General features: G+C 41.1%; 6 protein-coding genes and 1 long non-coding RNA gene across 12 annotated transcripts; 4 read left to right on the top strand and 3 right to left on the bottom strand.

Annotated features, from left to right (window-relative positions):
- Window positions 1-41,925: 41,925 nt before the first annotated feature.
- Window positions 41,926-221,611, top strand: CHST11 (carbohydrate sulfotransferase 11). 2 transcript variants are annotated; one of them, XM_082059514.1, is made up of 3 exons: window positions 41,926-42,146; window positions 120,897-120,982; window positions 216,935-221,611. In XM_082059514.1, the coding sequence occupies exons 1-3, from the start codon at window positions 42,044-42,046 to the stop codon at window positions 217,781-217,783; spliced, it is 1,038 nt and encodes a 345-aa protein (XP_081915640.1). In that variant the 5' UTR covers window positions 41,926-42,043; the 3' UTR covers window positions 217,784-221,611. The 2 variants fall into 2 exon arrangements, with proteins under 2 accessions (XP_081915640.1, XP_081915639.1); XM_082059513.1 differs by having other exon boundaries at window positions 41,926-42,161.
- Window positions 221,612-233,650: 12,039 nt separating this feature from the next.
- On the bottom strand, window positions 233,651-289,749 carry SLC41A2 (solute carrier family 41 member 2). The gene is made up of 11 exons (XM_082076317.1): window positions 289,280-289,749; window positions 280,933-281,676; window positions 278,635-278,742; window positions 273,830-273,901; window positions 272,816-272,960; window positions 270,855-271,001; window positions 261,515-261,662; window positions 260,654-260,733; window positions 247,258-247,389; window positions 246,340-246,488; window positions 233,651-235,756 (listed from the first exon to the last, which is right to left on the bottom strand). The coding sequence occupies exons 2-11, from the start codon at window positions 281,485-281,487 to the stop codon at window positions 235,571-235,573; spliced, it is 1,722 nt and encodes a 573-aa protein (XP_081932443.1). The 5' UTR covers window positions 281,488-281,676; window positions 289,280-289,749; the 3' UTR covers window positions 233,651-235,570.
- Window positions 289,750-291,939: 2,190 nt separating this feature from the next.
- On the top strand, window positions 291,940-298,373 carry NOPCHAP1 (NOP protein chaperone 1). The gene is made up of 4 exons (XM_082043626.1): window positions 291,940-292,056; window positions 293,638-293,724; window positions 295,413-295,549; window positions 297,717-298,373. Exons 1-4 carry the CDS (start codon window positions 291,987-291,989, stop codon window positions 297,897-297,899), a joined length of 477 nt encoding a protein of 158 aa, XP_081899752.1. The 5' UTR covers window positions 291,940-291,986; the 3' UTR covers window positions 297,900-298,373.
- A 142-nt stretch (window positions 298,374-298,515) lies between these two features.
- Window positions 298,516-334,026, bottom strand: ALDH1L2 (aldehyde dehydrogenase 1 family member L2; the record flags this gene model as incomplete). The annotated part of the gene is given in 24 exon segments (XM_082043624.1): window positions 298,516-300,188; window positions 301,044-301,243; window positions 302,406-302,511; window positions 303,760-303,925; window positions 304,680-304,778; window positions 306,266-306,362; window positions 306,613-306,706; window positions 307,458-307,545; window positions 307,925-308,030; window positions 308,135-308,205; window positions 308,977-309,127; window positions 312,754-312,881; window positions 314,060-314,179; window positions 314,929-315,076; window positions 315,953-316,044; window positions 317,455-317,580; window positions 317,896-318,030; window positions 319,064-319,153; window positions 320,819-320,920; window positions 321,770-321,935; window positions 325,531-325,765; window positions 327,909-328,050; window positions 333,848-333,943; window positions 333,946-334,026. Coding segments are annotated over 24 exon segments (2,895 nt in total). The 3' UTR covers window positions 298,516-300,132.
- A 9,253-nt stretch (window positions 334,027-343,279) lies between these two features.
- WASHC4 (WASH complex subunit 4) lies at window positions 343,280-386,152 on the top strand. 3 transcript variants are annotated; one of them, XM_082043619.1, is made up of 34 exons: window positions 343,280-343,392; window positions 347,326-347,465; window positions 348,506-348,559; window positions 348,664-348,729; window positions 348,899-348,944; window positions 351,262-351,323; window positions 355,750-355,832; window positions 356,880-356,922; window positions 357,385-357,488; window positions 358,119-358,239; window positions 359,717-359,840; window positions 359,939-360,066; window positions 360,966-361,126; window positions 362,882-363,008; window positions 364,340-364,465; window positions 365,681-365,788; window positions 367,319-367,465; window positions 367,572-367,651; window positions 368,560-368,665; window positions 369,494-369,610; window positions 370,604-370,772; window positions 370,915-371,069; window positions 372,558-372,632; window positions 373,478-373,582; window positions 375,117-375,251; window positions 375,950-376,058; window positions 376,763-376,829; window positions 377,525-377,611; window positions 378,147-378,294; window positions 379,501-379,597; window positions 380,080-380,276; window positions 381,309-381,408; window positions 382,936-383,011; window positions 383,745-386,152. In XM_082043619.1, the coding sequence occupies exons 1-33, from the start codon at window positions 343,332-343,334 to the stop codon at window positions 383,001-383,003; spliced, it is 3,516 nt and encodes a 1,171-aa protein (XP_081899745.1). In that variant the 5' UTR covers window positions 343,280-343,331; the 3' UTR covers window positions 383,004-383,011; window positions 383,745-386,152. The 3 variants fall into 3 exon arrangements, with proteins under 3 accessions (XP_081899745.1, XP_081899744.1, XP_081899746.1); XM_082043618.1 differs by having other exon boundaries at window positions 351,256-351,323; XM_082043620.1 differs by lacking the exon at window positions 375,117-375,251 and having other exon boundaries at window positions 351,256-351,323.
- Window positions 386,153-386,304: 152 nt separating this feature from the next.
- On the bottom strand, window positions 386,305-429,140 carry APPL2 (adaptor protein, phosphotyrosine interacting with PH domain and leucine zipper 2). 3 transcript variants are annotated; one of them, XM_082043621.1, is made up of 21 exons: window positions 428,909-429,140; window positions 424,015-424,113; window positions 413,569-413,628; window positions 413,009-413,080; window positions 410,229-410,316; window positions 408,538-408,579; window positions 408,360-408,418; window positions 407,255-407,401; window positions 404,500-404,582; window positions 398,801-398,959; window positions 397,318-397,506; window positions 396,964-397,006; window positions 396,829-396,885; window positions 396,626-396,714; window positions 392,663-392,815; window positions 392,488-392,540; window positions 390,409-390,583; window positions 389,719-389,755; window positions 389,445-389,585; window positions 388,684-388,731; window positions 386,305-387,644 (listed from the first exon to the last, which is right to left on the bottom strand). In XM_082043621.1, the coding sequence occupies exons 1-21, from the start codon at window positions 428,960-428,962 to the stop codon at window positions 387,519-387,521; spliced, it is 1,974 nt and encodes a 657-aa protein (XP_081899747.1). In that variant the 5' UTR covers window positions 428,963-429,140; the 3' UTR covers window positions 386,305-387,518. The 3 variants fall into 3 exon arrangements, with proteins under 3 accessions (XP_081899747.1, XP_081899748.1, XP_081899749.1); XM_082043622.1 differs by having other exon boundaries at window positions 408,538-408,576; XM_082043623.1 differs by lacking the exon at window positions 398,801-398,959.
- A 1,375-nt stretch (window positions 429,141-430,515) lies between these two features.
- Window positions 430,516-432,763, top strand: LOC309449542. The gene is made up of 3 exons (XR_014185967.1): window positions 430,516-430,807; window positions 430,904-430,956; window positions 431,095-432,763. It is a non-coding gene; the product is annotated as an uncharacterized lncRNA (long non-coding RNA).
- The last annotated feature ends 59,117 nt before the right edge of the window (window positions 432,764-491,880 follow it).

Raw genomic sequence — 491,880 nt, 5'->3', positions numbered from 1 at the left:
CATGCACGCCTTCCAATTTAGAAAGATGAAAAGTGCGTGTCAAAGCAAGAGCTAGACTCTTGACTAGGCTGGGGACATGTACATGAACCGTCAGCTGGGTATGCTCTGAAGTACCTTTGAAGGTAAAGTCATGGTGGAAATCAAAGCAACCTGAAAAGAAAGCTGGTAGAGAAGTTGCCATAAGGTACCTTAAAGTGGTGTCTCTGTTTTAGACATGCTGCCTCCTGCAAATTAGACAGAAGAAAAGAGATGCACTCAGGAAAAGTGAGATGCTACTGATTTTCTTAGAACAAGAAGAATGGTACTGACTCATTTAAATCTTGCAGAGCTTTAAAACTCTGTGTTGGTACATATTTAGTTTTGCTTTAATCTGCTTCTCCCTTTGTTTCTTTACCAAGTTTTTGCTGTTTCAGACTCGTCTTGTGGAGTTCTCCTGGGACATGTTTTAAGGAGTCCTGAAAACATAAAACTTATGGGAAAGGAAAACAAGGAGCAATGATTCACCATTTCTCCCCATACGAGCACTACTGCTAAAGCAGTCAAGGAAGACTAGGGTTTTATTCTGCATTATTCATAACTAACTGCCACAGGATGTCATAGTCTAAAAATACACCTATGTTGAAAAAGAGGTTAATCAGATGCACGCAGGGTGGGAAGTTAGTTAGATAATGATCTGGCTGTAGCTTATGGTGCAGGATGCCCTTAAGCCACTGGTTGCTGGAAGCTTGGGTGGGAGGAGAACCTACAGGAGGCATCACTCTGTATATTCAATGTGGTTTTTTAATATAACCTTTAACTAATCGTCTCATCCTGGGAAACAGGATATCAAAGGTCCTTATGGCGTAAGCTCCTCACGCTTAGTATTGCCCTTCTGGGGGTCTGGTTTGTTCAAGCCTTTCAAAATGGATCTATAATTCCTTGATCTTTTTGAGGCTCGTACTTTTCATGTCTCGAAGTTTTCCACTCCCAGGTTCTGCCATGCTTTCTGCCCTGGGGATGGGTTGGAGGGAGGGCAATGTGAAGGCTGAACCACAAAGGTTTCTACTTGGGCCTGTTCCCCAGAAACACCTCCAGTTGGATCAGACCCTTCTGTCCCTTTGAAGGCAACTTCACTTGGCAGTTCCCAGGGTCAGCATTGAACTTCCCAAGCTGGGGTATTGCCCAAGGGCTCAAACGTGGGAAAGCCCACCTTTCAGCCTTTCTCAACCAAGCCAAGAGCATGTCTTTTAAATTCACAACAAACAGCCCAAAGTAACAAGAGTTGAACTTAATCTGTGAAAATCGTATTGAAATTTAATTCAACATCCTCCCAGGATATTTTTAATAGTTGAACTAAGTTGGTTTAAATGGCATCTTTCATTCAATCTCTGCAATGCGCAATACTGACAAGGTGTATCTTGCTTTTTCTTTTAAGTTTAAAATGAAGCAGTTTCTAGTGAAGTGTTTGAGTTTACAGAATATTTGCTTCCTATGAGAGTTACTGTTAGCCTGGTAGTATTGTGTTTCCATTTTGGAGTTGTTCTGGTATAGCACAGATGTGGCAAGGTGCATTTGTACTGCCACTACAGAGCATTAAGTTCTTCTCCAGCAGTGCTGTGAGCTGAATCAATGGTTGTGGCGTGCAAAACTGGCATTATCCTGCCTAAGGTAACCTTACCAAGATGAAAAAGATAAACATAGTAAGAATCAAAACCATGAAAAACACAAATTGTTAATGGGGAGCTGGGTTCTGTTCTCTTTTTCCCTCCCCAAGGTTGACTGTCTGAGGACTGAAATGGCTCATCAAGCAGCCAGATGAGGAGCAGAGGGAGTGATGTGATGGGAGAAGAGTAGGATCAACCCTTTTGGTGACAAAACTAATCTAATAGATCAGCTCAGCCCATTTAACTTTCAGAGAGGGCAAAATTCAGTGCCTAATACCTGGTGGAGTGGGAACTTTCATCTTGAATTCCCCTGTGTATCCCCTTGTAATTTTACTTTTAAGGGAGATTTACTGTCTTCCAGTTCATAGTGGTTTGGAAGCAAACTATTTAACCTGAACACTATTACGAAGTTCTTTGCAGTTCCAGGATAGCATGAGTGTGATATCTACAGCCAGAATGACTGTATCTCCATGGCCTGATGGCTCAGTAGTTGGTTTTTTTGAAAGCTCTTCCACAGAAGCTTCTTGACTCCATAAGGTATCAGTCTCTAAATCTGCACTACTCTAAAATTAAAACCAAATAGGAAATCTCTACTGCATGCAATTAAGGCCCCATTCATAATCAGCACATCTACTGTAGAGCAGAGGTTCTCATTCCTGAGTGCTGGTTTCCTACCACTCGTCCAAGCGATAGGTGGTAGTTTTCTTGCTGTCTTGGAGTTAAGGAAATGGTGGCCCTGTCCCACAGCTTCAAAGAGATGGTGGCAGTGTTCACAGATGGGGCTGGGACATCTCTTCTGGGACATCAGGCTGCAGAGCAGGCAACCACAACAGCAGTTCAGCCACTGCAGAAATTCCATGGACATCACAGATTTGTGCAGAATTGTCAAAAATGTCAGCAGCTTGTTTCCTCATGAATTCTTCCCATACTTGCTGTTGAGCCTAAAATCCCGCAGATACAGTCTTTTGGTAGCATTTGGCCCTTTCTTTGTAGGGGGTGGAGGTGTAGAGATTTGCGGATTAGTGCTCAAGGGGATAGAGACAGAGAGAGATATATCTTGCCCTTGAAAATTTTGTTGTTACATATTAAGTAAAATTTTATCTGAATTTTACATGATGTGGGAGTTTGGCACAGAGAACCAGCTATACCCATCTGACCCACGCCCATTCCTAATCACCAAACTTGACAGCAAATACTCAAAGGACGATGTCATTTAGTAGAACATCATACAGAGACTCTCAAATTTTCTACCACAAAGCTGGTTTTTCTGTCAATGGCACCAGTAGTATAAAACTTATGCAGTTGGGGGAAGGCTCCTCTCACACTGAGGTGAGTCAGAAGTGGAAGCCATTTAAACACGATGCAGATTTTTGTATTATTTTTGTTACAATTCCAGTGTCAGCCAAGACCCAAATTGGGCTTGGCATACGACGGCACCAGTAGCAGTCCAAATTTCTAGGTCATCCTGTACTCTCTGCACAATTTGGAAGCTGCAGATGCAAGTGTCTAAAATAGGTGAAATGTCTTGCTGTCTTGGAAATACTGGTATCTTTCTATAGGTTATTGCAGAAGCTACCACTTAAGATAAGCACCTACCGTTTAAATGGCTGCAGACAAGACAGATCCCACCCCAAGGGCTGTGAAGCCTTGGCAGAACTGACTGTGATTGTGTGACACATTTTTTCAGTGGAGGTGGGTTTCTGTGCTCTGATTGAGGATGAGCCGTCTCCATGGATCAGTTACTTAATCCTGCTAATATAAATAGAGAATCTGGGGGGGGGATGGCACCAACGTCATTCCAGCTAGCATTAAAAGCTGTCACTCTGGTGGGCAGACAAGCCAAGTTAGGAACAGCTACAGGAATTTATTTACCTCTCACGTAAGGTCACAACATGATATGTCACAACAACGCATGATGCAGAAATACCCTGTTAGGATGAAGGGATTGAGAGCAGCCCTGTGGAGAAGGATGTGGGGGTACGGGTGGATGAAAGATTGGATGTGACCCAGCAATGTGCACTTGCGGCCCAGAAGGTAAATCATATCTCAGGCTGCATCAAAAGCAGCGTGGCCAGCAGGTGGAGGGAGGTGATTCTGCTCCTCTGCTCCGCTCCAGTGAGACCCCACCTGCAGTCCTGTGTCCAGCTCTGGAGGCCTCAGCACAGGAAAGACATGGACCTGTTGGACAGGGGCCAGAGGAGGCCACAGAAATGATGAGAGGGCTGGAACAGCTCTGCTGTGAGGACAGGCTGAGAGAGTTGGGGTTGTTCAGCCTGGAGAAGAGAAGTGTCCGGGGACACCTTATTGCAGCCTTTCAGTACTTAAAAGGGGCCTATAAGAAAGATGGGGATGGAAGAAAATTTTATATTGAGGGTGGTGAAACCCTGTCCCAGGTTGCCGAAAGAGGTGGTAGATGCCCCATCCCTGGAGACATTCAAGGCCAGGCTGGACGGGGCTCTGAGCAACCTGATCTAGTTGAAGATGTCCCTGCTCATGGCAGGGGGTTGGACTGGATGACCTTTGAAGGTCCCTTCCAACCCGAACTATTCTATAACCCTATGATTCTATGAATTACCCTTGCTCCTCAGGCTGGGCAGCATACTCAGCCAACGCAGCTGTACCACTGCTACCACCCAAGCCTGGGGCCCTCAAAGCCAAATTCATTATCTCTGCTTGGTGCTTCCCTGTGCTGTGTTCATCTTTTCAGAGCACAGGCAGAGCTGGAAGAGGGGGTGGCTGCGGTTTGCTGCAAATAGGAAAACCACATCCTCAATGAGGCAAATAATCATATAAGAGATCTGATTCCTGCCCAGTCCTGTGTTCGCTTCCCAATACTGAACCTACCTTGATTTCTTCCAGCCTTTCTTTCAAAACTTGTCTTTGTAGGATTGTTGGTTTGTTATTGCTAGTAAGAAACATTCTTCTCATTTAGGGAACTCTAAAGACCAAATAATCTAAGCTCATATGACTTGTTAATTAAAGTCGTAGTCAACAAGCATAAAATTGTACACAACCACCCAAAAAGGGTGAGACTGTACTTGCCAGTCTGTGCAACTCAACATGCATTTTAAATCACATTGATTAGTAACTAACTTGTTTACAGAAAACAGACCAGTAAGAAATTTATAATTTTATTAAAACTTTACAGAAACTTTATTTTTGGCTTTTTCTTACCTTTCTCTGAACAAGCTACTGTAGGAGCACAGCAGACCTGTAATTATTAATTTGCCCCAAAATTGCTGAAGATCACCCATGGTACCTGACCCTCTGGTGTATTTTTAAATTGGTGTGTTGCCTACAAGAAATAACCAGTTTAGTACAAGTCCAGAGTGTTCCTGGTTATGCAGCTTGGCATAGACAAAGCATTCTGGGAATACATGGGCATTGGCTGCCAAAGGCGGTGTCCCTCAGGCAGCATCATCCTCTTCTCCCTCCAGAAGCTACATGGAATTAGAGCTTCATTTGCTTTTGCATGTGGAATTAGTTTTAGTTACGAAATCAATGAAATAATTCTGTGTGTTAACTTAGCAGAACGAAATCTTGTTTTATGGAGGATATATTTGTATCTGTTTTAAACAATGCTGCTTTTTCAAAAGACAAAAAATAGCATTACTATTCAAAAGTGGAAAATTACATTATTATTCGCAGTGGAAAATGTCATTGCTGTGCTGATAGCTGTTGACAGGTACTTGTCATGGTTATGTGCTGTGATGTGCTAATTATTCTGAAGTTCAATCAGATGGCATTTTGTGTTTTCATTTCAGCTGTAAAAACACAGTATTTGTGACACGTTGACAAGTGTGTGTTTAATTGCTCCATGGATATCTTCCATCTTTTCAGATGTTTCATGTGTTTTCCTCTTACTTTGTGAAGAAAGATGTGTAATTACCTCCAAGGCTGCAGAGTATGTTGCTCATTATTGTATTTTCATTTCCTCTGCAGTGATAAATGCAGAATGGTGACAAGTACAAAAACCATAGTTGATGCTGAACACTACCTCAACTGCATTGCAAAGGTGGAGAGGTATGGCTTATTTTGCAAATCAAGGTCATGAACCACCCATGGTGAGAGCCTGTCCTCCTCCTCAACTTCTCTCTGCCTCTCTTCCCTTCACAGTTCTAGAAAAAAAGGGATCCAAAATAATTCAACATTTAAAAAGTCACCTAATATGTATCTTGGGACAGACTTCATTATTGATACTGCTGTAGATTATGACTGATGTCTTCTGTCCTTAGTTCTTTGTGACTGTGTTTGTTCATCTCATGATTGTCAGGATTACAGTGTTCAGTGATGAAACAAGCCAACAGCTACAAATTGCTCCAGTCCAGCTGAAAGTAAATGAGTGGGGCAAGTGTAACTAGAAATCGAGTTGGGCCATCTCTAAGTCAAATGTCATTTTTCACTGAACTCAATGGGGTCTGGATCTGAATACTGTAGTTATCGACTCCACAGGTACAAAATGCACATCCATGCTTAGATACTGGATCTTGTCCCGAGCAGGAGACCAGAATAGATATTTTCTCAATGGTGTATGAGCTGTTAGTCTGCAGCTGTACAGGCCTGGACTCAGTGACCCAGGAACTGCTTTCTGGTCCTGCCTCTTATGGACCTGCTCAGTATGTAACACACGGTAACAAGGCAATTGTCACAAGGCTGAACTCAATGTGAAAGTTACTTACAGCAATTCCAGTTTTCACTGGTGCTGAAAGCTGCCACATTGAATCCTAGCATGGAGAGCTTTGGATGAATTTGCTAAGCAGAGAGAGATGCAGGAAGAAAAAAACGAAGATTACCATCTTTCTTCCATTGCAAGGAAATTCTTCAGTTGCTTATCCAAATCACGCAAAAGAAGGTGGCCTTCATGTGCGCATGTGCATTAAGTTGGCATCAATCAGGATACATTACATACAGTTGTACAGAAATTAAAATTATGACACTTGGTGGGGTTTTTTTTGTTTGTTTTGTTGTTGTTTTGTTTATCAAAATGTATTTTATAGATTGTTTTAAAGACAGATACATAAATCTCTTTCCTTGGTTAGAAAACATTGGGTTAATCTTTTGTTTGCTACTTGGTTAGCAGAACCCCCAAGCCAGCCCTCCAGACTCAGGAGTGTTCAGATTCAGGCACATGAGACCAGCCACAAAGCTACCACTCTGCACTCTGTTTTGGTTTTGTCCAGAAACTGTCTAGATCAGAAGCATCAATGTCCGTTGCAAAGTGATTCATACTCACTGAAACCCACGTGTCAAGGAGAAGTTATGAGCTGGTGGTAAAAATCATTGTCGTGGTCTTTCCTACTTGATCTGGAAGAACCAGGTACATGATTATGCCTCAAAAGTGTTCTTCTGCTCTCCTTCCTCGTACTGTCATCCCCCGCTGACTTGGTTGCATTCTCTTTGGCTTCAACTTGCCTGTCCCTCATGGTGATACATCGATGTGCTCCATCACAAGTAAGTTTAAACATACCTGTTTGAACAGGAGACTGGTTAGGTATGGCTACGTGAAGGTGGGTGCAGGTGTTTGCCTTGTGTTTCCTCTGTGGTGTTCAGTGATAGAGCATTAACAATTTTAGGGCAATTTTAATTTTGAAAGACAGTTCTGCCTCATTAATTCTCGCTATATTTAGAATTCAGAACAGTGAAAGTGTTTGAAGGACCAGTCAATCAAGCTGTTCTCTCTGTTCCCCTTTAACCTTATAGTTCCCTGCCTTTCCTTGGGTAAACCTCTTAAGCTTCAAGCAAGCTGGGAAGCAAAGCAGGGGCTCATTTGAAAGGGACAAACTTTGGTCCCAAATTTCAGAATGCCCTCCCTGTAACCTGAACTGGGAGAGGAACAGATCTGCTACTCAAAAGGGAGGAAAGGATCTGCCATCCGAGTTGCAAGCTTATGCAATGTCAAAATGAGCTTGCCAGGATCCTCCAGTGAAGGTTAAGCAGCCAATACTTTTAGCCTTAATAAAAGTACAGGGGAAATTATTTAATTAAAAACACAACAAAGGAGAAATCAGACATATTTCTCCTGTTCCTTTCTTTGCTGGTGCAAGGACCAGCCAGCATGGTATGAGACATATCCTCATCTGAGCCTTCTGCTTTTCTTTTGAAATGACCATAAAGTTAGTCTGTTCTGCTTTTCTGCCTGCTAATGCTATTTCTTCAAAAATAGCTTTTGTCTTCAGAAGACTGAGTCAAATGATTTTGATATGTAAACTCTCACTCTGATACTTGAGGGAAAATGCATTCATTTGTTTTTATACACTGATGTATTGGCAGTGATCACATAATGGGTGTACAACCTCTTCCCTGCCTCCCCCTGTACTGTGACAATTTTTGAGTGTAATAGCTAGGGAAATTAGTATCTTGTGGTAGAATTAGGAAACAAGAAAATAATTACTAGTGCAATTGCCGTGGCTCTCTTGTGACATTTGCAGTTTAATGTATTTAGCTTGTTCAAAACAGTTTTACAGTCTTAGTTCCCTGTATTGTGCATTCACCTGTTTTTAGTAGACAACAAGAAAGTAACTAACTCTTATCATCTCTACACATGGATGTTTTTCCTTCCCTCCAGGTTGATGGACATGAGCCAGTTCACAAGTGGTGGACTTTTTAACTCTATTTTACATTAGGTCTGTTTTTTCATAAGAGCTTGTGGATGTCCAATGTTCTTCTGAACAGCACTTTATACAAAAACAGAGAGGCAAAGGTGCCGAATTTTCTATATACGCATGCATACACATACAGAGCAAAAGCAGGCAAACAAGCTTGGAATTAATCAAATTTTATCTCCACTGTGCTGCAAGAGCTTCTGTGTCAGAGCACTTGGGGGGACCTGCCATACTCTGGAGCCGGCAGGACCACAGAAATAGATAAATTGCAGTTTGCGTTGCTACAGCTTGTACTATACCTGTTCTGCATATGAATGGAAAGCTTGAGTCCCTGCACTTACATTTTGGCACCTTTCCTGCATTTAAATATTACTTTGTCAAGCCTTTCAGCTTTTTAAAATAATAGCGATTGCTGTTCTCCAAATGGCTAAGGAATACAGGGGGAGAGAGATGCCTCTTTCAACCAGTCCTTGTGTCAGTGTTTCGAGGCTGTGCTGGCATAAGCACTGATAAATATTTGCTCTTTCCAAAGTGGTCTGGCTGGTATGGACTTGCCCTTCCCCCTGCTGGGGTGTTCAAGAAGGAGTCAGTGAATCACCCTGCTCCTCCCTGGTGGTCTCTGGCCTTTGTGGTTAGGACCTGGCCTGGCCACCTCCATGTTATGAGGATTCAGGAGTCCAGTGGTGCGGTGGATGCTCACCAGCCCTGAAGACCATCATGTCTCCTATGAATGGCTCCTACCAACCATCCGATATGTGAGCTGGTTCTTTCAAAAAACTTAAGGTACCGACACTAACAATATTGTCACCCATAGTAAACTGATAATATTTGGTCCATGGGTTTTATTGAAAGGGAAATAACCTATACAGCTGGTCCTTTTCCTATACACAGTTAACTTGAAATACTTTTGATGTGCCAAATCTGACATATTTGAGTGATATTCTGCCCTATAAATAACTGTCCTGTAGCAAGTCAGGTTAGTTACATATGGATGCTCATTAGATTTACAGTATTTCTCTACAGAAGGTTTGGATGCCTAGCATATTTGTAGTAAAGGCTGTAATATTTTTCTTCCTCATAAATATTTAAATTGTTTGCTTAATGGATGCAGTATTAGTAGATGCATCAGCTTACTTTTATCTATATTCTGTTAACTCAAGCTTAACGGCAAAGGTCCTCATTGACTTCCGTCTGGAAAACAGCATTTTCTATGCAAAGTAATTCAAGGCCCATCCTTGCTTTATCAAGAAACACATCCAAATTGCTTTACAGGACTGGAAGATAATCCAGCTGTATCTCACCATGCAGATATTGAAGCAGAGAGGTAAACTCAATAGTCGTTGTTGTGGTTTGTAGCAAAAGGCAGCTCTGTGTTTAAGGGTTCACATCTGGGCCCTCCAATCCTACATCCTTGAAATATAGCAACCCCAGAAATGCTTTCTTCAATGAAGTTGCAAACGACAAAACCCAACCATAGCTGCAGTTGTGACTGTGGAACAATGGGAAATGCCTAGAAAATATTAGTGTTGTTGAGGCCCAGTATTTTCAGCTGTGATTTTGACGCATGAGTAGGAGTTGGGTGAAAGAAATGAATTTAAGCATGAACCTAAGCATGGGCTTTCTCAGAGGGTCATTCAGCTGTTGTCAGTGAACCAACACCAGAACAGTTTTTAAAGCAGCTGGATTGCTTGTTAATTAGGAGCCTATTTAGTGTTGCAATGTTCAGAGTGAACTTTTTCCATCCCTGATTTTTAATAAAGATCTCAGCTGCACTTACGGTAATGGCACTATAAACATCTTGTTAGTCAGTGATATGAGGCCTGATTGTTATTTATTTTTCCCAACTTGCCTCATTTCATTAGTCAGAAACAAAACAAAGATGTGGTTATTAGGATACAAGGTTCTTTGCCTAGATGTAACTAATTTCTCTACATACAGTCAAAATAAGATATGTGAGAACAAGCCAGTCCAAAGCTAAATCAAAGGACACAGCTGCAAAGACACTGTGGTCTTTTGGCTCAGTCTTCTGAAAAGGTTCAGACTGAATGATAATGGTTTTACCAATCAGGTTAAAATGTGGATTATTGTTAATGAAGCTAGCTGGCATCCTTTCAGCCCCAGTAGTTGTTACTGGGTCAAAAACTTGTACTTTAGCTGACGACTCATCTCCCCTTGCTTCAGACATTTAAAACTGTGATTCTGTACTAGGTTAAGCATGAGGCTCCCTTCTACAGTTGATGTAGAGAGAGAAAGGATGAGAGAGAGAGGCCACCAACAAAGGACAGTTCTTCCCACTTTTCTTAGATGTCTTAAACGGACTAGTAGATGAGGTGAGTCCCCTTGTTCTGCTGATGCAGCTATAGGAAGCCTCTTGGAGTCTGCCCCAAATATAGGCTAAGTTTGATTAAAAGCTCAACTACAGCATTAAACAATCTCTGGACTGTCTTTCTCAGGTATGAACAATGTCCCAGGCTCTTGAGGCAGGATGGCACTTGTGCTGATCTTGTGCAAAGTCACTGTTTCCTGGTATTGGACATTGAACGCTCACAGCATCCCTTCAGAGGGAGCTGGCCCCATCAGCAAGGGTCAGTAGCATATTCACATGTCTGCATATTTAACCTTGGTCAGGATGCTCAGAAGTGACAGTGAGGAAAGTCACATACCTGTTCCCTGGTGTGGGAGCTGGGGAACTAACTTGTGTATTTTGCTTTCTTTTTGTTGTTGTTGTTGTTTTATTCTCATCTTCCCACCCTACACACACGACTGATGCTGAATACTGCCCATCCCTCAGGGAACGTAACATTAATTTTTAGTAGGGAAATGGTCTTTGCAATCATAAAAAATTGATGGCTGTCTGAAGCAGCAGTTAATCTTGCTTGAGAACTGCATCATTAACCTACAGCACAACGTACACATTACGGACACATTTATAAATGGGAGAGAGTGTAGACTTCAGTTTCTAATTTCCTTCTTGTGGAGACTCATAAAAACCACAGGGAAAACACTGCCTTTGACATACTGCCGTGCCAGACCTCGCTGCTTCTGTAGTTCCTTTCAGAGGAAGGATGGTTCTCTGTGGCCACGTCAGTGGACTAGGACAGAAGAGAGACCTTTTTGCACTTCCTTAGGCAGGTAGGTGACTTTGGGATCTCTGAACTGATGCCGAATGTCATATGGACACCTGATCATCACCATGCACAGCAGCCCAGAGCTGGGTGCAAGCAATCTGTCAGGCTCAGCAGAGTGAATAGCTGGGATCCCAGGCATGAACCACCCAGCCTGTCAAGCTTTGGTCACCAGATGTCTTGGCTGGACCTGGTCACCCTGGAAAATATTGTATCTCATCCTCACATGTTTCTGAGATGCTATTTTGTCCCAGATTTTCAACTTGGGCATGGCATTTTCTGCCTGATATTCTCAGCCCTCACAGAAGGCATTTGCCAACCTGACCATCTCAGTCAAATAACTTACTGTGAGTTATACTCATGATGTGACCTGAACCAGTGTGTGTGTCCCGAGCCTCACGTGAGGTCACATCACTTGACATGGGAACAGACAGTGGGGGACGTCCTACACAGCTTTGGGAATGTTGTCCCTGCATCACATTTAATGTAAACTGTGGTGCAATGTTTTCACCCACAGCAGTAAGCCCACACATATATGTCCAGAAGGACCAGGTGCTCTGCCCAAGTCAGGAAGAGTTGGTCCATGTGGATTTCCCAGTTCAGGACAGACCCATTCCTCTAGGAACTCGCTGCCATCACTGTCTTGATGCTCTATTTCTCCACCTGTGAAGAGAGAGCATGCAATAGTTGTTCCTTTGTCCATAGTTTTGTTTAGATTGAACAAATTTTATAATTGTTGCATTATGTAAACTATAGATTAAGCTGATAATAAATGAGGGCACTTAGACCAATTTTCCCTAACCAGTCATCAAGACCTGCTGTTCATTATGAACTGGTAAACTTTTCTGCAAGGCTTTGTTAGTTAGTTTGATTGTTTGTTGGTTTTGAGTGACAGTCAAACAAGATTTTGTCTGTGTTTTTCAAGTGGAAGACATCAATGAAAAAAAAATTCACTTCACAGCATGCCACTTCTCAGGTGTGTTCAACCCATTTCAGCAGCGCAGTTGCAGAAATGCACCTAAAATTGTCCGGCTATGAATGTTCGGCTGTTGAATATGACCCTATATTTCCTTCCCTTTTATATAAATGCCGACTGCAAAAGTCTTTGAAAGGGACTAGAAGGTCACAGCTAGCAACCTGGTTCTCATTTGCTCCTAAATACAATGGACTTAGGTTTGATAAAGAGGAATTTGCAAGTCAGAGCAAGAAGTGGAAAATATTCTCATCAGTGGCAAAAGAGAGGAGGACTCCTGGTTTTTATGCAGCTGAGTACCTTCTTAAGCAATAGACTTTGTTGTTTTCTGCCTATTTTTCAAATACGGTAACATTGGCTGGAACTGTGAAGAGTGAAAAGCAGTAGCTGAGAGCTGATTCTCAACAAACATCTTGTCGAGCTGTGTGCATGTGTCATTTACATGGAACCTCTGAGGTGTTTCCTGATAAGATGCAATCTGATTGCCATTCTCAAAGTTTAAAAATGATGGCAACAATACTCTGGTGATGCTGTGGCCTTATGTACTTTTAAAATACATAAAAGAGTGGGTTAAAATAAAAAATTTCGATGGTCTGTTGAGAGCCTGTACTTGAAAGTCTTATTTCTAAAGCATACTCCTAAAATTTCCATTCCCCCTTGTACATTCGCTGTGGAAATTAGTTTGGTACAGAAAAGTTATTCTTGGCAAAAGAGAGATCTGTCTTTGGGAAGTTTCATAGTGCAACCAGTCACTAAAACCAGACTTTGCTGTCCCAGCAGCATACCTGTAAACAACTGGGAGTGAATAGAGAGCTTAGAAATATCCCTCTTCCTAGCTTTTATTTTTTGTTCAGAAAACAAACTAACTGGAAAGATTTCTTTGCTCAGGGAAGGGAGGACTGAAAGTGCTTGTGAGAGCTGAGCTTAGGGCTGGTAGGAAATGTGTGAATTACATTCAGTTGTACTGATGCCCTGTGTACCTAATGTACAGAAGCCTGCTATTTAGCTGGACCACTCCTAAGCTGTAGGATAAAAGTATTTTCTGTGCACACCCAGCTTGCCCTCTTTAACCACTGACATATGCGTCCTAAGGGACTTACATATTAAAGAAAGAATCTTATGAGGCTGTGCCTGTCAGTAAACAGAAGGGAGGACATGTTGGGCCACAGATCCACCTAAGCATCCTCATGAGCTCACAGTGTTGCATTCAGGGTAATGCTGGACCCACGTGCCTGCACCAGTGCCGTTTGGGGCTTGTCTCTTTTGTGGGAGGCATCGTACAGTAAATCTCAGCCATGAACTTGCAGCACCTGCTTTGTTCTGCATTTTTTTCCTATGCACGCACTGCGCAGCCTGGGAGGCAGGTGACTTCAGTGCCTGGTGAGGGGTCTGGAGCACAAGTCTGATGAGGAGCAGCTGAGAGAACTGGGGCTGTTTAGCCTGGAGAAAAGGAGGCTGAGGGGAGACCTTATCGCTGTCTGCAACTACCTGAAAGGAGGTTGTAGCATGGGGGGTGTTGGTCTCTTCTCCCAAGTGACAAGTGATAGGATGAGGGGAAGTTTAGTTTGGATATTAGGAAAAATCTCTTCACAGAAAGGGTTGTCAGGCACTGGCACAGGCTGCCCAGGGAAGTGGTGGAGTCACCATTCCTGGAGGTGTTTAAAAGGCCTTTAGATGAGGTTCTTAGGGACATGGTTTAGTGCCGGTGTTAACGGCTGGACTTGATGATCTTGAGGGTCTCCTCCTAATGAAATTCCACAAAGGCAAGTGTAGGATCCTGCATCTGGGGAGGAATAAGCGCAGGCACCAGTACAGGTTAGGGGCAGACCTGCTGGAAAGCAGCACTGCAGAGAAAGACCTGGGAGTCCTGGTGGACAATGGGTTGACCATGAGTCAGCAAAGTGCCCTTGTGGCCAAGGCCAGTGGTATTCTGGGGTGCATTAGGAAGAGAGTGACCAGCAGGTCAAGGGAGGTTCTCCTTCCCCTCCACTCCACCCTGGTGAGGCCACATCTGGAATACTGTGTTCAGTTCTGGGCTCCCCAGTTTAAAAAGGACAAGGAATTACCAGAGAGGGTCCAGTGAAGGGCTACAAGGATGATTAGGGGTCTGGAGCATCTTTCTTATGAAGAAAGGCTGAGAGAACTGGGTCTGTTCAGCCCAGAGAAGAGAAGCTAAGAGGGGATCTTATCAATGCTTATAAGTATCTCAAGGGTGGCTGTCAAGAGGATGCGACCAGGCTCCTTTCAGTGGTGCTGAATAACAGGATGAAGAACAATGGGCAAAGACTGAAACATAAGAGGTTCCATCTGAATATGAGGAGAAACTTCTTTACTTTGAGGGTGCCAGAGCACTGGAACAGGCTGCCCAGAGAGGTTGTGGAGTCTTCTCTGGAGACAATCAAGACTCGCCTGGACACATTTCTGTGTGATCTACAATGGGTGAACCTACTTTAGAATGTTGGTTGGATTAGATGATCTCCAGAGGTCCATTCCAACCCCAACCATTCTGTGATTCTGTGTTTCCAACCAAAATGATTCTATGAGTCTATGTTTCACTGCTCATGCAGTATAAGTATGTTGGGGGTTAATATACTGTGCACTCTAACTTGCTGTCTTGCTTGCTGCACACAACATTCTTCTTTGAGGGTTTTCTGAAGGTAATATGGACATCCCCTGTGAGGGCAGAAAGTGCCTGTTCCCAGCATGTGCTTGTCAGGAATATTCTGGAATTCTGCTGCATAGCTGAAGGTTGTGGGTGCTACAATAATACAAACTGTAGTGGGTGATTTGGGCTTTTCTCTCAGCCTGGTCACTGACCTGCTAGGTGACTGTGGAGTATCATCTCACTCTGACTCCACACCTTGCCTTGCCTTTGTCTGTCTTGTCTATTTAGCTTTTAAGTGCAGCAAGGAATAATAAATACTTTTTGTCACGTAATTATGCAGAAAAAAAAAAAATCAAATTGTTAGTAACAAGGCTCATGAGGGATTCTGTCTTTGAAACAAGCTTATTACAGTTGTATGTAAGTGTCAGGAATGGACTCAGCCACTCACAGGTGATGGTGTTAAAGGTCTGCTGGGAAGAGGCGGAAGGTGGCTCCTGAGCAGAAAGAAAAGCCCTAATGAGTTTGCGTGCCCAAGTAGCTGACAACATCTGAAGCTGAGCCTAACTTTTGCATTTAACAAGCCCTGCATTCTACAGCTGTGTAAGTCGTTATCAGAAATTGGCATCCCAAGGAAATTCAGAGATGTTAATCAAGTGATCATGCTCCGTGAACCAGCACAGCTTGTAATCTCCATAGGGATGGGTCAAGTGCTTTTGGGCTCACTGTTCCCCACTGTATCCATCCTCCAGATCCTAAATATCACAAGAGGATTAATGCCTCTTTCCTGTGAGACAGATCCTGACATCTTTCTGTAGCACCAGGAGCTCCACAATCCGGTCTCGACAGAAGCAGTATTTTGGTCCGATCTGTGGCAAATGTCAAGCTAGTGGGTCCTGACCTTCCAGTCTGGTGATTCTGTCCAAAGAGCAAATAAATTTCCTGTTGGCAAGGGGGTCTTCTGTATTGCAGGCAAGTATCTGCTAGAAACTAAACTGGGAGCAAGCCAAAAATAATTACTGGAGGCTTAAGAAAGTATGTCAGGATTTTGCACTATGGACCTTAACAAGAAAGAGAAAACTCCTGTACCTTGCTCTAGATGGAAGCTTATTTTTCTTGTTACAAATTAAATAAAAATGACAGAAGAAAGTATAGTGAGTTATTAGAGCTAGTATCTGTCTGACCTTTTCCACTCCAAAATCTAATCCCAAAGAAGCAGGGTTCCTGGAAATCTAATTTTGCCTTCGAGGCTGATTAATTATTTGATCATGCAAGCGTTGGCCAGCCAAACAGTTTACCTTTCCTGCATGGCTGCTGTTCCGCTTAACAATGTAGCCTCAGAGAATAATCAGTTTAGAGTTTAAATGGAGAAGCTGTAGAGAATTTCACACATTGTAACTGAATTCACTCCCACATGTGTTTCCTAAACAAGCAAAACTGTATGTCTGTATAAACATAGCAAAACATATCACTTTTGTGGGGGAGATTATAAACAGCTACTTTGATTTCCTGGTGATACAACAGAGATTTTTTTTTTTATATTACACGACATCCCTTGATTTTATGTGATGTATGTTTGGGACCTACAACCACCCAAAATGTCTTGGTGACAGGATGGCGAAGCCAGGCAGCTCCAAGTCCTGAGGGGAGAAGGTACTTCAGGCACAGGTCACTGGCAGGACACCAGTTCTATGGCTCTAAAATGAGGTGAAATGAGGCAGAGCATGAAGCTGGAGACCAGGGTAACCCAGTGACCTTGCAGCAGCCTTGAGGAGTTCTCTGCATGGGAGATGTGGAGATGTGCTGTGCAGGTAAGGTGAGCTACCGTGTTTGTAGACTGCAGGTGTTCAGCCTACACTGCAAATGCACAGTTTTTGTGAAGATTGCATCACTTCTTCCTTAAAGTGGATAATACTGGGTAAAATAGCAATTTTTTTGACTCAGCATTATGGTGTTCTTCAGTGCCTATGGAAGAGCGCAGGAATAGGTATGGCACACATTTGGCATATTTACAGTTTTTGTGCCCAGAAATTTTGTAAAGTGGAATTTGACAATTTTTAATATTTGTTTGGAATTTCAAGCTGGCCAGCAGGCTTGCTGCATGCAGGACCATGCAACACTACTGGCCACACCATGCATGTGCACTGATTTCTCTCCCAGGGATTGTGCTAAGGTATCTGGAAATACCTGTACCTGAAATGAGAGTGAGACACTGGGACAGATTATCCAGGCAGACTGTAGGATCTTCAGTGCTGGAAAAGGTCTTTAAGAAACAGCTAGGAAACTGTCCGTCAAGCACGGCATATACCTAGTTCATCCCTGCAAGGATCAGGTCTGCATTCATTAACTCCATGTAAAAAATGTTCCTAGAGAAACGTGGGGATGCCCACTGCAGTGCGGACATTTGCCTTGCAGCCTCACTGCAAATAAAATCTTCTCTTGCAAGAAACAGCAATCCTGGAAAAACCTCCTGGCCTTCAGAATAACCTTCTTTGTAACTTTTCACACATCCCTTTCAATGGTGTTTTGCTGTTTCTGCTGAGACAGGGCTCATCTGTAATTCTCAGTGGAAGAAGTCTACATTATAAATACTATCTTCCCCCCTGCCAAATGGTAAAGGTGGGATCAGCAAACTGGTTAAGATAGGCCTTTTGTTAAAAGTGTGTTCCTCTGTATGACAACGTGGTTTGGAGACTATTCTGTCTATGAAGAAGGCTTTTTCTCAAAGGTGACTATCTGCCAAGAAGACTAAAATGCTCTGGTGTGGGCTTCTCCCTCACCTCTTTCCATATCCTGAAGCCACTAGATCTCAGTTCTCAGCATTGTCCGTTTCCCTGTGCTTGCTCATGGACAAAGCTCGCTCATCCACTCTGAGCTGAAGTTGACTGCAGCAGAGCAAACAGCCCCAGCACAGCCTGGAGACATTCCTTATCTTAAGCTTCTCTTCCTGTTCATTTTCAAAGTATTTGTAACGTCTGGGGAGAGAATTTCCAAACTCCGTCATCCCACCCACTGCCAAAACTCCGAAACAAAGGCCATGTGGGTGATCATCTTTATGTTAGTAATACAAGAGAACATTTACTCTGAAAGTACAGGGAATACCCACTAATTCCTTTTACAAGCTGAAGATGTACACATGGTAGGAAGCCACTTACTTCTAAAGCAATGTCACAGGACCTTTTGAGGGGTTTGGTAAGTACCTCTGTGCCTTTGGTGTGGAGCACCTCCTAGACCTGATGAGGATATGAGCCAGCAATGTGCCCAGGTGGCCAAAAAGGCCACCAGTATCCTGGCTTGTGTCAAGAATAGCGTGGCCAGCAGGAGTAGTGAAGTCATCATCCCCGGCTGGTGGGGCCACATCTCGAATCCTGTGTTCAGTTTTGGGCCCCTCACTACAACAAAGACATTGAGGTGCTGGAGAGAGTGCAGAGGAGGGTGATGAGGTTGGTGAGGGGCCTGGAGCACAAGTCTGATGAGGAGCAGCTGAGAGAACTGGGGCTGTTTAGCCTGGAGAAAAGGAGGCTGAGGGGAGACCTTATCGCTGTCTACAACTACCTGAAAGGAGGTTGTAGCATGGGGGGTGTTGGTCTCTTCTCCCAGGTAACAAGTGATAGGATGAGAGGAAATGGCCTCAAGTTGTGCCAGGGGAGGTCCAGATTGGATATTAGGAAAAATTTCTTCATAGAAAGGGTTGCCAGGCATTGGAACAGGCTGCCCAGAGAAGTGGTGGAGTCACCATTCCTGGAGGTGTTTAAAAGATGCTTAGACGAGGTTCTTAGGGACATGGTTTAGTGCTAGAGTTAGGTTATGGTTGGACTCGATGATCTTGAAGGTCTCTTCCAACTGAAATGATTCTGATTCTATGTCTGTAACCTGCTGCCACAGCATATGGCCAGGGCTAGCAATGGGACTCGAAACCCAGCTGACAGTTTTGGGGTGACCTTCAAGCTCCGGATGGGGACCGGGGTGGCGGCGGGTCTGTTTCAGTGACAGGTTCTGATGTGGGTGACAGGACTGTATGGCAGCAGTTGGCCCTGAGGGACCCGGCAGCCCTCCGGGACCTCATTCCCCCCCGATAGGCACATGCAACATTATCGCCACTGTTAAATCGTCGGGGATCGCTCACGCATCTCCCGCCGGGGCCCATCGGTGCCCGGGTGCCACCGGGGACGGGCGGGCGCCAACACCGCCCCGCGCTGCCCCGCCAAGCCGCCAGGTGGCGCCGCCGCCCCGGCTGTCCCCCAGTCGCTCCCCCACAGCACCGGCCCCCCCCGGCTCCGGGGGGTTCCAGCCCGGCCGGGGAGCCCGCACCCACCCGGCTGCCCCCTCCCACCGCTCCGGTTGGAAGGTAGAACGGAGGCTGTGGGTTTGTTCCCCACCGCAGAGGTATTTGAGTTGTTCACCACCCGCGTTCAGGGGATCGCCGGGATCCCGCGCAGCCGGGCGGCACTTTTATTATTAGAGGTGATAACGAAGCTGCTATAAATCGGAGAATCACAGAATCACAGAATGTTAGGGATTGGAAGGGACCTCGAAATATCATCTCGTCCAATCCCCCCACCAGAGCAGGAACACCTAGATGAGGCTACACAGGAATGTGTTCAGGCGGGTTTTGAATGTCTCCAGAGAAGGAGACTCCACAACCCCCCTGGGCAGCCTGTTCCAGTGCTGTCACCCTCACCGTGAAGAAGTTTCTTCTCATATTTAAGTGGAACCTCTTGTGTTCCAGTTTATACCCATTGCCCCTTGTCCTATCATTGGTTGTCACTGGGAAGAGCCTGGCTCCATCCTCCTGACACTCATCCGTTATGTATTTATAAACATTAATGAGGTCAGAACAACTTGAACAACTCTTCCCGAAAGCTCATTTGTCACTTGGGAAGGAAAAGCCTGCGGGGGCTCCTTTGCTCGCTGTGAGGGCAAGGAAACCAAAGTGACGCTGCACCCAAGGGAGAACAGAAAAGGGAGGGAGGCAAATAGTCAAAAGCACCCTTGCCACAGGGCTCACTCGCTGCTCTTTCTACTCTCATTGTGCTTGAGGTAAAGGAAACAAACAAAAATAAATAAAGCAGGAGATTTGGGAATTTCTCTTCCCACTAACAAAATGCCCAGCCTATTAGCTTATTCCAGTGGGAAGTCTGGCTCTGCCAGAGCTTTTTGTGCTGCCAATTCAGGCAACTCCTGACCAAAAGCAAGCCATAAGATGGGAAACGAAGGGGAGAAAAACAGACAGGTTTCTTATAAAATTATTGTTAACTATGATGCCAGCAGCTGCCAAGGGCAGCTGGACCAGCTGCTGGAGGAAGCAAAACATCCCTACTGTGGTTTGCACCCCCCGCCCCCGGCATGTGCCTGAGTCCCAGGGAGCCAAATGGGCAGATGCAGCAGTAAGGGTGTGTGGGGCACAAGGAACAGGGGTCTCCCCCTCCCTCAGGCCACGTGCCACCTCCTCTGTGCCCCACAGCACCTCCAAGGGCAGGAAACCTCGCTGTCCCCTCTGGGGTTCTGCAGCAGGAACAGCTTGGGTTTGATTCGCCTCCCGCTCCTCAGGGCTGCAAAGTTCAGTTTTGTCTGTGCCTTGATCTGACCCTGCTGCACTATAGTTGCAAAGAAAGGGGAAATTGCAGTTTAGTAAAAGGCCACCCAGTTAGCTGTGATCCTGGGCCTCCCTGCTGAGAGCAGCTCAGTGTAGGGGAATTCCTGTCCCTGTCACAGCAGATGAGGCTCTGCGTAGGTAAGAGGGCAAAAATAAGTTAATTTTCAGGCCTGAGTCCTTATTATCTATTCTTTCCCCCTAAGGGTCTCTGTTTTTCATTATGGTTTTCACTACATGTGGGACAGGCCCTGGGAGCCTACAAAAATCGCAAGTGCCTTAAGGATACAGAAACACCAGGCTCTCCTCCTTTTGTGGGGATCTCTTTAGTAAACCAGATTTTGCAGCTGAAACTCAGCCCTGATTTCTCCCTCAGACCCAGAAGCAGCACTGATAACTCCCCACTCCCACCTCCCATTTGTCAATGTGTATCTGCTGGGAGGTAGAAGATAGAAGCTGCTTGTTTGGTCACCAAGAGTGAAAGGAAAGGGCAGCACAGCTCTCCTTACCTAAGCTAGATCTAACACAGCAACACCTCAAGCTGCATGGGGTTTCCTCTCTGGTGGGGAGAGGTCAGTCCCTTCTGTCCTGGTCTGCTGGTCCTGGAGCTGCCACAGCCCATCCACTCTGAGCTGAGCAGGCTGTGTTGGTGTTAGGAACACACTGAGATGGTCCCTAATGAGGAAACCAGGACTAAAACTGGAGTGTTGTATGCGTCAGTCTGCGGTTGGTATTCAGGAGAAGAAAGGAGATTAACCAGTCACGTGTGATGTCTGTAAGAGGTGGTGGGAAGAGCCAGTTACCTAATCATCATCTTTTACCTGGAACTCTGTGCAGCCACATGTTGACCCATGGTCATCCGCAGATTGTAAACCCGCTGGGAGAGGGGCTGTCTTTTCATCCATGTTGAATCCAGTACAAGATACTGAGGTGGCCTTTTTACTGATTAGAGACCTGCAATGACACCATGGGTAATCAGCAATGATGAACATTGATTGCAAAAGCAGAGAGCGCAGAAAACAGCCAAGAAATTTCTTCTGTTCGGCATCACTTGGAGAGTAGGTAAGACAGACCATAAAGAGCTTTTAAGCTGTTACTGATTGTGGGTGACACCGAAACACTGCAAGGAGACAGGTGACTGCTGCTGGAGGAGAAATAGCTAAGGTTAATGCAAACAAGTGCGTTGGGATGGAAACTTTTAAATGCTGTATTCTGGCTTGCTCTCCCACTTCTAGTTAGCCCAGAAATCTTCACTCTTTCCTGAAGTGTTGGTGGCCCCGTATGGCAATACCCATGTTATCTGTACTTTGGAGGTAAAGAAGCTGTGGCACAGAAGGTGAAGCTTTACATAGCATCTTAGTAGTAGAGGCCGAAGCAGAATAAAAGTCTGCTGATGACAATATTAGCAATATTAGCCTAGTAATGCTACTTCTGTAGGGAAGAAGAGACAATACCTGGAGGGCATGGTGGTAACATCTCGCTCTCTGTGAAGGAAAGTGCTAGCCCAGAACTGGAGATCCTCTTGGTGTGTACTGAACATAAATAATTTTCCTGCGAGTCTGACAGAGAAACAAAGAATTGCACCTCACCTTTGAAAAATTGCCTTTATTAGACCAGTCTTGCTAAAATTGCTGGGAGTAACAGATTTTAAAATTGAGCTACTGAATTAGTCTCAAATAGAAACTGTGACAGCCAGCCTTAAAGTGGAGAAAATTGGAATTAAGAATTGGACCTTGGGCATAGTAGGATGTCTAGGAAGTCACTGTGCTATAGCTGATGAACTCATAGGGGCATGGAATTCCTGCTGGTGAATAGCAATGTAATAAATGTTCTACACAAACATAACAAACCTAGGCTGGAGAAATTCCCTTTAAAGATGTGACCCAAGTGAGAAAATGCTTTGTAGACAAGTAATCTGCTGTGAGCAAACTGCAGCCCCAGAGGGCTACAGTCACACTCGCAGCCGTGTGTGGTATCTTTCCAGCGCATGAAGGAGGACGAAAGAAATGCTCTTTGGAATGGAGCAGTGAGAATGAGCAAATGCTTTTGAGTGATTTCTTGTGTGCAAAAGCATTTCCAGGGTCAGGCCTCAGTTACAGAGACTCTTGAAGTGACAGCACCTCTGGTGGATCAGGAAGCCCTGTGACCTGGGGTTGTTCCTACCCAGATGCAAGACTCTACATTTGCCCTTGTTATATTTCATTAAATTTTTTTCCGCCCAGCTCTCCAGCCTGTCCAGGTCCTGCTGGATGGCAGCACAGCCTTCTGGCCTGTCAGCCACTCCTCCCAGCTTGGTGTCATCAGCAAACTTGCTGATAGTACACTCTAGTCCCTCATCAAAGTCATTGATGAATACATTGAACAGTACTGGCCCCAGCACCGACCCTTGAGGCACTCTACTAGATACAGGCCTCCAACTGGACTCTGCCCCATTGACCACGACCACGAGCCTAAAAGGCATTAAGGATAAACAACAACAAAACCTCAACAACTCTACAAAACCATTTTTTCCAATGGAGTTTTCTGCTGTATAAAGGAATACAGCAGCTGTGTGGTATTAAACTAAAGGTTGTTGCTGTTTTCTTAGAGACGCACGTTGCAGTTCTCCATCTGCCTGCTGGTTTCCGTATTTATATCTGGTATTAGGACTCTAGAATGCAGTAGCTACCAATATATTCCTTAAAATAATCAAATGAGGTCAATGTGTTGGTTTTTAATTCTGGAATGTAAATTCATAATTTCAGCATTTTTTAGTTCCTCTGTGTGGAGTCCACATCCCTTGGCAAGTGCTGGGCAGAATCCTGGGTTAGCTGTCAGTTTTAGTGCAGACTTCCTACGCCTCTCAGGTGACTTTTAACTTAATCCATCTCCACGGCTCAACTCCTTATCGGCAAGATGGAGGTGATAGCATTACCCCATAGGGGTGACATGGGGATAAATGTAATCAAGAGATTGTGCAGGTATTATTGTACTAAAACCCACAAAATACCTAAGATTTCTTATCTAAAGATGAAGGTTAAGCAGGCACTAATACAATTGCTCTCTTGAGAGGTAGCTGGTTTGCATTCTTTTTGCTGATAACAGGGAGTGTGCTTTGTCCAGACCACTCATTAAGAATGCAGTTGTGTATTGTTTGACTTCTTTTTAACTGCAAACCAAATTGCAATGGGCATAGCATGTGGGTATGTAATGCCATCCAAAATGCTAAGGATCGCATTTCCAACAGAGTTGCACTCTCTAAATGGCGATTTGGCATTTTCTAAAGAGTTCATCTCCTATTGAGAACAGGAAGAGACTCTGGGAGCTTAAGCACTTTTGAAAAAAATCCAGCTTCTTTACAGGATCTGAGCTTTCTTAAGACTGAAAAAACTGGAGGAGGGGTGTGTGAAATCAAACCATGAATGAGCTTGGGGCAGTGGCACCCCGTGACCTGGATGGTAAATGGAATAGCATCAGCTTAATGTGCACACTGATGGTGAGAAAGAGAATTATCACAGAACTAATGAGGCACCTGGATCAGAGCTTGAAAAGGTTAAAAAGCTTGTCAGAACACAGAAGTTGGTCTCTACTGGCAGCAACATCTCTTCAAAGCTCTTCTGACTATTTGTTTTACCAGTGCTCTGTGCATGCGTATCACGCTTTTTAGCTGCATATGTGGTCTTGAAGTCGTAATCCTATTCTGACTTGGGTCAAATTCAAAGGCTTTTCCCTGCCCCATCCACTTCTGATATGACTTTTATCATGAGGCAGTCAGGCATTCTGCTGATTCCTGGGTATAAAAATGCACACCTACATTTTTTTATTATGAGAAGCATCCTGCTCTGTTTACACATATATAACCACTCTGTAGACAGGTTTTTAACTTTTGGTTGGACTAAAAAGCTTTGAAACTATCCAAATGATTTTTTTTTCTGTTTCTCAGTCACTGCTTTTTTGCTCCTGTTCTGAAATTGCATGTCACAAATGTGCTGGAGTACCAGCACACACAGAAGCATAGCTGTCATTCTTTTGTAGCTTCCTTGCCTTGCCAGAAGAGGACATGCCCATCCTCTTCTTCTAGGTGGTCTTCTACAGAGGGCACCAGCTTGGATCAGCTGGAGTTAGTGTGGTGTATTATGCTTTCTATCAGATAATGGGTACCTGCATTTGTTTCTGTAGGAATACAGGTTTTCAACAGACTTTTTGCTCGGAGTTCCTCTCAGATCTGTGTAGATCCTACCTTCAGACACTGCTGGATTATGAGTCTATGTTGTGGCTTAACCCAAGCTAGCAATACAACCACAATAGCTGCTAGTTCGCTCACCCGCCTCCCACCGCCCCTAATAGGGGCGAGAATCGAAAGAGAAGGGAGAAACTTGGATTGAGATAAAGACAGTTTAATAAAATAACAAAATAATAATACACTATTAGTAAATATATAGAGATAAAAATAGAAATAGAATATAAAAGGTACTCAATGTAATTCCTCACAAACTGAACAGCTGATCTGGAAAACAGGAAAAAGCAAAAAAGGCAGAAAAGCCCAGAGATCTCTGCAAAATGGCAAAAGGCTGAACTGAATTTCCCAAATAGAACTCCCCCGGCTCCAACGAAAAAAAAAAAAAACAAAAATGAACACGTGAGAAAGAGAGACTGGAAGATCCCAACTCTCCTTAAATACGGGCTAGAATACTCGTATTGATCAGTCTGGATGTCAGTCGAACTCTGCCCCCTCTCTGCCCCCCTTCCTGGCTGCCTCACCCCTGTGGGCACAGCTCTCAGAGTGTCCTTGGCTCTCAGACCAGAGCAATTAAAAACATTAACTCCCTTCTGGGGCGTTACCTCTTGTTCTCAAACTAAGTCCAAGTAATGACCATGCTAGCTATGAAAAAAAAGGTTTCTAACTGCATGAAGAAAATTAATTCATTTTTCAGTCAAACCAGCACAGACTATATAGTCTCCAGGAGAATGTTTGCCATTCTCTATGCTGCCTTGCTTCCTTCCAGCTCTGTGTCGTGCCTTGAAATTCTGACCTAGGCTGTGTAGTGAAAGGCTGTTTAGTACTGATCACTGAGGAGTTTGAATTGTCCATAAGTTCCTGGGTGATCTATCTGCCATAAATGGGGAAGGCCCAAACACCATCCTTGAGGGGATTAATTCTGCTAGAGACTAAACAGTGGTAATGCCTGGCTTTTTTATGTAGATGAAAACCTTAGCAAGTGTTTAACAAGGTGATTTGCAGCAATAGCCCCACAGTCCCTTTCCTCCACCCAAGCTAAACCTGTGTGCAACCCTGCCCTATACTGTGCTCCTCCATGTCCACTTCACAGGCAATATCACGGATGAGAAATGAAGCTATGAAGAGCCTCCCTGGTTTAGACAACCAGGTTTCATCTGAGGACACTGGCAGTGTGCTTTCATTTCTTGCCCTCTGCACACATCAGCTACCAGGCCCAGGTACACCCTTTGCTTCTGGCCTGGAGGATATCCAGCCCAGCGTGTGTATGGGGATTCTGAATTCACTTCCTTCTCTTTGTGACTGAAAGGTTAACTGGCACTTATTATTTGACTTCTGTCTAGGGTAACTGGTAGATAAATATTTTGGTTGAGAATATATCTTATGCTAAATATACTGTTTTACAAGATAACTGACTTGAAAATATTGAAGAATTTAAATGTTTTGCTTTTCAGGTTTTATGTGCAATAAAATGATGACTGGTATCAAATAGGTGTAATTTAATTTTTATGTGACTGTTTCTCCCTCTCCAATTCTCAAATAAAGTGCTCAGCACCTTTTAAAAAGCCAACCTGCGTTAAGAGACTGCTTTTTGTTGGCCTCTAGAGCACTAGTTTTAATTTGCTAACAGGAAAAAAATCTGTTGAAGGAGGATTATACAAGCTAAGAGACATTTTTAGCATGGGAAAGTGAGATAGCAGGCAATGAACTCCAGGAAACAGACTCAAGAACAGGAAAAATGGATGCAGCCTTAACTGTGCATCTTCTTCTGCAATATGTGTTCAAACTGTTTAAATTCTGCCCCTGTTGCTTGCTGCACAGAGGAAGTCCTCCAGCTGGATCGTCCCCCTGTCCCTGATGTTGCAGCTATCAGGAAAAGCAGAATTGCTACTGCTCCTTAAAAAAGAGTTTCAGCTTCTTTAAACCATTTGGTCCTGCTCAAAGGAATCTCTCTGGCAGACTGTATTACCTTGCTTTTCATTCAGCCCACCGTGGCCTTTCTCTCCCATTTTGTTCGTCAGCGTGTCCAGGATGCTGTGCATACATATATCTGGAAGTGCAGATGTGGAAGATGTTCTCTGAGCCCAGCAAAGGGGACCCACTCTGCTCCAGGAGCCCTCCCTTACTGAAGGTGCCTGAATCTGTACCACGCATGAAGTCAAGAAAAGGTGGCAGGAAGCCTGCATGGATGAATGAGAATAAGCTCCAGACAAGCCTCAAATAGAAAAAGGAAGAAATACAAGAGGTGGGAGCAGGGACAGGTGACCTAAGAGGAATATAAAGACACTGTCTGAGTGTGCAAAAGCCCACCTGGATTTGTGGTGAAGGCCATGAAGGGATTCTACTAGTACATCATCTGTAGCAAAAAGAAAAGTAGGCAAAATGTGGGCCTGCTGCTGAATGGGACAAAGGACATGGAAAAGGCTGAGGTATGTACTCGAAGACTTTGCCTTTGTCTCTACTGGAATCGCAGTCCCCTGAGACAGAGGCTGGAACAACAAAGATTTACCCTCAGTAGAGGAGGTTAGGGAATATGGACACACACCAGGCATGCAGAAGTCTACAGGACCTGATGGAATGCATACATGAGTGGTGAGGGAGCTGGGTGATGTCTCTCCAAAGCCACTCTTGATCATCTTTGAGAGGTCACACTGATCAGTAGAGATTTCTGAAGACTAGAAGAAAGCAAATGTCACTCCTATCTGCAAGAGGGGCAAGAAAGAAGATCTGGGGAACTACAGGCTGGTCAATCTTACCTCGATACTTGGGGCAGTAATGGAGCAGCTAATTCTGGAAACCATTTGCAAACAAATGAAGCGTAAGAAGGTGATTTGGAGTAGTCAGCGTGGATTTATGAAGGTAAAAACATGCTTAACCAATCTGGTGGCCTTCTATGATGAGTTGACTGGCACGGTGAACAAGCAGAGAGCAGTGGATGCTGTTTATCTTGACCTTAATAAGGTTGATGACACTGTTTCCCACTGTCTGTCCTCACAGAAAAATTGATGAAGAGCTGAGACTTCCAGCTCTGGTGTTTAGAGCTGGCGGGTGTCCTGAACTTCAGTCCTGGCTGCAGTGATTGTTAATATCTACATTGTTATTGGATAATATATTTAACTGTGGGCTCCCAGGTGGACATACCCACAAAATGAAGTCATGGAAAGGGACAAGATGTAACATTCAGCCTCCCCAGCAGCATCTGCTAATGATGGCTCAGCACTCTATTCCTTGTCAGTCTTGAGCATCTCTTTCTTCTCTTGGAGCATGAGGATCCCTCTGTGGTGATAAAACACCTAATTCCTTTCACAGATTTACTCCGCAGAAGCTCCTGGTATACAACTGTGGTACCATTGTGTTACTTGTGCATCGCCTGTTTTTCCAACATGATGATTTGCTGAATGGAGTGTATTTCTTTGCTCTTTGAACAGTAAAAACCTGCAAGCCATCTTTATTCTCAAAGGATGTATACCCCCACAACTCTTGCCAATATAAATAAAGTTTTAAATAGTTAAGGATTGCTGAACTGAGCTCATGGTGTACTACAAATAGTAAAAAAACCCCACACCAACCTTGCATTTTTTGTTGCTGTTTAAATGACTCAATTAAACCATCTGCTTCTGAAACAGCTCATGTATTTTTGGATTTGGTTATGAACTGACCACAGCATTGCAAACTGCACTCATCTTGCAAAGATATCTGTTTTTATACACAACATGAGACTGGCAAGAGAGCTATGTTTTAGAAGTCAGACAGGAATGGTATGACTTGAAATTGGCACAGCCTTGTCATTTCACTTTACTACCACCTCATTTGTGTAAAACAGGGAAAGTTTTAAATGGATGTTACCATAACGAGAGCATCCAATGAATCCCTTATTTGTGGCAAAGGAAAGCAGTCACCTTCTAAGGTGACTTCAATTTGACTTCTGTGATTCACATGGGACGTAGAATTACAGCATTTGTTCTTACGCAGAATTATGGATGAGACCCAAGACTAACTGACAGCTCAGTTATTTCTTCCTGATGCATTTCATTAATAGCCCCTGCACCTCTCACCTCTATGAAATTGGCAACTAGTGAGGTGCCTGTAAGAGGCTAATTGCCCCCAGAGTCAATTGTCTTGGAGCCAATTGTTAATCTCCTGATGTTAATTGCCAAAAGCAGGAGTAATCAAAGTAGGCAGGGGGCACAGGAGATGCATGCATATTAGAGCTACGTAGCAAAATGCAGGTGGTGTTCAACTCTGCTCCATGATGCCACAGCAGAGTTTAGCAAGTGGGAACATGACAAGGCATTAGCTGAGTGTAAATCATGAGTGTTTTGCTGCATTTTTCATTCATCACCTTCGGATTGCTACACTACTTGAGCACAATAAAACAGGTGGGGTGAAATCTGGGGCCTGGGCAGGATAAGTGTGTGTTAGAGATCTGACTGGGATGCCTCTACTACTTGATATTGGGATGATACTGGCAGTGTTGTGATGAGTTTGCAAAGAAAAAGAATGGAAGTATAAAGGCTGTATAATTTAGTTCTCTCTTTTGCCATGGCTTTTCAATTTGGTGTTTCCAGCCAGAAGACTGAATTTAATCCTGTGGTTAAATGAATCTCTGGTAACTTCTGTTGAGTTCATTCTGCCTATATCAAGGTGTATCTTCAATGTGTTTGACTTGTGCTTTTGGATTTGGTTTCCTAACATAAGGTGACTGAGTACCTTCTGAAAAAGAGAGAAAACATGGCTATTATTATTTTTTTTATAAACAAAAATGCACAAAAAACTATGAAATTATACAGAATGTAGTGTGGGCCAAAAATCTGACCTGCGTTTGTAGTTTGTTAAGTTAAGGGGGAAGGAGGTATGTTTGATAAGATACGTATTTTGCACGTAACCAGTTGCAAAAGTCCTGCTAGGCTCCTCTTTCATCCTGTCAGACTGATGGCTTTTGAGCATCCCAGTTTACAGCTTCTGTCTAGACTATGGTTTGACCTTTTGTTCCTGGTGTCAGAGGGTGACTTTCAAGAGCGTGAGTCTGCTGCTGTTGAGCAGAGATGGAAGTGGGTATTCCACAAACCTGAGCAGCTGGAACATCTGGTGGGGGGATAAAACTATCAGTTGTTTGTCTGGATGGTTGAGGCTTTGGCTGGAGGGCTTTGTCAGTATGTGTGACAAATTTTTTATCTCCCAGTTTACAGTATAATGATAATTCTTCTAAATAAGTACAGATTTCTTTATATTTTGGGGTTTTTTAACCCTTGCATCTGGAGAAGAAGGAAACAAATCTTGTGTGATTACTGTATTGTATATCACAACGAACATTTTGCAAATGAACAATAACAATGGTTAAGTTACCTTAGGAACTCTGGTCTGGAAACTGCCAGCACAACTCAAGGGACTGAGAAACACCTAAAAAAAACCCCACAAGATTTTGGTGATACAGGTGACACAAATGGGAAAAAAAACCCAAAAACAAACCCAAAAGGAGGTAGTAAGATTACTATATTGATAGCATTAGGGTTGGGGAGCAGCATAACAGTAACAGATTCAGAGAGGACCTCTGCAAAATACTCTTTATTTTGATTCAGATTTCAAGCTGGCTGCCAGCTGTGCTTGTAACACAGTGTAGATATGCTGAAGTGTCATCTACAAAGGTCTGCCCTTCAGCATATTTTTTTCTGTGTGTAATATAGTGCACTAATATGTACAGGAGCTGTGAAGCGGGCTGAGGGGAAGAAGAAATAAGCGTTGTGACCCAGTTTTATACACAAATTAGAAGGCTTAATTTGAGGCACAATCATTTTATCAGGTGTGTGTGGCAACTTAAACTGGCAAGATGATTGGGTCCCTGGAGAGAGAAGTTCATTTTATTTTTTTTTCTGCCCTAAATGCAAAGCTACTTGATATTTGGTTTAGTATACATGCTTTTGGCACCTGCTGCTAGCATTGTGACAGATACTGGTAGCCACAAAAATTAACATATATTTATAAATAACATCATGAAAAGCATGACTGCAAAGGTTAGGCTAAAGGCAGGGCCTGCTACTGGACTTAGTTATTGAAGAAATGACCTGGTTTTCCTTTCTTCCCTCAGCCTTCTATCTTATGGCGAGTCTGAAACTACAGAGTATAACATTAAACTGGAGCAACAAAGTTTCTGGTGTTTCAGAGAAATCTTCCCTATGGAATGGAGACCCTCTTCTATAGGAGCTTTTCTAACTGTCCCTGGAAGTGCAGTAAAGAGAAGTGCCATCACAAGCCTTCACTTGTCGCTTCCCTCTTGCATGCTACCAGAAAAGGAAAGGTGATCTCCTGGCATGCTGCAGCATGTCGCCTCCCTACTGAGGACCAAAGCCCATGAGACCACCTGCCCTCAGAAGCACAGCGGTGGCTGCCTGCACATCAGTAGTTGTGGGTGAGTAACAAGAACTGCTTGTACGCCTCAAAGAGGACTCTCTGCCTGCAGTGATTGAAGAAACCTGTGGCTGGCCTTCAAAGGGAAGCAGCTAGCCTGAAGGAGACCAGAGTGCTGGTTGCTATTGCTGAGCCCTTCTGCAAGAAGTGGTGGTGTGGTTCCCCAGCCTCATGTGGGATTTGTGCCACTGGCACGGATTGCTGCTCGTTTAGTTCTGTAAAGCCTCAAATCTCATTTCAGTAAAGGTTGTGTTAATGCGTATCCAAAGCTGTGCACATCCACTTCCCTAAAGTGCTTTCTGGTCATGGTTTATGTTCTCCTTAGAATGAATCACAGATGGGGTCTTGTTTCCTTTCCCACCCTCCCCTGCTTAATCCCATCATTTACATGGTGGGCTAGCAGGCTGTGGTTTGAACTAGGTCTAGTTAATTTTTTACTTCACAAACAAACTGGTGGTAATGAGGAAAAGGGAGGAGATGAAAGGTTTAAAGTCCAAATACCCAAAGGATGATCGTATCTACGTCTCCAGCATATTGGACCTATGTGTCCAGGTCTTGGTAGCCAGAAGGCTGCTGGGGTGCCCTCTGTGAAAAGAGGTCAAAGGCTGCCCCCACGCCAGACACAGCTGGCTCCAAAATAGATCCAAAGCTGAGCCCATCAGTGAAACTGGTGGTACCTCTGTGGAATTGTATTTGAGAAAGGGTAAAACATACTGTGTAGCAGTTGTGAGAGAGACGAGTGAGAAAAAAAGGGAAGGAAACTGTCCTGAAGACACCCAGGTCAGTGAAGGAGGAGTGGGAGGAGGTGCTCCAAGTGGCAGAGCAGGGGTTCCCTGCCAGCCTGTGGTGCAGACCATGGTGAGGCCAGTTGTCCCCTGCAGCCCATGGAGGACCATGTCAGAGCAGATATCCATACCTCAGACTGTGGATGATCCTATGCTGGAGCAGGGGAACCATGTGAGAAGGAAGGAGGGGCAGAGAGGAACTGTTATGGACTGACCACAGTCCTCATTCCCCATCTCCCTGTGCTGCTCAGGGCAGGAGGCAGTAGAAGAGTGAAGGACTGAGACTTAGCTGGGAAGAAGAAGGTTTGGGGGAATTATGAAGTTTTTTTAGTTCTGTCTGTTTCTCACCATTCTATTTCTAACTGGCAATAAATTGAATTAATTTTCCCCAAGCAGAGTCTATTTTGCCCATGATGGTAATCTGTATAATAAGTGATCTCCCTGTCTTTATCTCAACTCCTGAATTTTCCACCTGATTTTCCGCTGTCCTGTTGAGGAGGGGGAGTGAGGGAGCAGCTGGCTGGGGGTCTAGCAGCTGCCCAAGCTTAACCCACTACACTCAGTTACGGTATGGCCATACAGAAAGTTGATTTGATAAATGACACACACAAAGGGAATAAAAATCTCCAGTCTTGGTGAGAATGAACAGCTCGCACCATTTGGAGATGCAAACTTCCTTGAACTGATCTCCTGACAACACAATGATCTCTTGGCCCACCAGTGGCTGATCTCCTCCAGGAAAATCTCACTCTCCCTGGCTGTGCCAAATAGTCGCTCAATTGTATGGAGTGATTTACTGAAAGTGTGGCACTCTGTCACTACAAGCAGATCCGTTTACTTTTCAATAGTCTGAGTTTGAAGTTCTCTCACTCAAATAGACACTGTACCAGTAGCTATTATTTATGAAGTGATTTGCAGTCCCTTTTGTGTCATTGGAAAGGACAGTTTGCAGTTGCATTGGCAGAAAACTTTGTTCCCAGGGTTAGGCAAATTTATATATATATATATGTATATTTTTGGTTAAAAAACAAAGGTGTCTTTCAGGATGCATTTGCAACATTATTTGATTTTTGAGACCAGTGAAAAGAGAATTAACACAGATTTGAGAGATAATAAAGTTGTAAAATTTCGCAATCCAAACTACATATATTCATTCTCTATTGGTTGTATTTAATATTGACTACAAGAAAGTAACAAAGCAGCATGGAGCCTCCAGAAAGCATTTCTGATTTTTTTTTTTTATTTATTTTTATTTTACAATGAATCATATACAGCAAAAGGCCATTCTTCTTCCTGTGCAGGGTCAGACAGACAGCTTAATGGTATTCATTCCTCATCAGCCTTTGATAGATGTTGTAGTGTCAATATGGATATGTTATCCTAGCCCATCTCCAGGAAAAGATAAGCTTTGATAGAATTATGGCTCATGTTTCATAAACCAGATCTGAAACCATACCGGAATGCATCAAGAAAATGTGCTATAGTTGCTGCTGTTGCTCTGTAAGAAGTTAAGTTGTTGTTCAGAGAAAAGTGACATAAATATCCCTTTTTTTCCTTCTAGACTGCTGAAGAAAGGCTTATCAAATTACTAAAACTGGGTAACCTTTTAAAGTGTGCTAATTTTTCTTAATACGGTTAAACTAGTGGTGAACTCAAACCTTGTCTCTTCTTTAGGTCAAGATATGGTTCACCACATAAGCCATGGTTTTCCATAGTCAGCTATCAATAGAGTTTATAGATTCTCTTTGCTGGAATTGTGGTCTCATTTGCAGAGACTTCATAGTGCATTTGGAATCATAACTCCAGTGTAGGTGGTTCCTAAGAATGGCGAGACATACCAGCAGGGAAAGGTAAGCAGTAACTCATTATATAGATGCAATACTGGTGGAGTGACAGATGTGTGAAGTGATTTGAAAAAGGTCTTTACAGGTTGGATAATATTATTTCAACAGCCGCTGTGTGATTTATTATCTCTGTTCTCTCTCCTGGAATATCACCTAGACATCCTTTAAATAGAAAGAGTCCCTGAAGTCACACCTTTTAATTGAGGAGGGATGGTGAAAGAGAAAAAAACCTAGCATTTAATTAGCTCTAGAAAATGCATCTCTTTTAGATGTGTTCCAAAGCTGCTCCTTACAATCCCACAGTGCTTTTCAGTTAAGCACTCCTAGCACTTCTCAAGCCTAAGGTCACTGCAGTGTAGACAGTGAGAAAAGTCATACTTGTAAGTACGAATTGCTGCCTCGCCTGTTCAGTCTGATGATTTTCAGTAATGCAATTTTCCTTTGGGCACAAAAAAAAACTTGTTTTCAGCCTTGGATCTGTTTTTTACACCTGCATTTCTACTGGCTTCAGTGGATTTTTTTCTCCTAAAGCAAATGTTAGAGGAATGAGACATAGGAAAATTCTAACAATATAAGAGGTATGTGACTTTCCACTTAAGACCATGTTGACTTGCTGTTGATTTTGGAAAATCTTCAACACACGTAAGTCTTAAAGACTTTAAGCATATGTTTAAATCAAATATGTGTGTATTGAACATGTAGTGGTTATACATGTAAAACCAGAATGAAAAATTGTACAGAACTTGTTTCACCACTGAAAAATAACAAAGGATTTTCCCAGCATCTGTTGACTTAAAATGGTCTTCTGAACAAGTTCCAGGTAAAGAAGAGATGTGTTTACCTTCAGGTTTAGTATAAACAAAAACAAAAAGGATTTTCTGGTGATCATAATGAATTAAAATCTTGTATGAAAGTAATTTATTTTCAGATGGCGTTAAAACTTTAAATGGGAAACATTTTATTTGTCTCTACTTGGATTTTTCATGTGGAAAAAATGTAGGAAAAGATAGCGCATGTTATTGACCTAAAACAACCTCTACTGAAACTATATGCTCAAGTAACAACGAAGAATGTGGCTCCCATTTCTGACTGCAAGGTATTTTGTAAGGTAGGTGACAGGAAAACAGGATATAATGCTGAACATTAGAGTACAGAAAATATGAGATTGGGCAGCGTTTCCTTCAAATGAAAAAGAGATTTAGAAACCTGTGCTGGGATTTGTTTTACCTAACCTTGCCTGTGTCCAATATAGGTGTCTGTCACAGAGCTGGACATCCAGGAGCTTTTTGGTCAGTGGGCACTTTTAGGGCGTGATTTGTCTCATTGCACTTTAGATGCCCAAAACAGGGCAAATAAATTGTGTCATGTAAATGTGTATTTTTTTCTGTTGACTAACTGTGTATCAACACTTGACCAGTTGGAGACCAGCTTGATGGAATATAAGGGTTAGTGAGCTGGATCTACCCCACAAGTGACAGTAGTAATAATGGTTTTGAAAGAAACACTTTACAGAAAATACCAGCAAGTTATTTACATAATCAGAAATAATTAGAGACTGTTTCAGAAAAGCCAAACAGTCGTGCTAAGGCACTTTAGAAAACGCTAAACACAGGAGATTATTTTGTCTTTAATTTAGCAGAGTAGAATGGCAGCAATCCAAGTAACTGCTTTTTCAGTTTTCTTTTTTTTTTTTTTTTGATTGGAGAAGATATTTTCCTTATCACCTTTTACCGACCCCCTCAGTAATTTCTTCTATGAATTTCTTCACTTCCGCAAAGATGGTTTTTCTTTTTTTAAGTATGTGTGTTTGTTCCTATTCAGCTGGATTTTTTTTCCCCAGAGTAACATATAAACCACTTCAACTCTTGGAGACAAATCAATTTACTGTTGAAAGTAGCTTGCTTGGATTTTAGGCAAGAAAGTGCTGCAGGGTGAATGGAGCAAGCCTGCTTATGTTTTCTAAAGCACATACAGTTTGTACTATCCTGGTGGTGTGCTGCTTCTGCTCGCCGACAGCTACCGCATCCTGCCTTCCTGGCTGCAAGGTTTTATTCTGAGACCCTTGTGTCTAATGAGGGGCATAGCAGGATGCCAGCAATATGTTCTGAAGAGCATGAGTAATCCCTGGTGTCTGAGAATAGAATTAGGATGAGCAACCCTATGAAAAAACAGTAATTCCTCCTTATTTCAGCCTCTCTGTGCTCTGAGTCACACTTCAGATGATGCCCCTAAGGTCAGTTGAAAGAGAGATCTGAATTTCAGTGCGGCTTAAGGGTGCACTGCCATCGCTGGGGAAAATACTTGTCCATTGAAAAGTCTTTTTAACAAATGCAACTAGCTCAATACAAGGGGAATTTGCATGGACAGAAAAGCTTGCCTTGCAGCTGCCTTGGCCCTTGCATTTAAGTTTTACTCCAATAACTTCACTTCATAAAAATTGTCCTTAACTAGCAATAGGGAAAACTGCAAAGGAAGTGCACATAAGGTGAAAAAAAAAAAGAGAGCTGAACTTCAGTGGAACTTGGCAAATATTTTAGTGTCTGCTTTGGCCGAGAATTTGTGTTGGCTGCTCTGATTGTAGCTGTGGTGATGGGATGCATTGGAATTTTTCTTGGATTTCTGGGGGGTGTTCCTCAAGTGCAGTCATTTGTATTGCAGGACAAGGCCAAGCTCTAGCTACTAAACATCACAAGCAAACATCAGTCTTTTGGCAGACTTGACCACTGCTACCTGTTGCATGGCTTACTGATGTTTCCTCTAAAGCCAGTCACATTGTCCTGGACAGTGCTGGATTGCTGGGGTTGATCCACTACAGCTGTTGGTCACAGTAGGCGGAGGTGTAAGCATCCACCACCTCTAGAAACCGCATCCTTCAAAAGTTGCTTAAAAAGTTGCTTCTGTGCCTGTCTTCTCCAAGCCTTTTAACCAAGAGCTTTGCAATTAATATCACAGTGGTCTTGCATCAACCAGAGATTTGGCTCGTACGTTTAACTTTAATCTTGAAATACATCATATATTGCTTCTCCTTATGAATTTGGTTAAGCCAAATGTGTGCTTGTCCTTTCACGTACCTTGTTTAACTTAACCATGGTCCTGTATTCTGCCATCTTTAAATCAAGTCAGTTCTACAACAGAAACTTTTGTCGGCCTTGTGAAGTCATTTAAATGTACAGCATTCTTGGTTTTAAGAGACACAAGCATTTTTATCTAGTCCTGTCAGCAAACTGACATTAGCAGCACAATTTAGCGTGCTTGCAGACAGGTATGTACCATTCTGGCAAAAATGTGTCTTGCAAGGGCCTGCATCAGATGGGAGCTTCCTAAAGCTTGCCTGGATGTTTTTCTACTGATATTAATAACAAATAGTAAATAATAAAGGTAATAATAAAGATTACTAGTAGATAATAAAGGTACCACATGCATTTCAAAAATGGGAGTGTCTCTGTGTTTAGCCCTGGAAACAGTCTTGCTCTCCAGTTTCTCAGACTCTCCTCAGAGAAGGGAAGAATCTGTTCCCATCACAGGACAAAACTACTAGTGAAGGAGGAAGCTGCAATTCCTTAAGGGACAAAGAAAACACAAAACTAACTTGTGGTCTAACAGTTCAGGGGAGGTGGAGACAACAGTGCCTTTCAGATATGACCACTGAGATAATACACGTTGCATTCTTAGAAATACTGCCTCTCATCAGTCTGGTTTGCATTACCTACGAGGCAAGCAGTCCAAGAAGCCATAAATTTGTTCTGTCTAGAATGAAGACAGATGAAATCCTCTCTGAAATATAGGAGGAAGCCAACTGGGTAGCAGAATGACATCTAGTAGAAAGTATTTTAAAAATTTTTTTGGGAAAAAAAAGCCAAACACAAACCACCAACAGGCTTATATTCCTGGAAAAGGACACTAGAGATTTACCTAGAACCAAGAGTTAGACACTCCAAGAACACGAGCTCTCCTTCTAATTCAATACTCAAGTTGCAGAGGGTATAAAGGCCAACACAAATTCCTGGCCAAAGCAGACACTCAGGCATTACTTAAGGCATCACCACAGAAAATGCAAGATGCAGGACAAGGTATTTCAGAAACGCAGCAGATTTTTCAGCTTTGGGAACATGTTAGGTGTGTGGGATTTCTTATATGGGAGGAAGAGGACAAGATATCTGCCTAGCACCAGAAATGATTGTCTTTCAGTTTTCTATGGTGGTAACTTCCTGGAGATGGGTGACCTTTTACACATGCATGTGGTGAACTGCTGACTGAGAAATCTGTGTAGGTAAATGAGCTTTGTCCTACTTCCACTGAAATCAGCTGGGGTAGGGAAGTTCTCAGTGCCTTTTTAAAATGGGTTCAGAATCTGTATCTTGAAAGACTGTTGTAATACATTAATAGAATAACATTCCTCAACACAATCTGACAATCTCAGGTTGCACTACAGGGCCCTACAAGGTCTGTGGTAGGGGGGTGCCTGACAGTTAACATGGGTCTTTTTTTGTTTGACTTCCTACCTTCAGAGAGTGCAGTTTAGGGAAACTGGTCAAATGAAAGGTCTGCTGACTGGCTTGAATCATTAAAGCAATATTTTTTTCTTTGGGGGACAAAACCCACATGGTTTCTTTACAGTATGGCTGTTTTATGCAGAGGAAGTTAAAAGCTATTCCCACAGAATATAACCTGAGAGACAAGTCCAGCAGATTTGCTGATCCACTTAACTAGACTGCTTCACCCTTTGGTGGTAAGAGTCATGATGAGAGTGGAGTCATAATGGTCTAAAGACAGACAGAGTCTGAAATTCGCTGTTTCTGTTTCAGATCTGAAGAAGGCTTAAACGCCTAAAAGCTTGTGTGTATTCCCTCAATAATACCAGTTGCAACCCCTTGAAGACATTCCCTAAAAATTTCACCTTCTGTTTTGAAGAGGATGAAGCTGATCAGTATAAAACAAAGTAACTTTTTTTTCTGAGATTCTTTCATTACAGATGAAAAGTTGCATAAGCACCTACATGTCTCTCAGAGATACCTCTATTTTCTAATGATTTTCTGATTCACATTTCAACATGGTCTTCAATATTAGCCTGCTTGCCATTTTTTGATAAATTGCACCCTGAGCTTACCACACACTGTATTTCTGTGCTGTTTTTCAACTGTGGTTTTGTTATTTTTAGAGCTTTATCAATAAATACTGATGTGGGTGGGTGGTGGGTGCCTTTTGTGTGTGTGTGTGTGTGTGTGTTTATGTAAAGCTTTTTTGTTATACAAAATAATCTACAAAACACTGTCTGGACTTCTTTTGATGTCACTGGCATCTGGTACTTAATCTCTTAAGTCTTTATTTCCAGAAGCCTCTTGGATGACGAGACTATTTTTATTCAGAGATACTGAAGGCTGGTTATTATCATGGGAATGGTAGGTGATCACACCTACAGTACTATCCGGACTCCCTACTGCTCGGCAGCTGCTGAAGCTTCCACTCGGAGTTGTGCTTTAGAAGAACTGCCTGAGCTGTGCGTGTACCTATTCTAAAACTTGGCACCTGTCTGGAAAGACAACTGCGCTTCCTTGTGTTCCCTCGATTATGCTCTTTTCTGTAGGAAAACTAAGCACAGTTGTCTCAGTCTCTAAAAAAACAGGCGGCTGCATTTCATTGTCCTGACTCACCAGAATTAGAAAGGATGTCAGAGTTTGAAGTTTGAAGAGGTGCTGCAAGCATGTGTGTGGATTTTAGATTTGTGATTGTCAGTGTCTGTAATGAAGGTATTGCATTATAATGCTCTTTTGATAGTATATGGCAACACAGCTGGTGATTTTCTTCCTGCTGCTTTAAAACGCTCCATCCTTCCATCAGAGGACGATGCTCAGAAAAAAAAGAGTAACTATTGTTAACTGAGCAACTGACCGCCCTCTCTAGCAGCCTAAAGCGTTTCTCTTGTGTTACTTGATGAAGTATTGAGTTCTAGGCTTTTGCCCTCATCCCTTGGTCTCTTATCCACATTCCTGGACACAGTCCAGTTCTTTCTGATAAAATACCGCAGTTGCTATTGTGCTGCAGCGTATGTATTGATGGATGGACACTGAAATGCCAGTCTGTGCTTCTGGTTGACTTTTGTTGACTGACTTAAAGATTCACTACTTTGATGTATTACACATTAGTGCTTCTCTTTATCTAGTGTTTTTGATAGAATGCTTTTGTGTTACATTTGAGCTTTGGATTTAAAAGAGAAAAATCAATTTAAAGCTTCCTTTACATTAGGAAGACTAGAAAATGGTCACTGCATATCAAAACAGCTGAAAAAAACATCTACAGAAAGTTACCAAAATTAATATTGCATAAAACCCTAACGAACAATAAAAATTATTTCTAATAAAAGGAACTCTAGGCCAAGCCTAAATAATCTACTCTCTTACAAATGTCTACCTATTATTGGTTTCTCCTTTAGGTAAAATCCTTTTAATTGGCTTTTGGGAAGCCTCAGTGGAAGACTGATGATTGTACATGTTTCTGTCACAATTAGCCAGGAAGGAATACTTGTACCTTTTGGTTTTGTTTGTTGGGTGTTGTTTTTGGGAGGGGTGTGGCGGGTGGGGTTTAGCTTAAAATCTGTTTTACCACACTTGCTTCCCAGCTTTGGGCTGGGTCCGTTTAGGGATATTTTCATTTTAAAGACCACTCCCCCCAGCCACATGGGGACAGAAATCTGAAGGGAAAAAAATCCTTTTACACATGAAGATAGTATCAGCATCAGCAAAATGACTTTCACTTTAGCAAAAAGAAAAGCAACAGTAAAACAGTATTTGGGTGCACCAGGGGAACAAATAGAACAGTTAACACAGAGCAAGGATAAATGTTACATTGCTAAGAAGCTGATTTCATTCAGTGATGTACTTTCCAGCATCTGTCTTTCTGAGGAAGCGGATAGTCCCAGTTTGGGAGTTCTGCTGTGTGGTTAATGTTAGAAACCTAGTTCAGGACTTAGCTGACCTGCAGCTGCTCACGGACCCCTGGCCCACCAGAAGCCCCAGATGTCCCAAACCCCGATGCACGTGTGGGCAAGGCAGATGCCTTTTGTTCTGTTGCAGTAAGCTCTTCTGCATTCCTCCCACGTACGTCTTGTATCTCATTGCCTGTTGTTGCTCTCCGACCACCAAGAGGTAGACTTCGGTGGAGTAACCTTGGGGGAAGCAGCTTTTTATTTTCCACAGAAAAATGAGCAATCAGTTCCTTAATTCAGAAAACTTAACTCTTACACTTAAAACAAAACAAAACAAAACAAAAAAAAACAAAAAAAAAAAGAGAAAAAAAGAGAAAAAACCCCAAACACACACACACACACACACAATAAACTCCCTTTCATTGCTGCCATGCCAGGTGGCACTATTTTTGCTAGGGATGATTCAGTGCTACTGGAAGTCACTGTTTACACAGATTATAAATATTAACAGCCACCGGTTGGGACAGTGGAACACCGGGGAAGAAACGACAAGGACCGGCTATAAAACGATGCCTTCCATAGTACTAAAGCGAGAGAACACCTGGAAGGTAGCATTTAGGATTAACAGAGTGACACAGGCACCACACACCCCAAAAAGAGGAAAAGTGGGAGAATTTCTCTCCACAAACGGGGCGTGGGGAAGAGGCTCCTTAGCGCGGGGAGACGGCGGCCCGCTCCTCGCCCGCCCACCGGCGGGCTGGAGCACCCAAAGCCCCTCAAGGAGGGCGAGAGTTACTCCGAGCTGGTCAAGTTCACAACCGGAGGAGCCGCAACGACAGCAGCTCCCGGCCGCCGCCTGCGAGGACGAACGGGGCCTGGCGGCGCCGGGAGGGGCCCGCGGGAGCCCCCGCAGCCGCCGCTCCCCCCTCAGCGCCGGCGGCGGCCGTGGCGGCACCCGCACGCGACCGCCGCGCCCCGCGGCAGCCGTAGCCCCTCGAGGCAGCCGAGCGCGTCCCCGCCCGCCGCCACCGCCGCCGCCGGGCGGGACCATCTCTCCCCTTGGCGAAGGGGGGGGCGCGCTCCGCCCCGGCTCCCCGCCTGGCCCGCCTCCCCCCCGCGCCGCGCAGAGCGCCCCTCCGCCTGGCGCGCGGCGTGGTCACGCCCAGCGCAGGCATTAGCGCCCGCCGGTGCGGGGCGCGGGCGCCCGGGCATCCTCAGGCGCGGCGGCGGCGGCGGCTCATCCCTGGTACCTCGGAGCGCCGCGGGCGCGGAGCGGCTCGTAGTGCCAGCCGTGCGCGCCGCGCCTCGCCTCTCTGCGCCGCCGGACAACGCCATGAAGCCGGCGGTGCTGGAAGTAATGAGGATGAACCGGGTGTGCAGGATGGTCCTGGTCACTTCCGTGGGCTCCTTCATCCTCGTCATCTTCTATTTCCAAAGTATGTTGCATCCAGGTAGGGCACCGGCACCACCGCACCGCGACCGCACCGGCCGCGCGGAGGGCAGCGCCCGGCTCCGCGCCAGCCCCGCTCCCCGCCGACGCAGGTGGCGGGCACCCCGGGAGCTCTCAGCGGCTGCCGCCGGTCCCGGCTCTCGCCTCCCGGCGCCGCCGCTGCGGCAGGCGCGGGGCTCGGCGGCGGGCGCAGCGCCCTGCAGCCCGGCCGGCAGCCCCTTCCCGGCCACCGCCCGGAGCAGCCGCGGGAAGGTCGCCTCGCTCCCCGCAGGAAACTTCCCGCGGGAGGGAGCAAAGTTGTTTCTTTTTACAGTTGTTATTATTTTCTGCATTGTATCTTGCGTTTGGTGGGACGGGGTTGGCACCAGCTGGCGAACCCGCCGCGACGGAGAGCGGCTCCGGGAGCTGCCCATCCCCGGCGGGTCCTTCCCCGCCTAGAGATGGGACCCCCGGCCCGGTTCCCTGCACCCGCCGCCGGGACTGCGAGTCCCTCGGCTTCGCTTCTTTTTGTTTTTGGGGATGTCAGGGACAACGCGACCGGGCAGGGCCACCCGCTGCTGCCGACGGGCAACTTTGCTCCGGCTCGCCGAAGTTGGCCGTAGCGGCGGAGGCGGCTGCCCGGGCCGGGCCGTCCCTGCCCGCGGCAAGGGGGAGCCTGACGCCCGCGATGGGGGCGCTTCTGGCCGGCCCTGCCTTAGTCCTGGGCGTTCGGGTGGGTGAGCAGCTCCTGGCGGTGCTCCCGGCTGGGCACGGGTGTCCGTACAGCCCCACGCTGCAGGGTGGCATACAGGAGTGTAATCATCAACTCGGTTTCAAACTCCCAGCTACCTAATGGAACTTTAATTTTCCAGTTTACTAGTGCGGTGGACACCAGAGGTAGAGCTGTATTGGGGGTGGAGGGTGCTGACTCCCATGGAAGTCACTCAGAGGTCGGCTGCTGATTCACACAAAGGTGGGATCGGGCCATGGAAACTTCATGGGATCTCTGACTGCACACACAGATCCGTCATGGATTGCAGTGAGACGGCTTTGTGCAGCTTGGCTGTGACATTTATCCAGCAAGGCAAAAAAAAAAAAAAAGAAAAAAAAATTGTCCATCTCTCTGTTTTTCCCCTTCCTGCCTGAGAAGTTAAGTGGAAATTGCACTTGCAGTGTGTTTTTGGAGGGATCTGACAGCTGAGCAGAGGAGCAAGGCTTTTAAGAGGGAACGATACCTCTTAGCAGACCAACAGCTGTAGCTGGCGGAGTGGCCACGCTGCTCAGCAGGCGAGTCTCCGCAGCCGTACCTGTAAATCTCTTCTGCCAGCTCTGGAGTGTCGTGGCTACAGGCATAGCTGTAGCAAGTGGGGAAGTAGCTGTTTGGTAAAAAGCAAAAGGATGTGTTCAGTTTGACTCTTTCCTTCCCTGCGTGTAGCCACCAAATCATATCTGATTAAAAATGGTATTCCCTTAAAGTTTTTGGAGTCAAATGGTAGAGGCTTAGTGTGCTGATAGGATTAGGAATTGGTAGATCTGCTGTTCTGTGGTGAAGCCAAGTCTTGTTTGGGGTTTTTCTGTCAGCTGTCCACTCCTCCAAAGTTGGTACCGCTTGCTTGATGAATGTGTTCTTGTATGGTGTCCATCTGTGTTAATACCTGCCAACTCCTTGGAAAAATTAGCATATTTTTTCTTTCCTGCTGTGTTTGCTCCATGCTTACTGGTTTCACGAGGAGTGCTCAGCCCTTAGCAGATCTTGTGAAGGCTTTAATTCAGGGCTTCAGGGCACCATGCAGAATTGTTTGTTGTAACACAGCTTCAGCAATTTGATAGAAGTATGATATTTCCATTGGTTGCATGCCACAGGTAACGTAGTTTGCACACACATTCAGAAAACTTGGCCGAGAGTTATTATTTCCCCTTGTTCCAGATGAATTATATCACTGGAACACAAACTCAGCATTCAGTAGGTGAGAGATTAAATTAAATATTCTTCTGTGAATTTTTGAATGTAGAAAAATTGCCTTTCAAGAGTTCTCAATATGCTCTATAGCTAACTGCTGAAGATTATGGCCTTATATTTGTGCTATTGTGAAACTATAAATAGGTTGAGATTTTAATACAATTCAAAGGATTTACCATAAACTCTGAGAATGTGATGCTGTGAAATCAGTGGGAGGATAATCCTCACCCATTTCCCATTTAACGCATGTTTATGTTGTTAGCATCAGTGGAGTAGATCTGGATATAAATGGGATCACAACCTGTCCGTCTTTATTGTATTGTACCTTTTCGATCATCACTGATTTTGTGTGTTTGTGTGGGGGGGGCTGTTTCTATAGTGGAAACTGCCTGAAATCTATCAAGCTCTAATCTAGACCCAAATAGTGTGGCCATTTGGTTTGCAAGGCTTAAACAGCTGCCTTTTTTTTTCCCCCCTGTTATGTGATTGTATGTGTTACTGTCTTGGTGGTGTAAGTGGTAGATCAGTGTAGAGTTCTTGAAGCGTCAGGAGAGAGGGAGGTAGTAGACCTGCCAATGTGATATACATCAGGTAGCAGATAATTTAGTGGTGTTGTGTCCTTATTTGAAGGTAGGTTGGTGACCTTTCTTGAGGTATGTCTCAATTCAATGGAGCTGGACCCCGAGGCAGAGTGCATGTCAGGTGGGATGGGGCTGGAGGTATAAAGAGCTTTCCAAATCTTGGCCAATACTGCTTCTGTTGTGGAGCGTGTTTTACATTTTAGCCAGTCTGCACTAGAGTGTGTGTGTCTTTGGATGGCTCCTGCAGGGAGCTGCCTGGTGTACCCTGGCTTACCACCTGTCACTGTTGTTGGGAGCTTGCAGTGCTAAGATAGGCACGTCGCAATCAGAATTAGCTGAGAAATACCCATCTCAAACCTTTTGGGTGAAAAATAAAGATTATCAGTGAGGTTATTTGCAAGAAGTGTCAGCTCCATATTAATAATCTGGCAATTTCTTCACCCTCCAAGTTCTCTTGGTGAATTTTAGGAGACTTGTTTTCTGCCTACAGAGCTTTCCAAACAATTTTAGGTGTGACACAGAGAAGGTGGAAGATGCTAGAAGGGCATGAAATAATAAGTCCTGCCCTCTTTGGGGACAAGACAACTTTTCATCTGTTAGATAGGCTTCTTCCATTTCAGGAAGTCTGAATGTGGATCTCTTGCACACAAATTTTTACTTTTTTTTTTTTTTCCTTTGGGATAAGTAAATAGGAAAATGACATAGATAACAGAAACCTTTCTTAAAAACAAACCAACCCCTAACAACAGAAACATACCCAAAGCCTGAAGTGTGAGAGGTGAGCTTGCACTTATCATTGTGGAAGAACTTGATGTTGTGTCCCCTTGCGCAGCCTCTCAAATGCCAGCATATTGGAAGCAGATCAGGTGCTTTTTATTCTTTGTTCTTTTTGGTTCCATACCCATTCTTTGTGGGAGGCTGGTGGTGAATGTGCTGTCTGATTAATGCACCTTTGCGTTGTCTGAATTTTAGCGGAGATTTGCCTATGTGCTGGAGAACCCGCCCCTCCCAAATTAGGTTCCCTGACCAGTTGTTGGTGGAGGAAGGTGAAGGGGGCTGCTCACTGCTGCTCATGAACACTGTGAAGAAAACGTTGGAGATGATCCTGGCTTCTGTGGCTTATCTGTGGGTTTGGGGAACTGTTTGTTCTGAGGGAGAAAATGGCAGCAGAGACTTTGTTGTGTTCTCCTGTTGCCTGTCTAGCTTTTTCTGAAAAGAAAAAAACAAACCAAACCAACAACATTCTGCAGTGTTTGCTGTAGCTGGATGGGGATTTCCCCCAGCCCTTTGCTCAGAATACTTCCCCCCTTCACTCTCCTGCTGTGTGCTACCCGCATAACTGAGCGCAACCTGATCATTGCTCCATGCTCCTGCAACTTGTTTCTACGTACCATGGGTCAGCTTTGTGGTTTTAGGTGGCAGCCTGTCATAATTTTATCTGCTGCCTTTCCCCTGAGATTGGTTTGCTCACTAGTCCTTAGCCTGCCTACGCTTTCCCAGGTGTGTCTGGTTTCTTCTGTAGAGTCCCAGCTGCAGTGAGCGGTGGGGCTGTGTGTCAGTAAGCGCAGGCAAGAGCTGCTCTGCTAGGCTGGGGTCAGGCTGCCAATGTGCTGGCATCCTTCCAGGTGAAAAATTCCACATAAAGATAGAATAATTAATGCTGTCTTTACTTTACCTGAGACAACTTTATGAAACTTAGTTATCTACACCTGGTGATATTTGCTTTCCCCAGTGCAGACTAGGATGTTTTTGCTCCATTTTTCATCTCCTGTCTTAGACTTCTAGTGTTCTCCTGTGGGTGCTAGCGAAGGATAGATCCTCAGACTTGCCTCCTGTCTATGATCTTCTCAGTTACGCTTGCAGCACTGTATGACTGATAGCTGCTTGTTCCTTACAGAAGGCTGATGTCTACCTTTGCTCAGATGTCAGAACAACTCGAATCACATGAGATTTTTTTTTTCCTTATGTCTGAAGACAAGCTCACCATTGGTTTTGATAGAAGATTCTGTTTGAAAATCAATGCAGCAGTCTGCCATCTTGCAATTGATCCTTGCTTTCTCCCCTGCTTACAAAGGGGAATGAGATCTGCAAAGCAGTGGGTGTGTGGCATTCCTTTGACGGACTCTGTATACTGGTTTTAAATTATTCTGTTTGGGATACTGAGAAATTGAGTTCGTTTGACAGCCACAAGAACCTGGCCCTCATTTAATTGCATGCAATGAAAACCACCCCCCAGTCGCAGGCAGAAACCCTGCTGTGCGCCTGCGAGGGGTCGGTGCTGAGTCCTTTTGTTGGTGTCTCTGTAAGCTTTTCATCAATTTCTATGGGACTACACCATCAGTGTGAGCAAACTTACTCTGGTCCCTCTTCTCAAAGGTACTGCTAGTCTGGAACTACTTGAAGTTGAGAGTTAAACTGCTCTTTGAATCTTCTGAAAGTCTTCATGATTAGTGAATATTAAACTTATTGGTAGGGCTTCTTTTTCTGTTTCAGTACATATGAGCGTAGCTTCTTGCAACAACCGCTTGCTGACCTTAAGAAACAAAAACCTTTGTTTCTGAATGGATTCAAGGTAAAGTTACCTGGCACTGTCAACAGTAAAGTCTTAATAATTTTTAATTTATCAGAATGCTTATTGCTCCACAGTTACCATTTCTACAATGTAGACTTTTATAAGCTTTTTTTTGTTGTTGTTACTGTGAATCAATATTGGGAAACTTTGTGCTGAGTTCCATAGCATTAACACTCTGTATTCACAGATGTAGAGCTGTCATTACTTGGCTGCAGTCTAACTTTTTCAGAGATAAAGTCAATGTGAATGGAAACTTTCTTTTTCCTTTAGAAATAAACATATAGAACATAAATGCCCAGTGCTTTTTTTTTAATGAATGAATGTATACACTTGATTGAGTGCAACTAGTATGTCAATTTTATCTTTTTAGAAGTGACAGGTAGTTTATCTTGTACTGCACCATGTAACTAACTCTAAAAGTACTTCAGAGAATTGGAAGGAATTAGATCCATGTTACTTTTCCTGAAGCCAGCACTACTATATTTTGATTCTCATTGCCAGATGTACTGTATCAAATCCTGCCTGACAAAGCTGCTGCACTTGTCCTTGTGTGAATGTCACTCCAGCACAGTTTTTCCCTCTCAAGCCTTTTGGGCTGATGCATATGTATTATGTGTCAAATCTAAGGTGATCCCAAGGGAGTTAAGGACAGGGTTGGGGGATGCAAGGGTTCGAATCTGATGGTTTTTATTGCAGATTGTTCGCGGTGTTCAAGGCAAATATTTGAGTTCTGTGTGTGACTTGTCGAAGCATCAATGTTTATAAAAAGAAGTGTGGATGTGTGAGTGAAGGGCCCACTTCTAATCAATGAAAAAAGCAGTTTTGACCTTCACATTATGGAAATAAAATTAAGTTCAGGGATTTTGGATTTGTGTAGACCTGGCATGTCTGGGATAAAGACAAAGAGATGTCTGTGGTGGGTCATTTAGATTGAGCAGCCACCTACTATAGTACAAGGTTAATGTTTCAAAGCATGTTTGTGGTTTGTTAGATGTTCCTGCTCCCAGTGGAGCCCATTCATGTAAGATCTTTGTGGATGAGGTAGGTATTTGTCCTTACAGTTGCAATTGAAACTGTAGAATTTGGTTAATTCCTCCTTACTGGTGTTTCAGTATCCAAGGTATAGAGAGCATCCTTTTGTGGGCAGAATGCTTGCATGTGACAAAGTGGTGTTTCTGGCACACGCTTCATGCTCTAACTAGAAGATGAGACCAGCAGAGATGACAGCGAACCAACAAGAGAATTCAGTTCCTAATTATCTCTGGCTCATGTCACCAGACAGAGGGATTTTCTTGGATTCCAATTTTGTGAATGTAATCAGTGGGAGGATACAGAGTGTTCCCCTTTCATGTAATTGTTTGGCATCTGAAACTAAGGTTTCATGAATAAATCAAAATTCTACTGCACATACACTTGGACTCTGTGTCACTTCTCTTGCATAATGTCATTATCCCCCATTTTTCATTTAATGCCAGATCAATAAATGTGGTTTGTTGGCTTGCCCTCTCCACGTACTCCTTAGTAAGGAGTTAGTTGTTGGTGAAATTGTCTGGAATAGGTCCATTCCATCCTGTCAAACTGAAGTAGTAGATTTTCAAGTTAATGGCCCCTGTTAGATTTCAGCTCCATCCCCACTCTCCTCTTGGGTTGTCACAGCAGCTGTAGCATCACTAGGAAGTACCTAATGAAAGGCAGCACAGATAGTGTGCATTTATGTATAAGGAATAAGTGCAGAGAGCGGGGTGACCATCCCCTGGCAGTGTGCGTGCTCTGCTCTGTCCCTTCTCTGCCCAGTTTGGTCCCTGGGGGCTGGTGGGGAGCCCCTCACAGGGGACATGGGACCTGCAGGTCCATCTGGGAGTTGGCTTGTTTTGCCTGTTCCCCTCTGTGACCTTAAAGAGTTAAAAAGCTCTGTGCTGGCAAGTCCTTGAGAGCCAGTGTGGATGACAGGACTGTTGTTTCTGTGACACACTAACAGGACTTGGACTAAACAGCATAAACGGGTGCAGCACAAGCATTTGTTAATTTGCAGCAAGCAAACTTTGTGTCCATGCATGTCAGGGAGGCTTCCCTGTATTAAAGAAATTTCCCTCTCTTGTGTGTTTCAGGTTTAGATATCCAGTTTGCTTTTATTTTAAACCAATAAGGTCTTTTTGGTTGCTTTTTACACCTTGTCCAATGTTGGCAGTGAAAGTAAATGACAGCTTTGCTTTTGGCCTTATTAATTTTTACACATTAGTGAGGTCATAAATGAGGCATTAACATTTAGCTTGTAAGCATCAGAAGGGGATGTTATTTCAAAGAAATAAAATTATATGTCTGCCCCTGGAAACTTTGGAGTAAAATCTCATTAGAGCATACTGACTGATGTTGAGGCTAGATTTGGTAACTTAATATTTCCGTTTTTTTCCTCCTGACAAATTTGAATCTCTGGATTAAAAAAAACTGAGTATGAGCTCTTACAATATGCTGACTTAAAAAAAGGCTGCACCCCGCCCCATCTTCTCACTCCCTACAAAATCTGTAGTTGACAGCCCAGGTAATCCAAATGCATTGATTTCCGAAGGGCAAACCCTTTTCTCCTAACGAGGCTGCTGGGAGGAATATGAAGTTTTTTTGTTATTAAAAGAAATCCCAGAAGTGCAAAGGGCTCCTTGTAGGTGCCTGCCTGTGTTATTTTACTAATTTAAACATATAGTCAGTGTGGTTTCTCAGTTCTGTTATTTTTTTTTTTCAACTTACGTGTGTTTGGGAACATCCAGCTTGAGAGAAGTAGTGATTTTATGAATTCTTTCTAGGCTGAAGAAGAGCAGGAATTTTTATGAGGGTATGTCAGCTTAAACAGTAAGAGTGCCTCTTCGAGGTAGCCTTCATCTTGTTTGTGCCAGGCTGTAGACACTGAAGGATCACTTTGCATCTGTTTCTATCAATCACTGCTGCAATGGCTTCACACTCCTATGAAAAAACTTAAAAGAAGGTGCTGGGGGAAATGGAAAATACAGGCAATGCAATTGAGCAGAATTTCTCACGGTACTGTGATTCCAGGGGTTTGGGAGGTGGTAGCTCTAGCCAACAAGTGGTATGAAGGTAGGTGGACCATGCCATGGGAAAACAGGTGTGAAATGCTCATGTCCTATAAGTGTTGTCTGCTTCTTGTTTTGTGATAAGTAGCCTTGATTTCAAGGATGTGGGTACGGTCATCTGTGTGTGGTTTTGCAGGGTCTGCCCCCCCTTTTCTCTCCTCTAGTAGGTGAAAGAGGGGCATCTGATCCTTCTCAGCTGTGCTTGATCTGCAAAATAGCTGCTGCTGCTGCTGCTTTGGACCTTGTCTCAGGCTAAAAGATGCCATCCTTAGTAACAGGAAAAGATCACATCTTTCTGTGTCACTTGGCTGAGTGGTGGGAGATTATGGGTTTTAACTGCAGAGTCCACACATAATAATCCACAAGGAATAAAAGGCTTTGGTGGGTTTCAATCCACTCCTCAAACACATTGTGCTCTGGAAAAAAACAGAGAACTGTGGGGTTTTTTTCCTAGTTCGTTTTATTTTAAAAGCCACCACTTTCTGTTCATTTTTAAGATATTGTGACAATTCAAGGTGAGTTTTGTAAATGGTGAAAAGGTGGGTTTCAGGACCCTCAGAGAGGGATGCCTTCTGAATTCATGTAACAAATTATGTATATAGACATTCTCATCCTTTTTTTGGCTGATAAATGATTATATAAGGGTGTCAAGAAGTTTAAAATGGATAACTTGTAGGGATTTTTGGATTAGGGAAGGTAGACATCTAATTAATAAGTTGATTATAATTGGATCCCACTGATGATTGCTACCATAATACCTTGTCTTAAAACAAAGAGCTTTAGGTAGTACAAATCCTTTTAAAGACTATTTGCATTGTTGTGCTTTAAAGTTGATTGGTATGCAGGCAAAACAAAAATGTCTGTATTAGCTGAAGTGACCCGCACTGGCGGGTACCAGAAATATGACCTTCTAGTAATCCGTATTTTTACAGCCCGTGTTGGAAGTGAGAGGAGAGAATTTATAGTAACTAAGGGGGAGGGAATTAACACTTTTTAAACACTTCATGATTAAGAAAATGTGTCAGTTGGGGTCATAAATATAAACCTGATAAAGCCTGTCTTGATTATGTATTTTGGTCATGATTAACTTCTAAAATATATTTGAGTTTCCAGATGGAGACGAGCACTTTAGATTTAAGTGTGTGTATCTGTGTCCATAATTATGAAGTCGACATAACTGCTAATCAAGTGGGACAAATACACCAGGGAATCAGGGTGGCTATTGACACACGTTCTGCCTGCCAAGCACTGCTATGTCCCACTGTCTTGGTTGAGGAATTGTATCAGGTTGAGGAATTGAATCAGTCAGCTGGATGTTGTGCAAAGCTCCTGACACCGTTGCACTAGTGATCCTGTGGACCATGCTGGTTGGTCTCTGCCTCTCCACCTTCCTTCTTTTCTTGAACCAGACTTGGTGGTCCTTTGTGGCAAGTTTAGGAAAGCTCAAATAGGGTGAACACAGCTGCCTCCTAGGCTTCTGGTTTGGAGTTTTGTTTTGGGCAAGCCACAAGATTTTATGACGTTTTCTGAAAGCAGTACAATGACCAGTGGTTTGAATTGGCTGGTGCATTGACTGCATGAGGTCTGCATGATTGACTGGAGGAGCCAATGGTCTCTTTTCAGTTGATTTTAGCGAGCACTGGGTCAGGTCTACTGTGCCAGAGCGGAGGCTTTTTGAATTGCATAAAGGGCACACATCCCCCGTGGTGGCAGAGATATAGGATTGCAGGCTTGGGGGGAGCTCTGAACTGTTTCTCCCCTGTAAATCTGGGTCAGCTCCATTGACTTGGTTATATCAATTCTGGATCAAAGCTACTGTAACGAAAAGCAGAATTTGTCCCTCTGTGTTTTCCTACAGAGCAAAATACAATAGAATAACAGCTTTGCTTTTCTGCTTTCTTTTTTGCCCTTCACAGAGTAGTTCTGCATTCAAGTGAATGGTAGCTTTTTTCCCACAGAGATATATGTTTGAAGAATTGAAGGAGGTGCTGTCTATTTTCATTAGTTTCAGCGGAAATGACATTGACAGATAAGCTATATGTAACCATTAGCATGCAGGCCATCAATATGATCGAAATCTTCTGGTCCTGCTGTGGAGCTTCTCCATCCCACGCAGAAGAAGCTATTAATGTTTCTGGTGCGACAGCAAAAGCATAATTGCATTAAAGAAAAAACTGGGGAAAAAAGTTAGGGCTTCTGGAGCTGTTAACTATTTTGAGACTAACTCTTTTGAGATACTAAATGAGCTGAAATGGATAGTATAAGACAGACATGATTTAATTAAAATTGTCTTCAAATTTGGCTGTCTTGATTCATCTTTTTTTTTCTTCCCCAGAACACATCAATGTGTTTCTGGTGAGTCCTTCTCCCTTGTGTTGCCTGTTTCCTGAATGCTTTTCTTAAAATCTTCCAGAGTAGAGAAAGGAGAATTTTTGCAGAGGGTGCCAGGACAGTTTGCAAGACAAAAATATACATCGGGCTGTTGTGTCTGAATGGTGAGTAATGCACAAAGCCTATACATCAGTATGTTAGTGACTTACAGCCTTATCCATCTCAAGAATGCTGTAACTAGCATCGTAACATGTTACTGTGAGAACTGTTTGTGCAACTAGAAATGTGTCCCATTCCCTCCATGTGGCTGGACAGCAAGGGAAACAGGCTGTAATTCTTTAATGTCCAAACTAGCTTGGGTTGTTTTCAGTTGCCAATCTTTACATAGAATTTTTTTTCCTCTTTCTTTTAGTTTTCTTTTTATTTTTTAGACCTTTTACTTGTTTCTACATTCATTGGGATGTGATGTGACCAAGAGAGATTTATTTCATACTCCCTTTCCAGCTGTGAAGGGATCTCTTGTCATCGGATCGTACCTCAACTGCTCTTACCTTGCCAGAATGGTTATGCCTAGTATACTTCTCCAGCATTGTGGGAGCTCAGAAACACTGCTGAATGTCAAGTGATGTGTGTTGTATGTTAGTTAATGGCAAGTCTGTGCTTTCCTGCTGTCTACTGCAGTTGAAAGCTTTCACTAGCAGCAAGTTAGGAGGAGGAATATTTCTGGAAGTATTTTGAGAGTTTGGGCCTCAGTCTGTTTCTGTCGTTGTAATACTGTGCTTTCATCAGAAGGCTTAAAAATTTTCATAGAATTATAGAATGGTTTGTTTGGAAGGGACCTTAAAGATCATTTAGTTCCAACCTCACCTGCCATGGGCAGGGATATCTTCCACTAGACCAGGTTGCTTAAAGCCCCATCCAACCTGGCCTTGTTCCACAAAGTGGGTCCATACATTTTCACTCTACAGCTAGGGCAACTGAGGCATAGACGGGAAGGGTACGTGTGCAGGGATTTGGTGAACGGTTTCCCACCATGTCAGTGACACATTCAGGAATGAAACTTGAGAGTAAGATGGTTTTGTGGAGCTTGACACTTGCATGATCTAAGGGCTGCAATCCATTTTAGGATTGGAATAGCTCATAGTGTGAACTAGATGTCAGGTACAACGAAAGTACCTGCACTGAGCTGAAGGGACACCACTGCAGCCCCATCCAGATATGCTCTAGGCTTGTGAGGATGCTGGTTGTAGGCAGTCTTGTGTGTCCTTCTTGGTGCTCCTGCCAAGAAGATCCTTCTGTTGCAGATACACGAGGCTTTGAGAGCTCCTTTTGAGCTCTCTTGTACAAGGTGTTGCCTCCGTGGGACCATGAATTGTGTCCCAGGTCACCTGAGTCCTGATGCTAAGCTACAGATCTCCTCTACTTGGCTGTACTACAGAGCAAAGGCATAAACAGTTCTTGCTTTTAACTTTTCACTGTGTTTTGCCTTTATGTTTAGGTTTTTAAAGTGTAAATCTTCCTTTTGTATGCCCTGACAAATGCTGAATGGCCTTTCTTTTCTGGATCAGAAGTTGGAGGCATACTTGGAGGAAAAACATCAAAGGCCCTCACTAGCTCTTGAGAAGTAATACTAGTTAGTGGCTTCTAATACTTAAGCATTGTGCGCCCAGCTTGAAGTCAGGTTGCATAAATAGAGCTTGGAAGTAATTGGCAAAATATGTGCCTTTTCAAGTGGAGTACAGCAAACTTGCTGCATAGGAGACATCTGATGTCTTTGGTGCTTCCATTGCTTGAGAGATGTAGTCATGACTAAGAGCATAGTGTTGCCTAATGGGAGAGGGACACTGCAGCTCAGTAGACTAGGGTTCTGCTACCAGTTCTTTCTTTCCTGCCTCATGCGGAGAGCATTTCAGCTCCTTTATTCCTCATCTATCCTCTCCCTTGCACTATCTAAACAACAGGCAGCCTTTTCTTCACCTGGATGGATTACCTTCTATGTAGTGTTCAACACAGAAGAGTGGTTGTCTAGGTGAAAGTGTCATAGCAATGCCATGATACATATGTCTATTGAGATATCATGTTATGGTTTGGATGTAGACAAACTGAGAGGGAGGCCAAGCCTGTGCTTAGAAATCTGGGTGTTGGGTTTTTTTTTGGTTTTTTTTTTTGGTTTGTTTGTTTGTTTGTTTGGTTTTTTTTTTTTTTTTTTTTTTTTTTTGGGAATAGCAAGCCTGTGTTATTCAAGATAGCATTGTGCTTGGACAGCTTTTGCCAGTAAAAGACTTATTGTACTGATGATCAATATAGGTGACAAAAAGGCCTGCCTCTTCCTTTTTTGTTTTATTTTGCCTTTGTGCCCAGGTCTACGAGAGGCAAAGCTCTTAGGTGTTGATCAAGGCTGATGTGTGTGATCAATCTTCGGTTTTTGCCGAGATGCTCGTGATTAACTTATCTGTAAATTAAAATATCGCCTCTCTGTAAAATAAGATATCATCCCTGAGCTCTAATAATTCTTATTTTAGTATAGTTTTAAGGTCTAAGTTCCTATGTGTTGTGGTTTAACCTGGCAGGCAGCTAAACACCACACAAAGCCATTTGCTCACCACCCCTAGTTCAGTGGGATGGGGGAAGAGAATCAGAAAAGAAAAAAAAACACACATTAACCTTGTGGGTTAAGAGAAACAGTTTGATAGGACAGAAAGGGAAAATAATAACAACGATAGCAATAATAATAATAATAGAAAAATATATAAAACAAGTGATGCAGATTGCAATTGCTCACCACCTGTCAAACAATACCCAGCCAGTTCCTGAGCAGCAGTTCCCCCAGCCAGCTTCCCCCAAAATATATATGGAGCATGATGTGATACGGTATTGAATATCCCTTTGGCCAGTTTGGGTCAGCTGTCCAGCTGAGCCCCCTCCCAGCTTCTTGGACACGTGGCATGGTGTGAGAACCTGAAAAATCCTTGATGACTTGGCAAAAAGTAAAACATTGTCAAATGTCAAAACATGGTGTATTGTCAACATTCTTTTCATTCTAAAGCCAAAACACAGCACCACAACAGCTACTAGGAAGAAAATTAACTCTGTGCCAGCTGAAACCAAGATACTATATGAGGTGCTGCAGCTGTTGACTGATGCTCTCTCAGATCCTTCCTTTTTAGACCTCCATGTTCTCTGTGGTGGCTGTGGGACACTGCTGGTAGTAGTTTCTCGAAATGGACATCTCTGATACAGCATTTTATGAACGTGTTTGCTACTGCTCCAAAAGGCCTCAGATTTATATCTAGCATAATCTTCATTTCCTGTGGAGGTCTGGGGCATCAGAAGTAATGCTTTCTGAAATGCTGTTCAAGGTGGGGAAACTGATTATTTATAATACTTGCTGCTTGACATGTTTGAAAGGATATTTTCTACCTCAGTCTTGCAAATGTAAACAAAAAAACCTTCCCATCTGTCTTGCTGAACATGTGTGACTGTGTTTCTCACAAATGCACAGGACTAACAGCTGTGGTCTATGAACTGCAGTGAGGCCTTTCGAAGAGACAGAGCTTTTGTCAACACTGCAAGGCATCTAGGATGCATAGCCAAAAGTGTATAAGTGTCTGTGAAATTCTGCGTTTCGTTTGCTTCTTGCTCATCTGTCAGAGGTTAATTTTACATTGAATTATGAAAAATGTTTCTCTGTCACAAGTGGCTGGTACTAGGTTGCCAGCGTGCTACATCTGTGTTTGAATGTTCAGGAGAGGGGCTACTAAAGAATTTAAGTTATAGCTTAAAAATACATGTGGTGTCTTTTTTTCACATTTAACTTCCTTGCTGGAAATAGCAGGGTTGTGTCATGTTTGTCATATTTTCTAACTGTAGGCAGTTTTAAGCACGATGTAGTTATGTAGCAAACTGGAAAAACATGCACCCCTCGTGCTCAAGTGAAGGCATGTAGGAACAACGATATGGCCGCATCAAATACCATGCACATGGAAATTAAAGGAGCTGATTTTTGAGCAGACAACCAGTGTTTACATGTTTAATTTATGTAGTAGCCTTTTCACTTCCCATCCGTTCCTGTGCCCTTTGGCAAGCGGGTTTGCCATTTTTTAACAAGTGAAGACATTGTCAAGTACAGGGAATAAGGCTTGGATTTTGTTTTACTTGCTGCTTTCTTCATCTCTGTTATAAGGTGATCCTTAGGGAAAAGAGATTGACCCCAGGAAGGAGGGAAGCTTTGTCTTCCTGGGCTGCCAATAATCTATCACAACAATACAAGGTTGAGAGGTCAAAACTTTGAGTTAAGCGCTTTTGACCCAAATGTATTTCACTTTCCTATATGCAAGTGAGGCAGCTGCAAGGGGGTCATGCTGTGAATAAACATGATCCAAAACCCCCATGTTTGTGTTTCTGTATCCATGGTTAAGGTATGGCTGGGACACCTCATTAAGGACTTTCATCCAAAACAGAGGGTGCAAAGATCAGAGTTCACGTTCAAGTGGACCATAGCAATTAGCTGGCAGGAAGGAGTTGTCGGTTCCTGCCTTGGTTTTCTCTCTGTTCTTCTTCTTCTGCAGCACTGGGGCACTCTGTACCTTCATGGCCCTGCTGAAGCAGAGTCCTCTGGCCTGATACGCAGTGGCAACACCAACCCGTGTGATGGAGCTGCTCCGAAATTGTGTAGTTCAATCTAGAGGCAGGGGGTAGCCCTGGCACAACAGAACAGCAAGTTATTGCTGAAAACAGTTGCTGGCTACCAAAGCTAGTAATTCTGACAGAATTATTCAAACTCAGGTGTGAGCCTTTGCTTTGCCCCAGTTATCTGCTTCGTTAGGAGACTTAGGTTGCAGTAAAATGGCCAAATTGGTAAAATTAACCTTCTTCCTAGCAAGTGCCCACAAACATCCAGGAAGCTGTTGGAGGAGATGGGAGTTGACCCTTTGTCAACAGGACCATCTCTTCTGTCCTAGCTTACATGTCATTGTTCTGTTGACATTGCCTAAGGATGCTGTAATTCAATAGTAAACCTGGAGCTTAGTAGGTTGAACAGACCCCAGGTGGATTGCCTTGTACTCTGATGTATGATTAAACCAGAGGCAGAAGTAATTTGCAGTGTGTAATTTCCACCTCTTGTATTGTTTGGGTCCAGCAGATTTTTGCTTCCTAATCAGAAAGTCAATGTGTTCCTTGCAAATTTTTAATGAGTTATTTTTAGTGCAACTTCTCTTTATCCCTTTTTCTTGTAACATGGGGGAATACAGGTGTCAGGGAGCAGTAGGAACACGGCTCACCATGAGGGGCAATGAGTTGGGAGTCAAGGGTGAGCCCAGGATGGGGAGCACCTTCAATGATGGGTACCCAGGCAGGGTTGTGACAAGTTCTGGCCATGGTCCCAAGTAGGGTAAGGTAACAATTTGGGAATATGTCCACCCGGAAGACAAGGCTTAACCATAAAAAAGGTATGACATCCATCCAGGAAGGCCAGCCAGTAAATCTGGACATCAGGAGAAAAGGCTGGGCATAGGGCCACCCATGACATAACTTAGGTCAGGACTGGGTGCCCAGGCCTGAGCTTAAGTAGGCCTGTAGGTTTGTGGACTGGGTGTGTGAATGAGGGATCCTAGGGAGGTTGTTCAGGGCAACTAAGGCCTGTTGGTGCCCTCAGGGCCCAGGCAGTAGGGTTGTTAGGTCATTTTTGTGATCTCCTGACTTACCAACCTTTTCTGACAAGCATGGTCTGATGGTCTTGTGGTGTGGTGGAGCCCAGAGACAAGTGGCAGGCAGTGAGAAGGATTTTGCTGTGCCAGTTGTTCCACCACCATGTTTTGTGCAGGGGTAATGGGTTGTGCTTGATCATTCCTTTTAGACTTTCCCAGTTTTGGATAGTAAATGTGAAGATGCTTTAGGAGAAAAAAATAATCTCAAAACAATATTGAAACATGTAGCGGTTACAGCCAGGAACACCCCCTGCCTGCTGAGTAGCTACTTCTTCAGACCTGGTAAAGTTAGTTATCCTTCAGATGACCAGAACAACATGTGGTGTAATCCTGGGATTTGCAGGATTGTTACGGTACTTAAGCCTGTGGTTTGGGTTTAAATGGATGGGTATAAGAGGATAAAAGGTTGGTGGGACGCGAATGTGTATGTTGTTTAATCTTGTTCTGTAGAGGGAGAAGAGTCCCTACTGGGGGAATCTGTTTCATCAGGAATATTTTACTTTCAGCTAAATGGATACTTGTGGCCTGGCACATGTTCATAGAGGGGCAGGACTGACCTTCTGAGTGTGCAGTCCCTGGCAGTGTTAGCTGGAGAAATGCAAGTGCGTTGAATGTCATGGCTTTTGTTGCGTTCCCTTCTTCTGCCATGAACCTGCTGCCCTCTTGGTCTGGTTTGCTGGCTCTGGTGGTGCTGGCATGCAAACTACACCAGCGTGTGGCTCTGTGCTGGGCCATTCCTCACAGTTAACGTTGGTACATCTCTTGAGCTGGAACTGGTGGTGAAGCAGGCAAAACCTGATCAAAGCATTTGCCTAATTGAATATTTAGTTCATGCTTTAAAAATGCTGGATTTTCAAATACTGCCATTAGTGAGTGTTAGTACTGAGGAGAAGTGTGTCACCAAGCTTTTTTTTTGAGTCAGAATTTAAGTATAATTAAAAAGAAATTATTGAACTTAATATTATTAAAAGAAATGCTTTCATTAAATAAAGGACACCACTGGAACCTGTAGATGCATGTAGGAAGTGTGCTGACCCGTTGCCTACAGCTTTACACTAGGGCAAGAGAAGCGTTTTTGCATGTATAGTCAAAGGGAGCTGATGCTCACTGGGACCTCCTTACCCTTGGCTGTTCAGAAGGTTCATTTGGAGGGAGGGGATTGTAATTCTAATGGAGTTAGCAGAAGAAATGTTTGTGGGTTCAGCTGGGAAGTGTCAATCTAACTAGCAACAGATTCCACAGTCTGCATTGGAATGATAAATAGAGAAGTAAAATTATAATTATTATTTTACGTTTTTATCCTTTTACCATGTGTCCTAGTTAATTCGCAAATAAATATTCTTTTGCAGTGTTGCCTGACAACTGAGTGCATTTCACTCTGCCAGCCTCCACCTTAGGGCTGGGTTATCAGTGCTAACAAATACTTCAAATTAACATGGGAGATAACAGGCACAAGTGAGAGCAGATTATCTATGGTTGTAATAGCAAGTCTTCCTAATTCTCAATTATGTGTCGCTCAGTTCCATTATGACAGGGATTTACTTACCTTGTCTTATGAGCAGTTTAGTATGCCACTTTCTACTGCTAAAGATTGTATTTTTATGATACATTATTGATTAATATTGTTACGGTTTGTGTTTTACCACGAGTTATTCTTGTAATTTCAGTCTTGTGCTTGACTGTCTTTTCCTTTTACTGAAATATGTTATTCAGCGGCAATCTTAAGTAAGACACTTCCACCTGTGCACAGGACTGGGAAATGTAATTACTTGCATTCTACCTTGAATTTTCAGCTGTTGGACGAGCACTGGAACTGGCGCTGCACCTGCAGAAAGCACGTCCTCCTTTTCTGGGCTGTGCTCATGCACCAGCTGTAGTGAGACAACCAACGACTCCAGAAAACTGTCCCATGTGAACAAAAATGTTAAATAAGTCAGATTTCTATCTGAAGGCAAAATGGCCAGAAAGACTTGGAAGCCGTAAGAGAGTTTCTTAGGACTTTTCTAGAAAGACTGGAAATTGAGATTTGTTTAATGTTTTTATTTTGATATTTACAGTATTGCTGTAGAACAGCAATAGCATAGGGAGTCATGCTGTGTGGCTTTACCAGTGACTATTACAACACTAGAAGCTGCAGGCTACCAGGGTTGCTAGTTCTCTTGTCTTGAAGACAGGCAAGAAGAGAAAATGGATATATTACTGATGTGAAAAACAAATGCTTCTTGTTTTATCTTCATATAGTAACAAAAAAGTTCCCCTGATTTCTGTTAAACTGAAGAGACAGATTTTATGGCATTGAAGAGCTTAGTCTGGAGTTTGGAGTGCTACTGAAGCCAAACTTTAACTGGGGTTTAAGTGGAAAATTGTGAAGTGATCTGGCTGTAAAAAGTTAGATCTCGGGAAAGAGAATTTAAATTGATGTCAATTTATACAGTGTTAATCTCTGCAGAGCAGATCTTAATGCGAGACTGACAATTTGGGTCATGTTTGAAATTGATTCAGAGGCTGGTCCTTGATGATTTTAGATCCAGTTCCAAAGCTGACTTGTGAGTTAGGATTGAGGATCAAAGCCTAAACGTCACTTCATTTCAAGCTTGAGGGTTAGACTGAAGGGTCTTGTTTTAAAATGGGCTTTTGTTGCCTACTGTGACTTCAAGTGCAAAATACGCCATTGTACTGAAAATCTCCAGTCTTTGAGCCTTAAAAGACTCATTGAAGATGAAGGTGAAATTGTTTGTGTACTTGTAAGCATTATAAGAAGACACCTCAGTAAGAATAAAACAGTGCAAGTGGCATGGAGAAGTCTGGCAAAAGAGAAGCATTGCAATGGAGTGAAAAGATGAATGCTTGAAGGCGACAGCTTCGCCTGTGCTTGAAGTTGTAGCATTTGTGAGTAAGGACATGCTGCCCTCTCCCAGGGAGGGAGGCTGGGCAGGATTTGTTAGCCTCAAGAGGATCACAGCTTTGGTGGGATATAGTAATTTTTAGCTGCTGCTGCATCAATGCTTATGGCTAATATGGTGAGGAAAAGCCAATGCAAAGAAACATGCTTACAGACACAGTCGTAATGGTGAGTTATGCTTTTAAACCACCCTTACAGACCCACCTTTCAAAACCAAGTGATTGGCAGAGCTTAAAGGGGAGATGGGAGTTTTCTGTCCTTTCTTGGATATGGGGAAAGACACCCATCAGATATCATCATATTCTTGCCTTTCCTCACCTGTATTATGTACTGCAGTGCGGGTGTACAGCATGACAGCCAGGAGGTGAGGATGAACAGAACAGGACTGTCAAGAGGTCACAAGTTGCGGGCTGTACAGAAATGCTGCAGAAAGAATTGCGGGTAAAAAAAAGTTAAATGTGCATGTGAAGAGGTAATCAGTTCATTCTCTTGAACTCCTTCTGTGTTTCTTACATTAGTTATCTGTATATCACCCATTGTGTGCTGTCTGCCTACAATTGACTTTGTCCTGGTCCTATCTGCTCCTGTTCCACCACTCCGCTTGCTCTGGCACTTGCCTGTTTTATGAGGCATTTTATCAGAAAGCTTTTATTTTTAGGGCGTGCATGTACATCCCAAATAGTTGTTAGTGAATTTAATGCCTTGGGCTGGTAGGTCAGTGCGGTGGGGGGGGGCTGCTGGGGAGACATGGGTGCAAACAGGGTTTGGTTGGAGCTGCTGACACCGTGCACGTTTGCAGCTGGATGGACGTTTCGGTGAGCTCTCAGTGTGGTCGTACCCTGACTCCAGCAGAGCTGATGATGAACTTCAGCAAGAAGCAGATTTACTGTCTGCTTTTAATAAGTTTCTTCCTTCTAGTTTCCCTTTCCAGTAAGTCAGTCTTGAGTAGACTGTAACAGCCAGTTAAAGATCGGTACAGTGAAGAGGCACGTCTGTTTAGAAACTGCAAAGAATGAAACATTTGGCAATAACGGATGTGTCTCTTTTGGCAGGATCCAAAGAGCTCAGAAAGTGTTTTTTCTTCATTAGTGACTCAAATTTTATCACCGCTCCTGTGTTTTGGAAGCTCTCTCAATGAGGATGAGATGATGTAATTGCATAAATCCAAGTTTTCCTGTTTTTTATGAAGGACAGAAGCTTTGCATGTGGACTTTGTGCTGAAGCTGTGCTGGCTTTAGGTCACCTTTAATTCTCCCTTGGGCTCAGAGTGTGCTGAAAGCCAAGAGGATCTGTGTCGGTCTGAGCTGCTTTAGTTTCTGCTGTCAAGCAGAGGCTTCCAGGGGATGATTTGTGATGTGGATGCAGATGACATGCTAAGGGTTTTCTCTTATTTTTATTTAATTTTTTATTCCAAGCTCAATGTAAGCCCTCTGCACCTCCAACACACGCCTAACAACATGTCATTTTTGGTGTTTCTAGGAAAACTCAGAGTTTTGTTTAAAAGTGTCCCTGTTGGCTTTGAACTAGCCCCGGAGTCTTAAGTAAACATTTTTGATCAGGTGTGACTCCAGAGCGAGTCAAATCCTTTGCCTTTAGTGTTTTGTTTTATTTAATCACTATACTATTTATCTATCTAACACACTTCAGCATTCCCATTCAGCTTCCTCTGTTGGTGTTAAAAGAGCTTCCATTAAAAATTATTTTAACTGACCTTCTGTCTTTATTCAACTTTTCATTCTTAGTGACCTGTTCCTTTCTGAATCTTTTTTACTGCTATCTCCTGCTGCAAACTAGACTGTTTTCAAAGCACGTGTTGATTTTCTGTTCTTTGTCCTTTTTCCTCAACCCTTATTTGTATTCCCTTTGCTCTCTCTGGCCTTGCTTTGCATAAAGTCAGCTATTGCTCAGCCACCCACCAGGTGGTTTTATCACAGGAGTAGATGTGGGTAAAACTTCTTTGAAGAGTGAAAAGTTGCACTGTCGAAGGCAGCTTTAGAGTCCCTGTAAACTATTTCCAAATTCAGTTAGTAGTTTTATCTGAATACATAAAAACACCTGAACAGCATACATAGAGCAGGTTTTAGAAACATCTTCCTCCCTTCTCACTGGGTTGCATTTGCAAGCTTTGTGCTTTCTGACAAGCCACAAACTACTTTGCTTGGTTAAGGAAATTGAAACTGTGAGTCCTGTCTGGTCTTATTCAGTTGAGATAAGGAATGAGTGTTCCTCAGGTGTCTCCCAGTGAGGCAGAGGAATTAAAACTCTGACTCCCCATTTTTCAGAAGGGAGACTGAGCTGCGGGGTTGCTTGGGACTGATGTCCTCTCCATCTTGCACAGCTGATCTGCTTGGCCAAGGGGATTAGCCAAAGTGAGTTTATACTCTGCTTATGTCACTTCCCACCAGCACCTTTAATAACTGTCTTCAATCAACAGCTTAATAGATTCTTGCATTTGTATCTACTTTGTGTCAGCCAAATGAAAGAGGCAAGAAGACTGAAAACTTTTTTTAAAATTCTGATAACATCTTTAAGAACAAATAAAAATGAAATTGTCTTGTGGTTTTGCTACAACAATCTTTTTTTTATAGCTTGGCTTTATAGGATCATTATTGGCTGGCTGACCTGCAGTATCTGGAATTGCCAGCTCTCCATGGGAAAGTTTCAGGGTGCTTGGCAGCTCAGTTCTGGGCTCTGCCTTTCACTTCCCTGTTTACTGTCATTAGTCTGGCTTGATTACACTTTTCAGACTCCATGACGGAGATATTGAAGTTGGGATGTGGCCTATCATCTGAGAAACCGGAAAACGTCATTTGTAAAATATTTACAAAATGCTAATGAGTTCTTAGACCTCTAAGCAAATGGTAGTCATAGATGTTATTTACTTAATACAAAATCCACCCTTCCGGGGTGACAACCAGTCCTCCTTCCCAGGCCACCCCTGTTTACTCATCTGGCTAAATGAATCTTAAAGATCATCCACTGAGTCATCCTGGTCCATGCTGAGCACTTCTTGATCCACCCACTTATCTGCATCCTCTGCTGCTGATGTGCTGGGTAGAGCTGTGGTTTTATAGTGGGATCTCTATGCAGTGGGTGACCTGTGAGCACAGTGGGACCTTACTCAAACCCGATCTCTGAAGAAAGTGTGGAAACCTGAATTCAGGCCTCCTCTGTGAGCCAACCAGTCAGGTGCGAGATGCCACCTTGCATGTTTTGTTGCAGACAGAGAAGACGTTGGGTTTGAATCATTACAGTGTCTGAACCTCCTCAGCACTGTCTGACTGTAGGCTCAGGAGACTGTAAAAATAGTAGTTTAAACAGCTGAATACTCCCAGGATTACTGGGTGAGGGCCTCACACTAGAAACATTTGCCTGCATTGGTACATTTTGCACTTAGGTGCAGTGCCATGATGTATTTTTTGTTTATTTTGATAGTAGGAACCCTGAAACCTCTTGTAAATTGATGTAAAATAGATGACACTGAATGGTGTTGAGATTAAGAAATTAATCCATCTTAATTTTATTGGTGAATTGTGCATGCAACTTCTGCGTCTAATATAAGTGAACAACTCTAAAATACATTCAGCATGTGCTTTATGTTGGCTGAGAGGATACAGGCCATTAATGCTAATTTGTGACAATGAGTATGAAGTATTGTTTGGCGAATCAGGGTGCGCTCTTTATAAATATGTTGTTTCAACGTGCCATGCTTTTCCTGCTGCATCTAGTGCTTACAATGAAGTTTAGGAGATTGTCTGAATATATGTTAGTGCTAATGTAATGAGCTGGAAGCTTAATTCATGTTGTCCCTGTTGTATTTAGCAATTCCCTCTTCTGTTCTTTCCCCACCCCTCTCCCTGGGTGTGTGATCACAGCAACTAGTTCTAAGTCATCCTTTTTATCCCTTAATTTTATGTTGTGTGATTTTTGGTTTTGATGTAATTTGACAGTATCTGAGTTCATTCAATTGACGAATGTATCAACACCATGTGGGATCTACAGCAGTGTCTGGTAATAGCTGCTCATGCACAGTGGTTTCCAGCGTTGTATTCGTAGTTCCCTGGAGCTCTAAGCAACTTCGAAAGGGCCTAAAAAGTGATTTAAAGTGAGCAAGTTTGCATGTGCTGTCAGATTAAGTCTGAAACTTCTTAAGAGGCTTCATGTGTAAAAACCTGAAATTCACTGATGTTGGAACACTTTGTCCTTTCCTCCACACTGCAGGAGCCACATGGTACTGAAGCAAAGAACTTCAGTTTTCCACAAATATTTTTTCCTTTACAGATTTCTCATAGTGTTATGGATGTGAGTGGGGAAGGTGAATGGGAGAAGGAAATTTTGAAGGCAAACCCTTTGTGTAAAGCTTTATGCTCCTTAGAATCGTGGTTGTGTTTTGAGCCTTAAATTTAATAGAACTTTGTCCATGGTCACCTTGTGGGAGGTACCATGTGGCCTTTCTTGCTCAGAAACAAGTGTCACCCTTCTCCCAGACGGAGGGCCAAAGTGGTTGAGTCTACCTTAGCAGAACTGGTGAATCCAAATGGATACCAAGGTCCTAGAAAATGCTCTCTAAAGGAAAAACACAAAGTTGGATTTTAGAGCAATAAGATGGAGCTGCACTAAAGAGTTGTGCAGGTAACTTAGGGAGAAAAAAGTAAGCATAATTCTTGGAGAAATTAAGTGTTGATGGCTAGGATCTGATAAAGTAATATAAATTTTTAAAAAAATTATTTCATCTTATATATTTGGAGAAATGAGGTGGCTACTGTGCAGACAGAGTACCTTTATGCTTTCCACAAAAAAAAAGAAGCAGGAACCAGACTTGGCCACTTTCAGAAATTTAGACCATCTCTCCAGGACACTGGACATGTTTGTTAACCCTTTCGTAGAAAGGGATTGCAGAAAGTGAAAATGGTGAAGGTAAAAACTTAATGAAAAACGAAATCCTGAAAGATATTGAGGAAACCAACAGCAGAAGGCTAATAATAATTTTTTTCAGGGTGGCAATTTAATGCTGAAATTAAGAGGAGTTTTCAAATGCTACAAACCAGGAAAGGTTGCTGGCATCCTTTTTTAAACCAGTATTGTAGGAGTAATAGTTATAGTAGGCAGTTTTCAGATGTGCAAATCTTAAGTACAGATAAGCGATGACTCTGTGGATGTGGGGTGAAAGAAGGGGAATGAGCCAAACTAAACAGGACCTCCTCCACCAGTCCCAGAAAAAGAAGCAGTAGAAAATCTGAATAAAGCACAAAGAAGCAGTAAATGGTGTGAGAGGAGAGGAGAAGGGAAATATGATAGCAATATCCCCAAACAGAGCGGTTGCTGGAAGAGGTGCTGAAGTGTTTTACAGATTGGTGAATTTATACTGGCCAGAGAGCTTGTCAGTAAATGAAGAAAGGCTTTATGACAAGGAGCGAACTCAGCCAGCCAGATGTACTTGCTTGCAGTTCTGCTCAGACCAGCAGCGGCAAATGTTGGACCCAGATGCGGAGCCTGTAATGTCTCCTATCGCAGGGAAAACCCACATGGTAAAAGCTGATTCACCAAGGAACCTTTGGAGACTTGTGGTGATAGGTACAATCTTTGGCTGCATGAGTCTGAGCAAATTGAAGTGGCTAAGATAAAGCTGTGTAGGTAGAAGAGCGAGGTGAACTAAAAGGTGTGTAAACCAGGTATGCACCCTGAGAGCACTGAATAGTTAAAAACCCACTCCAAACCAACCCTACTTGTGGTAGGCCTTGCAGTCTTTAGTAAAGCACATGACATATTTCATCAGGGTTTGCTGGAAAACACCTGAAGGGCAATGAAACACTAGTAATAATTAACATCTTCAAGGATGAATTTCAATGTGATGCATACGCTGTTAAAATGAATGAAAGCTTGAGGGAATGGCTAACAGAGACCTGTTTGTCAAAGGTTTGTTCTTTCAGATCTGCTGTATATCTCCTGGTAAATAGATAATAGATGGGTAAGTGAATCAATGTCCTGATAGTAATATATTAAAGAGATTTCAGTTCTGCTTTTTTAAAAAAATAATTCATTGACCAGTATTTGAATAAAGACCAAAATGTAGTGGAGCATAACAAAAAGGGTTATATTCCCCTCTCTGCCTTAGCTAATTATTAATGGCTGCCCCAACAGTTCCCAACTCATCCATTCTGTTGGATGGTAGAAAACAAAGACGGATTTTGAGTCACATACCTGCAAGTTGCTGAGTATATTCAGTGGGGCGGGGGATCGACTGGCTTTGTTTCCAGCTTGTGGCAGAGAACTGTTTGCAGAAACCAAGTACTAAGCTGTGACTCAAACAAAGTGGGTTTTGCACTTTATTTGAAACTTGTATGTATTGTTTGCACTGAGAGTGTGCCTCATGTGGGAGCAGAGTCCCAAAATACAAGTCTTTATATAATAAAATTTCAGGTTTTCCTCAGTGTAGAGAAGGGAGGGTGCTTTCTAAAGCTTGGCATCTGACCTTCTGCACCATCTTTCTCAGGTCAAAAGCAATAGGTAAAGCTGCTGCACTAGGACTGCTTTATGGATCCCCAAGCTTTGAGCATCATGAGAAGACTGATGACAGCTGATTACACTTGTGTCCTTGTTAGAAAAGCATAGAGCTCCTTGTTACTAAGTGTCCAGGTCTTTCCTTCAGTGTTAGCTCTAGGTGCTTCACTACAGTGAGAGGGCATGACTATCTGTAAGTGCACAGATGAGAATGGTGCAAGACAAGGGAGACCGATTACAATTAAAAAGGGTGGACAAATACATGTAAATTGTCTATGAATAAACTTACAACCACCAGAGAAGCTTTATCAAAGAAGGAAGGAAAAGAAATATTTTAAAGTTTGGCACTTGTGTGACGTGTTCTGTTAAATAAACAATATGGCTATTTGCAGTTGTGACAAACAATGATCTGTCCTGAACTAAACTCCCTAGAGTAACTAACCTGTGAGTCATGCCTTCAAGAAATAAAAAAAAAAACCACCCAAGTAAGAACTTCATGATCACTTTATTCCACCTGGCAAATGTATGGATTATACCTTGAAAGATAACACTGAATTTTGAATTTCTGTTTTTTTTTGTTTCACTGCCTATTTGCCTGAAGAGGAAACACAATTAGACAGTTCTGTTTCATACCCTCAAGGCTGATGGAAACCATACCTTAGATCTGTATGCCATAAAATCTATAACACTCTACCGTGTAAATAAGTGATAGCTGTTTGTTTCTTCAGCCTTTCACATGGTGTTGTGGTGGTGGTTTTGTTTTGTTGTGTGGTGGTGGGTTTTTTTTTTTTGTTTTGTTTTTTTAAGAACTTTATCCATTTTGCTCATTCCAAGAGTCAAAAATACCACAAGACAATGGTACAAGTCTGTGGTGATGTTGCTAAGGGCTTCAGACAAAATCACAGATTCTTGTGGGAATCCTTCAGATGTAAGGCAGGAAAATCTCAAATATCTTGTTAGGTTTCTCACAGTAGGTTTTCACTCTAAATCCTGGGATAACGAACCACTGCCATTCCCTAATAAAGTTATCTTAATAAGCACTGGGCTGCATCTGTGGCTAAAACCAGTTTGAGCTACTGGATGTGGTCAAGCATTCAGATGCTGTGCTGAGTCTTTCCTTGCAGCCTGTTCCAATTAAAGTCGGTCAGAAGTCTCTCCTTGTCCAGCAGCCTGATCCAAGGGCCATTGCCATAATAACAGCTCATTGTTCTTCCCACTAGGATGTGCCGATGAGGCATTAGATGCTGCACCAAACAACTGTACTCTTAAAACTGGTTGTTGATTTGAACAAGGTAAAACAAGCTGTAATGTTAACCCCTTTTATTCAGAAGTAGGGAAAATCTAAGCAAGTCAGTTTAACTTAATATTTTTGTTCAACCTTGTTAAAATGACCTAAACTAAAAGAAGATACTACTTTCTGATAGATTCTGCTTCTCCTGAAGTGGTTTGGAGCAGGGACCACCTCTTGTTCTGTCCAGAGATCATTTAGGGCAATGCTCCTCTGCCCTGTGACTGGGGCTCTTTTAAGCAAATAATCACCTTGCAAGCCCATATCTCTTCATCCCCTTGACCTTGCAGCTGTCCCTTTGATCATAGACTGTACAGTGGGACAAAAACTTGTTATTTAAAGTTGGTGGCAGTTCTCCTTTTTCAGTAGCTGTGACGGAAGACTGCCTGTTGTCACTGTCATGCTAAAAGATGGACTGGTTAACATGATATAACTTGGAAAAGGTCAGGTGTCTGGAGTACCATGGCAAATAGTAGATAAAGCTTGTTTTTTGTGTTGTTTGTTTGTTTGTTTTCTAATTGCTGTTCGTCTCTTTCATTTTCACTGGTAATTTAGGCTCCGTGTGTTTTGAGCATGGTACTGCAGATTACCCATCCTTGGGTTTTAAACAAAGCATTGTTAGTTACTTTTGATCGTGGGAGTGCATAGCTTTGAAGCACTTCAACAAAGTGAAATTAATTTGAAAAACCTCAGGCACAGAGTGGCTCTGTATAAGGCAAACACATCTAATCTAATTGTTTCTCCATGTTGTTTATCAGACTTTGTTAGGATGCAGCAACACATGCCAATTTTCTTGTTAAAAACTAGCAAGATGTCTTTTCCTAACTTGGTAACTCCACCCCAGGTATTTCGGTCCTTCCCATGGAAATTTAGATTTCTTCCATCAAGATTTCAAATTTCCTGTTGCTTTTCACATGTAACTTGATCTCTGCATAGTCTGACTTGTAGACTCCACCCCCGCAAGCGCCGAGGCAGCTCCTTGAGGGCAAGAGCCGGTCCCGGTCCCCAGGCTGGGGTGGGAGGTGATGGAGATGCAGGATCTGGCCTCCTTCGCTGTGGGCTGTGCGGGTGTGAGAAGAAGACTCCAGGGTTCAGACTGCAGAGGGGTTTTGTCACTTGTCATCACAAGGCTAGAGCATCTGAAGCAGACTGACTCATCCCCTTCCTAGTGACTCACTATATGTTTTCTTTTTTCCTGGATGGAAAAATAACTCCTATATTTCTAATGGGAATGCAAAGTGAGAGCCAGACCATAGATACCAGTTTAAATCAATAAAAGGCAAATACATATTTAGAAGTATTTTTATTACAGGAGTCCTGGTATCCTGGGAAATGCACGCTCATGTGGTTTGAGGCAAGAACTGAGTCAAAATGTGTATTGTTGCAGCTGTCAGGGCTGGGGAACGATGCCCTTGCACAGAAATGAAGCAGTTTGCTCCGGGTTACGTCCAGGTTCAGTGTGGAGTCAGGCAGCGAATACGTCTCCCCTGATTAATCTCTGTTCCTGTAGCCACCACACCTCTCTGGAGTTTTTCAACAGCTATTGTCTTTTCTCTTGTTTAGTATTTCAGCATAAGTGGATTTCCTTTTCTGCGTTACCTACCTGTGTTTGACAGTTTTGCTTGGTTTTAATCTCTGATGGTTCCAAGAGCTCCTCCTGTGCCAGTTTTTTCTATTACTCACTTGTTTTAGTTAATGGACAAGAATTTTCTCATAGGGGCTTTTTTGCTACTCCCTCACTTCATTTAACCAGAAGATCTGCCTCCACTTGTTTTGCTGTGTGACATTGCGGTCACAACCCTGCCCCCCTCCATGCTCACATGTTATATTTTCATGTAATATGTAAATAGAGGACCTGATTTAGCAGTGTTCCACGGTGCATTTACAGAGGAGTCTCTTAATTTAGGGTTAATGAAGTTGAATTTTGTGTTAAACAAAATCATGCTGTCCTATATATTAAAAGAATTTTTCTCTTATGATTTTAAATTCCCTTTTCATGTATGCTATTGTCTATTAGATGAAACTTTCCAAACCACGCCACAACCGTCTCTGTTTGGAAGAGCTGCTGCGTAAAAGCTGCCGTGCTTTTACATTACCCTCTAATGTAAACTCCCTGGTAAGGCAGCGCATACATCTGCAAGCACCCTCTCATAGGAGTCCCTTGCGGATGCTGGATCTGAAGCCTATCTGGGGAGCCAAGGTGGTGGGATGGGAGCGGGTGGCTGATGTGGGCTGTTGTAATTCCACAGCCCAGCTGAGGTAGTTTAGTTTTTGAGCAAAAATAGATGAATGATTTTGTGGAAGGAATTACTTCACAGTAATTCTGTTTCTTTCAGATAGCTCTCAAATAAAATCCTCCACTAGTCCTGCTTTCTAAGACTGTGCAGTAAGATCTGCATATATTAACTCCTGCTGCTTACAGCTTATTGAATTCTTTTTTATGTAGTGCTTACATTGAGGCAATAGTGAATGATGGAAAGTTACATACATACTTAGACTTCCAGTAGAATGCTTAAATGTGAACAAGTCACATTGACTGGCACCTGGCGCATCGATAGCAGTTTGGTAGGTCTGTGCTTCAGCCTCTGTGTGCATCACTGGGGGTTGCAGGGTGTGTGTGATGATGGATTTAAACATAATTTCTGAGGCTTCTGCTTTCTTTCTGTTGCTGTAATTCATGTTTTTTGTAGCTACCCTGAAACAGCATTGCTAATCTTCATTTTAAACTGCTGTTTCATACTGGCATCACCACGGTTGACAGCACAGCGCTGTAGGGTGGGTCTGGCTGGGGCTCAGGGAAGATGCAGCCACATCTGGTTTCCCCGCTTTAAGCTCGGACACTTGTATCTTAGGGCAGGAATAACGATGTGGGCAGCTCTTCTGGTCAGAGTGGTTTATCCTGAATCTTGTTTTCCATGCCAGTAGTGAAGTCTTTAGGCTAGTTCTGCATCTGAACATGAGCAGTGTGAGGGAAACCTTGTCTTGCATCTCTCTGGGGAAGCATTTAGTGAGGCAGAACAACATACCCTAAAGATTTTACTGAAGAACAGAGTCTTTTAAACAGGAATGAATAATACAGATGCTGTCCATGTTCTCTTTGGCTAGTCAAGATAGCAGATTCAGACTTTTTCATCAAAAAGGCTGTGGTAAAGCACTGAAAGGCAGCCGGATTCAGTTTGTGACGGATAATGTGTTCTGATCAGGAACTGAAACAAAAGTCTGTCTGAACCACAACAGTAATTTGCAAAGATGGCACTTCACATGCCTGACACTGCCTTGCAGGGCTCCAGTTTTTAGACTGAAGTGCTTCAAACTATTCTCCAGCTTCTTTGTAATATGAACAGCACTTCTCCCCCACACATACATGACCTTCAAAAGTCAAACTGTCTGTGGAATAAAGATAAATGACTTCCAGTTCTGATAGGTTTTTTTTTTTGTTTGCTTTGCCTAAATTGAATTGTCTTGAAATCAATAGCTGATTTATTTGAGGTTCACACTGTGTTGTTGACTTCTTGATACTTTTCTGAGTGCACAGTTTATAAAACATTAGAGTAGTCAACACAAGATTTGGTGGCTTAAGTTTTGCATTTTCTTGCATTAAAACTTCCTTTCTTTTCCAGAACGTTTTAGAAAGTCATTAACAGCCTTCAGCCCACAAAATTTATATAAAGAATTTTTTGTTGACTCTGAATTTGTTAAACCTACATTAGTGTGAGTTGTTACTTGTTTCTGAGACAGTTCTGTAAATTTAGTTTAAAATGTTGTTCAGAAACAGGAGACAGACTGTCTTCAACTTGTAAAAAGATGATTCAAGACACTCATATTTCATCTAATGAATGATTGACGGGTATTGCTTAGGGTTCATCTGAGGAACCTTTCCCAAGTAGCAAGTATGGAAATGTGACATATGAAGGAAACATATTTTTTTTTAAGAAGGGTTTGGGCATTGGTTCTTTATTTCAGGATTCTGGCACCAGGATTTGAGATTCTCTTGTTCTCTCTTCTCTCTCTTTTCCAAATGCTCAGATTTGGTGTAGGTGGCTAAAAGGGGACTAGATTCTTGAAAAACTCTATTATACACTTTATTAAGGTTCTTTTATAAATTTGGCTAGTGGTGGCTACATAAACTGCCCCAACTGCTGGTTCTCAATACTTTCTTTTAAGTGGCCTTAGGGGATTTCAGAACACGTTAACATGTTCTGATCTTGCTAAGTAGCATTTCCTGTCATCTTGCAATGAACCAGGGGAGCTGCGGAACAGCAAAGCAGCTTGCTGCTTTCAGGCAGCATTAGCAGTGAAAAATTGAGGATAATTGCTAGATGTTCTGACTCGTGGGTGTATATTCTAACTGTTAAGGAAAAACATTTATTGAAATGGGAAGTTTCTATTATTTTTTTTCCCTAATCAGTGCATCTGTCCTGCAGACCGCCAGGGTGACAGAGTATTAGCTTTGCTTTGGGCAACCCTTTCCAACAAGCTCCATGGTGCAGATGCTATATGAACTAGTAGCGTAGTCAGAGCGGAAGTAAGAGAGCTTTTTTGTTCTTGTTTTTGAGCCTCTTCAAGAGTCACAGCAGGAGATAAAAATCCTAGATAATGATAAATACAGCATTTGCATATTATCTGGTTTTTGAGTGTGCCTTTTGGGTTTTGTTCTTCAGTGCCACTTACCCCAGAGGGAGGCCAAAGTGCGTGTCTGCCGTGTTGTGTCCCTTGTTCTGCCTCCAGTGCAAACAGTCCTGTGATGGCAACTGACAGAGAGGACTTGAGGTGCTGATCGGCAATTTCATATTCATTTGACAGTGTCTGCTGCTGAGCGTAGATGGAAGAAGGAGAAAAACGCCATTACATTCAAGACCGAGCTTTGTCTTATAATTTTTTTCCCCCCTATTTTTTCCTAATTTTCCCCTATTTCCCCCCTCGATGCTCGGGCCACATGGCTGCTGGCAGGACAGGGGCAGCAGTTTCCCTGCAGACAGGCTGCTGTGCTTGGGGCTGGCTGAACCAGTCTCATGGTTTCCAATCTTTACCTCTGCACTGCTTATGTAAATTTGAACAGTAGCTACTGCTAATAGTTGTTTGTGTTTTTTTTTTTTTTTCCTTTCTGGTTCCTGAAGACATCTGCATACCTGAATTTTTTAATTTTTTCAGTGGGCCTAAATTCATATTCGGCTCTGAAGTCTTCAGGCTTTTCTGAACCTCCATTTTCAACTTTACCCTCCAGAGCCCCATTGGTGCCCTCTGCCTCTTCATACAAGAGCTGAGGTCTTTGTGGTGTTAAGCAATTCTGCGGGCTGGTCCTGGACAAAAACCACTGTATGTTGGGAAGGGCGAGGAGGACTGGGGAGAGCAGGGTCTCGTACCAGCCTGTAACTCTCAGTGGGTGCCGAGGTGTGTGAGGTGCACCCTGGTGTGCTGGAATCTGGACTTGGGCGAAGAGATGGAGGCAAGGTCACATGTGGAGTTCGGTGGGCCTTGCTGAGCAGTGTCTGCTCAGGGCCGTCTTTCTATTCTGCTCACCTGTCCAGTTCCAGGGCAGATGGGCTCTCCAAACAAGCATCCTGCTTGGCCACCTCTCTGCTCCCCTCTCCCACCTTCTCAGAAAGGAAGGCTGGGCACAATCGTAGAATCATAGAATAGTTTGGGTTGGAAGGGACCTTCAAAGGTCATCTAGTCCAACCCCCTGCAATGAGCAGGGACATCTTCAACCAGATCAGGTTGCTCAGAGCCCTGTCCAGCCTGGCCTTGAATGTTTTCAGGAATGGGGCATCTACCACTTCACTGCGCTGTCATTTGATGTTAGTGGTGACCAAGCTAAGCTGTCCCAGACTGCTAGGAATGAAAGTGGCTTCAGACAGGCAGCAGCAGGGGGACCCTGGAGGTTTGCTTGTATTTGCCTCAGTGCTCCTGTTTCTCCCAGCCACTGTCCCCTTTTCTGACCCCCTGGCAGCACTGCTGGGAAACACCATAGGTGAAATATTTGTGACTGTCCAAAACTGGGGCTACAAGTTTTGCAAGGCTTGCCTGCAAGCAAGTGTGAGACTTGCAGCGCTTCCTTGTGATATGTGGGGTGGAAAGCCTGGGAAGCTGCCTTCCAAATCCCTGTCTCTGCACAGCTGGCTTCTCTGGCAGATGTGGCATGAGGAGAACCTGGGCTGTGCAGGGGCTCCTGCCACCCTGCGTGGGCTCATGTGCAGCCCCAGGCTGGTGGCAGCAGGTCTGTGGCTGAGAGCAGCTGCCTCAGGAGGTGGGAGGCAGGAGGTGGATGCAGCATCCAGCCATCTGCTGCTGAGGAAAGATTTATGTGATGCCATTATGGTCCGAATCCCCAGACACTGGGAGGGGGAAGGACTGTAATTAGTTTAACTGGCCACAGGTGTGTAACAAGAGGAAGCTGGAGAGAAAACAAATTATAGGACAGATTCTGGCCGTGGCTGTTTCTTTAGACAAATGGATCCTGTGCTGCCCTTGGGGCTGGATGTGTCTCTGTGTTGGGTCTTGGTCTACAGAGACAGATACTTAGTCATTCAGACTGTTGGAGAGATGTCGTGACAAGTAGAGAGTACATCCCCACAAATAAAATGCATCTTTCCAGTCTCTTCACTCCCCAGAGTCCAGCTCTTGCTTGTTTCTTGTGCTGCCTATAGATGTATGTGCTCTCTTTATAGTCTTCTCTGTGATAATATGCAGGTGGTTAATGTCCACCAGACTGCTAACAAGGTAGAAAACCTTTGTGTGACTTTCCCCAGGATCTGTAAGCAGAAGGCATTGGATACCATGCAGGCCATCTCAAAGAGGACCTTTGCTCAGCCTCCAGCCTGCTGAGGGCCTTCACATCTGTGGAGGCTTTGAAATGAGGCAGGGCACATCTCTGCTTAACCGCTGGGGCTCTCCTGTGGCAGCACTTCATTGTAGCAAAGACATCTCATCCTTGTCCTAAGGGCTTTACTCAAAATGATGAGAAAGAAAAAGGTAGGAGAGGCAGCATCAACACACCGGGGAGTGCAGCCAGCCATAACAGCTCCTAGGTTTCTGGGCTCTCCCTCAAAAACCTATTAATTAGGTTTTGCTGCTATTTTCTAAGCCTCTCATCGGGGTTGGCTATTTAAAGAGCTAATGCTAATTTTGAATGCCATGTGGAGGTTACTGTTGAATTATTTGATGTGTTACAGGCTTTCTCATAAGAATTTACAGGAAACTTCATTGTGACTTTCCATATGTTTAATGCATTGGTGTTTTAATTGTAATGGCTGTAAAGGAAGTACCTGTGTGGGACACTAACCTTAATTGACTTTCTTTTAAAAAGCCAAATACAGAGCATAGTTTGTTACAGTGCACTTTTGATCTGTAGAACATCGTACTCAAGTAGAGATCTTGTCAGAATTTTGTCCCAGACTCACAAAAAACTTCTCTTGAACTGAGGACAGAAGAGTGTGGAGGGGGGGAAATGACTCTAACAGAAAATGTAAGTGTATTCTGGATCCATGCATGATTGGCATGGAGTTGGAAGGCAGGTTCAGCTCCTCTCCTTGACTCAGCAGTCTGTTATTACATCCTACCCCCAGTGCAGCTGTTGCTTGACTATATAAATGACTGAGTGTCCTACGCAACCAAGATACAAGACTACTATGCGTGGTGGGTAGGACCTTGCTCTGCGGGTAGTCCCATCAGCTTCAGTGAAACTACTTTTACTGAAAGGCACCAAGTGGTGCGAGTAAGGGCACGGTTCATCAGCTGTGGAACTGGCACCAGCTCAGGGCTGTATGCTTGCTGTTTCTGCTTGATGATTTCTGCTGCCCTGCTCTGAACCCTCTGTCGAGCAGCCGCCCATGTCTAGTCAGCTATGATTTATCTGATTGTGTTCTGTGAATGATTTGGGTTTGGATTTTAACCCAGTTTATTTCACAGGACCAGATGAAAGCACAGGTAGGCATATTTTTTTAGTGCTCTACTTAGCTTGGGAAAGTTAACTCTGTCATCACTGTTATAGGGAAAGTGAGAGGAATAAGTTATCACACAGGCTATTTATTCTGTTGACTAGCCCAAAACTGCAAGTAAAAATTCAAGGTCTCTGCTGCCTTTGCAGCGTGTCTCCTTAGACTCCCTGTGGCAGTGTTGACCATGCTCTCCCATTCTTCTATCTCCTCTCAAGAGCTGGTGGCCCATGAGCGCCCAGTGAGTTGCCCAGCACTGGCAGATCTGCTGGCTGTTGATGGATGTGTCTGACAAGCAGGAGTGGGAGAGAAGGGCAGAGCTGGATGGCAGCTCCAGCATCCTGCGTGCAGCACTTGGAGGTCAGAGAAGTCCTGCCAAGGAGGTGGCTTATCAGCTGCAAAACAGCCCTGCAGCCACCCACCTGCCTCGTGTTGCTTGTGCATTGCAAAAGAAGACCCTGGCAGAGCCAAATAACTGTATTGAATGTTTGCTGCAGTGAGCAGTGTCACTGCCAGATCATCTCATGTGAGCTTCTGCCTGGATGTCCTTGGATGTAAACTAGAGGGTACTGATGTTTTTCTCAGTCCTTATGCTTTAATGACAATTATTTGTCACACTTCTGTTTTTGTACTACTAGCATGCAGGGCTGAGATCCCCTGTAAGGCTCAGATGAATATCTTAATAGAGGAAAAAAAAAATCTGCTGTACTATGTATAGATACATTTAGAAGTAATTTAGGGGACTTGGAAAGCTGCAGATCTCCATGAGGATATTCTCTGTTTCAAAGAGATCGCTGCTACTTACAGCAAGACATCTGTTATCTGAGCAGCCCTGCAAGGCACCGAACAATAGGCCTGTTCTTTGGCAGGCCTCCATAGTCACCAGCATCTAAGAATAACATATGGAAGATCTCCACTCAGTAGCAGTTGATGTTGATGTGTGTGAGCAGGTGCGTATTTTAATTCTTTGTCATGGAGTCTAAGACCTTAGGTGGTACAGTTTCTACCTCAGCACTACAGTGTTCATAGTGAGATGCTGGTACACCATTGTAGAAATAACTTCTATGTCCCTATATTCAGATGGATGAAAAGCCACTTGGAACAGCAGAATCCACTTACCTGCTACAGCAAGATCAAGGGGAAACTTGCTGATGCAGCTACAGATTTTGTGTTAGGAGCACTGTCTCTTAGCATCTTTCTTTCATTTTTTCTCTCAGGATCCCCTCCATGCAATGTTGCATCTCTGATGTATAATGAGGGCTAAGACATGCAGCAACTTTTTCCTTTTGGGGAACATTGATAGCCTCTCTCCTCTGCTGCTCATGTTCCCAAGACTTCCAGGAACTAGATGACTTGGAAAGTCATGCGTCAAGTTTGGTTCAAAGTGGCCCTAAACTTAATGGAAAGAGAAATGCATAGCAAGGGCTATGTCTGCACAGAAATAATGTCTTATGGCTGGAGCAAAAGAAGCTTATAGCATACAAGGTATTTTTTCCAGTGCCTATCTTCAGAGTTGGCAAGAACTGGCAATTTCTGTTCCATTGGAAACATTGACCTTTGGGTGGAAAAACCTGAGACTGCTCCAATGCAAACTAGAAGCCAGAGACTTTGAGCATTGCATTGGTTTCCCTGATGCTGCCGATCTCTCTGCAAGTATCTTCCTGATGCCTGGAGGCTCTGAGGTGTGCACAGAGAGAAAAGAACCACGTGCTGTTTGGAAACTAATATTTGTAATATTCTCATTCCTTGCACCCCTGATTTAGTTAGGTTTTCTGAGAAGAAGAAAGCATCTAATAACAGCCCCAACACTGAGAGGCAAGAGAAACACCATGGCTGGAGGCTCTTCCAGAGACCTGTAAGGTCCCTGGAAGGCACCATGGCTGTGTATATTCTTTTAATGGGCAAGGGATCGGGGGGACAGAACCAGAAATCTGGGTGAAACCCCCATTGTTATGAGCTTATGTCATTTGTCATCAGGCTTTCCATAGCAAGTCTGGAGTGGAACAGGCAAGATGTTGTACATATGGTCTAAGGGAATGGACAAATAGAAGAATAAGTATTTTCTTGTGCCCACAGTTTGGAACACTATCCCGTTTGGGAGTGTAGTCGCTTTTGAGTGCATTTTCTCTACTAAATGGAACATTTTACAGCTCGAATCTGGTCTAGACAGTTTAGCCACAAAATTTTAACATTCTTTTGAGATCATTAAAAAAAATGTTCCAGCCATATTTGAACAAATGGCTTTTCATTGACTACTCACCCTTGCTTCAGCCACAGGACTAAAACTAAAAGGTTCTTTTTCTCCCTGGTGATCTGGCTGCCAAGGAAGAGAAGAATTGTCCTGTGGACTAGATGTGGGGGAATGGGCGGAGGTATTTTCTTTTTGATAGCTGCTCCTTTATTAATTCTCCACCCAGCAGCAGGCTGCGGGGGTTCAGGTTACAGCTCTCTCTGCTTTGGGGCAGAATCTGCCCTCCTGAGTTTCTGTATAAATCTCTAGTATTTCCAATTGCCTGGTTTAGAAGTGGCTCCCACAGAGCAGGACAGGGATAAAAATTGCCAGTCTCCATTTTAGTAATTGTTTGTCTCAATCCTTAGTAAATATAAAAAAAATAAAAAGTAGAAGTTTAAACAAAAGAAAATGACCCAAAACCAAACCAAAAAACCTGGCAGTTAGCCTTATGTAGTTTCTGTTGCTTGCAGTGAGATGGTTGGTGTGACTGAAAAGAAGCATCACTTGAATGGATTGCAGAATTGGAGCCTAGAAAAGAGGTACAGCCCTCAGAAAAAAAAAAAAAAAGACTATTAAGTTCAATTTGGCTCTTTGTTTTGCCAGCCTCTGTTCCTAATAGTGGAATTTGCAGCAAGGACTGCAAGATTGACCCTGTCTTTGCCCTGAACATTGAAAAAAAATAGAAAAAAGAAAAGAGGAAATAAAAAACCAAACACCACCAAAAAAAACAAAGCCCAAACTCTGCCCCATCCTGCCTGGTATACATAGAACTGGGGTTCCAAGGTAATTTCAAGTTGAAGGGTTACTGTATATAGGTTTTAAAAATATTTTTGCATTCATTCAGTTTCCAGGAATATTATAAAAAAACATTATTGAAAAAGAAGCACACTGCTTTTTTTTTTTTTTCTGGGTTATCTCCAGAAAGCTGTGCCAGAGTGTTCAGGTCTGAACACATCAAGTTAAGCACCTGCTGGCACACCAGTACAGTTGTGTGCCAGGGACTAGGCTTCCCCCTCTGCTGCCATTATCAGTCGGAGCAGCAGGTACTCGGTGCTATGCAGAATCAGTCTACTTTTACTTTATAAAGTAAAAAATATATGCTGGAAGTGTTAGTAGGTATTAAAGTCCTGGAGTCTGCGGTGGATATTTGTATGTGTTGTGCTGTGGTGATTTGACAGGTTTTTAAAGCATTCACAGATTTCTGTTGTTGCTTTCTCCATGCAAAGCAAAGCTGGGGAGGATTTGTTCCTGCTGCAGTTACGCTTGTATTTCTACATTCTGTTCACTGGATCTTCAGCTGAGCCATGGTCTGTGAAAGAGGGTGAGGACTGGTGCCTGGGGCTCACTCGTATCTGCCATTTAGGCCTTTGCTTCTATTTCAGTACTGATGAAATACTTAAGTTCCTGTGCAAGCATTTGTTTTTCTTTCACAAGTTTTGTGGGCATTGTGGCAGGCATCAGCCAGGTCCCCAGCTGGGGGGCATTTCACAGGCACTGGTCAAAGAATGGGTACAGACATGTTCAAATTCGGCCACCAGAAGGAAACTAAATACTTGAATGGGAAGTGAAAAGAGCACTTGTGGATGAAGAATGAAGCAAAGAGGGAAAAACCCACTTGGGAATGCTTGCTGCTTTGCGGATTGCACACAGATTGTGCTGTCCCCTTGTTTTATACATCAGGGAACGGGCAAGCTTCCCTTAAAAGACATCAGGCCATCAGAAGATCCTTTTAAGGAGGGAGTGGGGAAGAAATGCACATGATGGGTGAAACTTGCCATCTTTTGGTGATTTCAAAGTGTTTGCTGTCTGACAGAGATTGGGCCTGAGTTAATGAACTCCAGGTGGGGATCCTGAGTGCCGTGTGGGCAGGCAGGTTAGAAAGTCATCATGGTCCATGTCCCAGGTTGTGTCTTATTCATAGGAACTGCCCCTGTGACTTTAGCCGGTTGAGTTTTCTCCCTCCTGCTGCATGCCCTGGTGTAGCTGCAGAGCTGGGTGTGTGGGCTGTCTGTCCTCTGTCAATTGCCCCTTCCCCCTAAATTTCTCTTTGCAATTTTGTGGAGTGAGTAGTCAGACTGACAGCTCCTACCAAGGCTACTCAAGTGCATGTACAGGCCGGTCAGAAGGACCTTGGTGTGTCCCCAGCTACCATCTGCAGCACTGGGTGAAGTTTAAGCTGATTTTATTTTGGGAGCCGCATGTCTCTGAAGGGGAGCAGGTTCACCTGTTGCTTCCTACCAATAGTAAATAACTGCTAATGATGAAAGGATTGCTTTGTTGTAACTGTCATTGTCAGAAGACTTGTTGCAAAAAAACTGATTTACTCTTTCATATCTAATTAACAGGGTTTCTTTCATCCTGGGGCTTTTTTTTTTTTAAATAATTTTCTTTCTTGTCTGGAATAAAAGTTTCAGAACCAGATACTAATATTGATGCTCAGAGCTTGGGAAAGTGGAGAGCTTATATGAAACGTTCTGACTGTATCACTGACTTTGCTTCGCACATCAAAGCAATTCATCTTAGGGGAAAAAAAAGGAAAAAGATAATTAGGAAAGCATGCAAAGTAGAAGAGAAGCATTGTTTAATTAAGAACAAGATTGGTAGACCATTCTATATAGGGAATTAACTCCACAGAATTTAGGAAAACATGTTTTTATAATGAGAAGTTAAACTAAACAGATTGGCCCCTTCATAAAAAAGAAAACATTTGATTGTAGGGTATAACTGCCTCCACAAGGAGAACATCTCTGATCCTGGGGGCTTCTTTGCTTCCTGTGGTTCCATGTTAGTCAGCAAAACTCAATCAAGGGGGGAAAAAACATATTTTAACAGCAAGCGCTGTGAAGCAGTGGAACTGATTATCAGCGATGTGATAAATCCTCAGTTGCTTGGAGTGTTTATTTAAATTGGATGGGATTCTAAATAATATGCTCCATGTTAGACGAAAGTTGTCAAACAAAGAAAGTTGCAGTGGAGATGGAGGCATATTTTATGTAGAAGATCAAATCTGATAACCATCAGCCCTTTTTACTTTTGCTGCAAACCGAGATCTGTCAAAAACTGGGCAAAGGCTGCAGCCCGTGTTCGTGCCTCGGTTGAAGCTCCCATGGACTATATGAGACCTCTGTGATTTGGTTCTATTTTTGTTCCGTAGCTGAAAGCCAAATGTGATTTTATGGGTTTGCAAAGCTTGCGGGTTCTTGGCTGCTTCTGTTACGTTTGACAGACACTATGGGTTGTCCGTTTGAAATGTTTTTAGCAATGAGATCACTGTAAAGCTGAGAGCAACCAGATTATTATTGCTTGAAATCACATGGGAAAATCTTCCAGCTTCTGTGGAGTGACTTGTGGTGAGTGTCACAGATGGAGAATACATTTGTACCACATCTTTTTAATTTATTCTCCATTTCCAGGAGGCTCAGTATTAATTAGCCAGTGTCTTGGGAGTTTTGCATCATAAGGCCAGAGGAGAAGGAACCCTGTCATTTTGGCTTTGAGGTGAATTTTAACTCCAGCTCTGCAGTGTGCTCCTGGTGGGACCTGGGTTGCCCAGGTCCTCAAAGTTGTGCACCTGCTTCTCCTTAAAACCAATGAGTGAGAGCTGCTGCTCTGCCTTTGAAGGGCTCAACTTTCATCTCTCCCTGCATCGGCTGCTTTCTGTGGAATGGCAGCTGAGAAGTGCTTCAAAACATCCTTGTAGGACACAGAGGGTGGATGGGTGGTTCACCAGGATGCCTTCCTGAGAGGTCCTGTCTCATTGGGGTACATTGACATGTGATTCTCCAGCACAGCAGGTCTATGGGTCTGCACTGCGGCTCATGGTTGAAGTTACCGTATAAGTGACTACATGATAATCAGTCTCCTGGGCCCTGCCACAATTGATGCAGAATTTGCTTCTGCAAGATGAAAGTCTTATATTCTACTTCCCATTTAAACCAGGACACTGTAAAATCAAGAGAGGGAAAGCATGGTGTCTTTTGATCACACTTGGATGATTTACACTATTAATTTTGTGGAACTGCACTAATTCCTTTTATAAACCAGGCAAGGTAATCATCATGGAAATTTTAGGAGTAAACTAAAGTGTTCTGTGAAGATGAAATTATTTTGATTCCCTGTGGCAGATTAAGTAGTTTAGTGTGGAACATTAATATTTATAGAGATTGGTAGCAATAGAATTGATTTTGATGACTAATCCTTGTAGCTTTGTAACCATTACAGATGTAATTTGCTTGCTGTGTAAATATATGATATAAGTGTATACACAAAATGTTAACCTATTTAGATAAAAAATACCCAACAATTCTTATACTTTTAGTATTTATTCAGTCAACAGTTCTATCTGGTTTGATATTGCAGGGCAGTTACCAAAATGTCCCTATCTTATTCCAGTGGAAAGTATTAGAAACAATGTCTGTGACCTTTAACATCAGCAAAAACTGTTCCAGTGCTAACACTTTCGAGTAACCTTTCTCATGGTAATCATGTGCTATGGTTACCCTGTGTCTGTCTTGACATTTAGTGGAATTTTTATCTCACCTTTTGAATCTACTATTTAAAAAAATACAGAAAATAATGTGCCTGAAATTTTGAATTTAATTGTTTAAATGGATTTGTTTTTTTTTTTTTTTTTGGATAATGGTGCCATAAAGATGGGGGAAGAAATAAAAAAATCACAGCCTTTTAATATGTTATTTTCCTAACAAAGGTACATATTCCTGATGGTCCATTTACTGGCTGTATTTAATTTTAAAGCATCCCAGGCTTGTTGATGTGCAGGATCTACAGTGTACTTCCAAGTGAACTTGAAGTTCAGAGGGTTTTATTCATTTCGTTCCACTGTGTATTTTGAATTTCTTTCTTGTGTTGATGTTTTAGATTTTAATTAATCTAAGCTCATGCAACTGACTTATAGCCCCTATTACATCCACTTTATTTAAAATGTTTAACCTCAAACACCTGCTAATAATGTATCTGTTTAGCTTTTTCATAAAGGTGGATCTTTAGTGACTTCAGCATGTGAGCCCTCTTGAAAAATAATTGGAGATTCTCTCCTGAGTCCCAAATGTGTCAATATTTCCTAGACAGACATGGTGCGTTCGAATACCTCTCTCAGTTGTAGAGGTTGGAGAGCTGCTCAGAAGAAAGCATCCACTTGAGGACATTGAGAATACTTATTCTGGTGCAGCAGCCAGATCTTAGGGACAATAATTTGTAAATCGAGTTTTCCCTACAAAGAGTTTCTCCATGGTTTTAAGCAAAAATTATGTTTGTTTTGTTGGTGCGTTTACTTACTCGTTTCAATCCAGAAATACAAGTTTGATTGTTAATATGTGCAGGAGGCATTACTGGGCCACTGAACAGAAAGCCGGAATATATGGAATGCACTGTGCCCTACTCTTCTCTGTCCTTTTGTTTTTCTGGTGAGTTCACAGCTGAATTTTTGGCAGAAGCAGCTGGAATAGAAAATTTCTCCCTTTTTCCCTCCTGCCCTGCAGCTCTTTGGGACGATGGGTCTGTGGAATTCAGGCTGAGGGACACACACACAAAACAGTCATATGTTGCAGAATAAGGGCAATGTGGAACAAATTGCCAACTTAAGAGGTCACTCTTTTTTTTTGTTTGTTTGTTTACATTTTTTTTCCTCCCCTTTGTGCACTGTATAATAAAGAAAATACTGCCTGGAGAACAGGAGGCTTAGAGGGTAAATTGGCCGAGATGAAGACTGGATTATAACAACAGTGATTTTGTTTCCCTTCAACCTTATCTTGACGGGGTGGTTTCTGAGTCTTACATTACCAAAGATTGCATGTAGAGTTGTACATATGTTCCTCATTAGCAGGCAAGGTAGAGCTTCTCTGGCCAAGTCCTGTGCAATCTGCTGTGGGTTTTGTTGGATCTGGAGGTCCCGGGAACTGTGTGACACATTCTTGAGTGCTGTCTGCTGGCACCTTTGCTGGCCAGTTACAGATGCACAGACAGAGGGAACGTGGGCCAAAACCAAGGAAGGGAGGTCCCTGCACTGCTGAAGCCCAAGCTGGGTCTGCACACCCCAGGTCTGCGGTGGGGCGCTGCAGCCAGGCTGGAGCAGGCAGGGAGGGTGACACACTTGCCACAGGCATCTCTCGTTGTGGCCATCCCTTCTCATCAGCCTGACAGGACTCTCATGGGAGAGACACCATGTGGGAGCTGGTGCTGGATGATATTTGATGATGTTCAGCACCAATATCTCTCTTTTTTTCTACAGTTTAATGATTCTCCGATGTTGAAGAACCTAATTTATAACTATTTAGAGGTGAGGATGGATGCCAAATCTTTATGGGGAGAAAATATAAGGCCCAGACTGAAGCAGAGAGCATCTGAGTGGTATCTGTCCATGTCAAGGGTTTTCTTTGCAGTTAAAATGGTATATTTTTTTTCTATAATAAGTTTTATGATTTTAAAAACAAATCCAAGATATTATTGTTTTTTAAGGGTTCAGATTATGTGGATATTGAAGATCTGATACTTCATAATCCTATTGTCTTTTGTAAACTGGATCCCTGTTCAGATTATACCTCTTACAAGTATTCAAGGATCTCACCCCCTGTGTGGTAGAGTCATGGGACCATAGAGCATGTTGGATTTAAAGCCCAGCTAGGGAAGTATTTCCATCAGTAGAAGATAACACAGTTGTAATGCATTTGTACTCTTTTGTAAGAATGTGACAGGGCAGTTTAAAGTACTCAATATTTTGGGTTTTACTTTTTCCATGAAAAACAGATACCAATCAATGGAAGAATTGACATTATGCTAAAAAACTTATTTTTGCTGTTATGTAAATAAATGCAAAATTTTAACGTGGCTCTAATGAGGAGGCAGTTTTTGACTGTTACTGGTGCTTACATTGCCTATATACTAGTTTTTCAGTGTCGCCAGTGGATTGCCTAGCTCTTCAGTGGCTGTTAATGAAACTGTTGGAAAGGAAGGCTTTCCTTTGCTCTTTTTTTTGGCATTATTTCCTCTTCTAAAGATTAATTGGTATAATTTGCAGGTGTACTCTAGACAAATAAAACCCATATGTGTGCAGAAGGAGGTGAATGCATCAACAGCCTCAGCCAGTGGATTGACATCTTGTGTGTGTTGCTAGAGGGTCCAGCTTGTGGGACTTGTTTGGAGGCCCAAGGAAGTGCCATTCCCTTTAGCCACTGTCTTTGAGGAATGTGTGTGGGAAGACACCAAGGCGCTCCCCAGATGGTACTAGAAACAGGCCCTATGTTGCACAAAGGCAGCTGTAGAATCCCAAAGCAATGCTGGCTTGTGTCATGGTTTAACCCCAGCCGACAACTAAGCACCGCTGCTCACTCAACTCCCCCCTGGTGGGATGGGAGAATCAGACGAGTAAAAGTGAGAAAGCTTTTGGGTTGAGATAAAGACAGTTTGATAGGTAGAGCAAAAGCCGCACATGCCAGCAAAGCAAAACAAGGAATTCATTCACTGCTTCCTATCATCAGGCAGTTGTTCAGCCATCTCCAGGAAAGCAGAGATCCATCATGTGTGACGGTGATTTGAGAAGACAAATGCCATTACTCCAAATGTCCCCTTTTACTTCTTCTTCACCAAGCTTTCATTGCTGAGCATGGCATCATATGGTATGGAATATCCCTTTGGTCAGTTGGGATCAGCTGTCCAAGCTGTGTCTCCTCCCAACTCCTTGCACGCCCCCAGCCTACTCGCTGGTGGGGTAGTGTGAGAAGCAGAAAAAGGCCTTGACTTTGTGTGAAAACATTCCTGTATTATCAACACTGTTTCCAGCACAAATCCAAAACATAGCCCCTATGCTAGCTATGCTGAAGAAAATTAACTCTATTCCAGCCAAAACCAGCACAGCAGGCCAGGGGATGAAGTCTGAGCCTGGCATGAGTGTGGAGGACGTGGCCTATTCAGAAGGTGCTTGATCCCTGTGTCACCTGCCTCAGGGCAGCTGCACTCTGCCTCCTTGGGAGCTGCTCAGGGGTCAGCCTCACCTTTTAGAGACAGATTTGTGCTTTTACTCCAGATGTAGACAATTCAGGAAGGACCATCTATGAAGCATTGCTGGCGATCAGGTGGTTCCTCTAAGATCCTTTCAACTTGCTTTTACAAAACCTGACACTTTGTCTCACTTTTTTCTTGATGTACCATTGGGTGCAAATATAGATGCACTGAAACTTGTAGAATTTTTCCTCTTTTTCTGAACACTAATGTTATTGAAGCCTTTTTACACAGAAACACTTCGGTAGCTATAGGGCTTGTGCAACACCACAGCCTAAATTTAAACAAGTGCTGGGGAGGCATCATCTTTGACAGCCACTGAAGAGCTTAATGCTCTGTGTTTTGCTGCTTGTCTGGGTAAACAAGTACGAGCATCATTGTGCCTGGTGAGAGCAAAGATAGGTGCAGGGTTTATTGCCTTTCAGCTGCTTTTTCTGGAGCTCATAGTTATAATTTTTCTTTCAATCATTCTGGAGAGATACTGGTGGAAATGAAGAAGCTGTTTAGGGTGGTGTAGAAGAGAGAATGGTTCCAGAAAGCCACTGGGGATAAATTGAGCCAAAGTGTATCTACTAAAAACTTTTTTCTGTGTTTATAGTTCATGTCCGCCTAACAGAGTAAACTAAAGTGACCGCCTGATCACTTTAGGTGACAGTTTGGGGTGCTCCTTTCTAGCTTATTAACTCACTGTGGTCTTGAGAGCAAAATGAGGAGCTTGGGACTCCTCACTGATATGAGTCTTTCCTTTACCTCTTATTAGTCTCTTGGAAACAAGTATTTTTCTTCAAATTTTCTGATTTTTCTTCTTAGTGCTACTTTACGGTCCTTTCTTTCCTGTCAAACCCTTCAGCAACACATTAGAAGTGCCATGGTGCTTAGGGCATGCTCTGTCACCCTTGTATTGGACATTTATCCATTGCCACTCTGCCTTTTCCCCCAAGGTACTAGGAGCAGCAGTAGCTAAGAGAAGACGTAACCCAGATATAAGATTCAAAACTACTAATAACAGAAGTGCAGGAGACAAAAGCATGAAGGAAAATCAGTCTGGATGGCTTGATTACAGTGATACAAGTGAATGTAGACAGTGCATTTAATGACAGGATCATTCAGTCATTGCATTGAGAAGAAAATAATTTCTTTCTGCCTTAACTACTGAAAACCTCAATCTTCATTGCCATCTGTCATGGTTTAACCCGAGCTAGCAATATAATCATGATAGCTGCCTGCTCACTCCCACTGCCTCCCCTCTGCCTGCCCCAAATAGGGGAGAGAATCAAAAGGGAAGGGAGCAACTTGAATTGATATAAACACAGTTTAATGAAATAACAAAATACTAATACACTACTAGTAAATACATATATTAAATACAAATAGAATATAAAATAAAAGATACTCAGTGTAATTCCTCATGCACTTTGTCCACACTGAGCAGCCAGTCCCCGGCAGCAGCACCTGGTCCTGAACAGCCAGTCCCAGAGAGAGGAGAGAAAGGCAGAAAGGCCCAGAGGCCTCTGCAAAATGACAGGATGGCAAATGGCCAAACTAAAGAAAGTCCTGAGCAGAACTCCCTTGAACAGGTCTCTGTCGTGGCTCCGACAAAGAGAAGAATGCAGAGACCAGAAGATCCTGACTCTCCTTAAACATGAAGCATGACTCTAATGGGATGAAACATTCTTATTGATCAGTCTGGATGTCAGTCAAGCTCTGCCCCATCTCTGCCCCCCTTCCTCGATGCCTCACACCTGTGGGCAGAGTTCTCAGAATGTCCTTGGCTCTCAGACTAGAGCAATTAAAAACATTAACTCTGTGCTATGGTGTTATCTTCTTGTTCTCAAACTACATTCAAAAAAACACTATGCTAGCTATGGTAAAGAAAGGTTTCTAACTGCATGAAGAAAATTAACCCATTTTTTGTCAAACCAGCACAGTCCCTTTCAACTCAAGACATTCTACAATTCTATGACATTTCCTTCAAGAAGTCAAGATTTGGAAGAGCTGTATGAGATTGTGTGGGCTTTTAGGAAACACAGAAAAGGAGAAGTAATGTGACTGTTGCTTCTCCTTTGTTAATAATTCCTGCATTTCTGCAAAGATGTATGGAAAAGTTCTGAAGAAATTCGGAAGAAGGCTTCTGAAGAAACTCACACAGAGAAACTAGAAAGACACGTCCTAGGGAAATGAATGTGATGATGGAGATACTTGCTGTTTTACCATATTGGAAGAAGAAAGAGAAAAATCTTCTCACAATTTTCTTTATTATTACGTGTTTGTTTCTATAGCACTCTTAATGTCAAAGCATGGGCATATGTTAGACCATATAACATTTACAATTTGAAAATAAAGAAGAAAACACACAATAAAATGCTACTGGAATATGTTTGATAAATGCTCAATTATCTTAAGTGGGTCTTATGGGCATTTATCAATTGCCTTGTTTTTGTGGTGTTGAGGAAATATACTTTTTGATTTATGCAGCTAATTCAGTAATGTCCAATGGAAACATTCTGTGTAGCTTTACCCATCCTTTCCAGCTGTAACAACCCCTGTTCTGTGCCCTGGTTAGGAGCTCTAGGAAGCCTCTTTGTTGTTTGTCAGGCAACTGCTGAGTATCTTTACTGCCCGACAAAGGCAAGAGCAGAACAGACTTCTTTCAAGGGTACAGATTTGCTATAAATATTAGGAAGTGCCACCTCTTCCTAACAATTTTTTTTTTTAAATTTGATGTAGCATTGTGTGACAAAAATTTAATGTTGAGGGAAAGATTTGGTAACTTTGTCATGTTAAACTGCGTTTTATGAAAGCATGGCTCTGAAGCTACCTGAGAGTCCGGTCATAGTTGCCAAGCCACAAAACAGGTGACAGATGAACGATGAAATAAAAGCCTGAGCAATGCCGTCATTGTCTGAGAGATAGCGCTGAAGGAGTCAGGTGTGCATGTACAGGGATGCTTTGTTATCCTGACGCTGCTTTGCCAGGAGAGCAATAGACTGGTGAGGAAGGAGCATAGATGTGTTATTTATATTTGAGGATAAGTGTGTTATAAATCTGTCGGACATAGAGTGCAAGTGTGCTATCATTCAGCATCATAGCAGGACGCTGTATGCAGTAGATGTTGTTGAAGGAGGCTTTCCCGCCTTAGGGAAAGTTGCATCCCCAGTTTGTTAACCACCTCTTCTGACACCCTCTGTAGAAGGCATCCAAAAGCCCAGGTGAAGCATAACTTCATTCTTTTGAAAAAAAATAATAATCAGATAGCGATTACCAGCTTTGCAGATTGAAGTTCCTATAACTGCCCTGAACTGTCATAAGACAACCCTCTCCCCCAAAAGCAGCAGTAGGAGTAAACAGCTGGCCAGCGTGCTAGATGTATTCATTTGATATGTCTGCAATAGGCAGAAAGCAAATTGCCTTCAGCTGTCTGTTACAAGGCACAACATCAATAATTTTTCTCAGATCAGCAGCATCTGAAATGCAGAAGCTCCAAATACATTCACTTGCTTTGAGAGTGCCCAACCCTGTCCCCAGAAACATGCTTAAGAGAGTAATTGCAAAGGCATTGTAAATTCCTTGGTTTGGTCAGTATGTCTTAAGATTTCCTTCTCTTCATAACACCATCTCTTCCTCACCTGGGAGTGCCTTCTTTGAGGGACAGCGTGTCCATGGGGACATTAAGAAAAAAGCACCAGGCACTTTGACAAAGGTACCCTCACATTTTACTGCAAATGGAGACTGTAACTTTGAAATATGCACATAGTTCAGTAAAGCAAAGGAGTTTAGTTGTAGAAAACCCACAGTGCCTCTTCTGCCTTTTAGGAAATCTTTTTTTGTCCTGTCTTTCACCTCAGACAACTAGTTTAGCCAAGGGAAAAGAAGATCCTCTTTTTCTTTTATTTGAACTATTCTGAGCTATTGACACTTAGAATTTTATTCATCCAGCATCAAACCACAGGAAAAAGCCAGAACAAAGTGACTTTAGTATTCCAGCCCTCATGTTGTAGCAAAAAATATCAAAGTCATAGGAAGGAGAGAATTCTAGTTATTTGTTTGATGTCCTCATATCCCCCAAGCCTATATTGCAGCTGTAAAGAGCTGTGTTTGGAAAGTTTGGAAATTGCAGATTTTTGCAGAGAAGTAGCAAATCCCTTAGGTGAAAGTGTGTTCAACCTCCTTTCTAAGTGATGTTTTCAAAATCATTATAATTCATCTAATTAACTAGCATATTCTTTATATGCTTTTGTGTCAGCAAGTGCAGTATCCAAATTGGCAGGCACAGTGGAATAAAGTAAATTTTAATGTCACCCAGAGGATAAAGTTGGCTTTGGAGTTTCATTGGTCAAGATTGCTAAAACTGATTCTGTTTCATGAATGAAACAGCAGTTTATTTGCTTAGCCTTTTCCTTAGGCTCCCCCTCCCCCGCCCAATTTCTACTGCAGAAATGTGAATGCAGCAAGCAATAAGCACTCTTGCTTCCTTTCACCCTAATGGTAAGGTTAAAAAAGCTTGGGAAATTGCTTGAACTGGATGGTGAAGGTTGAATTGCAGAAGCATTTACAGTGTGATGAGAAAATCTTTTTTGAGAAATTAAACCTTTCCCCATGCAATGTCTTCCCTTTCCCTAAGCAAACAGTAGCTGGTGTCCTGCAATTGTACTTTCAGCACAGAACCATAGTCTGTTGTTAACCATTTCCTGAAAAACTAAGGATTATCCCTCAGTTCTGAACCAAACCAAATGTGAAATAAGGGTAATTGAGTGTGTACACCTAACACCTGTGTTATTCCTCCCATTTAGTGAGTGCTGCTTGGTTCTTCAAGGGGGGAAAAAAAAACAAAACAAACCACAAGCAAAAACAAAAGCAACCTAAAATGTGATTAGTCTGGCTTTGCTTGGCATTTGATTACTTCTGTAATAAATATTTATATGCTACTTCAATACACATGTATCATCTTTACATTGTATTAAGCAGCAAGACAATCAATATTTAATTTTATGCAAGCCCTAAGCAAAACATGAAGTTAATGAAGTTTACATTCTTGCCAGATAGCCGTCAGGGATTACTGCTTGTATTTTAGCCAGTGTAATGAATTAGTATCTTGTAGACCTGATTAGTTTCTAATAATTTGCTGCAGTTTAATCAGCTCTTTAAGATTGAGGGACATGGTTTATGGTCCTTTAAATAAATAAGTAGAAGAAATCTAATGGAAGTTTACACTTGTCATTGTTTATCATCATAAGATATATGTTTTTGAAAGAGATGCAATGTATGTTCTTCTGAAAATGGCGATTCTTCCAGATGAATGCTGCCTCCCCTCCTCTTCCCCCTCTCTATGGAAATCAGAGAATCAGAATAAGTTTGGGTTGGAAGGGACCTTCAAAGCTCATCCAGTCCAACCCCCATGCAGTGAGCTAGATCTTCAGCTAGATCAGGTTGCTCAGAGCCCCGTCCAGCCCAGCCTTGAATGTCTCCAGGGCTGGAGCATCTACCACCTCTCTGGGCAACCTGGGCCAGTGTTTCACCACCCGCATTGTAAAAAATTTCTTCCTCATGTCCATTCTGAATCTCCCCTCCTTTAGTTTAAAACCATTACCCTTTGTCCTATTGCAACTGGCCCTGGTAAAAAAAGTCTGTCCCCATCTTTCTTATAGGCTCCTTTTAAGTACTGAAAGGCCACAATAAGGTCTCCGCAGGCTGAACTCAGCTTCTCCAGGCTGAACATGATTGATGGGTATTTCAAACAGGTCCACCCAAATGTGTAACAATGTCACTCATTAACGTGAGCAGAACAGGGAAGCTAAGCCTTGGTGAGCTTCAGGACAAGGCTTAATCCGTTAATAGACTCCACGTAATTCCCCTTGCCATAATTCCAGCAGGTGAGCTGCCCCTCCATGTTGGTCTTGCCCTGTCAGGATGGGAGCGTCCTGCTGACCACCTGTGGGGATTGTGCCAGGTGCAGCAGCCACCTTCTCCCAGTGGGGATCGGCTGGTGCCCCCCATCCTCCCCACTGACCAGCCAGAGGCTGTGAGGGGAGAAAGGGGTCCCATTGTAGGTGCAGGTCCCCTGAGGGCTGCAAGGCCTCAAAATCTATGCTGGGGGTTTCTGCTGTTCAGCCAACAAGTCCCCCTGAATGTGCAAAGAGGGTTCCTGAAAACCAGTGGGCAATAGAGAGATACTGAAGCACGTCAGCTGCAGATCATTTTATTTCTTACAGAAGCCCTTTGTCTCCTCACGTTATTCCTGTTGGATAACGAAGAAGTCCCATGTTGGAGAGGTGAGAAGTACAAAAGAGCTCGATGTAAGTGTTGGAGGAAGATGGCGAGAACTGAAATAATGTGACATCTACAGGAACTGTAAAGGAAAGGTGGTTGAGCTTCTGAAGTGTGATGAGGGAGGTGGTATGTTCACTGTCCAGTGGGGCAGGAGAACTTGATCACCTGGTTTTGCTTTTCTCTTCTTTCAAAAAGTATATCAGAAATGAGCCATAATTCTTGGTATGGCTAGATGGTATTTTTTACTAAGAGTCTATATCTATAATCACTGGCAATTTGTGGAAAAAAACCCAAAGTCTTCACCCTAGTTCAGCCATCCAGGCTGGAAAAACAAGTTCAATTTTGGTGAGAGTCCAAGCGTGAAATGCTGAAACTGTTCCCTTACTTGCCATATTATTTCTCATGGATAAAATATTGTAGTATTTTTTAAATTATGTTTCTTTGAACATGCTCATCAGAGCTAAGCTGCAGCCCTGCCGTGTGCTAATGCCTGAAGGGTGTGAGCAATGCTGTGCAGCCAGGTTCTGCAAGGGTTCCTTTAATCTGCAAAGAATGATCTGAAAAAGTTAATAAAATGGTAAATAAAGCTGACCTGGAGGCTGTAACTAATTTGGGTATTCAAAATTGAAGCCTCTCTTAAAATAATCTGTTCTGGAAAATAAATAACCACAGGGGAAGGAGGTAATTTAGCTAGAAACTAGAAATTACTTTTGCGATAAGCAGAGTAGAGAGCCAGTGTGAGCAGAGTAAGTTTTTGAGATGTTAAATACATTATTGCAGGTGGATAATACAGGGCCAGGGCTGATAGACGCTGATCTGAGAGTGATCTGAAAAGATCTCTTTGAAAGAGCCTTGAATATATGGCTGAGAAGAGTGCATATGAATTAGCATGTGCGTGGTGTGCAGGGTATTTTTATCCTGAAAGTACAGAAGCAGAGATGTCTTGATTAAAAAGAGGAAAAAAAATAATCCATTCTTCAATCTGACTAGTCAGATTCCTTCTGCCAAAGTGAAATTAAAATACTGTATAAAAGAAGTTGTTTGAAGTTGAAAGCGTTCTGGTCTGGTGTTCTTCCTCACAGTGAGTTCCCCGGTCAAATACCTAAACCTTAGTTTAGTTATGGTAATGATGTGATCACCGCTAGTGCTGCATTGGTGCAGACTGAGATGATAACCCAAGCTGAAGCTTGTGACTTGAAAGACCGTGGTGGGTGTTAGGAAATAATTTTCTCTTTTGTGTTCAGCCCAGCACCAGATGTTTAATTAGATACCTTTGCTTTCTGTAGAAACATATATGGGGCCACAGTGAGCTGCAAGACACCTGATTATACGGACCAGTTATCTTCTACAGCAAATTTTACATTCCTGTCCAACGTTTTGCATGTTTTATATATTCTTATGTAGGTCCCCTGCCAAGATTATGGTACAGCGATGACGTGAGTCCACATCTTCCACTTGATTTTTTTTTTTTTACCTTCTCGGAAAGCTTTCTTTCAAAGGCTTTTTGATTTCCAGACCCTTTATTTCTCCTTTTGAGCGTCTGCCCTGATATATGCTATTAGGTTTCTCAGACCACTCTGGCTTTGTACTTGGACAGTGTCACTCCACGTGTATCCGCCGTCTGTCACCTTTTCATCAGTGAATCCAGCCTGCACTTCCTCCAGTGTTTTGTCCCAACACGTTTTGTCATTCCTCCATAATGACAGCAGCTTTTTTTTTTTCCACATTTCTGTTTACTTCTGGCTCCATTCAGTGCTTGTAATCCAGCCAGCGTGAAAGCACTTGCCCTTTCATTGATCTCAGTGTGTTCCCTGGAAGTGTCCTTAGCTACCTTTGCTGCATGGCATCTCAGTGCATATCCTTGGTTTCACTGCTGAAAGCCTTGTTCACCCGTTACAGGAATCTGGGCTCACAGTTGCAGCTGTAGCTTGATGCAGTAGCTGCCTGGTGCAGCTACTCTCTGGTTTTCTCTGCCTGCCCTCTCTCTGGTTTTCTCTGCCTGCCCTCAACCATGTGTATTATTTGATCTGGACGAATTGGAGACCTGGGCAATCAATCACCAACCACATTAAGTTTAATAAGGGCAAGTGCTGGATTTTGCACCTGGGACACGGCAACCCTGGCTGTACATACAGACTGGGGGACGAGATGCTGGAGAGCAGGTCCACAGAGAGGGATCTGGGGGTTCTGGTCGACGGCAAGTTGAACATGAGCCAACAGTGTCCTGGGTGCATCCTCACAAGGGGAGGAGGGGCAGGCGCTGATCTCTTCTCTGTGGTGACCAATGGCAGAACCCAAGGGAATGTCAGGAAGATGTGCCAGGAGAGGTTTAGGTTGGACATTAGGAAAAGGTTCTTCCCCCAGAGGGTGGTGGAGCACTGGAACAGGCTCCCCAGGGAGGTGTCACAGCCCCAAGCCTGACAGTGTTCAAGAAGAGACTGGACAAGCCCTCAGACACATGGTGTGAACTGTGGGGTTGTCCTGTGCAGGGACAGGAGTTGGACTCGATGATCCTTGTGGGTCCTTTCCAACACAGGACATTCTATGATTCTATAATTCCTTGGTTCTGGCTGTGTAAGTCGAGAAAAGAATCTCTTGCCATGTCTCCTCTGGTCTGTATCACGGGCTCCTGTGTCTCAGATGAGGTTAAAAAGTTTAGATTTGCAAAGTACAGTATTTTAAGTGCTCTAATTGCTGATTTTTTAAAAATAAAGACCACTGTAGAGACTACTTCTTTTGTTAGTACATTTAGTCTTTCATGATCCAGTTCTTAGCGTTACTGGTATTTCTTAGGCCAACTCTGTAGTCTAGTTTAAGCTGCTTCAATTCATGTGCTCAAGACAGAATCTTGTATGTTTTTATTTCTCAGCTTATGTTATTGCAGTGGCAGGCTTTAACAAGGCAGACTGAATTAGAAAAAATCAAATATTTCAATCAGGGTAGTGTTCTTAATTTAGGTTTAGCAATTTGGTAAATAATTTTAAAATCCTGAATTTACTCTTACCTTTTTGTTACTCAATTTGTTTTTATTATATAGAGAAAGAAATGTCAGTATTTTTCTAGTTATGCCTTGAATCAAGAGAGGAGACAGAGTGCAACCCATTGTACATGTTTTTAAATGAATCCTAGTTTAAAGCTGTAGTCAGTTCCATTATAGATCTTGTGCCTGTCCCTGGCTCAGTTGCATAGACTGCACGAGAGTGTGCTGCTAAAAAATGAAATTAATATTTGTCACCTTTTTTTGGCATAAGTTGGGAGGAATTAGTCCAAGATTCAGATTTTGTATATATGATTTTGAATTGTAAGTATCCCTTTAATCACATCTACATAAATCTGATTGTGTATGGCCCCTATTCACCTTGCTTTCGGCAGTATCTGTGGTCGTTATGGCTCATATTATTAATAAATACAGCCACAGTGACCTAGCTCTCAGTTTCTTTGAGTCTTGCATTGAGAGACCCTATGTGGGAACAAGCCCAGACCCTACGTTGTGGCTCCGTGTCCAGCTTGTTGGCAGGAGCAGGCTGCGATGTGGGGTGCTGGCTCCAGGCTGCGACCCACATCCTCCCCTCTTCTCCCCAAATACCCAAGTCAGGGTGTTTCTTTTTTTGGTATGCTCTGTCCTGTTAAAAATAAGTTTTATATTGTCTCTGTGTGTCTGAGTTATCTGGAGAAGCTGTAGTTAGACACTTTGCAAGACATCCCTGGGAGGCTTCTGTCAGGTTTTTAGTGCTATTTTGGGGTCTTCGTGCTATTTTCAGCAGCTTTTCATTTACTGTGGGAATCCTGTTTTGGAACTAACTAGATGTTTCAGCAGTTTGTGGGATTTCCAAGACAAATTGTATTATCATTTTTTGTATCATACGTCTTTCCTGCAATTGTGGTTTCATAGTCTTCCAAATTAATTATATATATATATATATATATATATACTTTATATAAGTTTTGTTTTTAGAAAAGTTATACATTTTGGCTACTGTCTATGAGACATTGCTATCCTATATTAGTAATAATGAGTCAGCTCACAGTTTTGACGGAATCAACATGACTAATATTTAACTGAAATAGTTCAATATTTTTTTGTTTTAAAAGTTTTGCTCTTATATGCCCATTGTTTCATTTCGTCTTCTATGGGTTTGTCCAGAAAACTTAAGCACAATGACTTCTTGCTCACAGTAATGGAAGGTAGGGGCAGGAGTGGAGACAGCATTCAGTGGTTGCTGTTATTTTAAGCAGTTCTTTCTGTTAGATTTGAGAAAAGCATGTTTTTGTTTTTGTGTGGGTGAGTAGAAAGCAACTCAGTATTTTCAGTTTTAGTCAGTAGGCTTTTGAGTAGGAACCAAAATTTAGGGTGTTACTTTTTATTTGTAATGGTTAAGGCTTTGGAATGAAAATCTCCATTGCTTTAGATTCGTGTGGTGGTGTCAAAGTCAGTGGATTTGCTGGGATTTGTACCAGCTGCAGATGTGGCTCTGTGTCTTTTGATAGCGCTGGAAATCATTAAAAAGAACAAGGAGAAAGCCTTGTCTTTTTTCCTCATGGGTATCGGCACTTCTCTTTTCTCAAGTGGAAGGAAGCCTTTGCTTGTTGGTTCTGAGTGGCAGCATGTGTGCACATTGAGCCATCTCAGGCTGTTCCTTGCTTCCTCCAGCAAAGAGTTTAATTGCTTTCCTGGGGTGGTACTTTGTTGTTCTGTTTAATGAGTTGGTCAGGAGAGAGCAAAAGAGCGGCTAGAAGAGCTGGGCACTTGCATAGGTTAGTCCAGTGGTGTCAAACTCATTTTCACTGCGGCCACATCAGCCAAGCAGTTGCCTTCAAAGGGCTGAATGTAATTTTAGGACTGTATAAGTGTAGGAGTAGTTACATGTGATCCCGGCGAAAATGAGTTTGACACCCGTGGGTTAGTTGGTCAAGCTCTGCTCAGTAAGAGGTTGATTAAATAAACCTTTGTTATTCACCAGCTTGCTGACCCCACACCGTCTTGTGCTCCTCACCCACGGGGACAATGCATGACTTACAAAGACACTCAGTGAGAAGGGCAAAGGAGTGGAAACCCACCAGGATTCACTACTTGTGCCATCTTCTTGGATTGAAAGGACATGGGTTGGGGCACGTTGAGAGGTTATTTCCATGGTGGGCTTATGCCATAGACACAGATAACCAACACTACTATGATAAATGTAAAATACGGCTCACTGTGGTATACGTTAGAGTTAGGTTAGGTTATGGTTAGACTAGGTGATCCTGAGGGTCTCTTCCAACCGAAATGATTCTATGATACTATAGCTTTGGTATCTGTGTTGTGAGCCTGTAGGATGGGCAAGAGGATTAAAAATTACTGCATGTTTAAGTAAAACATTAAAACTCTTTTCAAGAGTTGTTTTATCCAGTCTTGTTAGCTTGCAACCAGTCCTTTGAGAGGTTCGATCAATGTGGCAGAAGGGTTTCTCTCCCTGCAAATTGGTGGACATTGCCTTGTGGGCAATAGGGATGGGGAAAGGCACCTGGAGAAGTCATGAGGACCCAGCGGAGGGGATTGCCTGGCAGGGTGGCTGCCTCCCCAGTGTATCTGCAGGGTTGAGGAGAGCAGGACCAGGGCAGGGGAGCACGTGTGCTCACTGCACGTGTTCCGTGGATGCACAGGGAAGGCTGCATCTGGCTCCTTCTCATCTGTTTCTCACCCAGACTGAAATGGTTCGGGAGGACCCAAATAGTGGGTAGCCCCTTGTATTGAAGAGACAGGTCAACATTGTTATTCATGCATGCTTGTGAATACCTGTCCCTGCTCGACTCCCGTCACACATGTTACTGATGTAATGGACATGGTTGTAGTGCTTGCAGGATTTTGGTAGCTGGGATTTTAGTGAAGTTTAGTTTAAAAACTTTCTTCTTAAATCCCACGATGTGGCAGTTGTGCTGTAACAGTGCCTTTCACCTTGCCTGTCTCTCTGTACAACTGACCCATGGAGTCGCTGTGTAGGTATTGCTGGCAGTAATTTATCCTGTCACACATGCAGTGAGGAATTCATCATCAGAAATGAGGACTCTTACATATTTGTGAAGTGTCAGTTTGACAGAAGTACTGACAGCTGGCGTCCTTCCAACAGACCAGTAATTGCTTAACTGTGAAAAATGGCAGAAGATAGACAAATGTATTGGAAAAAGAAAACCTGAAAAATACAGCAGTGGTGCTAATGTGATATAATTCATAACTGGTTGCTGTTACAAGGAGTCATCTTCAAGCATTCAGGTATATTCTCCTTTCTTTTCTGGCAAGTGATTTACTTGTTGACAGGTAGCTCAGCAAAGCTATCTGACTGAAATCAGATGGTTTTTTTACCTTGTTTGGTCTTTGTCCACCTTCTCTTGCCCATATTTTAAGAGCAGGATGGGGCTGACAAGGCTAAATGCATTTTACAAATGCTTTTGTCAGGTTACAGAAGAGCAGATATTAAACATTCATTTCTACTGAGGTTGAAGTGGAATTTTAAATATTTAAAGGAGTAATTTATGTAAAGGAAATTCCTACTGCCTCCTAAAATGATAATTTCTCATAATTTGGGTTTGGATATCCATATTCAATTAATCTAAAATTTCTATTGCTTTAGTCTTGCTCCCTCCATGTTAGCTCTTTATGTTAAAATGTGTTCTCAATACATGCCAGCAGGCCTGCATTTTAAGCTAATTATGATTGTCATCCTTATCATACTTGATCACTTTTTCCCAAGGACAGAAATTGTTGGGCAAGTGGCACGGGGGTGGAAATTGGAGCTCTGAGCCAACAAATGTAATGATGACAGAACTGGGACACGTTACCTGATCACTAAAATGATTCAGACCACTTGCAGATGAATTGTTTCCCTTGTTAATTCATGCAAACATGCCCTGGAGGTTAAAGGAATTGATCTTGAGATCAGGAGGTCTCTGTTTTGTTTCCAGCTCTGTCATCAGTTTGCTTTCTGACCTTCAACAAGTCGTGGCTGGGTACATACACTTGCATGATTTTCAGCTCCTATGTGTGATGTGAAGTGAGTACTTCACTATACCACTGAATTTGGGCTGAAGTGGTACCCCCAAGGTACCGCAAAGACTGTGAAGGAACCAAAAGCAGAGTCCAGAAGTAAACTCCTGTCGAAGGTATAAACTGTAGGGCACCTTCACAGGTAAGAATTTTGGAGCAAAGCTCAAGCCCATTGACTTTGAGAAGTGCATGTTCAGATTTAAGAACAGGGGACAATGTATATGATGGCAATGTGGAGGAAAACTGTAATGGGATTAGGCACTTCTCAAACTGGATTGGTTAGCTCTTGCTAAATAGATAAGAGCTGTTCTATAGGAATTTTAAATGCATACAAATAATAATGTAGAGATTTTTTTCAGTAAGGAACGTAAAGTCTTAATGCTTTTTGCCGAAGCTGTTCTTGAATGCTTAGTTTCAGACATGGTATGTTTTATCATCAGCTGTATTCTTTTGTTTTTAAATACTGACTATTTTACAGTTTAGTAACTAAAAAACTTCAGGCCAAGAGTAACAGTTGTTGAAGTCACTTGTAGTGGAGGAGAGGAAGGTGAGAGGTAGGTAGCGCTAAGTAACATGAGTGGTTATTTGGTGTGTAAATTTGAGAAAGACAATAGATGTTGCTGCTCTTGTTGCTACCTGAAAAAAAATCTGTAGGTTTTCTCTTTGCTTCCAAGTGAATTTCAGATTTTACACATGGAAAATTAATCCTGTCTATCAGTGACTAGTTCACTTCTGTCTTCTGTATGGATATAATCCTCAATAGCATCTTTTACTCTAGTGACATTGTTAACTCTATTCTGGTTCTTCCCCTGTGGGTTTTTGGCCCAGCTCCAGGCCTTTGCTCTGAAAGGGGGTGTTTTTCTCTCCATTGCTGAGAGCAGACGGGTCAATGTTTGCAGAGAAGATGACGCAGTGGTGTGGCAGTGCTACCAGCGGACTTGGCTTGTCTGGTCCCATCTGGCAGAGCACCCTGCGCTCCTTGCTCTTGCCTCCCGACACTCCATGCTCGCTTGGCAGCTTCTCCAAGCCCTGCTGCATTGTCTGTAAAGTCCAGTTTGGCCTGACGCCCGCCAACTCAGAGCTGTCATCACTGCATGGAAAGTGACAGTGAATTTAGCTTGTGGCCACGCTCCTCTTGCCTCAGACCCCTCTGTCGCTCTCTGCTTTCCTCTGGAAGGGCTTGGGGGCGTGTAGGGTGGTGGGGGACAGCTGGGTGACTGTGCCACCTGTGTCACTGTTCCCTCTTGCCCAGGGCTGGGTTTTTCAAGCTGTGTCTGCCTGCATGGGACCCCGGCCACTGAGCAGCGTAGGTTCCCCGTGTACCTCCCTGGAAAGAGCTGAGGGCTCTTCCTTGCTGCAGAGCATGGGCAGCAGCTCACATCAGGAGAGGCGATGGGCTTGCAAAGTGCCGTGCCTTTGTTTTCCTCCAGTGTAGCCAAGGTATTGGTGGTATAACTCGAAAAAACAACCTAATAATAAACCCGTGCTTCCATTCAAAATCTGGGCTGAGTGTCCCTGCTTGGCAGTCTCTTCTTGCTGCTGCTCCCTCTTTTGAAGTGGTTTGGATAGAGATGGGTTGGTCGTGTGTTTGACTACAATTAGCGATGCAGTACCAGCCCGTATTTTAGGAAACAGACATAATTCCGGAAAGCTGTTGTGTTTAGTGCTGGATTGTGTAATTTGTGTTTTGAATAAACTCCTGGGTGTGACTCTGTGTAAATTCAGTAACACTGGTGCCTGTGTAGTGACAACAGTGAATTAGAGAATTGAGTAAGAAAGTGGGCAAATCTTTCTTGTAAAGACTGTCATTGAAAAAATAAAGGTAGTAGAATTTGGTTAGGATTTTTTTATGAAACTTTCTCTTTTTTTTTTTTTTTTTTAAGCTTTATACGTTTTTAATTTTGTACCAAATAGATGCAGCTTCTTATAAGTCTTATTTTTTACTTTGTCATTTTCTCCCCATTTTCTTCCATCTTTTAAAACTAACTTTTACTCCATTGCAGAGGAGAAAGGCCTGGGAAGGGGGAAAAAGGTGATTAGGGAGGAAGAAGTGTTTGTTCTTGCTGTGTTCTATACTTCTCGAGTCAAACAGTAACGCTGGTTGCTGCCATGTCATATCTGTTAGAAATAAATTGCATCATTAGTGACCATGGAAGGTGGCCTGCAGTTCATCCCACTCATTTCCTCTCAGGGTGATTGAGGGAGCGAGATGTATTTAAGTGCTTGTTTGAGGCGCTAGTGCACAGACAGTGATTTCACCAAGTGACAAGTGGTAGGACTGGCTGTCACCCTATCCGTGGTTAGCTCGGCGCCTGGCCTTGACTGCTTTTAATGGCTACTTTTTGCTGGGAGGCTGAAAGTCTTCCTTTGGATTTTGTCGTACCTGTCTCTCATAGTGTGCTTGATGTGGCCACTGAAATACATTTTGTGTTTCAGACCTTTCCCCACCTCTTTAATCCTGGCCTAAGCTTTGCTGTGGGGGGGAGAAATGGCATTGCTGGGAGGGAGCTGCTGCTGTGGAGGGAGGTTGCAGAGCCCGAGTGACTGGTGTGACCATGTTGTGTCTGCATGGTGAGGAAGAAAATGTGCTGTTTGGGTTTGGAAGAACCATTTTGGTCACTCGCTTCTCAATATTAAAGTCAATCTGAGTATCTTAATCTCTAGTTTAAAAGGAGGGAAGAAGCTTGTGTTCTGTTTTGTCTGCGGTGAATGAGCAGATGCTGTTTGAAAAACATAGGAGAAAGGAAATGAAGTATCGCGCTTTCTTCCTTTAGTGTTGTCCTTGCAATAAGAAAGCCAAGATGTAGCTTACTGACTTTTTGATTAGACAAATAGCGTTGGGAAACCCCTGGTACTGGAAACCCTTAGTCATGTACATAGCTTAACTCTTGTGTTTTGGCTGTAAGAAGAGCTAACAGATGAAGGGGAGAAATCTTTATGTTTGGTTGGGACTCACTGTGCTTTTGTTTCGTTTCCCCTTTTCTCTCCCTGCCCTGTGTGTTTTATTTGGGGTTGACTTGAGGACAGGGATGACTTGACTGCTAGCTGTTTTATGGGGCGAGGAGGCTGAGATGTGCCCCAACCTGCACCTTCTAGAGGGAGACCAGAAGATTCAGCTCTTACCTGGCCATGAGGAGGCCTCTCTGAGGCAAAGAAGCGTCAAAGCAACCAACCAGCTCCAGCAGGGACTTTTTGAAGCAAATCAGGTCTGGAAAGAGATGGTTGATGTTGCCTTGTTCATCTGGAGACCGCCGTTTAGCAGTAGCTGTTGTGAGGGTGATAGGTGGAAAGTTGGATGATGGCATCAGGGTGTTTTGCAGAAAGTTGCAAGTGGAAGCTTATGGAGGAGCTCACACCAAATCCCCAAGCACATATTATTCTAAAGAGCTTGAACTTTAGCCTAAGACAGTTTATTTGAATTCCAGTACTTACTAGCATTACTAGTATGGCAAAAGAACGGCAAAGAGAGCCTTCTACTTAAAAGGACATTTCTCAGTGAGGCAGGAATGAAATTAAGTCCTTTGAGTGCTGGGGCTGGGGTGGACTGATGGAAGACATAGGCATTTAGGCTGTTGTCCTCTCTTTGAAAGGAGTTAGCACAGCTGCAACAGAAACAGTTAAATTACCTTGACATTGTAAGCAGAGTATACAGCAAACCACCCTGCATTTTAATTTCCCTATAGGATAAGGAGGACACAAATGAACATCTGCAGAGCATGGAATTAATCCTGCTCATGTGGGAGCATCTAAATAAAATCACTGGTTACCTTCACTCTGAACTCTTTTTTTATATTGCAATTACCTCAGGGTGATAAGAAGCTCTGATTTTTCAGGTTCACTCACATACTCATCTACGAGCTTTGTATTATTTTGTGGACAATGTAAGACAACAACAACAAAATATAGCTAAGGTCTTGAGCAGCAAAATTAGTCAGTACTAGTGGTTTGGATTTGTTCTTTTTTTTTTAATATGCATGTTCAGCTTTCATTTAAATTAGCACACACTTGGTGGAAGCCACAAACACAATATAACAAATGTGGTTTCTTTAAGGTTAATGACAGTGGGTTTATCATCCTGAGGTCTTCTCATTTTCTTTTCTATTAAGGATTCCCATTTCAAGAAAACATTCGTAACTGAGGCAGAGGTAAAGGTGATCTTCATTTCTAAGGCTGTTTGTATTTGTCTGAAATCTTTGTTTTTCTGACACTGGTTGTAGCCAGAGTGCAGCCCTGGTGGGAAGAATAAATTTCTTGTGTATCCGTCAAAAAGTATCATATAAAGTCTTGGACTCTTTTCCGTACTCACAGCCTTTAATTGTGTGAGGGGATGATTGCTCTTTGTTTAAACATTTAGGATAGAGAATTGAAAGCGAGTGTATGGAATGGAAAGGAAAACCACTATTTGTTGAGAAACATGAGAGCACTCAGCAGCATCGCTGCTGAACCTCTCATGTGCTCATGCTTTGTGCATCTGTGACGATGCTCCTGACCTCAAACTCTGTCATGTTTCTCAACTGCTTCAACTGCAGGAAAAACAGAGTGCCGAGTAAAAACTACTTTGTTCGTTCTTTTGCGTTTCATGTATTTTAGCTAATGCAGGACCTCTGGCTGGATGGGGTCTCCTAGGAACAGAGGAGGGGATTGCAAAGAGCTGGGCATTGAGATGGTGGAAAATGGGTGCTGAGCTCAGGGAATGGATTAAAGCCCCAGAAACCTGAGGGAACACATGGGAGAGAGCTTTCTTCTGGTCCAAGTCCCCATGCCTTCAGCACCTCCTCTCCCTGCCACCCCTTGCCACCTCTGCCCCTTTGCCACCCCTTGCTCTGAGTTGAGTGAGACCTGGGTTCGTGGCATGGTGGCTGGGTCACGGTGCAAGTTGATGTCTTTCTTGGCTCATTGGTTTGGGAGAGCAGTGGGAGGAAGCCGGATGGTGGTGGTAGACTTAGAAAAGGTGAGGGAAGAGAAATGGTTAGCAGGGAATGAGCCTAAAAGACTGGTAAGGGTGTGTGGGGGCAGCAGCAGAGCGCCAAAGGGAATAGTTGGGGTGGGGGAAGAAAAGGCCAGGGAGGATAAAGATTTCAGAAAAACAGAATAGATTTTGACAGAAAAATATTATGTCAAGAGCTGGATTAAATAGAAGAGTTGAAAAGCGGTGTGTTCTGGAAAAAAAGGGTATTAAATTAGAGACTACTATTAGGTGATAAATTTGCATTGTCATTTTCTCTGAGTATTACTTAAGCTTTCAGCCTAGGAACCCTGTAATGAAATAGATAGGAGCAAAATAGAAAGGAGAAACCAAAATAAACTGCCATTTAATTGTTGCATTTGAACAGTAAAACATGATGCAGCATGTTGCAGCTCTTGAAGTAATTACAAAATAGAGAAATACCAGCATCTGGTGGTGGGTAAAACACTGGTGTGCTATGTCAACATCAATAATGCATGTTTATATTCACTCATGTATGGATGTAATATAGTCACTCATATCATACCTGCATGAATGGCTGCACCTATGCACGCAAATGGTATCCTTCCCAGCCAAATAAAATACTTTGACTGCTTTGCCTGCTGAGGACTCAAGCAGTCAATCTCAGTAAATCTTTCTTTCACTGTAAACAGCTCAGGTGCAATTCCCAGGCATGTAGAAGGACAGAGATGTGTTTCAAGTTCGTGAAGCTGAGATGATTTATCTCAACTTGGAAAGGAGTAATACATGGCAACTCCTTATTGTAAACGTGAGATCAGATCAGTTTTTTTTCGCTTGTTGGGTTTTATTATTTAACACAGCTATTATATATGCCTCCTTGGTAATGGCCAATTAATATTTAATGATGACAAATGGAGTTTTCAGCATAAAACATAAGAATTACCCCAAAAGCATCAGTATTCTGTAATTGCTTCCTCCGGGTCAGTCCTATCTGCCACTCAACTCTGTGGCTTGAGAAAGCATCACTTAACATGTAATTTTTTCCTGCTTTATATTTTTAAGCTGAAATGTAAAATATTTTCAATTAAGATGCAGTTTTGCCGTTTCAGCTTTCAAGAACTTGTGATAAAATTAACCCATGCGGAGCTGAGAGCAAAGCAAGACTGTAACATACCACAGAAGCCTTCTCTGCAGCCTTGGGATGTTAAAGATAGAGAACTAGCCTAAATTTTTTTCACAAATAAATGTTTCAGGATGAATTCTCCAAGCTGATGACCCTCGTTGTTTTAAAGATGCAATATTTGAATGTCGGTATTTCTCCTACACAGGTGCATTTGGGACTGAATAAACCAAAAGTTAAATTGGCAAGTGAATGCATATCAATCTGGCAGACATAATTTAAAAATGTTTGACAGTTTGTAGAAATAGTTATAGCTGGGAAATCACCACTAAGCTGATACATTTCCCATGGGATCCTTGGGGGACCACATTCTGGGCTGACACTAGTTAGATGTTCTAATTTATCATCCAGAACAAAACAGTTATTGATCAGGTTTACCGAGGGTGCAGAAATTAGGGCAATGGTAAATGGAGAGGAGGAAGAGAGCAAGTCTTTTAACACAGAATTGTGATTACCTAAGTGACTTGTGATTCTGTGTGACTTGGGTGGCAGCCCAATTTCAGTATTTTTAGTAAAGGTGTGTGTATTGAGGAATAAATTCTAGGTGATGCTTACCAAGTAGGGGACCCTCTTCTGTTGAGAGGAGGTCCGAAAAAGGTATGATCGGTTCCCCAGCTGACCTGGCTGCTCCCTGGGCCACGGTAGGGCTAATGCCACCCAAGCACAGATAAGGTGGAACATAGAGCCAGAAAGCTATTGGAGAGTGTCCAGAAGAGGGCCACAAAGTTGGTGAAGCGTTTGGAGGGGAAGGTGTATGAGAAGCGGCTAAAGTCACTTGGTTTGTTCAGCCTGGAGGAGACTGGGGGGAGACCTCATGGGGCTACAGCTCCCTCACAAGGGGAGGAGGAGGGACAGGGACTGATCTTGTCTCTCTGGCCACCAGTGACAGAACCTGAGGGAATGGCAGCAAGATGTTCCAAGGGAGTTTTAGCCTGGACATTAGGAAAAGGTTCTTCCCCCAGAGGGTGGTGGAGCACTGGAACAGGCTCCCCAGGGAGATGTCATGGCCCCAAGCCTGACAGTGTTCAAGAAGAGACTGGACAAGCCCTCAGACACATGGTGTGAACTGTGGGGTTGTCCTGTGCAGGGACAGGAGTTGGACTTGATGATCCTTACGGGTCCCTTCCAACTCAGGACATTCTGTTATTCTAGAAGGGAGGTTGTACTTGGTCATCATATGGATCCTGCCACAGCCTTTGCTGTGGTGCTGTGTCACAGAAGGGCACCCTGGTTTCAGCAAGTTGTGGTGTCATCTTTGAAATGTGTTCAGAAGAAAGCAAGCAAAGTGAAGAATTTCCTAGAAAGCATGCCACAGAATGGTGGAAAGTTAAGGGATGCCTTGATGACAACATGTAGGTTCCTGCAGGGAAAAGAGAGCTATGGCCATAAGGCGCTGACAAATGCACCACAAGATCCAGTGTCTGGAAGGTGAGGATAGTTCAATTCAGGTTAGCAAAAGAGTATATCTAGGGAGGAGAATTTGACATCAAATCAGTTTCCCAAGGTGGACTTCTTGCTCATGGCAAATTTAGAAAGAAGATTAGCTGTCTCTTTAAAAGATGAACTACAGCTTAATTGGGCTTTGTTTTAGGGAAGTCTTCTGGAAAGGATACTTTCCTTTTTTTTCTCTCTCCTGCTCTTTCTATCCCTCTCCTTTTTTGGGACCTTAGAAGTGTGAGAACAGAATTTGTTTCATATGGAAAGAAATTTAAGTCCCTGATTCTGTCTAGTTGTTTTGGTATCCATCTCCTTCAGAGTTGTACTGTCAGAGTGATCCTGTATTTTAGATACTTATTTTTCACCAGCTGCAGCATTACTAGAAATTTCACAGTGTGTTTGGCAGGCTGTCAGTGGCTGAACCCAAATTTTATTATTTTGCATGCTAATTATGATGTTGTTATTATCAATAAAGGCCAGATACATATCCAGGATTCTGGAGGCTCAGAAACTAAGCCTTGAAATACTGAGAGATTCCTTCATTCCTGTTTAATGCAGAAGGAAGCTAAGGAAAGGTGGCTTCGTATATTACTATCCCATGCTGTATAGCATGTCCATAATATTTGGAGGAAGAGTCTCAATCAATTTAAAATTTGTAGTCGATACAGCATCCTATTTGGTAGCAACTCCAGAAAATGTGTCTTTTGCAACTGCCACCTGGTTTGGTTCTCCTTTAAATGTACTCATTGGAAGTAAAATCACAGAAAGATCTTTCCTCATTGATTCCTTTTTCCTCTTGGATATGGAGTTGGCATGCTTGGCCCATCCACTCGGGTATGTGTGAGGCATGACTGCATTTCCTCGCTGTAGATAAAGTGCATCAGAAGGTTTTAACTGAACTCATTGAAACGATGGGAGCAATGGCAGGAGATAGAAGAAGGGAGTAGAACCACTGAAAGATAAGCAGGCACTGAAAGCTCATACATTCACCACTCTGAATGGTTTTCTTGTGTTTGGGGAATTTCTTCTTAGAGAAAGACAGACCCAGAGTGCTCAGTACATCACCCGAGGTTGGCTGTAAAGCTGGGCTCTATAATGGAAATACAGATTATGCTAATTGAGATCAAGTTTTATAGTGCTAATGTGTATTTTACTCTTCTGTGTGGTGAAGTGCAGCCTGGGTCTGAGGGAGCTGACAATGTCCTATTCATATGTAAAATGTTTTGAAGGATCTGTGGTTTGGAATGTTTCAAATCTGCCACATGAGGGGATTCTTACATCTGAAAGCAATATCATCTGTGTACAGCTCTTTGCTAACAGCCAGAGAAGAGTGTGTGAAAGCAGCTTCCCAGCATTCGCGTACGGATGTACAGATCCTGCTGGGAGAAGGCGGGAGCACTGGAGAGCTTCCATGGTCCGATGCCGTGCTCTGCAGACCCTAAACCTGCCCCAATCCCGGTCAGCTGAGGTGATAACCAGCTGTTGGAAAAGTAAAAGATATTGCAAAGCAGCAGATTGGGTCTCTGTGTTTTGGGATTACTTGGAGTTCAGAAGTATTAAACAGAGTAAACTCTGGGAATAAGACGGCAAAGCCCAGCTGTGTATTAATTATTAGTCCGGACGTTTTGCAACTCTCAGAACGAGGCCTTTACTGTCAGTGGTACTTTTTTTCCGTTTAATATCAGCATTTGGCCTTTGCATTGCCAAGGAAGTAGCATCCTTAATTTGTAAGGGCTCATCTGCTTATCCAACAAGCTGCAGTCATAATCCTCTTTGCCATAATGAGTGACTGCTCTGGAAGTGATTACTGCAGGATTTCATACTTTCTTTCCCGCTTATCAAATTGTTTAGTGATTCTCTTTTGTAAAGAAAATTATTGTTCAGAAATCACAGTAAAGTATCAGAAGGATGTGATCACACTAAAAATACCAGGGGCACTGCTGCAGAGGTGGTAAATCTTGATCCATCTGGGCTTGTCTCTAAGACAGAAATCACTTGCGGCAGTTGATTTCTGTCTGTGTCAGGTCAGGTGTGCATCTGTGTCTGTGCAATACTTCTGCCTGAAGTTCAAACGGAGACCAAAAGTTTGAGCCTTTCATTGCTCTGGGTTAAAATGACTGCTGCAGCTCTATTTTCCTTTCTGCTTGGCTTGTGAGAAGACATACTGTATGTTTGAGTATATCCATAGCAAATATGATTTTGTGTTTCATCTTCAATGCACATCTGTTGAAGAACAGCAAAGAAACAGTAGCTCAAATAGACTGCAGCTGCAGCAGCTGTCATTCTCATTTTGACCATGATTCAAGATAAATGCTTTTAAAATTACAGCTTTCTAAAGAAACCTTCATCCTTTAAAGGTTTTTCTCTCATTCCTTCTTTTTTTCCTTTTTTTCTTTCTCTTTGAGCAAGCTCATGCATCATGTTTGTTAAGTAGACTGGTACTGACAGTGTAATGAAAGTAGTCGGAAATACAGAAGAAGAAATGTAGTTTCTCACTATTTTATGACAATGCAAATGTAGGTTTTTTTTTTCCCCTGGACCTACATCTACACAGTTTTCATTTGAACTTGCATCAGAGAGATGGGATATAGCCAACTATCTACAGGTTTGAAGTCTAGGCTGATAAGAGGAACAGAGTAGAGCATTCAGCTCTTTGCTGTAAAGAAAACCCAGCAGCAGATGTGCCTGCTGATGTGGTTACAGTGAATATCTAGAAGTTGGAGGGAGGCATGTTTGGAAACCGGTAAGCTTCACTAGAATTTTTCCAAACTTCTGAGATTAGTGCAGTCTCGTTTTGCAGAACGCATGGCTAACTTCTACTCAAAAAGTAGAAAAAGTGTAATGTCCAGAAAGAGAGCTTTTCTTTGTATTTTGACAGACTGAATCCACAGTGTTCCTTCATGCAGATTCATAATACGAATGTTTGTTTGTCAAATACATATAGTTAAAGTTGGTCACAATTCCTTATTTTCTTACCTCCTTTGTAGAAATATGTGTTTGAGAGGAAAAAAAAATGCAAGAAAAAAAGGGAACAAAGAATTTGTTAAGTTGATGTGAATGATAAATTTTTTTAAAAGAGTTTTTTATTTACAAAGACTTAGAAATAGTTCTGGGAAAGAAGTAAACTGTTTTGATCAACATTTTGGGACATCTGGCTTTGCTGATGGATGGTGTAAACCAGGACATGCACAGAGATTAGCAGGCAGCTTGACGTGGTCAGCAATCCATCCAGAACTGACCTGTGAAATACTTTGGTACCCCCAAATCTTCATTTTGTGCCGGAGAAAACAAGGTTATCTCAGAAAAGTTTTGACCAAGTCTAATACGGTTTGTAGTTTGCACCCACAAAAACTTAGTGCATCAAAAGCAGTGTATGCCTGTGTGTGATAAACAAAACAGAGCTCTCCTCCTGTGAGAAGTAAAGCCTGTGGAAAAGTCTCTTGATTTAGGCCTGCGGGTAATTTCTTGAGACTTCTGAAGAAATTCCATATGGATTAACATTAAAAAAAAAAAATACTGGAAAAAAGTTGCTCATTGTTCATTAACAGGAAAGATGTTGTGCTAATTTATGCCACATGCAATGTCCGTAGGGTGGCCAAGGATCTAAGTCTCTGCATAATTTCACCCAAGGATATTAACTTCCCCACTGTGCCCAATTAAACCCATCCCCATGATAATCTGAGAACAAACAGGATAAAATACAAATTTATTTCTAGAAATCTGTCTAAAGCAAAAAGTAATTAAACATCCCTCTATTCTTTGCAAGACATTTACAACCTTCATAATTAGTGATTAGAGCTTAGAAACAAATGTTAAGATTCATTTCCTTGCCGTGCCAGGATTTATTTCATGTAACTTCAACCATCGACCCACCTAGGCTAGGTGGTTGGTGAGAGGAGGTGGGACACCTCCAGAGGCACGTGGGGTGACCCGTCTCTGCAGCTGCAGCTCTGTGAATTGTAGAAGCTTAAATGAGTCACTTAGAATAGACATCTCACTTCCGAAAATGATTTTGATCTGTAGCAGCTACTTTACTTTGTGGAAGTTTTTAACCTCTTTGCCTCTGTTTTTCTGATCCGTGAACTGAGGACTGTTACTTTGCTGGTCCTTGGTCCCATAACTGGTGACTTTGCTGCTTAACTCAGCTATAATTATTTCACTAAGATGTGACCTCTTCTTTGTTTTTCATCCTTCACTTTTTTGGTATCCATCTACAGTCTTATTTTAGTATGTCCCTCTGGTACATGAGTAGGAGTGGGAACATCAGGGGAGGGTAGGATGGACATGTTGAATCAATGAATCAGTATTGCTAACTAAAATCTAGCATCCCCGTTCCTTAAGTGAGGCTCTAAAACATCCAGATTTTGGGATTGTTTCTTTGCTGTGTATGTGCAGCACCCTCCTCAGTAGGGTCTCTGGTTTGTCTGTGATGCAGAGAGGTGTGACACAGGGTAAGGTGCTCTGGCCACAGGTTTTGGTTGTTTCTCATGCTGAGTAAAACCCTGTGTTTCTAGTCAGTATCTAGTATAAGGCAAAAAATCTGGCTCTTCGTTAATGTAGGGAATAAGAATTACTTCCTTCTCTGCATTTAAGACTTTGGCATGGTCATATACAATACCTAATCTGATTTTTACTTTCTAAAAATAGATCTCACAAGCTCCATCAAAGAAACCTGCAGTTTTGCCTTAAGAAAACAAAAGAGGCCAGACAAGAGTTTAGTCATAAATCCTTGTACCTGTGGTCTCCAGATGAAGGACTGATAAATTAGTCTAAAATCCTGAGCTGAAAGCAGCAAAGCACAAGGCCCCAGATGTCACAAGATGTTATCAATCCGTGGATCTTTGTGAACCGCTGCTGAAGGATTAGTGTTCATAAATCATTGCCAGGGGAGCTATGTAAAAGTCTCCGTACTCAGGCTCTGGAGCCACTGCTGGGTGACAGCATTTGCATTCACTCCTCATGCTCCCAGTTGCTGATTAAAAATTAACCCTTTCATACCATTCGGTGTCCTTAGCCTGATTAGTCTGTAGAAGGGAGCACAGGAATTTTAATGAAGTTTGAAATGAGGTAGTCTCTTTGTCACTGAGTTTCGGATTTTGTCTGCAGTTGGGAGTTGGCTGAACTCTTGCAGAGCAGCTTGTTGTCAATTATTATGGAAGGCTTGTTTTCCTGAAGCAGAACGGGCTTGTTACTAATGACAAGCTTCTTCAGCATTATTTTAACCAAGAGTCTGAAAGTTATGTGGACAGGGTGTTCCAAATTGCAAAAAAATCAGTCCAAGAGTCTCTGACGTGCTCTAGAAAAGGGCTGCTTCTGAGGGTCACTTACTTCAACTTTGCCCTGAGTATTTTCATGCTTCAAGAATCATAGAATCACAGAATGTCCTGAGTTGGAAGGGACCCGTAAGGATCATCAAGTCCAACTCCTGTCCTTGGATATGACAACCCCACAGTTCACACCATGTGTCTGAGGGCTTGTCCAGTCTCTTCTTGAACACTGTCAGGCTTGGGGCCATGACACCTCTCTGGGGAGCCTGTTCCAGTGCTCCACCACCCTCTGGGGGAAGAACCTTTTCCTAATTTCCAGCCTAAACCTCCCCTGGCACCTCTTCCTGCCATTCCCTCAGGTTCTGTCACTGGTCACTAGAGAGAAGAGATCAGTGCCTGCCCCTCCTCCTCCCCTTGTGAGGAAGCTGTAGCCGTCATGAGGTCTCCCTTCTATCTCCTCTTCCCTCGGCTGAACAAACCAAGTGACTTTAACTGCTCCTCATATAGTTTCCTCTCCAAACCCTTCACCAACTTTGAAGCCCTCTTCTGGACACTTTCCAATACCTTTATATCCTTTTTATCCTGTGGTGCCCAGAACTGCACACAGTGCTCCAGGTGGGGCCACACCAGTGCAGAGCAGAGCGGAACAATCACCTCCGCCCTCGCCCTCCCCCGGCTGGCAATTCTGTGCTTGATGCACCCAGGACACTGTGGGCTCATGTTCAACTTGCCATTGACCAGAACCTCCAGATCCCTCTCTGCAGAGCTGCTCTCCAGCATCTTGTCCCCCAGTCTGTATGTACAGCCAGGGTTGCCGTGTCCCAGGTGCAAAATTCAGCACTTGCCCTTGTTAAACTTCATGCGGTTGGTGATTGCCCAGTTCTCCAATTTGTCCAGATCCCTCTGCAGGGCACCTCTGTCCTCGAGAGTGTCGACAGCTCCTCCCAGTTTAGTGTCATTGGCAAACTTACTTATCATTCCCTCAAATCCTGAGACTAAGTTGTTTATGAAGACATTGAAGAGCACTGGCCCTAAGATGGATCTCTTTGGAACCCCACTGGTGACTGGTCGCCAGCCCAACATAGCCTCATTTACTAGACCCTTTGAGCCCAGCTCGTCAGCCAATTGCTCACCCACTGGATTGTGTGTTTACCAGCTGTATGATGGGCATCTTGTCCAGGAGGATACTGTGAGAGGCAGTATCAAAGGCTTTACTGAAATCCAAAAAGATCACACTGACAGGCTTGCCTTGGTCAACTAAGTGGGTAAGCTTTTCATAGAAAGAAATTAAGTTTGTTAAGCAGGACTTTACCCTCATGAACCTGTGCTGGCTGGGACCAGCAGCTGCATTGTTGTTCAGATGTTTTTCAATAACTCCCAGAAAGTGCTGCATGTGCAAAATACTGTCAAATTGAGCCTTGCTTTTTTTTGCCCTGAGCTCAGTTTGCCCTGAGCGTAATTGTTGCCAATACAGATGGAGCAGTAGTTTTATAATATCATTTGCAAGTATATGCTTATGATTGAGCTATGGATGTCTTAGTGTCTCTGAAAAGGTGTTTAGCATAGTATTTGAATGTGTATTTCAATGTTTCATGGTATGTATCCAATAGCAGTAATTTTCTGTGCTGCTGTGGGGTCATAGCAGAAGTCTATGTGAGAGTTTGGAAGACAAACCATGTCCAAATCTTTAGCTGAAGAGAATCTCTAAACTTTCAGTATGGGCATAATTAATTATTCTTACTTTGCTTTAAAAATTCAGGATGTTTGAAGGCAGTAGCTTGCTTAAACATAGCTAGAGATGCCGAAGATGTAATTGTTCTGATACTGCTATCTCACCTGGGCCAAGCGGTACTGATTTTTCTGTCTAGGTTGGATATAGGGGATGTTTAGGTGAATGTTCAGCCCGAACCTGGTTATTTAAGGTTGCTCTAGGAGAAAGGTACTGGGTTATGTACCTGTTCTTTGCTGGAAAGTATTAACCCTGGCCTGAAATTAGGGGCAGTTGAACAGCAGTGTTAGCTGGAAAGCAATGTACTTCAACCAAAAGAAGCAGGCAGAGTGCTGTCATTTTTCAGAAGTCAGTTCAAAAAGGAAGATAAATCAGACTGAAAAAGAAATATATTTAACTTGTCTCTAGCTTTTTTCTTTAAAACAAGAATGGGATCCCATCTTCAATGGGAGTCTCAACATACTGCTGCCAATGCATACTTTTTCCTCAGCGGGATGACTTGTATCCCAAATAGGTGGAATGAATTATGTATATCAGCTTTAAGCAATGCTGTATTAGGGAATTTTGTCTTTGTACTTTAGGACCAATGTAATGAAAAATTAAATATTAATATGTCCTCAGAACTCTTCTCAAATATTTGTAATATGAGACAATTAATTTAAGAGGCAGTGAACAGAGGTAAAGTTTTTACATTTGTTTTTTGTTATCTTGCAAGTAATTAGAATAGCCCAAGCAATGTAAATTGAGTATTACTGAGTAGGAAATACTTGCCAGATAGCAGCTGGGGAACTTTTATTCTACAGAAGTCTTGGAAATGGGAGCCTCTGACATTCACAGAATTGTAGGGTGGTAGTGAATATAGGCGGCTGCCGAATGCACACACCTGACATTTGAAATGTCACTTTGTCTCTGTAAGTCCAGCGGAGGAAGCGGCAATTATGTCTCTTCCAGCAGAGTCTTCTCTGTGACTTGATCCCGTGGAGGTTTGCGAGAAATTATTTTGTGTGCCTTTCTGACACTTTGTGAGAAGGTCACATTTTTGATTTTAAGTCTTCAGGAGACTTGGTTCCTATGATTTTCTCCCTGCTTTTTCTTCACTTTCAATAGTCCCAGTGTTCACATACCTTTTCAGGCCAGTAATCTCCCTAGAGAAGTGCCACTACGTCCCCTGATAGAAAAAGGCAGAAATTGTATTGATGTGGCTTCTTCTTTTTAGTATTTTCTCCTGACGTTGTTCATCCCGTGGGAATATCAGAGGTTTCCCATTCTGGGACAGGGTCTTTTTAGATTAACAAGTATATTATAAACGTCTTCTGCTAAACAGAGGTGACAACTTAAACCTGGTTCACATGTTTCCATGTGAATGACCTTCATTCTCAGAAATGTCACACATAAAAATAAAGGCTTTATACCATACCTGCCTGCCTGCATGTTCCCCCTCCCCACTGGTGCCTGTTATTCTAGGTGCTGTTGTCTTGCATTTTTAGCTAAATGCAAGTTGGAGGTGACACCCCCTCTCGTAGGTGCCAAGATCTAGTGGGTGCTTTGCCATATGCATTTACTGTGTCACTTGTAACCCTGCCTTTGCCATCATGGGTTCAGCACCCAGGTGACCTGAGTGGAGATGCTTGTAAACACATCGATGTTTGGACCATGGCAGGAGGTTCGGAGGATATCTGGCCTGGATGATGACCTGCAAGCATTTGGTAGGCTCCCAAAGCATACCTTTCCAAACCGTGTTTTTAATTTGAGGGATCTACATTTTAATTCATAGCCATCTAATGGATCAAGACTGCGGCAAAGCCTCTTGACTCTTTTTTTTTTCTGCACAGACACTGGAAGAAGGTTTGATTGATGAGTGTTGTGTTCTCATGCTCAGTGCACTTTAATTCACAGGTCAAATTCCTGCTCTTGGTGCTAGCAGATGTAAATAAGGTTTTCTAGAAGTTGTGCATGGATGCTCCTGTTCTGAACTAATTTAAGGACTGCACATGTAGTCTTGTTCTCCCTGTGTGTATATACACAGTGTTACGTTGATAAGCTTCCATTCAGTAGGGCTGTTTATCTCTCTTGAGAAACGGAAATTTGGTGCCTAGTAACATGCTCTCCGGACTTGCTATTAAATTAATGAAAAGTGATTCCACAGATTTTAGCAAGATGGGCTAAGACTGCATTTTGGACAAGTCATTCATAGAGTTGGAAGAAAGTTCTTGTCCTTACAGCTCTTGTATTTAAGTAACTAACTAGCAATTCGTTCAGTTGCTCACAGTTAAATTCAGGGGACTGCTGAATTTGCTGAAGTTGCAATATTAATACTACTCTTTTGTCATTAAAGGCATTAAATGCTGCTGTCAGCTGCTTCACACAGTGTGCATGAATGTGATCTTTTAATCAGTTCTTGGAGCCATGCATATGCAATACTTATCATTAGATTATAATTAACTGTAATTATGTATGGAGATCAGCTCAAGCCATAAAATGTAAATTTACTATGTTAATAAGAAGATTCAGTGATTATAAAGGCCTTGATTTTTTTAAAATTTTCACTATCACAATAGTGTGACAGCGTCTTGGTGAAAGTGGTGTTAAAATTGGTATAGCTGCAGTTAACGTCCATATTATGGTTTTCTTACTGCAGATTGCTGTAGATGAGATTCAGGCCCCAAAGGTCGTGTCATTCACATAATGAATGAGACGGTAGAAAACAGGTTGCAGAAGCCCTGAGAGGTGAGTTTGTCCACAGACATGCCAGCAAGTGTTTTGAACTATATATAAACATTCCTTATAGTTATCCACCTAAGGACAATTTTGCAAAGGTGCGAGTAGGATTTCTGCTGAGGGAAGGGGAATATTCCCCTTTATTTCGATGCTGCAGTTAAATTCCAGGCACAAGTATTTTCCAGGTGTGCAGAGAGGTGCTGCTACAGCTGCGTCAGGGCGTGCTGTTCCTGACACCGATAAACAGCGAACCAAGTGCTGTGTTGCTATGCTAACTCCACAGTCTTCTTCTAAAGGCTTTATTGAAAAAAACAAACCAATTAAGTAATACTGGGAATCATAAAAAAAGATTTAATGCTTTTTGTGACTGAGGTTCTACATTAGCATTTAGCATTTGCTGGGGAGACAGTTGCTTTTTCTTGTTTGTTTACATTTGGGAATCAAGCCTTGCACGTTGTGCAAATAATTTAATCTTTATGGCTGTTAGTGCTGCATATAAAGTGTTGCTGTGTTGATACCTGCTAGCTAAGTGAAGCAGGAAGGGATACATTTATGCATGTTACTGTTTACTGTATTTAATGGAAATGAAAAGTGAAGTAATAAACGAGGGAACACCACACTAGAATTATTCTCTTGATTTTGGAACAAAGCATCAGTGTTTCAGGATCCTGGTTAATCGCAGTGTAATGACCTGGGCACACTGAAATGTTCCTGTCTCACTTTCCCCCTGCTCTGGTGTTTTAAATGGAAACAATGTGGTTTGCTGTTGACTTGGAAGGCTCCATTTTGGAAAGATTTCTGGTAAGGGTGAGTGCCCTACAAAACAATTTTCGAAGCATCCCTGGACCCAGTTCCTGGTACAAGAGTATGGAGGGGGATGCCAGATGGGGACAGGGTGGACAGGAGCTTTGTAGTTAGAACAACAGCTGGATGCCTCACACCCTCACTTTTGTGTTTTCTTCCTAAAACCACTTCCAGACACTGGAAGCTGACATTACTCATGCAAAACCTTTTTAAAATTTTAAATGTTTTAAACACTTGCTAAGTTAACTTTTCAAAAGGTACATTAGCACAAAACCAAAGAAATCTCAATACTTGACTGCATGGCTAAAATACTTGGAAGTTAATCAATCAGGTTTTTAAACATCTAAATTAAAATTAGAGCCTCTAATAACATTACTATCCTAGTTGTGAAGAAAATCAAAACTTAGCCAGTTTGTTTACTAAGCATGTATGTGAAGTGACCGGTATATATATGAAGTGACTGGAGGAATCTGTTATGTTTCCAGATTAGAACTGTATACAGTTTTCTGTGGTTCATACTATTTGATGCATCAATTATGACTGCGTGTCTATTAAAACATTACTTGACTGTATTCTCCGACTCTTGGCTTGAAGCCAGCAATATCGTGTCTGCAAGTGGTACAGCTCAGAACTGCTGCTATAGGACACTTCAATGGTTTCTGGTTACAAATCGTGGTACAAGCATGCCTGACTCTGCATAATGCCTTTGGATTCCCAGCAGGAACAACTGTTCTTCCCTTTTTGTTGTGTCTTAATTAAACCTTGACAAGACAAACCTCCCCTCTCTGCAGTGCCTGATGTGGGCATCTGATGGGCATCCTGCGTTCAGTTTTGGGCCCCTCAGTACAAGAAAGACATTGAGGTGCTAGAGAGAGTTCAGAGGAGGGTGACAAGGCTGGTGAGGGGCCTGGAGCACAAGTCTGATGAGGAGCGGCTGAGGGAACTGGGGCTGTTTAGCCTGGAGCAAAGGAGGCTGAGGGGAGACCTTATCGCTGTCTGCAACTACCTGAAAGGAGGTTGTAGCATGGGGTGTGTTGGTCTCTTCTCCCAAGTAGCAAGTGATAGGATGAGAGGAAATGGCCTCAAGTTGCACCAGGGGAGGTTTAGATTGGATATTAGGAAAAAATTCTTCACAGAAATGGTTGTAAAGCACTGGAACAGGCTGCCCAGGGAAGAGGTGGAGTCACCATTCCCGGAGGTGTTTAAAAGGCTTTTAGACAAGGTTCTTAGGGACATGGTTTAGTGCTAGAGTTAGGTTATGGTTGGACTTGATGATCCTGAGGGTCTCTTACAACCGAAGTGATTCTATGATTGTCTGATAACAAGTGGAGCAAGCTGGGGCAGAGGAATGTTTGCAGAGGGGGATGTGGGCCATGTGATATTAGAAGCACAGGCATGATCTTGTTTTCCTCATGACTATAGATTGTGATCAGAGCCAAATGGCTTCTTATGTAGACGTTTAAGACAGCAAAGGTCTGAGTTGAAACTGATGATCTCTGTGCCTGCTGGCGCTGAGATCAAGGTCTTGCCTGGAAATGCTTTATCATCCAAAATGCTCCTCAGTCAGATCTTTGACAAAGCCTTTGGTTTGAAAACCTGCTGGTCTCTGACTGGCACAACGCAGTGTATGTTGGTTTTCAGATCAGGCAAATATTCAGCTGCAACATTTAGAGCAAAATACAGTTTGCAGCAAGAAGTGCAGCAGTGATTGTACATGCATTGTGTGCTGCTGAGTGTCTGTTCTAGGAGAAACCAGAGAGTTAGGCCAAAAGCTTTGGAATAAGATGTTTTAATATTAGGTTCCTGTGTACTTCTGTGTTTAGGTGGAGAGAGACCCAAATGCTGCCTCTCAGATACGCTGCTTATAAAAATCCGTCCAACTCCTCCCTGATGCTCAGAGAAGCAGGTACCTAGTACTGCTGATAACTGGGTCACTTTGGTCGCTGTACTTGAATCTTTGTGCACCCAAGCTGGAAGTTGTTGGATAACAGCTTTTTTAAGAGTGCAACCAGAGAGGGTTTTTTTGTTTGTTTTGTTTTGGGTTTTGTTTTTGGTTGGTTGTTTGGGTTTGGTTTGGTGTTTTTTTTTGTTTGTTTGTTTGTTTTGTTTTTAACTTCCACAATAGATAAAGCATTTAGCTCTTGGAAAATTTCTAGGAAAAATAAAACTATGAATTAAGACACAACACTGTCTAGAATCTCCTGATCTGTCAGAAAATCTTTTATTGCTGTAGGTATTGCAATATGTTACCGCTAACCAGTGTTACTAACCTGTATTAATTATTTCAATTTCCCCTTGCAGTAATGCGTAGAAATCCGTTTGGGATGGACATTTGCTGCCGGAAAGGATCCAGAAGCCCACTCCAGGAACTGTATAATCCCACCCAGGTGAGTGTCTTGTGGCAATGATCAAACTTCCCAGTCCAGTGTACAAATACAGTCTGTCCTGAAGGTATTTTGGTCTGGTTTTCCTCATTTATATGCAGTAGCTGCCTTCAGCTTGGAGAACTGATCCTGGGACCTGTAGAGTTTAGCCATAAAGTTCTATAGTTTGAGCTGAGGGCCAGATTTTTAAAGGTTTTCAGTCATCTAATGATGTGGACTCCTCTAAAATTTTTTCTTAGGTGCCTAAAAGCCGTAAAAGGGTGCCTTTTAGACCTAGCTAGGAGCCAAGGCATCATAATTTAAGTGTCAATGGATGAACACACAGTGGCAAGGTGGGATGAGGGAATGCGACATGATGTACATGAAACAAGGAGTGTGGTAAGGCTGTAAACTGCAGTAAATAAAAATACCTGAATATCATTTATATGCTTTTGAGGTAGCCAACTGCCCTTCCTGTCCTGTTTCATGACTTGTCTAGACAAACACAATAGCTCGTACTCTTCCTTGCACCGTGTGCTATTTAACACCTGACGGTCTTGATGGGAGTTTAGGATAATCTCAGCCAGAATTCTTTTTGTGATAAGCTGTGCAGGTAAGCTACCTGAAATTCGTGCTCCCATTCACTCCTCAGGATCAATTTATTCCCTACGCATGGGCTGAATCTGAATTGGCACATTCAGGAGCTGCATTTCCTGTTGGCAGCCGAGAGGAAGTGCTGCCATTGAGAGAAAATGCCAGCTGACTATTAAACGTATTTATTAAGGTTTAACAACTGCCTATTATATATTTATCCATCAATGAATACATTGAGTTTACTAAATTGGCTATTAAGGGTAGTGACTATCCCAATAAATCTAACTTGTTAGATTTAACAAGGCAGTGAATGTTTAAATACTATTTGATTGTGAAGAGACTCACTATATAGTGTGCAAAATGAAGTCTAAGTGATTTAAAGTATTTATATGAAGAATTGACAACAACCCAAAGATATGGGATATCTGTTATGTAAGTGCAGTAAAGCTCCATTTGCTCAATAGTGTTGTTTTTATGAATATAGGCTGACTTTCTAATTCAATTTGAATTCTGTGCATGGCTGGGAACATGAGTTTATCATACTAATATACTGGTCTTTATTGGCCATTATGGGAGTTAGCATTGTGTAAATGGAAAGTTCATGTAAAAGCCCTGAAGAGGAACAATCCAGTGCTACAGAGGAAAAGTATTAGCCTTTGGAGGTTAGATTTGAAGACCCTCTGCAGATGCTCAAGAAAGGTGGGTAAGGGAAAAGGGGCTGGCTAATTATTCTCTCTGGGCTCTGCTATGTGTCAGCCAAAACCTCTTCACCCTTTAACATCATTAAAGGCCACCCCATACAAAAGGAACATACCTATCCATGGAAGAGTACCAGAGCCCTTGCAAGCTTTGCCAACTGAAAAGGTTTCCCGAGCTCTGTGAAGCAGGGGATGCAGCTGGCATCTCCTCCACTGCTGCTTCTTCCCTTCTGCGTGTCCTGACCAAGCAAACCATTAGTGTCCCTTTCTGGGCTCACCGACGAACCAGCGAGAAAAGTCAATGTTTGAGGAAGCGCAGCAGTTCTTGCAGCCAATGTTGTACTAAGCAGATGACACTTTTTACGCCGAAGTGTTTCTAACAGCTTGGTGACAGCCGTTCTTACCAAGTTTTTAGTTTTTCTTGTTTTTTGTTGTTCTTGATAATTGTTTGCTTTTTGAATGGGGCTTGGCATGCTGCACTCAGTCCCAGAGGGACTGGCATTGTCAGGCAAGCAAGTGCATGCATTTTTGGAAAACAGTAACAAGAAAAGGCAGTGAGTAGAGGCTGTCATAGAAGACGACTGGAGATGACTCCTAGAATATCGCTTCAAGTATGTGGGTCATCTTTCTTTTTCCATTTTTGCCCAAACATATGTCCATTTCACCTTTCTTAAGGTGGCAGATAAGACACTGGTCTATATTTTGGAAGTAGGGTGCTTGCTCCTCAAGAATTCACTAGCAGTTGTGAGGGTGGAAGGACAGAGACTGGTCCCCCCATCTTTCTCCACGGTTCCTTGCTGAAGCACTTGTGATCAGCCATTTGTACAGTCAGCTCAGAACTCAACATACAGTAAATATGCAAGAAGACATTTTTGGCCAAAGTCTCTCTTAGTGATAGAGATAATGGAAACACTGGTTAGATGTTTAACCCTTGGCCATCAGAACCTGTTGGACTCCTGGTGCTGTGGACTCATGTTTTTCTCCTGGGTACTGATGGCTGTGTGTGCTGCCACAGGAGCTCTTTGCCACTCAGATTAGCTGCCTCAGAGGAACAGCAGAGCTGATCAAGCAGATATTTGTACTTCTCCTTGTAGTTCAAAGGAATCTGTATAATTCAAACACCAGACTTTGGCCATGGCTGCCCTGCAGCTGTGGCTTTGGATTACTACAAGCTAGGTGCAGTTTTGATTTTTTTAAGAGTAGGACACTTAAAATATTTAATGTGTCCATGTGCATGATTTTGTGGCTGTTCCCTGTCAGGGGAGATGAGATTTTGGTTATTGATTGAAATAGGTGTCAGATAGGGTCCATACTCTCTCAGATTTAAAATGCTGTAGTGTAACATGAATATGGTTTCTTTCTAGTGTATGTTCAGCATCAGGTTGCACAGCCCTCGTAAAAGCAGATGGAGACAGGTTGATTTATACCAGCTGAGAATTTGACTGTGGATATTTACTCTGTTGACATATAACAGCCTCGCTGATCCTGGGCTGGTTTGTTTCCTTCTATGGAGTTGTTTTAGTTGTTTGCAGATGCCATCATTTGTCTCTTGAATCTCTTTTTGGCTTGCAAAATGATTGTGAAAAGGAAAGGGAAAGGGGGAAGGGAAAAAAGAGAAGAAGAAAAAAAAAAGAAAAAGGAAAAAGAAAAAAAAACAAAACAGAAAGGAAGATTTGGCTTGAGTAAATTCAGATGTAGCAATGATATGGAAGTGACTGAAAGGGTGTTCTGGTGGCTTGTAGGAGCTGAATGTTAGAATTGCAGTCAAATCTGTAGTGGACTGATTATAATTGTTCTTATGTTTGATGGAGATGGAGAGGATAAATGGACAGAAATAGCACTGAATTAGGAAAGTCTCCATGATAAAGCCTATGTCTCAGTTGAATGTCTGGAACAATGCTTTTGCTCTTTTGCCTGTTGTAATAGAGCAGAATATCGGAAGTGCATTTGTCTGTGCACAAAGGATTTCTTCTCTAGGGCTTTCAGTGCAAGATATTTCATGAGCACTAATATACCATGAGGGATTGAAAAGTCAATATAACTGAACTGGATTTACACTGAATAAGTGGATTTCCAGGCTGTAGTCTCTGCATACATGGCAAGCAGTGTGCAGCAGGTCTTTGAGACCCTATTATGTTTTTATTTCCTTTCATTTTCAGGTAGAGATTTAGTAATAAAGTGCAGAGGAACCTGCAGCAAATGTTGAGGGCTGAAACAGACGATTTCTTTAATGAGTTTATTAAAAAGCCAATTTGGATCTCTGTTAAGCAGAACTGTTTTCCTTCACACACAGTTGTAAATGAAAGGAGAAAGAGGATTCAACACACAGCAAGTAGAAAAGGAGAAAAACTAGATGTAACTGAACACAGATGAAGAGCCTTCCAGGAATGTGGCATAAGCTTGCATTTTACCTTGGGTGGGTTTTTATTTTGTATACAAAACCCCAGGAATTTAAGAATATGGGTAAACAAATATTTGCAAGACATATTCTTAGAAGACAATGTCTACGATTGTGTCTTGTAATTTGCATGACTGTGTACAGGCCCACTGCTCCCAAAATAACAGATAATTATGGATCAGCCAATGAACTGGAGTCACCAGTTGTTCAGAATTGGGCAACATCATCCTTGAGGCTTGCACACTTTAATGGTTAACATTGATCTGTTTGGTGCAATGAATGTGCTACTGAATTACAAGGAATTGCAAACCAAAATAGACCAAATGTTAGAGGAATGGGAAATTGCATCTTTAAAGTTAGAATTGGTGTTCTAGTTGGCAAGATTAACACTTATTTCTGATTAAATACAGGCTGCATCATTGTTTGATCTAACTAACTAGACTGCTGAGAGGAACACAGCAGAGATCCAGTCCTGTATTCATTAGGATCCAAATCCATGGATGAGTTTGTTTCAGTTTCTACTTTGACACTGCCTGACTTTAATTCATGATTCCACATGACTGTTTCACTAAAGGTCATGCTGTTTGCCTTTTCTTACTTGGCCTTTCAAACACATTTCTTTATGTTGAGGAGAGGTATTTCCAGGTGGCTGCTTTTGGTGTAGCTGGAGCCAGAATGTCTGGCGATTTGCTAAACCTGGTGAGTCAGAGCTGTGGACCTCTCATTACATTTGTCTTGTGAAATTGTATTGGGCTGGTTTGGAGCAGTCATTCCAAAACGACCCTTTTATTACTTCTGCTTTTTTTCTCCCCTCCTTCCCACCAGGTGAAGGGAAGAAAGTGAGCTGTTGCCTTGCAGACAGTGTTCATACATCCTCAGTCACCTCAGGCCACAAATGCTCCTTTTTGGGAGCTGCTGTGTGATTATCTGTGGCTCAGGTTTCCTGGATAACATCAGTGAACGTCACCTAGTTCACCCCACATCATTTACTTTTCATCTGCATTGGTGATTTCCTATCTTCAGTTGATTTCCACTAACTAGGATGACTCTGAGCAACTGTACTGGTTCCTGGGCAGAGGTTTGTGGTCTGAGCTCTATATATGCATTGTCTACAACATTTTGAATCAAAGGTTCAAACGCCTGAAACCTGGTGTTTCTACCCTTGATGATCCTGAGGCACTGGGCACTGTGCACTTTGCTTCTGTATGCTACCGCTTCTCATTCTTAGAAACACAAGAACCAAAGGACAGACCATTGAGTAGGATGGAAGGTCCAGCTCACCTGGTGTTTAGTCTCCTGCAGCAGGTGACCAGGACAGACTACAAGAAGGATAAGCAACTCATGATATTCTGCCAGTGCACAACAACCCATTGGTCATGAGCTTCCTGAGCCAGACATGTGTCTACATGTGTCACCAGCTACATCATGCAACAAGAGCCTGAGATACCAGACAATTACTATATCCATCAAAAGGAGGGAAAAAACATACGTCTCCAAAGTTACTTGCCATTTTCAGTGAGAAGATTACATCAGCAATATACACCAGTGCTATACACTAATTTTTATTTTTATTTTTTATATATGTTCTGGGTGCTGAATTTCCTCCTTGAGACACCAATGCAGATGTCCCGATGTAGAATTTAGAGTGTAGAGAAATACTGCGGTTTATCTAAAGAACAATACATTAGAACTTATTGGTGCTTTGCAACTCAGATGAATAGTCATAAATACATATGTGCCCTAGTTGATGGCGAGAAGTGGCCCAAAAGTTTTACCAATACTGGAAACAGATGTTGTGTTATTAATGCTGATGTTTATAGGCAAATCTATGCAGCTAATAAGAGTGTGGTGCAGGTCACAATCACAGTATTTGACTGATCATAGATTAAAAACTCCTTAATGGACAAGATGCAGAATGGAGACATAGGGAAGAAATGTCAATGTACAATGCCAAACTTTGGGTACATACTCCTGTTGGTTAACAAGAACTTTATAAGTAATTAGCCTCCCTTGCTGCAGCAAAGTGCGTGCTGATGAAAGAGGAGAAAGAGGAGCTAATTGATTTACTCCATGGATGACTTCTTATGCAAAGACATTACTTACTGTCGTGCTTAGAAGTCGTAAAACACCAGCTGGCCTGGGATGAAATATTACATTAACCTTAGCAGAAAAATTGCACTAGTGAGAATGCTTTGGTATTAATTACTGATTACTAATGATAAGAGCCTGTTTTAGATGCTGGGGAAATGACTTGGGGAGAGAAGGGTTTCAGGTGCAGTGTGCCTCATAGATCATTTGTTGAGACATGATGGATGCATTTGTAAGTCAAGAGGAATTACTCAGACAAGTATGTACAGGAACTACTAGCACTCAAAGCCAGAATTATCCCCAGGACATGCTCATCAAGTTACTGCAGTGCATTAGGATGTATTTTTGGGCACCTGTGTTTAATAAAGACTTCTTACCTGCATGAAATGAAAAAAAATACAGTCATCACTCAAAATAGCTCAGATTTCCCTGATAGAAAAAGAAGCAGCCTAGACATCTCTTTTTAATTTCTCTAGTCCTTGACTCATATTTTATTGTTTCGAAAGCATATAAGTTTCAATGTAAAGACTTTCAGGAAGCGTAAAAGTGTGAGAGACGTGGCCAAAAACAAAGGGTTGTATGTGTTGGAGGGGAAAGAGGTTAACACAGCTTTCAAAACTGGGTATTTGTATGCAATGTGTGGACTCCCTGTTAGACAAGCACTTGGGCAGCTGAGTGGAGAGAAGACCTGCACTCTGACCTGGTGCTGTTCAGCATCAACGAGGCTTTTTGTGTTTAATTGTCTCCAAATCGGGCCTCTGGTGACCTGAACCATGTTGGTTCAGTCAAATGCTTGCTCAGAACTGAGTAATGTTTAAATGAGGCTCCTGCCTCTCTTTCTCTCCATTAAGTTCCTTTTGTTTTTTTCCTTTCTCCTCCTCACTTTAAAGTCATATACCAGAAAACTTCGGATAATCGTGCCTCAAAATGCAGGTGGATGTGGTGGTTTGGAGGATGAGGAAGCAAAGGGCAGTGAAAGAATATGTGGCTTTGCAAACAGGTGAGATGAGGATGGATTTCTGATGCCAGCTTCTGTAGAGGCCGATTGCATCTTTTCTGTCTGTGCTTTAATAAGCACTCCGGCATCACCGGCTAAATAGCTGTACCCCAATAATCTCAGCCTAGACCTTGTAAACTGTAGCCTCTTGCTTATTTGTGGGACAAGTAGTTTTTTGGGCAGCTTTCTCCATTGTGTGAGGGGTAGCAACTGTGTTTGTTTAAAGATTTGCCTTGTTTTACCCCCCTGTAGTTTTTGTTATCAAAGATGTTTCTTGACTCTGTGCAGCAGAACTTGTAGCCCACTTGCAACAGGGCCAGGCGATCTCTTTTAGTCTAGAGAGCCCAGCTAAACTCTCTTTCCCTGAAGGTCTGTAGTGTATCCCAATATGAAAATGAAAGAATACAGACACAAAACCTATCTATTGGTACTTGTAATTCTCATTTACTATCTAACTTTAATATTAAGGAGAGACAGAAGGCATTGTTAAATTTGCAATTATTTTCAAGATATTAGATTCTCCAAGTCTTATTTTTACACACTTATTTTATCTGATGTGGCACCTCAAGTCCTACAAACTGACCTTTAATATTCATTTATATTGTCTCTAATATTGATATGTATAATTCATTCAATTTTTGGCTCTGTACAATATAAATTAACCTCAATAATGTAACTAGCTGCACCATACCGAAGCTTTCTTCAGTCGAAGTACAATAATCTGCTTGTCATTTTATGCAGAGAGATTCAGGGTTGCTTCTCTGTAAATACCACAGAGAAAGCGAGGTTCAAATACTGTCCCTTGGAAGATGTGGCTGCAGAAGCCAGTGTGCCTTTTGGGGCTAGGATACTAAGGAAATTCAGGGAAATTCCACCTGTAGAGTTTTTGTACAGGTGTGTAAATCGTTAAATCGATCACGGATTATTTAAGGACGCTTTCCAAATAAGTTTTCTCTTTGCCAAAGTTTGAAGGGGGGGGGGGTGAGTGTAAGGTGGCAGGAGCCGGGTGCTGCGGTCCAATCCGTACCGCTGGTTTGGTGCACAGGAGAAACATGCTTCCCTCTGGCTGGGCTGCACCGCATGGGTATGGACAGGGCTGGGCAAAAAAGTCAGCTGGAAGAGATGCTGTCCAGGGATGAATGAACCTAGCTGCGAATTTGGGCTGAGTTCTGCCAGTAGTAGTAGCTGGGAAATGCTTGGGTTGACTTGGGGTTAATGTCACAGGGGTGCAGGGGCTAGTGGTGGGCTTGAGGCGATTTGACTGCGCATCCCACACTTTGCAGCGGGGTGCTCAAAGCTTGTACACCAGTGACGTGGTGCAGCGAGTGCCTTCAGTCTCTCCCGTTGATGCTGTCTTGCATTCTTTAACTAAATGGAGGAATTGTGTAAGCTTTCAGACTAACAGGCTCTTCATTAAGTCTCTTGTCATGATCTGAGATGATAATAGAGTAAGAGCCATGGTGGTTTGAAGACCTTGTGTGCTTGCCTGTCGGTCTAGTAAAACAAGGAGCACTTGTATGCCTCACTCTGTCAATCATGTTTGTCTGATGTGCCCAGACCCTTGTGATGGCAGTAATTAACAGCTCACTGAAGCTGAAGTATGAACTGGAGGGACCTGGGCTGTGGCTGCTGGCGACCTGGGTGCTCTCCCAGAACCCGAGAACTGGGAGCCGAATCCTGACAAGCAGAGGACGCCTGTCCCAAGCATGGGAAACACCCTCATTGCTGGTGGTTGTTCTTATGTTTGCCTGTTTAATCATTAGACTGAAAGATGGGTTGTTTCAGTAATCATCACCTGGGCCAGCCTCACCTAAAACTAGTTTTATCCACTAATTTTCAGACCTTTCTTCTTACTCTTATGGGAAAGGTGTGGAAAGAAAAGGGGAAAAAGTCTTTTCACAAGGTAATACTCACTCAGCATTTCAACACAGCAAAAGCAGCGTTTATATTGTGTACATCTTTTTTTCCTCTATAAAAATAGCACAGTAGCAATCATATTGGGAGCACTCAAGCAAATCGGTGTTGCCTGACCAGCCTGTAGCAGTTGTATATCCTGGTGTGGATGGGGTCTCATTCCTACATTTGTGAGGGCCAGAATAAAAACAGTATTTTATTTCCTTCACACTGAGGCTATTGTGTGGTTGTATTGGAGGGGGACAGTGGCTTGGTATTCTAGGATTTCCAGCATGCTTACAGCATAGTTATTTCTGTCCATTCATAACCTTGGGAGAAAAGTGAAACCTGATCTTCTGAAAATTGGTGGCAAAACTCCTAAGCTCTAAAGAGGCTAAACTTTTAACTAAAAGATCTGATCCAGGGGATCAGAAGAGAGCTATAATTACGTCTGTTGTTTTATGTCACTTTTCACTGTTCTACACATTCTATTGCACTAGAAAATGCTGAAGAGCTTAAGTCTGATGGTAATGACATAATAACTATTTCTAAACCAAAGACAGTTGGCAAACTTACAGTGCACTAAAGTTTATATGTATTTCTGGTGCCTGGAAAATCCAGGAAGGAGAGTTCCTTTCTTTTCAATCTTAAATCACATCCGAACAGTTTCTGAGTTTCCAGCACAGGGCTAAAAGCAAAACATTATATCCAGGCTTTAGAGGAGCAGTAAAAAAATCACAGTGTTCCCGCAGTCACATTGCCTGGCTGCACAGCAAATTAGCAAACCTCTGTAGCTATCAAATTGATGACCTAATATAAATCTTTTCTCTTCTCCCTGTAAACGTGGGCTGCGTTTTAGATCATTTCAGACAAGCATCTGGGGATTAGCAAGGGGAAGTGAATATTAATTCAAGTAGGAAACAGAAGATAGAACGTACAAGCTGGCATGGGGAATTGACATCAGGAGCTGAAGTAACAAAGACGTCTCTAGCTGGGAGAGGACAGTTTCATCTATTCAAGTCAGGCTTGGCTTTTGCCATGCATACATTTTACTTATGAAATGGTAGTTGAAGGAGTTGTATTTACATAGCAATATAGTTAATGTCATATTTTGGGAACTAAGCTTTGATGTCAGTAGATGGATGGAGAGCTGGAGAGCAGATGCACAGTAGTAGCTTTCAGTTCATTTTGATACATTAAATATTCATAATGAGCTCAGCTGAAGGAGAAAAGAGATGTTTCATTGAACCAGTAAGGAAAAGCTGAAATCGTTGGTACTTTTCCAAAGCGTAATGTCTTAGTTAATGTAAATTGAATGAAAGTTCCTGTGGTGAAGGTGAGATACAGTATTAGGTACTTCCAAAATTGCTGCTTTCTTTCTGTAAGAGATTGTTGTGCCAGTGACATCTCTCTGTAAAGTTATAGCCAAAAAAGACTATTCCGAGCAGTTTGTGTAGGCACAGCAGAGGTTTTCCCCATATTTTTATCCATAGCTTTGGACTTACAAAAGCCCGTGTATGGACTTTCTTAACACTTAAATGTCACGTATTTACAGCCTGGAATTAAATCCTTCCACACTGCTGTTTCCAGACATGGACACATAAAGTGGGTAAGTGCTGGATCTGTTATCTTCTCTCACCCCCTCAATGCACACTCCCATTTGTGTGTGGTTTGCTGCTCATCCAGGTCTCCATCTGAAGAATGCAGGTGCTCTGTTCCGCTCTCTGCCCGATACACAGATGTGAGTCTGCAGAGATGCTTTCACATCTGTTTCTGCGCAATTTCTAGCCCAGGTAGGGCTTGGCCTCTAGCAAGGACTCAGGAGCTCTGGAGTAACACTTAGATCTAATGCAATGTGCATACCCAAATACGTGGCTGTGTATGTTTGAGAGTAAGTTTTACACCATAGAAAGCTGTGCGTTGACAGCATGATGATGGGTTGTGAGTTACGCCACATGCAGGGTATCTCTCTGTAGGGATATGAGTGATTCTGCTGCTTTCTCTGCAGCTGTTTTTATCTTCTTTATTTCATGTAAACTTGGTTTAACAAACTGTTGCTGAATTTGCAGCTGTGTGCAGGGGAGTAAGGTTGTCTCCTTGCCAAGACCTACTTCTCCAGTCTTGCCATTCTTCCTCCCCATTTCCTTCAACCCTGAAGTCTCCTTCTCAGCCTGATGTCTTCAGCTCTTCTCAGTGTCCCTTTCCCATTCCTACCTTTTGTCTCACAGAGATGAGAATGTTTTCACATGAGTTACTGTACATGTTTATGGCCATGGCTTTATCCAGAAGTGGTAGAGCCAATCAGCAAGAGAATGAGGGTGGACAGTTGATGGCAAAGCAGACTGAGAGACTTGTCCCTCTGAAAATGATGCATTTATTTGTTTATTTTTAGCCAACTGATGCAAAACAAAACCAGATGAAAGAAAATATTTTTATCTGTCTGCAGGTAAAGAGAACTCAATGTCTCCCTTTGAGTTTATAAAAAGCAGTATTGTTTTTAATGGGGATGTAGAAAAAAATCTTTCATGTCAAGAAAGTTACAGCAGGCCGGGTCTCGTGTTTATTAAAAATGGAGGGAACTAGAAAACACAAAGTGCAAGATCTGTGGTTTCACCTCCAACAACCTCTAAAGAAGTCATGGGAGGCTGAGATGTAAATGCATTGAAGGGCTTTGTTTTCAAAAGGATGTAACAGATCACTCAATGCATCCTGCTTACGATCCCTGAATTACACAGCTGCTGATCCGTAGCAGATGACTGGTGGAGTTTTCAAGCATCACCTTCATGCCTTGCACAGAGTATCTAGTCCTGGTCTTCTTTGACAGACCTACTTCAGTTTTCACTTGGGCTTTTAAGTGAGTTACTGTATAAAATATTGACGCTGAAGGAAGAAAACTGCCTTTTTACTCAAGTGTAAATGATCTTGAAACAATATACATGGGATAAATGAATGATTTCTTAGGCAGGTTTAATGAATAATTAATTTCTGCTTCTCATGACATTATCAATGTAATTAAATCGGTGGCTAAAAACGTAAGACAGAAGGTATCATCTGCTAAGACACCAAACCTCCCTATCGGACCATTGGCAAGGTACTGCCACCTGTTATTAAAGGTTATCCTGCAGTCATACAGGTTCAAGATCTGTCTTGTCACTTAGTAAGTACCAAGATGATAAAAATCCATGTATTCAGTCAGTTATCTGCATCCAAAAATAACCGCAATAAGCTTCCTTCCCTGCCAAACCTGCTCCTGTCTTCGGAAGCCATACATTGAAAATGGTTCTCGCTTTGTGCAGACTGCCTTAGCACAGCTTATGTGGGTATTGGCATGTGTTTCCAATGGACCTAGCACAGAACTATTGGTGGTCACTGACTTGTGTCACTCACCAAGCCCCAAAAGATGGTTGCTATTGCAATTCCTTTTGCTCCCTTAAGAAGTATGTTGAAGAATTAGAGAGGCCTGAGAAATAAGCATATGGGATAGGAAAGCAGACTGAACGCAACTGGGCTTGGCCAGCTTGTGTGTCTTTAGAAAACTTACTTACATGGGACTGTTGTTTTGTGGGTTCTATCTTGGAGAAACAGGGCATGGAGGGTGATTGCAGAGGCCGAGCAAAGATAAAACTAAAGGGGAGACCTCAGCCTGCAGGTGCTGTAAATAAACCACTCATTTAGAAATTAGAGTTACAAATTTATTACAATTAACAGCTACTGTTGCTTTATTCTGCAACATTAATTCTGAGAAGCGGCTTCTGACACTTTTTTTCTAAGTGGTAGCCCCTGGATACCGTGAGGGTCTTTTGGAATAACACGGTCCCTTGGGCATCCTCACTGCCACGCACATCAGCCTTGGGTTCCTCATGCAGTGAAGTGCTAGAGTACATTTCTCTGCAAAGCTACAAATCCACATGGAATAGGAATTCTAAATACTGTGCTGCTTGGTGGGTCAGTGTGTAGGTCATTAAATGGTTCGATGTCTTCTGAAAGTCAATGGAAACCTTCTTGCAGATGTTGGAGCAGCCCCTTGCATCACACATAAGAGGAGTCTCATGCAGCAGCTACTGGAGTCAGCAGAAAGACTCCTCTGTTGCTTGTTTTCCCTGGTTGTCAGTCCCTTAGTTGCACAGGCTGAAGGAAATTCAAGTTGTTAGCAGCTCTGATTATAAATACTACATGGAGCAACTGGTTCCAGAGAACTAACGTCTGCTCAGTGGTACTCAGCCGCACATACTCCAGTCCGTGTCTCTAAGTTTGGGAATGTTAACGCTTTCGTTGAATCACCATAATGATAATACAGTAATCATCACCATGTCAAAGCAGCAGCAGTAGTGGCCTGGCAAGGCGTAGTTCTTGCATCCTGCTGAGCTGCAGCCATGTCCAGCCAATGCCCTTGTCTGAGCTAGTTTGCACAGTGAGCACATCCTACATTTTTAATACTGGTTTTGCCATTAGCATTTTTTGTCATCAGATCATTATGTCTCTGATTCCACACTTGTAAAATGAGTTATGCCTCTTTATCTATTTCTCAGTGGCACATTGGTTGTATAATTATTGTCTGCATAGTGTTTTGATTGTAGAAAACTACAAGTATAATTACCAGTTACAAGTTAAATTGTGCATCTACCAAACCTACACAGCTGCCACGAGATGTATCTCTTAAATTCCTCACTTCCTTGAAGGCAAGCCAAGCATTTGCACCTAACTATAATTAATCTAAATCAAGATGTACCCATTTGATTTTCTGCCGTGTAACAGTGTCCCTACAGCATCCACCAATATATACTGAGTCTGAAATGTTCATCTAAATGGCATCAGGCAGAGCTAATGTTTGTGTGGAGGCCTTTATAGGCTAAGGGCAAACTGCTTTCTCATGCACAAATATGAACATGCGTGTGTGCTACCCCAGCTGCCTCTGAAATCTATGAATTAGGGATGTGCTCAGTCCTGCCAACAGATTTTGTACCGGTCTTGAAAAGTGACACTTTTGTATGCCCAGTGCTTTATTATGCATACAAAATATGTATTAGTAAACCTGAATTTTGATTCCACAAGAGGTATTTGCATGACTGGATACGTTTGGCTTTCTGTACTCTAGCTGCCAAGCTTTGAGCTGGAACAAGTAATTCTCAATGGGAAGAGTAATTGTTTCAGCTCAGAATTAAGTGGCTAATCATTAGGAATTCAATTGGCATGAAGTGCACAACATTAATCATGATACACTAACGTATCATTGATGTGGATGTAGCATGTACTCCACTGAAATGTGCTAATTAATGTATGCTGGATTTATTGGAAGGGGTTAATGTGTGCTCTGTTGTTAAGCAGGATGTGGAAGTGTCAGACCCCAAGAACCAAGGGGTTTTAAAGAGACTGCCCTGCTGTTCAGAGCACACATTAGTGAGGGCTGAAACCCTTAGAAAGGTACCTTTTTTCCCCTGAAATCTGATACTAAAGTTGACAATGAAGATGTAGCTTGAACAAAGTAGTATACGTGCCCTGAATGTCCCTTTTGCCATGACAAGGGAGTCCCAGCTTGCACGAGGAGTGTGACTGGGTTGCAGGGAGCTGGGGCATCTCAAGCAGGGTACAGAGATGCTCATGCTTGAGGCAGATCTGGCCCACTGTGGAGCTGGGGGGACATTGCCACCTGCTCAACAAATGTCACCAGCCCCCTCAGATCCCAGCGTCATGGACCAGCTGCCGTCTGCATCTCATCAGGATGGGCTGGACCTTTGCAGAGTAGTCCCAGGCCACAGAGCCCATCCTGCTCCAGCGACTGTCTCTGCACATTCTTGCTACCACTTGTGTCACCCTGAAATCTTTTTGATCTCTGTTCTGAAACTACTGAAAATATACTATAGCATAATGAATGATGATGAAATTAACCTGAATAGTACCTGGCTTATTCTAGGTAACTTCAGGTAAAATGTTTCTATTTCTCTGTATTGCGGAAAATTCCCTACTTGCTAACCAGCAGCTACTGCATGTCTGTGAAACAAAATTATTCATTGTATTCATTTGCTTTGCAGCAATGTGAACTCCCGTGTTGAGAATTAAAAACAGTCTCCTATGCTTAATGCCTGAGGGCACAAATGTAACCTGTTTAAATATCATTCTTCAATTATCCTTTGAATCATCTACCTTCCAACTCTTCCCAGACTCCGTAGAATACCCTTCTGACTACCTATCAAAAAAATAGTACATCTGTTCTTTCAGTTCATTTCCCTAAACTGTAATCAAGCACTGTCTGTGTAATAAAAATGAAAAGAAATGTCTGGCTGGAACAGCATTCTTCACTTTTATTATTGAAAAATGCATTAATGTTCCCTTATCAAATATAGCCATTTAACAAATCATTCCATTTCTTTCCATCTTCAGCCTTAAAAAAAAAGGCACAGGGAGCCATTCTTTCCTGATCATAAAGGCCAGGCTTGATGTGTTTCTTATGCTATAATTTCATGAAACCTAAGAATACATTATGGTAAATAGCCTGTTGACCTCTCTTTTGTTTAAACATAGCTAAAATATTACAGGCCCTTACTATATCTGGTCTAAGTCGCCATTTACATTAAAGCAGAATAGCAGAAGCTGTTAGTGGAAATTATTTTTAGGTATAGGGTAAAAGCTTGTGTGTCTTAGGTTGGAGTCTATTTCCAGCCTGGCTCTGGCAATTAGAAAAGGCTCAGGCTTCTAGTGGTTCAGTCTCAGGGACAGGCACTCAAGCACTTTTGAAAGTGCTTCCTTTTCTGTTTCTCTTCAGAGGAAATGAAATGGAGGGAGCACTCCAACTGCTCAACTTGGAGGCTTTTTTTCCTATTGTTGTCGAGGCTTTATGAAGTTCTTCGACTTGGCAAAGGGATGCAGAGCAGGTGCCTGCTGAACGCAGACAGTGTCATTCTGCATCCGCTCTTTGCTCACTTTTCACAGGCGTAAGGGTTGCACCAGGTTCGGGGCAGTGGAAGGTTGGCCTGAAACAACCATGGCCTGGTACCTTCTTGGAGGTCCTCTCAAAGCAGCAGCAGTATCTAGACGTGTATCAGAGGCAGGTTTGCCTTTGGGCAGATTCCAGCCACATCTTTCCATGCGGGATCTGTCCCGCTACCAGGGAACGACACTTTGTGCTTTCTAAGATGTGACAAGAAACGATGACCACCCAACTTGTCCAGCAGCAAAACACAGGCTCCCCAGTGCCCCGTCCTGTTGCTGGGTGAGCTGATGCTGGGGCAGTGCTGATGTGTTACACCAAAGGGAGCTGAACAGACCAACCGGACCAGTGGATCTCCTTCGGTGGTGCCCAAGCACCAGTAAAGAGCTGTGTATGATGTCCGAGGCCTGTTCAACTTGGGAAGAGGGGAAAAAAATGTATTGGTTTTAAGAACTGTAATTAGAGATAGTAGCTTCATGGTGGTTTTCCCAAAAGACCGAGACACCATGGATTTTCTGACGTTCCCAAGCGTCTAGGATGTAGACACTTCAAAAATCACCCTTAGGGACTCCAGAAGGCAGTTAAATCACACATTAACATCAGGCTTGGTGGGCACTCAGCAGTCTAAAGTGAGGCCTGGAGTTGAGTGCAATCAGCATCTCCCCAAGTGGAAAAGGCCCCCAAGTAGCAAAGCTGCTTTGTCTGAGATGCTTCGTCAGATCTGTGCAGAAGCGAAGCGCTTGGCTCCAGCTCCAGCTCATTCGTAGCATATATACTTCCAGTAAAGTGGAGGTAATTTGTATGTGCATATTCAAGGCGGTATTCATCTTCATGCAGTATTTGACTACAGTAATTATCAGCATCTGGCTGTTCTTACAAGTGCTGAAATCCCGAGGAAGACACAAGGTCCATTGAGACTCGCTGCTTCCCAAAGCATACAGATAGCACACAATGTGCAAGTGCTAGGATTTCCAAGCTGCTCTTTTAGTCTTGAGACATCACACCTCTGCTTATTTTAATGTGTCTGTAAAAAAAAAAAATTGCGGAAGTGGACAACGGTTGTGTGGAAAATAATATTGTGGGGAAATTAATAGGTGCTTTGAATCACTAGCTTCTGGAAAATTTAAAATCCAGGATTAGTTGGTATCTAAGGAAAATAAAGCCATGGCAGAAAAAAGAGTCTCTCTGATATGCCCTTTTAGAACAGAGCTAGCATCAATAATTCTTGCTTTGTGCATTAAGTTTTAAGGTGTAGACAGGCACTCTGTGCATAGTGGGTTGTCTGTGAAGTCATCAGTGAGAGCTAATAAATGCCTGTCACATGAAGAATAGATTACAGAGAGAGCCAAGTTAAGTGAATCATTTAGTTACCATTAGTCATTTTTCATTAATATTTTTAACCATAGTATTATCCACTACGCATTAGGTAGGATAGAGGGGATAATGCCTGTGATGTGCTTTATCCTGTAAACAAAGGTTTCTTCCAAAATATGTGGTGGTGGTAATGAGGATCAGAACTTCAGTTCTGATCTTGCCATTGTCCTTTTTTTTATTTAAGACTGCAGAAACCCAGATGAGAAAGGAAATAATTTAGTCACATGGCTTGGCATTAACCAGCACCCATAATTTACATTAATGGCAATTGAATAATAATAACTGTGCTGGAAATGGAATATCCATAAGCGTGTTTAATACTGGGTATTAAAAATAACATCTAGAAAGGAATTTCCACAATATCAAATGCGTTATTCCAATCTGGTGTGCCCTATTTTGGTATATGCATCTGCTGCTGTGATCCTGTGAAACCGTAACCTTTGAAGCACAACCAAACTGGGACCAGCTGGGGTGGAGGTGGGAGAATGCCAGGGAAGCAGGCTGAGGGGAGACCTTATCACTGTCTGCAACTACCTGAAAGGAGGTTGTAGCATGGAGGGTGTTGGTCTCTTCTCCCAGGTAACAAGTGATAGGATGAGAGGAAATGGCCTCAAGTTGCACCAGGGGAGGTTCAGATTGGATATTAGGAAAAATTTCTTCATAGAAAGAGCTGTCAGGCATTGGAACAGGCTGCCCAGGGAAGTGGTTGAGTCACCGTCCCTGGAGGTGTTTGAAAGGCGTTTAGACTAAGTTCTTAGGGACATAGTTTAGTGATAGAGTTAGGTTAGGTTAGGTTAGGTTAGGTTACGGTTGGACTCGATGATCCTGAGGGTCTCTTCCAACTCAAATGATTCTGTGATTCTATGAGTTGGCCATGACTCTGCAGGTCCCGCTCTGTTCTTGAGTTGCCACTCGGCAGGACTCCCTCTTCTGACAATTCACTTGCTTGAGGGCTGGATGAAGATGGGTTTTTGATGGTTTGTTATGATGGAAGAATTACAAGAATAAATATATTTGATCTTATTTACACATATAATTTTTTCCCCAGGATGGTGTACCTCTGCCAGCTTACACTTTTTCCCTTTAATCTATTATTTGTCATTGCTTTCTGTTATAAACTTCCATATTATGAATTATGTATCCAAAAATAATGACATGGTTGTGCATATATGTGAAGATGTAGCCTTCCTAAGATGCTGAGCAGTTAACAGAGAGAGTAAGTAGTACGCTTTGTATGATATAAAGGCTTGTCAGCATGGATTTAGGATTACTCTCAACTTTTTTGACTTATACCAATACTGTTCCGCTTGTAAAGCTACTCTCCAGTAACCACAGAGGCTCTGAGGAGAGAGGGAAGAAATTAAAACAAAATTTTAGGAACTCTTGCAAATTACTTTACACAGTTTTTTCCCAACTGTGACAAAATTGAAAATATAGTTTGATGGTTCAGTATCTCTGAAAGCTTAAAAAGGGACATTTCTCTTTGGAAAAATGAGACATTGCCTTTTAAAGCATCAAAAGCTTCAGTCTCTACTTTTGACGGATTGTGAAATACCAGCTCCAAAACATGTAATTGTCTTGGAACTGAAATTTGCACATATTCCAACTCAGGCTAATATTATCCCATGGGAAATGAACTCACACTGTAGGGGAAAATATATACAATTATTTTTTTTTCTTTGTGAAGCAAATTACCCTTGCTACTGTTATCTATGTGAAGTATCCCAAATTATTTTATTATATATATTCCAAAAGCAATTTGTGCAGAAGTATGGACATGAATTTTTTATTTTCTGAAGGATGATGAACTGTCAGATGTGGGTTTAAGCATAAATCAGATACATTACAGCTTCCACTGCTGTTCTCTGGGGACAGTCTCCCAGGCAAAAGGAACAGTATCCAGCCATCATTTCCCTGCAGCATTTTCTGTGACTGGCAAGTGATGCTGTGCCTTGAGGGTCAGGATGTGTGTCTGTCGTGAGTGTGGTTGCAGCCACTATGTTTGTTTCCATGCGCCACTAAATGACTCATAATTTTTAACAGTATACCTGATGCAGAAATAGCCTTTGTATTTACCACTTGATTTTAGAGTAAGGTTCATGGAGGTGACCCAGAGAGCCCCAGTCAGCTACTGGGATGTCGTATGAGCATCGTGGCCCTGTGATGCAGAAGGGCACGGACGTGACTGTAAATCTGTGGGGAAAATAAATTTAAAGGATGCTATCAAGCTGTAGACAATTTGCATACCAGATGAATCTCAGGAAAAGTGAATGGGGCACATAAATATTCCACCTTTCTGGGCTGTGCCTGTATGCTGATTATCTAGCACCAATAGTTTCTTTAATGAGTAGAAATATTTCACTCTTTCACATTCTCCAGGGCTTAATTTTTGTAAGTGAACTGCTGATTCAGTTCTACTTCACAAAATAACTGAGTTTGGCAATAATTCAAGGCTAAAAATGTGAGCTGTAACTGCCTGCTATTTATCAAACAAGCAGTTACACCGCACAGTGCATCGTTCCATCGAACAATGTTTAAATTCTTCTAATTGTGTTTTATAAAGTGATGTTTCTTGGTTTTGCATTTGTTATTCAGTGACTCCCAATATGCTGGCTGCAGGCAGCTGGGGACTCATCAGAAGCTTCTGGTAGCCCATTGCGATGGCTTTTTGTGGCCTCTGCAGGTTTTGAACAGTCAGGGTTGGTGAAGAAATGCTAATGTGTTTTTGTTTCTACTGAGTTTATTGATCCTGTAGTGAGATTGAATCATCCAGCTGAGTCTTGATCCGCTTTCTGTGTCCTTTGCCTCACTCAGCAGCCACTTGGCACCAAGTGTTTTACTGGAGTATTTCTAGCACAAGGTCCCTTGTATATCGTATTTATACATCATCTATATATCATCTGTACTTCTTCAGATCTTTTATAGAGAGCTGCAGGGATTTACACTAGAGCTTAGATTTTGAGCTTAAGGCTTGAATGGACCCCTTTGCACTCAAAGACCGCTTTAGCATCTCGACACCTTAAATTTGAAGGCCTCATTCAGCTCCATCTTTCCGTGGTGCTGGTGTTATTCACTGTATTCGTGCAGTCAAACCCGCCCTCCTCTTGGCTCTGATAAGGTGAGAGGGACGCTGAGTAGATGGATGTTTGGATGGGAGTGTCATGCTGTGGAGGTGGTGAGAGGAGCCCATGATTCCCTTGTGTGCCCATTTCTGAAGCCGTGGTCCCAGGACAGAGGTGGAGGTGTGTGTTCTAGGATTGCAGTAAGTGGTGCTCCAGGCAGCCAGCACTGTGGAGAATTTGAAAGGGTAACTCTGGCATACAATAGCTGCTGTATAAAAATGCTAAACACATGGGTCATGTGTTCTCAGCTAACGCCAGGAAGAGCTGCTCAAGCTTCTCCTTTTGAAGCTGGGTTTGAGTTCTGAAAATTGGACAAATTTTTATCTCTTCTTCTGAATACATGGCATAGTAACACCCTGTGGTAGTAACTTGTAGTAACTTGGCCTGCACCTGGCTGCTGCAGACACTGTAGTTTCCAGTTTGGCCTCTTTTTGCCCCCATGGCCAGTGTCTCAGAGGACAAATGAATCAATAGCTTTGCTGAACTCCTTGCCTTTGGTGCAGTGATCATTGTCCGAGTCTGAAATACTCTCAACATAATTGTTTGATGGTGGAAAAGGAGAAATAGGATGTAAGCTGGGCTTTTTTTTTTTTTTTTAAGCAGCACTGATTCTGGAGGGTTGAAAGCAGTAAAATCCTGCAGAAAATTGGGCGGCAGGGCTAGGGCTTTGTTTTTAATCACTTAGGATTGTGTATAAACAAGCAGGTTTATGGAGTAGTGTGGTGGTGCTATTTTTACATTAATGCTTTTCAGAGCTAAGGCATGTTTCAAGGAAGGGAAATTCTCCTTGATTTTAGTTTCTGTAAACACCTCAAGGTGGTTTTGCATTTTGAGTGAATATATAGTGATCACCATTAAAAAGTTCAACATTTACTACCAATGTAAGGCTAAACCTGGAACAATGCAGGATTTCCCTGAGTTTGGAATACATAATGCTTCTTTCAGTTGAGACACTGTGATCTGATAAATAATGATCTCTGTAGATAGCCATATAAATTAATATTTAAGCTCATGTGGAAAACATGTCCTTCACAGATAATTCTCTGTCTTTTGATAAAAGCCTTGAAAAACACTGGAAGAATACAGTTTCTCTTTCTCAGTTATTTTTCCCTGGTATCACAGATGTCCTAGCAAACCCAAAATTGAAGTCCTAAAAATTGCATTATGCTGTCAAGCCCTGTCATGAGAGTACAATAGTTGTTTAATCATTGGCAGCTGCTACTGGAAGTAATGACTTCTAAGCTATACCCCTAAATTTGAGCAGTGTGCAGTAAGTCATATATCCTACATCAGTTTAAAAAGGAACAAAGATGTGATTCCTGCCTGTTAACTTGGGTCTAGAAAGGGATTAATAAAACCTAAAAAAAGAAAAACCTAATAGGGCCGCTGCAGTAATAAATAAGCTTTATAGTTACGTCTCACCACCAAATGTCAAGGAACCTCTGGTACTGCAGTGTAGTAGCTTTAAGTCTTGTTCCTTCGCATCATAAAGATGGAATTGGATTTGCCAGGTGTTGTTTCTGCTGTTTGCTTCCTGAAATATCTCTTCTGACCCATTTTTGGTGAGTTGACTGCTTGTGAGACACCTGGCAATTACTGCTCTTTAAAGAGCCTGGGCTCATCTTAACAGGTTAGCAGCCTTGTTGGTGTGCCGTGAGTTGATTAGGTGCCTTCATTAAATAAATATTGTGATATTAGGAAAGCTCAGGTGAAAACCAGCAGATAAGCCACCACTACCTCCTAGCAATACAGAGCATGTTTCAGTATATTCTTCAACGCATGAAAAGGCTGGACTCATCACCAGGGTGCTTTTCACCTGTGAAGCTCTTCATGCTGTATTGAGTGAGGCTGTCGGTCAGTGTTTTAAGGGTTTTTATTGCACCCGTCACTGTAATTTCTGGGCTCTGCTGGCTTCTGCAATGCCCTGGCTTCATGTGCTGCTGGATGCCAAAGACCTTCATTCAGTGGCATTCTTAGGCAAGTGCCGAGCTTCAGGAGCGAACTTGAATAAACTGCCAATTTGAGGCTTGTATGGGGAATGCTGTGTTACTAAATCTCTGTCCTTTTTACATAAGATATTAGCTGCAGTTGCCAGTCTGACTGTGTGGGTGAATACTGAAGAGGCAGTGATTAGGGAAACTGAACTGATTGGTTGTTCTTCCTTTGCCTTCTTCATTATTCATAAATTCACAGTTAGTGTCTCTGTAGTTAATAATTCTCTATACTTCTGTACAGTCTTCAATCAGAGGATGTCTAGTCCTGTGTGAACACCAATGAACCAGCATTCTCTCACCTTGCTGAGGGCAGTTTTAATCCTAGTGCAATGTCTTGCCCGGTGTGCAAGTGTGCTCTGTGCTGACCTTGGAGCACTCAGCTTTTATTTTTGAAGGTCATTACTCCAATATACTAAAAGCAGGCATCTAACCTTAAGTCAAACTCACGAGCAAGCGTATAATTTAGGCTTATTTCATATTACTTTATGGGCCCATTTAGGAATCACATCCAACGGAATGTATATGTATGTATTTTACAGACTGAAGATTCAAAAGGAAGGATAAAGGAAAGTTATTAGCTCTCAAGTTTTTAATAACTGCAAAACCAAAAAAAGAAATTTTGAGTTACATCTTTAGTGCACGCCCTCTCTCTATCTCTCTCCCACTCCATTACAGCAATTTGAATCCTCTTCAGGCCTCATGGTCCAGCAGAGGCCATTGGAGATGATTTATTAGAAGAGATACTCACTTTGTTTTCTAGGATGCCATGTGAGACTCGTAGGGACTCTGCCTGTTGTTGTCCCCTGCTTCTTCCCAATCCAGCCAGCAGAAGGGATTGCATGAATGCTTGCTAACCTGCTGCAGGCATCGTTAGATGGGGTTTAGGTTAACGTGGTGATGAAGGTAGGAGGCAAATGCCTTCTCACCTTGCCTGAAGTGGCTTAGAGAGACTCGTGTGATGCTTTGTGCCACCAGAGCTGCCAGAGTTCCTGGCTGGTGCAGATGGAAGCAAGTGAAGGGTGCTGTGTGTTGTATCTGTGCTTTGAAACTTGAACCCAGCAACTTTTTGTTCTTGTTTTTCAGGTTTAGATTCACGACACTGGCAGGAGGAGAATTGCTGGTATCTGAAAAAAATGTGTATATTTATACACATGTTTCAACACCTTTGGGTGTTTGTTATTAATGTAGTGTTACAAATAAAGCAAAGCATGTTTTTAACAAATATAACAGAAAAGTTTTAGCCTTAGAGACTGAGATAAATGAAATATTACTTAAGAGAGAATGAACAAATTAGGCCAACTGAATGCTAGAATGCTTAAATGCTAGAAACCTTCATTGTAGATTTGTCCCCAGTCTCCTGATTTGATCATGACTTCCTAATGAAGTCATGTCTTATCTAATGAGCTTTCTAGGCTTATTAGGCATTGCCTAAATTTTAAGGTAACATTCGCAACAAAGAGGAGAAAACTCTAACCATTACTCATCTCTCCAACAAATAGGTTGTTTTCTGTAGCATAGAGCAGACTTACAGTTGGCAGGATTTGAAGTAGTCAGAGAATTAAACACTGAAAATTGTAGTTTTCAAAGGATGGTCAGTTTAGCCATTGCTTAGGTGCTGTGATGTGGTTTTGTCTGTCTATACAAAAGTTTAATTTCCAGCTTCTACCTCACCTTTGATTTCTTCATCAGCCCTTGTTTGGTGCCCTTCAGTGGGATCATTTAAATGCTGCTCTAACATGAATCTATGCTTGCCTTCATCAAGTAAGGTGTTCCTGGTGTCACCTTCATTGAAATCTATCCCCATTTGCCTGATCTTGATTGCACTCAGTTCGCAGGGTGATGTGTTGCGTGATTCATTAAATGCCTGATACATGCTAGGCCTTTTCAAGATTGACAAAATAAGCATGGTGAAAATGTCAGTAATCTTTCCCTTAAATGCCAGTCATTGTCTTATCAGCATGCTTCTGTAGATCTTTTGTATTTCAGTTTTTTCACTTTCTTCCTGCTCGGCTTTCATGACATAAAAAAGTTGCAGCGGTAGCTGGAGGTACATCTGGAAATTAATAGCATCATGGAATCTTTTCTCTCTCACCTCCTTGTTTGCTCCTGCTTTCGTAGAATCATAGAGCAGTTCAGGTTCAAAGGCATCTTCAAAGGTCATCCAGTCCAACCCCTCTGCCATGAGCAGGGACATCTTCAACCAGATCAGGTTGCTCAGAGCCCCATCCAGCCCGGCCTTGAATGTCTCCAGGGATGGGGCATCTACCACCTCTCTGGGCAACGTGGGCCAGGGTTTCACCACCCTCAGTGTAAAAAATTACTTCCTCATGTCTAGCCAGAGTCTCCTCTCTTTTAATTTAAAACCATTACCCCTTGTTGTATTGCAACAGGCCCTGCCAAAAAGTCTGTCCCCATCTTTCTTACAGGCCTCTTCCAAGTACTGAAAGGCCGCAATAAGGTCTCCCTGGAATCTTCTCTTCTCCAAGCTGAACAACCCCAACTCTCAGCCTGTCCTCATAGGTGAGGTGTTCCAGCCCTCTGATCATTTCTGTGGCTCCTCTGGCCCCTCTCCAACAGGTCCATGTCTCTCCTGTGCTGAGGCCTCCAGAGCTGGACACAGGACTCCAGGTGGGGTCTCACCAGAGCTTTGGTCTTTTCCTTTCTCTCTCTCTCTCTCTCTCTCCTTCTCTCAGTGCAGTTTAAAGCTTGATGCTATTGGGTCAGTAGCATTTTGTATATAAAGAGGTGGAAGGATGGCGCTGCTGAGGTCGAAATCTTTTCTGTACTAAAACGTTCTTGCTGAAATCTGCCGAGTGGCTCAGCTGATACCCTCTGCCTCAAGACCGCGGTGTTTACCAGCAAGAATCAACTATTGCAGCACTTCCAGCACAGAACACAGGTGCTGTAGAATCTGCACTTTGTGGTTCACCATCTCCTAAGCAGCTCTTAGTGTAAAAGGAAAATACATTCATCAGCATAACAACTGAAACAAAACGTGTTTGTAACCTACATAGCATTTTGAAGGAAACAGCAATAACATTTGGTTACAAAACTTAATGTAAAATATACTGTTCACCAGAGTCCTCCTTTCAAATCATCAGCTTTGCATAAATCTGTTACTAAGAGAAAAAATGCAGGTTGAATAAAATTACTATTAATAAAAGCTCCAAAGGTAGAGGGGGGATTTTTACAGCAAAAGCAGGCAGTGCCTGGAGGAATATAATTCTTCTTTTTGTACATATACATTGTTTCTCATTAAAGCCTTGAGTTTATATTCTAGTGGAAACGGAGCCAGTCCTGCCTTTGCATGGGCTTTAAAGGCTCCTTAAAGTCAGTGGAAGCATTTATGGGAGAGCAGAACCACACCCCTTGTGTTTCCTGCCTCTGCAGCAACTAGACTAACATGTGTTTGTCCAAAGGTAAGTATTAAAGGCACCGATTCTTCCAGAAATGGGAGAATAGTGTGCTGCTGTAGTTGAATGTATGTTGGTGACACCTGCGAAGTTTAATGTTGTATTATGTGTCATTAGTACATGGCAACCTGGAAGTTTAAGGGTGTGAAAACCTTTGACTATGTAGTTAATTTCTTGTTAATTGTTTTTTGTGTTGTTTTTACCCTGTTAATACCTCCAGCAGATCAGAGAGCAAAGAGGAGAGACAGAGTTGTCAAGCTGGGAAGGCACAGGGACTCCTTCCACACTCCACTTCGGCATCCTTTGCAACCTGCTGTGTTTTCCTGGTGCTTTAGGTTGGAAAGGGAAAAAAGCCCTGCTTTCTAGGAAAGAATCCAGAAATATGTTGTCAGACTGAGTTTACCTGCAGTTTAGATTGGATATTAGGAAAAAATTCTTCATGGAAATGGTTGTCAGGCATTGGAACAGGCTGCCCAGGGAAGTGGTGGAGCCACCAGCCCTGGAGGTGTCTAAAAGGTGTTTAGATGAGGTTCTTAGTGACATGGTTTAGTGCTAGAGTTAGGTTATGGTTAGACCTGATGATCCTGAGGGTCTCTTCCAACTGAAATGATTCTATGATTCTATGCTAATGTTTCTAGTTACTACCCTGGGCATAGCCTTGGAGCAGGCAGGTTGAGTGGAAGGGATGTTCAGGCTGAAGGCAGTGAGGCTGCTCCTGGTTGGACACAGGCAGAATACGTTGATATTATTCAGGATTTAAGCATAGAAGGGAAAAAAAAAGGAAGCTTGAGGGGAAAAAGCCCACAAAAAACTAGCTTATTAGTCTAGGCTGAATGTAGCAGCTCATTATGGCCTGAATGCTTTACATGTAACAGCCCCTTGCTCCAGGGGACTCCAAATTCACTATTTGTGAGGATTTTGGATGTCCTGTTTGGAAACAACATTGCTGAGTGCACTTCCCCCTTTGGCTTTTTAGGAGCTGCAGAAGCTCTTCCAAACATGCTCCTCATGTAGTCTCAGTCTTGTTTGGTCTTTGTGCTGTTCAGATAACATACTCCGTGGTTACATTTGCCAAATTGGTATTAAAATGAGAAAAATATCAGTATGGTGCTGGGATTTATTTTTTTTCTTTCTTGTATCCTAATCTATTTCAGAAAAAAATCATACTTTAAAATCAAGACCCAGCTTTATGGGGCTTGACTTCATCTACCTCTTAATAAAGCTTAGAGCAATATATAAATATCTAGTCAGCATTTTGCCTGTACAGTCACTGTTCTCTTTTGCCTTATCCTACTTCAATTTATACTTCTTATCAACAGCAATCTTCATCTCTTCTCCACCTGAAGAGAGGATAGAGAAATTATGACCTCCCAGCCTAGCCTGTATGTTTTAACCCTTCTCTAGCATGATAATTTCCAGTAAAGTAAAGAAAATTATATTAGGGAAACATTGCCAGCTTATTCCAATTGGATGATAAAAGTATTAAGAACAAAAGGTCATATACTTAGCTCACATAAATAGACATAATAGTACTGAATGCTTCTACACATGATAGTTGATCTCAAATTTGACCTCTGTTTTTATGTTAATAGTTTCCTATCTCCTGATGCTTCTAAGAAGACAAATTACTTTCTTCCAGCCCTGTAATCGAAGTCTTAGCATTATCTGTCTACCCAATTATAGTTATTATTGTTAATATTATGCACTTAACAGTAGTGCATGAAAGGTGCAAATTGGGTAAAAATTGTGCTTCGTCAACAAAAACTCTGTGTTGCTCTAATGGATCAGAGATAAAGTTCCACAGTCAACTGAGACAAGCAGTGTTGGAGGCTGCTTTCACATTTCAACTTGAACTGTTCCTCCAAACTTTGTATTTGCATGAAATATTTAATCCAAACACATGACTTCTGGTTTAAAAGGACAGCTGTTTCCTTTTAATGTGCACAAAGATATTGCAAAAGCCAGAGGAATTTCTGTAATGAACTTTTAAAGTCTCCCCTCTTTTTTCCCCTGATCTCCTAGTGAGAATAACAGTTATTGCCCTTCAGTGTTACTGTGTAAGAAAACCAGATGACAACGTGACCCAGAGCCAGCTGTAGAAAATTTATGATTTAGTCTGAAACACACACTTGAAGAGAAGGTTGCTTTTAGGTCTCCACTCATGCATTTAAACACTTGTTTAAGAGGCTCCAGATCTGAGTTCTGCGGCCGTTCCCTGGCTGGAGGCAGGTTGCTGGATGCTGGTCTCCTGCTGGTTGGGGGACTGACAGCAGCCTCCAGTTGGGGGGAGGTCCTCATGAGGATTTTGGTGGGACCAGAATGGGGCTCTGGTCATCAGGCAGGCTGTGATGTTAGTAGCCAAAGAGTTGTTGACTGGGAACTACAGAAAAGGCAAGAATGCATGCAGGCGAAGCCATGAAAACAAGCAACAAGCACCCCCCAAAACAAACAAACAACCAACAACACAACAAACCACCAAACAAACAACAAAAAAAACCCCACCCAAACAAAACAAAAACAAGACCAAAAAAACCCCTCAAAAAACAACAAAAAAACACTAACCCCCACCCTTGCTCCTCCACCCATCTTCTTTCTCACAACAAACCCAGATTTAAACACAGCAAATGAAGAGCAGAGATTAAATCATGTCCTAGAATAAAAAGAATATGATCAGCATGAGTAACTGTGGATAGCTTTGCCACTCCAAAATGAAATAAATTGGAAGGAGAAAAATAACAGGGGCCATTTCCTGTGGCAGGGAGGAGTTGAAGGAGTGGAAGACAAATGAGTATGAGCTTTCTCTTCCAGGAGGGAGGAGAAGAGCAACAATTAAGCCCTGCAGGCATCCTGGTGTTGCATCCTGGTGTTGCATCCTGGAAGGGACATGATGTGGGAGTCTGAGAAAGCCCCGCATGGAGAAGTGGTAGGGCAGGCGTGTTGCAGCTGACAGCAAGCTTTCAATTGGGTGTGAGCTGACAGGAAAGAACACTTGGAGCTGTGGGACAACCTGGGCTGCAGCTCAGGGAATGGGTGGATGGGCTATTTTCCTGCGGTCTGACCCGTGGCCACATTTATTATTTGCTGCTCCCTCTATGATAGAAATGGATTTGCAAAGTGCTTTGTACTTTGCTGTGCTGCTGGAGGTGCCTGCAAGGAGACCTACATTGACCTGAAGGCTTGAGTTTGTCCAGTACCTATGTTAAACCACATGTATATTGCAGGAGCGCTCAGGAGTCAGCTAAAACCGTGGCCCGTTGTACGAGGATCTCATATTGTTGGTAGGTGAGGTGGATGAAAGGTTCCTATCCCTGTTTTACAGGTGGGGCAATGAAGTGTAGAGAGATTACATCGCATGGTGGAGATCACAGAGGAAGCCAAGGGGAGAATAACGATCGAGTCAAGGTCTCAGGAAGACTGTTCTTTGCCTTTAATTAGTCTGTCAGACACATGCCATGGTTTCTTATATAGTGTATCCGTAATTACAAAAGCATACACAGCAGCCTGTCTTTGGAGGGATGCCCAGACAGGAAAACAAAACTGTTTGTTGAGTAAGTAATGGGATTTGTATGAAGGCATAATAAATGAAATTTATTTTAAGGTAGCTTAGTAGATAGACGTTGGTGCAGGGACGCAAGGCATACTCTGTACGGTGAGAAAATGCAGTAGTTATCATTTTATTAAATTACAGTATGAACATCCCTACTAATTTATTAACAAGCCTTTTAGTGGTTTTCTATGTCTGGAAACATAATTATGTTGCTGGCAACAAATGCCACATCTGGCAGTGGAGAAGAATGTCGTACCTCTTATTACTGCGTTCAAGCAGACGTGGAGCTTGCTGCACGTGGCTTTGCTGCACAGTGATGTGCAGAGTGGTAGGCAGTGTCTGTCTTTGGGGATGTGCTCATCTCACCCTTTTGAGGTAAAAAAGAAAAGGCAAATAAACCTTAGAGGTCCTGCACCTTCTGGTAAGGAGACTGATAAAATCTTGGACTGATATCTACTCTTCCTGGTGTCTCAGGTACCTGAATAGACTTTATTTCTTTTAACCCTCTAGAGGGGATTGTCTGACTGGAACTCTCTGAGTTAGCAGCAATATTTAGCACTGTATTTTGTAACGATGATCCCATAAAATGTGAGGGAGACCAGCTGATGGGTTTTTGATGTGTCTATATGGCTAACCATAACGATTTTGGTAGATTAAATGGCTGCCTTAATAGTTTCTTTACTAATGCGGGCTGAAGTAGTGATGGCAGTGACAGTCCTGTCCAGCTGATCTGAAGGACTTACTGAAGCGTGGGCGGGTTGGAGCTGGTCTCCTTGATCTGTTCCTTGCTATGCTCCTGGTAAATCTGGCCACAAGGACCATTCTGCAGTAACGATGCTGAGCTCAGGACACACCACAGCTGTCATTCATCTCGCATCCTTTAGCCGGGCTGTTTTGTAGCTCTGCTCAGTGAAACTTGAAAAACAGCCTTGCAGGACCTCTACACAGAGCTGAGCCTGCTTGAAGCTGCAGGGAGAACTTGACTTTGTGGCAGTGTATTGAGAATTTTTGATAGAAACTTCCCGAGAGTTCTCCAAAAGCCATTTTCCCATTCAATGTAATTTCCATGTGTGACAGTGGCCTTTTCTGAAGGAACAACCTAAATTACTAGGAAGGTTGACTCATCTGTTGCCTTACTGAAAAACAATCATTAATTCATGATCTGTTCACAGTGGGCTGGGTGCTACTTAGCCTTGGATTCGAGAGGGAGTTTGGCTTGTTTAAAGGCTTCGGTATTAAGCCCACTGGGTTTAGTTGAGACTTTCTTGGCACATAAAAGCTTGGGGGGCTGATAAGGCACATGAGTTCTGTTATTGATTTATTTCTTCTAAAACTTTCTTTTCTATGTGATGCAGTTGCTGAAGAATAAAAGTATTTTAGAAGAATAACCAGGAAAAACAGAAAACTAGAGACAAGCTACAAGCTGCCCCATGCCTCTCTAGTTGGCATTTTGCAAGGTCAGATAATTAAAGGATTAAACAGCTAGTATACAGCTGATGATAAGAAGCAGTACTTGATTTAAATCCCCATTAATGTTTACAGAAATCATTCCTGTTGACTTCAGGGGTGGACTTTATATCCGGCTATATGCTCCTATCGCAAGAGTGTGTGTGTGTATGTGAAATAACCAGACAGTCCTACACGTGGGTTGTCTGCTGCTCACAGCAAATCTGACGGAGCATCACTTGGAGAATTTCTCTGTTGCTCAGGTGAGTGATGGATACAAGCTGAATAAAAGCTCTGAAAGTCTTCAAAACTGTCTCTCCAGTTTGTACTGGCTAACTTCCTGGACTGTGTTTTGCAGAAAATAATATTGGGAAATTTCTCAGATATGATGTTGCGATGTATTTTTCCTTCCCAATCCTAGAGGAAGTTATTGATAACGTGTTCAAGAAGCTTAGGAGACCACACTCCAATAGGCTTACAAGAATCTTTCATGTCATTAAATCTCCATGAAAAATCACAAATTGGATTTAAAAAATCCAGTTTATTCAAATGCTTACATAGTTGATTCTATTTATTATTTTATTTTTTAAAAAAATCTGATGTAGTGTGTGGTAGTTAGGAATCTCTCTCCTAAGTGGGCAAAAATGAACTTTACAATGAATTTCAACTAATATATCTTAATTGTTTTATTTCCTCCTACATCTGATGAGAACTTTACAAGGCACAGGGACAGCTCTCATGATCTCATCCTCTGTGGGATGCCTCAGGAAGCGATGTAGCCCTAGTCTGGATAAAAGGGAAAGGACAAGGGTGTCTTCAAATCAGCATATGTTCGATTGTGTGCCTTGTAACCATATCTCATATGTCTGGCTTGTGTAACTGCAGGGTGGATACCAGCATACAAAGCAGCTGGGAAGTTCAGACCTCTGTCCTAAGTCTACATTTCGACTGATTAAGTCATTCTTCTTCTGCTGTATCTTGGGGAATTGCCTAAAGTACAGTGGGACTCACCAAAGCCAAAGTTAGGGTTTGTATGATCGTTGCAGGACCATCCACTGCCAGGCGTGGCTGCGCCGAAACGAGTGGTTGGTTGTTCATCCCACAACCTAAAAAAGGAGAAAGCAAATTCTCCTGAATGAACCCCCAAATCTCATTTCATCCTGAACAGCTCAACATGGGCAAGAAAATCTTATTTTTTATTACATCTGTGGTGAAATGTGCTGTTAGGACTAATTTCCACAGAACCAGCACAATTTAATGGTGATTTGTGCACTGAAACAGGTCTGGCATTTAGATCCCTGCCTGTTTTTTTATTATAATGTTATCACCCAGGCTGCCACTAAATTAGGTAAAAAATGGCTTATTGACTAAAAGTAAAGTTTTGCAGAAGTGTTTAATTTTTCATTAGTCATATTTAGGATATTTAAAAAAAACAAATAGCCAGTTAAAAATCCTCCACCAAACACATCAGTCAGTGAAAGGCAGAGCTCTGTGTTTGCAAGCCTTTATGTTTTCAGCCCTAAAAGGGAAAATATGTACAGTAAGTAAAGCCCAGCACCACAATCCGTGCAGCAGCTTCACATTTGCGTGACAGTAACAATCTAATGATGACAATGTCAGTCTCGGAGCAGGTCAGTTTATTCTGCCCAGCAGCGGTGGATCTGTTGTAGATATACCCATAACTGAGACCTATCAGAACAACTGTAATGTATGTGGGGAAGAGAAAGCTATATACCAACAAAACTAATTTCAACAGAGTATACCAGGTACCTCCTAAATGGGCGCTGAGTATCCAGATTCCTCATGCTAAGCCCTGAAAGTTGCCCCCTTGACATGCGAGAATGGGTCTTTTAGATGAAATGGAAAAGACTATGGAGATAGTGTGTAGTTAAGCAGCTGGATACTGTGGAATTTATTAGCATTAGTACGTTCAGGTCCTAGTATCCTTGGCAATTTTCAGTCACCCGGCACACGACAAAGTGAAACACTGGTATAAATGTGTTAACAGTGAGAGCTGAGCATAATAGCCAGTATTGTATTCTCATCATGCATTCAGCAACACGCTGTAAAAATTATCAGAGGAATATGTCAGCAGGATATAAGCATTTGCTAGTCATCTGTCTTTTGGGATTTCAGCCTGGCAAAGGTCCTCAGTATCATATCTTCTTACTTCCCCGTATCAATACAAGTATTTGAATATTTCCATACAATTTGTTCTGAGGGGAATATAGAGGTTGTGAGAGAGGGAAAGAGACTGAGATTCCTATTTTATTTGGAGCATTTAGGCTTTTTTTCCCCCTCTACGTTAGAAAATTGAAAGACACCATCAGTTTGGGGGAAAGTTTTATATAAAATAGGTAGTGGAGATGTCATTATAGCATTTTTCTTCAGAGATCTGCCTACCAGGGCCATGATCTCAGCACAGAGGGATGCTGGCTTCTTTGCTTTGCTGTCTTAATGCTAACCACTTTTTTAGGGTTTTTTTGACAATGGCCTCAGAACTTGGTTCACAACCTGTTGCAGAAAAACTAGAGGTGAGATCCTGGTGTGTCACCAAACAGCGCCTGAAGCCGTGTCCCTGTCTTCCCCTAGCGAGAGGGGGTTCATACCAGCGAACATGGGGCGCAGCTTCCAACACATATAGTGTTTTGTGCACTGTCGGGCAACGAATTCCACAATTGTGGGGTCCATCTCTATCTCAGGCTGTTATGAACAGCCTTTTAAAGGCCCTTCCAGTGCTCCCGCATGGCTTTGTTTCCACAGCTTGCAGTGCATGCCGGGCTCCTTGGGATGGCATCCGCTGGTGGTACAGACAGAGCTCATGAGGAGGTATCTTATGAAGGTCCTTAGTGATGTGCTGCTGGAGAAGAGCTATCGCTGGCACTCTTAAATAAAAGAGTAGTTCTTTTGTAAACTTGGACCTCTTGGTGAGAGGAGGAAGAGCAGTGTTTGGGATCGGATGCTCTCTTGACCCGGTATTGTTTGCTCAAGTTTGGAAATGGCTGGATTGTTTTCTTGGCAGCCTCAAGCTTTCATTAAATTTTGATTCTTGTGTATTTAGAAAAGGCTACAGGAGGAGGTACAGCAGTTTTGGCAGAGTTTTCATGCTGATTATTAACTGTAAATTTTAATATGTGCTTTATGTTTTTTTAAGGTAGGAAAACTTAATAGCTCTTTTTCTCCTTTAAGTCTTTTGGTTGCCATGTCCTTTCTGATGGCTGTCAAGGTTGTTCCCATTGAAGCAGTTTTTGCTTCAAAGAGGACATAACATGCCCATTGCAAATGGGCAGTGGGCTCCAACTCTCTCTGATGTTTTGGTGAACAGATAAATGTTTTAGTTTAATGGCCACAAAGATCTTTAATTCTTTGGCCTTTGTGTCAGTCCTTGTGTGGAAGGAAAACCTTTGCTTTACCATAACAGCTGCTCTGCTGAAATACTCTGATTTTAAATGCGCACACTTTCATCTCTCTCTGTGCCATTTTTCACCTTGCAAAACGGCTTTCAATCCCTTCCTGCTTTCCACAGTGCCAGTTTCTTGATCACCTGTTTCATACCGTGTTTTCCTTCGCTGGCAGTGAATTCCCATCTCACTGTGCGTCGTCTTGTCCTGCAAAGCCATCAGCCATCTTCACCTTGCCAGGCAGGCTTTGCAAGCAAGAAGTAGTAGATTGAGAGGAATTGAAGTGGCTTTGCCCTCTCATTCATTCCTCTGGTTCCCTCACACTTCAGTGGCCACAAGTGGGAAAGTATTTTGTTGAGACCAATCATAATGAGATTTTTTCAGAAATCTCTGCAGCTGGATGTTTGTACTGACACCAAGGTAAGCTTCATGCATATTTTACAGGCCAAAGAGCTGGTTTTGAGAATCTGCTGGTGACATTTGAATGCCCCATTATAATGCTTGTGTTGGTAAATTGAGCCTTTGAATAGGTTTGGTTTAAAAGCTGAGGGAATTAGATAATCTTTAGACCAGCGCTGCAAGTTTAGACCCTAATACAAAGTCAGTGGAAAATCAATTCATATTTCCATTTGCCTTAATGGACTTTTGGATCAAACCCATATTCTTGAAAGCATTTGAGGGCATGAATAGTGTCAAGTTTTTAGACAGGTTTTTAATTTGTGAGCCTGAGTGGTTGCTGGTGGAACCCCAGGTATGTAGACATCTGCAGATGGGGACTCCTGCCTCTGACTGACTGAACAAGAGCCCATGTATGATTGTATCCAAAAAAAAGGAAAGCCCTCTTCAGCCCAGTCTGACAATCAAATGTTTTTCTTTTGTAAGGAGTTTATTAAATAAATTATATTTTAGAAATAACAGTGTAAAAAGGCAGTCCACCCTCCTCCTTCCTTAAGGAAAGCTGGAAGTTTGGGAAAAAAGGGCTTTCCTCTGGGTGGTGATTGGGTGCTCTGAGGGTTTAGCTGTGAGATGATGCTCCAAGCCTACCACTGCAGTCATACAGGTGCTGCCTTTACTGGAGTTCCACAGAGGCTGAAAGAGTATGAGCAGAGCCTTGTAAAAGGTAACGAAAAGTTTCCCTGTGCTAACAACAAAAAAAAAATCAACAGAAGCACTACTAATCTACATCATTATGCTATAGATCTTTCATATGCAAATGGTTTATTACTTTGCCTGTACAATAAATTCACTGCAAAAACAACTCTTCACATTCCTTATGTTTTTAACCTTGGCCTTGACTGCTGAAAATGTTCTTTATTTAATGCTTCAGCATTCCTACTGCTTGGCAAGTTTCTGGTTCAGCACATAAGGGGGATTTGATTGAAAGGCTGCGCTACATTTAGGATCAATTTCTCAGCGGCCGATTCACTAAGGATGCAGCACAGCTCAGTGAAGGAGCTGCTCAGGTTTGTGGAAGCTGAGGTTTGTTCTGCTGAAAAGCATTTGCCTTTTGATTTAGTGCACATTGGCAGAAACCTTGTTGTTCTCGTCCTCTGTTTGTGTGAAACCATCTCCGAGAGTGGCGGTGCCTCTCTGACGTGTCAAGCAGCCTCTAGGAGCTGGGATCTGCCATAAGGTGTGGGAGGGCAGCTTTGCACGCTGCATCTTGCACCTCCTATATATGGATCAATGCAAATATGACATAATATGGTTCTGCAAAAATATGATGGAAATTTTAGTGCCCTCCATGGTGCATGTGTGCATGCCCACAACATAAGCAACTACCAATAAAATAATTTATAGAGGGTGATCTGAGTTGTGATCTTGTGAGTCTGATTGTTTTAAGTGCAGTCTGACTGCTGCTGGATACTTGATGGTGTTCTCTTTTTTCCTTTCCTCCCCTCATTTATATAAACTTTATGTCAGAGATCAGAAGTAATGAAAGAAAGAGAAGATACTTGTGTGAAGAAAGTCAAGGCCATTTGAAGCTTCTTGGATCACTTTAATATCTCCTTTTGTTGCATTTGATCGTTTGGCTTGAGGCAGGAAAGGGAGGTAGGAAATTTGCATGAAGGTGGAATTACTTCAGCTCTTTCCTCTTTGAATTTACATGGGCTACTCAATTTTTCACTGGGGCCTAAGGGATAATTTCATCAAGGTCCACTTAGGCAGGAGACAGCCCATGAGATTAGCCTTCCTGGCTCAGCCAGATGCTGCATGTGGCTTCGGTGCCACGCTGGGCAAGGACAGTAAAAGCCCCACGCTCGCCTGCATGAGTGCAGGAGACGTCGTTTGTCTGGGACTCAGACAAGGTCTTGGCACAATGCACTTGCAGTCTGTATCCTGAGGAGGGACTACCCTACATGTAGCCCTTGGAGAGCCTAAAGGGCGCCTGAGGAAGCCTTGGGAGTCTTCTCAATTCTGCCACAATGAAATATTACCTTGGCCCCCACCCTGGAGTGCTTAACGCGCTTTGCCAGATTTGAGCTATAAGCAAATAATGAACCTGTATCACAGGCATGCTCCTCATCTTTAATCATTCGTGTATATAAAGAGCTTTGATATTATTTGGATGGAAAGTTCCAGCTGCAAAGAGCAATCCTTGCTCTTATCAACAGTGTGTTTGCAAATCCTGTCAAACTTCTATTTAGGGAAGTTTAAAACTACCTAATTGTCCTTGTTTGAAATCCAAAGAAAGGAAGCATTCCAGCATTTGTGCAAACGTCTTGCTGGACACAGAAATACTTAATAAACTTTCAACTGGCTGCCCAAGTCGGTACAAAAAGTTAGTGGTAGAATAAGAAATTTCACCACGATATTCCCCTTCCTAGATTGTGTCCTGAGAGCTGTGTTATTCTGGTGGTAATGCTTCAGCGACTGAGGAGGAAAAAGCAAGCCCTATACTATGTTTAAAATATCTTGTAAACTTTCACAGTTATTCTGTTACCTCTTTTCAAGTTTGTAAAAGTCTGACTTTCAGTAAAAACAAGGGCTCAGGGAAAGGTGCACAAGGGAGTTTGATGGCCAAATACCTTGAAATTCAATAGAAATAGGGTACTTGAACTCCCTGTGTTTCTTCTGAAAACCTCAGCCTTGGTCCCTCCATTGCAGTGGGGTTTTCTGCAGCAGGATGAAAATTTGTTCTCTCTCAGACCTCAGTAAATCCTAATTTAAATCCATCTTTTACATGTCTTTGGGGGTAGAGGGGATGTTTGTTTATTTATTATAGGATACACTAGCTGGCTGTTTGGCTTCTACCAGCACAGAGAAACACAGTGAGAGACCACATTCAAAACCAGTATTAGCAGTGGATCAAGGCTGCAGGCAGCAGTCTGCAGATTTCATAAAATACAGAAGGGAAGGTTGCCCAGATTACCCTTCCGTACTATTTTTTTTTTTAAATATATACCTTCAATGTAATTTTGAACAATTATATAGACTTTTGGTTTGAATTTTTTAGCTTCCTTTTCTTCTTGCAAGGCACTGCCTTTGCTTCAGAGCAGGGATTGAAAAGTTTGTTGACACAGTGCACCAGGACTGAACACTGAGGACAAATCTGGGTGTTAAAGAGCTGCTTTGTGTTTCACTTTGTCTTGTCCCTAAACCAAACTGTATCTGAGTCGTTCAAGAAAAAACCCTGAATGATCATAAGCAGCATCCGTGTTAAGTTCGCTTGACTTTTGCACATTTTGCTTTGCAGCCCAGCTTACTTGAGAGAAAATCTTTCTGTCAAGGGTTGTGCGGCCACCCTGTTGTACAGTCCATGTCTAGCTCGCATATCTTTATATAGTTTCTCTGGAAAAGCCATGTTTTGATTATGGGGTTTCCCCCAATTTTTTGTTAAAAGCTATTTGGTCTTGCAGAATTTTTCGGGTTTAGCTGCTAACAATTAAGACAGATAGTTAAAAACCACTTCTGGAGTGGGTTTTAGCGTACTGTGAGGTATTATGTCTCTGCAGAGAAAGCAGGGGCAGATCCTGCTGGGCACAGCACCACTGATAGACCATTAGGATCCAGCGGCGAGGCTGCCTGTTGCAACTGAAGCGCGGCAGCCCCAGCCCTGCAGGACTCACGTGGCTTTAAGCTGTCTTTGCATCCTGCTGTTCTCAGATCAGTCGACTACTGACCAAGCATATGTCAGCCTTCCCGGGATGAACTGCTGGGAGCAGCCATAGGGCAAAGAGCGAAAATTAGGGAGCAGTTTGTCTGCATGGATTCATGCAAACTTGTCACATCTCATTTGCTTGCCTCTTGCTGCTCCGTGCAGCATGGTGCCCAGCTGTGCCATGGCAGTGCCACGGGGTGTCTCAGGTGGCAGAGCAATGTGCCACCAAGCTAGGGCTGAATCCGTGCCTTCAAAGTGTGGTCCAAGGAGCAGATGAGCCAGTGTTCCCAAAACCTGTCCACCTGCCACGTCGTCCTGCGTACAACTACGATGTGCTCCTATAGTCTGATGGTCATTTGACTCATTGCAGGGGATTTAATACAACTTGAGTGGGCTGTAAGTGAACTCTGCAGGGCTCCTTCCTTCACTGTCAATAGTGCTTTTTTTTTTTTTTCCCTTCCTGAAATTACGAGTAACTCAGTGCCACTTTTCTATTCCCTCAGTCATTTTCTACAGCAAAAGTCAGGGGACAACCCCCTTGGGTGGAGAAAGAGCAGCTCTGAGGTCTGAGCCGCCCAGTGGTTCATGCCACCTCATTCCTGTCTTTGAGGTCGGCTCACCTCCCTCTTGCCCTCTGGCCCCCAGAGAGGGAACCTTTGCATGTTGCAACCCCCACAAAAGCCTCTTTGCTCCTGCTTCCATTGTAATAATTTATTTACAGAAACTGTCTTTTCAGAAAAATCTGCAGGATGTGCCCCGAGCGCACCTATGTATTTTTAAAGAGCTTTTAGCTGATTTCCCTTGTGTGAATGATGAGATTGATTAGGGGAATAAAGACCTGTTAAAACAGAGCAGTAAGAGGTCATTCATTACCCTATACCACTGCTTGGGTTCCAGCTATTAAGGATACATGAGATACAGGGCTGTTGGAAGTGGACACACAATCCTTAGTTTTATACCAACGTAGACTCTAGCCCATGTAACTTAACAGTGTGCTAAAAGTCCTGCCCGTATTTTACAGGCTCCTACTTTGAAGCATGATACTGTTAGCACTCGAGATAGAATGGGCATTAAATTTCAGCGCTTCTTAAATTAAGAATAATTGTCTCCACGCTGCTCAGTTTTGTGTGAGAGAAGAGCCAAGCAAGATTTCCATATTAACCATCAGAGCTCGGTTGTGCCATGCCTGTCGAGTAGCGGAATGTGCTCAAGTCCCCCATTGCATTTCCACCTCTTTTTGGGATTTGTAGATATTTATTCCCAGCGAAGGAAGTTTGAGGACTTCAGGGGTAGCCTGTTGGAAATGTGTGGGAACCTCTCTCAATAAGCAATCTGTGACTACTTTGGCTTAAGGTAAAATTTAGCATCCAGGCAAGCCTGCAGAGGAATAAAGGCGTACTTTCTTTCCCCGTGCAGCACACGGAGCCAGGGCTGGGAGGTGAGGGTGGAACAACGCTGACAGTGTTCCAGGACACCCGGCTGCCTCCCCTCCCGTAGTTTTCCACAGTGGCAGAGGGAGTTGAGCAATCTGCAGAGGCAAGGCAAGCCTTTAAAGGAAAATTATGTGCATAGAGAGAAAGAAAATAAGGCAGGGTAGTGACTCCCAAGCCGGCATCTTTGCTGTGTGCCTTCAGTCAGTCTCCAAGCAACCGGCAACGTAACAAGGACACAATGAGTCAGACTCAAACAGTGCCATTTCTGCACCTTCATATGGAGGTCTGTATATATTAAGTCTCTACAAGCCCAATCTTAGCTTCCTTATCCACACTAATTTATTAAACACAAAGGGCTAGCAGACACCCGGCCACCCTGCATGCTCGGTGCAGGCTCCTCAGCCAGATCTCCAGCTGGAGCGGCTGGGTTATGGGTCATCATCCCTGCTTCTGCCGGGTCTCCCGGCAGCCGTCCTCAAAGCCTACAGCTTATTTCCCAAAGACTCCTTTAATTTTCCAAGGCTTTGTGCTGAGTCCGTTCATCTTCCTTCTGGAGATTCACAGCTTGCCTGGGCTTTGACTGGCGAGGGTGCGCAGAGATGGGTAATGACTCGTCTATGAAAAGAGGTCCCTGAACTTTTGAGTGTGCACGGGGAATACAGGCAAGAGATGCACAGTGTGCTTGGATTTATTGGCCCCGTCGCAGCGGCGATGTTGGCAGTACCTGTGCTTGGCACAGGTAAGCGCTTTGCTGAATGCCTGGTCTTGATGCCGGCGCTGCTGCCGCAGACAGCACAGCTTGCTGTTCCGCGGTAGGAAAACACACTGGGGTAGTTTCATCTATTTTAGGTGCGTCATTGGAACCAGCTCAACACAGATATAATAAAAGCACACTTTATGAAGTGAAGAGGAAGCAGAGAGGAAACTACTGAAAGAGAATACTGTTGCAAAAAAAGCGTGAAGGAAATTTCCACTGGTCACAGAAGCCCAGCTAGGTACAGCCTCCAGCAGTACCTCCTGCAGTCCCCAGTGCTGTTCTCTCAGAATACGTCAATATATATGAATTTTCTTTACAATCAGGACACTTTGGAGGTGACTGATAAATCACAGAATCATAGAGTACCAGGTTGGAAGGGTCTACAAGGATCATCTGGTCCAACCTTTCTTGGTAAAAGCAAGCATCCTGTCCAGCTGAGTCTTAAAAATGTAAGAAATCAGAAGGACAGTTTACATTGTTTGGGGTCTGAAAAATGTTAACAGGCTCATCTGCAGCTACTGGTGAGTGTCGAGCTGGGGTCCTGCAAGGAGGCCAATGGACATGGGATTCTCCATGTCCCCTCAGGCCTAGCTGTTGGCTCGGCCACTGATAACTAGAGTAGCCCCAGTCCCATCAAAAAGCTCCAGCGAAAAAAGAGCAGAGGGAAAGAAGAAAATTAAAAAGCGGCCTTTATTGTTTGCTTCAACACATTAGCCCTTTTCAATTGGCAGCAGTTGTGTCAGGCTAATAATGAAAGCCAACACAAACCAACAGCACCGTTGAGCTGGTAATTTTTACTAAAGACAGCAATCCAAGCACTTGGGATCCCTGCTCTATGTTTACTGTAAAAAAAAAACCAAAAACCAAAAACAAACGTTCCTCTCACAATAGGTGTTGGCTCTTGACTAATGAGTGGAACAAAGAAGCCTGAGGGAGAACCACCTCATGCCAAAAATATGGGCTGTGCCCACTTCATGACACTTTCCAAGAGCTTCTTGGTGGAGAAACCATGTGAAGTCACAGACACCCTTCTCCTTGTGAAGGGAGGTGGGAATACCTTGAAGAAACCTCAGGATTTTGGCATGGGTAAAGATCAAGCCTGGACTCTCCATGGGACACAACAGCATTGGTCTGTTAGCTTTTAATGGAATTTAATTGTCAGCCTCTTGCAGTAAATGCAGTGGTATGTGTCCTCTCCTTCCCAATTCCAGACAGTTACAGGATATCACCCCTTCCGAAGAGAAGTGACCCCTGTTTATCAGGGGTTGTAGCAGCCGAGACACTGATCTTAATGTAGGTGATCTCTATGTCTGTTCATCTCTATGTATTATGTTTTCATTTGCCTGGTGAAAATTTGTCATTGTCTTTTCTTGAATGATGCAAACTTTTTTCCCTCATCTTGGGTGTCAGTATTTACAAAAAAGCTTTTCTGGAAAACAAAAACGCCTTTTGAGGAAAACAACAGAAAAAGGAGTTTATGTATTAAAATAGAAAACTTTACTTACTGTAAAATGCCTGGTTGTGAGGCTGACTCAAAATAGATTTGTTAACCATACAGTCTTGATCCAAACCAAAAGATTATACTTCATGTATAAAGATTCACATTTATTTTGTAAATACTGGTACATGTTCTTTTAGTTCACTAGAAAAAAAAAAAACATTGCAATTTATTTTACATTTTCACTACTTCTTTCTACCTCCCCCATTCTTTACATTCACCTTTAGTCTCCGTGACCTGTAAAAATAACCCTAATTCTCTTCTGCTCTGGAATAACCAGTAGCTATTATAAACTAGAAGAAAAAGCCCCTTTCATATTGTTGATATTGGATGTTTGTTTAATTTCAGTAGGGCTTTCTAAAGGTGTAATGCAAGTAGAGTTTATTACTATTTGAGTCTTTAATTGCTGTAGTAATATTTTTTTACAGCTCCTTATTTTTACGTTTAAGAGTCCCCAGACACTTTGATTTATTGGCATTGGTGAATGATTGATAAATGATTGAGGTTAAACAGAAAAACTGAAGGCATTGTATGAAATAGAAATGGTGCCAGAATGACCGTGCAGAACCCACCAGTATATTTAATGTGATGCATACTACACAGCTGCTGTAAGCTATAGGCAAAGCTACCACAAATATCAACTGTTCCCTAGGAAGGGAGAGAAAATGTAATAACAATAAGAGTGGGATTTTTTTCCTGCTAATCAGAAATGTGGTTTGTTCTGTTGGAGTCCAGCTTTTCATTTCAGTGTCTCAGGGTGTTTATTTCTAGAATACCATAACCACCAAAAAAAAAAAAAAAAAAAAAGAAGAAAAAGAAAAAAAAGGTTACAGACAGGTTTTCACAGGCGCCTAAAGCAGTTAGGCACCTAATTTCTGTGACACTTCAATGGGAGTTGGTTATTTCTGTCTCTTACGCTCCTTTGAAATAGCAAGCAAGCGTTTCTGTTTCAGGCTTGTTGAGCACACACAGCTTCCTCTGCCATGGGTTGCTTTTCTGCTTGCAGACCAATTTTGACCTCAGGTGCCTATCAGAACCTGTGTTTTTATATTACTCATATTTTTAACCCAAATTCCTAACAGTTTACACTTATCAGAATAAGAAGTAATGGGTATTTATTCCTGGGTGGATGCAGATGACACTTCGTTGAACAAAACGCTTCTGCTGGTAGCACTTTCCATGTGTAAGACAGTACATGCTAAATCACTTCAGGTTGCTTTTCTTTCTTGACGTCTTGTAATATATTGAAAAGTTGGTGGTTTGGGAGCAAACCCACAGGGATAAGCCCACGGTGCCTGTGTTGGAGAGGGAATGATCGAACACTGCAAATGCTGAACAACGAGCTTTGATTGTCAGTTTTCATAGAATTACAGAACCATAGAATCGTTTTTGTTGGAAAAGACCCTCAAGATCATTAAGCCCAGCTGTTAACCTAACACTGTCACTAAACCGTGTCCCAAAGGACCTTTTAAACACCTCCAGGGATGGTGACTCAAGCACTTCCCTGGGCAGCCTGTTCCAATGCCTGACAACCCTTTCCATGAAGAAATTTTTCCTAATATTTAATCTAAACCTCCCCTGGCATTTTTTCACATGCCCTTGCCTTGTTATTTAATCCCTCAGTTTTAAAACTCGTAATACCCTTCCCTCCAGCGTACATTTTGGCAGACGATAGCTCCTGGTTGGGTGGTGGGTGCTCCTGCAGGGCTGAGCCCCCAGCGCGGTGCAGAGCCAGCCCTGACAGCTTTATATTCATGGCAACGTTTTGTGGAGATGAGCATATAACTGGGAACAGGCTGTCCTCACCAGTGCTTCTGTCCGATCGATGAGAAGATCCGATGCGGGCAAGGCAGGGAAACTGGAACTACCTGCTTCGGCGGGAGTCCCTTGTTAAACCGAGCGAAGCGTGACACAGACCTGCACCCTGACAGGCACCAGCTGACTTCAGCTGGGAGCTGGAGCAAGCCCAGCTACGGCATATGTTCGCAATCAAAAAGTCATTAAAAATTCACATTGACAAGTTACGCAGCCTGGAGCCTGTCTGTGAAACTGTGTGCTCCGGCCGATGCAGTAGCTCAGGCTCAATGATCCTGGTAATCTTTCCTAATCTTAAGAATCTGCAGGAGCTGGGAGAAGGATACTTGCTCTGGTTGAATTTTCATTTTCTTAATCTTTAGGGAATGATTTCCCTTCCACCAGGCTTGGCACAGATGTCTTCTGAAGGGCTTAGCTCTGAACAGCATCTTTCTTGGCACACATTCTGATGAAACTCGGTGGAGGAGAAAAACCATTAATTTTGTCCCTACGTTAATCGTGTGGGCCCATGCAATCATCTGGTTTGGACTCTGATTTTCGTTGATAAATGTAAATGTCATTGAAAGGGTTGTGTGTGAGCCCTCCCCACCTGAGGATGCAGCCATAGGAAATCCGTAGGAAACAGGTCCTCTGTAGGCACCTTAGGAACGGAGTGAGGTGCATGCAACATGCGATGAGTTAGATCAAAACAATTTTATTATGGGTTTATACAATACTCTGGCAATGAAAAATAATTTGATACCGAAAAAGCAACAAATTAGAGGTTTCAGTAATTCGCTGTTGGCAACCACACTTGCACTTGGTGTGGTGTGATTGACAGGTACTGTGAGCTTTCTGTGAATGCTGGTGCCACTTGAAAGCTCAGTAGGCTTCACCCTCCTCTCCTCCTCTGCGGGGAGCTCGACATTTCCCATTAAATATTTCTTTTGGTCCTGCCCTTTTTTACAGAGCGTGTTCACCAGCGCCTGCTTCCCGAGGGACTGGGATCTCCCTGGTGGTCTCCCATAACAAATCAGTTGGGCTTCCCTTCTGGTTTCCTCCACAGCTTTCACTGAGGCCAGGCGTGTCACTGAAGTCTGTGCTGTACTGCTTACCAAAATCTCCATGCCACCCTTCTGTCTCTGCTTTTCCAAAGGTGCAGACAGCAGAGGAGAGAAGTGGGGGAAGATGATGGAGAAGCCCACTTTTATTGCATCCCAGTGAGAAATCCAGCCCTGGGGCAATTACTTAAGAAACCAAGTTCTTAGCAACTTCTCCGTGGTATGACAGTCTTTGGAAAAAGGAAAATCATTAAGTAGTCAATCCTTCCTCAAGAGTTGAGCTTTGGATAAATTAGCAACTCTTCAAGGCATAATTTTGTTAATCGCCAACAATTACATACTTTGTTTTTATATTAGGCCAACTGTGCTGAAAGTTCCTGTGCCTCTGGTGCCTTTTCCATTTTTTAATGGGCTTGGTATTAAACCTCAACAATCAGGAGCTTGTTATTATGTTGGAAAAAGTTCTATGTGTGATCTTTAAAATTAACCGGGTAATTTTAGCTCCCCAGTATCATTTGCAGAATTTTGTTTGTTTATGAATCCCTTTTTCCCTTATTTTGGTTATTCAAGTACACTCCTTTTGACTTTGAGGTTATTTTTATGTGACAAACACTTATTTGGTCCCAGAAAGAGATGCTTCTAGTTTGGATTAATGCAGGTATGAAAAACTTGGCTGCATACTTCTGGAATATTAAATGGTTTGATAAGGTGTGAAAATATGTTTTTTTATGTTTATTTGCAGATCAGTTAAATGCAGTGTAAACCAATTTCTGAGTTTATTTGCTCTCATGCATTCGTTCCGGTACGCAGACTAACCTCACTTTTGGGATGTGGGACAAGGACAAACACAGGACTGTATAAATGAAATGGGTGTGTTTGCCACAGCTGAACACGTGGTTCCCAAAGTTCAGGATGTGTAAAAATATGCAGTAAAAACACTGATGGCCTGTGCCAGGCAGACACAGAGGCCTCTGCCTCTCAAGGGTGGGGCTCCAAAACGCCTGTATAGCATTTAGATACTTTTTCCTTTCTTTTTTTTCCTCTTCAGAAAGGGGAATCGGCATAGAAGGAAAACTCTCCCCTCTCCTGAATTAAAGAGGTGTTCAGTTGTTGAGGGCACTGTGGCTGTAAGGTGCAGGTTGCTCCTGGGGGAAAAGCAGGCAATACCAACTTAAAGCATCAATACTGGGCTCTGTGGAGGTAGAACAGGCAGACAGGGGACCTCAGTACCACTTGCTATCAAACCCATACTAACTGAGCAATGATTGGTCACGTCACAAGAGGACTGAAGTGTAACAGACCCACAGTGCTTGGACAGGAATGGGTCGAGCAGATGTCCTGGTGTATCCCAGGCATGCAAGGCTGCTGCCTGGACCTCAGTGAACCTCTCATGTCTGTGTTTCAGGAGGTGTGGAAAGGGCGGATAATTCCCCAAAGTACTGTCGTATGCAGGTCTGGGTAAGGACATCCAGGGGCTCTCCAGGCCTAACTTAGTAATAGGAAGTCAACTGAGGCTGGCCAAGCCTGGCTAGTATTCAAGAAGCAATTGGGCAATGCCCTCACACACATGGTGTGAATTTTTGGGCTGTTGTGTGCAGGGACAGAGTTGGACTCGATGATCCATGTGGGTCCCTTCCAACTCAGGACATTCTCTGATGATGTATTCTATGTTCCTCTGGAGCAGTCACCAGCAGAGATGTGGAGACCTGCATGAAGTCAGTCTGGATGCCAGTTGTCGCAACCACGTTAGGAGCAGGCTGGCACCTTTGCTGACTCGGTGAACACAGAGCCTGCTGCAGTTAGTTCATGTCTTCCAAGGGTGGCAGGGGAGAGCAGGGAGGTGCTGCCATGCTTTGTGTCCCTGCCTCCTAGCAGACCCCGGCATCTCTCACAACCCCCAAACACACGCAGGAGTTAAAATAAGTGCCCTATTGAGAGAGGGGTTGGCTGTATTGCAACAGCAAAGCTTTACTCCTCACCAGAATAACTCTTCTTTCTTTTTAATACCCAGTGGAGGAAGTTGGTGCTCTTAGATCTGAGTAATCATTTCATGATTTTCTGAGACCCTCCATAATGTGAAACCTGCTGTTGATGTGGTCCAAAGCCCGTTTGAGTGAATCACAGGGACTGCCATGGATTTGGTGGAGTTTATAAAGCAAGTCCTATAGCTTTCAGTATATTGCAAACAGAAAACACTATTTTTAGGTCCTATTTTTAGTGAGTCATTTGCTCTTCGATAGCTCTTAATCGGGGAGCAGCACCTTCAGTCACAGCTCTTCTCTAAGGAATCACCTCTGTGCCCTTTAGAAAAGCAACTTCTGTTCTTTGGAGCAGATTTTCATTTTTGCAATTTCTGTAGTTAACCATTTAGTGGAGAAACTCTAGTGACCTTCTCTCTCTTTGCCCCAGTCCTTATTGTCTAATATGGCAAATCTCTGCCATGTGATGAAGTCCAGACGAGTGAATATGTATTTGAGTGTGTACGCAAGAGAGAGAAAGATGACCTCTCTTTCAATTTACCAGTGTGACAGGTGGTCTACTATTAGTTTTCCAGTTAAAGCACTAAACCATGTTAATACTGCAATCTGAAATTTTGTTCATGGTGCATCTGTTAAATCACCCTTTAATCTCTTTTACTTCCAACAAGTAATTTGTCCAAGAAAAAATTGTGCAACTTCTTTCTCTGTACTTATCTTGACCAGTTTAATTATAGTATATTTTAAAGTCACTTATTTTACACGTAGCTTCAATGTAGTTTTCAAATCCTCTACTCATTTTTAATTTGCACTGTAGTTGTGCATCAGGCCTCTGATCTAACTGGAATATAACTTTACTTTGAATTTCCCTTTGCTAAATACTGTTGTTAAATTACAGACCTGAACTGGAACCTGGTAGGATTAACTTTTCTTTTTTTTCCTGACTTAACTGGACCTTGGAAATGCCACTCCACTTCCAGGGGTCTGCATGCAGTGAGTGCTAAATTTTTCCTGAGTTTCATGTTAACTTAAGCTTAAATGGTGCTAACAAAAGCTTTATTCTACTGACTGCAAGTTGATATTTGAGGCTGTATGGATATTTGTGAGGTGAAAAGCTTCTACCTACAAAAAATCATGCTTTAGCTATCCCGCTTTGACTATTCCCTGGGATATTGCTTCAGGCCTTTCTGGCATAGTCTCATCCTGAATTGCTGACACACTCCATAAAATTATGGTCAGGTCAAGGAGTCTTTTCCCCCAGGTCCCAGTGGAGATGTCTGACCCCTCTCCTCCTTGAGCGGGAATGTTGCCAGACCTCTGTAAGGAAAATCCATTCCCACTCTACAGAAGAAGAAAAATAAGTGCTCGTCCCTTCACAGTATTTTTAGATACACTGTCAGTTGATTAGGTGTAGATTGCCTCTTACCCTGTGCCTCTACAGCTGCTGGCTCAGTGACACCTTGATGAAGATTTGAGGCATTGTGGGCGTCATGAATCTTGATGTCTTTCCCAAATCTTGGAGTACTATTGCCACACTTGAATATCAGGTTGCTTTACAAATAGCCAGAATGTAAAGAGGTCTAAGGGTTGCTTTCTTGGTGCCAACCCCTTGTTCCTTTTGCATGCTGGTCTTTATTTGCTCTGCAGTAGTGTCTGTGTGCCACAAATCTGGGTCCATTGTCCTGGATCCTATGCATAATTATACATGTATATATGTGTTCTGGCCTAGAAAAGAGGATCTTTTCTAATGATCTTGGTATTTGTAAGAATTTTGGTTTGTTGTTGTTGTTTTTTGTTTATTTTGGTTCGCTTTTTTCTTCTTTCTAAAATGATGCTGAGTTTCTGGTTTTCTTTTGAAAGGACTTTCCTCCTCTGTTTCAGCACCAAGTGTGTCTCTTCAGCTGCTCTCTACCCTTACCCATTTCCCCACTTAAACTGGCAAACTGAGAAGTTAACCGCCTCACATTTGCATTCTGGAAATGTCACCGGAGCCCGCAAGGCATTAGATTTTGCAAGGATTTGTTCAAACGTTTATTGCTGGCAGCTGCTCTAGGGGGATCGGAGTTTTAGCTGCTGCTGGCAAAGGAAACACTGACAAGCTGCCCGAGTCCGCTGGAGGCTGCAGCTTGAAAACGTCCTCTGCTGCCTTTGCTTTTGGGTTTCAGCATGCTTACAGCTGACTAAGCAGACCCCAGCCAGTGAGTATTTGTATTCTCCAAGCTCCACGTCCTTCCCAATGTGTCAGCGGCACGGCTGGAGGCACGCTGCCTCCCAAGCGGTCTTAAAATGCGACTTCTGTGTTAGAGACAAAGCATCACCTGTGACAGGCAGCGGGTTTAGGCTGAAGGGTCCTATAACGCGACGGCTGTGTGGTGAGGCAGGCTGGCAGGTCTCACCTCACACCGGGCACTGCTGTTTGGCAGCCTGGTAACAGGGCAGACTCAGGCACTTCTTGCTGCTTGCTGGAGCACCTTGGTCATCTCTGCACCTCAGTTCTCTCAGCTGTTAAGTGTGGACAGGATTATCTGCTCATATCAGAGAGGTTTTGTGGGAATGAATGATGGGTTTGCGAAGCACAGGGAATAATGTGACCATTTCGGTAGACGTTACTTTTATGACCCCTAATGATCTAAACAGCGATTCTCTGTGTGTGCAAAATGCTGCAACCACGTACGCCTCAAAGTGAACTTTCCAGCATGCTGTCAGACTGGATACGCTGCTAAGTAGCATTCCTCAACTTTTCAGCTTTCAAAGGCAGCTTTCTTGTCATTGCTGCCCATCAGGAATAGCTAGGGACTGAGAAAAGCACCCACTGGATTCTTAATCAGTCAGTAGCAATAACATGATTTTTCTTGTATATGGCATCATAATGCAAGGACCTGAACAAAGCACTCCTGCTATTAATTAATAGCACTTAATAAACCCCATGGGGTAGATGGTAATTATTATACTCATGTACAGGCAGGGAAGTGGAGATTCAGAAGGGTTTGGTGACTATGCAGTGCCACAGCTGGTTATTAAATCCCTTGTCTTCTGGCACCCTGTCCTGATTTCCAGCAATAGACATCCCATTCAATCGCTCACATGGAAAAAGACAAAAAGCAAGCTGCTAAACTGACGGGCTTTTCAAAAATACAGATCTGGGGCTTTATCTGTGTCAGCAATGATCCTGTCCCTAGTGCCTCCTCAGAGGCAGAGGCCCCAGCATGAAGAGGACTGCTTTTCCACCTAGGGGTTTGTTGGGCCAAAGGGTTTCCAGATGCAATTATCTGATCTAAAAGATCTTTTTGATAACTGGTTACAGTGTTAAACAGGGAAAATTGAACCCTCAGAGAAATGATGCTTAAAACTGCTCTTTGGAAAAGCGCAGCAATCTGGTCCGTCTGTTTTCATGTGGATTGGCGTGGTAACAAGCATCATTTCTCCTTTACTACCTCCCTCTCCCCCAACTTAAACTTTATGTCTGCTATAAAATGTTGTTTGAGAGATGCTGTCACATCCCTGGCATGATGATGTATTGCAGTAGTAATACAATAGGGATTGTAAGTGTCTGGAGCAGGGGAGAGATCTCGGGAGCAAATCCAGAGGTGAAACCAATGGAAGATTTATTTTGCTCCCATGCTCACTTGCTGTCTGGAAAAGGGCTCTGCTGCAGCACCACTGAATCACTCCTTAGAGCCAAGTTTTATATTAATAGCTGGCTTGAGTCAAGCTTAGCACAAACAAGCACTTTATTTCCTTCTGTCTGAGACACACATTAACCTTGTTCTTCTTTCGTATTATAGGGTCAGCCCCCATTTATCCAAACATCCCAGAAGCTCCACTCTGGAGGCCAGGACTGCGACAAGCCCTTGCACCCCTTCCCCATCCTGTGCTGCTGCAGCCTCTTTGCTGCCAGCTGCTGCACAGGGTCATTTTGCCCATGTGTGCTGAAGGGACATATCTCTCCTCCATTGATGGAATCTGAAGGTTGAGACTCTGCCCTGTTTTTCCAGAGAGAACTGTTGATCGATGGGGCTTCTGCCTCTACTGGTATCCAGAGGCATGTCAAGAGGCAGGGACTATCTCCCCGAAAATTCATCCTCAGACCAGCCCGATCCTCGGGTGCCACCTGGCATGAGGAACGATGGGACAGATTCTGTCTTTATCCAGTGCCGTGTCTTGTGTGCTTGTGTGCTGTCTTTCAAAGGGCTCCTCTACTCCACTGTGGTGAGACCCCACCTGGAGTCCTGTGTCCAGCTCTGGAGCCCTCAGCACAGGAAGACATGGACCTGTTGGAGAGGGGACAGAGGAGACCACAGAAATGATCAGAGGGCTGGAAGAGCTCTGCTGTGAGGACAGGCTGAGAGAGTTGGGGTTGTTCAGCCTGGAGAAGAGAAGGCTCCAAGGAGACCTTATTGCGGCCTTTCAGTACTTAAAAGAGGCCTATAAGAAAGATGGAGACAGACTTTTTGGCAGGGCCTGTTGTGATAGGACAAGGGGTAATGGTTTTAAACTAAAAGAGGGGAAATTCAGGCCAGACATGAGGAGGTAACTTTTTACACTGAGGGTGGGGAAACCCTGGCCCACGTTGCCCAGAGAGGTGGTAGATGCCCCGTCTCTGAAGGCATTTAAGGCTGGGCTGGACGAGGCTCTGAGCAACCTGATCTGGTTGAAGATGTCCCTGCTCATGGCAGGGGGTTGGACTAGATGACCTTTGGAGATCACTTTCAACCCGAACTATTCTGTGATTCTAAGGATGGTAACAGGAAGGTGATTTTGCCTCTGCTGAGATGATTGAAAATATGCGTCTTGTCATTTGCTTTCTTAAACTCTTAATGCAGTCCCCAAGGGCTGCATTTCCCAACCATCATTGTCTCCCAAATAATTTAAAAAATTTAGTTGCATGATTTAAAACAAAAACACCTAAAGATGTGTTTACTGTTACTTCATGTTTAGTTTTTAAGTCTGAGGACACGCTTTTCCTATCTATGTGACTGCAAACATCAGGGAGGTGGCCTGCTTTCCCCCACCTTGGGTAGCTGGTGAGAGTCTCATTTAGGTATGTCAGCTAGGTAGGTATGTCAGCTAGGTAGTCTAATCCCTTCTCCCAGCCACTAAGGCTGTAAGAATCTACTGGTATTATGAAGTTTGCAATATAATCAAAGCAGCTGGCAGCAAAGTATTCCCAGATACTGGGTCTTCAAAATGCCTGTTTTTCATGTCTGAAAAACTGAAATTAATTCAAAACAAGATTTTCAAGAGCACTTGTAAACCAGCTCTGACGGAACCATTGGTCCTTTGTAAATTGAATTCTTGGAGTTTCACATAGCTCTAAGGGCTGAATTATAACCAGTACATCTCCTGTGCACAATCCACCATGACAAAACCAGTACGTTTATAAACGCTAGTTAGGGTTTGGGTTTTTTTCTTCTATTCTTATTTTTGTCTGGATTGGCTACAGCAAAGACTGACCATTTCAAAATTGATGAAAATCTGAGTAATTCCTAGGATACCAAACCCAATTTGCAAACATTGATTAAATCAACAAAGCGGTACGAGTTGTGCCCAGTGCACAGGGGAAGTCTACAACAGGTTTGCTCATCCAGACCGTGATCATACAATTTGACCAGTGCAAATGGAAGGCTCCACAGATGTAGGATGTGCAGACTGTGCAGGTTACACAGCGCTATCAACCTCTAAATAGGCTGCAAACCGTTTTGCAGTGGGACGTTGAGCATGACCGCTCCGCACGAGGGCTTGGAGCTGAACTCCTCAGAGCGGCGTTTGGCCGGTCATTTGGCTTGAAACAAATGACACATTGAAATTACCCCTCCCTGCTCCCGCAAGATTTTAGGCTGCCTTGCTTTTATTTTTATTTGTTTATTCATGTATTTAAAAGAGAAAGGTTTTTCAGTGCTCATGAAAAGCCAGTACCCAGCAGGACTGAGAACAGCCTGAAACGCTGCTGGCAAGCGCCGGGCATTTCCCCCGCCCTGCCAAAGCACCCCAGGCTTTCCTGACAATAGCCCTATTCCTTGCCCATGCCCCTCCAGAGCAATGATTGAAAATTGCACCTCTGTGTTGATTTCTTCTTGTTGTTTTTTAAATATATAGCTTGTATGTGTTTTAGTCTTTACTAGCCACCATTAAAAAGCAAATGAAACGAGAAACAACAAATGAAGCTTTTATTTCAAGCTGAGCTGGGTTAAACAAATGATCAGTCCTTCAGCTGGACCAGTGAATATAGTAGTTACAAAAAGCAGAGCAGAAAACATAGAGAACTTCTTTAGAAAAGGGAGAAAAAGAAAAAAAGCCCGAGACAGCGGGAAACAAGGAGTTATTCAGTTGATCAGGTGAGAGAAGCAAATGGAGGGGACTAGGGGTGCAAGACCTTATGTCAAACAGCCTTTCATTTTAAATAACCCAGCTTAAGCCTGTCCAGTGGAAGGGAGTTTATATTGAAAAAGGCAGAATGTATTACTGTGCCTATCAGCAGCGACAGGGCATAAAGAGCAGCAGCGTTTGATCGGGTTTTCACAGGTAATGTAATGTTTCCGCTAGGAATTAAGCATAAAACTTTTTTTTTGGTTTTACAATGCAGAGGAGGGGGAGACTTGTAACAAACAATAGTTTTGTGGATGTTTGCAGCTCAAAACAGAGCACTAAAAAGATACATAAACAGCCTTATTGCTTTATAGAGATAAGGCAAAACCCCCATCTGCGCACAGATCTGTATGATCTGTGCCAATGTGCAGCAGCCCAGGACACAGGGCTGTAATAAAGCTCAAAAGACAACTTTAAATGTTTAAATGAAAACCATACCAATGCTGTTATTAATATGACTCCATAGTTTGTATCAGTGTGCCCAAAGGAAGATGAGGGCAGACACCCTGCACATTCAGGATGAGAAGCTGTCTGTCCCCTGTATTGTATATGCTGGAGGCTGTTCAGAGTCTGAACAAAGGCACCACGTTCGGAGCAACCTGGTGGAGATGCTGGACTGGGACAAGAGCTCTTCCCAGCTCCCGGTGTGGCCTGGAGCACCAATGCACTGCTGGCTAACTCCTGCACCCCCTGTAGCCAAACTTCCAGAAAACCAAGCAATGATCACAGGGAAGGCTGAAGATTTACAGAACCCAGCCCTTCTGTCTTGGTGTTCCCTCCCCTGTAAATGCAGGAAAAAAAGCAAGCACCTGAAAAGCAATTTTTCTGAAGACGTGAATGATTTAATTCTTGCAAAACCTATCTGGAGACTTTCAAGGATGATGTGAAGCAAAAGTACATGGGACGAATTTTCTTGAATTAGAATGTCGTTTACATTGCCCATATCAAGTCAATGACACGCTGGCTTCAATATTTCATAGATTTTAGAGTTGGCGAATGCCCTTTAAACCAACAGCTCTTCTCTTTTGGGGACGGCACGATAGCAGACGGTGCCGAGTGATGCATAGGAGAGGAGCACCTGAGAACCCATCCCTGCTATCGACTCCTTCCCTGCCTGAGGGTTAGTGAACAGCCAAACCATGTGGCTTAGCTTCTCTGAAGGTTTTGCGAAGCAGCAGGGTGCAGGATCTCTTGAGATATCCAAGTTAGCTCTCAGAGGGCTGAGTGAAGACTAGGAGTCATGTTATGACATGCAAGATAACTGGGATAAGATTTTTGCACAGATGTCATTGTTTCTAGTTGACCAGGTTGCCAGTATAGGCATTTCTGCATGGCACTGTGGTTTATTATGGAGAGGCCATAATGTCTCTAGAGATCCTGGAGATGGAGACATGCTAGGGGATGTGGCCTTTCTAAAACTAGATTTGGATATGCGCAATATCCTGCAATATTCCCTGCACTGGGAATCTAAGCCCTTAGGAGCCAAGCTGTTCACTGTGGGAATTTCTGTTCAAACACAGGAGGATGCACAGAGCATCATCTCCTTCTGTCCTGACTGTCACAAGCCACAAAATATGTCTCAACACCATGGCTTTAGATCTGTAAGGGAACAGCAGAAACCACAAGCATGGTGGTAACCATAGAAAAAGAGCCTCCACCTCAAACATGGACAGTAACATCCAGCTGTAGTAGTTCAAAGAAGAGATGTGAGGGCCAAGGAAGAAATGCTAGGAGAACGTGGCCACTTTGGGTCTTGCTTTTTTGCTAAGCTGGCTTCTGGATCACTAGAAGTGTTTTCTGGCACTCATGTGTTAAACATTCTAAGTTTAATGCTGAATTATTTGAGCTGGCATTTGACTTCTTACTGAAGTATTTTTAAAGAATTTCTTTGTCTAATCAAAATCATATGCTTTAAAAAAAAAAAAAAAAGCTAAAATACTCCATGAAGGCTGGAGGGTAGCATGGCAGACCAAAATAGAGGGCAATCCAGCAATCTGCATTTAAGCTTGGTTTTAGGCATGTAAATAGCAATGCTGACTTCAGCTGAGCTCTTGTCACAATGACAGCTGCTCACACCGGGGCTTAATGGTTTGTCATCCAGATAGAGAGAGAAGAGATCCCAAAGGTGGTTATGTCTGGTGGCAGTAAAGAAGCTAAAAGTTTTCTGCTCCAAAATGGAGTCAGAACTATGCAACAGGCATATATAAAAATCAGGACAAAATTTTGCCCCAAAAGAAGTCGTTAGCAACCCTTATAATTATGAGGTACAAGTTATGTTTCTTTAGAAGACTCCACTTGCATGTCCCCTTGTCTTTTTAAATAAGGTGTAGCCTATTTCTTTTCTAATCTAAAAAGGGCCATGCCCTACGTATGTCTCTACTTTCCTTACTGAAGATTTCCATTTACAGTTTTTGAAATATTGGCAAGTATGTAGTAGATGTAGGCTGCTCTATTGCAAACCCCAGCACATGTCATCACCGAGCAATTGCCATACAGGAACCTTAAATTAGAATTATAACTGGCTTGGTAGTAGTTGAGCTGAATACTTGATTTCTTCAGCTGGTTGGCCACTCCAGCAAAGTAACAGAAAAAGTATCTGAGGCAAATAACAGAAAGGGGTTTCCCAAAAGAAATGAAATCCAAACTGAAGGGGTTTTAGTTATTTTTTTGTTCCTCAGCCCAAGCTGAATGATTTCTGATGGAACAGAAAAATAAATTTTGCATGTTAGTTTTCTTTTTCCCACCAGTGACTTTAAAATGTTTTTATTGATTAAACATTTCAACTTCTTACCCACTAAAAATTTATCCTTTTTGATTGAAATAGTTTTTTTGAATTTGTGGACAGATTTGTCTGGCCTGAGGTGTATTTTTAAGGGAAAAGAATTGATGTGGGAAATTTGCCCTACTCGCTAGCATTTTTACAGTCCTTTCTGCTTCCCTGGACACTAGATGATGAACCTGCAATACTTTAGGCACTTATTTTTTCAGATTAGAAACTTCGGCATGGCAGCATATCCCCATCACCAACACAAAAAGCTGATACTCTGATAAGCTGGTGTTTAAGTGAGTCATTCTCATCTGTGCAGGCTGCCTGTGAAGAAGGAAGTTCGTGCAAGTGCATAATAGCAGCTCTCAGAAAAGATAATTTTGAGAAATGCTTGTTTGTTACTGCTTCCACAACTCGAGAGCAGAATGAGAGCATTCCATTTAATATGAAAATAAAAGCTACCAAGAGGTCCTCTAAGTATGAAAGTGTGGCAAGTAAAAGACTTGTTTCGGAGCAGCGGCATTATCCTAGCTTCTTGCTTTACTACAGTTTGCCTAGACATAATTAAGGTTGAAAAACACTTGTTTTTCCTCTTCTAGAACATAAAATGTCTAACCAAAGTGGAAGACAATTTTTTCGTGAGAAGTGTTGTTCTGTTTTCAGCACTGGTTCAATATAGATCTATTGTCATGTATCAGGCAGAGGCTTGGGTTATTTCATTAGCTTCTTGGTAAAAAAATGCAATTTTGGTATTAAGAACATGTGACATTATATAGCCTACATTTCAAAGAAATGTTTTAGCTCTTCAAGAAGCAGCAGATACTTTATTCTTTGACTTCTTAATAGCACTCCATAATCTGTTTAAGTTATTCTCCTTCACTTGTGACTATGGTTATTTAAGAAAAACAAGCTTCATGCTTCGGTGGCCTTCGGGTGGCCTTCCCTATAAAACCTGTGCCAGGGTAATAAGTGGATAATTCACTGGTGTTTAAAATTTGAGAGCAAAACTAGTATTTTCCGAACTCCGATTTCCATGAGTTAGGCGTCTGGTATCTTGGGACTGTGACTCTGGGTAAAGGGTGACGTTATTGCGAAGGTCTTGACGAGAGTTGCTGGGCTGGGATGGGGCAAGAGGCTTGGGAGCGCCCCCAAATCCCACCAGAGGACAGCTGCTGTGGGGATGGCTGGTACTGGAGGAGGAGGCCTTTGCCTTTGACTTTGCCAAGGGGCAGAGGGGAAGGAGGGTAAAGGAAAACATGGGAGTTGGGAGCTGTTTTCAGACCCCAAAAGCAGACTGTGGTTTCAGACACTAATATTGGTGCAGTGATGTGAGTAGGAAATTGTTCCTGCTGTTGTACAGACCCGTGCCCCCACTGCAGGCAGTGCTTCATGGTGGAACAAGCGATGCTTGGCCAGGTACTTAACCTGTCTGCTGCTGGTTTCATTTCATGACAACCCCTCGGTGTTGTAGAGATGCTATGATTCGGAGGCTGAAGTTAGTCTGGGTGTCAGGCACTGGAACAGGCTGCCCAGGGAAGTGGTTGAGTGACCATCCCTGGAAGTCTTTAAAAGATGTGTAGATGAGGTTCTTAGGGACACAGTTTAGTGCCAGAGTTAGGTTATGGTTGGACTTGATGATCCTGATGGTCTCTTTCAACCAAAATGATTCTGTGATTCCATATAAAAACCTCATGGAGGGTCCTCAGGGTGCCACCAGCAGACCGGCACTGATGCATGGGGTTTGCATGGTGCCCTCTCAGAGGTTTAACAGTGCTAAGCACACCACTTGTGCCGGGGGACACTGTCCTCAGCAGACCTGGCTGCACACGTGCAGGTGTGTGTTGCGTGCCTGGGTATCTCCGTTTGCTTGTCTTGTGGCACTGCTTTGGGGGTTGTCACCCTGGCTGTGTGATCACATACCCCCCAAACCATTCCTCGACCCCTCAGACCTTAGAAACCTGGGGTTTTGCTATAATATAGAGATTTTTATCTGCATTTTATGTGGGAAGGGAGGATTATACTGAAATAGTTGTACCAATTCAAGGTCTCGTGTGAACGTGGTTACACTCAGTAGGTGCAGGATCTATTTAACTTTATAGCAGTAGAAGCAGAGGGCTCGTTTGGATCTTGTATCTGCACGTGGCTGCTTGTGGGCTGCCTGATTAGGCATGACCTCGAGTCATTACTACGTCCATTTAGTTCTACTGACTTGAAGCTCTATGGACATATGTAGCAATCTCAGTCCTGTATGTTTACTGGATAAATATATATTTAACCTCTCCAAGTGCAGAACATGGTATGCTGGGGACACTTAGGGGGACTTGCTCCACAGGTGGCCTTCCCGATGCTCCTCTCCATCCACAGTGGCACAGAGCCCTGGGACAGGCTGGTCATCGTGTGATTGCACTAATGGGACAACTTGAGCAGGAGCATCCCAGTGAGAGGGATACCTGCCGCTGGGCAGCAGCTGCCCTGCTGGCATGGTGTGAGATTTAGGAGGCTGCCAAGAATGGACGAGGCACAGGCAAAGGCTGATGCAACCACCAGCTCCAGCCTTGGAGAAGGCTGTGTCTTCAGCGTCCCTCCAGCTATCCTACTTCTTACCCGTCTCTCATCCTCAGCCTGTTCTTCCACATATTGAAAATGTATTTATTCTTCCTTTTGGTTTTACCAGTGGTTGTTGGGGGAGCAAGGGAGGCTGGTATTTTGTTTTTCATTCCTCCAGGAGCTCAGTCCTCATTGATACTTGCCAGGTCTGAGCTGTTAAGGCAGCGACGTTTTGAGCTGAGTGCAGAAATGTCTGCAGGGGGAAAAACAGAGCTGGTTGGTTTTGCTTTAAAAATAAAATAAAGGTCCTTCTAAAATTCACCCATGGGCCAAGGAACAAACATGATAAATTGTAGCCTAGAGGGTAATTCTTCTGGAAAGGTAAAATCATCTAAAAATAGCACCTTAGAATGAAAGTGCTTCATTGACAATAACTACAGTGTTGCTACGGTGATGCTGGAAAAAAATGATCGTTGATACTTAGACTGCCACAGAACTGCTCCCCCGCCCTCCCATGGCATGAATCAACTGCTAGTATTAAAATTACAGACAAATTTTGTGTTATATTTCAATTCTTTTTCCTTGTCTGAATGCTTTTCTGTTCTCTTGCACATCCCACAGACAAATGAAACACCATCAGTGAAAGGCATTGAAACAAAGTTTATTGGTCAACTCGGTGTGATCTATCTACCTTTTGTCTCAATTGCAGCTCAATGCCATTTCTTTTTATCAGAGCAGTTTGCTTCAAGAGCAGGGAGCTGGCGGTCAGAATGAGACCCAAAGATCGTAGCTTGATGGGACTGCTCACAGCTTGCTTTGTGTTTTAGCCTACAGCAAGTAAAAGACATAGCACTAGTGAAATCTGGAGCCTTTTGTTTCAACAAGTTTCAAGTTAAATACCTCCCAAGGTGCACACTATCCTGCTTTGTGAGGATTATGAGAGATGAGAAAGCTGAAACTCCAAATTTCTTTTAAGAAAAAAAAAGTTTGGCAATAAAGAGTTTTTCTTTCAGCATACATACCAATAACAGAAAAGCTGGGTAATACCCTTTATATACTCAGCCAATTCATGCCCGATTTGGGGGATTTGAAATGCAACAGGGCTTCAAAACATTTGTGGCTCTACAGAGACTATATTTGCAGGCAAGTAAAGCTTCGCAATCTTTTGTGTAGCAGCTGAAACCTACTTAACTGTCTGCCTTAGGTAAAACTGGTAAATGGCTCTGCTTATACAGCAGCTGCATCTCAAATGCGATCCATACAGCTGGCAGCAGACTAGTTGCAATGTAGATGATATTTTAATTTCCCCATCAAATGCTGTCTGTAATTTGTGGGGCTTTCCTTAGACAAGCAAAGCAATTTTAAAACACACAGCGGGTACTTTATATTTTGTGCCTTCCTTGAAGAGCCCGGAGTATGCCGGTTACACTGTAGACAATGTTGTATGAATGTGAAAGAAAAATATATCCATGTGTTCTTAAAATTAAGTTTAATTTCTGGTTGCATATTGAGTCTCTGACTTCTTCCATATTGATGTTGGGCTAAAGCCATCAGTATGAAAAAAATCCCTTCTATATGGCACCTACCCTCACCTAAAAAAGATACAGTGTCAAAGTCTGTCTCATAGGTTCAAGAAATAATATAATTAGACTTCCAGAAGATTTGTAGGCCTCTGAAGCTAGGAATTAAATTTTAGGAAGGGTAATTTTAAGAGTGTTTGACTAGCAGTGTGGGAAGATGGAGTGTTTTTTGGATGGCAAAGGAGTATGGTTTTATTCACTGGCTTGCTCTGTCTTTGCTCCAGGACAATTATTGGGTCAAACGGCATTGAATTTGGAGGAGATGGAGACATCTGAGACTTTGTCATGTTACGTAATCTTTTTGAAGAGTGATTCAAACTCTAGCTTTGCTAGCTGGAAGGTTTAGCGCTCTCCTTGTAGCTGGTGTTCCAGCAGCGAGGAAGAATAAAAAAGTACGGGAAAGTGAGGCTAGGTTTAGTTTTTTGTGCTGTATGCAGGAAGATAATGATGGGTTCTTATCATGATGAGGTGCTGAGTGAAAGGATTCAATTCACAAGAGTGTTACAGGAAACTTGTAAAGAATTTCATAATGCTTTCCTCCACATGTTTATATATAGCATATTGCTTTTGTTCAGCTTTGCACAGTGTTCGGGTATGAAAGGCTGTGTTTAGAAGGTATTGTGATTAAGGTTCAAAGTGATGCTGGTCCATGCTCGCTGAAAATAATGAAAGACTTCCTCTGACTTTGGCAAGCTTCAGATCAGGCTTACAAGGCAGGAAACTCAGACACAAGACCTCTCTCATACATCCTAATGCTCTGACACAGATTGCCCCAGCCGATAGTGCTGGTAACAGAGAGCAAAATTTGCAGTTCTGAATGTCATTTGATGCAGATCTGCTTTGCTGCCTGTGAATACACAGAGAGGAACAATACGCCAGGAGGCAGCAAAATTTGACACAGCTGCCAGGATGAGATGCAGAATCATAGAATCATTTTGGTTGGAAGAGACCCTCAGGATCATCAAGTCCAACCATAATCTAACCTAACCTTACTCTAGCACTAAACCATGTCCCTAAGAACCTCGTCTAAATGCCTTTTAAACCCCTCCAGTGATGGTGACTCCACCACTTCCCTGGGCAGCCTGTTCCAATGCCTGACAGCCCTTTCCATGAAGAGTTTTTTCCTAATATCCAATCTAAACCTCCCCTGGTGCAACTTGAGGCCATTTCCTCTTGTCCTATCACTTGCTACTTGGGAGAAGAGACCAACCCCCTCCATGCTACAATCTCCTTTCCGGTGGTTGCAGACAGCGATAAGGTCTCCCCTCAGCCTCCTCTTCTCCAGGCTAAACAGCCCCAGTTCCCTCAGCCGCTCCTCATCAGACTTGTGCTCCAGGCCCCTCACCAGGAAGCTGGGAGTTGTGGCGTCTTGTCCAAGGAAGTGGTGGTTTCCTCTTCGGACAGAGTCGGGAATTCAGTGGGAGCCTTGCACAGAAGCAGGATACTGCCAGGCAGCTTCTCACAGCCACCGCTGAGATCCTGTTGGTCTGTGCAGCCCCTAATTTGGGAAGGTGGAAAGCATGTGCATCACTCTCCTGTGCTGCGCTCGCTTTGATGACAGCCTTCTTTGTAGCTCTGAAATGGAAATGGATCAATAGCTTTGAGTACTGAAAAATAGCATTTTAAAGGGCTGTTAATTCTTGAAGAGCCGAGCACTTACACAAAGATGTAAAGGTGTCTGACACGGTGGACCGAACTACAGCCTCCATGTCAAAACTGGACAGATTATGAAATTGTAGGTTTCCTGACCATTGTGAGTAGATCAAAAGAACAGTCACAATGGAAACTTTTATTTCCTAACTGGAAGCTTAGTTCCTCTTAGAGGTTGTGCTGAGGGGAGGTAACATGTAGATGCTGGAGGAGTCAGATTCCTGAACCAGCTTCAGGTGGGGTTAACCATCCAGCCCATTATTTACAATTAATTTTATAGGGTCTGTCTTTTCAGTGTACAGGTAATGTAAGATGGTCTGTTATTTTACAAAGAGGCCACAGTTACAGTCTCCTGGAATTGCCTTGATGTAGGTTCAAGTTGCTGAATAATTTGCTCGTGTGTGAAAAAGAAAGATTCTACAAATAAATCATCTGACATTTCTGTTCTGGAGAAGGCGCATGCTTAAGGAAGAATAGATATTTAGGATCTGCTTATTTTACCTCTGGCTGAGCAGCTGGTCTGAATATACACTGTGTAATGTTAGATCCCTCAGGGATCCCTTCTAAGTATGTTAAACAACCATCTACATATTTCTTCTCCTTTCTTTAATGACTTATTGACTTTTATCAGTGTATATCGTGCCTTTCCCTTCTGCTTTGACGATAGGTGAGTTTGCTTAGCAAATGACTGCCCTATGATGGCCTCTTAGCTCTCCTTACTGGGCTTTGAAACTAAACATTGGCTCCAAAAATTGTAAAAGGTACTGTCGTGTTAGCTCAAAGCTTGAAAAGGTTTGTCTGTCCTTGGATGACTACATCTGAAGGAAAAGTAACTCCTAGAGGGTGTGATCTGTGATTGCTTCCAGGAAATGGGCAACAGCAACCCTTTGTGAGTACAAGCCACTGAAGAGTTAACTCTGAACTTGCACAGGAGCAGAGGCAGAGTATTTTTCTAAATAGTGCTAGAGGTTAGAAACAGGATCGGATACTTGAAGGGAAGATAGGAAATGGCACATGAAATTAATTTCTCCATGGAAGGCCAGCACGTAATCTGTGTCCTCTTTTAAGAAGAGGGAACTCCTTTTAGCTAGTAGGCTGCCTCTTCTGAAAGTTTTTCCCTCTTTTGTAGATTCAGTGATTGCAGCCCTTAGAAAAGCACACACATACAAAACATGTGCTTGACAGAGAGATGTGTGCTCCCTCAGAAGTCCCAGTGTGCAGGCATGTTTTTAGGACAGCAGAGACCCCGTTGCCTGCAGTGGTTACTGTCAGTACATGCTCCACCGAAACACCTCCCCAGTCTGGCCCAAAAGACAACCTGAGCTCTTCCACCCAATTCAAATCAGCACCTGGGCACAGAGACGAAATGGGTGAAAGCTGCGCAACTTTCACCAGGAATGATGGATCTCAGCCTCAGTGAACATGCCTGCCTCCATTTCTGCATCTACGTTATTCTCTACCTCAGTTATTTTGAATAACGTCAGGTTGAGGGTAAGTGAGGGACAGGAAGGTCATGACGTCCTGTCCCCCTGCCCGGAGGCTGATGGGCTTCTTCACTTCAAAGACCCTCACAGGCCCTGTTTCTCTGTCTTACTTCCTACAGTAATTATCATGGCTGATGTTAAGGGCCTGTAATATACAGTGCATAAATTGCTGCGGCACAATCATTGAATTTTATATCCACTGGGATTAAACTAATCTGTTGTGTTACTCTGAGAGCTCAAAAAGTAAGAGGGAACCTTTCATACATTTTAACCTCATTTAGTAGAGGTCTAGAACTTGTTTCTGAGTCTTGCTGTACACTCTTATAAAATAGTGACCATGAAGCACTGGTCTACAGTATATTAATGTGATGTACTATGCCGCAGTTAATGGAAGTTGAGGAATGTGTAAACAGATGTCCTTGAGAGTGATCTCAGCCTTGGCCTGAAAAACAGTGACCTCTCACAGAGTGAGATACGGTTATGTTAATTGCTGGTCTTTTAACAGCTCCAGCCACTGAACTAGATAATTCCCAGGTGTGTGAAATATCATCCTTGTGTCTTGTGTTTCTGCAATTGAATTTGTGTAACAGAGAGCTTCAAGTGGGCTGCAGGCTGAGATTTTATCTTCTCTGCAGCATCCACTCAGGTGACTTCTGGGTCCTTGACCACACAAAACCTGCCCTTCTGGAGGTAGTGGTGCTTAGGAGGTGGGGCAGCAGGCCCACCCTGCAATATAGTCAGATATTCCATTGATTCCAGATGCTCACTGGCCCTCCTTGCAGCAAGGGTTCTGCAAGGACCATCCCCCTCTTAAGCAGTGATAACCATCTCATATTGCCTCAAGATCTTCATAGTAGGCCCAGAAAGCCAAACAGGACCTCACCCTGTTAACTGCTAAAAAGTTACTTCAGGAAGCCCAGGAGATCAGGTGATTTTCCCCCACAGGGCTCTGCTATGTCCGATGCTCCGCGTGATGTACCCACGAGGATGTGCTGTCTCAAGTAAAGTTGTGCAGGATGCCCACTTAAAACCAGCTTCAGCTGAACAAGGCAGCCAAGCACCTGAGCTAAGTCAGCAGCAGAGGCTTATCTTTAGTGATCAAACCAAGTGCAGGCTGTTTCCTTGTCTTGAATGTGGCTTTTGCTTAATGAGGACTCTGAATAGGAATATAGATATAGCTCTGGCTTTCAGTTGTAGCTTTGTAATACTATGTAAATCTCTGTAAATCTTATGCTCCGACTGAGATCCTGACAATTTGTTAAGGCTACAAGCAATGACCCCTGTGGACAAGACAGAATAGATTTTTCTCTAATCTTCCTTTGGTGTATGTGTGTCTTTTTCTAGCTGATTGCACCACCAGCAGAGGCTATCTGCCCTCTTGGGTTAGGCTTTATCTCCGAGTTTGGTGTCATCCCCATATCACTGCCCTTAGCTTTGAGCCTTGCTATTCCATTGAAGGCAGCTTTTCTAAACAGATAAGAAAACAGCTTTCTCCAGAGACAACTTTTTGTCAGTCTGTCTCAATGAAACTGACCTTATTCAAGCTTTTGGAGACCACAGATCCACAGTTCAAAGCCCCATGGCATATGTGGTACAGTTAAGTACCTGATCACTGAGCAGAACTGACAGTGAATAATCCATGATCAGTCAATACATTGGTTGGTCTTATGTCCCTCCATTAGGTGCCTGGGACTGGCCTGCCAGAGGTGAACTTCATCTCAAGGTAGTCTCCCTTGGACAGTAACTCATGTCATACAGTTGAGCTATATTTGGGAACACGTTGATTGCAATTTGACTGACAGGTCTGTGAGTCAGTTTTGCAAGTTCAGAAATAACTATGTTTGGTCCCAAGAATAAGAGCTCTAGTGTTGCTTGTGACACCAGAACTCCTGTCCCCTCTCAGGTATTGACCAAAACAGTCAGCATCCTGAAGATTATGCATTGTGTGGCCTATGTTATTGTTCTTGCAAAGAGAAAACTTTTTTGTGTTCTGTAAGAATGTAATGTGTTTGCATGTTTTTGTGTTGGTAGAGCACTTAAGAGGATTAGCAAAAGATCCTTTATCAGGAGTAGCTGGCTGAAGGAAATATTTCTGTCTCATTCATCTTTATCATTTTCCTTATACTGACACTTCTCTCTTTTTTTTTTTTTTTCCCCCAAAATAATGTAATTTACAACAATTTTCTTAGCAAATGTGAGGATGAGTCTGCACTTCTCTTTGAAGCCTCTCTTGTTTGTTTCCTTGATACAAATGCTCCCTTGACTCCGCTTGGTTCCATTGCTGTGAAAGTCATGGTCATGACTAACAGGAATGCATGCAAGAATGCATGAAAAAAAGATCAGTCCCTAGAACTTAGAAAATAGTAGGATTAAAGATGCTTGGTAATCTTAACACAGTCCCTCTGGGTGTTATAAAGCAGACTTTGATTGTGTAGCTCTGTGTGGCCCAAGGGTTTTTCTAACTTGAGCCAAGCTAACACGTAGCTCAGGATGGCAGCCAGTGCGGCACGTGCTTCAGCTTTCCTACCTTGTTGCTCTTAACATCCTTTCTTCAGGCAAGAGGTGTTTTTCGCCACTGTTCTATGCCCAGGAGCATTTGCTACTGTGCCCGTGGCATTCCCAGTAGGGTGTAAGGGGAGGTTTCCTCCCATTATGCATTTTCACAGGTGTAATACTGAATATAAAAGCAGCATTTGGCATTATAAATCCTTTCTTTTCCACCATGTAGGCAATAGGGCTGGTTTTTTTTCATAATTAAAGCACAGTGCAAGCCTAACATTTTGGGAAAGCTGTAGCTAAATGTCTGAGTAACTACAGGGCAACTCCATACTTATCCATCCCTAGCATTATTTTTCAGGGCTTTCTCTGAAGCAAAAGTTAAGGAGAGAAGATGGCTAGCCTTAAATCCCTCTGAAATGTCTCTTTGTTTGAGGCTATTTCTTGTGTATTAAGGATGCAAAAGCTTGGTCTGCACAAGCTATGAGAAGATGTGATTTTGCTGTCACACCTTGCTGATGCAGAACGGAGCTTGTGTGAGGAAGAAGTGGGCAATGCGACTGCTCTCATCCGAGCCTTCGCTACAGGAGATGGGCAGTGTCGGTGGCTATCAGGACATTTGGCACAGGATAGGTCAGGCTCTCCTTATTCTTGCATCTGGCTGTCAAAGAACACTCCATAAAGAAGCAGCAAAATACATGGATTGCTGCCCAAGTGTGTGATTGCTGCAGTATCAGGACGGTGTTTTCTGTTTGCTGACGGGAGCGAATGTGGTTGCACACATCACGGTGTAGGAGAAGCTGGTCCCCTGCACCAGAGTGTTGAGCTGAAGCCACGATGAACCTGACCAAACCAGAAAATATGTTGTTGTCCTGAACTGCTTCTGGTGACTTAAGTGATTAATTCTGTTGACTTTATCACTTCAAGCAAGTCCTTCTCAAACACATCAGCAACCAGTTTCAACAAAGCCTCCTCAAGTAAGGTTCATTCTTCACAAACCTGTAATTCTCCAAGCCCGCTGCTTAGTTTGGGAAGGTGGAAGCTGTGAATTTGTATCTAGTGAAGCACTATTTCTTGATCTCCATCTCCAGTTTGTGGTGACACTTTAGGTAACACAGTTTTCTTCAGTCATTTCTTCAGCTCTTAAAGGGAGTAGCAATAGAGGAAGATAGTAGTCTGGGAGCTGCCACTTTTTACGTGACATGCAGTGGCACATACCACATGGCAAGATTCTCTGGAGTCACGTATTGCCCTCAATGTGTGTGGAAAATGGCACTCTTGTGTGTTGAGAAGCTGTAGCAGTCATATAGATGATGATGCTGCTGCAGATGATGATGATTTTGTAAGGGCCTCAAAGATTCTTGGCACATTATGGCAGATTAAGTAACTTTGTCTATTACTTTTTGTAGCTATTTCTTAAAAAGCAGAAGGCAGAGTTCTGCGAAGTGGCAGAACAGCTGCTTGATTTTCACAACAACTAAGCACAGGCTTAATGTTAAATGCACACTTAAGTGCGTGGCTGCATGAAGATAATGAGCTAAGTTGGAGTCTGATATTTTCTCAAAAATGCATGTAAATAAGAAGACCTTTAATACGTGATCTGTTCAGACCACTAACTAAATCAGCTGAATGCCGCTTCTTGGATGTGTGCTCTGAAGTAGACAGTGCCTGTAATGTCCATCCATACAAACAGCTCCCTTCTCTCTCCCGAATGAAAGGAAAAGCTTATTTCAGCTTACAGAGTGATGCCAGTTGGAGTGCTGAATGCCTAAAATGGGTCTGTGTTAGTGGCTATGTCTCTGATTTGCTTCTACATCAGTTGTGATGAGAAGAATTTACCTTTATGAAAAAGCCTAAAAGAAAATCTGCAGTTGCGCTTTGTGAGTGAGATTGAAAAGGAAGCCCAAAATAGCCAAAGACTGCATCTCTCCATATAATGGTCTGGATAAATGGGTACAGTTTAGCATTTAATTTAGGGGGATATGCTGGTAGCAGTGAAAGAGCTTGTAAAATGTTTAGACTTGGTATAATCTGCCGAGCGATAATTTCCCAGCAGGGAAAAAATATAACCGTGCAAAATTCAGCGGGATTTCCAAGATTGTTTTTGTTGCCAAAAGTCCAGTTTGATCGGGAACTTTCTACACACACCACCATGCCAGACTCCAAGTACGATAATATACACAAAGCATTTTTTTTTTAAACTTTTCCCAGTGGATTTCTAGTTTTATTCTTAACTAAAATGAGAATAATTTCTCTGAAGCTGCAGACCTGCTTTAGTGCAGGGCAAATGCTGGTCCTATGTCTGTAGGGAGAGGCAGGCCCCATGCAAGCTTAATGTGGTGGTGGGCGAGGGAAGGTCAGATGGCGGGGCAGGAGCTTTGCACCATCTGATACAGAGCTCAGCTCCTTGAGGCTCCTGGCAGGAGGTTTTGAAGGAGTAAAGGAACGTTCCTGTGTTCACCGGCTGTATCATCAGCAGCTCAGGAGCATGTCAAGAGGGACTGCTCACCCTCCCCATGGCCCCACCAGCCACCCAGGGTGCTGGGGCTTGCAGGATCAGCCATGCCAGCCCAACAGCTGGCAGTGGAGGCCCCTTGGTAGGTGTCAGTAAGATGGCTTGTCATGGGATCCAGGGTTCCACCCTCCCCAAATCCCATGGCACTCTTCAGTGGAAGGATGAATGATCCATCCTCTGGGTACCCATCAACCCCACAGTGAATAAGCCATTGCAGTAAAGCACAGAGATGCAGCAGGTCAGATTCTTTATAGCTTTCCATAAGGAGATTTTAAAGCTGTGATCCAGTGCTTTGCAGGTTCTGGTGGTATTCACTGAATTTGCTGTGCTTTGTATGCTGTACATTGCAGTGTTTCAAATGTATCATGCCAACTCCCTGCATTTCCTCCAGCTCAATGAAGGACGATGCACTGAGGTGGGCAGTGATAATGCTGAGCCGCATGAACTGCTAGAGATGAGCCACTGAGATATCGGACAGTTGCTAAAGTAAGGAGGGATGATAGAGCAGCACAAATGAACTGGACAGGTAGTTCCAGTGGAGCCTTAGTCCTCCCCAGGAGCAGGGGCTCGGTAACAAGGATGGTGCTGTTGATGTCCCATCTGGATGCGTATGTGAAGGAAGGTCATGCAAATTGCATGAGAAGTCTAGTTCAGATAAGGTATCATTACAGCAGGCTGATACCACAGTGTGAAACAGGCTCTTGACTACCATGAAACAGGATTCCTTGTAAAGGTTTAGCATCTAAAGCCCAATCTTATAATGGCATCCAAGTGAGTAAATGTAGGACTGTGTCTAACATGAAGGCTTACCTGCACTGAACTAATTACAGGATCAATATTAAAACATGAATCACGGCTTTGTGTGGTTTATATCAAGAGTAACAGAAATAAATCAAACAGCATGTAGTATTTAATCTTCTAAATGCTGGGAAAATGCATATAATTCTACGTGTCAAGCAGCAGTAGGAATTGCCAACTGCATTTTGTAGGAAGGGAAAACTGTAGCTAAGGGTTAACACTCCTTGCTCAGAGCTGCAGAAGGAGTTGGTCAAAGCGGCATTATTCCAAAGAACTTCCCCCCCGCCCCCCTTTTTTTTTTTCATTATTAAATTAAAATCCTGGTTTTCTCCTGAAGTGTGCATACCATGTGCCCATTCTGACTTTGGTGTGAAGCAGCCAGGTTGGGAGACTTTCCTTTTCTACCAAGAGCATTGAGGTGCACGCCATCCCAGTGCCTGGATGTAAACGGATAGCGTGCCTCTAGGTTGTCCTTTCTACTCATTTGGTTTCTTTATCTTTCTGCTCACATGTTTCCCCTTACTTGTGTTCCATTTATTTATTTATTTTTTATTTGCCTTTAATTGTCCATATTATGGTGGCTTCTGCCACCTAGTCCTTCGTGCCATCCCACGTGGCATCTGCTGGAGAATGTTACCCTGGGAGTTCTTCCTGCATAGATTCTCCAAAACCTGTGGGGAGGCAAAAAAACCCCACAAATCTGATTTCACTTGTTTAACTTATCACAGCCCATATTTACCAGACACCAATTCAGATGTTCCATGTGCCTTCAGCCTAGAGAAGAAACCTGCTTTCCAGGCAATGTTTCATGAAGCTTGATGAGAACTTCTGAAGCTCACCATGTCAAACAAGTGCAGAGTGGTTTAAGACCAGCTCTCCACACCGGCCCTGGTGTGACTGGGGCCTTGCTGTCCCAGCTTCATTCTCAGAAAAAATCAGGGTTATATTTGAATTATTGTTGAAAGTACCCCCAGAATGAGTATACTTCATTTGTGCTTAGAGTATTGGAGGGGGCTGTCAGGTAACAGAACGTCACTTGTAAAAGTGGGTGTTATTTGATTATACTAATGGTATTAGTGGGGGTCTCAGTTATCTGGACCCCTCTGAGCCAGGCTGCTTGTTGGAAGGGTTTTTCGCACATGTATCTTGGACTTCTGTGCTTGTATCAAGTTGCTTCTAGTTGCATAACAAGAGTTATAAGTTGCTGGCATTATTGGCTAAATGCGAGTTAACTAAAAGGGACAAAGGGTACTAATTTTTCAGGCTGAAAAGGAAAGGGGGGTGGGTGGTGATGTCTGTAAAGCAATATTATTGAATGCCAGCTATGTGAGCTGTATCCAAAAAGCATCGATTTTCCATTGGAAGTTCACTTCATTTACTTAAGTACTCTTAAAGGCAAAGACTTGGTAAATTGACTTTGGACAATAAATCCCTGGGATTTGTAATCTATGGTATGTCAGGGCTAACTGGCTGGAACTGGGGGAGTATCTCCATCCTGCTTCTGCAACTCCCCTGACATCATTCATAGCAGCGTGATTGGCACTGATTTACAACCTGGATTACTTATGTAGGTCTATAAATCGTGCTGTTCCTATCCTCAATTCCTCACCAGTCTTCCAAGAATGTCTCCCAAACTCCTCCTCCACCCACTTCCTCAGCTGCTGAAATACCTGGGCATAGCAGTGGAAACCACTCACGCATTCCTGCCGCAGAAAGTTCCTCCCGGGACATCTGGGGAAACTTGCTAGATGTAGGGAGGTTATCACAGCCTCAAGGCAGCCTTCAACTTGAGTTATTGTGAGACTAAATTAATTTTTTTTTTTTTTTTTTTTGTATGTGAGGAAGGTTTATGTGTAGTCAGCTGAAGTCTTTGAGCTCTTTCTCTGCCAGTTCCATGGGCCAGCCACGCTGCGGATCATTTCATCACTAATCCTAATGACTTGCTGAGAGCACTGCTTGCATTAGGCTTTGTGAATATTGCTTTGGGCAAATAACTCCACCATACTAGAAAATTTAGTGCTTTGGAATGCATGAGATTTATAAAAGCTTTGATGAAAAGCTTAAAATTATGGGCAACATCAACTATTTTTCTTAGTGAAAACCAAAGAGCGAGAAGGCTTTTAAACTCAAAAGTGTATCAGAGTAAAACCCAAACATTTTGCTTTTCAGAGCAGAGTGAACACAAAGCTTGGGATGTAGCAGCGAGCAAACAGAGCCAGGCTCCCTTCTCTGGCCCAGGGTTGAACTGCCGTGGCACAGATTGCTTCCTTGCAGCTCATCCCCCTCACTCCAGCCCAGGACAGCTCTATCCAAACCATCCAGATGACCCAGGTTGGGACGAACACTTGAGCCATGCCCAAGGACTTTTTGGGAGAGGGCTGCACTAGCCAGACCCCTGGCATGGATGAGGCAGACCAGTGCTCAGGTCCAGGGATGGGTCTGTCGAGCCCAATAAGTATAGAGATTAATTTTGGACTTGCATCTCTTTCAGCTGAGAAAGGCTGGCAAACTAATGCACTGAATTAAACAGCTTCATCAAATAGTCTGGGTGTTTAACCCATTTTACTATCACTGCACAGCATATGACACATTAGTGGCAGAGTAACCTTTCCACCGGTGCCTTGGAAGAAAGAGCAGAGCAGGATAAACCTTTACAATTACCCCAATGCTTGCTGTGCTGTTGGATCATTTTAATCTAAGAAGCTCACCCTGGCAGCCAGCTGAGAGCATAGGGATGATAACAAGCAGATCACGAAGAGGCATTCAACGTAGCTGCTAAATGGGTGAAACCTGCCATGGAGCCACTGTTACAAGAGGGGAAGCATAGCAAAGGTCTGTTTTAATTACAGCACTCAAATATGGTGGCAATGGACAACAATATAAACCCCTCATAGAATTACATTTTTCATTACGTTTTTAATGAAGTACTGATTACCTTGTGCTAATTAACATGAGCCCTGAGCAGACAGAAGCAAATGAAAACAATCTGGCAACTGGCTCCTACCATGCATCCATGTGTCTGGTCTTTCCTTACTGCTCATCAAATGCAGACTGGTGGGACACCAAGGATGAAGTGAGGTGCTGGTGGTATTATAGGGTCTGTTCCATGGATTTCACTGTTTCATCTTTTTGCTTTCTTTTAGCAAATTAATTTGAGTTAATTTCTAGTACCTGCTTCACTTGCATTTTTTTGCTTGCTGACTTGTGTGGGCAAGCAGTGGTTTTAGGCAGCCAAGTAAAATAGAGTTGTCCTCAAGTCAACTATTGGTGAATAGATTTTGTATCTGACTTGGTGGTTTTTCATGAGTTTTTCAAGCTTAGTTCCTGTTTATGTCTATAGGAGTTCTCTGCTTGCTTCCAAGAACAGGATTTTGTGCAAACTTAACATTCATGTTTAAGATAATAAGTATATTGTATGCCTACAGCTGAAATGCAAGTACTGGATGAAATATTTCTATTTCTAATTCTGAGGGTAGGCGCCTGAGAGCTTTAGTAAGATTGACCTTTCAATTGGATCCCTAGTCCTTAGGATTGACTGTCAATTAAGTGGCTGCTTTGGTTTGAAATGAAGATTTTCATCTTAGGCACTTAAGCTCAAGTTTCATCTTGAATAATCTTAACCTGACTCTCAGAAAGTTAGGTTAAAAGCTCAGTGCTTGCTGGAAATTAAACTGCTTCAATTTATCTAAAGTTGATTTTTGATGGTTTGTTACCCACTTTAAAATATATAGGCCATTATCTCTTGCAGTGTAAACACTGTGGAAAATGTCACATTTAATAAAAACTGTGACCTCATTCTTGGCCTTATTTTAAATGAGTTTCATTATTTTGCCCAATATATTATTTATTCATGTATTCAAATATATTTATTCAGTGAAGGCAGAGATATTTTGATTAATTCAAAGACTAAATGCTCTGTACTTCTCATGCAAATTGCCAAAAAATAAAAAGAAAAAAAGGAAAAAAAAGAAGGTAAAACTCTCTTTGCACTCCGAGGGCTAAATGCATCATCAGAATGTCATGAATGCTACCGGTTGTGCACAGTCAAGTGAAGATTCATGTTGAGTCTCTCTCTGTGGCTTTTATTATTATAACAAAAATAAAATTCAGCACATGGATTATATATCTGCTTAATGCTTATTTACAGACCCCATTTAAATGGGGAGTAAGTGGTCAGATGAGCCATGCCAGTTACTCAGGTATTATGGGATGACTCCAGTATTACTTTGCTATTATTTCTGTATTTCTACCAGCATTGCCTTTCTCAGTTGAAATGTAATAATTAACTAAAAACCTGTAAAACAAGAGATGGGATTTTTAAAAAAGCACTTAGTTTCCCACTGAAGTGGGGAGTTAATCTCATTGACCTGACTTTGGTAGGAGCAGAGCTCAGGCCGATACTCAGCACCATTAAATGTGCCGAGCAGCAACGTGTTAGAAAGTTTGCCCAGCCTGACAGTACATCCAGGCTCCAGGAATTCGAGCAGGGTAGGATGTTAAAGGGGCTTTGGACCAGGCCTGTTATTTTCAGCTAAAATCACTCATAGAACTTCCATAGACTCAATTATCTTGGGAAAAAAAGCCTGGTGAATTTGGCTTCTTTTGGTTTGAATACATATTTAGGGCAACACAGGTACTTTCTATCCCCTCAGTGTTGCAGCTAGGAGTCAAGCCAAACCAGGACATTTGCTGGCCCCTTTGCACAGGTCCCAGGCAGAAACCCAATTTCATAGAACCATAGAATAGTTTGCGTTGGAAGGGACCTTCGAAGGTCACATAGTCCAACCCCTCTGCCATGAGCAGGGACATCTGCAAACAGATCAGGTTGCTCAGAGCCACGTCCAGCCTGGCTTTGAATGTCTTCGGGGATGGGTCATCTACCACCTCTCTGGGCAACCTGGGACACGGTTTCACCACCCTCATTATAAAAAATTTCTTCCTTGTGTCTAGGCTGAATGTCCCCTCTTTATTTTAAAACCATTACCCCTTGTTCTATTGCAACAGGCCTTTCTAACAAGTCTGTCCCCATCTTTCTTATAGTCCCCTGTTTTGGTGAGATGGACCTTGGCATGCCCAGACACGTCTGCTGACGAGGGTTTAGCAACCATGGGCTCTTCTCCAGCTCATGCACAGTCAAGCCAGGGTAACACTCTGGGTTGCCCAGAGGCCTAGAAACCTTACTTTGCACCATCCAAATCCCACTGCTTCCCCCATCCATCCTGTGGTTCCTGACTGAAAGGAGAAGCTGGTATCGCATTGCAGAGAAATTTTGTGACATGGAATCCACCATCTGGTGGGCCCGACCTATATGTCACGTCTGTGAGATGCACACTGAGGATCTCCGCAGAGCCTGCCGTAATGGGAGTTGCTGTTCATGTCTCTGGTGCGAGGCCCAGAGCTGCCTGCCCAAAAGGCTGGCGATTTTGATCAAACACTCTTTGCAGATATGGCTGGAAAAGGGTCCAAGGTAGTGGAAAACCAGTGCCACTTGACCATGCAATGTTCTGCAGAAAGACTGACAACAGCACGGACCAGGCATTTTCCTAAGCACCTTCCAGAAAAGAGCCTTTCCAACTGCAGGGCGAAAGTTTCATTCTCAGATCTCTGTATGCATCTTTCTCATGTTGTATTCAGTCCCCAGGAGGCATTTCCATTGACATTAACTGATCCTCTGTGCGTTATGGATCTGAAAGTGGAATTTTTGCACTCAGATTGCCAGACTCTATGCAGACACACACACAAAAAAATGACAACCTTGTACAAATCTCTGGTAAAAACAGTGGAGTTTTTGTTCTGGGCTCCATAGATCAGCCCTTAAGCACCAGTGTGAAGGTTCTCACATCCTTGCATGCAGCACCAGGCAATATTCTGTCTTATAGCAATTTTGTACCACAATATGGAAATTAATGTAATTATGTAATATGGAAGTTTCCATCAGAGGCACCTGTTCCCCTTACCTCTGATAAGGCTTCCCTAGTCACACCATTTTACAGACATACCAATAGCTCATCTGAACCGCAAAGTGGCTGATATTTTTGATCAAGGTCCAAATTAGAATATTGCAATAAGAACATTGGTCTTTCACTTAAAATATGTGTATTCCTGGGTTGCATTAACAAGGTTCTGCATTACACTAAATAGTTTTTAATATATGAAGTGTGACAAGGCAGTAGCTGTATTACGTATCTAATAATAGATTCCATAAGCTATATTGGTAAGTTGGAAGTATCCATCTGTCTACTGAGACATGTCCTTCACATGGGATTTGCCCAAGATGAGAACTTTCTGTTCCAACAATCTGGTTGCAGAAATTGGATTGTTGCCGAGAGCATGAAATACTGCCTTGGCATCAACTTCCCATTGGCTCCTGGTGAGTGAAGAGGCAGAAAATGTGACCTGCAAGGTTGGGAAAATGTCTTTGAGTCAGAACTTAGCAAACCTCGAAGTCTCTGTTATGTTTTTCAAAGCAAGAGAGGTTAAAACAAACACCAGCACCGCAGGAGGCACCTGCAGAGCACTGGTAGTCAGTTGATCTAGACATCAAATTCTTCTCATCTGTTTGCAGTCCTCAGTCACATCACTGCATAAACTTTCAGGACTGGACTCATGGTTAGGATAACAAAATTGTTGCCCTTGTCATTTTTTATTTCCTTCTGCGTGAAAACTTTGGCGTGAAACTTAATAATAAAACCTGTGGGCAGATCTCCTAATAATATAAATCTCCCTCATGTTAGCAGGTCATCTGCTGAGCCCTCAGCAGGGTGCGGTGCATCCTGCAAAAATTCTCATAGCTTTCTCAGGTGGATATTTTCATGATAGCTACTGGACAATTCCCATCACTTGAGGCTGATAAACAGAGAAGCCCTGTAGAAGCATAGAGACTGGAAAATTTGTAGATTTTTTTGTTTGATTTTTTTTTAATTAATACAAAAATCTGCCATGCATTCCCTCATTACAAAAAGTATCACTTTTCTCTGAAGCTTCTGTTGATGCACTAACCCTAAGGCATTTGAAAGAAAACGTTTCATATCTGGGTTTGCAATAAAAAGAACATAGCCATGAATAGGCGAAGCATGTTAATGTTATTTGTCTGTATTCTCACTGTTGCTCATTTTCTTTGCCTTTTAATTTAGGTCTGTTCAGTTCCTCCATTACTTTTATCAGTTGTTGGAACAGTACTTACTGGTCTCAGCTAGCAATCAGCTCTTCACAGCTCTGAATGTTGCACAAACACAAAGAAGGAAATTCTGAATTCCTTGAAGTCACTGGCAAGCTTGACATTAATTTTCATAAGGCCAGTGATCCAAACCACAGCCCTCTTGCAGTGAAATGTGGACACAGTGAAAAATTGTACTGTGCTTAATTCCAGCCTTGTCAATGGCAAACACATTTTTCATTGAACTCAGTAAGAAAATTGAAAAATGGATACAGAAAGGAAAATGTTGGGCCAGAAAATGGGAAACTTCTATCTTGATTGTCTTGTTACTTGGGTAGATTTACTGCTTGTAGAAGCTGGTGTTAGTGACAGGATACCAGGACACTGTTGGGTGTCAAGCTTGGTTCTGCCACAGGCTCGCCATGTCGGCAGGACCAAGTTTCACATTTATTGAACAGCAATAATGTTGATGTGCTTCACAGTGGGACTGAGAGTTTTTAATTCTGCAGGCCGCATATGCTCCTACACAGACATAAGCCGTCTGCTTGTTCACAAACATCCCAAATGAAAGGCTGCTGCTTTATGTCTGGAAGACAGATGGGTCCGGTCATGTTTTTCTTGGCATTCACCTATTCAGTGTACAGCAGTGAGGGCACTGCTGAGTGCTCTTCTTTAATCTCTAAGTAAAATATGTGTTTTCTCTATCTGCAGGTCTTGCTAGGTTAGATATAAAAGATAGGTTAGTCTGACTAACTGTACTGTAAATTACCCTTTGTCTAGATTCAGACTTTTAAGAATTGAGTCTGGGAATAGTCTGTGGTTTCTTGACTTTGTTGAGCCGCAGAGGGAGCGAGCTTGCATCATGCCTGATGACCACAGCCAGAATGAGCTGAGTGGTTTCTTTGATATAATTAGAGCTTGCTTTTAGTTTTAATCACTTGCTATTTAAAAGTCCAGGAGAGGAATTGATTTACAAGTCCTCTCAAACGTCACATAAGGTTCAGGAAGGCCATGAACACACAGAAGGCAGGGCCATTAAGAAAAGCGAAGTGAAGGTATCAGTGTGTGCATTTTAAAAACACATCTATAAATTTTCAATCCAAAATTATATTTGTTATTCTTCTCAGTAGCTACATAGCTGTGAGCTGCCTATTGAATGACTCTAGTGTCCCTGAGCGTAAAATTTTGTTGTGTAAATAATTTCAGAAAGTGTTTTCTTATGGTGCTGGTGAATCTTTTAAATTAACCCATCTCTGTATACCCACCCCATCTTATCTTAGATACAGAGCTTTTCAAATCTCCATGAAGAGATATGTTATGCTCCTAGCTGTGTTCCCACCAATTCACATATCCGTGCATTTTTTTTTTTTAATTTTGATAATTTGGCAGCAAACCCATCAGATTGGCCAGTTCTGGTAAACCAGATGCTTGGAAACGTTCAAGGATCCATGAGTCACCGAACACTAGACCTGGTTTGCCACAGACACATTCATGAGATTGGCTCTTTCAGCATAGCTGAACTCAGGGAATGGGGTCACCACCACTGCCTACCCCACCTTCAGGGCTCACAGCTTTGGTCCTGCCTGCCTGCTGTCTGGTGACCTTGAGCAGGTAAATGGACTTATCACTACTCTTTTCCAATGGCACAAGAGGGAGAATCGGGCTCCTCCATGGGCTCCTCCTCTGTGCAGTTCCTCACAAGGGGTAAGGGACAGCCCTCCTCCAGCTGTACATGTTGTTCCTACTGACGGCAGCGGTGCATGAGAATGTTCACCAGACAACGCCACCCAAAGTTGTCAGGAGTTGAGCACAGTTTGTGGATTTTCTATAAAAAACTAATTATAGACTTTATTGCCGAGTGCCAAATCCAGTTTCCCCTCTTCTGGGAGCCATTCAATAAACTTTATGTTCTGAGGTAGAGCAAAACTGCCGTAGTTTAGTGCAGTGTTTTATGTGTCTTCCCTGCACTCCCACACCTGACTTTTGCTAATAGCCCAGCGTGAATTTTCTTTTCCTTTCTAAATTGTATCAATAAGCCTGAAATGCCTTATGACCTGGCATTTCCCTCTAGAGGCTCACTCTTTCTTCCCCAGGACGAAACCAGTGTTTCCAGGAGCAGTTACCTGTACAGATTTGTGACCCAGACAGCCACAGGTTTGGGGTGGGATCAGGCCAGGTGACATCCACGCTGCACTGAAGGGACAAAGGTGGGTTAGCATCACCCTTGCTCTGCCACCCCTGTGGGATACCAAGCCTTTTCCCCTGACCACACTGGGTGGGAAGGACCCTGTGGCACCCACACAGCCTTCACCCAACATTGTGTTGGCTCAGGGTAAGCATCCCTCTTCACGTCAGTGCTGGGCGCCAAGGGCTGCTCCCCTGAGGAGGGTTTGAGCAGAGGGTCTACGTGGCTTGGCTCTCTGTGCACTGTGAGTTTCCTGGGGTGAGGATGTGTTCACTCCTTGCTGGAGCAAACACTTTCCAACATGGTCCTTGTGAGGAAGGGATGCCACAGTTTATGTGGCATTGGTAACTTGGAGCCTGGGGACCTGGGCTGCAGTGACACCATCTGAAGGCCTCTATCTGGGAAACACTATTAAAAAAAAAAAAAGAGAGAAATATTGCAGAAGGTAAGATTTTCAGACGATTAGCATCTATGTTTATACTGCTTTCACAGAACCGTAGGACTTTGTTAGTGCAAGTCCTTGGGCATAAACCAGAGCAAACCATGCCTGGAAATGAAAAACAACCCTACCTAAAATGGACACCCCATCCAAGAAATGAACCCACAGAGAAACAAACTCAGAATTGAGGTTGTCACAGTGGTTTTCGTTCAGCCTTTTTTAACTGACCCATTTCCACATTCATGATCTTCTGGCTATGGGTACTTTTGATGGAAAAAAAAAAAGGAAACATAATCTTTAGCAGAATATCAGAAGAAATGCTTCTCAACGGAGAGATACACTAGGATTATGAAACATTTTCCACCTCAAAAGCAGATGGGATTTCAAAACAAGACTAGACAGAACATTGAATATGGCATAGTAGGGCACTCCACAGCAGGAGCAGGATCTCTGAGTGAAAATACTTTTTCTAGCTTGTACCTGTGATGAGGGAAGATTTTGGAAGTCTTTAGGACCCACTGGTGCAGTAACTCCTATGAGCAGTTTCAAAACTAGTCATGTCCACGACACTGCAGGTAACACTCCCCAATATGCCCTGCCAGGATTTAGGACACACCATCTCCTGAGCAGAGAAGCTGTTCAACTGCTAGCAGTAACCCTTCGGCCCTATAGCATTTCTCTGTGCCGCTGGGTCAGCAATAGGATTTACTTAGGGGGTGATCATGCTAGTTTCAAGCTCTTAACAACATCAGAACTTCCCAAAGAGTGAAACCACAAAACCTTTTGGAAATCAAGAGAAATTTTTCCACTTACTTCACTGGTTTTTGGATCAGGCCAATGTGTGTATTTTTTTTTCCTTTTGACATTGCCTGATACAGAGGGGAATTGTTTTCTTGATAGTACAGCACCAGACTGCACGCTCCGCATCTTGTTTTTTTTAATTCAGAACAACTCTGCTTTTATTAGGTTTGTGTTATCTCTTATTTTACTACAATCTTTTTTGCATTTCATAAATATTAATTCCCCAGACAGGCTCTTTTGTTTAGTAGTTTTCATCTATCACAGGCTTTTCAGTTTTCCTTTCCTCTCTCGTCCCAGAGAGATGTCATCCTCTGCCATCAAAAGCGAGAGCTTCTCAAAGGAAGCTCTTCAGCCCAGAGATGTAGGAGCAATATTTTTACTACGTGTTGTTGTTGTTCTCTTCTCTGTGTTCCTTCCCCTTCACTTTCTAATGCCAGAGACAGGCTCTGATTTCACCTACTTCCTTGGAGGGGACTTTAATGCTTTAAAAACATGTTCACTGACTTTTTTTCTCCTGTCTGCCATGGCAGACATTTTAGACCTTTCATTCATCTTTGTTCCAACGTTGAGGTACCAGACTGCGCTACCCCATGCCATTCAAACCCAGAAAACTGTTCCCAGGCAGCTTGTGGTTTTGTTATGGGTTCTTTTCATTAGATGCCTCAAACTACTTGTCTTTCTTCGTGCTTTCCTTCACCTTCTCTTCTGTGTTTCTAGTTGATTTTAATGCAGATGAGTAAGATGTGGTAGGCTGAAGCAGGCAGGGAGAGTTGCAGTATTTCATTTAAGCTGGACCCACTAACTAAGCAGCTTCTTAATGCTGCTTCTCCAAATTGGACTGATTTGGCTTGTCCACCTTTTCCAGATAAACTGTATGCTTCTCACGTCCCCATTTCTTGCAGTGAGCTCAGTACTTTTCCAGAAAAAATGAAATGCTGCGTTTTACTTCTCACCATGACCTTTACAGATCCGTGAACTTTATGGGATTTTTTTCAGTAGCATACAGGTTGATTTTCAGGGGTGTGGCAAACTCATATTATCAAATTAAAAAACAGGCCAACACGTATAATCCTTCTTTGTTTGTAATTTAAATGAATTTTTTAAAATCCAAGTACAACATCTTGGCAGTGCTCTGACTGTACTGAGCTTTGGTGACTTTCCATTAGATCTCAGTGGCATATAAGATGGTTATTTTGATGAACAGAAAACAGTATGTGTTGCTGCAGTACATGCTATACATTTCCACAACAGGCAGTGCCAAATGTCTGTTATTAATTTCTCATAGACACCAACCTGATATGGAAGTTACACCCAATGGTGAATCTCACAAGTGTTGGTTAGGAAGGAAATAACAAATGAGGGAAGGTGTAAGTCTAAACTAAATACTTCGGATATCTGTAATCAGTCGATACCAGCATTCTTTACTGCCACAATTTCTTAACCTGAATTTTGAGACTCCAGTTTAATCCATTTACCTAACCTTTATGTAAATGGGAGGGCTAGAGGCTTCAGGGAGGACAAATATTTAAAGACATATTTTGTTCTGAAATTCTCCCAAGCAAGTGCCAGGAAACCAGGGCTGAAAAATAAATCCCATTCCCCATCTTAAAATACGTGCAGAATCACAGAAAATGGAAAGTGCTGGTAGCATTGTGTTGCCTTGCCTTGAACACAGCAGAGTTGCGCTTGGGCAGGGAACAGATGTTGCCAGAGGACAAGGTTCAGCTTGTGAAGATGGTAGAAAAATGCAGCAACACTGGACTGGTTCTCTCTGACTTGCTTCTCACATCTGGAAAGTGGGGATGATGCATTGTGCTTTGAAGTTTACAGATGGAAAAAGACCAGATAAGTACTGAGTGCTATTTTTGTCCCAGACCTTGGTCTGCAAGAGCGTCTCCAGATGCAGCTTCAGGAGGATTTATCCATCCTGCCAGCACCTGCAGATCCCTCTGCAGTTCATCTGAGGTTTATTTGGGAATCTGCGTTTATTCTCATTGAGCATGTACATCTGTTGCCTTCAGTCCCTAGCGAGGCAGGACATAGCTGCAATATGCCCATATTTTAGTGGATGTAGGACTGCTCTACTACCTCCATGTAGGGAGCAGAGAGATCTCATAGTACATCCCACAAGCTGTAATTTTAGGCTACAGTTGAGCTCCTAAGATTTACTGATCTCAGCTGATCCACAAAAACTGAGGAGGGGAGGATGAGAGGGGCCCAGGCCTGTCTGCAGTGTTGGGGTGGGTGAAGAAGGAACAGAAAGTGTCATTAGGCCGATGCGTAGGCTCTGCATAGCCTAGCTGGCTGTTCAGCACTTCAGTATTTCTCAGGTAATCTTGGCAAGTGTTTTCTCCTCCTGGAAAAGGGAAAAGCAAAGCTGTGGTTTATCTCTGCTCAGGTGGTCCTTCTCTCTCTAGAGCTGCTGACAAGAGAACATGAATCATTAAAAGCGAAACAAGACCAGATATTCTGCATCAGGCTTAAACTAGTAATGTATGGTAGCTGCTTTATCTCAGTCTTCTAAGTATTGTGTGCGTTGTTTTGGAGCAGCCTCTTACTCGTCCTGTTTAACATTCATGTCTTCCTTTGGAAATGTTTGTATCTCATCCCTCTGCTCCCAGCCCTCCATGGGCTTGAAAGTTCAACTCCAGCTCTAGAGATACTGAGTGCAGCTTGCCAAAGGGTTGCTGGGGGTTTAAGTGAAGAGCAGTCAAGGAGAGTGAGGAAAGAGCAGCAAGAGGCACAAACGTAAAGAAGTTTAGGTAGAATAAAGAGTTAAGGCTAACCTTATAATAACTGGGATTACCTTGGATTCTGTATTACATTAGCCATGGGCTGAGAGAACATGGTGGTGTTAATGAGTTAGGGGGCCTTGACCGCTTCTGAAGAGCACTGAGGGGGGAGAAGCTGACAGTGGGGGCTTGCATTTGCACATGCATAAAGACAAGTGATGGCAAGCTGGAAGAAGAGAGCACCCAGGAGGACAGAAGAAGTTGAATGAAATTATAGTTTGTTCCTGGAAGCAGTGAATCCCACGTACTGCTTTCCCCTGTGAACAAGGCTTATTTTTAAACAAACAAAGCCAGAAATAAAGTTAGGTCTTGGAGCAGGAAAAAAAGATCTCTAAAAACAGTAGGAGGGGTTGGGAAGAGGCTTTGCGAGACTTCCCTGCTCATGCTAGCTAGAGTACACAGCAGCTGGCAGATACACATGAGGGTGGATTACAGGAATGGATGAAGGCTTGCAGACACCTGATCAAAAGCATTGAAGTGTGGTCCTTGCAAATGGGACCTTCACATCGTGACCTGCTCCAGCTAGTATTAACCTTCAGAAGGGATTTAGAAACAACAGGGTAAGCAGACTTTCATGTAATCAGTTTGATATTTGAAATGCAAAACTAAAAGGGTTGAGCACAGTTGGATGCCGCTGTTAATCTCTAAGTCAGCTGTGCTGTTGCATCTCATAAAAGGCATGATACATTCAAAGAGCAAAATCTGATGTTAATTATTAGCGTGTTTGTGGGAGGCATTTGAGCCACGGAAACCCCCACTGAGGTGAAGGGCACAATGGCACTTGGCAGCTGTCCCTGCCTTGTGAAGATGGGACCTGCAGCAGGTAACACTGCAAGCTGGAGGAGGAATCATCAGCCCTTCATTCATCAGTCCAGTGGGTTGAAGTTTCTGCACAGGGAATCTAAAATGACAGCTTTCTTAGCTGGAAATTGTTAATTTAGGTTTGCTTCTCCTGTCAGTTATATCAGCTATTCCAGCACTCTGTGAACTTGTCATGTTTTCCCTGCTCCTAAATCTGTGTCACCTGGAAGCTCTGGAGAAGGACAACCTCCCTTCAATAAACCAGAACAGCATCAGCTCCCAGTGTTTCTCAGGAGCCATCACATCAGATGCCTCTCATGTCTTGACTGAAGCCATCAGAGAGAGGTGACAGCAGTTCCCAGGTTCTGGCTGGCTCTGGGCAGTGTGGATGCTTCTCAAACCACCTTAGTGAGCCAGATCAGTGCAAGTACGTGCTTCCTCTCCAATGGGCTGCTGAATTTTTCAGTAGCACCTGCTTACATTTGAGAATGCCTTTCGGTGCTTCGGTACTGCCTGTAAGTACCTGTGCATCCTGGTCTGTGACCCACGTAAACCAGTGTGCCATCTGGATGCTTACTGCTGGGATGTGAGCAGGGATATACATATGCGTACACGTGTGTGTGTATATAGGGAGATGTACGTATTCCCACCCAGTTTACTAGCATTATTTGTTCACCAAAGAGAACGTAAGTAGCTTATAAAAATAAAAAGCCCTGAGAACAGTGACAAGCTGGTACAGGTAAGCAAGCAGAAGCCAGTGGTAGCTGGAGGTGTTGATAGTCAAGCAGTCAGTTCCCCCGTAAGTACATTTCCAAGGCTGTAACACTGAAAAGCGGCACAGTGGGTGTAAACCTCCAGGAGCTGCACGTTACCTGTGCAGAGGGCAAGCTGCCCATGCGAGCAGTGTAAAGCGAAGCGCAGCCCCCTCTGCTGCGCCAGGAGCCGCGGGGAGGTGGATCAGTGCTGGCCCTGCCCACGGGACCGAGCTGTCCTCTCCCCACTGGGCAGGAGAGGGCACGTCCCCATGGAGCACACGCTCTCGGCTCCCCTCACCTGCACAGCTGAATGCCTCGACTCGCTCCTGCCCATCAGACCGTGTCTCTTCGTGCTGGGTTGGCACCTCTCCACCGCTCACCTTGCCCTGCTGCTTGGGGGGAAGGGGTATCTCCCCCATCTTACAATGCCCTCCACACTCACACATGCCAGGAGCACCTGCCTAGTGCTGCAGTCAGCTCAGGGACAGCAAACACCTGCTTTGGGGGATTTTGCAACCAGAGCTGGCTGGCTGGCTGAAAACTCGATCCTGGAGCTCCTTTTTTCTTCTGATCTTTGCTGGCTTTCTCAAGCTGCAGGTGGGACCAGGTGGACAAAAAGGACACGAGAGCGGCGAAGAGGGAGCCAACCCTTTCACCAGAGAAAGAGGGAACGGGTGAGAGGCTGGCACACATTCAGCATCCATGAAAGGAGCAGAGAGCAAGGAGGCAGCGCTTGACTGCAGCCGGGGAAGGATCCCAAAAGCAAGAGCTCAGAGTGGCCTTTTCTGCTTATTTTCTTCGGGAAGTTTAAAAAAAAGATTTAGCATTTAAAAAAGAAAAAAGGAAAAAAGATGATGTGCAATTGCAATTTCTTTCAGGGTGTAGTTGAGAGAATCGTTTCAAAATAATAGCTGCCATTTAAAGAAATAATAAGAATTTGTTCTTTCATTATAAATTAACATTTAGTATGCAGTCCCTAAATGGATCTGTTATTAGATGAGACAGAGAACCCTTAGAAATCACAGTAAACACAGCTGTAGAGATCAGGAAAATTAACAAGGCATCATGCTAATAATTGTACCTTCCAGTTGTCTTAAATCATTGATGAAACTTTTAATATTGCCCTCATGCGCCGACATAAGCAGGTTTAATGTAGCAAATCAGATGCTTAAAAATACAACCAAGACATTTTTACGTTTGTCAGGATTTAAAGATTACCTAGGCCTGTTTTCTGTTCTTTCATTCTTGTGCTGAGGTCTCCCCTGCTGCAGCTCAGAGGGACCAAGGGAGACGGAAAGTTTCCAGCAAGGGCCTGATGGTTGGATCTGGAGAGCACTGAATGTTGTCGTCTGTGTGGAGCTGGCATGGTGGATGGAGCACGCTGGCATTTGGGAAGAGGCGTTGGTGGCCAACAGAGAGGGCAGCTTTATTCAGATGCTCTTTGCTTCCCAGAGAAGCCTGTGGTGGAGTCATTTGTGGTCAGCTACTGGCAGTGAGGTTCTCTCAGTGCACAAAGACTGAAACATCTGGGTTTTTTTAACAGAATCATAAAATATGGCAAAAGCAAACAAATTCCTTTCCTGTGTTGTGGTATGTCTTCAGCCTTTTGCTTTTGTCCTTCTTTGAGTCTTATCCTGACAGTGTTAGGGTTGGACTAAAGGACTGCTGCTGGCTTGTTTTGGGGCCTGAGCATCCCTCAGGTCATTGGTATTTATCTCAAGGTCAAAGAAATCAGACCTAGGAAGCTATTGATGAACCAGGCTTTCCATGTTAACCCAGAATCTTATTTCTGTAGTACTTCATCCACGGCAGGAAGGGTTCCTAGGAAGCCTGTTGTAATTAAGATTATAAATGGATGCTAGCATTTTAAAAGAAAAGGAAGGCCTATTGTCTTTTCAAGCAGGGGGTCATCTATTTTTTTTTTGTACCACAGCATGAAGGTGAAAAGCTTCCAGTTAACTGTAATTAAGGCTGTGGAGAAAGAGCAGCCCTGGTTAGTTGCCTTCTGTGAACATTAGTGAATGGTCTGGACAAATGTGCCAGGAAAAGCTACACTGGAATAGCAAGGTTTAGTCTGTGCACAATATAACCTCACCAAAGAGAAGTAAGAGAAATTCAATGTTAATTTTTAATAGTTTATTCGAGGAGAAGAAGATCCATTATTGAAAAGATTGGGCTATTTTGCCAGTGTGTGTCTGGATGAATTCATTCAAGTCATTACATGAAAGAAAAAGAGGCAGACTGACATAAGAGATGAAATCTGTTCTTGTTTCTGCCACTGACCTCCTGGGGTGGCGAGATGAGTTCTCTCTTCCCCATCTCCTCTGGGCCTTTGCACCATTGGTGTAGACAACAAGTGAGCATCACAGGGAGAGCTTACAGCAGGGTGATACACCGTTGAGCATGATCACTCCTACTTCCAGCGTCTTACCTTAAAAAGCCAGCACATTCCTGGGTGGGGGACTGAGCCTGTGTCCCTAGTTCACAATAGCATCCTTCACCTAAACTGCTCAGAGATGTCAGAAAGGGGCATTCTGCAGCGTCCCATGCAAAGCATCTGCCCCAGTAATGGGGGACAGGGACTCAACATGGCTAAACATGTAATTATGGGGTTCCCCTCTCCTCCAGCGGTTTGCTAAACCCATGAATTATATGTAAAGAAACCAGCTCTGCAGCAGCTGTCTCCTGGTTTTCCTATTTGGGTTTCAAAAGCTTTGGAGCAATATTGGTGCGTTACACGCTGAGTTAAAAATTGGAAACATATTACCCTGATTTAGCATGGGACTGAGTAAATTGTATTCAGTTAAAATAGCAGATATCCTGCTGAGAAGAAAATAAGTATTTCTACTCGGCTGTGTGACACCTAAACCGAAACCCAGAGGTACAGGAGGAGGATTTGTGTTACCAAGAAATCCATTAACATCGGCTGCCAGGGCAGAGCTGCCGGGGTGAGCAGGACACGTGTGTCCCAGGCAGCTCCAAGCGCTCAGCTCCTGCATCTCCTCCACCATGTCCTATGCGGGGTCTCACACAGTGTCAGTCATGGGGGTGTCTGAGCACCTGCCTGGTCTCTGCCCGCCCCATAGTTCAATGTTGTTGCCTTTTCCCGAGGGAGGCTTCATTCAAAGCACTAACTGGCCTCTCTGCCAGTGTGGCTCTGCAGCCTTTGACGAAAGCCTTGCTCCTGAAGCGTGTAAAATACCCAGCTTTGCAACAGTGAGCTTAGCTTCCAGAAGTCACCGTCCCAGGTTCGTGAAGCTTGAAGGACCAGCAAGGAGAGACCTGCCCACACGGTGGTATCATTTGTGTCCCTCTGTCACCTTCTCAGGCAGGTTTTGGGAGGTTCCTGGTGCTGGAGATTCCTCACTCTGTTTCAGCACAACCATATCCTTTCTTTGGGGATTTTTACCACATGTAAACTGAGTCTCTCTTGTGTAGCTGTATTGCTATTTGTGCTAACCACAATGAGTCCAGAGAGCAGATTATCCCTTTCCTCCTTGAGGAATTTTTTTCTGTATTTTTGTATTTACGTATCTACTTCGTCCTGTTTCCTCCCTCCACCCAGTTTATCTCATCCCTACTACTACAACTTCTTGCAAAAGAGAAATAAATGTCAGTTCAACAGAGAAATAAATGTCAGCTTTTCCATTGTCTCCTAGATGCCAGCTATGTTAAAATGCAGTTTCTTATTCTGTTTTGTAAGGGCTACTCCCAGCTCCACCCTGGCTGACTCCATCCATCCCCAGCCCAGTGCTCCTCCTGGTGCACCATTTGCAGATGTCCATGGCATGCCTTTTCCTAGCCAGTTCTCAAGCCTCTCCTTGAAAACCACATCTACAGCTTCCACAGTAGAGCTCTAATAGCAGAGTACAGCAGCTACGGGTCCCTCCCTTAGCTTCAAGCTTCCCAACGCGTATGCTTGTCCCCGATCTTGGATTGTCCCAGTTTGTGATGCATCTATGCCTTGATTGCAACCTGGCAGTTATGAGATAAACAGTGAAAGTCCCTTTGATTCCATCCTGGTCACCATCCTGGTGACTTGGAGGCAGTTCTGCAAGCCCAGGCCTTTTCCAAGCAGCAGCAGCCAGTGGTAGCGTGTCCTTGGGAATGGGCTTTCCCGGGTGAGGACAGATGCCATCAGCTCCTCCTCAACCAAGAAGGCCTCTCATCATAAGAAGGACATTGAAGTACTAGAGAGAGTTCAGAGGAGGGTGATGAAGCTGGTGAGGGGTTTGGAGCACAAGTCTGATGCGGAGCGGCTGAGGGAACTGGGGCTGTTTAGCCTGGAGAAAAGGAGGCTGAGGGGAGACCTTATCACTGTCTACAACTACCTGAAAGGAGATTGTAGCATGGAGGGTGTTCCCACGTAGCAAGTGATAGAAAGAGAGGAAATGGCCTCCAGTTGCACCAGGGAAGGTTTAGATTGGATATTAGGAAAAAATTATTCCCAGAAAGGGTTGTCAGGCACTGGAACAGGCTGCCCAGGGAAGTGGTGGAATCACCATCCCTGGAGGTGTTTAAAAGACGTGTAGACATGGTTCTTAGGGACATGGTTTAGTGCTAGAGTTAGGTTATGGTTGGACTCGATGATCTTGATGGTCTCTTCCAAGTGAAATTATACTAAGTGCAGACTCGCACTCTTGGATGTGGCAGGCTGTTGTGTCCCATCGCCATATCCCCTCTCCCTGTCCCCTGCCTGTGTGACAGCAAACTCACTCCTTGCTGCTCTATGTCTGTCAATCACCCATTAGCGTAATTAAGTCCAGCAAAGGTAATTATAGGTAGAGCCTCCAAAGGGCTACTTGAAGTAGCTCTGAGTGGCCAGTGATTGTAGCCTAGAGGTGAAACATTCATGCCTGGGGACCAAGAAGGGTTAGAAAGACCGTGGTTGTGTCCTGGTGTGTTACAGGTCACGCACACAGATTCAGGGAGCGTGAGCGCAGCTCCAGCCATCACATCTGTGCGCATCTGTGTGTGTGTTGGAGGGGAAAGGTCAGAAAGTTTTCATTTTAAAATTAAATTCATAGGATAGCCAGACCTTTCAGCTTTTTAATGCAAACGGTGATTTATGGCTACACTGAAAGAATGAGCCAGGAGCGGACAAATTCATCACGTGCCGTCCTTTTCTGTCAAAGCAGCCGTGAGGCATTTCAGCAGCAGCATGGGGTGGTCGGGCTCCCAGCAGCAGAGGGGGAAGGCACCGCAGCTTTGTCACCTTCACCTCACCATGTCAGCTGAGGTCCCGGCCCAGGGTCTCACCCACATCGTTTTGCTGTGAGAAAAACAAGGGATTAGCCATCTGCCTAATTCCCCTTCTCCCCTTCCCTTCTGACAGCCAGTGTCGGATACTGGAAAGGTGATGTAAAGTGCCCTTTGTACACCCAATGTGAGGCTCCAAACTTGTCTTCTATAAATTAAACTCCAAGAAACACACCAACATTAAGCATTTTTTTTGCTTTAATTATTTGCAACACAAGGCTCCTCTGGGCTTCCTGATGCTTTCTTACCTCTCGGGTGTATTGCACTTAACTCAGTCACTTCCATTTTGCCTGGGTTGTTCATAAAATTCCCCCAGAGCTTCAGAACACCGATGTGCACGGTGGCATGTCCTTCACCCCCTGAGTGGCCAGGCCATAGGTCCTTCTTCCTTGGTCTACCTGGGGACTTGCAACTTTTCTGTCTTGTTCAGAGGAGATGCTTTACAAGACATCTAAATTCATCTTACCACCCCCAAACCCTTTGAGTCCTCACACTAAATAGTTTCAAGCAGGGAGAATGGGAATGGGTAGGCTTCCAAAGATGTTTGGGATTATACGAGAGAAGGTGGCGTTTAGAAAGGAGCTCCCTCTTTTCCTCTTGAGTCCAAACCTTATTGTGTGACAGAGTCTTAGGCTGATTAAAAAGCTGGTTTTAACATACAGCTGGTGCCAGCCTGTGATTTTTCAAGGAGGTTTTTGCATCGTTTAGGCTCACTGTGGTACTTTGCTTTCCCTTCAAGACAAAAAGACCAATACTTAATGACCTAGTTATGAAGTTTTCTCAGGAAGGCATCAGCATCTGCGGCTGCATGTGCGTCTGCTGCCGAATTTTGACTGGTTTAGTGTTGTTTCTTTTCTAGCACCCACATCACGTACCTGGACAAAGATGACTGAATGCCAAAGTTGATGTGGGTTTCAGCTGTGTCGTTATTCAAATAATCACAGAATTGTTTTGGTTGTAAAAGACGGTCAAGATCATTGAGTCAAGCTGTTAACCTAACACTTTCACTAAACCATGTCTCTAATTGCAGCCTCTGGACCCAATACAATGCAACTGCTGAGTTATTTCACCTTTCCCTTCTACATGCAGGGACGGAGTTGGCGACGTGCATAGGAAGAAGGTGTGAAGTGATTTAGGATTTTTGACAGTACAGTGCTAGTAGCTACTGTGTATGACTGCTTTACTCTCAAAAGCTTTGATCTTTCTTTTCATAGCCCCAGTGCATTCTGTGCAGTAGGAACTGAAAATGCTATTGTTATCTCAAGTTGCAATACAGACATTTATTTGGAAAAAATGCATATTCGGCCTTATCTTCTCTGTGGGGCAATAAATTCAATGCATGAAATGGAAGAAGAAAGCAACTTTATAATATTTCAAGAGTTTCCTTCAGAGGATATAATTTGTCTCTCAGTAAAAATGTTCCAAAGTTAATATTAGTTTTATTATCTTCTATTATCCAGCCACTCTGTAGAGATGTTTTCCCAGCAGATTTGTATTCCAGTTTGTCTGTCCGCAAGTTGTCAGGGAAGATATAAGCATTTCTGTCTCCAGTACACATGATGATGTGCCTTCTAGTCTGCTGTATCAGACTCTGAACAAATATTGATGGAGGTTTTGGTGGGGTTCTCATTTGAGTGCTGGGAATTTTTTGAAAAAGTTAAGAAGAATATGCTGTGAAATGTCAAGTAAATCAAAGTACAAAACATTGTAAAACTGCTACTTAAAAAAATTATTGCAATCCAGGCCAGTTTAATAAAATCCCTTTATCTGAAATGCAATTGTTCTGATAGATTCAGTGTTTTGATTCGCATAGCTACAATTGTCTGCCTGTCATCTATAGAAATCTACAAAGAGTAATAATTATTTGTGATGATTTCAGAGCTGCTTATGCTTGGACTGTCAAGTATGAAAAATTGCTGTTTCCCCTTTATTGTCTAATGCTGAATGTTTTTGAGAATACAATTTAGCATTTGGTGTATAGAATATATCTACACCAAGCAGGGTAGTCATGGATCCAAATTGTAAAAGCCACGCATTAAAATAGTCTAAAATATGCTTGTAACTTGAAGGCTGTCCATCAAGGTTGCGAGAATTTTATTCACACTTTTAATGTGAAGACAGGATTGGAAATGCGCTTGCATGTTACCTCACGCTCAAAACCAAACCAAACCAAAACAAAACCCACCTTTAACTATTAAGGAAAATATAAATAATACCCAGAAAACATTTTATGTATTAGATAGCAAACAGCTCCTAGAACTCGGATGGTGTGGCTGATGGGCTGGGGGAAGGAGAGCTGATAATACCTGAGAGATTTTAGTCAGCTGAAATACCAGTGTCTCTCAATGTCAAATAAGTAGGACTGTTGGTGCCACCTATAGTCTGACACTTTAAGACCTTGTTTCCAATGGATTATGAGCCCGCTGCACACACCTTCTAAACAAATACCATTAAGAGATTTTGGTGGAGATGAGCTCTGGTTTATGCTAAGCTCAACAGTGCTACTGGATAGACCCAAGTGGGTGTTCAGCAGAGATGCAGCTGATTTCGATGGACAGCTGCTTGGACCACAGATAAAGGGAACGCCGCAGCAACTTGCATAGTTCTAGCATAGGGCAGAAACCAAACCTCCAAACATGAGTGTAACCAAAGAATTAAAGGCAGATGGAAAGTCTTGCTTAATGCAAAACTGAAGAGAAAAAGCAATTTAGCAGGGCATGGGACTGCAAACCCCATTCACAATATTTGTCCTCCTTATTCCACTCTAAACTAATTTGGGTAATTTTGCCATTAAGTCTGCCATGCCTGAATGTCATGTTAGCACTGGCTAACATAGGCTGGTTGTGAGTCTGGTTACGGTAATATGCAGAACTGGCAGCAGCTGTAAGCAGTGCAGTGGAAATAAATAAAACCCTGCCTTATAGCTGTGGGGAATACTTCAGTGCACACTAATTTTTTGTAGTGAGAGAAAATTTAATTAATGGGTTTTTTTGAGTGACACGTAGGTATTTCTGTCCTTCTATTAAAAAGTGCTTTCAGTGCAGGTACCTGTGAATTAGGTTTATCTCTGCTCCTAGTCTGCAGTACACTACTATATTCAGAAAAAGAAACATTAATTGAAAATGTTCTGGTTTAAAATCTGAGCTTGCTGCTTGACCATCAAGCTTGAAAAGGCCCTCAAAGATTATTTTATCCTGCTGTGCCTAAGTAACCGGAAGAAAATACCTCCCATCTCACTACTGTGATTTGCCTTGAATAACCTTTGTATGCCGTGGGTTGATGGTTGTTAGTTGGTCAACATATATATTTCTGGTCAGTATATTCTCTAGTGCACTACACTCAAAGCCCCCACCCTGTGCTGTAGAGCAGGCATCCACATGAGCAGAGCCTGCTGGACTTAGCTTTCCTCCCTCATCGTTAGTTGGGGACTGATGGAGATGAGAAGCTTCTGGGATCAGAGTGTCCCCCGATTACTTTGTTTCTTCTCTTAAATGCTGCTGAGCTCGGGAGTCTCCCGCTGCTCACGTTGCCTCCCTGTTCAACTCGGTTGCTGCATGAGAAAAGGAAGAACAACTTTGATCTTGCCCTGCTCTTCTTCTCTGTCCACTTTTGAACCCTTGGCAGGAAAAAACATATGATCAAATGCGTCTATGGTGTTGTCAGTCCTTTCAGGAAAGAATGGATGCTTTTATAAGATGTCTTCCCGAAATCTCTAATGCCCAGCTGAAGTCTAAGTTGAACTGTCAGAGGAGAGACCTGAGCACTGGCTTTATCCCCATCCCCATGCTGCCTTCAGAGTAACCTGCATATGTGCTTAAAAGTGCCCTCTCCCAAAGCAGGGTGGATTTAGGCCATTAGTTACTGTGGCTTCTTGAACTGAGGGATCATCGGGGACCTCTGGTAATGACCATAGGTGCAGCAGTTGGTGTCCAGACAGCAGCTGTGCGCTCACAACTCTGCTGTACCCACATCTACAGCAGCTTTGAGGTGAGACAGTAGAGTTCTCACGACTGTATTTTCGACATGGTCCTTCATCCATTAGCCATACCAAATGGTACTGTAATTTATAAGTATAGGACAATACCCATTTAGCGTTCCATTGGTATTTCCTATGTGTTCTGTGTGCCACCAGACAGGCCAGAGCACATGCAGAGCTGACCCTGGGCTGTTGGTCTATGCTTAGTAAATGCAGCTGACCAGACTTCTATGCCATTTCTTCATATTTCTTCCATATTAAAAAGGGTAGGAGACAAGTACCACTTCAAAATGCACAAGTATCATTTTTTAAGTGAATTTCATTTGGCGCAATCTCATTTGCAATTGCAAATACTAAGGCTGCATTTTACCCCTTACTCCGAATGCCTGAAAAATCTCATTAATGTGTGGGGATGAAGTGCTTAGGCTGTTGATGCTGGAATGAAATCAGGAGCAAAGCACAGCTCTACAAAGACTCATCTGCAGATTGGGGTCTGAAGCAACCATTAAGTTATCAAATCTGACCTTCTATCTAATACAGGCCATAGAATTTCATCCACTTTATTCTGTATTTATCCCAGAAACAGCGCCAGAAAAAGCAAATACAGTGTATTAACATATTGAAATGTAGCAGTATATTCAGACGTTTATTTTCTTTTTTTTTTTTTAATACTCTAAAACCAGAGGAAAACAGCAGTACTGCACTATATGATATTGATGATAATCTACAGGAGGAGACATTTCAGCATTTTATCTGTCTGCAGAGGGAAATTTGTATGTCTGTATGTTTGCATGGGGGGTTTGTTTAGTTCTTTGAAAATTATTCACTGGTAACTCTGACCATTAGTTCCATTTTGCTCTGAGGACAGCATAAATTGAAATACGGATTTTATATTTTTTTTAAACAGAATAAGTCATTTTCTTCAAAAATCTCTCCAGACCTTGACAACTGCTTTCTAACATCTTATTTTGGAAACTCCCTGTCAGGCAGTTTTCCTGGGAAACACGAAGTACATTTCACACCTGGCTTCTCATCTCTGACTATAAAACAGAACTGCCCTTGAAGTGCACCTGGGAGGTATTCAGGGATATACCACACACGTGCAAAAGACGAGCCAGGCTGTCGGAAGCTGCTGCACTGGGCTCTTGCGTGCTGTAACCATTAGCCAGCATTTTGCTGAACAAAGGGGCTAAAGAGAGGAGGAATTCAGGGATCAAGGAATTCAGGGAAGCGGTGGGTGGCACTGTACAAAATGCAGAGGTCCCAGGCTTGGCACATAAATGCTGTCCTGAAGAAAAAACATCCTCTTGTCCATGTCTGAGGTGCAGCAGCTCAGTGTTGCTCATCCCACAAGAACATTCCTCTGCAACCCACTGCAGCTCAGGGAGAGGGACAGTCTCTGCTGCTCGTGTGTTGCAAAAGCTTTTGCTTCCCCTTGGGTGGGTGAAACCTGGGCTCTTAGGGCTTGTCTGTAACAACACGGTTTCTATCTCCTTTCCCTCCAAAGCTCAGAAATCCTGCAATTCGCTTGGTCCCAACTTGGGGTTTGGGTTGGGTTTTGCCTAAAAAGTGCATTTGGATCCTGTTCTTTGAGTTGTGTTTGTTTGTTTGTTTTAATATGAATCAGGGCTAACTACTGGTGTTGAAAGCAGAGATTTGACTCATGGCTGCAGGAACTGGAAATTCAATATGAACCTCCAGATGGTGCAAAACCATTTGCCAAGGGCATTATACCATTGCGGGGGAAGACCCCTCTAACCGAAGTCTGTACACCCCCAGAGCAGATGTATGCTGTCTACATTGCCTCAGCTGCTTCATTGCAGTGTCCTGTGATTCATGTTAGCTTAACTAGAAGGCATCAGATCAACACTTTTGAAAGACTCAGGTGTTCAAGAAGGAATCTCAGACCTCCTTGCCTATCAAATTGGAAGGTCAATACTTGCCTTAATACTTGGCTTCAAAGATAAAATAATTATTGAGCGTAAGGTTCTTTGAAATGCACAGGTTAGCAGCGTTAAGTAAGTGTAAATAACATGACCAAAACATTCCTCCTGTTGCTTTGATGCAATTTATTCAGAATATGTAAAAAGGCGTTTGTGGCAGTGAGGGGAGGACTGCACAGCAGAACACGGTACCATGCAGGGACACCCCACTGGTAACCAAACATGGGAGCGCTGTGTCAGTGGAGTCCTTTGCTTGGGCTGTTTCTCCCCGTTACCCCAGGGAACTCATTACCTGCCTTAGCAGAAGCTCTTGCTGTTGTTGCTGGACACAATCTGGGCAGGAGGTGGCTGGTGGTGAGACTGTGTCCATCTCTGTGCTTTCTCCTCGAGGCAGGTTACAGCCTCTCCAAGCATTCACCAGCAATAATAGTGGATATACAGGGCTCTGGGTGAATGTGGTGCTGTGTGTGTTAGAAGGCCATGCTCTCCTTCCTTCTTTATCAATACGGCTTTAGCAGAGAGGCAAATTTAGAGCTAATATTCTCCCTGCTCCTCAAGAAGTCGCATCTGAATGAATGTTCCCCTTTGGGAGTCGCAGGAATTTCCGTGGGCTTCATTTCTTCTTCGTCATAGCCAAGAAACAAGCCAAGATTATTTCTTCTCTAGCATGAAAGACACCAGCAACATGAGCACGTATTGTTTTTATTTTGACAAATTTTCCAAATCTGATGTCTTCCTACCCCATCTCAGCAGCAGAAGGTCAGACAGGGTCCAGCATACCTGTAGCCTTGGGATGGGCTGCAGAGTGGTGGGGAGATCAATTTTCCAGGACAAGGAAAAGCAGTGACCCCATCTCGGGATGTGGGTGCGGTAAATACACTTTCCATCAGGCTGTGTGAGCATTTGTGCTCCTTTATGTTGGCTTCAAAGCAAAGCCCTGGACACTTTCTTAGTGAACAGCATTTAAACAGCACATATGAAGAAGTTCGGAGACTGAATTTTAATCTTCTAGCATAGGAACAATTTTACTCAGCCACATAAAGAACTGCTCTGTACAGGCAGTAATCTACTTTTCTATGAATTTTTATATTAAGCAAAAAGGCCGTAAGAGTTCCCCAGCTGCTTGACTTACTGGTGCCTGTGCTTTCTTTGCAGTTGTCCAACACGGCAATTCTTCATCAGATTAGACGAGACCAAGTGACAGACACGTGCCGAGCAAACAGTGTCTCTAGCAGGAAGCGCCGCGTGCTGACACCCAACGACCTCAAGCACCTGGTCGTGGATGAAGATCATGAAATGATCTATTGCTATGTTCCCAAAGTGGCCTGCACAAACTGGAAGAGAGTCATGATGGTTTTGACGGGAAGAGGCAAGTACAGCGATCCGATGGAAATCCCAGCCAATGAAGCCCACGTGTCTTCGAACCTGAAGACCCTCAACCAATACAGCATCCCAGAGATCAACCACCGCTTGAAAAACTACATGAAGTTCCTCTTCGTTCGCGAGCCTTTCGAGAGACTGGTGTCAGCCTACAGGAACAAGTTCACCCAGAAGTACAACACTTCGTTCCACAAGCGGTACGGCACCAAAATCGTGCGGCGCCAGAGGAAAAACGCCACCCAGGAAGCGCTGCGTAAAGGCGATGACGTGAAATTCGAAGAGTTCGTGGCGTATCTCATTGACCCGCACACCCAAAGAGAAGAACCCTTCAACGAGCACTGGCAGACTGTGTACTCCCTCTGCCACCCTTGCCACATCCACTACGACCTCATAGGAAAATACGAAACGCTCGAAGAGGATTCAAACTACATTCTCCAGCTGGCGGGAGTAGGCGGCTACCTGAAGTTCCCCACCTATGCAAAGTCTACGAGAACTACTGATGAAATGACCACAGAGTTCTTCCAGAACATCAGCTCCGAGCACCAAACGCAGCTGTATGAAGTCTACAAACTTGATTTTTTAATGTTCAATTACTCAGTGCCAAGCTACCTGAAATTGGAATGAGGGATGGGTCGGGGGGACAGAGGGGAGAGAAAGCCTGTTTTATTTAAGATTTTTATTTGTCATAATAAATATGGAGAATGGGTTATTTTGTAAATTAATATTTTCTTTTTTTGAATGATGCTGCGAGCAGCACAGTCAAAATTATTTAAATCAACTGTAAGAAAGGACAGCTCTCTTTGCAGGGTAACAGGATTGTGACGATCTAGCTGTAGAAATGAATAATACTGCTACACTGTTTAAAAAAATGTTAATTGTGTTCTGGTGAATTTCATTGATCTTGCATTCCTCCAATTCTAATTAATGTTATTTATACTTATTTAAAACATGGTCTCTTGGTAGGTGTCACTTCAGCAGCAGAAATAAGAGAACATTTGGACCAAAGGAGTCTCTGGATTTGTGTTTTCCTCAGTTGAGCTTGCCTCTGGGTAATAATATTCTTCCATTAGCTATTGATGGAGGTAAATACGGGAATGGTTCTTGGTACCACATGCTTTGAGAAGAGTGGTGGAAATAATTTCTTCAGAAAGTGATATTGCACTTAAGCGTAGTAAAGAAATCTGTCTTTCTAGCCCTGAAAGGGAGAAGTAAGACAGATATTGATAGATTCATGATGATACCTAAAACCCGTGACTGAAAGAAATGTGAATGTATTCCTTGGGAAAAGAAACCGTGAACTTTTTATAAGTCTGGACTTAATGATTTTGTCAAGGATAGGACCAGTCCCACTGTCACTTAATTTAATGCCTGCCAGCCCAAATGAATACAAATTTGCAGATGGCCCATCAGAAAAAATCAGCATTTTGGAAGCGACTGTAGTGATTTTTTGAATGCCCGAAGCAATTGGCATTGACCTAATTCATATCCAGGATGGGGCTGGGGGGAGCTCCATCCTCTGCAGGTCTTGAGAATGGCAACCGCAATTGGCTCAAAAAACACCAGTTACGATACGCTGCTATAAAGGATGTGGGCATGTAATTTGAAAAGGCTGAAAGTCATCTTGGTGTTGATCTCTGAGCACAGAAGGCAATAAAAAAAGGTCTCTCATCTCCCTATATGCCCATTCCATGGCTTTTTGCTATGGAGAATGGAAAGTCGTCTTTTTTTAGTTGATGCCTAAATACTGTTGACAGGGATGTTTCTCATTTCCAGTGGGTTAGTATTTCATCTAAGTCAGCTCTAGTGTAAGACCATGACCTTTTTATTTAAGGTGAACATCTCAGTAGTGTTTGGTTTGTGTATAACAGCTGGTTGGGATGGCAGATTGTACCAGGCATAGCACACCAAGCCATTGTTCTGGGCAAGCAAGTGGTAATCTCTTTGTGGCAAATAGATAATGAAAACTGCGATTTCAGTGGGGATCTGCTAGCAGGCTCAGTGAGCAGAAGTACAGGCTTCTCCAAATGTTTGCTTTAGCTTGTGGGATGTGGGGTGCACGGCCAAGCAGAGTGGTCTGTAGCCACCCCAAGCTGGCAGCCAGCTGATGGGCAGAAGGAGGCAGAGGCTTAAGTCGAGGCACTTGTGAGAAACTAAAATCTGTTTTAAAGTCGTTGATTGATGGTTAAAATGAGGTTTTGACTTGCCTGTATGTCAATCTTATGATCAAACCAAACCCTTCCAAAAATTAGTGAAGATTTTAAATAAGCTCAGCTGAAGGCAGAGCTGTTTTTCACAGTATCCGAGTTGGATGCCAAAAATGTAATATTTTACAGTAGCCAAATTACATCCACCAAATTACGTTAGTCTCCAGGATACATAAGTGGTTAAAGAAGAAAAATAGGTTCCATCTTATTTTATAAAAATAAGTCGCTGAATAAATCTCAGCGAAGAACAAATTAACATAACAAACAGCAGATAAAGTCCTTTCACAACTGGATTTGTTCTTAGCCAGGATTCAGGTCATTAGTTTTTTTTTTATCATACCCAACAAATAAATCTCTCATCTCTTCTCGCACAGCCACATTTTTCATAGCCCAGGTCCTATTTATAACACGGAGCGCTGACCTGGCGCAGAACTGGCTGCGCATCACAGCTCTGAATTCTGGAGCGGTTGCTGATCGCTGGCCGGTGTTTTATGTGAACCCAGTTTTGTCCCACTTAGAGCACACAGCGCGGTTGCAAGTGCCTATCACAGTGTGCCCTGCCTTCCTTTTGTTCATAGTTCAATAGTTACAGGTTTGTTAAGATATAAAATCTGTCTGAGGGTAGATTTCCCCTCTCCCTCCAGTATTTCCCACCAGCTCTTGGTGTGCTTGTATTGTCTTGTATCCAACAGTGCTCGTACTTCAGTCCAGTTTTCTCTTCAGTTGGTTGGTAATCCCTCCAACAGATCGTGATGTGGATTTTTTCATTTAAGAAAAAAGTTTCTTCAGAAGCAACGTGCTTCCCCCTTTCTTTTTGTCCTTTTTTTTTCTGTCATCACCACGTTTTTATCTGTTCTGAAATACCCTCTTTAGTTTCACCGCTTTAGAGACACAAAAACCTTATTTGACAGCTATGATAGAAAAGCTTTAGGTGAAAAAGATGTTGAGGAGATCTGAGGGGTGAGCGCTGCTCGAGCCGAGATTTTTCGCAGCAGCTTTGGGTTTGATTACCCAAATTCTGCCTCCCCACAGCGGGCTGCCCTCTGGGTGGGTGCTCAGCACTGAGATGGCTTTTATGTGGTCGTAGGTGGGTACTTAAAAGTCACTTGCTTTTTAAAAACCTCCATCCTAGACTACTACAAACTGTCCATTTAGCGTGTTGTATCTATTTTGGGGGTGCTGTGAATGGGCTGGGAATTATTTGTATCTTAAAAGAACAGCTGATATGCTGGATATGATGGTGTCCTTCACAGTGAGCATGAAGGTCTCACCAGATCAGAGGAGAACCACAAATGTTTAAGGAATAGCCTTTTTTTTTCCTTTTTTTGGTGTACTTGGTGTGATTTTTTTTTTTGACTGGGCCAAAAAGAAATCTCTTTCCACTGCCCCCACACAGGAAGATGTTCAGGGTTCAGTGAGCTGGTGGCCACCACCTACAGTGCTGGGGGAGCCAGAGAACTGGGTTGGTTTTACCCCATCTCTTCACCAGGTTTCCCAGCCAGAGGAACAGGGCTGGTGTGCTCCTAAGCCCTGCTTCCCACCCGGCTTCATTTCTGCTGCAGCCACTGCTGGTCCCAGGAGACAAACAGGCAAAACTTTGGCCACAGCAGAATTCAAGATACAGATGCAGCCTTGAGGGCCAGCTGGGCAGCTGCTCTTGTAGAGGGACGTGTGTGAGCTGAGCCGTGGTGAGCACAGGGCCCAGCGGGGAAGGTGAACATGGTGGTGGCTCCTGGGTGGCGGGAGGTCCCCCCAGACCTGCCTCGGTTCATGCTTCAGCCTCTTCATAAACCGTGTCCGTTGTCACAGAAGTGTGCAAACTGCCTGAACCATGCGCTGCGTAAAGCAAGCGAAATAAATAATCCACAAGCAGAAGTGCTTTTAGGAGTAAGTTGACCCCAGATGTTTTAGGGTTTCACTGTAGTCTGCTGCACTTTTCAGGTACAAAAAGGGACTGTCCTTACTATTACTCTTGTTACAGAGAGTGTTATTTTCTTACATGCATGCACAATACAATGTGTACGAATAATTTAACATCGATGTGGGGTTGGATTTTTTTTTAACCTATTTGTATGCAGTAGAAGGCTTGTTGTAGAAAAGTATCTCCTCATACCTAAATATACTGTTAATAAAGAAAAAAGCTAAATTATACATTGCCAACACAAGTGTGAACTGCTCATGAATCTTTCCTTAAAAAAGCCATTCAAGCCTGATTATTTTTCTAAGTAACTTCAATTAAATTGGAGAAAGAAAGTTCCTCTCTGTGTGCTTTATTTCTGGCTCATGCTTTCAGGGTGAATTTTTCAGGGTGGGATTTTTGCCTGCATAGCTTTGCTTTCTCACAAGGTTTATTGTGGCAGGACAAGCCAAAGAATCAAAATACTGCTATGAAGCAGGAAACCTAAAGACATCTCTAACAACATCCCACTTGTTCCCAGCCAGCAAGGATGAGGGCTGCCCATTTAAGATCCATCACATGCCCAGAAACTTCAAGCAACGGTGTTCTAGAGTCATTCAGACTCTAGAACAGCTCTAGATGAGCTTTAGGCCACGTACTTGCCTACATGCGTGGTCTTGTCCATGGTCTGCACTGAGATCACATCTAACCCCAAAGCAGCAACTTCCAACTGGGCTTTGAAGACAAATTTGAGTAAGGAAATCAGCACCATAAATTACACTTAGGAAAAGCACACATTTAAGCAATAACTGCTTCCCATTGGGACTGTGTTGCTGGAAGGGACCCTGGTGGTAAGCTGGACCACCCTGCTGCTGAAGGTCACCAAGACTAGGTTAGCCGCGGTTTTGGGTAGCCAAGGCTTCAATGTCTCTGGGGATGGAGGGCTGAGAGCCTCTCTGGGTGACCTGTTCCAGTGCCATACAACCCCCCCAACAGAGATGTTTTTCCCTAGTGGCCACTGTGAGACTCCTGGTCTTCAATGTGTGTCCATCATCTGTGACTACTGGAGGAAGAGCTAGGATTCATGTTCTTTTTAAGTCACATACAAGTAGTTGTAGAATCCTATTAGTTTCCCAGTTAGCTTTGTTGTCACCAGAATAAATAAGGCCAGGTCCCTCAAAGTGTCCTTTTTTGGTTATGTGCTTTAGGCCACTGAATATCTTGGTAGCCCACCACTGTATCCTCTCCAGCATCTCAACATCCTTCTTGAATTGGGGAGGGCACCAAAACTGTTTGCCATACCCTGGGTGCAGCACTGCCCGTGATAAATAGACCTTTTTTTCCGCCACCCCCACTATTCACAAGGCAAACATTATTCACAACTAGAGCAGAGACAAACAAAGTAGGAAATCCATGAGAAGTGCCATAACACATGGTGGGGCACTGGCTATCTTTAGAGCCCAAGCACATTCCCACCTCAATTGCTCCACCACCCTGCGCTCCCTCATCATTAGGCAGAACAGCAGCACAGCTTCCTGAGATCACAGCCTGACTGTGCAGCGTTAAGACAACAACCTTCACATTTCAAAACATCGGTGATTTGTTTCCTCTACACTCTCGATCAGAGAAGGAGATAATTAAGAAGGTCTTGAGAAGGACTCGATCTAAGTGAGCGATTAGCCTGTTCTGTCAGTACCTGGGTCTAAGGAAGCCACCGCACTGCCCTGAGAGAGACCATCTGCATTCGCAAAGATGAATGTGGTGTCGCACAGAAATGCGGGGCAGGAGAAATCCTCTGGCTGCATGTGGGCTGATGGGCAGGACATGCCAGGGGACCCAGCCCAGGAATGAGGGGGCAGCAGCTGCAGAGTTCAGCCATGAATGGGGTGAGCTGGGAGGCTTTAGAGAGTTGATATTGCATGCACACAAAAAATGGAAAGTTCCATTTTTGGGGATAAGGGAGTAAGAAATGGTCTCTCTGCACAGCTTTTGGGGGCAAATTTCTTCATTGCCTGTAAGACAGTGGAGGAGAGTCCAATCCCTGATGTTGCCACAGAGACTGGCAAAATTGGATTTGCCTCACTGGAAGGAAACATGAAGATTTGTCTTTTTGGCAATCCTTGCTTTTTCCATTAAATAATTACAAAATTTCTTCCCATTTGTACCCAGCATACAGACTCTGCCCCATGTCTGCTCACCGGTACAGACCACCAGCTACTGCTGCACAACAGGAGAGCTGGTGACTGCAGGACCATGGCACCCCCGGGCACTGGGGGATGTGGCAGCGTGGCCAGATCAGTACTTAAGAGAAAGATGGTGCAGATTTTTAGCAGGGCCTGTTGTGACAGAACAAGCAGTAATGGTTTCAAATTAGAAGAGATTCACACTAGACGTGAGGAAGAAACTTTTTAGAATGAGGGTGGTGAAACCCTATCCCAGGTTGCCCAGAGAGGTGGGAGATGCCTCATCCCTGGAGACATTCAAGGCCGGGCTGGACGGGGCTCTGAGCAACCTGATCTAGTTGAAGATGTTCCTGCTCATGGCAGGAGGTTGGACTAGATGACCTTTGAAGGTCCCTTGCAACCCAAACTATTCTGTGATTCTATGATACTAGACAGCTGAGGTGTCCTCTCATCTGGACAAGTGAAAAGATTGCACAATAAGCCCGGCAGAGATGATGCAAAATTTGAAGAAAGCCTGTCCTTGTTGTTGTAATGCTCTCCATAGGGGCACAAGCTCTGCCAACACTTCCCAACCTTTGGACAAAAATACATTGCATTTAATTCTATCATAATTACAAAAAGGTAAATAAATCTGAGAAGGTGGAAAGAAAAGAGGAAAAAAATTGATTATCATTACAGGCAGCAGCAGAGAGGAAAAACAGAGTCTATGCCATGATTTTCTTGCTAGCTCTGTTACACATCATCACCTACAAGATTCCTGATGCCACAAAAACAATCTTGCTTTCCCAGTTGCACTTCCAACTTTGCCAAAGGTTGAAAATTCTTCAGAGCACTAAAGAACAACACATCCAAAAGCCTCCTCCCCAAATTGGATGCAAATCATTTTTTTAAAAAAAATCTGTGTTAAAAGAAAACAAAAAAAATCAACTTCATTTTCCCCAGTTGAAAAGATGAAGAGCAGACCTTCACACACAGTATCACAGTATGTTTGGGATTGGAAGGGACCTCAAAAGACCATCTAGTCCAATCCCCCTGCTGGAGCAGGAACGCCTAGGTGAGGTCGCACAGGAACGTGTCCAGGTGGGTTTTGAATGTCTCCAGAGAAGGAGACTCCACAACCTCCCTGGGCAGCCTGTTCCAGTGCTCTGTCACCCTCACTGAGAAGAAGTTTTTTCTCAAATTTAAGTGGAACCTCTTGTGTTCCTTGTCCCCCTTTGCCTGGGATGTCACTGTATTGCAGTGCTCAAGCCTCCCGACTGTGAGATTCAGCTCACTGTCAGTAAGTGGCTTCTGTTGGCTGTCAGAGGCATTTAGGACTGAGAGTAGTGACTTATTCCTGGAGGAAAAAATATATAGAAAATATTGTCATTCATTTATATGTTGTTAAATACACATTTTGCCAATATTTCAAGAATGTTACTGGCTTAGACATTGAAATCAATTCCTCTGTCTCTACTTTCTCAGTAAATACGGACCTGAGAGAACATTTCTTTAGGTGTTTAGGAGCGTACGTCCTGTCAGTATGCGACAAATGTACAGATTATTTTGGAAAATGAGAACTAAAATTGCGTGGGTTTGAAAAATCTCATTTCAGTCAGAGTTTTTAATTAAAAACCACAAACAACCAGCAAAGCTGTTATCCTCAGTAAGAGAAAAATCAATCCAAAAGTTTATGCCCTCATTTCTGTTTTTTTTTAGGAATACATAAAGCTGTCAGGGTAACATACAGCTGAATAAGAACAGTTAAGCTATTAGTCTTATTCTAAAAACCAGAATTATACTGTAGCAATTCATGACATTTTAGCTAGCAAGACATCTCCATGCTGTCAGTAGGTATTTCCAGATGTATATTAAGTCAAAGCCTGCAACCCACAACAGGCCTCAATTTCCTGCAAAAGCTTCTGCAAAGACATGGTTTGGGCATCACCTGAGCCTTTCTTAGGCTCAATTTAGTCAGACTTATCTTAGGAGATAACTAGTTTTATGTTTAGGGTAGAGGTGCTATGTTTTGTTCCATTTTGTTTTTTTAAAGCGATTGTTTGCTCCATTAATGTAATCAATCACTGCATATATTTTTAACCAATTTTGAACTTGAAATGGATGGATGTGGTAAAAAAAGGCCAAATCAGAGCAAGCAGCTATGCTATGGAGAGGCAAGCGCTGTTTGCAAAGGTGTACAAGTAAATGCTGAGATACCCATTAAAAAAAACCAAAGCATTTTCCTTCCTGGAATTATAGCTGTATGTGACTTATAAAGGCACTTATTATAGTTATATGTGCCTTCAGTTTTATGGAAAGACATAAGAATTCAGCTATTTTGTATTCATTTTACAATGTACTTTGCCATTTTATCATAAAAATGTTACTGCTGTGTACACAATATGATTTTACATGCTATCTGCATCATTCCTATAGCAGATGCTTTTAAGCCTTATTTTTTCACTGATTTCAAAAATTAAATCCAAAGTTGGTGGGTTTTTTTACAAAAAAAGCCCTTGAAATCAACCGTGCAAGGATTAGAAGGAAGAACAGCTGAGTGCAATTCAGGTGAGAAATTAAGTCTTTGTGAACTGCAGAAAAGGAATAGAAGACGGGAGGAAATTTAAGATGCGAAGCCTTGGTTTGCGGAGTCTCCTTGTGAGATACTGAGAATTAAATTAGAGGAAAGTGGTTAAGAACACAGCGAGGCGAGTAATCTTGCTTTGCTTATTGTAGCATGTTTCAGGTTGCCTGGCAAGTCTTTGCCAGAACTATTGGAAGCTGATTAAAAACCCTGAATGACTTGCGTAATGTTAATGAGTATTTCCATGCTGGGAAATGCAGTCAGAGTACATGGGCTCCATCCTCATTCCTAGGCAAGGAGTTACACAGTTAGTTTGCGGTGTCTGGATTCCAGTTGCATTTTTCACAAGTGTGAAGATGTCAGATGAAAAGCATTTGGGTGAACACTTCTAAAATAAACCAGTTTCCTGATTAAGACACTTTGTGCTTGGTTTTGAACAGCAGAGGCTCCATCCAAAGCCTTTAGGAACAGTGTGCCCTCCATAGCTTAAATGTGGAGAAGGGCTGCAATCAGCCTTTTGCTCATGGGTGCTGTCACAGGCCCTGCGATGGGTGTCATTGTTAATTCCTCCTTAATTATCAAATTACCAGGCAAAGTGAGCTTTTGAGGTGCACAGGGGTTTCCAGCTGGAGACAGAGACATTAGCTTTTCCTCTAGCCAGGCATTTCAGTAGATGTTTTCAACCAGGTGTGCTCCTGCTTCTGAGTGAAATAACACACAGTTTTCCTTTGATTAAATAAAGAGCCTCAGGATAATTAGCTTAGGAGGTGATGGTGATAGCTAATTGGTTCCTTCTGCATCAGAGATCTCGCTGATGTGATCTGGATATATGTCATGATGGAAGTGAACTGAATGCTGCTGCATTGCCAGATGCCTCTCCACCTTTTCAGAGGCCATCAGAGAGTGAAGAAGCATCCTAAACCTGAGCATCCTTCTCTGTCACTGACACAGTCCATCAGGAATAATGTGGCCAGCAGCACTAGGCCACTGATTGTCCCCCTGTAGTTGGCACTGGTGAGGCCATATCTTAAATCCTGTCTTCAGTTTTGGGCCCCTCATCATAAGAAGGACATTGAGGTGCTGGAGAGAGTGCAGAGGAGGATGATGAAGCTGGTGAGGGGCCTGGAGCACAAGTCTGATGAGGAGCAGCTGAGAGAACTGGGGCTGTTCAGCCTGGAGCAAAGGAGACTGAGGGGAGACCTTATCGCTGTCTGCAACTACCTGAAAGGAGGTTGTAGCATGGAGGGGGTTGGTCTCTTCTCCCAAGTAGTAAGTGACAGGAGGAGAGGAAATGTCCTCCATTTGCACCAGGGGAGGTTTAGATTGGATATTAGGAAAAAATATTCCCAGAAAGCGTTGTCAGGCATTGGAACAGGCTGCCAGTGGTGGAGTCACCATCCCTGGAAGTGTTTAAAAGGCGTATAGATGAGGTTCTTAGGGGTTTAATACCAGCGTTAGGTTATGGTTGGATTTAATGATTGAGGGTCTCTTCCAACTGAAATGATTCAGTGATTCTATGATTTCTAACAAGTGGCCATCAGAGTCTGCCATGCAGAGCAATGGTGGCTCCCTGTATTTTGAAAATTTTTATATGATGACAATTAAATCTGTCGTGAGTGGTTGACTAAGGATTCCAGGCCACATCACCCATTTCACAAGAGGAATTAGATTGATGTCAAGGCTATAACAAAGCTCGATCTGCTCTACAGCATCCCCCATAGCCCTGAGAGGGACGGACACAGACCCCTCCTCACCTCACGGACAAACAGGGCTGGTTACGGACCTGGCACAGATGCACTGGACACCGCAGCTTGGAAAAGGGACTCCAGATCATCTAGGGTAGGGGTGTCAAACTCTTTTTTTACTGGGGCCCACATCAGCCTCACGGTTGCCTTCAAAGGGCCGAATGTAATGTTAAGAGTAGTTACATTTATACAGTCCTGAAATTACATTCGGCCCTTTGAAGGCAACCGTGAGGCTGATGTGGCCCCCGGTGACAATGCATTTGACACCCCTGATCCAGGGGCTTTTGGAGGCTGCGTGCAAACAGGAGACTGCTGCCCTCAGAACTCACAGAGGATACATGGATCTCACCTTGTCCACAGAGCTGTAAACCAGACCCTTCTGAAAACAGGAGAAACAGGAAAACATATATCTCCTTCTCTTACGTGTGGCAGGAGATTTCTATATAGGCATGAACAAGACTAAATGGATTACACGATTTGGTCCTTATCTAGCAGGAGACTTGACTACAAACATACGTGAGGGATACACACAGTCACGACATGGCCAAGGTAGCAGGGTCTCTGCAGGTGTACTGGGGCTCTGAAAAAAATCACAGAACTAAAAATGAGCTTACGCTGAACACCTCACTTCCATAAAACTGTGTGCAACGTTGTTAGAGGTGGATGAGAACCAACGATCAGAAAGATGAACAGTTATTGGTTTTGTCTCATTAATACATGTTCTGAGAGGCTTCTTATGGTAATAGGACATTTTTTCTGCTTCTTGTAATGAGTGCTAAAAATGTTCAGGTTTGTTTCTCTAAGTGCCAGTCTGAAATCTTTACATATTCCAGAGGTATGTATGCATTAATCAGAGCTTTAAGTGCAGCTTCTGTATCTATTAAACATTTATGTAATGCAATAATCTCAAGACGGAAGGACTTAAAATATTTACAGATCTTAATAAATGTTTAAAATGCAATTTTTGTAGCAAATAGCAGGACTGGACTCCCTTTGAACTGATGGACATTTCTGCATCTTCCTGTGTTTCTAGTAAGACTCAAAAATAAGGAACACATGGATTGCAGAGGTATCTTCTGCAAGTTCCCGTCCCAGATGAAGTCAACGAGGTCAAGGAGAACCTAAGCACATGGTTGAGACACCTTGCATGGGGCAGAGGGAAGGCCCACAGAGCAGGGTGGGGAGCTCAGTAAATACCTTTGGATGGGTTAGAGGAATTGTTGCATGAACAGTTTTTCTTTCCCAATTTTCAGCAAGCCTTCCTATCTACCAGCAACCCCATGGGCGTCTTGGTGCCAGCTGTTCCAGCTGTAGAGCTGCCTGAGGTGAAGAACCCTGCAGGGCCAGTACTGCGTATTAGGCACAGTGCCAATCCTATATAGTGCCATATTCTGTTTAATGCCAAGACTATATAGTCAGGCTTTGCTCACGGCAAGGGATTTAGTTCTCTCCAAGGGCTGAACGTAGCCATAGCTCATGTCAGCCTCATGCACAGAGCACGTCACCAGACGTGGTGTCTAACAGAGCTGGGTTTCATGCTCTTTGGCATGGTAACCTTACAGTGGTTTCAAAAAGTCTTTACAAAAACCAATCCGCTTTCTAATGTGGGAACAGAGGCAAGGCCAGCAGGAAACGAAACCCAGGAATGAGCGTGTCTCTTTGTATCTGAATTTGCAGCGTTTCAGATCTTTCATTTTGCACAAATGTCATGCAGGTTTTCTAAGGGCTTTTTTCAAAGGCCTTAATGTCTTCTTTTACAGAGGGGACCACAGTTTCCATACATACGTGACAGACTCGCACTACCATAGTACTTAGTGCCCTAAATGGTTTGGCTCTGAAGAAGCAGCAACAGCAGTCTCAAAGCATTAAGTCGAAATGAATGAAACAGAGAGGAGTGACCAGCCAGTCTTCATGTATCAGATAAATACAGATCTTGCTTACATCTCAAATCATCTCCACATGATGATCTTGGTACCCCAGCTGATATGAGCTTCCTAAATGGCCAAACTTAACAAGCTAACTTCTATTGTGACAATGCTCCTAACTCCAGAGATACTCTTCTATTGTAAGTGAAAGCTACTATTTGTCTCCCTAGAACTAGATTTTATCAGACATGTCTAAATTTTCCTAGGTAATGAGTAAAAATTGGTCCAGTCTTCAAAACAATTGAGATGATGCATGTTCTAATATTACTCCATAATCTTGTATACTACAAGAGAATAAAATAATAGGTTGTGTCAGCACAGGGGGAAACAGCTACATCAAAAGCAAACAGGAAAAAAGGGTTTGGGATGATCTAACCATAGTATGAGGATTCACAGGGAAGTAGTCTAATGGATGACTGCGTCCCAAGTGTAAAACAGGTATTATTGCCCCTAGCTTTTGGAAAACCATTTAGAATGCCAATTTTATTAAAATGCTGTTCTACTGTAGACAGGGCATGGCAACAACTTCATTAATGAAAACCAGGAGATGACAGAAAAAAATAGTAAACTGACAAAATCCTTTTAGATCCTGCTCATAGTAAAACTTCAAATGTAAATCTGAGACCCTGCAAATATTAAACCTTGAGGAACAATTCAGAAGTCAATTATTCCCAAAGATGTCTACCATATAATTCATTCAGGACCCTATTTCACTCGCAAAAAGCAGATTTAAAATTATTCAAGGAAAGCATTTCCTTGACCTCTCAAGACTTCTAGCAACTCTTGAAGAGGAAACAATCTCCCAAAAGAGCAAGCTGAAGAATGCTAAGTAAAGGAAGAGGCAAATTTCAAGTATAGTTTGAACTGAGAAATAAAAATATACATAGAGCAGAGAGAAATATAAATATACACAGAGCAAAGGATGAACTATCCTGCATATTAAATAAACAACTAGCAGGACTTGAAGTCAAATTCTTTCAGCTGCAGAGAAAGCAAAGCCCATCCAGCCCTGCCAGTGCTGAATGACTAATGGTACAATGCTGCTCCTGGAATAAGGCAGTCTTGTATATTTACTAAACACATTGGTTCTTAGCTTTAATTGTGAATTATTCATGTTTTGTTAATATTAGATTCCCTATAGTATCCGTGCACAGCATGCATGATGATCAAGTTTTCATTGAATTTAACAGGAAGACTTTCCTTTATGGCTATCGGAATGAGGCTTTAATGACAAAACACCCCTCTTCACTGGTTCTTCCTTCCCACTGTTATGTACAGAAAGCTGTTATTTCAACTGAACAACAGACTGACTTGATTAGGAATGGATTAGAGAACACAGTTAAAACAATGTATTGTATCACAGAAAACCTAGTCGAAAGAAAAACCCTACCAAGAGACTTCACATTGCTTGCAGTCCCTTCGGTACTGTTTTCGAACATCGTCTTACTCTTTTTAAAGCAGGTTATAATTCAATTATCATATCTTGTTGCCATTTTCTGCACCTCTAAAGAGACTTCTCCTTTGCAGTGGCAATTTTACCATTATAATAAGGAATTTCAAACACTTCATTTCATAGAGTGCTTTTACTACTGTTTCCCCATGTGTGTATTCTGGGTTACTCTTGGACTTAAGAGAGCTTTTCATGATGCTCAGAACAGAAGTGAAATAGGAAATCCATTAAAAAGATGATAGGTCTTATTTTAAGTCCTGATTCTGCAAACTATTCTGCATTTATAAAGCCTTAATCCTCGTGCTGTTTTAATCTTTGTATAAGAAAAGTCTAATTTAGTTGGCAAATTGTAAAAGGAAGTGAAATTAATTTGCTGCTCACCAGTTTCTCATCAGCATCCTAAGAGCCCCAATGAAATTAATATATTAAATGCAGAAGAGGATATTGCAAACTTAAACATCACAGATGAAGGCAAGATGTACAGTGATGCTATAAAACTCCAAATATTGATTTAAATTCATTTAGAGAATACTCCCCTATATCAAACAGCTTAATAAAGCTGTGGAAATATCCTGGCTATATAATCACACCAAAAATAAGCCGGAGTCATTCAGTAACTCACTAGAATGCAAAGACCATTTCAAAACATTACACAGATAAAGAAAATAAAACACCTATGGCATGAAATGCTTCTGACTCCAAATTTTAAAGCTGCATTTAGTTATAGTGTAACAAATTAAACTGTCCCCTTTCATGCATGCTCGTAAAATAACTGAGATGGTCAGAAAATCCTTCAGAATGGCAAATGATACACATTTCAAAGAGCCCGCCCCTACTTACATTTACCCTAGAGACATATCTGTAGTAGAGGAAAAAAAAAAAGAGTAGACAGTAAGTATGGCCAAGTAAGAGCACAGCGAGAGTTACTCAGCACCAGGTAACAGTAGCTCATAAAGGCAAAGCAACCGGAGCTTCTGGCTGGTCTTGTTCAGCAGCAGAATGAAAAGAGTCCAAGAAGTTGCAGGAGGAGCGTTAAGATGAGGTGAACGAGCCGGCATGAGCAAGAGTCACATAAAAAAATGCTACATGCTGACACAAAAGCAAATAGATGTGAGTCAGCCATAGCCCTAATTAGGTTAGAAATGATAAAGGCAGGTATGAAAGAATCTTTTAGCAGGTGGAGGAGAGGAAAACACTTAGTTTTAATATGAGGAATGATCATTTTATCTGCGAGATTATAAAACGTGGCTGCTTTGATAACAAGAGACAGAATAGCATCTCAGGATGTCCCTTTCAATTGTGCGCTTTGAGGAGTACAAAACCCACACAGTTGGTCTCTAATAGAATTTTTTCTAACATTTCTTACAGACACACACAGTGAAGTAATTGGCTATTAATGGGATATGTTTAAAAAAATCAAGTTGGTGGAATACTGTGGAGAGGTTGACTTGAGTTAAAATTGGTTTTAGGGAGTGCAGCTTTTGAGCAGATGATGGATTCTCCAGTGTCCAAGAACTCTTTTGTGCCTTCCACCGTATTATCCTCATGTAGTGGAATAAAATTTCTCCCAAAACTTGGTGGTAAGAGCTTTTTACCTTCATAACAATAAGTAGCAGAGGTAGCAAACTCTGTAAGTTTTTAAAGTTCCCCTTTTGCATAGGAGTGAAACCCCTTTCCACGTCGTAGATTATTTATTCCTCGCTCTTCCAGGTGTCGAGGTTTTCTCAGCTTTATCCATGTCGTACTTCTTCCCACTCTCAAACTCCTCTCTAACCGCATCTTACTGCGAGCGCTTCTTTTTTTCTCACTTCTGCCATTCCCCAAAGTGTCTCTTTTTCCAGCTCTCCTCCAGCTCCTTTCAACATGAGTTACATTTTCCTTTCCTTCCTGAAAAACAACTTTGCCTGTGCCTTTTTATTCTTTTCTCCAAATAACTTCCTTCTGCTTGCTCCTGCCTCTCATAGCAAATGCTGTGTGAAAATTTGCGCCTCCTTCCTTCCCACAATACGAATTTTGCTCACACAACCGTGCACTGAACTTTCCTTCCCTTGAAGTACCAAATTTCCCCCCTTACGATTCTCTATCACTTATTGCTTCCATGCCCAGATTATTCCAGTCTGTCAACACATTTCCCCTTTTCAAATTTCACCACATTTCTCCCATGCAACATTTCTTCTCCAGTTCTGCAATCTAAACACCCATTTGTCAGCACACTGTACCACAGTTGCTGCTTATTTACTGGAGAAATATTCCATAAACTAAGGATGCTGGCACAGCTAAATGCTGCAACACCCTCACGCATCAGATAAGCACAGATCACAAGTATCTCAAGAAATTTTAATTTTTAAGAATCTTGCAATTCATTTAAAAACAACCTTAAAATCCAGTAACTCTCATGAGAAAAGTGCTTGAAATGGCATCTTGCTTGATTGAGATGGCAGTTCTATCAGAATAAAAAAAATTGCACCTGCATCTGTACCAAAAATAAATAACCATTATTGTAAAAAAAAAAGGTTACATCTAGTCCATTTTAAACAATTTAATAGGAGTATTTACCACAATGCTACATACAAGAAACTATTTTAAATAACATTAATACAAACTAAGAAAAGTCAGTGAACCTAAAGTTAGAAAGATTTCATCTTTCACATAATAAAAGACATAATATATATGATTCATTCAAATGACTATATTATCTTAACTGTAAGAAAAAGCTTAAATAAAAGTGTTTAAACAAGGGAGCTAAAAGTCAGGCATCTAAATTCATATTGTAGGCACTGAATAGCTGGTTTAATTTTCAGAATTGCAAACACTTTCAACTTCCACAGAGTTTAAGGTGACTGACACCTATAGATTTCCCATCAACACTTATCCACATAATTAATTTAATACATCTGAGTAGGTCCTTCAAATTTAAGAGGAGGATTTATATGCATAAATCACGTGACTAACGTTTACAGGATTACAACATATGCTGATATATGGATTTAGTTATCTAATGTAAGTCTCAAAATTTAAGACTTTCAATCACAACATTTAAAATATGAGTTGTTTATCTAATTATGCATGTAGAATGTATGCTATAGTCTTTAAAAACATATTCTGTAAGGAACCCTCACCAGATTTTTAAACAGAACTATTAGTACATTTTTTCAAAGTGGCAGCCAGAGTCTTCATGATCAATTATTTGATTTATTTGAAATTATTTGAAATATTATTTGACTTATTTGAAATATTATTTGAATATTTGAAGTATTATTTGAAACACTGAGGTATTCAAATAAGAGAAATAATTCAGAAGCTGTCATCTTCCTTATTGACCATATTACCTCCACGGTTTAAAAGCAGAAATCCTGTCAGCAGAGGTTTCTGCTTAGAAATGGATGACATAGATAACTCTGGAATTGTAGAAGTTTATCCAACTTCCTAAGTGCCTAAAAAGAAAACATAATCTTCTATACCCCAAGTTTTAATCAGGGATCAGTATTTACATTTTAATCAATACCTCTAAATACTTCATTAAAATCAGGATAGTGGCCATCACACCACCATTAATATCAGTCAGTTAAACATGTTTTCAGTTGCTAAATGAAAATGCACTTTCCAAACGAGGAGTTTTAACCATCCATCCATTATTATTGACCAGGTCTGTGTCATATTATTTGCTTTTGCTATGCTCTTGTTCTAGTAAATCACGACAGCAAAATGATGAGACTGCTCTTTTTAGCACAAGGAAAAAGGGCTTGGTCCTGCAGACACTTTTCAAGTGTCTAATTTTAGAAATGCTGATGGTCGTATCAGTTTACAGAAAATAAAGCCTGTGACAAAATGTTTAGACAATCAGGGTTCAACTCACCATAACAGTTATTATTGATATCAAGTCTGCAACAGTCAGAGAGCTACAGCACTGATATTGCAAGATAAGAACATATCAGCAGCTAATCAGGTAATGTCTTTGAAACTAAATTCATCTGAGGTCTATTAACCACTTGTGTGGCAAGATGAAAATATATACCCACTTTGTTCCAGGGAGGAAAAGACAAGGCAAGCCACTGATTGGGCCTTACCCTCTTCTTTATCATCACTGAATGAGCAATTAGAGATTGTTCTGGTTTGCAACACACGTAAGGAATTGTTCTTTTAAAAGACCAGATCTTTTAAAAAGGTATAACTTGATAAAGCACTGATTTGCCCTTCATTGCGTCTACTCAGATGTTTTCAACTAGCAGCAATCCAACTGTTTTCAGAGTAAAGGTCTCAAGTATCCTCCTACTTCCATCCTATTTTTAAAAAATCAAACCAAACTAAAACTCATTAAGGCTGTTTTATATCCGTGTCAACTTGATTTACTTATACCAAATGGAACAATCACTTTGAGGACCTTCAAGTGGAATGATCGGTCTTGTCAGTATTCCAGGAAGAATCATTGCATCCATTGGAATAATTAGTCTCCGACATCGCCATCTCTGTCACCTATGAGCCACAGAAAATGGAAACCTACAGCTAGTAAGGCAGTTCCAAGCAGGTCTCCCAGCGCAGTAAGATAAGGGATAGAAAAACTATCAGGATCTTTTCCTTTTTTCCAGAAGTGGTGCACCATCCAGTCAGCAATCCACAGCAGAGTAAACACCTACGGAACAACAAACAATAAAAATCAGTATTACTATCACATAAGTTATATTGAAAGGAAGTCAACAGTCCTTAGTACTTTGCATTATTGTGAAAAACGGCTTTTGGAAAAGTACGAGTAATTAAAATGAATTAATTTCACACTAAAACTCCGCACAATGAGAGATAGACCCTGTCTTTGGCCAACCTCACTCAGTCAATCACACGCACAGGTAGAAGGAACACACTGAATCACTGACAGCATTTTTCACTCAGTCTGTGCTTGAGGACTCCTGAAAATGGCAAGAAAAAGCAAAAACTCCAACCAAACGCACAACTGCGCTTCTCACACAAGACATCACTCTGTGCAGCGAGAGCATACGTGGGGCTTCAAAATCATCATGAACCGACTGATGTTTCTCCAGATGAAAACACTTGACTCAGGTGTGACTCTTGTTTTTACGGGTCTAGAATTGAGTTGAAATCAGACGTGATTTAAAGAGCACCAGGTCAGATTAAGAACAGTTTCATCTGGTTTGTTTGTAGTGCAAAAAATGGCCTCGAAGTTAGTTTTATGCATGAAATGCCAACTTCAGCCCTGCTGTAAAAAGGCACACCTGCAATATATATTATGAAATTGTCACTCCAGGCTGAATTTGTCCCGCAGTAAAAGATTTCATTCCCAACTGTAAACGTCTGAACATTTGAGAGGTTTGATCTTCATACCAAAGGTATGCATAATCATTAATCCAATTTTAGAGAAGAATTCTTTTAATGTTGCAGAGCTGTATGATAAGAGATTCTGGTTCAGTGGAATCACGTAGAGATGGCAAGAGATGAATGGAGAAAGGACCACTAACTGAGCTTCCATTTCTTCTTGTCTCTTCTAAGGAACTGCTTAAGATGGAATAAACACTGTATTTTATGTATTTTTAGTGAATCAGATCTTTAGGAACAGTAAACTTCAGACAGTTCCTACCATAATTCATTTTTAAAAAGTCTACTATGTACATTTAAAGGAATATGCAGTATCAAAAGGAGTAAAAGGTACAAAATTCACATTTTATTTAGTAAATGATCAATTACTGGTATCAAAGGCATGCTTATAAATGTACGCAATCGTTTACTGAAATACTGATAAGATGGTTGTAACACACCTCTCCACAATAAAAAATACAGTAAAATTAATGTCACATTAAAAACTGTGTTGAAAAAGTTTTTCAATTAACCTTTGCTTTGCAAAAGTATATGTTAAAATACAGGCTGGAACTTCTAATTAAAAAAAAAGATAGGAGTATTTGCTTAATGAAAAATGCATGGCTTATTTATATAAACATATCTTCTGAAAAGAGAACTGTGTAGTCTAAGCTAATTATGCAAGTCCTAGGTGTGCTGACTGGAATCCAAACAAATATATTTAAAACAGATGTTTTCTTTGGAAGACTATCAGATTCTTTGAGTCGGCTCCTTCTTCTAACAGAGACAAAAAGAGGCCTGTTTATAAAAGACACTGTACATTAACAACTCCTACAGGATGCACACAGAAGACTCGGTAGCGCCCCACACCAACAATAGTTCTGCATGTTCTATTAGAAGAACGTTCGTTTCAAGAATAATTTTGTCCTGGTTTTGTTAAAAAACAAGTTTATCTTTTAGTGAATTTGCCTGTCAGTTAAAGCCTTCATATTAGCTGCATTTTCCTGGAGAACCAGATACATGTTTTGGTAAACATAGCAATGGAATGAGAAGTTATTGATAAGGCCAGATTCACATCTTGCGAGAGGGGCAACAAGAAACAGGTGACCAAGAAACTGACCAACAAAGTATAATATCCCATTCATGTGAATACTTCATATAAAAGTGGGAGATCACTAGGATCTCGTCCCTTTTTGTCCCTTTTGCTTATGGCCGACATTAGGAGAGGACCTTGCTGGTCGTCCCTGCGAACTGAGGCCTAGTGAGAGACTGAATCCAGCTCCGGATGGCTGCAGAGTCCAATCCAGGACTTCAGGTGCCGGCTCTGCAGTTGCTGAGACTTTCAAGATTGGTTTTGTATGTTTTGTGTTATCTTCTCTATTCTTATTAGTAGCATTAGTAAAACTTTTCCAGCTCTCTCCTCTCTGTCCCTCTTTCCCTCCAGATTGCTTGTCCTTAGTGGGAAGGGGGGAGAGGGAGGGGCTAAAAAGGGGGAATGGGGAGGAGGGAAGGTTAATAATACATCTGCCACGGTTTTATTGTCACCCCGCAATCAAAACCCTCGACAAATTTATAATGCATTTCTACAACACAGCCAACGAGACATAAAAGAGTCCTATTTCAATGACAGTGTAGACTTTTGGCTCTTAAAAATCATGCCACGAAAACCTTTAATTTGTCTATATATTTTCCACCCTAAAATAATTGACTTGGATTACTGTGAAAAATGGGTTGTTTGGAAATGAAGTTTTGTGAACCCTTCCAGATAATTAATTTGCTATATTAACTTAAGGATGCAGAACACATAATGCAAATTATAACAAACCTGGCTTCTGCAAGTAATAGGAAAAAAGTTATAGCATATTATGTTATCTGATGCTTATAACAGTATATGATAGCAACTGGACACGGTGCTTACAGAATAAGTTATGAGGCCGCAGTTCAGCAGCCTTTGTTTTGATGAATAATGCTACCATCATGCATCTGGATGGCTTGAAATTCACATTTAAGGTTTATACAGATGAGTGTTTGGAAATGGTTGCTTATTTGGCCACAGTAGTTTGTGTTGCCAGACAGAAGTCCATCAATGTGAGTTAAATCTTTAATGAGATTTTTCTTCTTATCAATGTTAAGAAGGGACAATCGAAGTCATCGATGAACTGATATTTAAAAAAAAAAAAGCCCTACCTATGAGTTTGCTGAATTTTTGAAAGTAAGAAAGTCCTTGAATTTTTGAATTTAAAGTTATAAGAAAAGTCACTCACACAGTTCTGACAGATATAAAAAAAAAAAAAAGGAGAAAAATAATACAAAAGACATTGCGAGACTTGTTACTTTAGTAGCACAACACTTCAGATTTTCTGGGATTTGTCAGTGACCTACACTTATTTCAGTAAAATCACGCAGATGGCACAGCAGTACAAATACTGTGTACTTCTGCTCTGCACTCATGCTATGAAGAAGAAAACCTTCCTGCTTCACACTGAAAACCAGCTGGTTTTGAGGGGAAAAATAAAGGGATCGACCTTCCAGAAAAGCCCAATAAGACAGCAGAGAAAGTATCTGTTTAGCATGAAACACTGTAGAAAAGTGATAAGAAAAGCTTCTAAATATATGCAGAGCTGTTCAATATGTGAGGTAGTATTTTTAAATTATTTAATATACAGACGAAGGGAACTTTTTGCAAAAAAAAGTGATGAGTAGTAGAAGAATTATGAAACAGAGCACCAGGAATTCTCCTAGACTGAGAATGAAATAACTACAAGTTTTAAGAAAGATAAAAAGAACCTAAATATCTATATACGTACTAAGAAAAAGGAGACGGGCTATAGTCACCGATCAAAAGGAAAAAATAAAAGCAGCCCAGAGCAAGGACTGGAAAAATACAGACAAAATTGCAGTTGTTTTGATTTTTTAAAAGGAAGATCATGCTAAGTTATTACTCTTCCGGAAAAAAAATACAATCAAAATTGAGGAAAATGAAAGTAAAGATATCATCAGTTTTAGACTGTATTTCTAAAAAGACTTATCAGTCACATTGTCACAAAAGGTCCTCAGAAGATAAAAGCAGCAGAATACAGCAATAAGAATGAGAGGGAGAGAGAGAGGGAAGGCAGGAAGGAAAGAGCAAAGTCTTTATCAAACCCTAATAATGAAGATTCTGAAAATAAGGCTTATAAGCACATATACCATTTTGTACAACAAAGGACAGAAATAGAGAGTGATTCTTGATATTGAACTTTCTGATTCAAATTATGAATATCAGATTGAAACTGAAATTGAATAGGAATGTTTAAATAAAAGTGAGCCTCACTATTTAAAGCTTAAAAGTTAGGATTGCAAGACTGAAAATGGGAACATTATACACTACAAAGCAGTTTTTTTCCTTTTTTTTTCCCTTATAAGCTACCTTCATTTTCTCATGTAATTAATTTATCATGACTTCTGAATTGAGAAAAGAATGAAACTCTATTACTTAAAATAAAAATATATAACTCCCTCCAAACACCCTTAATACTGTCTAAGCTTCCTATAGCCTAATCGATATCTTGTAGGATGCTGTAATATTTTTATTGTTTCCTTCACCTGGGATGACCATATTTCATCAGTGAATGCATGCCAAATTTACAGTGATAAAAAGTAGAACATTCCAATGCATATTATTTGTAAAACAGGTTTGGATATTTCATGTTTATATTAGTTTATAGATTAGTTGCTGTGATTAGTGAATCTCAACACCAGACTGGAACGAGAAAGTTTAGGTTATATATTTTAAATGCTTTTTCACACAGATGTTACTGAATTTCTACTATAAGTTTAGTATGTAGAACCAGGGCCTTTTAACAGTTTATTTAGTATGCCTTAATTGGATAGGATATCCTGCATGTTGCTGGTACTGCTGATTCACCTTAATAGTTTCCATGTGAAGGTGTGTTATAAAATAGTTTAATTCTCCTACTTTAGACAGGAAACACAGATGCAAATTAACTGTGGTAACCTCTTTCAAAAGTATTTTAATTCTGCTTTGGTCTCAAACTTCTATTGAATCAAAATTCACTTATAATGCGACCATGACAAGATCTGGTAACTACTGCATAAGAACTCCTATAAATCCATAAAATTCAAAATTCTTGTGGGGTTTGTTGTTGTTGTTGTTTTGTTTTAAATTATGAGAGAAAAACTGCAATTCTCTAAAAACTACTGTGTCCTGACTTTGACATCATTCTCACCGGATTTATGGTTTAGGTCCTCTAGTGGTTTTGACTCTTCATTAAGTTAAGCTTTAAATTATGTATTACATTTCTCAGATTTTAAATGGCATTTTATGTCTTCATGTGAAAATAAGTAGTAACTGTAAGGCACTCGTAATAGATTTACACTGAACTTACTTGCTGAATTTCCATTGTCCGCAGCCAGAATTCTGTAGTCAGTGAACTCTCAGAGTAGGGTCAACATATATTTTTCAAAATAAATTTTTCTCCACTGTGTTCTCAGTTAGCATATGTGGTGTGTATCAATCATGTTTAGGGGAAATAAGTCACTATTTCCTCCAAACCTATAGAGATTTCCACCATGTCTGGCTGCAAAGGAACCACTGTACAGCAAGTTCTTTCTGGCTGCTGTTGTTCATGTTGTAGCTCAGTGGTATTAGCTATGCTATGGTATCTAAGCACCCAGACAGCATTACATACATTCATGTAAGACTAAAACTTCATCAGGTAAAAAGGAAGATACCATCGTAACTGAAGTTGTTTCTAAATCCATTTGATTATATTGATGTAATTTTGTGGGAAGGAACTTTATTTTTTATTCCGCAGTTTAAATCCAAATTCCTCAGACTGTCGTCTTAATTTCTTCGCAGTTTTGCCAGACACCCTGGTTTGACCAAGACAGTCCTAATTTCAGGCTGTTTGTCAGATGTCTGAATGCAACTCAGACCCTTCGGTCTTCAGGTATGCTCAACCTGCACTAGCTGTAGCTAGCATAGCTAGCTAGCTAGCACTAGCATAGCTCAGTGCGTCATGCTACATATTATACATAAGCACTTTGAGCTCAGCCTTGTGATGGCAAAAATGATCTGTCCCTGCTAATGCCTCAGCAGGAGCCGGGCATGGGCCAGACAGCACCATGCCTGGGGGTGAAAGAGTGGGTGATCACAATGAATCTGGCAAGTGTGCTTCTCATGCTGCAGTGAGAAAGCGTTGAACAGGCAGAACTGTCCAGGTTCAGACCTTGGTTTCCATATTTCCTTGAATTGTATAGTGTCTTTTGCAATTATAGGCTCTGCATTTTGGAAATAACCTTTCCTAATAGGAAAAGCAGTATTTAAAATGCATCAATATTTTCTCTGTAAACACAACTTTATTTCAGTATAATGCACAGTATACCCCATGAGTTATTACTCCACATCATTAGAACCCTCATGCTAGTGAGAAATCTGAGCCATTTTTGATGTGAGCAGGAGGTCACTATGAGCACTGCTGAATTTTTAGTTTTCTATTGCCCCAAAGAGCCCTGAAGTCCTGCAAAAAGTTACTTCACAGCAGTATCCATTTGACCTTCAGCGGATCAGAAGGACTGCATTTTGGAATTACTTATTTGCTTGGTAATAGCTCTGGGAATCTCCTATTGTTTGTTTATTCCCCGAGTCTTTCACGTAACTGTGTGCTCAGATTTGGTTAGGAGGTGTGAAAATTCCTCAGAGGGCATTTTACTGGCTCAGTGAGAAGACACAGAACAGAGGCCGCCTTTGAATGCTGAGAGCCCTGTGCCAGGAGCGATGGCTTGGCAATTCCAGCACTGCTCGCGTTCTGCTGCAGGTTGACAAGACAGAAGATGAAACTTTACTGAGTGCGCAGCCTCGTACAGTTCAAAAATACTCATGCCTTTGTGAACTACAAGAGGAGGACTGTTTGTCAATTAATATATTCTTTGTTGGTCAAATGCCAGATTGTAACTTTATGTAGCATGTGTAGCATGTAGTATGTGCTCATGTGTGACTCGTTTTTGTAAAATTTTCCTCTTAAATAGAGGCCACTCACCAAATCCAAAACACATTGAAAAGCAAAATACTGCTTTTCCTTACTGCACATTGGCTTGCCCAGATACTGTACACTGAATTATGTGAAGTACCCTACATACTTAGAGAGCATAATATTTATTTTTAATTTTCCTCTGATGCTGCCATTCATAAACACAGAACAGACTCTTCACTACAGAGCTGATTCAGACCTTTTGAACTCAAGCCTAAAAGTTCTAGTTGAATTCAGATTAATATAAATATTTGTGCAGTTTTCTCCACCTTCATGAAAATATAATTGTGAAATCCCAGCCCCTCTAAAGTTAAAGGGAGTATTATCTTGGATTTCAAGACAAGTAATTGATAAATTTAATTGAAGAACATTTCAAGAATATGTATTTATTTAAAGAACAGAAACAACTGTACTATTAAAGGTAGGGAAATTAAAATAAAAGAAAATAAAACACTTCCTGGGTTTTCTTAAGTCTACAAACCCAGAACTGTCTTGTTCATAGAGAATCAGAATGCAGATCATAATACTGGCTCTTCTAATTATTTAAAATATCTTAATAGAATGATTTTTAGAAGCGGCTACATAGTGAAACCGTACTTTGTTCCACTACATAGTATGTTTTTGGTCAATAATAACTAAATCATACTATTGCTAATGCACATAATGTCATATTAATGACTTTTTTCCCATAAATATTTTAATTAAATGACATGCTGGGTAGAGAGTATCTAAGAACAGGTAGGGAGAAGACGGGAAAGAGCTAGTAGGCATGGGTAGTGAAAAAACAAAAATCAAACAATGAAAGCACCAGAATTGGATTAAACTGAAATTAAATACCTGACTGGAACTCCAGTAATACTGCCTAGAGCTTGCAATGCAAATAAATTCCATTTTATCACTTTGGGGGGAGGAATATTAAAGTTTACAGGCAATCTAAAAAAGCCTTGTTAAAATGCCAAATAGAATTCACATATATGTTACAAATTTCCTATAGAGATAATGTGGAATGGCATTAACTGACAGAGGAAGAGAGAAATAAAAAAGTAATAATTAAAGTTTTTGTGTTAACATTTCTTTGATTCTTTTCGGCTTACTATAACATTCCAGTTCTACTCTTGTAATTTCCTGAACCCCTTCCTTTACATTTTAAACAAACACAGACCGAGACAATCAGAGATAATAAACAGATCTTGAAGTCAATTAAAAATCTATTTCAGGCCACTGTAAAATGTCATTAAACAATTTAGCAATTTACAATAGTCACCTGGATTTTAAAGATAGTAAATTTGCTTTGTTGCTGTTGTTGTTTTTTAATTTAGGTTTATTTAAAAAAAAAATAGTAGAAAAAATGTTAATAGGTTGTGTATTGGCATAATCATTATTCAGCTACTCTTTCTGCCCCCCACTCAATATAAGCAAGGAACTGGAAAGGGCATAGTAGTCATATCCAACCTCTTCAAATACAGGACTCACCATAATTAACTCCTACCTTTGGGAATCACTGTGTTCGATTAAATTGTCATCTACCACCTCGAACATAAAAGATCCAGCCTGCAAGCAGCAGGCTTGTAATTTTTGACATCCATTTTCATATGCCTTCCACGCAAAGTGAAAATTAATGCAAAGTCCAATATACTACAAAAAAAGGCCTAGAATGCAGTTCACTCAGTGCTCAAAAGACTGTTGATGGATTTGTTTTGTTGATAATTGAAATGACAGTAATTAGCTGTGAGGTATTTCAGTTTTACAGCAGAACTGGAAAAGCTCTCATTGGGAGGACAAAAATATAAAAGAATTCTGGAAGAATGAGATCAGTAGATGTTGGCTTATGGCTTATACCCAAAAAAATGGCAGCTTGAAAACTGTTCTTTACTATATCCAGGTGCATAGATGATGTCACTGAAAAAAGGGAAGAGGAATGAATACAAATATTTAACTGTTTTCCTTTCTCAAGGAGAAACATAAAAGCACACAACTGAAGGACAGAAGTACTTCAGACTGACAGGTAGATAACATATCACAGAAGCATATTCAAGATTTAAGGGTTAAAGCAAGAATTGTCTCTCTGAAAATTTTAAATCTGCTCTAATTGGAGGTATGCAAAACTACAATAATCACTACTAGAAAAATGCCAGAATAATTAAAATGGGGGAAAGAATCTATTAAATATTTTCAGGTGTTAAAAAACACAGGGTTCCAAACGATAAATCTGTCAAGACCCAAAAGAAGTTATAGTGTGCAATACTGTTACTCAGATTCAAAGTAAATACATCTCAAACTGCCTGTTATGGCTTAAGACAAGGTAAAGATGAAAAAATAATCTATAAAAGGGAGTGGGGAAAAAAAAAAAAAGCTATATGTCTGTTTTATAGGTGAAAAATCAAGAAAATCAGGTATGGCCTCAGGGACCGCAACGGAGACGCATGACTGCAAAACTGAATAATCAGACCCTGAATTTATAAAACTCCACTTTACACGTGTATATGTGCTGGATTTGAGTCTGAATTACTTTGTGATCTGAAAGGCCTGCCCTAATGCCTTAACCTGGTTTTCAGCTGAACTTTTGCGTTTCTCACATCTTAACCTATCCTTGCTGCTGAAGAAAAGGTTTGTATCCTTAAACATGTTGTGATTGCAGTTCTGTGAGCAGCAGTATCATGTAGATTTAATATAGATTTATGAATTCAAGTTGATTCCCATGTGAAATCTCGGCAGTATAATAATGGCTGAAATCACACCGTGTCTTACCTTCAGCAGAGGGATTAACAGGGCCCCTTTCCCCAATCTGTTTTTGTTAAGCTCATAAGAACTTGGTATCACTGAGAGAAACTTAGAAAAACTTGACTGAAAGGATTCAAAAGTTACTCGAAAGGACAGCCAGCCAGCCAGAACAGCATCATTTCCTCAGGAGAACAAAGTATAAAACAAGTGATAAGGCTGGAAACTAGGAATAGTATGTAAGGGGAAAATCAAAAGTAATTGATAACTTTTAGTATGACATTCTTACTTGCAAAGGTTGGAACATTCCCAGTTATATTCTACCAAAAAAGTATAGAATTCTGATATGAAATTAGAATCCTAACAGTTTTCAGAACCTATCTTTATTGAAATAGCTGTGCGATAAACACAGAAAGACAATTCAGAACATTAAAATTTATAATTTTTATTAACGATTGACTGTTGGTGTTGTTTATATTTTAAAACTAAATTGGTCATATTTTTAGCAGCAGTATGTATATTTAACTTACGGATATTTCAACTACTTTTATTATGTAACAAGAACAATCAGGTTTTGTTTTTAAGGTACAATGAAACATTATAATTAATTCAGCCAAGTTTTAGCTAAAAATTCTCTGTAGATTTAATAAAAACCTTTCATTTTGTTTTGCTGACTTCTCTAAGTAAAATTATTTCACCTTAAGATATTGCTATTTCAAAAGACATCTTTCAATAACTGCCATTGCTGGGTGTGAACAGGCCACTAGGCAAGACCATCCAAACTAATGTAGTAATGTTTGACAATTAATGCAATTACAATTTCTTGGACAGTGATCACTGTCAGACTAATTTCAACTTTAATAAATACTAAGAATGCACCAAGGAAGCCGTAACATTCTCATCTACTGCATTTTTGCTATGTTAACTAGAATAGTAATGTGAACCTCTTTAGGAGATTTCTTTGAGTCTTCCTTGACACATTCATTATTCATAAACGCTTTTTTTCCGTCTCTAATAATTTACTTCAAAACAGTGCTGAAAGCCTGTGTTAACCCATAACGTCTTGTACTATTCATGAGTTTTCAGAAGTCAAATAAACATTATTTTCTTCAAGAACTTGCTTTTATACAAGCATTTTCAAGTTGTACTTGTTTCTTACCTGTAGTAGAGCTGCAAATAAATATACTGCTATAAAGATAGGAGTTAAGGAAGTGTGGCCACTCTTCATTAAGTGGATCGTGTACAAGAAAATCAGGTGTCCAGGAATCACCAAAAGAAGCAGAACTTGAGCTGATTTGTTATTTACTCCTACAATAAAAAAAAATAAAAATTCAGCTAAGCTTTTCAATTACTATATCAGATTTTTATTCATTTTACTATAAAAAGCAATTTTGGACTTCCACAGCATTGACTATTTTGGAACAGCAGGCAGTATTCTTTTCTAAAAGACTCCATAAGGGTTTTCGCAGGGTGAAGAAAGCCAGGAAAGTTAAGCAGGGCCCCTCCATAAGACAGTGCAAACTGTCTTATTTTGTTCTGTACTCATGTTAAATCATCTGCTTTCTTGGAGCTGCAGTGACATCCTGAAGCCTTCCTAGGAAAGAGGACGTTATGGACACCATATCCAAGACAGCCTCAGAAGTACCTTATTTTTCCAAAAAGTAATCACGTTTACCATTTCCTCATGTGCTCCAATTCATTTCATAAATCTGAAAGTGTATTACATGCTGTTGAATCATCACATTTCACCACAGTTTCTACTTCATTAGGAAAGTGGGCAATACAGGGCAGGAATAAGCTGTGAAGCAAGAATCTAGAGAGAAAATGGCAAATGGGAAGTGGAAAGCAGGGACTTGGCATAGTAATAACGTTAGATATAAAGTTTGGTCCTAACAGGAGATTGGTTTGAACTTCTAAATTACAAAGGTTAGAAGCAGGTAAACCAGCTAAGGAAAGATGAAGGTTCAATTGCACACAAGAAGATCCATTTTCTCACTGGTGGTAAAGTCTGGCATACAAGGGGAAAATGAGGAGACGTGAGACAGTGGTTTTAATAATTAACTAGACTAATACATACCTGTACCATAATAGGTTCTGCATGGATAATAGCAACCCTTGGCTTCTTCTGGCAGCTCTCCAGGAATGCTGTGCAAATGGAGGTAGGTAGAAATTCTGCTAGCTTGAATAGCTACTAGATTACCACCGATACCTGAAATATAAAAGGAAACAAGCAGTAGTTTTTCACCTATTTTTTTTCCTCTAGTAGGCGATATTTTTGTAAATTTACCAAGTTCCTCTATGTTTTCCACAGTCCCTTATACATAAAAGTCGAAAAGAGAAGCATCTTTAGAATGTACATTAGTTATAGGCAGGCTAGCACCAAGCACTGAAATCAGTCAAAAAACTCAGGCTACAATTTGGTTTATCACTGGATATTTGGAATATCCAAACTGAAAATCTGGATATTTGGAGAGCAATTTTAATTCATAAATGCAAAAGATTCCTCCAAAAGGTTCAATGTGATGCTTTCTCATAGGGGAAGCTCCCTTTTATTGCTCCCTCTTCTTTGGAAATCCCTTTTGGAACAATAGAAGTACTATGTAGTTGTAGTAGCTGCTGCTGGATTACCTTCCTAGGTCAGTATTGCTGGGAAGTATAAACAATCCAAAGCAGATGCCCTCACTACCACAGGCATAAATGCAGATTTCACACCTAGAATCCCATTAGAAAAGATTTCAAGCGCTAATCTATCCATTCCCCTTTGCTACAGGGCAGGATTAAGTATAATCTGCCATTCATAATTCAGGTTGAAAGGACAAGACAAATGTCTGACTAACTGATTTTTAAAATAATGATAATGATGGAGTTTCTAACTTCTCTGTGACAACTGCTGATATACTTCCCATTAGAAAAAAGATTTCTATGAAAAAAAAAACACCCTAGGATGCAAAGAGAAATAGCTGGTATTGTTACAAGGCCACTGTCTATAATCTTTGAAAAGTTGTGGAGATCGGGGGATATCTCTGATGGCTGGAGGAAGGCAAGTATCACACCCATCTTCAGCAAAGCATTTGACAGTTTCCCACAGCTTCCTCCTAGACAAACTGGTAAGTTACAGACTGGGTGGGTAGTCTGAGAGTAGGAAATAGGCTAACAGGTCACTATCAGAGGATGGCGACCAGTGGTTTTTACTTCGTCTGGCAGCGTGTCACAGGTGGGGTCCCCCAGGGATTGGTATCGGGCTCCACACTGGCTCGGGAGCAGCCTTGCTGAAAGGCACATGGTGCTCCCAGTGGATGAGATGAACATGAGTCAGCCATGCAGCACTGAAGGTAAATCAGGTCCTGGGCTGCATCTATCTCTACGTGCAAAGATAGGGACATGATCATCTGACTCTACTCAGTGCTTGTCAGGCCACACCTGGTGTACTGTGTCTGGTCTTGATCCTCACAATTCAAGAAGGACATGGACAGATTGGAGAAGGTCAAAAGGAGGGCCATGAAGTGATGAAAGGTCTGGAGAACGTGTCCTATAAGGAAAGACTGAAAGAGTAAGTTTTTTTTCTCCCTGGAGAAATTAAGGCTCATAGGAGATCTCATCACAGTTTTCCAATACTTCAAGGGTGGCTACAAAGAGCACTGAGGTTCTCTCTTCAAAAGGAGACACATGGAGGGGACAAGGGGCAATGGGTACAAGTTGCACCAGAAAGAGGTTTTATCTGAATATAAGAAAGACATTTTTTACAGTGAGAACAATCATTCACTGGAACAGTCTCCTCAAGGACATGGTGGAGTTTCCACCACTGGAGGTTTTCAAGATGCAACTGGACAGGGTGCTAGATAATCTCATCTAGACTCCCTTCCCCATAAAAGGTTGGACCAGGTGATCTTTTGAGGTCCCTTCCAACCTGGGCTGTTCTATGAATTTTTACTTCAGTGAACAGAAAACTACATGAATTTGTTATATCTACATTACAGAATGCAGTGGCATCCTACTGCTTTTATACTCTAGAGTTGTCTACTTGCATATCAAGCATATGCTTTTTTTTCCCCCAGATGCTTTACATATCAATGGGCTGCTCTGAGAAGGTATGATTAGGCAGAAGTAGCACAGATCTTGCCCTCACTTCAGAAGGAGAAAGCCCTTGTTTATTGTCATTGAACTGGTTTGTTTACCTGATGCTTAGGGTCTTGTTTGGCTGCAGAACAAATATCTGTGGTCACCACAACACAGTATTTGTCAAATTCTTTTGAGGACTAGGGAGTGGTTAGGACAAACATCTAGTATGGAGAACTCGAAGTTTTCCTGTCTCACCACTTCCTAGACAATTAATGGCAGAGCCTAACAAAGGAATAGGACTTCTAAGCAAATGGTTTCAAATCTAAATCATGAAATACGGTAGAAAAAACCATGGAGTTGGCAGAAAGGGCTATTTATGAACCTTACCTGCATCTTGCCGGTCAGGAGATATAGGGACAAAATATGAACTACCAAAAGGTTGAGTCACTCTTTGGAAAGAAAATTAAAATAACAGTAGCTTTTTCAGACAAACCACAGAATCAGATATACAAGAAGGTATTTATATAACCTACAAAAGGGCTTTAAAGAATTAAAACTAATCTAAGTAGGGTCTAATGTCTGTCTTTTGATTGAGAACAATAATTTTGATACTTCTGAAAGATGAGAATAAGGTATGGAAAGGGAAGCAGAGATAAAACTAAGGATCAATGCACTATATTTGGATGGGGATCAGATAATTTCTGTGACTGAATTATGAAAAAGCTGTTATGTAAAAATGCTTCTTAATAAAGCTACAAAGCTGACGATGGTGCCATATGACTAGAAAATATGAAACAGTTTCTGCTTAAAGAGAGGGGATAAAAGCAACCTGGGTAATTACAAGCAGGCTAACATGGCAATAACTGATATATTCAAAACAATATTAAAAGAAAAAATTAGTAAGCTCTTCTCTCCCCATCCACGTCTATTATAGCACTACGATACGAAATAAAAGATAGAAGTAAATAGGGCTATTTTTCAAGGTATGCTTTGAGGTTTGTAGGACTGCAACCACAAACCATGTTGGCACAGAAAAAGCACAGATTTCAAGTATTTCCTAGGATGCATGCAATTTCCTCTTGTGACTGATAATTATCTGCTTCAACAAATTCAGGCAATCAGAAATATGATAGATGATCTGGACCTCTTTCCCTAATTAATAACAAGGGAAACTGAGTGCGAGAAAACAATTAAGGAAGATAGAAATTAGCCCATTTGAAATGGCAATTAAAAAACCCGTCTGGGCAACAGAAACATGGACAAGTCTGTGAAAGAAGGTATGAGATTGGTTGTCAGTCCTTTGATGGGTAGCTATTAATCATATATTTTTTTAAAACTTTTATAACCATTGTTTAGAGAAACTATGTCCCAAGGCCTGTTGTGTGCGTAAATAACAAGAAAAATTATTGAAAAATATTAAAAGTGATTCTAAAACAAACTGGGCAGCCATGGGACACTGGTAAAAGGAGGTGATACCTATTCTGCAAAGGAAGCTGACATGCCAACCGAAACAATCAGTGTGGAGCATGATTTCAAGAGATGTAATATTCTCTTTTCTATTTTACTCACAGCTAAGTTGAACACACACAATCTATTTTAGCTAGCTGGAAACGCAATATTCATATGTTAAGCAAAATTATTTTAAATTTCATTTGGTCTGAGTCTCAATAATCTCAGTGGCATATTTTTAACTCATAGAAGATAGGCAGGTATAAGAAGTGTAAAAAACTTCTAGAATCCATACGTTCTGCCCAGCCTCGACCAGCTGACAATGTGTGGTGATGGACAGCAGCAGTCACACTTTTAGTTCTGTCCATTCATCTACCAATTCTTCCTTCTATTTATTTTTGAATGTTTAGGCCAATTTCAACCACATCAGACACAAGGATAAAGATACTACCTACCTCCAAGCATGATTAACCAACCTAACATAAAGGAAACAGTGGCTGGGGAAATAAAGATTCAAACCCATGCCCTCAGTGAGACAAAAGCAGTAATATGAGCTGAGCAGGTAGCACCATAAGCATGCCATCCAGCCAGTCACACCTAGCTTAGTAATAGGCATGATGCCGCTTGCTCAGTGAGTAGTTCAATGATACAGAAGAGGAACGATGATGTGGAAAGCAGAGGGAGAAGGGAGAGGATGTTGTGAGCAGCAGGTATTGCAGGGACACGAGGCCACAGGGAACACTGGGGGTTGAAAGGGCTACCTACTGCTATGAAAACAAATCAGCACAGAATCAGGTTTCATTGTTCTGCTGGTCATAGAATGACTCGTATAAAGCTGTGCTTGCATTGAATGAATCACTTCAATATGTACAGAGATATTCTGTTTGTTTGGTAACAGCAGTTGCTGTCCCTGTGACATTATCTCAGCAGTATCAGATTAATCAGATCCCTGCAAGAAGCAGAAAACAGATAAAACTGCGTAGGTTGACAAGATGTCAATACACAAAATTGATAGCTTCTCAGCGGCTTCTGAATGCATAAAATGGTCACGTGCTCAGTAGCTGCTCCTATTATGAAAATCTCTATAGACAGATATGAAGACTATTTCCATGAACATTTAAGTCAGAATCTTTTTTTTTTCCTGGAAAACAGTATTGCAGTATCATGGCAAATACTTTATAATAAAGATTAACTTTGTTAGCTTCTTTTCATTCTCATGAAAACTACAACACAAAGGGAAATTATTTCTTTCAAAAGTAAGATCCTGCAACTGTTACTGCATTCCTCTCAGAACAGCAGATGTGTTTAACTTCAGTATGAGAGTGCTACTTTGTCAATAAGCAGGAGAGACATTGTCTGCTAAACTGTGACGGATGTCATGCTGACTTACAACATGAAAAGAAAATTGAAAACCTCATCATTTAATCGAGCCAGCTAAGGGCTAAGAAAGAATAAATACTTCTGAAAATTGTTATCACAGTTCTTTTTTTTGCCTAACAAGCACAGAAAACCAAAGTAGAGCCAAAACCATGTCACGTATTTGCAAATAGGCCTACGGGTGTGATCCTATTAATCATTATCTGGAAAAAGGACTTTTTTCTAATAATAGAAGTAATCACGCTATTCTGAAAATCACATTAAAAGTACTTCACATCAATGCATCATAAAGAATATTTCAAAGCAAATCCATGTCTCAACCCTCATTACAGGTATAAAAACAGAAGTTAAGGGAAGCTGAATGGGTGTTGCTGACGCAGACTAGTCAGAGACCATCCAGTGCTCTGGGTAACACACTGGGCTGTTTTTTTTTCCCCTCAGATCTTATACTGCATGTTTTGATAAACAGGGTAACATTTTCCAGGGAAAACTGGGAGGAGTGGCTTATTCAGAGGGTACTGGTTAGGCTGGAGAATTGGGTCGATAGAAATCTCATGAAGTTCAACAATAGGAAACTCAAAGTCCTGCACCTGTTCAGCCTGGAGAAGAGAAGGCTCAGGGAGATCTTATCAAGTTATATAAATACCTGAGGAGAGTTATGAAGAAAAGGGAGTCAGGTTCTTCTCATTAGTACCCACTGACAGGACAAGAGGCCATGAGCAAAAAGTTGATACACAAGATATTCCATCTGAATGCAAAAAAAAAACCAAACCAAAACCCACACTCTTTTTTACAGTGAGGGTGGTCAAACACTGGAACAGGTTGTCCAAAGAGATTGTGAAGTCTCCATCTATGGAGATATTCAAAACCTACTGGACACAGTATTGGATAATCTGCTCTAGTGGACGCTGCTTGAGCAGGGAGTTGGACTAGATCTCAAAAGGTCTCTTCCCACCTAAATGATTCTGTGATTTTATAAAAAAATAAATACAGCCACCTTTTCCTCCCAACTTTATTTCAGTCACATTTCAAATGAGCAGAGCAAGCACTACTTACTGCTTTTGAAGAACAGATCTATTGACCTAACCTTAGAAAAGGACTCTAAATTTTGAATCTTGAGTAGACAAGGTAAATGTCTTCCTGTGATTTGTCCAATGTAGCTCACCATCTTTCAGAAACCACCGTGAGCCCCTTGCTCAGGGTTTTAGTTTATCTGCAGAAGGCCAGGCCCCCAGAATCAAAGTGTTCCAGAGCCAAAGTTCATTGTAGATGCAGCCCTCTGATCTGTGTGTAAATGCTCCATGGGTAGAATTGGTATAAATTATGATGCAATCAAATATTACAACTACTGTTCTTCCTCTCAGACCTCTAATTTAACACCACTAAGTATTGCCGAACTAAACATTACTTTGATAATTTGCTTTATCCGTAGTATATAATGAATACCTGATAGTCTTATTTAATATGTACTATTCAAAGCTTGGACTGAAGAGACTTACTAGTTTCCTTTCTGCTTTTCACTGGTGCTTGTCACTATAAATCTGAGTCCTTTACAAACTTCATTGCATTTATTTTAAAAACGTACCTGTGAAGTGATATTTTTGTACTCTCTGCAAAGAGCATTTTTCAGTTTTGGATGTCTAATGTAAAATATTTAAGGCCTTCATTTTTTTCCAAAATGTTTCAGTATTTAAAGCAGACTCTAAAATATTTCATTTGTACCAATAAATGTTTAGTATTTCTAGGGGTCAGTTCCAGAATTTGCAATCACGAATTCCAGAAAAAAAATAATTAAGTTATTACTAATTAATAAAAAATCTGATTTAAAGTACTTGTTTAGCATCAGGGGAGAACCGGAGAATAGGTAAGAGCAATTTTCCAAAACAGTATTCAGCTACCTTATTTATAAAGTCCCTTTGTCTCCTCAAGGTTCTCATCTTATTCTTCCTTTTTTCTTTTTCTTGAAGAAAGGTTCCTGAAGAAAACCACCTACTGTGAAAGCACTGGGACAAGATAAAGCCTACATACTCAGCTTTAATGACCAGAGCCATAACAGTTGATAAGACCAATAAAGAACAGTTGCATGATGGGGCACACAAATATCTGTGTAGAAATGGCAAACTATATGCATATGAATTCATTGAGATTAAAGATTTTCAGCAATCCAGTTCTATGAAGAGAGATTAACCAGCGACAGAATACCATGTTGTTTCCCAAGCATCTACAATAGAACTTGTGCAATGGGACAAAAATCAATTAATACCCACACAAGAGGAGAATCAGGCCAACAAAATTCCCAGATTGATTTTTCTTATAAATCTGTCAAGAGCAGGAAGGCAAGAACATTCTCACTTTTGTGCGCTCCTGCATACAATCCATAATTCAAAATAGTCAGTTGTGTCAATTAGTCTTTCTGCAGCTGAACAACAACTTGTTCTTTGATATCATTCGTATCACAAAAATGAAATGAAAAGGAAGGAAAGGAATCTTGGTTACAATAGTAACCAAACACTCTAAAGTTTTGAATAATCAGATTATCTTTCAGAAATTCAGGATCTTGCTCTGACCTCTTTATCACTAATTTCAAAAAAACAGGTTTTATGCAAGTGAAATACTTTGAATACAAGCCTAGCTTATCTAGTTACTTTTAAATGTTGTTTTTATCATCCACATTTCTTCTATCTCACTTTGCACTTTGTAGCATTTATCCTAATACTTAAAAATGTTTTGGGGGGAACAGTTGGAAATTATTAGCTTTTCCTCTAGGAATGTCTTTTAAGAGACGTCTTTGAGACAATATTACATATGCAAACTATTGCATAGTTTATGTGTCATTTAGCTTTTAAATAATTTCTTTCTCATGCCTAATTAAAAATTGTTCCTTGATTGTCAATGAATGAAAGTATTCTGGATATCATTTTGACATGAAAACTAATAGTTAGTGAAATCTTGTAAAAAATTTGCAAGTAAGACATAAAAGAAAGAACACATGTTTCTAATAGCATAGAATATGCATATTTACATGTACAGTCTAGCAACTAAAAAGTAGTAAAACTATCACCCAACAATGCATCAGAATAAAATATCCAGAATCAAAACCCTCCTCCTTTTTCATGTCAAAATAAAGACTCAATTATAAAGTTCTCACATAGTATAGGTGCCTTCTGAGACTATCACATTCTTTCCAATTCAGGATGCAGAAAAAAACATTTACTACCCAGCCGAATTGCTCTACTACCATACAGGTACATTAATGCTTTCCCTTGTAATTTACAGAGGCAAATTTCAGATGCTCAGCTGTCCGAGACAATGTTTGTCTTCCAACCCTGCACTTCTCTGTCGTGTGAAAGCTGAGAGTACGACTATGCTATAAAATATTAAAATATATGAAGTTACTTAAAAACGCATTTTGTTTTTTGAGGACGAATGTTTTCTGGGTATTTTCTTTCCATATTCTCCAAAGCACACAATTTACAGTGAAAGTTCTCTGAAAAATCTGAAAGTTTGTCATTCAATTTATCCTACTAATAGACAAAAAAGGTATGGTTTGGGGAATATACTATGTAAGTTTAACTTTCATCTCCCAGACAACAGACATTCAGTAAGTTTTGTGTTAGGTTTCCTCATATGTGTTTCTCATATTCCTTGATCTACATTTATTCCCTCCAGATCTCAAATAATCTCACAATATGTACAGCCAAAGAGTAAAAAATACTACAACAGTTTTATGTTACCCTTAAAGAGTATTGCTCCAAACCACCTGTAAAGGCAAATTTTTCTACATAAAGCCTGCAAAGCATTTCTGATTTTCAGATGTTTTCAGAACTGATTTGCAGAACCTCCGTTCTACAAAATGCATAAAAATGGGGAAAGGTCTACCAACCTGTTTGTTATTATGCAGTAATTGCCGAAATGCAAATACTTAGAAGATATCTCACAATATTTTGTTTAAGTATACATCAAAAACGGCTCTATCTGGTAACCGCACCTTAGTTCATTTCAGCTGCACATTCGGAAGCATGTAATTGTTTCAGGCATTATCTTTTTTCTGCACAAAAGGAACTCAGTTAGTTGCAAATTGTAATTTCTGAGCCAAATTCAACACGCTGCGATGCTGTAAGAAGATCTGCAAATTTTAACCATCTTGTCCATTAGAAAACGTAACAATCAACTTGATTATCTAGGCTGAAGCGCAGCCACACTTAGGCCTAGCTATTTTATTCAGAACATCAAACACAAACATCTAAATCTCAAGTAGTTTGTAAGTACCATGATGGCTGAAACCACAAAATTATTTATTTTCAAAATCACAGTTACAATTTAACCAAACCAACCATAGAATTAAAAATAATTATTCATCTCAAGAGATGTATTTAACGGGGGAAAAATGGAAAAGCAGTTATGAAAGACTTCTGGCCACCAGCAGTAAAGCTGACTATAAATGCCTGTCTGCTTAAGAACTGTTTTAATGTTCTTGGCAAATATCTGCAGTTATTGTTAATAGGGGTAGGAACCTTTGAGGCTGCTTAAATTCCAGACCAATGTTTCTTAAACCAAAAGATTTACAGCTCCACACTGTAACATATATGATGCAAGTAACTTGTCTCATATCTAAGAACATGCAAACCATCTCGACAGGACCAGGTTGAAAGCCACTTAGTGGCGCACGCAAGAAGCCTGATACCTGACAACATTGCAGTGCATACCGTTCAGGATTTCAAGATATGGCAACTGGCACTGAAGAAAAACAGTGACAGCTTGAAATCCTGGACAAATTTACACTCCTCAAATTTTGGCTGGATGCAATCCCAATAGTTTACAATATTTCTTTCATGTTTCACTGGTTTCTTTCACGCTTCCTGTGTCATAGGAGCAACAAACTTTAAGGTAAGTGAAAGGAAAAAGCATCTCAAAATTGTTTTGAGGGGAAAACCCTCAACCCCTTTTGCTACTTAGGCTTACAATGAGTATTCCAAGGCCTGGAAAGCACTTGAAGAGAAAGCTTTCTGCAACCGTAATATTTAAAAAAGGCATCTGTCAAGTGGTCTAGCACACCTTTTTTGTTAGTAAATGAATGTCAACAGACCTACTTTTTTAACTGAAAGATTTCCTAAACTCCAGTTTACTACACTACACTGACTAGGCAATATCAAAAGGTGCCAGCAGAATTATGGAACTCAGGAGAGGCTAATCTAACAGCAACCAAAAAAGTCACCAGCCTACAATTTCCTTTTTCAGGAGGTGTACCATAAACCAAGCACACTCTGCATCCTCTACCCAGAACATGTTTTCTTTATATTTTCCAATAGAAATGCCTCTATTCTTAGAATTGTGAGGGCTGGGGTTGGTGGGGGTTAGCATACACCCATACAGCACTTCCACATTACTCTGCTCTTTTGTGGATGAGAGAAAACCAGAATTCCTTAGTGCTTCTGTTGCGGCCCAGTGATGGCACAAAAGCAGCATTGCTGTTGCTAATGACAGGCCATGGGCCTTAGGCTAACTTCACCTTATGTTGCAAGACTCTAGTCTTGGCTTATTAGGCTTGTAAGCTTGCTGTTGACTCCAAAATGGAGCTTGGTGTGAGGTTTCTCACAATGTAGAGTTCAAGTTTGGGATAACAGCAAAAGTCTTGAAAATACAGACACAGGGCTATAAACAACTTGCTGATGGTCCACTACTAGTCTCTGGAAAAGTTTAAACTTTGAGAGCTAGGAGAAGACTGCTTTACACATAAAAGAAAAGAAGGAGCTCAGCAGGAAAAATCCAGATGAACAATGGAGTAAGGGACCTGCTGTGGCTTGGAAAATAATAGTAGTCCAGGGGGCAGATGACAAAGGCTAAGAACAGTCTAGAAATAATGAACTTCTTATGAAAAAGCAACATTTTGAATGTGAATGGTAGGATCATCACAGGAGTCATCACCACAGGACCACTGTGGGACTGTCACAGTGACAAGTGTGCCTCCTGCTGAACTTGCCTTCTTGAAGGACTCTTTCCCTGCCTGCTCCAATAGCCCTAGCTTTCCCTCTCTTCCACCTGCCTAATTCTTCAAGGAGCTTTTAACCTGCCGGCTAATCATCCAGGGCTATGTATAATTTTTGACTAGTTATTTTTCTCTAAAGATAGTTCAAAAGAATGTATGCACATTCCTTTAATTTCATTGACAAACTTATGAAAAAATAAGAAACAAAAGGGTATATTTACCCTTTTCTCTAGAGGCATGTTTACAGTAAGATGTCATTCTTAGCAATTAAAATTATTTACTTAAGTCAAACCATTAGGTAAAAATATTAAAAAGGTAAAATGTCAACATGCAGGCAATCCAGGTTTCACAGTCAATTTCTGTGAAAGAAAATGACCTTGAATAGGATGCACAGTTCCACTCACAAGAGCAGCCTGTAACTGCCACTGGGTAAAAGACTGTCATAATTGCAACATCTGGAAAGAGCAAGAGGCCTTGAGAAAGGCGTGTATCCATGAGACCTGTATCCGTTGTAGGTAGCAATCTAGAAGAAGTGAGTCTATATAGAAAATCCAGAAGTATTTTGGTACTATACTGGAGTGGAAATAGAAGCCTATGGGGAAACAGTAAGAAACAGTCACCAGACACCTGTTGGTTTTTGTAATCAAGGGATGTCATCTAGGAAAGCAGAATCACTGGTAAGAGTAGTGGTTTGAGTACACCCGCCTAAAAAGAAAAAACCAATCCTCTTTTCTTAGACAGCAAGTCTAGAGGGTTAGAAAAAAGGACTATTACAAGCAAAGTTACATATGTAAAGCAGAAAAAAGTTGACAATCAACATGCCTGCCCTTCTCTTCAGGTGTCTGGAAATCAAAATGGAAACACACAAAAGGTAGTTGCAAGTACTTGCAATTTCAAACTGATATAAAGGCAAGGCACAGGCAAAGAAGCATAAATGCGGAAGTGTAAAAATTACAGTTAGCAAGGAACACAAGTGACAACACAGAAATGCTTCATGTTAAAAGAAGAAAGGAAATGTAGGACCTTAGTGGGAAAGAAAAACAAAAACTAAGCTCTATGGAAGATTCAAATACTGAGTTCCTTTTGTCTACTGCCTTCATAAAAATGGTGATATCTGATCACAAACTGATATGTATTAAGTCTGTAGGGCCTGAGGGTAAGTTAAATTTAGTGCGTCCTTAGAGAGCTAGATGAACAATCCATGAATTATCAGTGATCATTTTTGCAAACTGATTATCTTGGAGGTTAGAGAATACCATAGGGCTGTAATGGGGAAACCAGAAAATACATCTTTAAAAGGGCCAAAAAGGATGACCCGGGGAGTCTATATATCAGTGAAATTTATATTCCTACATCTGTGTTAGAACAAACTATTAAAAAGGCAATTTATAAGCGTCTAGAAGATATGAAAGCTGTAAAACAAGAGCTAACACAAATTTGCCAAGACCATGCTTCTGGTGAAACAAAATTATTTCCTCCTCTAACTGAACAGCTTGCTTAATGGTTGCAGCAATAGATACACTAACTCACAACTGTAGTAAAGCTCATCAAAATGTTTTGGTGCTATCTCATGCTACATTTCCATTAGCAACCTCTGGAAAATAAATTATATCACGCTGATATTGTTCAAAACTAAAACTCAGCGTCCATATTAACATTTTATTGTCAAGGCGGAAAACAAGTGGTCACAATTCATCTAACTGACAGCTTAGAAAACAGAATAGAATATGCCCATATGGAATTTGCAAAGGCCAAGCACTTTGTAAGTCAAAAATTATAAGTCAGAATCATCTTGGTACATGGAGAAATGTTTAAAATCAACAATACATAAAAGTGCAAAATAATGTAAGAAATCAAAAGGAAAAATACAGAAGGGGAAAAGAAAAGCTGGGCAGCAGTACAGTGGAAACAGATCTGGTGGTTATAATTATTGTAAACTAAATATTTATCAACTCTGTGATACTATAGGGAAAACAATGCATTTTCAAGGTGCATCAGTCTAATTAGATATTAACTGTTCTTACAGAATTTGCCTTGTTATCGTTAGAAGATGGAACACTTAAGGACCAAATTTTCAAGAATACATTCTTACACACCTGGAAAGTACATACCAGTCATGGAAAACAACACGCGTTGTTCTTGAGAAATCTACTTATTTGCCTGTAGCATCCCTATTACTTCTTGTATCTATGTACATTACGTGTAAATAATAAATTAAAGTTTTGAAAATTTGGGTTTGGATCCTCGTAAGAAAATCCTTTGAAATAAAATTTTATCTACATTTTCCTCAGCAATAATAATTTCAATATAATATTTGCTCATTTAATATTTTAATATACTACTTTCATATTTGCACTTTCAGTTTCTTAATGCACACTTCAGGTTCCTACTCACATTCCCTCTCATGTTTTAATGGTTGTAGTAAATAAGATCAGAAACCACTCCTTAGGTGTTCAAATAAGCAATGGTTAACATCAAAATCAAAACTTGAAAGTAATAAACCAGATACTAATCAGCATAACAGAAAATTACTGGAATAGACTTTTCTCAAACTAAGGTGTATCAATTGATATGTAGTAACACATAATCTTGTCAGCCTTACCATTAATTACTGGGGTATAAACAACAATTCCAACTAAGTTGGGATCAGATACAGTTGTGTCCAGAATAAGGCCACCAATACTGAAAAACAAAGTACAATATTTAGAATAAGGCAGTTAATCAGTATTTCAAAACCTTTTTAGCAATCTGTCTTAGAACACCTCTAAGCCACAGTTTTCTTCTCAATTCATCTTCCCCGCCAGCATTACCTTGTTCTCAGCTACAGACTAACATTGCTATAGTTATTTATATATTAAAAATGACTTATTATATATTGTTTCCCTGAAAATAAGCCCTACCCTGGAAATAAGCCCTAGCATGATTTTTCATTATTTTTGAGGATTCTCAAAATATAAGCCCTACTCCAAAAATAAACCCTAGTTACAGTTAATTAAAAAGTCAATTTAGATAGTGTCCAGGTAGCTATACATATAAAAAAGTAATACGTTTTAGAGCAAAAATTAATATAAGACCTTGTCTTATTTTGGGGGAAACAGGGCAACAATGACTATAGAATTTCAGCCAATCATTCCACTTTTAAGATTCATGGTTTTCATATGACTAAATAATCTCTTAGATCTGTGTGCAATCTTGACTGGAAACTGTGGGAGATGAACAGCTCAGCATTTCTTTCATTTGATCCAGCAGGACTCTGCTCAGTCCTTGCCACAGGCTACTGCTGCCCCCTTGCCTCATTCCCACCTGGGACTTAACTTTGTAACTGTCTCATTTTGAGAAGATTAAAGTTGATTGACGCTCTAGAGGCTCCTTAAATGTTTTTTTTTAAGTACAATCAGGTGTTAAATAAGATATATAGAGGCATAGGGTGACTATCACGATGAAGCAAGACAAATGGACTCACCTGCTTATAACCATGGCAGTTATAACAGGCTCCCATCCTGAATGGAGAACAGTTCTGGTAGCTGGGTGTTTGGCAGCTATGACAATCCCCATCGGAGTCAGAGCCAAAAAAAAGGCACCAACCAAAGGAGATACATAGTAATATGTCTCTAAAATAATAATATAGAAAAACAAAACAAAACTGGTTTACTTTCAAGACATTCCTATAAGTTTTTCCTAATTTAGAACTCTAAATTACAATCAACATCACACAGCTGAGGAATTCTAAGTCTTTATCACTACTGTACCTAAAGATTCAAGTACTGCACTAAACAACATGGTTTATTTCTGCCATCTGTGATCACTGTCTCCCATCTTCTCAAGGACAGAACTATCTGTTCAAAGTAGGAATTTTGAAGAGGACTGTTATAGTATGCTTTATGATAAAAATGCAATCAGTATGTGGAATATAAAACATTATTTTGCAACACATCTACCAAAAAAAAGAAACAATATGTTGAAAATGCATTTTGTTTATACACAAATTCACAGCATATGTACACCTCCTTCTTTCTGAAGCACACATAATATGGTAATCTTTCCAGAAATAGCATACCTAAAGTGACGCGAGCACAATATGTAATATTGAGCCATTTATATCGGTAGTTCAGCTGTTCTATAACCAATCTGAGTCTGAAAATTCACAGCCGCAATTCTGCTTCTGTCTCCCGGTTCACCTACCCATCAGAGCTGCATCCTGTTTCACAGGAACACAACTTCCAACAGCAGTGAGTACCATCATAAAGCTGAGCTACGAAGGCAAATGTCTGCCTCCACAGAAAGAATACTATTTTTTTTTTTGATTACTTGGTTTTATAATCCCATCCACACAGAAGCTATTACAGTGATCTAAGACTGCCTAACTCAACAGTGAGGTAAATAATGGAAAATTTATCCTAATAGCAAATATATGTATATAAACTAGGCAAACATTCCACTTTTATAGATATTTAGTTTTATGAGAAATGTGATTATGTATTTTATGTTAAATACTTTCTTTTTCCTAAACTTTCAAAATTAGGACAAGTCTTAATGCAAAATATATTTTAAATTAACAGGTTGAAGAAGTTAATGTAGAACACATGAACACTTTACCAAAGACTAATATTTAGTATATAAAAGAAGTATTATCACCCCTGTATTATGGCTTACTACAAAGGCTGCAAATTCAAGCAATAACTACTTTGATGTTATCTCGGTGGAGCTAAAATTACTCCTGGAAGAATTGCTGTAGAGTTTTTAGAAGTTACCATCCTTCTGCATTGACTGATAACAACCTCTGCAGCAGAGCCAGCAGAAGAGATAGTAAGATAACTTGGACTGTGTAAGCTTAAAGTAGAAAGCTATTAGAATGAAAATGAGACAAAGCCCAAAACAGAAGTAATTTCTTCCTTTCTTTTTTAACTATTTTACAGTATATTATCTCCTTCTTCCTCTTTAGTGTCTTTTTTCCTCCTTTCTCCTCGTTCTGTGAACTAAGGTGGGCCTAACGTAAGGCGTTCTTTCTCAAAAGACTACACAAAATATGTGATTCCTGTATTTGATAATTACAGCTTTGTTTTATCAAACTCAATAAAAAAGACAAAAACGTACTGATACAAAGTTCTTTAACTACTTACTGCCTGGGTAAAGACAATCTTCCCTAAACTTGCAATGAAGAAAGATCCCTGTATGCACTAAAATTGGTCACATGGAAAGGCATCATTCATTCTACATCTATTTATTTAGAATTTTGAAACTTCCCTCCTTTTCTCCTCTCTTTTTTTGTTTTCCCCAAGACATAACTCATCCTGTATTCCTGCTACTTTTTTTTCTCCTTCTCCGTCTGTTGTTCTCACAATGAAACAAGGTCAGGCATTACTATCTACCAGATGCCAAATAACTGATTTAAAGGTTAGAATGAGAGAAGAGCTTTAATGTAGTATATTTAGTAAAAGATAAAAGGTCACAAAATAAATTCTAAGTCTTTGCCACATTTTTTAAGAGGTTGCCCATTTTATTAAAATATAAAGTCTGCTGGTCAGCAAAGATCCTCTGTTGCAAACTTAACATTGAGCAGCAAAATACAGACGCAATGGTGAGCATTATCCTACTCAATCACTAATTTTTGAAATTCTTTCACTTGTACATCAACAATTACCCCACTGTACTACTCATTACAGGACTTCTACCAACACAGGAAAGTTCAAAATAGTATGCCTTTCACAATAATTTCTTTTTTTAATCCCCCTAACAACTCAAAGAACTTGTTAGAATGTGTTGATGAAAAAAGGAAGAGTATTTAACTACCAGCACCAATCTCCAAGCTTGAAGACCTAGTCCAGTAATGTAGTCCAAGAACTCACACACACAAAAAGTACACATAGGTAAAACTGAAATCAGTCCAGCAAATGAACAAAGAATACTATCCAAGAATTATTTAATAGGTAACTTTTAAATAAATAATAGCTATGTAAAATATAAAATATACATACACATGTCATCCTGCCACAGAAGTGCTTTGTAAGTTAAAAAAAAATGAAAAAAAATAAGAAGACATCTTGCTAGTGTACAATGATTCATGAATTGTAACAAAAATAAATGTAATTTATATCTGCAGTGCAACAGGACCATTTGAGAGGTCAGGAGGCAGCCAGAAGCAAGGGTAGCTTTACAAACCTTAGAAAACATGACTAACCCGTGGCTGATTATCAAACCTTTCACTACTTGAATTCAACATATTTTAAGTTAGTTAACAGCAGCTACAGGAAAAAAGCAAATATGCATCTATAAAACAATATAAGCTGTCATATTTGCAGCAAACAAAGTTAGATGAACTTTCCAGAAGGTAAATATGTGTTTTATAGCAATAAAAGCAAAGTGAATAGTGATATAAAAGACAATGACATGAAACAAAATGCAACCAATGTGGTAGTTTTTTGTTTTGTTTGTTCTGTTTTGTTTTGTTTTACCCACTAAGACAGGACTTCCAAGACTGCTCAGCAATAGCTGAGCTTTGTTCCTTTGAGTCAACAGCAACTGAGAGGAGTTAATTTTTTTGGCCTTATTGTTCAACACTTTAGTATGTATAAATGTCTTAATTTCACCATGGAGAAAAGTACAGAGAAAATTTACAAAATACATTTCATTCCTGAGTTCTTTAAATGGAGTTGGTAACAAACTGGATTATAAAAGCTACTTCTTCGTTGCAATATTGTCATAAGTTTCTTCATGAAAAGAACAAAAGCCAGGAATGGATCTTAGGAGTGGGGAATCTCCAAGGACAGAACACTGCTAGAGCTTAGAATTTATTTTTTTTTAAATTTCTCCTATGATAATATACTAGATTCTCTATAATATACGAGATTCTCTGTTTTAAAGTGCTAGAGAAAATTACAAATAAATAGGCCACCAATCATTCCCACACTGCTAAAGGAGGAGGAAATCAGGTATATGTATTAATCTGTTTACAAATTTTAGACCAGATAACTGAAATTAATCCTGTCCAGGTTTTTTAAGGCAAAAACGATGTAAAAATTAAGGCAAGGCAGCTGCTCCCTACCAGAACTTCAAATTCTATTGCCTGTCAATTAAGTTTAATTAAAACCAGAACTATAGCAGCAATTAATAGTTTACAATTACATTACAGAATCTGTCACAAGTGAGTAATGATAGATTCCAGCTACCTACAGGACCAGTGAAACTACTCAGCTCCAGTCTAACTCTTGGCAACAGAGTGCAGGACTGTTTTTAGCTATGGGTGACTCTACTTACAGAACACCTCATTATAAGACATTAAACTTGAGATGCATCTTTTAAGGAAGGGTGGGCCATCTTCCTTTTCATATTTAAATCACAGAAGAAGAAAATGTATACTGCAATAGCTGGAGAATGGGAAGAGGGAATAAATGACTTGTCTTTTAGGGCTCACTTCACTCCATTTTTGATAGATTTATAGCAGGTAGCTTACATCGTGAAAGGAATCTCTCTCAATCTGGCTGTATTATAGAATTTGTACCATCCCACAGTGGAAGATCAACTCCTAAGAGCAATCAGCTCTTCGATGAACTTCTGACTGTGACCTTAAATTAAAAAAAGAAGGGAAAAGGAAAGAGACAAGGATCTCAACTGAGTCCTTACTGATCTTCATTTATTATAGTTTAAGCCCTTGTCCCTTTTAGTAAACAGTGATATAAATTAATCTTCTAGTTCAGAGAACTCAGATGCTTAAAGTTTTACTCCTTGCGCAGGGTTATCTATTGTGACATACTGTTCAGTGCAGTCCCACTGAAAACAATGCAAGCTCCAGTAGGAATCAGAGGTAAATTGGAAACTTACTACTTCAAAGCAACTGATAGGAACCTGAAAATAATAATGTGAATCACCCAATTTGGCTTATCAACCCAGATCTAACATGCACGGGAGACAAATTCATATATTTCAGCCACATTCTATGAGAAGAAAAAAAAAAAAAGGAAAGCTTTAAGCAGTCTTTGGATCATTACTGACAAATGACAAGCAACACGGACCCCCACACTTAATACACTGAGTCTTTCTATTCCAAATCATCCCCCGTTTTCTGATGGAGGAACCGCAGCCGAGTCCCAGCGACGGTCCCAGGGTGCCCTCTAGTGCTTTCCTCAGTTGGGTAACAACCATCCACAGAGATGGTTCTTTTGAAGTTGTTAACGCAGAAAGAACTGTTAACCTTTTGCTATTCAAATTGCTGTGTTTGATGGCTTTGCCATTATTTTTAAAACACTCGGATGAACTTTTAAGAAATGGTATATATGATGGTGGCCAGACAAGGTGTTTCATTTGGCCTTAGCCTAGGTAAAAACGCTACACTCCTTTTTGCATGCCTCTTCCGGGTGTGCCACAAAGCACCATATCAAACCAGAGGCCGAGCACAGCTGTACAGCTCTGTTACAGACAAGCATAAAGCTTGTACATAAATCATTTCCCCACTTCCAGTCTTGTTATCTGAAAAAAACTCTTTCCCCGCAGAGAGCTGCTAGAAACTTACACTCCTGTTTAAGTACATTTGAGCAGTTAGGCTAATAAATCATAGCAGGAAACAGTTAATTCAGAATACAGTGCAGAGGTGAATCCCACCTGCTTCATTACTAGCCCATAAACTGTGGGTTTCTTTGCAACATTTCCATTGTGTTTGTTATTCTAGCATTGAGAAAGGACAGAAAGAACATAAGGACATCTGTGCTGAGTGAAGCCAAAGGTCTCATCTAGTCCAGTATCCTGTGTCTGACTATGGCCAGCAGTTCAGGCTTGTGGAAAGAAGAAAATGACAAGTTTAGAGCGATGCTGCTTCCTGTGTGCTCTGCCAGTTTCTGCTGCTGTTTGCCTCAGGGATTTCATCACTCAAATTTCTGTCTGCATCCGCCTGTTCAATACTCCTTAATGGATTCTTCTCTGATTAACTTATGGAAAGATTTTCTAAAATCACTTTGGTCCTCTTAATACATTATGGCAGGAAGTTCCACGTCCCAATCACATATTGTGTAAAAAGGTTTCTTTAATTATTTTTGTAACCTGCTGCCTAATTGTTCTATGAATGCTGCTCCTCTGCCATTCAGAGTTTTGTACACCTCTCCTGAGCTGAAGCTACCCCATACTTTTATTCCTTTTTACAATTTCATAGTTCAAATATGTGCATCTTGGAAACCACACATTTCCAAGGGCTTTGTGGTATGTTCTTACTTTGGAAAGACTCTGTTTCCTAAGAGAAAGAAATAAAAAGATGTTGAAAAAAATATAAAAGGCAGAAGCAGCCATTATATCACCAAAAGATAAGTATTTCCAGAAGACCACGTAGAAAGAAAACTGGAAGTAACTCTTGGAAGTGAACTCGAGCGCACTAATCGCTCCCCCTACACATGTGCGGGATTTGCTTTTCAACTGCTGAGTAAAATGTGAGTGGCTGTGACAGCTGTAAAAGGATCAGTTCAAACTGGCCCTACTTCATTTTTTATTCCTCCAAGATATATTAGGCCACCTGTAACTAGACGCGTAAATTTCTGGAAATGTGTGAAAAGAAGATCTAAGTCCAGGTTTCCTTCCCTGTCTTCTTTTTGGGGTTTAGTGGGTTTTTTTGTGTGTTTTTTTGTTTGTGTTTTTTTTTTGTGTGTGTGTGGTTTTTTTTTTTAATTGTTTTTTGTTTGTTTTAGATGAATTTTTAAAAATTTTTAAAACAAAAAAAAGGCATGTTTGAGTAGAAACTGAAGTATTACCAGTAATTAGTTATTCCTTTAAAAAAAAAAAATTATCTCTAATTTATATACAGCATAGGAAGCAGCACTAGAAATATTCACAAAATAATATATATTGTTTATTTACCAATGACAAATGTAGCTACTACTAAAATCCAGCTACTATTAAAATACCAGCACATGTAAATAAGTTTTGCCCGTGACCACAATTCAAAAACAGTGGAAAGGAGTAGAGGGTGCTGTTGAAAAACCGTCAGACTCAGTATTAATGATTTACTGAGTTTGAGTCATATGGGTTCAACATGGGCAATTCTATAGAGAACATTACAATGCAAATACATAAGAAACTACTATTTGTAGGGAAAAGCATTAGGAAACAAATGAAAAAAAAAAAAAGGTGTATTCATTACAATGTAGTTTACGAAGCAAAATTTTTAAAACCAAAATGAAGTTTGAACTATAGGGCCTAAGTTCCTTAGAAACTTCATTTAAAATACCGACTAGTTAACATTTAAAGTCTGAAGTCTAGCATTAATTATTTTAAATCAGACACAGTCCTGACTAGAATAAATTTTAATCATAACCCTAGCTCAGTGTTAACCCAAACTGGGCAACCTCTTCCAGCTGCACACCTACCCAGACTAGCATAAACCCTAATTTTGAACTGAATTCCAATCAAACATATAAATTGTTGGGACCTGAAATCTATTGTAAGTAGAATAACTCAGTGTTCCAGTCTGGTAAGATTTCTGGGCATAGCAATAAATCTAGATAAACAGTCTCTAATGAGCTAAACTCTAATTATTATCCCATTCCTAGCATTAGCTAGAAACATCAAATTCCATGAGAACAGACACTTTCTCTCTGTTCTTCTCATCAGGAGAAAAGAAAAAAGTTAAAAAAAAACTTTACTAATGTCTTTTTCACTGTAAGTCTATAAACTTCCTTAAAAGAAGTATCTAAAGGATGTGTTGAGAAATAAGTTATTAAAATATAATATAAAGTATTTAATTATAGTTATGAAATAAGCAATACCATTTAAGTTTTAGCAAAAATATAGAAAATATTTTAAGTCTGTATTGCACACTGCCACATTTAAGCTGACATAACTTCAAAACTTTCTTAATATGAAAAATCAAATACTGAAATTATAAAATCATCAGTTGAAAACTAAGAAACGAAATAGCAAGTGACACCAAGGTAGCTTGAGTCTTATTAGAAGCCTTTTCTGACTGATATCATAATACTTACACAGAACAGCTCAAATTTTTACATAAAAAGGTTTGAACAATGAGCACAGACGTAAAGAATATATGCGGTGATATCTACATGTTCGGTAATATGATTATGGACAATACAAAATTTGGCCTGTGGTATACTATGCTGTAATTGTGCACAGTTGTGTCTTTTAAAACATGACATACTTTAAACAGTTTCTTTGGAGGGAGTCAGTTGCACCAATAATTTAATTTTAAATATTGTTCTCAACATTCCCTCTTGTGAGAAAATGTTTTCACACTTTTTGTTTCTTCATGAGAGATGAAGAAATACAAAGAAAAAGATTGGTTTTTGAGTTCCTCGTTCCCATTTTCCAAGCTCACATCTCCTTTGTGACAATCAAGCATTTCATTGCATCAGCTACTATCTAAGCACGATTCCAATAATAATAACCATAGGCATATTAATTTTTAGCAGACATCGTGATGATGAACCTTGTTCAGTGCTCTGCTCCTTTAAGAGAATAGGATTTAGACAGTATGGATCCTAGAAATCAGAAAAACAGTTTCAAAGGGATGACAGAAACATGCAAATAACTAGTAGAAGAGACGGACTGCAGACTGAAAAATAAAGTCATTCATAAGAAAATTAGTTTGGAGCTGTTTATGTGTAATTCACCTGTTCATAGCTATTAGTGGGAAAATAAGCAAACAGCCAAAAACTGTCCTCAAGAAGCCAGACAGAATTCACACATGAAGTAGGATTAGATCTTTGGCCTTTGCAGTCAGTAGTCAGAAGGCTTCCCCTTTGCTGTTCAGCTATTCAGAGTGGTTATACCTTTTTTCATCTTTTGTGGCAGAAAGTGCTGTTCTGAAGAAAGCTATAGCTAAATTAGCAGATTTATGTTTGAAATACAGTCACCATATTTATAAGACAAAACAAAACAAAGGCAACAGAAGAGAGTAGGGCCATTATTTGGCGAAGCTGGAAATGGTTATTTCATTTACTAAAAAGCAGAAGGAAATGCTGGTAAAATCAAGCACGGGCACAGGAAACAGTAGGTAGACATGGAATTCCCACACTGGGAGGGAAGGAAGTGATAGAAAATAGCTGAGGAAACTGGCACTGGAAGCTGGAGTAGCGAAGATGAGGAAACGAGGTATTGCAATGGGAGCTGGAAAGCACTTGGAAGGAATCAGAAGGAAGCTCACAATAGTCTTTGCATAAATCATTTAAGTCATAGCAATCACAAAGCACAAATAATCTAAAATAAGGCTTCACTTATTTGAATACAAGTTGTAAACTTGCTTTTGTTAGTTTAAGTACTTAAATTACTGTTATTTTGATTTCTGGGAATGGCTGTAGCTCAAGATATATTTGAATGTTGCCTAAAACCACACCCTGACCAAAAAAATTCTCAAAGCAGAGCTCCTCTCTGAGTAGCTGATCAAGACAGCAAATTTAACTCCTTCTCCTTAGTGCAAGGGGAGAACAATTCAAAAGGGCTCTGGGAAGCAAATATTTGATTTAGAGTGGGCATTCAAAACTTGGATGGAGACAGCTTCCCTCCCCTCCCAGAAGGCAGAATAAATTCAGCAACTCCAGTTTCTAATTCACATTTAGACTGACTGTGATACTGTAAGGGTCTTTCAGATATTAGTAAATTGTGCCAAGATTATGGTTAGTGACTTCTATCATCCTAAAAAAGATCATGGCATAATGTTGTAACCTAAGATTCATCATTCGACAGTATAAATGTTGACAAAAAAGTCAGTCAGACTAAAAGGTTTTCTAAACCTCTCCCTCCCTGTCATCTCCCCACCCTCCTAACCTAAAAGAGATTTCTATGGAGACATATACATTAAGAAACATACTTACCAAGGCAAGTATAAAGACCCTGACTTATCCATGCTAGTATAGCAAGAGTGATAAGATCTCCAAAACTTGCTGCTATAGGAGTGGCGACATTGTCAGGATTAATACCAGTCTTCTTTGACCCAACAATAACTCCAACCATTATTATTCCTAGAATCAATAAAGACAGTACAGTAACCATATCTACTGTTGTAACTCCACAGAAAATTCCAAGCTAATGACACTTTCAGACGTGGTAAATACGAACTAAGTGCTTTTGCCCTAGGATGATTCTTCTTTCCACCTGACGTCTATATCTTTAAGTTTTAGCCATTTTTTAAAACTAGGTTATATATTAATAAAAATAAAACACACACACACAAAATCAAGAAACATCTGTACAATGAACTATTTCATCTCTGATTAGAATTAGCACTAGTGAAATTTTAAATGAGCCATTTCCTGAAGAAAAAAATACGCAGTGTATTATTTCTACACACTATTAAGTTTAGCTGACTGAAATTTAAATTACACTAGGCTGAAAACAACATAAGATTAAATACTTCAACATCGCATATTGCGCAAGATTTCCAGTCATGGACTTACCACCGAAAGTCAAGACGCTACACCAACATATAGGAATGTTACTTGCTATGGAGTTAAAACATTTTAAATTCAGGATGTTGGTTTCTACTTTTTTTTTTTTTCCCTATAAACAGCAACACTAACTTTGTAAGAGGCATTTCCCTGCAGAATGTAAGTAGCTACTAAAACTAAAATACACAATGTTATTAACAATCTTCTTTGACATAAATGAAGTAATTTCCCTCTTATCATATAATATACATAAGAGTTTCAACTGTGTATACTACAGTGTATACCACAATTTTAAAGAATTTTTTAAAAATTGGTTATTATAACTTTCATGTATTTTAGGCTACATTAGGAGTTCACTTTCAGAGAAACTGCCTAAAGAGTTACACTCTATTAAATTTTCAAAAGAAAGAAATTAAATGATCCTGTAGGATCACAGTATTTCATAAGCACCTGTTTCATGTGTAGGAGGATAAAGCTTAGAAAGTAATTTCCTGTGCTGGCCCATCACCAGATAACAACAAAAGTTTCTCTTCATGTCCAAATTATACTTGAGAAGCAGAAAAAATGCATTCATGTTCCCCAGTTCTCTTGCTGCTCTTTATTATACGAATGATCAAACTCAATGGCTCTGTAGTCACTAAAAAATAAGTGTGCTCTTAATTCCATACAAAACTTTTAACAATTTTGTAATTTTCACATAAGTAAGCATATCAAATTAGTAAAAAAAAAAGGAAGTTAAACATTTTACCTGACTACCGACTATGTATTTTTATCAAGAATGAGTCACAATTAGAGGCATCTTTTTCCCCCCTCATGTTAATTAAGTACCACCTTTTATGCTTAAATGTTTCCTGACAACTGGGAAGATTAAATTCATCATGCTATATGGCTCCAGACAGACATTGGCACTGTTTGTAGAGGGGGACTTGAACCTGGCCCAAACCCTTCACATAACAAGCCAATTAGTTCACTTCAGATACAAAGCAGAGCACAAACTAACAAATAAGCAGTATGGGCCTCCATGAAGTTTGGATTCAGCTGAGCTATTGTCCGGGCTCACTTGAGCTTAATTACAAATAAGTTCTACCTGTTTAGTACTAAGAATATATTTTGTACATTCATGAATATAGAAAGCAGTGGAGAAAAGTTCTCCATCATATTACGTAAAACCTAAAAAACCCCATACCTTTTGTTTTAGATATGCTCAGGAGGGTCATGCAATATGCAAGCCTCCATGGAAACTGCCAAAGGGCATCCTATCCTCAGCTATGTTTCAGGTGTACTATACCTCGCTGGATTTAAATTTTTAAGGAATAGCAACATCACATATATTCAGCATTCACAGAAAACGAAATTACTGTTAAAAGTAACATACATACTCCTTTTACCTTGTAAAAGGGAAGCTATGAAGGCAGTTGCTACGCTGCTAGAGCACAGAAGGATTGAATGGTCAAAGCTGTATTTGCCCTCTGGAATCCATCCCAATATAACTGCTGCCACTGCTGCCAGAAAACCAACTACTGTTGCCTGAACCTGGAAAAGAAAGAGAAGGCGAACAATTCTTAAACCAGATAGATTTAGGAGGACTACAAAACCATTTTCTGTTATTCCTTCCTCCTATCTACATTTATTTTCAAGGTGTAAAGAGAGCATGCTCACCCATTTTGTAGAGATGATGATAATCTTGGATGATCAAGCAAAATCTTATGCCAGCAGAAGAGGCTTTACCAGCATTTCAGAGACTCAAGAATAGTAGATGTAAAATCAGGGAAAAGAGCTGAGGATTTGTGAGGACCCAAAGCTGAAACGTCTAAAGAGGCTCCTAAGCCACTTAAAAGAGCTAAGTCACAGCATAAACATTTCCCCTATTATTTGAACATGTTGTATTATAACATATGAACATGAAATAGTTATGAATCATAAGAAAGAGTTGCACAGAACAAACACTCCTTTCCTCAAACGACCCAGCTATTTAAAATATTGATTATTATTCAAAAGCTCTATCACATATTTCCTTTAAACATTGAATCCAATGCAAACACAGTACTGAAAATATTTGAGAGGTCAAATGTAAAATGTTTTGCCAAATCTGAAATTTTTTGCTAATCATCCTCAGATTCTCTCTCAGAAAAATTAAAATGCAAATACACTTGGTACAGTCACAAACAATACTTTACCTCTTTTTCTGATAAATATAAGCTCATATTGGTTTAGAGAAGAACTACACTGTTCAAAAAAAAAAAATCAGTCATGCAAATATTTTATGTCAAGTATAAGACAGTGTAGTAGAACTAGTTGCCCAATAACACTGTCCATCTCCATACCTACCAATGCTTCTGGTGGATTTTCTCAATAACTTCACTCACTTCCAAGAGTAAATCAAATAAGCCCATTATATTTACCTGTTTTAAGGCCAAATTGCCAATTATTAGATTCCACTTCTCAATGGGAGAATCCATTTTTCCAACATTTACCTGTCAAAATTACAAAATAATTTCAGGCATTTCGTATTTTGTAATTAAAATTGTGTTACTTGAAAACACACTAACAAGGCAGAAACTCACAAATAATTCAACTCATACAAAAAAAGAGACATTTTGAAAGCAAGTTAAAACCAAACTATACTTCTTTTCAAGTCAAGTATTGCTGTTGATTTTAGATTGTACTTACAGCATCTATCCCAAAGTAGTTAAACTTGATGCAGTTTACTGCATGTAGTGCAGTGTACTGTGCAAGATATACAAGCCACCTTCCATTCCAGGAATGTCCAAGCACCACCAGTGATTAGATCAGTGACTGGAAGGGAAACTTCTCAGTGTTCAGTCACTTTAGACTGAACTTGTATCCATGGGCCTTAAATTCTATGAGCCAATAGAAAAATGTGTAGATGCAAGAGTATGTGGACACACACACACTCTCCTGCAAGTGTGTTAATTGACTGCAATGACACTACTTGCATAGAGAAACTCCAAGTGCATAACGAAGATCAGAAACTACATCTAATACTGTTTAGTAGTCTAACTTCTCATTTCTACAATACAGCTAGAGACTTATGATGCTGTAAATGATCTAAGTCCAGTCCTAAGGCAATATCTGGCAAGACAGCAAATAAATTATTGTAAGAAATTAAAAAGTACATACATATTCTTCTGTAATGTATCTCCTACTTCTTTTTTTGAGTTAGAGGACAAGATCTGAATAACAGTACATACCACTGCAGTATATATTTAAAATAATTTCCCTTTTGAGCTAACTGAACAATTTCTAAAATGTGGAGCATAAATTTTATTGTATTTTTTTCCCACAGAGTACTAATTTTTAAGATAACATGCTTCTCAAAACAGATAAAGTCTTAATGTATTTTTTTCCTCTTTTGCTAATTTCTTTCCAATTGGTTTTACTTCCATTTCTTATCCACTTTTTTCATTTTGTGATAGTAGTTTGCAAGGAACAAAGTATTAAAAGAAATGCTAACTTTAAAACTTAAAAATACAATAAGACACTTTATCTCAATCTACACTATAAATATTTTACAGTGTTCAAAATGCAGTCAAGGCTCCACAAACACATGCATTAAGTTTAGATATTACAACAATATTTAAGGAAGTGCAGATAAGAATCTCCTTTGCATCCTTCTTAAATATATATTCTAAATGAACAAAATGGCATGCTATGGAGAGCTTCACTTTTTTTTTCCTTTGAGAAGTTTTTGAAAAATATCAAAAAAATCCCTATTTAATCAGTAATGTTGAAAAATGCTTGATCCAGCCTAAAAGTGAGCTGCTGCCAAATGGCATAGTTCTTCTCTTCCTTACTATCAACTACATGTTCACCTTTTCTTTCTTCAGATCTACCAACTCCACAAGTGATTTCACGGTAACATAAATTTACTTGCTGGTTTGATGGAAAATGCTTTTTTTCAGATAGCAAAAATGGGTTGTCTTCTACAAAATGATCTGATTCATCACATGCAACCACGTAACCAGGCACAAATGCTCTTAGGCTTTGGAAGAGAGAAAAAGAGCAGGATGACTCCCTTCAGCTGCAGATTTCCATATAGTAAGATGAAGTTTATTGTAATACTGTGGAATAGATGGGCCTAAACAAAAAGTTTGTAGAGTCACATTGCTAATGCCTAACCCTGATAACACAGTAAAAACAAGAGTCTGCATAAGTTTACAAGGATGACTGGACGAGTATTGTTTTGGTGTTGTGGGGTTTTTTGTTGTTTTGGTTTGTTTCTTTCTCTTTTACTTCCTCTTAAAAAAATATAGGGTGAAAAGGCAACAGTGTAAACTGAGACAATGAGAGTGACTCAACAGAAAAAAGCTGAAGAATACAAATCACACAATATAAATATTGGCAATGAATAGGCAGCTGACTTAAGTACACCTGACACAGTTCCCACAGCACAGCAGTGGGGGGAGGGAGAAGGGTTTCCAGTAGCACTGACCAAAGAGAAGAACAAGCTATGCCATGAGGTAGATTAAAAATACAGTCTTAAGACAGGTTTAGTGAAATGACTGAAGTGACCAGAAACAAGCAGCCAAAATAGGAATTTGGGCAACAAGATAAATGAAGGTGATCACGCAAAACTTGAAACCAGATATATTGCAGATAGCTGAAACTTGCTAACCAAGACATTGCTTTTTGGCTGTCTACATAATTACAATGGATTAAAGATGATTATTTTACAGCCCCAAGACCACAGATATCTACAAATTCAGATGCAATTTTAAGCTCACAAAGCAAGAGGAGTATGAATTAGCTCTAATGCTGAACTCACGTTAGAAATTTTCTCTGCAAAGGTAAAGCTATTCACATGACACAGTCTTGCATTTACTGTAAAAACAGTATATGGTAGGAAGACAACTGCTGAAAATTTAGCCCAGAGAAAGGAAGATTAATCACACAACTGAACCCAAATAACAGTTTAGATATGACCTTCAGTTTTCACTTCAGATGAGGATGACAGGACTAAAGATCGGATGGCTCAAGAGAGAATTAAATCAATGTGAAGAGTGCAAAGGTCAGAATCACTTATAGAGGTCTGAGAGAACTGGCACATAAATTGCAGGTCTAGTTGCAGGATATTTTATTTAACTCTCCAGTTAGGAATACTTTTTTTTGGGATACTTTTAAGCATGACATTTCGGGCTGAGGGGAAGTGGTCTGAACCTCATGATGCCAACTTTAGTGTTGTGGAAATTCCAGCATCCTTTTCTATGTGCGTGAGAGAGAGAACAACTCCTTGACTTTTGGTGACAATTGATGGAAAATATGAACAGAGGTCAAGATTCCCAGAGCAGAAAAAGGGTCTGAATGACCCTTTTCCAAATGTCTCCTGAGAGCTGCAAGGTTGACAAACAAGATAACATTGGTGAGGATGGGGAAATCAGCCATTGACTGGCCCAGAGAAGAAGTTCTGGACTCATGATCTCATAAAGGTCATAAGTTCAATTGAGATAAAGAATTAAAGATCCCGTTAACTGAAGTAGAAGTGGTGGAGCTGATTCTGACACTTTTTTTAAGCCTTCAGTAAGGCACTTGGTAGAACTTGGACCTGGTGTATTTTTCACTATGCAATATAAGCACTTCCAGTCCTCAGGCCATGAACTATCAGTCAGGAACAAATCAAGCAACAGGAGAACACAAAAAAAATAAGGTAAAAGACAAAAGTATTCATGCCTGACAGTAAAGGCAGTAAGGTTTAAACACAAAATAGTGTTAAGAAACAGTAAGAATACTCAGGAAAGTAAGAGCATTAAGATCAAGCAGAAAACCAGACTGAATAGCTAAGGCTGCCACTGATAGAGAAAACAAAACATGTCAATTCTCATGTATGAAAGAACGGATATGGGGCAAAAGTAATTGATTTCTATAATGGGCATGACACAAGCAAACCTTCATAGGATGGCTAAGGCTATATCCAGCACGGCGTGCATTGGGTCAAAAACTCAATATAAAGTGGCAATGGAATTTATTAATGACAGAAAACTGGGAGACCTTTTCAATACAAGGCATTGTACTACCATACAAAAACCAGATGACCTTGAGGACTACAGTAATGAAAACAGGTAAAAATCAACAACAGAAGTGCATGGTCACGCACTTATGGACTAATAATATTTCTGCCAGAAGATGGGAATGACAGCTGAAAATAACACAAAAGGAGAAATATTAGGGCAGAGTCATTGATCACAAAGCAACTGTGAGGTCTAAATCTGACACTGCTAGGAATATAAGTATATATAAACCTAGAAAGTTTCAATATCAATATTTCAGAGAAATAGGGAAGTGCTATTCTACAAAGCCATAGTAAGGTCTCATCTGGAGTTATATACACCTTTGACCAAACATTTTCTAGGAAGATTCATTCCAGTAGGAACAGGTAGAGAGTGGGAGTCTTGCTGGAAGATGGAAAAATTATCTTACAAAGGAGAAACACTGCATTAGGCAGTGTCTTACAGGGATACCAAATTCAGGTACCAGAAATAGTTTGATCACATTATTAGAACATTCTGTTCGCTATAGTTATTCACACACACATCAAAAAAAAAGCTATATGGCAAGGCAATCTGGCTTGCTTTGGCTAGAATAAGGAAGGAATGGAACATCCCCTCAGATACAGAAAAGGGCTATGACAAATATGTAAGAAAGAAGACACGGAATAAACAGTTATGCCATGTTACAGTGTTGACACACACACAAAAATAAGCAGACACCCCAAAAAACCCCACAACAGAAAAGGAATAAAATTATTTACCCAGAAAGCTACAAAAGAGTTCCTAACAGTTTGATCAACAAAGGTGTGGAGTAGCAATGTTAGCAATGCTTTGTTTTTGTGCCACTCAAGTGGTCTTCAGAAAAACACGTTCAAGATGTATACATTTTGTTAGCCTGTTCAAACCGCATCAAGGCCAAAGAGATCTGTTAACTTTACAGAATACACACGTAATCTGAAAAATCTACTTTATCTGTTCTGAATGATGATTTAGAAGAGACTAAAGAAATGAAATTTTGATCTGCAGAGATTAGAAGAGGGTCATATTTTTAACTTCGTCAATTTAATAACAGATTTAAAGAGCCCCTGTAACAGTCACATTAAGCCATAAACATAAAACACTTGTGTTCCAAAGATTTGTTTTCCTTTTGAAATATTTACAACATATATCTGATGAGCAAAGGGGGAGAGAAAGTTACTTACAGCAGTTGACAGACGGGATGCCAAGGTCATTTCCAAATTTCCTTTGAGACCAAGAAGTGCGGGAACCAAGATAAAAACTTCAGTAACATTCTTGAACACATCCCAGTGCTATATAAAGGATACAGTGGGAAACATTCAGTTGAAAAATTACCTTTAGACCATCCACAAAATAGATATTAAAAAAAAAAAAATCTGTAACTCATAAATTAAGCCTCTAAAAAAAAAATCCCATTCTTTTTGTACTAGATCTAAAAGTCTAAAACCAGAACTGATATCTATCTAGATAAAATAGATTTATGATGGCATGTTACTACTTCAAAGATGAGAATACCCAAAGTAAGCTACAAAACTTGGCCTTAAAACAAACCTAGTTAAAAAAAGATGTCATTAATTTGAAGTCTTTTTTTCATTACTTTAAGATAGTACCAGGTGCTATGACTGCTCTTAATTTATAATAATATTTTCATCTTTTCTCTTCCAGCTGTGTAAAAACCCCACATAAAACCAGCAAAGAACTGTTGTGAAATGACCAGAGCCTGTAAGTAAAAAAAGCTTCTCTTTATTCTTTTACTTCTAACTGTGAATTTTAAAAATGTACAGTCTTCCAAACCCTAGATTTTATAAAGCGAACAAAGACAAACTCTCCTTTAATTTTTTGTGTGCTGAGTTCTCAGCACAGAAATTCTATGCTAGTTTATATCTTTGTGAATCCATGTATTTAATTTGTAATCATTTACCAACTTTAGATAAAACTGTAAATTGTGTTTGTATTCATGGATTGGTAATCATTAAAATTATTATTTTAATTAAAAGATTCAGTTCTCAAAAATAAACAAGATCTGAGAGTTTCCTACATGTGAAGTTACATATATATATATGACTGGGAAAGAATAGTCATTAAATGGTTTGTAAAAAACAAACTTAGAATGCTTTGTTGTCTTAAAATGTTCATTTTCAAAACATGTTCTGCCGCATTTCAAAATCTTGCTTTATTGATATCACAATTTAATGCTTAGTTTAAGGTGAAAAAAAGTAGTACTGGCACTAGCTATTTTTTTTTGCCTTTGTGTCACATCTATCTCATTCACGGTGAGATAGACTGAGAAACCAATCAAGATTAAAAGTAATATAGAAGGAAAAATCAAGATGTATCTCAGTCCAGCTCAAAACCCAGCTGTACAAACACATTCCTTTTAGGAAAGGAAGGCAAGGTGAAACATTTGGCTGGAAGCCAGTAGTGGCAGGAGGCACAACTGCCTCTTTTGGCTGATCATTATGCTGTATCATGAAGTAAATTATATATTAACAGAGTATAAACAAAGTATCTGTATGAAGAATAAATTGGTAAGATGCAAATGAACAAAGCACAAGATTGGTGTAAAACAGTGCAAGGAAGCAGTACAGTTTGCATGTCAATTCTTATTTTCCTTTATCTTATAAAAGTGTCTTTTCATTGCAATTGATTGAAGTCCAAACTTCATTTACACTCCCAAGATTTTAAGTGACAAAGATAGTCAACTCTTACTCCTCTTTAAATTAACTTTGTAAACCCTTAAGTGTACCTAAAGAAAATCCTAAAGCTGAATGAAACAAAACAAAAACAAAACAAGAACAAAACCCCAAAACAAACCCAACCGTATTAATTTCTCAACTTTCAATTTGAATATTGTGGTTATTTCTTATTTTTGAATATTTTTTGTGAGTCTACTCATACAAGAAGAGCAAACTCATGAGTTTTGTACTTACAAGAATTTTCTTTTTTTAAAAAAATCAACAAACAAACAAACAACAAAACCCCCCATACATTAGGCAGGAAATAAATCTCAATATAGCCTGCAAAACGCAAAGAGAAGGCAAGAAAATAAGCTAGTCCAGTAGCCTTTCTTAACTGTTACTTTCTCCAGAATTTTCTTCAAATATCACTACACAAAGAAGTATTTCATAGGCAACTGTTACTTTTAACTCCACTGAAATACTGCTGACATCTACAACTGTGTTAAGCTAGAAACCAGTCCTAAAAATGTTCTGTATTGGTAGGTTCCTAGTAATATAATACTCCAAAATGGGTTTTAAAAATATTATTAAACTTAAGTCTTAACATTCAGAGAAAGTTCTGTTTTACCTTATTCCTGAATAAGTAGTATCAGTTAAATCTGCTACCACAAACCATGTTAATCTGACTTCTCTGGATGTACTACAATTATATTTCAAGGTGGATGTGACTTTGCAGCCCTGTTCCCATCCCCGATTGTAATTCTGACTACCTGCTAAAAAAAAACTTTCAAAGCAAATACCAACCTGTACAATATCCAAAACCATGCCAGCAGAAACAGTTCCAAATCCTGCTAGCAAAAAAGGTACTAGTATCTGCAACGCCATAATACTACTAGATTCTTTGGGTTGTTTTCTACTTCCTTCCACAATGACATCGTCATTACTGTCACTAGATAGGTTGTCTTGCTGCAACATTGCATCTGTTTCTGACGTGTCCATTCCATCACAGTAATTATAACTGGTAAAATCATCATATTTAGGGCTACAGCTAGATGGGCTGTGTCCATTGCTACTGTGAAAACTTGGTTCTGAGAAGTGATGGTACTCTGTGTGCTGTTCAGACCTAACATTGAAATTGTGTCCTCCTGGTTGTAATCCATCTTGCCAGACACCATTCACCTTTTTGTGTCTTTCATCCTGGTTTATTTGGTAAACAACAGGAACCATACTCAAAAGCAGTCTCAAAAATTTATCAGACTGAATTGTATTAAGATTTATGGTCCAGTTTACAAAACCTTCTCTGTCATAAACTTTGCTATTCGTTTTGGAGATGGTAGATCTGCCTTTACAGTTAGTCATAGTGCTACAGAAGTACAGGTGGAAAAGCACTTTATTCTTCAGACGTCAGTGATGAAATCTTGTAGATGAGTCATCAGGTGCCACACTTGATGATTTTAAAACAGATAAAACAAAATGATCCATTTTTGCATGCAAAAATGTTTCTTCATTGATCTCAGATCTTCAACAATTCCATAAGCAAGACTGGATCTGCAAAAAAGTAAAAAGCATGTATTCAAGCTTCAAAATATTTTAACTCTACAGAAGCCACAAGATACTATTTCAAAATTTCAGATCACTCAGTATCTTTCCAAAGCAAGTATCTGTAGAAATGCCAATCTCCTCCAACGTTCAACTGCCTAAGTTGAAAGGCAATAGAAAGTAAAAAGGGAAGGCTGGTGGGTGAGGACATTGCACAAACCGTTATACTTCGCAGTGAAAGATACAGCAACGTGGACTCTAAGTGAACTAATGCGGCCCAGCTTTTGCCTTTTTAAAGGCCAGGAAGCCAAAAATCTTCAGGTTTTGGAATCCCAGTAAGTCTAAGGCTTCAGGCAGATACTGTGTGCAGCCCTAAACTTCAGCAGCCTTGAAAGCAGTAGGTCCCCAGAGAAATGTATTTCTGCAAGGTGCAGGGATAGCGATAAATGGAACCCACATGATGGGCCACTGTTGTGCCTGCGACTCCGGTGCTACTAGCAGCGAACACAGCAAAAATAAGGAAGAAAACCTTAACATTCAAAACAATATCAAACCCAAATCAATATTCTGGGTGGCAAAGGCCCTATGTGTTGACATTACCTGCCCTCCATCCCCATAAAAAATGTCAAACCGATATTAATTTGTACAACTCAAAAGCATGCTAATTTAAATTCATAGTAACTGAATTTTTTTCTGAGGCAAGTACACAAATTATGTTGAATATAAAGAGCTACTATGTACATAAGAAAACTGGAACTTTTTTCATAAAATACTACAATATCAAGGAAAGGTGACAGTAACTAAATTCAGACAAATTGGTCTAAAATAGTTTAAATTAGTCTAATTTTAAAATAAAATTGGAGTAGAATATTCATAAATGTGCCATATTAAGATTTAATTAAAATCAGAAAAATATTAGGAGTTAGGATAATTAAAATGAAGATAATAAAAATCTGATTTTAATTTAATTTTGCATGAGGTGTAGGTTGGAGATTTTTCCTGAAAGACAGGTTGTTCTGATGACTAGTAACCACTAAAATGTAATTACGTGATCAATATTAACACTTGAAGTGGTCAGTTTGTTTCACTTTCTGCAAATCATGCAAATGCAATGTATCTTTTTTGTTTAATATGATTCAAAGTTCCACTTTGAAATTCCCATTATGATAGAAAATTTAATAATTACATATTGGCAGCTTCAAGTCATTTGACATTTCTTCCATCAGAAGCCACTTTACCTTCCTCTTCTTCAGTTTTCATGTTATGATAATAGTTATGGTAATTTACTAAAAGATCAACAGTTTTCAATTGACTTGAAGCTTTCTTGACTTTGGTATTTATTACTAGACTCCATGAATACAGGTAAATGATTCGCATAAACAAAGAAACAAAGTTCAGACAGACCATGCCAGCATGATGTGGGATGCCACAATTCTACAACCTCAGGGCACTGTAACTATGCAAAGTTGGGAAAACATATTTCTACAGACTGCAGGAAATAAAGTTTAGAGTGAGAGGTTTAGCGGTTAGGGTTTAGGGTTACGAGGATTTTTAGTCTTCTTTTCCCAAGAAAACCAGGCTCGTAAGATCATATCATTTTTGTTATGATAGCCATACTTCTCTTCCCTCCATTTCAATGTTTTTGTGTCATCCAATATTTCTGAAGCAATTTCAGATAGATTTGACAGAAAGCAGAGATGTCAAAGCTTTTAGTAACTAGTGGCCTTACAAGAGATCCAAATATGTGCCCTTGCTGTAAGGCGTATTCAAACATCAGGCAGTATAATTCACTCCTATATGGCCACAGTGAGTCTGCATTCAAAGTCCTGCTGGTCACAGAATTCCTTATTTTGTTTTTGTGAGTGGAGAGATTATTCAGACGCAACATGAAAATTTTCCCTCTATGAATGGCTTTATCCAAGAGCGTTCTGACCAAGAAACTTAAAAAATGACAATGGAATTTATTATTTGATTTAGAAAGAAGTTTTGCAAGAAAAAGCAATCTTTTTTTTTCCACAAGACCAACAGAGGAATTTAAGTAACCAAGATTCCTACAATATCTTTTGCTGATCTGTAGTGCATTCTGGTATGTTGAACCTTTTAGCATAAAACCCAGGCCTCATTTCTGGTTTCTACATGCTTTAATTAGGAGTAAAAAAACAACTTTTGCTGCTATCCCAGAGGAGCTCTAACCACAGGCCAAAATGATGCTCTGTTAAGTGCTACAGAAAAATAGAACAAGAAGCGGTAATTTTATTTCTTCCTGGCCCAAAGGTGGCATTATCCAAGTAAAAGAAAATAAATTCTGCATTTAAAAAAAAAAAGTATCATTAAACTGGTAACCTAACTATTATCCACTTCTATGACATCGGCAAAGAGTTTTATAGAAGGATTAAAAGAATACAAGAGAAGAAAAGTTCATGGAAGTTGAGGAAAATTAAAATTTCAGGAAGCATATCGCCCTGGGTGCTGAAGGTTGCCAGGTGCTCTGTGAGGATGGGAAGTGGTACACTATTTAGAAAGCTTACAGAGGGAAAAGCTTTGGATCACTAGCCAGCTGAGTTCTGTTTGGTCAGAAGAAACATCGAGATTAAAGAAACTTTATGACAGAAATCAAGAATGGGATGTCGAATTAGGATGTAAAAGTGTCTGTGATGAAAGACAAGTACTTCGGCCTAGCACAACCTCAGTGGGTTTTGGGGGGGTGGTGGTTTGGTTTTTTTTTGAGAAGAGGTGGAAGAGTAACAAATGAAGGATTCTATTTCACTCACAGGGAAATACCTTGAGAAAATTTCCCAATAGCTTTAACAAGGCAGTCTGGCTCTCATTGTGGTTTCTCCAGTATGTCCTCCAGTCATATCACCAGAGTGCTAGAACAGTGACTCATGGAAATTATTCATTGGTGTGGAACTCTGGCCAAGAATATTTGGTTTAATTATCCATATAATTTAACATACGGAATTTTTTCCTTTTAAGCTTTTACAATTTTTTTTAATAAGAAACAAATCTTTGGGGAATATTGTTGTTTCACTTAATATGAGAAAGTGTTAACAGATAGAAGTGGCACTTAAAAGAAAAAAAAAAAAGAGGAACAGAAATTGTTTGGGTCAGCTAGCAAATTACAAAGGGAGGAAGACGGTAGCATGGACAGCTAACAGTTGAAATGGTACAAACCAGTTTGGATTACAGTCATTTATGCTTTTCCTACCAAAAAGACTTGGAATGACAAAAAGTGAGCTAATGATAAATGCTGAAAAAGGAGAATTTAAGAAGACAAACTGAAAAATATACTATACAGTGAAATTACTTACTGAGAGAATACAGAGAGGAGATAACTACTAAGCCTTCTAGCTGTAACTATTCATTTCTAAAAGCCTGTTCCAACAAAGATCATTTTCCAAATGTCGTCAGATGCAGTAATTTTATCCCAAGTTATGTGATGCTAATATTGCAGTAATTTAGGGGCTTTTTGTACCTATAAAATGCAGCAAACCGTCTAACGAACAGTATGATCTTAGGGACAATAACTCCTAGGAAGCTTTATCATTGACAAGAACAATGCCAATTTTATTGTGTTGTCTAGAAAAAAATATAGTCAGCTGAAGAAGCCAGCTGTAGTCGAGTAACTCATGTGAGGAAAAGGAGGTAAAAATCTCAAAAATCCCTTCCCCTGTTTCTCTAGGAAGAGGAGATAGATAAATACAGTTTCTCACCATATAATCAGGAGGTTACAGAGAAAGGTGAAGTACTAAAAAACGGAAAAGAGAGAGACAAAGATCCTTTGAGAAGACAAAAAGCAGTCTCAAATTTATCCTACCTGGCGTATTATGCATGAAATGACAGGACACCTTGTCTGTGTCCCTATAAGCAAAATAATGAGCTTTGGCCAGACTATGGACATAAGAATTTCCACACATTTATTGCTTCCTAAGTACCTACTTTTAATAGTTTCTTCTCTTCCTTCATATATTTTATAACAGATAATAATGACTGTGTTTTGTTCACCTCTCCTACAAGCATACACAAATAGGAAATACAGCCATACTCTGCTGTTTGCTGAAGATCTGTTTCTGAAGATTTAGACACTTAGCAATCCAACAGATAACAAAACAACTTTCCCCATAAATAATTAATACAATGGATACATATAGCAATTTTAAAAATACAGGCAGAGACAGTATATACCATGTGGAAAATGGACAAGCAGAAGCACATCATGTGGAAAATAGACGGCTATGAACTGGAAGAGGTGCTGACTTTAGAAAATGGATAACTGCTTTTAAAACATTGCCAATACTTCAGCTATGAAACTGAACACCTGATCACTATCACATTTTTCCATCCTTCACCTTTGATTGGCTTGATTGATCTCGATTCATCTAAGGAAGAGGAAGATGACAAGGAAAATGTAACTGTTCAGGAAGGGGTAGCAAGAACGCTCGCCATTATTATCCAAATGAATTGCCAACATTGCTTCAGACACACACGATTCAGTTCTCAAGAGCATATGAAGGAGATGCTCCTTCCATACTTATCTAACGTTTAAAGAACATCCAGCACTAGTAAGATTAAAGGACTGGATTCTACAGCTAAATTTGATGATTTAGTGATTAGACTGCTGATAGTTTACTGAAAGCATGAAAACAGTAATTAAAGCACTGTGCTTTTTTAAAGTACCCTCAAAAAAACGGGAAGGAGGAAGAGTGGTGAATCATTGAATATGAAACTTCTGTAGCATCAACATTATGACAGGCTAAAACAAATATTTATAGAAGTCTAAGTCTAGGAAAACTAATTTCTTTCCGGGTTTAGTTAACAAAACCAAAAGATAACACTTATCTAAAGAATACTGAGGGCTTTCACAGGATCTAAATCTAATCACACCATAGTAAAACCCCATTTTTCCTAGAAGCTGCAAACATTTTTTACAGGTAATCTTTTAAAGTAAGAATAACCTCCACATTGCACTTCTAAGTAGTCTAAAATGAAACACAATAGCTTAAACATGCCTGCCTGAGAAACACCTCTTGATATAAGAACGAGCCTTGGAAATGGATATTCAGGAAAGGAAATGAAACATTAATGAAATACTGAGCTTTAATATTTTGCTATAATAAGCAAAGATGAAGGTGGATTCTTTTCCAGCTTCAAAGACAAAGCCAGCCTGTTTGCAGTGAAAGGATGAGAGGTAGTGGGCACAAATTGAAACACAGGAAATTCAATTTAAGCATAAAAAAGCTTTATTTCACTGTGAAGGTGGTTGAACACTGGTCCAAACAGGTTATGGACTTTCTATCCCCGGTAATATTTGAAACCAAACTGGACATGGCCCTAAGCAATCTGTTCTGCTTGACCCTACACTGAGCAGAGGTGGTTGACTAGACCAGTTCCAGAGACCCTCTCGACCTCAACAATTCTGAGATTCTGTGAAGTTTGAAATATGAGGTTTTAGCAGACTTTCTAAAGTTCAGAATAATGTTTATACAGGTGATAGAGGGATTTGCATGGCTTCTTCTCCATTATTGTGTCCTGCATATGTAGAGGTTCCCAGTGTCACACTGACAACCTTATCACAGCTGTGGCTACTCATTTACCTTGTCATATCCTAGGAATATATCAGCAGAAAGTGAAAACTACATCATATCACCTCAGTATATACAGAGAGTAAACAAATAGCCTCTGTTACCATTAACCATTTTGTAGAATTCAGAACCCAAGGTGGTGCGCTGGGTTAAGGGTCTTTATACCAGATACTTAATGTTTGGTATTAAAGACTGGAAAACATACAGATGCCTTCTTGAATACAAGACATTGAAAGAGCTGCCAGCCTCAGGCTGTTTTCAGACAAGTTTGAGGCTGCCTCATTCCACTTCCTGAACGTGGCAGCTTTCGATTTTGGCCCCAAGGAAAAGCAGGTGTCAGAAAAAGATTTAGTTTGCCTCTGCACTTTTAAGGCAACTCAATTAGAAGAGACCAAAACAGAGAGAGAAACCAGGTGGCAAGAATGTGAAATGCGGCCAGGGTAAAATCACCCAAATGGAATAGTAACACAAAAAATACCAGGAAAAATCACTTTCAGCCCATCAAAAGAAGGTGGGAAAGTTTGAAATATAAGGGATAATGCAGGCCTATAGATTAAGTAAGCAACAGGTGCTTACCAGGATGAGTGCTAACTGTACTATTTGGGATCCTGATTACAGGTTTCTACTGTCATCAGCCAGGAAGGATGAATTGCTTATTAACTCAGGCACTAGGATACAGACTTCACATTGTTTTTTGTGGTTAATATCCTAAGGTATTTAAAAAGAAAATGATATTTTCCTTCTGAAATGTCTACCAGTCATACTACAGTATTCATGGTTCCAGTTTCACAATCTTTTTAAGGTAATATGTGTAGGGAATGCTGCCAAAACAGGTCTTCCCACCTGCTCTGTTTTTAACAACATTACTGAACTGGTAAAGTGAGGATAACTTAGGATGTCTACTAAAGCCTGCTAGAACTATACCTAGAAAAGATATGCGAGCAGACTTTTTTCAGGTATTTATGTTTTGCTCCTGACACTAAGACTAAAAAATTATTTAGTTTTATATGGTTCATTTATCAGAGCCTGGATAATGTAGTGCGGTCTATAATGCAGGATGAAATACGAGTGAAGAAGACACACAACTGCATCCCAGACAGCAGGGCTGGGAGGGGAATTATAATATTCACTGAAATTAAACAAAGAGACACAGCTAGAACTTTAACTGAAAATTAATGACAGAGTAGAAAGTAGAGTAAGTAAAGTAAGAGATTCCATGTTTTGGCAGAAAAGTATGGAAAGAGCATAAATGTACCATCACATTTTAATTTCAACGCTTTTAAACAAAAAAGATGATCCTTTAAGTCTGTACGTATGCTGTTCACGTACAGGTTCCATGCTTGTCTAGTAACTGCATCTGCAGATTCTGGCACATTTTTACAGGTGTAAAGGTGGTAACAGACATGCAAGCACATAGGTTTGTACAGAGTGCCAGGGAATAAGGGCCACTGGAAATGCTGGGCAGATCTCAAGCACTCATAGAGAAAGGCTCATTGTCCAGGCTACCTGGAGCAGTGCATAATTATGTGCTCATGATGGAGAAAAGCTGCTGGGGTCTGAGGAGCGCAGGGCACCAGGGCAAGGGCAGCCTCACGTCCTTCAGCATCCGCGGGCCGGGCGCAGGGCAGCCGGGCAGGCCGGGAACGAGCGGAGCCTCCCCCGGCACCGGGGGGCGGGGGAGAGGAGGGCGCAGAGGGAGCTTGCGAGGGCGGGCGGGGGTCTCAGGGCCCGGAGCGCGGGGGACGGGAGGGAACGAGCCCCGCCGCACACGGGGGTGGGCACCGGCCGTGGGAGGAGGCCGGGCCGTCCCGCGCATCCCACAGCCCCCGGGCACCCCCGGCATCTGGGGTGGGGCAGACGCGTCGCTCCCGGGGAGCGCGGCGCCCGGCAGCTCCGCCGCTCCTGAGGAAACTTTCCCGCCCGCCGCCTCCCTCGCCCGGGGGCGGCAGGTCGCCGGCCCGCCCCGGCCCCTCTCCCCTGGCCAGCGCCCCCCGCCCCCGCCGCTCCCTCGGGCCGCGCCTTCCCCTCACCTGGGCGAGGGCGACGCCGGCAGCGGCCCGGGGTCCTTCTCCATCGCTGCGGCGGGCTGAGAAAGACCAGCCCGGCGGCGGTGACAGCTCCGGGGCTAGGTGAGCGCCGCCGCCACTGAGCAGGCGCGGAAGCGGCGGGAGGCAGGGAGGGCGGGCAGCCCCCGCGATGATGTGGCCCGTGGTGCGCAGCAGTCTCCGCCGCTACCGGCCGCTCTGACCCGGCGGCGGGCGGAGGAGGGGCCGGGACCGCTAAGCCGCCGCCAACCGTCGCCCCGCACCGCTGAGACGAGAGGAGGGGACGGGACGGGACGGGGGGCGGTGGCGAGAGGAGCCGGGCCCACCATCCCTCACAGCCCGGCTCGATACCCCCGGGCGAGCTCCGGCCGCCTGTCACTCCCCCCTCCCGCCGCCACCTACGCTGAGGGGACCCGCGGGCTTCCCCTTCCCGCTGCGCCTTGTTGCTGCCCCGCCGGGCAGCCCGGCCTCCGGTGGCGGCGCCGGGCGCAGCTCGGCCCCGCAGGCTGGGGCAGACAAAAGGCTGGGGAGCGGGGCAAGCCGCGGGGGCGCCCCCCTGGCAGGCGGTGACGATGCCTTTGCTTCCACTTTGCAGAAGCTTTCTTGGCAGCGTAGCGCCAGAGTCAGCGTTTTGTCAGCTGTGAGGACATTTTTGTTCTTTCCTGCAGCTTGGCTAAAAATAGCTTCCTCGGAAATCCACTTTTTTTAAGTGCTTGGGTCAGTTGGAATATACTTGATCTTGCCCAGTCACTCTGTATACACTGAATACACCAAGTGCTGACATCTAATTGTGCAAGTGCGTGCCTTTAAATCAGCTGCCTGTGTTAAACTAAATTCAGAGTCAAGGCCTTGCTAACCACTCCTCAAAACTCTTGTTTTGAGACACGCTTTATATTAATACATTAAAATAGTCAAGCCAGCTAAACGTATGCAGTTATTGTCATTACTTGTGGTGTTCCTCAGTTGTCGCTCAACACTTCGAAGCAGTGAGGATGCCTTAAGTGGAAGGTGAAAGGGAGGAAAGAGGAAGAAAAGAGAACGGGGATTAAATGATGGTGACAGCAGCCGAGTCTACAGCACCTCTTTTCTGTAGACAGAATACAGGGCAGCATGGGCAAGTCACCAAGTGTCTGCCAGAAACTGGAGCTAGCTGCTTAGGGTACGTGTGGAAAAGCAGACACTTAAGCACAGGAGAATGTATATGCAGGACCAGGGCCAAAAAAGATCTGCAGTACAATAGTGAAATATACAGCATCAGCTTGATCTCCAGGTCACTGCTGCATAAAATGAATGAAGCAGCTCAAAGCTCAGAGCTATTAATTCAGTGGTGAATGCTGTCTCAAACCTGAATTTATTGGGAATTTGGGCTATGTATGCTCTTGTCCCCCTGCCATAGTAACAACCATATATATTCATGCCCTGTGTGTGCTCATGTGTTACGCATTGTGGATAGATAGTTGGGCTGCCTTGCAAATCAGATAAAGATCACATCTGCCTCTGCTGCCAACAAGTTAGAATATAAACCTGAGGTTTGGGAATAGTACTTGAGGGTGCTATTTCTGGCTTTTCTAATTGCTTGTCTGGTGATCTTGGGTAATCATTTCATTGCTTCCTATTACAGGTTCCTTGACAGTATTATGCCCCTCCCGCCACTGAGATCATGTAATACCCATTGATGAAATGTATTATTTGTGGTTCACACACCGATATTTTGGGCTGTCTGCAAATTGCAGAAAGACTCATATTTTTTTTGTGGCCCAAGGCAAAAAAACCTCAGTCCTCAAGATTTTTCAGTTATCAAAGCCAGCACTAGGACTTTCCTGGGAAAGCGAAATTCAGGAGCACGTTTGTGCGGAGTGGTGCCAATTAGGCAGCAAATTCAGTGGAATGCACCTGGTGCTGCAAGCGGCCTGGGAAGGTGGCAGAGGACACTTGCTTGGGCCAGTCTGTCAGGAAAACAGCATCGCTATCTCTTGCTGGAGGCTTTGCAGAAGGTTTGCTTCTCGCTCCTTTGCATTTGCTAGTTCTCACATACTGGGATATCTGGTTTTTGTTCTTTGCAATGAGGTCATATAAACCCCTCTCACCTGATTACTACTTTTTCTCATTTTTGGCTCAGACTTCCCATCTCGTCTCCAGTGAACCATTCAGTTCTGTTTTTACAGTTTTCACATTGTCTAGATTATAAACAGATAGGGACAGGAACTGTAGAATAAATCTTGAATGAGAGATTAACCAGTGTTGACCGAACTTCACAGTTGTGCAAGTTTCTTTTCCAAAAGGCAATTAAAATTCCCTCAGGGTCTGAAATTTAATTTTAGGTGCATTTGTCAAATTCTGACAATGAAAATGGGCAAGTTTTCAAAGGAGAGCAGCTGCTGGCAGGCGATCAAGCAGCTTAATTTCATACTCTCATTTCTCCTCCAAGCGATGAGATGGACTTCTCATGCCAAATCCTTTTATAAAGATTTTAAAATATTCCTTTCTTCCGCTTTTTAACGTGCATTATTTTCATTTCTGCATTGCTAACCCCAGATTTAGACGGGGGCAGGTGTTGGCGCCGGTTACTTGCACAGTGGGAGGAGCCGCGGTGGAGCCCCCGGGGAAGCTCCTCCTGACCTCCAGGGGGCGCTGCGCCGCGCCGCGGCGGGACGAGCGCCCGGCCCGAAGACATTTCCGGCTCGGTCGGCACATGGCGGGGGACGGCGGGGCGTCGGGTCCGGCCGCCTCTCGGGAGCTGCTGACCGTGGGGCGCCGAGGAGGTGAGCGGCCCCCGTTGGGGAAACCCCGCCGCCGTGCTCTCACCCGCCTTTCTGCCGGGCATGGGGACCGGTGCTGCGGGGCTCAGGTTGGGGAGGGTCTAGCCGGGGAGTCGGCTTGGCCTGTGGAAACTCCCCGGTCTCGGGGAAAGGCTGAGGAAACTGGGTTTCTTTAGCTTGGAGGAGACTGAGGGGTGGCCTCATTAATGTTTATAAATATGTAAAGGGGGAGTGTCACGAGGATGAAGCCAGGCTCTTCTCGGTGACAACCAATGATAGGACAAGGGGCAGTGGATACAAACTGGAACACAGGAGGTTCCACTTAAATTCGAGAAGAAACTTCTTCACAGTGAGGGTGCCAGAGCACTGGAACAATCTGCCCAGGGAGGTTGTGGAGTGTCCTTCTCTGGAGACATTCAAAACCTGCCTGGACACCTTCCTGTGTAACCTCATCTAGGTGTTCCTGCTCCGGCAGGGGGATTGGACTAGATGATCTTTCGAGGCCCCTTCCAATCCCTAACATTCTGTGAGGAGCCTTTTCAGGCCTTCTGGCTGTTAGTACTGCGTTTTTTATTACATCTCGCGTGGTTTGCAGCACTGTCGTTTCCCTGGGCACTGCTGCGGTGATACAAAGTAAACACAGGTGGGGACACCCACGTTAAATTAGTGTCAGAAGCTGTAACGACTTTTCTGTGAGGGTAAAAAGATGTTAAATAAAGCTTCACTTCAGTTAATGATAAAGGGCTGATGGCTGTATTGGTGGTCGTAAGAACTAAGTTGTGTAATTAATGCAGTTTCCCCACATAATTTGGATTTTACGATGCTATTCTTGAAAATGCTTAATTTAGATCATTAGCCCCTCAGTTTGTGGCCTGCTCTCATTGACTGCTGCCACAGCCACACACAGGAGGGAAGGGATCTACATCAGCATGACCAGCACACTTTAGCTGCTACCTCAGTCCGCTTTGCTGTGGGTTATTGCAGGTAGTTTCTCTGTGTGTTGGTGTAGGACCCTAAATAAATCTTTGACAAAGGAGACTTTAAAAACAGTGGGAGAAGCAATTATCTGCTGGGTCAGACTGGTGGTCCATATAGCGCAGTATTCTGTGTACCATTAACTGCAATAACAGATGATAATTACAGAGAACTTGTTAGTTTTAAGTACCTTGTGCTCCTGAGTCTTACAATTGCATGGTATCTGCAATTTTAGAGGTAGGGGTGCTAGGGGTTTCGCATGTGTTTAATCTTTTTTAGTATCAGGTTATGACTCTGCTGCCCTGAATTTGTCTAATTCTGTGTTGAACCTGCTGATTTATCTGCTTTCACAGCCCCCCCGTGGTAGCAAGTTCTAGACATTTACTGTCGCGTACAGAAATACTGAGATGGCCAACCTCGAACAGACATCAATAAACAGCATTTGCTGGAAAGCAGACTGGAATTCCTGGAGTCAGAGATAGTTGAATCCTCATCTGTTTGTGCTTGTTGGAAAGGGTGGAAAAGTAGCAGCAAGAAGAGAGCCTCACAGTTAAAATGTGACAGTTGCTGTTGACGTAGGTAAACATCTGAATACTTGTTTGTTTCCAGGGCTGGAAGAAACTTTATTGATTAGTTCAAAATGTAGCAGCAAGAAGGCCACAACTTTACAGACAGTTAGGATGCCAAGGAGTAATGGTAAGTAGGATTTTGCTATTGGAACAGCATCAAATAGTAGGTAACATCTGTGAAATAACTTTTGCTTCAGTGCTTTTTCTTATATTAATAAAGGAAGAAACTCTTGTGTTCTGTTTCTACCAGTGTTGTATCCTCCATTGCAGTTGCACATCCCACAGGTTAATCATATAACTAGATTTTGCGATGCTGGGTTTTACAGCTGTTAAGCTTTAAGGGCTTTGTTCTCCTTGCAGAAATACTTGCGCTGTCCATATATAGTGAACTCATCAGGTTGTAGCTTTGGTCTTTGTTTAGTCAGCTATGTTCAAATTGATTCAAGTTACATAGATCACTTCCAGAACTTTATTTTTAATGAATGTGCTGTCAAAAGTATTAAGCCAGACCATATAACCATTCATTCATAATGAATTAATTTGAATGCATTAAGACAACTTTTTTATTTAATTGAGCTGCGTTCCTTCTTTTTTAGTCAAAGCTACATATATATTGCTAACGTTCTCTTCAGTGTAGCTCTGTGCATAAGAGGACATAGTGTAAAAATTGTTATTATTTGAAAATAGAGTATGTTAAGAGTTTTTGCCTTCGTGAAAATCTGCCAAAGTTCTTTAGTCTCAGATTATTATTTTATAGTCTAACTAGACTTGGTGTTTTTTGTTGATATGGACTTCTTATCTCTTTTCAGAAGTAATTTCTGTATAAAATTTCTGTATAAAGTATAGAATATTTGGTGTATAAAAGCATTTAATTTAAAATGGACTCCTGTCAAATTATTGTATTTTTATTTTGTCATTGAGATGAAATTTTAAAAGTAATAGAAAAACCAACTTGTAATATAGATTTCTGTCTTGGATAAAAGTCTTTATGAAGATGACAGTGTTTCAAAGGTAGGTTATACCTATTAGACTTCCATGGTGCTCACTCAGAATAGTACCTCTTACTTTGTGGAGAATGAAGAGGACTGATGGGCTCATCTGCGTATGTGGAGCAGAGATTATTTGAAGAAACTCTGGTGGCAGGTGAAGATAGTTCCTTCCTCCATGGAAGGGAAATGGGTGTGATTGTTCTAATGGCACTGATTATCTTAAAATTGTTGGGACATTCCACTGAGCTTGGAGCGTTATTTCTGTAGAGGATATGTGTGTTATACTTCAACCTAGAACATCCATCTCCCACCATCATAATTTCAGAGCGCCTTTTAATAATTATGTTGACCGTTCTTGTGTGTAGCATGACACCTGTGGCAACAGTGCTACAGCTAGTTTTCCACATTCTTTGGGACCTTCAGTCTATGCTTTAATAAGGAAGAAAGAGGACATAATTATATTTCCATTGGAGATAACGCTCATGTGGAAGTTTCTTAAGATGACACTTAGTATGTGTTGAAAACTGTGGAATTTACAAGCAAATTTTCTGTCAACTAGTTCTATTTTGTTTTGAGAATCTGAATGGAATTGTTGAAATGATTTCATCCTGCACCACATGCTGATCAATAGATTTGATACCTTTTTGCTCTTTATGTCTTTGGAAATTGAATACTGTAATAAATCCTCCTATTAAAACATCCTAAATATGGTAGACAGCTGGAAATTGCAATCAGAATGGGATATGTTTAAATGCTCAGATTTCAGAGGTATATATGTATAAATGAATGTGCATCTGTTTTTATGTGATCATTATTTCTTTTTCAGTTTTGGACCGAGTACAGAGCTTTTTACCACAGATGGCGCATGCAAATGATGAACTAAGAAGAAAAATGGTAACAGCACCAGCTCATCAGTTTGATATTGAAAATCTAGACAGTGCAACAGATAAAGTTATAGAAATGGTAAATACTTCATATATTTTTTAATTTTATAATGCAAAATTCAGATGTGATGAAAATAATTCTCTGATGCTAGAATGAGATAATTTGATAGATGAGACTTAGTCTACCATTTAGGTCTGCAATCTGCAAGTTAAAAACGTAGAAGTAATAAAAATTCTTATTTGCTTAAAATTTACTGTTTGGGTTTGATACTTGCAGAATTTAATAACTGGGAATGAAGCAATTTAAGGCCAGAATAAGATATACTTTTGAATCAGCAACTCTGAATCAGAAGTAAGGCATAAATTGTATTTTAAATGTCTCATGAGTAATTTGGTTTAGAGAGTGGGCTATATAAGGCTTATTAAAGCACAGGGAGATGATTCTGCTCCTCTGCTCTGCTCTGGTGAGACCCCACCTGGAGTCCTGTGTCCAGCTCTGGAGGCCTCAGCACAGGAGAGACATGGACCTGTTGGAGAGGGGCCAGAGGAGGCCACAGAAATGATCAGAGGGCTGGAACAGCTCTGCTGTGAGGACAGGCTGAGAGAGTTGGGGTTGTTCAGCCTGGAGAAGAGAAGGCTCCGGGGAGACCTTATTGCGGCCCTTCAGTGCTTGAACGGGGCGTGTAAGAAAGATGGGGGCAGACTTTTTATCGGGACCTGTTGTAACAGAACAAGGGGTAATGGTTTTAAACTAAAAGAGGGGAGACTCAGGCTAGACATGAGGAAGATATGTTTTACAGTGCGTGTGGTGAAACACTGTCCCAGGTTGCCCAGAGAGGTGGTAGATGCCCCATCCCTGGAGACATTCCAGGCCAGGCTGGATGGGGCTCTCAGCAACCTGATCTCGTTGAAGATGTCCTTGCTCATGGCAGGGGGTTGGACTAGATGACCTTTGAAGGTCCCATCCTACCCAAACTATGGTCTGATTCTATAATAATAGAAGGCTTGACTATAAGAGCAATAACTGGTTTTCAGCTGTGCTTTGTAGGTATTGTTAGGACTGGCTGTAGGTTTTGTATTATGAAAAGTTGTTAGAGTTGTTCTGATCCTTTAGGACTGGTATTCGCCTGCTTATTTACATTTGTATCAGTATTTTCTGTTTTTAACTGAAACGCTGCAGCAGTGCTGCGGCCACATGCTCATGTGAGAAGATTTCAATGCGAAAGCGATGTGATATGTGCATGTCCTAGACAAGTGCCTTCTGGCCTGCAGACCCACAACATAAAAGGCAGAAATAAGGCAGCCTGGGGTTTAGTGTGTGAGCTGTCAGAACAATTTATTTGCCACTGGTTGGATTCAGAGTTCTTGTAGATTATATCCAGCCTACGTGCAGTAGGTTGTCTGGTGCTGGTGTGTGCTGAAAAATTCCAAATAAATAGTGAGAAAATGAAATGGATCATGAAGATTGTTTGTTTTAATGTGCTGAAGTGGAATGGGTAACTTGGACAGAATTTTTTGAAGATTTTTCATGTGACAATGTTGGAGGAGTGTCTTTGCTTTATAATGAATAAACCAGGAGACCTCAGGATTAACATTTAATGCTATTTGCAAGTCACTGAAGAAATTTATTTGCATCTCAAATTCCTGTATTTTGCTTTGCAGTATACAGGAAGGTTTTGAGGTGAGAATTACCAGTTTAAGACAAATGTGTTCAGAGAGAAAAGCAGACCTCAAATATGGAAATATATCATCACTTTTGCTTCAAAAAATATCCTGGTTGTTTAAACTGCCTGCTGTTCTGCAGTAGTTGTAGTGCCATGAACACTACTAAGTTGTAAGATATGAACTATATTAATGAACACCTATGTGTACATGTTTGTATATATATCATGACCCTGTATACACTGAATGTATTCCTTTGAATTCTTTGCTGAAAATTAGTCCTGATGCCTCCTGCTCGCCAGTCGAAATCAGCTGAACTCAGTCTAAATATCTACTAATTTCTCTCTTTTTAATAATTATATAAAAATGGCCTTATTTGCTATAGGGCAATATAAATTACAATTTAAATATTTAGGAATCTGTACATGACATGTCTTAATTCTAGGAGAAGCCAAGTGGTTTTTAATTGTGGTTGCGTTTTTTTTAGGGTAGTAGGGTGTTTCATGTGTTTGCTATATGTTTTACTCAAATGATGCAAGTGGTATAGAATTATATAACGTGTTAACTAAGGTCGTTTTTTCCAGAATGTGGCTGTAGTTGAACTGAGCGATTCTGATACAGATGAAGAGATACTAACTTCAGAAGATGACTCGGAATCTGAAGATGACTGTGTAACTGATGAAGTGACAATAGACAACATCAAGTTTCCTAAACAAAAGGGAGAAAAGGGCAAAATAGAAGTTCTGGACAGCAAAGTGAATGAGTAAATCTATTTTATGTTACTTTAAAAAAAAAGACACAGAAAAAAAGGCCCAAACCCAAATTACGTTGTCCTGCTTTGAAGACTTGGCCCTTAAACTATCTTGTTTCCTAATGTAGCATCCCTCAGGATCATGTGAAATGCTATGGTTTACATGGTGCAGAATTCAGGATCAACTCATGACTGACACAAGCTGGATTTCTGAAGAGTTAAGTACGGTTTTATTTGTCAAACAACATGGAAATGAATTTCATTGTGGGTTAGACTGAGGAAGCAACTGGAATTTGGGGCACTTGAATTAGTTAGAATTCTTGTTCTGTTGCTTTATTGAAAGATTTTCGGAGTTCACTAGAGGTGTTTGCTTCAAGGGCAGGAAAGAGTTAACTAGGAAAAAGGCTTTTTTTATTATATTCCATGTCCTATGAAGTGTTATGTACAATGTCTTCCATATTAAACATTATCTTCAAGTATGTTAGAGGTACATCTGCCTTGCATTCATGATAATAACTGTTGGGCACTAAAGCAGCGGTTGAGGTCATTTCAAGATGATGTCAGACGGGTAAGCACAGCCGTGACTCAGGAGAGAGTTCTGCAAAGGATTATTTACCCCCTGTGCCTGCCTCCCCCGAGCTTTGCCTCACCACAGGTGGGTTAATCGCTCATATCTGGAATGTTCATGACTGTAGTGCGGATACCTTTGGCTCTTAAACGCTCAACTCTGCCTCTCTGCTGTTAGTTGCTTTAAGCTACACTTTTCATCTCCAGCTTTCCCTGCCACCTTTCTGTCCTCTCCATTTTGTTTAACAACTGTCACTGCCAAAAGAATAAAAAGGTGACTTTTTAGTTGGCCTGCACTTGAAACAAGCTAGCTTGAAACAATTGTGAAACTGAAATTGGTGAAAAAACGTCTCATTCATACTTACCTCAGATTGATCAAATACAATGACTTAGGCTGTTGTATCTCCTTCATGCATTTCAGAAGTATCTCATGCTCCTGGGTATCATAGTTTGTTTCTTAAAGGAACTTTGTATTTTCTACACCATTAAAGTAAAATTTTGTATTGCATTTGGTCAAATACTAAATGTCATTACTTGAAATCTGCAATTATTTACAGAATTTATTTTTAATCTCATACTTAAATCTATAGTTTTCTTTTAAGATCTGTTTCCATAATATTTGTGGTAAGAAATAACAAGGATATTGTGGTCTTTCTTTTGCAATGCATCTTCCTTAAAATAGAAGGAGGCATGATCTACTGAGATTAACTGATTGAACCACAAAATATTTTGGGGAATGGGAAGGCTGGGAATCAGATTAGATTAAGGTTTGGGTGGAGTTGCACTCTAAGAAGAGCAAGTGGTCTTTGTTAGATAAGGTTTCAGTCTATGAAAAATTTCCTTCAATCTGAAGAAGGTTTGAAAGCCAACATTTTAACTCAGCCATTTTACATGAGATTTTGCCATAGATTAAAAAAAAAAGAAATACAATTAAACTATATAAAAGAGTGATAACAGTCCATGTGCACAGATGCGAAAAGTGATTTTAATCTGTTAATGTAGCTACCTTTTAAATTGCAGGCAGATCACACTTTCCATATCAACAAAAAGATAGAAAATATTTTCAGTAACTTTAGCTTGATATGCATAGTTTAACACCGATGTTGAACTCTGTATGTTCTATACAAAGATCATAGTAAGTGCACTTTCTTGCATTGATTTACTTCTTATGGCACAAAGGTTTTCTGTACGGCTGAAGAATCACCAGAGCAGAATGCTTAATTGCTACTGTAAAATTTGAACTGGCTTATAGCAAAAATGACATAAGTATATTTTAGTTCAACTTTAAGAGAAGCCTAATGACTAAGGATTTTAAATTATCATTAAATATCATGTTCACACAAAGAAGTAGGCATGTGAGAATTCATTCTTCAGTTGTGTTTAAAAAAATAAGCCAAACCATATTCTTGGTTTATTTTAAGGGCATTGTGCTTACCACTGCTGCATAATTTAAATCACTTCAGTTTAATTTCCAGATGATTTTATCTTCAGTGAGACTAAAATTTTATCCTGGTTTATAGCAACTTATCCATGGAATGAGTGTTTTGTTTTGAGTTGTTTTTGGTGGGTGTTTGTTTTTGTTTTTTTAAGTTGTAACACTGCAGATAGCATATTAAGTGCTTCATGGAGTGATTAAGATTCAAACTCTGCCTAAAGTTTACTTTCCAAGTGAGGCTGTTACTTTAATATTCCACAGTGATAGCCTTGGTTCTGAGATATTCATGAAGAGCTTCTTCACCTGTGCAAGAACAATATTCACCAGTTAGAAGAGCAGCTAACTGAGACACCATTGTCAGAGACTGTAACTACATTATTAAGAAAAAATCCAAAAGTTTTAGCCAATATTTGAGTCCTTAAGGAACAATGGGAACTAATTTAACTTATCCTCCCTCTCACAGAAGTTGACAGAACTGGTTTGAAAAGAACAGACCAAACAAAACAAATGTGGAAAGCAAAAGGAGCTGGGATTTAACAAGCAGCCACCTGGGTGGAACTGCAGCAGCATCAGTCTCTAGATGGTCACTGCTTGTAGTTGAATTTCTGAACTTTGGTTTTGCTTAAGCTAAGCTTATGAGAAGCTGTGTAAAAATGGGTAATATTTTTTTTCTTACATTTTTAAAAACTGGTTTTGAAAATTAAAAAAAAAAAAAAGTATGCTTCTTTGTGTCTGTCAGCAAATTCAGATGGCATTTTAAAGCATAGAAAAATTTCTCGTGTTCTTGCATGTTTAAAGGAGAAACCTGAATCAGTGTTCTCTCTGATGGAAAGGAAAAAAGATTTTGGCCAATACCTTTGTTGCCTGACAGCATTTTGTAGCCTGGACACGGCTCTGGACAAGCTGTAATTTGGCTGCCCAGGAGCTGGAGAGGAAGATTCTACGTGCTGGAGCATTATTCAGCAAATATACAGGAAGGGCTGGAGTTACTGAGGCCGGAATTTTTTAGGGAGGGGAGAGGAAGTGGGTCACTGTGATTGGAGGAATGCAGGAGATGCATCCATTGCTCACATTTTACTAGATACACTCTACACAGGTAAGGTTTTTTCATCAATTTGGACTGTCAGATGAGAAATGAGGGAAGAGAGAACAACTTACCTAAATCTTTCCCAAAGCCAGACTGTTTAAATCCACCAAATGGTGCTGCCACGTCAGTTTTGTTATATGTGTTAATAAACACCGTTCCAGCTTCTAGCTTTTCACTGATGTAGAGAGCTTTGCTTATGTCTTTTGTGAAAACTCCTGAAGCTAAACCATATTCTGTGGTATTTGCCCGTCGCAGCACTCCGTCAACATCCCTATGGGGGGAAAATGTTTTAATTGCAACTAGGTAAAATAAATGTTAGCAACCTTCCCCCTTCAATGTCATTGAAACACCTTTTTCCCATGTTCGTTCTTCTCCAGTTAGCTCTTTTAAAGACAATTTATTAAGGACTAATCTGTGTGTCAGTCTGACAGATCTATGGCAGTTCGTACCCTTGCTTCAAACTTGTAAAGCTTGTGACCTTACATTTCAGTGGTTAAGATCTATGCTAAGAAATGTCAAAGTTGCACTAACGCATACCAACTTTGCTCAGCTGCAGCACAACTTGGGGATTAGAGCGATACAAAAATAATTGTAAAGCAGAGCTTGGCTGCAGATTATGCATCACTTTGCTAAAATTTTGGCTCTGCTTTACAAGTTAATGAAGAGTAAGTGCTGAAACTGAGATTTCTTTTGAGATGCAACTTTTCAGGCCAAGTCCAGAGCACTATTTTCTATTTGTATCTCATCTCCAAATAGCTTCAAAAGTCCACAATAATTTAAAATTTAAAAAAACCCTCAGGTCCTTATCACCATATAGAATTTAGAGATGTGAAGGGCTATCTGTCCAGCTGGCTCTTAACTGCATTATCAAACTGCAGAAAATGAAACCTGGTGGGAATAGTTATATGAAGTTTCTATATGGGGTTTTAATCTCATCTGTGTGTAAAATAATTTCTATGATTTGGAATGAAAGCTATTAAAACTGGCAGTCTATGAAATATACAGAGGGATTTTCATTTGCAACAGTAATGTGCCAATGTTACACAATGTACAACAATGCTATGTGGCCTTTTGTGACAAAGAGAAAAATAAACAATTCCAATGGAAAAAATACAGTTTTTGTAATTTGATCAAGCTGTTGCAATTACCACATCAACTTCAGTTAAAATTCTTCCCTGAATACTAAGACTTATTTAAGAACTGGCACTCAGAGTTGCGTTCTGCCCTGTCACATTGCTAATAACATTAGTTCTGTATCGACACAGAGTAGGATACCCCTTACTAAAAAGGGTATTTTCTCAGAATTTAGCTAGAGGAGGATCTAGGGATTCAGACTGCTCTTAGAAGATTTAACAAACTCATACTATGTATGCTATCATTTCTACACTTAGAGAGAAAATAAAATTTCTAACAGTAACTGGAGGAGAATGTACCCATTTTTGAACTTAGAAATCACCATCACGGGACCAAAGGACTCCTCCTGGGCAATATACATGTGGTCTTCAACATCTGTGAATACAGTGGGTTCCATGAAGAAACCTAAAGAGAGGACAGAGCATCATTTCAGCATGGTGAAAATGCTTCATCGTTTTTTATTGTCTGGGCCATCTTTTCCATATTCAGAGGTCAGAAATATGTTGAGACTTGAAACAGAAAATACTAAGATTGATATGAATGAAGTGTGAATGGAAACGTGTGTAAGCACCAGAAAAACAGCAGAAGAAGGGTTAAAAGAGTGGCCTGTATTGATCAGAGCAACACCACTGGCCAGAAGGTCTGTATGCCACAGCCCAGGGGACTCTGAGGAGGGAAGACCCTGCTCTCTGAGGGCAGGAGGACAAGGTGACAGCATCTCACAGAGGCCACTGATTTTCCTGTTACCCAACACGAAGATAGACTGTAGCCACAACGATATTGCAAACAGGGAAAAATGTGTGATGGGCAGCAACTTTGCCTAAGATTTACAGAGGCTGAAGTAAAGAAAATTCTGAGGCAAAGGACCTCTTCATAACAACCGTTCATTCCTAAAGGGTGTAAAAACCTGTCCAAAAACTAGTTCATCGTTGCCAGTCAAGAACTGCCCTGGTATTATACACCAGTGATCCTGGTCACCTACAATTTGGTGAGTGACTGTATTTCAGTGTAAGTGGGTAAAATCAGAGATTTTCTATAAATGCCTCCCTTTTCCATAAGATTTCCTATTTAGCTTTGTTACGCTGGTTTTGTGTAGCTACAAACCCGCACTTGCATTTTATTTGGGGATGCAATCGTTAAGTTTTGAAACTCTGATGCAAAGATTTCTCCTTTGTTATTGATAAAGCACAGATGTACATGAGAAAATGTTGTTTTCATGCCTTCCCATTAAACTTAGTATACGCATTCTTTAGATAGCAAAAAAGGCTCCTAATCATAATACATTAAGCAGACTCTGTGAGCAGTTTCCTCAGTCATCTTTAGTGCTTTGTTGATCTAAATGGATATAATAATACTTATGGCTCTTGGAAGTTCAGGGATGTTGCACAAAAGGCCTCAATGCCTCACAAACAACAGGAATAAAAGAGCAAAAGATTCCTGTATAGACTAGATTCTGATCCAATTTCATATGTTATGTTTCAGTTGCACAGCTTCTCTTAATATGAGACTTGAAAGCCCTGTACTCAAGCATTATCTTTGGCTTACCCGGTACTGTTCCCATGACATTGCTACTTCACACAATGCAGCAGAGACAACCATGATGGTTTTTATTTAAAGTGTAAAATTTCCAAACACCTTTGAACAGTGTTTTACCTGGTCTACGTACTTGTCTTCCTCCATACACTAGAGTGGCTCCTTCTTTTACTCCAGTTTCACAGTACTGTAGCAGCTTTTCCAAATGAGCCTTGTGATTTTGTGGACCATGATCTGTGGATCTATCAAGAGGGTCACCAATTTTCATCTTTTTTATTTCTTCCACCTATGGGTTACCCAATTAAAATGAAGTTACATAAGACAGCAAATAGTTTTTGAAGTGACCAGTGATTTGGGATGCTTCATTGTTTGTACTATGAAGTTTGGCTCTAAGAAAGGGCTGAATTCTTAGAAGGTGGAATGCTCCTCCCTTTCTCAAAGTCTTTTTATGGTGTCTTATGTTTGATAATTTCTGTTTACTTCTGAAAGCTTTTGATGCTGTTTTCATGTATTCATTCTCCTCTGGTATTAAAACAGGAGCGTAAAATGTTAGCTTTTAGAGTGATAAATGGATTATCACAGCAATTACCTGTCTTGAGCTAGATAAATGAATATTCCAGTGGTACCTTGTGGTGATTATTGGATTTTTAATAATAACCTTTCTATTATTCTAGCTACACTTCCAATATGCCCTTTTTTTTTTTAAATAATAAACTTCACTGCAGTCTTCACTCACATTAATCTAACTTTTATAATTTTTTAAAATCTTACTTTCCTAGTTGAATATGAAATATTACTTAAGGTACAGTACCTACTTCAGTGTCACTTATCTGTGTATTACTGATGAAAATACCTCCTTTCATTCAGTGCCTTCCTTTTAACCCTGTAAAGAGGTTCCTGAGAAGCAACATTGCCTATCATAAGGAATAATGAGAATTTAAACAACTGAGCATTAGAAGAAATGCAATTATCTATCAAACTAGTGGCTCTTTGTGCCACAGTAAAGTATCTGCTTAAACTTTAGTCCTTGAATGTCTTACCACTTTACTAACAAATTCATCATGGATTGATTCTTCCACAAACAGCCTGCCAGCTGCAATGCAGTTTTCTCCTTTGTTGAAATATACTGCTCCCATACCCTGATCAGGGAAAAAGAAAAAATATATATATGTATATGCATGCTTTTGTTCAGTTTCCCTTCATTCTGTTCCCTTGGGTTACATTCTGTGTTTGTGACCCTCAACACATTATGTTTTATATAAAGGGACATCATCAATGTGCCAAGCAGCCTAATCTTATAACTGGCAAACACATTTCCATGGAGATAAATGGCTCAGGGTGAACCCATTAGCACTTCTCTTTCCATTTCCATCAGTGTTCCACAGAAACACCTGTTGCAGCAGCACAGAGGGCTGGTAGCAGGACCAGGGAATATAAAACTGTGCTAATGCCCTGAGCAGCGCTGCTTGAGTCAATAACCGTGTGTAATGGGCTGAACGTTACCAAACTCTAGCCTGCAGAGGACCTCCTGCTTCGAGAGTTTGTTCAGAATCCATGCACTTTGTTCCTTTTTATTTAGTAAGAATTGATACCTGTCATTGTTTTTCCAGGGAGATAGGGAGATGGAAGGAGAAGCAGGACAAATAAAATTCCTAAGAAATGCTTTTCTGGCAGTTGCAAAGGCCTTGGGTCCTGGCATTAGTAGATATGACCAGGATCAAGTGCTAGTGTCAAGTGTGTGTCAAAAAAGCATCGCTTCACTATCATTTGAAGCCATCAATGCCAGGTGTAGCTCAGGCCCACCTCTGTGTCACCCTCTCACTTTTACAGCTAAGAACAGTGGTGGGGCCAGGCAGTGCATTGACTGCAATGCTTCAGCTTTTGTTATGTTCCACATACACTTTACTCTGCAGTCACTGCCATAAGAAACTCCAAAAATGGGGAAAGTGTACAATAGTTTCTTCCTAGTAGCTGTACGTGCCTATGCTGGTTTAGAGAATTGACAGAATTACCTCTTTGGGTAAGTACAGCGTGGAAAACCTTTGTTTGCTTTTTAGTGAGCAAACTGCATCTGCTGTCATTTCGATGAATCAGATTACCTGAACAGGAAATAAGCTCCCTAAAACCCCTGAATTTCTCATTTGCACATCTTCTTTATGAACTTTAAACATGTTACAGCTACTTGGGGAGGTGGATTATGGTGATTGATGGTGAATTAAGAAGAACTGTATGGCAATAGAGAGCTCAATGTATATTTTAAATCACTATCCGGCATTTATTTTTTAAGTGCCTTTTTTTTTTTTTGAGTATCAGACTTTTGCAAATCAATTTTAATATGTTAAATTGGCTAGTGAAAATACTTTCCACCTGTATTTCTTTGTTCTGTTATATTTTCCAATGTATATTTATTGTAGTACTGATCCCTGCCTTTTTGGTGCAGCATGAACAGGTTAATTGTGATGGAATAAAGAAACACCCTGTTGAAAAAGTCTGTTTTCTACAGATTCCATGATTCTCCATGCAAGGGATCCTTACTGCAGTTTTTGGCAAGTCAAGGAGAATATTGCAATACTGTGAGGATGTATCACTAAGGCTTTGAATATAATTTACTTCAAAATAGCATTACCATTTTTACAGCTCTGTCAAGTTCACAGTCACTGAATATAATCAATGGTGATTTGCCACCAAGTTCAAGAGAAACTTTCTTCAGATTAGTGGCTGCACTGTAAAAAATAAAAATAATCATATAAAAACAACTGTTAAATAGCTTATTTTGTTATTTCCTTTGAAACATATCTAGTGAATATGTAAAAACCTCTATTTTCCAATAGTGACTCAGTAGAATGCTACATAAATGTAAACAACCACAAGTAGTTATGCTTTTCTGTTGCTGGCACATGCATAACATCACTAATAAGATACTTCAGAACTAGATGAAGCAGTGTTTATTTCAGAAAGTTTTGCTGAGAGTACCTCTTCATGATCTGTTTACCAGTTGGTGTTGAACCGGTGAATCCAACTTTGCGAACATCCGGATGCTCAGACAGGTGCTGTCCCACTAATCCACCTATCGGGGTGAGGAAAACAGCTTAACTGAACAGTACATAGGCAATTTTTACTATTCCAGCAGCAGCACTGCAACACAGAAAGAGCTAACAATATGTCATTCAAGTACAATATCACATCCTTATTTATATGTACAGCTTTATTCATTTGACTATGAAAAAATCTCATCTTGCTTTACGTATGTCCAAATTCCCCCATCTCTCTGGACTAAATAAGTTCTTAATATTCCACTGTAGGTGGAATAATCTAATTTGTAACAGAGCCTGACCCATACAGTTACTTTGTCACTTTTCTTCCTTAGGGGAAAGAGGAAAATGGTGACAACAGGTAAGGTGGTGTGGACCATGACTTACTGTAGTGAGCAATACGCATCTTACCAGCTTGCCCTAGGTCTCACAGTCACATTTAAATACTTCCAAGTGATTACAAGATTAGGAGAAAAAAAGAAGTTTCACAATCAAGTGCAACATGTTTCTCTATAACACATTCTTTTTCAGCATGCTCAGGCTATTTGTGTGAATTTATGAAGGGTGTAGGCTGACAGCTCTTACCACTAGCTAGAGACAGGTGACATACAGATTTTTCCAGTTCTGTTCTGGAAATATGTGAAATGGCTGTTTGACATAGATGCAAGCCTACTACCTATGAAGATACATGCACTTATGCAGTTGGTCGTCAAAAAGGTAAAATGCTAGTCCACCAGTTTTAGCAGGACCTACTCTTCCCAGAAAAATGATCAGCTGAAGTTTTACCTGAACCAGGCAGAATATTTATAACACCCTTAGGAAATCCAGCTTTAGCTGAGAGTTCTGCAAACTTCAAGGAAGTCAGAGGTGTGACCTAAGTAGAAACATTTAGATTAAGTCTCTTATTTTAATCAAATGCATGATCAAATCTTTTACATTCAATACATCTTAATTTTGACACAATATTAATCTTCTTACAGTATCAACAAATTAAAAGTGATGTCTTCTTACAGAAAATAATTCATTCTTGAAAACAAGAGTAGCATCAGAGCAGAATTGAAGACAGTCAGTACCTTGTGTCATCATGGCAGTTTGTATTATTATACGTGCGCTTTAAAACGTATGACACAGTCAACTTATGGGTCCATATGACAAATAAGCCTACATGTGAAATCCGCTAGATTGCCTGGATTATTTTGCATGAACAAGGAGTGGAAGACCTGAGCCATCTGTACATTTCTTTTTGTTTTTACCTGAGCTGGCTTGAGTACGAGTGTGTTGCCTGCAGCCAAGCAAGCTGCGCTCTTCCATGCAAGCATCATCAGTGGGTAATTCCAGGGGATTACAATTGCACAGACACTTTAGGTAGGGAAAAACAGGGAAAGATTACATTTTTTATGGCAGCTTTTGAATGGCTTTTCTGTATGTCAAGGCTGTCACTAAGAAGAAAAAGTTATACTTACCCTATCGGCTCTTTCTTGGTGAATGTTAGATTGTGGTTTGGCCGGGCCTGGTTAATGGGAATTGTAGCACCCTAAAAGACAGAGGAGGGACAAATCTTTGTACTGTTTAATCATTTCTATTACAAATATATTTGCCATATAAGTATGTTTTAGAAAGGCACAAAGTAGGTCTCAAAACCGGAAGAATTTTTGCATCAGAGAAACAGGCAGGGATGCTTCTACTGTGTGATTTCCTACTACGGATACTGTAGTCAACTTCTGATTTTCATCTGGATGAAATAAAAGCATAGACAACAAAAGTTTGGAAGAACATAAAGTGAGGGTCTGGCGGATAAAATAAGCTGAATGACATTCTTGATTGTGGATCTTGAGGAAATGCTGTTGAACTTGTGCCACGTGCTGTGGCATCAAGCAAATTCAGCAGCCTTGGTCAGAACATAACATAGCACACGAGTCTCTGCACTTACCGGCAGGATGACCACAACATTCTGTTCCATGAATAATCAAGAGCTGACTAAGCATGCACATCCACTGTGACACCTCGACCAGTTTTTTAGGTATTTGGAGTTGCATTCTAAATCCATATTGTCCAATTGGAAGCAGACTGTTCTTTTGCATTGACAGTGAGACCTATTTTATGTAAAATTCTAATTTTGCTTTATTTTTGATTCCTTGATTACTTTTGCTAACACTGCTTTTTGGCACTGTGTAACAAAACAAAATGAAACAAAACAAAACAAACAAACCCAAACAAACAAAAACAACAACAAAACCAAAACAAAATAAAACCAAAACAAAACGTAGAGAAGCACTGTCATTATTTCCTTTACATGTTCACTTGCCTGAATTTTGTCACACCATCCAGCAAAGTATCTGAATGTTTGTACAGACATTCCAACGTGGGTCTTCAAAGCTAAAGTGTAGACAGCTCCTGAGTCAATAGACTCTATTGTTGCTAACTCTTCTTGATGTTCCTCCATCAGGTCTGCAAGTCTTTAATAAAAACATTACAAGTCCACATCAAAGAGAAGTGACATCTGACCATTGACAGCCTAAAGTGATATCTGGATGGCAAAGAACCATAATTAAAATAGCATTCCCACTGAATTTGTAGGTGGAACAGTGGAGCCACTGCCCATTAATATCAATAAGAGCTTGAACAATTGCCTGTTAAAGTCTGCAAATGTCTTCATAGTGGCTATAGTAGACACTAGATGAAGACATGAACTGAGAAATCTTACCTGATTTTTCAATTATGGTTTTGTAGAAAAAATAATAATTACTCTTTTTCTGTTGTGCTACAAGGAGCCAATTATAGAAAAGCAAACCAGTAAATCAGAAAGCAAATACACAATAGCATAAGAAATGTCAAGTAATCAAAAGTACCAGGAAGGAATACTCAGGATCCTAGCTTAAGATTTGAGAAACCTACTTTCATAATGCTGTTTTGTATTGTCTGAACTTAGACTAAATTACTTAGATGCTTCAAAAACATCCAGATGTCCAAAGACAGAGCTCCTAAGCTGTAATGCAAATTTAATTTTATATGCCTTGGCACATTTGAAAATCTGGCCAATGGTCCCCTTGGGCCTCAAGTTCTCCATTTGTTAGATTTGTGAAGCAACACAGTGGGCTGTAAGAAAGACTGGGGTAAATATTATTGAGTAACAGCAGCTATCAGCGTGTCTCAAAATGCATCTGCACAGACTAATACCCAACACTTATGATGAGCTCTTGTAATTTTAGTGGTCCCCTGCTCAGGGAGAGAGGTCTGTTTGCATAAGCGTATTTTTACATTCAGTCTTGGATCTCTCACATGGCAGTGAAAGAGATGAACCAATGTTTTCTTAAGCTTCTGTCTGTGTTTTGGTACTCAGATAATCAATGTTCCCATGTGATTTTAAGAGCTTAACCAAGTACATTTTAGATCCTGTAAAGAGTATTCAAAACTGGGTATGAAACCTATTTTCCATTATGGAAATTCTGCCCATTTTAAGCATCTGCAGAAATGTAGAAAAATGCTCTTTAATACCTGTTTTAACTATACCTTGGAGACCCAGCCACAGGTCAGGGCATCAGCAATAGTGCGCAAAAGAACAGATATGGCATGTCAGGGACAAAGGAGAGGGTTCCATTTAATGCATGTCTGTGTCTGCACATAAACACTCTGGTATAGCTATCCTAGAGAGCCAGTCACCTAAGCAGAGAATAATTTAATCCAGGAACAATCTAAGTAGTGTAAGGGAGTTACATTTTCCATATGTCTAACATAGTTATGCTTGCAAAACTGGCAGATGTAAAACACAAGAGCAGTAGTTCTAAGACCTTAAGTTTATCTTCAGAACAGACTTTACCTGGGCTCCCAAACACTCTACATTCCTAACACAAATTAAACCCAAGTTTGTACATGCTTTGAATCTGTGCACACTGCTGAAAAATTTAAGTGATTGACTGTGCTTAATTTTAATGAGTTCTGACTTGCCCATTTTCTGCTCAACTTTTTTACAGTCCTGCAGGCCTTTTTCCAAGGCCTGGTCACATAATTTATGAGGCAAGCGGGTTTTTCTGTTTTGATTTCATTCTCTTTTGCTAAGATGCCTGCAATATCTTGTAGAAAGTGACATTTCAAAATACTTTTTAATTTATAATTACATCTACTTGATGTACAGGGATATGGTGAAAGAGAGGAAGGGAATTTAAATCGAAAGGACTCGATGAAGTAAAAAGTCTTACAGCTCTTTTGATGTTGTAACAACTGCACACACTGCAGCAGGACACAGACCCACATATCACAACTGCAGCATCAAATTTCCCCTCACTCCTCTTTGGGCAATGGATTCCCGACTCCTTACTGTCTTGCTAGGCTAAACCCTTATGAGGACAAGGCCTTCTAGTTGCATATTCCAAACCTCTGAATCCGATTGATCTTCCATTTCCAAATCCTCACAGATGTTGTGCAGAGAGCAGTAACCTACCCCTGCACCCAACCAAACTCTCAGACTGTTTTATATTTTGCCTTGCCGTCCCAAAGCACCGCCTGCAACCCTCCTGCAGCTGCCCACCATGGAACTGATCCTTTTTCTGCTGTGTATTCTGAGGTCCAGGGTCAGCCTACTGGCACAGCATGATGAAGGCTTAATATAGTACTGGGTATGGGCACACTACTGGACACTGTATTTTTTGAAGGTGAAAAAAATTCCTTCTCTTCCCTATAGATAAATATGCAGACTCCTCAGCACAACTGACTTGGCCAGGATGCCCAACAGGAATGTTGCTGAGCCTGCAGACTGCACCCTGCAGAAGGAAGGTGTTTGATACACAGGACCTACTCCTTCATGAGTTCCTTGAGGCAGGAAGTTCCAGGTTGATTCAAGATCCTAAGTTCCTTAAAGCCAACTGCAACGTTAAGTACAGTAACTAGTAGCTTTCCACCTACTGAATAGGAACAGAATTTGCCTACTACATCTCCTCTGTGCTGACAACTGGTTTTCCATGATCACATTGGCTAAATATGAACCTGGGGCATTCAGGAGTAGCAATCTGCTTCTTTACTCATCTCTGCTTATTCATGTGCATGTCCTAGATCTGAAAAAGCAGTGGAAGCTCTTCATATATCTCCACTAAAGAGTCTTTCTTTATAGGTAAGGTCTGGAGCTTCTAGTCATCCCAAGTTTGCAAGACAGTGTTCTCTCCGTGCTTGCCGTCGGGCACCAGAAGCGTCATACTGCGTATGGACAATCTATAGTAATTGGGCTTTTATGAGCTGCCTTCAGTATTGCTCTCAAAATAATTAGCTGGCATGATCGTTTTCCTAAGATCACCTCTTGGCCTTCAAGGATCAAACCCCACCATTAAAATACCATTCACTCAGCAAAACCTCTGTTTATCTGCTGAAACAATAACACAGACAAACTGAGAACTGGGCATTTATCCAGGGTTGACACAGTGAAACAAATACAAATGAGAGCTAAAAGTGCCTCAGATATATGTGGGATTCAGCTTAGAATGTTTCTACATGGGACAATTCTTCCACAAGAGACGATAATACATATATTAAAGTGGGTCTTCAGCCAGGTGAGAAGTATGCTGGGATATGATCCTGGAAAATCTAGCATCAGTTACAGTCTATTTCAAAATGAGTGGCAATGTGGCTGTATGTTTACTGTATGGAGTGCAGATACAGGAAGGCTTAGCAAGGTCAAAAGTCTCTGCCTAACCTAGATAGACTCCGCCTTTAAAACTTAGCCTTATTTATACAGAAAGGTCTGGACTTCATGGACTTCAATCCTTACAGCAAACCCCATATAGATTAATGAAGCCATCAAGTATTTAAAATATGTTTTCCTCAAATTCTTTGTTTCCATTCATAAATGATAATTTTAAAACATGTGGCAGTGAGAGATCACAAGATTCTTCTCTGACCCAATGAAAGTTATCCAGCTAAGGCCCGAGGGTGGTACACTGAAGTAAATAAGGTGTGAAAAGATAGCTAGTTTGGTACCTCTGCCAGTGGGATTATAAATATCCACCATATTCAGAAAACGTATGCCACAATTCTTTGAGGAACAAAACAATAAGATTTAAGAAAATGCAACAAACACAAGCTACATTTTACATACCTGTACATGAGTCGGCCTCTTTCCCTTGCATTCATCCTTCCCCATTCACCATTTTCAAATGCCTCCTTTGCTGCTGCCACTGCCTTGTCAACATCAGCCAGTGAAGCAGAAGACACACTGGCTATGATCTGTCCAAAGGCAGCGTTGTGTTAGTTCAGACTGGAAGGCTGGGACACAGAGTGTTACTCCTTCCTCCTAAACTTCTCAACTGGGTATAAGCAAATACTTAATATCCTCAACCCCAGCAGTTGTAATGGGTGAATCAGGCTGCAAAATGTTCGGGCACAACCGCGGTGGCAGAATTTGGAGGCCACCATGGGGACACAGATTCCTAAATCTTTCTTCTTCTTCACAGTGAAGTGCATTGTCCTACTGGACTTCAGCTGCTCTTTCCGTAAGTAAAATCAATGTGATATTACAGAAATTGGAAGTCATTATATTTGGCAATATGATCTAATATCTAAACATGCTAAAATGATTCCTGCATGTTCCATTTCTTAGGAATGGAGCTTCTGTTACCATAAACTACCATATATACACAGTATTCTGTGATGTTTGTGTTCTATAGGTAACACACATTGTAAATCCTAATACAGAATTGTTATGACATCTATTCTATTCTGTACTGAGTTTCAGGAAAAATACCAGAGTCTGACTTCTGATGATAGTGAAATCTGTGGCATAGATTTCAGCAGAATCTATTTATGCCAGAATTAAATGGCAATTACATGGGCATCAGAATCACTTCTCTTATTTATAATTCATAGTTATGAGTTGCCCAACTAAGATTCAGTAGTTCAGGACTGAAGTGCAACTCTATGTATTTTCCTATTGAAAAGTCATTTTTCTTACTGGGAATTTAAAGGCACGTTTGAAAGTCACACTTGCCCTAAGACATCAGATTTGTAAAACAAACAAACAAACAAACAACAACTGAAGATGATGACTGACAGGAAATACATACAATATCCTAAAGGAAATACTTCTTTAGCAACTAAACTTCAGCAATTTTTGTTTGCAAAACTAAACAAGAATGAAATCAAGGAAAAACATACAGCTGGGTATGGATATTGACTTAATAGTTGAAGTGGAAGTAAGTTATTTTTGCTGTGCAGCTTGACCAAAATGGAAAAACAGTAAAATACACAAACTGAGAAGTAAACTGAAACTTCAGATTATTTGTAGGGGGTTTTTAATGTGTACTGTATAGTTTTGAAATTAGCAGTATTCAGTTAGGTTTTAAGATCTTCTAATAGGCAAATAAATTGAAATAAACTGGTAATGATCTTATTTAAAAATCACTTACTGATCCATCTGCTGGATTTATAGTGTCGTATGTTTTTCCATCATCAGCATTTATAAATTGCCCATTTATGAAACACTGGTATGGCATATTCACAGTCATGTTGTTCACATTTTTTGAAACCTGAGAGTGAAATAAACAAATCAATTTAAAATTTTAGTAACTAAGATTTTAATGTAGCTTAACAAGATTTTGATATCTGCAGCCCACATCCAGATGCATTTTAGGATGAATATATGGCTTCTAGGAGCAGACAAAAGAGTAAAGTGAACTGGAAATCATATTCTCCTTGAATGCAAATGACCATACTCAGAGATAGTTAAGCAGATTTCCGTCTTTTTTTATCATTGGATCCCTGTGTTCAAACCAATACTAAGCCCTGGTTAAGGGTGATCTTAGTGGACTTCAGTCAAATGCCTAATTCCGAAATTCAAGAAATCCTGACTTGCTCAATAACTTAAAAAAAACCCAAAGAATCCTCCTTTCACACAAATTTTTCAAACAGTTTCTTAGAATAAATACCTAGCACTGTTTGCTGCAGGAACGCAAAAGGTCTAGAACCATCTGACTGGAGCATCCTGGTAGGACAATGCAGGAGAGGCAGGAATATCTGCCTGTGTGTGGGCTACTCTACTGTGTGTTCCTGATCTCCTGGTTTCTGGAACACTGTAAGTGACATTACACACACATTTCCATTCCAAAATGCAAATATATAAATGTTGAAAAAAAGAAAGAGTCAAAAAGAACAGTTTCTATGACTAAATATTTGTTTGCTTTTTCTACCACATCAAGCTATCTAGCAAAATATATTGTCTACCCTGCCCATAAAACCAAGAAAGACTAAGCAATTAAGGCAAAACAAAAGGTCTTACATAATCAATGACTAACTCTTCTTCTTTGTCTTCTCCTCTGAATTTTCTGACAGACATTTGAATAAAGTCTGCAAACTTAGTGGCCATATACACATCTTCATTCTGTAGTTGAAGTCCACTGTATTTCTGTTTGATCTCTTCTAGCATTCTAAAGATGTTGAAGAACGAATAAGTTTAATTACAAATGAAAGAATTCTTATGATAATTGAATCATTAGAAGGTCAAAAGGGATCAAAACTGGACACCATTTTCTATGCATTTGAATATGTATGTGCATTTCTCTGATGACAATGCCATAGAATTTGTGAATTTTACTGCAATCTGTTAGTTTAATTGCGGGTGTTATGGAAAAGAAAATGTCAGTTCTGGAATGCTCTGAGGCAAACTTTTGGAAATATATAGCAAATAGAATAGATTGATAAAATAGTATACGGACTACTCTGAACAATGTATGTAGGACACTCAGAGCTCTATGAGACTGATAAGTAATTACATTAATCAGCTTGTTTTAAAAAAACTGAAATGCTGGTTTTATATTATAGCCCGGAATATCTGAGTTGCAAAAATAAGGTAACTGAGGTGACCCTACACAGGATGAACTCAATGCACTTGTAAGCATGGGCTCAATTCTTTCAATTCCTTCCACAGAAGGCTCCTCTTTCTCTCTGGGAAATTCTTTGCTCAGCTTCCCAATCAGCCCCCTGGTCCTGAGACACCCATCACTGCATGCAGACAAATTTGAGCATCCCCCTGCTCCCCCATGTCGCTTATGTTCCTGAAGTTAAGGAGAATTTTCCTTGAACAGAAAAATTTCCCTGAACAGCAGGATTACATCAATACCTCCTTTTTTTGGGAGCAGAATCGTACCACATTTTCAAAGGTAGGAAAGTGAATAGAGTATTGGAAAATACGGGGAGTTGGTTTTTTTTAACACTACTTGATCAACCCTGATTTAAAAGCACTATGACAACTTTGTTTTCATTAGCTTTGACTTCAGAATTTTGTTATTTTGAGTATTGTTTACCTGACAACATGCATAGAAGATGCTCCAGATTTGAAGAAGTCTGTGGAATCCTCAATTACAGCAACATTGCTCAAAATTCCTTTCCAAATAGCCTAATGATACATAAAAACAAAGGAGACAATAATGAATAATCCTTCAACTGCAAGAAGTATTTACCAAACTGTATATTCTATGGTATCTGTGCCTACATTATGTATTATTTTAAAGGATTCTAACAGAAGATTATTTTAAGAGAGTCTAGAACTGTCTAGAGGCCTGATGTTAGCCAATGAATTCTTCAGCATAATTAGCTTATCAAAATATGTTATTTTGTCCATCATAATTTCACCTAATCAGGCAAGAAACCTGAATGGTACAATGCTAATTATTTTCAGACCCATTTCTTTGAAGATCTTTATCCTCCAAATAATAACTTCCCATTGCACTATTGAATATGTCATCAGCAGAGGCAAGGACAGCCTGGAGGACTTTGTGACTGGACTGATGGCATTTCCGACACTTGGGCAGAGCTCAGAAGCAGTTTAAACTGCATGCATGAGATGGAGATTTCCTCTAATGTGAACAGTGAAATCGCTGGTAATGTAATATTTCAATTAATTATAATTAGGTTTCAAAGCTGGCATAGTACCATGAACTGAAGAGTTCATATTTCTTTTTGCTATTGTCTCAGGTAGTCCATAGCTTCAGGCAACTTTCATGTTTCTGGCAAGCAGGTTCAAGGTAATCTTGAAGAAGCAGCTTAAAATATTAGTGCATCAAGCTGCCCAACCTGTACCAAAAGTTACCAACCCTGCAGCAGAGTTAAGCAGAAGGGAAGACATCTGTGACTCGCTTCCTCTGACACAAAACTTTAATGACAGATGTGGCTTTTGGCTGAGCCCCTGACACTCATGACAGAGGGATGGATTACATGAAAGAGAAGCAAAGTGCCTCTCTGGCCATGAGAGCTTTCAGCTCCTGCTGCTCCATTGCTGCAGCCCCTTCTGAGGTTGTGGCAGAAGAGAGACGGCGTGCACAGGTACAGGGGGGTAATTGCTGCATTCTCCTTTCAGACTGCTGTTCTAAGACTCCCTGGAGCTCATCCAGCAGGACCACTCTGAGCACTTTCTAGTGAGTAACACCACAGTGAGGCAAGGATTTCAGAACTGTCTAAGTCTGTCAGCGTGGAAAACCTCACTGCTGTAAGGTGAAGGTCCATTTGTTTTTCCTCACTCCCACCTTCATCCTTTATGGATATTTACCGTAAGTCACCCTGCAATCACTGTCTTTGTATCACTTGTATCTGAAAGAAAACTTTCTAAACGGATGTGTAAGCGCTCTAGTGAATTCCCAGTTCCATCTGAATTAATGTCAATAGCTTAAGATTCAACCCAATACTCTTTCAGTACATTTTATTGAAAACAATTTGCATGGCTAAATAAAAGACAAGCCTTGCCTATAACAAGAAGTATGTGATGTTTCTGTCTGAAGTAATATCCTACTAAAGCAGTTTATGGCATTACCCTAATATCTTCCGCCATCTTTTTCTCCTCTTCTGTAAGTTCCAGGGCAGTTGTTTCATCAGCAGAGAAGTATTTAGATGCAGGGATCATTTTTCCATCCTCAAACTGCAGATTTCTCACTAGTACCTGAAAAATTAGAGGATATGATTTTAAACTATCTGGGAGGCAATACAGCCTTGCGTGAAAAGTTTTTAGGCATTAATATGGTTACTGAAATAGTAAAATAAATGGCTTTCACAAAAACTGCTATGATGCAGGTAACAACACAGGCCACTCCTACTTGTCTTACAGATTCTCCCCTAGTACTAGTACATTTCCATCTACATTGGAAATTAATATGGATTGAGTGAGAAGAAAATCATCACTATAGGATGGTAGAGGATTGGTAAACTTGCTAAAGTTATTCCATCCATGCTCATGTTTGCCAGGGTGAGCACTTACCATCTTCCCATCATTACCAAAAACGACTAGACCATTCTTGGTTACAAGTCCAGGTCTTGAAGCACCTTTTATTTCCAGTTCTTGTCCAGCAGGCACTGAAGCATCAAGTAACGATGACCCATAAAAAGTAACCATCTACAAGCAAACGGAATTAAAAGTGCACAGATTCTAAACATGCTCTAAAATTCTAATAATGAAATTATACTGTTTTGAAGCTTTTATATAATGCAAATAAAATATGAGTACCTACACACAGAAAACATGTCACAAAATTATATCTGCATCTTTACAACCCAGGACATGGAAAACTTTGCAAGCTGCCTAAACCTACAAAGCTGTTTGGTGTAACAACGTGTGTGCTGGAACCAGAGTGGAAAGGGAAGCAGCTCTGCCAGTGCACACCCAAAGTGAGAGACTGGTCAAAGCCCAAATGTGATCAGTGGTGTCCAGCTCTGCTCCCACGCTGGCAATGCTGAGCGCTACCTCCCTCTTGGGCTCCTCTGTTCTCTCTGGGCTCTCAAATCAGCAACAGTTCCTGGATGTTAGGGCAGAACCAGACTTCTGGAGCAGCTGACCAGCAGGTGGCTAATAGTTAAGTAACCTGGACATCACAGCTAGGAAAGATAATGTGTTTTTTAAAATATTTTCTGTAAGTACTATATGAATCAAATGTATAATAGTTTCAATACATTGAAAAGAAGCAGTTGATTTTGGATTAAATGAGATATATTTATTTCTGCAAATGATCTAGTCCCAATTCTCTTTAAAATCAAAGCTTCCTTGTTTTTTCAGTAGGTCTTAGTGTTTAATTTTGCTGTTAATATTGTGATGTTGCCCACTATACAGAATGGGTTGCATTATACTGTAATGCAAGCTTACTTTCCAAAACGACTGGCACAGTCTGGTTCTACCCTTCTTACTTATTGCTTTGTACCATGCCCATTTTTTTCAGATACTGCTCTTCTCTTTCTTTGAATTAAATGGATCTATCATTAAAAAAATCTTAACTACTGTGTTCTGTACAGTTCTGTTGTTTAGGTGCCTGTTCTAGCTGCTCCAATGTAACTCTCATTTGTATTCACCTGTATGCGGACACTTTTAACTTTATAACAAAAAAGCTCAAAAAGAGGGTATATAGAAGAATATTTTTCTAGTTTTCAGAGCATACCTGGCCATCTATTGTTGCCCATGCTCCAGGCACTTTATCATGCCCTCGAATCCAATTGTGCAAAGCTGCTGCAGGTTGGTCCCAAGAGATCTAGGAAATCAAGACATGTCAGTAAATTCTTCTCTGTTTAGGTATAAATCAACTTAGTAATGTTTCCCTACAGAATTACAAATTCTCCCTCCTTCTCTCTCAACCATTCATTTATTTAAGAACATAGAAGGGGTCTGGTCTATTAATAATAAAGGAAGATGAGTGATCTGCAGATGGCGAATCATCAAAGACCTAACAAATAGGATGCTCTTAGTATTTCTGTGTTCTGTGCAGTCTATATCTTTTCCTAGATTCTCCTTCTCACACTAATATAATGAAAAAATACTCTTGCTACTAGGTATTCATTCATAAATAATATTATGATTAACAGATTTAATAAGCACACTATAAATATAAATATAAATATAAATATAAATATAAATATAAATATAAATATAAATATAAATATAAATATAAATATAAATATAAATATAAATATAAATATAAATATAAATATAAATGTCTGCGTCTGGAGTATCACCTGCTGAAAATGATCTATTAATTGCTTGGATGCTAAGTTCTTTGATAAATCAACAAACTCTTATCAAAATACTTTCCAATCATTTACTAATCCTTTAGAAATTGTTTCATAGATTGAATCCCTGCTACAACTTGCAATTCCTTCAAGTCTTGCAGGAAAAAGGAAAGAATGTTTTAAAAATGTGATGTGTATTTAATATGTAACACCAGTGAAAATGTATTCCTTTATCTTTGCAGTATTGTGAGTCAAAGTACAAAATAAATTAAAGAAAGTTGCAGAAGAACTGTTAAATAACAAAACTCAAGTACTTAGTATCCTTTGCATTTTAAGCACAAAGAATATTAAGCAGCAAGTTATAAGCCAATGAGAATGGTTTTACAGCAGGGAGATCAAGCTAGTTCCAAGGAAGCTCCTTATATATTACATCATAGGGATGAATAAAAATATCCTTATACAAAGCTATTTTTTTCTAAGTTAAAGCAGAAATTGAAATATCATAAAAGCATCACCTACAATATTTCAGGTGGAAAGGACTACATTCACATGGACAAGAGAATGAAATTGTTGGAGTAATTTTTAACTTTTTTTTTAACTCTTGCACTGGTCTAGAAAAGGAAAAGAAGGTATTACAGGCAGCATTCACTATCATTGTATGGTGGCCTTCCCAACCAACAAGGAGATCCAGCTAATGCAGTGGGGGTGCTTATGTAATACAATTCTTATATGGGTGTTTAGATAATTTTTTAATCTGTTATTTGTTTACATGACCTATTTATTTTTCCTGGTGCCAACAGGAAAGATGCCAACACTTGCTTTTCCTAACATGGAACATCTGGTAGGGAATTTAGTATGGACTGTTGGTAAACAAAGTGAACTATCTTCATTCAATGCTGTATGTAAAAGTATGGTAGCATAGTAAGAATCCACTGAAGGTACAGCTGCCATATGGCTGTGTGTAGATGATCCCAAGTAGGACACCAAGTTTCTAAATATATATAACTGCTGAAAGGGAATAGGAACCTAACCTGGTGGTCCATTACACACATCCTTGGAGTTATCCCAGGAATAAGAGTTGGGGAAACAGCTGAATTACAATTCATGTTAACTTGATATCACTACTATTGTAATCTGAGTTAATAACCTTTCTAATGATATGTGCAAAACACAGTGTTATTTAACACTACCTCTGCATTTTCCTTTTTCTGGATCCCTTCATATGTTGCCCCTTCTTCGGGCTGAGGTATACGAGGGGCCTTACCATCAGCAATTAGATGTACAGCTTCCACCTAAGTGCAAAAGTAAAAGAGGTGATGTTAGCTTGGTCTGCCTTTTTTCCGCAGTCGTACTTGTAAATGACAGAAAAATACTTTCTGCCACAAGGGAAACTGGCTTATTTTTAAAACCTAGAATTTCCAAAATCTAGGGGACCAATGCTGCACTGATTAACATATATATATATGCTTAAATTTATTTGACAAAGAAATAGTCTGATAAATTTGATGGGAGTAGCTAGTCACCAAACATATAGCAACTGCCTGAAGTCTGCAGGAGCAGAACATGGCTCTGTATGTTTGCATTCAACTCTTTCCTTTTTCTTTCTGCAAAAAGTTATTTCTCTGCATTTAAACGGAGAGAGAAAAAAAAATCTTCCAATGATCCACACTGAGTATTTTTATGCAATTTATTTTCTTCATTTTAAAACAAAACAAAATGAAATGAAAGGATAAGCATACAAAATCCAAAGCAAATCCACCAGAGCTCTGAACTTAAAATACCATCCCCCCTTTTTTTTCAACCTCATCCCAAACTTTCTGTTCTCTCTGAGCTGGTAAAAAAATTCACTTTGTAAAAACATTCAAAAAAATGTGTGGAAAGAGCTACATTCCAGACAAGTCCAACTTCTTGCCTGCTGTGGAAACAGGATACGCTCTGACTGCTGTCAGCAATGAATACTCTGAGGCCACCTCCCCAGCTGTCATGAAGCAGCAGAGCTCCACCAAAGCCCAGGAGTCAGCTGAGCACCACAGCCTCTGTCTCTCCAAATATAAGCATCTTATTACCTTTATTTTCAAACACCAGCAGACGGTTTTCTTTTCCTCCTAAAACATAGATATATTTAGTACAGCTAAACATACCATCGCCTTTACTCCTTCTGGAAAAAGGAATCGGTTGTACAGGTCGTCCACAGTGTCATTTTGTCCAACATCACATTCTCGCTGCAGAAGTATTGGTCCAGTGTCCAAGCCATCATCAGCCCAAAAAATAGTAAATCCTGCTTTCTTATCTCCTTGAATTAAAGTCCTGGACATGAAAAAAAGAGCCTTATGGTAAATACAGACAGTATGAAAGTAGTCAGGGATATCAACCCATCTTTTACACATTCATTTGCATTGTGTATATAGAAAAAAAAATCCTAACTATCTTTAATACTAGTTTCATTGCCCATTTCACAGTCAGGAACCCACAGTTTTGACAATGTTGATGTGTGGTTTCCACTAAGTGACATAAGAAATGCTGCGACTGAATCCAGGGAGTCTATCCAACAGTTCATTGTGACAATTATTTTTAAAGTATTATGAGTGGTAAGACATACAAAGCAAAAGATGTGCAATAGTTATGACATAATTTGAAAGATGGAAGCATGTACACAGCATATTATCTGAATAATTCATAGTTGAATATAATTAGCTAATGCTCACAACTCGTCTGTAGGTCGGCAAGGAAAGTACAGTTGCCACACAGCTGAAAAAGAGCTAAACTCAGAGTGGAAAATGATGGATATGCAACTGTTTGAGGGAAAGTTATTAAGGGAATTTATATCCAGCCAGATTCTCAGCTGCTATGAAGGAACATAGTACTGCTTACAACAGACAATTACAAAGTACTGCTTACAAATGCCAGTCTGCATCAGCTCAGATCTGCCTCTGAATCTGAGGGAACTTCAGCCACTTAAAATTTCCAGTTCTCCTTTGGAGCTGCATGTGCCTCAGAATGACGTATAATCAAACAGAAGTGTGTTTAAGGGAGCAGTCATTAATAGAGAGATATATATCTTTCCTACACACTTTTAACCATTTGTCTGCATGCAAAGACCACTGCCATTTTCTGTAAGACATAGCTCATGTAAGTATTCCCTTGGCAGTCCATGTTGTGATAGGATCATCTGAGATCTGCCTTATACACGTGAAAAATCACTATTAACTGTAAGCACTGAAAACTAAATTATTAAAAGGAGTAGAGCACACATTTGTGCAGAGCGAGGGACAAACTAAAGACAACTGGGGAAGTTGGCATGTTCACAAAAACAGAAGCTTACAGAAGTTTGGCCAGCCCATATCAGACCTTTCACACATTTAAGCAGCATCTCTTCTGTTTTATATTACGTACAAATGCCAAAAGAGCACCCTGGGGAGAAGTGCATGTCCTCTGCATGGCTGGAGAAAAAGAAGGTATCAAGGGCAAATGTCCCTAATGCCGAATAGGTGACAAGATGAGAACTAATGTGTGCCCCATCCTCTGGCCACCAGCTCCCTCCACAGACAGCTGCTGATAACAAAGTGGCAGCAGCTGGAAGAGGCTGTAAAGGATGGAATGAGAAACCCTCAGAGGCCCAGGACCATTGTTTGTGCCTGGTGACCCCTTAGTCATGCCTAATTCCCACAGGCTTTCTCAGTCATACTGTGGGGGGAAAGGCTCTGATCAGCACCAGAGCTGTAGCCACAACACATGAAAGAAGTTGTGATGAGAACGAGGGGTGTGAGGGTGAGACACAGGAATGATCAACCAAGGCCAAATCAAGGCAAACATTTAGCTTGGTTTAAAGGTCTTAGGACAACAGCCTTTACCTGAGAAGAGCAGGAGCATATGATTACAGAAGGAATATGAGTAACAGGGCAAGACTCAGTGATACACCATTGGGATACTTTCCTGTTTCACCATTGGGATACATTCCTGTTTCTGGAAACCTTCACCTCAGAAACTTCTTGAAAGAGAGTTTGCATCTACATCTTCCTGTGAAATAGATCTTGATGAACTTTTCCTCCATGAAAACATCCTTCTAGAGCTCTCTGGGCGTGCAGTTCCACGGTTTAATAACAGACTATATGGAGTAAAAGTACCTTCTCTTTTAGTCATATCCTACAACCTGATCTCTTAGCTGACTGCCCTAACTTTTGATTAAGAATGAGCAATCATTCCTTATTCACCTTCACGTGTCTTTCATGTATTAATACACTGCTAGCATAATTCCTTCCCAATGATCTCTTTTCCAGTCTGAAGACTCTTAGGCTTCTCTCCCATCATGTGGAAGCTGTTCTGTAGCTTTGACCATCTTTTTTTAGCCTTTTCTGGAGCATTTCTGTAGCTCCTTCATGCTCCAGCTGAGATGCAGACAGTACTTAAGATCCTTCCATGGTCCCTTTTCTGAGTAGTAACAAGTAACTTAAATTTAATTGTGCTTACATATGGTTAGTTTTTCTCCCCTTATGTACATTAGTTCATATTTTTAAACTTTAAATTTGACCACCCATTTTCTTAATCTCACTTTCACATTATCACATTTACCCATTTGTGTAGAAATGGTACTTTTTATTGCAGATTGAAACCAGATTGACTAGTCTATAGTTTCCTGGCTTCTCCTCTGAGCCTGTTTAAAACTGCTGTTGCTCTTGCTGTTTTCCAGTCTCCCACAGCAACACAATCTGAAGGAAGAGAAACCTGTGGAACCTTTGCTTGAAAGTCCCTTGGTCCTGAGAAGAGATTCTTATTCATTCATCAGTTTATTTAAAATCTCTTCTACTCACAGTTCAGCTCAATAGAATAGTTCTGACTTATTCTACATTAAAAATGGCTGTATGGTAGTGACATCGTAAGCTCCTCCATCCTGAATACCAATACAGATTTCCTACTATGGTGCTCTCTTTGATAAGCAACTCTTTTGCATGAAACACGTACATCAGCCTATATACCTCCCACCTTGAATGCACTGAGAAAATTGTTATTATTCAATTGTATGCCTTTAAAAGCTGGTTCTTTCTTTCTTTTCTGGACTGCCTTACTCTCATTTTACACCTAATTTGCCAGAGTTTATGCACGTTTTAATTTTACTCACTTGGACACAACTGCCACTTTCAGAAGGATTTTAATTATGTCTCTAATAGTCTTCTTTACTCCTTAAGTTACTCCTCCTTAAGTACTTCAGTTTAGCAAAACAAACAACAAAAAAAGTCCACACCAAAATATGTCTTTACTTTGAATCTACAACATTTGTGTCGTTAGATAATCATAATGCTGTCTATAAGATTCTTTTAAAATTGTTTCTTCATATTTAGACAATTTCCTATTGATTTTAAACACTGTGACAATGGCATTTCTGTTGTCACTAGAATATTAGATCTGAGACTACTGAGATAATTATTGCAGTGTAGTTCTTTCACTGTAATGTTTTGAATCTACCCTTGTGTGTTGCTCAGGAGGAGCACAAGATAAGGTTTTATTCTTGTGGATTCTCTTCCCCCATCTCCCTTCCCTTCTGTGAAATCTTGGGCTCTGCATCAAGCCCTGTCGTGATAGTTACCTTGCGTTTGTGCGGGATGAGCTGGAAGAGCAGTGTCCTGCCTATGAAAACTCCAGATTGTCAATTTACCCATGTCAATAAAATATATGAATGTACAAATCACGTCACTGATCTTCCCAGAATAACAGCTGCACTTGTATTGGAAAACTTAATGAATCTTAAGTATGAAGGGTAGTTCATGAACCAAATACTCAGCTGCTTCAGCAAAGTTCCTTCAGAGCAGTTGCAAGTCAACAGGACAGTGCCAGCATTCACATGAGTAATGGGTACAGACCAACATCCTAATGCGACACACGTGGAGTTTTGTTGCACAAAACTCACCAGTTGATTGCGGAAGCTCCACGGTGGCGTGGCAGGATGGATGGGTGGTAAATAATTGAGCCATGTTTTGGGCAGTCAATAACATCCATGGGGATGAACTGCGTACAGAAGGGAAGGACATTTAGCTCTGCTCCAACTGATTTGTAGGCTGCAACTACTTCCTCGATAGGCTTGCCTTTCGCTCTCCATCTGGGGAACTTGAAAACAGGAGTGCCGTCCTTCTCCGCTGCCAGTGCTGAGGGGCAAAAGCAATTTTTTTTTTTTAATTTAAATTTTATGTTAAAAATTCAAACTGAAATCAGAGAGGTATTGCATGATAACTCAAGCAGATCATCAAGTGTATGATTACAGAGTGCCCTTTGTACTGTTTTGTATGCTATTTAAAAACCTTTGTGCTTGGATATATTTTATTCATTCTGTCTTTGATTCTCCTTCCTACAGCTTATGTCAGTCTCAACTTTCAGTTAACTTTTATGAGTTGGGTGATAAGTACCAATGAAAGCAGAAAAGAATGATGAATGTTATTGACCACCTAAAAGTGACATTTCATTTCCTGTCTGGTCATCATGTTTGTCTGTAACTGCTTTGGTTTAGCATAACTTAATTTTTGACTTCAGCAATTTGTATGTGAATATGACTACGTACAACTAAGATTCACTCATGTCAGCATCATTTTGCCATGTGGTGCAAATAATAGAGATGCTAGAGGCCTTCAGGCATTTCTCCAAAATTCTGTTTACTGATGTCTTCTGGATATGCTTTCATTTATCTGTGAGACACACAGCTACACCTAAAATTAGGCTCAAAAGTGACAAAAAACCCCTGTACTAATTGCAGAGAGACTTTTCAGGTACTTGATACATTTCATTGCGCAACTGCTTAATAACTCATCACAGAGAGCAGGAGAGTGGAGTCAAACTCTACATCTGTTGAGTTGTGTGTATAACAGGAAGAAAAGGGAAAATAAGAGATTTGAAAACTGATCTAATTAATATTTCTAAACACATTTTATTACTTTCCTTTTTCTTTTTTTACTTCTGAAATTGGATCTTGAGATTGACCTGAAGCATCTTTAGCCTATTAACTTAGGTTTTAAGTAAATACTTACTTAAATACCATTCCATGAAAATTAGTGTGTACTGCAACTGTTTTTAGAAATAAAAATCATTGCTGTTCGAGTATATAGAAACATTAGCAAATTTCACTTGAGACTTAAGGTGTTTGAGTCATCTGGAAGCAAAAGGCAACAAAGTATTTAATAGTGTTCTTTTCCCATTAGGAAAGCAACAAACTACTTCTAGGGTTTAGTTAAAATAAATACGTGATTGAAATCAGTGGAAGATTTGCTTATTTACATCTGCTAGTGTAATAAGTACACAACAATACCTTATATAATGTCACCAAGTATTATGGTATGCTTCCAGAGCTGGATAGTTGATTTGTCCTTTTCTAAACTAATAGTTACGTCCTCTGATTCTTCTAAGTGTGATTAAATCTTTTAATGAGGTGGAGTTAAGGAATGTAATAAAGTAGAGAATTGTATGCTAGTTTGGGAATGCCATAGCCCAGGTGAGCAAAATTTACATTTTTTAATTCCCTCACTGTAAATACATGTCTGGACTAAAGGTATATACCATTCTGGCACTTCTATTTGCTAATCTTATTAACTCACTATTTTTGTGCCACTGAAAAAAAAAAAAAAAAAGAGGTTACAATTCAGATTATTCCAAAGTAGCTTCGTTGTCACACTGGGTTCTGCTGTGTAAGTACAATTCTGAGTATCTGTCAAGCAAGAACTCTTTCTTTAGGAAGTCTAGCAAATCTTATGCATCTTGGCAATGGTAAAAGGAAGAACAAAGCCTCCTTTACCCTTTTCAATGGGTCTCCTATAGTCCAGGTGGAAGAGAAATAGGCTCTGCAGGTACACAGCCACAGGCAAGCTCATCAGAAAGGGCAGAAATCCAGGGATAAATAGTCCTGGCTCCATGCCTGGACTGTCCCAGACAGCACAGTGAAACTGGTGGCAGACGTCTGTGCTTGAGCACAGGCTCAGCAGCTATTTGCTTTAAGATACAGATCAAGTTCAGGATGATTACCTCTAGGAGGTGCATTCAAATCAAGTACTCAGATAATTTTAATTTTTTTAATTTCATGATGTATGGCCCTGTATGGTTAGAAACAACTCTTAATACTGACTAGCTAGCAAGGTTATACCAGTTCTTGGGCTTTTGTTTGTTGAAGCATAATTCTTGTGCTGAATCCAGTGTAATAAAGGCAATATATGCAACCCATTCCCATATAAATATCACCTTCTCATGAAAAGATAAGTTTGTTATGTATGCCTGTAATTTTAACATTTAGATTAAGGTTATACTTACCCAAAGGATCAGCTTGTCCATTCTTGTCAGGCACTGTGAACACTCCCACAACTTTGTGGCCCTCTTTTCTCAGCTTGTTATAAACTTCTTGTCCAAATATACTTTGACCTATAAGGGCTAGCCTTAGCTTATGTTGGTAAGCCTGGTGAAAAGAATTAAAACAAGCCATATTCTAGGATGAAAAAAACAACAAACAAACAAACACACAAACAAACAAAACCACATTGTGGTTTATGTTTTTTTCTTGCTCCTTCTTGAACCATGCTCAGTTTGATGAACATCTTTCTACCCCAATCACCTTTGAAAGAATAATGATCTATTTTTTGAAATTAATGACAAGAAATGTACAATTCAGAGAGAACACAACATAAAAGTATCATCTGATACTGTTATTTATGTCTATATTGCTTTCCGAGTTATTTCCATTAGACAGACCCACTGCTTGTTAAAAGAGTCATAACAGGCTGCATGATCTTATTCATAGTCAGAATTAATATGATAAGAAATTTAAAAATATATTTTTAAACAGATATATAAAGCTGTTTTTCTAGGCATAACTTAGGTACCTGAAACACACCCTCTAAATCCTTATAATTAAACGTTGGCATGTTATTTGTGGTTACTACTTATAGGCTAAACAAGACTCACTTGCATTGTTCCTGCAAGTTAAAGGTAATGATCACCCATTTGATCTTTCTGCAAGGCAACACTGCAAGGTTCCTTTGTTTGACTTCCACTGCCTTCTGCCTTTGCATCCCAGTTCACTTGCTTTTAAGCTTCTTCAAACTGAGTAGGTGCCAGCAGCTGCCTCAACTCTTTATTTTTAGGATAGTTAGAATCACCACACTACTATCATATCAGGATATCATGTACTGCTATGTTACTCAAGTGCTTGCATCCTGAGAAAACTACTAATACCTTCAGAGTCTCTTTAGATTTAGGGGACACTTGTGCTCCTCTCCCACCCTGCCTCCAGTCCCTTGCCTCTAACACCTCCTTTATGCCAGAAAGTGGTGTTCCTGTAGCTGCAAGAACTGGGTTAGGCATGAACCTGAGAAAACGTAGCTCATTCTTCACTGGATCTATGCACTAATCTGGTTCATTGCACTGCCACAAGTCCTAACACAGGTCCAGCAGAGGAGCAGGAATGAGCACACAGGTGCTGGCAGAGGGCGAAACTGTCCCTAAAAGCAACTGTGTTTGCATTTTTCAGCAGCTTCTGGAAACTGAAAATTGGAAACCTTCAAAAAACAAATGGACCTGCACACCTGGTTATGAAGGAATTGTTCACACAGAATAAACAGCAAACTTACCTTCCCCAAAGCTGCATCTGGTACAAACTATTCCTAGACTCAAACCATTAAAGATCCCTCCTCTTCAGAGGCCTGAATGAAAGGCAGAAAATAAATCCACATACTCCCTACCTTTATCCTTAACTTCACCTTTCCCAACTGGACTTTGACTGCCATTTTTTCTGAATGACCCATTAGATGTCATAAGCTCAGGATGATAAAGAGGAATCGAAGCACTGTTTGAATATCTTAACCACTGGCATTTGTTCTGTATGTTGGCACTTGTATGTTTTTCTCGTCCCTTCTCTTTTCCCTTTCTTACAGTGGCTGGGACATGACAATATCTTGACTAGGCGGGTTATTGATGGATATCAGATGGTCTGGACTGTCCATCAGATCATATGACAAATTCTATGACAAAAAGAAATGTCCTGAAAAACAGGCTTCTCAAAAACACAGTCCATTTCATTACAATTCATTTTACATCTGAAATATTATGCATGTATTTTGCTGGTTTCAAGTTACATTTTAATTGTGCAGTTGGGCTTAGAAAAGGAAGTTATGAATTGGTAGGTTCCATTATAGGAATATCGAAGCATGCATTTTATTTTATATATAAACAAACAGGTAATAACTATTTGTCCAGAGATGATATTTTCCCTCACAATGAAACTGCTTAGTAAAACTGTATTACGGTATTAGTCAGCACCTCTGCAACTGCAGTAGTGTTAATAACAAGTAGTAAGATGCAAAGGCACTCACAACTCAGGCTCTTGCAAAGTCAGATTGTTATAGTTGGCTGGTAGAAAACGTCTATGAGACTGGTGATAATAATACACCTAACAAATGCTGCATTGCTGACAGTGATGCCTAAAATATGTCCACTATTTTGTTCTTGATAAAGACAAAACTGTGTTCTGAATTATAAAGAGTAAAACTTACTCTTGGAATACTTATCTTGCAAGGCCCAATGGATGCAGGTAGATCTCATTACCAATGCTTTATGACTGAGATCTTTGATTTTACAGGCAAAATGCTGCTGCATTATGAAAAATAATCACCAGATTTTCCTGATTATTTTAAGTCTAGTGGGCAAGTTGAAGAAAAATTAACATGCTGGATCACTGAACATGTTTGGCATGTAATGAAATCAACTGATTTCTATACAGTCCTAATTTACAGTGGCAGCCCAACTAGTATGTGGAAGAAATATTAAAGATAGTCCAGATGAGATTTGCTTATTCTGCTTTTGTCCTTTTGTTAACATCTCTCGGTAAAAACACAAGACTGGAAAGGTTCTCTTTAGCTAACAAATCTACTTCTCTGTCATCACAAGCAATCACATCATACTATTGCTTTCATGAATGTATCCAACCTCCATTTAAAAATACTTCTAAAATATGCTATACTCTGTTGTTTTGCTGATACTTGGCCAATCTTGTAATTTTCAGTTCAAATTTCTCACCACTTTAAGAGCTACTTTTTCTCCACTTATTCACAAAGTGTTAATAACATATGCATACTCTGTTCCTAAACTTCACTTTTAGTTCATGTTTCCCTGTGAATAAATCATATTCTCATATTACATGTAACTGCATACCAGTTCCAGTTCCAAATAATGATTTGCTGTAAATCAACAGAGCTTCAGTAAAGCTACACATGCTTAATTTGTGCAAGTTGTGGAACTGAGTCAAGAAGTGGTGAGAAGCAAAGAGAGAACAGTCCCAAAAGGAGCAAAAAAAAAACTTCCCAAACCTCGCAAAATTGAGAATATTGCAGACTGGATAAGTCCCATTTCTTCAATGCACAAAAGATTAGCTTGGCAGTAAATCAGCTCTGTTGCCTCACACTTATAGAAAGCTTCACAAATGGGGGCTGATTTCAATTGCAAGATGGACCTGCTAATTGTGCTATGACCAGTGGTTCCTGAGTTGCTTCTCCAATGAATAGTACATGTGCATTATGTGATTTCTATTAACATCTGGCTTAGATGTGGAAATTTGCTTGTAGTGCATTAACACATACACTGTCACCAGTAGAAAGCAGGAGCCAAACCCACTAATCAGCCATGCACAGGATTTCTACTGAGTAAAAACACAAAAAAGAATTTCCATATGTGGAAGGTCTTGTACCATCAGACCACAAATGCAATCCTTCATTTTTTTTCTTATTTGAAAAATAACAGTTGAGCAACTGCATGAGATCTTACAGCCACCTCGTATCTTACTTTTAAAATTCTCCTCAAGCCTTTTTATGTAAGATGAGTTACACGTGTGAAAATGGGAAGTCCTTTTAGGAGACTTTAATATGGATCTAAGACACAATTAAACCAGAAAGTTCTATAAGATTGCACAGAAATGAAAAAACAGTTTGGTATTTTCTTTCTTACGGAAATGGCACATTTTGGCCAGTGTACCATCACTAGAGTTCAGCAAGAAGCTGTAGAAAGGAAGCTCGTTCAAGAACAGTAGAACAACCTTGTTGTTGATTAATGTGCCAGATGGATACTGGCTCATTATCACTAACACATGCAAAGATTAGACTTTTTATTAGTTCTCTTAAGAGGCTATATTAGATTTCTTTTGCAGTTGCCTGGCTGACTATGGACATGAATTATCTTCTTAACAGATACACGGGAAGGTTAATGGTCCTGCAGTATCAGAGCGCATTTTTTGCTTCTGAGTTATGGCAAACAATGCAGTTCCAGTGGCTTAGAGAGATCTGGCCTTTCTTTTATTACTTTATTAATCATAGGACAATGTAGTTATTATGACAGTGATACCAAAAGGTAAGAATTTAGAAGCTGGTGCTCACTCTACTGTAATTCGGTAACACAGATTGTAACACAGAATAGTAATTCTCTTTCCCTGACTCAAGTGCTCCCAATTTGGATGAAGAAAATAAGACAAACGTAATGAGCATAAAACCTGAGAACTACTTGTACAAGCAGTCTTATCTTGAATACTTAAATCGTCTGAAAGTCCATTATTTTTTCACTGCCTCAATATGAAAACACAGATTTAAGTTTAACTTCCCTATTTAAAAATTCTGGCCATATCATCTGTTGATACAGTACTGGAATTTATTTTACAATGGGTCATAAAAAGATATACAGTATTTTAATGTTTGCTTCCATGTTGGTCCTTTTTTTCCTCCAAAACACCTAACCAAAAATAAAACTAATAAATAGAATTAAGCACTGCACAGAAAAGCACTCTGCCAAATGCTGGTAACTATCCTGTCAAGTTCTAGTTCCTAAAAATGGAAGACAAGTCCAAGAGCTACATTTTCTTTTCTCAGAAGAGTCTAAAGTTACAAAACCTATCCCTAGGACAATATTTCATAGATAAAAATAATTTTCTGTTACTGCTTCTTTTGTATGTGTATCTAACATTCAATTTGTTATCATTTTTCTAATCAAATTTCTTGAAGGCTAACATTTAGTAACTCCTACTCTGGTTGCAAAGCTTACTATCCAAAAGATTACAATATTTTATTTATTATGGATAAGAATTTGGTGAAGCTAGTATTTTAATATGTTACACTTTTTAAAAAATGAATGTTGAATTACATCTCTTTGGAAAAGCAGTACTGCACCTTTATATCTATTGGGGATGCGCCGACATGTGCTAAATTCCAGTGCCTCCAAACAGAAACCTGTTGTAGAGCCTCCCCTCCCATCTACACATCTACAGGCAATGTGTTATCACCAGCCATTCGTTCGCATTTTTTGGCACTGCTGATTGCATTTCCAAAATGCTTGTGTTAATTCTCTTTATTCTAAGCCCTTCCATGTAGATACCTTAGCGGGGCTGCTGTCCTCACTCTAAAACATGCAGTCAAACATGAAACAAAGAACAGTCTTCAGGAAAGAAAAAATCTCTCAGCCCCATTCAGCTTGCCAGACCTACACATCTGGATAATTTGGATTTGGCACGGCTTTCAGGGAGCAGAAGTTCTGCAGTCTATATGTTTAACAGGACATAAAGAATAGCTTGGAACAAATGTGCAGAGCTGTAAAAAACTAAACCATGGGATGCAAAGGAATTTAGGCCATCAACTTCAACCCCGAGCAACTCACCATCCCAGAGCTAGGCACTGGTGGTGAGAAGGTCACAAACTAAACACTCCTCCTAGGCCAAAGCCTGGGGCTCCTTCTCCAGCACTGGGAACAGGCATGGTCCTTCCCAACTGAGAAGGCAACCTTCACCTTCTCACAGGGCAAATGCAGCGTGAGGCAGCGAACAGCCACGCTCACATTGTTCTCGACACGCAGTTACCGGGGGTTATCGCGGCATCGCTGGTGCCCGCTCCCTGCAGCTTCCAGCCGCATCCCTGCAAGACGCAGCGCCCCGATGATGGTTGCGATCCCGCTGGGCAAGATGCTGCTTCTGCACGCAAACCGAGCCCCCCCCCCGAGCCCCGCTGACATTCCCGTGCCTGTACGGGCTTTACTAAAACCCCGGCACAGATAATACGGATCAAATCCTGAAAAATTACCCTTACCGCCACTTCTCCTCGCTCGGCCCATGCTTGCCCGGCACGCCGAGGAGCAGCCCCCGCCGTTCTCTCCCGGGCAAGACACGGCACAGCCCCGCACGGGGTGGGGCTGTTCACGTCCCCCGCTGCCCGCCCCGCACCACTCACCGCGGCCGTCGTGCAGATGGTCCGCAGCAGTCGAGGGCCTGTCCGCAGCATCTTGCGGAGCGCCGCCGGGCCCACTGTTCCCTCGGCCGCCCGGCGAAAGACCGAGCCGGCACCGCGGCGGAGCGCCTCGTCTGATGCAACACGCGCCGATGCTGCTGGCGCCGCGCCAGCGCCTGCATCCGCGGCCCCGGCGGCGCGCCCCCGCCCGGCCCCTCGGCGACGGGCCAGGCGGGTCGGGGGTGGGGGAGCCGAAACGCCGCACCTGCCGCTCCTACCGCGTCCCCCAGTCCCCGCCCCCTTGGCGGCTGCACGGCGGGACCGGCGCCGGGGGAAGGGCGGGGATCACAGGGGCTGGGACTGGCGCGGTGGGGTGAGGGGCTCCCGGCCCAGCGACACGAGCCACGGCCACTCGGGCGGCACTTTGCGGTGCGAGGTGCATGCGGGACCCCCAGCACTGCCCCCAGCGAGGGCCACGACACCTCTTATCCAACACCGCCGGCTGAGCGCCTCACCTCCAGCTTTATCCCCTCTGTGCGGCTGCCTCACAGTTATGTGAATCTGCTGGGACAATCAAAGGATCACGTATGCTATCGACATTCATTTTTAGTTTATTGCATACCAAAACCGCCAGTAGTTAGGTTAAAAACCACTAATGACGGAGTGGAGCATCTCCGCTATGAGGAAAGGCTGAAGGAGCTGGGTCTCTTTAGCTTGGAAAACAGGAGACTGAGGGGTGATCTCATTAATGTTTATAAATATGTAAAGGGTGAGTGTCAGGAGGATGGAGCCAGGCTCTTCTCAGTGACAACCAATGATAGGACAAGGGGTAATGGGTATAAACTGGAACAAAGGAGATTCCATTTAAATTTGAGAAGAAACTTCTTCATGGTGAGGGTGACAGAACACTGGAACAGGCTGCCCATGGAGGTTGTGGAGTCTCCTTCTCTGGAGACATTCAAAACCCGTCTGAGCGCCTTCCTGTGTAACCTCATCTAGGTGTTCCTGCTCTGGCAGGGGGATTGGACTAGATGATGGTTCGAGGTCCCTTCCAAACCCTAACATTCTGTGATTCTGTGTAATGACGTTTTGGAAATCCATATCATCAACATCACCAGGTATTTTTGAAGCAGCTCATTCTACTTATTATTAATAATTTTAAAAATATTCTAGAATTTGAGGTTGCCTATAAACATAACTGTTTCAACTTTGACATTTTTTTAAAGTCACAACAAAACCTTCTTGTCAGAGGCATGGAGAAGGATCTTGAAAATACAAATTCAAAATGCTAAATAAAATCAGAAGGAAAATTATCGCAAAAGGGTATGAATAGCGAACACAAATGTAGATAGCATGGCAGTAATGTAAGCATCATTGCAAACTGGGTCACGTTTAAACCCTAGCAACACTTGGTCTTAAAGAACAAGGGTGGGTAAAAGGCTGAAATGCACTGTTCCTGTCAAGAAAACAAGGAAGGAAAAAATTGAGAAGTTGGTCAGCATCAACCACATCAGAGAAGACAGAAGCAACTCAAGCGAAATTTATTATATGCAGGGATCTCGCTACAATAGCAAATAAAGTAGACAGAGTCTTTCCTTTCACTTGCAACCATCCGTGTCTCACTGTTTTTTGGATGCTTTCCTGCAAAAGAAGCCAAACAGCCATCCCCAGGGTTTAATTTCAAGGCCTCCACACTCTTCTTCGGGGCACTTTAAATGCTCAGCTGTACCTGAAAGAAGAGCACTGCTGCAGAACTGCTGCTCGCTCCAGGCTCGGGGGACAGCAGAAGGAAAGGCACTGCAAGGACTAAGTTGTGCCATTCCCAAAATAATAATAAGTCTGGCTGGCACAACTCAGTCCCCCCAGAGAGTAAAGGTACACAAGGGTTTGCATTATGACTCCCACAACATAATTAATTCCTCGATTTACTCCTGTGTAGGAAAACTATATCCTGTCTTTCATTTGAGGCTCTTGGCAGCTCCCTAAGTGTAGATGGCACCAAGTAGAATTAACAGAAATGATAATAAAAACTTTTTAACTAAAATAAAACACTGGGCTTCCCTTTTGCAATGAAAATTCAAAAAAGAAAATCACTAGTCAGTTCCTATAATTTCCTCTCTATGGGGTGAAAAACCTAGGGGAGTACTTGGCCCACTTCAGTGAAGATTCTTCTTATGATGACTTTGTAGTATGTGTTGATTTATTAGACTATGGAATAGTCAACTGAATGAATTAGTGCATTTATTTGCCCTGAGACATTAAAAACTAAACTAGTAGAATTCATCAAAAAGTCCCATTAACAAGGAGGGAAAACATGTTTATACAAGCGGTTCCTTCTCTACTGTCTGTGGTACTGTGGGTTTAAAGAGAATGGTGTGCAGTAATAACAGATTTTCATTAACCAAGCTAAAAGACTTTGCTTTCTGACTTATTTTTAAAATAGTACATATTCTGTTGTTCCTGGCTACTTCTATGGGTATGTCGCCTCATATCTTCTAACTATCTCACATAAAATCCACACAGTTTCACTGTTAAAAGTGTTTCTTTAAAATACTCTCACTTTAAACTGTACAATAAAAACATTCAAACTTATAATCCTGTTGGACTAAAATGCATCATTTAACTACTACAGGCACTGTTGGTCTGAAATGCCTATCGTTAATCTTTTTGAATTAGCAGTTTCTTTAAGAAAGATTAATAACTGCATAGTTTGGTAGGTCATGTAGTAGCAATACAGGGACTATACACACACATGCACAAGTCACACAACTGATCAAAACCACTGTGTGCTCAAATAAAAAATATAGACATCTAGGCCTTAGTAAGGGAACTATTTCACCACCTCAGACAGCAGGATGAATTAGTGTTATGTGTAGCCTTCCTATGACTTGATGGAAGTTGCACAAATTCCATACAATACAGTGCAAACAACTGCTTCTGTAAAAACTGGCATCAAAATGGTCCTATACTTCAAAGTTTGGAGCTGGATTCAAGCATTGCTGAAGTTCATCAAACTCCAAATCCTTGTTCATGATCCAAAATGCTCTCCAAGTAGAGCACCACATACTTGGCATTTAACCATTGGCATACAGGCTTATGGCAAAATACTTGTTTTCCCTGGGTAAGCAATTTGTAATGACTTCTGGCTCTATTCATTACACATACACAAGACAGACAATACAACAATGCATATGTAAAGCACCAGGGTTTTAATTAATTGGCGCACCTTCATCTACAAACAACTCCAAACCTATTGAGACAATAATATATCTCCATTTACTTCACAGACTACTAAAATGTCAGGTGACAAAAGGGAAAAGTCACAAGAGAAGGTGTTTATTGTCAACAGAATCACAGTATAAAGAAAAGCTGGGGAGTAAGAAGTGGGCTTTACTTTAGGTTTCACAGTAATGAGAGGGACAGTGAGATGAACTGGGACAAGGGTGTGCTAAATCACATGCGAGGATGGTATCTGCGTACTGTCAGCATCTTCCTTATGATCAGAGTGATGAACTCATACGCATGGGTTTTAAGAACCACTTAACAAATTGGCTATTTAGAATTTCAAGGATCAGCGTCAACATTTACAGCCAATTCAAACCACATGTTTTCCATCATCCAGAAAATGATTATGTTGACCTGTCTGAGAATGAGCAAATAGGTTTTGTGTGACATAGTAAACTCAAACATCAGTGTTAAATATTGTAATGGTTACAATACACTCCTCTGGCCTTTATGTTGTTTGGAAAAAGTGACGCAAAGTCCCCACTGATTTCAGCATCCCAGTCAGAAAAGTAGCTTGCAAATTATCAAAGTTTCCTGGTTATCTGGGTAGAAATCCTTTGTCCAGTGGTATCAGTGTAAATTTATGCAATTGGTTTGAAGCACATTTTATACATTAAGTTTCCTCTCCTGATTTTTATTTCCAGTTCTGCTCCTTGTTTCTTAAAGCCAAAGCTTAGATTTAAAAATAACCTTCAGCTACCCATAGTAAGCTTTCCAGCATGGGCTTCCCCCTTTCTGTTTCCTAATTTTCCAGAGATGTACGTCAGCAAGTTGCAAAACCAGATAGGGGCATAGGTATATAATATAAAAACTACTCAGAAGCTAAACATGCTTGTTCAATAGCATGCTCACCAAACAAAATGTGTCTGTATGGGCAGAAATGTCCAGAACAAATGTAAAACCTAATCCAGTTTAACATTATAAATCTTTGTTGATTTCTGTAAAGCGGAAGTCACATAGTGTCTTTGAAGATATCATCCAGACTTGGCAAGATGATTAGGGAAGGCTGTGTTCCACAGCATGCCGAGTACGTGCACATACTAAAGTGCTTGGGAAACTGCTCAGAATATTCCAGGATTTGCTTTCTTTTGAAAATCATGCCCTGGGAGTCATTAATCAACTGAATTTTTTCATTGAAAATCAGCCTTGATGGGGCTTTTCATGATGAATTAAGATTTGGTCATAGTTCAGACTCAGATTCCTCAGGATTACTTTAGAGTTCACCCAGTTTTAAAGATTGAGTAATTAAAAAAAAAAAAATAAAGTATGGCTTTGTACTTGTTATTCCCTAACCATGCTAATTGCATGACAAGTTTCAACTCAAACTTTATACAACAGAAACATGTCATGTTTTTCCACTTGATGAAGCAAGATTTAATGGGAAAGTTATTTCTCATTTTCTCTCTGTAACATTTATATTTAAAACTTGCTTTTCTTATTTTTTCTCCCCCGTGTCTTCATTTCAGACCAGATACACACATGATAGTAAGGCTTTCACAATCTACTGAACTGGATTTTCTGCCATCTAGACAACCATTTAAAACCTTATGTTTGACATTTCTTTCTTTCCAGAGGAACCAAGAGGAGGCATATGTTTGATGAGGAAAGGGAATTACTTTACCAGTTTGACCAGTAGAAAGAATTATCATATGTAGATGCTTTACTCATATGTATAAACGGAAGTCTCTCAAATTCCATACAATAAAATAGAAACTACATCTGGAAAAGTCGGCATTATCTTTGTGGAACAGAGTTGCAAAGAGGAAATCTCAGATAGTAAGTCCTTTCTGGGAATCCTGCCACAAAATCTTTAAACAAGAACTTTATTTTATTTAAAATATTTGGAGAGCTGAGCATTAAATGTTCCACAGACAAGGAATGTATAGCACAGTTGGCTTTCTGCAGATTCAGCAAGTCAAATTCTTTCTCCCATAAGTAACTATAATTCTATCAATCTTGGTGGAGCTTTGCCTTTGTACACAAGATGCTATTTTTGCTCTACATGCTTTTCACCATTTTTTTCTATAAAACAGTTCCTGTTTGAACGTTACATTAAAGTTTTCACTAAGATTTCAAACATCATAAAAATACTGTTTAAAAATAGCAGGTAACTGTATTGTCCAAAGTTGAATTATATTCCCAAGGAAATATCATTTCAAAGGAAAAAAATCTTTAATACCTCATGGAATCAAACCCCTGCTGATTTATGAACCCATAGATACCTAGCCACTTCACTTCATAAATGAAACAGTCACAGTACCATATTAATTCTACTGCATTTTGGACTTTATTCTCTCACCTATCCTTTTTAGTACTCAAGTGTAACAGGCCATTTCAGCTGGAACATATTTATTTCACATTTCATTCAGTTCAAGTGGAAGTCCAATATACAATTTTACTTTGATTATCATTTTGGTCTGGTCAAAATAAATTCTTTTTTTCTCAACTATGCCTGTGTACAGTAATACTCAGTTTACCAAAAATCACTGCATTAAGCAAAGTCTAAAGACTTTTCTGACTACTGTATTATCTGAAGATACTAAGAGATATTGGAGCAATTTTAGTAACTTCCTATGAGCTTGTACCAAATAAAAGCTTCCTGGTACAAATGGAAAACATGAATGTCACCTGACTTTCAGAAATGGTGCTTATAAAATGTCAATAATTTCACATAAGCAAACATCATCAAGCCATTAACTGACAACGAACTTACCAATCAAAGCTGAGCTAGACTTGCTGTCACTAAAACAGTCATCTTCAAGATAAAAGTCTAAATCAGAGTTTCAGGGGAAACAAATTCTAGCAGCATCTAGAATTGACCTAAATAACTTGAGTGTAAGCAACAAAGCACTGCCACCTAGTGAGCCAAAGGAAAACCCAATAGTAAGTCATTTAATTTAATCATGAACGGCAGCATAAAATTTAACTGTTGTAATTACTTGTCTAATCATGACTTTTTCAGCTAGAGAGCCTCCTGCTCTTTTTTATTTTCTTAAAAAAAAAAAACAAACAAACAAAAAAAACCAAAACCACCAAAACCCAAACTCACACCATTTCAACACATTTAAAAAATTATATATTTCTTTTTCCATATTCAAAATAAGGGTTGCATCAGCTTATGCTGTGGGGATCACAGTGCACTCTTTGGTGTGGCCACTGCATAGACCAACTGGTTTGGTTACCTTTGCACTCAGTTTTGATGATCTCAGAACCTTGCAATACAACCTTAAAGTATTTTACTCTTTACAAATTCAGTTCAGATGTGGGGAAGGGAGCGCCCTAGCGAGTGCCAGTTTTCAAGTTTCTTTCTTGTACCATCCTGCAGAATTCAAGGACACATTTTTCTGAGACAGATACCAAAAGCCTCATGACTACTTTTTAAGCCATCTGAAAGCTTCTGTTTATGTGCAGTTTTCCATGGCTGAAAGAAACTGTATTTGTTTCAAATAAAGCATTTGTGGTTTGTAGAGAAAAATTTTCTATTGTTTTGTTTTTAAAAACTGGAAGACATACCTCGGCTTTGAATATATGTATAGCAACTCTATTGAGTTCATTGAAAGCTGCATCTGCATGGCTGTAGACAGAATGTGATCCTTAAATACCAGCACAAATTGTGGTTTCACTTTGTGTGATACTTAACATCTCCTTAGAGATAGTTGTGCTCACTACCAGCTGTCAGCTTCCTGCGCAATTAAACTTCCAGGGACTTAACCCCCCTAACAGAAACATTTTAAGTTTCAAACAAGCCTGTTATTCTGGGTTCAGCTGGGATAGAGTTAATTTTCATGGAAAGCTGTGAGGGGACGCAGCCAGGACAGTTGACCCAAATTAGCCAAAGGGATATTCCATACCATATGATGGTCATGTTCAGTACATGAACTGGGGGAGTTGGCTGGGAGGAGGGAGGTGTTGCTGCTCAGAAGCATGTTGGGCACTGGTTTTCAGGTGGCGAGCGATTGCATTGTGTATCTCTTCTTTTGTTGTTCTGTTAAACTGTTTTATCCCAACCCATGAGTTTTACCTTTTTTTTTTGCTGATTGTCCTCCCCATTCCACCATTGGGGGAGGGAGAGGAGTGAGCAAGTGGCTGTGTGATACTTGGTTGCCAGCTGGAGCTAAAGCACACCACCAATGAGTGGTGTTTTTACATTACGCGTGGTGTATTTACATTATGATTATTTGACATTTATCAAAGCAGAGTTCTCTCTCTTTAAATATATATATATATATATATATATATTCCAAACATTCCAAACATTTTTTATTCAATTTAATACAAAACTAAATTTGATCTTTCCCAGACCAAGGTTGGCCTCTTTGAATGCTTTCTGAATAGATAAAAACTCATCAACAATAAACCTGCCAGCCATATCTTTCTTCCCTAGAAACTTTAAAAATCAGTATCTTCCAAAGGACGGTTTCCTTTTAATCAGAAAACAATTATAGTAGGTACTATTTTCCGATCTGCTGCATTACAGAGTTAGCTTTTATGGATGATCCTGCACTTACTGATACATCTCTCATTGGAGCTGCTATTTTTGTTGCTCTTTCCCCACTGAAATTGCTGATGCTTCTGGTGACACTGCTTTGGAAGCCACTTCCTTTTCTGCTGATGCTATGGATTCTGCTAAGGTAATTGCTCTGGTCAGTGTTAAAGGTCCTGAATGGCTATTTATCATGCTACCCATATAACTTCTATTTTTATTCTCTGGTATTACACCCACCAGAGCCCTGAAGAAAAAAAACAAACAAAACAAACATTGACTGACAACATGCAGGTAAGTACCTCATGGCTCTGTGTGACAACAAGTGAGAGTGAGATGATTAGATGACACTATTGCAGCAGTCACACATCTGTGTGCAGCTGCCTCTGAGCTCCAGATGCTCCCTCAGAGCTGGGATATTTCTGCTGCTTCCTTCCTCCTGCATCAGCAAAGTGAAAAGCTGGGAAGAGAAACATGACAGGACACATTAATATCACACTATGGAATTTACCCAGCAGTTTTCCCTCTTCTCAGTGTGGCAGAGGTGTGGAATCGGTGTGAGAGGGACTCAGGCTGGGGCCCTGTACACCAGGGGAAAAGCAGAGAAGCTCCCAAAGCCTCTGTACCTCAGGGGTTGGACCGGCAGCTCACAGATGCAGGGGGGGCAGAGGAAAGAGTGGGGAGAGAGGACTCCCCTACCTCACTGCACCTCTGAGGTGCAGCTGCCCACTCTGCAGTAGCTGGAACTGCCTCAGACATGGCAGAAACCAAAGCAGCTGAAGTTTTAGATAAGCTCAACAACCACAAGGATACCTCAGTCTCTTTCCTGCCTTGGTTATCTCAGTTGATATCTAGTGCCTTAATTCCATGACCACTTCACAGCAAAACACAGAATTTGTATCTGTTATTCTTCGATGGATGCTACACCTTTTCTTATGCAGCCAGGACAAAGATATTCGCTAGCTAAGACCAAAGGCAACCGTTGACATTTTGGAGTTAACAGATGCAAGTAGCAACATCTTGTGGTGGGACCAAGGGGTAATGGTTTTAAACTAAAGGAGGGGACATTCAGGCCAGACATGAGGAAGAAATTGTTTACACTGAGGGTGGTGAAACACTGTCCCAGGTTGCCCAGAGAGGTGGTAGATTCCCCATCCCTGGAGACATTCAAGGCCAGGCTGGATGGGGCTCTGAGCAACCTGATCTGGTTGAAGATGTCCCTGTTCATAGCGGGGGGTAGGACTAGATGACCTTTGAAGCTCCCTTCCAACTCAAACTATTCTATGATTCTAACCCCGGCAGCAGGCGGTGGCCCCCGCGCTCTCCTCCCGCACCCCGAGGCCGAAGCACGCTGCCTGCCTCGCCCCCCGCTCTCCCTCTGCTTTACTCCCCCTGGCCTTCGCCGTGGGGCGGGCGCTTGGCGGCACCGACCCCCGAGCACCGGCCCGCCGAGCCGCGAGGGGGCCAACGGCCGGGGCCCGCGCACGGCAGGGGGCGAGGCGCCCGGCATGGCCTCGCGGGCGCCCGCGGCGGGAAGGTGGGGGGGTAGTGGTGTGCAAGCGCCGTCCTCGCGGGGGCGCTGCCGCCCGCCCCGCCCGCTCCCGGCGTCCAAGCGCCCCCCGCCGCCTCCATTTCCCAGAGTGCGGCGCGGGGAGCGGGGCAGGAAGTCTCGTGCGCCTGAGTCAGGGGTGGCGGGGGCGGCGCTGCCGGGCGCGGGCCATGGCGCTGGAGACCCTCTCCCCGGACTGGGAGTTCGGCCGCCTGGACGACGGCTCGCAGAGTGAGCGCGCGCTGGAGGGCGGGGCGGGAGGGGCCAGCACGAGGCCAGTAACCGCCACAGAGTTGGGGGAGGCGCGGGCTGAGGGAACCCCAGTCCCACCCCGGCCCCATCCCGGTCCCCTCCCGGACCCTTCCTGGCCCCGCTCGCCTCTGCACCCCTGCTGGGAGCGGCAGGGAGGGAGGCAGAGAGAAGGAAGCGGTCGTGGGAGCTGAGCCAGGTCGCCCTCCCCAGCTTCCCTGACAGCCCCTGTCCTGTGAGGGGAGCCGGGCGCTCGCCGCGCCCCTTCCCCGGGCCAGAGCTGCTCCTCCTCCAGTCAGGCCTGCGGGGCGGCCTGTCGCCGTGACCTTTTTTTCCTACCGCCACCTTCTCCGTAGTTACCGGAGGTTGTCTGGGTTGGGAGAGTGGCTATTCCAGCCCTTCAGCCTTTACTCCCCTTCAGGGAGTCGTCCCCGGTGCCCCGGCGTGGCAGGGGGGGCACCGGCCGGCTTGCGGGACTTTGTGTTCTCGCACGGACCGGGCAGGAGGAAGCGATGCTTGCCGCGGGGATGGTGTTTCTTTCCTTCCCGATCGTTTCTTGTGGCTCACAATTTTTTGGCAGTTACTTCGTCAATTCGCCAGAGAAATCATACCGATGTAAGTTAGTTGTATGCAGCTTCCGTTGGTAAAGGCTTTCTGGCATGGAGTTAGTCACTTGCAGTTTCACCTTAAAAAAAAAAAAAAAAAAAAAAGACCTTGTGATGCTTAAGTCTTTGACAGTGTGTTTGCATGGTTATCAAAATCCACGTTTTTCCTCAGCTTGTGGAGGTGACCTACTTTCTAAGCAGGGAACACACACGGTTGTCGCACTGTAATAAACACTGGAAATCAAACTGTGCCAAATTAATTACGCCAGGTGTTGCTGTGAAAATATGTCAGTCATAGCCTGACTGTTTCACGTATCATGTTGTACCAAGAGATGATACTGTTTATGCCATACTGATTTAATCTGGATTTCAGTGGAAACTGAAGCTGTCCTCAACTGAGGTTTTTACTAGTTCTCTAGCTGCGGAATGGAAAAGGCGGCTTTTACTCAAAATGTCACATCTCCACTAGTTTGACCATGACATTAAGTGCAGCTATGAGAACTTTATGTGACATGATGCGCTCTATTACCACCATCTTGATGGTGAACAAACAGCCTGATCTTCCTTTGAGAACAGCATGCAATATTCTTCTAGGGAATGCTAAAGAAAAATCCTGTGACTTTAAAAAATTCTTGTTGTTGCTGTTGTCTACTTTCACTTTATACCTGTGTCACTAGCCTTAAACATTTATAATGTTCTCAGCTGAGGAGACAAGATACTAAGTAAGTCCAGTGTGTTTCATCTCTATCGTAGATATTTACAGACATAGCAGTTGCAAATCCTGCTGTGGCAGTAAGTCTGCTGAATATTGATATTACTGATTTTATGGAAGAGGATAAGATGAAAATGGGGGATCTCTACTGCTGAGTAGATGTGTCACAATGTTCCAATTGTAATGCTTTCATTTTATCATCTGAGGAGAAACTAAACCAAACTTTATTGTAAACAAAGTATACCTTATGAAGTATATCTGCTCCTTAGAAGAAGAAGATATCTGCTTTTTGTGATTTCTTTTTCTCCTCATGAGCCAGTTTATTCAGGAAAAATTTTCTGCGTCTTATAAAGTTCCCCCCATCCCCAAGTCATTTTTTATCAGTTCAACCTTGTGTATCTCTGGCTAGCTAATAGCTTTCACTCTCTTGTCTCTCTAAAATAGTCTCTTATTTTATATGGGATCAGTACAAGGTGGCAAATTGATAGCTATCAATACGTAAGTATTTGGAGATATTTAATATCAGTTAGGTTAAGCTATAGCATTGTTCAAATCCATCATTTGACTGCTGGAAAACTGACACTTTGTGGGTCTCTGTCAAAGCGCTGTTGTGAGATTTTTGTTTGAGATTTGCTGCCTATTTTATAGGGAATTGATTTGAACAGCAGTGCCAGTTTCCTACTCTTGTATGACTTGGAAGCTTTTTCTGTTCTTCCTGTAGAGCCGCCTCTGCTCTTAGTTTGTCTTTTGTTCAAGGGAGAAGACGGACTTGGAGGAATACCACAGCATGCCTCTATAATAATGTCTCATACTCCAGATTTTCTAACTGCTAAGTACTGAAGCTGACATGATGGCTGTTTAAACTCCGTTCTGCATCCATCAGTATTTCACTGGTTTTCTGCAGCAGAGTTTCAGGTTCCTTCCAGTGCATCTTTTGGAAAGATGAGATGAATTTGATGCAATAGAATAGTATGATGATACAACTCAAGGGCTGTACATCAATGTCTGAAGTGCATACTGCTGATGGAGAGTTTTTTGTTCCCTTGCTTCTTATCCATTTACATGAAATTGGGTTTCCTTATTTTGACAGTGCCTGTGCACTGTGTAGGCTGCACATACAGGTAGAAGCCAATGGCAGTAATGCAGAAATTACCATGGGAGGTTTTACTGTGCTCCTTGGGTAGGCTTTGCACTCCACATGCCCTTATGGTTGGCATTACTGCTAGCTTCAAAGTAGTAGCTTAGAATTAGTTCAGGACTTCACTGCTGCCATTTCTCCATCTCAGTCTCAACTTTCCTGTGCATAGTCCTTCTCATATTTTCCTTATTAATTAGTTCTTATTCTTCCCCTTATGCCTAATGAAGTGTCTCAGTCAAATGTTTTCTTTCTCCAAAAAATGTGTAAGTGATAATGGATTCAGCACTGTTCTTCCACTGAAGCAGCCATCAGCTACTATTTGGCTCAGTTATTGGCAACATGAATAAGAGATTAAACATGTAGAATAAAAAAAATGTAAGTTTTTTAACTTTCCAGAGCAGCCTACTTGCTGAAATGTGGAAAGAGCACATAAAGATACATGTAAGGGTTGCCTTCTTGTTTAGGAAAAGTTCAATTGTTCAGCTGACTTACGTTCTCTAACTTGTTTAGATAATCCTCTTTTCAACAAATAGCAGAAGATCACTAGCTGTTACATTTGTTATCTGATTGTGGGGAAGACACCGTAGTCTTCCATGAAAAAGGATTGTACTTCCTTACTGGGCATAGAAGCCTTGAGCTGTAATCATTCACTCTGTAGTTCAGATCATGCAACTAACTCAGTAATTGCGTATAATTGAGGAAGCGGGGGAAGTGTCTCTATGTGGGAAGAAAAAAAGATCAGGATAGAGTGAATGAGACTTTTGTGGGCTTACTTTGCTAATGAGTGCCACTATTCTTGACACTTGACCAGCTGAGTGTTACCTTTTGAACATAATAACCTAGTCACACCTAGCAGTAGCAGGACAGCTATGCAATTCAGTGTCCAGGTGCTAAGCAGAAGGGAAATTCTGCTTGAAGATGGTGAATTTGTAAGTGGGGGTAATGATTAAAAGCCATAAACTTACTGTGTAATTCCCAAATAACTTACTGAGAGGTAGCAGGTAGAGAGTAGAAGGAGGATTGCTATTAATACAACTGCTACTCAGGCTGAAATTATTAGACCCATTGCCTCAAATTTCTAATGTAATTGCCAATGTACTGTTTCAGCTAAGGGGTAGAATCATCTGCAGTGTTATGATTTTTACAGTCATTTCTTTGCTTAGCATCTTGATGTGATTGTTAGGTTTGTTAAGATGTTAGTTTGGAAATATATGTCATTTTAAAATATAATTTTCTGCAAACTTCTTAGGTGTTTGATATTCTTCAAGTAGTATTTGGATTTCTTCTAAAGTGACTCTGAGTATTAAAGATGTGGTTGTATTAACAAAAAAAGCTGCAGCAAAATGAGATATACAGTACTACAGGCTAAATAGCATCAGATAAAATATTGTTTATAAAATTTTTGATATTACAGTTTACTGAACAGTCTATAAAATTCTACAAATGTTATCAATTCTCAGAAATTCATGCTGAAGTGCAGTTGAAGAATTATGGAAAATTTCTTGAGGAATATGCGTCTCAGCTGAAGAGAATTGAAGATGCTTTGGATGACTCTGTTGGAGATGTTTGGGACTTCAGTCTTGATCCCATTGCATTAAAGGTCTTCATGTATTATGAATTGCATCTGCTATTTTCCTAGTTCCTCCTTCCCTTCAAAACCTGAGAAGTAAAAGCTTGATGCATTTGTGCTCTTAAAATTTTGACTTCTGTGTTTGAGAAACCTATCCCATACTAATTTAATTATCAAATAATTAATAAATTGGTGTATATTATAAGATAAGATGTTTTCATATTATTCTAGTATTTTGGATACTAGTGAAAGTTAGATGAATTTATAGTTCTTCAAGTGTTGGGAAGGCTAATTCCAGCAAACTTCTTTCCTGTGGGTGTTGATGTTTTTTATCTGGCTATTGGGCTTCCAGAAGATTTTGCTAATAGTTGTATAACTGCAGACTAAACTGTGTATGTACTTATAGTTGTGTTTTGACTTAATGGCCTTTGTACAGTATTTTTTCCTGAGGTGGTTATTGCCTTGGTCATAAGTTCTCTCTCCTCTCTGGAGCATTATATTTTTTTCTCTTTGCTGAATTTGCAAACTTGTTGGTGCTGAAGATGCACTCTCAAGTAATCATCTGTCTGAATAATTTGAATAAATTATGTGTAGGGCCTGCACAGTGCTGGATGTGTATGAACTAGTCAATATCATGGCTGACTTGAGTACCAATTGTCCGTGCTCGTGTACGGATATACGCTACACATCCTGTTTCCTGCATTTGGGATTCTTAATCCATGTTCTAGGTTTCCCAAGCATTTTTTTTGACATACACCAGAGTGACCATGCTTTTGTTTTCCAAGTTCTCTAAGTAAATTCTAGTAAATGCTATACAGTATAGCTAGTTATTTGCCTTTCAGCATAGAGTGAAAGGAAAGTTAATTGCATGTAAATGTGAAGAGCAAAGGTTTCCTGCAGGGTAGGTTGCCAATAATGTGCAATTATTGCTCTCTTATTACGGACCTTGTTTGAGATTAAACTGAAAAAAAATTACTTACCTAGTTGAATAAATGTATTTTTGACCAATATTTTCTAAAGTTGTTTGTTCATTCTTTTTGTGGTTTTTGTTTGTTTATTTTTAATTTTAGCTTTTGCCATATGAACAGTCCTCCCTACTGGAGCTCATAAAGACAGAAAACAAGGTAAATGCTTTATGCTTAAAAGAAAAAAAAAGTTATTCTAGCTAAAACTAAGCTCTTTAAACGTGAATCTTTTTGTAATGTATGTTTTTCTGCTTCGAGTCTAGGTTCTAAATAAAGTAATAACTGTGTATGCTGCCCTTTGCTGTGAAATAAAGAAATTGAAATATGAGGTAAATTCATCTGCCTTTTATTACTGTGTATAAAAAAGTTTGCAGATTGTCAAGCTGATATATAAATTATTCTTTAACAGTAAAGAAACAAGATATATCTAAATAATTTTTATAGCATGATTACATATAGTCTATCTGTTAAAAAACAAATTTCTGCTTTTGTTTTTAGGCAGAAACTAAATTTTATAATGGCCTCTTGTTTTACGGAGAAGGAGGTAAGTAGCTCCCTTTGCTGTAAAAGTTTGTAGTTTAATGTTATTGCTTCAGGTTATGTTAAATGCTGTGGTAAGTGTAATTTTATAATATGGGTACATGCTTTCTCTATATCTTTGACTGGCAAACACCAAATAATTAGCATCTTGTATCTGTCCTGAGTTAGCTTAAGATAACAATAAGATTTATCTATTACATCAACGGGAAGTTTTGTTGCAGTCTTATTAACATGAAAAGTGGGGAGTATGGGCTGTTCAAGTTATGTTTAATGTATAACATATTAAAAACCTGAGCTTATATTGTAGCAGCTGTTTTTCAAAGTATAGCACTGAAAACTTGTTTTTCACAGATAAACACACCCTAACCCAACTTGTTTCCAACTGGGACTAGATTTTACATGGGTTGTAGTGAAACAATGAATCTGTAATTTGATTGTAAGAAAACAATGAAACCATTAGTAAATAACTTGGACCAAGTCCTGCCTAGTTCAATGATGCAATCATAGTTGTTCCAAGAGAAGCTGCAGTGTGTTAATGTCATCTGCCCTTCAGGTGCAGGTAATAATACTCATACTACTGTTTATAACACAGAGGCACAAGCGCTTGTAAGTCAATTCAGTTGACAGATCATGAGACCCTGCTTTAGGTGAAAGCTGCTTTTTGTCTTGGAATTAAACTGATGGCTCCTCTGAAGGGTTGGTCTTAAGCTTCTGTGTTAACAGATGATAGTCCGGGAATAAACACAGGTCTTGGTCCTAAGGACTGAATATATTAATGAGTTGGTTTAGAGACATGTCACCTATCTTTGTTTTCTACCTCAGAAATTTGAGAGAAAGGGAAGGCCCTCTCAGGGCCTGTTGTAAAAGGGCTTTTTTTACAGCTTTTCAGGAGCCTTGCCTGTGACAGAAGTATTGAGTACTATGAAATCTTTGAGATAGTGCTATATAAGATGGCTGTTGTGGTTCAGTTAAGGAACATGAAAATGTGTTTTCTGTTGTCCTTTTTTTTTTTTTCTTAGCAGATTCTCACTTCCTATCATACATGGCTTTAAATATCTTAAAAGAAAGTGCAGTGCTGCCCAAATGATATTAGAGCATCCCTCAAATCTTCTTCCATATCTCTAGCACAAAAAAGTCAGACTTGCAGATTAACATCAGCAGTTTGTTCCTGATAGATGTGCTGCAGGAAATGCTTGAGATGCTTGAGAAAATTGCATGAACTGAGAGGTCAGCCTTCTGTAAGTTAGGTAGGGGTGCAGAAATTATGTTCTCTACTTCCATATTCCTCCTTGTAGTAACTGCTTTGATAACAGAAAGCTGGTTTACTTAGAACACCTGACAAAGTTACTGGCTCAAGGATGGTTGAAATTTAAACAAATACTGTGTTGGCCTTTTCCTTCTGTATAAAGAAACTTCTTTTTTTTCCATTTTGCCCTTGAAGTGGCTAAGGCTAGTCAAGGTCTTTAATTAGTTGTATAGGGTTTTTTTGGGATATGCAATAAACAGAGTAAAGGTTACATAAAATGTTCAAAGGGGAAGCATGCAGTATTTAAAATCTTGTCCCAGAGCTCCATGTTACAGAAGTAAGAAGACTACTTTAGTCTCTGGTGGCTGTTGTAAAATAACGTATTTTGCGAAGGGATGAGACCTGCAATTTTTACACAGGTAAACTTGCAGTTGTGAGCCATTTTTGCTCAGAGTGGCCCAATAGAAAAATGTGAAGTCTAGAGCATGAATCTGTTATCTCATTAAAAAGACTGTATTTTGTCAGGTAGAGTTAAAATTGCTCCAGCTGACTGAAACAATTTGGCATTGGTGATGTAATTACTTTATTTCATAATGTCGTTTCTCATACAGATAATGCTTTGAAGCTATGGCAATGAGCTGGTTCTTTTGTGCAGGATGATATGAAGAAAAAACAAGTCAATTTCTTGAGGCAGTTGTGTGTTACACAACTTTTTCCTCTGATGTAGTATATTATTTCAGTACATAACTACCAGTGGATGTTCCTTGCAATATAGATATGCCTTTAAAGAATTACATTTTGTATTACTTATTTTCTTTCAGATGACAGAGGCTTTTTTTCTTGCTTTGTGTCTAACTTATAAACAATGTAAATTTTAATGAGAAAGAACCTTCTAAAATAAGTCTAGCTTAGGAAAGCAAAATTAAAAGGTTTTTAAGGCTCCATCAGTATGCTTATAATAATGTGCTCACTTGTATGGCAAACCAGTATCTTGGAGGGCAGCTTCAACGTAAATTTAACAGGTCTAACACAGGCTTTTGAAAGGAGTGACAAATGTTTGTTTCTCAAGCCACAGATTCCAGCATGGTGGAGGGAGATTGCCAAATACAGATGGGAAGATTTGTTTCTTTCTTGCAGGTAGAGTATGTTTTGATTTTTTTTTTTTTATTTGTTTTTTTTTCAGCAATTAACCTAAGTTACTTGCAAAGTGGATATAGCAGTCTGCAGTATCCTGCTTGCATCTTGCTGAAAGGCATTGCAATCGTTTGATACATTAGTATGTTTTGTCTGCAGACTTATCACAACAGCTGATGTATCACACATTGTTTGGAGTTTTTTTAATACTTGTCTAAAACTCTGGCAGTCTAATGAAAGAAGAAATTACAGGTTGTGTAATCAGTTTTCAAAGAAATTAGAATTTGCTTGTGAACATTTCAGTAAGAGCAGATAAATTGAGATTGTTTTATATGATGGTAAAATTAAAGATATCTATTTTAATGGTTTTGATTAGCAAGTTTTAGTTTTCATTCAACACTGGAAATGGATGAATTGTTTATACATCTTTTTTTTTTTTTTAGCCGTTAGAAGAAAGCAAAATTAAAACATGTACCTGGAAAAAGTTGCTTGTGTTTCACTCAAACTTTCAGGCAGTAACACTCATTTCTTATACAGTTTGGTTGTTATCAGGGTCCTTTGCATGAAAACAGGATCTGTGTTTCTTCTGAGGATTTCCTGTGCTTTTGGGTTTCAGTCTACTGTAGAATTCTTTGTCTTTCGTATAGCTTAAGTGACTGTCCTGTTCCCAAAACTGTTTCTATTTTTATGCAATATCGCTTGTAATAAAATATGTGTTGAAGCAGAGAATATACAGGAAGCTTCCAGGATGTTTAAACAAATACTGTTTTAACAAAAGTTAAAGTTCCTGCTCTTTCTGTATACTAGCATGGCAGTACTAATTTACTAAGTCATAACAGGTTGAATGCTATAGGGAGTTGTTTAACAATCTCTTTTACCATGCCCAAGTGCAGTTAGTTGTTGGGATGTGTTGGGTTTTTTTTCCCCATTTGTCAAGGTTTTGATTGCGAGGTGACAATAAAACCGTGGCAGATGTATTGTTAACCTCCTCTCCCTGCCCCTTCCTCCTTCAGCCCCTCCCTCTCCCCCCTTCCAACTAAGGACAGGTGATCAGGAGGGAAAGAAGGGCAGAGGGAAGAGAGTTGGAAAAATTAAAAATGTTTTACTAATGCTACTAATAAGAATAGAGAAAATAATACAAAATATATAAAACCTGCTGGCACCTGAAGTCCTGGATTGGATTCTGCAGCCAACTGGATTCAGTCTGGATGCAGTCTTTCACTAGGCCTCAGTTCACAGGGATGACTAGCAAGGTCCTTTCCTAATGTCGGCCATAAGGAAAAAGGATGAGATCCTCATGATCTCCCACTTTCATATGAAGTACTCACGTGAATGGGATGTTATACTCTGTTGGTCATTTTCTTGGTCACCTGTTTCTCGTTGCCCCTCTCGCGAGATGTCCATCCATGCTTATCAATAACTTTGCATTCCTTTGCTATGTTTACCAAAACACATATCTGTTTTTCCAGGAAAATGCAGCTAAAATGAAAGCTTTACCTGACAGGCAAATTCACTAAAAGAGAAACTTGTTTTTAACAAAACCAGGACACCATTTTTCAAACTTTTGGTCTTATCAACTTAGTTTTTGCCTTCATCCTCTTTTTCTTACTGAGCAGAGACCTTTTTCTTACTGAGTCCTAGAGCAGAGTAAGCAGGCCAAAGTCTTAATTGCAGCAACAGACTATTCTAGAGGGATTGTTTAATGTTTCATTTCTAAATGACAATGAAGAAGGCTGTGGAGTATATTTTTCCCAGTCTCTCAAATCTTTTTGCTCTTTATCTACAACATTTTCTAACCAGACTTGTCCTTGCAAGGAGAACCTTTTATAACCTTGTGCAAATACCAGGTTGGAGCAGTCCCACTGGAACTGCCCAGAATTCATTCATTCATTCATTCATTCATTCATTCATTCATTCATCTGAATCAGTTTATTATTTAAATCCTGCATTGTAGATGATGATGATGATGATTATTATTTGTTTGTTTCATCAAACAAAAAATAAACCATGTGTCCACTTGTTACAATTTAAACTCAGTGTGAAAGTATTCGCTTTTTTAATTGTCTCCTAGATGTGGTCCCTACATCTGGTGTGCTTCAGACTAAGGTGCATAGTTAATGGATTTAGATGTATTTTGTAGTACATTAAGTTCTGGGACTTGGGGTAAATATAGACTTGATGGCTCACAGTTCTGTGGTCTGGAAAATTTTGCCATCTCAGATTAATACTGCTCTGAAAGGCGAAACTATGGCTGAGGAGAGAGTGTGTGAGCATGGTCATACATGTTTAATGGTGTTTAAAAGTCATATAGATGAGGTTCTTAGGGATGTGGTTTAGTGCCAAAGTTAGGTTAAGGTTGGACCCAATAGTCTTGAGAGTCTCTTCCAAACAAAGTGATTCTGTGACCTTTTAGTGGGTCTGAAATGGGGCTAGTGTACACTTGTGTTTTTTTCAGACTTCTTCTCTGTGCCCACCCCCTGCCCCATGAGGGTGGTCTGTTTGCGTAGAAGTTGAGAGTGGGGTGATTAGCTGTCTGGATATCTGTGCGTATTGCAAACCCACTCTGTAGATGAGGTTTATGTTTATTTAGGGAATATATGCTGATGTATATTTTTAGGGTAAACACTACACAAAAATACAGCAGTATTGCTAGTGAGCTCACTTTGTATGTGTGCTACAATGGCTTGCTGGAAGTTGAACAACTTGGTAAAGACAGCAGATGGAGGAAGTTGCCCCAAAGAGAAGGTTACGATGCTAACAGGTGTGTTTTGCTTTGGGTAAAGCTATGAGGAAAACTTTTTCCTTACAGAGTTTGTTCTTTTTCAACTATTGTGTTCCCCTAAATCCACTCAGTAGTAGGCTGTATTTGTAGACTGGGAAATGCTGTTCCGGTCAATGTTATAAGTGTATCCCCAAGGGCAGTATGAAGATACAAATGAAGATGACAAAAGGGGTGAAATGTTGCTTTCATAAAGCTAATCTCCATGTATTGGTTTATTGGCTCTTCTGAGTTCAGAATCTCTTGATTAACTAGACGTGATAGACTCAAATTTGCTATGTCAAAATATTAAAAAAAGACCTTATCAAAATAGTGTTGTGAAACACTAGTTAGGTACTCTTGATCCTGGAGAAGATGGTGTATATGAAGAACTGATCAAATTATAATCTCATCTGTATTATGTAGCTGCTAATTTGCATGTGCTGTTAAATTGGACTGTCTCCTGGATGTTTTGAAGTGGCAGTTGATCCCCCTTCCCCAGGACGCATCATCTTGATTGTCTACTAATCTTCCTCTAGAATCTGTTGGCTTGTTTCAGCTGCATTTGATAGAGCCCAAAAAGTATAATGAGTAATGATACTTTTATGTTTTGTGAAAACTGGTGACTAATAGGAGTCAGACGCCCAAATAGGATCTAATTTTGATGGAAAGGAAGACAATTCAGCTGTTAGCCAGTCTTCTGGCAGGAACAGCAGGCTGGCTGACTAGCCAGCGTGGGCTGACTGCTATGAAGCCATCTGTGTGCTGACTGACTAGACTCATCACGTGCTGACTTTTCCCTGATGGGATTATACAGTGCATCAATGAACAAATATAATTGCACTTCAGGGAGACTCAGACTCATTAATCCTATTCTTCAAGGAATGCCTCGTTAAAATCCATTATAGAAATTACGGTAGTCCTTTATGTGGTTGGAGTTGACCTGTTCTTACTCATTTTGTACTATGTAACTAAGCCTAAGTTCTGCTTTAGTCAAACATACTTCTCAAAGACTTTGTTTTGTTTTGAAAGCAGTTCTATGTGGCTAATCACTCTTGCAGTAGGTACAGGCTTCTGTGTTTCTAATTTGAATTCAGCTATCACTGGTTTCCAGAGTGTGACTCTTTAATCTAGTGGGAAAGTGCACAGCCTTTGCTGTTGGGGATATTTGTTCTGAAGGTACTTGGGTGCAGTTGTCAAATCACTTCTTACTGTCCTTAAAAGTTTTCAGGAGTTCAGTTTATTACAACAAGATATGTCTGTCACCTGCTGTGGTTACTCTTTTTCTATACCTTTTTAAGGAATCAATATCCACATTAAAATGTGGCCCTGTGTAGCAATTCTGTGAAAGGCATATGCAAATGTGAAGCCATTTCTGTTTTCCTTATTATGCTTTTCTTGCTGTCCACAGTGCATATTGGTCCCTTAATAGTAAAATTTGTACTGGGAGCTTGTGTTCAATAAATTCTCAGCTTAGTCCCAGTTCCTTTTTTGGAGCTGTTAGTTAACAGGATGTTTTCTATCCTGCTGCGGGTCTGTTAACTTGACTTAGATTACGAATGTAGTTGGAGCTTGGGCTGCAAGTTTGGTGGTTTGTGTTTTGAAAGTAATGACAATTTGTGTATGAGGAGGGTCTATACATATATATGCAATTATTTTCTTGTATTTCAGGAGCTGTCTTGCTTTGTTACCCGATGTTATGAAGTGGTGGTGAATGTAGTGCATCAGTTGGCTGTTCTTTATACCAGCAACAAGTAATTATTCCCTGAAATGCTATATTGTTTTTATGTAGTTAAACAAATGTATAAAATAATGTTCTACCTAAGGCGTGATTGTTTTTGGAATGTTGTCTAGACACATGGAGAGTGTTTTGCTGTGCAAGCTTGGACTTCAGAAGCCATTATGAAACTGGATTTATTTTATTTTCATTAAAAGCAGTGCTTTTATATAATGAGATACAAGAATTCTATTTTTTACCTTTTTTTGATAGAATTGATGCTTCAGAGGCACTTAGTTTTTATGATTAATATATCGTATTATCATTCTTTCAGCCTTGCTCTGTTGGAGAGGGATGTTCCTTCTGTTGACTGATACAATGGATACTGTTAGCTTCAGAAGCTTAAAAATCAGATCACTTTCAGAGTCTAATGTTTTAGATATGTAAATCTTGGTGTATATTCCTCACAGAACTACCATGATATTGCCAGCTGATGTTGAGCTTAGTAAGAGCTGTTTGGTTTAGCTCCTCTGAAAACTCTGAAGAGTTTAGCTCTGAATATAATTGTTTGGTTTAGCTCTGAATATAACTGCAAGTCTCTTGATTCCTTCCTCCCATTCCAGATAGGCTAGCAGAATTCTTGTTAGTTTTATTTGCTGTTTTCTGCAGCACAAAGTAGACTTTCTGTGTGGTGCTGAATGAACAAGGCTGGATATGTAGCTTGGACATGGCTTGATTAAATGTGTGAAGTGATTTTGTACTTTTGAGCCATAAGGCCGTATGTATCAAGGCTGCTTGCTCTTAGGACAACTGAATTGAGAATTAGTGATTGCTGAATGCAATCAGTAGTTTAAAGCAGTCACATGCTGTACATTTAAAAATGCAATGTTAGATTTGATCACAGTACACAGATTTCACATAGCATATATTTTAAATCAGATTTTGAGAATTTGTTTTTTGAAGTTACTGTGTTAATCAAGAAGAATGTACCCCAAAAAACAAGGAACACAATGTGATACAGAATTGATGAATGTGCTCTGATCTAAGGATTTAAAAGGCATTAAAATATTTATTTTGTTTACAGGAATGCACCTAAAATTATAGAGACGTCTGGAGTTCATTTTCAGGTGAGAATATCTTGATCATTAATCCTGAGAAAAACAGTTAGAAAGTGAATGTCATGTACAGCTTTCAATCTCTAAAGATTTTATTTTGTTAATCAACTTTTTCTGGCCTTTATGCGGAAAGGGCTGGTATCTCCATGTTTGTCATAGTATAGTGTTCTTAGTTGAAAAGTGTTTGCATACTCCATTATTGTGTGCAATATGTGCTTATGCGTGTAGACAATTTTGAAAATCCTACCTTTAGTGTCAAATTTGATCAGTGAACTTTAGGCTGTTCCTGCACATGAACTAATGTTTTTTGTGTCACTGTAAGGAATACTAAATCTTTAAGCTATCAAATCAAGAAATCTCCAATTTAACTCTCTATCTAATGTCTTGTTGGCTGATACCTGAAATTTTACTTGCCAGGCATGACTGTAATAAACTTTTCAGTAACTACAGTCCTTTTCTTTCTGTTCTAAACAGGCAATGTATGAGCATCTGGGAGAGCTGCTCACAGTCTTAATCACTCTTGATGAAATAATTGACAATCATGCCACTCTAAAAGATCACTGGACTATGTATAAGAGGTGTGTCTCTTAAGGTGTGAAACATACTCCCACAACATAAAAAAGCATGTGTGTGTCTTTTGGTTCCAAGAAAGTCAGTCTGGGAACATGGATTTTGATAGCGCCAAGAGTTTTCCAGAGGTTTTGATGAAGGTCAGGGCTGAGCTCCCACTTTGTCATTCTAACAGCACCAGTAAGTTTTTAAAGTGCTGAATGCTACATTTACAGTATGTGATAAGCATCTTGACAGACAGATATATAAAATATATTCAATAAGAAATCTAATTTTGCAAAGAACTAATCTAAGACTATCCCTATCCATATCAACCATGGGGATGGGCATACAGATTTAAGAACACTGTCTTAAGTAAAAGTTGAAGGGTCAACAATTATAAAGACAGTTACATTAGTGGAATAACTACTCTGTTTCACTGAAAACCTGAATAAATGGCAGTTATTCAAATGCAAATGGCTTATACAGACCTAGTGGGTTTTTTTCTTCTTCTTTTTTTTTTTTTTTAAACTTTGGGGTTGCTGCTGGACACAGATGTGGGCAATTAAAATCTGTGATCAGTATAGTACAGGATAAGATAAAACTGTTTTGTGTTTTAATTGTGTTGTATGTATGTGTTCCACACCTAATCCTTGCAGGCTGCTAAAATCTGTCCATCACAACCCTTCTAAGTTTGGGATTCAAGAAGATAAACTGAAGCCATTTGAAAAGCTGCTCTTAAAACTGGAATGCCAGCTGCTTGATGGAATGATATTTCAGGTAGTAAAATTAATGTTTCCTGGTATGATAGGAGAAAAAATTATGTTAAAGTGACACTCTTTTAGAATGGTTTGCTTGTTTTTTATTTTATTTTGTTCCAGATACAGTGATGTGTGGTTTTAACTCTCTCATCTGTGGATTGGGGAAAACAAAAAAACAAACAAAAACACCACAACAGCAACAACAACAAAGCAAAAACCACATGCTCTGATCCTTACTTGCATTTCTTACATGCTAGAACTGTGCCAGGCTTTGAATGGTAGCAGTGGATGCTTACTGTTTTGCAGAATTAAAGAAACGCAGACAACTTGGCATTAGAACTTTATTAGCAGGGAGAAATTTCAGTAGTGGTCAGGCTTAGGTCCACTTTATTTTAGCTGCAACTTGAAGTCTCCACAGTAGTCTTTAAAATATGTTAAGTGTGACCTCTTGTTATATCTTAAACATGCAAGTGTACAGGTGGATAAGAAGTATTATTACTTTTTCAAAACAGTTAGCCTCAATGTCTTCATCCAAAAAGCTATCTTTTCTAAAAAAGTGTGTATTTGAGACACTGAAATCAGATGTTGTGGTATAGTGGGCAGAAGACAGCATTGCCAAATCTGGTCACAGCAGAGTCAGTTGAACAGGCCTATTGCTCCGTTCTTATTTTTACATCCGAAATGACATAGGAAAGAAGGTTTTGTTCTGTAAAAGCCTCTGAAAGGGAAACTGTAGATGAATAATTAAGCATAATTTGGCTTATTCTTTCAGAGGACATTGCTAGCAGCTATCAATTTTTCATCTTTTAATTTTTCATCCATTTCTCTAATATTGCATTAGTACAAAGACTTCATTATATGTTTGAGACATCAGTAGGATTTGTCTGGTATTCATTCAGGAAGTTTCCCCTCTGTCCTGCAAGTGCCCCTTCCTAACAAAAATACATTAAAGATATTCTTAAATACAGTTCCATTAAAGACTTTTCTAATATCTTTAGAAAATCTGAAATGTGTTTCTATTTTTTTGGCTGTTTTGTGGGCTTTGGTAATTTTTTTTTTTAAACCGCCACCAGTGGTGTGGGGTTTTATGCTACAAGTTCATGAATCACATCTTGCAAGTGGCTTGCATGATAATCTTGTCTAGTTAACAGATAGTTTGTAATGTATTCTAACTTAACGCAAATACGCATCTAGTTTTGTATCACTAGCACATCAAGTGGTTTCTTTAAAAATGTCCCTTAAGAGAAATATGAAGTAAATAAAATGCAGGGTTTTTTTGAATGTTGGGTATAAGAGAGGTTTTTATTTTTTTCTTTTCTTATAGTAAATAATTTACACATAGTTAAAAATCTATGTGTTGTGGAGTCTAGGACTAACTTTAGGTTATTCTTAAATCAGTGCCCTCTTGGAGTATTCTCCTCTTGCAAAATCAGCGTTCTTTTAAGATCCAAAATTCATGGCATTATCGTTATGCTTTTTTTTTCCTTTTTGCTTAGGCTGCTATAGAGCAACAATTTGATTCAGTAAATGGTGGAGTGTTGGTGTCGAAGAACAGCACGTTTGCTGAAGAATTTGCTCATACACTTCGCACAGCTTTTGCAAATGTTGAAGCCAAACTTGGTAATGCAAGCTCATGTTTCTCCTGCAAGTTTCACTGTTTCTAAAATTGTTTGTATTGTTTATGTGGAAGTAGACTTCAAAACCCTGTCTTTCTGCAGGTGAACCTTCAGAAATCGACCAGAGAGATAAATATGTGGGCATCTGTGGCCTCTTTGTACTGCACTTTCAGATTTTTCGGACCATAGACAAGAAATTTTACAAGTCATTGTTGGATGTCTGTAAAAAGGTGAATGCTTTAGTATTTTGTCAATAATTAAGAGGGGAAAAAATCTTCAGTAATGAAGTAGGTAATTTTCGTAGTAGTATGGCACAGCACAGACTTGGGACAAGAAAGAATGCACAATTTACCAAAACAAGTCAGAAAGCAAAATTAAGATTTTTCTGCTTTTTATAACTTCCTCCCCTACTGCCCCATTTTCTTTAAAGGTGGTCTAAAACCTGTGCACTTACTTAGCAGCAAGCTAAGATAACTTGAAATCACAATTAAAATGTTTCCTCTCAAGATTAATGAAGCAGTGACGACAAAAAATGTTTTGAGCTACCCTGTTTCCCAGGATCTTATATAAATTTTTAATCCAAAACATATTACTTTTTTACATGTATGGCTCTCTGGACACTATTTAAATTGACTTTTTAAATGAACTGCAACTAGGGCTTATTTTTGGAGTAGAGCTTATATTTTGAGCATCCTCAAAAGTCCTGAAAAATCATGCTAGGGCTTATTTTTGGGGTAGGTCTTATTCTGAGGGAAACAGAATATTAGTACTGTGGGACTGAATAAATGCTTTGGGTTTTGACCTTGTCTATTTTGAAAGACCTGTAAGTACAAAAGTGATTGGGGAATTTTCATATCAAGTGGAATTATAAATTCTCTAATACCATTTAGAATCACCGAGAGTGGTAATAACTTTGTGTGTGCTGTCCATAATGGGTTATAGGGGAGAAACCTGTTTTAACATGAACCTAGTAACTTTGTAGTTATGCAGAAGTAAATGGAATTGCGTGTTATGCTTCAAAAGAGGCAAAAGCAACATACATGGTGGCATAGTATTTGATGCAGTTACTGATATTTATTGCTACTTTGTGGTATTCCCCTCCCTTTTTTTCCTTTTCCCCTACCCCCAGGTACCAGCCATCACATTAACTGCTAACATTATCTGGTTTGCTGACAACTTCCTGATTCAGAAGATACCAGCTGCTGCCAAACTTCTGGACAAGAAAAGTGTTCATACAATTAAAATGCAAAGGGAGAACTTTCTACAGCAGAAGGCACAGTCACTTATCAAGTATGCTTCCTAAATATTGCTTCATGCTGCTGTTTGCCAAATAGTTTATAAACACGGGGGTTTCTTCATTCAGTGTAGTAGCATGTGCTGGTGTTAATGAACTTTTCCATTTCACCACAGCAATATGTGTGTATTAGCATTGCTGAAAAGGTGTTAGTCAAAACTAAGCTTTCAGGAAAATGTGTGTTATGTCATCAAAATAACAGTGTTCCTGGCCATTCTAAATATTTGATTGTTTCAGTTACTTCTATTTCCATACTTTCAACTGTATTTATGGAGGTAATTCACTAGTAGGGTTATAGAGGAATTTTTTTCTGCTTGGTGATGACACATTCTTTGCAAGCATTTATTTCTTCATGACTGTTTTAATTGCTGATTTAATAATCTTTGAAATTATCTGTATTTGAAAAGGCTTCTCTTCTTTTGTACTGTGCATGTAGTTTGCAAGTCACTTTCTTCTCTAAGTTCTTTCTAAAATATATTTAAAGATGAATTGGAATTCTTTTTTAGTTGTTGGTCTTATGAACAAGTGTGCTCCACTATGTAGGGAGATAACAGGGCTAAGATTTCTGTTTGTGTTGCAGACCAAAACCACAAGGTAGAAAACGAGGTCTGTGAAATAGAAGTAAAAACTTATATTTTGCAGGTTGTCTTCCAACCCTATATGCAAGCTGGCAGAACTGGGTTGGAGAGGAGGTGGGAGGGGGCGAAAACAGCTCCATGTCATCGTGGTCTTCTGGCAGATTATTTTCACTACCGCCCTATTTCTGTTTCTATCCATCTCTTGCTGGTCATGTCCTACATACACAGGAAGAGTCAAGAGCTCTGACTCAGTTCTTTCCTGGGCTTTAATTCCTGGATGAATCCTCATTGCTCTGCTGCTTTGCTTTTGGTTTTGGGCAGTGATGCAAGTCATGTCTTGCAGCTCTTAAGATTAAGAAAAGGTTGAAAAAGATCTGGGTATTTGTGGACATTTTTGAGGATATTGTAATAGAATGCAGATTTTTTGCATCTGCTGATTTGAATTCTGCCAGTAACAACTTCTTCCTTTTTTACAAGTTCTTGTATTGCCTTTGAAGAGTACTCATATTTAAGGCCAGTTATCAAAGTGTAGGTTTTTTTATGTTGTAATCAATGACCCGCATGGATTCCTGCTATAACTGCTACAACATGTAGTATTGCAGAGTCACAATTCTGTAGCATGGAATAAATGGCAGTCTTAAAAGTGAACTGTATTGAAACATTTAACTACAACTAGTGTAATCCAAACATATTAACTTCTGGAGAATGATGTTATTTAAGAGCAGTCCAGTTTGGCATTGACGTAATGACAAGTTTTATATATATATATATATATATATATAAAAATTCAAAAATTCAAACTTGGAGGAAAATATTAATGTAACTGTCAGACTTCTTTGTTAGTGTTTTAAAACATTTTCTAGCAGTTGTATTTACTTCTTTAATTTAAAGAAGTGTAGTATATGTACTAAGAAGGCCATTTGTTCTCTGGAAAGATAGATAATTTTGACTCTTTGGGTTATGTTTGTGCAGATATAATTGACAGACTAATCCTTACCAGTACAGAATTAAAATGTGAGTACAAGGTTCTGATACTTTTGGGAATGGAGAGTTATTACTTTGGGGACTGAAGGTTTAACATATTTCCCTTGGAAGAATTTAAGCTTTGGAAAGAGAAAAGAAAATCCTCATACTGTTCTTATTTGAAGTGAGTAACATTGTTTCCTTTTCCAGAGATATGCAGTCATATTATGTTTTTGTGAGCTCGTGGATGACAAAAATGGAATCTCTCTTGTCAAAGGAGCAACGCACGGATAAGTTTGCAGAAGATCTTTCAAACCGCTGCAATGTCTTCATCCAGGTGTGCAGTCTTTTAATGTGGTGATACAGCAAATGATGCAGCAAACTGATGTTTTGGTGCAAATTATTGAATATAAAAACAAATTACAGAGGTTTTGTGATCGTCAGTGTTTTATTTTACAATGTGGGATTTCTTCTAAAACTTCAAATACTCAGCAGATACTCTTTTAAGTAAATCTGTAAAAGGTACTTCCGTAAGGCATGTGGGGAAAGGAAATCTGCCTAATTATTCGGTAGTTAAAATGTTGACTTTTTCTCTTGACTTACGAAATCAAGAAAGCTTATTTCCCGATAGTAAAGGCTTTGGTTTTTTTTTTTTTCCTTTTGAGTCAGTCATAAGGTACATAAGTTGGACTGAACCAGTGTCTAATTTAGTTTTATTTAGCACAATACATACTTCAAGTAAAGGTTTTGTGTTGTTTCATTGTGCTTTGCCTAGTGATGGTACTTTGCAAGAATCTTAACTACGTTCTGAGGCAGCTGATTTGCTTTTGACCTACTAGCAGCATGTAGTCTTAATGTAAGACGCATCTTATTTCTGAATTTATTTTTTGCTGGTTTTGATATGTATCTATCTGCCTGAAGGAAAACCGATGAGAATTGGTGTGTTCTAGAAGCATGATCCTGAATCTTCCCTATTAAAGACGTACATGTACAAGGATCCATAGTTTTTATATTGCAGTTATTTGCAGTGCACTTAAGTAAATTTTGCTCTGGAACAAACTGAGTTTCCTAGACCACTTGCTGTCTTTTCCTAGTCTCTTTTTTATTGTTACTGCTTTTCCTTTGAAATAAGTTGAATAACATTTTTGTCATGCTGTATGCAATCAACATTGTATTTAAAAACTTAGCATGTGTTGATTTGGAAATGATTGCTTATTCATTATGAGATGGACAGGTCTATTTAGACAGCATAGAACTGTGTAAGTACTGTCAGTGTATTTATTTCACAGAACCTGGAATTTTTAGTTTGTTTTTCTGATAAGCTGTTTTTTGGAGGGATGGGAGTTGTTTGATGGGTTGGTTTACTGTAGGTCTGAAATTATTAGACCTTTGAGGCTGTGCGATTAATTCACTGACCTGTGCTTAATTTGAATGGCTCTGGAAGAGGTTAATGATTAGATGATCTAATGACTCGTAGGCAGTTTCATAATGTCTGCCCAATAAAAGGGTCTCCTTCAGCTTTGGGATTTTAGGCTAGTGTATTAGATGGAGTGGTAGGTACTCTGTGAAGAGGCAAAAGTTAGTTCTGTCATATATGAAACAAAACAGAGGACTTATTTGACTGCTATGTTGTGAATATTTTTTTGCCTTTACTCATTTTATTTTTAGGGTTTTCTTTATGCATATAGTCTTAGCACCATCATTAAAACCACAATGAATCTCTACATGTCAATGCAAAAACCTATGACCAAAACCTCGGTGAAAGCTCTATGCAGACTTGTAGAACTTCTGAAGGTAAGTCACTGGATGAAAACTTTTAATTTCAATATTAACTTCCCTCCCCACCCCACCCCAAAGAAAGGAAAAACAAACACACACACACAACCCAAAACAAAACAAACAACAACAAAAAAACACCAACACCACTACAAAACCAAAACAAAAAAAGGACAAGACAAAAAAACCCCAAACAAATAAAACAGCAAACAAAAACCTCAACTAAGTGGGGGCATGTTTTTGCATGGCTTGTTGTTCACAACTCGATTTGGTTAGAGAACAGGAGATTTGGGAGACTAGAACTGTTTTACGTAACTTCTAACTGACTTCCTTAGTTGGTGTCACAGAATGATTGAGGTTGGAAGGAACCTCTCGAGGTCATCTGGTCCAACCTCCACCTGCTCAAGCAGGGCCACCTAGAGTCAGTTGTCTGGGTCTGTGTCCACATGACTTTTGAACCTTCAAGGATGGAGACTCCATGACCTCTCTGGGCAATCAGCCTGTGCCATTGCTTGGTAACCCTCATAATAAGATAGTGTTTCGTGATGTTCAGAGGGAACCTCCTGTGCTTCAGTTTGCGCGCACGGCTTCTGGTTCTGTCACTGGGCACCTCTGAAAAGAGCCTGGCTCTGTCTTTTTGCACCCTCCCTTGAGGTTTTTATATACATTGATAAGATTTCTCCTCAACAAGCCTTCTCTTCTCCAGGCTGAACAGTCCCAGTTCTCTCAGCCATTGCTCATACATGAGATGCTCCAGTCCCTTTATCATCTTTGTGACCCTTGTCTGGACTCTCCTCAATATGTTCATGTCTGTCTTGCACTGAGAAGCCCAGAACTGGACTTTATACTCCAGGTGTGGCCTCACCAGTGCTGAGTAGAGGGGAAGAGTCACTTCCCTTGACCTGCCGGCAACACTATGTCTAAAGCAGCCATCAGCCTTCTTTGCAGCAAAGGCACACTGGTGGCTCATGTCCAACTTAGTGTCCACCAGGACCCACAGGTCTTTTTCTGCCGAGTTGCTTTCCAGCTAGATGGCTCCCAGTATATATAGACTCCTGAATGATTTGCTTTTCTCAATTTCTGAGGGTTGTTTGCAACTGCTACTAACAGTACATTACAAAGTGGAAAGGGTCTGTATTTGCAGTGTGGATGAGTCCACCAGCATAATGCTGAATTCTAATGGCAACAGTTTTGGTAACTGCGTGAACTGTTGTGTTTTGGCTTTGACTTCAGGCAATAGAACACATGTTTTACCGAAGAAGTATGGTTGTGGCAGATTCTGTGACGCACATCGCTCAGCATCTGCAATATCAAGCTCTTCACTCTATTTCAATAGCCAAGGTATGTAATCCAAGTTCTAATAATTAATCTTCCCAGCTAAGTGTTTAAAAAACATCTTAATTTTTTATTTCCTACTTTTGCAAAGTCTGTAGCGTTGCTTTATCACAATGGACAGATATATGTTTTCTAGTAGGTCAGAGCTTTGCCCTAGAAACTGTACAGCATAGATGGCTATTTTTGATCAAGGACAGGTCTTTTCTTCCTCTAAACTACTGCATCTCTTGTCTGTTCCTCTCATGTTCTTTTTAGTTTTTATTTCTAGTGATTTTCCTGAACTGACCTTTTCTTATGTCTTTTCTGAAGCACATTCTTCAAGCAATCTATTATAGATCTAAGCAAACAGGCTGTAACTTTTAAAAATCTTTATCTGCTTAGCAAAATAACAGGGGTTAATACATGATGGCTTATGGGAATCTAGTATGGGCATAAATTCACTATTTTGCAGCTATTTTTTTTCCTTTGATTAGATCATACTGACATAAATGGCTTACAATTTTAACAGTAAACTTTTGTATTTTGGAAGCTCGTTTGATGTATTTGAAATTTGCCTGTAATCTGAAATTGTGTATCTAGCATCTCCATATATTCCAGCATAAGCAAAAAAAATAATACTTCTAAAAAGCTGATACATATATTCATATGTATCAGGAGTGTGTATATATATGTGTGTGTGTATATATATATGTATGTATATATATATATATCAGGAGTAGCATGAACTGAAGAAGTCTTCAAACAAACGGTTCACATATAAGTAGATAACTTTCATAACCTTTTCAAATGATATGTGTAATTACATTACAAATTATTTCTAAATACATAGAAATTTGCTGAGACTTGTCTAGTAATGGATATAAAAGGGAACACATCTGTGAACAATTCTTGATACTTCAGCTACTGCTCAGAAAACATGTAAAACACAAATGCTAGTAGATACATTAGTACTAATCTTTTCTTATCTGCTCTACTTTGTTTTGAAGTGGTGTAAAGTCTAAGGCATATACCTAACACAGCTTTAGCATGTAAAGTTTGGAGCTTTACAATGAACATATTAGAATCAGAAGTGGTTTTCTTCAAGTCTTTCAGGAAACTGTACCTCTTCCGAGTTATGCTGCTACTTACAAATACATCTGTGAATTCAACTTCAAAGCCAGAAGACTTGGTTCCCCTCATTTGTTCATGCAAATGTTTTTGCACTTAATCTTTATGATAAATTTGAATGTATAGAAAATTGCAAGTTATCATTGTCTACTGTGTTTATACATCCGTTGGCTGTTCAGCTGTAAACTGGATTTTGTTACCAACAACAGGGAGCCACTGATTAAAAATAATTTATAGTGTATAGATAGATTAATACCACTGAATTGACAAAACCAGTCTGGATTCAGTTAGCTCTGTTCACAAAACATATTGTGTTTGCAGAAATACTCAATTTATGGCAAGTCCATAAACTTTAGGAAGAAGAGGTAAGCTATTGCTTTTGGGCTTAAGTAACATTCCTCTGAATTTCTTTGTCTTTCTGTCATCAAGAAAAGAGTAATTTCTGATAAAAAGTACAGTGAGCAACGCCTGGATGTCCTCTCTGCTTTGGTGTTGGCTGAGAACACCCTCAATGGGCCAAGTACAAAACAGAGGCGACTGATTGTTTCCCTTGCACTGAGCGTGGGAACACAGATGGTAAGTGCCATGACTGTTCCAGACCTTTGCTTGTTTGGTGTAATATCTTATGAATAAATACAGTCTTTTTTCCTTTTTTATTTTTTTCTTTTCTTCATTTGCACAGAAAACTTTTAAAGATGAAGAACTCATTCCCCTTCAGTTAGTTCTGAAAAAACTGGACTTGATCAGTGAACTTATAGAGCGGTAAGTGGTGGCATATGTTACATAGAAGGCAGTGTAGTGTGTCACTGGGGGAACTGGATTCTTCACTGTGCAAATTGCAATATCTGGTAGCTGCGTGCTGGTGGTGATTTTTGCATGTATTGTAGACTATGGGTGGACAGAAAGAATTCCAGAGCTAAGCCTGAAGCTCGCAGGTCTTCAGACAAGTCATATTTTACCTAGCTGTTGCCAATTAGGTAGTCTGTTTCTCTGATGGTTTAGAAATTCTGTCAGTTTCTTGGGTAACTTGGCTTTATGTTAAGTTGAAGTCTTCCTCTTAACCCAAACCCCAAAGTTACAGGTTAATACCAATCTGTTTGGGAGATGAGGTTGTTAGTTCACATGTGACACCATGCTCTACCGTTGCTGGATTTTCAGTGCACACTCAGGTTACATCATGTTGGCCACCTGAGAGCCAGCTGCATATCTGGGTTCCACACATACTTTATGGAGAGAGACAAACACTTTCAGTGCATGACTCATGGTATAAATTCCTGGAATAAGTGTTGTACACAGTTTATATCAGGAAAGGTCTGTTTCTCTTTTTTTGACTTATAGGAGAAATTTAGAATATATGTTTGACCTCTAGGCTACTACTTGCATGCAATAAGAAAACATTTAAGATTTTGCTGTAATCTAAGGTTTAATTCTTACTGAGATTGAGTAAACATTTTTTCTAAAACGTACCTTGTATGTATAAATAAAAGAAATAAAATTATTGGTTAAATAACTTTCTTTTGAAGGAGAATACACCTGGAACATTAAATTAAAAATGTAAAATTTAAGCTTTAAAAGCAGTTAGTTTTAGTTGAAACACACTAAAATAGATATCACTGTTAGAAGAATGGCTTCTTCCAATTCTGTGTCTAATAAGTAACCTTGTATTCTAGAGTTCGAGCACAATGTGACTGCTGTTTCTTATACTGGCATCGAGCAGTCTTTCCAATCTATTTAGATGATGTGTATGAAAATGCAGTTGATTCTGCTAGGCTACATGTAAGTAATAATGTTAGTAACTTAGTTTAACAAGCTGCTGTAGTAGGAGGGATACAGAGGGGGAGATGGTAAAGCTTACACTGAAACTATTAAGGAAAAGACTGGGGGTGTGGGGAGGGAAGTAAAACCCAGACAGGAGTTACTACCAAGTTAGAAATTTCTTCTCAATGTAGAGGATATAAAAGCAATCTTTGTTCTAAATCTGATTAAAGTATATCTGTTAGATTGCTCTAAAAATCTCATGTTACTGTTGTTGATTCAGGATCTTTGTGTGTTTGTCTGTCCCTCTCTTCATTCATTCTAATTTGAAATGAACACCTTTTGCTAGACTTGAACACTAAAAGCTTTCATTCCACATTGTGATTATCTATCTCTAGAGCACATATCATTGTGTTCAGTGATGCTGTGTGGGATAGTTGTCCTGTAGCTTTTTCTACTCCTCATCTCTCCTCCCCTCTGTCAAGTATCAAGTTATTTGCTGCAGAAGCGAATTATGCTTTGGCATGCTAATCCTGGTAAAAGTCAATCATCTCTTCCAGTATTGTGCATGCCATAGTCAATTACAGAACTAAAATGATTATAGTGCAGATAATTTCAGATGAAATAGATAGTAATTATGACCTTTTGGCAAACTGATTAGTAGCAACTAAATACTTCAGATGAACACGTTAAGGACAGGAAACTTCAGTTGGGCTTATGAAGTCTATTTTTAATAGAAATAGGAAGACTCTAGTGATTTTGATTTGTTTGTTAGCTTTGAACACTCTTTGAGATGCTCTTGACATGTCTGTCAGTCTGTTTGGTAAGGATAATAGTTTCTTTTTTCAGTATATGTTTAGTGCACTACGGGACTGTGTACCTGCTATGATGCATGCAAGACACTTGGAGTCTTACGAGGTGCTTCTGGAATGCTATGACAAAGAAATCATGGAAGTGCTCAATGAGGTAGTTTGTTGTGAATGGAAATTAGAAGCAAGGCTATGCTTGGAATATCTTATAGGGCAGTATCAATTGTACCAAACCTGATATGATCTATAAAAGAGACCTATATAACACACAGAGAGAGAGAGAGACCTTTGAGATTGGTGTGAAGTATTTTAATAAATAAGAAAGTGTTCCCTGAGGATTTGGGTCATTTGAGACCTATTAATAGTATCTGTGTTGGCTGGGAACATGAAAATAATGCACTCCAAATTACTTAAATTGGCAAAACCTCAGTTACAGATTTGACTATGCAGACAGAGGAGTGCTTTTTGTCAGATTAGCTTCTGGTTGTATGAATGCCTAAAATAAGTACTGCTGCTCTTAGTATGTATGCATAGTGCTTAGTAATGAAGGCTCTGTAAATGTAGGTGGCTTCTTTAGTCAGTTATTATCTAAAATTATGAAGGATTCTTGACAGAGAGAAAATGGGAATTCAGATTTCCCAAGTTCTACATTTTAACCTTTGAACCACTCTTTGTTTGACTAGTTCAAACCCAAACATTATGTATTCTGCAGAAAATTAGGCCAAGTTGCTTATTGCCAGAGTCTTCCTCACTGAGTTAGGTCTTACTATTATCTAGGTAGATAGCCCTAACCCTCGTTCACCTTAAGATAAGAAGTGAGAATACTGAAGTTTAAATTGTGTTAAACTCCTATGTGGAAGGTTTAATCACGTGCAGAATGGCATTAGGTGGCTAAACCCTAGACCTTTTCAGCTGTGGAGCTTTTTCTTGCTATCGTGTACTAAAGCAAGAACACAGGCATTAAGTATCCTTCTGGTTCCCAAGTATTGATTTGCTTTGACTTGTGTGACCCTGCCAAAATAAGCCTGTCTTCACTAGTTTAATGAGTCTTTCATGTATCTCCGAAGAGAGATGTTAGTTTTGCTAACAAAGCATTGTAACTGGACACCGAACATGACTTTTTTTTTTTTTAAAAAACTTCCCTGAATAGCACTTGCTGGACAAATTATGTAAAGAGATAGAAAAGGACCTGCGCTTATCAGTTCATACACACCTAAAGCTGGATGACAGAAACCCCTTCAGAGTTGGTATGAAGGATCTAGCTCACTTCTTCTTTCTGAACCCAATACGTTTTTTCAATCGATTCATTGACATAAAAGGTGAGGAGTTATAAGTTTTCTTGATTCCATTTCTTTCATCTCTGTTACACTTTGGCTTAGTATATCTTTTAATTTTTTTTTTCTGTGCTTCTCTAACTAGATGGGTAGCATCATTTTAGTTCATCCTTTTATGTGTTTACAGCTTATGTAACCCACTATTTGGACAAGACCTTCTACAACTTAACAACTGTAGCTCTTCATGACTGGGCCACCTACAGTGAAATGAGAAACCTAGCAACTCAGCGCTATGGTTTAAGTATGACTGAAGCACATCTTCCCAGCCAGACTCTGGAACAGGTACAGTGCCTGCAGGATACAAATATAATTTGTTCTGTTACATTGTATTACTCGCTAGCTATTCAAAGGACCGAGTTGTTGAAATGAAAGTACCCAAGGGCAGAGAACTGTTTGGAAAAAGTGGCCTTTAACTTCTTGTTGACTTCTGAGACACGACCTTTACCTACCTTTTGAGGTAACACTGATACAATTTAATTTCATGTTGGACTTGTGTGGTATCATTTATTTTTTAACGTAAGATTTATTAAAATCGGGGATACAAAGTCAGGGAATGTCTTCTCAAAAATTCAATATCAGCAATTTGGCAAGCAATATATTTGGAATACAACTGTCACAAGTCTGGAACGACCTTTGAATGGTGGGTCTCTTCTCTGGTTTATTGCTTGCTTCTCAGCAGGATCTGCTTAGTCATCATCACTGTTTCACAGGCTGGACATGGAGGACATTTGCACTTAGCTTAATAGAAGAGTGACTGAGAGCCTCTTAGAAAGCACTAAACATGGTTACACATAAAGCTGTAGTTTCATTAAGTTAATGGTGAAGGTATTCATTGTTACATGGTTGGTGGAAAAGAAAGGCAACTTGCATGTTTCTAAAGACTTCATTTCAGGAGTTTTAGTATCTTGGATATTTTTGGCAGTTAGCTTCATTCCCTCTTTTAGGTTAGCACATTGGTGAAAGGCGTTAGAAATGCAGCCTCTTTTTTCTGTTGTTCATGATGGCTTTGTCTTCCTAAGTTGAAAGAGGGCATAGAGCTAAGAACTCTAGCTGCTTCTTGGTATGAAAGTGCTGAGGATTAGTTTTTGTTTCTGGCCTTGACTTTGTATTACAATATTTGGCTATCACGTTGTTATAAAGAATTAAACCATTTAACAATGTTGGTTTAATAATATTCATTCTGGTATTAGCTTTACCTCAAACAAAGATACTCCATACTCCCTTCTCCCCCAGCCCTAATAATCTATACACTCAGTTGTGCCAGGGAGTTTAAATAACATCCTCTCTATGCACAATGATACTAAAGGGACCCTTTCAAGCAAAACAATTGTAAAACATAGAAATATAACACTTCAGTGTTCTAGTCAGGTTGGGCAAAAGCAGCTAGTTGCTTGTGTCCCTGTAGAAATCTGTGTGTCTACAGAAATCTCTAAGGCAAGATTCCATTTTACAGAATCAGAGAACAGCCAAATTTTTAATTCGGGCTTGTGCAGCAGACTGGAGGGTTCCTTACTTTCAGGGGAAGTTGGAAAAAACAGGCAGAAGTATAAGATTTAAAATGTGAGTTGAGCTGCTTTTTTCTCCTCTGAGCATTATCTTACAGACACTGAACAAGAATTGTTCATTTTGCAAAGTGAAAACATTGCTTTGTAAAATGCTTTCAAGTATCTACAGCAATAGTTTTTGTGCACCTTAGTGGTTAGGCATGCCAGTAGTTCTTCAAGATTTTTTTTTTTAATTTGTAATTCTCAGTAGATAATATTGTTTCAGGGTCTGGATGTTTTGGAAATCATGAGAAATATTCATGTGTTTGTATCCCGCTACCTCTACAATCTGAATAATCAGGTAAGGTATATTCCATGCTCTTTCCTGGATTTGGCTCTAATTTGAAGGGATTGACAAGTGCAGAGTAGTATATGTGTATGTGTATGTGTATGTATATGTATATGTATATGTATATGTAAAACAATGTATAATAACAAGCTATAAAACAGCTATTGCTGCTCTAGAAAAATGTCTTTGGGGATGCCTTAGACAGGTCTCAGAGAATGTTCTCTAAGCATATTTTGAGTACGGTGTGCCAGCAGGATCACTCAATGTCAAATATTCCACTGTCGCTGGAAGGCGGCAAGGATAATTGGCTGCTATATAAGGATGTACTAAGTACATGATTTTTCAACTTGAAAAAAGGGTATCTGAAAATGGGTTATTAGAGAGATGGAGCAGTGAATGACATGGAGAACACGTGCAGGGAACAACCCTTTGTGGTTTCTCACAATGTGGGAACAAGGAGCCCACTATGAAAATAAGCGGCTTCCTAAAGAGAAGGAAGTACTTTTTCTCATAGCACACAATTCAGTGGTGGAACTCATTGCCATGGTGTGTAGTGGGGCCAAAAGTACAAACAGGTGCTGAAAGAGTTTAGTCCAATTAATACAGGATATAGCCTCAATAAATATGAGAGTTTTGGTGCAACATCCACCTTGGATTTGTTTAGTATCTGCTTTGCAGAAACTGGAAGAACCTAACAGATAAAGTTTATTGTATGCAGACCCTATTTCCCTGATTCTTTCCTTAACCACCAGTTATTAGCTGCTCTCAGAAATAGGGTATGGGCTACCTAGATTGATAACTTATCATGGAGTCAGTTTGGGGTAAATAACTTCTTTTTCTCCCACCCTGCCTCCCAGATCTTCATTGAAAGAACAAGTAATAACAAGCACTTGAACACCATCAATATCCGACACATTGCTAATTCGATTCGAACTCATGGAACAGGAATCATGAACACAACAGTGAGTATTTTTTTGCACTGTTGTTGGGTATTTTTTTAATAGTGCACCAGAGCCTCCAAACTCTTGCATCTCCTAATGGTTTATTTGGTTTTGCAGTTTTCATAATGCAACAATAATGTTCTTTATTAATAAAACAAACCAGTTCTAAGAGAGATCCATATCAGAAAATCTCCTGGGACTTATACTACTTCCAGTTGTTACATAGAAGTTAATGAAGAGATCTAAACCCACATCAAACAAGATACAGATATTCTGCTGGGACTCTGAATTTCAATAAAGATAAATAATACTTATCAAAGTAGCACAGCAGAATATTTTAATTTCTAAGTTGCCTGCATAAATTAACATGCTCTAAGTTTCTGCTTATTCACACTTAACTGCAGCAAAAGTATCTGTCTAATAAAGGAAATTCTGAAGTAATGCAGTGTTAACATTTTAAGTTGATCTTATAATTGTTAAACTTAAGAAAAATCAGCTTTTCAGCTTGTAAAATAAAAGCTACAGATCTCTGATAATTTATTGGAAGACTGATTTCATACTGCAACACTTCTAGTGATGTCTGTAGTATAGGTGGCCATTTTAAGCAGTCAAAGGCGTTTACCTCTTTGCAAGGTAAACAAGGGCACTTCATGTGGTTTGCCTACTGCAGCAGGAATCTGTCACTGTGGTTCTTGGGTTTGGATATGGTGCCAAAGGTACTTTTGGCTTGGTGCTTTCCAATCTGCTGCTCAGGGTTTTTTTCTAATTACTTGCTACTTTCTTTTTCCCGTTCTCCTGGCCCTGTCAACCAAAAAAAAAACCCCAAACAAAACACAAAAAACCCCACACGAACTTGATGAAATATGAACCCACTCTCAAGTCATTACTTTAAAAGTGGAAATTATTAGAAAAATAAGGTTTTCATTATTTCTTGCACTATTGAAAATAACTTCTCTTGCACTATTCTTCTGAGAATGGGAACTTCAGTCACTCAAAAAAATGTTGTTACTCATGTTATTTCCTGGTGATGTTGATTTTTTTCACTTCTAATTGTGAATAGAGTTGTTTTTGCAGATATGAGAAGTAATTGAGATGTGCAGGATGTGTGCTTCTGCCTCATGGGAGGGTGTTTTAGCAGAGGAAGTTTGGGGAAGTGAAAAAGTATGTGAGGAGGTTATGCAGATTCCACAACTTGACTGAGGAAGTTGAGCTTGTCTGCCCTTTTCAACTTGAAATATTTGTATTGCATCAAAAGGACAGTTAGAGGATCTTCCAGACATTAACTAATGGCTGCGTATGGCAGGTCATCCAACTGAAATAGCTAACTTGTCCCTTGGTCCCTGTTTCCTTCCTGGAAGAGAGTAGGCCTTCCAGGAGAAGGGTTTTCTTTGTTCTTTTAAACCAATGAAATTAAAAAGTTAAGCTGAGAATAAGAAATCGAAGTAAACTGAATAGAAAGTTCCATATAAATACAAGTTACTGAGGAATCTATTGAATACAGGTTGCTAAATGTGCTTTTTACTTTGTTAACCCTCTTGATTTGACATTTTTCTAGGTAAACTTCACTTACCAGTTTTTAAGGAAAAAGTTTTATATTTTTAGTCAATTCATGTATGATGAACATATCAAATCCAGGCTTATCAAAGACATCAGATTCTTCAGGGAAGTCAAGGATCAAAATGATCACAAGGTAGAGTAATTTTTGAAGGATTGATAGTAACTTGTCTGAAAGAAGTATTACTTCCATGTGACTGAAGGTGCACCAAACCACAGCATTCTTATTATTTAAATGTGCCTCTCCAGATGAAGTGACAGCTTCTGTTCTAACAAAATGCAGTGTTTTCAGGATGTCTTAGTTTTATTCTGGCTGTTCTGTATGGAGTTGGCTAAAATTGTGTCAATGACCTGAAAACGGTTATTTGATTCAGTCATAGTCTGTTGGAGGTTCTAAATCATGCTTGAGAATTGTTATCAGTTTTGAATAATAAGATTATTCAAATTGAATCCAAAATGATGTAAACATGTAATTTGGGAACTAGGGTCTGATTTTTTCATGCTGGAAAATTGATTTCTCAAGAATGTGAGAGGCAATATATTTAGTAAGATAGACAGCCAACTTCTTTGTATGTCAAGTGCTTATTTCTTTTAGGAATAATTTCCAGTTGACAGTAACAATTCTATTTCACTTCTCAGCTTGCAGAAGTGACTTAGCCAGATGACTTTTGTGAACTAATATAGACAGGCAGATGTACAATCCATAAAAAATGAAGCTGCAGATGTGAGGTAGGAGTACATTGCAAATAGAATTGTGTTGACATGATGGAAAAAAAAAGGTTGTTTTAAGGGTAGGTAATTATTCTTACAAATTATTCTAAAATATTTTTCTAGTATCCCTTTGAAAGAGCAGATAAATTCAACCGTGGCATCAGAAAACTTGGAATAACCCCGGATGGCCAGAGCTACCTTGACCAGTTCAGACAACTCATAAGTCAAATTGGTATGAAATGCTATCTAAGACAATGTTCTGAATGTTATTAAATGGAAAAGGTCTTTGTAGTCTTATAACTGTGAACTTTTAGCTCAGGCTAGAACTGGATTTAACTCCAGTCAGATGGAAAGTACTTCACCTGTACCACATGTGAAATAAATACTCTCATCTAATTACAGAGAAATGGCCCTTGCATGTCTTAATTTAAAATATAGCTACAGCTTGCATAGATACCTGTTCCCTTTTAAGTTCTTCTTTATGTTATGGAACTGACTTTTATCCAGACGAAGTGTATTTCCCAGTAAAAAAATAGTACTTTTAAGTTCATTTATTTCAGAAAATGGCCATATATCCAGTTGAAGTAACTTTGAGTGACGCATAGCATTACAGTGGTATTTTCAGCCATCAATGTTGTAGGTGTGCAGGATGGATCTGAAATTGCAAGCAAGTGGAAAGAGCTTGTACTATTTGGCCCTTATGCTATCATGAAACTGAATACAACCTTGCCGGTTGGTGCATTTGTAGTTTATTTCTCTACATAGACTTCTTATACCGGTGTTCAATATAAGTTTTTAAACTTGGCTTTTAGAAGAGTTTCTTTGCCAGAGATATATGGCAACTTTAATTTACATTTCAGAGCTTATAGGAGTTATGAAGAGTGTATGTATTTAAGTAATTATAAATTCCTTCCTTGTGTTTTCTTGTTTTTAAAGGCAACGCTATGGGTTATGTACGAATGATAAGATCTGGTGGACTTCACTGCTGTAGTAGTGCAATTAGGTACTTCCACAAATATTTCAATTTTCTGTTTGTTCCTTCTCATTCCTTTGGTCCCTATTCATGCTCATATTCCCCAGGTTCTTACCCGTCCCCCATAAATTTTTAAAAGGTCCATTTTTATGCATTTCTTGAAGTGGAATTATCAGAAACAGTGCTGGAATTCAGAACTGTACAATCATTGCCATAAACCACTAAAAATCAAACAAATTCTATGGAAAAATGCTGCAGAAGCGTTAATAGAATGTACATGTAAGTCCTTCATTAAGTCAGTAATTCCTGGTGTTCATCACTTCGAGGGTGCATTAAGGAAAAATACTACAAGCCTTGAGGAACTTGGAAAAAACATTTCTTTCATACTTCTTGCTGTATAGATGATTATCTGTATTTATGTAAGGTCATTAAAACACAGTGACTTTTACATACAAAGAAGTAGTTGGTTTTCTTGCAAGTAATAGTAAGCTTACACTTATCAAGGGCAGTAAGTGCTAGAGAGAGGAGATGGTAGCCTGGTAAAAATAGAAGGACAAATAATGTGTGAGTTTAGAAGTGCCTGGATAAGAATGGCATGGCAGGTAGGATGTAACTTCAAATAGTTTGAGCCCAGAAGACTAGATTAAACTAAATTATAAATTATGGTAGAAACTTCAGTGTATGTAGACAGTTGAGCATAATCCTAATGAACAGTAAGTTTTCAGGTTTGTTCCTGATCTGGAAGATATCGTTAACTTTGAAGAGCTGGTGAAAGAAGAAGGACTCTCAGAAGAGACACAAAAAGCAGCAAGGTACCCTAACTTCATGCTTTTGAGATCTGGGGCAGGGATGGGAAAATTGTAATTTTGAAGTTACAAATGCAGCTGGTTTTGCATTTTGTGTGTGTATGTGTGTTAAAAGTTCAACTGACTTTATGTAAAAATGTTAGCTCTTCTTAAAAGCAGAGAAAATAGGAGGAGTTGCTTTAAAAATGTGAAGTGGCATTTATACTAATAGACTGTTAGAACCTGGTTTCTCGATAAAATCCTTGTGATTTAAGGGCTAACAAGTTTTCTTCACCACGTGTCCGACATATACATTTAGAACGATCTGGGCCTTAGGAATGAAGGATGCAAGTATTATATTCATAGACATTTTTTGAGAAAATTAAACAAAGAAACAGGATTCAAGGTGGCTGTAGAGGTAGCATGTAATCTTGGACACTCTGGTCTGAATACTGGATTGTAGGCATAGCCAAGGGGTGAAGAGAGCGTTGTTATCCCAAAGGGTGGGTAAGCAAAGCAACTTGTAGCAGAAATCAGGTAACACATTGTTTATCCTTTGCAGGCAGCTGGACTCTGTCCTTGGTGATCTCACACGTAACTTTGCAGAAGGAACGGAGTACTTCAAAATGCTTGTGGATGTATTCGCTCCTGAATTCCGCAGTCCAAAGAATATGCATTTGCGGAACTTCTATATAATTGTTCCCCCACTGGTTAGTTTTTGCATTGTGTGCACCAGCTCTTACTTTAACCAAATGTGTCAGAACAGGATTGTGTTTAAATATTTTGTATTAGGCCGTTGACTAGAGTATTCTACTTTCTTTCCTGATTATGAGTGGGATTGTTTTGAATGTGGCTTTGTTGGTAGTTGTCCAAAGCCATGTTAGTCTTTATTTACATAAATTGTGTACTAGCAGTCAAAAGGTAAATTTCAAAACTTCTCTTTGAATCAAATTTGGAGGAGCCAAGATGAAAAAGGAGGACTTGGAATAGCAAGGATGAAGGAAGTTTAAAACTATGTTCTTCAGCTCTCTGATGTGTGTGTTCTTTCTACTTCACATTAGGTATTTTGAGGCTCTTTTAATGTCATGTTCCGATGCAGTAAAATTGTGGCCCTCTGTGTTCTGATTGGACTTGCTTTTGCTAATAGGTTTTGTTTAGAAGGCGTCCAACTGTACTGAGGTGATATGCACTTGAGTGCAGCTTTGTGGGCATTTGGAAACAGTTCCATTTGAAGGCTTCAGTGATCTAAACAGATTTATGTGTAACTCAGTTTAGAAACTAATTTTGGAGTGCTGATAAGCCATAAACTTAAGACTTTGAGAGGACAGGTATGTCATGGTGACAGAAGTGAGGGTGAGTAAAGGCTTTTGACAAATACTTCTGTTCTTTGTCCTTCCCATTTGGGGAGTGTTTTATCGGACAAATACAGTTTCAGGAATATACCATCCATTTTAGTTTTTAAAAGGCATTTCAGTGCAGTTAAATTTCAAAGCGTGTCACAGGTTTTCAAGAAGTTGTAAACGTACACACATTTCCGTGTCTGTAGTTTTAAAACACTAATATTTTAAAGCTTTCCAGCAACGTAGGCAATTTTAATTACGCTTTACTTGTTTACATATTTGCCTCTAGTAATCACTGAGAGAATGCAAAGTAATAGTATGACAAGAACTGCAAAGACAAAGGGTGTACTTTTTGATTTTTTTCCTTATGCACATGCAAATGTTTTCCAAAGCTTAACTTACTTTCTTCCCAAGAAATCTAGAAAAATGACAAGTTCTCCTACAAAAATGCCTGATGATGGGAGACACAAATAGCATAGTTTTGGACATGGAATTGTGTTCATAGCTAAGAGTGTGCATTTTAAAATTTGTTGATCTCTCTCTTGATGATTCCAAGACAACTTTTCACTCTTTCAGACTCTCAATTTTGTAGAGCATTCAATCAGTTGCAAGGAGAAACTGAACAAGAAAAACAAAAGTGGAGCAGCTTTCACAGATGATGGGTTTGCCATGGGTAAGTTCCAGCATGCTGCCTGGCCTTTGGGTAAGCCAACATAATGGATATTTGCAATAAAAGTTTTGTTTATGTTTTGTGTGTTCCAGTAATTAAAAATTCTGTAATATAAATCTGAGTGGTCTTGGCTTCAGTACAATGGATTTGAGGGCTATTTTTTTATTTAGAATCGCCTAAGCACAGAGAGTAGCTGAGTATGGGAGCAGACAGTTTTGTCATATGTTGGTGCTCCTGAATTTCTTTCAAAGCTTGTGGCTCTCAGCAGATGAGAAGGTACGCAAGCCTTTAGATAAGTTATGAGGTTTTCAAAAATTGAAGCTTTTTCTTATTATTTTTCCTGATAGATTTAATTGTAAATTAATTGCAATTTAAATTTTAATTATGTGGGAATTATCGACTTAGGCAGATCCATTAAAGACATTCATAAAACATTTTACAAATTACATGTTGACTTCAGTAACGTGGTTTTTTAATGACTATAGGTGTGGCTTACATTCTGAAGCTTTTGGATCAGTACCAGGAGTTTGATTCTCTGCACTGGTTCCAGTCTGTTAGAGAGAAGTATGTGAAGGAAATAAGAGCAGTAGCGAAGCAACAGAATGTGCAGTCCAGTAATCAAGATGAAAAACTACTACAAACTATGAACCTTACCCACAAGCGACTGGAAGTTTGTTTACAGGTATAGTGTGGGTCTGGTTGCCTGTTCTGTATTGAGTTCTGCACTTAACCGTGACAATTCAGGTGTGTTTGCTGTTGGAGCTTATCAAGAGCAAAAACGACAGAGCATTGTCTACAGCAACAATGCAAAAGGACTATAAAGATGTGAGGTGTATGATCTGAAGGGGATGTCGTGTTTGTCATTTTTGAGCGAGTCAGGAACTTGACCAGGTTGATTGAAGTCTTTGTCCCATGGAGTTTGAAATCTAATGCAACTAAAACCTAAATGTTTAAATAGAATAACTTTTTGGTTAAATTTTTTATAACAAAGACTTTACATGATGCTGTGAACCTCAGAGTTGCTTGGGTGTTAATTCTGAGTTGCTGAGTTGAATGATGCAGCAGCTGTCAAAGAGAGGAAGGATGCATTTGAATTTTGAAGCATAGCAGTTCAGATTTCACCTGTGGTGTAAATGTGTGCTCTCTTGTGCCCGTGGTGTTTTTTCCTACCATCGCTCCCCTGCCCAGACCTTTTGATTTGAGGAGGCTGTGGGACAGATCTGGAGTTGGCTGTTTGTAAAAGCCCGTGATTAGATTCTGTAAAAGCACGGCTGTTGTTGACATAGATAAAGCCCTGTATGTCCTCATGACTCCCACGAGTCTGCACTATGTTTGGTCCTCTGCTGTTAAAAAAACCACATCACTGAACCTTCTTCAGAAACTGATCAAGCTTGTGGCCATTTAAATTATTGGCAAGTTGCTCCAAAATCTCATTGCTGCCACAAACCTCATTTTCAGCCGTATTGGATTAGTGACAGATTTATTGCACTGATGCTGCTTTGCTTAAATTGCCCTTTAAAGTTTGTGGCTGACATTTGCTTTGTAAAATGCATGTGAAGATGAATGGAGGAAGATTTTTTCAAAAGGACTTAAGCGATTTATATCTTGAAATCTAGTTGCTTTAGAAAAAAGCTTCTGAAAAACCCTGCTTATGTCTGTCTACACTTCATTCTTGTGATACACTGACACTTGTCTTCTGTATCTTTTCCCTTAGGAATTTGAACTCCTTTATTTCTCACTAAGCAGTGCAAGAATTTTTTTCAGGGCAGATAAAACTGCAGCAGAAGAAAACCAGGAAAAGAAAGAAAAAGAAGGTGAGTGAATGCTGTGTGTAGAACACTTTGGCTTATGTAAAGAGAGTGTACCGTAGTAGGGAAGGTGCTTTTTTTCTTTTTTCCATGAGTGCTTTTTTGCTAGTGGGTTGATTCAGTTTTCCACAAAGAGTTTTATAGGGTCGAGGGTGACTGAGGAGTCAGGAAGAGCTTACAGAGGCCTTCTTTGGAATGGGTGCATTTCAAGCTGGGCTTCTGAGAAGAGGAAAAAACAAACCAAACCAAAAAACAATGACCAAAAAAAAAAAACCAACCCACATGCCAACCAACAACAACAAAAACCAACAAACCCACCACTACAAAAACCCCCAAAGAAAACCAAAATAAAACAAAACAAACAAAAAAACCAACCCCAAACCCATAGAAAAACCTCTCCCCAAAACTGCAAACAAACAAAAACAACAAAACCCCCCAAAAAAATCAAAACAGAAAACCAAACCAAAACAAAAAAAAAACAAAACCAACCCAAGCAAAAGCATGAAGTAAACTGGTGTTTTTCACCTGATGCTGAGCAGCTGTTTTTCAACCTGCAAAAGCAGATGATACAGATACTATATGTGACATTCAGATGTTTATGGTATGTTTTAGTCTGCCATTGAATTAATATATTCAAAGGGTAAGATCTTAATTTGTGGTATTGTCTCTTGATTAGGTAACATGGGTATTTTGTGTTTGATATTTATGCTTATATAGTCTCCCTCATGGATTCTGGAAGATTCTCTTCGGTAGGGGAAAATTCTTTTCAAATAAATGAGAATGCTTCTAAGGATTAAGATATAGAAGTGTAGTTCAGTCCCAAGTTAGTTAGAAACTCACGTAACAGTATGTGAAAAATGGAATTGGTAAATAATTTTCTGCTGTAGGTCTGACAAAGGCACAAGTGATCTGTGAGATTACAGTCACTGAGCCAAAGGTCAGTTTTCTTCTGCACTAGGAAAACAATTGGCAAAGAAAGAAGTCTTTTAGCTTGAATTTGTATTTGATCATATTCAATGAAGTTGCTCAAATAATTGCTTAACTCAAAAAAACCCAACTACAAGCACTGTGATGAGTAAGAACAGACATAGTACCCTGGCTTATTTAGATAGCATTCTGTAGAACAGCGGTTAGTTATATTTTAGGTGAAATATTGACTGTGGTGCTTCATGTTTAGTTCTTTGAAAATTGTGGTTTGTGGTGAGAAAAGCTTGAAATGCAGACAAGGCTGAAAATCTTTGACCGTGGTCTTTGCTGTAATATTTGGGCTTGGACCCTGAAAAAAAAGCGTGAGTCTGTCTATGTAATCTTTACATAAGTTCTACTGATTGAAGGAATCTTTCACCCCAAATACAGACTTCTTCATAGGGCCAGGACCCTTCATGCTGCAGGGTCAGTTTGCTTATGCTAACCATGGTGTTACTGTATCAAGTGTGTTATGACATCACCATAATATACATCCTAAGACTTTGGGTTTACTGCCTTGAATAAAATGTTGAACGTGATCTATGTCTTCAATTTTTATTTTTGTAGAAGAATCTGTTAAAACAAGCAATGGAGATCTTCCCAACTCTGCACCTGCAGATCCTGTTGTGAAGTGATGTGGCTGGTATGGGTGATGATTACTTACTTGAATAATTCTTGTTCTTGTCATTATCAGTAGGGGTAAAAGCTCTAGACTTGTTTTTACTTGCTCTGTTAAATCCAAGATGAAATGTACAGTAATATACTAGCATCCAGTGAGGCTAGGTCTGTCTTTGTCTCTATTTCCTGTAGAAACTTCTGTTTTTCGGGAGTTTACATTATTTACAGCACTTTCCTTAGATTGAAAATAGTGATATAAAATATTGACCTTGGAGGTGGTTATTTTTAAGTACAGATTAAAAAAAAATCATCTTACTACTTTTTAGATGCATTATTGCATCTCTGAGATAGCATTAAAAAAAAAACCAAACCTCATAGACCATTGGTCTAAGATTTGAACTGGTGCATCTCTTCAACCAGAAAAAAAAAATTGAATCAAGATATTGTGCATATCCATTGTCCAAAAAATAATTCAGACATGTTTTTATGCAGTCCTGTTGTATTTAATGCAGTCACAGAATACACTCTAGGTGTAACAGTGTATGTTGTGAATGTATGTTAAAGCTATTACAGAAGATGGAAGTCCTTATTAATGTTTTATTCCACAAACCCTAATTATTACTGTAGTACTTGCACTGTGGGAACTTAGGATCCTTTAAGGCATTTATTTTCCCCTGCTGTTTTTTTCCCCCACTTATCAGAGAATGGGAAAACCAGGAAAGTTAATGTAATAAACTACTTCTCATTTCATACCGAAGGTCTGATTTGCATCCCCAGAAGTAAGGAAATCCAGAGCCAAGACAGAACCACAATCAGCTCTTCCTTTTATGACCAGGCACTGTGTGATGGGTGTCTGTAACTATTAAGTGATCTTACACTTCATTAATATGTTGTGCCTAATTGCAAGTTTCAGCCTCAATTCTGTATTTCCTAGCCTTTGCAGGTCTGTTGTACTGTCTGTGTCATTCATACAGTCTTACATGCCTAATTATTAACAGTAATTGCACTGCAGGCTTCAGAAGCTGCTGAACACTGTGAGAACTCTGTATCAATATAACATCTGTTAATGCCTGCAAGTAGAGGTTCTAGATTGTGCAAGTTACTCAGATTCCTAACTTAAGTAGCTAGACTTAGCTTAACAGTGACCACTTTCATTGAAAGATATGGTTGTGTTTTAATCTCCCAGAACATAAAACACTTCTAGATCTTACTAACTAGAATAAATTACTCAGTCCAACTGAGAATTACCTTTTTTCCCCCTCTCCCCCACTGTTAACTATATTTTAGACCATGCTTGCCAGTTTTTTTCATCTCTCCTAATTACAAAAAAAGGTAAAGTTTTAATGGTTCCAGTTGTTCCACCCACCCTTAAGTCAGTGATTAAGACAATTTCTGACAGACTGTGAGTTGCCCTTTCCTGCCAGTCACATCAGCATTCAGAAAGCTGACACAAATGTGCTTTTTTCAACTGGAAAGACCACGCCAATACAGAAGTCCTTTTGTTGGTTCTGAAAACATGACACAGAAGCTTCATGGACCATTTAAATCAGCTGGGCTAATTAAAGATTTTATTTTTAATTCATCATAACTGCAGAAACTGCCCTAAAAATGCTGCATTGCTTGATTTATATTTTTGCTTTTTTTATTTTGATAGAGGTATTTTATTCATAATTTGTGTAGAGTTTCTCTTTTGACCAAATTGTGCCCGCACTGACCACTTGGTAGCGCTGCTGAGATCAGCGTCCTTGCTGCTGCTGCCAATTTCCATGCTGTTGCAATTGCAGTCTATGTATTTCCACATTCCTGTCTCATCTCAAGTCACATAAGTTCTTTTCTTGGAGTGGCCAAGCGCTACGTTTCCTTCTTCCGCAGCAGCTGCAGAATCACGTCCAGATGGTGTTTGTTTCCCCCAGGCTGGAGTCGCAAGGTAGCTGTGTGCAGTCAGGGCATTGCCCATGCTCGAATATAATCTGCACTTGTATCTTCCCTTCTCTCATTTATTTTGGAAAGACACTATCTTGGGTAGGTAATACTTTGCAATTGAACTGCACATTTTCTTAAATGTATGGTGGTTACCAAATTCATGTGGTTCTGGTGATGGAAGTTCTACAGGAAAGACATAAGCCTATTTTTATAGAACCCTGTTTAATCTGGAAGACCTGAATGTATACTATAGGTGGCAAAAATATATACCTAAACAGAAATATGTACAGTGATAATAGAGCTATTATTTCTAACACAGAATTATAGTTTATATTTCCTTTTTTTCTTGGTCATGTAGCAGCATATACATGCAGAAAGCTTTTCTCATATGAAATACAAGGTGGGTCCTGGATTTGGATGTCAGTGAGGGTCACATTAAATCCTTTCTTCCCCCCATAAGGATCTGAAAGGGGTGCAAAATTCTTGCTGTGGTGCTACTACTTTTGCCCTCCTCCTCTGATTATAGGAACAAAATAGACCCTTAATTGGTGGGCTGGAGATAAGATGATGGAACTACAACAGAAAAAGAGCCCCCACACTGAGCTAAACTTGCTCACTCAAAGGTGATTAAAGGCCAGTGAGGATGATGAGTTTGCTGCAGGGCCATGAACCAGGATCTCCAGATTTATTTTCCATCATGTCAGGGGCAGCAGAGGCTGAAGGGCGGTCTCTCTCCCTGCGAAGACCAGTGCTGCCACTGCCCTCGGTTGTGACATGTGCCAGTGACAGCAGCTGCTCTTCAGAGGCCTTGCAGCCCATTCCTGATGTGGTTCTGTGCCTGGTGCTGCCTGGCCCATCCCCCTGGCAGCACCACAGGTTCAGGAGCAGAGCATGGCCCATGGCAAACTCCAAACTTGCTTTCTGCATTGCTGACCAGTGATTAGTGATGGCCCCAGCACCTCCCAGCTGGTGTTGGCTTCCCTGGGAAGTTGAGCTGCTGCCACAGGGTAGATTCTGGAGGTCCTAATGTGGTCTGTCATCAGAAGTACATTTAAGTTTTCATCTGGTGTCCATCAACAACAGCTGTTTTCAGCTTCTCAGGTACAAAGGACCAAATGTAACACTTAATGTTTCCTGACTCATTGTACAAAAGGGTATTTTGTTATGTCGGTTTCTTTGGTTTGTGAGTAGAGAACATTATGTACATAAAGCTGTGTTAATAAATGTAATTTTGAGAACCTCATTCTTAGTGTCTTTTCAGTGACATCAGCTCAGAAGGTTTTAATTTTTTTAATAAGACAGCTTTAACTTTTATTTAAGAAGAAGTGTTTGTGTCAGTTACTAACAGTTCTCTTCCATGGTTCCTTTAAGCAATCAACGACCAGGTAAATTGAATTTATGCAGAATTCTGCTCACAGAAAATTTAGTTTCTTAATAAGTACTTGAGAGGAGCCATTTGTTTGAGTTATCTTGAGTAATACAAACTATGCCACAGATTACACACCTCCTCCCCCCCCAATTATTATTTTTATTTGTTCTTGCAAAGTACACTTTTCAGGTTAAACGGGAAAGGAAAAAAAATCTAAACCTATTAGCCAAATCTATCTAGTGTCTAATTTCAGGAAGGTACTATGAGACTAGTCATTACATTGAAGACTTATAATCTAGCATTTTATTGCTCAGTTTCTTAAAACCAAAGATTGCTGGTAGACTCAGCTGTTGTATGTCACCATAATGTTAAAAATACAAAGAATTTATTATGGAAGTACTTATTTGTCCTACAATTATCCTCTCTGGCAACTTAACTTTTAAGAAACCTAACCATAGAGAAACTGCACACAACTAACACGCCACAGTCGTCAACTACTTCTAATGTTTGCATGTCAGTGGTATTTAAAATAATAAATCAAGGAGGTACATTATGTCCATTATTTAATTACAGAATGGGTGAGTGCAGTCCCCGGGAAGGTAAGAGTAGGCACTTAGATTTGCTTTGTAAGCTTATTCTAGATACAATATAAAAATAGATTATATTAATAGGAAAAAATTTAGTGTTTAACAAATTGTTTTGTAAATAGGCTAGCACAAAAGATAAATCTTATTACACTTAGACTAGACTAAAAATAACTTCATCTGAAATTAAAGTAAATAGTGCATTTTTAACCTTCATTCAGATGCACATAATCATGCAAACTATGAAAACAGACTACGGTAGGAAATTTGAGGCCTGATGTTTGTTAAAGGAGCTGACAGCTTGCGCTGACTCCAGCAGACTGACAGGCTGCTCACCATGTCAATCTGAAGAAGCGACATTAGCCCTTTGTGGCTGACAGCTGTGCTGTCCTGGCTACCAGCAGCAAGGGGCTAATGCTGAACCCTCCTCCAAGACCGTCAGCTTCCCAACCACACCCACACACCGCACGTCCGCCAAGGTGAAAAGCCTCAAAGGCCAAGTCTTGCTGGTGTTCTGCTCTTAATGCCACGCTGGCTCCGGCAGGAAGGCGGGTGCTGGCCCCGTGTGTGCGCAGATGACTGAAAACCGGAGACTGTTGCGGAAGGAGTCCCTGCTGTTCCTGCTCCCACACAGGCTGCAGGAAACCAGAGTTTTTTTATGCTTCTGATTCCTCCCCTTCATGCAGGGTTCCATCCTCTTCTGAATAGTCATTCAGAAGCATGAACTTGCCGTCATTCGTTAACGGCACAGACTTCATTAGCTGAGCTAATGCTTCTGGGTCCTGAAGAACAACAAAAGAGTTCATTGGGCTGCAGCAATCTTTCAGAGGAGCACACAGTTCTCCCAGTACTTCTCATTAAGGTTTTACAACTTTTATTACAACCTTTAGTTGTAGCAGGCGTGTCAAGCTCATTTTCACGGGGGGCCATGTCAGCCTCACGGTTGCCTTCAAAGGGCTGAAGTGTCATTTTAGGACTCTGTAAGTGTAGGAGTATTTACATTTATACCAATGTATGACATTCGGCAAACCGCAAGGCTGATGTGGCCCCCGGTAAAAATGAGTTTGACACGCTTGGTCTAAAGGTTTGAATGCAAACATTTGTTTTGAAATAAATAATCCTTTTTGGTTCAGTAAAACCACACCTTGGGTATATAAGAAAAAAAAAGTAGTAATTCTGAGCTGTTATTTTGCTGTTCTTATCTCGCATTGGTACAACTGCTGAAAAACAAGGAGAAAAATAACTATCTAAATAAATTTATTGTACTTGTGTTTACTGCCTGTGACTAAAAGCTCATTCTCCCAACTTGTGCTGAAATTGTAGCAGCAAGAGTATACAACAAATATTAATGCATTAGTACCACATCTTTAAACGGATAAATTTATCTACAATGGGCCAGGGAACTTTGCCACTCACTTTAAGTGGAAAAACATTGTGTGTTTCTTCTCCCCTAGGGGAAGAAGGAATATGAGTTTCTAAAAGTCAAACAGCAATGGGTGCAATTTATACTTCATCCAAAGGAGTTTGGTTTATTTTTCAGACCTGCTCACAGCTTCCTTTCAAACATGAATAACTGGATTTGTACAGTTCTGAATTTGATCTAGGGTGACAAATTTTATCTCAAATCAAGGTACTCTACAGTCAAACTGGGTTTATTTTTATACTAACTACCCTGGGGCTGCATTAAATGTCTGCAGAACTTTGTCATTAGGGAGAGTGGCTGTTCTTTTTTCCCATGTGCACCAGAGGTACCTGGACGGTGCAAACGAAAGCAGAATATGATGCATCACAACACAGACATGGGGAATGAAACAAACTTACCTTCTGTGCCTCAATGATTTCTTTTCCCAAGCTAATGGCATAGCAAATCTAAAACAGAAATATATGTCAACTGGCGTTTTGTTTTGCTTTGGTTTTTTGTTCTTTAACTGAGACTAAAACACTGAAGTGTCAATGCAAAGTTAGTCTTAAATACAGCTCTAAAAAGCAGAGGTAGAACACCAATTCACTGTGCTAACTACCTAAAAATAAAACTGTCTTAGGTTCTCCTCCAAAGCTCAGTTAGGCTGCTAAGTCTTTGCATTCAACTCGGTTTGTTTTGTTCACCAAAGTCATTCCAAACCTGGGGGATCTTCTCCAGTGCATGTAAGAGAGTTACCATTTTCTAAGACAAAAATTCTCCAGCACATTCCTTATCTTTAGTAGTCTGTTACTATCATACACAGCCAGCACCCAACAGTGTAAGCACAGTCCAGCTGTCTCATCTTTGAAACCTTTACAGATATATGTGCCACAGCATCGCTGACGTTTTCGTTAGTGCTGGTGCTAGACACGCACACTTTCCTCTGTCTCTTACTGCTGGTGTTAGTGACCACATCCTTTCCTCCTTGTTGTATGTGCTGTTGCATTATCTATAAATGTTGTCCTTTGACATGAGCCATCACAGGCTTGTGTCTTAAGGCATGTTTCCTTGCAAGGAATTAAGCTGCTCTTGCTTCTGTAGCACTGTTTCCCAGATGTGTAAGCCAAGAAGCCTAAAAGCTGTTTCTTAAATAAAATATTCTGTTGAAGGTTATACAAACCTTTTCCCCTTCTGTGTTGCTCTCAAAAACATATGCGCTCATGGATTCTTCTCCCAGAGTCTCTCTGAGATGGACCACAAAGCCAATAAGGCGCCTGTTATCCTGATGAGCAGCAAACTGTGTCACAGTGGCGAGATCAAACTGCACAAGTATAAAAAAGAATATATGTTTTTAACCAGCATATGGTTAGCTTGGTCAAGAGCTCAAGTTCCTGTGACTGAGTGAGTATTCAATGATGTGGTTTAAAACCAAATTCAAAACAAAAGTTACTTACACTTGTTCGTGTAACTTGGGTTTGAGGATCTATCAACCTGCAATTGTGTGTGGGGGGAAAAAAGAAGGAATTATTTTAAAGTGGTTCTAAGTCATGTCAAGGTGCTTTATAATAGTAAGGCAATCACTATAGCAGTTTGACACATGAGGAAACATACACACAGAATCAAATGCTTTATCTGTCCAACTCCAGACCCCGACTCTCAGCTGCCCAACATGTATAGGTCATGGTATCTCTGAGTCACTAATTTGGGGAGCACCCTGTGCGTATGGGCTGATACACTAATACACACATGGACATAAATGCACCCCGGCTAAAGTCAATGTCTCGTTTCAACGTATTCTCCAGTGATGACACTGGCAACAGGTCAGTGATGTCTCTCCTGCTGTTCCTACATGGAAGGTAAGAGACTCTTATAGTGTGGGGTTTTTTTTTGCATATTTTTCTGTACCTTTGTGTGACCTTACAGCCCCACTGTACCCTCTAAATTTTGATAGGATGTTCTCAGAACTTAGGTGGATGATTTGTAGATACTACAGAGTAAGAAAAGATATATTTTTACTCGGTGAAGTGAATCGCAAGATCTTGCTCCCTCAAAGGGTGCATTTATTAGAAAAACAGCACCAAAAATACTAATCACACATTGTGTGAAGAGAACAGAATGTTGACAGGTTAAAGATCAGACAGTACCTCAAGTTCCTGCTGGTGACCATGAGATGGGATTCAGTCATCCGGAATATGTTGTGAATGGCACGAGCAGCCAACACTTGTCTCATAGCTTCATAAATCACCTCACTTGTCTCATCTGACTGAACAGCCATAGATCCCAAAAACCGGACGACGAACATCTGCTGCAAGAGCGAATCTGGAAGAGAAAAGGCGTGACTTCCTTCCCTGTGCTACTTCAGTTTTCCAGTAGCTGAAGGTATCAATGAGGTTGTTTATTTCGCTTTGGAATTCAAACAGTAAAGCTGTGGGTGGTGACTTCCTGCTATGAGCCGGGCAGTGCTCTGACCCAGTTTTCAACAGTGCTTGAACTGGCAGCAAGTAGGAACAAAAAAAAGCCAACTCACAGTTGCTTGGAAGCTTTAAAAATGTAACTGGTCTTTTATGCCTTATTTGATTAGACAGTATAATTCACTTGCCTGTCTTGTTTTCAGGTGCACATCAACTGTGGTAAATTTACGATTGTGCACAAGCCTTGTCTTCCATAAAATTAACTCTTGTCTTTCAACCTTGTACATTCCTTACTTCTGTGTCTTTCTAACCTTCCGTGCAGCTGGTTCCAATGAGGTTTTCATTAAATCCTTCCTTGCTCATTGACTATCACCATAAGACTTGTATTTACAACTAAGTTGCCATTGTGAGGAGCAGCTGAGGGAACTGGGGCTGTTTAGCCTGGAGCAAAGGAGGCTGAGGGGAGACCTTATCGCTGTCTACAACTACCTGAGAGGAGGTTGTAGCATGGAGGGGGTTGGTCTCTTCTCCCAAGTAGCAAGTGACAGGATGAGAGGAAATGGCCTCAAGTTGCACCAGGGGAGGTTTAGATTAGATATTAGGAAAAATTATTCCCAGAAAGGGTTGTCAGGCATTGAACAGGCTGCCCAGAGAAGTGGTGGAGTCACCATCCCTGGGGGTGTTTAAAAGACATGTAGATGAGGGTCTTAGGGACATGGTTTAGAGATGGACTTGGCAGTGTTAGGTTAACTGTTGGACTTGATGATCTTTAACATCGTTTCCAACCAAAACTATTCTATGATTTTATGATTATGCTACAAAGCCATCATTTGATCAGGCTCCCTTTATGGTTGGTGGTCAGCAAGGCGAAGCGGGACAAGTCCCGCTGAACGTGACTGCTCAAAGGCCACAACAACTGTGTCTACGCTGCACAAGACACCACAAAGACTGTGAAGCATTAGCTTGAGCTGAGCTGCGCAGATCCACCCGTGCAGTCTGAGACACCGGGCAGTCACCAACGCGTGGTACTCGCTTCTCTGTGCTGCTGCCGCCAGCACGGAGGTGCCGGCTTGTCCCAGCTACTCTGCTGCCAGGCAGCTTGCAACCACCCCGCTGTGCAATGAGACAGCACATGCAAGTGAGTGTTCAAATCAGTAGGTTCTGCTTTGGTTCTGTCAGTAGTTTTCTAACAGGGGTTGCTGGCTCCAGACAGCAGTTTTAACTGTTACAGAGGAAGAGGAGTACAGCCAGGGCCTGAGACCTGTGTGTGCTGGGAGAGGAAGGTCAGAAGTGCTGACTGTTGCTGGAAAGGGGGCAGCAGTAAGAAACTCTCCTTTTGCTGAAAGAGACAGGTTGCTGCTTCTAGCCATAGCCTGGGCCTCTGTGAGATATAGATTGTGGATTGCAGAGTACACATTGGTGAGAAATGGCTACTAAGCAGCCTCAAACTTGAGCAGAATCATATTACAGTCCCATGAACCCCTTTTTAAACAAGTCAACAACAACTTAAAAGAAAAAAAAAGGAAGGAAAGACCAAAAATCCCAACCCCAAACGTTTTTGCCTTTAAGCTTTTGAAATAAACCTAATCTGGAATTCGGCTTGGACTGTCAAGGAAAAAGGGTGTTTGTTTTCATAGGTGGTGATGTTTAAAAGACTGCCTTCTGAAAGGTGACGACCTCTAACTGTGCTATGGGTCTGTCACTGCTGCTCCACGGTGTCAGGTGCTTTCATTAAGAGACACTGGATAGCTGACAGCTGAATTAGGCCTAAAATCACAACTGATTTTATCTGGAAAAATACGAGGCACTTACCTTCCTCCTCATCTTTGCTGCTGTCTTCAGATTCCCCAAATGGGTTTGCACGCCTACAAAATAAGAATAAAAACTCTTAATTTCAGATTCAGGCAACCATGCACATGCTGTAACACCTGATTTTTTTCCCTGAAATCACTCTGTTAAGGTGATCGATTGCTGTCTCTGGCCATACCTGCCACCTCTGTTCTGGTCCAGGAATTCTGTGGCAGGCAGTACGATATCAAATTGAATTGGTGTTCCAGGAGCAATGAGTTGTGTGGAGTCTTGAATGCCAGCTGATTCATTGGGAATTATTTTATCATTTTCCTTATTCTTGACATTCTGGCTGAAGTGGAAATGGAAAAAAAAAAATTCAGTCAATGAATGGCGCCCTATCTTTGCTTTGGAAGGCAGACAAGATTATTAAAGAAGTCTAAACTATACATATCACTACATATGTACACTCGGTTTATGAGCAGCATCTTCCTTTTCTAGAAAGTTTTCAGGTGGCATACAGATGTAAAAGTGACTTGGGAGATTAGTTGTCTATGAAATAGCTATTTCCTTTGCCCAAGTGAAATAGATGGCAATTCTATTTATAAATCCGTAATTCACATTAAGCAGCTGTACTATGAGTAAAATTCGAAAGAAATTGACTGGCATTCCCCATGGCTACAGGGAATCTTTGGAATCTGTAAGAAATCATAATAAAAGGAATCATAAATCATTAACGGCACTGAGAGGCAAAACACCCAAAAAAGTTTCAATTTCTAGAAATAAATATCTGAGTAAGAAATTACAACTTTCTGACAAAACTTGCAGAGAAGTCTCTTCATGATGAATGTCAGTGTGACTCAAACTTGTCCTGTTATGTTTATCACACTGCTTCTGGAAGCAGGATTTCAGTCCAGCACTGGGCTTGAAAGCCAACTCCGCACAAGTCTGAAGAATTCCCACTGAGCAAGGTGGACATAAAGAAATGATACATAAAATACATATTTAGGATATAAGCGTATCCTAGAGCAAGAACACGGTTACTTCAGCTTATATTGGGGACTCTGCTGTATTATCTACATTACAAGTCATTCCCTTGCAGAAAAGCACTTACAAATAAAGCATCGTCTTTGTTTCTAAAGAAAGATCAAAATCCCAATGGCAACTGCAAGGAGCTTCCGAGCTGTGAGGTGGAGCAACAAGCATTACCCACAACACTTCAAGATATCTCACATACTTTGTGGCTTATTTTTAAGAGGAATACGAAGTTAATTCAGTTTTATACTTGTAAGAATTTATGGAAGCTGCAAAAGCTTCCATTAGCAAGCTGCATCACTTTGCTTTGGGAAAAACAGAAACCCCAGATGGGATTTTCTGAGCGCAGGTGACTGGCCCAACCTGGGCCCACATTGTTTCTGCACATCTCCTCCTTCCACAGGTAACACTTAACCTTGCCAAACTAGCTTGCTTTGCACTATTTGCTGACTTGTCTTCCATTGCATGGCATCTGTTCTTGAGGATGCTCGTAAGTCCTTGTGAGCAGATATCCTGGTGAGTTAACGGTTGGCAGAACCTGTAAGTTATTCCTTAGGTAGAAAAGTGATTTGTTTCTGATGAAGAAAACACAGTTGTCTGCAGACTTTTGTGGAACAACAAGAGATACTGCAGGGAAAAAATCTTATTTAACTAATCTTGTAGCCCTGTGCTTTGGGCTTTCAGATGTCTGATCCAGGTATCTTTTTTCATTTCTGTATTTTATGTGTCCTGTATACATAAAGGGACTGATTTTTTTTTTTAGTGCAGAGTATAGAATCCTACTAGTGAAAAAAAGAATACTGTTCTAAATAGAAGATGTCAAAGCTCTCCTTTAAAAGGAAGCCAATGGGAAGTGAGAGGAGTGTCCAGAAGGCAGGACAAACCCCCCATTTATCCAGTCTATTTATTTGTTTCATATAGTTTCCAATGAAACAAAGTTCAAAATGTCCTTGATCCATCAGAAAAACGAGAAAAAAAAAAATCAACACATTTCCGCCTGCCATAGATCTGTCAACCTCATACAATGTCAGTTCCATTCCCTTGGAAGTACATTACAGAAAAAGGTGTTGATTCATTTAATACTTCAAATGATTTTTATCCTACCATGCCCACTAAGCAGGGAGTGGAAGTCTGGCAGTTTATATCAATGGAGCTCAAATTTTGCCCATTACTAGATTCTAGGCCCACTCCCTCTCAGAACACAATCCATATTCAGAAACATATGTTGACTCTGGAACCCAATCTAGAATTTTCAAGCCTAGAACCCTAGAACCCAAATATAGAGCCAAGAACTAGAACATGATCTAGAACACCCAAAGTGAGCCAGACCCTTTGTCTAGAACACACTCTGGAACATTTAAGATAACTAGAAACTGATCTGGAGCCAGCAAAAGCGAACCACGACACACTTAATGAACCATCAAATGAGCTGGACACACACTGTCAAGCAACCATCAAAGTGGACTGTCAAGTAAGCTAAAACCCAATCTGGACCAGGAAAGTGATATAGAACACACTCTGGTGTCATCAAAGTGATCTGGAACACAGGCTAGAGATGTGATCTAGAACTTTTCAAGTGACCTAGAACCCAGTCAAGAACATGAACTAGAACCTCATCTAGAACACACCCTATAACCTGAGCTACAACGATGTGACCTGGAACCCAATCTAGAACACACCATAGAGCCCTCAAGTGAGCTAGAACCTTATCCAGACACACGACCACTCCCATCAAACCAAACACCTCCAGAATTCATCCCTGCTCTAACAATGGCTGCACCAACACCACTCTGGCTCTGCAACCAACCAACCCACCAAACCAGCCTCTGGAATGGACTCAGACTCTGGGCCCACCCTCATACCGCTCAGAGCCAGGAAAGGACCTTTCATATGGATGCAGTGTGTTCATTGGCACAGTCTGCCATGCCCAGCTTGTTGCCTTGCTTTAGCAGACAGAGGGTTTTTTTTTTTTTCAGTGAATGGGTTTCTGTCAGTTTTGGCAGCAGAGCTGCTGCCACAGTGGAGGGGAGTGTGTGTTTTACTGCAGTCTCTTCTTTGATTTGGAATTTTATTTCATTTAACTTCCATTTTTAAGGTACTTGTTTTGGCTACACGTCTATCTCACTGACACTGTCCTGACAAGTCTGTCATGAGAGCTGACGTCGCACTCTTACATAGGACTGCTTTAAGGCTTTATTCTATTGCAAACGGAGCTACTGCTTGCACGGGGGATCTAGGATGGGCATTCCATTTAAAAGTGCAGCTGCTTTCAATTATACTCTAACATTCTGGATCAAGATAGCTTTCATTTTGCGTGGCATTGCTCATTTGCCCTGCCACCTTCCTTGCTGGGCATCGTGGGGTGTATTAGAAGGGGGTTGGTTAGTAGGTCGAGAGAGGTTCTCCTTCCCCTTTACTCTGCCCTGGTGAGACCACATCTGGAATATTGTGTCCAGTTCTGGGCCCCTCAGTTCCAGAAGGACAGGGAACCGCTGGAGAGAGTCCAGCGCAGGGCAACAAAGATGATCAAGGGAGTGGAGCATCTCCCTTATGAGGAAAGGCTGAGGGAGCTGGGTCTCTTTAGCTTGGAGAAGGGGAGACTGAGGGGTGACCTCATTAATGTTTATAAATATGTAAAAGGTGAGTGTCATGAGGATGGAGCCAGGCTCTTCTCGGTGACAACCAATGATAGGACAAGGGGCAATGGGTACAAACTGGAACACAGGAGGTTCCACTTAAATTTGAGAAGAAAATTTTTCACAGTGAGGGTGCCAGAGCACTGGAACAGGCTGCCCAGGGAGGTTGTGGAGTCTCCTTCTCTGGAGACATTCAGAACCTGCCTGGACACCTTCCTGTGTAACCTCATCTAGGTGTTCCTGCTCCGGCAGGGGGATTGGACTAGATGATCTTTCGAGGTCCCTTCCAATCCCTAACATTCTGTGATTCTGTAACACTTGGCATCTCTTACAGCTTTCAGTAGGAAACATCACAAGTAGAGGAATTTCACAGAACACAGAGGCTTTGTAAAGCCAGGGCCTAGACAGGGCTTTCTGCCAGGTGACTGCTGCCCTGTAAAAAGAGCACAACTGTGCACAGAGTCTCTGGTCTGTGCAACTGAGAATGTTACCTGGGGTGGTGAACTTCGTGTTTTTTCGCAAAGCTGGTAATGGGAGTCACTGCTTGTAGGGCTGTCTGGTTTAACTTGATTGCAGCTGCCTATAAAAACAAGACCGAGCAGCTCTTTTACACACAGACTTTACATTGCCATGTAAAGAACAATGCAAAAGCAAGTTGGAAGGAACAGACTGAAAGATGGAAACAAGCTCTTACCTCTGGATTGTCAGTGAGATAGATCTGTCTGGAGATGTTGTTGATGGCACAAATCCACTGGAAGGGAAAAACGAAGTTGAACTCTACAAGCTCACTTGTATATAAGAAAAACAATATTAAGAAAATATTTGTTACCTCCTCATATTCTTTCTTGCTTTCTGCTTGAAGAGTTATACCCCTAAAATATAAACATAGTGTATCAGTGCTAGCAGTGGACACCAGGAGTGTCTGACTCCAAGTCTTACAATAACTTCACCAAGCTTTGTATCTATTACCCATCAAAGGAACAAATCTCATGAATAAGCTGCAGCTAAAGGATGTGCTGTGCAGGCAGCTGTGGGGGAGGATGGGAAGGAACATGCTTTTAATTTGGAAACACCCTTCTGGAAAACCAGAAATGCTCACTACTATAGCAAGCATGTTTTACATGAAACAGCATCTGAAGGGGTAGGTGTGACTGGCTGTCCTCAAATAAAACCTGTCTCATACGCTTTGCCTGTTGGAGTACTGATCTGAAAGCAGTATCTCCTGTCTTCGCAGTCCACAGCCATAACAGAGCAGTTGTCCAGGTCCTGAATCAATCCTCCAGCTACGGCTCCTCTTGGTTGACACATCAAGTTACCGCCTTGAGTGAAGAAATAGAGTCTTTCCCAAGTTGTAGTCACCAGACCGGTTTTACTAGAGAGAAGATGCAGTGATAAAGATTTGTTACTATTTAGAAATTACTCCAAACATATATGAAACTGCAAACATTTCCCGATGCTAATCTGAACTTCATGTTCATCCCTCGAATTTTTTTTTTTTACAAGTCTCTGTCAAGAAGTAAAAGCAGCACCTATTCCTAGCAGAGGCTAATCCTTAATGAAAGCTGAAGAATTAAACTAATTCCAAACATCCCAAGTTAAAAAAAACACTCTCTGCAGTATCAGCTAGTTAAGGAATACAAGAATTATTGGTGTTGAGTAACTGATATGAAATACTATTAAGCTGAGGAGCAGCATCAGCAATTTCAGCACAAAGAATCATCATTAAACAAGTATTTTCTGCAAGTGATATCTCAGAGTCCATCTGCCCCCCAGCAATAGAGTCCTATTATATTGTAATCCAGCTTTTAGAATGCTATGAGAACTTAATAAAAATTGCTAGTCAAACAGAAATAAACTGATATTTAATCAAATACCTAAACAGGGTTACTATATGCCACCAATAATACATAGCTCCTGTGGAAGCTGATGGAAGATTTTGATTGAAAAATCTGCAAAGGTAATTATGTATAGTATACATTAAAAGTTATGCAACTAGACTGTCCATAAAGCTTTTATTTATGTAACAGAGATCATTTATGAAAGCATGTATTAACTACAAAATACAGCTGTTTATTCTTGTAAACACTAAGTTTTCATTAGTCCTAAGAACTGGGAAAAATCTAAACCCAGCCCTATCAGTTTCTAATTTTCGGCCACTTGAATGCAGGAAATCATCCCAGTAGGAGAATGCAAAGAGAAGTAAATTTCAGGCCAGACATGAGGAAGAAGTTTTTTACACTGAGGGTGGTGAAACACTGGCCCAGGTTGCCCAGAGAGGTGGTAGATGCCCCATCCCTGGCTGGGCTGGATGGGGCTCTGAGCAACCTGATCTAGTTGAAGATGTCCCTGCTCATGGCAGGGGGTTGAGAGAGATGACCTTTGAAGGTCCCTTCCAACCCAAACTATTCTGTGATTCTATGACTCTGTTTTCAGGAAAAGAGTCTCCAGCACCTCTAACTTGGTTTAAGCTTCAAAAGCATATTTTCAAAGACGACATTGATACTTAGGAGGTGAAAACTACAGCTACCACAGTGATTCAGGAGCCTCAAATATCATTACCTGAGGAGTCTTTATGATCCCATCTCCCCCCCGGCCGTCGCCTTCCAAAAAAATGTAGCAACTAGTCAACAATTAAACAAACTAACAGGTAGCAACAGCTGTCTTACTTTCTAAGATTAAGGTAGCCAGCCTTCTGGATGAGATTTCTATTGATAGCAGGTGAAGTTACATCAGAATCTGGAGTGTAAACAGATTCATTAACTGCAATTAAGTCCTGCTGGGATACCCTCATTTTTTCAGCTTCAGCATCCAACTCTCCCTGTATGCTGCGGAAAAACAAAACAACAAGCCCAAATCCATCATTAGTCAATTTATACCAGGATATAGCTAACATCTGTAATCCAAAGTGAACACAAATACCAGCTGAGATGATATCAGAGAGCAGTGCAAAGATAAAGTTTACTTTTAGAATAGACTTTATAGGAAATAGAATGTAAGACTACATGTCCAAGGCTTTCTCTAAGGACTAAATAAATCAGTGCAGTTAGGAAAGGATGTAAGAAAGAGGCATACAATGGAGAACTGCTCCCAGATAATCTCATCGGAGCCTGAAGAGACAAGATGTGTATGCTCTGGAGGTACTGACAATAGTTTAAGGAACACACAGCTATCTTAGGTGGGCTGGCAGCAAAAGTGCAGCCAGGATTTCCCCTTGCTCTTTATTTTGAAAGCCCAGCTTGAAGATGTTACTCTTCATACATCTCATACAGTAGCTATGCTTTCTTTTTTGCAATTTGTACTAAATGTAGTTATCTTCTTTCCTCAAGGAGTACAGAGAGATAATGATTAGAATTATGAGATTGTTCTATACACCTGAAACAAGCAGACATCGGAAACAGTTAAGTGTTGGGAGTAAAAAGTTCTATTTTTTCAAGAGACATGGCTTTTAAATCCACATTTGTATGAATTTACATTGCTGAACATATAGGGATGTTGCTCTAGTATAGCAGTACAGTTCAAAACAGGCTTCACTAGAGTATCTCTTGACTTTGTCTTATTCCTGCAACTGTGTAACGTGCAGGAATTCCTGCCATAAGACCATCTATTAACCGGCCACAGGTTTTCAACAGTAACTTTTTCCTGAATTTGGAACAACAAAATCTGTAGCTGAAGCATCATTTTAGCTGTAATTTTTGTTTATAATCCTATCTTCCACTTCGGTGCGATTCAGAAAATATCTTTGCTGCAGGCTGGCAAAACTGAGCTCTTGTTGAACATATCTGTAAAAATCCAGTTTTCTGAAAGAGATAACAGTGAAAGGGTATCTGAGTGCAATTTTTCACTCAGAAACTAAGTGATAATTCATTGCAGAAGCATCATATGGATATATACTGCAGTGCTGAACATTTATGATTTCATAATATTACTAAAAGACATATGTAGCATTAAGGGGGAAGCACAGCAGCCATTTTACTGGAACAAGCAAGCAAAGAGAGGTCAGAATCATCACATGCCAGTGAAATACCCTAATATTTTCTTAATTTTTCCCCATCTACTGTCAGGCAATCATTGGGAGCCACTTGATTTTCAGAGGTTTCCAGAGACCACTTGACAGTCCCATCACACCAATAAATCTGCCTTGTTTCCATCAAACTTAGTCTGTGTTTCACTTGCAGTCTCTTCTCATCAGTCCACAACAATGCAATGGGCATAATAAGAAAGCAACTAAAGGCCTACCATTTTCAAAATGTGACACAATTAATACAATAATTTAAAAAAAGGCTATTAGATAAACTATACATAAAAAGGCTTAGATCTCCATGTCAGCTGCAAGCACTATTTGGAGCATCTGTAGACAAGGAAGTAGCTGGTTTGGTACTATCTGTTTGCAGTGCCCTTCTGCGAATCTGAGGTCTGGTTAAATATCTGTGAACTGAGGTCCTGAGGAGGTGGCCAATGTCCCTGCCAGGCTGGTCTCCATCACCCTCAAAAGCTCACTGCGGTCAAGGAAGGTTCCTAATGGCTGAAAAAAAGGCAAGTGTCACACCTGCCTTTGAGACAGGCAAGAAAAACAACCTGGGGAACTACAAGCCAGCCAGCTATACCTCAGTCCCTGGGAAAGTTGAGAAGCAAATTCTCCAGCCATTTCCAAACACATGGAGGACAAGAAGGCAAGTGGGAACAGCCAGCACAGATTTACCAAGGGCAAATCATGCCTGAGAATCCTGATTGCCTTCTGTGATGTGATGACTAGCTTGGTTGGTGGGAGAAGAGCAGTGGATGCTGTTTCACTTGGCTTCAGCAAGACCCTTCACATGGTCTCCCATAGTATCCTTACAGCCAAACTGGTGAAATACAAACTGGAGCAGCTGACTACAAGATGGGTAGAAAACATGGCTGTACTAATGAGCTCAAAGGGTTATAATCTGTGAGACAAAGCCCAACTGGTACCTGAGTGATGATCCTCATGGTCAACACTGAAGCTTACAGGTTGAGAGTCTTTAACACAAGCTCGACAACCCATAAGAGCAGAGGACACCAAACTGGGAAGACTGATAGACAGCTATGGTAGAGTGGAGGGCTGCTGTTCAGAGGGACCTTGACATGCTGCAGAAATGGGCAGATAGGAACCTCATGAAGTTCAGCAAAGACAAAGTCCTGTCTGGGGTACAATAACCCCATGCAACTGTAAAGGACGGGAGACACCTGGATAGAAAGCAACTTTCAGCAAAGGACCTGGGGATCCTAGAGGACAAGCTGAACGTGAGATAGCTCCACATCCTTGTGACAAAAAAAGGACAGTCACATCCTGGGCTGCATGAGTAGGAGTATAGCCAGTGGGTCAAAGGAAGTAATTATTCCCATCTGTTCAGCTCCAACAGGAGCACTGTGTCTAGTTTTGGTGACCCAGCACACAAAAGACAGAAACAAAGTTGAAGAGCCACCTACATGAAGTGAAGAGCCACCTACATGGCTTGGGGGCCAGAACATGGGACATGAGAAGAACTTGCAAGAATTGTTTTTCAGCCCCATGAAATGAAGGCTAAGGGGGGAAATGTACTGCTACCTTAACTACCTGATGGGAGGGTACACAGCAGATGGAGCTAGATGCTTCTTGGAGGTGTGCAGTGGCAGGATGAGAGACAATGAACACAAGCTGTAACAAGTTACTGTGTGTGCCACACGTGAGACAGAGATCCTCAAAATTTGACTGGACACAGTGCTGAGCCCTCTGCTCTAACTGATCCTGCTGTCAGCAGGAGAGTAGACTAGATGACCTCTTCAGGTCCATACTGCAGCAGCTGTTCTTTGACTTTCAGAGAAATAATACTAGCAAATATTTGATTTCTATATTAACTTTTCCAAACTTTGGGACTTATTAACCGTGTCCAGGGTACTAGGAAAACTCACAGGGTGAGAACACAAGAATACTTGTCATTGCACAGAAAGTCATTCATACTTGCACCTATGCAATAAACAACTTTCTCCCTACTTCCTGCCCAAGTGGTTAAACCTTTTGGAGAACGTGCACACAGCAGGACCAGAGATCCGTGTAGTCCACTGTCCTGTTCAATGACTGTGGCAAAAAGCCTGTGGAAAAGGACGAGGCAAGTACATATGATTCTTCTGACATTCTCCTCTCCAGTCTTTCGCAGAAGCTGGTGATAACCTGTAGCTGTTGAAAGGATCTAGAGAGACAGTGCTGCATTTAAGTCAGCGCTAAGCAGTATCTGACTGGCCAGATGAAGAGTCATTCTTGCATCATGGTGTTAGTCTGTTTCACGTGAGCTTATTTCCAGCTTTTTCACGTCTTTAGAAAGCTTGAGACTTCCTGAGCTCCCACATCACCCTCAAAATGAGACCAGCTGTGTGCATCTTACCACTTAGCCAAGTCATATGAGAGGCTGAGTTATAAAGGCTGAGTAATATCATCAGATCTGAATTAAATTAGACCATATTTTGCACGCTAGCGCCTTTCAACATTATCAATAAATGTCCGAATAAGAATTATTTAAATTCAATTTAGAAATAAAATTGGACAGTGCTGTCGGTTTTTACATAAGTGCTACTTCAGTGCATCTTTTAATCGGTCCTTTTTGTTGCACCACAAATTGCTTCCGACAAAACTGCCCTGGCATTTTCACAGTTCCCAAGACTGGATTCCTCTTCCCAAGGCACGTTTTGCTTTTCTCCAAGGTAGAAAGGAGAGAAAAACTGACAATTTTGAAACTATATGCACTTGTGGCAACTACACCAATTGGTTACTGAGAATATTTTAATGATCTCTCCTCTCTTATGTGTTTTACACTGTTAGCAATATTTAAAAGTATCTTCATTGATACAGTAAACACAAAGACTCAGTTTTACAATCAGCTTAAAGAGACGCAAGACTACATCACTGCTGAAATTCTGTAACTGCACAATTGGTCTCATTGGCTTGATGTTCCAAGAAAACAAATCTGGCAAATAAAAAGCTTTTAGCTTGATTAGCAAGCAGATCTGACTCACTGAGGCCTTGTGATCCCCAGCACTAAAGAAGGAAAGCAGTGGGCAGCATGGTCTCTAATCTTAAGTCATCAAACCATGTCCGGTGTCAGTAATTGCTAAGCTGCATGTTGTCATTCAGAATTTTGCAAGCTTCTCTTTTGTTTTTTCCCAAGACATCACACTCCTGTACTAGTTACATTTGAGTGGTACTTGCAAGAATTTTTGTGTGACAGACTTAAAACAAAAAAACTCAGACTCAGCAGAAAAACTGAGCAGCCTGTCTTTGCTTCCATTTCCTACTGTATGTTGTCCAGAATTCAAATCCATCAGACTCTGGAAAACAAGGGCTTATTCTATGGTGGGGATCCAATGGCAGGACAGTCACAGTACCTGTATGACACAAGCAAGGTGCTCTAGCCCTACTAACAGGCACTCTCTCAAGGAAGTTTAAAATCTCTTCCAGTCTGTACAAACACTATGTAGATTGCAAAGGGATTTATTTCAGAAGAGTGTGAAAAGATATATAAATAAGTATAGATATACAGGGAGTAAAGAATCATTTAGTGAAAGAATCTACTATACAGGGAGATTTCTTATAACACTCTTCTCAAGTAAACAAGTATGTGTTATTTAAAATGCCACCGGAGTCAGAATAAGTAATGATTTGGATACAGTCCAACATGAAAGGTGTGAAGCAATAAACTGAAGGACTCAGTTTAGTGTTCCAGCTGATTTAAAATAAATTAATGTTCTCTCTAATAGGATTACATTTAAAATGTAAAGTTTACATTTACAGGGACTTAATTATAAAGAAAATGTCAATCTTCACTATGAGACCGCAGGGGAGAAAAAATAATCACAAAATTAGGAGTAGAAAAGTAGAGGCAGTTTGTTGAAACAAGGACTTAGCCAAAGCAGGTGAAACTCAGCGGACCAGTACAGCCTACACTGGATGCAATGAGTATGTTCTCTACGGTGAGGAGTTTTGTTTGCCTCTATAGGCCCTAAATTCTTATTTGAGAGGTCAATGGATTATTGTTACAGTATTGTTACAGAAGACCCAGCAAGTATAAATATGTCTAATTCAGAATGAAGAGACACAGGTATGTAAGAAAGCAAGTGAACATTGCAGTATGTACTTCCTGGCTATACTGTAAAAATACTCTCTGCAGTGCACTGACAGCATTTTCCTTTCCTGTACATTTTCCATGTACAAACATACCTCATTTCCACCTGCTGCTTTAACAAAATATGCCCAACAACACAATGCAAGCACGGAAGGATTCTCTTGAGAAAGAAACAGAGGCGTTCTCTGTTACGTATTGAAGGTTACAGTGCTATTGCTCAGAATTCCAACAAGCCCCAAGTTTTGTGTTACCTTTGAACCATGTCCGAAACAGATGACAAAAAGCTGTCCATTCTTTTGGAAAACATCTCTGCTCCTTTCTTAAAAAAGTTGATCTGAAAAATACAAAAAAACCCCAGACAATGGAAGTTATCTTGGTTGTGGCAGACAAATAAGAGGTTGTAGGGACTGTGTTAACAGCTATTCCATTATGACTGATACTTTGGGCTGGTGATCAAACACATGGTCAAAACAGCTGCGTTGCCTTTGTATTCCTCACTTTTGCAGCTTTCCTCCCTTTCACACCCACTTTGACAGGCACATAAGGTACAGGGTGCTGACACGTATGTTTCCAATGAACTTGCTAAAGGACTGAAACAAGGGAACATGTGGCCTCCTCCCATACCAGCACTGTACAGAACTTGGTCTAGCAGTGTTAAGACCCACTCTATGCAATACCACCATATCAAAAGGAACAGGCACAAACGATCCATTAGATTTAGTAGTCGAACCTGGACTACCAGCTCCAACCTGGAAATGCTCTAAACTGCTATAGCAAAGTCAGTCAGGAAAATGATGAAGTGTAGCTGTGCTAGCAGAAGCCTCCAGGGCAATCAGTTATGTCAACTACAGATTTACCATAGATTTTCTTCTACTGGAAGCAGCTAAATAAAGCTGCTAAGGCCAAAGTGCACATTTTGTGACAGAAGATGAATTCGCCTTGCTGGTATGGCTCAGATGTGCAACAGCAGCAAAGCACTCAGTGTAGACTTGACCTTGGATTACCTGTTGTGAGGCACACAGCCATCACTAGGGCCTATTGACAACTGTGTGGAACATGGACATGGCTAAAGCGTCTGTGCAAATGTAGTATCAGTGAACTACTCAGGAAAGAGATGTAAAATCAAATTCTTGGCTGTTAGGCAATTTATTAGCCATTTCATCCAATTTTACTTGTGATTCTACTCCTTTTCCCTAACCTTGGGACATGGGATTCCTCTTAGAATAACAGAATCATTTCAGTTGGAAGAGACACTCAGGATCATTGAGTCCAACCATAACCTAACTCTAGCACTAAACCATGTCCCCAAGAACCTCGTCTAAATGCCTTTTAAACACCTCCAGGGACAGTGACTCAACCACTTCCCTAGGCAGCCTGTTCCAATGCCTGACAACCCTTTCCGTGAAGAATTTTTTCCTATTATCCAAGCTAAACCTCCCCTGGCACAACTTGAGGCCATTTCCTCTTGTCCCATCACTTCCTACTTGGGAGAAGAGACCAACACCCCCCATGCTACAACCTCCTCTCAGGTAGTTGTAGACAGTGATAAGGTCTCCCCTCAGCCTCCTTTTCTCCAGGCTAAACAGCCCCAGTTCCCTCAGCTGCTCCTCATCAGACTTGTGCTCCAGACCCCTCGCCAGCTTTGTTGCCCTCCTCTGCACTCTCTCTAGTACTTCAATGTCCTTCTTACCTATAAATCAGATTTCTGCAACCATGTTATTGGCCACAGACACCCTTTACACACAAAGAAGAGAAACCACGCTTTCTTGAACAATGATTCTATTTCAGAACCCTACTTCAGGAGGGAAGAATTCTACTAATGATACTGAGAGACTGACACACCTAGCTTAGTTGTTGATGTCAGTTTTCAGTCAAATAAACCCTGTATTAGCCATTGGTTCTTCCAAAAATGCCTTGTGGCCTGCTCATTCACTGGAAACGTGAGATATGAGACACACGTTTTGAGTAATTAATAAAGAAAATATATACTTGGGCTGAAGGGCAGTTCACAGTATTGAAACACCAATATCAACTTGCTTCTGGCTACTCTGTCATTCCCATAACTACCTAAGACTTTCCTATGTAAGGCACTAAGATATGGCAGTTTTACCAGATAAAATACAGGGAAAAAAAAGTTCTGTTTGGCTTCCAGTAAAGGAAACCAATGCAGTTCTTTCACTTAGCATAATTACAGCAAAAAATCAGTGTGAACTCCCATGGTGGGGAAAGCGACAGAATTCTCATTTATTACCCATTTTATATGGCACACACGATTTGCAACAGACACAGGACAATGGAAATGATGATCCACACTACAATCTCAAACAGAGCACTGCATCTATTTTTTCTGTTCTCACAGCCCAACTCTCATTTTCCCACACTTTGCTTTCATCAATAGCGAAGCACAACAGATCTTTAAAACGGGTAGTAATGAGAACCAAGTGCTGTGAAAATACTAGTTTGTTGATCTCCTGACATCCTGGAGAGTTAGATTATCAGTATTACTACCACATTTTACAGACCTGAGAAATAAGTGTTCAGCCACTATATCAAATTGCTGGCAGAATAAAGATTAGAAAGGGGATCTGCCATCCTTATGCTCAATCTGCTCTACTGTTCTGCCTTTCCAGTTCTCCAGTACGTGCTCTGCTCCCCCTCATGTACATTCCTCATCAATACGCTGAACATTATGTGCCAGGAAGTGAACTGCTATATAGGAGAGTTTGTGCACACATAGTAAACAGTGGAAGAAAATGCTTCTGCACTCATAGCTCAACCATGAAAAAAATTAACCCCAGGCTGATTTTGTGTATAAGTGTGTTGGATATTTTTTCATTGGTGTCTTTCCTTAATATCTAAACATTCAACTTTCTGCTACAAACAAAATCAGTTGTTTCACCCTGTCCCTATTACCATTTGTCAGTTCTCAAAAAAAAATCCAGAGCTACAATGTTTTACCTTTCCCAGAGATACGTCTAAGTGATATAGTTGCTTTACTGTCCATACCTGCCCTCGTGTATATCCTAGCATAGGTTCCATCATTGCCACTCTCTTCCTGTACTGCAGAGCATTCAGGGCACAGTAATATTGCAGAGATGAAAGGTGCTGCTTTCTCCTTGCATTTGCCACTTCTTTTGCCACTTCTGCCTTAAGCTGAATAAAAATTGATAAAAAGGTTGGCAAAGTGTTACTGTGCACATGGATATATTTACTGATTATTTTCAAGTTATCTTTAAACAACTCTCATTACAGAACTTCTCCACATGAAAATGAAGGACAAGAAGCTAAGAAAGCAAATCCAAAACCCAAAGCAAGTGCTTCAAGCCCTTCTCTGGCAAGATACATAAGCATTCGGGGAGCTGCTGTGACTATATACTAAGTAACCGCCACAACTAAAGTTCTGGATCTGATCTCAGTGCAAGAAATCTCTTTGCAGCTGAGATCACAACACAAGCCTGCAAGTGCAGAATTCAGAGATGAATAATTCACAGTATGCTACATCACATTCTGTTCTGTAATGCATTTCCTTTAAAGGATCACCCTGTAGAACTGATGTGCACTTAGGACAGGGCCAATCACACACTTTTTGGCATACAGGGATATATTTTGGAATAGTAGTCCAGCAGGCAAAGAAGAAGAAACGCAAAACAATGCCACCAACAGAATTACGTGTACTGTAAGTGGAATGACTATCCATACAGAGAAATTTAGCAGGAAGGTAGATAAAAAACAGAATGCTTTATTTAGAGCAGACACAAGGCTTCACGACAGTTCACAATTAATTGTACCCAGTGACACAGCATCACCACATCAGCTGCACAACAGTGGGCCTATACAAATGTATTTGTAGCCATTTGGATTGCCTCTACCTAAAGAGCTCCCCCGGATCTGAAGGGCTCCAGCTAAACACAATACTTGATCACTTGCCTAATTTGGAGAAAACAGATATAACTTTGCTGAATTTATGTTTAAAAGCTTTGTGTCTGCTTGGAAACGAAATCACAAGTACTCTTGAGCTACTGTGAATTTAACTGATAAACTCTCCAAAGTTCATAAGTGAACCATGATACAGCTGATGAAAACTTTTCCTTTTCCCTTCCGCATTCGTTACCTTTTCATTTTCTTTCCTTTTCGGTAACCTGCTATACTTTGCCATGGACACGTCATGTTCTGTAGACAAGGAATATTAATTTTTTTAGAAATGTGATGCGTGTGTGTGTAGATTAAAAATGTCTTCTGTGATATAACAGGTGCACACCATTAGAAACAAACAAAACAGGGAAACATACCATTGCTAGCAAGGCCAAAAAGATCCTTTAATGTGCTTACTTCTGGAAAAGAGAAATCAAAGATTCAAAGTGAAAACAGCTGTAAAAACTTTGTTCAACTGAGGCCATTTATGGCAGATTTAATGCCTAAGTCACTCCAATAATTTCAAAGCAGAGATGCATGAGTTGTGCCTGTCTTAAAAATGACAAACCAGATCAGCTGCTAAGGAAATGAATTAGGCAGACAGTAAGTTGTCAAGAAGGTTTACTTGATTGAGTAAGTTATCACTATGAAAAAGATTCCTTATCTGCCAGTGTAATTCAGCCAAAGAAGCACTATCTCAGTACGCTTGTTATCACAAAAGGCCCACCACTACCATAAACGATTGGCAGTTCTGAACAACTTCCTGATCATGCTTATGTGATACCGAGAAATCTAAGTCCCAGAAATATATGAACTCAGTCCCTTTAGCGTACGAGAATCTTCATCAATGTGGAACACTTTTTGCTATGTTTTGCTGTACAAAGCAATATGTATCTAACATATCTGACCATTGGCTATGATGCTCTCATAACAGACACTGGCCATGAGTTTCTGATGCAGAGAGAAGGAAGAGAAACTAAACAGGTCACTCAACTTTCACAAGTGTTGGGCACAAGCTGCTCTCAGCGTCCATACCAAAGTATTCTGCAACTGGAAAAGCCCTTCTCAAAAAGTTACAGAGAAGGCACATTCACAAGAACAGACATTATGCAACTGCGAAAAGGAGAAATTGCAGGATGCCATCATGGTCTCTGATTGCTTGTAACAACCTACTCAGTAATCAGCTTCATGCCACCTTTTTCTCCTCAGAACACTTCCTCAGGACTCTGATGCAGACAGACTGTAATTCTTCCCAAGTGTGACTAACTTGCACCTAGAGGTTTCTACAGTATTCAATACATAGACATAAAAAGATCAAAAGCAAAAACAAAAACATAGTTCATCTTCCTTGTTTAAGCCTATGATAAAATTTCATTATGGCCAGGCCTCTGCTAAAAATGCTGTTCTAGAGAAAAATGGAGGTGGTGATGGATGGCTGAACAGAACAATAAAGATTTTTACATCCAAGGAAAATGAAGAAACTTCCATTTTTTGTCATGAAGCAGCTGAGGCTTTGGCTGTAGACTTCACCTGTTTTAAGTAAACAGTTTCCAAGTTTGTGCAATCGGGTTCCTTGGAACTACCCTTGGATGGCAAGAATTTAAAGAGGACTGATTCCTTAAAAGGGAGGGAATATACTGTACTCTGAAGTTAAAAAGCCATTCTTTCTTGCGCTTTTCAAATGAACCTAAACTTCTGAAGTGAGATAAATACTCTCTGCAAGCCAGATTCACTGCTAAATTTCCCTTCTTTAGACAATTACAATATCAATTACTTCAGTGAAATTACAGTAGTATAAAAGCACAGTGACCCAGCAAAGAAAAAAGCTGTGTATTTTTAAATTCACACCATATGGTGCATAAAATGTTACGTGGTGAGCTTGCACAGCTTATGTCTGAGTAAAAGCATGCACCTGTCAATGCAATTCTGTAGCAGAATAAAAATAACACAAAAAACTTTTCTGTGAATCATCAAAGAACAAATTATTACATGGCATTATGTCTCAGTTTATTACGAAATAAACAAGAAGGAACACATGCAGAAAGTTAAAGCTTTAAAAGAAATTTACCTGTGAGGTCCTTTTCCCGAAATTGTATTATTGGGAGGACCATTGTATCCGCAAGCTGTTTTGCCAGTTCAGAATGAAGAATATTGAGCTAAAACAAAGAATACAGGAATGCTCTAAGACACAGTGTAAATAAAAAAGGTAACAGCACTCTGCAGCCTGCCATTTGTGCCCAGCAGACAAAACAAAGGTATAATGTATTTCATTGTACTTCAGTGCTTACAACAATTTTCTCAAGATTATTTTTTTTTTCAGCAGGGTAGCGTGGCCGAGCGGTCTAAGGCGCTGGATTAAGGCTCCAGTCTCTTCGGGGGCGTGGGTTCGAATCCCACCGCTGCCAGAAATATTTTTAAGATGCAGAAACTAGCTCCAGATGCTGGAAGGCAGCTCTGTGGAGAGGGACCTGAGGGCTCTGGTCCAATGGCAAGTTGAACATGAGCCAACAGTGTGCCCTGGCAGCCTCGGGTGCACCAATGTTGGGTGCCTCGCCAGCCAGGCGAGGGAGGTGATTGTCCTGCTCTGCTCTGCACTGGTGCGGCCTCACCTGGAGCACTGTGTGCAGTTCTGGGAGCCACAGGATGAAAAAGATTTAAGCTACTAGAGTGTCCACAAGAGGGCTACAGTGTTGGTGAAGGGTTTGAAGGGGAAGCCGTATGAGGAGCAGCTTAAGTCACTCGGTTTGTTCAGCCTGGCAAAAGGAGGCTGAGGGGAGACCTCATGGCAGCTACAGCTTCCTCACAAGGGGAGGAGGAGGGGTAGATGCCGAACTCTTCTCTTTAGCAACCAATGACAGAACCAGAGGGAATGGCAGGAAGATGTGCCAGGAGAGGTTTAGGTTGGACATGAGGAAAAGGTTCTTCACCCAGAGGGTGGTGGAGCACTGGAACAGGCTCCCCAGGGAGGTGTCACAGCCCCAAGTCTGAGAGTGTTCAAAAAGAGACTGGACAAGTCCTCAGACACATGGTGTGAATTTTGGGTTTGTCCTATGCAGGGACAGGAGTTGGACTCGATGATCCTTGTGGGTCATTTCCAACTCAGGACATTCTATGATTTTTGTATAAGTGAGACAGATGGCCATTTTCCCCTAAATGTTTAATTCCTACCTAGTGTCACCCACAGATCCAAGAAGTTTTCAGTTCCCACATACTGAATCAGGGCAGTTCACTGGATCATTAATTCTAATGCTTAACCCAACAGGATTGAATCTGTAATCAGCCTTTATTAACCAGTTTTTGTTAGTCTCTACAGCACAGAGTTACAGTCCCACCACCAAGACTAGAATCTCTTTCCATTCATGAGCGTTACTCAGGCCACATACACAACAAAGGACAACTATAATGAAAGGTCCCATTCAAATACTTTACTTTCAGAGCAGTTTCCCATTCCTGTTTTTATAAGTGTTTCTTGAAAATTCAGCACATCGAGACATATTTTAAAGCACCGGTGTGACACTGTGTAGGATGAAGGCAGGGCCCTCATGTCAGCAGTGGCATGCTAAGAATGTCAGATGGGTTCAGGTAGGACAACTGTCAATCACGCTGCTAGAGCACTTGATGCTACAAACCAGGACGCGATATTCTGCCCACTTGCTCACAGTATCCTGGAGGCCTCTGGGCAGGGTGTTGCAGGTGAGGATGATGTCAGTTACTTCCCACTAGATGATACAAAACTATCCAGAACAATTCAACACCTGTAGAACAGACAACTGAGAAACGGGTACAGGGGGTGGCTAACACACAGAAAAGGAAGCTGAGGAATGGAGCAGGTTCTTGTGACAGAAAATGTGACTGACAGAAGTGACTAGAGAGGTTCTCTTGTGCCTGGGAAGGAGAAAGTTCTTGCTTTGATTTATTTGTAGACAGACAAGCATAAGACTTGTGATAACAAATTCTCCTTTCAAGTACCCCCCGAGAGCACATGTGCAGCACGAGAAGCCTAAGGAGAAAGGTAACTTTTAGGATTCCTCTTACTATATTGTTGGAGTTACCCATGGGCTCTAAAATTTTTAACTTATTTTTTGCCAGACAACTCTCCTATCTCCTCTCCCAAACAGCAGACCTCTCTACAGCCTTCTGCCTTCTTAACGAAAGCTGAAAGTAGACTAACAAAAAGAACAACACTTTTCTGATAGCACAGCACTGTGATACGACAAATTATACTTAAGCAATAAGGCCCTAGATACTAAGATTATACTGAAATGTTATATGGGCAGGTCTATCAAAAGCATTTAGAAAGACTCCTGGTACTCAGCAGCAACCTCCAGAGAGCGGAAGTGTTCAGAGCCCACAGCTGTAGTGCCCGACCTGCCGTCCGCAGGTATTTCTGCAGCCTCTCCCTGACATCTCTGGGTTCTGTGTGATCTCACAGCAACTGAACTGCAGCTTTACTCATTCACAGCTGCCATGCGTCCACCCCTGGCAGGTTTTGGCTCAAACTGCAGCATTTAAAGCTCAAAACTGCAAACGTCATTATTAAATGGAATTGAATTAGAAATGGCCCCAGCCTAAATGAAACGCCCTGTTTCAGTCTCTTTTATAATTCCCCCATTTAGGTAGTTCAGCTTTGCTCTGAGGACAGCATGTGGGACAAAGCCACAGAAACAATTCTAACCATTACAAAAGGGTGATATTATACTTCTTTTTCCCCCCCATTTAAATGATCCTATAAAACCCAGGCACCATCTAGCTTTCAGAAGAAAAGCTCGGAATAAAAAGGATGAAGACCAAAAGAAAAAACACCAATATTCTATACTGTAAAAGTAGAATATTGGGAAGTCAAGTTACCTCATCCACAACTTTTGAAAAGTAATGAAGGGTGGATATCACTTCTTCATCTCCTTTACCTAAGGCAAAATGCTGAAAATAGAAACACAAATTTGGTCCATAAATCATTACAGGTGAATATAAAATACAATGTGTTTTACTATAAAAGTAATGAATGCTCCTACAAAATGCAATAAATGACAAAACTAAATGAAAAAAACAGCAACTCACTAATAGATACTCTTTTACCCTGCTCCTCTTGTTTTAAATGAATAGATTTTGGGAAACATATAGTTAATGCTTATTATACTAATTTTAAAGTCATGGTCATACAATAGGAACAAACTGGTTTGCATCTTAATAAATTTTTTAACTCACATTTTGCACTTTTTTTTTTTTTTAAAAAAAAGATTCTCAGAAGTTACCTAACTCCCTTGAACATCTGGGGAATTTTACAACAGCCTTCACATGAAACCAAGTAAAGCCGATGGCCTAAGCACTTCTGGAAACCACACTATTTACACAGACTTCTTTGCAAGTGCTGAGGCTGAAAAGAAATCAAAGGCATATGTTAAACATACCTGCTTTTCATAGGCAAGGAGCTGCTTCGAAAGCTGTTGTGTGGCAAGACACATTTCATTCTGCAAACAAAAGTCACACATTAATAGAAATAATAAAGGTCTTGAGCTCTGCTGTTGTTACTTTGTTACCAGCTTCTTGACTGAATCTGCAACTACTTACACAAACATTCAGTTGTATGTGAACAACCAGTACCAAAATACCTGCACAAACAAGCAGCAATAACAGGTATACTTCAGACCTAATCAACATACAATTTGTTTAATTACTTTGAATCGAGGGTAGGATTTAGGGTTTATTTTTGGGTTAGGTTCTGCCCCCCATATCCAATAACAAAATTAGAACAATCTCAAACATGTAAGCTGTTGTATCAGCATAAGAATGTTTCATATTGGTTAATCATCTTTCCCCAAAACCTACACAAGAGAAAGAATCAGTAGATGTGACTTTATATAATGCATTCTCAATCAGGGAATGTACTGATGCAATTACAGCGCTTTAGGTTGATAAAGTAGTACAAAACAACACATAATTCTGTATTTTCATGGCTAAACTGGCCAATGGAAGTACACCCATCCTCAGGATGTGCTTATGCAAAGTAAGACTTGTAGGGAGGTTGCATAATTTTGCTTGACAGCTGGAAAAAAACAGACAAGCATTTGGATATGTCAATCTTTACTCAATGTATTCCTACGAAGAGTAAATCAACTCCTCTGTCCCTGATTCTTTAACAATGACTTAAAACTGAAATAAAATAAGAACTGGGATCTCTATTAACCAGTTAGATCTTTCTCCACCTGAGTAATGCAGAAAACGAACCACTTTTCATTTAATTTCATTTTAAACTTTAACATAATCTATTCCTCTCTCTAAATATATAAGGCCATAGAGAGCTCAGAGCAACCTCTGAACTGCTTTAACAGCACCCTTTATGCTGGGGCTGGTACAGAAAACCATTAAAACTGGGACAGTTTGTGTTCTGCCTTGTCACCCTAAGCACAGCACAGTTAACTGTCTGGGCCAGAGTTTCTGAAACACCCTTTACTTTGGCCTGGTGCCACTTCTGACACACTGCATTACAGCTCGCTGCTTCTGCACCACCCTGGCATGCCAGGGAGGAGGGTTAATACGGACACCAAGGCCCAAACATTTAGACAGAGCCTTAAGTGTGCCCAAGTGCTCAGAAAGAACAAAGAGACATAGCCACAGCCCAGGTAACAGCAGCGGTATGTAAACATACAGCAGAAAAAGGTGGGTGAGCTAATTCTGACCAACTGAAAACACTATGGTGATAATACTCACAGGTGGCTGGAGATGTGATCACGGAGGCCTTCCAAGGTAAAAACAAGGGCTGAGAACTGAGTTAATCTTGGTACAAACTTGGATCATGTGCACCCCATGACTATTTTCATCTCACAGTGATGGATTAGTCTTATTTTTTGTTTCAGACCGATTACTAATGAGCATTAATCTTTCATACAATAATAATGCCAAGGATTCATGTAAGACTTGCAGGTTGGTTATGCAGATTGTGTAGCTTTTAATACGAAAAAGCTTAACACAAACTCTCAGCATTTAAGTATTTCCCAAGCTAGTGGACAGAAAAGGCTCATATCTTATAATAAATTAATAAACTTTGTTAAGTGCTCACAGAAAGATAGAAATGAGGCTTAACTATCTGTCCCCAGGCTGTAAGAACACTGGAGAGCCTTTGTCACCTTCGAAGTGGGAGCTGACAAGCAATGACTTGAGGACAGGAAGGATGACAATCCTTGCATGTGGACTGATCACATTAAAAGGATTTGTTTGTATGCATGTGAGTGGAGCCCAAGGATTAATTTAAGATTACAAAAAAGAAGCAGAGGTTCTCAGGCCTGGAATCTTTTTCATAAACACAACCTCAAAGACAGAGATGAGTAAGAACCACGAGAAGTCCAAGCCCTCACGCAGCAAGTGTGACGCCATCTGTCAGTTGTACAGCTCGGTCAGGGTGAGAGAAATCTTTTGAAATAAACTGTGTGTTAGAAATATGCCTCTTTTTTCCCCCTTTTTGTTCCAGTCCACTTATTCCTGCATAGTCTGCAACTGTATGGTCTGTTTTGAATTTGGAAACTAAATGCTTGTGGCTTAAACCTGTTAACACTAAAAGAAACTTCAGAATAATAGGCTGAGACCAAAGGCATCTTATTCCTTTGTGTCAGCCACCCTCAAAGCTTCTATGAGTTTGGTTTTTAGACTAGCAGATCCTCAAATTTTCCCCCAACCCAATATCCAAAGTGTGACAAAGAGTGTCATTACTCATCTGTGTGGGCCAGTTTGACGATGGGCCATGCAAAGAGGCATATGGAAGAAATATCATCTGGTGATCACCACTCCCTAGAAGCAGTCTCCAGTATGTGACAGAATAATCGGGGAATACATCAGCCCTGAGGGTCTCAAAGGGGTGTAAGTTAACAATACCATATCAAATATATGATGAGGTGGCAACAGTCACATATAGAGCCCAAACAGACATCACGGCATTGTTCCAGGTACAGAACAAAGAGATGAAAGGGCCTGACATAAAATTTACTTTGGGACTTTGGATTGATTTGGGGACAACAGTTCCACATATCACTGATATCCCATTGATGCCAGCAGGTCGCATTTGTGATTTCTAGGATTGGTTCTTTGTGTCAAAACACCACAAACAAATTTGTTACTCAATCCCTGCCCATGTGGAAGAGTTGATCCTGGGTCTTTCATCCTCTCTCCCAACCTCTGCCAGACTTCATTCCTCTTAGAGGTACAAAATCAGTCATTGTATCTCTAGGAATTAAAAAACCCAACCAAACACACTTGCCCCTCCACAAGCAGATGTAAACAAATCAAATTAAGCTAACAAATTGAAACACAGTCACATTGCATAATAGGAAGCAGGCAAAGTGCTCTGCTGACCTAGTGGTAATACTGCATTGCTAAGCACACTAATCTGGGAAAGTTTGGTTTAATCCTCCTCCCATTTCTTCCTAATCAGCCTTCTCCGCCTCCTCCCCTGATCCTAATCGGTCTCAAGACTTACAAGTTATTTGCATTGCTTCAACTGACAGATCCACTAAATCCAGGGAAATTATTTTAACAGTTTTAAATCTATTTCCAAGACATTTTCCCATGGAATACAGAAACATTTGCTTCTTTTATCTAAAAGTGACTGAAATTCAGTATACCATACCAAAAGAAAAACTGTTATACAATCCTGACTGCCTGTTCCACGTCTTTTCCACAGTACTTGGATGTTTCAGAATTCACCAAGTATTTCTGGAGTGAGAAAGCTATTGATGAGAGGATATATCAGGCAGAAACCAAATAAAATCCTCAACAGAAATCCAAGTATTCTAAATGAAAACAGAATTAACCAGTGCTGGGCCTTGCAAATACTAACACATTCATTTACATTAGATGATTTTATTTAACAGGGAAAACACCACTGCAGCATGAATGTAAAGTATACTAGAAGGAAGGAAGAAAGGACTGTATGCAAATAGGTATCAAGCAATCAGTTATGATTACAGATGTCCTGACTCCTCCTTCTTTTATAACCTTGGCTGGCATGCTAGGGCATGACAACCTTAGGAATAGATTCTTCTAAATTCACTAATACCAGTTCACACAGATAAGGTAACAGAAGTGGTGTCTTCAATCTAGCATTAATCTACCAGAAATTAAAAAAAAAAAATCCAACAGATTAAAAACCATAGTTTAATTCTCAGTTTTTTTCAGTGCCTCACCCTGCCTTCAAATATGTCAGCAAAAAAAATGTCCAGCTGTTATTTTCTGATCTAGTGCCAGAGCAAAGGCATGTGATTTTTCTGGGTTGATTCCATCTTCTTCATTATCACCTTTATTCACCAACCTGTTCATATCATAACAGAATATGATTTTTCTATAACCTGTTTGTAATAAAGTTTCCATGCTGTTAACCATTTACCAGTGACAGAGCCCATCCCTTTTTAGGTGTCTTTATTTTTCCAAAATAAGCTCTGAGGGCTAATACATTGAAATCAGAAGATACTTCTACAGACAGCTGTCTAACAGACTCCAGATTTGAGGGCATGTAAAGGATTAAGTTGACCTATAAATTAACTTCTAAAGACAGAGAGCTATTCCAGCATGTTCAATTCCAATCCCAGTATAATGAAGCTTTCTGTAAAGCTACTTTCCCACTCCAGCTAAAGCTGGCATTTTTAAAACTCTGCAAGTAACCAGCACACAGAACTGCCAGAGGCTTCTTCATGTAAACAAGTAAGATACTGATAAAGGTACTTATTCATGCACCCTGTATGTGCAGAATGACACATAATAAAATTTGGCTTACATTTGGGAAAGCTTAATGCCTCATAAATGAGAGAAACAAAAACAACAAACAGGTAGGTGGTTGAAGGAAGAGATCCATGAGGCAATTGCAGCCTTCTCATCTTTTCAGAACTAGGGTACACATTTACCTTCAAAACCCGGCACAGCACTGAAAGAACTGGGTATTGAAACAACACTTCTGTGCAGCTCTGTGTACGTGTGCATGCCATCTTCTTGCAAAATAGAGTTCTCCAGCAACGTAGTAAATGTGACAGTCCTACATGCTAAGGTTTGCGTATTAAATAGCTTGGAAACATGAACCCAAGGGTGAGAGAAGCTAAGTCTCACCGGGGTGCTCAGGCTGCCCAGCACTTCACAAGATCAGGCTCACACGCAGCTTGTCCTGTTGCTGATTCACAGCATGGCATTCAGTCCTCACAAACATGAGCAGTTCAGCAAAGGATCATCTCATAGCTTCAAGAAATAGAAGTCGCTAGTCAAAACTCTGCTGTAAAGCAGCCAAAGCAGCTGAAGTAGGATTGCTCAGTCAGTAGGGAGTGAATCTCTTCAGTTTCTTGCAAAACAACTACTATCAGCAGGGCATCCATACATTGATGTCTTCTTGTAGTATTGACCTTTATTCTGGGCACAGTGACAACTCCAACTTCATAGGCAGCATTAAAAACAACTCCCATGGCTTTGTAAATATATTAATTCTCATGTGATGATGCTCTGCTTACCTCTGTTACCAACACACGGTGAATATGGCTCAGGAAGTGCAAACTTACAATTAATATGGAAAAATATATGGTATTTCACAGCATTTGGTACTGACAACTGTAATCTCTTGCAAGAATTTGTCCTATCTAATACTCTACTGAAGCTTCTCCACGTGGAAGTGAAAGTTTACAAAACACTAACTTATACTTCATTGTTTCAAAACGTTTTTGGAAAAAAAGTTTTATCATTTCAAAAGGTAATACAATTATTCCCTCAGGCATGAAAAAAAAAATAAAGCAATTAAAAGAAAATCTGTATCAGTGCTTACTTGTTAATTTGGCAAGAACTAATTTAAGAATTCTGAACACCTGGGGTTGGCTATGCAACATAATAAATACAAAAAACGGTGCATGCCCTATAGAGCCTGACACCTATCTACTGATTTACAGCCTGGTAAAGTCAATACATAGGAAGACGAAACAAACAGCACTGTTGAAAAATGCAGACATGAGGTGTTGTGAATTTGGCAAGAGAAATAACACCAGTATAAAGCACTACCTAAAATAGCCCTGGACAGATCCAAGCTGTCCTGATACCCATGTAATGCTGTGCATCTAACCCAAGACTATTCCATAGCTGTCAAAAGTTTCCTTAGGAGTCTGGACATAAAAAGGCAGTGAGCCCCAGAGATTGTTGCTGCTTTGTCTGTGTGACTCTGGAATCACAAGACAAATGCTCACAGAGACACAGATGCTGAACAGAATTACACTTCACAATTCCCGTGCTGTTCTCTCTCTGGATATACCGATAAAGGCAACGTGGGTTTATTTTTATTCCTCTTCTGCTATCACTGCTCTTAGTATCTAGACAGATTTGTCAGCAACAATGAGATGAAACCTCTTTCCAAAGACAAAATACTGCATCTTACTTTCCTCTAACCTACTTAACTGTTTATCCCTTCTAATGGTCAGTAGAGACACAACAGTCTCCTGAGTTTCTAAATAGCATTTTCTTTCAGGTGAGGATCTCAGCTGAGCCATTTCTAATATTAGGATGAAGAGCTGGAGATGATAGTAAAGCCCTGAAAATAATTTGCTATGGCAGTGGGAAGTCAGGAATGTGAACTGGGCACATTTTGCTCATACACCATTGCAAGAGCCTCAGCATGCAACTTCAATAAATGAAGTTTTCTAACAGTCTCTGCTTGTTGCATTACTTATTGCTCAGGTAATACCATGTCCAGAATGATGAACACAACATTCACAGAAGTGAGAGAGCAGTAATGCCAGATGCAGCATCAGCGCTTGCTCACAATGAAGAACTACAAGAACAAACTCTATTAAGGGAGATTTCCTCTATAAGACAACTAAGGTGGTAACTACCCCAGGGTACTACAGCACAGATGGGAGAACTACAGCAGGAAGTACAATATGTACTCACACGGATGTGGTTTATTTGATGAAGAAATAAAAAAATGCTTCACTATATTTACACACATGGGCTTGCCAGATCAACCAAACCTCACTCCTCAGGGACAACTCATAGATTTGATTCCTGAGACTTCTTAATCACAGCATCATACAATGCATCTGCATTGCAGTCTCTTTTTCACTGAAGGGCTCCATGTGCAAAATAGAGTCACCACCCCACCACACCAGGTGTGGGTGCCCAAAGAGGTGAAAGCACTGTCCTGATCCCGCACAGCAACCAGGGGCTTGTCACACACTGAGGGCCTCGCACACAGAATCAACCTGGTAGTAATATACAAGGGAATGGCAGGAAGATGTACCAGGGAAAGTTTAGGTTGGATATTAGGAAAAGGTTTTTCACCCAGAGGGTGCTGGAGCACTGGAACAGGCTCCCCAGGGGGGTGTCATGGCCCCAAGCCTGACAGTGTTCAAGAAGAGACTGGACAAGCCCTCGGACACATGGTGTGAACTGTGGGGCTGTCATATGCAGGGACAGGAGTTGGACTCAATGATCGTGTGTGTCCCTTTCAACTCAGGACATTCTGTGATTCTATGATATACCACCCAGCTGCAGCCTAGCGCTGTCGGCCCTTCCACATCAAGCCGCCTCAGGTGCCCGGGCAGCTTTTCCAGTGCTACACCCTTCAACAGGACACTGCAGATCCTTTCTTGCACTCCTGGGACAAAACCAGCTTCAAGTCACTTCAAAGGTCTGTCTACATTTGTCTGCTAAAGCCCATCGCAATGAACGTGCCCGTCTCAAAACTGCCCTACTGTTGTTAGAAAAGTTAAAGGCATGCAAAATGAAGTCTTGCTTGAATATATGTAAGTCTGAAAAGTTAGATCCCCAGCACCTAGCAGAAATCTGTAGCTTAAAAAAGGGGGGGAAAAATAAAAGGAATGCTTGAAAAGATTCCTATTTTCCTAAGTGTTTTTAAAAGCTCTGGGCAAATATTTCTCTTTCTCACATTCCTTTCAAAGACACTGATCCAAGTGTTTAGAGCAGTTTGAGCTGTCAATTTGCAAACTTACTGCTGCTCTGCACACAAAGCAGTGTTTGGGGACAAAATACATGCATATATCCACACAGATAATTAACAGATTGCAGTTGGTACTAATTGCTGCTCCCCTAAGACTTTGCACTGCATTCAAAACCATCAACTATTGTTATTTGATCACGTACTACGATGGTTTGAATTACATGAAAAATAGAGCCTTCATCACATAAAACACCAAACTTCCAATAAACTACTCCAGAAAATCTTGAAAATGCAGTTAGAAGACCTGAGAAATTTTAAACTTCAGAATGTAGTTAGAAAGAAAACAAGGTTAATGTTTTTTAAATGGTCATGTTTTGTGGGGGCATAAACCCTGATTTTTCAATACTGTGGAGTGGTACAACCCACTGCTGTTTTGCCTGACTGCCATGACTGGTGTGATTTCAGCCATTTTTGTGGCTGTGCAAACAGAACTTTTATCATTGCTTCAAAGTAGGTCAGTAACTGTAATTTCTATTTTACAGATAAGGAAATCAGAGCAGGGGATGACTATGACTTTGCCAAGACAAAAAAGTCAGGAAAATAAAAAGGCAAATTCAGAACGTGGCTTCACACTACTCTCAACTTTTACACTCTCTCTGCTAAATCTTGATCCCTCTCAAAATGAAAAGAGTTGGTAGCACTTTCTAAAAACATATCAGCAAAAGCTGATTTTCTCTCAAGTTTTATTAGGCAGCAAAGAAATAATACACATATGATTTTTTAACTGTCCATTCACGTTTAGTGTGCACTTCAGCACTACACTTCTCTTTCTATGCCAACTGCAATCGTAAAGTTTTGTAATAAGGTGTGTGCCCCTCAAAAATTGAAGGTGAGTTCAGTCAGAAAGTGTCTTCCTTTGAAATATTCAGAAACAGCTCGTTAAAAGGATATATTGATATTTGGAAAGCTCAGTATATTAGTCAGAAATCACTGTTAGCTTATAAAACACTAACAATCTATTGGAAATTAACCACCATATGTAGCTGAATTAATATTCCCATTAATTTTTATTTAAAAAACAGAATTTTGCCCCAATTTTAATGTCATTTTTTTTGCCACTACTGGATCCTGACAACACAAACCCAAACTGAAATCACAATGCAGAGTGATTCCTCAAGAATTAAATGGCAGAGCAGCAACACTAAGAGCACTAAATGTTGAGCCAATGTCCTTGGTAAACTCCCTAATACTGGCCACTAAACCTGAACTTCCCTAAGTCAGTAATAGTGTGGGGTGCCCTCCTCCACATCCTTACAAAAAACTGCTATGCACCTCCCACCTCAAAATGGCATTAAACGTCCAATATTCAGAAGTGACTGAATAGTTACATCAAACTCAAACAGGAAGCGTGGAGGAAGAAAGCGGCCAAGATGTGCTGGTAAAATGAAGAAGATTCAGTAGTACTGTGAAGTACAGATGGGTAAATGCGCTGAGACAGTGAGAAGAAAGAGGAAATGTCATAACTGCGGGGCAACAGAAATGGAGAAGGGTGAAAACCAAGATGGAAAGGAAGAGGCAAACGAAAGCAAACAAAGCATTTTTTCATTAATCACAGGCCAGAGCAACTGCTTCCTAAAATGTCATCCTAAAAAGGCATTAGCCAAGCAAAGGGATGTGTAGTCCACAAGTTGGACACTATCAAGCCATATTTATCCTCTGATTTCCTTCTTCCACCTATTTCAATCCTATCTGCTCTTTAGTCTCAGGTATCTACCATCTGACATACCTACACTCTTGCTACTCTTAAAGCTCAGTGACTCTACCAAAATGCCCATCACTCACTTTCAGTGCTCATTTCATGTCACCTCTCCAGGCCCTGGCTATGAGCTGTATTTTTTTCTGAGTATCTGAGCTGTGTTGTCAGCCTCCGGTTGCTCTGCATTTGCACAGGATCCAGGACACAGAGACTTGGAAGCTCTCCAAAGGCGGATCTTCCAGGTGTAGGCAGCTAGATCCTGGGCAAACAACTCTGTCGTCCAAGCCATACTATCAGTCACCCAAAAGAGCAATCCCACCAAATGGACGTACTCTTGCAGTAGTTTTACAGCTGAGCTGACTCCTGGTAACATAAGAATCAGGCATTTCGTCTTCCAGCAAATTCAAAATACCCCCTTCTCCTCATCCGTGTCCTTTGATGTACTGGTTTAAGAACAGAAAAGCTGTTGTTTCTAAGGAACTCAGGTATCTAACCTACATAAATACTTGCAAAAGTTCCATGAGATACTGTGTATGTCTTCAAAGACCTAGATATGGTATTTTGAAATACCTAGTTTTATACACATGGGAGTCCAAGCTTCACTGAACATCACTCAGATGTATAATGTTTTCCAAAGCACTGGATATGATTTACCTTACAAATTTTACTTTCAAAGGGATTTAGTCATCTAGGTCATGTCAGTGCCTTAGAAAGTGTTATTTTTTCCTGCTCCCATACTTTTCACACTGACTACTTTAGGTACTCAAATTCAGTATGACCTAAAGTGTACATTCTCTCTGTAATCAATGCACATAGTTCCTTCCAAATGACGAGTCACAGCATCCAAGTTGGATGCCTACAGTCCACGCGAATACCTATCCACGTACTGTGTTGACACTGAGGCAAGCAATTCTGTCAAGGCTGGGCTTCCAACATACCATAAGGTAAGGACATACCACAATTTTTCTTTTATTAATTGTCTGGAGACAGACAAAGCAGATAAGATTTTTTCATGCATATGAGTTGTGAACATCAAGGCATGAAGGGGCTGAGATATCAGATGGAAAACACCCACAACTTCTAAACCACAAGAGGTGCGCTACTTGGCAACTTTCATGTAAATAACAGCATCACAATACCAATTTATCTCCTACTGTATATGGAACAAAAGAAACACAAATGGAAAGTTACCTGAGCACCGTAGACTCGTTGCATTGCCTGAAGCAACTGGTTTGTATATTCAGTAAGGGTTCCTGCATCTTCTTCAAATACACTGAGCAAAGACCGAGTCTTCGATAAAAGAAAAAAGCAAACAGTTTTAGTCCCAAGCGAAAATGTTAAAACTAATCATAAGTGACTATAAATAAATGGTAGTAAAAAATATGAATCAGTCAGAAATAATAAGCCTGCAACTTTGCGTGATTCTGTTTATTCAGATTTTCACAATACGTAGAAATTAGTCCTCCAAGTATGGATAGTTAAACTGAGGCATAAGGAAGCAAAGCGATAAAATGCTATGGCCGTATCCTGACTCTTACTCTCTCACTCCAACTAAAAGACATAATGAGGAATGTAAAAAGTCCTGAATGTCTGCCTGCTGAATACAGTAATCCAAACCATGTTAAGGACTCTGGGTCAAACACCACTGCTTGCTCACTTTACTTCTCTAATGTCAGACTGCATTAGAAGCACCCCTTTCCATGAGATAATTTACAGAGTATTATTCACTCTCAACTGTCTTGAGCAACTCTTAAAGGGCCACTGCCAAAGCTAGCTGACGTAATCGGACCAAACAACTGTGTGTTCATCTACAACAACAGGCACAGAAGTATACACCCACTCAGAGACACCCCATACTTTCTCCATTTGCTAGCTCATCCTTGCCACCAAAACAGGGAAAAAAAAAAAAATGAATTGTGTTATCTTAAAGACATTAATTCCCTTGGTTTGTTTTGGTGGAAACATCAGGAACAAAGAATTACATTGCTGACACAGCTCCTGAGATGTGAAACAAAGATATCTCAGAATACTGCCGAGCTCCAGAATTTGCTAGATCAAGACAATAATGAAAGAGGGAAGGCTGTCCCTTTAACAAAGTCATGATCCATCCTTAGTCTTAACTTTCCTAAATCCAATCTATTTGATGCTAACTGGCACTGTCTTTCCATCTGTACAGCTGATTTATGTGACATTAATTAGTTTCATCTGCTTACATGAGGGGCACGCATAAACTTCAGCACTTTAATAATCACGTCAGTCCTGTAACAGAGCAAGTGCTTTACCTGTCCTCCCAGCACAGGAATCTCTAATGTACCTGAAGTATCCAGGTTCGAATCTGAGAAATGTATTTCAGAGTCTTAAGAAAGTTCTAAGTTGCTCCAGTATTTTAACAGGAGGCACATGTACTTCCCCAAGGCACTTATTCTCCTCTGCAAAACTCTCTGCCCTGACTCTATAGTTGTCCTGAAAAACTCAAAATCAGCATCCTTCAAGAGCCCCGGCCTAACATTAACTATCATTTCATCTCTGCTGAGAAGCATCTGAGCCAGAAATTGGTGTTGCTCAGCAGTTAAAGCACATGACTTAGGAGTCAGTCCTTGGGTTCTGTTCTAGGCATTGCAGGGGAGCATTTCCACACTGTAAGAAACTCTAAAGCTCAACATTTCAGGCTTCTAATATGCTAAGCTGCTACAGTACTTCCTACCTTAGAGAAACTGGCAGTCAACACATTTGGGAAACTAGTTTGAGACCTTAGCATGTAAGAAGATACATAATACAAAATACTGTTTTCAAATAGAAAGAACATAAACCCCAAAGAATGGAGTAAAGGCCAAGTCAATGAAATGGATACGAAGAACCCAAACTTATAAAGGACCTTTGTGCAGAACTTTCCTACAAGGATGGTGGCATGGTTTGAGAGTTTTCCACACTAAGCTATTATTTCAGTAATTGAAAACATATTGCTTTTCAAAAATATCCGTTTTAAAAGGTATTATCTGCAATGATGCATTAAAACAAGCAAAACTAATGCCAACAAACTATGTTCTATCTATACAGTGCTCATCTTCTTTGTTTTGTGTTACAACAGCACACAAAATGCACAGGTTATGAAGATGGTTAAAAAAAAAAAATCTAGGGAAGGTAAAAACTCATAAAACTTGACACAATGTTTATCAAGACAAATCTCAAGCCAAGAGCTAAAAATTAAAAAGAAATTGTCCAAAGTAGGTTGCAAATCACATGTTTCTGCGTCCTGGAAAAGGTTTCCAAACACAGGAATGTCAACCAGATTCCTAAATCTTACTGAATTTTTGCAGGTTCAGTCTATATATGGGTTGAGGTAGAACAGCTCTGGGAAATAAATTCTGAAAGTCTTGGCCTCAGTTATTAGCACTTTGTTCAAAAATAATAAAAACAATAAATGATTCAAGCGGTTTGGAAGTTATTCTTGGAAAAGTTCATATTTAAGAACACCATTTAAAATCACTGCAACAAAATATCAGAATGTGTATAACTTTGCTGTTGCTTTTTTGACAAATTCTGGCATAGCAGCTAATGCTGCTGAAGTAAACCAGTAATCCAAATATTAAGCTAACATTTAAGAGGTCTCAATTAGTAACACCATTATCTTGACTTCTAGAAACACAGGGGAAAAAATGGTACTTTCATGTATTTCCCTCAGTTCTAGCATGACTGCTTGCATAAATTTCTCTCATTTGGTGGCCAAACACTTCAAAATTAAGAAACTTCTTACAGCCTTTTTCAGCCAGTGCTTGGAGACAAATCAAGCCAAAAGTACTACATGGTTGCAGAGAGAGAAATCACGTTTCAGAAAACTGATGAAAAATGACTTTGGCCTAATTCTCTTCTGTCTTGCATGTAATTTACATAATTCATACAGTTTATACGAAGTGAGGTTATATCCTTGTTTTACCATCTCCCTGCATTGCTGTAAGTGACTGCACAGGGCAGAGGAGAATCAGGTCACTTTACGCAGAAGTAAATGACCACATAAGCTGCCATGCTGTAAGCTCTGTGTGACAGAGACCGCCTTTTGGCTCTGTTTTGTAGTACCCAGCTCACAGAGGTGCCCAGTTGTGCTTTAAATCTGAAGTTCTCTCCAAGAAAAAAGTTAAAAAAATACTGGGGAAAAAAAAAAAAGTTTCCTTGCATGAGAAAGTAGAGGCTAGAAACACTGGGCTGTTATAAAAAATTAAACAATGCCCCTCCCTCCCAAAGTTATAGGACTTGAACAAAAGTAATGACCAAATCAAGCCAAAACATCCTGCAAACACTCAGATTTATGCACAGCCTGGTATTTCCAGTAATTGCAAAGGAGATGTTAACAACCCTCATTTCAGGTCAGGAGAAAGATGAAGACCTCCAAATTCAATTCGGTGCATTGTTTGGCTGCTTTCAGTCAGTGCTACATTTTTAATCATTGAAGGAAGTGTTGACTGAAGAGGTAAATGAGTTCACTTATCCTGCGTGTCAAGTTCTTCAGCTCCAGAATGCACTGGGGAGATTAACACTAAAAAAGTTAATAACTGCTCCTAATAAATCTAGCACATTTCGGTAAAGTGTGGAACACAGAACCATTCAGGCTGTCAAGGAACAATGCAGGTCACCTTGTCCAAACCCCTGCTCAAAGCAGGGCTGACTCTGACATTACATCAGGTTATTCAACACTTTTTCCAGTCAAGTTTTGAAAAATCTCCAAGGATGGAGATTCCACATACACCATACCAAAGAGATGATGAAAATCATTCTTACTAGCATGAGATTTCATGGAATCACATAAAAACAGGATAAGAGGTGATCAAGATGAGCCTACAGATTCATTAAGTCCGGACAGGTGCGTGGTCAACCTCTCCTTCAAAATGTCTCATGACAGACTCCCTAACACCTTTCAGCAATCTGCTCCACAGCTTATCTATTCATTCATCCCCTGATCCATCAGCAGATGAGTTAGGATTACAACACAGGGCTACCTGGGAACAGGATCCATGCTGATCCACCCTGCCCTCCCTTCTCCTTTTGCTGCTTCACCGATTACTTTTGTACCTCTGTCTGCACCAAGGTTTGTCCTCGAGTGCACCTTCCCCAGCCCTTCATGAAATTTCCACTCCCTCCCCTTGCCCTTCTCTCTTCCACCCGAATTTCCCTCCTTCCATCCTCCTTCTCCAGCTCTTGAGGCCTCACACCTCTCTGCCCCCCGAAAACACCACGACCTGGCATGTTGTTCACTGTGGGGTTTCTACGGTCCTCAGAGGTCACTTGTGCAGCTGTGTCACATCACGGCTCCCAGCACTGGGGAGAAAAGTTCTTCCCTGCCTGCAGAGGTTGGGATGGAAAGGGGGGTAACCGCCTCTCCTTGTTCCTCAGACTCCTTCGGAAGGAGGTCATCTTCAGTGGGATCCACCTCACCCCTGCTGTCCTTCACAGGAAGCCTCTGTACCTGAACGAGCATCCTTGAGTGGGGAGGAGCAGATGTGCTGGTGGTGACATTCCTTCGGTCCACTTTTGTCACTGGGGACAGGTGACTCACAGTGCAGAAGCCTCCCTGTCCCTCAGGGAGTTCGGAGGAAGCCACGCCATGCCTGTCCATCCTCCCCCAACACACCTCACCTCTTCAGAGCAACCCTTACACCCAGCCAGCATGCACCCAGGTGGGACAGCGTGAGGAAAAAGCCAGAGGGGTTTCTCTGAGACAGGTGAGGATAAAGGGCTCGGTGCCCCAGCTTCCTCACACCCTGCCCCTCTGCCCTCTTCTCCAGAGGCCCTCAGGAGCACACACAGCCAGTTTCTCCCTGACAGGTGCCCCGTAGGAGGCAAAAACCTTCCCCCGACACCACACGGGTGCCCTTTACTTGCTTCACAGGGTACCAACAGGAGAAGTCACCCTGACCCACTTCTCCGCTCCTCGGGAGCCCGCTCCGCTGCCCCTCCGCCCGGCCGCCCTGCACCGCCCGCTGACCCCGCTCTCCCCGCCGGGGGACGGGCCCTCCGGAGGTGACACCCCCCCGCCCCGCACCGCCGGCTCAGGTGCGTCACCCCGGCTTCGCCCCTGGCAGCGGGCCGCTACCTGCGGGCTGTCCTGCAAAGCCTCTTCCAGGAGAAGTTTGTCGACGGCGGGCATGTTGGCGCTGCGGCGCGGCTGGGCGCGGGGAGCTGGGTGCGCGGCGACGGCCGACGCCTGCGGACACGCCCCGGCGGCGGGGCTCGGCCGCGTCCCTCCTCCCTGCGGGGGCGGCCGCGGGTCTCGGCGGGCAGCGGGCACGACGGCCGCCTGGTTCTGCTGGCGGGGTGGGGGCGGCAGCCCGCGGGCGCTCACTCCTCCCAGTTCCCGTCCGGCGGAGGAAGCGAGTCACGGGGAGGGCAGGAGGGAGCGCGGCAGGCGGGGGGTGGCTTCCTGCCGCCATTAACTCCGCGGGGTTAGCCTGCGCAGCGCCTGTCTCTCCTGTGAGGGCGGCGGCTCCAGATGGTGTCCGCCTGTTCATCTCCCCAGCTGTGCGCAGCTAGGGGCTGGGATGGCTTCCCGCAGCCCCGCTCTTGGCTCTGTCCCTTGGACAGCAGGGGAAGGGGGATCCAGCAGGGCAGTGGGATCCCCCTCAGCTGAGGGAGATCTCCCTGGCTGTGAGGGTGCTTGTTTGATGGAAATGAGGAGAAGGTGGCATTTTCCTGCGTCGGCCTGTGGGGTTGGAGGACCTCCAGCTGTGGGGGAGCCCCCTGCTACACCCTTCGGGGTGTCCCAGCTCTCTTTGAAGGCACTACAGGACTGGGGGCTGCCGGCAGGGTCAGACAGGCTACCGGGTGGCTCAGAGGAGCACCCCGGGGCCTCAGCTGCTTTCTAGGACCAGCACAGCTGATGGCGAAGATGGACCTGCTTATGAGCGGCCTTCATTTGCAGCATCTCTGCTCTGGTGAGACCCCACCTGGAGTCCTGTGTCCAGCTCTGGAGCCCTCAGCACAGGAGAGACATGGACCTGTTGGAGAGGGGCCAGAGGAGCCACAGAAATGATCAGAGGGCTGGAACAGCTCTGCTGCGAGGACAGGCTGAGAGTTGGGGTTGTTCAGCATGGAGAAGAGAAGGCTGCAAGGAGACCTTATTGTGGCCTTTCAGTGCTTAAAAGGGGCCTATAAGAAAGATGGGGACAGACTGTTTAGCAGGGCCAGTTGCGATAGGACAAGGGGTAATGGTTTTAAACTAAAAGAGGGGAGATTCAGGCCAGACATGAGGAAGACATGTTTTACACTGAGGGTGGTGACACACTGGCCCAGGTTGCCCAGAGAGGTGGTAGATGCCCCATCCCTGGAGACATTCAAGGCCAGGCTGGATGGGGCTCTGAGGAACCTGATCTGGTTGAAGATGTCCCTGGTCATGGCAGGGGGGTTGGACTAGATGACCTTTGAAGGCTCCTTCCAACCCAAACTATTCTGTGATTCTGTGATCTGCATTTGTTTTTGTGTATGGACAACTCTCCAAGTGACACCATGGGACCACAGAGTATTCCTGGCAGGTCAGTCCCCACTCAGCCACAGCCCTATACTTGAGCTGTTAGAGGGGATGCATTTTTAAGTTACTGGTTGTCCATATACAAACCTATGTTTTTATTATCGTCTCACTGATGTCTTAATTGTGTTGGAGAAGTTCAGTGTTTAGACATTAATTCAGATGCTTAGTTGAACAAAGCTAATGTTTTCAAAGTACTCAGAGTCTTGCTCAATCTGTATTATGTTAACATTTTTGAAGGGTGGCCACTGTTTTCAGATGCCTCAGTTTCTCTAAAAGTCCACAGTAGTTGATCTGCAGATCAGTTGCTCCATGCTTGTCAGCTGTAACTCTTGTTCCAGGGCAGCTTGAGGCAAAAATTGAGATACGCAAAACCAGAATCCCATTGAAGAAAAAAACATTTCTGAAGAGTTTGGGAAGAATCCTGCCAATTAAACAGAATATGCAAACAAAAATATTTTCTGTAAAATGGTAAGATGTTATCATCCCCGAAGTTTCACAGTCTTCAAATAACTCATGTTGTTGCCCTGTTTTAAAAGAAGAAAAATATTTTTTTTTAAAATGCAGCTTGAGTTGTAAAAGAACTCCAAACATTAGCATTGGCCTGCTTTGCAATTACAGTAAGTGCCTACCCTTTGCATCTAGTGGATTTTTCCTCTTCTATCTTTCTTAAACAATAGTAAATGTTTTATATGGCAAGAAATGTGATTGCTAATACTATTTTGGTTTTTATTTTTTGGTTTTCTTTTTTTTTTCAGATTAAAAGACTGTGCAGAAGCGGGTGGCATTAGGAAAGCTTTGCAGATCAGCTGGATGATTGTTTGTTTTTAATTTTGTATGAGAAATTATCATTGAACCTTGTAATTTTGGCTACGATATTTCTATGCGTCTGACATTGATTGGTATTGCTTCTGAAGCTTGTGAGAGGACCTCTAACCCCAAGTGCCAAGCCTGCCTTGGTGTGACTGCTCCACCGGTCCTGAAGCTGGGCACCGTGTTCCAGGCTCTTGAATAAGAACAGAGTTCTCACGTTCAGTCCACTTTTCCTGCCTGAATAAAGACACTGAGCCATAATAAAAACCACTAGCTAATACCAAAAAATATCAAATATGACAGTATATATTTACATAATGAAAAAACAAAAATAGATATGGCTTTATCAGAAAATGTTGTTTCAGATAATTTTTAGAATGGTGGAAAGAGGTCAGAGGTTTTTTGTTTGTTTTCCTACAGAATGTGAAGTAAGGCACTAGTTAGGCATTATTAGGCTTAAGAATCCATGACTGCTTCTGATCCAGTTTTTGTCAGTCTGTGTTAAAGTCTTATTTTTCTTTCTTCAGAGATTTTGAAAACATTACTTGAAATTCACTGAGGAAGAGAAGAGCATGCTCTATCAGATTTTGTGCATCTTAAAGTAGCTTCAGGGTATTTTTGAATATTTCCCAAATACTTCTGTTACAACTCTGCCCTTTCCTTTCCCCCTCTAGGCTTCCAATAGTTCAGCAACAGCTCTTCCCCACTGGGTTGAAGTATTTTCTTCACGAAGAAAACATCAACATGCTTTGTATTTTTATTTTATGTTGTCTTCCCTCCCAAGAGCTATAACCTTTAAGGTCTTATCTTGTTCTTGATGACTTTGTCTAGTCTAAGGTTCAGGTGTGGAAGCCTGTTGTCATTCCAAAATCGAGGTCAGCTGTTTCCAGAACAGGTTCTACTAGCTTTGTTTAAATAAAACAGAGGGCACATCAGTAACTACTGAAGGGTGACACTTTTACTATCTGTCATTCTTTTTTGCATCATTCCTTACAGCTTTGTAACCTATAGTACTACTCCCAAACATTTCAGCTATTTACTTATACAACAGTAGTGATATTATTTTTAAAATTGGGTACCTTTGTGTATAGGCAGACCTTTGGGTAGAGGGTATCTAAGCCTTTGACAGGAGCAGAGGTTGTCTTTGGGTTGTCACTGCTTTCTGTGCAGGGCACCAGCACTGGGCAGCCTGGCAGGTCCAGCTCCAGCTGAAGATACCCTGCAGTACCTGTGCTGCGTCTGGGACCCGAGGGAGCTTCTTCAGAGCCATCTCCGTAGCTTCGCATCACAGAGTATTTTACACCCCTCAGAAGAGAAGCGGCGCGGTGTTTATCTTGGCATGTGGTCCAGGAGCTGCTTGCTGCGCTGGGCAGTGCCAGCAGGGAACGAACACCACTGCAGCTCCTCTTGTCTAAATCTGGGTATTGAATGCAATACTCGGTTACTACAAGAAGTCTTGCTAGTGAAAAGTGCTATTTTTCAAAGTCAGTTTTAAAGGGAACACTGTACATATGGAAAGAGAATAGGGAAATGGCAGACACAGTACATAGAATCAATCACCTGAATATTCAAAAAACCTGTCACGGCGGCATGCACTGAGCTGTGAACACTTCCAGTAAGCAGTCCAAAGTGGAAACTTAAGGTAAAAACCCTGGAAATTGATACATATTGCTTATAAAACTAATAAGAATTTATAATATCGAATAAAATCAAGAAATAATTGAGCATTGAGTATGAAGTAATTCATTCCGTGAACTAATTGTACTGCTTCTAAGAAAAGATGGTGCTTTCTTCCAGCAAAAGCCTGAACGTAGCCTAAAAGATTTCTCTGCTATATAAATCTCTTGGCAAAGTGATGTAAAATCGTCCAGTACTACAGCAGTTTTGCAGAAATTAGTGCATCTTCAAACTTGAATTTGGGGTTTTACGTGTGATTGTCTTGTTCCTGTTTGAGGCTGGTCGGGAATATCCCTCAATCACCAGCCAGTCAAGTATGGTCCTCTGCAGACTGCCACTGCTCGTATGACAGAAGGAACTACAGCGTGAAATGGCAGCTGGGGACTCTGCCTTCTGTGGGACCATCTCAGCACGACGTTTCCAGCTTTGCTGTCCCCAGGAAGGCTTATTTGCCCAAGTGCTTCACCACCTCCCTGCCCAGTTCCAGCTCAGGTCTGGAGGCAGAAGCGCCAAACCTGCATGGTGCTGTGTGTGAGCTAATAAGCGTTGCCATCTCTAATTGGCCTGTTTGGAAACAAGGCAGCTGCTGTGCATCCTCAGCATAATTTATTTCCAAATTTGATAATCCACCCAGAATTAATGGAGAGCTGACTATAATTATTTTTTCTGGTTAGACTAGTTACAGAGTAAGTCATATTGCATTGTGTTTTCTTTCTCATATGTTCCATTGTAACTTTAAAGAACATATTGCGTTATACTTCCTTTTTGGCTTCATAACTTATACTTTACAAGAATTTCTGAGCAGTAGTGTGCTAGTCACATGTTTGCTAAGTCAGCTGAGTCTATTTATGTGTTTAACACTAATATGCTTATTCTTCTTTGTGCTCAGTAACAAAGAAATCTTTGAACTACAAATGACTTTTAGAGGTGTAATATTTTACCCCAAGTTGTGCAGCTGTCCTGCATAAAAATAAGAGGGTATATTAAGTGATAGTAGCAATATTTTCACTTCAAATTAATTCTTTACAAGTGAAAGATTTGAAAAAGATCTCACTACTCTCACTACAGAAGCATCCTACAACAATTTTTTAATAGTATATGAATAAATTACTTGTTAAATTAATGGTAAGGCATCTAATGTACAGGAGAACTCTTGGACACATAGAGAAGGGGTATCTTGTGATTTTGTGTGTTACCCACAAGATAATACCAGGCTGAACTAAAATTCCACTGGAATTATTAATTGCCATGTAACCAAGATCTCATGCTTTTTGTTTTAATGTAAAACACATGGCTTTGTTTATTTCCATTAAACATGTTAGTTATCTGCCAGAATGGATATGTACAGATGTACGTGCTAGTGGGATGGATTGAATTAAAATCTCTTTGAAGGTGAAGGGTGTAACTGCTGTCTTTAATTTCATGTAATTTAAGGACAATTAAGTTCCCTCATGTAACCAAGTACAGCAGCAGCCTCCATCTAGATCCAGAATAAAAACATGGTTTCAAGAGCTGGGGTTTCTGATGACAATTGCCACCCCATGCCTGCCTCTGCCCTGCAGTGTGTGGCCTCTGGGGGTGGTGGCATGACTCTGGGTTTGTGAGCCTGCCGGGCATCTGGTTTAACAGTTTGTATTTGCTTGGCAAGGAATGCAATCATTGTTAGGGAGAAGTACTGAAATATTTTAAGCTGGTGTTATCACCTTTTGTCCACAGTTTTTGCAATGCTTGGGCAAATGCTCAGATACAGGCTCCTTTCTCCTTTTAGCTGTGCTGTTTGTAATGTGTATTGCTCCCTAACCTACCAGACACTTCTTCTATTTCAGGTGATGGTCCAATGGAGTTCATGGGTGAGCACAAGTCTGATGAGGAGCAGCTGAGGGAACTGGGGCTGTTTAGCCTGGAGCAAAGGAGGCTGAGGGGAGACCTTATCGCTGTCTACAACTACCTGAAAGAAGGTTGTAGCATGGGGGGTGTTGGTCTCTTCTCCCAAGTAGCAAGTGATAGGACAAGAGGAAATGGTCTCAAGTTGTGCCAGTGAAGGTTCAGATTGGATGTTAGGAAAAAATTATTCCCAGAAAGGGTTGTCAGGCTGCCCAGGAAAGTCACCATCCCTGGAGGTGTTTAAAAGGTGTTTAGACGAGGTTCTTAGGGACATGGTTTAGTGCTAGAGTTAGGTTCTGGTTGGACTCGATGATCCTGAGGGTCTCTTCCAACCAAAACGATTCTATGGTATCTGAGGTATAGGGAAAAACCTTACTGTGAAATACAAGTAACAGAAAGAATAATACAAGTGCTTCGTCAAATAAGTGTGCATCTGTAGATTAAAATGCCTGGCATGTAATTATTTTATGAAATGCTAATAAGTAACCTGTTAGGTATAAAGGTTACCAAAACTCAGAACACCCTGTTGCAAATTCAAGTTGGATTTCAAGGTACGACTGTCAATTTAGTGTCAGAGGGAATGCTGACTCAGAGCCCTTCTGTTATAGTCTTTAAAATACAACATTAATACAAATATCAGAAGCAAATCCACTTAGTGTTGTCACTGTGTCTAAAGCGAGCTTTTAGCTTATTTTTTTTATCATGAGATCGCCTGAACCAACCAGGCCTTGAACTCTGTGTTTCCTTCTGAAGAACAAAATTGAAAAGTTCATGTTGTCTTAACTGATAGCTCCCTTTGATTTACCTTCCTTTGGCATCTTTCTGTGGTTGCTTAGGCTAAAAAAGCTGAATGATAAAGTCATAACATACATAGCAGAACATATCCTGAGATCTATTAGAAGTCTACAAAAGTCTGTTAGGGTTATTCCGTCCCTTTTGGCTTTTCTGCTTGCTGTTTAGGCTCTTTTTGTTCTGCGTGGCACAAGGGGTTCCTGGTTCATCACTGAGGCTGATGAAGACCATCAGAGGCCTCAAAGAGCTCTCCTGGCTGCTTCCCCCTTGAGCAGAGCCCACCTCTGCTGCCCAAGGCAAAATCAGAGCAGGACGTGCTAGTTCAACAGAATGTCCTTTTGTGTTTTTAGAGAAACAGCATAAAGAACCGGGGATGAGGTAGAAGGCAATAAGGAAACTCTAGGCAGTGCCAGCATGGGCACTGATCTCACAATCTGTGTGTTTCGTGAAGGGGAGTGGCTCCTCTGGGCAGGCTGCCATGGCAGCCTCATGTACCTGCGTACACAAGCAAGGGCTGGTGTACCAGGAAAATACGCTGCTGCATTGCTGCCTGGGTAGAGGGTTTGGGCACCTCCAGTCTACCTCAGCAGCAACCCTCTCACCGAGCTCTGTGTATGTTCCTCCACGGTGCTCGGATGCTTCCAGCTTCATGAGATCAGCTGCTTCCAGTTTTTCTTCCTGTGACTGCCACTTAGGAGTTCTGCTGTCTGGAGAAAGCCAAATGCTGGAAACATTTTGCTGTCATATGACTGGACCTACTGTTGCGAGTGCAGGGCTTGCCAGAAAGCCAGAATTGCGCAGCGTGTGCCCTGAGCCGCTCCATCCAGCACTGCTGCTGGTGGCAGGATCGTCACCCTGGCGTGCTGGTATCTTGCTTTTGTGGGGACCAGTCAGGTGTACGACGGGAGCAGAGCTAAATTATTGTAGTGGAGGTTGCGAGCCACATCTTGTTTTGTAGCATTGTAGCTTTTCGACTGTCTTATCAGAGATGTGCCAGTTTTACAGCAGGGGTAAGAGCACAGCCCCTGGGAAGGCTGTGGAGCGCGGCCCCAGGAGAGCTGGCAGCAGGGCCAGGCTGCCGCTGCTAGCAAAATAACTCTTCAAGTTGGCAAACCTCTCTCTTTTTTTTCCCAGGCTAAAGGCCACTGTGAGCAAGGTACAAGCCACATGAATTATCTCACCAGGCTGCAGGCAGCTGGCTGGCTGGCTGGCTACAAACTGCCCACCTTACGTGAGTGTTTGAGCACCTCACATCAATGTTTCCAGAGTTTGCCTTGCAGCGGAGAAGACGCCGTGCCCTTTTGCTTTCTACTGTGAGATTTGCAATGCAGGCAGGTGTTTTGTGACACCTGTGACTGCTGTATGTTACCTGTGCACTTGACTACCCGACTTCAGTCCTGCAAACATGGAAACCTGTGTTTAGCCTGTCAAATTCCTGGAGATTAATCAGGCATATAAATGTTGGCTGGATCAGTAAATAGTTTTCCAGTTCTTTCAAGTTCATTTATGGTAACACATTGCTTATCTTTGTTTTTCTTTCACTTTTAAAAATCAGAACATTTAGTTCGAGGGTCACGTACAGCCATTATCTTTAAATACTCTGTAAACATAAGTGCTGACAAGATCCTAAGTCAGCAAGCATCTGTCTTTGTGAAAACTGTGAAGCATGCAGACAACATGTACAGCAGACAGAGTCAATAGGACCTAATAATATACATCAGTTTTTCTTAGAGGAGACCAATGGTTCCTAACTAGTTTTTTACCCTCTCAAATCAAACCTGTGTGAAATAGCAAAAAGAAAAAAGCCCCAAGCAGAGCAGCAATGCATACCCATGGCTGGGAGAACATGAGTAATAATGAAATGGAAAATGTTCTCGTCAGCATTTAAACTAACTTATTTGCTTTGAAAGAAATCTATGACAAAAGTCTGCAGTGTTTTTCAGCCTTTGCCTGAACAGAACTGCTTGTGCGTACAGTACTTCAGAGCTCTTGTTACATTTGAATTACACTGCGTCCTGGCGTTGCCAAGTGGAGCAATGTTCAGTACTGTTAGTATTGTTAAGTCTGAGTCCAGATCTCTTCTTTTTTACACTGTTGTACATTTGAATCAGTGCTGCTGGCCTGCCTGGTTTCATAGCGTCGCAAGTTTGCTGTGAGGGGCTACTGGTGCTGTCATCTCCCCTTCAGCACTTCCCTGAGCGACATGTGCTTCTTGTTACGAGATGAGAGAGATTTGGGGGTTGCTGGAAAAGGACTAGTCCTTATCATTGTGGAGGAAAGGGCAAGTACAAGTCCTCAAAACCTAAACACTCACTAATCAGAAATCCAAGTAGTAAATCTTCATGGCTATTATTTTAAGGTAAGTTCATAATTTTTATGCAATCCCATGCATTTTAAGAGCCCCCAAGTCATGATTTTTGGACACGTTTACAGATGCAAATACTAGTAAACAAAATACTAGTGTTCTGGGAGTAAGTCCAGGGATATATTGAGGAACAGCTGGTCTTGGCTTTTGGTGCATTGCCTCTGTTATGTTGTCAAACCTGGAATGAATGAAACTACATAAAGCGTTTAATGCAGATACTCCTGAGCTCCATCCATCCTTTGTCTCTCTGTTATTTGCCTCTACTTGTGGATCCAGAAGCTGACTCCATGTTAGAACAAGGGCAAATTGCTTCATCTTTATTAATCTAAGTGAGAGGAGATTGTCACCTTTATGTAGGTGCTAAAAGGATGTCTCCTATGAGAACATCGTGTAACTACACATACTGATTGCTTATGGTTTGTTTTGTTTCATGTGTACAAATACTCCGCTCTTACAAATTTTTCAAATTATGTATACAAAAGCCTTCCCCAAGTGCTTAAAAATTACTAGTATTTTATCTGTCAAAAATCACATTCTGATTAAAATTCAGTGTTAAAAACATACTTTTGCTCTTTGTCAGTCAATGCAAAATAATATAATTGGCATATGTGGGTGTCTTTTTTGAATAAGCTAACACACACTGCTTCCATGTTGCTAATTGTATGAACAACTTCTGTTTACCATGTGCCTAATATGACAAAAGTTTCAATTAATGAAAATGGTTAGCATCCTGTTTTAAAATGCATATTTAAAAGGTGCTGTTTTGATGGACAGAGAGTTTTCCCTTTTTTACCTGGCTAGTATTTGCTGAAGCAGAATTCCAATTTTTCAGTGAAATGGTATGTGCAAGTTATGAAAGTCTCACCCAGTATGAATTCTATATTGCCACTGTAAAAGTAGCGGCAAATTTTAGTCAGCCTAAGTTTTCAAAACTTAAGGTGTTAATTGAGCAGAGGTGGATAAATAAGCAGATTCAATAAGGACGTTTTTCATCATGAGGATGTGTCTCCTATTTCTGCAATCTGCGGGCACACTGCATACAAAAACAAGGCAGCGACTGCTGTTTGGCTTCATTACCAATATAAGGCAAAAGCATTACTATGTGTGGGAAGCTGTAATGGAAATCTCCATCAACAACAGAGGAAGAATCTACATCTGAAAAAGTGCATGAAAATGAAAATAAATTAAAGCAGGGATACCATCTTCCCATGATACTGAGCAAATAAGAGCCTTGTGTGCAGAAGGGCCTCTCTTGAAATAAAGGTGTCAGGCTCCATAAGACGGACCGGTACCTGATGCAGAGGACCATCTCCTGAGACACCTGCCTTTTCTTATACGCAGTTTTGAGGCAAGGAGGGTTTTCTTTCAGGGCTGTAGATAAGGTTATCTTACACTGCTCGAGTACTAGTTTAGGCTTACCAGATGGTGCAAGTGTGTATTAAATACAAATGAGTGGGGATTAAGCATATGCCTGAAGTGATGCTTTCTTTCAAAGAGGTACATGGCTGCACTGGCATCTCAGTGACATCTCAGTATAAAGGTCCTTTCTCTAGTGTTTTGCCACTTTTTTGTATTTTCATTTTTGCAATCCCTTCTTTGTTTTCAAAAGCTGATTTAGCTGTGTCTTACATATTAATTTATGCAGTGAGAGACACGGGAAAGACGTTACTCTGTTTGCATAGCATATTAAACGAAGAGAGTAAGATGCTTTTCTCCTCTGGAACAGAGCTTTGGGAGACTGTTATCAGCAACAGTAAATTGAAGGTTGGGTGACCTCAGAGGTAGGAAGCACTGTCTTATATTTTATAAGACCTCTAATAAAAAGATATAATACAGTGTATATATCAACCTTTTGGGCACAGAAAGGATTCCAAACTGTTTCTGAAAATACAACGTAAGCATTTGTCCGTTTGTTACTTTCAAGGACACCTACCTTGGATTGTAGCAGCAAATGCACAAAACACTAAGACAAGCATATTTTTCAAATGGAAGGGAGTAGAATTAAAGAAAATGTGCCCACAAATTTAGAATTTTATTAATTAAAAGTCTCTGGGATCCTGTGTTTGTATCTGGAAAGGAAAAAAAAGTGAGATAGTTACCTAACTGATTCTGAAGAAATAAGACTTAGAAGGTCAGAATTTACCTTCAGGTAAAGATTTCCAGGGGGGGTTTCTTGTTTTCCTCTGCCTTTCCCAGGGAGGACTCTGATGTCTCAGATGTAACCATTTCTTGAAAGCTGCTAATTCACTCACCTTGGTCTAAATGTGCTGCAGATGTTGGAGCTGTATTTCACTGCCACTGATATGAATGCAGCTGTTTAAGGAGACTGATAAAATATACCTTCTAAATCAGCTTTGAGGTTGATACAGTGATCCTCACTCAGACAAGGGTCCCGTGAGCTCAGAGAATGCCTGGTTACACAGCCCCAAACTGAATCATCCTTAATGTCTCTGAAAGAATAATCTTGCAAAGAAGGTGGAATTAGCCGAGCTCCTGAGCAAATTCTTCAAAAGGTCTGTGTGCTAAAATGTAGATGTTTTTAGGAACAGACATGACACTGATGTGAACATACTAATGTTGAATTATGACTTATTTCTTCCACATGAACTTACCTTTGAAAGTTTTACTCCTGAACTCTGTTTCTACCTTCTGATCAGCTAAGAATCATATACCCTGGACTAGTAGCTTTTGAAAACAAAGGGAATTTAATGTTTGTGCACAATAATTACATTCAAAAAGAATTATTGCAAAATTAATTACTATTTATTCTGTCAGAGATTTGTGAGTGGGATGTTTTGTAAAGCTGGTGTATCCACTTACAGAATATTCACATTTCACTGGTGCTTTTTGGGCCTCTACTTAGTGACATGCTTGCATTTCTCCCTAGATGAGTAGTGGGTTCCTTGTTCCTTTCTTGCCAAGTGTTTTAGGGGATGCTGCAGTTTCATGGAAGTCACTGATTTTGTCCCAATCCATGTCTGATTTGGCCCAATAATGAGAATTTTATTTGTGACTTCCATGAGAGCAGGAACAGATAGATGAATGAGAATCTTCTTGCCTTAGGAAGAAAAAAAACCCTTGGTCTTGGCAAATACTCTTTTTTCTTTAAAACAAGGAGTTTAAATGATATTTTTTAAAGTCGGCTACCATGAACCATTATAAACCAACACGTTCAACTTTTTTTTTTTAAATAGGACTCATCATTTTTAAGGCTGGCTGGTAGTTGGTATCTGGCCCACCTGTGGGCTGCTCGCTACAGTGATGGGCTCAGGGTGAGGAAAGAACAGCAGCTCAGGGCTCAGACAAGTGTGGGGTTGGTGCCAAGAAGTTCCTACGGCGAGCGAGGGTCTCCCAGGCAGGCAGAAAAAGGAAAAGGTGGAAATTGTGTAGAAAGCTGTTTAACCACATTTTCTCTTTGCTAACGAGGAGTGCAAGGCGGGGGGGACATGCTGTGTGGGTTACAACAAGTCTGTGATGGGCAGAGCAGTTTGGCTGCTCTTTGTGTGCAGGGTCCCTGCACTGCTTCGTGTACAAGCTTGGTATTGCGAACAGAATTTGGTCTGTGGAATGGGTTTTTTAAAATCCTTTCAGAGAGAATCTCTTTCAGAGTATTTTAACTACCTATTGATACAGCTGCCAGAAAATGACATCTTACCATCACTGTTGCTAACTAAATATTAGTATAGGGGATGTGGCATATTGATTCTTTGCTGTTTATTCTACCCTGAAGAACAAAAATCATGAATGGTGTGGAGTGGGGAATTGATTCTTCAGTGTTTATCCTGGTACAAGGAACAAACCATCAATGGCTGAAGCAGGCAGGAGCCAGGCTCAAAGCAAACAAAAGGGGGTTCTTCAAATCACACATGGCTAAGAAGTTAAATATAGGATGGTTTGGATGCCAGGGGCTTACGTGGGTTCAAGGGTGGGTAGGACAGGCCACAGAAGAGAAATGCATTAAAGGCTGCTAAATACAGAGTAACAGTGTCTGTCAAAGGAAGACTCCTAACTGCGAATGCTGGAAGATGAGAGAGTTTTGAGGGGGGAACATATCATATGGGTTTTGTCTGTTCTTTCAGCCGCTGTCAGACAGGATCCTGAGAAAGGTGCATCTTTGCTTTGACCTGATACTGGGTTTTTTTGGCACACTTGTTTTTTTTTAAATAGTAATCCTATCCCACTGCTTTCTACATTGGCTTATCTGTTATCTCACCCATCAGCTATTCCTTGTTTTTCTGTCTGCCAGCAAAGATGGAAATTTATTACGTGTTCAGATGATACTTTGCACAGTTGGGGCCAGACTGGTGTGATCATCAAGTGATGTCATAATACAAGCATCACTAAGAAATACTAGAGAAACAGAGGGGATTGTAGTTTTGTTTGTGGGTTCTTCTTTCTTTTCTTTTCTTTTCTTTTCTTTTCTTTTCTTTTCTTTTCTTTTCTTTTCTTTTCTTTTCTTTTCTTTTCTTTTCTTTTCTTTTCTTTTCTTTTCTTTTCTTTTCTTTTCTTTTCTTTTCTTTTCTTTTCTTTTCTTTTCTTTTCTTTTCTTCCTTTCCTTTCCTTTCCTTTCCTTTCCTTTCCTTTCCTTTCCTTTCCTTTCCTTTCCTTTCCTTTCCTTTCCTTTCCTTTCCTTTCCTTTCCTTTCCTTTCCTTTCCTTTCCTTTCCTTTCCTTTCCTTTCCTTTCCTTTTCCTTTTCCTTTTCCTTTTCCTTTTCCTTTTCCTTTTCTTTTCGGTGGCCTATGGCTTTTGTTAGAATTGTCATTTGTCTTCTGTTCCCCAAAACAAATTTGTTAACACTTTTTGTTAAGAATGCAATGGTTTTTCAGAAAATGTTTAAATCAATGAAGAGCCTTCTCTGTATACAAAATTCTGAAGCATTTCCCATTGCCATGTAGTGGGCATCTTAGGTGGCTGTAGGATCACAGTAGTTTTTGGTCTATTTTTTTCCCCCTCTTTATTTTCAGGAAAATAATTTAACATTTTGATACACTGGGCTTAGTTACTGACATGGAAAAGTAAACAACCCCCAGCTGACCCATGAATGCTTTTGTCCATGGTAGACTGGGACTTGGACTACTGGATTTTTCAAGCAGAGTAATCCTTGCAGGCTTACAGGGAAGCTGGGATGAAACTGGCTGACCTTTGGTGTCTAAATTATCACAACCACCATCTATGCAGTACTGTAATATTTGAACAAGTCAGTGAAAACTGCTAACCCTGGTTGCTAGCTATAAAACCGCAGCACTGTAGCAAGACTGTGAAACTATCCAGGATAAAACATAATCCATGGTAGCCTGCAAACCCTGGAATTTGAACTTGAAAACACTGGAACTGAGAATGCACCATGAGCAAGGCAGTTGTGTTACTGAAGTCTGATAACTGACTTGTAGTGCAACTCTTACGGTGGGAAAGTTTCATCGTGTTGTAAATTTGATTAGGAAAAAATTAATCTCAGGATGCTAACTACTGATGAAGAACTGACATTTTATTTTCAGGACACTTGTGGTTTTGAGAACATCCATGCCTGAAAGAATTCTTCAAAAGAAAGATGGTAATTAGCACTGTATTTTTTCTGTACTTGCATGAGATGAGATACAAACCTTTGGAAGCAAGCGTTTTGTTAGAAAAAATCAAGTGTGAATAAGGTTTCTATATGGATGCTTAGATAAAAAGAATTTGGGAAAGTACATATTCTTGTACAAATAAGGGCTGTTTCCTAATACTCAGAAGTAACTATGGGATTTAAAAATACTTCTCCATAGACCTGCGTACCAGCTAGACAGACAGATTGTTTGGATTTCAGACACTCAGACTAGCAAAAATGCCTGAAAGAAGAAAATCACTGGAATTCCAGATTTGGATAATCCAGTTTACTAACCTGTTTTCCCAGCTGGGAGAATTTTAGATGGTTGATTTAGGGAAAAAAAAATAACAAAGTCCTTTCTCATTACACCTTCTGAAATACTTACAGAATCTCACATCCATACATCTCTCGGTCTTCCTCAGAGGAGATGGAGTACACAGAGTGCATGACGGCAGACACCAAGAGCAGGGAACAGGCTGCTCTGAGGGCTCCTTTCCTTTAATGCAAAGCATTTGTTTAATTAACTTGCTTGTGAAACTGAACTTTGCTGTCAGTGAATTTCAGTAATAAAGTGAAATGCTCGGTTTGTGTAGAACACAGGTGAAGTTGAAAAGAAAGCAGGTCTTCTCATTTGAAACAGGACGCACCTGCAATACAGCTGCCAAAAGAGAAAGTTTGCCTCAGGGCCCTTCTTTTAAAATGTTCAGAGGGGCTGACTCATTACAATCCCAGAGAGTATATAGTGGAGGATATCACATTCCCTTTGCCCTAAGTCCCCTGGAACTGCTACTAGCTGCAGCTTTGGATGGGTGTGCTGGACGTTTCTTGCCTTATTGAACTCAGTGCAGCCCTTAGTTTGTGCACACAGGGGGCTCAGCTTGTGTATGATACACTGAACTTTGTAAGATGAGTGACAGTGCTTAGAAGGGAGTGACAGCATCCTTCTGTTATCTGTACCGCTACTGCAGGTTTCTCAACCAGTTCTTCTCCCTGTGGCCAGGGTTAAGGCTCCATGTAAAGGCATCTCCAGAGGTTTTTTGCCTCCCAGCTGCCTCTTCTAATATGTGAGGAGATGGCTCCGTTTCTGTGCTCACCACAACTGCTTCCTCACACGTAAATTATATATTAAAACCACGTTCACAGATTATTCCAAACTGTGGCAAGTCTATGATCAGTGTGTGTTGCTGGAATTTTTCATTTGGTTTTGTATTAGAAAACCATATAGGATCTTAAGCATCTTGTTTTTCCACCTTGCTTCCCTGCACCCTTTCTTCCTTCTTAACTCTGCTGTTAAAAATTCACTTTGGGCTGATGCTTGGCACTTGAAAGCTCAGCCTGAGGATTTATTTTTCTATCTGCGATTTTCAGAAAATTTGCTATCAAAAAGATGTGGCTGTGAACCTTTGTGAGACTTTTCTTCTGAAGCAAAATGCACATAGTCACGCTGCCTGTGTGTGTGGAGGGGGCTGGTGGTGGTGCAGGAGGTGTGCGGCCACGCATGTGTGCCCGTCAGCCCTGCCTTATTAAATTTTGAGCTGATTATTCAGGTTCAGGCAATTTATCAGGAAGGTATAGACAAATACCCTGAAAATATTGACTTTCTACAAATGTCATCAAAATAGGTGGCTAGACAGAGGTGGGAGATCCTACAAATGCCCACCCTGCTCCAAGGCGTGCTTCACTGCTGGTTAGACATCTGTGAGCCCATGCAGGTCTGCCTCCACAGGCCATAAATCCATAGGAGACTGGACATTATTGACTCTGCCGCTTATGGAGCTGCTTGTTTTTTTGGGAAGTCTGTAGTAGAAATGTGATATCTGTCTTTCCCTTCTCCAAACAGATTGAAAGATCAGGCAGCATCATTTTATATCTGGTCCTTTTGTAGTAAAGACAGTTATCAGTCATATGCATACATGATGCTTATACTGGTGTTTACATGACACCCCTAAAACGTCTTTCTGAGCCTTTAAACAGATTTGTTGTAGCGGTAATTTCTATCTAGCTAGAGAATTTGAGGTTGCATCTAGTTGCATCCATTGGGTTTCAGCTCCCTGGTCATCTGAGAGGACTGAGCAAGAGTAAACTCTCAATGTTTGGAAGTCTTTTACATGTCTGTGTGGAAGAAGGGTTCAGGTTAGCAGAAATTAAGTCACATTCTGTTTGGGGAATGATACAAATTTTGAATAAAAAAAAGATTGCTTGCAGACTTTGTAAACTCATCTTGCACAATTCTTAGTGCTGTTGATATAAATAAAAGAGCAAATCTGTAGCTCTGATCAACCCAGTGGGTCTTCAGTGTGAACTTGATGTTTCTCTTGAGGGCCTCTTCCAACCAAAATGATTCTATGATTCTCTTAAGAAGAGAAATACTGAGAGCAACCAATAAATTTTTGCTTACAATAGTGAACTGGATGTTATTGACGGCAGATCACAGAATCACAGAATGTTAGGGATTGGAAGGGACCTCGAAAGATCTAGTCCAATCCCCCCGCCGGAGCAGGAACACCTAGATGAGGTTACACAGGAATGCGTCCAGGCGGGTTTTGAATGTCTGCAGAGGAGATGCAGGGTTCGCAGCCCGGACCTGGGGTTACACACGTTTGCCCCGCGGTGTCCCAAAGTTGCCGTGAAACGCATGAGAGGGGGGCGCCCTCCCTGTCCTGTGAGGATCGTTGGGGGTCCTGCAGGCTTATGCCTGTGCTGAGCCTTATCTCCGATATAACAGCTCCAGCCGCGGGTACTATGGTGAAGCCCGGCAAGGCAGGGGGTGTGTTTCCCTGGGGAGAGCCGGGGGGGGTGCAGCGAGGGGCCGGGCGGCGGCGCTCGGGGCCGGCGGTTTCCCGGGTGATGGGTGTGGAGAGAAGGAGAAGGAGGAGGAGGAGGAGGAGGAGGAGGAGGAGGAAGAGGAGGAGGAGGAAGGAGGGGTCCCCGCGGCTTTATCTCCCACCCGACTCCGCCCGCTGCCGCCTGCCTCCCGTCGCCGCTCCGCACCGGTCGGCTCCGCACGGCCGGGCGCAGCGCAGCGCCGGGCAGGGCAGCGCCCATGGGCTGCGGGAACTCCACGGCCAGCGGCGCGGGAGGGCGAGGTAGGGAGGCGGCTGCGGCGGAGCTGCGCGGGAGGGCGGCGGGGCCGGGTGCGCGGCGGTGCCCGCATCCCCGCGGGCAGCCCTGTCGGGGGGCTGCGGCAGCGGGCACACACTCACCCTCAAACCCCCTGGCAGGCTGCATCTCTCCCCCAGTTTGGAGGATGCCCGTTTCGAGCAGCGCTGCCCGCGCTTCTGCAAGAGCATCTTCTTTTCTTGAGGCTTGACCAGGGGAGAGAGGGTGATGTGGCCCCCGGGGTCACCCTCTGGTGTCCGGCTTGGCGTTAGGGTCGCCGCCTCCAACAGTAGCTGTCCTAGGCACGGCGAGCTCTGGAGCTGGACGTAAGGATCTTGTCGGGGGTGTAAGCTCCAACCTCTTTCCTTCCCTATAAGGCCACGAATGCCACTTCTGAAATGAATTTGTGCCACTTCTTCTCTTCTGCTTGCTTGGAGAAGTTGGAGGATATTCCAAGATTGAGATTTCTTGCATGTTATTGTGTACGGCTGGCTGGTGTGTCCAGCTGGCTCCCTTGTTTGTTCACTGTTGTTTCCAAAATAGAGAAGATCTGGGAGGATGGTGCTGTTGTGCTCTTCCTCCCTCCAGCCCCTGCAAAAAAGGAAAGTATGTGGAAATGGATAAGTGGACCTTCACCATATAATTACAGATATGAGCATTTCTCAATCATTTTTCATCGTAACTGCACTTGGCAAACATTGCCACCTGTTTCAGCACCTGTATTAAGTCTCTCAGATGCACTTGTAAGCATCATAGCCTCTTGAAAATCCACAGCAAAATACTGACTGGACCAGTTAGAACTACTGTGTCTTCATCTCTTGCCATTTTGACTTAACTTTGTCCAGAGCTTCAGTGGTGCCTCGGATGGTGCTAGTCCCAATTTGAAGAACTGAGCATATCTTTGAGTGTCAGTGGTGATACCTTCTCCAAATTGTATGTATGTGTGTCTATTAGTGTGGTGTGTTGCTGGTTTGCCCACTAAACACTGCACTTTGCACTCACAGGGGAAAGGGAGGCTTTTCTGCCATTATTGTTTACTTGATTTCTATGAAATTATTATAAATTAGGTTTTAGTTATCCTGTATCTATCAGAGGCCTCTCTCATCCATAAAGTATGCACTGTATGAATTTGCTTGAACTTCCAGCACTCTTATTAGAGCTCTCCTGTTTGCACACATTAATTCTCTCTCATTAGTTGATTCCTGCATTGTTGTGACTAGAAGTTTTTCCAGTATATTACAAATGTAGTTTTGTACTGCTGGAGAGGTGCTTGTTCACATCCCATTTCTGTTTGCTGGGTAAAAGCACCAGAGCAAGTATCAGAGGAGTTCAGAGGAAAATTTTGAGTTGATTGTTAGTCCCATTGTGGTAGCTTCTCGATTAGTGTTGCTCTGGCCGTTCTGTGGAACTTGGACCAGGACACAAATGGGTAAACGTCAAATAGACTAACTCTGACAGCAGTGGTATTCAGTGAACTATGTTGAACTAAAAGTTTGTTTGTTTAAATAAATGCGTCCACTGTTGCATTAAAGGCAGCTATTTTCAACAGGTTTTTGGCTTGTAGATTCATAAGTGATTTTTACTGAAGGTATGGTCTCTTTGGTAGTTTAACTTATCTGTTCTGTTATTCATAACACATTTGAGCTTGCATGTTGTTGCAGCCTTTTGCATACTCTTAGAAATAGTCTACAGATCTTCAATGGCTTAGCGCAGGTAAAAAACAACGCCGTGTAAAACACATGATTAGTGTAATGGAATTATTACTGTTGCCCTGATAGACCTTTCCAAAGCAAATACAGGTCTGAAAGGTCCAGTTCTCTTCTCACTTTCACCACTGTCAGTCAGAAATAGCTCCATGCAGTCTATGGTGTTATAAAAAACAACAACTGGTAATAGAAGTAAGAAGTCAGATGTCTGCTATTTATTTTTTTCCATTTAGCATTCCTTACAAAGTGTGTTTAACAAAATGATTTTATGTAGGGGAAGGAGAAGATGTACAATTTTTTAATCGGAATCCTAGAGCTTTTAAGGAAAGTCCAAGTCAATATTTTACCAAAAGATGTGAACACCATGTAAATACAAATTAATTTTGTGGCTTGCACAGCATGACTACATCTTTAGTGCTAAAGTTATGACTGTTCTACAGTCAGTAATGTCAAAGCTAGAGGTACATAACATATAATTAACCTGTAGCACTCTCTGTCATATTATATGACTAAGGATAATATTGTAGCATACTTCACAGAATACATTAAACATGTTATGTTAATTCCCGTTTTCTTACTCTGGTAAAATTTCTTTTTTAGCATAACTCGATTTTTCCTAAGCAGATGTATATATAATGATAGTTCAGCTAATGATGTTATCTTCTGTTGCCCGGCTAGAATGACATCAGAGGAGCTATCAGCCGTGTGTTCTGCGCGATCTAAACTAATAGACATGATCTAGAATAACATTTCTGTCTCTGGTGCAGTACTCCAGAACACCAATATAACTCACAGAGTTTAAATTTTCCTTCTAGAGCATCAGGCACTGGCAAAAGTCTCTTCAGTTGAGAAATGGCAACTTCTGTTGCCTGAGTAAACTGATATATATGCATCCTTCTTAAATCATTCAGCTATTTTACGTGTGGACTATGGATTATATTTATATTTTTAATTTCCCATTATCCATAGCAAATTTTATTACCAAATTGCTATTTTCCTGATGTTTTGTTATCTTGCTTTATATATACTTCTTTCATGTTATTTCCTTGGTTTAGTAGCTCCAAAATAGCCCTTCTTTTTTTTTTGTCTTTTAAAAATATGTCCTTAAACATTCATTTACTTTTTTTTTTTTTTTCTGAGTTAAGGCATTTCCCTTAATTCTAATGTTGCTTCAGTAACAATTTTTAACTGCCTCCTCCTTTCCGTATCAATTGTGGTAGCAATGACAGAACCTTAAGTTATGGCGCTCAGTGGAGGCTGGCAGTCTAGCCTTGATTTAAATACACAGAGAAGCTGTTAGTCTGTGGAGAGCTTCAAATACAGCTAAATTATGATGCAAGAGAACCTTCACACCAAGTTTAAACAGATTTATTAAATTCCAGTTTGGTGGAATGCCAGGAAAACATTCTGCCATTCTATCTAAAATCCAAATAATTCTTGAAATTAATGTTTGATCAGGTCAAGTCTATGTACAGAACTGCCACCTGATGAGTTGAAGAAGTAATCAATTTGAAGCAAATTGATATAATTCTGTCCTCAGTTACACTGAGTTATAAATAGAATAAACTCATTGATGTTAGGATTTGGTTCCATATTGCTGTCTTGTGGAGCAAACCAGAAAGGAGCCTGCAATAGGAAACTCATTCATATCTAAACTGTTGGATGCGTGTATGTGTAATTTTCATTTTTTAATTTACTTTTGGTAACAATTGTAAGTATTTGCAAGAAAATATTGTAGGAAACTGTTCATTAAAAGTTAATTTCATAATCTGTTCTAAAGTCTGATACTGGCATTTTTTGTATCCATGCTTTTATTCATGTAAGTGGTTGCCTCTCACACTTTTAATGTTTTTTTTTGCATTTTTTTTGTCTTCCATCATAATGCATTTTTCAGCACAGAGGAGTAGCCTCTGTTGTTATGAACTTCTTTCAACCATCTCTTGCATTTGTCCTGCAATTACTGAAATCCTGCAGGGTTGCCAGTAACAAGCTGCTGTTGTTTTGAAAGTGCAAAGCCCCCTCTCACTGAATGGAAGATGCTTTGGGGTACATTTTTGTCCTTCTTTATGTGCGACTGTTTAAATGCTATGGTGGATTTTTGTGTTTTGTTTCTTTGTTTGTTGTTTCTATTTTTTTTTTCCAGAGCTCCACTACTCCAGACAAAATGTTTTTCTTTAGTAATCACTGGGCTCAGAGCGATGTTGGCTGAATGGGCCTCATTTATTCTGCAGGCTGTACTCATCCTTCCTCCTGCAGCTCTAAAATGTCAAAATGCACCCATGTTCCTACTGTGTGGATGGTGTGAGCAGAGAGGCCATTCAGGACAGCTCAGTAATGCCTGTTCTTTGTGGGTGCAGCTTCCTGGCTACCTCTCAGTCTGTTGCTGAGGTTAGGCAGGTTTTGGAAAACCAAACCAACATGAGCCTATAAAGACAAGCTTTGTAGTGTAAAGTGCTGCCTTTTTTAGGCCAAGCTGATATAGCCGCTTTCAAATATGTGAGGCTTTTCTCAAGTCATATATCTAAAACATCATCACTACAAGAGCACTAAGCGTTGCTGCTGTGGAACAGCTATGCACTGTTTGTTAATCAGTAGTAAACAAGATTCTTTGGCTGAACTTCTGGCAGAAGAAACTTGAATAGCTATGAAATAGTGTGTCGCTCACTAAACATGGAAGAGTTAGAGAAATATGTCAGTGAAGTAACGGGTGAGAGTGAAGAGATTAGGCTTTGAAAACAAACAGGTTTGTGCAAACTGAGATGTTATTTGGTTCCTTGTGAAATAAAATCTATGTATAAGGAGTGTTCAGGCTCCCTAAAGAAGATGACCTTATGAGTTTTTGTTCATTTGTAAGCTCAGGACAATTCCAGGAAGAAATCAGCTTTGTGAACTGGAAATACTTTCAGATCTCTCTTCAGGCACTTTAGTGGTTCTTAGGTGAATTTGGACCAAGCTCTTGTTTCACTTTGCTAGTGAAAATGAGAAATAACACCACTGAAATCAATGGAATCCTATCAATGGAAGGTGAGGATAACCTGGTTCTTTGTGCTTATAAAAATAATAGAAAACAAACTGTTTGTTTGTAGTTCTCAATTTTTTTTCTTTGAGGTGCATTTGAGGTGCACTGCAGTGAGATATATATATATATATATATAAATATTTTTTTTTTTTTTTTCCCCAGCAGTGGTACCCTCTCTAATAGTCAAAGGAAACAAGTGCTGCCAGGTGCGAATGCTGGTGGCACATCTCTGCTCTCAAACACAGGTTCATAGCTGTATAGCTCTACTCAAAGCCCAAGCTGATGGGCCTGAAGAACAGCTCCTGTCACCAGAGTGCTAATGTATGTGTACCTTAATGCATCAAAGACAGGTGTGGCATTGAACATGAGTGTGGCTTTGAAGTGTGCCTTGTGATTGACTGCAACTTGAGTATCTCCACTGAGAAACTGTGCTGGTTTGACTGAAAATGAGTTAATTTTCTTCATGAAGTTAGAAAACTTTCTTTTTTGTAGCTAGCATGGCTGTTGTTTGGATTTAGTTTGAGAACAAGAAGATATCACCCTAGGACAGAGTTAATGTTTTTAATTGTTCTGATCTGAGAGCCAAGGTCTCTGAGTTCTGTCTACAGGTGTGAGGCAGGCAGGAAGCGGGGCAGAGATGGGACAGAGCTTGCCTGACATCCAGACTGATCAATACGAGTATTCCATCCCATTAGCGTCATGCTTTGGATTTAAGGAGAGTCGGGATCTTCTGACTAGTTCTCTCGGAGCCGGGACAGAGACCTGTTCAAGGGAGTTCTGCTCAGGACTTTTTTTAGTTCAGCCTTTGGCCATCCTGCCATTTTGCAGAGGCCTCTGGGCCTTTCTGCCTTTTTCTCTTTTCTTTCCTTGGGACTGGCTGTTGGGACCAGGTGCTGCTACCGGGGACTGGATGCTCAGTGCAGACAGTTTATGAGGAACTGCACTGAGTATCTTTTTATTTTATATTCTATTTCCATTATATATATATATATATATATATATTAGTGTTATTTTGTTAAATTATGTTTATCTCAATCCACAAGGTTCTCCCTTCCCTTTAAATTTTCTCCCCTATTCAGGGGGGCGGGGAGGATGGGGTGTGAGTGAGCGAGCAGCTATCATGGTTATAGAGCTGGCTTGAGTTAAACTATGACAGACATGCAGTGGTACTGTAAGCACGCAGTTCTTTTCACTCAGCTAAAGTTTCAGTTTGTGTGTTAAACAGTTTTCACTTTTAGTATACTTCCCACAAGGAAAGCATTAGTTTTTCAAATGAGGATCCAAAGCGCTGAGGGCTGGCAACAGCTTCACAAAGGACCGCGAACCTTTTTGGAGAAACTGAGTTTGTTTGCAGTGAGCTTAGGTTGAGAAAATGAGAAAGTTGTGGTTGTGGTGCCAAACAGGTGCAGCACAGGAATAGTTTATTTTGGGGGCAGGGGGGGTAAAAAAGTTACTAGCTACCACAGTGGAGCTAGGCTTTTCAAAACCTGGGTTGTCTGAGGTGTTGCTGATGTCTAGGCTGTGTCCAGATGTGCTGGTGGTACCCTGAAGGTACATCACTGAGCTGACTCTGGATGGACTAGCCTTGGTAGCAGAAGATGTTTCTCTATATCAGCTGAGATCAAGCTTGCATGCAGGGCTGCAATGCCAACCTTCCATCTGGACACAATTAATTTGGAGGGTTTATATGTAGTACTATGTCCACATGTCTATAGAGCCAAAAAGTCTCAGAAAGCTGCTTGGTAGAATGAAGTTTTAAAGTGAGGGCCTCAGCTTATTGTGCATAGAGGTACTCCCTCCAGCTTAATTAAGAGTTTCTGCTGATACATGTAGCTGTACTGAGATTTTGCTGACTCTGGAAGCTATACTAACAAAAGAAATGTGTACAGTGTTGTACAAGTCTAGTCTACGTTGTTGCTGGGAAAAAGAGAGATAGTCAAGTCATAGAAATTGAGAGTGATATTATGTTGAAGAGCTAGCTGTAAAGGGAGATGTTTCCTGCTATCCAAGCTATCCATTCAGGCAGACAGTGCTGGAAAGCCTCACAGGACTGTTTCTTCCTCTCTGCCTTTAAAATAAAGATGCAGAAGGCATATTCTTGCACATTGGAGTGAGACAAAAGACATTTTCTGTGTATGGATTTTTTTCACAGGAAAAAAAAAGTTTTTTCAAGAAATGAGATGCCATGGCTGAAAACCTGACCTACCTCCAAACCCATAAAATCTTTTGGACTGACAACTGTAGCTTCTTCAGAGTAAACTCGGATAGCCTTTACCAGCTAAGTACTGAGAGGAAAAGGAGAAGTAAAAGGTTTTTAATGTCTATCCCAGCTTGTGTAATTAATAGAAGGGATAATTTGCTGGTTACTCAGCTGAATGATATACCAGCAATAGCAACATGGCATTAATAACTTGAGAGGAACAGGAAAGAGTTTGTATTTGAGTGAATGTGCCTCTCACAGCAAGAAGCATCTGAGTCACCAAAAAAAAATTCAATCAGGGAGATCATGCAGCCAGGTGGTAGATTTTGTCTTTTTGCTTTTTTTTTGTTGAATAGCAAGATGAATGAAGGGGTTGATCTCTTCAGATGTCTGGAGTTTTGGGTGAATTGTGTCCCAATGTTTACATTATTTCTGTCTGGTTATTTTATAAAACTTTGTTTATCTGGCAGGAAGAATGGAGCAACATTTTACACGTGTAGTGCCAAGTCTACAGTTGAGTCAAACATTAAAATAAACAGGCATTCAGGAGTAACTGCTTGGTTATTTTTGGTGACTTTGTAGCAAACAAAAATGCCAGTGAAAGCAAAGTGAAGCATATCCAATTTAGAAAGATGAATTTTATTTTCTGTTGCTCTCATCCTGAGTGACTGCACCTGAGCACTGGTCCACAGAAGCATCATTTTCCCCTGCCGAGAATCTGGCCCAGATCTAAGCATGATATACTTAAGGGATAATATAGATAATTATTAAGGATAAACTAGACAATTGTGAGAAACCTGTTCTCTGACAATAGAAAAATCCTGTTGCTATTTCTGTGCTGTTTAGGACAGAAAGACAGAAAAAATGCTTACTGTACTATCGGCTGGTTTAGAGAATTATGCCATTATCTTGTAAATATAAACCTTTTTTTTTTATTATTTTTTTTTCATTTTAGGTGCCACAGGGACTACTAAAGATGTGTAAGTACTTACTCTACTCTTTCAAATATGTAACCCTGAACTTACCTTCAATCCTACTAGCCTTATGGTAGATTTAGTCATATGTGATTCATCTGGCTCCTAACATATAATCAACACTACCAGGTGTTTATTGTCTTTAGTGACAGCTTCCATCTCCACAAAATAACTTCATGTCTTGTTTACTTTTATACAGATTCCATCCCTTGTTGTTTCTCTATCAGAAATGTCTTTGCCTCTGTGGGGAGATTTGTCTCCCACAGGTGGTGATGTTACTTCAGACTACTCTTCCCTGTCACATACCAGTGCACCTTTTTCCAAAAGCCATGTCATCGTATGAAGCAACCACATAAATTTCCACCAAGCCCTGTGAGAGATTTAAAGAGACACTGAGGCCAATTTCCCCACTTTGCAGGGGACCTGGTAACCCATCCAGACTTCCTTTTTGAAGTACCCACCTTCTCTAGATGTTCTCCTCATTGAAGATAGTATCTATTGGCTCCTCTTTCTCTCCCTTTGATGCTGAGTAGCAGAGGGCAGCCCTGCCCATCCTGTTTTTCTCTAGATGTGGAAGGTCTGAACCTCTGTTGTCCTGTTGCCTCTTGCCAGCTTCTGGTTTTCAGAAAAGCAGCAGCAAAAGATCAGCCTTTCTCAGCTCATTTTTCATTTGCTGATGCAGAATTGTGCAGGAATAGCTTTATTCAGCTATAAATTTATTTTCCTATCAGAGGAAATATTAAAGAAGTCCTCCCGAGGTCTTGCCTTCTATTTAATATAATTGGTATTTGCCACTAGAGTTTAAGACTGAGGGGCTTGGGAAAGATTTTCATGTTATGCAATAGGAACATTCTTCAGTTTTATTTACTTCATTTAGAAGTAAACTCTAATTATACAGAGGAATCCTGGTGTAGAAATGAGGGCTGTCAAGTCAGATAAACAAGTGGAGAGAAGACCTTAACAACAGGCTTGTCCTAGCTATTACAGAGCATGGCTGAGAACTAACGACAGGTCTCACTTGGCAGATGAACACTATTGTCACAGATACTCTTGAGATCTGTGCTACCTGTGCAGTCTGTTTTTTGGGTCGGTTGTGTCAGACAATAAATAAATTACAGAAGGCAAGCTTATGAGGAACCTCTTCTTGATAGAGCCTGTAGGAAGGACCCATGCTCTCAGCACCTCTATATATACAAACCCACTGTTTTAAATTTATATTAGGACCTTTTCTTGTTTGATTTAGATAATTTAAGTGGCTGACTTGGTACTTAATCTCTCTCTTTGCTCTTCAGTGGTTTTAAATTTCAAAATTGCAAGCACTGTTAAATTCTGAATTTAGTAAGCATGTCTCTGTGCTTAAAGGTATGGGTGTATGTAGAACTGCTTTTATGTGTCTGTAAGTATTTTTAGGGCAATGCTTTAGGAGTTAAACTGAGAACACCTGACTTACTAGAGTTAGATCATCTGTCATGTTTTGAAGTATCAGGATAGCTTAGGAAAACTAATTACTAGAACAGACTTCAACGAAGTGAAAGAGTCAATCCTGGAACCATTACTTATTCAGGTAAGTGTAGTGGAGCCAGCTGAACAACCTGTGTGAGTAAGAGCATAGCTGAGCCTTCTCGTCAGACATTAGAAACACCAATCTGTTAATGAGGAATGGGAATGGTGACTCAAAGTCCTAAATCAATTATCCGAATATTTAACAGTAGATTTTTACAAAGAAAATTAGATACCAGAAAAAGTATTTCAGTTTCATAGAGATGAACAAAGTAGATTTTATATTAACTAACATTGTAGATGCATACAAGCTTTCATTTTACACCTTTCCACTTTTTTCAGCTAAAGATTAAAAAATTCTCATTAAAAAAAATCCACTTTGTTTTTTCTGTCAAATTTCAGTCATATTGATTCTGGTCCATAAAAGTATTTAATTGTATTCTTACTCACAGCATACTTTTTCATACAGAATCTGGTTAACACAAGAGATTTCTCATTTCTTGACTGTGATTCATTGCCAAGGCACCAGCATCTCCTGGAGCGAGCAGCCAGAGGGAGAGAGGGCTGGGTCCTGCTCCGAGCCCTCCTGGGTGACCATGGGGAAGCTGCTTTGTCCTCTGGGCCTTGAGTTGCTCCACCAGTAAGATATGGATGATGATGTGATCTTCCTGTGCAAAGTGCTGGGAGACTGAGGACCGCATGGTGACAAGGACGTATGGTTTGGGAACGGGATCTCTCCCTGTGTACTCCAGCCCTCAAGTCAATGATGAATCTGTCAGCCAGCTTCAACCAGTGCTCTTGCCCATCCATGCTAACTGGAAAAGCTTAGATATAGGAGGAGTAAAGTATATGCTGGAAAATAATGCAATGCCTGTGATATTCAGAATGTGGCTGCATTCAGAGGAAGATAAGTAGCAGTAAGGAGGAAAGGACACAGCAGTTCAAGCCTGTTTCAAAATATTGGGAAGAAATCCGTCGAATACAAATGACAGGCCCTTGTTCCCAAGAAAAACTGAGAAACTAAGAAGCAGCCTGTCACTTGTGCATAGTAAATAATTTCTGGTGCGACTACTGAGCACAGATAGGAGTCTGTATAATGTTCAGCACAGAGTCATAAAAGTTGAGGTAAGAAAAATGTAGATGGAATGAATTAACGCGAATGCCTCTCATTTCAGATTTAAAATATTACGTGAAAATTGGCAGCTGATTTTACCATCAAGTGGACATAGGACTGATGGTTGTAAAAACCGAACCAAGTATATTTTTCAGACTTAGAAGGGTGACAGGAATTCTCTTGGGACAGACAAATCCTTACCAAAAGAAACATTTATTCTAGCTGAAAATAGAATGTTATGTGGATTTGCTGTTAAATCCACCTAGTGGCTACAGGATTCCATTTACGCTACCTGTTGAAAAATGTGCTCTCGGTTCCTCTGCAGTAAATGTCAACAACCTCTGAGGGGAGATGTTTTATGTTAGGTTCTTCCTTCATCCCTGATATAAGTAGCTAAAGGTGCATTGGCGGTAGAGAGGGAGAGAGAAATGATGTGCTGGACTCCTGTATCCCCACACCCCCTCTGTGAGTCTGGGAGATGTGGCCACGGGAGCATTGCCAAAAACAAAGGAGTATTTTTTCTTTCTGACTTCAACGTGGTGACATGTTGCCATTGCAGCCCTGCTCTCCACAGCCACCCATGTTCACCCACCCTGGGCTTAGGAGCAGCAGCTGCCGCCATGGCTCAGCTGGAAGATTGAACATATGAAATTAGTGGGCACCTTTCAAAATGGGGCCTTGAGCTACAGCGTGTGAAGGCAAGAGGTGTGTGATGTGCGTAATGCACAAACCAGAGCAGCACTTCTTCCCATGCTGCTTAGAAAGGAGTCCCCAGAAAGGAGTGGAAAATGGCCTCTTCAGTGCTGTCACCAGATTTTGTTTTTTTCTTTTATCTTTCCCTCTAATGCTTCTCCATTACTCCTGTCTCTGCTCACCTCCTCTTTCCTAGCAGGACTACAGCAGATTGCACCCAATCATCACTCAGCCCAAGTGCTGTGGCCTATGCAGTCCCAGATTGTATTTGCTGTTGTGAATTTAAGGGAAAAGGTATTGCAAAATTAGACTTTGATTTGTAGGTATTAAGAGGAAAGGAAGAAAGCAAAATTTTTAAAAACTGGACTGCTTAATCATAGAGCTGGATAATTTGTTTTGGTGAGAGAATGACAGTAATGGTCCAGTGATGCCCTGTTACAAAACATCTCTAGAACAGAATAAAATAGCCCTGTTGCTTAGTAAAGGCTTTACAAAAAATAAAACATTAATTTCCTGTTGGACAATATTGATTATTATTCTTACAACTCCATTTTAGAGGCTCTGAGCTGCTCATGAAGTTGCCAGTGCTTTTAAAGGATTCTTTTCTCTGGATAATAGTTAATCTGGATTATAGAAAATGTTTTCAGTTGTTTGAGAAAATCAATCCTGTGACATATTCAGTTGGTTCAACAGAAATGATTGTTTGTGATCTTTTAGCACCCAAAGTTTCTTTCCTAAAGTATTGTCTTTTTTTTTTTTTTTTTTCATATAAATACAGAGCTCATTCCTACTCATTGATATACACAGGCTTTCCACCTTTTTCAGCTGCAATTGGCCCATGCTAGGGCAGAGCAGCTTCACAGTCCCCAGGAAAAGTTGTCTCTGCATTTTTCTGAGGGCCGCAAGGTGGCTTAGGCTGTGTGGGGTCAGAGGAGATGGGAGATGCCTTTTAAAGTGGCTCCAGCTCCTCCAGGGGGGAGTGGTAAGATGTAGGCAAGATATAGGAAATGAGGAGTCTCACCCCACTCGGTGCTATGCTCTGTGTGGGTATAAGTTAGCTAAACTGCAGCATGCTTAAATTTACCCCAAACCTCTACCACGAATAGGACCTGTGTACCCTTATTCACTGTGGTGATGCAGAAAGGAGAGTTTGTAATTTTCCGCCACCTAGCAAGGGTAAGTGTAAGGTAATTTCTACCTTGTAGCAGTATTTTTAAGGCACTTTCTACCCTCCCAAGAGAGTGTTGACTTAAGTTTAAGGGGTGTTCTTTTGCATTTAAGGCTGCGTCCTGCTACAAGCTCTCTGCACTTTTGGCCAAAATGCCATTGACTTCAGAGGTCAATAATGGCACACAGCCCTGATGATTAAACATTAGGTGCATCTACCTCTTAGCATAAATAAATTACAATAAGAAATGTCATATATTATTGTTAAATATCATAGTTCAGAAATGCCTTTCAAGGCTACAGAATGGATTTAGCTCTGACACTGGGTAAAGGCCAGCTCTCAGCTTCATCACCTAGGGAGCAGATCAGAAATTCATGGATTAGCTCATGATGGGGAGTATCCTTGCATTGCCCCCATAAGCCAGGCAATTGGTCCTTCAATGAGAATGTTCAGGTGAGGATACCTGGGTGAATAGCCTGTGCATGGACATTTCCACAGTGGAGCCCTCCTTGCGTTGTGCTGCCCCCTTTGCTGTTTGCAGCCTTCCCTGGGCACAGCTGTGGCCATATCTCATGGTCACTGAGCAGCTACGGCGCTGGGGCTCTTCTCGGGTAGTTGTCACAGTTCCCTCCCCAGGAAGGAGGGAAGGATGTCCGTGGATTTAACAGCACTCAAGCTATCTTGCCTCTATTCTTGTTGCTAGGTTGGTAGGTTGCAGACCAAGCTAAAGTGCAGCTGCTGCTTTGATCCATACCCAGTCATGCAAGCAAAGCTCGAAGTCCAAATATTTAGTCAAAGGTGGGTGAGTGATTTGTGTGAAGACTGATGCTGTGGCACAGACTGAGGCTGCAGCACAGGCACTATATCCTCAGAGATATGGATAAATTTTTTATCTCTTCCGTACTACATTTGCCTTCACGTTGATGACGATTACCTCGCTGCTACACCGGACGATATTTCAGTCAAACCTCAGTGACTCACTATCGACCTACAGACTGACCTGTGATTTTACTCTGAAGGTAAAAGAGAAGTAATTGCCCGTTTATAAAGGATTACAGTTATTTGGTTTGCAAACAACTGTCTTTAGGAATTGAAGTACTTAGTTTTACAGAGAGGCTCTGAAACATCTTTTCGCACAGCTGCTGTGAAAGTTTAGTTTTCTTCATCCTCATTGCCATGCTAGCATGGACACCCAGTCCCTTCCAGTCCTCTTGTGGTGGAATAGCAGCCCAGACTCACTTATTTTACATGCAGAACTTTTATGTTCCTGTTATGTGTGAAGCAGTGTGGGGCACCGCTCAGGATGTGTTAATTTACCTGTTGCAGCTTCCAAGCCTACTTTAGGGCATCACTGGTGAGGGTCATGTAAACTAGTCTGCATCTATTCTCAATCCTTCTACTTCTTTTGGACACTAGATTGGAAAATTGTCATTCTTTGTGCCTGTGTGAATACTTTATTGAATTGTGGATGACCAGAATTAAACTGGGATCAGTAATAACCCCCTTCTTCCTTTGCTCCTGAATATACCCAGATGGTGACAGAGTATCTGAAAGAAACAATCTGCTAATGTGCTTTATACCTTTTGGTGTTACAGAGCAGAAGAATCTGTATCGGACGATGACAAAAGGAGGTAGGTGCTCTACTAGGACTGGCTTTATTTGCAATATGCTGCAGTAAGTTCTGCCACCACCTGTACATCCTTCCTTTCCTCCTCCTAACCCCCACCACCAAAGCAGACAAAAAAACCTCAAACCCAAAAAACAACAACAAAAAAACCCAAACAAAAAACCACCCCCCCCAAAAAAAAAAAAACCTACCAAAAAACACACCAACCCACAAAAAAACACCCCCCCCCAAAAAAAAAAAAAAACCAAAAAAAAAAAAACCAAAAAAACAAACCACCACCACCACCAAAACAACAACCAAACTAAAGAGAGTCAGAAATCTCTCACACAGAGCCCAGTATTGATGAGTTCCCACACCCTGTTAGTTTGGTGGGGAGGGGTGAACTTAGGGGCAAGAAGAGCACATTATCTCACAGCTGTAGGTGATATGCTCAGTAAGGGCCAGTGACCACAAAAGGTGGCATTAGCACTTCTGGGAGATCTCTGCTGAGCTGGAAATGGAAGGAAGTGTGACTCTATCATCAAAGAAATCAGAAATCAGTCTTGGGTGCTAGAGGAGGTGGGATTTATTTGGCACCTGATGGGGCAGAGCAGTGTAGTGGGAGTCTCTGCAAGTACCTCCAGGCATGGCAGAGGCTTTGAAGGACCCAGTTATTTTCACCTCTTTGCATCACCCCCTGATTTTTGTATGGGCTTCGGAGCCAGAAAATACGCTGTACAAGGCCATAAGGGGGAGAGGGCTTCACTATGAAAGTACCTGACACCCTCGTGTTCCTTCCTACTATCAGTTTTCTCCAAGTGCGGCCCTAAGCGGGGAATGCAGGTCCTATTTAATAACAAGGAGAGGTCAAAATGCTGTTTAATTGGTGTGCATTGTTTGAAGTAAGGAGCTGTGATGGTCCCAGTGTTGAACATTGCTGCCAGATTGGCTCTGTCCTCAGTTGGATAAATTCAGTGTCTAGAGGAAGATGAGCAGGTAAGGTTTATTGTCACAACACAGCTGGGATTTTGTTTGTTTGGGTTTTTTGCTTGGCATCATGTTAACAAGTACATGGCACTTAATATGCACTTTTCTCATAGCTATGGGAAAGGAGGGCTCCTCTGTGGATGCTTGTGCAGAGGTGCCCTCCTCTGTGATCATCCATGGCCTCTGTAATGCTACTGCGTGATGTCAACATTATAGGGAGAAGTGTTTCAATTAATCTCTCTCTTTAATTGTTTCTTTAAATCAGGAACTATGGCGGCGTGTACGTTGGCCTGCCATCAGATGCGACTGCCATGGTTTCCAGTCAGACAAAAGCTGCACCGAAAGGTATCGGAAAGTTGCGTATTGTATTTCTCCTGCTTTCTCAGTTTAATTTCATCTAGTAGGATGTATTTCCTTTAAAAATCAATTATTATTTCAGACAGACTGGCTAGCCTTGGAGCCTTTTAAGCCAGTGGTGCTATTTATAGTCGTTAAAGTGATTGTTCCCATTTATTTGAATTTTAACACACTTACTTTTGCAGAAAGATTCTAGAGCAGATGCTGACAATGTGGTACATTGTCTTCTGAACAGCTTCTTCGTGCTCTGAGTGCTCTGTGAATTCAAAGAAAACAAAACCCTGTTAGGACTAAGAGGCTGTGATAGATGCACTTGCAGAGCCTCACTGCTATTTTTAGTTTTGAAGGTGTTTACTTGCATTGTGGTGAATTCCAGTAATAACAGTTAGTTAGTGCTTGCTTTCAGGTTTATTTCTGTTCTTATATGAAACCCAGTGCAAACTGTTTCTTTTCTGTGAGATGTTTTTGAGCAGTGGGAAAAAGCATTAGGTTTATAGGTACTTAATAGACAAGTCATAAACATATATTTATGAAATCATGTAATAATTGTTTAGATTTAATACAAGAAAATGCTGCTGTCACATACGTACACCACAGAGTTGAGTCACTGACTGGTGCTTCCAGAATTTGCCGCAAAACAAAAAAATGAAGAAAAATATTAACCATAATAATAATAGCTGATTTTGGAAGAGTAGTACCTTTGCATGTTTCTTTTAAACGGTGTTGTAAATTAGCGATATGTTACAATGTTTTAACCATGTTTACCTTTTGTTTTCTAATTAAGATTAGAAGGAAATAAACACATCAAGATCCAAACAGCTGGAGGTACAGTATATCTTAATTAATGTTACGTGCTTGGCATGCATTCGTTGAACAGCAACACAGTGGCAATGCTCTCTGTGCTGCTTGTGAGTGATCTGGGAATCGCCCAGTTACTTCTCCAGCTGCAGCATAACTCTTCTAATGGCTGAACCAGGGACCAGTTCTCAGTGGTGCAGATGTAAATGAAAAAGTAGGTAAAGTCACCTTCTTGGTGAAAAGCAAGGAAATTCCATATTACGCTGTTTGGGAATGAATAAAAATCAAGTGTCCTTTTGTACACTTGCAAGCACACCACAGCTAATCCTGGAGCAGTACTAAGACCTCCCATGCGAGGTGAGGTGCATCGGCGGTGTGTAGAACAGTATCTGTAGAGACAAAGCTTTTCCCAGGAATGAGTAGTTTGTGGTTAGAAAACATTTTCTCTGTTTTGGGAAGGGCCTTGAGGACCAAAGTGAGGCACCAACTAAGTAACTCACTAGAGCTTTTCTCTTGCTATGGAAGAGTCTCTGGGGCTTTGCTCTCCATTGGCCAGAATAGGAGAGTGAAAACATGTAGGCTCAATTTCTGACTTAAGAGTTTCAACTAACTAACTAAAAAAAAGAAGTCCTTTACGAGTTCATATGTGAAGAAAAAATAGAACAAATTAAGTTTCCTTTCAAAATTTGAACTAAATAAAAGTTTACAAATTTCAAAAGGGGACTATTTTGGTGTCTAGCCAGTGGGGAGGGGGAAATCATAAAGCTGCCAGTATTTTCCATAGGAAGCAGAATGCTTTCCTAATTAAGGTGAAGAGCCAGAAACAGTCCTGGCTGATCCTGTGGTCCTGGTGCTTGATGCAAGCCAAGTGAAGCAGAACACATGTATACTGATTATCTTTAATCATGTGAATGGCTAAAGCTCCACAGACTTTGCTAGGAGCACTTATATACAGGGAGACCTTCAGCTGGTCATCACACCTGATTTCAGTAACCTGGCTGAGATGTCTAAGCTGAGAACATGGTCACCCTCAATCAGGGCAAGACTGAAGCGCCTTCTTGAGGTTGCAGTTTTCCATCCATGGCTGATGAACAGAGCCTGAGTTAATTAGGTCTTTGTCTAAGTTCTTTAGTTAAATGCCTGAGGTTGGGTCGAATCAGTCACTTAATGTTTTGGTGTTGGTTTTTTTTTTTTGCTGTTCAGAATAGTTGAAAGTGAACTTTGTCTTCACTGTTGCAAGACCAAGGCTTGGCTGCTGACTCAGGCTAAAAAAGATATATACAGATGGGCACCTTTAAATCCTCAAAGGGTCCAGCTCCACGAGTTTATGGACATGTGTGTCTGAACGACAGAGGCTACAAATCTCTCGGCTTCTAATGTCAACCTGATTTGCTAGTTTAGAGTATTGCTTCACCAATATTTCTTTACCAATCCAGCTAAATCTGTTCCTTTCTTTTTTTGAACAGTCTTCTACTAAGACCGGTTGCCAGTGCTTTAGAGAAGAGCTGTCTTTGCTGAAGATTTTTATATTTATGTAGCCTTCTGGAGAGCAAGGGATATCAGAGCACCAAAAAATGTAAACTATTGAAAGTTCCAGCTACGGGTAAAGCTTAAAGTACAGCGTTGAATCAGTTTCCTATGATGATTGGATTCTGGAAACCTTCTGCTGTTCTCCAGTGAAGAATGAAACTAATGAACTCAAAGGTGGATGTTTCTGCACAAGATCTAACTTTGATGATCTGCAACTTATTTCCCTGTGGCCATACTGCAGATTTCATCAGCTATCAGCTACGCTTCATATATTTTCTCCAACAATTTTTGATAGATTTTTGTATAGGAAAACATTACTACTGTCCACTGAATAGTTCCTGTGGTAGGTTCCTATAAATTAATTGTTAATTTACTTCAGAGTAATATATTTGACAGGTTTGCATCTTTTTGGTAATATTGCAAATTTTAATATTTTTGCTGTGAAAACTAAAGAACGGGATGAAATAAGACCATCGGGTTCTTTATAATTAATACTGTTACTTTTATATAGTGAGACAAATATCAGTGTTTAATTTTCACCTTTTAAGAAGATATTGCTCAAGGAAATTTATTTGAATAAGAACAGTGTACTTCATAGTAATATTTATCTGTCTGGTTTTATTTTCTTCAGCTTTGTCTCTTTTGTAAAGCATTACATGGAAAAAATACTAATGAACCAAACTATTATGTGATTTCTTCCATTCTGTCTAATATTATAATGACGTTTCCTTGCGTAAGGATGAAGTTAAAATATTTTCAGAGCTAGCAGGACTAAACTTCAGTGCTACATCCTCTTGAACTGTAGAGGATTTTTGATCACTATTAGAGTTTTGTATCCCTGATGCATCTCTAATCATCTCCAGTATGGCAAATTGCAACACAATGCAAGTTATTATTACTTTAGCAAATTGTTGTATTGAATAATGGATGGGAGGTTTTAAAATTCTTTACGTTTATAGGAACTGTAGGTTTCCCACAAAGCATAAAACAGATTGTATGTTTCCGTATGGCTGAACAAGTATTTAAATTACTAAAGCCTTTTGCATAGTTCTTAAGTCAAACTTTTTTAATAGGACACGATATACTGTACACTTTAAACAAACAAATAAACAGAAGAACCCAACCCACACCACATTAATGTATTACTGGAGGTGAATGATCCCTTTTAAAATTTTAAAAAAAGCAAAACAAAATTTGGACATGAAGTGAAATGCTATGAACCAGGAAATTACTGCCCATTTCACTGGTATCAAGACCAATGGACAACCATTGACTATGATTTCCAGTAACTTGCAGCTCTGGCTTTAAAATAAGTGGTAGTTTGTTTGGTGTGAGGCCTGTAAAAATAAGTATTTAAAAATATTCCTTGCTTGTCCTCTTTAAAGTATAATGTGACTTTATCTACTGCTGTTCTCTAGAAATCTGCTACTTGGGTTATCAACAATTTCAGGCTCCCAGCTCCTGAAGACAAACACATCCCATTCTTGACCCCTTCAACCTTGAATTGAGATGAAATAAGCCTGAAGATGAAGAGGTGGTATTAAAATATCTCAGTGTGAATGAATGTCTGTAGATCACATCTGCAGAGTCTCGTTCTTGCAAGCCAAGCTGATGAGAACTCAAATAGCACTGGGTAATAAACATGCAGGTTTGCTTCCCACCTGCTTACCATAGCATGAGAGTAGAGTTTTCACATCACATGTTCCACAAATGGTATAAATGGTTTGCACAGCATGAGTTTATTTCGCACAAAGCAAACAGGCCTGTGTCTGACCTGATCATGATTGTGTTTCCTGAAGCAAAAAACTCACCAGTCATCCTAGGATACATTTTAGTTCAGCTAGTGCTCAAAAAGCCAATGGCAGATACCAGTTATTTGTCCACTTTTATCCTTCAGTTGCTGGGAAGAATCATCAAAAAGGTGGATAGGGCTAAATCTGAATATCACTTGTTCTGCTACTGACATCTTGTGCTGGTTTGACTGAAAATGGATTAATTTTCTTCATGCAGTTAGAACCCCCATGTGTGGGCTGAGGAAAGAAAGAGGTGATCTGTAACGAATAGGTACTAGCAGTTGGTGGTGGGAGAGTTGCAAAGGGTACTTTTTCTTGTTTTACGTCATTACTTAATTTCTCCTGTGCAGAGCTGCAGAGAAGTGTGGAGCACTTTGCGGAATTGGCCTCTTAATGATTCATCCTCTGAATGTGTGGGAGATATGGTGGTTTCTTAATATTTTTGTTCCTCTGCATCTTTTCATCTCAAAAGCTTACTGAACAACTGAGAAATGTTTCGGTATTATGGACTGGAGCTGCTGCAAGAGATAAACGTTCATTTATGCCGTGTGGGACTGTACCCATCAAACTGAAGAGCTGAGGCCATGCCCTTGTCTTAGATTTGCAGACTCCTGTCTATTGTTTTCCCAAGGACCCACAGGTCCAGAAACTGTGTGACAGGACAGTGTATTCTTGTCTTGGCCAAATTCCATCTAGGGAACTGATTTTTTTGCTCATCAAAGTTCCTCTATGGTGAGTAGCACTTCTTAAGCCTTTGTTAATAAAAGCCCCTTATGTTTCATGGAGAAATGAGTATATTTGCTCTTTCAAAACTTACAATGTATGGATATTTCTTTTAGGAGGAGGAACACAAAAGAAACCCTATATGCCAGCTGCCAGCTGTGCATTTAATGGCATTCTTGGAGGATGTTTAGGCACTCAAATGGTGGATCAATGTGAGAACTGAGAGCAGGACACAAGGAGCCATTGAATGGCAGACTTATTATTAAGGAATATACTTTGGTTTCGTCAAAACAGTTTGAATTACCATTTTTAAAGAAGAAATATTTAAATGTTGGGGCTGTGATACCATTTCCCTTGCAGTTGTCACTTTTTCTCCAGCCAGAACTGAGGAGCCAGTGAAAATAGTTTAGCAAAAACAGTGGATTCAGGCTTTACAATCTCAGAATCTCTGATCTGGGAATCTTTTACAGCCCAGAAATATTACGCTTGAATTCACATGACTGAGACAATCGAATCTTGAAAAATTCTGCAGTATCAAAGCATAGGTTTGAAGCTGCAGTTTGTGATTAGCTGAAAAAAAGATCCAAATATTTTGTTTGATTGAAAATTTTGGTCTAGTAGTACAAACTATTTCACCTTGAAGACAGCTGCACCTTTGAATTACACTGATGAGACAGCACATTTATTTTGCATTCTTCTTAATGCAGAACCTAGAGCTGACCTGTAAGGACCAGAGTTCTCACTGTCTGGGTAGTCCAGATGGAAATACTGCCCATCTTGTGTATGCCATCCACCTCACAGTGTAGCTCAGAGAATGTGGCATAACTTCAAACCTCTTTGTTGCTCAAGAGTTAAATCTTTCACTAAGATGGTTACAGAAGACCTGATAAAGCTTGATGTAAGCTCAGTTAGGACTTCATTCACCAGAAGCAAAATCCTCTCATAGCAAAGTGTCCACACAAGGCTGAAGCAGCAGAAAAACATAAAGGTAAATTTTGTCTCTAATGAACACCAAGGCAAAGTGCTAATTTACTTGATTTCATCCTGCATGTCTAGCAGAGGAGTCTCTGCTGTATTGGACTATGGTTGAAATGGCATCACTAGTGTGTTGTTCCCTGTCACCCACACAAGTCTAGTGATTCTCAATAATCATGCTTCCCAAGTAGTCGGTGAGTCACTGCTGATCTGTTTTCTGCAAAGTAGACCTCTTATTTGGTTCCCATGGTGATCAGAAGTGACAATTATTACAGACTGCTACTACAGTTCCTCAGTTGCATGTACCCACTAAAAGAAGCTCTTATCTGGTTATAGTTCTTGGGAGTTTTGCAGTACATCATCATTGCTTCCTATTGAAAGCAATTTGAGCACTTCAGGTGAATTGGCTTTGTGGAGAACATGCTGGAGGAGGGTGACCTGTGGAGTATTTTTGTTTTGCAATATATTTAGAAAAAGACCAAGAAAATAACAACTCTGTAAACTTTTCATAGAGCAATGGTCTACCAGGATTGTGGGAAATCTTTTGAGGCTGGACTAAATGATTCAACCCTTGTTTTAACAACAAACGTGCACAGAAGTTAGCTTTATCATAATAGGAGCAATTTAATTTTACATTATTTGACACTTTTTACTGTAACTCTAGGGTTTTCAAACATAGGAGTATTTCCAAGACAGCAGAAAACTGCTTATGGGTGCTTAGAATGGCTGTCACTCATGTTGTGGGAACTTGTGCATATTGGGCACTTATCTGGTCATTATTAAAACACCCATAGCTGAAGATAGGATCCTGCGTGTGAAACAGATCATTCTACACCATCCAGAGGGACCTGGACAAGCTTGAGAAGTGGGCCCATGCAAACATCATGAGGTTCAGCAAGGCCAAGTGCAAGGTCCTGCATCTGGGTCATGGCAACCCCCAGTGTCAATACAGGCTGGGGAACGAAGGGAGTGAGAGCAGCCCTGCTGAGAGGACTTGGGAGTGCTGGTGGATGAAAGATTGGACATGACCCAGCAATGTGCGTTTGCAGCCCAGAAGGCCAGTTGTATCTTGGGCTGCATCAAAAGCAGCGTGGCCAACAGGTCAAGGGAGGTGGTTCTTCCCCTCTGCTCTTCTCTGGTGAGATGCCATCTGGAGTCTTGTGTCCAGGTCTGGAGGCCTCAGCACAGGAAAGACATGGACCTGTTGGAGAGGGGCCAGAGGAGCCACAGAAATGATCAGAGGGCTGGAACAGCTCTGCTGTGAGGACAGGCTGAGAGAGTTGGGGTTGTTCAGCCTGGAGAAGAGAAGATTCCGGGGAGACTTTATTGTGGCCTTTTGGTGCTTAAAAGGGGCCTATAAGAAAGATGGGGACAGACTTTTTTTAGCAGGTCCTATTGCAATAGGACAAGGGGTAATGGTTTAAAACTAAGAGAGGGGAGATTCAGGCTAGACAGAAGGAAGAAATTTTTTACACTGAGGGTGGTGAAACACTGGCCTAGGTTGCCCAGAGAGGTGGTAGATGCCCCATCCCTGGAGACATTTAGTGCCGGGCTGGATGGGGCTCTGAGGAACCTGATCTAGTTGAAGATGTCCCTGCTCATTGCAGGGGATTGGACTAGATGACCCTTGAAGGTCCCTTCCAGCCCAAGCTATTCTATGGTTCTATGAAGTGAAACTCTCATTAGCTTAACTGTACTGAGAAAATAATTAGATACCATGGGATGGAACTTGGATGAAAGGGACTTCATGTGCCAGAAAGAGGAAACATGTAGGAGAATGAGCATTATAATATTATGCAGTGAAGACAGATGCAGAAGGAGGTTAGGGACAGAAAGTGACATAAAAAAGGAAATAGCTTAATTAAGTATCTGTTCCACTTCTCTGTGATTCTAATCTCTTGAAAATAGAGCAAGAAGTAGACTGCTGCCAAATCATTATAAGACTGAAGAGAAATGGGTATTGGTTTATCGGTTCATTCCATCCCTCAGATGTCTGAAATTGCAAACCTTTTGGGAAATAACATCTCATTTTTATTTGCTTAATGCCCAGTGTAATGAGCCCATGAACCTTTAATGTCCTTTTGGGTGTTACCAGGATATATAAATATCCTGCCTTCTCTTTCAAGATTTGTGTTGGTGTTTCCTTTGTTTATGTCTCTCTATGCAGACTGAAACTTCTAATTACTTTGGAAGTTTGCACTGTGCTTGAAAAACAATTCAGTAGGCTGGGAAAATACTCAAGATGTAAAAACAATTAACAGACATAGTACAAGAAAAGATTATAGAACATGTGAAAAGGAAGCAAGAGCTTAATCTGAAAAACAGAGTAGTGTTTGAACGAAGGTTTTCTTTTAGTTATACCATGCATTTTACTCTTCTCATATAACTAATGAATCACTGTGCAAGAGAGTAGTTTGGATCACAGCACCCTTATGGGTACTCAGGGAATCAGCAGTCTACTCACAGAGTTTTCTTTCTGGTCTTTGGTTCCTATGTTACAGAAGATGGCAGTAATGTGAAATACTAAATTCCATCCTTAGCCTTCATCACCCACTTTTTATGTTGGCCAAATCTCAGCGTTGTCTGCAGGATGGCCTCAGCTCTATAAAAGCTGAGCTCATTGGGTTCTTACTGTGAGGCTGTAATTCAGAGTGACATGTTAATTGGAGGCAGGTCGTATTCAATAACTGTTTTGTGGGGGATACCAGACTGTAGGAAAATGTAAGACTGTTTATTGGAGTTAGGGAGGTATTCAGACTTTGGAGAGAGTCCACATTGCATCACTACCAAACTCTACTTGACAGAATGCAAACATAACACCACATGCATAAATAAATGAAATCAGGGAGGTAATACACACCTTTCAGCTTATATTTAATATCATATTTATGGTTATATATTACTGGACACTGACTGTAACTTTGAGCTGTTAATGTGTTCCTACAGCTAGGTTTTCATTCCCCAAATGATACTGCTGTAAGCAAAAAAGTTGGAAGGATTGCCACTACCTGGCTTGTCCATAGAGGCCTTACATGTTTTTGGGAAATCACCCAACAGATTTTCTTTAAAATTAAAAGATTTAATTAGTTCTTAATGTATAAATAGTATCAACTTGAGCAAACTCCAAGTCTCTGGTTATTATAACAATGTACCTAATCTTTGAAGTCTCATAAGAAAACTGCTTATTTTTCCTCTTCCAAATTGTGGGTTCCTTTAACAAATAAATGATTACATTCCTTTACTGTTCTATCAAAGGAACTGCTTTGGCTCATCAGATAAAAACAAACCATTTTTGGCAGGGAATTAATTTGTAATAAGGAAACTGTGCCGGCCAGGGAAGATGGAGTTTCTATAAATTCCAAATTATTTTTAATAGAATGAATAATGGTTGGAGAACTTACACAGTACTGTTAAAGAGTCTTTGTTCAAGACATTAGTGCTTGTATAAGCATTTCTTCTTGAGAAACTAAATATTTTCAGTGAAAAGAACCCTGAAAAACACTACTTGGAAAATAATTTTTGATTTCTGATAAGAATTTGCCAAGAGCAGCATTATATTTTTCCCTTCAAATTTCAAGAGGAAGCCAAATTATCTTCTAAAGCAGGGAGGTGAACAATCAACCTCTCCTTGCCTGCAAACAATTGCAGAAAATTCTCATTCAGAGGTACAAGAAAAAAGATAAATGGTATTGACTAGCTCTATCATAGGGACATAAATGTTCATACACTTGAAATTAATCCCAATCTCTAACAAATCAGGCTAGATCAGACTAGATTTCATGTTTTCTCCTTTTGGGTATTTTCGTTGAAACCTGGCATTATGCTTTCATTTTTTCCTGTTGGCTGAAATAGGACAAGGGGGCATGGGCTTAAACTCTGCCAGGGGAAATTTAGGCTGGATATTAGAAAGAAATTCTTTACAGAGAGAGTGGTCAGGCATTGGAATGGCCTGCCCAGGGAGGTGGTGGACTCGCCGTCCCTGGAGGTTTTTAAACTGAGATTGGACATGGCACTTAGTGCCATGATCTAATAAACGGACTAGAGTTGGACCAAGGGTTGGACTCGATGATCTCTGAGGTCTTTTCCAACCCAGTCGATTCTGTGATTCTGTGATTCTGTGAAATAATCCCTGGCAAAAGTATTTATTCTATATTTGTTCTAAGAATGTGTAATTTGTTATAATTTTCAAAACTTCTTGCACTATTTCCCGCTTTTATCTTGAATATGCCCTCTGGCATGAATCTCTGCCACAGACTAGGTTTTACCCAAAGGCTCACACCTTTGCTCAGTTGAGCACTCCAAGGTGCCATTTAAGAATATTTTATCCTGAACACTTTGCTATTCAGCTGGGTTTTTTTTTCAACTGCAGTTGAAGCATGGATAATCTTGTCTGGTTGTTCTCTAGAAGGAGCATTTACTGCACGTGTGACTGCATCATCTTGGGATCCGGACTGGCATGGTTTTAGGAGTCTTCGATTTCTCAGTGTAGAGTCTTGAAACTTCATCTTTCCTCCTCCATGACACCTGCTTCAGATATGTCTGCCGACAAGCAGCTTTGTGCTACAAAATTGGAAGGCACAAAATGGTGGGAAAGTGTCTCCATCACACTCCAGTTTGAGCAGTGATGTGCAAAACAAGAGTAAACACTACTGGTGAATTAGTTGGAGAGATGACTTTGTGACATTGTACAGTCTCTGGAGTGGCTTGAAATGATGACAAAAGGAGCAAGATAATAAGGAGTCAGGTTCTGTGGTTCAGTATAATAAATGCCTGTATTAAACATTAAAAATTATAGCAATATCCCTTGTGCTGTTGTTGTGGTTGCCACAAAGTTGTCGCAGTCTTGTAAGAACTTCACCTGCACAACTCTGTAGATAGTAAGGGAAATTACTTCCAGTTGACAGTGGCTGACCATTTGACCGATAGGTTTGCTTGCCCAGGAACATCTTCCTGCCATTCTGTTGGGTCCTATCACTAGTCACCAGAGAGAAGAGATGAGCACCTGCTCCTCCTCCTCGCCAAATAGTCAAAGTGGTGTGAAGAATCAGGTGGGGCAGAACGACACCTCCATTACATATTCCTTCTGTTGATGCCACTGTCTTTTTGGTGCTCTGGGTGAGGTGTGGTGGCTTCACACCTCCTGAGAGAACAACCAGATATTATCAGTGATCCTCCCAAGGCCAGCTGGACCACACCATACCCACGCCATGACAGCAGACCAGTGCAAACAACATTCCTGTGCTGGTCTTGCCTTCAGCTCTCTGAAGTCTTAAGTAGCACTGGGATTTGTTTTTCTGCTTCCCTCACCCTCTTAGCAGCAAAACCCAAGTGACTGTACTGAGTTTCCTTTTATGTGTCTCCTGAACAAGCCTGCTGTGCTGGTGACAATCGAATTAATCACCATGCCGTCAGCAGCTGCACATTGGGCTGGGATGTTGGAATAAATCCTCGTCCAAAGTAGGTCAGCAAACCCTGCCCAACCTCCAGAAACCGCTTTGTTCAGAGACAGCAAATTTCTCGATATTGCTGGCAAGCGTTTTCTTCAAATGTCTTTCGTGGGAATGAATTCCACAGATCCAGATGGCAATGCCAGTTCCCTGAAGCCTCAATCATCTGGCAGAACTTAACAGAAAAGATGTTCTGAACGGAGAGAGTCCCAAAGGCTTGTTTAAAACCCCCTAAAAATGCATAAGGAACCCTCTGTAAGGAACCTTGCTACACCTCTGCTGCTCTCATTTCTCTAACGTTCAATTGATTTCTCCTCAAAAGCTGCAAATGTCTTAGGTTTTGATTTCACAGTATCTATAGCTATAATTTTAGCAGCTGAAAGTTTCCCTTTTTCAAAACACTGCTTTCAAATTTTGAAAAAAAATATGCTGATTTCCAGGAAATTGCCCCAATTAATTAATAACTTCTACAACTTGTGGCTATTTATTTTTCACTTCAGGGTTTAGTTTTAATATATGGACTCAAATGCTGGTATTAAAATGGAGAGTTATCTCATTTTACAGAATATTTAGCAATGACAGTGCTAACAGTATTACCTGTCACTTTGCCACTGCCTATGGCAAAGTTATAGTTTATGGACATAATTTAAAAATCAAATTATTTTAAATAACTTTGCTTCTTATGGAGCTTTTAGGTAAAGTCTGAAAGATAATAGAGTCTATAAAAACATTGTCTCTGGCTACTTCAGATTGTTCTCTAAGCCATAAAAATGTGTGAGATATGCATTATGAGATCCATGCTGTTGTCCATTTTCAAGGAATTTCGTTATAGCTCTGTTCTAGTCTCTATACAGATGCTGCTATTATTCTGCAATGAGAAAAGGCAACCAGCCATTACTGGGTTGCTCTCTAGTCTTAAAAATAAGGTAGCCTAAAATAAATGTTTGCATCCTGCTGTGTTTTTATGACCTCCACTGCACTTTGTGCACTACTAATCTTTAAATAAGATCAAAAGATTCACTCTGCCATGCTCAAAAGCCTACAATAATTGAACATTAAAAAATTGAAGAATGCCAAAATTAAGCTTCTTGAGACATTGGTATTATGACCCATTAATTTTACAATGTGATCAAATACATATATATATTTTTTACACAATGTACATGCTAAAATAGACTAATCTAATTAGATATGTATGAAAAAGTATTTTTCCCTTGAAATTTTGCAAATATTTGTTTATTAATTTTGTCTTTATCATTGCTTTGGGCCAATATGTTGACCAGAAATACGTTTCCCTGTACTGCTTGTGCAAGTTCAACAATAAAAATGTTATTTTTTCTTTCTTTCTCTCATTTTTGAACTACTTAAAGCTGCTTCTTGGTTACTCAAAGTGGTCTTATTACTGAGGGCAGTATCTGCTAAGAATTGTTAGTTGCTGGCTAAAATTCAGAATAAAAATGTCAAGCTTCCAGCTTGATGACTCTCTAATTATTTTGTTTTGCCTTTACATAATTTATTGGAAACTAAAAAGTTTTCATCATGTTGCTGAGTGGGTTAAAATAAATGTAAAAAGAACAGTCAGGCCGGTACCTTTCCTGCTTCACGAAAACTAGCGTAGGTGCATCAAGAGATCCGAGGCATCTGAAAGGAAAACCCAGCACCTGCCTTTGAGAGAACAGTCGCTCTTTGGGAGTGAGTTGTAAAAATGTAAAGTTTTCCTAACCACCCAGATGACAAGCCTGTAAAAACAGTTAATCACTCATTTGTTCTCTCTGTGTCTTTTAATTTTGTTTTTGTTGTTGTTAGTACTTAAAGCTTGTTACCTGTGGAAGAAAGCCAAAAGTAACGCAACTGCTACTTTTCGGCAGGTTCTCTGTTTGCCTGGTTGGTTTTTATTTTTATTGTTTATTTGATTTCGGATCTAAAAATAGACATGAGGGTCCAGGAATCAGAAACTCCAGCCTTCCTTATGCCACAGGCTTGTTACTCTTGGCTAAAACATTTAGATGGAATCCTTCAAAAACAGTTCTTAGACTTGAGTGCCCAAGCAAAGGGCTTTTGTTCTGATAACACCTCAGTACTCCTTCTCCAGGGAGAGCCAAGAGGAGTTTGCACTGGTGGCATGTTCCTGAGGTTCTCGGGACCACTGTCCAGGCTGGGTGACATGGTGAGGAGCCCACACATGGCCAGCAGACCTTCTAGCAAGGGGCTGGATCTCCCCCTCTGCCCTCTCCCTCCTTTCTCCCACCTTGCTACATCCATGTCAGCACCTGAGAAATGCAGCCCTGAAGTGGTTTACATCAGCTGGAGAATAAGGATTTAGCATCTCTTATGTGTGTGACAAAGGCAGGTGAAGGAGGGGGGTTCGGAGGTGAGCAGGAAAGCAAGAGCGTGCTAGTGATGTTGATGAATTGCTGTTATTGAAATGCTGCTCCCTGTGTTTCTTCAGGGGAAATTACTCTTTTCTAGATGGAGAAACACTCAGTAGCTTAACTTCATTGTAAATGCCAAAAAACAATACTCATGTTAGCAAAACACCTTTTTTTTTCCCCCCTTTAAAAGCCTCAGAACCTGTTACTGTTTGCAGTAACAGCTTGAAAATGAGATTATTTTTTTTTTTAAAGGAGGAAAAACAAATTATCCCTGATTTCATTCCCTGCTCAAATGCAACAGTATGGATCCTCTCATAAATTCTCCCACTACATTTGCAGCTCAGCTGGGGTTGGAGTAGCAGGCACAGCAAACCATGCAAGCTAACCCAGAGATTTGTGTGTGCAGGAGCCCCAAGTTGTGGACAACATTTTTTTCTGGCTTGAGTGGATATCTGTGTGTGTGTGTGGCTTTTCATCCATCAGTGTTAATGCCAACGGTGCCTGCTTGCTGGCTTGAACAACTGCCAGTGCACCTGGACAGAAAGCCCTGGCAACAGCACTCTTGTGTGTTTTCTCTATGGGTTTTAGCAAAAATCCAAACACTATAAGGACCCAGAGTGAGTTTTTCACATGCTGACATCTGACTGAGTAAACAGCTATTTTTTAAACTCATTTGAGAGTGTCACTTTTCCCCATATTAGAGGTACTTCCCAGTGGCACATGACTCTCTTCTGGGCAAGTGTTAAACTCATCACTGCTCCCAAACTGGACAGATCGGACAGCATTGTGAAGGTCCATCCTGAGAAAAAAAAACATCTAGAGTCACAAAAATCCAGATTTAACCTTGTTTTGCTCAAGAAAATGTGTGAATTCTGTGGCCAACTCTTTTTGAGAAGAAAAAGTTCAATTTGGAAAAAAGTTGTGTTTACTCTCCACTGTGACTGAGGAAAGAATCAATGGTAGAGGTAAGTAAGAGGCATTTCAGTGTTTCCCTTATGTCCAGCCTGGGATCACCTTGATCCTCAATTTAGCATTAGAGGTTTTCATTCTTGCACTCACACCCTTTGGCAGGTGTCACTGCTGTAAGGGAGCCACCAGCTTTTGTTCATCTCAGGGACCTGAAGACACCTGGGGTGGGGGGGCTTGGCTTCCCTGGGGCACAGGGAGCAGCCCTATCTCCAAGGCCTTAACTCCCTGACCATGTGCATCTGCAGCCCATTCACAGAAGTGGCAAAGATGGGACAGATCCCAACATGCTCCCACAAGGTGTTCATTATGAGACCCATCAGACTCTAGCATGGGACCATGGCTTGTTGAACACCAGCTGAGAAGTAGGAGCATGAAGTCACCCATAACGAAAAGCCTTGATGAAGCCATTACTGCCTGGAAAGATTTTCTTTCCTAAGGTACCTGAAAGTGGAGGATCCTGTGGCATTCACCAAAGCCTGAACAGCTGGGTCAGCATGTGGCACAGAATGAAGACTGGATAGACAAAGCCTTCTCCTCTCCTCTCGTCATCCCAGTAAGAAAAATGTTGTGGCATGGGGGAAGAGCACCACATGAGGAGGCAGTGAGCACATTGAGGTAGAAAGATGGCAAACAAACACTGGAGAGCATCAGGTGGTTCAAAGGTATGTGGCTGAGTTTATGGCCTGTGAAGGGAAATGGGAAAGTCAGAGCCATGCTGTGGCCATTTCAGTTTGTAAAACAGGACCAGAGACCCACAGCAGGGTGTTAGGTGCAGAAGCCAAGGTAGGTACACAAGACAGAAATTGTGGAAAAAACAGTTTAATCTGCAGTCACCTCAGGATATTTGCAGGCTCTACAATGTCTTCCTTTGACATCAACAATTGCCAGTAAAATCCTGGACTCTTTTTCTACAGGGGACACCTTTCAGGGTTATGGAACAGGTGATTTAAGGGCTGGTAGCTTGACAGAGGGTACAGTGGCAGAGTGGCTTATGGCTGGGGAAAGGGAACCAGACACAGGGAAGTGGGGGCTTTGTGCTGCAGAACCCTTCACTGCACAGGGACTGGCTGCAGGCAGGTTCCCTGGGCAAGGAATGGAGAGGCGAGCGTAAGAGCAGGAGTCACAAGACTCTTTCCATGAAGACACAAAAGACTGATCTTCTCCTGGACTTGGCCTGTGCAGTCCTTATCCAGAGAACTGCTGGGAAAAATGGGAAATGTTAAACCTACAGGGGTATCTCCTGAAAACAGCAACTGAAGGAAATATGAGAAGTTTTGCTGGTGTGTGTAGAAATCATGAAAGACCTGAGGTGCTTGAAAGGGAAACATCCTATTCAGCAACCAGATCCAACTGTACCACATAACTGAGAGCAAGTAATGGTGGGCACCTGTGAAGTGAATTCCCCTGGAGATCACTGCAGATGCTCAGGGCTGGTCAGCAGTAGAGTGAGAATGGTCTAGGGGCTCCTGCCTTGCCTCAGGACACTGCCTGAGTGCTAAAATGTTGAAAATCAAAGAGGCAGTGGGAGCTGTTGCAGGATGAGATGGACCAAAGGCTGTCCAGATAGGGCAGAAACCCAGCTGGGAGGGGTTAGAAACCTGGTGTTGTTTGTGAATGGGGGCCCAGAGGGGACAAAGAATGCAAGAACAAGTGAGTAAAGCCCTTGGGATGAGAAAGAAGGGTTGGACCATTTGTGTCCAGTGTGTATATGTGTATGAGAGGCAAACCAGCAGCATGTTGGAACTATATTAGAGGGTGAGTATTTCTACAAAACTCTCTCACCTCTGCTGCGGAGCGTGCAATGGTTGCAAGGTACATGTATTCATGGCTGCAGGAATGATCCCTATCCAGCTGTCTCTTGGACACAGGCATTGCTGCCTTGGTAAACCCGCACCGAAGCAAACAGGCCCCGGCAGCGGAGGCCGAGGCCGCAGGGGCGGCAGAGCCGGCGGTTCCCCAGCAGAGCGCAGCGTCGCTCCAGCAGCAGCGGCAGCTCCGGTCTGTGCTGCGGGACGCGGCTCCGGGGCTGCGCTGGGCGGGAAATGGCCCTGGGGAGCATCCACCTTCTCAAGGCAGCCGAGGGACGGCAAAGTGCGGGAATCCGACTGCACTGAGAGTGTTTAATGGAAGAACAGACACGATCCGTAGCTAAAACGAAAAGCTCTCGGTCTGCGTGCAAGGGAGGTGAAACGTAAAGCAAACTTGCTCATGAAAGTCAGAGCTTCTTTCATTTCAGGGTCACCCAGAGCATGAGAAAATTAGAATTCATTATACCATATGCTTTCTATCAGAAGATGTAGAGCTTTTAGTCCTGCAAGCAGTGTGATGTCCTCATTTCAATGCCTCATGTGAGGCACTTGGGCCTGACCATCAGAGCTGCAGGTCACCTACAAATGTAATTGAGCCCAGCTGGGGTCTGGACCACTGATACTGGCATCAGCTGCTGCCTCCATTTAAGACCTCTCATGGAGGTAACCCAGCAAAAGGCAGTGCTGTTTAAAAGGCTGGCCAGCAAAAGTCTTGGAGATCATGTGGTTAGTCAGGGGTGACTCTGAACTGGACCTGATTTAAGCCAGCTGCTGATCCCACATGCTGTGAACTGGCAAAGCTACTCCTCCCATGAGGCCAGTGAAATATATTCAGGGTACAGTCCATGTTTCCTCTACAGCCCATATTTCCCTCTTCTCCAGAGGCTGAAATGTCAGGCAGAGGTGACTTTTTCCTGTGGAGAGAAAAGCAAGAACTGTCTCCTGGGGCAGGAGGGGTCCCTTTGAAGCAACCCCACTGCCATCAGAGGCTGGTCAGCCTGAAGGGCTGTATAAGCCCTTTCCTGCTGCATGGCCCACTGGTCAGACATGCAGCAGAGCCCAGCTGCCCCCTGCAGTCAGCAGCAACAACAAAAGAGTCCTGAGGGGGACCCTGAGGGCACTAATGGGTCTTAATGACCCTGTGTGGCTTCACCTGGGCCCTCAGCCACACCATGGGCTTGGGAGCCAATTTCAGGCCATCCCAGGGCCCCAGCCTGTTCCTGACCTGGCTTGTTGCTGGGCCTGTTTCTTGGCTGGACCCCTGGGTGCTGTGTTGCAGCTCTGGCTCTGGCCCTGTCAGCTCCCCTTGGGCACCCTGGTACTGGCTGACCCCTTGCAGTGCCATCAAGGAGCAGGTGCTGGGTTTGGCCAGCCTGTGTCCCACTGATGTCTGCGTGGTTGTCTCCCGTCTGGCTTCTTTGGGCTTCTCTGCTGACATTTCCCTGGGGTTTTTTCAGCTGTCAAATCTCTGCACTAATTATATCTGCTGAAATATGAACCCTCTGTTGGTGGGGAAGGGACAAAAGTAATGTCATTGTCCTCTTCTTGAGCACTAGTTAGGAATCAGTCCTGTTCCAAAGCAGGGCTTCCATTGTTGGGCTCTGCAGTCCTTGGTACAACCCAGTGATGGGCCAGGCTGCGGTGTTTTGGGTGGGTCCTGGTAGTTTTGTTGCTCTGTCTTACCTTGTAGTAGCGCTTCCTTAGGAAATGTCCTGGCATGTCAGAGATCTTTTGAGGACCCTTCCAATCCCTAACATTCTGTGATTCTGTGAACTAGAGGTTCCACTAATGAGCAGCAAGGTAGCAGAGCACTGAGGAAAGCAGATGTGCATGTGAGTGTGGTGGTTTTTCGGCAGACCCTTTCTTGCCAGCTGGAAGACAGAGGGGTTATGAATCAGTGTAAACCATTGTGCACTTGGTGCTATAGACACCTCTTTGCTATGAGCTAATGAACGTTGCCAGTTCATTTCTCAATGACAGTTGCTTGAGGCTCATTCTTTATTTGGGCTAGGTCTGAAAGGGCATCTTGAAGCAAAAATACAACAGCCTTGGCTCTCTTGCCCATGCTCAGCTCTCCTGGGTAGCCCAAGGAGTGTTCCTCCTTCTGACACTTCCCATCGCCTCTGACATCAAATCTCTTCAAGAAGCTGGTTATTTTGGTTCTGTTTTCAATATGTATTTACTTGTGTAAGGAAAAATAAATATGCCAACAGGAGAATTCCATACTCGAAAACATAAGAAGAATTAATGTAAATATTCGAGGAGATATTTAATAAAAAAAGAAATCCAGAAAATTATTCTTTCTGCATCAGCACAGACTACCTGCAAAATATATAATTTGTCTTGGTCTATTTTAAATCTGTTGAGGGGAATGGAAGATCAGTCTCAAAGCTCTGATGTGCTTGTTTCCATGCAGGGAGAGCTGTGTCACTGCAAAGCCTTCTTGGGCACTTCAGATACATTTCAGGAACCTGCACTGCCTGTCACAGGCTTTATTCCAGTTGCTCTTAGGAGTGATTTATGCACGCTGGGTGCAGTGCATCCCAGGGCACTTTGAGAAATTGCAATTACTTGCATCGCTCCATCAGTTGTCATGCCGTGCAGGGTTTGACTTTAGGTGTATTTTCAATGCATCAAGAAACCCAGAAGTGCAACAAACCCACCCTACTAGAGGAAAATGCCATGGACTCGGTTCTTCTGGTGGGCTGAGACTAAGAGAGAATCACAGATGTCGCCTGTGCTGCTCATTGACGTACTGGAGGATGTTTAGCTACCTTTGATTGCGTGTACCTATGCAGGATGGATAACATCAGGCAACGTTACCCAGCAGATGACTAAATAAGACATTTTTCTGCTAAGAGTGAATGAAACGTGGTAACCCATATTAAAGGCTGAGACTAGAGAAAAATGTAGTTTCCCACTTGTTAAAATGTGGACACCGTAGGACTTGTTTCAAGTGCATGTGGTCCTGCTGTGATGGGGTGGGTTATGCCTGAGTTACCTGAGTGCAGGGAGTGGAGACCTGTGCCCACGATTGCCTGGGACACAAGGGTTTGGTTTCTCTGGAAAGAAGATTAGCTCAGGGGATGCCCAGTCTCCTCTGAATTGTACTTCTGTATTTTTTCCGCGTTGGTTTTTGTTCTTTCTAATAAGATGCAAAACCTGCTGGGGGCTTTTCTTGTGTCTGAGACATTAGTAATGGCTGTCAACCATGCCAGTGTCTGCTGTCTAATGAAGGAAGGGCTTCTACTACAGCCTCAGAGAGACAACAGGGAAGAAGGATTAAGAAGGTCTTTCCCCTCTGCTAACCTAGGATATGATCACCAAAGGCTCAGTTCTTAGACTTAAAAGATGGGGGTTGATTTTTCCCTCTCAGTAAAGAAATGTGGAAATAAAATGCATTTGTTCTACAGCAGTCTTGAGGAAAACAGCAACGGCTCTGAGCCTGCACCATGTAAGCCGCTATACTCTTTAACATCTCATTGAGATAATGGCTCTAGTGTCATGACAGTGATAATTCCTCTGCTGACAGGCTCTACACTGAAGCAGTAGCTCCATTTTAACTACTGGAACTAGGAATTCCTGCTGAGATTCACTGGTCATACCCCAGGCTACATCTTTGTGCCATTTGGCCAATGTGCGGTCCTCCTGCTGCCAATGCTGTGGCTGTAGAGCACTTTCACTCTTGAAATAGCTGAGACCTGTTGCAAAGCCCATTAAAACTGATGCAGCTTTTTTTATGGATTTCACTAGGTTTGGCTCAAGCCCTCGGCAACATTGCTCTCGCTCAGTGTGAGACTTGGAAGCAACCTTGAGTAAACAAGCCAGGCTAATGTTCTATAGGCTAATCACAACTGCTTGAAGGGCAAGATAAGGTGTGAGATGGTGAGTGAGTAAAAAAAGTAACAATTATTATTTTAAAAAGCTTGATCCAAAATTATCCAGCTACCTCAGGCTCGGTTTAACTTTGGTGAAATAGTTATCCAATTTTGTATGTGTAAGTCAGTCTTACACTAAAATTCAGGGACGAGTGCCAAATTTGACATCTGAGAGAGAGGCTTTCAGCTTGTGGCAAAACCCAGCTCAGCTGGATGCATCAGCAGAGCAGTTGCCAGGAGCAGAAGTTGCCCTATGGCCTCACTTGCTCATTCCAGACTCCTGGAGAGCTGAGCCTGATGCTGAGGCAGAGATGGAAGTGGCTGCAGAGCAGCGCTGCTTGGCCAGGAGATGACTGATCCTTCACAGCAGCAGATCTTGCCCTCCCTCCTTGCAGTCCCTCTGACTTTCCATCCTGCCGTTCCTTTGCCCCTTGCTGTGTTCCTCGCTGCTGTGGAAGTCGCCCAGCCCTGTCCTTGTGGTGATGGACTCTGATGTTGACTACGCTTCTGAGAGGTCAGGAGCTGCTGCAGGTGGAAATGGATGGTCTCCAGCCTCAGCTATGGTGGCTGTAGTGGTTCTGCTCTGGTGTGCTGATCCCAGGGGTCACTGAGAAGTAGGTGTCTAACTTAGTTTGAAGCTCATGCTAAATGCACTTGCAATAAAGCAAAGTCATTAGAAGCTGTATGCCATCACCTGAGAGCAGTTCATCCCTGTCCCCTTCAGTGATGGGATGCTAAAGCAGCAGGGTGACTTTGTGCGCCCATTCCTGTGTTGGTGTCGATCCACAAAATATTGTGAACACACTTGACTGGAGTTAAAATGCCCAAGATTTGTTTAAGGGGGCCACCCTGAATTTCAAGAAAAGCTTTGCATGAAGTCTTGGCTTTTTAAAAGCTCCTTGGCTGCTGTCTAGTGTTGTGCTTTTCTTTAAGTAATGGAAGTGCTCCCACTATCTTTCAGTCATCAAGTAGATGTTGTGTTTTTATGAAGAGATCTTTAAAAATCTGCAGTATGTGAAATGGGAGAGATTCATGAACATGAAAGGGCATTTAGTATGAAACTTTGGGAAATGGATTCATTAGTGTTCTGGTGAGTCATAATTTTGCTGATATTAAGTTAAGGCTTGATTAATAGTCCCAGCCTTTTTGTGAATCCCTGTATTTTTTTTTTTTTTTTTCCCCTGCAGGATGGAGGTGAGAATAATACTCTTGTGTTCATGGAGGTGCAGCCACACTTACTGCCTTTGCTCTCTGTTTTCCATGTTGGAGTGGTCTTCACCACGACTTCTGAAAATTAAGCTACTATAGCATTTTTCAATCTGCAGACCAGATTCAATCCTCAACAAACCACTTCTTTGCAGAAGATCGCAAATTTATGCTGAGTCTGACATTGTTTTGGTGACTGCTGTGCTACTGAGCCTGAGGAACACATGAGAAATCTTCCTTCTCCTCTGCATGTGGGAGGCTGTCAACACTGTGAACTCATTGTAGGCTGATCTCTCACTATTTAACCTTTGAAGGGTAAAACATTCTGAAACATAATAAGGAAAAAGCAGGGTCACAGTTCCTCCCCTTGGTCTTGCAGGCACCTGCAAGAGATTGAACACAGGGAAGCAGTTTTCTAAAAGATATGGAAGAAAGAGAGAGATGGAGATGACTATGGGATATGAACTACTGGTACCGATGTGGTCTAACAGGCTGTAGCTTTAGGGAGAAGTACTCTTATTAGAAATTACTGCTTCCCTCCTCCTGGACTGTTCTTTAGACACTGCCGACTTTGGTATGTAGCCCCTGCACGAAAGAGTTCTTGCTGGTGAGAACCATTCCAGTTAATGGGACCAACCTGTTTCATGCGGGAAAGGGCTGGAGAATGTTAAATAAGAGTGGGCATGAGATAAATGAGCAAACTCTACATAGGGCTGACATTGTAGCAAAATTTGTTCTTCAAGAGACTGGTCAAAAGCCCATGGAAGGCAATTGTGGAAGAAAAATAGTGGTTTCCCTGACTTGGGTGACCTTTGGGTCACACTCCAAGTTCTGTGCTAAAGCCGTTATATCTTTAATTTCTTTTACTTGTGGTTTAGGACTACTGTTTGTATCCAGAAGCAACTCTTAGAATTCTGAAAAAGACAACCTGAGCAATTAGAATGAGTGAACCTTTGCTGTGAATAAATTGCCAATAGAAATGTGCTAATGGCACCTGGGGATTGTGTGTTAATAGGAACTAATGAATGGGCCTGATTTGATGGCACAAAGGGAATATCACAGCTCTTTGTGCTCTGACCCAAGTTAAATGTTAATGAGTCCCCAGAGGTGTTTGAATTTGGGTTCCAATCAATGTAATCACATGTATGGCTTAGCCATATGCATATACCTAAATAATATTCAAGATTTATGAATCTTGCTGCCTGTACATTTCTATTGTGACATTACTGGTGCTCTGAAATGTCAACCCAGTTATTTTCCTATTTCAGACCAGTACAGTTAAAGGAAGAAGAGTCTCATTTATTAAGAACAACCTGCACAGTGACAGAGACATCATGAGACTTTATATGTCACACCCCAGGAGCAGAACTGTTTCACCTGGTCTTGTGTGAACTACTACCAGAGCTGGGGAGGGCAATTCAAGTCCTCTGAACTCAGGATACTTTGCAAGAAACTGCTATGCCTGTTGGCACTTCTTAGTCCCTGTCGGTGAGGGACCAATTCCGAACAGGCTGCTGCTTGTCCCTGCTCCCAAGAAGGTGGCAACTGCTCCTCTTCTCCCCCACCTTCTTGTTAAGAGAAGGATCAGTTCATATGTGTGTCTCTGGCCTCAAGCACACACCTGTTGTGCTCGACAGTGGTTACACCACCTGTGTTCCCCAAACTGATATGACAGGGTGACTCCCAGAAGCTGGCCCAGAAATTCCTCAACTTGAGGGAATCCAGCTGTGTGGTGAAAACAAAGCACCCAAAGGCTGGTGCAAGGTGTAGGTGTGTCCAAACCACTAGAAATGGACACCCCCTTAGTTCCTCTGTGGACATCAGGTATGTGAGAGCTCAGACAAGAACACGGGATGCCTGGTTTGGCATTGCAGGCAATCCAATAAAAATCAAAAGTTTTCTTGTGTAGCCTGACATTTCCAGATTTGGAAGAAAGGGGGAGGAAGAGAGGACTGGAAGGAAAACAAACCTAAATACCTCCCTGAAACTCGTATCTGCAACTTCAGAACTCACCAATGGGGTCTTTCATCCTTACAGATTCTCCTCTTTACCTCCACAGTGGCTGATTTGCTGACTATTGCTGGTACCTTTGCTAGTGATCCCTGCTTCCTGAAGAGGCACATCTGGGACCACACAGGAAGGGGAAGGGCACTAATGAGGATCTCGTTTTCTGTGTTGTTCAGTGGTCACAGGTTTGGGAACACAGACGCCTAAGTGGGGGTCTGGATAACGTAGATTAGGATTTTTATGTCCTTATTCCCTTCTGACTATTTCCCAGGCTGAGTAGCAGAAACACCATAGGCACAATAAAGGGATACCTTTTCTTTGCAATTCTCTTCGTGTTTTCCCAGCAAGAATGTATAGATTTTCAAGCAGTAGCTATTCAGCTGTAGCTGGCAGGTAACTGTCGAATTTCTTCCTTTAACCCATGATTTGTTACCTCTTTCTCAAAGCTGTTGTATTCATCTGACTTGGAGGCTCCTACTGTGTGTTCAGACTCCCAGGACATAAGGTATTCTTATGGCATATGTGCATGCTCCCTTGCTGGCAAGGGTTCAGAGGTAAAATAGCTCACGAATCCTGTGACCCACTGGTTGCTGCATGGGTTTTATTTCAAAGCTTTAAACTCCATTCCAGATTGTCCCTTTGTTGTTTGTTTTGAAATGGATCCTGTCAAGCTGGAAGGCTGCCCAAGACACTGTGACATACACAGGATGGATCTTTCACCAGTTGGTTCACATAGGGCTGTAGTGATGTGTCCATGGTGACTTGGGGTTTCCTGAAGCTGGGCACTGGGCAAGCAGATACCTGTCAGTACAGTGAACGTGCACAGATCCCTGAACTGGTCTTTCTGGAAAGATACTGCAAGCAGCAGTTATTGTGATGCTGGTCATCTGCAACCATGAATGTTATGAAAGTAAAGTTGACAAATTGGGAGAGAATGCAAAGGAGGGCAGTAAAAATACTAAAAGCTTTCTTAATTAAAATCTGTAGATTCGAGGCAGAGAGAGCTGGGAGTATTCCCCCGTTATAGCAATCCAGAAGAAAGACATACATGGCTGTAAATATGTATGTCCTAAGGAAAGTTTTAAAAAATAGAAAGATTGGTTCAATATTATTTTAATTATACAGTCCTTCAATTGACTGTATATCTTGGGGTTTTTAAAACACACGTTGTATGTCCTTAAGCATGATGTGAGGCAGCTGGTGCCTCTGGGCTTTTAAAATGTCACAGGCAAAGGGGTCCATAGAGAGGGAGATCTGGAGCTCATGGATGACTCTCATCCTGGATCAGTCTCTTGCAGGAACCATATTACTTAAGGGGCAGATGGCGACCAGTTTGCTAATCGTGGAGCTGAGTGTTGGACGTTGGATGATGCACACACGGCTTTCCTGCCTTTCAGGTATCTTGGTACACAGTTGGTTCCTGCTCCCTTGGCTGCATGAGCTCAGAGCTTCCCCAGGTTTGGGAAACAACAGAGACAGAGGAGCTTGTCCGGCCAGCACTGAAGTTTGCTCTCCATGTGGGCTTTGAAGTCTTTCAAAGTCTTCAGCTTCAAACAGAGTGGGCTAGATTTGCTTTTGGAATCATGCATGTCCTAGAAAGTGTGGCTTCTTCACTACTGATGTGTCTAAATCCCCAGTTTGTTTCTATTTTGCCTGGCATAGACACTGTGAGTTTAGCTGTACTTGTAAAGAAGTGTTTCCTTACTCCATTGGATTAATCTTCTCAGACTGGGCAACCTGGAAGTCAGCTGGACCTGTCTGACCTGCCTGCTGCCCTTGAAAGGGCATCATTGCCATGGTGTTTGTCAATCAGGATCTCCAGCATTAAAAAGAAAGCTAACTAGCTTACAGATTTTTGAAAATGCTCCTGTCTTTGTGCGTGCATGCTTCTGTGATTGCATAACTTAAAAAAAATACCACAGACCCAACAGTGGACATGGGACACTCTGCTGAGTAAGGTGCTGACGTCACCATCACTGGAGATACTGATCTGTAAGGTTTGTTCTGGGTTCAGTGTGGGTAAACTGGCTGCTCTGCAAGGGTGTGGAGTAAAGAACTGCGGAGAGGTTTCCTTGCAGCTCTCACTCTTCTATGGAAGGCTTTCTGGAAGGTAGATAGAATTGCAAATAACCCCTTGTGCCTATGGTGCCACTGAAAAGAGCAGACACTATTTGGTCTCACTGCAAAGCTGTGTGGAAAGCTGTGTATGCTGGAATTGCATGGTTATGGATGACAGCAAGTGCTCATCCCAACAAGTCTTGAAACATGTCTTTGTTGAAACAAAGATTCTTATACCCAAGTCTATAGGACATTTACTGGCTCACTGTCGTTGGGAGACAGGGCTGCCTGTGCATAACCATTTTGCAACAGAGGAAGGAGAAAGCATGGATTATCTGACTCACATCAAACTCACAAGACAAATAAAGCGAGACCAAATTCTGTGGAACGGGTTATACTTCGACCAATGCTGTGTACAGAAAAGGACTTCGACATCTAGATAGCTCTTCTTTACACTTTTCCATAAAAATAGAATGAGGTATTCAAATAGACTTGCTGTTATTATTATTCTTTGAACTACTCCAGTGGAATTATTAATATATTTTAGAAGCGAGTAAGATGTGTTCTGACTTCTTTAGGCATTGCTCCTGGTTGGTATGAAAAGGTATCCACTGTGGAAAGGAGAAAGGTAATCCACTTCTGCCTTGTGTGCCCTGTTTGGAATGGCCATACAATATAGTACCATGAATATAAGGAGATTTGTGGTGAAGAGTTAATTTCTTCAAGGGGGTCCAAGAGAGCAAGAACCAGTAGTATCTTGCACAATGTCATTATTTGTGTGACAGAACTCAAAAGAACCCTGGCATTGCAGCCTTAGCAGATGATATGCAGGTCAAACTGCGCCCTAGCAAATGAGCCTGATTTGGTAAAAGGAGACAGAGACAATTTAGGTAAGCCTCATAGGGGCTTCTGTTATAACTGTCACAGAATCACAGAATGTTAGGGATTGGAAGGGACCTTGAAAGATCATCTAGTCCAATCCGTTTTTCTTCTGCGTAAGGCTGACTGTTTGTATGATGGTTCCCCCTTCTCCAAACCTTTATAAAACCTTCATAAAACAGGCAAAACATTGCAAATACTGTAGCCAAATTCCACATCTTTGCAACTTGCCTGCAGAAACTGGGCTGCTCCTCACATGGAAAAGTGATCGATGCTGTTAGCTGTGCTAAATCTGATGTAACAAGGGGAAATTCTTCTCCGACAGCCAGCCGCATGCAAGTGACCTGGTCTGAGGAAAGGAAGGAAATACACCAGAAGCTGGGAATACCTCTGCTGATGGCCAAAAAATATTCTTCTCCAAAACATCCCCCCCTTCATGCACGGCTTCTCCTTTCATCACAGATTTGATTCCAAACTGCACTGAGACAGATGAAAAGGTTCTTACTGATGTCAGTAGATCTTGCTCTGTATCCATGTGATCTGTACAAGCTGCTTCCCAGCTGATTTAACTGGAATTGCCTGAAAAGCATAGTTCTATGAAACTACAACATCCCCTTTCTCATGCAATATGGAGCCACATATGAGTCTTCCTCTTACCTTCCAACCTGGTACATTGAGCTTTTCACTGTTGCTTCACCCAGCTCTGCTGATACATCGTTAGACATCTGAGCTAAAGACAAAAGGTGTTTATTTGTTTGGAGAGATCGTGACCCTATGGACAGAAATACTCCTAAGATAGATCCCTCAAGCCTCTTTTAAACCTCTGGGCACATCAACAGTTTGAGGATGCAGAGGTAGTGGGTGTGTTCATCACCTGTTGGGCTCTCAAACTTCTGAGTTTCAGTGGTACTGGCTGTGACACTTGACTGGCAGTTGAGTACAGGAACCTGGCAATGTAATATTTCAAAGGCACTGAGGAATATTAGGAACTGGATCATTGTCAATTGCTTTTGGACACTCTTCGAGACCTATAAATAGATGGAATTTTGGTTTTGATGTCAAACAAGTAAGTGTGCTTAGAAAAGCTGCTTTAGTGAGAGACTGAAATCCTATGAGATACAGAGGTGGCTGGTTAATTGGTGAAATGTCAGTGGTGCCAACTGAGAGGATTAATTAAATACTCTCCTGTTTTGGTAGAATTAAGTCGATAGAGAGCTATCAGTTCTTCTTTTAGCCTGGGGATACAGGTTTGAATTGCTTTGTCTTGCTGGAATGCACTGTGCATCCTTGGGGATACAGAAGAAGTGAAGAGAGAAAAGAGAACTGCACTGAATGAATGGCATGTTGTATGGTGTACCTAATGCAAGGTTTATTTGTAACTTATGAACTGAGGGTATTAAAAAGTGCTGTTGCGGTGGTATGCTTGCTCGAGTCACATTGATGGCATGTTTATCTTATTCCTGTGTTCCAATGAATTTGTATCTTTAATGCTAATAGACCATTCCTGTGGTTTCCTTTATTATATTGAACCCGAAGAGCGTTTTCTAAGTCCTTTTGGCATCTCTTGCAGTTGAATGAGAGAAGCAGTTCCAGTTGGATGAGAGAAGTGATGGAGGCTGAAAACCAAAACATAGCAGAGAAAATGCCAGCCAGAGAACACAATGGGGATAACGTAAAAGCCAATACACAATAGCTACAGGGTTAATACTATTACGAGGGGTAATGAATCCTCAATGCTGTTCATTGTGAATCCCTGTCTTCTCTGTGCAACAAAGTGCTTGGATCAAAGTCATGAAGCGTAGGCATAAAATAGAAAGAGCTTGAAACAGAATATCCCAAAATGACCCATTCATGCCTACAGAGGAGAATGAGATAATACATGTGGTTGGTGGAAGTATTTGCAGACTTCTCTAAAGGGCTTTATGTAGCATTATCAGGAGAGACTTGTTTGATGCTGACCTTAAGAGCTGAGAAGGAATGGAGCACTTTGGCTCCAGGTCAGGAAAGCAGAACATTCAACACTCAAGAGGGTTTACTTGTCTCCTTCAAGACAAGCACATCTTTAAGTGTCCTGTTGGCCCACGGCCGTCTCGTTTAGTACCTTTGCAGAGGCAACATTAAAATGGTGGAATGGGCAGAGAAGTATTATCTAATGCTATCACAACCAGTGCTGGAAATAACTGTGGTGGATTGGCTTTAAGCCCCTTCCTGGTCTTCCTTTTTATGGACTGTTCTGGAAACTTTCCAAACTGATTTGGGAAGAGTCCTCATAGGACTGAAGCCTGTGTCCTGCAGGCTCATGGCAAAGCTCTTGTTGACTTACTTGGGATAGAATGTATCTTCATTCCAGTGGTAGAGCATCAGCTGCTATGTGGGCTCTGGCATGGTTTGCTCTTCCACAGCTGGCTCTTGCACGCTCTGCTGAGCACCTGGGCACACGTCCAGCCGTGGGCCACCTTCCTTATCTGTCCCTGCCTTCCCCATGCCACACCATGCCATGCCACCCAGACACAGGCAGATGTGACAGGGCTTGGACTTGCATTTGCTGTGGCAGATCTTTTACTAGTAGACTAAAAAGCATTAAAACTTTCCCCATGACAGGCACTGTTTTTGTGCTGGGTTCCATGATCTTGTGAATCTGAAGCAAAAAATTCACCGTTTCTCTTATCACTAAACAATCCTGTGGCATTTTGTTCTTGTTCCTTTAGTCTAGCGGGAGTTTGCTTTCTTTGGTAGAACACAACTGCAGTCTGCCAGTGGTATGTTATGCCTGGCAAGAGTGTCAATGATGGAACTGAGCCTTGGAGCACCTTCCATCTTCCCAGTGGGGAGACTGAAGTACTGCTCAAAGGAAAGCCTTTCTTCATTTCTTAATGTACTTTTGTCTGATGTAGCCAACCACAACTTGTTTTCTTAGACACGTACATGTGGAAATACTCTGTGTTCTGAAAGGCATAATGAGTATGGAACCCTGCACAAGTGCTAATAGCCCAAGTAGGAACCAGCTCCTACTTGCAGAAGGTGTCTTTAGGAGGCCGTTTGCTGGTGTATATTTTAATGTAATTTTCCCATTTTCCAGGGCTATTATATAGAAAAGTAATGTGTTCTAGTGCTGAAAATCCCAAGCTTTGATTATTATGATCCATGGGGCAGAGTCTGGGTTTGAGAGAGGAAATTGGTTTCCCCCAGTCTTTGGCTTCAGACAGCTCCCTTGTTTCTCAGGCTTAGTATGTTTAAACTACAGATAATTAGGTAGCGATATTTTTGATACCCCAGTATTTTAGAGCAGTTCTTAACTTTATTTTGGTCTACATAGAAAAGAAAATAATAATCTTGCTACGGAAGTCATAAGTAAACTGTCTTTCATCATGTTATATGATTATTAAGTATGCTGCCTAAAAGTCCAGTGACATGTCCACAAAACTTCAGGTGGACCCCAATGCAGTCTTAGGGTAGCTCTAGGATGGCCAAACTCCTCAGGATGTGTGCAGTGAAGCAATCACAAATGGATGTGTCCTGGGATTGTTACTTCTCTCCAACAGTGAAGACATGCTATTCCCTC

The sequence above is a fragment of the Streptopelia decaocto genome, assembly GCF_964273445.1.
Source record: "Streptopelia decaocto genome assembly, chromosome: 1".
Classification (NCBI taxonomy): Eukaryota; Metazoa; Chordata; class Aves; order Columbiformes; family Columbidae; genus Streptopelia; species Streptopelia decaocto.
Note: the sequence above shows the minus strand (reverse complement) of the source record. Positions and strands in the feature narration are given on the sequence as shown.

What these genes read in the sequence shown, in the direction of transcription:
- APPL2 (XM_082043621.1), bottom strand. Translation starts at nt 428,962, where the DNA reads ATGCCCGCCGTCGACAAACTTCTCCTGGAAGAGGCTTTGCAGGACAGC. An exon ending in AACGAGTCTACGGTGCTCAG is followed by an intron (nt 413,629 to 424,014) that starts GTAACTTTCCAT and finishes TTTTGTTTGCAG; the next exon opens with AATGAAATGTGTCTTGCCAC. An exon ending in CCCAAGTTACACGAACAAGT is followed by an intron (nt 389,586 to 389,718) that starts GTAAGTAACTTT and finishes ATACTTGTGCAG; the next exon opens with TTTGATCTCGCCACTGTGAC.
- NOPCHAP1 (XM_082043626.1), top strand. Translation starts at nt 291,987, where the DNA reads ATGGCGGGGGACGGCGGGGCGTCGGGTCCGGCCGCCTCTCGGGAGCTG. An exon ending in GACCGTGGGGCGCCGAGGAG is followed by an intron (nt 292,057 to 293,637) that starts GTGAGCGGCCCC and finishes GTTTGTTTCCAG; the next exon opens with GGCTGGAAGAAACTTTATTG. An exon ending in TAGGATGCCAAGGAGTAATG is followed by an intron (nt 293,725 to 295,412) that starts GTAAGTAGGATT and finishes TTTCTTTTTCAG; the next exon opens with TTTTGGACCGAGTACAGAGC.
- CHST11 (XM_082059513.1), top strand. Translation starts at nt 42,044, where the DNA reads ATGAAGCCGGCGGTGCTGGAAGTAATGAGGATGAACCGGGTGTGCAGG. An exon ending in CCAAAGTATGTTGCATCCAG is followed by an intron (nt 42,162 to 120,896) that starts GTAGGGCACCGG and finishes TTCCCCTTGCAG; the next exon opens with TAATGCGTAGAAATCCGTTT. An exon ending in AACTGTATAATCCCACCCAG is followed by an intron (nt 120,983 to 216,934) that starts GTGAGTGTCTTG and finishes CTTTCTTTGCAG; the next exon opens with TTGTCCAACACGGCAATTCT.
- WASHC4 (XM_082043618.1), top strand. Translation starts at nt 343,332, where the DNA reads ATGGCGCTGGAGACCCTCTCCCCGGACTGGGAGTTCGGCCGCCTGGAC. An exon ending in GATTTGTTTCTTTCTTGCAG is followed by an intron (nt 351,324 to 355,749) that starts GTAGAGTATGTT and finishes CTTGTATTTCAG; the next exon opens with GAGCTGTCTTGCTTTGTTAC. An exon ending in GCTGCAATGTCTTCATCCAG is followed by an intron (nt 363,009 to 364,339) that starts GTGTGCAGTCTT and finishes TTTTATTTTTAG; the next exon opens with GGTTTTCTTTATGCATATAG.
- SLC41A2 (XM_082076317.1), bottom strand. Translation starts at nt 281,487, where the DNA reads ATGACTAACTGTAAAGGCAGATCTACCATCTCCAAAACGAATAGCAAA. An exon ending in GCAATTTGGCCTTAAAACAG is followed by an intron (nt 272,961 to 273,829) that starts GTAAATATAATG and finishes TTTCTTTTCCAG; the next exon opens with GTTCAGGCAACAGTAGTTGG. An exon ending in TATTTGCAGCTCTACTACAG is followed by an intron (nt 235,757 to 246,339) that starts GTAAGAAACAAG and finishes GTTGTTCCGTAG; the next exon opens with GTGTTTACTCTGCTGTGGAT.